Raw genomic sequence first — 576716 nt, forward strand, 5'->3', positions numbered from 1 at the left:
CCTGTCAATCTCCTGCATGTGCCAGCCTCCCTGACAATCACCAGCATGTTCCAGCCTCCCTGCCCATCTCCTGCATGTGCCAGCCTCCCTGACAATCACCAGCATGTTCCAGCCTCCCTGCCCACCTCCTGCATGTACCAGCCTCCCTGACAATCACCAGCATGTTCCAGCCTCCATGACAATCTCCTGCATGTACCAGCCTCCCTGACAATCACCAGCATGTTCCAGCCTCCCTGCCCACCTCCTGCATGTACCAGCCTCCCTGACAATCACCAGCATGTTCCAGCCTCCCTGACAATCACCAGCATGTTCCAGCCTCCCTGCCCATCTCCTGCATGTGCCAGCCTCCCTGACAATCACCAGCATGTTCCAGCCTCCCTGCCCACCTCCTGCATGTACCAGCCTCCCTGACAATCACCAGCATGTTCCAGCCTCCATGACCATCTCCTGCATGTGCCAACCTATATAGAGGCAAATAAACCTTCACAATTCCCCAGGACAGGACCGATCATGTATTTCTCTGTCTCCCAGCATTTTGTTGACATCTTGTATATCTGGAGATAGTCTATACCGGCAGACTGGCCTTTATATTCCTTGTCTAACCGCCACTATCTGAGCTATAATCTCCATATTCTCATAAAGGTCACATCGCGGTATGTTTATGGTATCTGAACATGCCACCCCACCCCCACCCCTTTATATAGTTATCTGTTTCACAAAATACACATTTCCTATAGTATTGTTCAACCTTATGAAAGGCCATTTATCAAGGTGGGAGGAATGCGGGGAAAATAGAGATGTAACGCAGCACTGATTTATACCTTAATGTTGCACGCGTTTTCAAGTTCCAATGTATTTATGATGCAAATTTTGATTTATTGACACGGAACCTGCGAAAAGATCTACAACTGTGCCATGTAAATCAATGCAAGCTTTTGCTAAACCGCCCTAAATGTATCAAAGCTTCAGCAAAAGTCTAAACAAGTGCGCAATTCTCACCTATCCGCAGCTGGAAACATATAAATAAATAACAGATTAAATACTTGTACGAGAAAATAAACTGGAGAGCTTCGCAGACTGTGACTCATTCATCTTTACGGCCGCGTTTTGCATAATTCCCCCTGCAGCCATCTTTGCGTCCTCAGACCCTTCTGTAAAACTTAGAAGTAAAATTGATTTCCTGTGCACACAAAACCTATTAAGAAAATAAGACCAATAAAAATGACTTAAGTAAAAATTTTGTTTGTTCACCAGGAAACATTTTGCTATAAACGGGTTTTAACATATGTAATTGTATTCTTTATTTTTTGGGGGGGACTTTTACAGATACCTTTTGTAGTCTGGAAAGTTTGGACGCAGACACACAACCCCTTTCTCACATTATAAACAAAGTGTGATCCATTGTTGGGAAAGATTTAATGGTCTGATTGTTAAAACAGTAGTTGTATGGTTGTCGTATCTGTTTCAGTACAGTAGTGCAATCAGAATTAATCCTTATCTGGTTCTGTAAAATACATCAATAATTAATTCCAATTGTAAAGAGCAATGGAATATGCTGCGCTATATGAGTAAATAAATACTAATACTGATGTTTGCCCTGCAGAGGTTGCTGGGAAGGATCAGATTGGATACCTCTAAGCAGGGAGGTGCGATAGAAACCATAGGCCTACCACATCCAATCCTTGGAATCAATCTCAGAGCTTGGTGTATATGGTACAGTATGTGGCCAATCCGCGGAAAGCTGTATGGTTTGGATAAACTGTTAATCTTAGTGCAGGCAGGTCCAACGTTGGCCCTCCAGATGTGGTGAAACTACACATCCCAGCATGCTTTGCCACAGTTTTGCTATTAGAGAATGCTAAAACTATTGCAAAGCATGCTGGGATGTGTAGTTTCAAAACATCTGGAGGGCCAACGTTGGACATGCCTGGCTTAGTGCATCGCACCCAACTGGCAAACGCAGGATTTTTAGAGGGGGTTTCCAAATGTAATCCAAAATTTCCCACTCTGCAGGGCATTGGAGTAAGTATACAAGTCTGGGGGAGCGGTAACAGCCCCAACAATTGGTCTTTTTATAGACTGGATACTGCATGAATACATTATTGATATATAACAGATGGTCTATAGTGCAGGCTCTTTCAAACATTTAAATAAGATACTGTAAGTGGTCAGGAAAAGGTTAAACATATCATAATCATTAATACACAAATATAACAGAACCAGTACTGCTATTTCTAAGCTCACATTCTCCCACCTCATGTTGAGGCTCCTGTCTCTTCCTCCTCGCAGCTGCTCTCTGTTCCATAGCGACGTTTGAGGGCTCAGAGCCACACATATAGTAAATGTGGTAGAAGAATTTGGGGTACTTGTTTCCTATCTGGGTGCCCAGGTTTTCTACGTACGGCACCGTAATGAAATCGGATCGCATCGCATCGTACACATACACGATATTGAACGATGTGATGCGATGCGATGCGATCCGATTCGATTTCCCATAGGAAACAATGTGAAATGGCTCAATTTAGCCAAATTATTATAGGAACAATAGTAAATGGGCCAAAAACACCCCTGAACATTAAAATGTCCCCCCAAAAGTAGTTGACGCCACCCCGCCATCAACGTGAACCCGAAGCGTGGCGAGCGCAGCGAGCCCGCGAGGGGCGGCGGTACGCGTCCTCCGACCTTTTCATGCCCTACTATCCACTAGGGCGTGGAGTGAGAATAGAATAGTGTGGCGAGCGCAGCGAGCCACCGAGCCCGAAGCGCGGCGAGCGGACGCGGATACCTTCACAGTTATACGCGTCCCCTCGCGGGCTTCCCAGGTGTCCATGGCGACGCGGACACCTGGGAAGCCCGCGAAGGGACGCGTTTACCTGTGAAGGTATCCGCGTCCCCTCGCGGGGCTCGCTGCGCTCGCCACGCTTCGGGCTCGGTGGCTCGCTGCGCTCGCCACACTATTCTATTCTCACTCCACGCCCTAGTGGATAGTAGGGCATGAAAAGGTCGGAGGACGCGTACCGCCGCCGCTCGCCACGCTTCGGGTTCACGTTGATGGCGGGGTGGCGTCAACTACTTTTGGGGGGACATTCCACTGCTCTGTGGGTTTTTTTAGGGTTTCTGGCCCATTTACCATTCTTCCCTATGCTGATTTGGGTAAATTGATCCATTTAACATTGTTTCCTATGGGAAATCGAATCGGATCGCATCGCATCGCATCGTTCAATATCGTGTATGTGTACGATGCGATGCGATCAGATTTCTCTACGGAGAATAGCATGGTGCGCAATTAACTTAGCGGGCGCCCAGATAGGAAACAAATACCGAATTTGGTACACTGGGCATGTGCAGCAGCTCCGCTCTGTCCCTTACACTGCATGATGTGCCGGCAGCTCTGCTCTGTCCCTTACACTGCATGATGTGGTGGCAGCTCCGCTCTGTCCCTTACATTGCATGATGTGGTGATAGCTCCGCTCTGTCCCTTACACTGCATGATGTGGTGGCAGCTCCGCTCTGTCCCTTACACTGCATGATGTGCCGGCAGCTCTGCTCTGTCCCTTACACTGCATGATGTGGTGGCAGCTCCGCTCTGTCCCTTACACTGCATGATGTGGTGGCAGCTCCGCTCTGTCCCTTACACTGCATGATGTGCCGGCAGCTCTGCTCTGTCCCTTACACTGCATGATGTGGTGGCAGCTCCGCTCTGTCCCTTACACTGTATGATGTGGTGGCAGCTCCGCTCTGTCCCTTACACTGCATGATGTGGTGGCAGCTCTGCTCTGTCCCTTACACACATGATGTGGTGGCAGCTCCGCTCTGTCCCTTACACTGTATGATGTGGTGGCAGCTCTGCCCTGTCCCTTACACTGTATGGTGTGGTGGCAGCTCCGCTCTGTCCCTTACACTGCATGATGTGGTGGCAGCTCCGCTCTGTCCCTTACACTGCATGATGTGGTGGCAGCTCCGCTCTGTCCCTTACACTGCATGATGTGGTGGCAGCTCCGCTCTGTCCCTTACACTGCATGATGTGGCGGCAGCTCCGCTCTGTCCATTACAATGTATGATGTGGTGGCAGCTCCGCTCTGTCCCTTACACTGCATGATGTGGTGGCAGCTCTGCTCTGTCCCTTACATTGCATGATGTGGTGGCAGCTCTGCTCTGTTCCTTACACTGCATGATGTGGTGGCAGCTCCGCTCTGTCCCTTACACTGTATGATGTGGTGGCAGCTCCACTCTGTCCCTTACACTGCATGATGTGGTGGCAGCTCTGCTCTGTCCCTTACACTGCGTAATGTGGTGGCAGCTCCGCTCTGTCCCTTACACTGCATGATGTGGTGGCCGCTCTGTCCCTTACACTGCATGATGTGGTGGCCGCTCTGTCCCTTACACTGCATGGTGTGGTGGCAGCTCCGCTCTGTCCCTTACACTGTATGGTGTGGTGGCAGCTCCGCTCTGTCCCTTACACTGCATGGTGTGGTGGCAGCTCCGCTCTGTCCCTTACACTGCATGGTGTGGTGGCAGCTCCGCTCTGTCCCTTACACTGCATGGTGTGGTGGCAGCTCCGCACTGTCCCTTACACTGCATGATATGGTGGCAGCTCCGCTCTGTCCCTTACACTGCATGATGTGGTGGCAGCTCCGCTCTGTCCCTTACACTGCATGATGTGGTGGCAGCTCCGCTCTGTCCCTTACACTGCATGTTGTGGTGGCAGCTCCGCTCTGTCCCTTACACTGCATGGTGTGGTGGCAGCTCCGCTCTGTCCCTTACACTGCATGGTGTGGTGGCAGCTCCGCTCTGTCCCTTACACTGCATGATGTGGTGGCAGCTCCGCTCTGTCCCTTACACTGTATGATGTGGTGGCAGCTCCGCTCTGTCCCTTACACTGTATGATGTGGTGGCAGCTCCGCTCTGTCCCTTACACTGCATGGTGTGGTGGCAGCTCTGCTCTGTCCCTTACACTGCGTGATGTGGTGGCAGCTCCGCTCTGTCCCTTACACTGCATGATGTGGTGGCAGCTCTGTCCCTTACACTGTATGATGTGGTGGCAGCTCCGCTCTGTCCCTTACACTGCATGGTGTGGTGGCAGCTCTGCTCTGTCCCTTACACTGCGTGATGTGGTGGCAGCTCCGCTCTGTCCCTTACACTGCATGATGTCGTGGCAGCTCTGTCCCTTACACTGTATGATGTGGTGGCAGCTCCGCTCTGTCCCTTACACTGTATGATGTGGTGGCAGCTCTGCTCTGTCCCTTACACTGCATGGTGTGGTGGCAGCTCCGCTCTGTCCCTTACACTGCATGATGTGGTGGCAGCTCCGCTCTGTCCCTTACACTGCATGATGTGGTGGCAGCTCCGCTCTGTCCCTTACACTGCATGATGTGGTGGCAGCTCCGCTCTGTCCCTTACACTGTATGGTGTGGTGGCAGCTCCGCTCTGTCCCTTACACTGCATGATGCGGTGGCAGCTCCGCACTGTCCCTTAAGCTGCATGATGTGGTGGCAGCTCCGCTCTGTCCCTTATGCTGCATGATGTGGTGGCAGCTCCGCTCTGTCCCTTACGCTGCATGATGTGGTGGCAGCTACGCTCTGTCCTTACACTGCATGATGTGGTGGCAGCTCCGCTCTGTCCCTTACACTGCATGGTGTGGTGGCAGCTCCGCTCTGTCCCTTACGCTGCATGATGTGGTGGCAGCTCCGCTCTGTCCCTTAAGCTGCATGATGTGGTGGCAGCTCCGCTCTGTCCCTTATGCTGCATGATGTGGTGGGGGCTCCGCTCTGTCCCTTACACTGTATGGTGTGGTGGCAGCTCCGCTCTGTCCCTTACACTGTATGGTGTGGTGGCAGCTCCGCTCTGTCCCTTACACTGCATGATGTGGTGGCAGCTCCGCTCTGTCCCTTATGCTGCATGATGTGGTGGCAGCTCCGCTCTGTTCCTTACACTGCATGATGTGGTGGCAGCTCCGCTCTGTCCCTTACGCTGCATGATGTGGTGGCAGCTCCGCTCTGTCCCTTACACTGCATGATGTGGTGGCAGCTCTGCTCTGTCCCTTATGCTGCATGATGTGGTGGCAGCTCCGCTCTGTCCCTTACACTGTATGATATGGTGGCAGCTCCGCTCTATCCCTTACACTGCATGATGTGGTGGCAGCTCCGCTCTGTTCCTTACACTGCATGATGTGGTGGCAGCTCCGCTCTGTCCCTTACACTGTATGATGTGGTGGCAGCTCCGCTCTGTCCCTTACACTGTATGATGTGGTGGCAGCTCCGCTCTGTCCCTTACACTGCATGGTGTGGTGGCAGCTCTGCTCTGTCCCTTACACTGCATGATGTGGTGGCAGCTCCGCTCTGTCCCTTACACTGCATGATGTGGTGGCAGCTCCACTCTGTCCCTTACACTGTATGATGTGGTGGCAGCTCTGCTCTGTCCCTTACACTGTATGATGTGGTGGCAGCTCCGCTCTGTCCCTTACACTGCATGATGTGGTGGCAGCTCCGCTCTATCCCTTACACTGCATGATGTGGTGGCAGCTCTGCTCTGTCCCTTACACTGCATGATGTGGTGGCAGCTCTGCTCTGTCCCTTACACTGCATGATGTGGTGGCAGCTCTGCTCTGTCCCTTACACTGCATGATGTGGTGGCAGCTCTGCTCTGTCCCTTACACTGCATGGTGTGGTGGCAGCTCTGCTTTGTCCCTTACACTGTATGATGTGGTGGCAGCTCCGCTCTGTCCCTTACACTGCATGATGTTGTGGCAGCTCCGCTCTGTCCCTTACACTGCATGATGTGGTGGCAGCTCTGCTCTGTCCCTTACACTGTATGATGTGGTGGCAGCTCTGCTCTGTCCCTTACACTGCATGATGTGGTGGCAGCTCCGCTCTGTCCCTTACACTGTATGATGTGGTGGCAGCTCCGCTCTGTCCCTTACACTGCATGATGTGGTGGCAGCTCTGCTCTGTCCCTTACACTGTATGATGTGGTGGCAGCTCCGCTCTGTCCCTTACACTGTATGATGTGGTGGCAGCTCCGCTCCGTCCCTTACACTGTATGATGTGGTGGCAGCTCCGCTCTGTCCCTTACACTGTATGATGTGGTGGCAGCTCCGCTCTGTCCCTTACACTGCATGATGTGGTGGCAGCTCCGCTCTGTCCCTTACACTGTATGATGTGGTGGCAGCTCTGCTCTGTCCCTTACACTGCATGATGTGGTGGCAGCTCCGCTCTGTCCCTTACACTGCATGATGTGGTGGCAGCTCTGCTTTGTCCCTTACACTGTATGATGTGGTGGCAGCTCCGCTCTGTCCCTTACACTGCATGATGTTGTGGCAGCTCCGCTCTGTCCCTTACACTGCATGATGTGGTGGCAGCTCCGCTCTGTCCCTTACACTGCATGATGTGGTGGCAGCTCTGCTCTGTCCCTTACACTGTATGATGTGGTGGCAGCTCTGCTCTGTCCCTTACACTGCATGATGTGGTGGCAGCTCCGCTCTGTCCCTTACACTGTATGATGTGGTGGCAGCTCCACTCTGTCCCTTACACTACATAATGTGGTGGCAGCTCTGCTCTGTCCCTTACACTGTATGATGTGGTGGCAGCTCCGCTCTGTCCCTTACACTGCATGGTGTGGTGGCAGCTCCGCTCTGTCCCTTACACTGTATGATGTGGTGGCAGCTCCGCTCTGTCCCTTACACTGTATGATGTGGCGGCAGCTCTGCTCTGTCCCTTACACTGCATGATGTGGTGGCAGCTCTGCTCTGTCCCTTACACTGCATGGTGTGGTGGCAGCTCTGCTCTGTCCCTTACACTGTATGATGTGGTGGCAGCTCCGCTCTGTCCCTTACACTGCATGGTGTGGTGGCAGCTCCGCTCTGTCCCTTACACTGTATGATGTGGTGGCAGCTCCGCTCTGTCCCTTACACTGTATGATGTGGCGGCAGCTCTGCTCTGTCCCTTACACTGCATGATGTGGTGGCAGCTCTGCTCTGTCCCTTACACTGCATGATGTGGTGGCAGCTCTGCTCTGTCCCTTACACTGCATGATGTGGTGGCAGCTCCGCTCTGTCCCTTACACTGTATGATGTGGTGGCAGCTCCGCTCTGTCCCTTACACTGCATGATGTGGTGGCAGCTCTATTGATCATATTATATACCAGCTATTGTTGTCATAATTTATAGGCACTTTAATATAGTCTTGGTTAGCAGGTTGGAGCCAGGTCACACATGATGAAGATTGGGGAAGGTCGCAGAGCCAACCACAGAGAAGTGAGTCCTCTAATACAGAGTTACACATATGTAGTGACACATGTCAGTGTGGGGAGCAGGGGGATATAGAGGTGGGGAGTAAATAGTGATTACCTGGGCCCCAGTCTCTCTAGGGGCCTGGGACTATGAGGAGGCTTAGCCACGCCGTCATTATGGAGTGACCATGCCCCTCAGAGCATGCCAAGCTACGCACAACATATACAGGTAAGAGACCTAATATATAAGGTGGTGTTGCCCCGCCTCCTTCTGTGGCCACACCCCTCCTTCCTTCTACCACCAGCACCAAGTCCCTACAGGACTCTTAGTGGATCAGGAAGGGAGCAACTCTTCCCCCCGCATGCACATATGGGTATCACATCCAGGACCCTGGGCAAGGGAACCCATACCCCCCACCACACACACACACCACCACCAACAACAACTCGCACAGATTGCTGCCTGCCACAAATCAGCAAACTCATCTCCTGGAAAACTCTGTGCTGCTGTGAGCATTCTAAATGCTCTCAGATGGTTTTACCACACTTACTCTAAAACTATCATTACATGGCAAACCATCAAAGGTAAATGTGCAGTTCCACAGGATGGAATGCTGATCCTTGTAGTGTCATATTGTAGGATACTGTGGGTACTTCCAGGTGAGATGTTTCTCAATGTAGGGCCCTAAGTTAGCTATTATTATGTAGCAGTGACCACCGGACAGAAGGGTATTGCCATGGCACGTGGCTTATCATGTATTTAAATGTCTAAATGAACCCCTCGTTCACACGCACATACAGTGTCATAGGGCCAATAAATTGAATGTGAGCAACTTTTATCTTGTGTATCACCGTTCCCCAGTTACAGTAAGGAGGCCTCATTGGTTCCATCTCCCTTCTGCGTTACCCAGGCTCCCTGCATCGTTTCTGGGTTCCCCTCTCACGTGCAGGACAGCAGAACGCTTTGTGGTCTCTCCCTGTCCATGGAAAATAGTGATCTTCAGTTCAGACCCTTTCATCCAGTTCTAAAACGTTTCAAATGAAATTTCCCATTTTACAATATTTCCATCTTCTTACAGTCGCTCAGCCTAAATCCTCCAGCCATCTACTGTGACATTTTATTGGATTAATGAGGAAGAAGAGAATACGAACAGCTGAAACTATCCGCATAGTGTCACTTATGGGCAAGCCTCACCTGCCTGGCCGCTATTCTCATTTGCATATGTCACTGAGACCCACAATGATGTCACTTAACCCTTTCTGTGCCACGTCTAGTCTGCTAGGGATTGCAGTTTCCTTGTGACTGATGGATCCAAACTGTAACAACTTATTTCAGCCAAAGTAGCAACTGTTTAATTTCATTGAAGCAGGAACTTCTCAGCCCCCTATGTCACCCAAGGTGGCACTTCTTGTCTACTGCTGCCAGCCTGGCACTCCGGTCCCTGAAGGAATCAGGGCAGGAGAGTATGAATACTTCTCACTACAAGGGGGCAGCACAAGATAGTGACAATACTAACTGGATGGGCCCCTGGGGCAGATGGGTAAAGGTATGTTGGCCACTAGGAAGTGAAACCCCTTATGTCTGCCACATTAATGATGGTGCCAACTCACCTTGTAGGAGGAACAACACTGCCAACCATGGCCCTCTATTCTGGTTGGTGCGGTAATATCCGCGTGCGTTCGTACCGCCGATGTTTTGTGTCTGCGCATGTGCAGAGGCGTCTCTGCGCATGTGCGAGTGGGGCGTACGGCCAAATCCCGCATGAAATGTGAACACTCCGAACAGGGGGTGGAGAGGGGCGTGAAGGGCTATTTGGGCTCATTACCATATGCATACGCCCCGCGTTTCATGGGCGTTCCCATGCAAACGCTGGGCGTACGTATGGTAATGCGGCTATGACGCACGTGTAGGGGGCGGACATATGACATCGCCGGATGTCAGCTGCCCGCCCAGATCTCTGCTTTTGCACGGAAAAATGTCCGTGTGGTCTGAGGTTGCGGGAGCTGGTGGACCACTTGGTCCTGTATTCGATGGTCTGCAACCATCGAATGATGCGGGAGGTTCCCTGAGATGGTGGAGGCGTATTCCATGAAAAATACACGTGCGGTCCGTTCGGCCAGCTTATTACCGCGTACGGACGGAGTTGGCGATCCGTATGGAAGGCGGGGTTTCGCATGCACGGTCCTGGCCGCATATTCGGATCCGGCCGCACCGATCAGAATAAGGGCCCATGTCAGCCATATACACTGAGTGGCCAAATTATTATGACCACTTGACACTTATACGCAGATCGGCCATAACTTCACGTTGTTGCCACTAGAGGGCGAGATATCTATAAAAAGGGAATGCAGGACAAGTGAAGCATCAATTGCACTGTGTTGCTTGCAAAGAAATGGGCAAAAAACACGTGATTTAACTGAGTTTGAACGCGGGATGATTGTAGGCGCTCGAACCGTCGGAACCAGTATCAGCAAAACAGCTGCACCTGTGAAGTGTTCGAGATCAGCAGTTATTAATGATTACAGAGAGCGGACTACCCAGCCGAAAACCGCGTCTCACCGTCAGGCTTGTGGTCGTCACAGGCTACTGAATGCTCGATCTGACAGGAGACTTGCCAGAGTTGTCCAGTCCAACAGAAGAGCAACAGTACCTCACATTGCGGGGAAACTTAATCACGGACCAACTGCGAAGGTCTCTGAAGGAACTGTTCACCACACATTACACTGTATAGGCTATGGAAGCTGATGACCTGTTTAAAAGCCTCTACTGTCTGCCTGGAACAAGAGCAGACGTCGCCAGTTCACAAAGGAGCACAAGGATTGGACAGTAGATGACTGGAAAAGGGTCATGTGGGCCGATGAATCTAATTACACCATGCAGATGGCAGGGTGCGAATATAGAGAAAACAGCACGAAAGGATGGACCCCAACTGCATTGCCACAACACTTCAAGCTGGCATTGTCATAAAGCCGGCATTGTCCTCAGATGGTTCAAAGACCAGGACAGACTTTATCTTGCTTAGTTGGCTGCACAATCACCACATCTCAAACAATTGAGAAACTGTGGGATGAGATTGAACGGACCATCAGGCAGCTGGATCCAGTACCATCAAATTAAGGAATTGGATATGGTCTTAAATTCCTCATACCACCTACCAACATCTCATAGAGTCCATGCCAAGAAGATTCCATGCAGTAGTAAGGGCAATAGGTGGTCCAACATTGTATTGAGGGGGTGCTCATAATAATTTGGCCACTCAGTGTATATTACCTGCCAAATGCACACTAAAAGGGAACATACATACTCAGATCCAGCTTTAAGGTGCCCATACACCAGCAAACCTCGGATCTCCTGACGCCCGTGTTGGGGGATCGGGGACATTAAACATGTAAAAATCTGGATCCACCGATCCTGGAGGGTATCACGGAAGCTTGACTTTTTAACATGCTTAATTTCACTGATCCGCCAATGGATTGCTGGTCATCGCTGGCTGCTGATTGGCACATCCGATCAGCTGGAAAGACAGTACTGGCAGGTCGGGGATTGGGAGATTGTGCCCCCAAAGCTACGGGAACCGTTAGCGGGACTAATATCCAAGACCACAATGCAGTGAGGCAGCAATACTAACCATTATGCCAACCGCACTGCCCCCCAAGAACCAATGTTTGGTACTTGTGTAGTTTCACGGCGCCACCGTGCGCACAGACTGTGTTTGAAACTTGGCAGCTTGCCAGACTCTGTGTTTAACTGTGCGCGTGCCGCTCTCGCTTTAGCGTCTAAATCCAGACTCCCTGGAAACTGCTAAGAAGGGGACACCTAAATTTAGACGCTAAAGCGTCTGAATTTAGTTAGATCTAGGGGTACATAGGGGTGCACTGTGCAAAACACTCTTAAACCTGTTCACAATGACACTAGTCGACGTAACAGCTGTCGACCTTGTTAATTCCACTATCCACGCCACCCCGAAGCGCGGCGAGCAGACGCGGTACGCGCCCTCCGACCTTTTCATACCCCCACTATCCACGTCGGCGTGGAGTTGATTTTATAAAGTGTGGCGAGCACACGCGTATACCTGTGAAGTAATCCGCATCCGCTCGCCGCGCTTCGAGCTCGGTGGCTCGCTGGGCTCGCCACACTTTATAAAATCAACTCCACACCGACGTGGATAGTGGGGTATGAAAAGGTCGGTCAGACGCTAAAGCGTCTAAATTTTAGTGTGTGCCGGGGTGTCTAGTTTAGAAGCCCCGTACGTTAGCGGTGTGCCGGGGTGTCCAGTTTACATGCCCAGCGCTACGCTGATAACGTAGCTTACATAAGGAAAGCAGCCACGCGCTGCGCTGAGAACAGCTAGAGCGGCACGCGCACAGTAAACACAGAGTCTGGCAGACTGCCGAGTTTCAAACACAGACTGTGCACACGGTGGCGCCGTGAAACTACACAAGTACCTAATGCTCTACTGTAAACCAGCAGTATCAGCGGCGCAGTCCATGCTGTGATTTTCCGTAACGGTTGTATCTAGATCCACTTCTGTTTATTGACCAGGATGTGACGTTAAGTGAGGGCGGAAGTTGTTAGATGCCCTCACAGCGGTTTTTATTTTATCTGTATTTACGTAGGTGTAGGTTATTTTCTTTATTGCAGCTGCATTGTACCCTCGCAGACTTCCTTCACTCACCACGCTTTGGGCGCGGTGGTTTGCTTTGCTAGCCAGAGATTGGTATTTCCCCTCCAGGTATACGTGGACCCAGTGCATGATGGGAAAAGCAAAAAAAATGAAGTTTTTCTAGCCGCGACCTTGCCATAACTAGCGCATGGATTGATTGCATTGAAATGATCAGAGGCCGCCACTGAAGCCACCATGATATCTCCTCTTTTATTATCACACAAGTTTGAATGTCCGCTTAATTATTGCACTTTTTGATATTAATCACTTTTTTATTTATTTATTTGTGCATCTCCGAGATCCCTTTGTACAAACTGCTGAGAAAATACGGTGGTAATTTAAGAACGGAGATAAGAGGTGAGGGAAAAGCTGTCGGTCTTTTAAATTCTTCTACAACTACAGAGCTGAGACATCTCCTGCTGTCTCGCTGTCCGCCATCCGCTGCTGCCCATCTGGCTTCTGATTGGCAGTAAATTCCAAATGAGAATTACATCTCATTAATCATGTCACATCACAGGGACGGGGAAGAATAAAACTTTATGCATCACAGCAGACATCCAGAAGCTAGAAGACAATTCAAGGAATGCGAAACGGGGGGAAAATACTGAAGAGCGCAGCTGAATAGAGTGGGCACGGACCAATTTCGGTGTCGCCAGATTATAGGCCGTGCACAGCTGAGACTGATGTCGAGATTTCCTTTATATGTGACGACGCATATTGCTGAAATTGAAATTGCTGCAGATATCCACCTGCACCGCCCCATGTATCTTCTTGTAAAGCTGGCCATACACTAGAGCGATATTGTGTACGAATGCACAACTTCAACTGGTCGTGTGCTGGGTTATGTGCACATCGTGAGGTATATCGGTCCCGCGGGTCCAGAGGTCGATCCTCAGATCATACATGCTGCACGGCTGCTCTGTCAGCTTTGCTTGTGGTTGTAAGCCGGTTGTTCTAGTGTATGGCCAGCATAAGAGCCACCATTATCAGCATTCCGTAGCTGTGTAAGAGTTCAGTGTTGGGGGAAGCGACTGCTGCTGAGCAGGTGTAGTTGGGTACTTACCTTAGAGATCACCCTGCAAGGGAAGGCAGGCGCCTCTTCAAGGGGAAACACAACTACAGAGTCTGGAGGACTACCACTAGAAGATGATCATCTATGGCTCTCCTGGCCTCAGACCGGTTGCCCTTTAGTATGAGGCACTGGGGTACAACTCAAATGGAAACACTCAAGGAAGAAGCAACATGCACACAACACAGAATAATAGGATGTGGCCCTGTCCGAGCTTTTTTTTTTTTGCTAGCTTTTCCGAGGCTTTTCCTTTGGTGGTGTTACACTAATCCCCTCTGGGCTGCAAATGGCGGCTCAAATAAGCCACTGCCGGGCCTTGTAGGATTGCATACGGTTTGCATCACTGTGCTTAGGGCTCACGGTGATGAAGGGGCTGACCCCAGGCTCCCTGCACTGGAAACAGATGTCCACTAGTGGAACAATGTGGCTCTCAGGTGGGATGGCAGGACGGTCCCAGAAAAATGTTGGGAGGAAGCACTGGTCCAGGTCCAGGCTGCTTATAGAATAATGTTAACTTGATGCTTAGTGGTTCAGAGTCCTATCAACACAACACTGTATTCCAAAGAGGGCTGTAATTGGGTGGAGCCTGGGGGCCCCACAAAGACTAGGGGCCCATCATATTATTATTTTTTCTGTGGCACTGTGACCTGCGCCCTACAGTAGACCTCCAATGATTATAGGTACTCATAGCCATCTGAGGTTAGTTTTAGGAAGATGGGAGGCAGTATGTACCCTCATCGACAAGAATAGGAGTTCCAGCAGTAGACTACAGATGAAGCTTCTGAGAGAGTGAAATGACAATGTCCCGCAGCCTCTGTGGTGTCTGCGCTCCGATACATCAGTAACCCTCATACCAGCCCTTTCTGTAGACAGCGAGAACATTAATTATGGGAACATTTGGGGAAGTGCTGGATAACTTTTATAATACCCTGAACCCTTCAGGCCAATCTCCCCGGAGACGCGCGCTGTGTTCTGCAGGACGGTTAGACTGATTTACTTATTCTCACCAAGGTGAGATAGAACCTGTTCTAATTCAGAAGTATGACTGAGCGGCGGAACGTGGGAGGACCAGGAATACATTGTGTACAGGGGAGAGACACTCACAGCCTTGGAAGGAGGCCAGTTTATTAATGGAATCTGACCATGCAAAACTGGTTCAATTCCCTGTAGCCCATCAGCTGCCATATTTTAATATATTTAGTAAGGAGCCTGTCATCCACCCCAAAGCGAAGCGCAGACTTCTGTTCTGAATGCACAGGGCCATTACATTCCTGACTTATGTCCTCCTTTTTATTCTGTAGTTTTAGGAATAGTTTTCTGTAATTCCTCTAAAACAGATGGTGGGGGGGGATAAATGCATTACTATTATATTATTATTATTATTATTATTATTATTATTATTATTATATACAAGGCCTGGATATCTGTGAACGTTTTGGGTGTACATTATAAATACATCCAATATACAGTCCTATTGCTCTATAATAATACTGTTGTGGGATTGTGTCCAGAGGAGATATATATTCAACCCTGGAGAGATAAAGTTGCCGCCAATCAGCTCCTAACTGTCATGTAACCGGCAGTGTTTAAAAAAGTACAGGAGCAGATTTGTTGGTACTTTATCTCTCTCCGCTACATATGGCACTATTTAAAACCAGCAATATAAGTAGATTGACTTCTGCCAGAAACCCTGAAACATATAAATATTAATGTTGCATCTGCCTGATAATACCGTATATAATAATGTGTGTATGAATAATATCCATTCAGGTAAATAACAGAATAATGTAGACCAGATAGGAGTCCCAGTAAGCCTGCACAGCATGCGGGGAATTAAAGGGCCCGCTGGGACTTGTAATTCCACAACCATACAAATAGTTAAATAAAACACGGACACATAAGAAAAGTAACACTTTATTTCTGGGAACTGGACTTTCCTCTACATTTATGCATACCTATTGATTTTGGCAGGGCATTTTATTTTTGTACTGCCCCACACGGGGCCGGAAGTGTTGGGATTCCCCTGTCCCTCCTGGAATGGGTCATGTTAGGAGGTATTGTATACACAATCACAATTACAGGTTGAGTATCCCTTATCCAAATTATTCCGAAAACCAGACATTCCAGAAAGTGACATTTTTGTTGTTGTTGCTAAAAGCACTACTGGGGACATCTGTAACTGGCACTACTGGGGACATCTGTAACTGGCACTACTGGGGACATCTGTAACTGGCACTACTGGGGACATCTGTAACTGGCACTACTGGGGACATCTGTAACTGGCACTACTGGGGACATCTGTAACTGGCACTACTGGGGACATCTGTAACTGGCACTACTGGGGACATCTGTAACTGGCACTACTGGGGACATCTGTAACTGAGGACATCTGTAACTGGCACTACTGAGGACATCTGTAACAGCACTACTGGGGACATCTGAAACAGCACTACTGGGGACATCTGTAACTGGCACCACTGGGGACATCTGTAACTGGCACTACTGGGGACATCTGTAACTGGGGACATCTGTAACTGGCACCACTGGGGACATCTGTAACTGGCACTACTGGGGACATCTGTAACTGGGGACATCTGTAACTGGCACCACTGGGGACATCTGTAACTGGGGACATCTGTAACTGGCACCACTGGGGACATCTGTAACTGGGGACATCTGTAACTGGCACTACTGGGGACATGATATGTAACTGGCACTAAATATGTGCAAGGCATTTAAATTCCATTCCCCCTTCCGCCAGCTGGTGGCGGATTGCGACTCTATCGCCAGGAGCTGCTCCATCTGTATGTATCTTGAGTGGGGGCCATCCACAATCTGGCTGTCCAGCTGTCTATCCATCTGAAACATTGTTTATCTCCTGATATACTCTGTGCTGCTGGGGACCCTGCTCCTCCCACTATATAACTCTCAGTCTATGGCTGCTGCCTCCATACATACAGTCCTGTCCTCACTGACACATCACTCATCTCCTGATATACTCTGTGCTGCTGGGGACCCTGCTCCTCCCACTATATAACTCTCAGTCTATGGCTGCTGCCTCCATACATACAGTCCTGTCCTCACTGACACATCACTCATCTCCTGATATACTCTGTGCTGCTGGGGACCCTGCTCCTCCCACTATATAACTCTCAGTCTATGGCTGCTGCCTCCATACATACAGTCCTGTCCTCACTGACACATCACTCATCTCCTGATATACTCTGTGCTGCTGGGGACCCTGCTCCTCCCACTATATAACTCTCAGTCTATGGCTGCTGCCTCCATACATACAGTCCTGTCCTCACTGACACATCACTCATCTCCTGATATACTCTGTGCTGCTGGGGACCCTGCTCCTCCCACTATATAACTCTCAGTCTATGGCTGCTGCCTCCATACATACAGTCCTGTCCTCACTGACACATCACTCATCTCCTGATATACTCTGTGCTGCTGGGGACCCTGCTCCTCCCACTATATAACTCTCAGTCTATGGCTGCTGCCTCCATACATACAGTCCTGTCCTCACTGACACATCACTCATCTCCTGATATACTCTGTGCTGCTGGGGACCCAGCACCTCCCACTATATAACTCTCAGTCTATGGCTGCTGCCTCCATACATACAGTCCTGTCCTCACTGACACATCACTCATCTCCTGATATACTCTGTGCTGCTGGGGACCCTGCTCCTCCCACTATATAACTCTCAGTCTATGGCTGCTGCCTCCATACATACAGTCCTGTCCTCACTGACACATCACTCATCTCCTGATATACTCTGTGCTGCTGGGGACCCTGCTCCTCCCACTATATAACTCTCAGTCTATGGCTGCTGCCTCCATACATACAGTCCTGTCCTCACTGACACATCACTCATCTCCTGATATACTCTGTGCTGCTGGGGACCCTGCTCCTCCCACTATATAACTCTCAGTCTATGGCTGCTGCCTCCATACATACAGTCCTGTCCTCACTGACACATCACTCATCTCCTGATATACTCTGTGCTGCTGGGGACCCTGCTCCTCCCACTATATAACTCTCAGTCTATGGCTGCTGCCTCCATTCATACAGTCCTGTCCTCACTGACACATCACTCATCTCCTGATATACTCTGTGCTGCTGGGGACCCTGCTCCTCCCACTATATAACTCTCAGTCTATGGCTGCTGCCTCCATACATACAGTCCTGTCCTCACTGACACATCACTCATCTCCTGATATACTCTGTGCTGCTGGGGACCCTGCTCTTCCCACTATATAACTCTCAGTCTATGGCTGCTGATCCATACATACAGTCCTGTCCTCACTGACACATCACTCATCTCCTGATATACTCTGTGCTGCTGGGGACCCTGCTCCTCCCACTATATAACTCTCAGTCTATGGCTGTTGCCTCCATACATACAGTCCTGTCCTCACTGACACATCACTCATCTCCTGATATACTCTGTGCTGCTGGGGACCCTGCTCCTCCCACTATATAACTCTCAGTCTATGGCTGTTGCCTCCATACATACAGTCCTGTCCTCACTGACACATCACTCATCTCCTGATATACTCTGTGCTGCTGGGGACCCTGCTCCTCCCACTATATAACTATCAGTCTGTGGCTTCCTGCTACCCCCATTCCCTTACTCACATCATGTCACTGTCCCTGGCACATGCAGCCCTGTCCTCACTGACACATCCCTCCTCTCCTGATATACTCTGTGCTGCTGGGGACCTTGCTCCTCCCACTATATAACTCTCCATCTCTGGCTTCCTGCTGCCCCCATTCCCCTCCTCACATCATGTCCCTGCCCCTGTCACATGCAGCCCTGTCCTCATTGACACATCACTCATCTCCTGATATACTCTGTGCTGCTGGGATACCCTGCTCCTCCCACTATATAACTCTCTGTCTGTGGCTTCCTGCTGCCCCCATTCCCCTCCTCACATCATGTCACTGCCCCGTCACATGCAGCCCTGTCCTCCCTGACACATCACTGATCTCCTGATATACTCTGTGCTGCTGGGGACCCTGCTCCTCCCACTATATAACTCTCAGTCTGTGGCTTCATGCTGCCTCCATTCCCCTCCTCACATCATGTCACTGCCCCTGTCACATGCCGCCCTGTCCTCACCGACACATCACTCATCTCCTGATATACTCTGTGCTGCTGGGGACCCTGCTCCTCCCACTATATAACTATCAGTCTGTGGCTTCCTGCTACCCCCATTCCCTTACTCACATCATGTCACTGTCCCTGGCACATGCAGCCCTGTCCTCACTGACACATCCCTCCTCTCCTGATATACTCTGTGCTGCTGGGGACCTTGCTCCTCCCACTATATAACTCTCCATCTCTGGCTTCCTGCTGCCTCCATTCCCCTCCTCACATCATGTCCCTGCCCCTGTCACATGCAGCCCTGTCCTCATTGACACATCACTCATCTCCTGATATACTCTGTGCTGCTGGGATACCCTGCTCCTCCCACTATATAACTCTCTGTCTGTGGCTTCCTGCTGCCCCCATTCCCCTCCTCACATCATGTCACTGCCCCTGTCACATGCAGCCCTGTCCTCCCTGACACATCACTGATCTCCTGATATACTCTGTGCTGCTGGGGACCCTGCTCCTCCCACTATATAACTCTCAGTCTGTGGCTTCATGCTGCCTCCATTCCCCTCCTCACATCATGTCACTGCCCCTGTCACATGCAGCCCTGTCCTCACTGACACATCCCTCATCTCCTGATATACTCTGTGCTGCTGGGGACTCTGCTCATCCCACTATATAACTCTCAGTCTGTGGCTTCCTGCTGCCTCCATTCCCCTCCTCACATCATGTCACTGCCCCTGTCACATGCAGCCCTGTCCTCACTGACACATCCCTCATCTCCTGATATACTCCGTGCTGCTGGGGACCCTGCGCCTCCCACTATATAACTATGAGTCTGTGGCTTCCTGCTGCTCCCATTCCCCTACTCACATCATGTCACTGCCCCTGTCACATGCAGCCCTGTCCTCACTGACACATCACTCATCTCCTGATATACTCTGTGCTGCTGGGGACCCTGCTCCTCCCACTATATAACTCTCAGTCTATGGCTGCTGCCTCCATACATACAGTCCTGTCCTCACTGACACATCACTCATCTCCTGATATACTCTGTGCTGCTGGGGACCCTGCTCCTCCCACTATATAACTCTCAGTCTATGGCTGTTGCCTCCATACATACAGTCCTGTCCTCACTGACACATCACTCATCTCCTGATATACTCTGTGCTGCTGGGGACCCTGCTCCTCCCACTATATAACTCTCAGTCTATGGCTGTTGCCTCCATACATACAGTCCTGTCCTCACTGACACATCACTCATCTCCTGATATACTCTGTGCTGCTGGGGACCCTGCTCCTCCCACTATATAACTATCAGTCTGTGGCTTCCTGCTACCCCCATTCCCTTACTCACATCATGTCACTGTCCCTGGCACATGCAGCCCTGTCCTCACTGACACATCCCTCCTCTCCTGATATACTCTGTGCTGCTGGGGACCTTGCTCCTCCCACTATATAACTCTCCATCTCTGGCTTCCTGCTGCCCCCATTCCCCTCCTCACATCATGTCCCTGCCCCTGTCACATGCAGCCCTGTCCTCATTGACACATCACTCATCTCCTGATATACTCTGTGCTGCTGGGATACCCTGCTCCTCCCACTATATAACTCTCTGTCTGTGGCTTCCTGCTGCCCCCATTCCCCTCCTCACATCATGTCACTGCCCCTGTCACATGCAGCCCTGTCCTCCCTGACACATCACTGATCTCCTGATATACTCTGTGCTGCTGGGGACCCTGCTCCTCCCACTATATAACTCTCAGTCTGTGGCTTCATGCTGCCTCCATTCCCCTCCTCACATCATGTCACTGCCCCTGTCACATGCCGCCCTGTCCTCACCGACACATCACTCATCTCCTGATATACTCTGTGCTGCTGGGGACCCTGCTCCTCCCACTATATAACTATCAGTCTGTGGCTTCCTGCTACCCCCATTCCCTTACTCACATCATGTCACTGTCCCTGGCACATGCAGCCCTGTCCTCACTGACACATCCCTCCTCTCCTGATATACTATGTGCTGCTGGGGACCTTGCTCCTCCCACTATATAACTCTCCATCTCTGGCTTCCTGCTGCCTCCATTCCCCTCCTCACATCATGTCCCTGCCCCTGTCACATGCAGCCCTGTCCTCATTGACACATCACTCATCTCCTGATATACTCTGTGCTGCTGGGATACCCTGCTCCTCCCACTATATAACTCTCTGTCTGTGGCTTCCTGCTGCCCCCATTCCCCTCCTCACATCATGTCACTGCCCCTGTCACATGCAGCCCTGTCCTCCCTGACACATCACTGATCTCCTGATATACTCTGTGCTGCTGGGGACCCTGCTCCTCCCACTATATAACTCTCAGTCTGTGGCTTCATGCTGCCTCCATTCCCCTCCTCACATCATGTCACTGCCCCTGTCACATGCAGCCCTGTCCTCACTGACACATCCCTCATCTCCTGATATACTCTGTGCTGCTGGGGACTCTGCTCATCCCACTATATAACTCTCAGTCTGTGGCTTCCTGCTGCCTCCATTCCCCTCCTCACATCATGTCACTGCCCCTGTCACATGCAGCCCTGTCCTCACTGACACATCCCTCATCTCCTGATATACTCTGTGCTGCTGGGGACCCTGCGCCTCCCACTATATAACTATGAGTCTGTGGCTTCCTGCTGCTCCCATTCCCCTACTCACATCATGTCACTGCCCCTGTCACATGCAGCCCTGTCATCACTGACACATCACTCATCTCCTGATATACTCTGTGCTGCCAGGGGACCAGTGTTCCCTCTAAGCTGTGCGCATGTGCGCGCGCACACAACTCGCCGAGCATGCGCACAGACATTACAACAGAGCGCACAAAGCAGAAGTGGTCAACTTTTTGCTGTTGCGGACTAAATTAATGTGTGTTTCACCCATTAACTACATCATGTGCTGTGTTTTGAATGTTCAAATGTTGTGAATGTTTAATATAATTTTGAAGAAAAGTTAACACAAATGCTGAACGTCGTTTTCCAGTTATATATAGAAGTAACGCACAAAAATAAAAATTTCCTTCAAAAGTTGCACAGCCAAAATCTTTTTCCGCACACAGCCTTTGTAAAATTAGAGGGAACATTGCAGGGGACCCTGCTCCTCCCACTATATAACTCTCAGTCTGTGGCCTCCTGCTGCCCCATTCCCCTCCTCACATCATGTCACTGCCCCTGTCACATGCAGCCCTGTCCTCATTAACACACAGCGGATGGACCATTCTGATGAACGTCACCTAATAATATACAGTAAATATTTTCTTGTGCTAAATGAATCCTGAACCCCCCAATACTGTACATGAGTTTCCAGGGAGTTTCCCTGTAGTTCCTGCAGTTGGGAACATGGAGTTTGGGGCCTGGTGTGCAGCACGTGCAGGGGATGACAATGGCGCCGGCCTTATGGAAGGTAACACGGCTATTTATACTCTGAGCATCCTCTCGGAGGTAGTGGGGTGTAATGAAGCATGGAGCCAGCTACACCTCAGCTGGAAATGTTACATTCTATTATGTAACATGCTAAAGGCAGAAATAACCAGTGAAACCATTAAGGAAAGAACTAGAGTTATACCCCTTTCACATCGCCGACACGTTTTAAAAACCGGTATTTTAAAACGGTAATTAAAACGGGTCAGAGCCTTCACATTGCCGCAGATTACCGTTTTAAATACCGGTTAAGTCTCATTCAACATAGCAGTCAAACCGTTTCAACCCAAACACGTTTCAAGCCAGAGTGTCAACATTGCCTGTCATTTTAAAGGGGACAGCCTATCACTGCTCTGTAGCTTGTGTTGTTTGCCTGAAATACCGTTTCAGACACATTGTACACATTCACATTGCTCAAAAAACGGCAAGGAACCGTGTAGGACTCTGCTTTTTACACGGTTCGAAATACCAGTTAACTTTAAACGGTAAATCGGCTGTGGTGCATTCACAGTGCAGGCTTAAACGTTTTAAAATGAAAAAAAAAATCGGCAATTTACCGTTTTAAAAGTGCGATGTGAAAGGGGTATAAGAGAACATAGTATTGGGAATGTTTATATTTACATCAAATCCATTGTAACTGATCACACAGGAAACAACAAAAGCTGTGTCACATAGAAGGATACAATAGAGGTATCTTCCTGCCTCTATGATAATACAGTATCTCCTGGGTGATACCGTGTTTCCCCGATAATAAGACACTGTCTTATTTTTTTTTTTCCCTCAAAAAAGACCATAGGTCTTATTTTCGGGGGAGGGCTTATTTTAATAGATGCTCCATGTTACCGTACATGCCCCACTGTGCCTTTACAAAATGCCCCAGGAAGGGGGGCGTGACCACGGCAGAGCGGGTGTAGGGAAGCGTGGTATGGGAGCTCCCTGGAATACATCCTGATAAAAAAAAAGCAAATGCCCTAGCCGGAGAGTGTTGGAGGGAGCCAAAGGCTGAGAATACTTGCCGTTTGATGCTCGGAGAGTGCAGGACTGAGCTGGGCTGTTTTATCGTGTGGCTGGCGGCAGTGCAAGCCGGCTGACGGAGTGAGGACGCGGGGCGCACAGCAGTGACGTGCGGCAGCCACAGCTGTCCAGATAGTGGAGAAGCCGGAGAGGCGCTACGGGAGGGGAGCTGAGCGGCTGTACGGGACCTTGAACTTCATCTACATTACAAGAACCAGGAGGGGAGGTGCAGGCTGGAAGGATTGCTGCATGAGGAGCGGCTAGCCAGAGACGCTGAGGCTGGGCAGACGGGGGAGTGCCCCAGGAGAGAATCGCAGTGGTTACACAAGAAAACTCTGTGAGTGTAGGTGAGCGGAGGGCAGCAGGGGTCAGCGGGGGTCAGCGGGGGTCAGCGGGAGTCAGCGGGGGCTGAGCGGGGGCTACACATATGAGGTACATCAAATTACATGGGGAAAATGATAGGGCTTAATTTCGGGGGAGGGCTTATTTTGGACCAGCGTCCAAAATCTGGGGTAGGGCTTATTATCGGGGTAGGTCTAATTATCGGGGAAAGACGGTAGGACATATGGTATATATGTACTAAGGGGTGTATTTAATGACTTTTGTGAGCAGTGCTGACTGCTCACTGTCACAGCTGGCACGGTCAGTATTCAACTGACCCCCTGCACACGCCGTTTCCACGTTGCTGGGTTGTTGCAGCGGCCGCTAAAAACAATGTGGCTCGCGGCTAAGCAGCCTCCCTGCATTAGAAGCGAGCCTCGCTGTTTGGGGGAATTCTCACCGTCATCTGACAGCGAGGGTTCCCCCAGAACATTGAATAGGGAGAACGGCCGGCGCGTGGGTTAAACGCATTGAATACGGCCCTTTCTGTATGGTACTACTCTCCACTAATGCATGAGAATAAATCCATATATAAGTCGCATGCCGCCATGTCTGATGCTGGTCCTCTGCTACTGTATATAACTGCTGAGGTACCTTCATTGCTTTTCAAGGCTACACAAGGCATCAGGACAAGATTACAGTCTATGGGGGCAATATGGTAGGAGTTTTGTCACCTGGGGCAATGCAGTAAGTGTAAGAGTGTCGCTGGCACAGGCACTGCCATAGGTGTATACTTTGTTGTTTACATTTTTTCCTCTGTTTTTCCTGTTTTTTGTGTATCTGTAATTTGTTCTTTTGTGTATTGTGTGTGTTGTTGTCACAATAGTGGCACGGTTCATTGTATTTTGTTTTTATTCTGTTAGAGGTTTGTTTTTTCTTTGTGTGGTTTTTCTTTGTTGAACATATAAAAATAAACTTAAATATACTTTGCACCCCAGCACACTGGCTTCTAATTTATCTCATTAGTAGTTACTTCTCTTGCATTTCATGTTTGTTTGTTAGTTTTTTTATATAAAATTTTGTTTGGGGGCAATCCTTGTTCTGACTAGTATGGTGGGAAACCGGAGCAGATGCACTGTACCTGGAGAGTGGTAAATCGGAGAGAGATAACGTACCAGCCAATCAGCTGCTGTCATTTTTTTCAAATTCAGCCTGTAATACGGCAGCTAGGAGATGATTGGCTAGTACGTTATCTCTCTTTTGCTTGCTTTATCTCTCTCTATAGCTTAGTACATATCCCCCTAGCCTATTACAGTAACTGGGAGGTGTAAGCTACTGGTCCAATGTGAATATAGTATTATTCTTGCATCTGATGTATCTTTATCAGACAGCAGAAACCCATTGTATTCCTACTGAGGGGAATGTGCTGGGAATGGATACAAATTGTACATATACAGCAATAAAGAGCAGGTTAATCAGAGAATACATCAATATGCTGCAACAAGAGTCTAAAGATAGAGCTCCAGCCGCAGCTAATGTAGGTCAGTAGTTTATATGATCAATGTCCCGGAATATCCTCTCTCTGCCTCTACTTTCTTTTTTAGACAGCAAAAGATTTTCATTAACTGTGAAACGTTCCGTATGCAGAGAAGTAGGGCACAGGCCCGCAAATTATCCGGGCGTTCTGCTTCTCTGCCTTCTCTACACCTTCAGGTAAATACATTTTGTGTATATATTAAAGGACAGCAAAACCATTTTATATTAAAGAATGTATAAAAAAAATTTTGGAAAGTTTTTGCTACAATCTGAGTGCAGATATGTGATGAGTTTGGCAAGGTGCGGAATGTCTATAACAGGGCCACCGCTAGGAAGGGGGCACCAAGGCATTTTCTGTTCTGATCAGTCTTGCTGGCAACTTCTTCCTTATTCCCTATGATCACCTGGCCGCCTCGATCTCTCCCTATCCCTAAGTAACTTAAGGGTTCCCCCAGCTAGAAAACCTCAAACATTGGCAGTCTGGGCGGTATAACACTATAACACTGAGATCATGGGAGCTGGGTGGCCCTCGTCCATACATCACCTCTATACCATCGTAGCATACCATCCTGGATTCTGTGGGAGATTCCAGTTTGAAGTTCTTATCTTCTTCTGCCCTGCATCATAAATGAAATCTCCCGGACTATGAGAGGCTTTACCAACAGCAGGGGCACACAAGGGGCATTAGCAGCGTTGCCTACCCAAGATAAAGTATGGGGCCTAGCACAGTATATTATATATAAAAAATGTGAAAATATATTATATATATAATATTTTGTGCGCACCTCAGTCACAGTACCACTTAAAGCTAAGAGCTGTGTGGGGGCGCAGCAAGGGCAAGAGGATGGAACTGTGAACTATGTAGGGTGATGTGTCCATCTGATTCCAGCTATAGGCTTGGCACAAGTGTGTGCTGATAATGAAGACGGCTACAGTATATAAGTGTATGGGGGTGGAAAATTCAGTGGATAATTGCATACAAGTTATATTGTGTGTGTATATATATATATATATATATATATATAGCAATGGCTTTGGATCCACAACTGTGGAATCACGAGGCGGCACTCTCCAGATTTGGTGCAAAATCAATTGTATTCAAAGCATAACGTGCAAAACATCAGGTCATAGGTGTCAACAGTTTCGGGGAGTAATCCCCTTCCTCAGGACGACCATGGCAACAGGAAACAGGAGACGCCGGCTCGTGCGCCCTCGCAGCAGGGAGAACGTCCCGAGACGTCTCCTTGACAACCACAAGACGCAGCAGCACAGACAGTTCCGGTACGCCAACGGAAGCACCGTCCTCCCCCGCAGCGGCTCATTATCAAACACCAGGTATTTAAACACCGTCACACTGCACAAATTTTGTCCTTGTCTTTGTTGTCCTGCACACCCACTACCCTGTTGGTCGTCCTGAGGAAGGGGATTACTCCCCGAAACCAGGGGCGAATTTAGGGGTCAGGCCACCCCTAGGCACAACATTTTTGTGTCCCCCCCCCTATTTTAATGTAATCATATATGTATATACATTGTTATTTATATATTTCATTAAAATTTAACTCTAGGCACTCTGGACTGCTCACTGTACAGATGACCCGGAGGGAGGCACTTATTAGTACAGTGATTAGCACAGTGTCTCCGTCAGTCTCTCTCTGGACTGCTCACTGTACGGAGGACCCGGAGGGAGGGAGGCACTTATTAGTACAGTGTTTTACAGCACAGTGTCTCCGTCAGTCTCTCTCTGGACTGCTCACTGTACAGATGACCCGGAGGGAGGCACTTATTAGTACAGTGATTAGCAGTGTCTCCGTCAGTCTCTCTCACACTGTTACTGACTGAGTGCAGGGAGGATCTGCGCGCCGCTCAGCTGCTGGATATGCAGCCAATAGACTGTGTGTGTGTAGAGTAGCCAATGGGCGGGCGCCGGCAGCAGTGAGCATGAGCCATTTCCGGATACACAGGGGGACAGTCGGACCCAGCCACTAAGAGGTGATGTAATGTGCATGGCAGAGTGGGTGGGCAGTGGCGGGTGACGAGCTGCGCTGCCGCCAACATATGATAATTCATGTCTGCGGCGGCGGCGCTCGTCACGCGCCGCTGCCCACCCGCTGTGCCATGCTGCTATTTAACAGAATGTCAGCCTGCCTGCCGCCCTTAAATGGTGCCGCCCTGAGGCCGGTGCCTCATGGGCCTAGGCACAAATCCGGCCCTGCCCGAAACTGTTGACACCTATGACCTGATTTTTTGCACGTTTTGCCTGTTATGCTTTGAATACAATTGATTTTGCATCAAATCCGGAGAGTGCCGCCTCGTGATTCCACAGTTGTGGATCCAAAGCCATTGCTATACCTACTCAGGAAGGCACCCCGGTGGTTGTCTCATTTTGTCCAGAGTGCCAGACCATTTGACTTCTATATATATATATCTTGTATGCAATACAGATGGTGTAGTGGTTAGCATTACTTCCTCACAGCGCTGAGGTCATGGGTTCTATCCACACCATGTGTTATATATACGGGGCAGTACAGATGGTGTAATGGTTAGCATTACCGCCTCACATCACTGAGGTCATGGGTTCTACCCCCACCATGTGTTATATATATACGGGGCAGTACGGATGGTGTAATGGTTACATTACTGCCTCACAGCACTGAGGTCATGGGTTCTATCCCCACCATGTGTTATATATACGGGGCACCACGGATGGTGTAATGGTTACATTACTGCCTCACAGCACTGAGGTCATGGGTTCTATCCTCACCATGTGTTATATATACGGGGCAGTACGGATGGTGTAATGGTTACATTACTTCCTCACAGCGCTGAGGTCATGGGTTCTATCCACACCATGTGTTATATATACGGGGCAGTACAGATGGTGTAATGGTTAGCATTACCGCCTCACATCACTGAGGTCATGGGTTCTACCCCCACCATGTGTTATATATATACGGGGCAGTACGGATGGTGTAATGGTTACATTACTGCCTCACAGCACTGAGGTCATGGGTTCTATCCCCACCATGTATAATATATACAGGACAGTACGGATGGTGTAATAGTTACATTACTGCCTCACAGCGCTGAGGTCATGGGTTCTATTCCCACCATGTGTTATATATACGGGGCAGTACGGACGGTGTAATGGTTACATTACCGCCTCACAGCGCTGAGGTCATGGGTTCTATCCCCACCATGTGTTATATATATACGGGGCAGTACGGATGGTGTAATGGTTAGAATTACTGCCTCACAGCGCTGAGGTCATGGGTTCTATCCCCACCATGTGTTATATATACGGGGCAGTACGGATGGTGTAATGGTTAGCATTACTTCCTCACAGCGCTGAGGTCATGGGTTCTATTCCCACCATGTGTTATATATACGGGGCAGTACGGACGGTGTAATGGTTACATTACTGCCTCACAGCGCTGAGGTCATGGGTTCTATCCCCACCATGTGTTATATATACGGGGCAGTACGGATGGTGTAATGGTTAGAATTACTGCCTCACAGCGCTGAGGTCATGGGTTCTATCCCCACCATGTGTTATATATACGGGGCAGTACGGATGGTGTAATGGTTAGCATTACTTCCTCACAGCGCTGAGGTCATGGGTTCTATCCACACCATGTGTTATATATACGGGGCAGTACGGATAGTGTAATGGTTACATTACTGCCTCACAGCACTGAGGTCATGGGTTCTATCCCCACCATGTGTTATATATACGGGGCAGTACGGATGGTGTAATGGTTAGTGTTACTGCCTAACAGCGCTGAGGTCATGGGTTCTATCCCCACCATGTGTTATATATACAGGGCAGTATGGATGGTGTAATGGTTACATTACTGCCTCACAGCACTGAGGTCATGGGTTCTATCCCCACCATGTGTTATATATACAGGGCAGTACGGACGGTGTAATGGTTAGCATTACTGCCTCACAGCACTAAGGTCATGGGTTCTATCCCCACCATGTGTTATATATACGGGGCAGTACGGATGGTGTAATGGTTAGCATTACTGCCTCACAGCGCTGAGGTCATGGGTTCTATCCCCACCATGGGTTATATATACGGGGCAGTACGGACGGTGTAATGGTTAGCATTACTGCCTCACAGCGCTGAGATCATGGGTTCTATTCCCACCATGTGTTATATATACGGGGCAGTACGGACGGTGTAATGGTTATATTACTGCCTGACAGCACTGAGGTCATGGGTTCTATCCCCACCATGTGTTATATATACGGGGCAGTACGGACGGTGTAATGGTCATAGCATTACTGCCTCACAGCACTGAGGTCATGGGTTCTATCCCCACCATGTGTTATATATACGGAGCAGTACGGATGGTGTAATGGTTAGCATTACTGCCTCACAGCGCTGAGATCATGGGTTCTATCCCCACCATGTGTTATATATACGGGGCAGTACGGATGGTGTAATGGTTACATTACTGCCTCACAGTGCTGAGGTCATGGGTTCTATCCCCACCATGTGTTATATATACGGGGCAGTGCGGATGGTGTAATGGTTAGCATTGCTGCCTCACAGCGCTGAGGTCATGGGTTCTATTCCCACCATGTGTTATATATACGGGGCAGTACGGACGGTGTAATGGTTAGCATTACTGCCTCACAGCGCTGAGGTCATGGGTTCTATTCCCACCATGTGTTATATATACAGGGCAGTACGGACGGTGTAATGGTTACATTACTGCCTCACAGCACTGAGGTCATGGGTTCTATCCCCACCATGTGTTATATATACGGGGCAGTACGGACGGTGTAATGGTTATATTACTGCCTCACAGCACTGAGGTCATGGGTTCTATCCCCACCATGTGTTATATATACGGGGCAGTACGGACGGTGTAATGGTTATATTACTGCCTCACAGCACTGAGGTCATGGGTTCTATCCCCACCATGTGTTATATATACGGGGCAGTACGGACGGTGTAATGGTTATATTACTGCCTCACAGCGCTGAGGTCATGGGTTCTATTCCCACCATGGCTCTAACTGTGCAGAGTTTGTATATTCTCTCTGTGCTTGTGTGGGTTTGCTCCGGGTACTCCGGTTTCCTCCCACAATCCAAAAATATACTGGTAGGTTAATTGGCTCTCAACAAAATTAACCCTAGAATGTCTGTGTGCATGTACATGTGGTAGGGAATATAGATTGTAAGCTCCACAAGGACTGATGTGATTGTTCAAATATTCTCTGTACAGCGCTGCGGAATATGTGTGCGCTATATAAGAAACTGTTAATAAATAAATCAATATTACGTCTGAATATGTAGCAAACCAACATTCTTGTAAGCTATCCTATAAAGTGTAAAGTGGTGTACACACGGGGCAATATGGTGGCTGAGCGACCATATTGCCAGTGATTTGTTTATGCTGCGTAGATAAATACCGGGTGCGCGCTCCCGTGTTCAGCCTCCTAGTGGTCACTGGTCAGCCGTTTCCCTCTGCAGCTCCCCTGGCAGAGTCTCCTGTTCCTCTCCATCTCTGGTCGCTGATGAAAACTGGACACTGAGCGATATATTGCACCGCGTGTACACAGCTTTAGCTTGCGAGCAGGGCCCTCCCACCTCTGTCTATTTTGTTCTATATCTCTGTTGTTTCCATTTGCAAAGACTAACCGAATATGCTGCACTTTATAAGAAACTTTGTAATAATAATTCAGAATTAAGAACAGAGGAGGGGAGAGGATAAGTTATTTTCACATTGGGAGACCAGGTAAAATCACATTGGATATTTCCTTCCAGAGCCTCCGTACGCTCCGCAAAAGTAGTTTTTTTCGGCCGGTAAATAGTTAAAAACTCAGTACGTTTGGTTGTTTCAGCTTTTCAATTGTTTTATGTGGAAAGGATTAGATATTAATGCAATAAAGGTTGCACACGGGGGAAGCAAATGTTTTATGAATTGTGCTGTTAAATTATAAATGTGCTGCTTACTGTCTTTGTTGCATTCGCCTTGATGTTTTGTTTGCAGACCATCTCCGCGCTCGGCAAAGTATTAGCACTTACAAAATAATAAAAATAGATTTTTTTTTCCTTGAAAACCATAAACGCGTCTCCAAAAAAAGGGAAAAAAATATGACGATGGCCCATCAGTGTTTTTTTTCCCCTCAAACACTTTACATATTAATACGGCTGAAGTAAAAGAGTAAGTAATTCTGGAGTTACTCCCTAGAGCGGCGTACTTCTTTTCATATGTAATTATTCTCTGAGTGCATTAGATAATACTATAGTTCCCACCGCTGTATACACATCTATAAATCATTAATGAGGCCGTTAACTGAAACAAAACTATAAAAGATTTGCATTACCCGGCAGAACCTTCGCTTAATTGACTTCCAGTTATTTACAATTAATTTTTCCATTTGGAATAATGATTGCAGGCCAGTGCGTTTTCTCCCTGATATTATTACTGCTGTGTAGAATTAAGAGGCTGCCGATTCATCATAACAGTGTATAATAACTAGTCTATAAATGACCGGTAATGAGCCCGAGGTCAATGACTTAAAATAAACAACAAAAAAAAGGCTTTAATTAAAAATGTTGCAAACATGCAGAGACTACATTGAATCTGCTTTGTCTTTTATTGTTTACTGCATAGGGGAACACACATTATATATATTTAGGGGTGGGGGCTTGACTCACTCAATGACATTTAAAAGATAATAACACAGTAAGTGGTATTGCAACGGTATGCGGTCAGGATGCTGATGTCCAGTATACCAGCGGCGGCATCCTGAGTACCGGTAGGAGACTGGCACCAGAGTCATGACATCAACTAGGATGATGGCACTAGAATCCTGACTGATGGGATGCCAACGGTGGGTATGTGGCCAGCCAGGGAAGGCGCGGGGGGGGGGGGGGGATGGGGGGGGGGAGGTAGGTTTAGGCACTAGTGGGTGGACTTAGGGCACAGGTCAGTTTTGCCATGCTCTTATAGGAAAAATGTTGCAATGCATGCTGGGATATGTAGTTTCACAACATCTGGAGGGCCACAGGTTGAAGACCCATGCCTTAGGGTATGACTATAGGAAGGGAGGGTTAGGCACTAGCGAGGAAGGTGAGGGTAAGGCTGCCCACTGGGCAGGGGGTTCGGGATAGACTGCTGGGAGGGTTAGGGTTGGGTGGGGGACCACAGCATCTCTTCAGCAATTACCAGGAGCCAGTGATCTCCGGCTCCCCCCCAACTGCATACGGCGAACTCACAATAATACAAGATGCTATTATATCAAATCCTGATGTAAGTACAATAGGAAAAGGCTCTTGTACTTATAATGTAATGTTGTTCCTGGGGAAATGTCGTGGGGTGAAGCCCAGGAATCAGTGGTGGGAGATCAGGATAGGTGATGCTAGGTCACTGGTGCGGCCTCATCTATATACTGTGCCCAGTTCTGTATAGGTCACTGGTACAACCTCATCTAGATACTGTGCCCAATTCTGTATAGGTCACTGGTACGGCCTCATCTATATACCGTGCCCGGTTCTGTATAGGTCACTGGTACGGCCTCCTCTATATACTGTGCCCAGTTCTGTACAGGTCACTGGTGCCGCCTCATCTATATACTGTGCCCGGTTCTGTATAGGTCACTGGTGCGGCCTCATCTAGATACTGTGCCCAGTTCTATATAGGTCACTGGTACGGCCTCATTTATATACTGTGCCCGGTTCTGTATAGGTCACTGGTGCGGCCTCATCTATATACTGTGCCCGGTTCTGTATAGGTCACTGGTGCGGCCTCATCTAGATACTGTGCCCAGTTCTGTATAGGTCACTGGTACAGTCTCCTCTAGATACTGTGCCCAGTTCTGTATACAGTAGGTCACTGGTGCGGCCTCCTCTAGATACTGTGCCCAGTTTTGTATAGGTCACTGGTGCGGCCTCCTCTAGATACTGTGCCCGGTTCTGTATAGGTCACTGGTGCGGCCTCCTCTAGATACTGTGCCCAGTTCTGTATAGGTCACTGGTGCGGCCTCCTCTAGATACTGTGCCCGGTTCTGTACAGGTCACTGGTGCGGCCTCATTTATATACTGTGCCCGGTTCTGTATTAGTCACTGGTGCGGCCTCCTCTAGATACTGTGCCCGGTTCTGTATAGGTCACTGGTGCGGCCCCATCTAGATACTGTGCCCGGTTCTGTATAGGTCACTGGTACGGTCTCATCTAGATACTGTGCCCGGTTCTGTATAGGTCACAGGTGCGGCCTCATCTAGATACTGTGCCCGGTTCTGTATAGGTCACTGGTGCGGCCTCATCTAGATACTGTGCCCAACTCTGTATAGGTCACTGGTGCGGCCTCATCTAGATACTGTGCCCGGTTCTGTGTAGGTCACTGTTACGGCCTCATCTAGATACTGTGCCTGGTTCTGTATAGGTCACTGGTGCTGCCTCATCTAGATACTGTGCCCAGTTCTGTACAGGTCACTGGTGCGGCCTCATCTAGATACTGTGCCCAGTTCTGTGTAGGTCACTGGTGTGGCCTCATCTAGATACTGTGCCCAGTTTTGTATAGGTCACTGGTGCGGCCTCATCTAGATACTGTGCCCAGTTCTGTATAGGTCACTGGTGCGGCCTCCTCTAGATACTGTGCCCAGTTCTGTATAGGGCACTGGTGCGGCCTCATCTAGATACTGTGCCCAGTTCTGTATAGGTCACTGGTGCGGCCTCATCTAGATACTGTGCCCAGTTCTGTATAGGTCACTGGTGCGGCCTCATCTAGATACTGTGCCCAGCTCTGTATAGGTCACTGGTGCGGCCTCATCTAGATACTGTGCCCGGTTCTGTATAGGTCATTGGTACGATCTCATCTAGATAATGTGCCCAGTTCTGTACAGGTCACTGGTGCAGCCTCATCTAGATACTGTGCCCAGTTCTGTATAGGTCACTGGTGCAGCCTCATCTAGATACTGTGCCCAGTTCCGTATAGGTCACTGGTGCGGCCTCATCTAGGTACTGTGCTCAGTTCCGTATAGGGCACTGGTGCGGCCTCATCTAGATACTGTGCCCAGTTCTGTATAGGTCACTGGTGCGGCCTCATCTAGATACTGTGCCCAGGTCTGTATAGGTCACGGGTATGGCCTCATCTAGATACTGGGCCCAGTTCTGTATAGGTCACTGGTGCGGCCTCATCTAGATACTGGGCCCAGTTCTGTATAGGTCACTGGTACGGCCACATCTAGATACTGTGCCCAGTTCTGTATAGGTCACTGGTGCGGCCTCATCTATATACTGTGCCCAGTTCTGTATAGGTCATTGGTGCGGCCTCATCTATATACTGTGCCCAGTTCTGTATAGGTCATTGGTGCGGCCTCATCTAGATACTGTGCCCGGTTCTGTATAGGTCACTGGTGCGGCCTCATCTAGATACTGTGCCCAGTTCTGTATAGGTCACTGGTGCGGCCTCATCTAGATACTGTGCCCAGTTCTGTATAGGTCACTGGTGCGGCCTCATCTAGATACTGTGCCCAGTTCTGTATAGGTCACTGGTGCGGCCTCATCTATATACTGTGCCCAGTTCTGTATAGGTCACTGGTACGGCCTCATCTAGATACTGTGCCCGGTTCTGTATAGGTCACTGGTGCGGCCTCATCTATATACTGTGCCCAGTTCTGTACAGGTCACTGGTGCGGCCTCATCTAGATACTGTGCCCAGTTCTGTACAGGTCACTGGTGCGGCCTCATCTATATACTGTGCCCAGTTCTGTACAGGTCACTGGTGCGGCCTCATCTAGATACTGTGCCCAGTTCTGTATAGGTCACTGGTACGGCCTCATCTAGATACTGTGCCCGGTTCTGTATAGGTCACTGGTGCGGCCTCATCTATATACTGTGCCCAGTTCTGTACAGGTCACTGGTGCGGCCTCATCTAGATACTGTGCCCAGTTCTGTATAGGTCACTGGTGCAGCCTCATCTAGATACTGTGCCCAGTTCAGTATAGGTCACTGGTGCGGCCTCATCTAGATACTGTGCCCGGTTCTGTATAGGTCACTGGTGCCGCCTCATCTATATACTGTGCCCAGTTCTGTATAGGTCACTGGTACAACCTCATCTAGATACTGTGCCCAGTTCTGTATAGGTCACTGGTACGGCCTCATCTATATACTGTGCCCGGTTCTGTATAGGTCACTGGTACGGCCTCCTCTATATACTGTGCCCAGTTCTGTACAGGTCACTGGTGCGGCCTCATCTAGATACTGTGCCCAGTTCTGTATAGGTCACTGGTGCGGCCTCATCTAGATACTGTGCCCAGGTCTGTATAGGTCACTGGTGCGGCCTCATCTAGATACTGTGCCCAGTTCTGTATAGGTCACTGGTACGGCCACATCTAGATACTGTGCCCAGTTCTGTATAGGTCACTGGTGCGGCCTCATCTATATACTGTGCCCAGTTCTGTATAGGTCATTGGTGCGGCCTCATCTATATACTGTGCCCAGTTCTGTATAGGTCACTGGTGCAGCCTCATCTAGATACTGTGCCCAGTTCTGTATAGGTCACTGGTGCGGCCTCATCTAGATACTGTGCCCAGTTCTGTATAGGTCACTGGTGCGGCCTCATCTAGATACTGTGCCCAGTTCTGTATAGGTCACTGGTGCGGCCTCATCTAGATACTGTGCCCAGTTCTGTATAGGTCACTGGTGCGGCCTCATCTATATACTGTGCCCAGTTCTGTATAGGTCACTGGTACGGCCTCATCTAGATACTGTGCCCGGTTCTGTATAGGTCACTGGTGCGGCCTCATCTATATACTGTGCCCAGTTCTGTACAGGTCACTGGTGCGGCCTCATCTATATACTGTGCCCAGTTCTGTATAGGTCACTGGTGCGGCCTCATCTAGATACTGTGCCCAGTTCTGTATAGGTCACTGGTGCGGCCTCATCTAGATACTGTGCCCAGTTCTGTATAGGTCACTGGTGCGGCCTCATCTATATACTGTGCCCAGTTCTGTATAGGTCACTGGTACGGCCTCATCTAGATAGATACTGTGCCCGGTTCTGTATAGGTCACTGGTGCGGCCTCATCTATATACTGTGCCCAGTTCTGTACAGGTCACTGGTGCGGCCTCATCTAGATACTGTGCCCGGTTCTGTATAGGTCACCGGTGCGGCCTCATCTATATACTGTGCCCGGTTCTGTATAGGTCACTGGTGCGGCCTCATCTAGATACTGTGCCCAGTTCTGTATAGGTCACTGGTGCGGCCTCATCTATATACTGTGCCCAGTTCTGTATAGGTCACTGGTACGGCCTCATCTAGATACTGTGCCCGGTTCTGTATAGGTCACTGGTGCGGCCTCATCTATATACTGTGCCCAGTTCTGTACAGGGCACTGGTGCGGCCTCATCTAGATACTGTGCCCGGTTCTGTATAGGTCACTGGTGCGGCCTCATCTAGATACTGTGTCCAGTTCTGTATAGGTCACTGGTGCAGCCTCATCTAGATACTGTGCCCAGTAGGTCACTGGTGCGGCCTCATCTAGATACTGTGCCCGGTTCTGTATAGGTCACTGGTGCCGCCTCATCTATATACTGTGCCCAGTTCTGTATAGGTCACTGGTACAACCTCATCTAGATACTGTGCCCAGTTCTGTATAGGTCATTGGTGCGGCCTCATCTAGATACTGTGCCCGGTTCTGTATAGGTCACTGGTGCGGCCTCATCTATATACTGTGCCCAGTTCTGTATAGGTCATTGGTGCGGCCTCATCTAGATACTGTGCCCGGTTCTGTATAGGTCACTGGTGCGGCCTCATCTATATACTGTGCCCAGTTCTGTATAGGTCACTGGTGCGGCCTCATCTAGATACTGTGCCCGGTTCTGTATAGGTCACTGGTGCGGCCTCATCTATATACTGTGCCCGGTTCTGTATAGGTCACTGGTGCGGCCTCATCTATATACTGTGCCCAGTTCTGTATAGGTCACTGGTACGGCCTCATCTAGATACTGTGCCCGGTTCTGTATAGGTCACTGGTGCGGCCTCATCTAGATACTGTGCCCAGTTCTGTATAGGTCACTGGTGCGGCCTCATCTATATACTGTGCCCAGTTCTGTATAGGTCACTGGTGCGGCCTCATCTATATACTGTGCCCAGTTCTGTATAGGTCACTGGTGCGGCCTCATCTAGATACTGTGCCCAGTTCTGTATAGGTCACTGGTGCGGCCTCATCTAGATACTCTGGCCAGTTCTGTATAGGTCACTGGTACGGCCTCATCTAGATACTGTGCCCAGTTCTGTATAGGTCACTGGTGCCGCCTCATCTAGATACTGTGATACTATAAGCCCGCTCAAAAAAAAATGCTTCTAAAGCCAGTAAGGCAGCTAATTGTACATGACTGCCTCTGTGAGAGAAAGAGATGTACCTTCACTTGCTGCCAACAGATGGCAGTGTTTTGGTGAAACACAGTAGATATATATATATATATATATATATAATGCCCAATGTATGGGAGCGCCAAGCACTTTCGGGTATTACCCCGTCATCAGGGCACAATAACATTATAATAATAGAGTTATTGTGCCCTGATCACGGGGTAATACCCGAAAGCACTTGGCGCTGAATACACCTTTTATCTGCTACATTGGCTTTGAAAGTTTTTTTCGGTGCCTCCCATATACTGGATTCTCTCAGGGAAGGCACCTTGAGCGGCTGCACAGGTGAGTGCCGGCATATTGTGAATATATATATAAATATATATATATACGGTAGTTGATCCTTATATATACCTAAATAACTAATAGGGTTGAGATTAGTTATAAATAAAATAAAAAGGGTCAGTGTATATACAGTATAGGCCTGGCGTCATGTTCTATGTGTATATACTGTATAAGTATATTATATGTTGTTTATATACAATAAGAACCATTTCAGGCAGGCAGAACCAGATACATATCACGGCTGGCAGGTGATTGGTCATCTTTCCATTCCAGCGTGCTCAGGGCCTGATTCAGACCGGTTAGCAATTTTTGCAAATTGATGACCTGCTGAAATCTGGGTACATATTATACGGATATCATCCATGAATATTATTATTATTAATGATTTTAGATTTGGGTTGGGTGTGATGTGCCGAGAGAGATACATTTGGAGGAGCTGGGTCCAAACGGAGATCTAAATTGCATTGTAAGAATAAAGCAGCCAGTATTTACTCTGCACAGAAACAAAATAACTCACCCAAATGTAACTCTCTCTGCACATGTTACATCTGCCCCACCTGTAGCGCAGCATGGTTTTTTCTATTTGTGAAAATTGCAGCCTTGCTTACAGGTGTGAATGAGGCCCTCCGCTTGTTTATCCTGTTGTATACACTGTAGTATACTGTATGTGTAGCGGCTCATTCACATTGTTCTTCCTTTGTGTAGTGTGCAAGGCTCTCATAGCCCGTTCCAAGGTTCTCTGCGCTGGGAAGAACCACTTCAGCTAAAATGCTATATTTTATGTATTCAAGAAACCATTTTATTTCCTGTAACGCTTCCAAAATTTCCCATAAAAAAAGTTACGGATTGTTGTATCGGCCAATGAGCACCGCGCTGTAATTATGGCTAAGGACACAATAGACGGTAAAAGCAATTAAACTGTAAATTACAATATTGGCAGATTTATCATGTTCAATTGTGAAATAAATAATTGACAGTATACAACAGACAACGTCAGCAGGCCATATACAGCATGGTGCCCTTCTTGTGCAGGGCGGGGAATAGGGCTTGTAGTGCCCACTGGGGCTGGCATTACCTAGGACAGGGGCTCCCAACCTTTTCTTTCTCCCATATCCCCTGATTAGGCTTTTTGTTTATGAGTACCCCCCTACTCTCAATTTGAAATATCCACAGTACTTATGAGTGGAGTAGAAGAGAGCAGCATGTGTGTACTTATATTAACATAATATAGATGTCACATTGAGAGGTGGATTGGTCATGCAGTAGCAGCCACCTGTGAATCCGCACTGGAGTGTGCATACTGACATAGAACGCAGTGAGGTGGATTGGCCATGCAGTAGCAGCCACCTGTGTGCACCGGAGTGTGCATACTGACACAGAGCGCAGAGAGGTGGACTGGCCATGCAGTAGCAGCCACCTGTGTGCACCGGAGTGTGCATACTGACATAGAGCGCAGAGATGTGGATTGGCCATGCAGTAGCAGCCACCTGTGAATCCGCACCGGAGTGTGCATACTTACATAGAGCGCAGAGATGTGGATTGGCCATGCAGTAGCAGCCACCTGTGTGCACCGGAGTGTGCATACTGACATAGAGCGCAGAGAGGTGGATTGGCCATGCAGTAGCAGCCACCTGTGAATCCGCACCGGAGTGTGCATACTGACATAGAACGCAGTGAGGTGGATTGGCCATGCAGTAGCAGCCACCTGTGAATCCGCACCGGAGTGTGCATACTTACACAGAGCGCAGAGAGGTGGATTGGCCATGCAGTAGCAGCCACCTGTGTGTACCGGAGTGTGCATACTGACATAGAGCGCAGAGGGGTGGATTGGCCATGCAGTAGCAGCCACCTGTGAATCCGCACCGGAGTGTGCATACTGACATAGAACGCAGTGAGGTGGATTGGCCATGCAGTAGCAGCCACCTGTGAATCCGCACCGGAGTGTGCATACTGACATAGAACGCAGTGAGGTGGATTGGCCATGCAGTAGCAGCCACCTGTGAATCCGCACCGGAGTGTGCATACTGACATAGAGCGCAGAGATGTGGATTGGCCATGCAGTAGCAGCCACCTGTGAATCCGCACCGGAGTGTGCATACTTACACAGAGCGCAGAGAGGTGGATTGGCCATGCAGTAGCAGCCACCTGTGAATCCGCACCAGAGTGTGCATACTGACATAGAGCGCAGAGAGGTGGATTGGCCATAAAGTAGCAGCCACCTGTGTGCACCGGAGTGTGCATACTGACATAGAGCGCAGAGAGGTGGATTGGCCATGCAGTAGCAGCCACCTGTGAATCCCCACCAGAGTGTGCATACTGACATAGAGCGCAGAGAGGTGGATTGGCCATGCAGTAGCAGCCACCTGTGAATCCGCACCGGAGTGTGCATACTGACACAGAGTGCAGAGATGTGGATTGGCCATTCAGTAGCAGCAACCTGTGTGCACCGAAGTGTGCATACTTACATAGAGCGCAGAGAGGTGGATTGGCCATGCAGTAGCAGCCACTTGTGTGCACCAGAGTGTGCATACTGACACAGAGCGCAGAGAGGTGGATTGGCCATGCAGTAGCAGCCACCTGTGAATCCGCACCAGAGTGTGCATACTGACATAGAGCGCAGAGAGGTGGATTGGCCATGCAGTAGCAGCCACCTGTGTGCACCGGAGTGTGCATACTTACACAGAGCGCAGAGATGTGGATTGGCCATGCAGTAGCAGCCACCTGTGTGCACCGGAGTGTGCATACTTACACAGAGCGCAGAGATGTGGATTGGCCATGCAGTAGCAGCCACTTGTGTGCACCAGAGTGTGCATACTGACACAGAGCGCAGAGAGGTGGATTGGCCATGCAGTAGCAGCCACCTGTGAATCCGCACCAGAGTGTGCATACTTATACAGAGCGCAGAGAGGTGGATTGGCCATGCAGTAGCAGCCACCTGTGAATCCGCACCGGAGTGTGCATACTTACACAGAGCGCAGAGAGGTGGATTGGCCATGCAGTAGCAGCCACCTGTGTGCACCGGAGTGTGCATACTTACACAGAGCGCAGAGATGTGGATTGGCCATGCAGTAGCAGCCACCTGTGTGCACCGGAGTGTGCATACTTACACAGAGCGCAGAGATGTGGATTGGCCATGCAGTAGCAGCCACCTGTGTGCACCGGAGTGTGCATACTTACACAGAGCGCAGAGATGTGGATTGGCCATGCAGTAGCAGCCACCTGTGAATCCGCACCAGAGTGTGCATACTGAGATAGAGCGCAGAGAGGTGGATTGGCCATGCAGTAGCAGCCACCTGTGAATCCGCACCGGAGTGTGCATACTGACAGAGCGCAGAGAGGTGGATTGGCCATGCAGTAGCAGCCACATGTGAATCCGCACCAGAGTGTGCATACTTACATAGAGCGCAGAGAGGTGGATTGGCCATGCAGTAGCAGCCACCTGTGAATCCGCACCAGAGTGTGCATACTTACACAGAGCGCAGAGAGGTGGATTGGCCATGCAGTAGCAGCCACCTGTGAATCCGCACCAGAGTGTGCATACTGACACAGAGCGCAGAGAGGTGGATTGGCCATGCAGTAGCAGCCACCTGTGTGTACCGGAGTGTGCATACTGACATAGAGCGCAGAGGGGTGGATTGGCCATGCAGTAGCAGCCACCTGTGAATCCGCACCGGAGTGTGCATACTGACATAGAACGCAGTGAGGTGGATTGGCCATGCAGTAGCAGCCACCTGTGAATCCGCACCGGAGTGTGCATACTGACATAGAACGCAGTGAGGTGGATTGGCCATGCAGTAGCAGCCACCTGTGAATCCGCACCGGAGTGTGCATACTGACATAGAGCGCAGAGATGTGGATTGGCCATGCAGTAGCAGCCACCTGTGAATCCGCACCGGAGTGTGCATACTTACACAGAGCGCAGAGAGGTGGATTGGCCATGCAGTAGCAGCCACCTGTGAATCCGCACCAGAGTGTGCATACTGACATAGAGCGCAGAGAGGTGGATTGGCCATAAAGTAGCAGCCACCTGTGTGCACCGGAGTGTGCATACTGACATAGAGCGCAGAGAGGTGGATTGGCCATGCAGTAGCAGCCACCTGTGAATCCCCACCAGAGTGTGCATACTGACATAGAGCGCAGAGAGGTGGATTGGCCATGCAGTAGCAGCCACCTGTGAATCCGCACCGGAGTGTGCATACTGACACAGAGTGCAGAGATGTGGATTGGCCATTCAGTAGCAGCAACCTGTGTGCACCGAAGTGTGCATACTTACATAGAGCGCAGAGAGGTGGATTGGCCATGCAGTAGCAGCCACTTGTGTGCACCAGAGTGTGCATACTGACACAGAGCGCAGAGAGGTGGATTGGCCATGCAGTAGCAGCCACCTGTGAATCCGCACCAGAGTGTGCATACTTATACAGAGCGCAGAGAGGTGGATTGGCCATGCAGTAGCAGCCACCTGTGAATCCGCACCGGAGTGTGCATACTTACACAGAGCGCAGAGAGGTGGATTGGCCATGCAGTAGCAGCCACCTGTGTGCACCGGAGTGTGCATACTTACACAGAGCGCAGAGATGTGGATTGGCCATGCAGTAGCAGCCACCTGTGTGCACCGGAGTGTGCATACTTACACAGAGCGCAGAGATGTGGATTGGCCATGCAGTAGCAGCCACTTGTGTGCACCAGAGTGTGCATACTGACACAGAGCGCAGAGAGGTGGATTGGCCATGCAGTAGCAGCCACCTGTGAATCCGCACCAGAGTGTGCATACTTATACAGAGCGCAGAGAGGTGGATTGGCCATGCAGTAGCAGCCACCTGTGAATCCGCACCGGAGTGTGCATACTTACACAGAGCGCAGAGAGGTGGATTGGCCATGCAGTAGCAGCCACCTGTGTGCACCGGAGTGTGCATACTTACACAGAGCGCAGAGATGTGGATTGGCCATGCAGTAGCAGCCACCTGTGTGCACCGGAGTGTGCATACTTACACAGAGCGCAGAGATGTGGATTGGCCATGCAGTAGCAGCCACCTGTGTGCACCGGAGTGTGCATACTTACACAGAGCGCAGAGATGTGGATTGGCCATGCAGTAGCAGCCACCTGTGAATCCGCACCAGAGTGTGCATACTGAGATAGAGCGCAGAGAGGTGGATTGGCCATGCAGTAGCAGCCACCTGTGAATCCGCACCGGAGTGTGCATACTGACAGAGCGCAGAGAGGTGGATTGGCCATGCAGTAGCAGCCACATGTGAATCCGCACCAGAGTGTGCATACTTACATAGAGCGCAGAGAGGTGGATTGGCCATGCAGTAGCAGCCACCTGTGAATCCGCACCAGAGTGTGCATACTTACACAGAGCGCAGAGAGGTGGATTGGCCATGCAGTAGCAGCCACCTGTGAATCCGCACCAGAGTGTGCATACTGACACAGAGCGTAGAGAGGTGGATTGGCCATGCAGTAGCAGCCACCTGTGAATCCGCACCGGAGTGTGCATACTTACACAGAGCGCAGAGAGGTGGATTGGCCATGCAGTAGCAGCCACCTGTGTGCACCGGAGTGTGCATACTTACACAGAGCGCAGAGGGGTGGATTGGCCATGCAGTAGCAGCCACCTGTAAATCCGCACCGGAGTGTGCATACTGACATAGAGCGCAGAGAGGTGGATCGGCCATGCAGTAGCAGCCACCTGTGAATCCGCACCGGAGTGTGCATACTGACATAGAGCGCAGAGATGTGGATTGGCCATGCAGTAGCAGCCACCTGTGAATCCGTACCAGAGTGTGCATACTTACACAGAGCGCAGAGATGTGGATTGGCCATGCAGTAGCAGCCACCTGTGAATCCGCACCGGAGTGTGCATACTGACATAGAGCGCAGAGAGGTGGATTGGCCATGCAGTAGCAGCCACCTGTGATTCCGCACCGGAGTGTGCATACTGACACAGAGCGCAGAGAGGTGGATTGGCCATGCAGTAGCAGCCACCTGTGAATCCGCACCAGAGTGTGCATACTGACATAGAGCGCAGAGAGGTGGATTGGCCATGCAGTAGCAGCCACCTGTGAATCCGCACCGGAGTGTGCATACTGACATAGAGCGCAGAGAGGTGGATTGGCCATGCAGTAGCAGCCACCTGTGAATCCGCACCAGAGTGTGCATACTGACACAGAGCGCAGAGAGGTGGATTGGCCATGCAGTAGCAGCCACCTGTGAATCCGCACCGGAGTGTGCATACTGACACAGAGCGTAGAGAGGTGGATTGGCCATGCAGTAGCAGCCACCTGTGTGCACCGGAGTGTGCATACTGACATAGAGCGCAGAGAGGTGGATTGGCCATGAAGTAGCAGCCACCTGTGAATCCGCACCGGAGTGTGCATACTTACACAGAGCGCAGAGATGTGGATTGGCCATGCAGTAGCAGCCACCTGTGTGCACCGGAGTGTACATACTAACATAGAGCGTAGAGAGGTGGATTGGCCATGCAGTAGCAGCCACCTGTAAGCACCGGAGTGTGCATACTGACATAGAGCGTAGAGAGGTGGATTGACCATGCAGTAGCAGCCACCTGTGTGCACCGGAGTGTGCATACTTACATAGAGCGCAGAGAGGTGGATTGGCCATGCAGTAGCAGCCACATGTGTGCACCGGAGTGTGCATACTTACATAGAGCGCAGAGAGGTGGATTGGCCATGCAGTAGCAGCCACCTGTGTGCACCGGAGTGTGCATACTGACATAGAGCGTAGAGAGGTGGATTGGCCATGCAGTAGCAGCCACATGTGTGCACCGGAGTGTGCATACTTACATAGAGCGCAGAGAGGTGGATTGGCCATGCAGTAGCAGCCACCTGTGAATCCGCACCGGAGTGTGCATACTGACATAGAGCGCAGAGAGGTGGATTGGCCATGCAGTAGCAGCCACCTGTGTGCACCAGAGTGTGCATACTTACACAGAGCGCAGAGAGGTGGATTGGCCATGCAGTAGCAGCCACCTGTGAATCCGCACCGGAGTGTGCATACTGACATAGAACGCAGTGAGGTGGATTGGCCATGCAGTAGCAGCCACCTGTGAATCCGCACCGGAGTGTGCATACTGACAGAGCGCAGAGAGGTGGATTAGCCATGCAGTAGCAGCCACCTGTGTGCACCGGAGTGTGCATACTTACACAGAGCGCAGAGAGGTGGATTGGCCATGCAGTAGCAGCCACCTGTGAATCCGCACCAGAGTGTGCATACTTACACAGAGCGCAGAGATGTGGATTGGCCATGCAGTAGCAGCCATCTGTGAATCCGCACCAGAGTGTGCATACTTACATAGAGCGCAGAGAGGTGGATTGGCCATGCAGTAGCAGCCACGTGTGTGCACCGGAGTGTGCATACTGACATAGAGCGCAGAGAGGTGGATTGGCCATGCAGTAGCAGCCACCTGTGAATCCGCACCGGAGTGTGCATACTGACATAGAGCGCAGAGAGGTGGATTGGCCATGCAGTAGCAGCCACCTGTGAATCCGCACCAGAGTGTGCATACTGACATAGAGCGCAGAGAGGTGGATTGGCCATGCAGTAGCAGCCACCTGTGAATCCGCACCGGAGTGTGCATACTTACATAGAGCGCAGAGAGGTGGATTGGCCATGCAGTAGCAGCCACCTGTGAATCCGCACCAGAGTGTGCATACTGACATAGAGCGCAGAGAGGTGGATTGGCCATGCAGTAGCAGCCACCTGTGAATCCGCACCAGAGTGTGCATACTGACATAGAGCGCAGAGAGGTGGATTGGCCATGCAGTAGCAGCCACCTGTGAATCCGCACCGGAGTGTACATACTTACACAGAGCGCAGAGAGGTGGACTGGCTATGCAATAGGAAGTTACCCTACTGCGCCAGACTTAGAATCAGGCCCTTCTTGCCACCATATAAACAGATGTAATAATGATGGGGTGTCCGAGCCAATGAATCGACTCCATTGCCATGAGGTAAGTGAGCTGTTACGCTGCGGAGTTTGATTACATTATAGTAAAGGATGAACTGTGTATGTATATATATATATATATATATATATATATATATATATATATATATATATATATATAGCATCTTTCCACAGTCTCACCAAGTTTTTGTATCATAGAAAATGTTGCCCTTGGCGAAACGCGCCAGTGCGTATTCCGTATACTGGGATACTGTACTTGTCCAGGTGCTGAAGAGAGTAGTTCCAGATACAGTGAGTGTAAGTATTAATTATTAATTATTGTGAATGAATTACTTGTATGTGTGATGACTCCAAGGTCTATAGAAATATTGTTGCATATTCCACATACTGAGGTCATTCTGAGGATGTCACACTATTCATGTGAGTGGATACAGATAACGACATTTCACAGTATATTTCTATCCATTCGGTACGAGGCCATGCACTACTGCTCTGTATTGCGAAACGCGTTAACCACCGTTTGACTGCAAACCCATCAATACGACACTGGATAAGCACTGATCTATTATTCCTGACATGTGTCAGTAAATTAGGAGCAAGATTTCAAAAGTCAACCAAAAAAAAGTTTTAATACTGTATCTTAGCAAGAACAATTTAACAAAGTTATACTTTAACTTAATATAGTACAACAGAGAAACCATACTTAAAAGTTTCCGTTACCTAACACTCTACCGTATGCTCATTTCCTTTAAAAGACCAAACGTCGAGCACTGACAGGCCTTAAAACTCATTCTCCCCCCGTGATTGGGGATCCGTCCTGATCTCCATTGGTCATCTAATGAAAGAATAATTTGTACAGCATTGTATTTTTTCTTAAAAAAATGTACACACATTTCTTTCCAAAATGTAATATATATATACTGAATATTCGCTTCAGTAAACAAAGCTAAATTTATAAACACAATTATACTGTTCAGTGACGGGTGGGATCTGTGAGAAACAATTCCAAATTCAGCCACTAGGGGAGCTGGTAAGAACTTGGTTGAGTATGGAACAAAGTTTTGTGACTTCGTTGGATAATGAATATTATTCCTGGTTAACAACCCCAAATAAAATCCATTGTGGCCCAGAGAGATTGTGGTTGGAGCAGATGTGCTTAAAATGTCAAATTCTCTTCTATTTTGGGATCTATGATCTAGGTGTCACTGTGGGGTGGCCTTATAGGAACGTCTTGCAGGATATCTCTCCATATTATCAGTATGACGGGGCAGTTGTTGATGCAGCAACTGCGGAAACAGCTCGGAAAAAAAAGTCCTCCACATTTCATGCTTCAAGTCGCGGTCTGTCTTTTCATACCGAAGGCAGCAAAGGCTGGGAGCGTCCATTCCTGCGAACAGCGCCATCTCCGACCTCATCTTCAGTACATAATCGGAGGTTTTATGTACGTCCTGTTTTCTGGAACAACAAAAAAAAGCACAAAAAATAAATAAAAACACATTTGTGCAATTTGCCAGTGAAGCAGAAACATAAATCAATATTCATTGTGACGCTCGTTTCAATGTCCATTTTGTGCCTGTATTGATCCTAGATGTACCCAGCGCTCCACAACTACTAAGAACACTGCAGAGACGTCATGCGCACAATGATTAATTCCTTTCATTTCTGCAATGTAGCACTTTGCCCGTAACGCTGTGAGCTGGACTCACTCTCTGTGCGCAGGACGCCGGTATCCTAAGGAAAACTAGCCATGATTGATACACAGTTTACATTAACATTGGGAAGAGACGCAGGGTATACACTCAGCTATCGCCAAGAACAAGAAGCCACCGACACATCATCAAAACATTAATAATACAGAAAGCAGTGAAATAAAATCCATAGATTGGGTTTCAGTTGTTACCGTACCGTACTTGCGCCTCTGCTAAAGGTTTGTCCTGTAGTTTCCAGTTAAGTTGAGACCTGGAACCCTTATTTTTTGGGACTTTGGAAAAGTGGCGCAGAGGTTGGAGCCAAATTCAAGTTTTGCGCAAATGGGGATTTTATAGGCTACGAAACCAAAACTCCTACATTATGCCAACCACTCCTAGTAGACTCCCACAAATGGTCACTTCCTGTCAATCGCTTTGAAATGTAATCTCCATTGCCCGTGAATTGCAGGAGCACCTTCGCACACTGTGGGCGCAGCATGTGTGCAATCTGCCGATATTGCGTGCTAACCACCTGCGTACAACTATGAATTCCGCATCACGTAATCTATCATTCATACATGTAACCATCAGCTCAGTTTAGACGGATTACATTTCCATGTATGCCTAGAACTAGTCACGGTGGTGGCTGAGCTACGGGAAGTTAGAGAAATTAGATGGATGATTAAGTTTTTCAATAAAATATTCTGAAAAAAACTATTTATATTAAACAGAATATGTTTTACTGTGGATTCTCCCCATTAATTCACACATTGTGGCAGATGTATTAAGCCTTAACAAGAGATAAATGCAAGGGTGATAAGGAGAGATAAACGTCCAGCCAATCAGCTCCTTACTGACTTTTTTCAAACACAGCCTGTAACATGGCAGTAAGGAGGTGATTGGCTGGGCATTTATCTCTCCTTATCACCCTTACATTTATCTCTTGTTAAGGCTTAATACATCTGCCCCATTTTTCTGTGACCTCCAAGTAATTAGTGTTGTGGAGCCCGGTGTGATACTGCTGAATCGCTGAGTGCAAGGAGGAAGAGCAAGCGATACATAACGCAGTCACCGCGGCTTTGTCCTGGTGTTACCGGGGGCGATATTATGAGAAGGGTGGTCAAGCATTTTCCTAACCCTCACTGGCATTTGTCATTGCTCTGGAAGTGGAAGAACAGGTGACTGCTGTATATGTGGCGCCCATTGTCTAACAGTACGGTATTTGGGCGAGGTTGGCGGGGTAACCTGCATATGGTACAGGTCACTGCTGAGCCACACGTTCCAGAGGCCTTTTGTGTTGCTTTAAAGCTTACACATTATGGGGGTGATTCTGGTGGACTCACAGTATTGCGAGTTCGGCCCCGTGCTGATGGTTTTGGGACTGCACATGCGCAACAACCTGCATAGTCGCAGAGCCAAAACGCATGCCTCGGGGCGGGCAGGGGACAGGCTCATGGGGATGCCCAGCAGTTTCTGGGCATTCCCACAAAACGGCGGGTGCCCCCACAAAAACGGTGGGTGCGCCCAGAAAAACGGCGGGTGAGCCCACAAAAACGGTGGGTGCGTCCAGAAAACGCTGGGCATCCCCAACGCGAACGGAGGCAGGCTGATGCCCGCCCCGTCTGCATCCCCAACGCTGGTATATATAACTCAGTCTAGGCTGACTTATATTTGAAAACGGGTTGCACAATCATTCGTTGGTTGGCGCCCATGGAATGATTGCACCTCGTACGCACCCTTGTGAATGGATGGTTGCGCATTGCGGCGGGGATATTTGATCGCCTGGTGGGCGGCATTACATGGCTCCCTAAGCAGCGAATTGATGCTAATTAGCGAGTAAACCAGAATTAGGCCCTATATTACCATTTCTGCATTTGCAAATTCCGGACCTTGTTTAACGGTGGTTGGTGACCGACCCTCTGTGGCTCCAGGTCTAGTGACCGACCCTCTGTGGCACCGGATCTAGTGACCGACCCTCTGTGGCACCGAGTCTAGTGACCGACCCTCTGGGGCTCCGGGTCTAGTGACCGAGCCTCTGTGGCACCGGGTCTAGTGATCGACCCTCTGTGGCACCGAGTCTAGTGACCGACCCTCTGGGGCTCCGGGTCTAGTGACCGAGCCTCTGTGGCACCGGGTCTAGTGACCGAGCCTCTGTGGCACCGAGTCTAGTGATCGACCCTCTGTGGCACCGAGTCTAGTGACCGAGCCTCTGGGGCTCCGGGTCTAGTGACCGAGCCTCTGTGGCACCGGGTCTAGTGACCGAGCCTCTGTGGCACCGGGTCTAGTGACATACCCTCTGTGGCTCCGGGTCTAGTGACCGACCCTCTGGGGCTCCGGGTCTAGTGACCAAGCCTCTGTTGCACCGGGTCTAGTGACCGACCCTCTGTGGCTCCGGGTCTAGTGACCGAGCCTCTGTGGCACCGGGTCTAGTGACCGAGCCTCTGGGGCTCCGGGTCTAGTGACCGACCCTCTGGGGCTCCGGGTCTAGTGACCGAGCCTCTGTGGCACCGGGTCTAGTGACCGAGCCTCTGTGGCACCGGGTCTAGTGACATACCCTCTGTGGCTCCAGGTCTAGGGACATACCCTCTGTGGCTCCAGGTCTAGGGATCGACCCTCTGCGGCTCCGAGTCTAGTGACTGACCCTCCGTGGCACCGGGTCTAGTGACCGTCCCTCTGGGGCTCCGGGGCTAGTGACCGACCCTCTGGGGCTCCGGGGCTAGTGACCGACCCTCTGTGGCACCGGTGCAGACAGAAATCACATTTGCCCACACAACTAATGTAACATTATCCGCAGGATGTGACTGGGAACAACACTACACAACTGCCTGTAACACAACCGCACAATATAGTCCTTGAGGGCCGGTTGCAGAACACCGGGCCCATCAGTTCTCTGCGGTCTATAACCCTGAAATAAAATGTCATTGTGACAGCTGCAGATCAATCAACGAAAACAAAAAGAGATTTATGAGGTATAAGCGCAGGAATCAAATTGGATTTATGCCTCTGAGCCCACAAATAACAGGAAGATCGAGGACCAGAGAATCGGATTCTCACTGCGAAATAACGGTAAATGTAACATTTATTTATAACAATGAACATCACAAAGGCGGAGGGGGATCAGTAGGGATCAGTCCCTATCTGCTCCTACCTCCAATCTCTGTCTATACAGCTCCCTCTGTCGATATCCAGCAAGTTTGAAAGATATCATTTTGATTTCACTTTCTGTTAAGGAGTAAAGTAGTGTCTAGTAGCCTCTAGTGGTCACTAGGGGTAGTGCAGCTGAGGTCAGGAGGATTTATATATTATAACCTACTAACTCCTCCACAAGTATCGGCATATTGCTCAGCATGGAAATAGATAATCGGTCAACACAAGTTTTTTTTCATGTTTGGAATGCTAGTGGCACAGAGCCCCCCTGCAGCGATTGCCCCAAATCCATTCTACCCTTGCCCCCTGCCACGTTCTATGCAGTAGTTGCAGTAGTAGGCCGTACGCCACTTATTCCTCAGTAGCGAACATGTTGCCTTTACAGCCGACTGATACTCTGATGTATAACTGCAGACTTGTAGCAGCTGCACAAAGTGACACAAATTAATTTTGCATCCAAATTCCTGATGTCATCATTTACCAGGTTATTGTAAATGGCCGACGCAGCCATCGCAGCAACGCCGACATATCCCTGCATTTATGTGATTGAGACCTAGACTCCTTACTGACCTAGCAGAGAGCTGCAATCGGACAAAATAGAGGGACTTTTACTGACACGACCGACTGGAAGCTACTGAAGTAATCACATTAATGTCCGCCAGGCCTATATATAGCTGCAGAGATGACTTTATCTGCAATGCTCTATGCAAGTGCAGACAGCGGGTGATAAATGCCTGTGACGTAGAACTCCGAATTAACCGTGTGCATGAGGGCAGCGCGGTCTGCCGCTTTCCCCCCTGCACAGGCAAGGTTAACCCCTGTCAAACCGCAGTGAAAATGATAATCATCCCGCGCAGTAATGTGGACATCAATTCTGTCCCTGCTTTACATATGCCAATAGAGAACGTCACCGCGGCAGGGATCCGGTATTGACCCGCTAAGTGGCGCTGATCCTTGGAGCGATTTCAAAACTTTGCCACATTTCAATTTCAAAATGCATTTCAGCCGTAACACGAGTGATTTATCATTTAGCGCCGGCTGTCAAAGGGACTCGTAGATAAAAGCGAAAACATCTGGAAGCATAAACAAAAGCGCACAGTGGCTGAATTCTAATCCAGAGCCGGCGCGCTCCCTTCATTAGGGGCAGGAAGCGGCTAATTAGGAGCTGAAAAGCTGAGCGCTCGCATTTGGGGAATCCAAGGGAAGATGATCTAACATGTATTCTGGACATAAACAAGAATACAGACCAGGAAGATGACAGGGAACGCCCGGGGGCCTGGGAACCGGAAGAACAGCAATAGGGATCCAGAGAGGGAGATGGGGCGCAACGTGGCTTCCTAACGGTGACTCGTACAGAACGCCGAAACCACTGAGCGCTTGTCACATGACTCTATTCATCCCACTAATTATGTAGCAGCTGTAGCATATACCATGTGTATCACATGGTATATATATATATATATATATATATACACACTTGTAGGGCTAGCACTCATTAGTAGAATTTTATGGTGGGTGCAAGATCCTCAAAAGGTAGATAGAGAAACACAATATCCATTGGACTTATCTAGGCAGCACTCCTTCAAGAGTAAAGTCAAATTTATTCCATGTGAATAAACAATCAATCAATCATTGGGACTGAGATGCAACTGATGGCAGCATTGAGGCAATATGGTTGTCAATAGGCATACCTATATTCACCCAGACATAGCATTTGTCTGCAGTTAGTAGTGTATATATATATATATATATATATATATATATATATATATATATACACACTGTACATACATACACACACACACACACACACACACACACACACACTATAGTCTATGTAAACATATTAGTTGATTCTGTACTTGTTTCCATTACATGCTCAGATGCCTGCACTACCACCTGTCAGCCTGTAGGGGCGCTGTTGATAGTTATCTATATCACAATAACTGCCTCCACTTTCACATTCCTGGTCCGATACAATTACTGATCAAAATATTGTGATAACTTTCTGGGGTAGGTTTATAAAAATGACACATTTACCAAGCATACTGGGAAATTGGGCGCTACATATCTCTTGTGGCACTATATAAAGGATTATAATCCAGCCAATCAGATGTATGACTGTCACCTGACCCTACGCAGCTGCTGGACATCACCCCTCACTTACGAAGTGGCCTCCCCCTAGCTCAGTGATGGCTAACCTTGACACTCCAGCTGTTTTTGAACTACACATCCCAGCATGCCCTGCTTGGCCATGGTAAAACTGAAGGGCCTAAATGACCAAGCTCCTGCCTCCAAATTAACCAATCAGATCCCCTCAATGGCTCCTCCTCTTCCAAGGTACATCACATGTCACCCCCTGACACTTTCCTAGGTTTTTGTTGGGAGAACCAATTCTACCCCTGACGGAACCCCCTCTTGTATTAGCTTTGGTGGGAAAAAAAAAAAGAGTTTTACCATAATATCTCCTAAATAAAATTTAAATTTCCTGGTCGTTAGTGGTGCAATTTTTGCTAATTGTATCCCACAGCAAACTTGATGAAAATGAATGCTTAAGTAAAATATGTTGCATTATGCATTCCAGACTACGCCAGGCTAATTGCACAATCTGACGGCCGGGACTTTATCATGCTGTGCAAAATAAATCTAATTAATGATAAATATGCTTCCACCGAGCTGCCAAATGTTCTTTTGTGATCTGCAATAAAATGCTACTTGCATTCCGGTGCGATCTTGTAGTATGTGTATGCGCTCTTCTGGCGCCCGAAGGGTTACGTTCTCATCGCGTTCCTTCTCCAGACGTTTCGTATAGTCAAAGAAATTTCTAGGTGCTGCGTAATTCAAATCAATGATAATCTACCAAAATACTCCCATGTTCCTATATACCTATATACCTCCTAACCACATTATGGGGGAATCTGGGGAAGAATTCTCCATGTATGTGACCACTCCCACTGTGTGACCACACCCACTATGGTGCAGCCTCGCCCATATCCGATCCAAACGCCCAAATGTTGGGTGGTATGACATGAATACCGAGAAGCCGAATATAGATGAGAATTATAACCCTTTCACCAGGGGCGGATTGAGGGGTGAGGGCGCCCATAGGCACAAGAATAATGGCTGCCCCCTGCCTAATTGTATTATTTGTATTGATTAGTTACAAGTCCTCATTTGATGATTGGCAATTTAATAGAATAATAAAAAAGCCACCAACTGTAACATATTTCTTATTTTTATTATGTATACATATTAACTAAGTAGGACAACTTACAGGGGCAGTATATGCATGTCCTATCCATTTACACTCTATTCAAGATGGAACCTGGTGCAGTGCAGTGGAAACATTTTGCAGTTACTGGTACATTTCAGGCTGACAGTACTATCACAGGCATCCAAGTGCCGCCCCCAAACATGTGCCGCCCCTAGGCACGTGCCTCACGTGCCTAATGGGAAATTCGGCACTGCCTTTCACACAGAAAATGAAATACCCGGGTGAAGCAGTTCCACCCGGGAATTTCATTAAATACACGGGTCCTTTTTCTGTGTGAAAGGGCACACCCGTGTCGTAAATCCCGTGTCTCCGACCCGGGAATTGACCAGGGTCGAGGACACGGGATTTATGACCCGTGTTGACCCTTTCACACAGAAGAAATACCCGTGTTATTCAGCAAATTACCGGGTAGAAATTTTCAACCCGGTAATTTGTTCTTCTGTGTGAAGGGGGGTCAGGCTGCTCCCGGCAAATTGACACGGCATTTGAAATGCCGTGTATTTGCCGGGATTTTCAGACTTTTCTGTCTGAAAGGGGTAAAAGAGACATCTTCATTTTCCTAATCTAACCTATTAGGGGCTGGACTCATATCGTGCCTCATGCCTCAAGTTCCTAATGCATAGAGAGGAGACATTCTCACGTATATTGGTTTGGCCCACCAACAATGTCTGCCTCCATTACGGGGGTGACTGGTACACAGGAAGGCAAGGTGCTGGTTGTTATTATCAGAGTCAGTGCGGTAATACCCATCAGGTGGTTAGCATGTAGGGTAAAAGCAAAGGAATACAGATAATCGGCCCCATGCGAGGGGACGTAATACACTAAATGGGCTCCACATGATCAGGTGTCAACAGTGGAGCCAAAAAAAGTGATTAACACATGTTGACCATTTTTATGTCAACCATTTTCCATCGTCGATTGACACCAAAAATAATGGAAATACCCATGACGACCATTTAATGTGACAAACATTTCTGTGTCAACCTTTTGTTTGTCCTCATTGTGCCTGTCGAACTTTTGGGGTTAACCTAGACAATGTCGGACTATGGGGGTTTCAGTATTCAGATCTCATTGGGGGCTGGAATTGGAAGGCCGTTTGATTATCGATTGTCTGCGCAGGTGCAGGGTCTTTCTGTGAACGAAATCCAGGTAATCGCTGGCCGTACGTAAGGTGATTGACAGGAAGCCGGCATTTGGGTGTTGTAACCGGGCCGTTATCTGGGAGTGTCAGGGAATACGCAGGTGTGTGAGGGGAAATCATGTGACGTCAGCTCCGCCCCCGATCAGCCTGATTCTATCACAGCCACTGAGTAAGTCCTGGGCTACGCACACACTGCGCACACTGGGGAATCATTACATGGTGAGCGGCTGTTATCTGGGAGTGTCAGGGGATACGCAGGCGTGGCCAGGTGTGTGAGGGGAAGTCATGTGACATCAGCTCCGCCCCGATCATCCTGATTCTATCACAGCCGCTGAGTAAGTCCTGGGCTACGCACAGACTGCACACACTGGGGAATCATTACATGGTGAGCGGCTGTTATCTGGGAGTGTCAGAGAATACGCAGGCGTGGCCAGGTGTGTGAGGGGAAGTCATGTGATGTCAGCTCCGCCCCTGATCAGCCTGATTCTATCACAGCCGCTGAGTAAGTCCTGGGCTACGCACAGACTGCACACACTGGGGAATCATTACATGGTGAGCGGCTGTTATCTGGGAGTGTCAGGGAATACGCAGGCGTAGCCAGGTGTGTGAGGGGAAGTCATGTGATGTCAGCTCCGGCACCCGACCAGCCTGATTCTATTGCAGCCTCTGCGTAAATCCTGGGCTGCACACGCGGCTCACACTGGGGAATCATTACATGGCGAGTAATTGTGCATGGTTTTCCAGCTCATCTGAGTCTGCGATTATTTTACACGGAGTGGGATTTAACTCTGGCAGGTGACGTACACCTGATCGCAGGGCTCTGATTTTTCAGGTCTGAATAACCCCTTTGACTGAAATGTTGCTGATACTGTAACAACCTTCCTCATCCCAATCTCCATTATACTCAAAATAAATCCCTAAATAATACACCAACAATAATCTTTATCATCTTTTATTTATCAGTAAACAGATTTTGTTTTAAGAAGAAAACGCACCCTCAGCTCTGACATTTGTCTATTATTTATGAAGTGAAGATGTAAAAAAGTTGAAAATACTTCATTATTTAAGATTTCCATTTAGAAACATCTCCTGATTGCAACGCCGCGCACTAATGTCTGCTGATTAATTCAAGCTCTCTGCGTTCTCATTGTGGGGCCCAGCAGGTACAAGACGAGATGCTATAACATGGCGGTTGGGTCGGACCCAGGCGGAGCGGCGAGTGGATACAGGATTAAGCTATCGGACACATAAATAGCACCTGGAATAGACACAATTCTATGGGTTGGGGTAACAGAATTTATGGTTTAATTGCGCTACTTGGAACAAGTGAACCGGTCTCTCGTTAATTTAAACACATTCTATAAAAAAAAAAATCAGGTTCTCGCTTTTTTCCAAATCTACATTGTAGTGTAAGAAAAAAACTGTCCAGCATGTGTGGGCTACACACAAAAGCAGACAGTATTTACCCCACACGCAATTATAATACATGTATTTGCTGTTTTGCTGAGCGACAGTATATGTAAATTATATAATTGCATTGCTGCAATTATTGTGGCTTTAAATGGTGGTTTCAAAACGTATAGAATTAGATAGATGGTTGTACAGTATGTAAGAAATCTCTAAATCTGCACAAACCAGACACAAGTGAAAGTAATAATCCTATCGGCCCAGCGTCTGTCACAGCCCCTCATCTTCTGGGGAGAAACTCAGTCTGCGCTTTCAATTTGTCCTTTACATTTCATATGTAATTAGTGTTTATTTAGCAAAAGTGAGCGCTGGCTATTTAAACACGTCAAAGTGAATTTGCTTAGAGGCAATCACTTCTCTTTCTGATTTAATGCACTTGAATGATAAAATTAAATAATCAATGGCTGAATGCCTACTGGTGTGTAACAATACGCTGTGCTAAATACAAACCACCAGCACCATTTCCATCGCTGGATAAACCTCTGCTTGTGCAAAAACAGGCCTGCACCCTTGTTACCGCCTCTGCAATATGAGGGGTCCGGGAGGAATATTCTGCATGGCAAACTATTGATTTCTTTCTGGAAGACTTGTAATTCTGAGCTGCAAAAAACACCCAGATGACACTAGAAAAACTGTACAGGAAACATTTTCCGTAGTCTGGGAAAACACATCGGGGACCTACAGCATTAACCTTCAGCTGGAAGGATGGAAACAGAGGACCTAATCTGCGACTGAGACAGGCTGAATGGGGGCACGCATTCGTGTTTGTGCCATACCCAGAAAATTTCTGTTTTACGCCCCCACACAGAGTGGAATGCGTTTACAATCCATTTAAAATTTCTGTCGCTCTTTCTCCCCGCTCACGTGCAATGAGAACCAAACTAATTCACAGTCATTCGATAACCACTCCATTTGCAATTCTCTCATTGGTAATCCATGCTGAATTGGTCCCTGTGTAAGATACTATGTAAGTATTGCTGCATAAATATTTGTTACTTATTTAGATGCTATTTTATCAAATTTTGAGATTATTTCAAAAACAGCAATGGTTAATATAATATATGGCACGGGTTGGATGGTATTATCAGGGCAACCCCTCACTGCTGGGCTGTAACACCAGTGAGAAGTGTGTGAATCCACCAAGAGTATCAACCAATGTGATTTACTTTAAAATCCTGTTCGCTACGCCAAAATCACAATCCACGTACGCTATACAGTAACCATAATACATGATATCGCCTGAACGGAAAGCATCAAACTTTACAGGCGACTCGGCCTGGAATACACAAGCATGAAAAGTCTGAATAATACAGCAGCGATGGTGGAAATGAACATCTTATGAGCAATAATGTTATGGTTAGTTCCTCTTTAGTTATATAAATCCACGATCCGGCATCTGTATTGCTGCCGGTGATGACAAAGAAGACCGCTCTCCGTATAACTGTTTCCACGTCAGCGGCAGAGATTACAATTCTTCTTCCAAAGTCATTTTTTTTGCGGATAAGCAGGAACGTTAAGGTGCCCCTCTGACTAATGCGTGCTGGCAAACGTCAGACTCCCAGCACAGGAGACCACTTAGCTCCTGTAAAACAGTTGAATGCAAACGATATACAGCTTTATAGCATTTCACTGTTCTGCGCGTGGAGGGTTCGGATCAGTCTGTGCGCAATAAATGCATTCATTTACCGGGTCCTTGCTCTAATCAAATATTCATTTACGTGAGTTTCTTTCCATTAAAGAGAGTATTATACAAAGGTGAGCAAAACTGTAGATTTAGTTTAAAGCGTAATCCGGTTCTCTGGGGGTAATATTGACTATATAAAAACTGTATAAATGATATTCCGTAACACTAAAATATGCTTATAGCCCCCTTGTGCACGTTCGCTTGCTTTATAACCTACAGTGAAATGCCTGACTGGCTTAACAAGCGAGGCGCTGGGAGAGGGTTTTACACAGAGTAAAGATCTCACAAATTCTCCGAGAGCCGAAAATCCTTCAATAATAGTAATTCTCCCTCAGGACACACATTTTAGCACAGAAAATGCCGGGTAAATCATTGTGCGCTGTAAAAAGGGAAGGGATAAAAAGAAAATAGAGAAAGCAGACAGATACCGGATAAATAGAAATTTGGTCTTTTAAGAGTTTATAGTCGCAGGAACGTAACGGGGGCCGGCGCTTGGATAAGCGGGGAGGAGGGAGGCCCTGATCCGGAGGTTGCAAGTGGGCCGTATAAGTCTACGGAGTGTGTCTCATCTGCCGTCCTATCTGCTTAGCATTTATAGTATTATGACTGGTACATACTGTACGATAAGATTTGCCAATCGATGCTAACAAGCAAACCCATTTTGACAGACCGGAACGATCCCAGCAACAGCTGATATACAGTGTACGTGGAACCCAATAATCATTTGGTTATAAACGCTCCCTTTGATGCTAACAATGCAATGGGAGAAAATATAATTATATTGTTTCTGTGCAGGATAAATACTGGCTGAGTTTGCATGCAGCCCACAGAAGTTAAGAAGCTTTATTTTACACTGCAATTTACTATTTCTAAATCTCAATTTTTTGTGAAAATAATTAGCACAGACCGCTTCTTAACCCTTTGAGTGCCAGCATCGCCGTGAGATCCGCAAAAAATGCCAGCGTTGCTCCTATTTGTTATTTAAATTAAAAGTAAAAAAATGTGTCTTAAAAAAAATATTCTATTCCCTGTATAATTGGCAACATTACAGGTCAATAAAATGTTTGCGTGGCAATTTTCACACATATTTTGACAACTTCACTTGGCGCTCAAAGGGTTAAACTACAGCCAAAGATTCGGACCATACAGTACATGGCAACAGGACAAATTAGGCCTGGAAGACACTGGGTGATAAATCGGACAATACATCGTTCTGATGCAAATTGGAACAATATGTCGGACACATCTCTCAGTGTGTACCCGCGGGTTGTTCCCTGCGTCGTCCTTTCAGGTGTGCTGCATGCCCAATGGGATGACAGCATGCATTTTAAATGTGGCAGGCAACAATGCATTGCGCCATTGCTGGGTAATTGATTAATGTGTCCTGGGCTGGGTAATTGATTAATGTGTCCTGGGCATGCCGAAAGGGAAGATCTGAGTCATCATTGAGGGGGGCCGACATTTCTCCTATGAATTCTGATGCAATTAGCTGCCCTCTATTCACACGTAGTGATTGCGCTGCGTTTGGAAATAGTGTGTAAGACGCTACACTCGCGTCACAGGGTAACGTCTGGCAATTGCTGTAATTTAGATGTCAAAAGTAATTTGAGTACATATTGGTCGGCTGTCAATGTTATTTAAAGGGCTGGGGCCACAAATTCTCCTTTCTTTTCTAAAAACCAAATAATTTCTGAGCCCAGAATGAGAGTCCGCAGCCAAGTGCTATGGGGCGCACACAAGGAACCTGCAGACACAGACACGTTAACGAGGGCGTGATGTGTAACAATGGGCCTGGCGGCAGAGACATCAGACTAATGCCATTGTAAACTGGATTCTCAATAATTCACCAGCCGCGGCTCTCTCGGAAGTTGCTGACGAGCAGAACAAGCTCTTTAGTGTCGCAGCTCTCAGGAGCGCTGTACAAATAGACCTACCATCGAATCCATTATGTGAATAAGATGTAGATGCCGTTTTAAACATGTTCCAAAACACTAAGTCAATTAAATCGCAGAGATCTGGTGTCATCAGAACATTGCATAATCTACTTATCTGGGGATTAGCATTCCGAGCACGCAGTGGGAAGCGCTGCGGAGGGATGCGACCAGCCAGCTAAACGCACCCTGTGCACCTAGGTCCCCATCCCGAGCTGCGCACATCGCCGATGGTTAGAGATCGGATCGATTATCTGCGAATGTGCATGGGGGGAAATGATTAAATCTACCGCGGCACGAGGAGCACGATCAGTGCAGGTGGTAAAAGAAAGATGGTGGATCGAGGGTGGCGCTGATGTCATAGACCGTCCCTTACAGCACCTGGGCATGCCTGCATTTATTCAGACTCAGAAAACAGCCGGGCATCACCGTCAAACGCCAACTTCTTGTCAGTCAAGCTCCGTCCGCGTTGCGTTTACAATCCATACGCTATTTCTGTTGCTGTTTAGGCGCACACATGCGTGCAACAATCCTTACGCAGTCATTCCATTGTAGAGAGGATTGTGAATTGGCACACCAGCGATCACCTCTGAATCCCGAATTCCGGAACTGTTAATAGAACCGAATAGTGGTCCAGCCAAGGTGTACCCCCCGTAAATCGGAGCCGGTGATAGAGTCTTGGCTCTGTATGTAATATCGCTCTCTGTCCTCATTAGCATGTAGTGTGGGTAGAATAGACCCTCGCACTGCGACCATGTCCTGATGAGGGAGTGACGTGCGACTCCGCTCATCTGATATTCAGCATGGCGGATACAGGGCAACACGCAGGCATGGCGATGACCGCTTGGAGCGAGCGGCTGAACCCGGGGGACAGCGTGTAAATGAAAAGTCAGTCCAGGGGTCCTGGGTTCCTTTCATTTTATCTGACCAATGTACATATTAACCCTGTGAGCAAGTGAATAATTGCCAAGCAAACATTGTTATTCACCATAATGACCTTATATAGGAAATATCATCTATTTTTACACAATACTTTTTATTTGAATTTATATAACAAATGCGAGCGACGCTGGGATTTGTAGCGGATATATTGCGCAGCTCTCAGAGATGTTGGCACTCAAAGGGTCAAAGACTGAAGAAATAAAACCGTACATCGTTTTTCCGCTAGGGCATGCTGGTATGTGTAGTTCAGCAGCGGCTGGGGAGATTTTGCCTAACCCTGATATAATGTCTGATAACACTGATAGCGCCGGTCACTATTACACAGACCGACTTATACTCTGGAATTTTGTAATTCAGTTCCTGCATTTAAATACGAAGAGGCTGGTGGGATCACGTCTGGGTGTCACCCGCCGCGACGAGCATGGCCCTCGTTAGAGATCCGCTCCCATGTCTGTGCATGCACAGATGGCGGAGGGGGATGTTAACGAGCCGCAGGAGCGTGCATTGGCCGGCGGGCAGACCATAAATACTGGGGGATATAATTAACGATATCGCTCAAAAGCACCCAAATGAGCAATATCGCTCATTATATTATCGGGTGCATACGGGGCTGAACATGAACCAAATCAATTTAAGTGCGATCAGCGACATGAGAAGTTTGGAGCAGGGTATTATAAGTAGAGACAAAAACAATGGCTCTCTGGCTTCCCACCGTGCATAGAACTAGCATGACGTATCATATATACAGTATATATATCCTGTAATACCTGCATTAGACAATAACATACTGCAGGAATAGCACAGATACAGTAAGTGCACAGTTATGGGAATCCGAAGACTCCAGCCCCTTATTTACAGGCACTGGGGTCATCCTGTCCTTCAACGCCTCTCTCTGGGGCCCGGCTCACTACGTCAGCCTCGCACCTCGCCTTCTGTCGCCTCTAGAGGGGAACCGTGCCGGACGTTTGCTCCATACCACAGTACGCTCTCATCCCCTCCAACGCTTTATATCGTATACAGACCGAACAAACAGCTTCCCCCCGTAATATAACGCCAAAACGTAGCAAGGAATAAACATGCAAAAAGAAAAGAGCCGGTCTCTCCGCGCCCGTAAAACCATGTTATTTTCTGTTCAGCAGTTCACGTTACTGCTGTTCATACTAATTAATTAAAGGAGCTGTTTCAGTAATGTGCAAACAGGGAATCTGAGAAACTGAACAGGCTTTTAGGTCTCCGGGAGAAAGTGAAGTCAATCCGGGCGCAAGCAATCAAATGTAATGAAATCACTTGTCAGTGCTAAGCTTGCAAAAACTGTGAAGTTTGACTGGGGAGTAAAAGGATTATAATTAGATTTCCGATAGGATAATAACTAAATGGCAGGGAGCTGTAAAGAGAAAATATTACTTTCTCGGCTAATGGCTGCTGCTGTTCGGTTTAGTTTAGACATTTTTTTTTTCTGATCGTCGCATTTGTAGCTGCGCTAATTTAATTTGTTTTTACCAGCAAAAAATAATAATAATGCTTGAGTGTCATTTGCAAAAACTATTGATTCGGAGGTGCTTTCGCCAACGCCCAATGTTTGAGATATGCAAAGCGGGTGGCCTGGCCAGGTCTGGTGGGCGCTGAGCCAGTGGAACGGAGATTACAGCGGGAAGGTGGTACTCATGCCACCATAAGTGGGTGAGCGTCAATGTTATATGCTGTATTGATCAGTAACGCCCCCGCCTCCGCACAATCCCTTCTGCCGGTTTCCGTGAATGTCCCTGCATGTGGCAATAATAAAATACCGCACACGCACCTCGTTATAGTGATCATGTAACATAATCCAGCTGGTTATTAATTACATGCAGCGATATTACAGTTTGCAATCAAGTAGCTGTTTTGCAAACTGTAATACAGAGGGATGGTCACTTCTTTCTCCTACCATTATTTCAGGTAAGGTCTTAATTACTTTTGCACTTATGGTTAAAGCACCTTGAGTAAGGGGTCAGTGAACCCCGAAACGTTGAGCTTGTTTGTATTATGCACTTTACTTAAATACACTTTCTGAAACTTTATCAAGTCTAATAATAATAATAATAATAATAATAATAATAATAATAATCAGATAATTTGAACATTAGAGGAGTATTCAATCCCGAATCCAACTGTCGGAACATTCCCGACAGTAGGATTGCCGTCCGTTTCCGACTGTAACTCGACAGTTGGTATCAATGTTTTGAATGTCAAGTGTCGCAACGGCCGCATTTGGACAGAAAGGGATGCTAAATTGTCGGAATCGGCCATGAATTAGACAATTCAGACACGACTTTAAAAAAAGCTGAACCTGAAAGCCTTCAATTATGATGGAAAAAGCCAGTGACGTTTATTTCCGCTGGCAGAAATGGCGGCAGAAATTGAATACCACCCCAGAGATGATGGCACCCAAAGGGTTTAAAATACAAATCTATTACCATAGGAGATAAAAGTACACATAGAAATAAGACCGAATATACAGAATTTGCAGAATTGATGCCCTAGGGTATAATTAACCGAGGAGTTGTCTGGATTCACACATTTAAGTCCCCGCTCACAAATCCCCTTCTATGCAAAAGGTCAGAGGAAAGAAATGAGGGGAGAGGAACTGACAAGAAATGATCAGATACGACCCAGCCGGATCAGGCGGAATAGTCGCCTATAAATCAGTAAATTACTGTGTTTTATGTTCAGCCGCTCTCTGCAGAAAACACCGGACAATAAAAGACAATATGACAAGTTCAATTCCAGAGGGTTTAAGGCAGAGCGCCTGTAATCCTGCGCTAGGACAGGAGACTCTGTCAGACACTCTTATGGGACAGCATGGATCAGGGGGGGCTGCCATACGTTACCTTGCATGGGTGGGCTGTCATGTTGGGAACCGTTGTGTTCTGTCTCCATCTCGGGGATGCAGGCATCTGAAAGACAGCATGGAAGCGTTACTGGCACCTGCGCGCACAGAATAAGCGTAATATTGGCTGCAAGGTGTGCTCAATGCAAAACTCCCTGTGACATATATATACACCAATGGGTCACGTCACCCTTATACCAAACGTCCGGGAGTGCAATGTTACACTTTATAACATTATAACAGTAAAAATACAAAGAATTAACAAGTGAATTAAATATGTGTGTATATCTATATACATACACACAATGATATACAGCATGCTTATATTCTGTGTGTTACTTCGGCTCTAGCCGCCTACGAAATGCTACATGAAAGCACTAACGTTCAATGTTGTGCAGATACTCCGACAGTCACACAGAATATAGGCATGCAGGATATGTCCTATTACTCAGCAGAAGATGCTTGTGCATCCTATTCCCTCGTTTTTGCCAATAAGACGCTATTTTATTTACAAAAGTCGCAAAAAAGAAGCCCGACAGAGTCACACGGAGCTCATGCGTTATGTATCGCATGGAGGATTGGTGGATGCAAATAAAAATCCCCCATATCCAATATGCGCTGCTCACTAAAGTAATATATACGCCGCAGGTAAGCAGCGGGTGTGATTTTTGTGTGCGGCAGTTTATAGCATCCCTACGTTCCCCCGCCACCCTTACCGTTTAACATCCGGAGACCCTCTCCTGTGGTGGCTTGTTTCAGTGCCTGCTCCACTTGCTCCCGCCGCTTTGACTCAAACTCCAAGGCCTCCTGTAATTTTCTCTTGGCCTTTTTCTCTTTCTTCAAGCGCTTCTGAATTGTTGCTGTAAGACACACAGATTGCCCGTGTTACCATCGGGATAGGCAGATCATGTACAGGTTCACAGCAAGAGGTCAACACTGACAAAAAGTCTACATGCCCGAGGCTCACTTCATTATTAATTGGGGAAAATATGCCCCCCTTCCACCCCTTCAACTTTATGAACCAGTCTACTTTAAGGACTGCTGACCTTTCATCTTTTGACTTCAGTCGACCATATAATGTCCCCTTATTGACTGTTGACCTAGACACTGACGAACTATAGAGGTGTCCACGTATATCTAGCCTCCCTGCCCTTCTAATCATGCCATAATTCGGTAGCGCCAAGTGTGTTTTTGTTCCGACTTTTACTGTAAAATGGATTTTATTCGCAAAGTGATGCTGATAGGGTGCACAAACAGCTTCTGCTGATTAAAATGATATTGTGGTGTGAATGCCTACATTCTGTGTGCAACCGCTGCTGTATCTGCATACAACATGCACCGCTATACAGAATATAGGCATGCTGCATATCATTTTAATCAGCAAGGTCTGCTTGTGCATAGCCCAACACTAAGTGACTGGTCAGCTCTCTCACACCGATCATCACCCGCTGCGTAGTGTATGGAGGCTACAAGTACGAGCACACATCTGTATATATTGGGGTGCTGACACTGAGTCCCCCGCAATCCGCACTCATTGCTGATGTTCACATACCTGAAAAACAATCTGTAACTGCACAAATAATTCTAATACCGCCATACAGCGCCTGCAATACACTGAATGTACACACAAGGTGTTGTGTTGGTGAATAAAGGTGTCAGGAAGGTGGCGGATAAGTGATGGGTGTTCCTAGGCAGGGGTGGGAGGTGGTCGGTAGTGCACGCAGCAAAGGCCCATTGAGTGGGGTTGTCATAGGAGGCCAGGGTCAGACGGAGATACTGTACCTGCCCTTGAGCTGCTGCAGGTTTGTATTGGTGCAAATGATGGTGGCGTACAAAGACATGCCAATCTGCAGTATGGTGATAAGTGGGCGTCTCACTCAGATGCCCAGTGGTACCTAAGAGGAGGAGTTTGTAGCAGCATTTGCATAAGCTCGCAGACTGACGGCCACCAATAGATGACGTACGTGTGAAAAAGAATCAGGACATAGGGAAGAGGTCTGAGGAGGCACAGAGGTGCCTTATGCCTCAAAGATGTCACTAATTCCTGATGGCCTGACAGACTGAATACTGTGTAATGTGACACAATGGCATCGGCCAGTAGTGTGAGTGACACGGAACCGAGAACTCTTGTGCACACTTGTTACACCCCCAACATGACACACGGAGCCATACGGTCACTGTTCTCCTTTGAAGTGTCACATGCGGTTTGGTAAATGCTCCGCTCATCCGTCCTCCATTCATCGGCTAATTCTTACAGATTTCTGACAAATACGATCTCACTAATCCTCAAAGTGCAGCATCTCCGCTGCGCACCGAGGATCAGCAACATCTCAATTATGTACATTCAGCGTTTGCATCAGATGAAAGGGAGAGGGGTCAGAGCGGGGACTCGCCCCAGAAACGTGTCGGCTCTGCCATACCAGCAGGTTGTGGGGGTCATTTGTAGAGTGAGAATTGTGGCTGTAACACAGACATCCTGCAATATAGAGGGAGGTTCTGCACAAAACGTGGCATCAGAGATACGGCGGTCCAGTATATGTGTCCTGCACAAAACGTGGCATCAGAGATACGGCGGTCCTGTATATGTGTCCTGCACAAAATGTGGCATCAGAGACACGGCGGCCCTGTATATGTGTCCTGCACAAAACGTGGCATCAGAGACACGGCGGTCCTGTATATGTGTCCTGCACAAAACGTGGCATCAGAGATACGGCGGTCCTGTATATGTGTCCTGCAAAAAACGTGGCATCAGAGATACGGCGGTCCTGTATATGTGTCCTGCACAAAACGTGGCATCAGAGATACGGCGGTCCTGTATATGTGTCCTGCACAAAACGTGGTATCAGAGATACGGCGGTCCTGTATATGTGTCCTGCACAAAACGTGGCATCAGAGACACGGCGGTCCTGTATATGTGTCCTGCACAAAACGTGGCATCAGAGACACGGCGGTCCTGTATATGTGTCCTGCACAAAACGTGGCATCAGAGATACGGCGGTCCTGCATATGTGTCCTGCACAAAACGTGGCATCAGAGATATAGCGGTCCAGTATATGTGTCCTGCACAAAACGTGGCATCAGAGATACGGCGGTCCAGTATATGTGTCCTGCACAAAACATGGCATCAGAGATACGGCGGTCCTAAATATCGGTCCTGCACATTGTACCAGTATCAGAGAGAGGACAGTTATAGCGCTGGTCCTGTATATGTGTCCTGCGCACTGTACCAGCATCAGAGAGAGGACAGTTATAGCGCTGGTCCTGTATATGTGTCCTGCGCACTGTACCAGTTATCAGAGAGAGGACAGTTATAGCGCTGGTCCTGTATATGTGTCCTGCGCACTGTACCAGCATCAGAGAGGACAGTTATAGCGCTGGTCCTGTATATCTGTCCTGCGCACTGTACCAGCATCAGAAAGAGGACAGTTATAGCGCTGGTCCTGCATATGTTTCCTGCGCACTGTAGCAGTATCAGAGAGAGGACGGTTATAGCGCTGGTCCTGTATATCTGTCCTGCGCATTGTACCCAGCATCAGAGATAACAGTTATAGCGCTGGTCCTTTATATCTGTCCTGTGTGTTGTATCCAGCTTCGGAGATACTGGTGGTGAGATACGAGGGCCACCACCGCCCGGAGATACTGGTGGTGAGATAAGAGGGCCACCACCGCCTGGAGATACGAGGGCCACCACCGCCCAGAGATACTGGTGGTGAGATACGAGGGCCACCACCGCCCGGAGATACTGGTGGTGAGATACGAGGGCCACCACCGCCCGGAGATCTGAGGGCCACCACCGCCCGGAGATACTGGTGGTGAGATACGAGGGCCACCACCGCCCGGAGATACTGGTGGTGAGATACGAGGGCCACCACCGCCCGGAGATACTGGCGGTGAGATACGAGGGCCACCACCGCCCGGAGATACTGGCGGTGAGATACGAGGGCCACCACCGCCCGGAGATACTGGCGGTGAGATACGAGGGCCACCACCGCCCGGAGATACTGGCGGTGAGATACGAGGGCCACCACCGCCCGGAGATACTGGCGGTGAGATACGAGGGCCACCACCGCCCGGAGATACTGGCGGTGAGATACGAGGGCCACCACCGCCCGGAGATACTGGCGGTGAGATACGAGGGCCACCACCGCCCGGAGATACTGGCGGTGAGATACGAGGGCCACCACCGCCCGGAGATACTGGCGGTGAGATACGAGGGCCACCACCGCCCGGAGATACTGGCGGTGAGATACGAGGGCCACCACCGCCCGGAGATACTGGCGGTGAGATACGAGGGCCACCACCGCCCGGAGATACTGGTGGTGAGATACGAGGGCCACCACCGCCCGGAGATACTGGTGGTGAGATACGAGGGCCACCACCGCCCGGAGATACTGGTGGTGAGATACGAGGGCCACCACCGCCCGGAGATACTGGTGGTGAGATACGAGGGCCACCACCGCCCGGAGATACGAGGGCCACCACTGTCCGGAGATACGAGGGCCACCACCGCCCGGAGATACTGGTGGTGAGATACGAGGGCCACCACCACCCGGAGATACTGGTGGTGAGATACGAGGGCCACCACCACCCAGAGATACTGGTGGTGAGATACGAGGGCCACCACCGCCCAGAGATACTGGTGGTGAGATACGAGGGCCACCACCGCCCAGAGATACTGGTGGTGAGATACGAGGGCCACCACCGCATTACATTTAGTATATAATTATCTTCCTTTAATTCATAATGTCGTATTTTTTAGGTGGCAAATGATACATTTGTGTTTTATCTGTTTCCAGCGGCCTCATCCGGTTATAAATATGTTTCGTCCAATGAGTAAGTGCATTTAATTAAGAATAATGTTCTGTTGATGAAATCCATACTCGCTGGCGGGATATTTCATTCCGTAGAAGGCAGCAGCGCTAAAGTCGCCAGTCTCATTTACAGCGCGGCACATGATATATTCAGGAGGACGGAAATGGGACTTTATACCCAGCTCATCTCCAGGGTCTGCGCAGTGAAATTAAACTATTTAAATCCTGGTAATTTTCAGGAAAAAAAAGGACAGAAAGCGACGAGTCTGCCAAGCAGCTGTAAATTCCAGGACTGTACTAATAAGTAGATATTAATATAAAATGTGACGGGTAATTCTTTGCCACGTGTAAATTATACTGTGCGTTTCTCCTCTGGAAGCAAATGAATGGCGATCATTACTAAGCTGATATAGGGCACAGAACATTAATAGAGAACGCTTTCCTCTGAGCCAGACGGGGGAGGTGAAATATATCAGCACCCTACAACTAGGCGGAGTGGAAGCAGCCATGTTGGGTAGTGACTAAATATTAATATAAGCTTAGCAAAATAATTCACAATCATTGTGGTACTTCATGACTAATATGTACAGTGCTCTAGTTCCGTGTTTCCATAAAGTTGAATTCTCTTGAACACTGGCAGCGAGCCACCGAGCCCGAAGCGTGGCGAGCCCCGCGAGGGGACGCGGATTACTTTACATGTATTCTGCGTCCGCTCGCCACGCTTCGGGCTCGGTGGCTCCACACACTATATAAAATCAACTCCATGCATAGTTGGATAGTGGGGGTATGAAATCACCCATGGGTGACTATACTATTAAAAATCGGGTCTTTACAATGAAAAATCGCATTGCATGAATTGTATGCCACTATATTGCATGTGATGCGATGCAATGAAAAAATCGGGCTCCCAGATATTACATAAGTACCATATTTCCCGTAGCAACCAATCAGATTCTACACACTATTTATCTCTCTCCACTTTCATTCCCCCTCATCATGTTCCCCCACATTCATAATCTCCAGAGTTCTTAGTAGATATAAGACATATGAAGTTTACAGCCCTGTTGAGGTAATTTCTACACCAATGAAAGGGTTCCTCTGCTTTTCCCACTTATTGGCAGAAAGTCCCAGCTGTAGTGCTCTGATTGGCTGTGGGCCGGAAACGTTTTCTGTAACTAGCAACATGTGAAGGAAATGGGGTGTGGTATGCCGTTCCGAAAGTCGGGATCCCAACTGGCCAGACTCAGACAGCGTGGCCAGCGCTACAAAGCCGCTTGCGGGCGCGCCACCTATTCTATTCTCCCTCTATGGGGGTCATGGACCCCCACGAGGGAGAATAGCAGACGGCCGTCGGGAAACCGGCCGTCGGGTGTTAACAGTCGGGATCCCAATGTCGGGTTAATGACTGTTGGGATCCCGATTGTCGGGATCCCATCTGGCACCCAGGAAATGTGTGATACATTGTAACTATTCTAGCCTGGGTGCACTGCTGATATCAGAGAAGCTTCTGCTGATGGTTGGTACCAGGGCTGTAAGTCATTGGGCAGATGGATGGGCACAAGTTATAACATACAGATGGCACAGTAACAGTTTCATGTGACCACAGGCACGTTCCATATGGGGCAATAACTCAGCACTAATTAAAGTCACTCTATGTAGCAGGAGCTTCTGCACCTGTGAAACCTGTGTAGCCCCTGTTGTACAGCAGCGATGCTCAAACCCGGTGTCATTAGTGACACCATTGGGTTTGCACATTATAGAATAAATCACAAATATTGGGGCAAAAATAATTGGCATCATGAAGATTTTGTCTCAGAAATTGAAATAAACCAAAATTCCAGGACTTTCGCGAAGATTCATCTCACTGTACAATGTATCTCAGAGTTACGCGCCCCCCCCCCCAAATCTCACCGCGGCTCTGTAGCTCGGCCGTCAGCTGCCGCTCCAGGCTCTCTCGCATCTCCCTCTCCCGACACAGCTCCATCTTTAACTCTTTCTTTTCCTGCTGTATTTGCTTTTCTTGTACTCTGGCATTGTCTACTGCGACTTTTAGAAGGCCCTGGAAAAAAAAAAATCAAGAGGCAGTGAGTAAGGGTTAGGAACCTAGACTGACTGCACTGTAACCCACGGCAACAATATAAAATATTTTCCTTATTCTATAACATCTACCGTAAGTCCATAGACATCAAATGCAAAATGTCACTCTGCCTAAGGTAATTCTGCTACAGGACAAAACTATAAAATGTTAAAGCTGGCACTCACTGCCTGCTGTGAAACCGATGACACTACACTGTGCAGAAACACATTACATGTCTCTCTTATGAATGGAGCCCATCTGTAAATATGGGACCAGCCTATGTGGGTGCAGCCTGCAGCACTGTGTGTCTGATAACTGTAGGGATCAGTGATAACGAGTGCATTATCTGCCTGTACATTATACTGAAGGGTGACACTTCATTGTACAAGCCTGTCATCTGAAGCAGGTTCCGAAGGAAACATATTAATCAGGAGTTTCTCACAGGTAATAGGGGACATATATTACAATGTCATATAATCATCCGAAGGTCATTATTTATTTCCATCAATTGAATAGAGACGGAGGTTGAGCGCTGACAGCGCTTGGTGATTAAGTAGGAAGCTGAAAACATGTTAGTTAAATGTGACTAAGGAGCCCGAGTCAGATATTAAGTCCCCGAGGCTGTATGACAAAACGTTTCCTGCTGCAGACTCCACTTACAGTACTGAGGACTACAGAGGAACCCTGGGTGAGAGAACTACAGGTACCACAAAGCTGGCGATGAAACAACATGCAGCAAATAGAAAACTAATGACATCTAACAGTAATAACATTATTTACAGATTCTTCTAAGTATTCTCTTCTTTTTACCCACATAATAAAGCTTCAACTTGAATCGGTCTGTGGGTACTTGGCGGGACAACTAGATTATCTATTAGATCTTCTCAATCATTGTAATTGGCTACAATTAGTGTTTTATTTGTAAACTAAAATAAAGAAAATTAGTTTGGATGCTTGTTAAAAACATTCTGCTCAGTGTGACAAATGTTACCCATCAATAATCCGTGCTTGTGGGGGACCCTGCTCCTCCCACTAGCCCTGTCCTCACTGACACATCACTCATCTCCTGATATACTCTGTGCTGCTGGGGACCCTGCTCCTCCCACTATATAACTCACAGTCTGTGGCTTCCTGCTGCCCCCATTCCCCTCCTCACATCATGTCACTGCCCCTGTCACATGCAGCCCTGTCCTCACTGACACATCCCTCCTCTCCTGATATACTCTGTGCTGCTGGGGACCCTGCTCCTCCCACTATATAACACTCAGTCTGTGGCTTCCTGCTGCCTACCTGGAGGGTATTATAATGATAGCAGTCTGGTGGACCAGAGGAAGTACAGAAGGTGACGCACCTGAATGTTGGTTAGGAGAGTTTCTACTGATGACAACCCGTCGGCGAAGAGGAACGGCGCTGGGAACCCGGGGGGTAGGGTTTGCCCCGCCAGCTGAACTTTGTCCAAGGTTGGTTTTATTATTGGAATGGTAATTTGGATGTCATCTGCAGAGAGAGGAGAGATCAGTAACTATGAGATTTGCCACATATACATTTACTGCACACGTAATACATACAGGTAGGGTGGGACACAACCACTTCTGCCATATAGGATACACAGTCCGTCCCCCCGTCATTAGCAGACATTTCACGACCAATCAGAGTGCAGTATTCTCTACCTACCTCCCTGACTGCAGCCAGTGAACGGCTGTCTGCATGGTAATTGGAGGATGCCGGAGCTATCCACCAATCATAGCCAGTCACTGTATTGAAGAATGTGGTGAGATGGTGCAGGACTGCAGGAGGGGTAAGTTAGGGCAGGTAGGTTCCCAGTGCATGGCTTTTCTCAGGACCTACAATGTTTTTAAGATGTCCCTTGATAATCTTATTCACTAGCCTCAGTCTGAGGGCTGTAGTTCATTATTATCCATTAAAGCCCTATAAATGGGGGAATTCCTACAGATGAAATGCCTATTACAGTATCTGTATGTTCTTCCATACAGTACGCCTGATCTCCCCCCCCCCCCCCCCATCAATGGACCCCAGAGGTCTTGGAATGCTACCAGTAGCTGCTATTCGAAGACGTCTCCGTAATGAACTCTTCTGCAGAGTCCACTGGGAACATCCCCAAAGACTTCTTCATATCACCCATGCTCCTAAATTATCTACACGCCCCAAGGGAATTCTGATCATTCAAATAATTCCCTACAAGAACGTTCCATCTGGTCTAGAGAACAACCAGGGAAAATAAACTGTAAATAGTATCAGATCTACTATGAAGCTGTCTACATGCCCCATCTGTAATCTCAGTGGTTATGGTCATCGCGCACCGGCGCCAGCCACATACTGGGCACAATGAGCCACCTGAACAAGACGCAATAACGTGTGGGTACAAATTTGTTTGGCCGCAATTCCGGCAACTTCCGCTTGGAACTTTGCCCACAAGCACATGCGAGTTATCATTGACATTTGTCCGATGGCATCGCCGTCATCACTGATAACACGCAGCGTACGCTCCACAATGTCTCCTATCTAGTCCTCAGAGTGGTACAGTTGGGCATAGCGGCTTATTGTTAAGTTAACCAGGGTTGTCTCTGCCTAGGTCGGTGGCATCTTGGGGGCATCTGAAGAACACGCCTTGGTCATGCCTAATATAGGTGGTGGCTGGGGAACTTCTAAGACCACACTTCCACTCAAGGGACTGGAGAGTGGGGATTGGTGACAAGGTGGTGAGGGGGCGGAAGGGGGGGGGGGTTGACTGAAGTTTTGCCTAGGGTGCCTAAAAACGTTAAATCTGGGTGTAACACAAAAATGACATCATCCTCTAAAAACCAAAAACCTTTTCTTAATTCCTGGCTGCACCACCCTCCTGCGACTTTAATGATGACTGATCTGAAGCACTACTAGACCCAGCAAGGAATCCCACGGCCCTACTAACGATTCCGCCACTCGCCTCCATCCGTATACACAACCCCCCGTTTTATTTAGCAAACACAACGCCGTAGTTGATGAAAAAGAAAAAGTCATTTGAACGGCGTCCAATTTTCCTCTCCCGATTCATCGCCGCGCATAAACTACGCTGAAATAATGTTTCAGATACTATTTTAAATGAGTCATTTTCAGAGGGGGAAAAAAAAAAAAAGACTCCTAAAATATATCACGGCGTTACATCTGGCACATAAAAAGGTTATGGAGGAAATTTGAGCTGCAATTGCTTTTTGGTAAACCTTCTTCCAAATATATTGACTTTAAGTACTTGATACATTTGTTCCATATCTCAGATGCCCTTGTCATATTAATTCCAAGATTTACAATTAGACTCCGGCAGAATTACATTTTTTCCTCCTTTTTATAATTCCCTCGGGGCGCTGCAAATCCGTTACCAACACGGCCGGCGTGATTAAAGAACAGGACTTAAGCGTTTGTACCGGCGCGTGGTACAGATTCCTCCGGCACCTTGTGAGACAGCAGCTATCTCTATTATGTGCTCAGAAACACATTTACTGACAGGGAACACAACGCTGTATTGCCGCAGTTTGTACCTGCCTGGTATTTATTTCACATTCATATGAGGAGAGTTATCTGTCACAGCCCAAGTGCGCGTCAAAGCGGCGGCCTCCAAAATTACCTCCCAAGATTAACCCAACCCCGGCTGTACACTATATCTGGCGTTTATGTGCTGCTGTCGCTGCTGTTGCGCTGTCACTCTGCGCGGTTATTGTACTCTGTATTTGCCACTGACTAATGCTGTTAATATGTGAATTTGACTGCGGTAGTTATTAGTGTGCTCGGCTGTTTGTTTATTTATACGTTGGGTTACGCGGCGCCTGCGAATAGATTTGTAAGCGGGATTTACGCCACGGCTTGCTGTGTTGCAGAGGTATCTGCATGATGGGTCCACAGTGTCTAGGTCAGGCATGTCCAAACTGTGGCCCTCCAGCTGTTGTGCAACTACACATCCCAGCATGCCTTGCCATAGTTTTAGCATTCCCTAAATAGCAAAACTGTGGCAAGGCATGATGGGTCAAAATGGCAATGGTCAATAAATAAAAAAGTTGACATGAGTTTTTCACAATTTTTTCTTTCTTTGGCCATCTTCATGCTGTATGATTCACGAGAAGAACTACAATCTATATACATAAAAGGCTAACTACTCCTCACCTATATGAGGTAAAGTGCCACTAGAGGCTACTCCACCGACCAAATTACTCCTTTGTGTGCTAAAAGATGTCATTACAGAAAGTGAAAGCGATTTTTGCAGGGACACTGATCTGTTTCAAACTTGCTGGATATGGAGAGAGGGAGCTGTGAAGACAGAAATTGAAGGAAGGAGCAGATGGGGACTGGGAGTGGGGTGGAGAGTTTGTGGGCTAAAAACTGTCACAGCTCAAAGTGGAGAAAAAAACCCATCACTGCTCAAAGTGAGAATCTGTATTTGTATTTTGTGGCGATACACATTAAATCAGTGGTGCTATTTAGCAACCAAACAGACCCCTGATGGGAACCCCGCACTCTACAAAGGTTTTATCTGTTTCACCGACAGCCTAGAACGTCCGGGGAAGTGTCATCGTACAATGCGGATGCAGGTATCCCACTAGTAACTCAGTCATTTCCCTGAGATATCCCCAATAAGAGGACTGGGTCATATCCACAAAGTCTCTATGTTATATATTGGACAGAATCAGAGTGCAGCATTCTAAGTTTTTGCAGTCTGAAAAGCGCATTGTCCCCAGTAAGCCCAGACTATGCGCGTAAGAAATGATCCAGCGGGCCGACCTCTGTAAAATCTGGGTATGTGACTGAGCAAGTTCATTAAACAGGAAAAAAATGATTACAGGATTGTAAAGATTTCTGCCTTAATGTGACTGTTTACCAAAGCCAACCAATCTGTGCTACCTGCTTCACCCGCTCTGTGCGCCAAGTTTCAAAGGGGCTTATTCTCTACTGCTGGTAAAGTAACTGTGTCCCCAAAGCCAACCAATCTGTGCTACCTGCTTCACCTGCTCTGTGCGTCAAGTTTCAAAGGGGCTTATTCACTACTGCTGGTACAGTAACTGTGTCCCCAAAGCCAACCAATCTGTGCTACCTGCTTCACCTGCTCTATGCGCCAAGTTTCAATGGGGCCTATTTACTACTGCTAGTACAGTAACTGTGTCCCCAAAGCCAACCAGTTTGAGATGCCCGCTACCGTAAAATAACTAACCATATTGTGGGGTTTTCTTTCTTAATTTTCACTGCACATTGTATTGTTATATATATATGTGTACGGTTAATTCCCAAGTAGGGAAAGCATTGCTGCTGGGGTAACAGAGATTAATTTACCCCCCCCCCCCCCCCCCCAGTCACCCCAGTACATGATCAGTGTCCTCCACCCCTCATCTCGGTCTCTGTCCTGTAAACCCCCAACCAGCAGAACAGCATCCAGTCCTGAGATGGGAGTACCGCTGTCCCTCGTCCGGCCCTGCGCTGGAAATAACTATCGCTGGCCATGCCGAGCGTCGCGCTGCCGGAGCTGCAACGTTTCCATACACCAAATTGAAGTTTCAAAATAATATTAGTCTCCGTTAAAGAGAGAGCGACGCGGCTAAATGAGGTGCTGGCGGCTGCAGCCGGGATCAAATGCAAAAAGTCTCATATTTCATCCCAGCGAGTCGGCAGCAGGAAAATAAATAGAAATATAAGAGGTATGCAGGCAATGATTCATTTTGATAATCTGGCCCAAGAGAGCGGCGCGGAGACAGCACACAGATCTAAGCGACCGGTGAAAGACAAATAGGACGCGGAGGGTGGGAATTGGGATGATAGTGCAGCAGAGGTCACATCGATTTTCAGCAGCGGTTTCGCGCAGATGAGATAACCCTCGACTCCATTTGCCCCATTGTTCATATCCTACCTGTCCCAGCAGCTATAAATTTCCCGCGCGGAGGAAAAAGGCGCAGTAAAAAGAGAAGGATTCTACTTATGACTTCTTATGATTAAGTTTTTGTGCTAACCAAACATGTTTTGCTGACCAAGGTCACGCCGAGCGCTGAGGTCTTTTAACGGCGGGGACTGGTGGCGGCGCATTATGTTTTAGTGTATTTGGGAGGACATGCCAGGAGCATTCATCACCTCTGTTTCTGATTGGAATCGCAGGCCGCGCAGATGAATGATAAATGTATTCCCGATCTATTCCAATCTTGTAATGGCCCTTTTACATCTGAATGGTGTCCGCACCTCACCCCCCTCTCCTGATAAGTGCGCTTTTAGTAAGACATTTATCAGCCATGCGTGAAAACTCCTAATTGGTAAAGCAATTAAAACTGGCCGAGCCCAGGTACTATCCGGCGCAGTGCAGAGCTGCTAAATACCTTCTGCTGATCTGAGGGTCTCAGTCTGCAATCCCAGGGACATACATTGTTCTGTCCAATCCCTTTGCCACAATTCTGTGCACACAATTCTCTGTATCTGATACTAGTGAAAAGCCTGTCAAAATGACAGCTTCTGCTATGTACTTTCATTTTGAGCTGTGAACGCTTTACTTTCACTTTGAGCTGTGACAATTTACAGCCCACCAACTCAACACCCCGCCCCCAGTCCCTATCCACGCCTACCTCCAATCTCTGTCTTCACAGCTCCCTCTCTATATCCAGCAAGTTTGAAACAGAAAAGTGTCCCTGCCAAAATTGATTTCAGTTTCTGTTATGGCATCTTTTAGCACACAAAGGAGTAATTTAGGGCTTTATTCTAGTTCACTCTTAGAGGCAAATTCCTTCTCAGGTGGACAAACCCATGTTCACTGCAGGTGGGGCAGATGTAACATGTGCAGAGAGAATTAGATTTGGGTGAGTTATTTTGTTTCTGTGCAGGGTAAATACTGGCTGCTTTATTTTTAAACTGCAATATAGATCTCACTTTGAAGTAAAACCCCACTCAAATCTAACTCTCTCTGCACAAGTTACATCTGCCCCACCTGCAGTGCACATGGTTTTGTCCATTTGAGAAGGAATTTGCCTCTAAGAGTGAACCAGAATAAGGCCCTTAGTCTGTGGAGTGGCTTCTAGTGGTCAGTAGTGGTACTTCACCTCATAGAGGTGAGGAGTAGTTGGACATTTTTCTATACAGATGTTCTCTATTCTCACAGGTCCTGATGTTAGCGGACTTGCGCAGGACCTGTCAGCCCACTTGTGTCAGGCATCTCCCGCAGTGTGGCGTACTGAGGACACATCTGTAAACCAGACGGATGCATCTTCAGACACAATGCTGAGTATATCAGTGATAATGAAATGTATTTGGGTGCAGTTTTCTTTTTGTCATTTATGCTCACTTTGCAGTCACCTCTGCTGGACACGTGCTTTGTTCCTGTAATAACAGGTTGGACTCTGTATGTTTGCACTGATGTATAAGGATGCATTGTACAGGGCCTCCTATTTCTGCAGCTAGTACAGTAGAAGTGTGAGTGCAGGATTCCCAGTGTCTGGAGCTGTCCTTCAGCACCACTCACTCTCCTGTTGTGTCTAATGACGTCCCCCAGAACAGATGATAGGATAACATGCGGATGAGAGGTAGACAGCCGATAGGTCAACATCAAATGGTCGACATACTGTAAACTAAAGGTCAACCCAAGCAAAAGGTTGACATGGTGAAAGTTTTTTTGGACTTTTTTTATACTTTACCATTCATGTGGAAAAATCAACTTAAATTTTTGACGCGTCGACAATTTTTCATGATGAACAGTTGACTCTCTACCTTGACGCTGTCTACCATTCTTACCGTATCCTTACAGGATATGACTAGATCTGCTGTATACTGCTCGTGTATTAATCTACGCTGAGAGTTGACGCAGTGAAACCCCAAAACCAGCATTTTATTACAAATCCAATATGGTTTGAGAAGAGATGAAGCGTCAAACCCTGACCTACAACATTGCGCACGCCTAGATAGTGACGTAACGCGCGGCGCACTATTATATTACTGTCATCAAGCGTCACGTATCACTGGCACTTCCCAAGCAGGGTCGCCTGTCACTCAGGATAAAGGGGACGCTCACTGTACATTATGGGGCACATGTATGCCATACAGGAGCGTGACCTAGTACACAGAGAGGGAAGAGGTGCAATTACTGTACACTAATACCATAGGGGAATGGCCATTGGCCAAGGTACACTCACGCAGGATCTCCTGTGCAGCCCAAAGCCGGCACGCGTCAGCCATGGACAGCGTACTCAGAAGACTTGGCCGCGCTCATCCAACCACTGACAGATACCGCCATTGCAAACGGAAGCCGTTTCCGCTGATGCACCTTCGCTAGCATAGGTGCAGTGCGTTTGCTTCGGGGGGCCCCAAATGTATCTGGGTTCACGGAACTTTAGTTTCAGACACATGCCCCTGGATGAGAATTAGGGTGCACAGATTGAGCCCCTTTTCCAGCACGTTCGCATTGCAGAACTGTCCTGGGAACATGTGACCTGCCGCCCGGCGTGCCACCATGTGTGGCCCTGTGGAATATATTGCGCCCCCTTGTGGTTGGGTAGCAGGTAACAGCTATGATGGAATACACAGAATAGTTTCTCCTTGTGATTCTCAATCAATGATCATCTCCTTAATTACTCGCTGAATGGAAGAGGCAGCAATGAGGGAGTAGCTGATTAATCTGTTCCAGGGGCCCTAAATCAGCTTTTATTTATTTCCAAAATAAATTAGCGCACGTTACTTAAGACGAAGATGACTATGATTATTTTTTCCCATTAACGGCGTTTATTATAAAAAGTCTTCCCATAAAACTGCTGTGTTGGCGCTATTCCCGGGGTGACCTTAGCAATCGGCAGGAGACAGTAAGAGCCGTCACCTTGCGCATCCCAGCGTGTATTTACCCCGCGTTCATAGATATTGGATGTACAGGAGAAGCTATTTATTATGTGCTGATAAAACACATGTGACACTAAACATGTGACATATCATTGTAGTAACTGGCGCAGGATATGGCCTATAGATCAGATGGTAGCAGATGGGCAGGTATAGCAGTATCGCATGCAGTAGCCGTCTCTGCATTACACTAATGTGCGATGTAGGTGGTGTAATAATTGTGTACATCCATTTACTGACCAGTACTCTAGGCTTCCAGCAATGGTTACCGCTACCAACAGTTAGCACAGTGGTTAGCATTGCACATACTGCAGTGTGTCACAATGGTCAGCATTGTATACATAGGGTGTTACAATATTTAGTAAAGATTGGGGGTGACAGAACTTAACATTGGGGGTCATTCCGATTCATTCAGTCACCCTCGCTTTCACGTTCACCGCTAATGCGTGGTGCAGCAGTACAGACTCGCAGTCTCCCGGGTAACGGGCAAGGATTAAATGGTCCTGAAAGCAGTTACGAAATCGGTACAAGGTAACCTTTGGTGTAATTAGCCCCTTTATAGTAAATAGGCCCCTTAATGTCCCGATGTCTATATTTGGTACTTATGTATCTGGGCGCCCGATTTTGTGATCGGTTCGGAAAATGGCATTGAATCGCATCGAAATCGCATGCGATGTGATTTTCCATAGGATTCAATGTTAACATGGTCCTGTTCATTTCCCCACTATCCAAGTGGGCATAGAGTTGATTTTATATAGCGTGGCGAGTGCAGCGAGCCACCGAGCCTGAAGCGTGGCGAGGGGCCGCGGATTACTTAAAATGTCTTCTGCCTCCCCTAGCGGGGCTCGCTGCGCTCGCCGCGCTATATAAAATCAACACTATGCCCACTTGGATAGTGGGGAAATGAACAGGACCTTGTTAACATTGAATCCTATGCAAAATCGCATCGAATCGCATGCGATTCGATTTTGCCAAAAATCGCGTTGAATCGCATCTGATTGTATGCCTTAAGGTAAGGCATACAATCACAAAATCGGGTGCCCAGATACTACATAAGTACCCTATATTTTGAATGTGATGACAACCGGGGAAAACATTTTTTTTTTCTGCACTTCAGTATTAACGTAACAACAAATAAATACAAAATGCTGAAATGTGTCGCCGGTAACAACAACAGGCACCCGGGATATTTACCAATAACGCTTCGTTAGTAAATGACGGGTTCCTGGGTCCATAGAACCAGTCACAGTTGCAGCCTCTTCCATTGTGTCAGGTATTACCCGGAGAGCGGCCCCGGTCCCTCCCCCTCCCCCCGGTGATGTTAAGGTGTCTTCCACACAAGTTAGATGCTACTATTTATGAATCCATATGGAACGACAGATGTCTGCGCAGACACATTGCGGGAAGCATTTCATTTCCAGCCATAATCCTGCCGCTGTGTCAGCAGCTTTTACTTCCATCTCCCCCCGACTCACAAGCGACTAAACCGTACAAACCAACATTAACGCTTCATTAATATTTATATACTGTAAAAGACGCCATTAACAAAACAAAAAAAAATGATTGTAAATGCGTGCCGCTGTTAGATCCCATTCATCACAGACCATTTCAAAGGACAAAAGGAACGGGCTCAGTTTAAAGTGTTGGGTATCCGTTTACACGTGGTATGAGGCAGACCGACAAAGCCCCCATTGCCCGTGGCGAAGGTTTCACGCCCCACCCACAAAAGATTTTACGATTACATCATTAATAAAAATAAAATTATTATCCTGTTCTTACATGGTACCAGAAGGGTTCTGCAGCGCCCAATTACAGAGTACATACATGATTCAGCAAAAAAGGTGACAGTGACTTACAGCTGAATACAGCAGAGCAGTGGTTCTCAAACTCACACAGTTCACGTTTTCCAGGTCCCCCGGCAGGTGCACAGGTGCATTCATTACCCACTGACACATTTTAAAAGTGAAGAGACCTGCAAAACATGCACTGTGTGGGGTCCTGAGGACCGACTTTAAGAACCTGTGCAATAGAGAACAATACAGGGCACATAACAAGGGCAATACAATACAGTAGCCGGACACTGTCGCGCCTGGAGCTATTCAATTACATGCTCTTTTTCCAGCCTTAGATTCACCCTTAGATTCTGGGATAAGCGGCTGGTGCTATGGGTACATGGCAGCAGTGATCACGGGAGGAAGCCCATCGTACCCCAGATCTATGTTTGAGAGCTCTTTGGGGGGGGGGGATCTGCATTACTGTAAGCGGAGCCTGCAGACTTATCGCGAGCTGCATTGCTGGAGGCTAATTGAATACAGCCCTTATAATAACACTATTACTACATCATTAGTCTCAGACATCGCACAGCGACACCTATGACATGAACGACCACCGCCGCCGCCATTGCTCGTCCAAGATCATAAGCAATAAACCTACAAAACCCCTACATGTAAGGTAAAGGCGCTGAATCCATAGGGATAGATTTTATCACTTGGCTTTTTTCCCCTGTGTTCAAGATGAAATGAGTCACCCAAGTGGCAGAGTGTGGGAAGCCGAAATCTCGACCCAACCCCCCCCCCCCCCCTTCCCGGGACGCTGCTGGTGGCTGTGGTCCATAGAGTAAATGAACGTACAAAACAGCTTAGCAAGAAATAAGTGTAAAGTGCACCTACCATTACTATGTCCAAATCTATACTTAGCAAGGCCGACCGTAACTAAAGTGGAGAGAGAAAGGACATGGTTTAAAATCCAACTTTTCACATTTAAAAAACACACTTCACATGAATAACCAGGCTATTGGCTACAATGGTGGACAAAGCCCCCCCCCCATCCCCCGCACATCCTGTGCTGTTTTCACATATCGTTAACCAGTCTGGATTGTGTATAAGGACTCTCTGCATCTACAATTATACAACCTCTATATTACATCTGGGCAACACGTGGCCCACTGCGTAATATATAGCAGCCAATCACAAGGCTAGTCTATGTGAATGGGGGACAATCACTATTCATAAAAGAGAGGTTGATAAGACACAACAACCCCCCCCCCCCGATACCAGCCATTCAGGGGTATGCTATTATGAATTGGTGGCAATCTATAGTCACGGTGACCCGCCCCCAGGGTACCCCCCCTCTGTCTATCTCTTCACTGGCTCCCCATTCCTTTCCGGGTTCTCTTTAAACTCCTCACCACCACTTACAAGGCTCTCTCCTCCTCCACAGCTCCCTACCTCTCTTCACTGATCTCTATCCACACTCCCTCCCGTCCTTTTCGCTCCATTGCTGACCGCCGACTGACCTCTCACCTAATCACCTCCTCCCACTCCCGTGTCCAAGACTTCTCTCGCGCTGCCCCCCTGCACTGGAACAACCTCCCGCCACCCATCAGGCTATCTGATTCCCTTACCTCCTTCAAGCGCTCCCTCAAAACCCACTTTTTTCGACTAGCCTATCCCTCCTCCTAACCTCTTTTGCTCCTCCTATCCTGCCTCCGTTCCCCTCCGTTCCTACTTATCCTGTTGTTTTTCATTCGTCCACCCACCTATTTTTAGTCTGGTAACTCTTATGAGTAGGGTCCTCCTGCCTCACGTACTCACCCTACCTCTTTACCTCACATGTCCTCCTGTCCTGTTCTTCCCTTCCTCTACTTCATCATCACTTTCCTTGACAATTTCTAAACCTACTTCAGAACTGATTTTAGTTCTACCAGCTATACCCCTATTTATGCTGTATTTCAGGGGTGCAGAAAATTCAAAAAGTTTCGTTCAAAGATGGCGCTGATACTACACCAATGCAGCCCACCTCACACTCAAGACCTTCACCACAGGCCTAAGATCAATACGTGTGCAAGAAATGGGGATAGTGTGCATGGGCGCTTAGGTGATACAAACAAATAGAGGTGATATACATACAAAATTTTGTATGTATATCACCTCTATTTGTTTGTATTTCAGGGGTGGCCAACCCGCGGCTCGCGAGCCGCATGCGGCTCTCCCCTTCAGAATGTGCGGCTCGCCATTCATATCACCCCAGCGCCGCCGGGGGTCTATGGCGGCCGCCAGCATACTGACGTTCACCTGAGCTGACAGCTGCGCTGCAGCCAGGTCAGGAGATGCTGGGCAGCGACTCAACTGTACACAGAGCCTATTGGCTTTGTGCACAGGATAGGTGGGCAGGGGCAGGCTGGGATAGGAGGGGAAGAAGCTGCCCTCCCTCCATTGGTTGGTGCGGCCGCCACGTGACCGCATCCCCTCCCACAGTACGAGTAATGCTGTGCGGTCCCCCCTCCATGGCAGCTACATAGTACATACGCACAAGTCCCCCCTCCGTGGCAACCGCCGATGCTTTAGATTCCTGCTGAGTTGTGTGTCTGCCGGCCTGCCCCACCACCATCATCATGCTCCCTGTTGTCCGCTCCCTGATCCACCACTAACCTGCCGTCCACAGGTTAGAGGGGGGGGGGGGGGGCATGTGTAATATGGGCACAGAGGGGTATGTGTAATATGGGCAATATGTGCACAGAGGGGCATGTGGGATATGGGCACAGAGGGGCATGTGAGATATGGGTACAGAGGGGCATGTGGGATATGGGCACAGAGGGGCATGTGAGATATGGGTACAGAGGGGCATGTGGGATATGGGCACAGAGGGGCATGTGGGAAATGGGCACAGGGGCATGTGGGATATGGGCACAGAGGGGCATGAGGGATATGGGCACAGAGGGGCATGTGGGAAATGGGAACAGAGGGGCATGTGGGATATGGGCACAGAGGGGCATGTGGGAAATGGGCACAGAGGGACATGTTTTTGTACAGGTTTAGCCCGTTTCATCTATCTGGCCAGCATGCCATATCTTCCGTGCAGGGATGCGCAATTGTCTCACATGTATACGCATCCCATTCTCGGTGAACAGCGTGTGAGACTGAAAGATATGGCGTGCTGGCCGGATAGATGAAACTGGCGTATTGGCTCTTTCTCTTACCAGAACAGATTTTTCGGCTCTTCGCCTCTGATTGGTTGGCCACCCCTGCTGTATTTTATCAACACACCCTGTACGTTACCTTGTAATTTGTTTTTTGTTTGCTATGTACGGCGCTGTGGACACTTTGCGGCGCCTTATAAATAAACGTACTACTACTACTGTACAGACTGAAAGCGAGGGAGGGGCTCCCAACAGTATTTACAGAAACAATGTAACACATGACGACACTGACTAACAGCCCCCCATGTGCAGGGACGGAGAGGGGAACCCTGATGATGTAGCCACTATTTCACCTGGGGTCCCTGTATAACACATCACTATATACCCCGCCACATGTGTACAGGGATTGGTCGATAGATCTAATCAATCAGACACACAAGAAATGGTAAAATAATTATTAATTTTCCGATCACTTTAGGGGAGTACTGAGGGCCGGCTCTGCCATATCTGGGAAACATCGGGTACAATCGCAAAGAACATGGCCGCACCCAATGAAATCTTCGCCACTTGACGTTCCCATACACGTATGTGAGGTATTGCATGCCTCCCTCCCATGCTGTACCCTGCCAACTGCCCCCCAGGGAGCCACAGGGCCCCCGGACAGCAGGATTGCATACTGTACGATTCCAGCAAGGGCTGTGGGAGCCGACAAATCCATTGTGCTGCCCTTGTGTTCTCCAGCTCCAATCCGATGCGCATGGGTTGGAATCGGACACTTTTCATCCGATTTCTCATCCCAATGCCTCGGGTGAAAAGTGCCCAAATCATATGAGTGCATGTGGACCTTTAGATTAGATTCAGTGATTACCCTGGTTCCAGCCAACCAGAGCTGACCATTCTCTGATCTGAGGGTCACCGTTCCCTTTACAAATGTTATAAGAAATGCTGGAACTTTATCCTGATTGTAATTCAGTCTGTGCAGATAAAGCTCCGCCCATTGGTGCTAGGAAGGTGTTACAATGTGTCACTGCGCAGATAAAGCTCCGCCCATCGGTGCTAGGAAGGTGTTACATTGTATCACTGCGCGGATAAAGCTCCGCCCATCGGTGCTAGGAAGGTGTTACAATGTGTCACTGCGCAGATAAAGCTCCGCCCATCGGTCTTACATTGTATCACAGCGCAGATAAAGCTCCGCCCATTGATGCTAGGAAAGTGTTACATTGTATCACAGCGCAGATAAAGCTCCATCCATTGGTGCTAGGAAAGTGTTACATTGTATCACTGCGCAGATAAAGCTCCTCCCATCGGTGTCACAGCGCAGATAAAGCTCCGCCCATCGGTGCTAGGAAGGTGTTACATTGTATCACTGCGCAGATAAAGCTCCGCCCATTGACATTAGGAAGGTGTTACATTGTGTCACTGCGTAGATTAAGCTCCTCCCATCGGTTTTACATTGTATCACTGCGCAGATTAAGATCCTCCTATCGGTTTTACATTGTATCACCGTGCAGATTAAGCTCCTCCCATCGGTTTTACATTGTATCACTGCGCAGATTAAGCTCCTCCCATCGGTTTTACATTGTATCACTGCGCAGATTAAGCTCCTCCCATCGGTCTTACATTGTATCACTGCGCAGATTAAGCTCCTCCCATCGGTTTTACATTGTATCACTGCGCAGATTAAGCTCCTCCCATCGGTCTTGCATTGTATCACTGCGCAGATTAAGCTCCTCCCATCGGTTTTACATTGTATCACTGCACAGATTAAGCTCCTCCCATCGGTCTTACATTGTATCACTGCGCAGATTAAGCTCCTCCCATCGGTCTTGCATTGTATCACTGCGCAGATTAAGCTCCTCCCATCGGTCTTGCATTGTATCACTGCGCAGATTAAGCTCCTCCTATCGGTCTTGCATTGTGTCACTTTTCAAACTTTAGATCAGCTTCGATTTAGCAGATTGAGAAAACGTTTAAAAACAATTCAAGTCTCTCAACTGATGTTTTCTAATGTTATTTAGGTTTTATTGTGGGACATAGTTATTTTATGACTTCATTTTGTACTATGCAGCCTACTAGTTATCGGATGGTCGGACGCCAGATGCCCCAGTCGTTTCACAACAAAACGTTAGGCCGCCTACGACTTCCCATCCTCAGAAGAAAGGGTGTGTGTGTGGTGTGTGTGTGTGTGTGTGTGTGGGGGGGGGGAGATAAGGGATTACTGGTGTCACTGGTGTCACCTGGCTTCATGAACCCCCAATTACTGTAGCACGTACACTCACATGACTCACTTTGCTCTCCATGCGTTAGAAATTTAACGTTCCCAATCGGATTCCACGTGGTTGTTACAGTATGAAAAAGTCCCAAAAACTATGAAAAAAACCATGAAAAACTTGTTCTAGGTCGAGCTTCTCATGTGTCAACCATTGCCATGTTGACTATATGCTTGTGTTGACATTTAGTCAATGTCTACAGAGTACCTGTTGACCTAATGGCTTGAGATAGATGCCAATATTTCTATTCCCAACCCAACGAGCGCTGGAGGGGGGAGTGTAGGACCCCAGGTTAGGGCTTCATTGTCCTGTACGAAGATGGAATGGGCAGAGGTCCGAGCCCGGTGTCTTGTGTTCCCTGTAGGGTCCAGGGTGGATGGGATGGCATCGCTGTGTCTCTAATCGCCTGGCAGGTTACACAGCGCTTGTGGGTTTGGGTAACGGACGAAACGTCCAAACCCCATAGGTCACTTTCAGATGGATTCGACTGGTCAGACGTTACTAGGGATCATAAAGGAACACATAGGGGTTTATACCCTAAAAGTAGATAATAATTAACAAATGTGTTCTGGCGAATCCCATTTGGAGGCGTTTTCTCCCTGTAATGTGAATTTCCGCGGTCCCGCGACTACAGCGCCAGTTATAGACCCGCTTTTATCACCTATATATTTGTGTTGCGTTTCTTGGTTTAATGAGCGGTATTTCATTGCCAGGTCTAGAAATAACATCGGCAAAAAAACATTGTTACAGCGCTATTTGATACATCCGATGATACTTTGGGGCCGATTCCGATGTTGGGGGTCTGCGCAGGCTTGATAATGCGCATGTACAAACCCCCGCAGCGAACACTTTCCATAGAAACGCTGGGTGGCCCCCAACAAACGCAGATGTGCCCCTGCCTGTTCAGGGCGAGCGGTTGACGTCATAACAAACAAAATGCGAAACAAATGGCGAAATGCGCAGTTATAATATTCTTAGGGCCCAGCGGCCCCAGTGATAAAGCCTTTTATTAAAACGGCAAGTGATCATTAGGTCGACAGTCAAAAGGTTAACCGATATTGGACGACAGGCAGACTGTCGACACATGAAAAGGTCGACACCAGCAAAATGTTGACATGGAAAAGGGTCAACATAAATTTTTCATGATTTTTTTTTGGGGAGCCAACTTGTTCATACTTTACCATCCCAGTGGGCATAGAGAGAATATAATAATGTGCCAAGTGCATCAGGGTACGATGGCGAGCGCAGCGTTACACTGATACAGTCTCCATGTTGACCTATGTCGACATAGACACTAAAAAAGTAAAAAAATCCTTGTCGACCTTTTGACTGTTTACCTAATGATCCTCACCCACTATAAAATTTCTGGGCAATTAATCTACCCCTACATTTTTGGACCATGCGTGAAAACTGGGGCACCCACAGAAAGCACAAGTGACACAATTACAGACTTGCGTTGATACCCCTCCATGATGTCTAAGAGGAACATGGCGGCCAGCGCCGTCAGATCTAGACCAGCACATCCGTTGAACCGTTTATACGTTAAAGGAATTTATCCATTTTAAGCTTTATTTGTCCACATAAAGAACACATTGTAATTGGCTTGTAGAAATAAACGGCCCTTTAACCGGTTTCCCCACAAAAGCAGAAAACACAGAGCGCGTTCTCCGCAGAGCGCTGTTGTCAGATCCATGCTTAGCACGTAACGCTCCATAACCCCCAATACGGCGAATGTTCCCGAGCAGATAGAGAACACAGCTTCCTGCCCCTGAGTAATTATTCCTACTTTATTAGGGCTTAGTTTACAACTTTATAAAGCAGGTTATAAAGGACAGCGCGGCTATTATGTCCTCCCCTGCTTAGACTTAATAAATATTACGTCCCTTGCTGTCCATTAAAAGCAAATAGTGCAGAAAATAATAGAGGTTGTAATCTCCTGTATAGATGTAAAATAACCTTTATAAAATAGAGGTGTATAACAGTCAGGAACACATTACACCGGCGCGCTTTAATAAAATAGTGCCCCTCTTGCAGAATTAATCCTAAAATACTGACAATCCCGGCGGCTTTGCAAGTGTGTCCTTTGTAAGGCCGAATAGCCAGTTAAAATGGCAAAATACATATATTTTTAGCAATGTTCTGTTTGCGTCCTAACAGATACACGGTTTGGAGCGGAGGTGTCTGGGGAGCCGTAAAGCTGCTGGGAAGCATATTTCTCACTGGTATTTTAGTGCTTTGAAAATTCAATCACTGGGAAAATGTTTCGCTGTAAATATCTGGTGAGAGAGCAACAAAGCAATGTCTGTACACGGCACCTGCCTCAATAATCCGAAGGTTCAGGCGCGCGAGTGGCAACGAATAATGGCCAGGCGGCTAATGTAGACTATTTATTATCATTATTTATCATTGCAGGATGGATCACTTAGAAACAGCCTGATAGAGATGAGCCGTGTTGTTTCCGATGTCTTCATCTCAATGTTCCAGCGCGTAGTGCCGGCGGAATGGGGCGTAGATGCGTGGAATGCGGGTACCCCTCTGATACAAAGGGGTCATTTTAGTAAGATGGGAGTTATATTAAAGATGGGATGTTGACCACAGCAGCCAATCCCATCAATTATCTTCTAGATGGTGCTACATAAATAGGAAGTAGAATCTGATTGGTTCTTTGGGCAACATCTCATCTTCAACAGAATGCCCATCTTAGTCAAATCATTATTTCTCTGCATGTCAGCTGCAATTCTCTCAATCTATCGTAACTCTTGCATTGATCACAAATCAGTCAAGATGGGGAATGTGGCGCCCTAACATTCGCTGAGGGTGCACAGTGCTCAATGGGTGGCGCAGAGGCAATCTATCCCTAAACAATTTGTTTCGGCCTCCAGATTTAGTCAATTGCGCCGTGAGACTACAATATTTTAAATGATGTCACACCGAAGGGCCTGACTTAAAGATATATTTTCAAGTATTCTGTAGTGTGTATGCTCGATATCGTTAACACACACATCGTTAACGACCTCCTCCCTGTCGGCTGAACATGCAGGTAGAGTTTGGCTATGGGGGTAGTCAATTAAGTACCGGTTTTTCGACAGTTGAAAAAACAGCGCTTTACACCTTTATTTTAAGTCGAATTTACACCTCTTCAAATAAAGTGCCATTTTTCTGTTTGTTGAAAACACGTAGTTTGTCCAATTACTTGCTGATCAACATGTTTTCGGCAATATTTCAGCTGTTTTTGACTTTTTTTATTCCTTTTTCACTGATGTGAATTCGACAAAAAAAAAAAAATGAATTGGCAAGGAACAACAACAAGGAATTAATTGAATACCGCCCTTTATAACCAAGGACCTGTATGCACAGCGGGGTCCTGGTGATGTCACTGAATGATGTCATTAACAACATCATTAAGTGTGCAAGCTGGATATTGTTCACCTGTGGACGATATCGGTAATGATATCAGACGCGTTGCTGGCCGTTTAGTGTGCACAGGGCTAGTCCCAGATCACAAAACGTAAAAGAAACTGAAATATTCAGAATTGAATTCTGCATTTAGGGCCTAATTCTGCTTAGATTGGCCCGCATTTGCTGCGGGGACGGATGGTGCGGCTCTGCGCGTGTGTATAAGCATTTGCAGGGCCTCCGTGCGAACGCCTTCGTGACAATAACGTACGATAACGAATTATTAGTGGCAACAGATTCATTCCAATCACGATAAGCCATTTTCCTTGCAACGCATCCATGAAATTAGCCTATAAATTAACATCATCTTTTATTTGCATAGTACAAAAGTGTTATGCACTATATACAAACTAAAGATGAGTCGTTCGGGTTTAATCGCCAAGCTAGCGCAAGTTCATAACATCTCATTGGCTATCACAAACACGTGAGCCATACAGCCAATAAGACGCAGTTTTGAGATCCGAACATATGGGTGAATCAATGCGTTTAAAAAATACAAATTTAATAAAATGTGCAAATTGAGTAAAGAACATTCACAATAAAATGATATGCATAAAACAATGGTAATGTATATGTAAAAGGTGGGGGATTAATCATCCAGATCTCACGTGGTTAATATTGTCCACAATCAGGGTTGTTGTGACCTGCAATGTCCACACACTCTCTAGTCCCGATTTGTAGAGGAAGTCCCAGGGAAACACAGCAATTGAAGGTTTTATAAAAATATCGCTCAAAGCTTGATAAACCTGGCGTTAGTCCAGTGAAACGCGTTGGTGGTGCTGCTTCACTTTTCTGGATCAGGGTGTTTCACTGGATAATCATCTACCCATTTACCAGACCACAAGGTCCCCACTTTTTTGGAAGTTCCTCAGCCACGCATCTCCCAATGTGGATACAAAACACGGTGAGGTAGAAGGTAGGCTCCAACACCAGCCACTCCCTCAGCCGATTTATAAGACCTTCAATTGCTGTGTTTCCCTGGGACTTCCTCTACAAATCGGGACTAGAGAGTGTGTGGACATTGCAGGTCACAACAACCCTGATTGTGGACAATCTTAACCACGTGAGATCTGGATGACTAATCCTCCACCTTTTACATATACAGATGGAGCCGGGCTCCCTCTTGTTGCCAGCAGCCCGGCTCTCCATCTGACTAAGACGCGCGTGCGTCTCATGCGCACGCGCGTCTCAGTTTCCGTGCGGCGGGGCGACGGGAACCTGTCCGTCTCTGCTTCAGGGAGACGGACAGGGTTAGGGGGAATGCGGGGAGGCGGTGGGGACCCCGGGTGACTGCCGACAAGCCAGCGGGGACCCGGGGGAAGCCGTCGGAAGGGGACGCGCGCATCTCCTTTTGCAGATACAGATGGCGGGGGATGGCGGCTGGCGTCGCCATCGCCATCCCCTGCAAAGAAGAGACCCGCTCCATCTGTACATTACCATTGTTTTATGCATATCATTTTATTGTGAATGTTCTTTACTCAATTTGCACTTTTTATTAAATTTGTATTTTTTAAACGCATTGATTGACCCATCATTATTTCCCAGCGCTGCTTTCTGTAGTTTTGTTCTAGTTTTTGTCTTTCTTTGGGGACCAACGCACCCCATCCAAGCAGCTGCTTTAAGGAAGTATAACATACCAAGCGCTCTCAGGTCAGAGGTACTTTGTCCCTGACCCTTGTATTCTTGAGATCCGAACATAGCTATTTTTCCTGTTTACCCTGGTTGTCGACGCGCTTAATTTGTCTCTTTAACCTGAAATCGCAACCCGCCTAGGTAGAAGTGATGAGCTATAGAGAATGGAATGTGGCCACGGAGGGCCGTATCCATCAAGACACGGCGCGAACACAGAAATCATCCGACATTTATTAAGTTGATCATTGTCTGGGCACAGAACTTTCTCAAGGGTGAATTACGTCTTTCTCTGAATGGTCCCATTAATGTTCAGAATCTGCCGCGCGATTGTTTTCCAATAATAAAATATGTCCTTGTTTTTCTGACCTGTGTTGTTCTGTTCTCTGTTCCTCGCGAGCAGCCGCCGCGGCGCTGCTGCTGCTGCTGCCAAATGACTTCTTCCTTCTGTCAATTTGTAAAGAAAACTTTGCTCTGTGAAGGACATTAACTTCCACGCTCAGAGGAGACGCGGCGCTAAAAGTGGCATCTGATAAGCGAAGGAGGTTTGCAGAACGGCAGAGAATGGCTGTATCTAATGACGGACAGTGTCAATGGCTCTCTAACTAGCCGTATCCATAGGTGGTCATCTCGGGGATTGCATGAATGGTTCTCTGGTGAAAAGGGTGATCCATAAGCCTGGAACAAAACCCACAAGAACTAGATAGAAAACAAGGAATAAGATAAATATTTCCAAAGTTCCACAAAGGACTATAGGATACAATGCCGTGGTCCCACCTTCCAGCAAATAAAAACTTTTGTAATGATTACAGGAGTGCTGGCAAGTACCCAATCAACAGTGAGAGTGGAATTAAAGGGAAGCAAAGGACACGCCCTGTTGGCTGTGATGGCTTATAGAATATTAGGCGATACATTATAAGAGTTGACGCGTTTCGTGTCTTGATATTTTCTCCTATAGTTGCCTATATGTTCAACAGCAATGAACTATAGATAATACACTTTAGTCCCAAGAGGAGGTGGGCCCCTCAGGCAGTTGGGCCCACTGGGGGTTTACTCTGTACCCCTATATATATATATATATATATATATATATATATATATATATATATATATATATATATATATATATGAAATCTTTGAACGTCTGATCACATCTCTTTTATACCGGTGATCGAAATTATAAAATGCTCTTGTTTTTTTAATGCGAGCAGTAAAGTAATGCTGATACCAATGCGAGACCCGAATGCGCTGGAACAACACAAGCAAAAAAAAATACAAATAAAATTGCAAGTTACGCCCTCGGACAGGGCTATTAAACGGGGCAGTGAACGTCTTCAGATGGCGGCGAGTGTTCAGCATTAGCTCTGCCGTAAGTAGGTTGAGTTTAACAGCCAAAGGCTCAGCGCCGTCTATCCGAACATTAAAACCACCTTTCAAACTTCATTTTACAGAAAACTTAATGACCAGAACAAACTATCCAAGAAGAAGGAAAAAAAAAGGAAAAGTAATTATTTCGGGAGATGAAAGAAAACACTAAATTAACAATCCCTTTTAAGAGGAAGTTTAAACCTCTTTTGTTTCTGAGAAACATGACTATTTATCAAGTTGGGAAAAAGAGCAGTAAAAAGTTAATAAAATACATATTATACGGGATGACTTACTGTGCGAGTTCAAAGAGGAAATTTATACTTTATACAAAGAACAAAAAAAAGAAAAAAGAAAAAAAGCCTGGATGTTAAAGAGAAACAAATGATACAAATAAAACATATTAAATTATAGTTCAGGTTCAATTCAAAACAAAACAAAAATCAAAGAAAAACAGGATACAAATAAAAAAAAATAAAAAAGCCCCAAAAAACAAACAAAAAAAAAATAAACAGAAGAATAAAAAACAAGACAAAAAAGAAAAAAAAAATCGAAAAACAAATAAAAAAATAAAACACACAAAAACAAAACGTATAAAAAGTTACACTGCATTTGATAAAACTTTACACTTTGATATTGCCACACTTACAACGCGGGCCGCCCAATTAAATACCTTGGAAATTGCTAAAACTAGATCAAATTAAAAATAGATGAATTGTGAACTGTACGGTGTTTATTTTTAATCATTATATTTGACGTCTCAAATGATTTTATTTATTATTTTCTGCAAACGTTGACTTTTTGTGAATTCGGGAGATAAAACCGCTCTTCTGAAGTCTATCAGATAACAGGAGAGTTCTACAGACCTCATACAACAGAGGAGAATAAAAGATATATGTATAAATAAAAAAAACACAAAATGCTTTTTTTATGTGCTTTGATCTTGAAATAAACAGAATGAAAGAGCTTTTACTGGTGATTCTCCCTGCGACCAATGGGGGTCTCTGTGGGTTTTCATTAGGTCTGGTGTAACGTGAGTGTTGGAGAAACAAAGCTTTCTTAGATGTACATATGAAGAAGGGGCGACGCAGTTAATAAGAATAAAATCAGGCAGAATACTCCGTCTGCTTATTGAGAAATCATGAAGACTCCAAAGTAATTTGATGTGATTAGTGAGTAATCATCGCTGTGGAAGGGAGGGGACGGGGAAAAAAGACTCCACGAGATAAATAAACTATTTTTTAATGAGAAAAAGAGTTTATGAGCTAGACTGTTTGGGTAACTAATGCATTAAGAAAACAAATTTACATAGATGTGAATGTATTATGCAAAACAAATTGCTTTCAATAATTCATTAAGTTCAAAGCATATTCTCCGAATGAGCGGGAGACTGCTGCGCCTCTAACCAGCGCCAAATGGGGAGAATCGCTGGAATGTTTTAGGATCAATTTAGCGCTAACCGTGAGGTCTATTATATAGTCACATGACTATTTATCTTATATTTGCGTCCAGTCCAGGAGGCATAACTAGATCACACACATCATCCAAGTGGGAACCAAAGATGAGGATCCGGTTCTACAAGGACTCTCAAACCCCAGGAGGTGACACTCTATGGTGGTCACATGGTCAGCACTGCTACAGACATGTGACACTCTATGGTGGTCACATGGTCAGCATTGCATGGACGTATCGGCGGTAATAAAGGGTGAATTACGGGTTAAAATCTACCTTAGGGGGAGAAACGCTTCAATCTTTATTGAGCAAAACAAATATGTTGTTCTTGAAAGAATCTGATACATTTATTTTAAAGTGGGGGAAAAAATGCCGTCTCTCAGAGAAAAAACTGCTGCGTCATGGAAAAACTTGAGCTGGTAGTTTTGTCAGCGTTGCATTTTCAATATTACACTGTCAGTCTTCATTCACTACCTGACAAACCTGTCAGTCAGGCGGCAATCCTGCGCGGTATCACAACAATAATACTGCTGGCTGGGCATTATCTTTTGATAAATAATGAAGACTAGAAAGTCCTAAAATCTTCTCCAACAAACTCAGACAATGGCGGGGAGATCTCTTCAACGCCATTGTCCCAAACTAAGGCCTCGCTGCTGAGTGGTGACATTTCTCGTAGATTAGTTGCCGTCGTTCTGAGGTGGGTTCAGAAAATCGCACATGTCTGTCTTTCCACAGCAAAAATATATGAAGATCTAATACTTACATTTATATAATATAAAACAGAAATTCAGGGTCGCTTAAAATATCTAATAGCCAGAAGGGGTAACATCGATGTTTCTGTAGACACTGAGAACATAAGCCCCAATCTCTGCACAGAAATGTGTTTGGAATTATGTGCAAACATGGGTGTACCTAGAGCAGAGGTTCCCAAAGTCGGTCCTCTGGACCCCACACAGTCTCCTCACAGAATCATGAAATAATTAGCTCCACCCGTGGATCTTTTAAAATGTGTCAGTAAGTAATGAATGCACCCCTGCACCTGTCGGGTGACCTGAAAAACATGAACTGTGTGGGGTAATGAGGACCGAGTTTGAGAACCACTGACCTAGAGTTTGACATAGCTCACAGACCATACCTAGGCCTCTCCTAGGTGCTCCTCCCACTATATAACTCTCAGACTGTGGCTTCCTGCTGCCCCCATTCCCCTCCTCACATCACTGCCCCTGTCACATGCAGCCCTGTCCTCACTGACACATCACTCATCTCCTGATATACTCTGTGCTGCTGGGGACCCTGCTACTCCCACTATATAACTCTCAGTCTGTGGCTTCCTGCTGCCCCCATTCCCCTCCTCACATCATGTCACTGCCCCTGTCACATGCAGCCCTGTCCTCACTGACACATCACTCACCTCCTGATATACTCTGTGCTGCTGGGGACCCTGCGCTTCCCACTATATAACTCTCAGTCTGTGGCTTCCTCCTGCCCCCATTCCCCTCCTCACATCATGTCACTGCCCCTGTCACATGCAGCCCTGTCCTCACTGACACATCCCTCATCTCCTGATATACTCTGTGCTGCTGGGGACCCTGCTCCTCCCACTATATAACTCTCAGTCTGTGGCTTCCTGCTGCCCCCATTCCCCTCCTCACATCATGTCACTGCCCCTGTCACATGCAGCCCTGTCCGCACTGACACATCACTCATCTCCTGATATACTCTGTGCTGCTGGGGACCCTGCTCCTCCCACTATATTACCCTCAGTCTGTGGCTTCCTGCTCCCCCCATTCCGCTCCTCACATCATGTCACTGCCCCTGTCACATGCAGCCCTGTCCTCACTGACACATCCCTCATCTCCTGATATACTCTGTGCTGCTGGGGACCCTGCTCCTCCCACTATATTACCCTCAGTCTGTGGCTTCCTGCTGCCTCCATTACCCACATATATGAGCTGGAGGGAATGTAGTGTAGCGCTCACAGTAAAGTGTTATGTGTTGTATGATAAGACATTGTTGTCCCCCTAATTCCGCCAGTGACATTACTGAGTATATCTCCCATAATGTTTAAATAACGTCTTTAATTCCAGAACGACACGAGAAAAAGATGAGTGAGCAGAAATAGTTCTGGGGTTGTTCTGTTGGTGAGTTAAGACCAATGGCAAATGAAAGGCGTCCAAAATCAATTTACAGACGATAATAAATTCAGCCTTTGGAGGTAGAGAAAAATAGAAGTTTTGTAGCCTCTTCGTCAGTTTGATTTGTAAGCGGCGCTGGCTGAATTCCCACAGCGTAAAATACGCCCGCTCCCCTCTGGCTCCATAACCTTTATATATGGCCGCTCCGTAAAGCGTAATTGTATTTATATACACTTACATCCACACTGTGTATTGTTACCATTGTCCGATATGTGGACACCGCGCTATATAAAGACCGCGCACTTCAGTACAAAGTGGCTCCGGTCGCAATATGCAAACACATTACTGGCTGGAAGAACCAGGATCGGGACTGAATCCCCCCCATGGTGTCTCATTATGGTAATACAAAAGACTCTGCCTCAGGCAGGGCTAAACTATGGCCCTCCAGCTGTTGTGAAACTACAAGTCCCAGCATGCCTTGCCACAGTTTTGCTATTAGGAAATGTGAAATCTATGGCAAGGCATGCTGGGATGTGTGGTTTCACAACAGCTGGAGGGCCATAGTTTGGCCACGCCTACTCTACCTGTATATACAGCATTCCTGTATACTGCCTGTTGTTGGCTTATATTTTATCATCAGAACATAGACCTAACCCCTCCCCCAGCCTTAGTCTAACCTGCCCTGCATATGTACAATCGGGATTACGGCGTCCGCATTCTCTCCGATGTCAGTAATCTAGCACCGGTCTTCTCGATGTTAGTCGCGATCCCGCTAACCACATCCTCAGTCCACCATTGCCTCTCATCCAATCACGCTGAACTGCCCCTGTTATTTATTTACAGTTTATTATATAGCGCAGCGTGTTCCGTTGCACCATCATTAATGTAACAACCGTACAATGCGCCGGTACTCACACACTAACCTCTCTCAGTGTCCGAGGCATCTCTGAGGGATCCTCCTCGTGCCTCATTGGGCTTAATCTTTAACTATATACAAATTCCTGTGCTACAAGAATGCGAATCCTAAGGACCCAGGACACTATAAAAAGCTACAATGCGACAGACGCCTGCGATAGGTGCAGTACTTCACCCTTTCAGCGCCAAGGGATTTTTTTCAAAATAGGTGTGAAAATTTCCAAGCAAACCTTTCCATTAACCCGTTGAGTGCCAATGTTGCTGTGAGCGATATATCCGCTAAAAATGCCACCGTAAACTGGTTTCCCCGAATTACAAAAAAGTTTTTCAAAAATACAAAGAAATTTAGCAATTTCTAAAATTGGCCTAAGTGCTGGTAACCTGCCACCAGCCTCTCTCTACCAATTAATTTCCTCTCGCACAAATACCGATATACCTCTCTGCGACAGAAAAAGCGTAAAACTTTTCCGAATTGGCTCCAGCAGATGTCAAGCGAGTACAGAGAGCGATTAAAATGCTCGGTGTCACTAAAATCAAACTTCAAACGCAGCGCCCGCGATAAGCGTTCCGCACATCAATAAGTTCCCGCGTTTAAGAACTGGCTCCTAGATGCAAGTGGCTTCACACTGCCCATATGTAACGCTCCCTCCATAAATTGAATGCGGTCTTTATGAGCAAACAAAAAGGCATCGAGTCCTTTTAAATTATTTTTAGGATAATTGTTTCCGCGGTAAACATCATTAGTTATCAGTTTTTGAAACGAAGCCAAATGCTCGCAGTTGAAATGCGGCACAGCGCTTGGCACGCAACACAGAAAAATGGTAATCTGAATATTTAGTGAAATGTTTTGCATCTATTTTACACATTTTGTCAAATTCTTATCTCAAAGCCGGGCGGCGTGGCTCTCGCCTATCTGAAATCAGCGCACGGCCCATTATAATCCGTTTCCTTCAGCTCCGTTAGAAACTTTTAAAAAGGAAAAACTCAGATTACAACCAGATGCCGCTACCTTTTTGTTTCCTGTTTATACCTAGCAGAAAGTGGACCCTAGGGAAATCGGGGAAATGTGGGGGCTGAGCTGCGGAAAATCCAAGGTTACCTTGTCGCAGTCTCCACCTGAGTTACTAATGTCACACAAGTCTCTATAGCTGTATAACACACGGCGCAAACACTTGTGTTGACTATGAAAGTCTTTAGACACAGACTCAGAGTAGAGATGAACGAAGGATATGTATATAAACGCACAGCTTGTGGTGCCGAGTGATCAGGGTTCGGGACAAACAGCCAATGAAATAAGCTTTTCCTATTAAATGCAACCAGGTATATAATAATACAGCAATGTATGGCTTTTGGTTATTAACATTATACCCAAAGTTATAGACCCCGGTCCAGGGATATAGGGCGGGATGTATTAAGCTGAAAATGCGGTAAAACCCCCGTTTTACCACATTTTCAAATGTACTAAAACCCCGCCACCACGTTACCGCAGGGCAGGGTATCACCACCTTTGGGTGGCAATACCCTATAGAAGCCTATGGGCTTCTATCGCCGCCCGCCTCCAGCATCCGCACCCCCCTCCCCAGTCCTCCATGCTGCTCCTCCTCCCCAAGCAGCATGTTGCAGCCGGGGACGTCCTTCTGGCTGCAGGGGGGAGGAGGAGATGCCGGGGACCCCCGCAAACCACATTACAGGTATCGCGGGGGGCCTCCGTCACCACACCGCGATGCCAGCCAAATATATTCGTAAATATGATTTGGCCAGCGCATATGTACTAACATATGCGGCTGGCATCTCGGTGCGGTGACGGAGACCCCCCGCGATACCTGTAATGTGGTTTGCGGGGGATATTGATTCATCTCATTGGGCATCTCATTTCACTTAGTCCACATAAGAAGCAACGCTAATACTATCTGTGCGCTACTCACTGCCCGCCGGGCTACAGGCGACCCCTACAATCACAATACAATGCCCTCTCTGTGCCAACGTGCTGTAACATTCATAAAACCGGCTCACATTACAAACCACAGCTTGCCCATCAGCATTAGGGTGCACTACTTATATGGGGAAGTCTCGGCAGAGGACCAGGAACTCTGACCCGCCCCCAGATGATTGTGAAGCTTTGCTGAAGCACCCGGATTCCTCCGTAACGTCTCTGTTCTGCAGCTTCCCTCGTGCGTCACGTCAGAAGGTCACCTCAGCCCCATACACAATGTTATTTGCTATTTTCTTCCAGTCACCGGAAGGGGTCCGGGTCGCACCGACAAACAAGCCTTATACAAAGTGCTTTTGTGCAGTTTACAATTAGTCTCCGAGCACAACAATCCATCTGGCTGCCCACGTATTCCTCCGCCGACACAAAAGAAGAAAGCCATTAGGGCGGCATTTTAAAAATACCTGAATTATTGCCTGGAAACGGAATCAGATAATGGATTACAGTTGTCCGAAAATTACTTTTTTAAGTTGTTTTAATTAGTTTTGCATTCTGCAGAGTCACGATTCTGATTCGCAGCGCTGAGCGTAGTATCATTTGTCTCCCTTTAGACTCCATCTGGCAACCTTTACCATACAGTAATTGTAATATAAAATAAAAAGTAAATACAAAAAATGACATTGAATCCCCCAGAGAGAAGATCCCCCCCCCCCCCCCCAGATCACACGGATTCCGGTCGCTGTCTCAGGTGTTTTGCACCTGTTTCCGTCTTATTTTCCTTAAACAACCTAATTCGTTTTGGCAATGATTAATTCTTAGGTGACGGGAAGTCTTTGTACCGATCGCGGTAACTGGAGACGTGAAAAACTGGTAATGTGTTAATTTTTCGCAGTATGGATAACGTGGGATTCTGCCAGACAGATCTGCACCTGGCCTCCACCGCCTCACGCTAAGACATAATTATAGGACGTTTGGGATTCCAGACATGATACGGATTTTGCCCGTCCTGATCACATACCCCCTCCCCCGCTTGGTAATATATTGCAACAAATAAATAAATATGGGATTCGCAAGATAAAGTGTTTCCCCCCCAGCCATTACTAGACTTTTTGGTCCCCATGTGCCAGAAAGAGAACCCTTCCCCTCCTCCCCCACTTTTGCGATAGGTACATAAGATGCATGCCCTCATGGGGGAGGGGCATAAGCAGAGAAAGCCCATGTTATGATGCCCCTTCCTACAATCTATATATATGCAAGGAGACTAGCTCAATGAATAGAGTCTGGCTGCAATGCCACAGGCGATGGGTTCGAATCCTGGGTATATGTCAGCATCATGAAAGGACAGGGTGACTGAATAACAAAGAGCTATCAAGTTAAGTGCATGAATGTTGTATAGGTATAGTGATGGAAGGGGTGGGGGAAGGAGACGGGGCGGTCATGAGACACTGGGCCTCAAAGAGGAGGGAATCAAGTGAAAGTCATTTAAACAGAATTGACAAGTGCCTCCTACACTGCAGTGCTATGTGCGCAGCACAGTCCGCACCACCCTAAAAGTGAACACTGATGACAGCCCCCACAGGAGTTTGTTAAGGTTACCCAGGTCCCACACAGGGTGCTGGTAACTGACGCCCTCTGACACTTTACCTGCTCCCAGCAAACTTTACATCTTCCCTACGTGCTGTCGATGGGACCTTAAATCTGTAAGTGACAGCAGAGCGCGGCGATTTATCGCGGTGGGAACTATAAATAATTTTTAGAATCATGATGATATTACTGGAAGCAGATGTGAGGACATATGTTACCCCCATCCGCACAGAGCGCCTGCCTGTCACATGTTATACACGGGGAAGCTTTCACTTTATATAGGTCTTGTTTATCAAGTTGGGGGCTTATGCGTACCTATGTATTTCGGAGAATCTCCTGCTCTCTCGGTCGTTATTTATATTGTCTGATAACGAATTCCCACCGGATCTCTACAAATCTTAACTACAACTCTTACCACCAGACAGACATCAACTAGGCGGAGATAATGGGAGTTGTATATATGGGGAAAAAAAGAGAGACTAGTGGGTAAATTTACTTACATGTGAGTTTTCAGAAGTGAGAAATTTTGCCCATAGCAACCAATCTACTTATTTATCTAGAACCTTCTAGAGCAGGCATGTAGAACCTGCGGTCCTCCAGCGGTTGTGAAAGTACACATCCCAGCATGCTTTGCCATAGTTTACGTATTCCCTAATACCAAACTGTGGCAAGGCATGATGGGACTTGTAGTTTCACAACAGCTGGAGGGCCACAGTTTGGACATGCCTGTTCTAGAGGTTAAAAGCTAGAATCTAATTGGTTCTAAAAACTCACACTTATATGCCAGGAGATATATTTACAAAAGGTCGATTTTGTTTGAAATTTGTTAATCTTTTTTTTGTTGTTTGTTGGTCGATTTTAAAAATAAAATTAAAAATAAATAATAAATTGATCTTAATCGATGTTGGGCCTCCAGGGCTAAACCACACATTTACTGCCAGATTAATATAATATGCATTAGTAAATGTGTGCTCTAACCCAACATCGATTATAAATCGATCTACATCAACCTTTAGTGAATATATCCCTAAGGCTGGGTACACCCTATGGGACCTTACTAAATGTGCACGATAACGTAGTTAATGATGCACATTCCCACAGGTCGTTAACGACCCACCCTCGTGCCCACCCACCCCCAGGCCGGTCGGCTGATCATGCAGTCAAAGCAGATGCATGGTCGCCGTGAGGGACCTGGTGATGTCACTCAATGATATTGTTCAGAGTGTTTGTCCCGTGGAACCGTCCTTGTATTTGTATCAGTGGTGCCACATATCATATAGTGTGTGCCCAGTGATTCCAAGTGTCAAGGTGCCCACACACTAGAAAGATCTGCGATCGTAAGATGTGCGCATAAATTAGCCTTGAAATCTTTTTTCCGTCCTGGACAAAAGATTTCAGGCAAGCGCACATCTTCACCAAAGATTTTTCTTAATGCTGGGTACACACCAGGATGACTAGGGCCCGATCCCCTCAATCTAGATCCAATTCCGACCAATTGGATGTAGATTGTGTGGTGATTGGGCCCTTTTCTGTCCTGGTGTGGACCGATACCGATCCGATGCGCGGTCCCGCAGGTCGGTCAGTCGTTATTCAGATCCTACCCGCTGCAGGTAGGATCTGAATAACGACCATACTGCCGGGTGCGGGTCGCCATTGGATCAGACCCACTCACGGTGCACATCGTGAGCGGGTCGTGCCCCCCCACGTCACCGTGAGTGGGTCGGACGAGACACTGACGACCCGCTCACGATGTGCATCGTGAGCGGGTCGTCGTGGTGTGTACCCTGCATAAGATCCCCTGTGCTATGGATCTTTTGTTAAATCTTCTGATCTTTTGTGCAGCACGAAAGATCAGAAGATTCAGCTAAAGATCCACGGGAGCGCTCATTGGACTAAAATCGGCCGATTTTCGACCGATTATCGGTAAACATCGGACGATATATCGGCAGATTTATCGGCCAATCGGCCCAAAAATCGATCTAGTGTGTGGGCACCTTCAGAAGTTTAGTGATTATGGGGCAGATGTATTAAGACTTAACAAGAGATAAATGCAAGTGTGATAAGGAGAGATAGACGTCCAGCCAATCAGCTCCTTACTGACTTTTTTCAAACTCCGCCTGTAACATGGCAGTTGTGATGTGATTGGCTGGACGTTTATCTCTCCTTATCACCCCTGCATTTATCTCTTGTTACGGCTTATTACATCCGCCCCATTATTACCAATGAACGTAGAACACAGCGCTATTACACACAGTACTGCACTCCCGCTGCATTATAAAGTGGCTGAGTACGCAGAATATTCCTGGAAGACCGTTTGCCCATTTGCCCGGATGCCATCCAACGCGTCTGACGAGATACTGTACAGATTCCGCACACTCTGGAGATTGGCATGTAGAGAATGTCGCGCACATCACATGTTACATTGCTGACGCGTCTGCACCGTGTCAAGATTGCCATTTGCAAAAGCAAAGGCTAATCGCATTCTTTGGCATCGCAGGGACAAGTCAATATTCCTGTGCATTGCATAACAATGTCCCTTATCACGGGGCCGGCTGCATCGCCTCAGATAGCCAGCTTTCACCTTGAACGTTATCTCATTTCCAAACTACACACAATGCCAGATTCCAGCCTACGGAGTACTCACATATCATTAAACAAATCAAAGAACAGAGTGTGTGTGTGTGTGTGTATATACATATACACACACACACATATATATATCATGTTCTGTTAATATTATTCCTTATCTGCATAGTAACACAACAATCACTGTGACATCACTCAGCGATGACGTCGTCACCAACAGTGGCTGGACAGTTTTCATCAGCATGGCGCAGCTACGAGCTGTGCTGTATACAGATTCCTCTGTAGGAATACATACAGTATAAGGGGATTGGGGGTCCGCAGACACCTGTGCGGACCTGGACATGCTAGTGGATAATAATAATAATAATAGAAGTATGGAGCTGAAGGCGTCTCTTACCTTTATCTTTTGACATCTTCTTTATACTGGTTTCAGTATCTTGTTCAGGGATATCTCCGTCTCTGGAGTTGGGTAACATGCCTGGGTACAAAGAACAGCGTCACTGAGCAGGTAATGAGAGCATTATATCACCCCTACTGCTAATAGTCACTCAGAGGAATGGAGGGTGAAAAGCATGTAAGGGCAAGGAGTGAGTAAGGGCAATGAAGAATGGAAGGCAAAAAGCGAGTAAGGGCAATGAAGTATGGAGGGTGAGGACCAAATTAGGGCATTAAAGAATGGAGGAAGAGGAGCGAGTAAGGGCAATGAAGAATGGAGGGGTAAGGAGCAAGTAAGGGCAATAAAGAATGGAGGGTGAGGAGCGAGTAAGGACAATGAAGAATGGAGGGTGAGGAGCGAGTAAGGACAATGAAGAATGGAGGGCGAGGAGGGAGTAAGGGCAATGAAAGGAGGGTGAGGAAAGAGTAACGAGAGTTAGCAGAAAGGGTTGAAAGAAGAGAGTAAGGAAAAAGGAATGCTGGAGATGACAAAGGGGAGAAGAGGAAGGAAGACCATATATTATAGTGTAAGGCATAAGTGAGAGGAGGGTGGGAAGGGAGCAAGTACAGAGAGAGAGGAGGGTGGGAAGGGAGCAAGTACAGAGAGAGAGGAGGGTGGGAAGGGAGCAAGTACAGAGAGAGAGGAGGGTGGGAAGGGAGCAAGTACAGAGAGAGTGGAGGGTGGGAAGGGAGCAAGTACAGAGAGAGTGGAGGGTGGGAAGGGAGCAAGTACAGAGAGAGAGGAGAGTGGGAAGGGAGCAAGTACAGAGAGAGAGAGAGGAGGGTGGGAAGGGAGCAAGTACAGAGAGAGAGGAGGGTGGGAAAGGGAGCAAGTACAGAGAGAGAGGAGAGTGGGAAGGGAGCAAGTACAGAGAGAGTGGAGGGTGGGAAGGGAGCAAGTACAGAGAGAGAGGAGAGTGGGAAGGGAGCAAGTACAGAGAGAGAGAGGAGGGTGGGAAGGGAGCAAGTACAGAGAGAGAGGAGGGTGGGAAGGGAGTAAGTACAGAGAGAGGGGAGGGTGGGAAGGGAGCAAGTACAGAGAGAGGAGGGTGGTAAGGGAGTAAGTACAGAGAAAGTAGGGTGGTAAGGAGGGTGGGAAGGGAGCAAGTACAGAGAGAGAGAGAGGAGGGTGGTAAGGGAGTAAGTTTAGAGAGAGAGGAGGGTGGGAAGGGAGAAAGTACAGATAGAGAGAGGAGGGTGGGAAGAGAGCAAGTACTGAGAGAGAGAGAGAGAGAGAGAGAGAGAGAATGGCGGGAAGGCCGTAATAATGGGTGAAGATGAACTAAAGGCACTGATAAAGCTATTATAAGGTCAGTGAGCAGGAATAACGTAGGTAAGAGCAGTTAGAGGGTTAGTGAGGGAGGAGGAGAGACAAGAGAGTGAGCATGAAGGATGTGAGGTGAAATAACAGGTGATTTAGAGTAAGGGCAATGAGGAAGGACAAGGAGTGATGCACAGATGGGGTAATGAGGTAATAAATGAATTAGGAGACAATAGAAAGTATTGGGAGGAAGGGAGTGATGGCAGGGGTTGGGGTAAGGTGGAATGCAGATGGGGTATGGTGGGTACACAGCTGGTGAGAGTCTGCCACGTATGACCTGCACCATCAGCACCAGTCACTAATATCAGTGAACCTGAGACTTGATAACATACAATCGCTGCTCTACAGAGAACATCTACTAACGTCATCCGTGTAGCTCCAGTGCCTGACGTGTGCACTGTAGCAGTGTAAGGCCACACGGATAACACGCCAACATGATCACACTACTCCAGCTGCGGAGGCTACTCACCGACTCGGTCAGCGATGTTGTCCAGTTGTGAGGGCGAGCTGGACACGCTACTGCTCTGATGCGAGGAGGCATGGCTGCCTGGCCGCTGGGGGTCCTCTATGGATGGGGATGGTGAAGGACTGCCCTGGATCCTTTCCTGGAGAAAGACAAATACCTGTCAGAACATGGTGCAACGAGGAACACAGGTACCAGCATGCTGTGGCCTTGAGGAGTGATACATTGTCATTGATCTCTATCCGGATCTCATTGATGATTGGTTGTCTATACAACTGGTCCCACTTGGGTGCAGTCTGCACATCTATACTGGTGACTGGATTCCTTCATCCATGGCTATTATCTACCCCCATGTGTGATGGGGTCCGGTTCCCAGCCTTGAAGTTGATCCTTCTGAAGGCCTTGGAATGGTATGTACTTAAGTTACCAATGTACAAAATACCGACAGTTACAAAACATTGATAATTGAAATATCAACAATCACCGGAAAAAAACCCACTTTGTATAGGCAACAATACGCGAGAGGCAAAATCAGTGTATAATGCATTTATTACACTAGATGGGACAGCCTGGACGGTGGCATGGTGCCCTCTCCTGGGATTGGGCCGGTATAAGGCGTACAGATGAGGACGGCATCCTATTGTGTTCTGGTCACTTCTCAATGTGACGGTGCCTCGGTGTAGTGTCCGTGCTGGGGACGGGGGCATTTTATACCGGAAACCAGGTTTCTCATTTAACAACTACCCTGAATTCCCTGCTGCTACTCAGTCCTATATAGGGGAACCTGTGAATTACCAAAAATGGCACCATTCAGATGGGAACCGGAGCGGGAAAATACACTGTTCAGTGTAACCCAGATACCATACTGCAGCACTATTAAAAATTATCTCCTATCTCTGACACGTCTGTAGGACTGTGGGCCTAATTCAGACCTGATAGCAGGGCAATTTTTTTTCTCAAAATGGGCAAAACTACACTGCGCTGCAGGTGGGGCAGATGTAACATGTGCAGACAGTGTTAGATTTGGGTGGGCAGTGTTCATGCTGAAATCTAAATTTCAGTGTAATAGTAAAGCAGTCAGTATTTACCCTGCACCCAAATCTAACTCTCTGCACATTTTACATCTGCCCCACCTACAGTGCAGCATGATTTTGCCCAATTTGAGAACAGATTTGCTCTGCGATCAGGTCTGAATTAGGCCCAGTGTTATGTGGAACGTGATACAGGTCAAAACTGCTCAGTCGGCAGTGATTTAAGCTGCTGTGACATCACCGGCCCTGATCCTTTAGATCAGTGGTTCTCAACCTCGGTCCTGAGGACCAGGATTGGGAACCATTGCTGTAGATGCTGCAGACATACAGAATCACAGTGTTAATGTCTGCAAGGCTGTCAGTCACTCTGTGTCTGCTACAGGAGCACCCCTCACTGACGGGCTCCGAGGGGGGGGGGGGGGGGGGGATAGCGGTGGTCACAGCTATACTAGATACTACAGCCAAATCGGACTGACATAAAGCAGAAACCCCATATGGCAATGGGTAACACATCTGTCTGCCATTACTGTGGCCATAAAAGATGACCCTGGTGACATACACCCCCCCCCCCAAGCCTAGAGGAGAGATAGACCAATCAGCGTCTCAATCAGACTGTGAGATAAATGACAGGAGCTGATTGGCTGCCAAGGTTTGATATATCTCCCCCTTATAGTCACTGACTGAGTGAACTCTTTCCGAAAGAGGAAAGGAAATACAGAACAATACAATAAAGTTATTGTTGTGCATTACAGGATATGAAGTGTGTCACACACAGTCACACTCACACACTGTCACAATCAATCACACAGTGTCACACACAGTCACACTCACGCACGGTCACAATCAATCACACACAGTCACACACACACGCACTGTCACAATCAATCACGCACTGTCACAATCAATCACACAGCGCCACACAGTCACAATCAGGCACACCGTCACAATCAGTCACATTCACACACAGTCACAATCAGTCACACACCGTCACACACACAGTCACAATCAGTCACACACCGTCACACACACACACAGTCACACTGTCAAAATCAGTCACACAGTCACACTCACACACAGTCACACTCACACACCGTCACAATCAGTCACACACCGTCACAATCAGTCACACACCGTCACACTCACACACTGTCACACACCATCACAATCACACACTGTCACAATCAGTCACACACCGTCACAATCAGTCACACACCGTCACACTCACACACTGTCACACACCATCACAATCACACACTGTCACAATCAGTCACACACCATCACACTCACACACTGTCACAATCAGTCACACACCATCACAATCACACACTGTCACAATCAGTCACACACCATCACACTCACACACTGTCACAATCAGTCACAATCAGGCTGTGTCAGAGTAAACACACCACACCTTAGGGCACACTACAAAAGCATTAATATAAAGGGCCTCATTCTCAGCTGGACGCGGGTGGAAATGCGCACGGATGTCGCTGACCGTAATAAGTCGGCGGCTGTGCATGCGCCATCTCTTGTGGGTGTCATGGGTGCATATTGTTGTGATCAGATATTACTGATAAGATCTATGGCCATAAAAACAACATGGCGGTACGGGCTTCTAGGCGTTAACACAATGGGTTTCCATGTGCAGGTGGGGCAGGAAAGACGCACTGATGGTGTGGGCTGCAGCATACAGGCGGGGTGGGCTTATAGACGCATCTCCAACCAAGCCTCCATACGTGCTCCGTCCTGTCCTCCCCAGTCTGACAACTTTCCTCCCCTCTGATTGCCACCTCTCATTCCATAATCCAAGATTTCTCTTGTGCTGCCCCCGCCATTGGAATGTTCTCCCTCGTTCCGTCAGACTATCCCCAGAATGCATTTCCACCTTCTTGCACCCTCTAACTTTCCCTCTCCTGCCCTAAGTTCCCCCATACGCTGATGCCCCCTTATGTCTTCCATTTGTCTGTGTGGGATTGCATTGTAGGTTTGGTCCTTCACAGATCATGTCCCTTCCCATATCTGCAACTGTCCTTTCTCTGTACAAAACAGCGAGAGGCAGAATGACACGGGACAGCGGTTGGTCGTCCCCATCCCTTGTATCCCCCTGTTTCAGCGGACTACGTCCCCTCTTCCTGCGCCGGCTGCGGTCTCAGACTCCGGGCTGGATATCTGCCATGCAGCATGCAATTATCTGTAATGGCCGCGTGAATGAACAACTAGGGAGAGTTTGCCAACTGTTTTTTCACAAACGCGGCTAAACAAACCAAATGACAGTATATTAACCCTCGGAAATCACATCAACGCCAATGTATGCAATCTTTAAATGGGAGTTATTCAAGCAAATAAAATATTATTGATTGGAGATGGCCGCGGGTTTAGACCTCGCTGCGCACTTATCCGTCTGGTCTTCATTTAAGAGATTCCTCATAATCTGACCCCGCAGCCGCGCTTTCCACAGAAGAAGATGGATAACCGCGTAAATGCTAATTAATTTAACTCCCAGCAGTACATAAACATCTTCAAATGAATGAAGATAAACTTGTACATTAACTAACACACTCCGAATTCTAGATCGTGCGTTACAACTGCCACATAAAACTCCGCAGGAAAACGCGCACGGCGGCTGAAAGCCTTTCTGTACCACAAATGCAGCCGCGCACAGAGCGTGGGGGGCTCCTGCCACAGGCCAAGAGCATTGGGGGACACCTGCCACAGGCCAAGAGCATTGGGGGGGCACCAGCCACAGGCCAAGAGCATCGGGGGCACCTGCCACAGGCCAAGAGCGTCGGGGGGCACCTGCCACAGGCCAAGAGCGTCGGGGGGCACCTGCCACAGGCCAAGAGCATTGGGGGGGGGGGGGGGTGTTAAACCTGCCACAGGCCAAGAGTGTCGGGGTTGCACATGCCACAGGCCAAGAGTGTCAGGGGGAACTCCTGCCACAGGCCAAGAGCGTGGGTGGCACCTGCCACAGGCCAAGAGAGTAGGGGGGAAAACCTGCCACAGGCCAAGAGCAACGGAGGCACCTGCCACAGCCCAAGAGCGTCAGGGACACCTGCCATAGGCCAAGAGCATAGGGGGACACCTGCCACAGGCCAAGAGCGTGGGGGCACCTGCCGCAGGCCAAGAGCGTCTGGAACATCTACCAGAGGACAAAAGCATGGGGGGCCCTTGCCCCAGGCCAAGAGCATCAGGGGACACCCGCCAGAGGCCATAAGCATCGGGTGACACCTGCTAGAGGCCAAGAGCGTCGTGGAACACCTGACACAGGCCATGAGCATTGGGGGCACCTGCTAGAGGCACCGAGTGTCCGGGGAGCCTGCGGGAGAACTTGATCCATAGATTAAAGGTAAGGAAACGGTTACAATATACACAAATTTGTGAATTTACATTTACTTTAAAGCAACAAGATACCAGTGTCTACCACCTATACGCCCCTGCACTGATAGCATCTAATACATAGGAGCCTGCACTTCGCTCATCTGGCGGTGCAATACTCCCCTGCGAACAGGTGGAGAACGCCGCCCCCTGCAGATGTTTGCGCTGGGACATACTGTATAACTGTCCCCCCCCCTTCCCTGACAGCACAGAGCACGTATATCTCAGCCCTGTGATCAGTATGCCGCTACTTAGTGACAATACCCCGCTTCATTAGGCAGCTACTGTACTGGCTCAGCCTAGTTACAAGTTCATCTATTTTATTACAAATGAGAACAAAAGTCTTCATGTCCCCGGCACTTGCCAGACACAGGGTTAACGGGATTTGCAGCTAATCAATGAGGACATTTGTATCAGAAAATGACAAAGTCTGAAAATGTCGCCGTTCCTCTGCCTTTATTTGCCATTTGTGCCTTTTACGGCCCTGTTTCACTCGATATACTTTATATTCCCTGCTAATGCCAGATTCTCCGCGGACGCTGCCGCAGCCAATGGGATTTTTAGGGCCAATAGTGGAGTTATGCTTTCAGAAGAAAAATATTTTTGTGGGGGGTGAATGGCCGCTATTAACTATTTGTGCAAAAATCAGCTAAAATACATTTCCGTACGGTTACTGGCTTAGGGATGTGTACTACAGCAGCACGCACACAAGGACCTGGTACAGAGCTTAACGTACTGTGCGTCTGCAGAGCGGATCTGGATTTGGGCTGTGCGGGTTCCAGTACGAGGGATGCAGAGGTGGAACGGGGCAGAGGGTGTCTGAAGGTGGGTGGTAAAACCTGGAGCACAGTAGGGGAAGGTGTAGGGTTGGCCCTAATTTTATGATTTTATGACTATGACCCCCTCCCCACACATGTATTAGTCAGGCCTCATGAATACTAGTCCAGACACACGGATACTAGCCCGGCCTCATAAGAACTAGTTAGGCTTCACATGTATTGGTCTGAACATTAGTTGTAAATCCAGAATATTTTTATACCAAATTGGGGTACACTTGCAATGGTGCTTTTCCTTCGTCAGTTTTGCTGCACAATGAAATCTGAATGGGCTCACGAGCAGCACCCAACTCAAACAATGGGTGATAAAATGGAGAGTGATAAACCACCAGCCAATCAGCTCCTGCCTGACATTTTTCAAAGACGAGCTGATTGGCTGGCTGTTTATCACTCTCCATTTTATCATCTTTGAAGCTTAGTGCATCTGGCCCTATATGAGGCCCAGTCCCCGATCCGGCAGCCAATCAGAAAGGGCCTCTTATCTGGTCACCCAAACTGTTGAAACAAGAGGAGTCTGATCCGAGGGCTGATGTGGAAGCCGGAGGTAAGCGATCATTGCGTTATAGTGCGAGGTGTTGGGACGGCGAGATATTTGAAACTGTAATTACTCTTGGAAATGTTAATCTTTTAATTAGCTCCAGGAGGAGTAAATGGCATTTCACAGTGGAAGCGGTTTCCGAATGTTTATAAAGAGTCTGCAAATGTAATTCATTCATCTGTCGAGATGCGACGCGTATAATTGATAGTTTTCCTCGGCACTGTCAGTCTGACTAGTGCAATGTGGGAGGAAGGAATATCAGGGGAGCCCCCCGCCCCTTATAAATGCTGCAGCAGGTCTCACAGAAGGGGGGCACGTACGTACAATGACAAACAGAGGAGAAGACAACTTTTAAAATACCCCATACATACAGTATGTGGAGTTTGCATGTTCTCCCTGTGTTTGGGGTGAGTGAGGAAGCCAGAGTACCCGGGAAATGCTGACAATTAGTGTGTGTGCTCCTATTATTATTATGTCGGACTTAGTGGACCAATGTATTTCCTCCGCGGATGTGTCCAAATCGCAGTTGAGGTGCATGGGAGAAATGTTCTGAAGATCTAGCAGGCGTTCCTGCAGTGCCGGGGTGGTGGCTAAGTGGTTGCACAGGGACGGACACACGGCTGTACCCCAGGGAACGGCTTTGTAGAGGCATTTGCATAAAGTCTCAGTTGTGCAACTGTCAAAACACGCAGATATGGCATAATTGTCTACCCCCTGGATCCTGCGGGAGAATCCCATTTGAAGCTCTTATCTCCCGCTGTCCTGCATTATAAATAAAATCTCCTGATCTCCTGATCCGTTCGATTCTTCACTGCAGCCAGGGTCCGTCAAGGAATTTCTGGGCAAGGTAAGAAATGTGCTGAAGTCACTAGCAGCTTATCAGCCTCTGTCGTCAATTCTCAGCAAAACCTTGTTGAACCCCCGGCAGTAAAGAATAAACCTTGTGATATGTGTCTACTTATCTCAGCATCTGCTGCTAGTGTGTGAGACTGGGGGGATATTTTATTAGTAATCTTTAGTTAAACACACAAAACCGATTATGCAAAACATTTTAAAATTAGAGGTATTTTTTTTAAAACCATGAAATTATAATTAAAGTAAGAATTGGCAAAAGGTCGAATTGCATTTGCAATTTATTGCAGAGGGATCACATTTAGGAAATGTCCCCTAAACAGAGATGACATCAGCACCAAACAAGCAAAAATTTGGATCAAGGATGACATGACTTTGTATGTCTTCATTGCTCGGTGATAAAACATTTCTATATCCTTTCCTTAGAAACAAATGTGCCCACAGCTCAGCGTACCGCTACCTTTTTGGCTAACAATGCTACAAAAGAGAAGCACTGTAAGAAGAATTGTTGCTGGAAGTGTCCAGAAAGTCATCTGAACATGGGAAACATTAACTAGTCGGTATTCCGACAGTTCATCAAGCGGTTTCTTTGTGTTTGGGCTGAAGCCGACGAAATAGTCGCTCAGTTACGCAGCTGAGTCTCCAGCAAGGGAGGAGGTGGCAGGCCCTGGATGGCGTAAAGTCCTCACAGCGTTAATACCAGCTGCTGGCACTTACACCACATCCTGGCAACTATTTTCTATCAAAACATTAATTTGCAGATGCTCCGCTGAACGAGTATCGGCGATAATCAGTAATGGGAGCTGGGGAGAGGCTTCATACAGCGTTCTAGAACGGATTCCATGGGCAGGGGCCAGCGGTTATTATAACTGCTGCAAATCCCGCATCCCGCAGATACAACCTCTGCCAGGGAATTTATCTATTTCCATCATACCTGAGCAACGATCAAAAAGTCATTCCGGAACTAAACCTAGTTATACACGTCATTATTGGCTATTTCCACCCCGGCAGCTGTCCCAGGCAGGTGGGAGATCAGACCCACCAAGTGCCCCTGAGTGGCAGGTAGGTGCCGCACTTACCTACCTGCCGTTTATGTTTATAAGGGAGAGCAAAGGGGCTCCAAAAGCCCTGGGCACACTTTAATGTAACGCCCATCTCCTGCCGGCAATTTGGGAGAACCATACAAGGTCAAAAGCGAGCAAACGGTTGACATGGAAATGCCGACACAAGTTTGCATGTTTTTGATGTTGATTTGTACATTTGAGCGCACAGACCCCCAATTAGTGCACCACGTACCCTTGCTCCTCTACCACTGCTCTCAGAACACGTAACCATTTCTATTCATAGTCCACGTGGTCGATAAAGTATAAAAATGGAAAAACAAAATGGAAAAAGATGTGAAAAATCCATGTCGACCTTTTTTTATTCATCAACCAAAATGGTCCTGGTCCCCACCAAAAATAAAACCGCATATTCAGAGAAGAGATGACGCAATTTCCATCACCCACGCAGTACAGCGGTTTCCCATCACCCAGCCTGACTGAGCATTTATCATTGCGAGAGGTTTTGTATACAGAGCGGCGTAATCATAGGGCTGCATTGTGAGAAGACATTTGCGCTGTGTGTTTCGGCGCCCGTGACTGTAGAGAAGACGTGTAATACAGAACGCGCGCGGCATCGTAACCTTCGTTCTCCACAGCGATCGCTCAGGTTGGATCATAGATGGAATCTCTGAGGCCTAATGATCACATTACAGTATCCCATTCATGTTATGGCAACATCAGATATTGGCTACAAATGTTAATGGCGGCGCCAGCACTAAAGGGATCTGAGCCAGAACTAAGCACTTGCGATGTGCGTTCCGGAGCTGCACAGAAACCTATCGCCTCAGAAAGGGAATGTGGAATGGATCGGGTCACCCGAAGTGTCCGCGTGGTAATCGCAGTGATACATAATTGCCTTTAAAAACACATTTTTTCAGCAACAAGAGCAACTGCTGCACTAACATCATACAGTATTTAAGCCCAAAATAATGGGCCACAACTACGATCAGGACAGACCAAGGCCAATGCACGAGGTGCAGAATAAAACCCACAAACATATGGCGGCTGTTCTGATCATTCTATGATATAAGTACTTTGGACCCATCGCTGGCTTGGTCCTTACTATGCCGACGTTCCAGTCACTGCTTCTCGTATTGTACTTGCTATACCCCCCATCTACCTCTCCTTATCTGATCCCCTCTCCGTATTTCTTTCTCATCTGTCACACGCTCATCTATGTACATCAACCCCCTATTGTCTCTGTCTCATGTCTGTGGTTGAAACCACCCCACACACAAACACAGAGCAATGCTTCATGTCAATTTAATCATCAGAAGCAGCTTGTGCCTCCAATTCACATAGCGATGGGATTGAGATGCATTGACATTTGACATATCACGTATATTTTACCTTTTTAAGGCTACAAATAAGTTACAGACTTAATTATGTTTTGTAATTGTGCTAATAGCTCACTAGAAATTGTTTTTCAAAATTGCCAAATACAACTCACCCAAAAGAAAAAAAAAACAGCTCTATTTGTGTCCGACTTTCTACTTTCAGACGCTTCCGCTTCTAAAAATAGTGTGGGAAATCGTATCCCAATTGCAATCCGAGCATTAAAGATGCAATCCATTACAATGGTCAAGTTACAAGGAAAAGTTGGACTTTTTCCGTGGAAACATCCAACTTTTTCCCAACTGCTAAAGCCTGCTCCGATTACATCCCGGCCATTGTGTCCAATTCTTATGTGATAAATCATTTCATACGATTTCCCACTGACAGGGTATAACGCCATGGCACAGGGTCGCCCAATGGGGGGTGTAGCACTGACAGGGTGCAACGCCAAGGCACAGGGTCACCCAATGGGGTGAGTATAACTGACGGTATAATGCCATGGCACGGGGTCATCCAATGGGGTGAGCAGAACTGACAGGGTATAACGCCATGGCACAGGGTCACCCAATGGGGTGAGTATAACTGACTGTATAATGCCATGGCACGGGGTCATCCAATGGGGTGAGCAGAACTGACAGGGTATAACGCCAAGGCACAGGGTCACCCAATGGGGTGAGTATAACTAACAGGGTATAACGCCATGGCACAGGGTCATCCAATGGGGTGAGTATAACTGACAGGGTATAACCCCAAGGCACAGGGCCATCCAATGGGGCGAGCAGCACTGACAGGGCATAATGCCATGGCACGGGGTCACCAAATAGGGGGAATAGCACCAACGCAGCATAACACTATGGGTAGGAAGGGGGGATTTATGGCTTCTTGTGGAATGTGAACCAACTCCGATTGCGCCATTGACGGCCATTACATGTGAAATATGCCATACTGTACCATAATCAGCATATAAATGGCCGCATCAGTATTAACATGTAACATTTATCATCTCATATTAAGAGCATCACTGACTAATTCCACCAGGAACAAACCAGGGTTACACCAGATAAGCATATGCGGCACTGTATGCAGAGTTATGGCCATGCCCCACGCAGTCCCTGAACCACCAATGCATTTCACACAGTCACGAGTTCTCTCAGCACCAGGCAGGAGATACGGTGCACCATGAGAGACATAATATCCCGTACATTCAGCCTAAATGTGGTGGCCGCCTGGGGTTGAGTTGTGGAGTCCGAGCAATGTTCGGACATGGGACATCTGGGCTATACACTGACTGGCTGGTGAGGTCCCCAAACACCTGCTGCCCCATCCGTGGCTTTCTCCAACCGGTGACATTAACTGTATAGCAGCAACCTCGTACTTACTGCAAACATGGGAAGCAGCTCATTGGTCACATTCTGCCAATTCCTCCACGTAGTCAGATAAACGACCCTGAATGCACACCGATAATGTGTTACTTACTGACACGCTGAACATGCAATCATAGAATGTGACGGCCGATAGGAACCACACACAAACACGTTACACACTAGGGCAGTGTTTTCCAACCACTGTGCCGTGGTACACTAGTGTGCCCCCAGATCTAGAGATGCCCAAACTAGTTTACAGCCACCACCAGTTCAACTGTTATCTACTGGTCTCTTCTTTTCATGTATAGGGCCAATGGGTTTAATTTCTGTTACTTGTGGGGACCAGTGTGATTGTTTATATGGGGGCCAAAAGATTTTGTTTGTTTTTTCCTGCGGTGGCCAATGTGTTTTGCCCTGTGGGGATCTCATGGTGTGCCTTGACAATTTTAAAATCTTATTTAATGTGCCGCAAGGTAAAAAAGGTTGAAAATCACCGCACTAGGGTTACTTGTTGTCAAGAGACAATTACCCTAAAGTACCAGTATATATTTTTTTTAATTGTAGGAGAAAACCGGAGCACCCGCAGGAAACCCACACAAGCACGGGGAGAATATACAAACTCCACACCGTTAAGGCCAAGGCAAGAATCAAGCCCATGACCTCAGCGCTGTGAGGCAGCAATGCTAACCATTACACCATCCATGCTGCCCTTTGGCAACTAAGGCGTTAAAAATAGCGGTGCGCTGCTCTGTTCTCCAGACTCTCAAATACACCCAAATTCTGTGCATCCGTACTGACCCAATACCCAGCCCAGACCCCCCCCCCCCCCCCCCCCCTCTGAGGAGATCTGATCAGATTCAGGGTCTTACACGATTTTAGCTGTTTTATCAACTTATATTAATGTTTATCGATTTTATACCGGAATAGAAATCTGAACCAAAACACTTCAGGTTGGTTCTGCAGGAACCGAACTGGATGATGAAATAAAATCAAGACAGTTATATAGTGTCACATAGCAATGACTGTAATAACACACAGAGCGAATGCAAACCAATTCAGTACCTATTCCCTGCACCCCTGCTGTGGTTGTGTGTGTGTGTGGGGGGGGGGTTACACAGTCACACACGCTCTGATTATCAGCTGACAGACCCCCCGATATCCATGATGTCCGCTCGTCACTGCGCAGGGCAATCTCATTGCTGCCGCAGAACACAGACACCCTGGTTACCAATAGCAGCTGCCGATACATACAGCAAAGGGGTGACGAGATGATGATCCCGGAGGTGCAATGCTGCACAGTGCAGGGTGCTACAATGTAATAATCTGCGCTACAATGTAATAATCTGCCGCACAGTGCAGGGTGCTACAATGTAACATTCTGCCGCACAGTGCAGGGTGCTACAATGTAACAATCTGCCGCACAGTGCAGGGTGCTACAATGTAACAATCTGCCGCACAGTGCAGGGTGCTACAATGTAACATTCTGCCGCACAGTGCAGGGTGCTACAATGTAACAATCTGCCGCACACAAGCCCTGCCACACTGTATTGTTCTCCTTACCTTTATTACAGACGCTCCCACCCTAGACAGAGGACTGTGCATCTGAGCAGCTGCGGCCATGTTGGCGATAGTATTAAGGTGATTCATCTGATTCATTGCCATGGCAACGGATGCAGGAGGGAGGCTCACTGGGAGGAGGGGGTGAGGCATCATCATGAACGGAATCTCTAGTCCTAAAAAACAGAGAAGTTTCCAGAGATCAGTGCACGAGAACATACATGATCCAGACGGACAGGTTACTCGTGCATGTAGCGGTCTGATTATTTATTTATATAGAGAAAATAGACAGAATGTTTGGTTGCTATGGGCAACACCATACAATTTTAAGAAGCTTTATTACATACATTATACCCCTAAGCCTCACACCGGGTGCATAGTAAAGCATTAGAGACTGTACTGCAGTAATTGCCCCTTATTGCCTGTGGCACTGGTCAGGTGATGACAAGTGACACCATGCACCCCGGGGTTGGAAGATGAGGTGAACAGGGTCAGAGGTGAGAAAGAGGGGGGGGGGGGGGGGGGGAGAGGATCCAGAGAGGGGGATGGGGAGATGGGGATGTAAAGCATTAGGGAAGTGTAAAAGCACGAATGAGAAAGGGGTGTAAGTGGAAGGGTATGGGGCAGATAATCAGATGGAGAGGCCGTAGAGGGTCACTACAGGGTGAGGCTGAGACTGCAATGGACAGGATTAGTGTTGAAGGAAAATTAGGGGGCAAATAGGGTTAGCAAAGGGAGAAGGATAAAAGGGTGTATAGAGCAGGATGATGTCAAATGGGGTTATATAGAGTCAGGAGAAGGAAAAGGTGAGAATGGAGTATTAAAGGTGCAGGGCAGGAAGAAAGCGAGAATGAGCAGTACCGGGTCACATCAGGATAGTAATACGTAGGGAAATCATAGTATCAGCAAGAATCAGCAGTACCGCGTCACAGCAGGAGAGTAATACGTAGGGAAATCATAGTATCAGCAAGAATCAGCAGTAAAATCAGAGTAAGAGGATATGAGAGAGGCGTGTGTAAGGTTAGAGCAGGAGGTGCAGGTAAGAAGGTCAGGGCAGGAAGAAAACAGGAGGGGGTAACATATTAGAATAGGAGGACATGAAATACAAGGTGTGGGTATGGGGAAGGGAAGAATGGAATCTTCTGGGTATGGTAAGTACATGTACACGGTAATGCTCTAAGGGTGGGAGGTAGGTGAGAAGGGTGGGAGGTAGGTGAGAAGGGGTGTATAAAGTCAGGAAAAAAGAAAGTGTACAGGAACATGGCAGAAAGAATAGGAGAATAGGGTGTATAGGATCAAAAGAGGGGGAAGTGAAATACGGGTGCCATGATAGGGTGAAAAGCGTGTATGGGGCAGGGGAAGGTGAGAAGGGTCAATCATTGTATAAATTATGCCCAACTGATACTGAATATTTTTTAACTCTTTGAGTGCCAAGTGAATTTGTCAAAATTGGGTGTGAAAATTGCAAAGCAAACCTTATAATGACTGTAACCTTTACCTTATATAGGAAATATAATCTTTTTTCTACACATCTTTTATTTGAATTTATATAACAAACGTGAGTGACGCTGGCATTTTTAGCTGCTATTTTGAACATCTGTCACAGACGTTGGCACTCTAAGGGTTAAGCTTAATATTGCAGTCAGTATATAGGATTTGTCTGTATACAACTCCAAATGCTCCCATCTATGGCTAATTCTCCAGTGGTGTTACCCATGGTAACCTATAGGCAACATTATCACATTTTTCTTTCATGGAGGGATCCTTCTGATCCCTCTCCAGTAGCCTACACTTGCACATTCAAAACCCAGCGGTCATTCATGAACATATGGCTGCACTAGGCTGTCGGTGAGACAGAGGACGACGAGGAGAGATTATTGATGCCTATGCTCACACACGAAATAAACACACACATGAAAAAAATAAAAAAACTTTCCGCATGTTTCTTTCCTGTAACGACAATGTCTTTTTAAAAAAAAAATAATAATTACGGAGAAGAATAAGCCCCATTTACTTGACCGCCTGAGCCAGCGCTGTAACTTAATCTATGACACATAAAGCTGGATTTCAGTCCATGTGTTATGTCTACAACTTTTCAATTAATAAAAACCATGTTGACCTCTCATCGAGTCGCGCACATAAAACAATGACAGAAACATTATTTGATCACTCGGAGCCCTGACTCCTCATATATTGTAATTACCCCCAGATAAATCCACAGTATATCTGCAATATATACGGCCGCCTCGCCTGCTCCAAATCATTTCATTCTGGGCTAAAATGAATTTTGGACGACATTTCTTATTTTATGCCGGCTACATAAATTAATGAATTAATCATAGACTTCTTTTTATTTTATGATGTACTTCCCCACTATAATTTTACAATGAATTATACAACAATCTAGCCTAATATTAAATATGATTTCAGGACAATTAGATGTCATTGCTTTGGGCTCGCTAAAACGATCCGTTTTCCCGTCATCATTTTCATTCTTCCAGATTCTCATTTAGACATTATTTTCTCTGGCACGCAATAGCAAAATAATTAAAACTATAATTAATTAAGAGGGTAAAAAAATGTTAACATAATAATTCTATTTTACACCAAGAAGATGAGGCTAACACCATCTTAGCTGATTTACACCGTACAGTTCCCATATAGGCTAAACCTATACTTACTGCCGCTGCTTCACATCCCAGTGATGTCACAAGTTCCCATATAGGCCTCACATCCCAGTGATGTCACAAGTTCCCACTTAAGCTATACCTATACATACAGCCGCTGCCTCACATCCCAGTGATGTCACCAGTTCCCATATAGGCCTCACATCCTAGTGATGTCACCAGTTCCCATATAGGCCTCATATCCCAGTGACATTACCAGTTCCCACATAAACTATACCTATGCTTACAGCCGCTGCCTCACATCCCAGTGATGTCACCAGTTCCCATATAGGCTATACCTATACTTACAGCCGCTGCCTCACATATCAGTGATGTCACCAGTTCCCATATAGGCCTCACATCCCAGTGATGCCACAAGTTCCCACATAAGCTATACCTATACATACAGCCGCTGCCTCACATCCCAGTGATGTCACCAGTTCCCATATAGGCCTCACATCCCAGTGATGTCACCAGTTCCCATATAGGCCTCACATCCCAGTGATATCACCAGTTCCCACATAAACTATACCTATACTTACAGCCGCTGCCTCACATCCCAGTGATGTCACCAGTTCCCATATAGGCAATACCTATACTTACAGCCGCTGCCTCACATCCCAGTGATGTCACCAGTTCCCATATAGGCAATACCTATACATACAGCTGCTGCCTCACATCCCAGTGATGTCACCAGTTCCCATAAAGGCTATAACTATACTAACAGCCACTGCCTCACATCCCAGTGATGTCACCAGTTCCCATATAGGCAATACCTATACATAAAGCCGCTGCCTCACATCCCAGTGATGTCACCAGTTCCCATATATGCTATACAGATACTTACAGCCGCTGCCTCACATCCCAGTGATGTCACCAGTTCCCATATATGCTATACAGATACTTACAGCTGCTGCCTCACATCCCAGTGATGTCACCAGTTCCCACATAAGCTATACCTACACTTACAGCCACTGCCTCACATCCCAGTGATGTCACCAGCTCCCATATAGGCTATAACTATACTAACAGCCGCTGCCTCACATCCCAGTGATGTCACCAGTTCCCATATATGCTATACAGATACTTACAGCCGCTGCCTTACATCCCAGTGACATCACCAGCTCCCATAGAGGCTATACCTATACTAACAGCCGCTGCCTCACATCCCAGTGATGTCACCAGTTCCCATAGAGGCTATAACTATACTAACAGCCGCTGCCTCACATCCCAGTGATGTCACCAGTTCCCATATAGGCAATACCTATACATACAGCCGCTGCCTCACATCCCAGTGACATCACCAGCTCCCATAGAGGCTATACCTATACTTACAGCTGCTGCCTCACATCCCAGTGATGTCACCAGATCCCATATAGGATATACAGTACCTATACTTACAGAATGTTACTGATGTGGCCAATGGGTTTTTACCTATAGTTACATATATACAGTAATAAAAGGTGACATTCCCCCTATGATAACAGCGGAGTCGGAGCTCCAGTGGTCTTCTTCAGGACCCATTGTGGCAAATGTACTAATCGGGACTTGTTTCCTAGCACGGCGCCACCGATTTTAATTGTATGCAATCAGGTTGTAAAAATCGGGCAAATCGCATTGCATGCAACCAAATTGCATGCGATGCGATTGACCCAACCGACCCGATTTTTTACATTGGAACCAATGTTAAATGGTCCCTGAGACCCGATTTCACATTGGCCCCAATGTTAAATGCCCGCAGACCCCATTTTTCATTCTATGCCCCCCCAATGTTAACGATCCACATCGTGGAGTGGCGTTAACAATGGGGGGGGGGGGGGGGGCATTTGACATAGAAATTACCCATCAGGGTGGGTTTACAATCAAAAATTGGGTATGGGGGGCCATTTAACATTGGTTCCTATGTAAAATCGGGTCCATCGCATTGGTTGCATTGTATGCCATTATAATGGCATGCGATGGACCCGATTTTACATAGGAATTTAACATTACATACAATGCTTACAATGTAAAATTGGGTCGGTCGCATCGCATGCCATTATAATGGCATGCGATGTACCCGATTTTACATTTGTCGGGAAATATTAAAAAAAAGCCCGAAATTGGGTTGGTCGGGTCCCATCGCATACCTTAAGTTAAGGTATGCGATGGGACCCAATGGGCGCCGTGCTAGGAAACAAGTACCTACTAATCTTGAAAAGTTATAAAGTGGAGAGATAATATACCAGTCAACTAGTCCCTAACTGTCAATTTTCAAATCCAGCCCGGTACTTTATCACATCTGCCACATTGTGTCCATTATACTCCTGACATGGCCCCAGCAGCCGTATACTGGACCCTAGCAGTCTCGTCCTCAATACGTACTGTTAGCCAGGATGTGGTTCTGTTGGAGGGGACTCAGGGGATGTGAACTTCCGATCCCGGACTGTCCGGACAAAGTGACGTGTCCTAGTCCATGCTGGGAGCCACTGGTGGTGATGGGAGACTGGAGCTTCTCCTTATCCCACGACGATTCACTTCCACCTGAAAGTTTAAGAGGAAGGGACACTTTTACCACAATGGAACCATTAATTCACCTGTAGCCTCCAGTGCACCCCTAGGGTAAACGCTTTCACTGAGAAATTCAGACGTTTAGGAACCACTGGTCTACACATATGAATCCTTGTACAATTTAACCTGTAAGGGGAGAGACTGAGCAAGTATTCTAGTAGTTGTAAAATACGATGTGCAGGGTTACTCTGTATTGGGAAGAGGCAGAGTAGGCTATGCTAGCACTTGGCTTCTGCTGGTCGCATGGACAGACTCTAATAGGATGGTTAGTTTGGCTTTACGGCCTAATAATCCGCAGCAGACGTCCGCTCCTCCAGCACAAACCAGGGAGAACATTAACATACACAGCCCGCAGCGTCAGCAAATGCATTTATTAGGCCTAACAGGTCCACTTTCTGCCATTATTTAAAATGGAAAACACATTTGTGATTTAAGAACTGACACGGCCGCGCATTTGCGGTTACTTAATTAAAACAAATTCCGCGATCATCTCCAGCACCTGTCTCCCAGTGAATATATAACCAGTGTTTACAGCACTCATGCAATAAACCCAATGTCAAGCAGCGCGTTCATTACCGGTTTCCGCTCCGTCAGGAGAAACGAGCCCTTGCTACTGTACTTGGCGTGCGGTCTCTACGTTCTGCGCCCGCAGAAATATGCCATTGTATAATAATACGTCTATCGTATTACAATATTATTATTATACGATACATAATATAATATTAATACCATATCATTGTAATATAATATACATCTATCGCATAATTGCAGCTGGCGAGACTTTGGTGGCGATCAAACGTGAGCCGGGGGCGCTGTCATTTAACGTTAAACGTCTACATAGTGTAAATGTCGCTTTCTCCCAGAGTGGAATGGTTAAAAAAAACAGGAGAGTCAGAGAATAAACACAGCGTCGGCCGCCTCAATTGATCACATGGTGTCACCAAATCTCACCCTGCTACCAGCTACGGGGCCTGCGCTGCACCTTGTCTAGGGTCAAGCATTAAGAGGAAACCAAATTATAAATGATTATGTAAACAGAATATCTTGCTGGGATAACGAACGCTGCGCGGCGGAGAGGACACAACGTTTCCAGATGACTAAGGAATGAAGTGATGGCGATGCTGAAAGCTTGGCAAACGGAGCCATTAGTTAATCAATAACCCGTAGCTCATCTGCTGATGGAGTTGTCTACGAGGAGCTGGTTTACAAGGACTGTTCTTAATAAGCCTACAGTTCTGTAGTAACATACATCTGTCCCCTAATCTGCACCCCTGGGCAATCTGGCTTCCAAATGCCATTTATTCATATAGCTCTAACATAGGCAGTGGCGGTTTACCATTTCTCACATCTGTACTGAGCTTCATACAAACCTTATATATTGTCCGAGTCTGAATCTGCAAGATGCTATGCCCTATCTCTTCCTATGGCGGGGATGGGGAACCTTCGGCCCTCCAGCTGTTGTTGAACTACACATCCCAGCATGCCCTGCTACAGCTTTGCTATTTGGCCATGCTAAAACTGTAGCAGGGCATGCTGGGATGCATGGTTCTACAACAGCTGGAGGGTCGAAGGATCCCCATCCCTGCCCTATGGTATATCAGATCCTACAGGGTGGGATACATTGGGCCTAATTCAGGCTTAATTGCAGGACAAATTTGTTCTCAACATGGGCACAACTATGCTGCACTGGGGCAGATGTAACATGTGCAGAGAGATACTGGGATACTATATAACCGGTCACTCAAATGCCAGGATACTACCAGTATATAATCGGTCACGGGATACTCTATAACCCATCACCCGGGTGCCGGGATACTCTATAACCAGTCACCCGGGTGCCGGGATACTCTATAACCCGTCACCTCGGTGCCGGGATACTCTATAACAGGTCACTCAGATGCCGGTATACTATATATAACCAGTCACTCGGGTGCCGGGATACTCTATAACCCGTCACTCGGGTCCCGGGATACTCTATAACCCGTCACTCGGGTCCCGGGATACTCTATAACCCGTCACTCGGGTCCCGGGATACTCTATAACCCGTCACTCGGGTCCCGGGATACTCTATAACCCGTCACTCGGGTTCCGGGATACTATATAACCCGTCACCTCGGTGCCAAGATACTCTATAACCCGTCACCCGGGTGCCGGGATACTCTATAACCCGTCACTCAGATGCCGGGATACTCTATAACCCGTCACTCGGGTTCCGGGATACTATATAACAGGTCACTCAGATGCCGGTATACTATATATCCGGTCACTCAGATGCCGGGATACTCTATAACCTGTCACTCAGATGCCGGGATACTATATAACCGGGATACTCTATAACCGGTCACGCGGGTGCCGGGATACTCCATAACCAGTCACGCGGGTGCCGGGATACTCTATAACCAGTCACGCGGGTGCCGGGATACTCTATAACCAGTCACGTGGGTGCCGGGATACTCTATAACCAGTCACGCGGGTGCCGGGATACTCCATAACCAGTCACGCGGGTGCCGGGATACTCTATAACCAGTCACGTGGGTGCCGGGATACTCTATAACCAGTCACGCGGGTGCCGGGATACTCCATAACCAGTCACGCGGGTGCCGGGATACTCCATAACCAGTCACGCGGGTGCCGGGATACTCTATAACCAGTCACGCGGGTGCCGGGATACTCTATAACCAGTCACGCGGGTGCCGGGATACTCTATAACCAGTCACGCGGGTGCCGGGATACTCTATAACCAGTCACGCGGGTGCCGGGATACTCTATAACCAGTCACGCGGGTGCCGGGATACTCCATAACCAGTCACGCGGGTGCCGGGATACTCTATAACCATTCTTAGGGTATATGATACAATATAACCAGCCGGGGCCCATTAGGACACATGATTGATAGACTGCTCTGGATAGTAGCTGACACAGCAGCCATAGCGAGGCTGGCCTCCTTATAGGCAGGTAGAGTCTCTGTAGAACAACAGGGAAGTCTCCTATTGTCACTCTGGAACCTAGTAACAAACAGATTTATTTTCCACCCTAAAACCACAGGATTCTCTGGTATTTGTCAGTTCAGTCCATAAATCACGGGAGGGAAACGCAATGAAGGTGACTCTTGTCTGCCGAGCTTTTGTTATTATCTGTTATTGTAGCAACACTATTTACTGCCCATATGTTACCTGACAGCGGAGATGTATGGTTGGACAGATGCAGGGAATATTTAGAAGAGCTTAATAGCCTGGAAGATTCGTACAGAAGGCAGCGGAGGCCGCGCTCATTTCAATATATAGCTCGCAATTAAAATTCAGTGTTCTCTGCAGTATAGAGCAAGTGTTTCCCAGAGTAGCAGAGAATATGAGGCTGCTGCACTTCCGGGGATGCTGGACATTAGCAGGAACCCTACCCCGGGGATACAGAATATGTGCTGGACGCTAGCAGGAGCACTGCCCCCCCGGGGATACAGAATAACGTGTATGTACTGGACATTAGCAGGAGCACTGCCCCCCCCCCCCCCCCCGGGGATACAGAATAACGTGTATGTGCTGGACATTAGCAGGAGCACTGCCCCCCTGGGGATACAGAATAATGTATATGTGCTGGACATTATCAGAAATCGTACCTTGGGGATACAGAATAACACGTATGCGCTGGACGTTAGCAGGTACACTGCCCCCAGGAATCCAGAATAACGTTATGTGCCGGTCGTTAGCAGGAGCGCTGCCCCAGGTATACAGAATGTGTATGTGCTGGACAGTAGCAGGTACACTGCCCCCGAAGAGACAAAATAACATGTACAGTATGTGCTAGATGTGAAGAATGTGTATGTGCTGGACATTAGCAGGAGCGCTGCACCCTGGGATACAGAATAATGTGTACAGTATGTGCTGGACATAAGCAGGAGCGCTGCACCCTGGGATACAGAATAATGTGTATGTGCTGGACATAAACAGGAACGCTGCCCCAGGGGATACAGAATGTATTTGCTGGACGTTAGCAGGAACGCTGCCCCCAGGGGATACAGAATAATGTGTATGTGCTGGACATTAGCAGGAACGCTGCCCCAGGGGATACAGAATAATGTGTATGTGCTAGAGTGGGTCTTCAACCTGTGGCCCTCCAGATGTTGTGAAACTACATGTTCCAACATGCATTGCCACATTTTTTCCTATAAGAGCATGCCAAAAAACCTCCGGGCATGCTTTGACATGTAGTTCCACAACATCTGGAGGGCCACAGGTTGAAGACCTGTGAGCTAGATGTTAGCAGGAATGCTGCCTCAGGGGATACAGAACAACATGTATGTGCTGGACGTTAGCAGGAACGCTGCCTCAGGGGATACAGAATAATGTGTATGTGCTGGACGTTAGCAGGAACGCTGCCCCAGGGGATACAGAATAATGTATATGTGCTGGACGTTAGCAGGAACGCTGCCTCAGGGGATACAGAATAATGTGTATGTGCTGGACGTTAGCAGGAATGCTGCCCCAGGAGATACAGAATAAGGTATATGTGCTGGACATTAGCAGGAACGCTGCCTCAGGGGATACAGAATAATGTGTATGTGCTGGACGTTAGCAGGAACGCTGCCTCAGGGGATACAGAATAATGTGTATGTGCTGGACATTAGCAGGAATGCTGCCCCAGGAGATACAGAATAAGGTGTATGTGCTGGACATTAGCAGGAACGCTGCCTCAGGGGATACAGAATAATGTGTATGTGCTGGACATTAGCAGGAACGCTGCCCCCAGGGGATACAGAATAATGTATATGTGCTGGACGTTAGCAGGAACGCTGCCTCAGGGGATACAGAATAATGTGTATGTGCTGGACATTAGCAGGAACGCTGCCCCCAGGGGATACAGAATAATGTATATGTGCTGGACGTTAGCAGGAACGCTGCCTCAGGGGATACAGAATAATGTGTATGTGCTGGACGTTAGCAGGAACGCTGCCCCCAGGGGATACAGAATAATGTATATGTGCTGGACGTTAGCAGGAACGCTGCCTCAGGGGATACAGAATAACGTGTATGCGCTGGACATTAGCAGGAACGCTGCCTCAGGGGATACAGAATAATGTGTATGTGCTGGACATTAGCAGGAACGCTGCCTCAGGGGATACAGAATAATGTGTATGTGCTAGACGTTAGCAGGAACGCTGCCTCAGGGGATACAGAATAATGTGTATGTGCTGGACATTAGCAGGAACGCTGCCCCCAGGGGATACAGAATAATGTATATGTGCTGGACGTTAGCAGGAACGCTGCCTCAGGGGATACAGAATAATGTGTATGTGCTGGACGTTAGCAGGAACGCTGCCCCCAGGGGATACAGAATAATGTATATGTGCTGGACGTTAGCAGGAACGCTGCCTCAGGGGATACAGAATAACGTGTATGTGCTGGACGTTAGCAGGAACGCTGCCTCAGGGGATACAGAATAATGTGTATGTGCTGGACATTAGCAGGAACGCTGCCTCAGGGGATACAGAATAATGTGTATGTGCTGGACGTTAGCAGGAACGCTGCCTCAGGGGATACAGAATAATGTGTATGTGCTGGACATTAGCAGGAACGCTGCCCCCAGGGGATACAGAATAATGTGTATGTGCTGGACGTTAGCAGGAATGCTGCCCCAGGAGATACAGAATAAGGTGTATGTGCTGGACATTAGCAGGAACGCTGCCTCAGGGGATACAGAATAATGTGTATGTGCTGGACATTAGCAGGAACGCTGCCCCCAGGGGATACAGAATAATGTATATGTGCTGGACGTTAGCAGGAACGCTGCCTCAGGGGATACAGAATAATGTGTATGTGCTGGACGTTAGCAGGAACGCTGCCCCCAGGGGATACAGAATAAGGTGTATGTGCTGGACATTAGCAGGAATGCTGCCTCAGGGGATACAGAATAATGTGTATGTGCTGGACGTTAGCAGGAACGCTGCCCCCAGGGGATACAGAATAATGTATATGTGCTGGACGTTAGCAGGAACGCTGCCTCAGGGGATACAGAATAATGTGTATGTGCTGGACGTTAGCAGGAACGCTGCCCCCAGGGGATACAGAATAAGGTGTATGTGCTGGACATTAGCAGGAATGCTGCCTCAGGGGATACAGAATAATGTGTATGTGCTGGACGTTAGCAGGAACGCTGCCTCAGGGGATACAGAATAACGTGTATGCGCTGGACATTAGCAGGAACGCTGCCTCAGGGGATACAGAATAACACGTATGCGCTGGACATTAGCAGGTACGCTGCCCTTGATGATACAAAATGTTCCTTTTTCCCAGAAACCAGCACTGGGCTAAACCAGCCAAGAGGTAATGCCATGAAAAGGAGACATCACGGGATCCCCCTACCATCACCATAACCTGCCCTAGTCTGGTCACCCTGGGCATGGAATTCCTCAGGGTGAAGCGCATGTCTACGCCATGTGGTTCTCTTTACTACAGCACTGATTGGCTAAGACTGAGACCGCTCTCAGCCAATCAGCGCGTGATTAAGTCAGCGCCCAATGATTGGCAGTAATGGATCAGATTGGAAGAAATCAGACTATCGCTGCTCAGGAAGTCTGAAAATGAGTGTAAAACGTTCACTACAGACGCGATTCTTAGTATATTTACCCCAAACAGGCATGCCAACCCCTCAATCCTGGATGTAATCTCTACAATCCAGATGTCCACAAAAAGGGCAAACAGCGCACAAGTACAAAATATCATCAACGGTCACCAGAGCAGGAAAGTTGACGCAATGCTCTGCCTCTACCGCTATCTGATCCAATAATCCTCCTCCCCAGAAGGGACATCGATAGTCACCTAGGACCTCCTACACCCAACTCCATGCAAGCTCCCACTATTCCGCCAACACCTCAGTATGGACCACGCCAGGGTTTGCAGTAGATATGTCACACACGGTACATTATACCCATTGAAAGTAATTATTTGTGGCTACACTTTTACAGCACACCGATGAGATACCTTCATACACAGCCCTCAGTGAACGCACGCGGACGGCTGCTTGTTCCGCCATATTGTCCGACAGTACCCTCAGGACCCGTTCTGCAATCGCCTCTCTGAACAGACGCCATTTGCAGCAGAACGTCAGAATGATTACACGTGGTAAAATACAGAGTAACTTCTTATAAAGTGAATCCTCAGCAGCCAGCTCCCATCACACAGACGGCTCTGCGGTTGGAGGAAACCATGATTTAAAGCAGGTTAAAGTGTCAAAAGCTTCAGTGATGGTTTTATTGGGCCGGTTCCAAAAATGTATCAAGTGGTTCAGTGGATGTAATTACCGCGCTCAGTGCTGCCAACGCATTGAAATGCGCCCATTAATTCTGCAATTCCCAATCTGTCCATCAGTCAGTCATACTTAAAAAATATGTCTGTCACTGCTTAGGTGAAGTAATCTTTTAATAATTATGTAATGAAAAGCAGAATATATGAGCGCCGGCCCAAACTTTAGGTGGAGGGGGGAGGGGCTATCCAAGTATGGAACAGGACCTGGCAGAAAACAAATGTAAAGTTCCGGAAGTTTAGCACCTGTAGGGAGGTTTCCTGCGGCTCCAGGACAAAACGCCTTTCATGCTCCCAACGTGGCGGAGGGCGAGTGTCAGCCCTGACATGATCGGACTAATGGCTCCACGCCCCACTATTAGTCTAGCATGGTTTCCTTATGTTGGACACAATTCTCATTGGGGCTCAGAGGCCAAAGTTTAAGTGCACAGTTTTTACAGCGCAATTAGGGCGAGAATCACAAACGTCCCCAATGTCTGGGTTTTACTTCTTTCTGCAGTGTCAGATGTCGAACGTGTGCGGCTTATACAAATATTCCGCCACATTCTTCCAACTTTACACAGAATTCCGGCACGTCATTTGCTGAATCCTGTCACATTTATTTTATTACCAGGTTTTTTAGTTTATTTTTTAACTTAGGGGGTCATTCTGATTCACTGGCAGTCCTGCGAGTTCGGCTCACGTCTTGATGTTTGTGGGACTGCGCATGGTATACTATGTGCATGCGAGCAGGGCCCTCCTACCTCTATGTCGGTTTGTTACTGCCCAGTTTGTTTTATCACTGTTTCCTATTGTAAAGTGCAACAGAATTTCCTGCACTATATAAGAAACTATAAATAAATGTGCAGTTCCCCTTTGCAAATGGCTACACAAGCGGGATGGTGTTTGCTGGGGGCCGGCCCCGTCTTTGTCCTGGCGCTCGGTTCCCACTGACTTTTATGACAAATCTAGGAGAAGTCATTTGATGGTTGATGCCCGCTGAATAATTTCTCCTACAGCGGAGACATGCGAGGGGGTGCGTCTTCGTTACATATCCCCTCTCATGTTAATAAGGGAAAACTTGCAGCTGGGAAAGGGGGGTGTGGGTATGGGGGGCGGGTGCATCTCTAGTGCTCGGTATGCTGCTAGCTTTGCAGCTTACCGGGCAAAACAGAATGACCCCCAGTAATGACAAAGGACCTAATTTAGGTGCGGTTGCTTCTATCGCTGCAATGCACAGATGGGGCAATGCCGCAGCAGCAGAACAGGTACGGTAATGCAGCAGCAGAACAGGTACGGTAATGCAGCAGCGGCAGAACAGGTACGGTAATGCAGCAGCGGCAGAGCAGGTACGGTAATGCAGCAGCGGCAGAGCAGGTACGGTAATGCAGCAGCGGCAGAGCAGGTACGGTAATGCAGCAGCAGAGCAGGTACGGTAATGCAGCAGCAGCAGAACAGGTACGGTAATGCAGCAGCAGAACAGGTACGGTAATGCAGCAGCGGCAGAACAGGTACGGTAATGCAGCAGCGGCAGAACAGGTACAGCAATGCAACAGCGGCAGAACAGACACGGTAATTTAGGAGCGGCAGAACAGGTACGGTAATGCAGCAGCAGCAGGTACGGTAATGCAGCAGCGGCAGAACAGGTACGGTAATGTAGCAGCAGAACAGGTAAAGTAATGCAGCAGCGGCAGAGCAGGTACGGTAATACAGCAGCGGCAGAGCAGGTACGGTAATGCAGCAGCGGCAGAGCAGGTACGGTAATGCAGCAGCGGCAGAGCAGGTACGGTAATGCAGCAGCGGCAGAGCAGGTACGGTAATGCAGCAGCAAAGCAGGTACGGTAATGCAGCAGCAGCAGAGCAGGTACAGTAATGCAGCAGCAGAGCAGGTACGGTAATGCAGCAGCAGCAGAACAGGTACGGTAATGCAGCAGCGGCAGAACAGGTACGGTAATGCAGCAGCAGCAGGTACGGTAATGCAGCAGCAGCAGAACAGGTACAGTAATGCAGCAGAAAACATACAGTAATGCAGCAGCGGCAGAGCAGGTACGGTAATGCAGCAGCGGCAGAGCAGGTACAGTAATGCAGCAGCGGCAGAGCAGGTACGGTAATGCAGCAGAACAGGTACGGTAATGCAGCAGAGCAGGTGCAGTAATGCAGCAGAGCAGGTGCAGTAATGCAGCAGAGGCAGAACAGGTACGGTAATGCAGCAGCGGCAGAACATGTACGGTAATGCAACAGCGGCAGAGCAGGTACGGTAATGCAGCAGCGGCAGAACAGGTATGGTAATGCAGCAGCGGCAGAACAGGTAAGGTAATGCAGCAGCGGCAGAACAGGTACGGTAATGCAGCAGCGGCAGAACAGGTATGGTAGTGCAGCAGCGGCAGAACAGGTATGGTAGTGCAGCAGAGGCAGAACAGGTACGGTAGTGCAGCAGAGCAGGTACAGTAATGCAGCAGAACAGGTGCGGTAATGCAGCAGCGGCAGAACAGGTGCGGTAATGCAGCAGCGGCAGAACAGGTACGGTAATGCAGCGGCAGAGCAGGTACGGTAATGCAGCAGAGCAGGTACAGTAATGCAGCAGCAGGAGTACAGGTACGGTAGTGCAGCAGTGGCAGAACAGGTACGGTAATGCAGCAGAGCAGGTACAGTAATGCAGCAGCAGGAGTACAGGTACGGTAGTGCAGCAGTGGCAGAACAGGTACGGTAATGCAGCAGAACAGGTACGGTAATGCAGCAGCAGAGCAGGCACGGTAATGCAGCAGCAGCAGAGCAGGTACGGTAATGCAACAGCGGCAGAAAAGGTACAGTAGTGCAGCAGCGTCAGAACAGGTACGGTAATGCAGCAGCAGAGCAGGTACGGTAATGCAGCAGCGGCAGAGCAGGTACGGCAATGCAGCAGCGGCAGAACAGGTACGGTAATGCAGCAGCAGCAGGTACGGTAATGCAGCAGCAGAACAGGTACAGTAATGCAGCAGCAGAACAGGTACAGTAATGCAGCAGCGGCAGAGCAGGTACGGTAATGCAGCAGCGGCAGAGCAGGTACAGTAATGCAGCAGCGGCAGAGCAGGTACGGTAATGCAGCAGCGGCAGAGCAGGTACAGTAATGCAGCAGCGGCAGAGCAGGTACGGTAACGCAACAGTGGTAGCATGGATACGGTTATGCCGCAGCGGCAGAGCAGGTGCGGTAATGCAGCAGTGGTAGCACGGATACGCTTATGCCGCAGCGACCCGAATATAAGCCGAGGCACCTAATTTTACAACAAAAAAACTGGGAAAACGTATTGACTCAAGTGGGACCCTCACTCGAGTATAAGCGGGGGGGGGGGGGCTTATACTCGGGTATATACGGTAATTCTGCAAGTCCCCAGTCATTTAGGATCATCGCACACTGAGACTGTAACTCACCTCGGATCGCTAACAAGTAAATTCCCAAATCATGCGATTATCGAATGACTGCGCATTGTGTTCCGTATGCATTGCGCATGTGCGAGGGTGATTAGCGAAACACGGTGCAGATATATTGTCAGCGCCAGCCGGTCTCTGCGGCAGACTGGGAAAACCTTCCAATGATCCGGGAAGTGCGCGTGGATCTGTGAGTGGATTGTCATCAGTGATTCATTCGCACTTGCGTGTGTGGACAAAATCTTTCGATGGTCGTCAACCACTGAATGATATCGAAGCCATGCGCAAATCAAACTCATTCTCCGGTGACTTGGATATGCGGCGCCTTGGTACGTGAAGAGGGCGGGAAGCGAACATCCAGTAACATCAGCGGCCCATCCCGGGCAGCCGCGTTATGGGCAAATCACGTATTCGCAATGGTGAGGAGGAATCAGAAGGACCTCCATTATCCGTACATACAGCGATCTCCGGATGGTTGTCAAGGGCTACGGAATGAGGAAGCATTGTGGGTCTATATGTGCATACTGCAGGACGTTCCCCCACTAAGCTACATGACAGACTCACAGATAGTGGAATGATTGGTGCCTGTCACATGACCATTAGGAACCAATTTATCTCTCGCCAAGGCTTAGTACAGACATGGCCAAACATGTGACCGTCGGGCTGTTGTGAAACTACACATCCCAGCATGCCTTGCCATAGTTTTATCATTCCCTAATAGCAAAACTGTGGCAAGGCATGATGGGACTTGTAGTTTCACAACATGCCTGGCTTAGTACATAGACTCCTCTCAGCCACTCATACATTGCTGTGGTACATGTGGCTGTGGTAATGGATAACCCACCTGCTGCTGGATATGTGGTCATTAGATCAACAGTGTCTAGAAGCATGGCGAGCGGACGCAGTACACTGATACACGGTACATGTCAACCTATGTCGACGTAGACATCAAATTACATTAAGTGAAATACTCATGTAGACCGATTTCCATTTCAACCTTTTGCTGTTACAGCCTTTAGGTCATGTCAACCTTTTTTATGTGTCGACCCAATGACCCATCCCCCGCTGCTGCAATCATCTCTGCATAGAATACTCCAGACATTATTTTGCATAACCAAATGGTTACAGCAGGACAGGCCAACCTGTGACTTTCCAGATGTTTGTGAAACTACAAATCCCAGCATGCCTAGCCACAGTTTTAACACTCCCTTATAGCAAAACTGTGGCAAGGCATGGTGGGATTTGTAGTTTCACAACATCTGGAGAGCCACAGGTTGGCCAGGCCTGGGTTACAGGAAATGACAGATTGGTTCTATTGCCGCCATATTGGCTGAGTGACAAGCCCTCCCTAAAATGCCAGGGCCTCTAGCTCGCCTTTCGCTGCCCATCGCGCACTCCGCGTAATTCCCGCATCCGCGTGACCTGAGCGAGAGCCACCTCGGTTATGTTTTGAAAAAAATCTTGACAGCTTGAATCCTCATTCCGACGGCCGGTGACACATTCCAAACGTTGTGTCACATTCCTTGTGAGCCGCGCCATCTGCCAGAGGTGGCAATCCGTAGCTGCGCGGTCCAGCTCCCTCCAAGAATTCATCTGCCACTGCCTAATGCAGTCTGAATAAAGGGGATTAAGACTCTGATGCAACAGAGACTATTGATAATTTGGTATAATTGGGAAGAAATGAAGATAAATGAGGTTGAGGATGGAGAGGCAATTAGTTCTGCCGCCAGTACAGCTGTGTTCCCGGCCTAACTCCCCTGGCCTTTCCTTCCGCGAGGTACGTGCAAATTACACACAATGACAAATATGCCCTCCCCGAAATAATAGCAGATTGGAGGAACTTGTTACAAAGAGTGGAATGATGTGACTGCAGTGACGGTACAGGGAGGGCCGGGACAGTGCAGCCAGCGCAGTGACGGCGCAGCGAGCGCAGGGGCGGCGCAGCGAGCGCAGGGACGGTGCAGCCAGCGCAGGGACGGCGCAGCGAGCGCAGGGATGGCGCAGGGAGCGCAGTAATTGCAGTTATAGTATGATGGTGCAGTGACATTACGAGATTGCAGCGAGTGCAATGACAGAACGAGGGTACAGCGAGAGCAGTGACAGTGCGTTGGTGTAGTGAGTCAGCTAGGAGGTGCACCAAGCCATTCACACCGCCACAAACAGAAAAACTCCAAACCTACCAAGGGTGGGAGGGAAAGCCTCAGGACAGACACTGAGCAGGGAGATCCGATTACAGATAACCAACAGTAACAAACACATCCCTCACTAAACTACATATCACACCTTAATAATAAGTCAGTCGCCCCACATGGGAGCAAACGTTAACAGTGTCCTAATGTTCCAACCAATGTGATTCAACCCAAGACATGTTCACTTTGCCCTAACCAGGCTGTGTGGCTTATGGAGCATGTGATAATACAGCCGTACTCACTGTTACACCGATTCGTGAGCATGTAGCAGGACAGGGTTCAGTCTCTTGGATGCGGTAATGGTGCAGGTGCTGGAACCATAGTCTACACAGGTCACTCATACACAGTAACTGGATGGAGCCACACATGTGCAGTTATAGTACTGGCAGCCATCTTGGTTAGAGGATGAAGCCTCATCCCCTGAGAGGCCATATTGGAGGTAGCGCAGTGGCACTCTCTCACTCCAACATTTTCCTCCTGTACCAATGCAAGGTGTGAGCCCCCACACCTTGCCTGTGTATAGGGCCCAGATGTCAGTGATGCGGCTCCTGACCCTAGTTATAGAGACCCAGGCCACTAGTGACGGGGGTGCCATGTGACATACAGCTACAGGTCACACAGCCCCCGCGCCCCGGAGTGACCGTGCCAGGGACATCACTACAGCTATAGAGCAGCTCATCTCTGCCTGCACTCTGCAATATGACCTTCACTCCCCCCATTGCCTTCTATGCACCATATGGCCATTTATCCAATTAAATACACCTAGCAGGGCGCTGTGACCGGTGCAGTGTGACCATGCTGGGCCTACAGTTATTAATTACAGACGGAGGGTATCCTGCACTCTCCACAACATATGTTCTATCAACTTTTATGTGATTCTAAATATAACAGGAGAACTGAGAACGGCCACATAAGCAGTAACACACAATCGTACGCAGAGCGCAGAGACGGGAAATACAGCGCAGGGGAAAAGCTACAAATATGTTCTATTTTATATAAAGCACGTCAAAATGACGACTTCTGCAGTGTTATTTCATTTTGGTCTGTGACCGCTTTTATTTTCGCTTCGAGCTGTTTTTAGCCCACAAACTCTCCACCCCACCCCAAGTCCTTATCTGCTCCTACCTCCAATCTATCTTCACAGCTCCCTCTCTCCATATCCAAAAAGTTTGAAACCGATCACTGTCCCTGCAAAAATTGCTTTCACTTTCTGTTTTGACATCTTTAAACACACAAAGGAGTCATTTGGTCAATGTGTGTCAGGCTGTTCCCAACCGCAGAGGCGCACAGGCTGGATATACTGTAACACGGCTGCTGGGAACATTACATTTGCTTATTCTCAAAAATGTGAATGTGAAGCAGTTATAATCCCGGCGTTCAAAATCCCGACAACCGAAGTCCCAACACTTTCTCCCACTATGGGTGTCCATAAAACCCATACCCCCCCCCCCCCCCTTGTCGGGATTTCGGCGTCAGGATTTTGAACGCCGGGATTTCGTATCAAACCCATGTGAATTACAGATGCCAGAGCTGCAGAACTCTGTAAATGTAATGTTTCAGTGATGTATAAAGGACCAATGATTTCACACTCACTCATACACAGCAACTGTGGGATTCCACCACCTGGGACCACCTGCTTGTGCCTATTACAGTCACATGGGAACGTGTGAACGTCACTGGACATATTGTATAGATGTTACTATACTAGAGCCGTGTGTCGCAGGACATCGAATTGGGCGTAATAAGAACTATCGCCAGCATCTCTGCTAGTGATGGGGTTAAGTGGAAGCAATTGTTGAAACCGGGGGATTTCATTAATTCTCAATTTGAGGGAAGTCCTATCGAGGAACATGATTGCGTTGTGTGACACAATGTATCTTCCTCTTATACAATCTTACCAACATCATAATAATAATTATGTCACTTATACAACAATGTCTCCCAAAAGGACTAAAAAAAAAAAAAAAAAAGCCTCTAAAACCAGCTCAACAGGAAAGAGAATAACACACACACACACACATATATACATATTTGTCTGTATTTTTAGTGAGCTCCATGGAGTCTGAGACGAATGACTAAAAGCTCAACCCCCAGATGAATTCAGGGAGCCTGTAGGTGCTGCAAACAGCCCTTCATCTATTGATTGCAGCAATCGAGAGGGACAGCAAGGAATCAGAAGTTGCTGCAGATACTGTACATTGGGCGCTGGTCATGCAGGGCTTTGAATGTTGGTAGGCAAATGATTTAGTTTCCTAAATAATCTCCACAATAAAAATAATTTAAAAACAACACAATGGACCACACACACTGGAAGGGCACAGCTCATTTAACAACCGTGTTCTTTTTAGACATAAACGTAATCAGCCAGTTTAGTATGATTTGTCTAAATTCTGAGGTCTGAACTCTTTAATGATATTTGACTATACAGGATTTAAGTGCACTTTAGGGATATCGTTTCTAGGGCCGCGAAGGCCAACATTACTTGTTATATTACAAATATGCAGTGCATATGTCATCTTAATGTTTATTCTTCGGTATGATAGAAGCCTCCTATCACTACGTTGTGCTGCTGGGGACCCTGCAATTCCCACTATATAACTCTCAGTCTGTGGCTTCCTGCTGCCCCCATTAACCTCCTCACATCATGTCATTGCCCCTGTCACATGCAGCCCTATCCTCACTGACACATCACTCATCTCCTGATATACTCTGTGCTGCTGGGAACCCTGCTCCTCACACTATATAACTTTCAGGCTGTGGCTTCCTGCTGCCCCCATTCCCCTCCTCACATCATGTCACTGCCCCAGTCACATGCAGACCTGTCCTCACTGACACATCCCTCATCTCCTGATATACTCTGTGCTGCTGGGGGACACTGCTCCTCCCACTATATAACTCTCAGTCTGTGACTCCATTGCCTCCCCCTCTCTCACCCACTGCCTCTCTCTTTCACCCACTGCCATGTTACATATTGTGATCTTGGGCTGGGGTGTAGGGGGAGGGGGCGGGGGCGGTATTATATTTTTGCACCTGGGCTCAGTACCTGGAAGTTCTGCCACCGTAATGTACCTGCCCTCTAATATATATATATATATATATATATATATATATATATATATATATATATACTGTATATATATATATATATATATATATATATATATATATATATATATATATATATATATATATATACTGTATATATAACACCCAGTTGTGGAATGGCGCCCAGATTAATATAAGTCCATAAATATGGTGGTCCGATCTCCAGTGAAGCACTCAGGGTAGTTTTTCCAATCACTTTATTTTCAAAAAGATATTAAAGACACGATGTACAGTAACGTCCCGACGCGTTTCGTCTTACACAGACTTCATCAGGGGAACAATTTTGTGTCTTTAATTTTAATACTGATTTCCAACCAGCAATGGAATTTTTAAGGAGGTGCCTCCTACACTTAGAGTCCTCTTACAGGACAACCTTAGGTCCGTTAGCCTTCAAAGAATTCAAGGCCTTGGGTAATCAATTAAAGATGGTGAGTATGCTTAATATAAAAAACCCAGTGACTTTATATTCACCGAAAATTCCTTCCCTGCCAATACTGAAATGCCTTGCCAAGTCTTACAACCTGTTAGATCCAATAGTTGACATGGATAACAGCTTATCCAAAATGTACAGTTCAAATCAGTGGGTCTATTTCACAAATCACTGTGTCCTGCAGGGAAGGTGCTACATGTATTTACATATCCATTTATAACTTAAGCCCAGAGAGAATATAGATGCATGATAAGATATTTGGTTCCCACTAAAGAACAAAACACCATTTTTAATAGCAGAAGTACTAGATATATAATATACACACACACACACACACGCATGTACGGCAATACCCACAAATATAAATATCCGTGTGTCGCGTCTTCCCATGTAAGAATATTTTTATTCCTCTTTGTTCTCTGTCATGTCAATAAAATGAGAAATGATGCAGATTTCGGAGCGCGGAGGTCTCAGTGTATCAGCTCTCATATTATTATTCCAGTATCATCTGTTACGAAGTAGGACCAATTCCCACATCTAATTACAAACAGGATTTCAGAGCCATTAAACAAAATACATTTCCATTAGTGACTGAGGAGAAAGGGGCGAAAATGAAGATTAGTGCATCCTGCAACGTTCCACCCAGACACGACATCGCCGCTGTCCGGTCATTAGCTGCGGCCGGGCGTTCACCTGCTGAATGCGTCACTTATAGATCAGTAACAAAGTGTCATTGTGTTCCCGGTGTCCTTATTGTCATATATGTTCTTATATATAAACATATATGTCCAAGAAGGGATTCTCCCAACAGTCTAGAATGTCACCCAGTGTGTACGCACCATGCCGCCACACCCGTGCCTCATCAGCAACATTATCCTCCGTCTGTACATGCAAGATGATTGGTGACTTTTTTATTCCCCCCATACACACACACACCATCACGGACGATGCTGGCAAGAGTCCCAGATAAGTTTAGGTTTGCTAGGTACACACATGGTTGGCTTCCATTCATACATCATACACACCTGTAATCGGAATATTAGGATGAATTCCCTATTGCACATTATTGGCTATTACAATGTAACATTAATAGTACGGATTAAATAATCTTCACAATCGGAATCCTTCAGTGCCTAATACCAACACTTACTCTATATCACGTCCCTGCCCAAATGGCAACACCACTCCACCCACAGTGGTAACACCACTCCACCCACAGTAGTAACACCACTCCACCCACAGTGGTAACAACACTCCACCCACAGTGGTAACAACATTCCACCCACAGTGGTAACAACACTCCACCCACAGTGGTAACAACACTCCACCCACAGTAGTAACAACACTCCACCCACAGGGGTAACACCACTCCACCCACAGTAGTAACACCACTCCACCCATAACCCCCCCCCCCCCCCCCCTTGTCGGGATTTCGGCGTCGGGATTTTGAATGCCAGGATTGCTCGGTGGCTTGCCCCACTATATACAATCAACTCCGCGCCGACGTGTATAGTGGGGGTATGAAAAGGTCGGAGGACGTGTACCGCCGCCGCTCGCCACGCTTCGGGTTCACGTTCATACTGGGGGGTGGCGTGGGGGTGCCTTTAACATTGTAAGCACCCATTAGGGTGCTTATAAAATTTAACATCGTATAGGGGGCTCGCATCGCATCGGGTGTATTGCATGCGATGGCATGCAATGCGATGAAAAATCGTGCGACTTAATATCGGGGGCGTTGTGATAATACACAAGTACCTGATATTATTCTGAAGTTTCATTTTCAGACACCAATAACAATAAAGCACAAACCACAGATCCCACTTGTCACGAGGGTAGGGAGTATATAGGGGACCATACGCCGACATCGGATGGCGCGGCGTCTCTGCCCATCAGCTATCCCAGTGCCTACCCGTCCCTGGCACAGAAGGGGTTGTGCTGCTGATGATCATCTCCCACTAGGAGCGCTGAAATCACCCTGGCAGCTGTACGCCGGGCGGCCTGTCATCCAGTCCACATGTAGAAATGTTATCTAATCCGCTTCCATTACATTATACCCGGTGCTGTGAGCCAAACGCATATTTCTGTAAGTGGGGTGATAACAGCGAGTGTGTGTACACTAGCTGTATGTATGTCATTGTATATATATGTCTATATCAGTGCTTCCCAAACTTTTTGAATCACAGCACCCTGGAGTATTAAAAAAATATTCACGCCACTCTATACACATACACACACATGGGTCATTGCGTCAACACATATTAGGTTGACATGCAGTGGGTCGATTACAGAAAGTCGACATGGTTAAGGTCGACAGTGTTGGAAGACTGACACAAGCATTAGGTTGCCAATGGCTAGTTCAACAGTCAAAAGTTCAACGTGAGGTTTTCACAGTTTTGGCCAGAATGTCAACATGGTCGACATGGACACATCAAAGTGTACAGTGTCCTCTTGCATGGCTCGCTGCGATCTCCATGCTTCGGGCGCGGTGCCTCGCTGCACTCGGCACAGTATTATATTCTCCCGCCACGCCCTATTTTTACTTTATAGCATCCTCTCCACACTTAGGTAAAAACTGCCATTGGTGTTTTCTGTCTACACCCACCAAGGATACAACACCGTGGAGGAGATGAAGGGTGATGTGTGGCACAAGGAAGTGGGCAAAACTCTCCACCATACCGGTGGCTACACGTGTTGTCTTGTGTCCAGGATGCGAGGTGAACTGCATAACGCTGGTGTTTATAAGATACTAGAAAACATTCATACCTGTTATTATTATTATCCTTTATTTATATGGCGCCACAAGGGATGTGAAGCGCCCAATTACGCTAACATAACAGACCTGAAATACACAATAATGCAATATGGCACCAGTATGAGTCTGAGTCATTATAACACACATCAGGCACCAAGCATTGGCTATAAAACCTATACACACACAACCCAACATCAGGACAAGGGGGCAAGTGTATCAAGTATTGGCTGTATTGGCTGCTTGTGGGGTTAATGCATCACTAACTTATTGTCACAATTACATCAATAATATATCGCCAGGGCAGCGGAGTATTGTACAGCTGTACTGGAGATACTGGGCAGACACTTTATCAAATGTCTGGGGATAAGCACACAGGGGTACCCCAAGGTAATGGAGGGGCAGGCAGTTACATAGGACCCATGCCCAGGCCACTCTGGGAGTACGGAAGTGTGAGATGGTAAAACCGTGCTCCACTAGCTGCGCAAACTCCTATACATAACCACCAGTGGCGGATCCAGAGGGGGAGCGGCAGCACAGAACCTAAATAGGAGAGGCGCAGAAACTGCCACAATGGCCATTCTGACTCACTGACAGTGGGTGGGGCTCCAATATTAGAATTTTGAACTAAAAAGGCGCCATCACTGACAATCGTACTTACTATACAAAAGAAGGGTATTGGACAGATCCTTGCGCTAACCGCAGTCTATGGATTCAAACCAGTAGTATGATTCACCAATCACACACAAAGCAATATGGAAGAAGAACATATACTGACAAATCCTTGGTGCAGGTATAGGACACTCTCTTTGTTCTTAACAGTGATACCCAGAAAATGAAAAAAAGAGAGAAACACAATAGTGTAATAAAGTATGTCACATCGGTGAATATGAATTTTTGAATGTGTGAAAATTCATATTCACCGATGTAACATACTTTATTACACTATTGTGTTTCTCTCTTTTTTTCATTTTCTGGGTATCACTGTTAAGAACAAAGAGAGTGTCCTATACCTGCACCAAGGATTTGTCAGTATATGTTCTTCTTCCAAATCGTACTTCTTAGTACAGGGGCCCATCTGAAGCATTGGTACATGTACTGCTGCAATGCTTGTTACATAGGTGTCCTAATGCACAGTAACGACGCATGACAGTTATGATAAGAGAAATCTAGAAGCAGTCACATATGGTAACACCTTGATGTAGAGGGGGAAACCTCAAACACCCATTTTCGCTTTATTTATTTTTTCAATGATCTCTATTTTTGACCGTTGAGTCCCCATGTCTCTAATTCTGCACTATGTAACCATAAATGTACGATTGTTCCCGCCTATTTTTTAGAAGCAAACTGTCCATCATTTATATCTGGCCCAGATCTCCAAATCTATCAAATCACAGGACACCGCAAATCTCTCAAGGTGTGGCCTCGCCAGTGAAAGCTTCCCTACGCGAAGAACAGGGAACACTAGTTTACAAAGATGGCGGCCGCGGTGCTTGTATTTCCTTCTATCACAGATTTTAAAAAGTAACAAAAGCAAAATACAATGTTTCAGTAACCATTATTTTCACAATTTACTAACGAAAAGAGACGATGCGCCTTACTGTTGTAGATTAGTGAATAGGCCCGGACCACATTAAATGACAATATTCAGATGTCCTATCGCTCGGATAACCAGTGCGTGGGGGAAGGTGGGTTTCTCAGGCGCCATGGATAATTCTTATAGGGCTTAATGCAGGGTTGCCACAGGGTTTTAGAATTCTATTCAAATGTCATGGTAATTAAAAGTAGGAAAAAAGTGATACTGTTCCTCCCAACTATTCAAGTTGGTGAATCAGGACAAACCTGTGTAAGAGAGAAAGTAGCATGGTGGTGGGTAGGTATGGCGATCGAGAAAAAGTGGCCTGGAATGGTGGGAGGCTTCAATTATCCAGTGCAAACCGCTTGATGGTTTGTTCAATTCATTGTTTAATCCCAACTTGAGCAACCATCACAATCAGGTAACAGAGTCGAAAAATCAGCAGCATTGGGAAAAAAAACAATTGATGTTTAGAATCATAACATTTTGATGGGCATCCCAAGTCGTGCATCACTGGTCCTTGGACAACCCTTCCAATGCAGTGCACCATCTCTTCACAGTTTGGCCAACCCTTCCAATGCAGTGCACCATCTCTTCACAGTTTGGCCAACCCTTCCAATGCAGTGCACCATCTCTTCACAGTTTGGCCAACCCTTCCAATGCAGTGCACCATCTCTTCACAGTTTGGCCAACCCTTCCAATGCAGTGCACCAATTCTTCACAGTTTGGCCAACCCTTCCAATGCAGTGCACCATCTCTTCACAGTTTGGCCAACCATTCCAATGCAGTGCACCATCTCTTCACAGTTTGGCCAACCCTTCCAATGCAGTGCACCAATTCTTCACAGTTTGGCCAACCCTTCCAATGCAGTGCACCATCTCTTCACAGTTTGGCCAACCCTTCCAATGCAGTGCACCATCTCTTCACAGTTTGGCCAACCATTCCAATGCAGTGCACCATCTCTTCACAGTTTGGCCAACCCTTCCAATGCAGTGCACCATCTCTTCACAGTTTGGCCAACCCTTCCAATGCAGTGCACCAACTCTTCACAGTTTGGTCAACCCTTCCAATGCAGTGCACCAATTCTTCACAGTTTGGCCAACCCTTCCAATGCAGTGCACCATCTCTTCACAGTTTGGCCAACCATTCCAATGCAGTGCACCATCTCTTCACAGTTTGGCCAACCATTCCAATGCAGTGCACCATCTCTTCACAGTTTGGCCAACCCTTCCAATGCAGTGCACCAACTCTTCACAGTTTGGTCAACCCTTCCAATGCAGTGCACCAATTCTTCACAGTTTGGCCAACCCTTCCAATGCAGTGCACCATCTCTTCACAGTTTGGCCAACCATTCCAATGCAGTGCACCATCTCTTCACAGTTTGGCCAACCCTTCCAATGCAGTGCACCAACTCTTCACAGTTTGGTCAACCCTTCCAATGCAGTGCACCAATTCTTCACAGTTTGGCCAACCCTTCCAATGCAGTGCACCATCTCTTCACAGTTTGGTCAACCCTTCCAATGCAGTGCACCAATTCTTCACAGTTTGGCCAACCCTTCCAATGCAGTGCACCATCTCTTCACAGTTTGGCCAACCCTTCCAATGCAGTGCACCATCTCTTCACAGTTTGGCCAACCCTTCCAATGCAGTGCACCAACTCTTCACAGTTTGGTCAACCCTTCCAATGCAGTGCACCAATTCTTCACAGTTTGGCCAACCCTTCCAATGCAGTGCACCATCTCTTCACAGTTTGGCCAACCATTCCAATGCAGTGCACCATCTCTTCACAGTTTGGCCAACCCTTCCAATGCAGTGCACCATCTCTTCACAGTTTGGCCAACCCTTCCAATGCAGTGCACCAACTCTTCACAGTTTGGCCAACCCTTCCAATGCAGTGCACCAACTCTTCACAGTTTGGTCAACCCTTCCAATGCAGTGCACCAACTCTTCACAGTTTGGCCAACCCTTCCAATGCAGTGCACCATCTCTTCACAGTTTGGCCAACCATTCCAATGCAGTGCACCATCTCTTCACAGTTTGGCCAACCCTTCCAATGCAGTGCACCATCTCTTCACAGTTTGGCCAACCCTTCCAATGCAGTGCACCAATTCTTCGCAGTTTGGCCAACCCTTCCAATGCAGTGCACCAATTCTTCACAGTTTGGCCAACCCTTCCAATGCAGTGCACCATCTCTTCACAGTTTGGCCAACCCTTCCAATGCAGTGCACCATCTCTTCACAGTTTGGCCAACCCTTCCAATGCAGTGCACCAATTCTTCACAGTTTGGCCAACCCTTCCAATGCAGTGCACCATCTCTTCACAGATTGGCCAACCCTTCCAATGCAGTGCACCAATTCTTCACAGTTTGGCCAACCCTTCCAATGCAGTGCACCATCTCTTCACAGTTTGGCCAACCCTTCCAATGCAGTGCACCATCTCTTCACAGTTTGGCCAACCCTTCCAATGCAGTGCACCATCTCTTCACAGTTTGACCAACCCTTCCAATGCAGTGCACCAACTCTTCACAGTTTGGCCAAGCCTTCCAATGCAGTGCACCATCTCTTCACAGTTTGGCCAACCCTTCCAATGCAGTGCACTAACTCTTCACAGTTTCGCCAACCCTTCCAATGCAGTGCACCATCTCTTCACAGTTTGGCCAACCTTTCCAATCCAGTGCACCATCTCTTCGCAGTTTGGCCAACCCTTCCAATGCAGTGCACCAACACTTCAAAGTTAGAATCATCACATTTTGATGGGCATCCCAAGTCAGGCATCATTAGTCCTTGGAAAACCCTTCCAATGCAGTGCACCAACTCTTCACAGTTTGGCCAACCCTTCCAATGCAGTGCATCAACTCTTCACAGTTTGTTCAACCCTTCCAATGCAGTGCACCAACACTGTGTTTAAAAAAAACACAGCATTCAGTCTTGTACACATTACCTCATCTCATCCAAGAAGCGAGAACCTGTGCCTAAGCAGCTGCTGTGGCTGCAGGACATGCTGTCACTTGTAGTTCTTACAACGGACAGAGAACACAAGTAGCCCGATCCCTTGATAAACAACCAGCCGCTTGCAGTACTGCAGTAACAGGGAAATGACCTGTCCTGACAATAAGCAGCGACTTACTGTAAAGTTGGGACATATGAGCAGAACTTACAGAATGCAGCATAATAACAACACAGGCGTCTCTGTTCCCTAGAAAATTATATATCATATAAATATCATACCTTTCCTGACAGGTGAGGTGCTGGTGGGGGAGGGGAGGGAATGCTGAGCGTGTGACAGCGGCATATTCATGGAGGGTGTAAAACATAAAAGAATACAGTGTGGATCTATGCCGACACATCAGATGAAGCCTCATGTCTCTGCTGACTTGGCAATCATACAGCTGACACATTCCCCGGTCCCCTTAATAATGCATAGGATTTTCTTTTTAACATGTCATCGCAGAAGTATCAATTTTGCCCCCATGCCGTTGGTGAGGCTGATTGTTCCTGACAGCGTTCCATTAAACCGATGAACTTCTCCCTCCTCCTCTGGGTTCCTTAAACATTCCTCCGAGTGATGTGTTCGTGCACGCGGTTGTTTTGCTTTTTTTTAAAAAGACGTATCGTGAGCGGCGCTGGGGCCTGGGAGCGAGCGTCAGCTCAGGCGCTAAAGGAGAATAAAAAACTCAACGCGGGAAAAAACCACCACACACATTTGCAGCACAAACGCCCAAAGGACCCCCCCCCCTCCCCCCCGTTTAATTTTGTTTGGTGTCTCTGAGAATCTTCTGGAGTGGAAAGGCGTGTCGGCGGAGTTGACATGCAGTGTTGCATTTGGGTTACCTTAGGAAATACTTTGCGCGGTTTGATATTTCACAGGGGGGAAGCAAGAAAGCAATTACTAAATCATGCATGATACCGCTGAATTCCAACAAAAGCAGAGCGCGGGCTTTAATCTGTGTACAGAGGCGGGTGCGCACGGACGCCGTGTTCAATGCAGGCCGACATGACAGCTCTTTGATTTTTGAATTTATTTAATACTGTATGATGTAAGAAAGTCTTCAGAGAACCAGATATCACAGCCGGAAGGTGAGCGGAGGGCTGAGACTGATACACAATGTGCTTCTTATCTATATAAAGGGGGAATCCTAACACCGCACACAGGTACATGGGCATCAGAACAGTCTTGTGGCATGGGAAGAGCATAGCAGTGACACCGGGCACACCTGCGGGCTCTGACCCAGACAGAATTGATTCGCCAAACACCAGAGTGATCCCTCAGATCAACGGGATCTGACTCGCCAAGACACCACAGTAATCCCTAAGATCAGTGTAAACCAGATGGGATCTGACTCGCCAATCACCCAAGTGATCCCGCAGATCAGTGTAAATCTGATGGGATCTAAAAATGAGCTGGAACCAGGATTCTCCAGAAGTTTGTGAGGCTCTGGATGCTGCTGGGAATACCTGGTGGGAACATGCCGAAATCGTGGGCCAAACCGCTGAGGAACTAAATACCAGAAAACTGGTAAAAGTATTCTGTCATCCGGCATCCCCATCGCCGGTCATCCGTAGGTACCCTGTAAATACCTGAGGACATGATTCACTTTGAATTGCATAGTCTTGACTCCACGTCCTGCAACACAATGACGCAAATCGCAGCATTAGATGGCATAAGTCCGGCACCACACTCGCCTGGATAAGTCATGTGCATTGTACGCTGGTCACTAGAATGCTCTCTATATTGTATGCTGGTCACTAGAATGCCCTCTGCATTGTATGCTGGTCACTAGAATGCCCTCTGCATTGTATGCTGGTCACTAGAATGCCCTCTGCATTGTATGCTGGTCACTAGAATGCCCTCTGCATTGTATGCTGGTCACTAGAATGCCCTCTGCATTGTATGCTGGTCACTAGAATGCCCTCTGCATTGTATGCTGGTCACTAGAATGCCCTCTGCATTGTATGCTGGTCACTAGAATGCCCTCTGCATTGTATGCTGGTCACTAGAATGCCCTCTGCATTGTATGCTGGTCACTAGAATGCCCTCTGCATTGTATGCTGGCCACTAGAATGCCCTCTGCATTGTACGCTGGTCACTAGAATGCCCTCTGCATTGTACGCTGGTCACTAGAATGCCCTCTGCATTGTACGCTGGTCACTAGAATGCCATGTGCATTGTATGCTGGTCACTAGAATGCCCTCTGCATTGTATGCTGGTCACTAGAATGCCCTCTGCATTGTATGCTGGTCACTAGAATGCCCTCTGCATTGTATGCTGGTCACTAGAATGCCCTATGCATTGTATGCTGGTCACTAGAATGCCCTCTGCATTGTATGCTGGTCACTAGAATGCCCTCTGCATTGTATGCTGGTCACTAGAATGCCCTCTGCATTGTATGCTGGTCACTAGAATGCCCTCTGCATTGTATGCTGGTCACTAGAATGCCCTCTGCATTGTATGCTGGCCACTAGAATGCCCTCTGCATTGTACGCTGGCCACTAGAATGCCCTCTGCATTGTACGCTGGTCACTAGAATGCCCTCTGCATTGTACGCTGGTCACTAGAATGCCATGTGCATTGTACGCTGGTCACTAGAATGCCATGTGCATTGTACGCTGGTCACTAGAATGCCATGTGCATTGTACGCTGGTCACTAGAATGCCATGTGCATTGTACGCTGGTCACTAGAATGCCCTCTGCATTCACAGTGTCATTTTTCTTGCAGCCCCAGAGGAAGTCTGATTTTTCTGAAACCATTATTTTAGGAAAAATCATTGGGAATTACTCTTGAACCCCTGTAACCCCCCCCCCACACACACACACACACACCCCACACACTCCACACACTCCAATGAATATATAAGAAGTTGAAAGTATCTTTCTCATCAGTCCTTCATTTATCACCTTCTGAAGCGGTGTCTCCTTCTACGGTCTGTCAGTATCCGGTCTTCTTCAGAAGCCATTTGTGTACGAGACCCCTTTGACCCCGGTATGTGTATGAGCCCCAATCACCCTGTGTGTGCCTGGAGGCATCAGGTGGGAAAATCTCCTAGCAGCCACCTCCACGGTGTAAAGATGGAGGGGAGATGCGCGAAGACCACCAGACCGGCCAGCACACACGGGAAAATATCCAGACTTTTTTTTTGTCCTGTGGGGAAGTTGTCTGCAAAAAACCCCAAACCACCAAATATTCTTAAAATCCATTGTTAACAGGAGCACGCATACCCGAGGTAATCCCTAATCGGGTGCGAGGTCCGCAGAGTATATATATATATATATATATATATATGGTTCTACAGCTGCTTACAAAGATTCCGTGTACTAAAGGGCAGAATCTGCTGGTAAAAACCCTCATTTTATAATAAAGCTTAGAAATCGTATTTTTATTTTAAGCCGCGATGCAGCAGCCCAATCAGTTCTGCTCCACGTCCTGGCGCAGAACCCTCCTGTGGATCTCTAGGAGTGTATGAAGCACCAGAAGATTCCGTCTGGCAGAGCTGTGATCAGCTGCGGCTGTGCAGCAACTAATCTGTGGGCAAACAGCGAGCAGGTGTGCGCATCCACTGTGCCACTTCGGTTCTGCGTGCGTACCCTGCCAAGGATCTGCGCACCGGAGTTGGCACAGACTTCAGACGCTGCTCCTCTCTCCAAGCTTCTAATAAGGCTGCAGAGCACAAGAGCTGGCGCAGAAATGGGAAAACAGCTTCCGATGATCGTTTACTGCCGCGGCGGGATATTTGGTGGCGTCATTATCATGTGCAGAACTACATACAGCAGCAGGATACGTGGAGGCGGCGTCATGATCATGTGCAGAACTACATACAGCAGGGGAGGATAGGTCATATGTCAAACTGCAATTTCAGCAGAGATGATTTATTTTGTTTTGCGTTTGCTTGCGGTAAATCAGCGTATGATAACGTGATGTATTCAGGAAGATCCTCTCCACTCTTTTTGCTGTTTGATACATCAACACCTAAAACTCCTCAACTTCCTCCGGCCACATTTTAATGTAGATGACCCAACATTCGCCCCCACTGCGTTGACTCAGCTGCTGGATCATTGTTTGGGGATGAGAAGGGCATAAAGAAAGTAGGTGGGAGATTCAGGGCATCCAGATAATGAGGTTGACAGTTCCTAGACCAGACGTGGCCAAACTGTGGCCCTCCACATCCCAGCATGCCTTGCCATAGTTTTACCATTCCCGAATAGCAAAACTGTGACAAGGCATGATGGGTCTTGTAGTTTCACAACACCTGGAGGGCCACAGTTTGGACATGCCTGGTCTAGGCATACAGTCAATGGGACAACACCAAATTGGGTACTTGTTTCCTAGCACGGCACCACCGATTTTGATTGTATCCATCGGGTCGGAAAAATCGGGTCGATCGCATCGCATGCCAACCAAATCGCATGCGATGCGATTGACGCGATGGACCCGATTTTTGCATTGGAATCAATGTAAAATGGTCTCTGAGACCCGATTTTACATTGATTTCAATGTAAAAAGCCCCCAAACCCCCCATTTTAATACCAAACCCTCCTCATGTTTCAAATGCCCCCCCCATTGTTAACGCCACCCCACTATTGACGCCAACCCGAAGCGTGGTGAGCGGCGGCGGTACGTGTCCTCCAACCTTTTCATACCCCTACTATCCACGTCGGCGTGGAGTTTACTTTATATAGTGTGTCAAGCGCAGCGAGCCACCGAGCCCGAAGCGTGGCGAGCGCACACGGATACCTGTGAAGGCGTCAATAGGGGGGTGGCGTCAATAGGGGGGTGGCGTTAACAATGGTGGGGGGGCGGGGGGGCATTAAACATACTTTTTAACCATATTCAATGTGAAATTGGCCATATTGGCCCATTTCACATTGTCACCTATGTAAAATCGGGTTGATCGCGTTGATCGCATCGCGGGCCATTATAATGGCCCACGACCGACGCGGTCAACCCGATTTTCACTTTAAAAATTATTTTACATTGTTCCCTATGGGAAAATCGCGTCGGTCGCATCGCGGCCGCGATGGACGTGATCAACCCGATTTTGCCTTTCACCGGCAAATTAGCTGGTGATTGACACAAAATCGGGTCCATCGCGTTGATTGTATGCCTTAAGTGCCTTAAAATTAAGGCATACAATCAACGAGATGGGCGCCGTGCTAGGAAATAAGTACCCCAAATTGACTTGGACAAGGTCAACATCGGGAAAATGTCGACACAAGCAAAATGTGGACATGAGTTTTTTTTTATGAAATTTTGTTTTTTTGGCCTTTTTCATACTTTAACATTCACGTGGACTGCGGCTGTGAGCGGTAGAGTGTGCACCGGGCGGCCGTAGCGGAGCGAACAACCTTGATCATAGTTTGCATGCCATCCGAGGGTGTGCCCTACACTAATTGGGGTCCACATGCTTGTGTCACATTGACATTTTTCTTGCATAGACCTTGTGCATGTCGTACTTTTGTCACCGTCGACATATTCACTTTCTATTTAAACATTTTTAAATGTGCAACAGAGATTAAGACTTTGGAGCCTGGAGGCGTGTGGTGAAAGTGGATCCTGATTGGACAGGAGCAGCGGCTAATCGAATCAGGAGCTACAACCACTCCCTCCATTTATGTACTGTCCTACCAAACCCAACCCTTAGGACAAGTCTTCCAGGACTGAGGACACCTGTGGTCTGCGTTCGACAGCAATATTCTAGCCGTTGAGATCTGTTACCCAAAAATGGGGAGCCTACATACATACAAGAATGGGGGTTTGTACAAAAGAGGACAATAAAGATTGAAGATCCTTCAGACCTTCTCGCCTCTCTTCTTTCCCTTCTTGCTCCACAGATTACTTTGAGAAAGAATCTTAAAAGTTACTGGGGCCATTACCGCAGCTTCTATGGGTGCTTAGACTTTTTATCATTTTGCTTTCTGCCTAATGAAACAACGTTCCTCTTTCAAAAACAAATTTTCGATCATCTTTTAAAAAAAAAAAAACGAAACCTAAACTATTCCCCTAAATAAGCAGCGGATGGTCTTATCTATCATCGCCTCCGGTTCTGAACGCAGTAACAGTGATTGACGGCAAATATCCTCCCATCCGCCGCCATCGTTCCTTATCTGTCCAATTGTATCAGAGAAATTTTACTAATGGGAAGGTTTGAAATGTTGGTTCAAATACCTTCAGCTGATTGAGTTTAGACATAAAAATGCAAATGAGCCCATTTCAGATAGCTTAATTGTAATGATCTAAAGAGAAAGGCCAAATAATTTACAGTCTCAAGTAAAAGAGTTTTCTCTAAAAAGCAATCAGCTGAGAAGCCGACGTCAGTGATTTATCTGAATGTGCGTCAGGAAAGATCTTAATCCATTTACTTTATACATTAAATCCGCTGGTATAGAGCGAGTCTACAGACAGATGGAAGATAAATGTATAGACAAATATACTGGTGTATAGGCAATATACTGGTTGTTCTATAGTGATCATAGACAGTACGCAATCATTAAGATTTTATATATGTTATTAGTGTTGGGCAACGATTAAAATATTTAGTCGCGATTAATCGGGGGGGGGGGGCCTTTACTTGCTCGTTGCCGGGGGGGGGGGGGGGTATATGTGCTCCTTGCCTTGGGTGTTTACTTGCTCGTTGCCAGGGGGGTTTATGTGCTCATTGCCAGGGGGTGGGGTGTTTACTTGCTCATTGCCAGGGGGGTTTATGTGCTCATTGCCGGGGGGGGGGGTTACTTGCTCATTGCCAGGGGGGGGTTACTTGCTCATTGCCAGGGGTTGCAGGTCCACAGTGCTCCTGGAATCCTCACTTCTGGGTAGCGCTGGGCACTCTGCACTTTCCTGACCGATGCTAGAGGTAAAGGAGCACATCTAGCGTCTGCCTCCTTCACAGAGGCGGACAATTTTGGAGGGGCGCAGGCTCTCCTTCTGCATGTGGACGGAGACTCTGCACCCTTGCACCACAGCCCTGTCTCCCTTCCGTTTCCCGGTGCCCGCCAGCCCCTTCTCCCGTTCCCTGCCACCGACGGGTGGCGTTAGAAGGCTTGCTAACCATCGATCCAGCCAGAATCAGGCCCATGGTGTAATATAGACAGGCTCCACTATATGCAGCACACTTATTGTTCATATTATTATCCTATATAATAAAACGAGACTGCTGCTCCTCACCTCTAGGGGGTTGGAATTCAAGTGTTTTACACACCAGTGAAAACTAGCTTACACCTGACTGTGTAATTCAAGTGTCGCTCCCTCCGTCACCTCGCACATCTACTGGTGCTGATACTACGCTCATGCTGTTCCGTCAGTTTGAACTACGTAGTTTCTCATATTTACTATGAATGTCTGCAGCTGCTGACTGTCGCCATGAGTAACACCAGCTACTGAACCGGCCTTTCCTTGCCCCTGACCGGCTGATACTGCCCCCCGTAGAAAGCCTGTATACAGTCCCTCACCCCGCTATCTGCCCCTCTGGAGCACTGTGATCTGACGGCTACAGTTCCAGTCATTCAGCCCTTTCCCACCGACTCCGCCGTAACCTCTCATGTGATGAATTACATCGCTCCCAGCGCATTGTACACAGGCTAATTTCCTAAAACAATAAAACACAGAATCCCTCATTCGGAGTTAAATGAAACACAAACGAGGCGTTATTCATGCTGAAAATCTAGATGCGGAATCATGTTTCAGTCATTATGTCCGCTATTAAACGCAGCCCTGAACCACAGACACCGCGATTCTTATTCAATATGGTTTTGTCTATTAATTCCTCGGTTTCCTTTGTTTTTCCGGATGCGGGAGGAAATAATAAAATAATAATAAGACATTAATAATCAGCATTTAAAGCTTTCTTATGCTCGCTCGCGGGAGCCATTCAGATGTTAACGGAATAGGTCAAATCAAGCGATGGCCTGAAGCTAATGCCAGGCTTGTTGTGCGCTGAGTTATACGCTTGTTTCTTATTATTGCTTATAAATAAATACTCAGTAATAGGCATGCTTAATCGAAATTACCCGGCGCGTACGGAGGAAATGATTTAGCCCGCTGCCACGGAACATTGCTGAGCAGCGAGTGCGGCGCGGACGGAACAGCAGGGACATGGTTCTGCTCAGGTGAATCGGACAAACAACATTAACCGGTCGCGAGCCGGCGACAGCAGCAGCAGCTTTGTATCTATTCTGCAGAATAATTATATTACTGCAAGACATTATAATCTATAGATTGATAGCGTGAGGGCGTTGTAATTGGTTGCTTCGTTTCGGAGTTATGTGACAAAACGTCCATCTGGCCAATCACAATGCATCGCCATTGTGCTTTGGTAAATGTGACAGTTGGTGAACTCTCCCTGTGCACCTGGAACATGTGACCTGCTGGGTGATCTGGAAACTGTGACAGTTATTTGCAGACCCCCCCCCCCCCCCTGCTAAGTAGGGAGGCTATCGACTCCAAAAAGGGTGAAAAGGAGTAACATGTTCCACCCAGCATAACGTGAACCCTGTTACTTGGCCATGCCTATCCCAGGGGTGCAGCACAGAGAAGGTGGCACTTATTAATGACCTACTCTGCCCATCTCCCAGGTGTACAGCAGACTGCAGCAGCAAGCTCCACCCATCTCCCAGGTGTACAGCAGACTGCAGCAGCAAGCTCCGCCCATCTCCCAGGTGTACAGCAGACTGCAGCAGCAAGCTCCGCCCATCTCCCAGGTGTACAGCAGACTGCAGCAGCAAGCTCCACCCATCTCCCAGGTGTACAGCAGACTGCAGCAGCAAGCTCCACCCATCTCCCAGGTGTACAGCAGACTGCAGCAGCAAGCTTCGCCCATCTCCCAGGTACAAGCGAGGAAAATTACTCCCATATGGGCCACAATGCATGTGGCCCAGTCACAATGGAAGCTGAAACTATAATCTGGGAAGTAGAGAGTCTGGCCAGGCAAAGGTCTTTCTCTGGGTGTGTGGCCTAATCATGGGGGCGTAACCATGAACCCTATTTTTTCTGTTTTTTTAATTAAGAGCCTCCTTTGCCACACTGCAGCCCGGCACACAGCAGCACGTTCTGGTTGAGGAGAAAAGCTGCCAGGTAATGTGGAAGGAACAGGACTAGGTAATTAGTACACCCCTCCCGACTATAATGAGAATACATTATAATGAAGTGTGCCTCATACCTCAATTACCTCAGCTCTCAAGGCACTGTCCCCCATTGTATGCTGGCGTTCATGGCAACGTAAAGGAAACAATAATGATTGTGCCAAACTCTTGACCGTTTCTTTTTGCACCTGTTGGGTGAAACGTGATACCCTTGAAGTTGCCAGCTGTGCGGGACTCTGTGAGTTTGCCAGTAAAGTGCCACCACATAGCTTAGTCTGGCTGTTTCTCACCCTGTTTGCATCCTGCACAGCTGTTTCAGTTTCAATTAATGACTGTGTTTCAACCTACATATGACAATGACGATCATTCTAACCCGAGCTTCACCCTGCCTATAAACCACTTGTACGACATTACAATATTCTCACCCTGAAGGCGCTAGAGTCGTTCCTTTATTATCATCATACAGCCCACAAATTCCCTAAAACCAGAAGCTTTCTAATTGGCGATCTTACAGTATAACGTGTGGCGTCCGGCTAGTGACAGACCCTACCACAGGGACCTCCGCACCGCCAGCCAATAACTCACTGTTCAGCTTTCAATCAGGCTTTTACAATGAATGCTAAGCTTATCCTTAAACATCAGTGACCCCCCCCCCCCTCCCCATTCCCAGCATGCACAGCGATCAGTATGAGACGCAGCACAAGGGCCAAGACATAAAAGCCACAGAATCGATAGAGATTGATTCACTGATGACTGGAAAAAAACAGAGAAGAAGATTTCTGCTCCAATACGAGTGATCTCTGTGTTGTCAGAGGAAGCCCCGATATGGGTCACTAAGTGCAGCGTCCGCTTACCATCAGACACCGGGGGGGGTGGGATTACCTGATGTGGGTGTATGGCAGTATACAGAGACTGTATATAGAGGCTCCCGTCCACACAGACACACACAGACACACACACACAGCATGGCTTTACGTGACACGGCCACAGCTGGGAGAAGTCACTCTGCATAATAGATTACTACAGTGATGGCCTGGAAATGGGAATTGTACAGTTCCCACCACTGCAACAGACAGAGGTCACCTTGTCATTGTCACATATCTCCATATTGTCCTACTATAAAGATTTGAGGCCAGCTGGCTGTAACACAGTCAGTGGATGATATAGGGATTCAGATATATACAGATATAACATATAACAAATATACATCAATATTAGCTGACTAATGCCATCTCCGCGCATCTCTCCAGCCACATTCCAACTCCATATCCTCAATGTCTCCCTAACCTCCTGCCACCTAAATGTCTCTCCCAATCCCATGTCACTCCAGATTCATTTTCCCATGTCTTAGCAACAGCCACATTCCAACTCTGTGTCACTACGACAGCCACATTCCAACTCTGCGTCTCTACGACAGCCACATTCCAACTCTGTGTCTCTACGACAGCCACATTCCAACTCTGTGTCTCTACGACAGCCACATTCCAACTCTGCGTCTCTACGACAGCCACATTCCAACTCTGCGTCTCTACGACAGCCACATTCCAACTCTGTGTCTCTACGACAGCCACATTCCAACTCTGTGTCTCTACGACAGCCACATTCCAACTCTGTGTCACTACGACAGCCACATTCCAACTCTGTGTCTCTACGACAGCCACATTCCAACTCTGCGTCTCTACGGCAGCCACATTCCAACTCTGCGTCTCTATGGCAGCCACATTCCAACTCTGCGTCTCTACGGCAGCCAAAATCCAACTCTGCATCTCTACGGCAGCCACATTCCAACTCTATGTCTCTCGAGCCACATTCCAACTCTGTCTCTCCAGCTTCTTGCCCACTCCCATATTTATTTCATGCACCGCCCCTCTATCTCTCTGTCACACACCCTATCTGTCTTTTCAGCTCTCTACTTCCATAGCTCACCCTGTCTTATGTAGGGGGTGTAGTAAGTGTGTATTGAGGTGATTTTGGAGGGAGGACATAGGAGTGTGGTGGTGCTGGGTGATTTTGCTATGTCTAGCAGCCAGCCATTGAGAGCTGATAATGGAAGGAGGGGTTCAGGGAGTCCCCTATTGAGTCTATGTTAGACACGTCCTATCCCAGTATATAATACATATATTAGACACATACAGTATGTAGCACTCAAATGACACAACAGGGCCCTGTAAAACCTGAGACATGCTACAGAACACCAAGGGGCCTCCTAAATTGACAGACTGACTAGGAGGTATATGATGGGCCCGTGCGTACTAGGATCTACACTAGAGCACATATACCTATTATTAATACAGCTCCTGTTACCAACTATGCTGTGGTATCATCCATGGTACGTGTGACCAGACACATATGTGTGCTACACCATATGCCAACCACAGGAGCAAAACCCATATATTCTATGAAAAGTATATAACGGGATATAAACACTGCAGCGCCCATACCAGCTGCACCCCCGACGGTGCAGAACCAATGTTTCTGCAAACGATTATGAAGTTCAAGATGGCCGTTAAAACGTTCCTGTCACCAATGTAGATGGGAGGTGGACAATACTGACCAGGGCCCGCATTCCCAAACGCCAAAGAAAACCAGAGGTTTTGCAACGCGGTGTCCACAGGCACACAGAGGGGGTACGTGAACGGAAGACATTAGTAAATACTTGGATGGGACAGGACTAACATTTTAGCATTTTCAGTGACTGCTTCTAGAACAATAGCAATTAGGACCGGAGTAATCAGGAGATGAGTCGCCTAAGCCGTTGTGACTGTCACGGGGCATCTGCCAATTGGACAATGAAACAGTCGCCGGTTGCAATTGGTCCTTTACCTGCGTTGGAGTTGAGCTCCTCATTCTCGGACTCTGTCCCGTTCTGGCTGCCGCTCCCGTGAAGACTGTTTATTGCCATCAACTTCATCTTCTGGAGCTTCATCGCTTCAGCCATAGCGGCGGCCGTGAGTCCTGCGAACAAACAGACGGAACGGTTATATAGGACGCAGTAAATACATTAAACGAGCTATCAGGAGATTATACAACAAATGTGGGAAATTAATCGATTTTCTGTTTCTTCCAGGTCCTATCCAGATCTATTATATTTGTACCCAAACTAAGTGACACATTGGAACATTAATCATAATAACAATATTTATTCCTTTTATCTTCCAAATGCGATAACCTGGGCCGTCATCTCCGGTTACTTATACAACCACCAAACCCTACACCAAAATTATATAATGTACAAAGATGAAGTACACTGTTCAGTGCAACCCTGACAAACCCCTGCAGGGTGCTCCTTTAATAGATTATTGTATTCTCCTCATCCATTACTGATGGGTGTGGATTGATAGGTCAACGTAATTTAGGTTGACCTCTTTTGGTCAATAGGTCGACACATGAAAACAGTAGACATGGTCTAGTTCGACACTGACAGCAAAAGATCAACACAGGAAAAAGTCGATAAAGGTTTTCACTTGGTGTCTATCGAATCTCCCAACATGGACACCGTATAAGCGCACCGTCCTCGCCATGTGAAGAACTCACGTCGACCATTTCGGTGTCATTTTTTTTCTAGTGTTGCCCTAATAATCCACACCCATTCAAGTCTGCCAAGCGGTCAGTCTCTCTGTGTCTGCTCTCATACAGGTCCCGCCCCTGACATGGCCACACCTCCCAGAGGAATAAAGGAAGCATGGTGGAAATACAAAGTGCAGTTCAAGGAATCATGTGTGAATATGCAGCTGAGATATACGGAACCTGTATTCCATTCACCCAGCCCAGGTGATCCCAGTAGGAATATAAGTGTGAGAAGCAGATTATCATAGCACTGGATATAGCAGTCTGGCTGCCTGGTCGCTAGCACCACAGAGCACTCCTCACCATTTCTGAACTGCTGCCATCCAGACGAGTATTCTCCTTGCATGCCTGGGGGGAGAGGGAACGGGAGAACAGGCGGTAATTTTAGGACGGGAAGAGAGAAGCGTTATCCCAGAAAACACACAAAATCCCACAGAAATGAGGCAGCCTATCAGAATGAGGATACTACGTAGACCACAGCGTCCCCATCATCCTACACTTACACCCAACATCTCACTGTCATAACTGGGAACAACTAAATCAGCGAAAGGAGAATTCTGTAAGTGATCACATTCCAAGGTCTGCAATTAATGTAATGAACGCTGAGTCACTGGTCTGATGCATGTTCCAATATTAACAATAAAAAATAAACACTTAATTACATTTACAGTCAACACATTGCAACCAATAACAGTCTGAATTAAAATAATTAAGAAGCAGCCGAGCTGTAAATATTGATTCGGGGATTGAAGCGGTAACACAGGGCGGCTGCCTGTCCATGGCGCTCACTGCGGGGAGACAGGAACCGGGGTAATACAACATCAGGGGGTTCCGAGCGAATATAGGGTGAATGACATATATAATTCTATCACTCATAAGATGGAAGGGGGGGGGGGGGGCAACAACACCGGGACTGTTTGTATTACACGTGACCTGAGAGTGAGGAGACGCCGGGACTGTCTGTATTACACGTGTCCTGAGAGTGAGGGGACGCCGGGACTGTCTGTATTACACGTGTCCTGAGAGTGAGGGGACGCCAGGACTGTCTGTATTACACGTGTCCTGAGAGTGAGGGGACGCCGGGACTGTCTGTATTACATGTGTCCTGAGAGTGAGGGGATGCCGGGACTGTCTGTATTACACGTGTCCTGAGAGGGAGGGGACACCGGGACTGTCTGTATTACATGTGTCCTGAGAGTGAGGGGATGCCGGGACTGTCTGTATTACACGTGTCCTGAGAGGGAGGGGACACCGGGACTGTCTGTATTACACATGTCCTTAGAGTGAGGGGACACCGGGACTGTCTGTATTACACGTGTCCTGAGAGTGAGGGGACGCCGGGACTGTCTGTATTACACGTGTCCTGAGAGTGAGGGGACGCCGGGACTGTCTGTATTACATGTGTCCTGAGAGTGAGGGGACGCCGGGACTGTCTGTATTACACGTGTCCTGAGAGTGAGGGGACGCCAGGACTGTCTGTATTACACGTGTCCTGAGAGTGAGGGGACGCCGGGACTGTCTGTATTACATGTGTCCTGAGAGTGAGGGGATGCCGGGACTGTCTGTATTACACGTGTCCTGAGAGGGAGGGGACACCGGGACTGTCTGTATTACACATGTCCTTAGAGTGAGGGGACACCGGGACTGTCTGTATTACACGTGTCCTGAGAGTGAGGGGACGCCGGGACTGTCTGTATTACACGTGTCCTGAGAGTGAGGGGACGCCGGGACTGTCTGTATTACATGTGTCCTGAGAGTGAGGGGACGCCGAGAGTGAGGGGCGCTGGGACTGTCTGTATTACACGTGTGCTGAGAGTGAGGGGACGCCGGGACTGTCTGTATTACACGTGTCCTGAGAATGAGGGAACGCCGGGGCTGTTTGTATTACACGTGTCCTGAGAGTGAGGGGAACCCTTGGACTGTCTGTAATACACGTGTCCTGAGAGTGAGGGGACGCCAGGACTGTCTGTATTACACGTGTCCTGAGAGTGAGGGGACGCCGGAACTGTCTGTATTACACGTGTCCTGAGAGTGAGGGGACGTCGGGACTGTCTGTATGACACGTGTCCTGAGAGTGAGGGGACGCCGGGACTGTCTGTATTACACGTGTCCCGAGAGTGAAGGGACGCCAGGACTGTCTGTATTACATGTGTCCTGAGAGTGAGGGGACGCCGGGACTGTCTGTATTACACGTGTCCTGAGAGTGAGGGGATGCCGGGACTGTCTGTATTACACGTGTCCTGAGAGTGAGGGGATGCCGGGACTGTCTGTATCACACGTGTCCTGAGAGTGAGGGGACGCCGGGACTGTCTGTATTACATGTGTCCTGAGAGTGAGGGGACTCCAGGACTGTCTGTATTACATGTGTCCTGAGAGTGAGGGGATGCTTGGACTGTCTGTATTACATGTGTCCTGAGAGTGAGGGGATGCCGGGACTGTCTGTATTACACGTGTCCTGAGAGTGAGTGGATGCCGGGACTGTCTGTATCACACGTGTCCTGAGAGTGAGGGGACGCCGGGACTGTCTGTATTACATGTGTCCTGAGAGTGAGGGGACTCCAGGACTGTCTGTATTACATGTGTCCTGAGAGTGAGGGGATGCTTGGACTGTCTGTATTACATGTGTCCTGAGAGTGAGGGGATGCCGGGACTGTCTGTATTACACGTGTCCTGAGAGTGAGGGGACGTCGGGACTGTCTGTATTACACGTGTCCTGAGAGTGAGGGGACGCCGGGACTGTCTGTATTACACGTGTCCTGAGAGTGAGGGGACGCCGGGACTGTCTGTATTACACGTGTCCTGAGAGTGAGGGGATGCCGGGACTGTCTGTATTACACGTGTCCTGAGAGTGAGGGGACGCCGGGACTGTCTGTATTACACGTGTCCTGAGAGTGAGGGGACGCCGGGACTGTCTGTATTACACGTGTCCTGAGAGTGAGGGGACGCCGGGACTGTCTGTATTACACGTGTCCTGAGAGTGAGGGGACGCCGGGACTGTCTGTATTACACGTGTCCTGAGAGTGAGGGAACGCCGGGACTGTCTGTATTACACGTGTCCTGAGAGTGAGGGGACGCCGGGACTGTCTGTATTACACGTGTCCTGAGAGTGAGGGGACTCCGGGACTGTCTGTATTACACGTGTCCTGAGAGTGAGGGGACGCCGGGACTGTCTGTATTACATGTGTCCTGAGAGTGAGGGGACACCGGGACTGTCTGTATCACACGTGTGCTGAGAGTGAGGGGACGCCGGGACTGTCTGTACTACACGTGTCCTGAGAGTTAGGGGACGCCGGGACTGTCTGTATTACATGTGTCCTGAGAGTGAGGGGACACCGGGACTGTCTGTATCACACGTGTGCTGAGAGTGAGGGGACTCCGGGACTGTCTGTATTACACGTGTCCTGAGAGTGAGGGGACGCCGGGACTGTCTGTATTACATGTGTCCTGAGAGTGAGGGGACGCCGGGACTGTCTGTATCACACGTGTGCTGAGAGTGAGGGGACGCCGGGACTGTCTGTACTACACGTGTCCTGAGAGTGAGGGGACGCCGGGACTGTCTGTATTACATGTGTCCTGAGAGTGAGGGGACACCGGGACTGTCTGTATCACACGTGTGCTGAGAGTGAGGGGACTCCGGGACTGTCTGTATTACACGTGTCCTGAGAGTGAGGGGACGCCGGGACTGTCTGTATTACACGTGTCCTGAGAGTGAGGGGACGCCGGGACTGTCTGTATTACACGTGTCCTGAGAGTGAGGGGATGCCGGGACTGTCTGTATTACACGTGTCCTGAGAGTGAGGGGACGCCGGGACTGTCTGTATTACACGTGTCCTGAGAGTGAGGGGACGCCGGGACTGTCTGTATTACACGTGTCCTGAGAGTGAGGGGACGCCGGGACTGTCTGTATTACACGTGTCCTGAGAGTGAGGGGACGCCGGGACTGTCTGTATTACACGTGTCCTGAGAGTGAGGGGACGCCGGGACTGTCTGTATTACACGTGTCCTGAGAGTGAGGGAACGCCGGGACTGTCTGTATTACACGTGTCCTGAGAGTGAGGGGACGCCGGGACTGTCTGTATTACACGTGTCCTGAGAGTGAGGGGACTCCGGGACTGTCTGTATTACACGTGTCCTGAGAGTGAGGGGACGCCGGGACTGTCTGTATTACATGTGTCCTGAGAGTGAGGGGACACCGGGACTGTCTGTATCACACGTGTCCTGAGAGTGAGGGGACACCGGGACTGTCTGTATCACACGTGTGCTGAGAGTGAGGGGACTCCGGGACTGTCTGTATTACACGTGTCCTGAGAGTGAGGGGACGCCGGGACTGTCTGTATTACACGTGTCCTGAGAGTGAGGGGACGCCGGGACTGTCTGTATTACACGTGTCCTGAGAGTGAGGGGACGCCGGGACTGTCTGTATTACACGTGTCCTGAGAGTGAGGGGACGCCGGGACTGTCTGTATTACACGTGTCCTGAGAGTGAGGGGACGCCGGGACTGTCTGTATTACACGTGTCCTGAGAGTGAGGGGATGCCGGGACTGTCTGTATTACACGTGTCCTGAGAGTGAGGGGACGCCGGGACTGTCTGTATTACACGTGTCCTGAGAGTGAGGGGACGCCGGGACTGTCTGTATTACACGTGTCCTGAGAGTGAGGGGACGCCGGGACTGTCTGTATTACACGTGTCCTGAGAGTGAGGGGACGCCGGGACTGTCTGTATTACACGTGTCCTGAGAGTGAGGGGACGCCAGGACTGTCTGTATTACATGTGTCCTGAGAGTGAGGGGACACCGGGACTGTCTGTATTACACGTGTCCTGAGAGTGAGGGGACGCCGGGACTGTCTGTATTACACGTGTCCTGAGAGTGAGGGGACACCGGGAATGTCTGTACTACATGTGTCCTGAGAGTGAGGGGACTCCGGGACTGTCTGTATTACACGTGTCCTGAGAGTGAGGGGACGCCGGGACTGTCTGTATTACACGTGTCCTGAGAGTGAGGGGACGCCAGGACTGTCTGTATTGCATGTGTCCTGAGAGTGAGGGGACACCGGGACTGTCTGTATTACACGTGTCCTGAGAGTGAGGGGACGCCGGGACTGTCTGTATTACACGTGTCCTGAGAGTGAGGGGACACCGGGACTGTCTGTATTACACGTGTCCTGAGAGTGAGGGGACACCGGGAATGTCTGTACTACATGTGTCCTGAGAGTGAGGGGACTCCGGGACTGTCTGTATTACACGTGTCCTGAGAGTGAGGGGACGCCAGGACTGTCTGTATTACATGTGTCCTGAGAGTGAGGGGACACGGAGACTGTGTGTATCACACGTGTGCTGAGAGTGAGGGGACGCCGGGACTGTATGTACTACTAGTGTCCAGAGAGTGAGGGGACGCCGGGACTGTCTGTATTACATGTGTCCTGAGAGTGAGGGGACACTGGGACTGTCTGTATCACACGTGTGCTGAGAGTGAGGGGACTCCGGGACTGTCTGTACTACACGTGTCCTGAGAGTGAGGGGACGCCAGGACTGTCTGTATTACATGTGTCCTGAGAGTGAGGGGACACCGGGACTGTCTGTATCACACGTGTGCTGAGAGTTAGGGGACGCCAGGACTGTCTGTACTACACGTGTCCTGAGAGTGAGGGGACGCCGGGACTGTCTGTACTACACGTGTCTTGAGAGTGAGGGGACCCCGGGACTGTCTGTATTACACGTGTCCTGAGAGTGAGGGGATGCCGGGACTGTCTGTATTACCTGTGTCCTGAGAGTGAGGGGACGCCGGGACTGTCTGTATTACACGTGTCCTGAGAGTGAGGGGACATGTTATCGGCTACATATAATATAATTATTCATATTTGCACAAGAGACAACGGCTCACACATTTATTAGTGCCAATCACTCCAGCACCGGCTCTTTTCTAGTGATCCCTGATATATCATTGGAACGAGCATAATTGGTGGTCCAGATATTTGTAAATATTGGATGACTTTTTCACTCCTTTTTAAAAATAAGGTACCTTATTCTATATTATCAATTACATAGTCAAGGGCTGGCCAGCGATATTGAAAAAGGACTAATAAATCATTACCAACTAATCCAGGAGGATTCATTTACATATTTCTGGCGGATTCTAGTCCAGGTTTTTAATTATATATATATATGTATTTTTATTTGTGTCCTTTAAGATTGTGTTTTATTTTCATTTTTTCTGATTAAATTTTACTTATATTGATTTATTTATTGATTCTTTATTGCGCTCTCAGAGTTATTTCTCTTAAATTCTTGCATCTTAATCATATTTTCATCTCTCCAAAACATCTTTATAGTGTTGCTTATATAACGCAGTCAGCAGTGATAGGAAGAGAGATAATGTGATGTACAGGAATAATTATCTATCGTGTGATATCTACATGGGCTACATATGACATCCTGGCGCTCACCATACCGACACGGGCTGACCGCATCCTACCTGGATGGCTGACAATGTCTAGGTCGACATGTTGATATTTACCAGTCACGTGGTTGGGAACAATAAAGTCCGGACTGGCCCGATGCGTGGGACGTTAGCTCGCCATGCCAGGGTATGCGTTACACTAATAGGTGATCCCATGTGCTCAGGGGTCAACGTTGACACATAAAAACGTGAAAAACTCATGGTGACGGTTTCTAATGTTGACCTTTTCCATGTCGACTATAGCATGTTGGCCACCATATAACTATAACGCAATGTTTATCACCAGCAGATACAAAGTCACTTTTCCCCGTACTCTGTGCCGGATTTAGACCTGATGTACAAAGGCCCCCATACACTAGAACGATGATGCACGAATTCAGCTGACACCCCCACCCCCCAAACGCTGGCTTCCTGTCAATCAACTTCTTCTGCTTTGCTTTTACAATCCATACGCAATTTCTGTTGCTTTCCGGCCCCATGCATGCTCAATGAATACGGTATGAATACGGTATGAATACGGTACGCATACAGTCATTCGATAATCGCTTCATTTGCAAATTCATTTGGTCAACTCTGAATCATGCCGATATAATGGCCCTTGCGATTACCAGCTGGGTTTTCTGACACTGTAGCGGAGATTTAAGGATCTTCTGTAGTTGACCCCATGATACAGAATTTTTTTTTTTTTTTAATAAATGATTTATTTTGCATTCTCCCTCTTTCAGCCAGACATTACAATTGTTGGCTCGTTTTCCTATCTCGTAGCCCATTTCTCAAGCATTTCTATTTACTCACAATATGATGAAAGCCTGTGAAGCCCGACAGTGCGATCCTCTATGTAAAACATTTAAAAAAACATTGCCCCCTTTTTCACACACAAAAAAAAATATTCCAAGGTTAAGATCAAAAGGGAAGCTGTAATAGATGTCTGGGGAGGTCACACTCTGCGGAAACGGAACGCTGGAGATGAAAGCCGGCGCGCACATTCGGCTTTTTGATCTCAGCCAAATCCATTTGGCATTGTTTAGTTTTTTTATTCTTGTATTTAATACTTTACTTCTACGTGATATCATGACTAAAATGAATTGGCTCCAGACATTCTCTCTCCCTTTTAATGGCTTTGTAAATGCTCTAAAACATAACACAGTTTTGAGGATCTGTGTGCTTGGACCGGGGCCTATTTTCGAAGGAGCTGACGATTACACCCCTGTAGTCCTCCTGATAACATGCTCGTAATAAGCGCCCCGAACACGGGGAAATCTGCTGAGTAAACCCGCTAATATAAATATTAAACACGTTGCGTTTCTATGTACATTTCATTTAGCCGGCTTACAGTAAATTAAGAAGCTTCAGCTGCTTGCACAAGTGACTCGGCTGTGACGGTAATCTGTGCAAACGTTGTAAAAATTAGTTCAATTGCGGCGGGCTTATTACAACTTTATCGAGGAGTTTATGCATCTGCTGTTCATCGAAACATTTGTGCGGAACACCCTACAGCCAATCTGAACCAATGCTGTGACAAACCGACCGACACCTCCAGACGTAACATTCTAGACAACTACACCCCCCCCCCACCCGATGAGCAGATTTCAAAGTATTGTCAAAAAAACTTTGTTGCGATAGACCAAATTTGGGCATAGATGGACAAATCGTCTACAAATCTGCCCGCCATTGGTACAGCGTTATGAGCTTTAGAGGCCACGCGTCAATTATCTATCCAAGTAGTTTTGCCGCTAACTGTTAGTGTCAGAAATTGAGGCAGCTGGACAGGCTTACTACCCTTGCGTTAACGTCACGTCGAGCCCCCATTCTAAAAAAGAAGCAAGGTTAGCAGGCTAATGCCATCTAAAGATAGCGTCTCTTCCCACAGCTTCATGAACTTATCAGGCACAACTGGGCACTGGCGGTGAATAGGCTCTTTACATTGCGCCTGCAGACACTATGCCATGGATAATGTCATCCCTCGGACTGGTCAGATCAAAGTTCTAATGCTTTGATGTCAAGCAAGCCCTCGATCTTGATCCTCCTACAATGATGGGATTACAAGTGGCCAGATTTTAGGGTGTGTGGCTCAGCTGTACACAGATGCGAATGCACCGAAATACAGTGACAGAATGACGCGTGTCATAGGGTCACAGCTTATGAATTTATAGATGGGGTATACCGGTTGTACCTTGACCAGACAGCGAATACAGCTTAAGCCAACATTGTATGTGTCTACTAACCTGCACTTAAACAAAGGCCTAGACCAGTGGTAGCCAACCCTATTCCTCGAGAGCTACCAACAGTTAACATTTTCCAGACAACCTAGCTGCTGCACAGCTGCACTCATTAATGACTGACAAATTTTAAAAGATACACAGATGGAGTAAATTAGCTCACTTGTGATTCTGTGAGGAGACCTGGAAAACATGCACTGTTGGTAGCTCTCGAGGACTAGGGTTGGCTACCCCAGGTCTAGACAGACCCTGTAGGTGGCGTATTCCATATTTAGTTTGGATATCATGTAGTCCGGTCCTAAATAAACAATGCAGCACCTTTTTATGCTGTTACCTATAAGGCTGCAAGACACTCGCCGTTACCTGGCTGCACTCTCATATAAAACTGCTTTTACAACCTTTCCCGAAAGTCAATAAAACACAATTACCAAACGCATCAACACAAGCTCCGCTCTCCCGTCTCTCTCCAGCCAGAATCCCCTTTAATGGAAAGCATAATTTGTAATCACGTCCAATCTAAATAATATGCCACTTTTGGCGTTTTAATAAACGTTATTGATAGCGGTGACAAACCCAGGCTTGAGTGGTGGATGCGATGCTGAGCGCGTCTGAGATCTCCCGTACAGCGTTCATCAGCATTCATTTAACATTGGCAACGTCTGCGCAGCAATCAGGGAAAGAGGGGTGCAAGCTCACCCGGGAATGCCGTAATTCTTCCCAAAACAATACAAATGAGCTGAATGTTCACATAACTCACCGAGGAAACGTTTCCAGGGTGATAAATTTATAAGTAAGAGGTAAAATAAAAATGGCTTAAAGGAAATCTTAATGCGGCTTCTTTTAAAATGAGGTCCTGCCCCTTTATAGCGATAAATTATATGAGATATTCCGCATGGACTGGGCCGAGGTCTTTCTACAGAAAGAGAAACGTGTACATCACTTGGATACACGGGAAAGCGCCATCGATAATATATTGTCACCTTTCATTAAAGCTCAGCTTCGTAAATGTTTACAATGTTGCAAACGAATGCGTCTTATCACTTCTGCCTCAGATAGGATTATACACTGCATGGAAGTAATTACAGCAGGCTTAGGGGGGCACAGGCTTAGGGGGGCCTGGACCCAGGCTATAAAGTGACATGCCAAATTCCCAGATGTCTGAACCATTTCTCAGCCTGCATTGTGTGACATCACACCGTCAGCGAGTGTGTAGTGGATGTCATACAACATTTATTTTACACAAAGCGTAACTCTCGTGTGCAGCACCAACGCCCGCTCCCGAATAGGGCATAGCCTCCACAAAGAGGGACACTGCTGCCCGCAAGTGGGAAAGTGTGATGTAATGGGTCATAATCTAATCTGCTCATTGTAAAACAGAAGGGTTCAATAATGGTACATAAGATCTGGGGACACTTTATTGTGGCACAATATGAACTGTGGGCACTATAGTGTTTCATATTCAGATACTGAACACAGAAGTGTAGTAAATGTTTAATTAATGGCACTGTAATGTGGCACAGTATGAACAGAGGGCAATGTAATGTGGCATAATATGGGGGCACTGTAAATGTGGCACAGTATAAACAGAGGGCAATGTAATGTGGCATAATATGAACTGGGGGCACTGTAACAGTATGAACAGAGGGAACTCTCCCATGTGAGGAGGATCTTCTATGAGAGCAGGCAGAGAATGACTGACCGTCTTCTACACCTTGCTGTGAAGAATCCTTACCGTCATTGGGGGTTATTCAGACCAGATGCCCTGCAGTCAGGTACACACCGCCCAGCCAGAGTAAAATCCGGCTGAATGACAGAAACCCTTCTCCATATTGTCCAACTCGCCTTACTCTCTACAATCCAGCCGAAATGCCACAAGAGCTTACAATCTACTGGGAAAAGAACAGAGCTAAGCCAAAAACAAATAAACAAATGTTTAGAACAATATAGATGATGATAAAATCCTGCGTATTAATGGGATATCGCCGCACAAGTGAAGACTTTACACAATCTGTGTTTTCCAGAATAAACTCCTGAGGTTTAAAAAAAAATATCGGTAACATTTTAGAATGTAATCTCCATTATGGAAATATCAAGTTCTGCCTCATCTGCTAGATTGGTCTGTGGCCGTCCTCATTCAATTATTAATACTGGTGTCCTTATATGCTGCTGGGGACAGTGAGGGACCAGGCCATCTGCCACCTCTACTACTGTAATAGTGTAGCTGGTGTGCGAGAGCTCTACGCTCAGTGCCCAGCTTCATACGGAGCATAGATGGTGTCCTACAGAGCATCATACGGAGCGCAGAGCTTTATACTGAGCACAGAGCTTTATACAGAGCATAGATGGTGTCTTACTGAGCGCAGAGCTTTATACTGAGCATAGATGGTGTCCTACAGAGGGCAGAGCATCATACGGAGCGCAGAGCTTTATACTGAGCACAGAGCTTTATACAGAGCATAGATGGTGTCTTACAGAGGGCAGAGCATCATACGGAGCGCAGAGCTTTATACTGAGCACAGGTGGTGTCTTACTGAGCGCAGAGCTTTATACTGAGCATAGATGGTGTCTTACTGAGCGCAGAGCTTCATACGGAGCATAGATGGTGTCCTACAGAGGGCAGAGCATCATACGGAGCGCAGAGCTTTATACGGAGCATAGATGGTGTCCTACGGAGCGCAGAGCATCATACGGAGCGCAGAGCTTTATACTGAGCGCAGAGCTTTATACAGAGCATAGATGGTGTCCTACAGAGGGCAGAGCATCATACGGAGCACAGAGCTTCATACGGAGCATAGATGGTGTCCTACAGAGCGCAGAGCATCATACGGAGCGCAGAGCTTTATACTGAGTGTAGAGCTTTATACTGAGCACAGATGGTGTCCTACAGAGCATAGATGGTGTCTTACAGAGGGCAGAGCATCATACGGAGAGCAGAGCTTTATACGGAGCATAGATGGTGTCCTACTGAGCACTGAAGCATTTACAAAAGAAGGGTGTGTCTCAGCGAGAGACCAGCGTACAGCCCGTGCACCCAGCGAGAGACCAGCCTACAGCCCGTGCACCCAGCGAGAGACCAGCCTACAGCCCGTGCACCCAGCGAGAGACCAGCCTACAGCCCGTGCACCCAGCGAGAGACCAGCCTACAGCCCGTGCACCCAGCGAGAGACCAGCCTACAGCCCGTGCACCCAGCGAGAGACCAGCCTACAGCCCGTGCACCCAGCGAGACCAGCCTACAGCCCGTGCACCCAGCGAGACCAGCCTACAGCCCGTGCACCCAGCGAGACCAGCCTACAGCCCGTGCACCCAGCGAGAAACCAGCCTACAGCCCGTGCACCCAGCGAGAGACCAGCGTACAGCCCGTGCACCCAGCGAGAGACCAGCCTACAACAGCCCGTGCACCCAGCGAGAGACCAGCGGACAACCCGTGCACCCAGCAAGAGACCAGCCTACAGCCCGTGCACCCAGCGAGAGACCAGCTTTAAGCCCGTGCACCCAGCGAGAGACCAGCCTACAGCCCGTACACCCAGCGAGAGACCAGCCTACAGCCCGTACACCCAGCGAGAGACCAGCCTACAGCCCGTGCACCCAGCGAGAGACCAGCCTACAGCCCGTGTACCCAGCGAGAGACCAGCGTACAGCCCGTGCACCCAGCGAGAGACCAGCGTAAAACCCGTGCACCCAGCGAGAGACCAGCGTACAGCCCGTGCACCCAGCGAGAGACCAGCGTACAGCCCGTGCACCCAGCGAGAGACCAGCGTACAACCCGTATGGGGTCACTCCGGAGAACTCTCCATACTGCCAGATACAGTATGCCATGGGTCTTCAAACTGTGGCCCTCCAGATGTTGTGAAACTACAAATCCCAGCAGGACATATTAGAGAGCTGAGGATGTACGCGGAGGACGCAGGACATATTAGAGAGCTGATGATGTACGCGGAGGAAGCAGGGCATATTAGAGAGCTGATGCTGTACGCGGAGGACGCAGGACATATTAGAGAGCTGATGATGTACGCGGAGGACGCAGGACATATTAGAGAGCTGAGGATGTACGCGGAGGACGCAGGACATATTAGAAAGCTGATGATGTACGCGGAGGAAGCAGGGCATATTAGAGAGCTGATGATGTACGCGGAGGACGCAGGACATATTAGAGAGCGGATGATGTACACGGAGGAAGTAGGACATATTAGAGCGCTGATGATGTACGCGGAGGACGCAGGGCATATTAGAGAGCTGATGATGTACGCGGAGGACGCAGGACATATTAGAGAGCTGATGATGTACGCGGAGGACGCAGGACATATTAGAGAGCGGATGCTGTACGCGGAGGACGCAGGACATATTAGAGAGCTGATGATGTACGCGGAGAACGTAGGACATATTAGAGAGCTGAGGATGTACGCGGAGGACGCAGGACATATTAGAGAGCTGATGATGTACACGGAGGAAGCAGGGCATATTAGAGAGCTGATGATGTACGCGGAGGACGCAGGACATATTAGAGAGCGGATGATGTACGCGGAGGACGCAGGACATATTAGAGAGCGGATGATGTACGCGGAGGACGCAGGACATATTAGAGAGCTGATGATGTACGCAGGACATATTAGAGAGCTGATGCAGGACATATTAGAGAGCTGATGATGTACGCGGAGGACGCAGCAGGACATATTAGAGAGCTGATGATGTACGCGGAGGACACAGGACATATTAGAGAGCTGATGATGTACGCGGAGGAAGCAGGACATATTAAGAGAGCTGATGATGTACGCGGAGGACGCAGGACATATTAGAGAGCTGATGATGTACGCGGAGGACGCAGGACATATTAGAGAGCTGATGATGTACGCGGAGGCCGCAGGACATATTAGAGAGCTGATGATGTACGCGGAGGCCGCAGGACATATTAGAGAGTTGATGATGTACGCGGAGGAAGCAGGACATATTAAGAGAGCTGATGATGTACGCAGGACATATTAGAGAGCTGATTATGTATGCGGAGGACGCAGGGCATATTAGAGAGCTGATGTTGTATGCGGAGGACGCAGGACATATTAGAGAGCTTATGATGTACGCGGAGGACGCAGGACATATTAGAGAGCTGATGACGTACGCGGAAGACGCAGGACATATTAGAGAGCTGATGATGTACGCGGAGGATGCAGGACATATTAGAGAGCTGATGATGTACGCGGAGGATGCAGGACATATTAGAGAGCTGATGACGTACGCAGAGGACGCAGGACATATTAGAGAGCTGATGATGTACGCGGAGGAAGCAGGGCATATTAGAGAGCTGATGATGTACGCGGAGGAAGCAGGACATATTAATAGAGCTGATGATGTACGCGGAGGACGCAGGACATATTAGAGAGCTGATGATGTACGCGGAGGACGCAGGACATATTAGAGAGCTGATGATGTACGCTGAGGACGCAGGACATATTAGAGAGCTGATGATGTACGCGGAGGCCGCAGGACATATTAGAGAGCTGATGATGTACGCGGAGGCCGCAGGACATATTAGAGAGTTGATGATGTACGCGGAGGAAGCAGGACATATTAAGAGAGCTGATGATGTACGCAGGACATATTAGAGAGCTGATTATGTATGCGGAGGACGCAGGGCATATTAGAGAGCTGATGATGTATGCGGAGGACGCAGGGCATATTAGAGAGCTGATGTTGTATGCGGAGGACGCAGGACATATTAGAGAGCTTATGATGTACGCGGAGGACGCAGGACATATTAGAGAGCTGATGACGTACGCGGAAGACGCAGGACATATTAGAGAGCTGATGATGTACGCGGAGGATGCAGGACATATTAGAGAGCTGATGATGTACGCGGAGGATGCAGGACATATTAGAGAGCTGATGACGTACGCAGAGGACGCAGGACATATTAGAGAGCTGATGATGTACGCGGAGGAAGCAGGGCATATTAGAGAGCTGATGATGTACGCGGAGGAAGCAGGACATATTAATAGAGCTGATGATGTACGCGGAGGACGCAGGACATATTAGAGAGCTGATGATGTACGCGGAGAACGCAGGACCTATTAGAGAGCTGATGATGTACGCGGAGGACGCGGGACATATTAGAGAGCTGATGATGTACGCGGAGGACGCAGGACATATTAGAGAGCTGATGACGTACGCGGAGGACGCAGGACATATTAGAGAGCTGATGATGTACGCGGAGGACGCGGGACATATTAGAGAGCTGATGATGTACGCGGAGGACGCAGGACATATTAGAGAGCTGATGACGTACGCGGAGGACGCAGGACATATTAGAGAGCTGATGATGTACGCGGAGGACGCGGGACATATTAGAGAGCTGATGATGTACGCGGAGGACGCGGGACATATTAGAGAGCTGATGACGTACGCGGAGGACGCAGGACATATTAGAGAGCTGATGATGTACGTGGAGGACGCAGGACATATTAGAGAGCTGATGATGTACGCGGAGGAAGCAGGACATATTAGAGAGCTGATGATGTACGCGGAGGAAGCAGGACATATTAGAGAGCTGATGATGTACGTGGAGGACGCAGGACATATTAGAGAGCTGATGATGTACGCGGAGGATGCAGCAGGACATATTAGAGAGCTGATGGTGTACGCAGGACATATTAGAGAGCTGATGACGTACGCGGAGGACGCAGGATATATTAGAGAGCTGATGATGTACGCGGAGGACGCAGGACATATTAGAGAGCTGATGCAGGACATATTAGAGAGCTGATGATGTACGCGGAGGACGCAGCAGGACATATTAGAGAGCTGATGATGTACGCGGAGGACACAGGACATATTAGAGAGCTGATGACGTACGCGGAGGACGCAGTCGGCTAAATGAAACAAACAGACTGTACAAATGCAGAGGGCGATATGTAAATATAAAGGCAGAGGCCACTCATATCCCCGGCTGGAACGCAGGATGGACAGGAGAACATTGTGTCCTCTTCATCTAATCTGACATTGCTGTTTAATTTGATCCATCATGATAAGTGCATCCTCGGAAACACCGGGAATACAATCTATTAGGCTGAATGGACAAACAGTCTGATAGAGCCAATACCCCCCTCCCCCACCGTTACCGCCGCCAACCGCAGATACAACGCGTTTTACAAGACCATTAACAAGACAGAATGCCATTGTCCTGCCCGGCGAACATGGAACTGTGCAGCGCTACACAAGAGATCCTGGAAATTCATCAAGGCCCTGTCTGTTCCGATTGCATCCAGACAATCCGGACGGGTAAAGTGCTAGATTCAGGGACAGGTTCTCCTCCGGCCTCCGATTGCATTTACTTAAAAGTGACTAATTGCACTCGTCCCAAATCTGCGCCCCCCCAAACCAGGCACATTAGTATTCATTACAGGGAAAGGTGAATTAGAGCGATTTCATCTTCTGAGCACGATCCTCGGGCATTACAGTCTAATAACAATATTAAAGTCGCATTACAGGTCTTTAATGTCTGGCAGGGATAATACTGTCTGCTTTAATAAAAAACAGCATTCAAATAAAAAGTGGGCTGGATGGGGGTTTGCAGAGTGCACGGGCTGCAGATAAACTATATATAGTCTGGGGGCAAATACCTGCTCTGGGGAAGTCAGAGGATCAGGGGTGCAGACAAATTGTGGCAATAAAGTAGTCCCCGGGGCTACATCCGATGTGCATGGTCAGAGACATCAACTGATCAGCGTCCCCAGACGTGGTATAATGTCGGCGTTCCGAAGATGTGGCCCAATCTCGACGCTCCTAGATGCGGCACCATGTCAACGTCCCTAGATGCAACATGCTGTCGGCGCCCCTAGATGTGGTTCAATGTCAACATCCCTAGATGCGGCCCAATGTCAATGTCCCTAGATGCGACATGCTGTCGGGGCCCCTAGATGTGGCCCAATGTCAATGTCCCTAGTTGCGGCCCACTGTCAACGTCCCTAGGTGCTGAAACACTAATTAAGGATTTTTTTTAGATATAAGGCAGTACGGACGGTGTAATGGTTATTGCATTACTGCCTCACAGCGCTGGGGTCCTGGGTTCTATCCCCACCATGTGTTATATATACGGGGCAGTACTGATGATGTAATGGTTAGCATTACTGCCTCACAGCACTGAGGTCATGGGTTCTATCCCCACCATGTGTTATATATACGGGGCAGTACGGATGGTGTAATGGTTATTGCATTACTGCCTCACAGCGCTGGGGTCCTGGGTTTGATTCCCTCCCAGGCTGACCTTTATGATGAAATGCAAATTACAGGAACACCCACTTTAATTGGCTGTAGGGTTCCCCTTGGTGTAAATCCCATCAACCAACTACAGTAAATCCATCCATGATCCCTCCAGTTACTGGTTCCGAGAGAGGTATGTCCCCTGTACACCAGTGGCCCAATCCAACCCTGGAAATATTAGTGATGTGCACCCGCCTCAGTATATATATCAGCCAATGGGTTTACTCGTCAGCACATGACATAATAAGTGTGGATTGGGCTTTTCCTATTGGTCGGACTTTTTCAATGTTTGTATACATTCTGCTGTTGACACCAACAGCAAACAGAGAACGTGGCAGATCGTATCGGTGTGCAACGTACAGTAGTCTTATTTCCTATATTTGTATGTTATAATAACTTCTCTAAAGAAATGACACCGACCCCAAACATTAGAGTTTTGTTAAAATAAAATACAAACCATCATTGTGTGAAAATTGCCAAGCAAACATTTGTATTCACCATAATGACCAGTAATGTGACATTATATAGGAAATATCATCTTGTTTTGCACATTTCTTATTTGAATTTATATAACAAATGTGAATGACGCCGGTATTTCTTAGCGGATATTTTGCACATCTCTTGCAGAAATGTTGGCACTGAAAGGGTTAAGTTGACACGGTCAACCCAGCATCCGGATCCCGCAGGAGAAAACCATTTGGTTGATAGAACACCCCCCCCCCCCCCCCATAATGGGCATATGATATCACTATCTCATCTCCAAGAAGAAGGATCCAATTGGATTCCTCACCCCCAGGTACGTTCCATTCCCGGCACCCCAGGATCCGCATTACCACCAGCGGCAATAAATAGACTAATGATTGCACAACATTGATAAGAATTCAGCAAAGGCTTTAAACAGTTATGCAAATGAATGGCTGGCGAGCGCAGAGCAATTAAAGTGATTTGGCTTTTAAAATGCTAGCCTCATTAGACTATAAATACCACTCAATTGACTTTGTGTCTTCTCTCTCTGTGTTTTTTTTTTTTCATGTTATTGACACAAAAAGAAAAAAAAAAAGTTTCATGAGAAAATTGCCGACGCCTTTCTGTGCAGCTTGAAAGGAATTAAATCGGAGCGTTCAGTCCCAAATGTTCATTAGTTAGTGAGGAGTTTAAGGCCATTAGTGAAGTCGCTTTCTTCTTCTGCGGTGCAGGAAACATCTATTCAAGTATAGAAATTCATTATCACACCTTCTGATTACATAAAGTGCTATTTCAGCGGACTGATCTCTGACACAGGGGCTGGAAATTATATTACACTGACATCTAAGAGGTTCAGATAAAAGCAGAAAGGAAAACTCAATAAGTCTGATAACCGAGCGCTAGAGACTGTTGCAGCCAGAGTGCGCTGCGTCCTCCCACCTACTGCCCCATTGCAATGTTCTTCTCAGAACCCCCACACCCAATCCTGAACTCCATGCACTTCAATGCATCGTTCCACTTCTGCAGGGTTCTAGCTGCACAACGAGACAAAGAGATATCCGGCTGTACGGGAACGGCGGGGGCTTGACATGCAGTCCGAAGCTTATATCTTCAGACAGTACTCAAGCACAGTGCTACCATGCTGTTGTACAGGGGGCAAGATTCAGATTTGGAGGTTAAGCTAAAAAATGTAAGTCATTTGTGACTGAAACCAACCACACTGCAACACAAGGAGAACAGATATATGGACATGTTTTCTGTGCATGGCAAATACATGGTCTGCTTTTGCATGCAGCCCACAGCTGTATTCTTGCAACGTAATAAAGACCTGGCGCAGGGGATATAGAAGGTGCAATCAGACAGGCGGAACTACCATTGGTGCAGCAGGTGCAGTGCTCTGGGGCCCCTGAGGACTAAGGGGCCCATTGCTACACGTCACCCTCTTCCTTTCACCCACTGATTTTCCCTGTCACCCTGTGCCTCCTCCTGCCTCTCCCGGTCGCCCTCTGCCTCCCCTATTTCTCCCGGACACCCTCTGCCTCCTCCTGCCACCCACTGTATTTCCATGTCACCCCCTGCCTCTCCCTGTCACCCACATTGTGAATTTGGGTTGGGGTGGAGGGGGGGCCAAATTTACATGTTTGCACCTTTGCTCACTACCCACAAGTTCCTCTGCTGCAATCTGATGTATTAGGGAGGGGTCCTATTGCACCCCCACCCCAGTGAGAGATCACAGGCCCTTAGATACTGGAGACTCGGTGAGATCTGGGGAGGAGAAGGGATCAGACAGATAAGAGGCAGACGACAGGCTCTTTGCCATTTAATCACTGAGCCGGCTGAGACACTGAGATATCAGCTGCCTGGAGTGTTATTATTACAGAATAAATGTTTATGTCTTTATAACCAAATCCTTTGTAGTGCCTAATAGGTTCTCCTGTTCCGCGCCACGTCCGGGTGATTATAAGGAATATCGGATAATGACAGCGTCCTCGGAAGCGGATTCCTTATTACTGACACAAGCAGGCCCGGGGAGGGGAGTTCCTGCCGCTGACCTAACATGCGATGCATTATACGAGGAAATAACTGGAATCTTGTTAACACTGAGCCGCGTACAGCGGGTAATCCAGTCTGGCAATTAGTGTAATGCACTGGACACACACAAACCTTGTTCCCTCTATACACTGGGAGAAAAGCCGTCATTACTGTGCAGGCGCTAATTCCCAGCTCCGGCGTCTGCAGGCGAGAAGCTAAGTGCTGGATGTAGAGGAGGAGAGCGCGTAGTAATAGAGGGTTATGGATATGTATTCAGCACAGTGCCAGGGGCTAAGTAGGGGGCACCCCGGCCAAGCATAAGCAGCGGATGTAATTACACAGCAGCAATGCTCGGGGGAATCACTCAGATACACACACAGGTCTACTGGCCGACAGATAAGCAACGTGCTGCTCTCGATGCCGCTGGGACGTGTAGTATTCTATTTAACTGCTGAGATTTCCTGCAACAATGGGCAAAGGCCTCAGATAATGGACAGGTAAAAACCAGGTATGGCTGGCGAGAGGCGAACATATCACTGAGGGCTGATCCAGTTACTGAGGGAGGATGTCCGAGAGGTGATCGGTCGCCTGAGGGGAGGATGGCCGAGGGGCGGCCCAGTCGCTGAGGGGAGGATGGCCGAGGGGCGGCCCAGTCGCTGAGGGGAGGATGGCTAAGGGGCAATCCAGTAGATGCGGGGAAGAGTGGCCGAGGGGTGATCCTGTCACTGAGGGGAGAATGGGAGTTGGAGGGTAGGTACCATTTCCATAAGTCTGAAGTACCGATGTATAAACTCCAGGGAAGGGGTGATAAGAACGGCCTGGCATGTACAAAGTACTAACCAGACATTGCCACACTCCCTTTAAATGGGGAACAAGGCCATGTCCCAACGTCAAAAGCTGAAATGTTGGGAGTCCTGCCGGAGAACCCCTGCCCTGAAATCTGAAGGTAAAGGGCATAATTTATATCTGTGCGAACATGCTTTAGAGAGATTGCCTGGCACCCACCACCCAGGGGTGCTGGGGATAGCCCCTGGCTTAAGCTCTGCCAATGCATGTCCTGGGGGTGGGAAACCCCTTTATTGGGGAAGTCCTTACTCACCCAGGTACTCTGGCCAGGGCTGACTAGAGCCCAGCAGTGCTGGTTACAAAAATACTGGGGACCCCTACTTGTTTTGTCCCCTATATTTTTTAAACCAGGACCAGTCCAGGAGCCTGGTGCTGGTTTTGGAAATACAGGGGAACGCCAGTGCTTCCCCCCCCCCCCCCCCCCCCTGTATTTTTGTAACCAGGATTGGCTCAAAGAGCCCAGGGCTGGGTATGCTCGAGGGGGATCCCATGCCGTGATTTTTTTACTATTTCTATATTATTGCACACGTAGCCATGTGTAGACCTCGCTGATCCATGCAGACTTCATACAATATATAAATTGGCCGATGTGCAGGCCCTGGCCATGATTAGGATTGAATGGGTACAAATGGGCGCATTCGTACCAATTTGGTCTCAGTAAATTTTCCTCATTGTACCTAACCAATAATAATTGTAACCAATAACCAGCTCAGCCTGTCTTTCATGTCAGGGATCCTCACAGAGCAAGTCATGTGCTGTGTCTGTGGTCTTTATTTTTCCAAGCCCAGATCGTGAATACCTACAAACTGTGGCCCTCCATGTGTTGGCAAGGCATCCCAGCATGCCTTGCCATAGTTTTAGCAATCCCTAATAGAATAAACTGTGTCAACGCATTATGGCACTTGTAGCTTCACAACAGCTGGAGGTCAATAGCTTAGACATGCCTGACCTACCTGGACCAAAAAGGACCTTCCCTGGATTACAGGTGAGTAATAGAGTGGGGAATGAGGTATGTGTGGGAGTTTATTTTCATTACAATGTGGGTTTCTTTTTTTTCCTGTGGGACTTTCCATTTTCCTGTGAGGCTTCACTTTCTTACAGGTGGTCTGCAGCTTTCTCGATGCTTTACCAGCCAATAAAATTGAACATGCCACTTACTCCATGAACCTGTAGTTTACCAGGAGAAATAAACGCACACAAATGTTTTTTTGGGTGGGTTTAACTCCTCTAGGGAACACAGCCCCATGCTGGTTGAGTTTTATTATGAACTAAAGCTCATATGCAGTGACCCTTAGATGCAAATGTTGACCCTCAAATGCAGTGACCCTTATAGTGATGTCCCCCCCCCCCCCAGACATTGGTGGCACAGTGAGAAGAAAAAAAATACTTAATAACTCCGGAGTCCAGCATCACGGCCTCTCTGTCCCGTGGCATCAGGAGGGGCGGCGGTCTCCGGCAGTGTCTGACGTCATCGGCTTGGCGGCAGTGTCCGGCGGTCTCCGGCAGTGCCTGATGTCATCGGGCTCGGCGGTGGTGTCTGGCATCCTCTACTCAGCCTGGTGCAGCGGCGGTGTCATGGGGGCAGCGTCCAGTGGGGCTTCAGTCGCTCAGAACAATCCTGCTCATCTGCCCGCGGCCACACATGCGGGAGATTAGCAGGAGCTTTCTGAGCGACTGCTATCAATTGTACTGCGGGGGTCCGTTCTGAGTCTTGGACAAATTCAGAACGGCGGGGGCGCGCATTTAAATCGCTGTGTGGGCTATATACACAGCGATTTACATGCATTTTCTGAGTGATTTGTTAAAATCGCTGCTGTGTGTGGGGACCATTAGATGCAAGCTTCAAATTCTGAACACAACCATATAAAACTGTCTGTACCAAAACATTTTAGCAGCAAGGCCAGAACTTTCCAACCCCAGAGGCAGATGTAGGACGTAAAGCAGATTAATGGGTCGGGCTTGGTGTTGGGCTCCGGTTTGGTCCTAGGGTTATATGCATTGAGGTTCTTCAGATTTAGGTCTGGGGCTAATGTTAGGCTTAGTATTTAGTCTATAAAGCTATGGTGGTTATTGATATCATCAATGTGGACTCTTCTCTAGACTCCAGCAGATTACACCAAGCAAAGTAGATGGATTCAGGTGGTGCCATTGTGGAAAGCCTGTCCAGGTGGGATCAAGGTGAATGCCCCTTGAGGAATGCATCCCATCCATTAATACAGAACATCTCAAGGGGTGCCGGACGGGGTCCCGACATGCAGTTACCCGACGTTGGGATCCCGAATGTCAAAACACCGACAGCCGGGTTCCCGATGGCCACCGACTATTTTCCATCAGGGGGGTGCACTAAGCCCGCAAGGGGCTTAGTTGCGCTCACCATGCTGTCTGGGTCCGGCCAGTCGGGATCTCGACGTCGAACTAATGACTGTCGGGATCCCGACTGTCGGACCCCTGTACCACACCCAAGTTCAAGTCCCCGATTCCTTTAACTACAGCGCACAGAGTCCTTGCAGATTACGGAGCAGAGAGACAGATACGTGACGTACATTCGGGACAAAGTACTTCACCTCCACCTCTTATTGCTGCGATATTGCTGACTTTTATAGTCCGTGTGGCCACAGGACAAAGCTAATAATTAGCAGCTCTAGAAACAGCTTGTGGTTTTATATTACATTGAGGTAAAATTAAACTGGAATCAGAGTGGATTAGTTTTATCAAATAGGGAATAAGCTGTTAATTAACTCCCCACTGTAGCAATCTTTTTTTGAGCTTGCAACTGTTATTAGCTTTAGATTAAACTGTTGAATTAATTTCCCACTTACTTACTATTTCAAGAGTTTTTAATTTACCTGGCAGCCGTTTTAATGGGAAATTGTATTAGTGAGCATAAATTGTTTTTTGGGAAGGGTAAACAGTTTGCGATAATGTTTATTAAGTCGTTTTGTTTGAGCAAAAATATAATTGCGGTTTTAATTAGTGGATGGTTGTTGGAGTATTAGGTTTGAGATTACATTATGGCTTTTTCAGAGAGAACAATCAGTCAGGTAATCCCAGCATTTATAAGCGATAGGAAATTCGAAAGGCAACGGAGAGCGCGCCGAAGCGAGCGCCGTCGTCTCATTCCAGGTTTGGAAGGTTGCAAAGAAAAAAATAAGACGACATTTATTATTCGCTGGACGTGAGGAGAGCGGGATCGTGGTTACACATTCCCACTAACGAGCGGATCGGGAAAGAAATACAAAAGGAAAACATTTGTCCTGTATAATATGCGCAAAGCGAAGCGCTCGGTTCATGCTTTTAAAAATTTAACGGCTGAGTCCCAAGTGCGGCCGACCTGCTTGATTTAAATATATTGTATTTTCCAGCTCTTAAGCAAGCAGTGGTGTATAATGTGGAGCCCCGGGCAATATTTTTAGGTTATAAAAAGAAAACATCTGAGACAGAAATAATTTGTCTGCCGTGACAAATTGCTACGGAACATTCCGCGGCTACTATTTTTTTTCTTCTTTTCTTGCAGAAAGAACATCTGGGCTTATATTATCAGGATCAGGGGTCCTGGTGCTAAAAATGTCACATTCTACAGAGCTAATTGATGGATCCACAGGAGAGCGAGAAAGACTGGATTTCCCGGGTTATTCGGCATGGATTAGTAAAAAGAATTTCGATGGACAGATTGTATTACTCTATTACGGCCAGGGCTTGATTAAGCGAGTGGCGGTCATGCCCCCATGTTAGGGGGCCCGCACACACTTCGGGGGTTGGCAGCAATTTTAGTAGTTGGGGCCCCCACCATCCTTAATCCGTCCCTGGATACAACCCTTGCATATTCACACTCCACCACGCAATAATAGATGAACCCTGGAAAACTCAACCTTCAACATCGTATTGACCAATCATCTTGCTTGTAGGCTGCCAAACAGTGACGGAATGATCACACAATGGTGCGATTCCAGCCCAGTAGACCTACTTGTGTGTATGGATTCCATACTATCTATCTGATCCATTTACGGACTATTATCTGCTCACCAACCTCAAATATCTTTCCGTTGATACATTCCTACTCTCTCCCTAGCCTGAAATATCCCATATTGCCACACTTTTGCCATTGGAAATGGAAAGTATTATGCAAAATTTGGGTCTGTGTCTGAATGTTGGGTGCAAGAGGCTACAGTATGTTGCATGATGACCAAATAATACTTGGATTTGACTGGGGGCCAGCGCAGTACTGAAAAAGCTACTGGTTGATGTAAATCAGAGAAATGGATGCTTCTCCCATGACCAGTTGTTTGCCACCTGTTCCAGAGTCAGATCCTCTGACAGCCCAGCCATTCCCCAGCCTGAAGGAAAGACTAAAGAAATATTTTACCAGGAAGGCCTTGAAAATTATAACCACATACATGGAAATGCATAAAATTCCATAGCGAAGAATAGGTATTCAGCTAGTATTCTAGATTTCTTTAACCAATCGGCCTCTGCGAGATTCCTTATATAAATGGTATATTTCTCAGCTTATGTGGGCACCTATGTTACTTAGTTACAGGTGAGCAGCCCCCGCGGACTGAAGAGATCTCGGATATACCCAGCACTGTCCACTAACCGGTTAATATATTTAACGTTTCCTTTTTTTCCCCATCTAGAAAAATAATTTTGTTCTTCATTAATGTCAAAATCAGTAAAATGACAAAGCCCGTAATATTGTTCTGCCTCTTTGGGGAGAAATTGACAGTTCTAAATTACAAACAAAACATAAAAACATTCAATTTAAGCTTTTTTCAATTAATTCTACTTTCCAATTTATGATTTTATTATTCAAGCAAAAAAAGAACACGAGAGTAGAAATTATCTAAAGACACATTCTACTGACAATAAGCTCAGATTTTATGGTCATTTTAATATAAAAGTCATTTTAAAAATAATAGATGTAAAATCCCAAACAAAAAAAAAAAATACTGTTTTTCTAAATTACATTTTTTTATGACATAAAAAGTCATTTTTCCTATAAAAGTGGAACCAAACTATAAAAAATAAAGTTGAGTTAATATAGAAAAATGATAAAATATATATATACATGCCAGCATGGAACATAAACTTTTTATTTTATATTATATTAAAAAAATGGAAATTTCAAAATGATATAGAATATTTCTGACAATATAAAGTGTAATTTCACAATTTAATTATAACTTGGACGCAGCGCTAAACATGCCGCTTTAAAAAAAAATGTTTTAACTTTCTATGGTTTTACTTTTCAAGACTTTTCCTCAATTAGACGTAAAGGTTTTTGAAGTGAATAACAATCCCTGGCTTCTGTAGACGGCGAGATACGCTCTCTATGAGGACGTATATAATGCTATGTACACACGGAGCGATTCAGTGTCATTTTCTTGATTCGAAAGTCCAAATCGAATCGAAAATGACAGAATCACACAGTGTTAGCGGCATTCAAAGCAGATTCTATCCCGATTCATGGCCCAGCGGCATCGGGTTATCAAAAGCAGAAAAAGACTGTGCAGGCAAGTTTATTTCTGCTTCGATCTGCTAGATTGTAAGCAGTTATATGCTGCTCAATGTAGCATCCGCCCTCCCACCCCACGCCGTCCTCCTTCCCTCCTGGCGGATGCTGACAACCAGCCGGCCGCCGATATCGATGGCCGCTTGGTCGGCCCCATGTGTATGCCCCATAATAGTTGCCTTGTGATTACGAAACGCGTTGGGCGTGGCCTGGCCTGGCGTTGCTGTCTTGTTTGCCGAACCCACACAGGAGAGTGTAACCGCTCCAACAATTCTGTGTTGAATACACAGACTCCTATGCTATTTTATTGCGGTGGTTGAACTGCCCACTCTGGTACGTTACCTTACACTTGTCTTACGCTTGGATATCTTTCTGTTTTGATAAAAACTTCACTTGCTATACTACACTATGGAGGGCTCTTATTTTTCCTTCTAGATGTATCTTCCTGTGGAATCCAGGTCATTGAGAGCATTGAAAGAAAGTTTTGGATGGGACATTTAACCCTCTCAGCTGTGCAGTATTAATACAATATCAAGGTTTTTGCACACTTATTCCTCGTTGTATATCTATATATTCCTTATTCCTCGTTATATATCTATATATATACAGATGGCGCCGGGCTTGTCTTTGCTGGGGATGGCGGAGGACTCGCCACCCGCCATCCCCCGCCCCGCGCCATCTGTATGTCGGAAGGGGACGCGCGTGCACGAGGTGCACGCGCGTCCCGTTCCGACGGTGCTTTTGCCCGGGTCCCCGCCGGCTTCCCCGGGTCCCCGCCGGTCCACACCGCCCCCCCGCAGCCCCCCGCAGCCCTGCCCGTCTCCCTGAAGCTGGAGACGGGCAGGACTGCACCCGCCGCGCCGCCTCGCCGCCCGGCTATTGAGACGCTCGTGCGTGGGAGACGCACGAGCGTCTCATTCAGCCAGAGCGCCAGATTGCTGGCGGATCGCCAGGGACACGGTCCTGGCGCTCCGCCAGCAATAATAAGGCCAGCTCCATCTCAGATGGCGCCGGGCTTGTCTTTGCTGGGGATAGCGGAGGACTCGCCACCCGCCATCCCCCGCCCCGCGCCATCTGTATGTCGGAAGGGGACGCGCGTGCACGAGGTGCACGCGCGTCCCGTTCCGACGGTGCTTTTGCCCGGGTCCCCGCCGGCTTCCCCGGGTCCCCGCCGGTCCACACCGCCCCCCCGCAGCCCCCCGCAGCCCTGCCCATCTCCCTGAAGCTGGAGACGGGCAGGACTGCACCCGCCGCGCCGCCTCGCCGCCCGGCTATTGAGACGCTCGTGCGTGGGAGACGCACGAGCGTCTCATTCAGCCAGAGCGCCAGATTGCTGGCGGATCGCCAGGGACACGGTCCTGGCGCTCCGCCAGCAATAATAAGGCCAGCTCCATCTGTATATATATAATAAAGAAAATAACCATTTCACTGCGCTATAGAGGGGGAGAGAGGAAGACAGATACAAAGTTTATATAGAGTGTGCCACCACCAAATCAAAGGACAATACAATTAATCAGATAAAATGTTTAGACATTTTTAACACTTTTAATAAAATCTCCTTAAAAGATGGTTGTGGAAATTCATTTAGCAGCGTATTCAAGTCCAAATAATAGTACAAACCCGACACGTTTCATTTTGCAGCCACTGAGGAATACACTGGTTTTGCTACTATCCAGGATCTTTTTGCTCAAGCTGGTCAGGAGTTTCTGTTAAATTTCCCCTCCACTGTGAGTGAATAATATGCGGTTTGGCGCCTGATCCAATCCCTATGTTTGATACCAGTTGTTACTATATCTTTTGAGAAGTCCAAGAGGACCTATACATTCTAGAATCTGGTTTCCTACCATTCCCACATTTTCGATCTTTACCCCTGATGAAGTCTATATGACGAAACGTGTCGGGTTTCTACTGATCAAAATTTGAATGTACTATTATTTGAATACGCTGCTAAATGAATTTCCACAACCATCTTTTAAGAAGATTTTATTAAAAGTGTTAAAAATGTCTAAACGTTTTCTCTGATTAATTGTATTGTCCTTTGAATTGGTGGTGGCACACCATTAGGCGTACTCTATATAAACTTTGTGTATGTGTGTATATGTGCCCAGGACGAAGGTGCATCATTTGGCACCGATACAGCTGTCGGTATGACCACATTTAGGAATGCTGTGATGGAAATTATTCACCAATCACTCTGTTAAGTATTCCACCGCATTCCTGTATCTCCTTTTTTGTCTGTGATTATGCACTTTTAATATGCCATTAAAAACTTTTTGACATTTTTTGCATTAAAAATCGGATGTTGCTGGCTTTCTAATCCTGTATCTATCTATCTATCTATCTATCTATCTATCTATAGATAGATAGATAGATAGATAGATAGATAGGAGACTCTAGCCGTCCAGCCTCATCTAAAAGATAAGCACCTTCTTGTTGTTCATCCTAATTTTTGTCCACACCTTTTTATCTTACTATTAGCTTAGAATTTTTTTCTTGTAAATCCGTCTGTACTGTTTTTACTATATTTTATCCCATTATTCTATAATAAACTTATTCTATACATACGTATATATATTTTTTATATATATTTTTAAACCTAAATTCCTACACCCTGGTCCAGATCCATTTACATTCCTACCACCAGCATTTATTCTATATAGAGCCTTAAAAGCAGAGGCCTATTGTTATTTACTAATTGAGCATTAAGTTGCCGCATCTTTTACTGGGCATATTCTCTTTTTTAAGTAACTTACCATTACTTTTTTCTTGAAGACTGGCTGACACCCCATAGAACAAAGGGGATATTGACTATTTTTAAATTTATTAAGGTCACACAAGTGGCGCCACAACTCTATTTTTCAGAATATATATATATATATATATATATATATATATATATATCCAAACAGATAAGGAGCGCACTCACCAGACTTGAGATAAAACTTCAAACTTTTATTGATCCATTTAAAATATCCAACGCGTTGGATATTTTAAATGGATCAATAAAAGTTTGAAGTTTTATCTCAAGTCTGGTGAGTGCGCTCCTTATCTGTTTGGATATATTTGGCCTCATGGATTGTGGTCTGAGTTATATGGACACCCCAGCTGTTGCCCAGGAAAATTGAGAGTGCTGTTTTCTCCTATCAATATATATATATATATATATATATATATATATATATATATATAGATAGATAGATAGATAGATAGATAGATAGATAGATAGATAGATAGATGTGTGTGAATAGGGTGGCAGTGAATAGTGTCAGCATGTTCACAATTCATACTTACAGATTCAGCCTCCCAGACTGCAAAATGTCCTGAGCTGGCGGACAGGCGCCCAATCTGACAGTGGCGGGGAACGGATTCCCTGTGTGTCTATGCTTCAGAGAGACCGGGCAGGGTTAGTGGGGGCTGTGGACATTGACGGGGGAGTCGACGGAGGGCTCCGCTAGAATGGGGCGGGCGAGCGTCTCAGGGGCTCAGTCGACTGGCGGCAGGTAGCGGGGCCTGGCGAATAACGATAGAATCTCCAGGAACAGCTCCAATGTGAGCTGCTCCGTCTGTACCCGACGCAGCCATACACCTAAATTTGGCTACTTGTTTTGCATTATATGGCACAGTATTACCCTGGTACCTACCTTCCAGCCATAGGGAATTAGGAGCGGCCTACCTACCTGGGCTGGTACTAGGGTTCTAATTCCGACTGGATCGCAAAGCACTTTATATCTCTAATGAACACAACCATGTGCTGCAGGTGGGGCAGTATACTCGTATGTCATACTATCAGTATACTCGTATGTCATACTATCAGTATACTCGTATGTAATACTATCAGTATACACGTATGTAATACTATCAGTATACTCGTATGTAATACTATCAGTATACTCGTATGTCATACTATCAGTATACTCGTATGTCATACTATCAGTATACTCGTATGTCATACTATCAGTATACTCGTATGTAATAATATCAGTATAATCGTATGTAATAATATCAGTATACTCGTATGTAATAGTATCAGTATAATCGTATGTAATAGTATCAGTATAATCGTATGTAATACTATCAGTATACTCGTATGTAATACTATCAGTATACTCGTATGTAATACTATCAGTATACTCGTATGTAATACTATCAGTATACTCGTATGTAATACTATCAGTATACTCGTATGTCATACTATCAGTATACTCGTATGTCATACTATCAGTATACTCGTATGTAATACTATCAGTATACTCGTATGTAATACTATCAGTATACTCGTATGTCATACTATCAGTATACTCGTATGTCATACTATCAGTATACTCGTATGTAATACTATCAGTATACTCGTATGTAATAATATCAGTATAATCGTATGTAATAATATCAGTATACTCGTATGTAATAATATCAGTATAATCGTATGTAATAGTATCAGTATAATCGTATGTAATAATATCAGTATAATCGTATGTAATAATATCAGTATACTCGTATGTAATACTATCAGTATACTCGTATGTAATACTATCAGTATACTCGTATGTCATACTATCAGTATACTCGTATGTCATACTATCAGTATACTCGTATGTAATACTATCAGTATACTCGTATGTAATACTATCAGTATACTCGTATGTAATAATATCAGTATACTCGTATGTAATAATATCAGTATAATCGTATGTAATAATATCAGTATACTCGTATGTAATAATATCAGTATACTCGTATGTCATACTATCAGTATACTCGTATGTCATACTATCAGTATACTCGTATGTCATACTATCAGTATACTCGTATGTAATACTATCAGTATACTCGTATGTAATAATATCAGTATAATCGTATGTAATAATATCAGTATACTCGTATGTAATAATATCAGTATAATCATATGTAATAATATCAGTATACTCGTATGTAATAATATCAGTATACTCGTATGTAATAATATCAGTATACTCGTATGTAATACTATCAGTATACTCGTATGTAATACTATCAGTATACTCGTATGTAATAATATCAGTATAATCGTATGTAATAATATCAGTATAATCGTATGTAATAATATCAGTATACTCGTATGTAATACTATCAGTATACTCGTATGTAATAATATCAGTATAATCGTATGTAATAATATCAGTATAATCGTATGTAATAATATCAGTATAATCGTATGTAATAATATCAGTATACTCGTATGTAATACAGGTTGAGTATCCCTTATCCAAAATGCTCGGGACCAGGAGAATTTTGGATAACGGATTATTCCGTATTTCGGAATATTTTAATATTTCAATGATGTATTTTTAAGTATCTTGCATTTATGCTCTATAAACACATAATATACACACAAATATATTTTATTACCACATAAAATACACACAAATATATTTTAATTGTTCAAAAAACAAGGTTTCAAAACGTGAAACAAAATGTGTGTACTATCTCAGCACTGAATTTGAATGCCAAGCAATCATTGTCTTGCACATATATAGTGCCAGTTACATATCATGTCCCCAGTGATGCTGTTACAAATGTCCCCAGTGAGTTTTTAGAATAAAAAAAAAAAAATTTTTCACTTTCTGGAATGTCCGTATTTCGGAATAATTCGGATAACGGATATTCGGATACGGGATACTCGACCTGTACTATCAGTATACTCGTATGTAATAATATCAGTATAATCATATGTAATAATATCAGTATACTCGTATGTAATAATATCAGTATACTCGTATGTAATAATATCAGTATACTCGTATGTAATACTATCAGTATACTCGTATGTAATAATATCAGTATACTCGTATGTAATAATATCAGTATACTCGTATGTAATAATATCAGTATACTCGTATGTAATAATATCAGTATACTCGTATGTAATACTATCAGTATACTCGTATGTAATAATATCAGTATAATCGTATGTAATAATATCAGTATACTCGTATGTAATAATATCAGTATACTCGTATGTAATAATATCAGTATACTCGTATGTAATAATATCAGTATACTCGTATGTAATAATATCAGTATAATCGTATGTAATAATATCAGTATAATCGTATGTAATAATATCAGTATACTCGTATGTAATACTATCAGTATACTCGTATGTAATACTATCAGTATACTCGTATGTAATAATATCAGTATAATCGTATGTAATAATATCAGTATACTCGTATGTAATAATATCAGTATACTTGTATGCAATAATATCAGTATAATCGTATGTAATAATATCAGTATACTCGTATGTAATACTATCAGTATACTCGTATGTAATACTATCAGTATACTCGTATGTAATAATATCAGTATACTCGTATGTAATAATATCAGTATAATCGTATGTAATAATATCAGTATAATCGTATGTAATAATATCAGTATACTTGTATGTAATAATATCAGTATACTCGTATGTAATAATATCAGTATACTCGTATGTAATAATATCAGTATACTCATATGTAATAATATCAGTATAATCGTATGTAATAATATCAGTATACTCGTGTTTCAGGGGAACGCCCGATACATCTGACACGTGTGTATTGCAGCTGCGGCTCTGTGCGCACATTCTGATTACCAACATCGCTCATCTCCATGATCATCGGCACTGCGTGTGACATGTCTTCCACATGCCTTCTCTGCTCAGTGCATGTATCACGTATAGAACGTGGCACCTCTAGCCATGCAGTATAGTGTGCAGGACAGTGACTAGGAATAGCCTGATGCTGGGGTCTGGAGTGTACACATCCAATATCCACCATGTGAGGGGATGCCTAGTGCCTGACACACGGTGCCTCTGACACATGGCGCATCACTGATATAGACACACTTGTTACTGCTTTCATGACATGACAACAGATATAACGGGTGACATTCTATGCTCTGCGCTAATTGCGCATGTTTAATTCGCACACTATATCGCCGCAAATCGCATTTTTCTAACTCGCACTTTTCAGTCCAAATTCGATTATTTAATGTGATGCGCATTTGAGGCTGAAAAGTGCGAAGAGTTGCGATTTGCGGCGATTTTTAGTTTTAAAAAGTGCGATTTTTAGTATGAAAAAAGTGCGATTTTTAGTATGAAAAAAGTGCGATTTTTAGTCCGAAAAACGCGCCATTTCTTCCGCTGGTCATGTGCGAGTTTGGACCAACCGGAGTGCGATTTACAAAGGTTATGGATGTACATTTTCCAGCAGGCTCTGACACTCATGGTTTGAACTGTAATGGTTGTAGTGTGTCTGGGCATGCTGGAACATGTAGTTCCACAACACCAGTGAGCCATGTTTCACAGAAAACTTAATTGTTACATGTACCAAGAGTACTTAGAAGGTAGATATCAGCAAGGGATAGGTCAGCACCACCATGTGCATCTGTTGTGGACTGGTGTTAGGTTAAATATGGGTGGAAAGCGGTGGTACTGGTCATTAATTTGATAATGAGTACACTTCCAAAACTGGTACATTTTGGAGTACAGGCCACATGTGCTTACCAGAAAAGCTACGCCTGCTGATGTATGTCTGCAACAACTTCTTTATAGCAAGTAACAGTACAGTACAAATCTTAGACAAAGTGGCCTGTGATAGCACCAAGGCCCATGAGGTCACAGACTGAGTGGAGGCTGTGGACAAATAGTAGAGGGCACACATTAATTAGTGCTGGACAGACACTACATAGTTGGCACCCACAAAATGGGCCCAAGCATCTCTCACCTGCTCATATAACTCCGACAGGGTAATGGGGTTCAGCGTAACCATCCCCACAACCTGTTGGTCCGACAGGTAGTCCAGGTACAGGTGAGCACCATACATACGTGGGGTACCCAGTAGTGGGGGGGCAACCAGCAGCTTTTGCCCACCTTCCTCCCTCCTGCGTTTGCCCTCCAATTGGGACACATCACAGATAAGCAATTTTAAAATAGTCATACAAATCTACATGAATTAAACCCTCACAGGTGTCCTTACTAATGTTGGGGTTAAGGTAGGGGGGTTTGGGATTGATAATGAAGGCACCTGTGTTGAAATTAACCATGTGCGCACTTGACCAAAATGAGGTGTGTGCAAATGCGCCAAACAGAACCAGGTCTGAAAAAAGTGCGATAAATAGACACCGCAAAAGTGCGATTTGCTAATGCGCATAGCATTAAATAAGCGGTTTGTATAGTTTTGCATTGGAAAACATCTGGATGCGATAAAAGTGCGAATTAATCTCGCACTTTTGTTCCGCATACCTTTACGCACAAAATATGCGATTTCGGTCCCTTAACGCATCACGTTAAATTGGCGATTTCACTGAAAAATGCGATATCGCCATTTTGTGGTCTAAACGCCAAAAACAGAAAATCGCAGAGCATAGAATGTTCCGCTACAGGTGCATACGAGATTAACTCCACGTGTTCCCATAGTGCATGTGCCACATGTGTGCTAAACACATCACAATAATGCATACCAGACAGACATATGTATGGAAATTATATATACATTTATATACAATCTTTGTAACTCCCAAATAATCTTCCTTATCCCCTCCCCGGATTTACGAGGGGTCCTGCTCTGGAACATTGGCTCACAAGGACGGATTGGAAACGTCAGGCTGCAGACAGCCAGAAATGGAAGATATGTTCTTTATATAAGGGATGTCCCTATATCCTGCTGTATTATTATATATACACTCAGTGACACAGGAATATTGCCGGCCTGTACAGATGGGGGCCATCTCTTATATATTTGGCTACATCTGTCACTCAAAGTGTGTGAGTGCGTGTATAATGCTGGGTGGAGCCTCTGACTCACATGACTGACTCACATGACAGAGCACCAGCCCAGTGAGCCCACAGACAGTGCCAGACACCCTCTGCCTCCCCATGTTGCCCAGCACCACCAGGTGAGCGCACCCCCCCCCCCCCCCCCCCGCGCGTGCGATTTGCGGCAAAACCACCACCCCCCCCCGCGCGATTCTCGGCAAACCCCCCCCTCCCGCGACCCCCCCTCCCGCGGTTCGCGTCAAAAACACCCCCGCGGCAAAAACACCCCACCCCCGCGTCCTGCGGCAAAAAGAACTCCCCCGCGATTCGCGGCAAAAACACCCCCCCTCCCCCGCGGCAAAAACACCCCCCCGTGACCCCCCCTCCCACGATTCGTGGCAAAAATACCCCCCCGCGACCCCCCTTGCGCGATTCGCGGCACACACCCCACCCCCCCCCCGCGACCCCCCTCCCGTGATTCGCCCCCCACCCCCCCCCCCCCCCCCGCAATTTGCAGCAGCCCCATGCAAAACACTGACATGGCTATGGTCGACAATGAAAAAGGTTGACATGAGTTTTTGAAGATTTATTTTAAATTGTTTGAATGTTTTCATATTCATTCTCATGTGTCGACATGGACACCAATCAAGTGCCACACTTATGTCAACATTTACATGTGTTTACATATGTTGACCTTTCTGTGTTGATTTTTTCTTGTGGCGATTCACAGCACACACACCCCCTCCCACGACCCCCCCTCCCGCGATTCTCGGCCCCCCACCCCGTGACCCCCCCCCCCCTCCCGCGATTCGCGGCACACCCCCCACGACCCCCCCCCCCACGATTCGCCGCAACCCCACCCCCTCCCACGATTTGCGGCAACCCACCCCCCGCCACTCCCCCTCCCGTGATTCTCTGCAACCCCTCCCTCGATTCGCAGCAACCACCCCCCGCAACCCCCCCTCCCGCAATTCGCGACGCCCCCTCCCGCGATTCGCGGACACCCAAGTTGCAATTCAGGGCATCTTTCATACAATTCTAACCATGTTTCTCATATACAACTGTTCACAAATTAAGGGGGCACAGCCTCTTACGCCGGTGTGAAGAGCGCCCGTAGGGCACGATGAATCACCTAGTTTCTCTATATTAACATATTAGAGGGTAAATACCTTTTTTGCTAAATCCGGAAACATTACACAGTGACACTATGAACAATCCTGCTCACTCTCCCAATGCCAATGTTACACAATGCACAGGTTCTGCAATCACAAATCTCCATGTTTGCAGATCTGCGTAGATCCCAAAGTGCGGTCGCATTGGCAAAAATCCGAATGCAGATAAAGGCACAATGGGGGGGGGGGGGGGGGGGGTGGCAGTGTCTCATGCCCACGTCAGTGTCTCATGGCCACTAGACATTTTTGTGGCATGGTACGGACAATGCAGACATCTCTGGTCCACTTGGGGGGAGGGGGGGCGCACGGTGGCTGTGTGACATCACACACAGCCGCTGTAACCAAAAAAATGGCCACTGAATGGTAAAGAGTGTTGTGTGCAGCAATAGCGGAGCATTGCGCCTGGTACAAACCATGGTGGTCCATGTTCTGCACGTGTCGACATTGCAGAAACAGTGTGTTGACCTTTCCATGTTGACCTAATATACGCCATTCGAGTGTTGCTCTGTTTGGGCGCACATCGCCACCGGCGCTGACGTTACAGTTATGTCGCTCCGTTATCTTGGCGCGCTGGTAACTACTTATCCATACTGATGAAGACAACAAAATAAGTTAGGTGTCATTGTCTTATCGCCTAGGACAATAACCACCCGGCTTCTACGCCCGGCTCTGGGTCACGGCGGCCGTGGGAATATAATCACAGAATAACCGGGAGGACATCTGCGCTTCTCAGACACCTATTTTATGCATTTCAACAAATTTCATTTCATTTGCTGCCTGGAATTACAATGTCTAATTGAATCAATTACAATAATTATGTAGGAATAGGCCTCGGCCCAGCCTGCTGATTGTATTTATACATACATTACATTATGCGCTCGCTGCCCGCTGCTGCTGTGAATGCATCTTGTACAAACCCACCAGCGCAGGAAGCAAATCAATCCCAAACGGCAATAATGTATAAAATGACACAATTACACTTTACACACAGAACACACAATTCTCACGCGAAATTCTTACCATTTCACCCTACGGAGAGCTACGTCATGTATCTCGCCGATTGTGCGTCGGGAAACCTGGAATAATGTAACCCAGCGACTAAGTGGATTAGCGGAATAAGCATAATAAATGAGAGAATGGCATTAAAAAAAAAAAAGCAGATTTCACACTAAGTGAAGGCTTGACTTATAGAAAGTGGCAGGCCTGATCGCCCTAGGGCGATGAATTCGTTTTGCCACTCGATAATTTGACTGATTCACTCGAGTGGCCAGGAAAGGACATTTTCTGCCTGATTTCAAAGTAATCAAGTCACCTGCTCTACAATCGCCGGGGCCAAGTCAATTGCACTCTGCCGGGAGAGCGAGTGGAGAGGACGGCGCGGCGGTTTCTGCATAAGTGCGCAGCAATAGGAGACTCGCTGACTCTCTCTCTCTCTCAAGTGCCATTTAGTCTGCGTGGAGCTTCTGCCGGTATCTGAAAGCTGGAAGAGATAATGGCAATGAACATCAATGCGCTCCGAGCTCGCAGAGATCGCTCGTGTTACGGAGACGACGCGGTATCTCCTGAGCGGAGCTCAATCAGCCCGAGAGTTCCCTTTCATTTCTACAGTAATAATCTGCAACAGTACAGCGGGAGCGGGGAGATGGGTGTCAGGTCGGCAAGACGACTCTATAATCCTCTCCGCTTCATCCGCTGCAAAGGGCGCGCGAGACAGGCTCGGTCGGTGCGACCCCCTTTGCGCGATTCGCGGCACACACCCCACCCCCCCCCCCGCGACCCCCCTCCCGTGATTCGCCCCCCCCCCCGCAATTTGCAGCAGCCCCATGCAAAACACTGACATGGCTATGGTCGACAATGAAAAAGGTTGACATGAGTTTTTGAAGATTTATTTTAAATTGTTTGAATGTTTTCATATTCATTCTCATGTGTCGACATGGACACCAATCAAGTGCCACACTTATGTCAACATTTACATGTGTTTACATATGTTGACCTTTCTGTGTTGATTTTTTCTTGTGGCAATTCACAGCACACACACCCCCTCCCACGACCCCCCCTCCCGCGATTCTCGGCCCCCCACCCCGTGACCCCCCCCCTCCCGCGATTCGCGGCACACCCCCCACGACCCCCCCCCCCCACGATTCGCCGCAACCCCACCCCCTCCGCTGCAAAGGGCGCGCGAGACAGGCTCGGTCGGTGCGAGCGTTAGATACAAGGACATATAGGGGGAAATTTACTAAAGGACATTTGTAAAAAAAAATAGGTGTATTTGTATCCAGAAATACCATTATTTTTGACATTTACTATCCCGAAAATACGGCAATTTGTATTCGTATTGATAGCACATCAATACGACTACGAAAATAAGTGTATTTCTGGATACAAATACACCTATTTTTTACAAATTTCCTTTAGTAAATTTCCCCCATAATGTATGATCTATAATCTACTATTATATTATCACAAATATTTGTTTGCTGCAAAATGTGTATATGCTCAATGTAATTTACGATAACCTCTCCCAAAGTGTAATGATGTGGGACAGGTGTGTACAGGTGTAAATGATGTAGGACAGGTGTGTACAGGTGTAAATGATGTAGGACAGGTGTGTACAGGTGTAAATGATGTGGGACAGGTACAGTATGTGGAGGTGTAAATGATGTGGGACAGGTGTGTACAGCTGAAAATGATGATAACAAGTGTGTACAGGTGTAAATGCTGCGGGACAGGTGTAAGTGATGTGATGCAGATATTTACTGGTGTAAATGATGTGGGACAGGTATATAGAGGTGTAAATGATGTAGGACAGGTGTGTACAGGTGTAAATGATGTAGGACAGGTGTGTACAGGTGTAAATGATGTACGACAGGTGTGTACAGGTGTAAATGATGTAAGACATGTATGTAGAGGTGTAAATGATTTAGGACAGGTATGTGGAGGTGTAAATGATGTAGGACAGGTGTGTACAGGTGTAAATGATGTAGGACAGGTGTGTACAGGTGTAAATGATGTGGGACATGTATGTAGAGGTGTAAATGATTTAGGACAGGTATGTGGAGGTGTAAATGATGTAGGACAGGTGTGTACAGGTGTAAATGATGTACGACAGGTGTGTACAGGTGTAAATGATGTGGGACATGTATGTAGAGGTGTAAATGATTTAGGACAGGTACTGTATGTGGAGGTGTAAATGATGTGGGACAGGTGTGTACAGCTGTAAATGATATTAACAAGTGTGTACAGGTGTGTGATGCAGATATTTACTGGTGTAAATGATGTGGGACAGGTACTGTATGGAGAGGTGTAAATAATGTGAGGCAGGTATATAGAGGTGTAAGTGATGTGGGACAGGTATGTAGAGGTAGAATGAAGTAGGACAGGTTTGTGGAGGTGTAATGTATAGGAAAAGTATGTAGAGGTATAATGATGTGGGACAGGTATGTACATGTTTAAATGATGTGGGACAGGTACATAGAGGTGTAAGTGATGTGGGACAGGTATGTAGAGGTAGAATGAAGTAGGACAGGTGTGTGGAGGTGTCAATGATGTGGGACAGGTGTGTGGAAGTGTACATTACAGGTGTATAGATTTGAGAACTTGGTGTGGATTAGCACAGACTAATGTGCAGTATTATAGTTTAATCAATATGTTAGACCAACATGGATACTACCATGCCTGCTTACATTCTGCTATCTAGCCACCACCCACTTGCTTGCACCTCTTGTTATCTGTCCGTCTCCACTTCCTACTAGATTGTAAGCTCCTCCGAGTAGGGCCCTCTTCCCTCTTGTCGTCTAAGCCCTCTTCTCTTCACATGTCACTCACAGATCTCCTATACTCCAACACTCAGTGACCATCTTTGTCCGCATACTCATCTCCATCATTGGCCTCAAGCCTCTTATAGGGGGAGATTCTCTAAACTAAAAATGCGGTAAAAACCCCGTTATCTGGGTTTTTACCGCATTTTGGGATGCTCTAAGCATCCCCCGCCAGGTGATCGCGGCGGGGGGCATCGCCAGAAAAAAACTGGTGATGCCCGATAGAAGCCTATGGGCTTCTAACGCGCCACCCCGCAGCGTCCCCTGCCGCCCTGCAGCGATCCCCGCTGCTCTGCACCGACCCCCCCCCCCTCAAATGTGACCTCCTCCTCCCTGCAATATGATCCTCTTCCGGGTGCAGGGAGGAGGAGAGCCCGACGCAGCAGCAGTGCGGGATAAGGGAGGGAGGGGAGAGCCACCGGGTCCCGAAGGGACCCGCTGACTCACCGCAAAGGACAGGTCTTAACGCAAGAGCTGTCCTTTGCCATAATTATCGCATATGTTAGTGCATATGCGATAATTATGAATGCGATGGGCGTCGAAGGGGGCAGAGCTGGGGTGCGGATGTTAGAACACCCCCCCCCCATAATAGTATGTTGATTGAGTCCTCACTACTTATATTTAAGCTGTAATGTGTATTGATCTGTGGCGCTCTTTATTTGTACTGTATTTTTGTTATTTATTCAATGTTATGCCAAGTTTTGTCTCCCTGTAATGTTCCTTTGTACGGCGCTGCGAAACACTTGTGGCGCCTTATAAATAAAATTATAATAATAATATTATTAATAATAATAATAATACATATTACAGCATGTTGTAGTAGGCTGGTGGTGCGCTCAGCATTCCGTATGCACACCTGAAGACTAGGGGGGGGGGGGGGGGGGCGCTAGATGCAAACAAAAGACAAAATAGCTTAGTGAGATAGCAGAAAAAAGAGGCATCGACCGGCGTGACAGCAGAAAAAGAGGCATCAACCGGTGTGACAGCAGAAAAAGAGGCATCAACCGGTGTGACAGCAGAAAAAGCTGGAGGGCCATAGTTTGGACATGCCTGATCTAAGACACAGCATTTCAAGGTAATTACCAAAAGGACCTGTGGTGTATAAAAGTTTGGTGCACCCTGATGTGTTTTGCTGCATAAGTGCTTCTTCCCCAGGGGGTCAGACTGATGCAACCGCTTTTGCTTTCTAATTTGTATCTATTGTGGAAACTTTTCCATGTAACAATCATTTTCAATAGCAAACATTGTATCCATATTGCTTGCTATATACATCCAGTGGGGGAGGGCGGTGATGGGAAGGAACGTGGTTTACAGGAGCTTAAAGAGACAGAGCTTTAATAACTATTCAGTAACCGTAAGTTATTATTAATCTAGAATTGCATAGGATGAATGGCTGCACAGAGTCTATTAAAAACAAAGAGGGTAATTCAGACCTGTTCACTAAGCTGCATAAATTTGCAGGTAAATGCCACCCGGCTGAACATCATGTGATGTCAGACGCCCACGCCAAGCAGGTATCAACATGACTCCGTGTGTGTGTGTGTGTGTGTGTGGGGGGGGGGGGTGGTATAACTCTACTTCAGGCAAGTACAGTTATCTCCATACAGGTTCTAGCTACCAGCCATCAATAGGACACAACAATATGGCAGTGATGTCAGCACAGTGGCTGTACGCCCCCACCTGTAGCAAGACTTGCTCAACACTTGTCTTCCCCCCCCCCCCCATAGAGGCGAGGAGCAGCATTAGCCTTTCATTATATAGATATAAGAGATAATAGCGATACTCCAGGTGATAACTGATAAGAATATAAAGTGTATAAGAGTATACTTTGCCCGTGAGAAGCGTCTTACAGACCCGGGAACCAGCAGCCACATTGTACCCAGAATCTGGGCCACAGGTTTTGCACTGAGCCCTAAGCACGTCACCTTGCCCGCGTCCACGCACGCCATAGGGTAACGCTCTTCCTCGCACTACGCCTCATTAAGCCCGAAGCATATGGCTCCTCCATAATACTTCTACCGTCTTCTAGATTCTCTAAGACCTCGGAGATGTCACAGCCGCTCGCAAAGTCGCTTCTGTTTGATGGCACAAATGTTAATTAAAAATTCCTTTTGACTCGCAGTGGAAGGGAAAAGAAAAAAAAGGCGCCATATGCTCCGAAATACAGAACATTTATGAGAGGCATAATTTATGCTATTTGTCTATCCGTACTTAATCACGTTAAATAAATTGAGCGCGCGGCAACATTTAGATGTTTGTAAGTGCGGAGCTCGTCTACTTAATATATTACAACATGAAAGATCAGTTGTGTGGAATACATAAGTCTTATCCTGTATTTGTTTCTAATGAGCGAGACCCAGATTATGAGGACGTCGCCTGGTGATTCCTTTACTGCACTTTATAGATAATAGTTACATCAATACAGTCATGCATGGGGGGACAGGGGGGGGGGGGGGGTTATAGCGACTTTAACTCTACCGTCACAGGAGACGCAGCTTCTACAGACCCGGAGAGCTGATTTTCGCCAGGTCTACTAGGACCCTTGTGGCATGTGCGACCTCTGTGTAAGATATGTATCATTTCAAAAATAACATTCATTACGTGACTGATTAGTAATGTTCGGAGAGTGCATCTGCATTCTTTTTTTCTGTGTGTGGCACTACAAGTCTCAGCATGGTAGCTCCTCATATTGGGGTTTATTTACTAAGATAGGAGTTCTATTAAAGTTGGGTTGCTGCTTCTATTATCTTCTAGAACAGTCATTTTCAACCTTTTTTCAACTGGCAGCAGACCAAAAAAAATAAAAATAATTGACCCCCACAGGAAAAAAAAAACACATTGGCCCCACAGGAAAAAAAAAACAAATTTTTAAATGAGTGACCCAGCATCTCTGCTAACATCCGACGCATTTATGACAATAATGGCTGCGTTGTAGCACGTTGTGTACAGGTCAGAGACCCAGACGCACAGTAGACATTAATCAGTGCAATCTCCTCATGCGTCCAAGTCGTGTCTTAAGCAAACCCAGACGTTAGAGGGACCTGGCGCACACAGAGGGGGCCGTTTGTCGCGATGTATGAGGACACATCTGTACGGAGGCTTCATGTACTATAAACTCGCTTACTGTGTGCAATTCATTAATAAAAATTAATCTGTATAGCAAAAACTAAAGACGGCATAAAAACACACACAGGAAAATATCCAAGAGGGAGGTGATAATTGTTTGGGGACCTTAGGAGACGGCGGCGCCTGAGGTGTAATATCTGACGGAATGAAAGTCTCTGGAACAGTAGACAGATCTGAGATCAGTGTGGTATAGATCTGAGATCAGTGTGGTACAGATCTAAGATCAGTGTGGTATAGATCGGAGATCAGTGTGGTACAGATCTGAGATCAGTGTGGTATAGATCGGAGATCAGTGTGGTATAGATATGGGTTCTGAAGGGCATCCGACATTTACCCTCCAGAATAAATAGAATTATCATTACTTAGCAGTAATGGGCATCGGGCCGGAATCGTGTTGGATCCCTCCGGACTTGGTTGCATCTTCACAGTCAGAAGTTATGCATTGTGCCCGCAAAGAGCCCACACTTTAACCGGACAGAAATGAGACTCATGTGGTTAATACAATAGGATCAGCAGATATTCAGTTGACAGTGTCTCAGTCGACCCCAAAAGATTGACAGACAAGAAAAAGTCAACACATTAAAAGTTAATGTGAATTTGTCACATTTTGGTGTAAATTCCACATCGCTCGCCATGCTTCACGCCAGGCGCCTCTCTCGCTGCTGGTGAATCTGAATATTTTCCTTCTATTTCCCCATGTTGACCTGACGCATGTCTGCCAAACAATAGTTTTGGACCTACAGATGGAGCCCTCCCCAGACAGCCTCCTCTGGATAGCCAAGGCTCACCAAGGCCTACTGTTCTCAGCTGCAATACAATACATAGAACAATACCGTAGGGGATTAGTATAGCATTCGGTCCAACAGCTCTGGCTCACTTAATCCTACTAAAGGGCTAGATGAGGATGGCTCTATCTATATGGACTATCGACCTAATCCCCCACGAGCAGATCTGATCATTTGGGGGGGGTAACAATTAATCCGGACTCACAGCACAGCAGCCACTGCCCAGGTGTCTGAGCGCGCCCAGGCTCATCAGCAGCTCGGCACTCAATAGCTCTACCCTGTGGCAGACCTCATAATCAGTGTAAGATCTTTGAATCTGGTAAAGTTGCTATGCAGCAGGGGATAGTGTTCACGGACATACAATTCTAGGGGTAGGATCGCCCCAACCCCCGGATCCGCCTCATGCCCATATATCATATACACGCCACTTCTCCGTTATCCTAGAGTAGCCATTGGAGGCGCTTCACCAAACTCCCACATCATCGCCCTATCACATACGAGATGTTATGCGACCACTGATCTAAAACAATTCAATGGTTTATAAAAGAAGCACGTGACAATGGTGGCACCCATCCCAATGCCAGTATCGGATATCACGATCACCTCCATCTGATCAGGAACTGAAATGGGGGCCTATCCAATTCCCCAGCCATAATAATAATATTATACGTCCGTCTCACAGGAGCTTTGTACAGTTATGTACATGTGATCATTTGCTGTGCACCCCCAGACCGCAGGGTGCTAGTCCAGCCTGAATGAGGCCGGAGGACCAGCGAGATGCATTGTGTCCTGCAGATATCGCCATGACACTTACACGCAGCGCCTTATACACAGACTCGTGTTTCCTCGGCTGGTTCGGGGCAGAGCAGATGGAAAGCAGTGCAGTCTGGGATACGTCATTTATCACTATGACAGCGTGCGAGTTACCCGCCGTCCCTGCTCCACAGGGGAAGAACGAGGTTCCTCTCAGCAGCAGCAGTAATGCCGGACTGCCCAGGTTTGGCAGCGGTTGTTGTACCACTCATTAATTTAATCATATTCATTTATTAGTGGTATATATCAAAGCAAGTCGCTGCTGAGCTGTCACATTACCCATTTCTAGGCTGTGAGGATCCCAGAAGGCCGGGAATGTGTTGGCGACGTTTCTGGTTCCCGGATAACACAGATGTGCAGGTGAAATGCCAGTTATTACAGGGCAGGGAAGCGGGTCGCTGATGCCAGTGGGGTCTGCTGGGCTGATAACAATGGGCATCATTACAGAAGCCGCAGTGACATTACAGCAATATATCCCATTATTCCAATACCCCACCTGTAACTGAGAGCAGAAATACAGGAAATGCAATACTACAAATGTATGTGTCCGTATGTGTGTGTGTGTGTGTGTGTGTGTGTGTGTGCATGCATGTGTGTGCAAATGCCACGTCATCAGCAGTCAAAAGTAAGCAATATGAGCAAAACAAGTTCTATTCTTACATAACACCAGAATGACGTATGTTACAGACGGGCATCGAGGATTGCTAATGATTCTACCTTTAAGACCCTGTAAACCGGTTCCACAGAATCTTCACTTTTACAGACTAATGCAAGACAGAGACTAACTCTACCACCCAACCATGTACTGTGCCACCCAGCCACGTACTGTGCCAACCAGCCACATACTGTGCAGACCAGCCACGTACTGTGCCACCCAGCCATGTACTGTGCCACCCAACTGCATAGTGGGCCAACCAACCATGTACTGTACCACCCAACTACATACTGTGCCAACCAGCCATATACTGTGCCACCCAGCCATGTACTGTACCACCCAGCCACGTACTGTGTCACCCAGCCACGTACTGTGCCACCCAGCCACGTACTGTGCCACCCAGCCACGTACTGTGCCAACCAGCCACGTACTGTGCCAACCAGCCACGTACTGTGCCAACCAGCCACGTACTGTGCCAACCAGCCACGTTCTGTGCCACCCAGCCACGTACTGTGCCACCCAGCCACCAACTGTACCACCCAGCCATGTACTGTGCCACCCAACTACATAGTGGGCCAACCATGTACTGTACCACCCAACCATGTACTGTAACATCCAACTACATACTGTGCCAACCAGCCACATACTGTGCCACCCAGCCATGTACTGTACCACACAGCCATGTACTGTGCCACCCAGCCATGTACTGTGCCAACCAGCCATGTACTGTGCCAACCAGCCACGTACTGTGCCACCCAACTACATAGTGGGCCAACCAACCACGTACTGTACCACCCAACCACGTACTGTACCACCCAGCCACTTACTGTACCACCCAGCCACGTACTGTACCACCCAGCCATGTACTGTACCACCCAACCACGTACTGTACCACCCAGCCACTTACTGTACCACCCAGCCACGTACTGTACCACCCAGCCATGTACTGTACCACCCAACCACGTACTGTACCACCCAACCACGTACTGTACCACCCAACCACGTACTGTACCACCCAAACACATACTGTACCACCCAAACACATACTGTACCACCCAAACACATACTGTACCACCCAGCCATGTACTGTACCACAAAACCACGTACTGTACCACCCAGCCATGTACTGTGCCACCCAACCACATACTGTACTGCTTGGGCAGCACGGACGGTGCAGAGCTTGGCATTACTGCCCCACACCGTTACTGTACTCATCAATGTCGGCCAATGAAGCGCGCACTTTTTGGGCCTGAAAACTGTCCCAAGACCCATTCTGACCACCTCTAGTCTGTACGAACCGTAATATGGTGATCGAAAAGATTTGTCCCCGGTGCTCCTAAGAAATCTGGCGCTCAGCCCCCGGAACGCCAACAGTGCTGCTGAGCTAAGCATCGGTTCTGATCGATACCCAGCAGCGGCCATATAAGTGCTGCTTAGTACGAATGCTTACATTCATCCCATGTGCGTACAATGTTGGCGTTAGAGTATATGGACACCACACCGTGCCATTAGTATACAGGATGTACCTACCACTATACAGATGGATCTCACACTGCTGCGATGTTATACTGCTTTCACATTGCAGAAATGGGTAATGACACGGTATTCTTAAATGGGACTTTAAAACGGGTCTGAGCCTTGAGACCTTTCACATTGCAGGTGAAAACCGTTTTAAAAATCATTTAATAACATTCAAACATTCAACCCGTTTAACCCCCAAGGGACACGTTTCAAGTCATTGAAATAAAGCTGTTCAAACTGCCAAAAAAACGGCTTTAAAACGTGTAAATCAACTCTGGCACTTTCACATTGCAGCCTTAAACGTTTTAAAATGGAAAAAAAACGGCAATATACCGTTTTAAAAGTGCGATGTGAAAGGGGTATAAATGCAACACATTAAGCATAAACAGGTGTAGCCGCTGCCGCAACAGTCACGGCTGCGACCATAAATATCGCACACATGTACCAAAGTCACTTCAAGGCTCTACATTAAAAGGCCGGAAAATGGGACTGGGACGACGGCGACAAATATGTTTACAATAAAACATCTGCAGAAATCCAAAGACGTAACCAATCAGGGGAACAAGAATAGGAATGCTCGTAATAATTCAATTTACTACAACCTTCATTGTCCTCCGGTCCCCAGGGTCCTGCAGTGGAACAGCTAATGACTTTGTCCAGCACACAATCAGAGCGAGCCGGTCAGTAATTCCTGCGTCACAGTATAATATTGTGTTGTTTCGCTCCTCTGTACAGTCCAGAATCCCCACTACTTCCCTTCTGTGTAATATCAGGCCACAAACTATTGTATCGCAACAACCAATAAAGAACTGGAGACAGGTTTTACATAAGGGAACAGAAAATAACCCAAAAATAACAACGGGAATTATCCCCAAAACATCACTACGTCCCTAGAAAAGCATACAATGGATTATTACCAATGAGAAGAGAGCACCACACAAAGTGCCACAAACGCAAATAGACAATGATCATTTGTTACAGACGCACAAATAGTGTCTCAGCGCATTGTGATGGGTTTACAAACAGAATAATAAGAAACACAAAACGATACAAGTACAATGTTCTAGATCGCAGGATCACCGAGTTATGGCAGACTGGAATGTTTTACATTTTAATTAGCCATATGTGATTTATTTTGTTAATAATAATAATAATAATAATAATAATAATACAATTAATAATAATTAAAAAATAATAGTGATAATAATAACGGGACCCCCAAAGGCACACTTAAGTGGCACAGTATGACTTTGGGGGCTCTCAGCTGGCACTGAAAGGGTCACTTTGAATTTGCACCGCTGGCTGGGGAACGCAATTGGAGCATGATCACTTAATGGTCAACAGGTTCAGAAGGTAAATTGGGATAAGGGGAAATTTGAGGGCTATACAAGAAGTAACTGGAAGGGTATTGTTGCATAAAATGAACATTTGGAGGGGTATGATAATATAAGCGGCATCGATATCATTATGTCATCATATCAATTTCATGAAGAGGTGTACGATGGTAGGAGGGGCATATATGGGGCATGTGGAGGGTCTGATGGCGTATAAGGGGCATGTGGAGGGTCTGATGGCATATAAGGGGCATGTGGAGGGTCTGATGGCCTATAAGGGGAATGCGGAGGGTCTGATGGCCTATAAGGGGCATGTGGAGGGTCAGATGGCCTATAAGGGGCATGTGGAGGGTCAGATGGCGTATAAGGGGCATGTGGAGGGTCTGGTGGCATATAAGGGGAATGGGAAAAGGTCAGCTATATACAGAACTAGCACTCTGAGCTTAGCTAGAGGTTATCCGACACACTGGAGGCTGCCTACCCCTGTAAGCAAGCGTATGAATACTATACTAGAAATATATAGCTTTTGAGGGCTTCTGATTAATATGTAGAATGTATATAAAGATATGCTTTATCTATAATCCCCTGCTCACTGCATGAACTAAACACAGAGCAGAATTTCCAGCTTCCACACTGAGAAGAGACTCAGCACAGAAGCAGCAGGAACCGCAGAGATGGCGGAGCTCCCGGCAGACTCAGGCAGTTAAATCAATATTAGTTTATTTTCAGTGGATGAGGAGAAAGGGCTGAACGTGTAATAGCTTTTATTACCTGTGGGGGAGATCAGTCCCGGAGATAAGAGACCTGGAACTCCGTGGGGCAGCAAACGTGCGTTCTCCTGGATGGCGACTCCCAGCGACCGCTTCGGGGGCCTTCCTGGTCGTGAGCTGTGGGAACATATTATACAATGCATGAGCATAACTTCACCAGCGCAGGAACAGGATCGGTACAAACAGAACATTTGCAGAGCATGTCATGCCTATACAGTAATCACAGCCGCTGCACAAAAGGGAGACACGCAATGGAAATCCCAAATCTTGCTGTATCAGCAAAGCCATTTAGCTCTACCTACATAGGGAATAGGAGTGTAATGCTATATTAACCCTATGAGTGCCAATATCTCTGTAGAGTTGTTCAAAATATCCGCTAAAATACCCGCGCCGTTCACATTTGTTATTGAAATTGTAAAACATAAGGTAACATTACTGGTCATTATTATTGAAAAAATATCCATGCTTGGCATTTTTCACAACTAGTTTGACAATTCATTGGCACTCAATGGGTTAATATTCGCAGGTCCCAATTTAAAAAAAAAAAACTGTTGGTGTTGTGGTTTTTCCTGCAAATATGCCCCTATGGGTAAGTGGACTTATAGCGGTGCTGCAACATTGAAAGCCACAAAATGAAACGGTCATAGCGGTCAGTGACGGTGAAGTAGAGCCGAGCTGTGGGTACCACATCCACAGCTGTACTGACAAAACAAGCATTCGAGGAGACTAGCCAGTAATGACAGGATCGAGAGATAAAATCATTCCCATCATTGCTGCAGTCATTATTATTTATTTATTATTTATTTATTAACACATATTCCACAGCGCTTTACAGAGAATATTTGAACATTTGTACACACACAAAGACATTTTAGGGTTAACTTTGATGGCAGCCAATTATCCTATCATTATATTTTTGGATTATGGGAGGAAACCAGAGTACCCAGAGGAAACCCAAGTATGGGGAGAATATACAAACTCCACACAGTTAGGGCCATGGTGGGAATGGAACCCATGACCTCAGCGCTGTGTGGTAGTAATACTAGCCATTACAGGATCCGTACTGCCCCAAAGTCATGCCAAACATCCAGTCCTGGGGGCCAATCCAATTACCCCTGATAATCTTGTGTCAAGACACTTTGCAACGGCCCAAACTCGCACAAAAGTGTTCGCCGCCCTACAGAGAACGGGCAATTCTGTACAGATGAAAAGGTTATTCACAAGGAATAGTCAGGCGCCTGGTATAGAGCTGATCCTTCAATTAAAGCAGCTGCTCAGGTGTGGGGGTAGTCACTCCCCACTTTTTTGAAAGAGAAAAAGGGAAGACACGCACTAGGCGAGTCGAGCAGCGCTTGACACAATGAATGATACCAATTGGTAAAAAATGTATCAATTTTACTGTAAAAAGTACATACAAATAATACAGTAATACAAATAAACAAAAGGAATAAGGTGGGGTGAGGGGGCGTACCGCAGATAGATAGATAGATAGATAGATAGATAGATAGATAGATAGATAGATAGATAGATAGATAGATAGATAGATAGATAGATAGATAGATAGACAAATAGACAGACAGATACAGTAGATAGAGAGATCGAGAGATAGATATATAGATACAGTAGAGATAGATAGATATATAGATAAATAGATATATAGATACAGAGATACATAGATAGATAGATAGATAGATAGATAGATAGATAGATAGATAGATAGATAGATAGAGAATTGCTGCCTGCTCATATACAGAATGAAGTAGAATCGTCTATACACACACACACACACACACACACACACACGGCAGGCAGAGTACAGCAGAGCACTCTGATGTGGGGAGAGGGGTCAGGGGTGACCGGCAGCCCCCCCCCCCCTCTATATAAGAAGATGGATTGTTGGGGCACAGATAACACAGTTACCCTCACCTATCATCAGCTCACAGGGCCACATATAAGCTGCTGTCTCTCAATTTCATAAATCTGCAGCATAAAATATATATATACATTTCTATACAGTATTTATCTTCCGCTATAACCTGATTTGTGCCACTCACATTTCACGGAAAGTCTGAGCAATAGAAAATATAATATACATATCATTATATATAATGTACGTATTGTGCAAATCAACCTCTATAATGGTATAGATCAGGAAATGCAATCCAAAGCCCATAGTTTACTGTAATATATATATATATATATATATATATATATATATATATATATATATACACACATACATACATACATACACACATATACATACACACACACATATAATCACATACGTCAACGTTCTATAATGAATATGGTGTTAATGACTCGGCTTTAATAAAGGGTATAGGTGTAAGGGGGTTACAGATGACAGGGTATAGGTGTAGGTTGGTTACAGATGACATCTGTGTAGATTTATGGACAGGTTTGGGATGGGATATGGTCGCTAGGTCGACACAATGAAGGTTGACCTACATTAGGTCAAGCACTAAATGATGACAGGGTATAGGTCGACATCTGAATTAGATCGACAGAGTCAGAAGGTCAACACAAGCAAGGTTGACAATGGGAACGTTAGTCAGTCAGAAAGTCGACATGAGTTTCTCATGTTTTATTTTAGCCGACATGTGTCGACAGTCGGTATTTCATACCCTACCATCCGCTACGGTGTGGAGGGAGAATATAATAGTGTGCCCGAAGCATGGCGAACGCAGCGTGGGGACGCGGTACAATGATACGTGTCCGTGTCAACTTAAGACTAAATCGGGACAAAACTCGAAAACCTCATGTCGACCTTTTGACGGTCAACCTAATGCTTGTGTCAACCTTCCGACCCTGCGGACCTTGGCCAGGTTGGCCTGTTTCTGGTACGGACCTAAGCTCTGTCAACCTTTAGTTGTTGACCGAATGTACGTCGACCGTCAGTGTCGACAGTTTGACCCATACCCGTTTGGGATATTCCAAGGTTACTAAAACTTAAGCAAGTAACCTGGAGAGGATTCCAAGTGCGGCATCAGTATTTGGGGGCTGTTCCTGTGAACCCCCCACACAGTGACAAGAGATCTCCGTGCAAGGGACACCGGCTGTCAAATGATCCATCAGCGGAGTAACGGGAACCTTAGGAGCAGCCGAATCGCCCCATTGGTCCATTCTGAGACGATGGATCACACTGGTGAGATCAGCAACATAAAGAGCCGGACAGAAGACCGCCGCGGGGGGGGGGGGGGGGGGGGGGGAGCGCACCGTCCTGGCTGGTGATTCTACAATCCTAAGGAACGTTAAGTCCCCCAAGAGAAGGGGAAGAGACGAGGACCTGTATTAAGCCCCTCATTCTGATTTAGCAACTGCACATAAACTTTTATGCGCATGTGCAGCCGCTTTGGCGAGCAGGCGCGGTAAATTGCTTATTTGCCGAGTTATTCGTATCTAGCAGGGGGCGTGAGGCAGCGGCAAGGCGTAGCGATGGACGCTCCCCCACTAATTTGGCCGTGACGCGGGTGCGGGGGACTTCAGCTGCCCTTCCTCTTCCCGTACAGGCATTCGCAGATGTAAGGCACCAGAGAGGGGTCTTAGGTCTGCGAGCGCAGTACAAATCATTCGATGGTCGGCGGCTGCAAATGGTTGTTTATGCTAAACATCACATGAGTGTGGGGAAATTGGCGCCCATTTAGCTGACCGGCAAAGCTACGAAATTCGCAGCTTTGCAGGTCAACCAGCATGACCCCCTGGCGTGTTATAGATCAGTGAAGATTAACCAATCAGGACACAGAAGCCGCAGAGGCAGCATAGTCAGCTTCCCATCTCCGCTGATGGACTAACTGATCAGCGCAATACGCCGCCCTCCAGGACGCAGATAAGCACGCCATTATTCTTTAATTGCACGCTGATTGTTTTCTGATGTTCCTAAACCCCAGTGTAATTGTGTGTTTTTCTCTCCATTTAAATTAACAGTTTCATTTAACTTTAAGTTTAATTAACATATAAAGCAATTAGCCAGATATAATGTTTACGAAACTGAACATGTTTAAGGAAATCACGAAAAGAAGAAAGTTCTGAGACGAGGACTCGGTATAGACAGACACACTGAGTAGCAGCGGAATACGAACCCTCACCGGCTGGTATAATACGCATGCCTTACTAGCGCTTGCACTGGCAGCAATGGTAGTGCCCTCAGTTCCCAGTGTGCCACACAGAAAACCCAGTTAGCAGGTGCCATGCTGTCGATGTAGTGATGTGGGTGTGTGGGTGGGTTCCACATAAGACTTGTAAGCACTGGTAGGGTCATCAATGTAAGTGGTGCAAAGGAAAGTTAGTGTAAGATTCTAACATTCATAACTTTGGAATAATCAAAGTCTTTCTGTAAATATTATCATCATCGTTCTCCTTTTATTTATATGGCGCCACAAGGGGTCTGCAGCGCCCATGTACAGAGTATATTATAGATAATAAATATCACAAACAGCAGCGGCCATAACGGAGTCTTCCAGCTGCCGATTTAGGTTTAGGTAGAAGGTAATTCCCACCAAACTAATGAACAGCTAATGAAGACAATATAGTGTAATCATTGACTTCCACAAAGGGACCAGGTAGAGGGGTACACCAGAACCTCTCCGAATTGTGCCCCTCACAATATATAAAGCAGATCTGCATTATCCGAGGGAGCACATAGTAACAGAGAAATCTAATGAGATTAATGGAAGCGTTTTGTAGACACAGAACAAAATGTAATTATGTTATATTATATTATATGAGATCAACAAAATGTTGTAACAACTTATTGCGACATTCAGCTTCTATAAATAACAAACAGGAAAAACATCGCTCAGAAGAAATAAACAAAATGTAATTCACTGGTTACAGGAGATTTCTGGGAGGGCGCCGATTGGATCTTCATGAATTATTATCAAATCCATGATATAAAGATGGGAACATGACAAACCACAACAATTAATATTGTTAATAGAGAGGAGGAGTTACGCGTTTCACTGTATATATATATATAGACGTGTTCCAGTCCCTAGCGCAGGGACTGCACCATCTCAGAGTCCAGGTCCGTTCCTGTTTTGCCTCATGCAAAGGGGAAGGAAACATCCTGTGAGAGGACTGGTTGGTGAAGTCCTCAACTGACAAACATGAAGGATGTTAGGTCGACCAGTATTTAGGGTTCCAGCTGCCAAATGGAGTTGACTGTGGGATAGCACTCCCTGGCTGTGGGGAACGGCTTTACGACTAGGCTGGTGGGTTACTCCGTAGAGGGGACAGTTGTAGATCCACAGGAGTAGAAATGAATTCGGAGGCTGGTCCGGTATCTGGAAGGCAGGTGGAGGTGTAGGCGGGTAAGACTGTGTGGGTGCTGTCATTCATCCACCAACGCGTTTCGCCATGGTTACAGCTTTTCCAAGTTGTAAGGAGCATTGGGACACGTGGGTTTATATACCCACGTCAATATGTTAATTAGGAACATGACTGGCACCAATTACATATAATTAATTTACACATCATTTAATTACACAAAACAGCGGCACTAGTTATATGCGCCTTTATTTTTGATAACTTGTTATTCTTTCCTTGAATTGGGTCATTGTATCCCCATACTACTGGCATTGTACAGCATGGGTGAAGCCACGGGCTTCTATACTGAGCCCAGCCCGCGCCCTGCCTCCTATGTCACATCATGCCAACCCTGCCATCTGCTGCACTAAGCTTGCTGCCCTCTCTTCAAATGCCTTCAACCCGCATCACACAGGGAACTTAAATAGGATATAAGTGCGAACCCTGGACATGGAGCAGACGTAAGATCTGATTAGATCTCCTGGTTGCAAACCTTAAATGCCATTTGAGCAGCGTTCCGAATTTTGGGGCTGAAGATCTGAGCCTAGGTCCAATGTTTGGTGCCGGAATAAAATCTGAGCAGGGTTCCGGGGTATAGGGCCGGAATAAGATCTGAGCAGGGATTCGGTGTTTAGGGATGAAGAAAGATCTGAGCAGAGATCCAGAGTTTGGGGATAAGTAAGATCTGAGCAGGGATTTGGTGCTTAGGGCAAGAATAAGATCTGAGCAGGGTTCCGGAGTATTAGGAATGAAGAAAGATCTGAGCAGGGTTCCAGAGTTTGGGGGTGAAGTAAGATCTGAGCAGGGTTCTGGAGTATTTGGGATGAAGAAAGATCTGAGCAGGGTTCCAGAGTTTGGGGGTGAAGTAAGATCTGAGCAGGGTTACAGTGTTTGGGGATGAAGTAAGATCTGAGCAGGGTTCCGGTGTTTAGGGATGAAGTAAGATCTGAGCAGGGTTCCGGAGTTTAGGGATGAAGTAAGATCTGAGCAGGGTCCCGGAGTTTAGGGATGACGTCAAGTCTGCATTTGTCCATTTTCCAACATTTGGGAGTCAACAGTTGATTGGGTACTCTTTACCTAGCACGGCGCCCACGATTTTGATCGTGGGCATCGCAGGTAAAAAAATCGCGGGCATTGAATGCACTAAAAATCGGGTGCGATGCGACCGACGCGATGCCCGCGATTTCCCATAGGGAACAATGTTAAATGGCCCACAGAGGCCAAATAGGCACCCTGAAGTGTGAAATGGCCCCCACAATTGTTAACGACCACCCCACGATCAACGTGAACCCGAAGCGTGGCGAGCGCAGCGGTACGCGTCCTACGACCTTTTCATACCCCCACTATCCACGTCGGCGTGGAGTTGAGAATAGAACAGTGTGGCGAGAGCAGCGAGCCACCGAGCCCGAAGCGTGGCGAGCGCAGCGAGGGGCCGCGGATACCTTCACAGGTAAACGCGTCCCTTCGCGGGCTTCACAGGTATCCGCGTCCCCTCGCCACGCTTCGGGCTCGGTGGCTCGCTGCGCTCGCCACACTATTCTATTCTCAACTCCACGCCGACGTGGATAGTGGAATTATGAAAAGGTCGTAGGACGCGTACCGCCGCCGCTCGCCACGCTTCGGGTTCATGTTGATCGTGGGGTGGCGTTAACAATTGTGGGGGCCATTTCACACTTCAGGGTGCCTATTTGGCCTCTGTGGGCCATTTAACATTGATTCCTACGGAAAAATCGGGTCAATTGAGGCATTGAACAGGAAAATCGGGTCAATTGAGAAATTTAACATTGTTCCCTAAGGGAAATCGCGGGCATCGCGTCGGTCGCATCGCACCCGATTATTTAGTGCATTCAATGCCCGCGATGGGCGCCGTGCTAGGTAAAGAGTACCGTTGATTGTATTTTGTTCCCAGAAATTTCCATATTTTCATTCCAACCAGCCAGATTGGAAAGATAATCTTCTTGTGTGTATGGGCCTTAACACGTATGTGCCGAGACCGAGCCCACTTCTCCAGCTCTATCTCCTTGTAATGACTCGTTTTGTTTTATCACAAATGTTTTCGGACAAGGCCAGGTCTCCCATATTTAGGCAGCTACGTCTGATCTAGTCCCTACGCCGCAGTAATTGACTCCTTGCCTATTAAGGCAATATCTGCTGCAGTCAGGCCTCTGGATAAACGCTTCAGCATTTATTAAATTCTGCTCTATACTTTTTAGTTCTCTACCTAATAAAATAAAATAAAAAGTCCTGTTTATTTTTAGAACAATTTAGTTTTAAAATTGCATTGTGCTCAAATTAAAAACCTGTTTCATTTGGCATTTATTACAGAACTTCAAATGGGCCAAAAGTAGTTAAACTTCCCCTGACCCTCGACAGACAGACATTGAACCTATGGGGAGTGAGTGCTGCCAGACTGCCCACCTTACCCCCCAAATTACAGGGGGGTCCGACAGCTACAAATGAGAAATGCCTCCACAAAGCGGACTGCTGATCACCATGAAGGAGTAAAATCCGCTGGAATATACAATATAAACATAAGTAATAGCTACAGAGACGGAGCGACAATACTGCTAGAAAAGTGACCAGGCTCACCTACCCTCCCGGAATTGGAGGGAGGCTCCCGAAAATCGGGTCCCGCTCCCCAGGGAAGGTGGGCAATCCTCCCGCATTGCCCACGCAGCCCCCGCACCCCCCTTCCATGCTGTACTAAAATTGGTAAAATACCCGGTTTTCCTGGGACTGCGGCAAGGGGCGAGGCTAAAATGACACGAATCGCGTCATGTTGCGCCATGTGATGTCAGCCTCTCCCCGCCCCCCTGACATACCATTATCGGATATCCTCTCCGGGATTCTCCCGGAGAGGACAACAGTAAATTCGGCAAGTATGTACTATACTGACCACTACGCATCTATGGAGAGTCTAAAGTGTGCCTGGAGTCCCAAGCCACGCAGCCAAGATGGCCACCACTGAATAAGCTTGGCACTGTCAAGGGATAATGCCAGCACTAATCTCAGTCCCCACCGTCGATGGCAAAGCATAACCAAATTGTTGGGGGTTTTTTTCTCCCAAGGTGCAGGGACATGGAGCAGACAGGGACATGGAGCAGAGCTCTGCCCCTGGTGCCCGTAAAGCCCCGCCCCAAGTTCTGATTGGTCCATGGGCCAATCAATCATGTAAATAGATGACCATCAAGAGTCAAAAACATTGGCAGCTTAATATCTAATGGATAACCATCATCGATGACTGTTTGTACTATCACCATCGATGGCAATAGAACTGATGGCCATCCTACAGTAGAGGTTACACAAAATCAGATTGTCTTTAATAAGAACTAATGGAGTATTTATCAAAGCTTGGAGAGAGATAAAACACTGAGATGAAGAAAGAACCAATCAGCTCCTGTCATTTTTCAGACACAGACTGTATAATGTAAGGTAGAAGCTGATTGACTGGTACTTTTATCTACTGTATAAACTTTAATGAATACCCCACATAAATAATATGGGATTATGAGCTGCGTCCGTGTCTCTTGCGCCTTTATGCGAGTGTTGCAGTTATAGGGCGGTCCTTCATGTTGTACATTTGTATAAGGACAAGACGCCCACTTTCAGCCCTTGTAGGGGCAAGCACACGACCCCACCCCTCCGCAGTGTATATAAAGCAGCTGAGCCACTTATCTGCCTCCTCCTCACCCGCATCGTCCGCAGTCCCAGCGCTTCTCACCCCAGTGGGACCGCCTGGTAGTTCCTGCATTCGTTTTATTCTGCTACAAGGCCCGAGATGACAAGTAACCTGACAGTTAGGAGCTGATTGGCCGCTGATAAAGTGCCACCCACTTCACCAGGTTTAATAAACGTGTCCCACAGTAACAACGTACATGTGCTCCCCCCATCTTGTGTGCGCTCGGCGCCCGCGTTGCGCTGTAATACATACAGAATCATACATGAAAGCGTTGCTGCGATGCGACACAGATTGGGGGCGCTGTCCGCAGACGGTAAGAATATATATTCCCATGCGGTGACGCTTTGTTCTGCGCCCTCTGATGGAGACTATCACAGAGCAGCTCATGTTGGGTCTCCGACAGCCTCTCTGTCCTCCAGGCGCCCACTGTAACACATCACTTTATGCCCGCTCCGCACACACGCTGCCACCGCCACAAGTGATCAGAACAAATGCAGCAGCTGAATTCTAATAGGTAGAATCAAAGAAATCATGGAGACATCAATAAGTGCATATTAGAAAGATGATCTGATTGTCTACTGTGTACTGCAGGAGATCAGACACTTCCCAGCACAGCGTCCCATTCCGGGGACTAGTTCCCATCACCGGTAATTGGAAGACTTTATAGCCTTGGAGAGAGATAAAGTGGATGGACGTTAAATAACAACCAATCAGCTCCTGTCATTTTTCAAAAACATCCGGTAAGCTAGGAGCTGATTGGCCAATACGTTGGGGGTAATTCAGGTCTGCTCGCTAGGCTGCATAAATTCACTGCCTAGCAATGGCGTAAACGGTTCCCCTAGAATGCACCCCCACCCCTCCGCCTGAAACCCTGCGCTACGATGCAAACAGACAAATAGCGAGATAGGGGGTGCGGCTTGTAGGCTTCCACCCCATAGCACAAACCCCCAAAAATGTAAAACAAAGATGTTCTTTAAACCTGTAGCGCAATATTTTGTTTGTTTGCAAATCCCCAACAGTTGGGGGCACTACACTGACAGAAAACGAAGTATGACCCCTGTGTATCGCATGTCACACAGACGGCGCGTTTCTCCAACCTCGGCCCGGACAATGATCTCAGCCTTTGGAGTTTACAGTTACACCAATAGCCTGACGGCTGACAACTTAGAAATTAACAAACTTTCCTTTGTTAGTTAATATCTGACAGTTTTTCTTTACAATTCAGTCACTTTGTTTAATCCAATAAAGATAACAAAACCCCGCTCGCCCCCCTTTTATCCGTAGACTTTCCCCTATTGTTCCTTTATCATTCTGTCTTCTATTAAACGACTGTGTTTAACCTACAACTATTCATTTTCCCCTCACATTCAGCAGATTTGGAGTCGCACTAAGTGGATGCTGGTACCTTAGCGATGCGCACTCCTGACAGCGCCCATTAGCCCCCGGAACGCTTCACATCTCCCTCTGTACAATCACACACATTATAATTTACAAATTAAACGCGACGCATTCTCACCTCAGGTCTGTTGCCTGGAAAATTCTGTGTAATAGGAAAGGGGGAAAAAAACATCTTTGTATCTTCTCATGAAAAGAAGATAATTATAACCGTTCAATAAACAGGAGAGAGAAAGGTAATGAAAGACGAAGCGGGCAACAATGAGGCCACCTCTCCCCTCCTCGCGCTCGCTGTATGATGAACGCAAAGGCGGAATTGGGAAGACAAAAGCAATGCCATTTATTTCTCAGCAAACATGTCAATAGAACAGCACGACACATATACTTATTAACCGGAGGAACTTTCCCGACTCGCTGACACTTCGGACCCATGTATTGTAGGAGAAAACTTTATTACTTCAAACACTTGATTCTCCGGCAGAGGAAAACGGTGCCCGTAGACACAAACCCATTTCGAGATCCTGATGATAGGTCAACCCCAACAGGTAAACATTGTCAAAGGGTTGACACACGCAAAAAAGGTTGACATATCAGCATGGATTTTTTTTATTCTCATTATTTAGACTTTTTCATACTTTGACGTTCCTCAACAGAGTCCATGTGAATGGTAAAGTGTGACAATCTGCACAGGTTACATCTGCCCCCTGCAGCGCAGCAGGGTTTGGCCCAGGTTCTTGATAAATTACAAGTAACTTACATGAATCAGCCGCCATGTACACAGGAGCCAGGGAAACATTATTCCGTCCCTGGGATGTACACGGCTTTCAGTAGGACATAAATACAGTCACTGGATGCTGATAAATAATCGCCGGTAACTGCAGGAGCCGGCGCATCTTCCCAACAACTGCGATCACTCACCAAGAGAAAAGTTTCCCGGCCCCAATACAGGGGCAGCATCTCCTCCGACGAGGGCTGTGATTTAGGCACTTGTTGCAGAGAGACGAATGGCTCCCACTCCTCAGCGCGCTCCGCCGGTGAGCCGCGGCCAGGCACTTACCGAGGAGTTATGGGACGATTTATCAAACTCTGAGAAACAGCAAATTGGAGAGAAGCTGGGGTGGAAAAAGTTCTTCATTACAAAAACGTCCTGCGTTGGTGCCCTCAGCATGAGCCTGCGCTACCTGTAGGTGCTTTGGCTCTTCACCATCAATAAGAGTTACTGATATTCTTTAAGAATAACCTCTTATTAACATTTCACAGCTCTCATCCCAAGGGTAGGAGGGAGCCTGTGTTCAGACTCTGTGCAGGTCTCTGGAAACATGGGAGTCCCTGGAGACAATTCTCTAGTGCTCATGTGCCGGACTCTGAAAACATGGCACCCACCATGTCCCCGGAGACACTTCTCTAGTGCTCATGTGCCAGTCTCTGAAAAAATGGCACCCAACGTGTCACCGGTGACAATTCTCTAGTGCGGGACTCGGAAAACATGGCAACCACCGTGTCGTCGGAGACAATTCTCTAGTGCTCATGTGCAGGACTCTGAAAACATGGCACCCACCATGTCCCCGGAGACAATTCTCTAGTGCTCATGTGCGGGTCTCTGAAAACATGGCACCCACCATGTCCCCGGAGACACTTCTCTAGTGCTCATGTGCCAGTCTCTGAAAACATGGCACCCAACGTGTCCCCTCTGACAATTCTCTAGTGCTCATGTGCGGGACTCTGAAAACATGGCACCCACCATGTCCCCGGAGACAATTCTCTAGTGCTCATGTGAGGGTCACAAAAATGAGTGAGGCAATGTAATAATATGTGCCCTATACACATATTGGGGGCAGCCATTCTGTAGGGTAAGTTAGAGTTTGGACGTATGAGTTGAAACTGGATTGACTGAACAGAACCCAGTAGGGAGAAGGGAGGGGAAACAAAGTGCCTCTACAGTGCTGGGTGTGTACAGAAATACGTGGGTATCTCTGTCCCGGTGGTGGGCCACAGAGCTACCTCCAGCTAATACTATAACTCCGTGGCACTCACATACTGTCCACGAGTCCTTGGACATTACGGCTGTAGCGATGACTTTTCTGCCAATAAAGTGAGGGCATTTCCTCGGTTTTACTGCGCTCATTATATTCTGCTCCTGCGAGACAATGCACATATTACAGTATTGTCTGGTGTAAGACACCTCTTCCCTTCCAGCCGCAGGTGCTTCCTGCCGGCTTCCGCTCTGCTAATGAGCCCTGATTGTGTTCGCAGTGATTTGGATTTGATTCTTCAGGAGAACATTTCATACGTAAAGCAGAGGGGACCGGCCCCGGCCGCGCAGTGACGCGCTACGTTATACCGGCCCCGGCCGCGCAGTGACGCGCTACGTTATACCGGCCCCGGCCGCACAGTGACGCGCTACGTTATACCGGCCCAAGACGCGCAGTGACGCGCTACGTTATACCGGCCCCGGCCACGCAGTGACGCGCTACGTTATACCGGCCCCGGCCGCGCAGTGACGCGCTACGTTATACCGACCACGGCGTGACGCGCTACGTTATACCGGCCCCGGCCGCGCAGTGATGCGCTACATTATACCGGCCCCGGCCGCGCAGTGACGCGCTACATTATACTGGCCCCAGCCGCGCAGTGACGCGCTACGTTATACCGGCCCTGGACGCGCAGTGACGCGCTATGTTATACCGGCCCCGGGCGCGCAGTGACACGTTACGTTATACCGGGCGCGCAGTGACGCGTTACGTTATACAGGCCCCGGCCGCGCAACGTTATACCGGTCTCGGACGTGCAGTGACGCGCTACGTTATACCGACCCCGGACGCGCAGTGACGCGCTACATTATACCGGCCACGGATGCGCAGTGACGCGCTACGTTATACCGGCCACGGACGCGCAGTGACGCGCTACGTTATACCGGCCACGGACGCGTTACGTTATACCGGCCCCGTATGCGCAGTGACGCGCTACGTTATACCGACCCCGGACGCGCAGTGACGCGCTACATTATACCGGCCTCGGACGCGCAGTGACGCGCTACCTTATACTGGCCCCGGACGCGCAGTGACGCGCTACGTTATACCGGCCCCGGCCACGCAGTGACGCGCTACGTTATACCGGCCCCGGCCACGCAGTGACGCGCTACGTTATACCGGCCGCGCAGTGACGCGCTACGTTATACCGGCCCCAGCCGGTCCCTTTATTGCGATTCCTTGTGCCACAAGCTACGACGGCCTACGGATTGGATTAAGGGTTCTGGGAAAAATGATCGACAATAGGTCGACAATCACTAGACCGACCACTAATGGTCGACAATGAGTAGGTCGACACTGATAGAAGGTTGATGCAAGCAAAATGTCAACATGGACATGGTTTACCTTAGAAAAGGTAGATACCTGTTTTCGTGATTTTTGTTGTCTATGTTGACATATGTCAACATGGACACGACGTTTACCACTGCGCTAACCCTGTGCATTGACCTTTTCCAGTGTCGACCATGCTCACATCGACATTTTTGATTGTGTCGATTTTCTGGCAATGTCAACCATTCATAGGTGTCGACCATTAGTGGTTAACATAGTGATCGTCGACTTAGACATTTGTCGACCAGATACCGGATTTAATTAAGTATCCAAAAGTCCCCCCCAAAAGTTAAATTTCATGTCGACCTTTTCATGTGTCGACCTTTTGTCATTGTCGCTGTAGATCGATCAACTGGAACTAGGTAGACAGTCAATAGTTTGACATAATAGGGAACATATATTAGGTCAATAAGCACAGAGGTTCAAGGTACAAGGGGAACCTAAGGTAGACCAGTACAAAAAGGTCGACTTGACCATGGTCAACATTTTTTTTATTAACCCCCCACCAACGCTTATGGGATTTACCGCGTGGACTACGATTGAGAATATCGCGTATAGCGCGCGTGGAAGGTGTATCAGTGTTTACTGATGGTGGCCACGTTACTAAACACAATATTTGACTGAAAAAAACTTGCGTCGACAATTGTCACATCGACCTTTTCAACCCGTCTACCTTAAGAACAGCCGACTTGACTCACTGTCGACCATTTGGTGTCAACATAAATACTGTAGATCTTCTATACCACGCACAAAATCCCAGCGATCCAGGTTTCCTAGGTGCCAGAGCCTTTGCTATCGGAGATTCACCTCCAGCCGCTGTAACGAGTCCGCTCCGTAATTAGACTCTGCCGCTAGAGAAACCTCCTTCATGATCAAGTGTCCGTAATAAGACGATATCCAGCTCCGCGCTCGTCCCGGCGATGTCACAAAATCATCTAATGTTTAATGTTCAAGTGTCAAATCAGATTCATCTAAAAACAAATTCACTTGCACAAATAAAGTGCGTCGGCCGCTTACTCCGACGGATCGGCCTAATGATGACGACCCCGCGCCTGCCCCCTGACTCCACTTCCCCATCTGTTTGATGCAGCCTCACATAAAAGCGTCGGCGTCAAACCTCCTCGGCCCGGGTGACAGGTGATCTTCAAACGCTGCTTCAGACAAAATCCAGTCCTCAGCCGCTTCCAGACGCTCATTTACACTCCGGCTGCCGCATAAAAGGGTTTACAGTGGACGAGCAGCGGAGGCGGCCGGTTCGCGGGGTGAGAATGCCACTTATCAATTCGCTAGGGACTGGCGGAGACATGAGGCACACTGCGCTGGTGGTGGCAATGATGGGGTGTATGTACTAAGCCTAGGCAAGAGAGAGAAAAGTGGTTGGCGATAAAGTAACAGCCAATCAGCCCCTGTCATAGGATGGGTTTGAAAATGACAGTTAGGAGCTGGTACTTTATCGCTCTATAATTCTTAGTACATAGACTCCTATGTCATTTGAAATACAAAAATTGAAGGGGTCGTGAAAAAGGTCAACATGGTGTAGGTCGACAAACAAAAGGTTGCCGTGCAAATGGTCGACACAAGTTTTTCAAGTGTCTATGTCGACCGTACTGGTGAATGGCAGCGCTTGGGGCATCGTGCCACCTGCACCATTATAATCCAACTATGCCCACTTGGATCGTAAACAGGTTCAAAGAAAAGAATCCAGAAACTTTAACTGTGTCGACCACTGACATGTCAACTTTTTGTCAATGTTGATCTAGACAATGTAGACCTTTTTCTTGTGTTGATCAATAGTGGTCAACCTACTGACCTTCGACACTGTCAACTCATCAACCAGATCCCGTCCTTAGGATCCATGTAAAGCACTTTAACAGGGCCGGTGCAAGGCACCAGAGCGCCCCAGGCAAGTCGGGGTGGGGGCGCCCAGGTGTCTGCCAACCGGGTACCTGTCCTGGGGCGCTGTAAAGCTGGCGGCGGCAGCGGGGGGTCCCTGCAGTCAATAAGAAATAACGAGCGCTATCCGCCGGGCTATGCGGAAGCGCTTCTGTTTTGGAAACACTGGCCGCACGGCGCATGCTGATTGGCTGAATCTCAGCCAATCAGCGTGCGGCCAGTGTTTCCAAAACAGAAGCGCTTCCGCATAGCCGGGCGGATAGCGCTCGTTATTTCTTATTGACTGCAGGGACCCCCCGCTGCCGCCGCCGCCAGCTTTTACGCACAAATACGCCGCAGGACAGGTACCCGGGCGGCAAGGGGGGGGCGAAATACCGCCCTCCAATGGCCGGCGCCCTAGGCAAATGCCTAGATTTGCCTAGTGGTGGCGCCGGCCCTGCACTTTAACGACTTTGTACGAAATGAAGCCTCGTCCTGTTGTCCGATCATTGCTCTGCACGCAGCACGTTGCACCTGCCGTCATCCATTGCATTGACACAGCGCTGCTGTACGCATCATGGTAGATTGCGTGTCTCGTATACGGCAAGCCGCCATCATCACAGTCATATGCAAATATGCGCAGAGCATAAACATCGGTCCCCAGTGCGAATACACCGGGGACTGAACAGACCAGAATGACCCCTAAGTACCCCCCCAGCCAGACTAATGAGAGATGCCATGTGCGGACTCTACACCACCCCCATGTGCCAATACCGCCGCAGGGAAGGTAACACTGAAGTGGTATAGTACGACAGCCATCAGTGTTACTTGGAGAATGGAGAACTCCCCAAATCTCTCCATCCTATTGGCTTATAGGTAACTTTGGGGCTCATTCACATATGTGACGGAAGCCGCGGGCCCAGTAGTGTCTCCCGTCCACTTGACATCAATGGGAATCTCACAAAGTCCTGTAACCGCTTCCCCACCGCCCCCCCATCCGGTATGATCCGCTCCCAGACACATGGGGCAAGAGATCTCAGCTAGATCAGCATCACATCTAGTTGGTATTCCCCGACTGATCTCCTGTACATGGTGATTTATGGGTGTTCAGCAGGTGGCACCGCCGGCGTCCCACAGAATGCTGAGCCCCACGCCAGGATCGCGGAGATATTTACATCTCTACAGACACTCAGGCACCAGTACTCCGGGCATTTAATAACACGCACCGTGGCGGCTTCTGGCGGACTCGGAGATTCTGCTGCTTCAGATCTTTCATGACACAGGGCCGGACTGCTGCCTTGACAATGGGGTAAGAGCCGCAGCGGGGAGCCATTAACCCCAGCAACATTAAACCAGCACAAAGCACCACAAAGGGCTGAATGGGATGATTGATGCAAGGAGACGCTGGCAGATGGTTTAACCCCTCGTAGGCTGGAGCGGAGCCCGGATTGCTTTGTGTGGGGGTGGTGGGGTCAGGGTGTAAATTAAAGGCCGCTCCTCATAAATCTCTACAGTCAGGACCAGATAAATCGTCTTTTATTAATTCCTCCATTTAGCTCAACTTTTAAAAGATCCAAAATAAAAGGGGTAGAGAATTGCCACCATATACAGACATAGGGCGAGATGTCATAGAGGGACTTTGGCGATTTTTTCAGTCAGAATTCGCAGATTTTCCGAAGTCGCAGATTTAATAGGATTCAAATTGCTCTGAAAATAGCAGTTATTGAAGCAAAAATCGCACATTATGACCTGGAAGTTAGCCCAGCCCACCAGCCAATCAAGACATTCCACTGCTTGATCATAATAAACTCTGGTGGGTGGGGCTAACTCCATGTCTGTGGGCGGAGCCACAGATGTAAACAGAACATTGCAGAGTCTGTGCAGCTTTCCTGAGGAGCCAGAGAAGTGCAGAAGGTAGCGTGAGTATCAGTTCTTTACACAGGATCCCTAAATGCATTCAGCAGGCCCATCAATGCCCACATGCTGGAACTTGTGGTTCTCCAAGTCCCTGCATGCCGTGCAAGCTTGCTGGGACTTGTATTTCCACAACAATACACAATAGTTTGTTCTACTTGTCACCATCTATCAGCGCCCCCCACCCCCCCCCCCCCCCCCCCCCCCGGCTGTGGCATTACCAGATGGGCCCGAAATACATGCATCCCCTAACCGTTTTGTCCCCCGTATTTTGGTAACCAGAACCGTCCCTTGATCCTGATGCTGGTTTAAAAAAATCAAGGGGGAACCTATTTATTTTGCCCTGTGATTTTTTGAAACCAGGACCAGCTTTCAGCTTGGGGCTGGTTATCCTCAGGAGGGGGGGACCCCACGCAGTTCTATTTTCAAAATCACACATGTCCTCAAATTCACACATTTTCATGACTACAAACCACACCATATCGCACTCATTAAATAGTCAATATAAAAATAAAATCCCAAATTTGGAAAATGCGATACTTTGCGATTTTAGAACCTTACTAAAAATCGCATCCCATTAAATGTCACCCATAGTATCTACACGATGCGCAGTGAAAGACACCTTGTTTTGCCGAGATGCTCTGCAGAAAAGCAGGCTGGGAAGGACAAAATGTGCGCAGGTTGGGGAGGGAACGGTAAGGAGCACCCCAGGGAGGGATATATATATATTAGACATAAAGAATTTGGGCTATACCTGTATATTTGGGATTGATAGGAAATCTCGGCGGTCGGAATCCTGATGCCGCAATCCCGACCGCCGAAATCCCGACAAGGGGGGGCATGGATTGCCCCCCCCCCCATGCGGGCTCGCTGCACTCGCCACACATCTGAAAATGGCCACACCCAGCCAGCATTTCTATATAGACCTATCAGAGACCTAGTATGCTGTGATACGGTGCAATAAGCCAATGCCACAGCCGCAACTGATAATAACTGGCGCTAAACTGACTGCTCTATTCCAGGAAGGGGCGGTAGGTGTGGCCAGGCGACAGCCATTATTGTCCGGTTTGTACCATCGTCCTCCAAAAGAACTAACAAGGAAAGGTTTTATTTAACAGAAATACAATATACACATTTACTTTCATCTATATACTGTAGCTCCGATGGAACTAACAATCCCAGCAAGCCATGCTCAACGCTGGGGGGGGGGGGACAGGGCAGAGCAGGTGTGATGCCCCCGGAGGCTCCCGTTACTGCTGAATGGGGCAGAGGAATAGAACCTAATTGGTTTTTTTTTTTTTTTACGGTTTAGAACAATTATATCTGCACAAATAATTACAGGTTTTTTAATTGTTATTATTGTTTTTATGACATTAGAAACAAACATTTTAACAGAATCAAACGGCAGAGGAACCAGCGAGGGCTCTCAGGGGGGAGATTTACATAAGTGACATTTACAATACAAAGTTTTGAACATTTAGGAGGATTTCCGGGGACCGGCTGAGCAGCGGATAATCTGTGACTGTCTTCTGCCGGATCCTCCGGTGCGACAGTGTCCGACAGGGTACTGGGGTAATTCAGGTTGGATCACATAAGCGATACAACTCGCCATTTCCTGATTCCCTGGAAGCTGTGCACAAATCTCAGAAAGGCAAACGGCTCTCTCTGATTAGAGGGAGAGGGTGGCCCCAAAAATAGAGGCATGTCTTCCCCGTTGTATAGGCGTCACAAGGCCAAGGACTGCATTGGCAGGTGGGAATCTGACTGGGGTGGTACACCTGAGAAACAGTATACAGCCACAGTCACACGCGGTATACAGGTGTCACATATCCCATCACTCAGCGCAGTCTGCTCCGTATACAGCCTCAGTCACATGCGGTATACAGGTGTTACATATCACATTACTCAGCGCAGTCTGCTCCGTATACAGCCTCAGTCACACGCGGTATACAGGTGTCACAGTCTGCTCCGTATACAGCCTCAGTCACACGCAGTATACAGGTGTCACATATCACATCACTCAGCGCAGTCTTCTCCGTATACAGCCTCAGTCACACGCGGTATACAGGTGTCACATATCACATCACTCAGCGCAGTCTGCTCCGTATACAGCCGTCACATATCACATCACTCAGCGCAGTCTGCTCCGTATACAGCCTCAGTCACACGCAGTATACAGGTGTCACATATCCCATCACTCAGCGCAGTCTGCTCCGTATACAGCCTCAGTCACACACAGTATACAGGTGTCACATATCACATCACTCAGCGCAGTCTGCTCCGTATACAGCCTCAGTCACACACAGTATACAGGTGTTACATCCCATCACTCAGCGCAGTCTTCTCCGTATACAGCCTCAGTCACACGCAGTATACAGGTGTCACATATCACATCACTCAGCGCAGTCTGCTCCGTATACAGCCTCAGCCACACGCAGTATACAGGTGTCACATATCACATCACTCAGCGCAGTCTGCTCTGTATACAGCCTCAGTCACACACAGTATGCAGGTGTCACATATCACATCACTCAGCACAGTCTGCTCCGTATACAGCCTCAGCCACACGCAGTATACAGGTGTCACATATCACATCACTCAGCGCAGCCTGCTCCGTATACAGCCTCAGTCACACGCGGTATACAGGTGTCACATATCCCATCACTCAGCGCAGCCTGCTCCGTATACAGCCTCAGCCACACGCAGTATACAGGTGTCACATATCCCATCACTCAGCGCAGTCTTCTCCGTATACAGCCTCAGTCACACGCAGTATACAGGTGTCACATATCACATCACTCAGCACAGTCTGCTCCGTATACAGCCACAGTCACACGCGGTATACCGGTGTCACATATCCCATCACTCAGCACAGTCTGCTCCGTATACAGCCACAGTCACACGCGGTATACCGGTGTCACATATCCCATCACTCAGCACAGTCTGCTCTGTATACAGCCTCGGTCACAAGCAGTATACAGGTGTCACATATCACATCACTCAGCACAGTCTGCTCTGTATACAGCCTCAGTCACACATAGTATACAGGTGTCACATATCACATCACTCAGCGCAGTCTGCTCCGTATACAGCCTCAGTCACACGCAGTATACAGGTGTCACATATCACATCACTCAGCACAGTCTGCTCTGTATACAGCCTCAGTCACACACAGTATACAGGTGTCACATATCGCATCACTCAGCGCAGTCTGCTCAGTATACAGCCTCAGTCACACACAGTATACAGGTGTCACATATCACATCACTCAGCGCAGTCTGCTCCGTATACAGCCTCAGTCACACGCAGTATACAGGTGTCACATATCACATCACTCAGCGCAGTCTGCTCCGTATACAGCCTCAGTCACACACAGTAGACAGGTGTCACATATCACATCAAACAGCGCAGTCTGCTCCGTATACAGCCTCAGTCACACGCAGTATACAGGTGTCACATATCCCATCACTCAGCGCAGTCTGCTCCGTATACAGCCTCAGTCACACACAGTATACAGGTATCACATATCACATCACTCAGCGCAGTCTGCTCCGTATACAGCCTCAGTCACACGCGGTATACAGGTGTCACATATCACATCACACAGCGCAGTCTGCTCCGTATACAGCCTCAGTCACACGCAGTATACAGGTGTCACATATCCCATCACTCAGCGCAGTCTGCTCCGTATACAGCCTCAGTCACACACAGTACACAGGTGTCACATATCACATCACTCAGCACAGTCTGCTCCGTATACAGCCTCAGTCACACGCAGTATACAGGTGTCACACATCACTCAGCGTAGTCTGCTCCGTATACAGCCTCAGTCACACACAGTATACAGGTGTCACATATCACATCACTCAGCGCAATCTGCTCCGTATACAGCCTGTCACACGCAGTATACAGGTGTCACATATCACATCACTCAGTGCAGTCTGCTCCGTATACAGCCTCAGTCACACACAGTATACAGGTGTCACACATCACTCAGCGCAATCTGCTCTGTATACAGCCTCAGTCACACGCAGTATACAGGTGTCACATATCACATCACTCAGCGCAGTCTGCTCCGTATACAGCCTCAGTCACACGCGGTATACAGGTGTCACATATCACATCACACACCGCAGTCTGCTCCGTATACAGCCTCAGTCACACGCAGTATACAGGTGTCATATATCCCATCACTCAGCGCAGTCTGCTCCGTATACAGCCTCAGTCACACGCAGTATACAGGTGTCACACATCACATCACTCAGCGCAGTCTGCTCCGTATACAGCCTCAGTCACACAGAGTATACAGGTGTCACATATCACATCAGCGCAGTGTGCTCCGTATACAGCCTCAGTCACATGCGGTATACAGGTGTCACATATCACATCACTCAGCACAGTCTGTTCCGTATACAGTCTCAGTCACACACAGTATACAGGTGTCACATATCACATCACTCAGCGCAGTCTGCTCCGTATAAAGCCTCAGTCACACACAGTACACAGGTGTCACATATCACATTACTCAGCGCAGTCTGCTCCGTATACAGCCTCAGTCACACTCAGTATACAGGTGTCACATATCACATCACTCAGCGCAGTCTGCTCCGTATACAGCCTCAGTCACACGCAGTATACAGGTGTCACATATCACATCACTCAGCACAGTCTGCTCTGTATACAGCCTCAGTTACACGCAGTATACAGGTGTCACATATCACATCACTCAGCGTAGTCTGCTCCGTATACAGCCTCAGTCACACACAGTATACAGGTGTCACATATCACATCACTCAGCGCAGTCTGCTCCGTATACAGCCTCAGTCACACGCAGTATACAGGTGTCACATATCACATCACTCAGCACAGTCTGTTCCGTATACAGTCTCAGTCACACACAGTATACAGGTGTCACATATCACATCACTCAGCGCAGTCTGCTCCGTAGACAGCCTCAGTCACACACAGTACACAGGTGTCACATCACATAGCGCAGTCTGCTCCGTATACAGCCTCAGTAACATGCAGTATACAGGGGTCACATATCACATCACTCAGCGCAGTCTGCTCCGTATACAGCCTCAGTCACACTCAGTATACAGGTGTCACATATCACATCACTCAGCGCAGTCTGCTCCGTATACAGCCTCAGTCACACGCAGTATACAGGTGTCACATATCACATCACTCAGCACAGTCTGCTCTGTATACAGCCTCAGTCACATGCAGTATACAGGGGTCACATATCACATCACTCAGCGCAGTCTGCTCCGTATACAGCCTCAGTCACACTCAGTATACAGGTGTCACATATCACATCACTCAGCGCAGTCTGCTCCGTATACAGCCTCAGTCACACACACAGTATACAGGTGTCACATATCACATCACTCAGCACAGTCTGCTCCGTATACAGCCTCAGTCACACGCAGTATACAGGTGTCACATATCACATCACTCAGCGTAGTCTGCTCCGTATACAGCCTCAGTCACACAGTATACAGGTGTCACATATCACATCACTCAGCGTAATCTGCTCCGTATACAGCCTCAGTCACACACAGTATACAGGTGTCACATATCACATCACTCAGCACAGTCTGCTCCTTATACAGCCTCAGTCACACGCGGTATACAGGTGTCACATATCACATCACTCAGCGCAGTCTGCTCCGTATACAGCCTCAGTCACACACGGTATACAGGTGTCACATATCACATCACTCAGCGCAGTCTGCTCCGTATACAGCCTCAGTCACACACGGTATACAGGTGTCACATATCACATCACTCAGCGCAGTCTGCTCCGTATACAGCCTCAGTCACACGCGGTATACAGGTGTCACATATCACATCACTCAGCGCAGTCTGCTCCGTATACAGCCTCAGTCACACACGGTATACAGGTGTCATATATCACATCACTCAGCGCAGTCTGCTCCGTATACAGCCTCAGTCACATGCAGTAAACAGGTGTCACATATCACATCACTCAGCACAATCTGCTCCGTATACAGCCTCAGTCACACGCAGTATACAGGTGTCACATATCACATCACTCAGCGCAGTCTGCTCCGTATACAGCCGGTCACACGCAGTATACAGGTGTCACACATCACTCAGCGCAGTCTGCTCCGTATACAGCCTCAGTCACACACAGTATACAGGTGTCACATATCACATCACTCAGCGTAGTCTGCTCCGTATACAGCCTCAGTCACACACAGTATACAGGTGTCACATATCACATCACTCAGTGCAGTCTGCTCCGTATACAGCCTCAGTCACACACAGTATACAGGTGTCACACATCACTCAGCGCAGTCTGCTCCGTATACAGCCTCAGTCACACGCAGTATACAGGTGTCACATATCACATCACTCAGCGCAGTCTGCTCCGTATACAGCCTCAGTCACACGCGGTATACAGGGTCACATATCACATCACTCAGCACAGTCTGCTCCGTATACAGCCGCAGTCACACGCAGTATAGACAGGTGTCACATATATCCCATCACTCAGCGCAGTCTGCTCCGTATACAGCCTCAGTCACACGCAATATACAGGTGTCAGATATCGCATCACTCAGCGCAGTCTGCTCCGTATACAGCCTCAGTCACACGCAGTATACAGGTGTCACATATCACATCACTCAGCGCAGTCTGCTCCGTATACAGCCTCAGTCACACGCGGTATACAGGGTCACATATCACATCACTCAGCACAGTCTGCTCCGTATACAGCCGCAGTCACACGCAGTATAGACAGGTGTCACATATATCCCATCACTCAGCGCAGTCTGCTCCGTATACAGCCTCAGTCACACGCAATATACAGGTGTCAGATATCGCATCACTCAGCGCAGTCTGCTCCGTATACAGCCTCAGTCACACGCAGTATACAGGTGTCACATATCACATCACTCAGCGCAGTCTGCTCCGTATACAGCCTCAGTCACACGCAGTATACAGGTGTCACATATCACATCACTCAGCGCAGTCTGCTCAGTATACAGCCTCAGTCACAAACAGTATACAGGGGTCACATATCACATCACTCAGCGCAGTCTGCTCCGTATACAGCCTCAGTCACACACAGTATTCAGGTGTCACACATCACATCACTCAGCTCAGTCTGCTCCGTATACAGCCTCAGTCACACACAGTATACAGGTGTCACATATCACATCACTCAGCGCAGTCTGCTCCGTATACAGCCTCAGTCACACACAGTATACAGGTGTCACATATCACATCACTCAGCACAGTCTGCTCCGTATACAGCCTCAGTCACACACAGTATACAGGTGTCACATATCCCATCACTCAGCGCAGTCTGCTCCGTATACAGCCTCAGTCACACACAGTATACAGGTGTCACACATCACATCACTCAGCGCAGTCTGCTCCGTATACAGCCTCAGTCACATGCAGTATACAGGGGTCACATATCCCATCACTCAGCGCAGTCTGCTCCGTATACAGCCTCAGTCACACGCAGTATACATGTGTCACATATCCCATCACTCAGCGCAGTCTGCTCCGTATACAGCCTCAGTCACACACAGTATACAGGTGTCACATATCACATCACTCAGCACAGTCTGCTCCGTATACAGCCTCAGTCACACACGGTATACAGGTGTCATATATCACATCACTCAGCGCAGTCTGCTCCGTATACAGCCGCAGTCACACGCAGTATAGACAGGTGTCACATATATCCCATTACTCAGCGCAGTCTGCTCCGTATACAGCCTCAGTCACGCGCAGCGCAGGACCGAGGATACATGTTGTTGGCGTGTAGGTGGTTACACAGCGCAGTCACGTCTTGTTACACGTCAGGCTCCCATATTAATCACTGCAGCCTGGAGTAGTCTGTCTACTAGGAACAGGAGAGGAAACATCATTTCAGGGGTCACCGGCTCCCATTTATGTCACCAATTCTATAACAATGGTCACCAAGCTTCCACTGCTTACCCCTGTGATGTGAATGCGATAATTGGGTTTATTGAGGGCGAATATTCAACAATTACAATAAGTGAACAAGAAGGAATTCGGACCCCGGCAGCTAATCCACACAATCCAGTAACTCGTTCACACTGCGATAACAGACATACTGGATGAGGACCGTAATACCCGCGCGCTGTAACATGTTATGCAAAGGTAATGAAACACGAAAACTAACATATTAGACCACAACACGCTCATATACTGTACATGTGTATGTGTGTACTACACAACTCACTAATCACTATTACTGCTACTGCTTTCACATCGCAAAATACATATACATCGGGAGAGAGTAGTAGTATATGTGTCTGGGTTACACCAGGAGAGAGCGGTAGTATATGTGCCTGGGTTACACCAGGAGAGAGCGGTAGTATATGTGCCTGGGTTACACCAGGAGAGAGCGGTAGTATATGTGCCTCGGTTACAGCGGGAGAGAGCAGTAGTATATGTGTCTGGGTTACACCAGGAGAGAGCGGTAGTATATGTGCCTGGGTTACAGCAGGAGAGAGCGGTAGTATATGTGCCTGGGTTACAGCGGGAGAGAGCGGTAGTATATGTGCCTGGGTTACAGCAGGAGAGAGCGGTGGTATATGTACCTGGGTTACACCGGGAGAGAGCAGTAGTATATGTGCCTGGGTTACAGCAGGAGAGAGCAGTAGTATATGTGCCTGGGTTACAGCGGGAGAGAGCAGTAGTATATGTGCCTGGGTTACAGCAGGAGAGAGCAGTAGTATATGTGCCTGGGTTACAGCAGGAGAGAGCAGTAGTATATGTGCCTGGGTTACAGCAGGAGAGAGCGGTAGTATATGTGTCTGGGTTACACCAGGAGAGAACGGTAGTATATGTGCCTGGGTTACAGTGGGAGAGAACGGTAGTATATGTGCCTGGGTTACAGTGGGAGAGAGCGGTAGTATATGTGCCTGGGTTACAGCAGGAGAGAGCGGTAGTATATGTGCCTGGGTTACATCGGGAGAGAGAAATAGTATATGTGCCTGGGTTACAGCAGGAGAGAGCAGTAGTATATGTGCCTGGGTTACATCGGGAGAGAGCAATAGTATATGTGCCTGGGTTACACCAGGAGAGAGCAGTAGTATATGTACCTGGGTTACAGCGGGAGAGAGCATTAGTATATGTGCCTGGGTTACACCGGGAGAGAGCAGTAGTATATGTGCCTGGGTTACACCGGGAGAGAGCAGTAGTATATGTGCCTGGGTTACACCGGGAGAGAGCAGTAGTATATGTGCCTGGGTTACACCAGGAGAGAGCAGTAGTATATGTGCCTGGGTTACACCGGGAGAGAGCAGTAGTATATGTGCCTGGGTTACACCGGGAGAGAACAGTAGTATATGTGCCTGGGTTACATCAGGAGAGAGCAGTAGTATATGTGCCTGGGTTACACCGGTAGATATCAGTAGTATATGTGCCTGGGTTACAGCGGGAGAGAGCGGTAGTATATGTGCCTGGGTTACACCGGGAGAGAGCAGTAGTATATGTGCCTGGGTTACAGCAGGAGAGAGCAGTAGTATATGTGCCTAGGTTACAGCAGGAGAGAGCGGTAGTATATGTGCCTGGGTTACACTGGGAGAGAGCAGTAGTATATGTGCCTGGGTTACACCGGGAGAGAGCAGTAGTATATGTGCCTGGGTTACAGCAGGAGAGAGCGGTAGTATATGTGCCTGGGTTACAGCAGGAGATCAGTATTATATGTGCCTGGGTTACACCAGGAGAGAGCGGTAGTATATGTGCCTGGGTTACACCGGGAGAGATCAGTAGTATATGTGCCTGGGTTACACCGGGAGAGAGCGGTAGTATATATGCCTAGGTTACAGCAGGAGAGAGCGGTAGTATATGTGCCTGGGTTACACTGGGAGAGAGCAGTAGTATATGTGCCTGGGTTACAGCAGTAGTATATGTGCCTGGGTTACACCTGGAGAGAGCAGTAGTATATGTACCTGGGTTACACCAGGAGAGAGCAGTAGTATATGTGCCTGGGTTACAGCGGGAGAAAGCGGTAGTATATGTGCCTGGGTTACACCGGGAGAGAGCAGTAGTATATGTGCCTGGGTTACACCGGGAGAGAGCGGTAGTATATGTGCCTGGGTTACAGCGGGAGAGAGTAGAGAAACAGGGGCCACACACACTTCCAAAAGAGCCCAGGAGAAGCTGTGGTCTGTGACATAACCCCAGTGTAGAGCACTGCTGTGTATGACATGATAATACTGGAGCTGCAGATTGCTGATCATGTCGGATTTGTTTGAATAAAAAAAACAAAAAAAGAAATAAACAACTTTGTCCCATTTTTCCTTCTGCTTAATAAGGTTGGAGACAAATGAAGTGATCACATTGTATCTGCAGGTGTAGAAGTGATTTAGGCGGGTGGGTGCTGACAGCGCGGTGTGTAAACAGCTCAGGGAATGGAAGACGCGGCCGCCTGGGACAGCCTGGTAATTGTACAACATACAGAAGAGTAAATTAACACTTCCATTCGCTATAATGCCGGGAGCCAATGAGACGTTAGCGCAGGAATATGTATAATAACGCCACTGAGCGCTGCTCTCTTAACCCCTTGAGTGACAGAGCGGAGTCACAGCAGGTTTATAGACAGACCAGGAACTCCTAATTACCCCACCCCCCCCCCCCCCCCCCCCCCCACACCTACAACACAGAAGGATACAGGCAGTAGCCAAATGTAACAAGTCAGGGTGCCTTTGAAGATATTTAATTAAAATCTAATCCCACATTCTTAAAGGCTCACATAAATTAAGCTGTCATTCAGGAGATTTATGTATTCCGATTTGCATATTACATACAATTCATCAATTACTCATGTCTGACGGCAATGCCTTTCCCAGGGAGCGAGCTGCCAGCCATGCCAACAGGCGCCCTGAGACTGTGCCCGCTGGTGCCTCCTCCATATGTCTGCTAGACCCATGCGCACGCACTCACACAGCTCCAGGACCCCCGCGTGACGGAGCCTCCGCGCACATGGGCTGCTCACCAGGAGAATGCCGCCTGTGCCAAGCAAAGACGTTCACCGTTACATGGGATTCAGGGAGGTCGGGAACAGGAACAATTCCGGGGGGGGGGGGGATCCCAGCGGGAAATCTAGAAGATGCCAACGGAACGGATCCTTCTGCATTGGTGTAGAAATAGAATAAAGAAACATAGAAACATAGAATTTGGTGGCAGATAAGAACCACTTGGCCCATCTAGTCTGCCCCTAAAGGATATGCATGATAACGGTATTGGTAAGGATATTATCGTGCATCTCATCTAGGGCCAGATTCTCTAAGCTTCAAAGTGATAAAATGGAGAGTGATAAACAGCCAGCCAATCAGCTCCTGTCTGACATTTTTTCAAACACAGGGGGAGATTCTCTAAGAATCTCCGCCCCCCCTTTACCGCCCATCGCATATTTAATTATTGCATATGTTGTAACATATGCAATAATTAAGGCAAAGGACAGCTCTTGCGTTAAGAGCTGTCCTTTGCGGTGAGAGTCGCCGGGTCCCAGCAGGTCTCGGCGGCTCCCTCCCACACCCGGTGCTGCTGCGCCGGGCTCTCCTCCTCCCTGCACCCGGAAGAGGATCAGTGCAGGGAGGAGGTCATAGGTCCGGGCAGCACGCCCGGACACAGGTGAGGCGGAAGGGGGCGATGTGGGGGGGCGGCGCGCGGGGCGGCGGAGGGTTGCGGTAGAAGCCCATTGGCTTCTATGGGGCATCGCCAGATTTTTCTGGCGATGCCCCCCGCCGCGGTAAACAAAATGCGGTAAAAACCCAGATAACGGGGTTTTTACCGCATTTTTCGCTTAGAGAATCTCCCCCACAGTCTGTGACATGGCAGGTAGGAGCTGATTGGCTGGCTGTTTATGTCTCTCCGTTTTATCACTTTTGAAGCTTAGAGAATCTGGCCCCTAGTGTGTAGGCGCTATAAGGCTAACGATGCGCGCTGCTGCGGCTCATTAACGCCACTCTGTCGCCTGATCGTGCAATCACATGGTCCGGGTGACGTCACTCAGCGGTATCGTTATAGAGATCCTGCGCAGAATGCGGACACATATATAGAAATAAAAGGACTCAAGAAGTCTCGTGTACGGGATCCTGATGATATGTCAACAATGTCTATGTCAACATATCGACAACAGTCAGGTCAACATAAACAAAAGGTCAAATGTCAGTGTCGTCAGATTAAAAGGTTTTTTTTTATATTATTCTTTTTTTGAACCTTGCTCGCACGCTTCGGGCACACAATGTAATCACACTCTATGTCCACTTAAATTAGTATGAACCAAGTCGACCTCCACCAAAAAAAAACATGAAAATCATGTTGACATTGTGACTGTTGACCCTGTTCCTTTCGTCCTAACGCTTGCGTCCAACTTTTAACTTTTGTAACAATTGATCTAGACGCGGTTAACTATCTTTAGACGTCTCACTCTAACTGGACGGTATCAACTACAGGTGGGAGACCAGAACGTGGTTGATCCCGACACCGTCGATTGGATCCGTACTTGGACACAGTCGACCTAATATACCAGACACCTCAGGGGAGATTCAGTTTGGTTTGCAAAAGCAAACTCCTTTAACGGGGAAAACCATGCTGCGCTGCAGGTGGGGCTGATGTAACGGGTGCAGAGAGAGAGAGCGTTAGATTTGGGTGGGGTGTGTTCAAACTGATATCTATATTGCAGTGAAAGAATAAAGCAGCCAGTATTTATCCTGCACAGAAACAAAATAACTCCCCCAAATGTAACTCTCTCTGCACCGGTTACATCTGCCCCACCTGAAGGAGTTTGCTTTTGCATACCACTGGTGCTGTGGTGGTCGGTACCCAAGACACAGGACCATGTACAGTCAGTCCGCAGGGACGTCCGCTTGTCAGATGGGCAGTGCGATCTCCCTGTGTATCTGTTACTAACACCGGGGATATAAGAGAACGTCCTTCAGAACATTGCGGCGGCGGTGGCGGTGGCCAGCCAGGGGTAACGTCCTGAGATACAGGAGCAGCACCTTCTGATATATACACAAGGACTGTATCACAGTATACTGTCTTCCTCTTATTCCACAGACGCACAGTGCTGGTCACTGCACACTGCACCTCTACCGGATCCTACTGGGCATGGGTAGCACTGAGCAGCAGATTGACAATACAGGCCCCTCGGATGGAGACATTTAACCAACTCCATCCCTCTGTCAGGAACAGTTAATGCAACCTCTGGGCTGATTAAATACATTTATGTCCTGAATCATTACAAAACATGCTGGTTGCTCATTTCTAATACCTTACACTTGTGGCATTTGCCCACAGATTCAATATTAAACGCTAGTATGAAATTACATGTTGCAGAGCTTTTAAATCAGACCGCAGATGAAGGGTTAAATAGACTCCTTTCCAAATCGTGTGCCCCGCCCCCCCCCTTCCCAGTCCATACTTTTTTCTTTTTTTTCAAATGAAGTCTCACAATAGCTATTAAATCACTAGTTACTTTTAATTAAAGTTTAACATACCCGGTAACCTTTAGATTCAGTGGCCTGGATCAGGTAAATTAAAAGCCATGTAATTTAGTTAAAAGGAATAGTTCCCTAACAAAGAGACTGAATCACAAATGAGCTCGTTAAGGGAAAGACAATTATTGTAGTTCTGAGTGTGCAAGTGAGTGTGAACGCTCAGCCGTGGTCAGTGCTATGGGCGGTGCCCGTTCCAGCAACGGACAACCGCCACGCACAGTGAGCACGTATAAAACCGTCACATGAAGGGGCTCATCCACATTACTGTTTCCTAGTCATTTACTTAAAGGGTTTCCGGGGAACGTCAGATCCCCTATATTGGAGAAATAGTTGTGACCATGGTGTCATTATTTGCCCCGCGGCAGATCAGACGTCTAGCTGATAACAGAGAACAACAGCTCCCACTCTGTGACCCAGCAAATGAGAGCATTGGGGAGCGATACCAAGTCCAAAACAAGTCCTGTTGCGGAATGCATCTTGCAGTAATTGCGCATGATCCAGAACCACACGCACAACCCCCTGAGGGCGATATGGTCATGGGTTGTTCACTTTTTTTGTGCCAATATGTACATGTGAGCAGGAGGACCCCTTACTGAAGGTGAGAGATTATCGATTAAAAATGCAAATATAGTTTTACGGAAAAAGCCGACACATGTTTACAACGGCAACTTCAGCGAACGCCGCGGTCACATCTCCCGGCTTCCATATTTGCAGATTTATTACCCACCATGATAAAAATAAAAGTGCATTCCCTCCCCATTCCATTTCCTTTACATTACAGTCACTTGTGTCCCGTGGTGGAATCTACATAATTATTCTTATTTCTTTTCAATTAAATCTGAAACCGCGCTGCTGCTACCGGAGGGCCCGTGCGCGTTTTACATGGCAAGCGGCCAATCGGGATCCTCCATTCCCACTAGTGGAATAACACTCCAGAACTAATCTCTGCTGTTTGTGCTTCTTCATATTAAGTTTGGCGAGGGTGAGCGGTGGGGAGTTCATTGGGGCGGCTGCAGCGCTGCCTTAAATAACTCGCTCTTTCCTGTTGTTTGTTATTTATACATATTACAGGGTCGGGCATTAAAGGGCTTTGTGAGCCGGGACTCAGCGACGTGGTGGTCTCGCTGCGGATCGCTTAAAGGGACAGAGCAGAAATTCTGCAGTCAGATACCGACCTCACTCCTACAAACACTGGAAGTATAATGTAGAATTATTAGCACATCCCCAAAGGTTGTGTCGGCAATGATGACACTAGAATATCATTATGTTCTGAATATTGCCATTGAATGTCAACATGAACAGGTATTGTAACATGTCGGCGATAATCCACAATTAGGTAACAGGCACTAAAAGGGGCCTCGGGAGGGGGGGGTGAGTTCGTGTAACCGCCGGCAATTATACAGTGCACCCTTCGCGGCAAATTGGACTGGCCCCATAAGGTCTGTCGGCATGGTGTTAGTAACTATTTCTGCGCAACCAAAATATAACACTACAATGATACACGGACATATGTGGCCGCACAAGTGTTGGGTTGCATTATAGATGCTGCTTTGGTGCATTATTTAACTGGTATTCTAAGATGTCCTGTGGCAGGGCCTCTGATTAGCAGTTATTGTGTATTTTAGCCGTTATTGTGTGTTTTAGTCGTTAGTATGTATTTTAGCCAGTAGCATTTATTTTAAAAGTTAGTGTGTATTTCAGCTGGTGATGTGTATTTTAGTTGGTATTGTGTATTTTAGCCATTAGTGTATACTTTAGAAGTTGGTGTCTATTTTAGCCGTTCTTGCGTATTTTAGGTGCTAGTGCGTATTTTAGACTCTAGTGCGTATTTTAGACGTTAGTGTATATTTTAGAAGTTGGTGTGTATTTTAGCCGTTTGTGCGTATTTAAGCCGTCAGGATGTGTTTTAGCCGTTAGGGTGTATTTCTGTGGGTCCCTAATTATATTATAATGCCCATTTATCGGCAAACCGCGTAAATCAAGCAACAAATAACACATATGAGACGAAGCAGAAAATCATCACAGAAGCAATAGATCGCTCATTGATCTCGTCACTTGTCCATAATTGGCCAATCACCCCTACACGCAATACGAATCCGACACGCTAAATCATTTGCATTGATCTGCAATTGATTGGCTGATAACAAAACATTGATCCAATTAAAATATCTAACTACCCGGTTTTGCGGACTCGAAACCTTATTTCTTCAACGATTGTGATTGATGCCTCCATTAATGCCCATCAGGTAACTGCTAAAGTGGTCTCATCATATTTGACAGTTATCTCCCCCAGGGCCAGAGTCACTAAGCTTCAAAAGTGATCAGAGGAGAGTGATAAAGAGCCAGCCAATCAGCTCCTGTCTGACATTTTTCACACACATCCTGTGACATGGCAGGCTGGAGCTGATTGGCTGGCTCTTTATCCGTCTCCATTTTATCACTTTTGAAGCCTAATGTATTTATACGCCAGCAGATGTAGCACAGATCTTTAGGAGACCATTCACATTCACCATCTAGACTCACAGATCAGGTTCCGATTCCATGTTGCTGGGCTGATCAGCGCCTCTGCGCCCATTTGCCCAGGACAACCTGTGACATCATTCTAAATCCATTCCTGTGGGACCACATTTCCATCTCGCAATCCAGTCATGTCCGTGGCAAGTGGTCAAGTTGGGCGCTGTGGGAACTGGCCCCACATAAAGGCTGGTTCTACTGGCGTGTACATGGTGATGGAACAGGTCATTATTAAAGCATTACATTATCTTCCATCATTCTAAATAATAAATGATTGGGGGCGGGGGATCTCGCAAGGTTATGATATAGAGGTCCGGTAGCATTTAGGTCAACAATCAAGAGGTCTACAACAAAATGGCCGACATGCACAAGATCGATGTAGACAAAAGGTCAACACATAAGAAGGTAGACATGTTTGGGTTTTATTGTGTGTCAATTTGTAAATTTCCTCACATGGACCCCAAATTAATGTACTGCTTCAGAGTCCACATGGATGGTAAACCCATGTCAACCTTTGCTATGTTCACTAATCTAGATCGACTCTGTTAACGTTCACGATATGGTGTCGACCTATTACTGTCAACTTATCGCCCAGATACCATCTCACAAATACCCTTAGTTTAGGTTGTGTTGTGGAGACGTCAGAACGCCAAAGGGCCATTAAGGGTAAGTAAAGTGACTGCGCTTCCTTAATACGTTTAGTTTGTAAGCAAATAAGAGGTGTCGGCGCAGCGCTCGGTAACGTTGGGGGAGGTGTCGGCGCAGCGCTCGGTAACGTTGGGGAGGTGTCGGCGCAGCGCTCAATAACGTTGGGGAGGTGTCGGCGCAGCGCTCGGTAACGTTGGGGAGGTGTCGGCGCAGCGCTCGGTAACGTTGGGGGAGGTGTCGGCGCAGCGCTCGGTAACGTTGGGGCGCTCCGTTGTACATCACTGCGAGGACACTCGCCCCCCTTATAACTGCAGGTGTACATCTAATACCTAATTTATGACCTGGAAATTGCATCCATAAGAGGAGAGCGGAAGATAAACATTTGGGTGTTTGTTCTGTCCCCACTTGTACAGTCCGGGGCCACATCGCACTGACATCCACAAACATTTCTTGTTGATCTAACATAGGTCACATCAATCAGCCGCACAGGTTCCGTGACACTTTGTTAAATAAACTGTCATGAAAGATTTATGGAGAATTTGATAAAAATAAAGAAGATATACTTTGGCTTTTGCTGCGGTTCCCTCTTATTCCAGAGGGGGGATAATGGCCCAAATAATATTAACCCCTCTGCTGCCAGATGTGTATGTGACTCCAATATTGAGGGCACTGACCTTGAGTCTTGAGGTTTACAGACTGGGCAGACTCAGCCCTCCAGCAGATGACCTGCAACGGGGACTCCGCCACCAGTGGACCGTTCATTGGGTACTCAGGAGGGTGCAGCCTGTACATGTAACCAATCACATCTGTGCTACATTGTAACATGGATCTCCCCACAGAGAGTAAGCTCTCCGCAGCAGGGCTCTGGTGCTTTCTGACTGCCAGGGGAGTTTATGGTATACACAGTCGACAGTGAAAAGATCAACACTGACTAGGTTTATCTCAAATTGTCGACATGGACAAGATCGACAGACAAAACAGTCGACATGATTTTTTTGGTGCGCTCGGCACACTTATAGTTAACAATCAGAGCCCATGTAGATGGTAAAGTGGAAAAAAAACCTCATGTCAACATTTTTTTACATGTTGACTATTGCAATGTTGACCTTTTGACCATGTCGATCATATGGTGTTGATCTTTTGACTGGATACCCCCAGGGGACCGAGTCAACGAGTGCCAATCATAGGAGATGTACAAATGGACTCTCGGGACCGGTATGGGTCTACACATTACGTCGACATGCATAGGATCAACCACAGACATATGAAATAGGTCAACATGGCTAAGGTCAACAGGGTTGGGAGGTCGACACGAGCATGATGTCGACAATGGCTATGTAGACAGCCAAAATGTCGACATGAATTTTTTACCTATTTTTGTCCCAAATGTCGACCTGGACATCGTCAGAGTGTCCCGCCACGCTCGGCACACTATTCTATTCTGCATCCACGCTCTAGTGAATGGTAGGGCATGAAATACCGCCTGTTGGCACACGTCGGCTCAAAAAAAATGTGAAAAACTCACGTTGACTTAGCCATTGCCAACCTAATGTTTGTGTCAACTTTCTGGCCCTGTTGACCATGTCTACATATTTCACGTGTTGACCTAACGACGGTATACCCTTGGGACTGGCATAGCCCCGGTATGACGCGGCCCGACGCGAGGACTTTCCCATCTCGGATCCCTGGAAGCAGCCGAGCTCTGTAGGAAATGTTTATGTTACAATAACAAGCCAGTAATCTCCGACATCTCTCAGTTCATATTCTGCCTTCTGACTCCAAAATAACTGCCGTGTTTTCCGCAGAACATGGAATAATTAATGACAACGCGAGAGCATGGAACACAAGTCAGGAAATGCCAGAGAATTACTTTCCCATGCACTTGTGTTGTCTGAGACACAGTGTCACTTAGTAAACGCTATGATGTCATGTTTGGTGAATGAGGAAGATAACGGGAAACCGCTGAGAGGTTCCATAACAACGTTTCATGTGTCGGAGCAGAGAGAACGTGACCCACTTGTACTGGAGCATTAGAAACACAGGAGTCCTCCTGCAGATCAGCCAGCTTATTCATGGTACATACCGATATCCGTATACAGTCCGCAGTTAGAATGTTGGCGTGGTCTTGGCGGAAGAACGGAGGGAGCGTATAATACATCATACCTATCTGGTGCAATGCTCTGCACAAGGAGGGGCGAGGATGCAACGACACCGGTCATTACTATTAATAACTATTAGGAGTCAGACGCAGGCGCGGTAATGGCTGCATATTTACCGTCGTCGCAGGGTCCACAAGTAGACACAGTAAAAAGATCGACAGGTACAAAAGACGGACACAGTGACATGGACGACATGAAATGGTCAACACAGTGAAAATATTGACATTGAAATGGTTACCCCCCCCCCAAAAAAAGAAGTGTTCTTCTGTATGTAATACCATGTAAAAGACAAATCAGCGGGGATGCACGGAACAGGTCCCTATTCCCAGAAGCACCAATAAAACTTACACCATCCGGGAACGCCCCTTACGTTTCCGACATTGCACGCCAACATCTGTTCTGCGACTGATTACATAATCATAGCTCTACCGCGTCGGACATCGCTGCTGCGCCAGAGCAGAATAATCCCTATATGGCAGTGCTTGGTCACAGGCCCCTATGGTCAAGCAGCTACAATATACTGTATCTCCTGCCTAATGTCAGGGGCTGTAGTATGCAAATGAGTGGGCGGAGCATCCATCAGAGGAACCCAAAGTTAGTTCAGGATAAACTGGGCCACACCCTGGGCCTCAAAACGGGGGGAAATAAAGTATGCAAATACATCATATAGTGACTATTTGGGAGGGAACCTCTGGATCAGGTCTGCGAACCGTTATGTGGATATAGGAAAATGACGACCTGGGTTCTGATTCAGACCCTATGTACTAAGCCTTGGAAAGAGATAGAGTGGACAGAGATAAAGTACAGGCCAATCAGCTTCTAACGGACATTTTTCAAACACTGCAACATGACACTTAAGGGAGGAGAAGTGATAAAGTACCAGGAACTTTATCACTTCCCCCCCTTACCACTGCTTCATACATCTACCCCTATTGCTCTACAAAGCTTAGTACATAGATACCAGAGAGAGATAAAGTACCAGCTCCAAAGTGCCATGTTACAGGCTGTGTAAGAGTCATTAGTGGGCACGTCCATTAAGCTGGGTCAGTACCGGACCGGTCCCAGCGGTGCACACATTACTGAGATGTATACGGCGTACCCCCTACACACCCCGTACCCCACTAGGCCCCACTACGCACCCCGTATTCCCAGATCACATTATTATTGCACAGCAGATGGTTACAAATGAGAATGATCCCATTAAATAGAGAATATGCGACGTACAAAGACGTTCCGCACGCGTCACCTTTGACTGGTAGAGAAAAGCAATTAGCGGCTAATGACCAGGAGTTTGTGTGTCTGAAAATATTAATAATATTCCCGAGCAACAGCAGGAACACCACCCGGCCTTATTTACCGAGTGTCCCACCCTGTCGTCTATCAGAAACAATATAAACCCATTTCTTTTTCATGGGAAGATGTAAACATCGGCCACCATTGTGCCGCGCCGCTCGTAAGTCCGCAAATCCTTTCGAACAGTCGGAACTTCTGCGGATATCTGGCTTATATGGGTCAGAACTTATAGAAGTCCAGAAGGCTGATGAGGAAAAACCCAATGAATTGTATGATTAGGGGCCTTAAGCAGCAAGAGCCCACTGCTGTCTGATCATGTCGACGGCCGCGTCCTACTCAGTCGGCAACACCGGTCACTGGGAAACCATTAAGTGACACTTGGGGTTTTGTACTTACACGTAGATAAAGGGTGAGATTAAATCCATAGAAAATAGGGATATAACTTTATAATTCACTCTAAGGCCTAATAATAGGGAGAAATCGTCCCCCTATAAAAAATAAATTGATTTTACTTTGTCTGTTAAAACCCTGAATAATAAGAGACTGACATCGATAAAAGGTAACGAGAGGAGCCATCAAACAGAGAATAATAGATAAACTCATTTCTAGCCAAGGACTGTAAAACGGAACCATCGCTTCTCGTATCATTCTCCGACTGCGGCGGCCACATGTGATCCAGCTATGGGATTACCGCTGCCAGCCACAGCAGCCCCCCCCCCCCCCCCCCACCAGAACCGCTGTATCCCCCATACCGATCTCATTTACTCAAGGGCACTACCAAAGTGTTGTATAGCCGTTTGCTGTGGTCCGGTCGCTGGCTCATAATGCAGGTTATACTGCCCGGTATCCATACAAAGGGGCCCCCAGCCGTCGTCTGACTGTATTATCACAGATATTACTAAACATATTGTTCACCTGTCCCTGGGTCTCTGCCACCCTAATGCAGACCCTGTATTAGTCCTACATTGTCTTGTACGGTCATTATCTGTTCTCGCTGATTTGTGCGTTCTGCGCGGCGCTGTGCAACCCTTGTGGCGCATATAAAACAAACATAACTCCTTTACTTGTGTGTTCACCTCTGTGTAGCTGAGCAGAATTGGTATTGGCCGTATACTGTGTATTATTGGAGAAATACATCTGATATCATACAATGGGCCTAATTCAGAGACTCTCGCTGATCTCCAAAAATCACTATACTGCTATTTCCGGAGGTCTGCACGTGTACTTAAACTGCGCTCTCACCATGACTGCAGATTGAGCAGCGGCGGGGGTGTGAACGACCGTTTTGTGGGAGTGGTCCAGACAACGCAGGCATCTCAGGTGGGGGGGGGGGGGGAATCATCGCAACCCGAAACCTGGTCAGCTGAAAATGAGCGAGCGTGTTGCCCTGTAGCATCATTAGGTAGGCCTTGACCTGTGCTGGGCGACCTGACTAAGGCCTAATGCCGGCAGCTGCCATTTTGAAATGCTGCGTCTGTATGAATCAGGCCCAATATTTACATCATTTTTCAATCAACAGCTTTAGTTTCTTCCAGAGACATAGAAATGAGGCAGTTGCACCATACAACATTACAATTATAATAAATGTGATAAATATATTATATACAAGGTGTTTGGTATAAAATTGGCCAAACTTAGAAGCATACCCACAAAACGTCCAGGTAATGTAGGTCCCCCACATTACAGGGGTTCATATACATTGTGTATAAGGATTGGCGCCTGGAGATGGGAAGTGTTGTAGCTGTGATACGCACATGTCCGTACTAGGATAGATGCGTTATATCCAGCCCAGGACGGTGACACAGGACGTGCCACACCTCATTGTCACTCACCCATGTCACTGATTGTGCATTGCACACGTCAAAGGTATACAGGGAAATCAGCAATGTTGTGTATAACAAAACCAGCTGGATAGTCACATTTAGGGCCAGGGGCTCACTTTACTTGTAGTGTCTGGACCCCAGCACGGCCCCCGGGCAGGTGGGGAGAGGCGGGATTGGATCTCGCCGTAATTTATGCGTCTGAAGATGGCGTTAGCTGGCGGGACCAAGCCCTGGACTGGGGGCGGGGTTTGTGCTGTCGGAAATAGCGGGACCGTGACAGATATGGGGGTAAATGCTGCGGGTCCATGTTAAATGCTGCGGGTCCATGTTAAATGCTGGGGGTCCTTAATATCACTGTGGCATAAAAGCTACAAATCATCGTTTACGTGTCGCAATGTGACAGGATGTAAAAATGGGCAGATTGGCTCATTGGGCCTAATTCATACCTTATCGCAGGGCAACCATGTTCTCAAAAGGACAAAACCATGCTGCACTGCAAGCGGGGCAGATGTAACATGTGAGCAGCGAGTTAGATTTGGGTGGGGTGTGTTCAAACTGAAATCTAAATTGCAGTGTAAAAATAATGCAGCCAGTATTTACCCTGCACAGAAATAAAATAACTCACACAAATCTAGTTCTCTCTGCACATGTTACATCTGCCCCGCCTGCAACGCAGCATGGTTTTGCCAATTTGAAGAATAAATTTGTCCTGCGCTTAGGTCTGGATTACGCCCATTGTGCCAATAACACAATTACACATTTCTTGGATGGATGGTACGAGAAGCTGACAGTCTAGAGATGTCTTAAGAATATAATCCGCTGTAAGTAATGACAAAGATGAGATATACGGGCAGTGTCGCCGAGTGATGCCCAATAGCCTGATCCTGCCGACGCGGAGGACACACAAGATGCCGGGATATTATCATTCCAATTGTTTTCTCATATCACAAAGGCCACAAAGAGCGCGGAGGAACCAGCCGGGATTGTAATAAAAGATAACAGGTTGGAGGGGAAATTATTGCTTCTGTGATCTTCATTTCAACGAGATCTGTGTCATGAAGACGTTTTATATGTTAGAATGTCATCATGTCGGCGCTGCCTCTGATACGCAGGGAACGGTCCTCACTGCGCTGCACACGGCGACTACACGTAAACGGCAAAAACGCAAACGGTGAGAATCGCATCATTGCGCTTCACCGTCCTGCCCATTTCTCTAGAAAGTGGGTGAAAGGAGTTTAAGATTTTCTGACATTCAAAATACAGATAATCATTAGCAGATTCCAAGCAAAATACCGACATCTTCAAAATGCCAACATGCATTATGACGAAATTGCCAAAACAATCAAAATGCCGATACGTTTTGGGGTGTCTATGTCGACATGGACACTATCAGTGTAGTGTCCCCTCGCATGGCTTGCAACGTGCACCATGCTTAAGGCATGGCGCCTCTTGGAACCCCGACTTGAGTAGCCCCACTTCTCAGAGCTGGCAACCCCATCCCCTAGGTGTGACATCACAAGATCGCAGGTATAGGGCGCGGAACCAGCACAGACCGCACTGTCGCCCATATATACGACGCTGATAGACCAGTTTCCTCGCTTTGAAAGCAGCATTATTATAAATGCAATAATTGTAAGATAAAATGGCGTGCTCCAGGCGTGTGTTACACGGAAGCCCCGGCGTGATATTATAAACCACTACTAAATATCGTACAGCTGCCACTTTCCCGCACTGCATTGTTTCCGCTCCCGTTATATATTTTATACATGAAAGCCGAGGTGACAGTGTATCAGGCGCTGTACCGATGCGTACAGATATTTCAGTGTAAATGTGTTCTGCCCTGGACAGGTTATTTATACAGCACCCAGCAGCAGCCCGCCACTATCATACGTACGGGGTAAAAATGACGCCTTGAAGGTTTTTTTTTTCTTTTTAATTTAATGTTTGAAATTGAACAAATAAATTGACACATTTCATTTCTGATGCGCTATCCATCAGTAATGGACACGATACGAGGACGGGTGACAGCGTTATCTGTCCGTGCCGAGCAATTTCACAGCTACATGTGATTCTGATTAAAGGTTAGGAAGGGGCTACGTTTACTGCGACACAATTATACAATAAAAACAAAACGGCTGCAAGGACATGACAGCTATTGGTTACTGCAAACAGAGCGCACAACAGCCCGGGAGAGAGACCCAGGAAGGGGCGTCACCTCACGCGGAGAGGCAGATGTGTGACATTGGCGGGTGTCTCTTATATGCGCTGGATCTTTGGGAGTCATTACGCAGCATCTTCCAGTAATGTAATGTGCACCAGACAGGCCCATCAACCCACCTTGCCAGCCTGCGTCCCACTACATCAACCCACCTTGCCAGCCTGCGTCCCACTACATCAACCCACCTTGCCAGCCTGCGCCCCACTACATCAACCCACCTTGCCAGCCTGCACCCTATAACCCCCACATTGCCAGCTTGCGGCCATTACATTACCCTACATTGCCCGCTGCATGACACAGTAATACACCACTACAGATACAGTAACGTGTGTAAGCCCCTCGCTCACTGCGTCACACAGTAATACACCACTACAGATACAGTAACGCGTGTAAGCCCCCCGCAGTGTGACACAGTAATACACCACTACAGATACAGTAACGTGTGTAAGCCCCCCCCCCCCCCGCTGTGTGACACAGTAATACATCAGTACAGATACAGTAACGTGTGTAAGCCCCTCGCCCGCTGTGTGACACAGTAATACACCAGTACAGATACAGTAACGTGTGTAAGCCCCTCGCCCGCTGTGTGTCACAGTAATACACACTGCAGATACAGTAACGTGTGTAAGCCCCTCGCCCACTGCGTGACACAGTATTATACCACTGCAGATACAGTAACGTGTGTAAGCCCCCCTGCTGTGTGACACAGTAATACACCACTACAGATACAGTAACGTGTGTAAGCCCCTCGCCCACTGCGTGACACAGTATTATACCACTGCAGATACAGTAACGTGTGTAAGCCCTTGCCCACTGCGTGACACAGTAATACACCACTACAGATACAGTAACGTGTGTAAGCCCCTCGCCCACTGCGTGACACAGTATTATACCACTGCAGATACAGTAACGTGTGTAAGCCCTTGCTCACTGCGTCACACAGTAATACACCACTACAGATACAGTAACGTGTGTAAGCCCCCCGCTGTGTGACACAGTAATACACCACTAGATACAGTAATGTGCATAAGCCCCTCGCCCATTGCATGACACTGTAATACACCACTACAGATACAGTAACGTGTGTAAGCCCCCCGCTGCGTGACACAGTAATACACCACTACAGATACAGTAACGTGTGTAAGCCCCTCGCCCACTGCGTGACACAGTATTATACCACTGCAGATACAGTAATGTGTGTAAGCCCCTCGCCCACTGCGTGACACAGTATTATACCACTGCAGATACAGTAATGTGTGTAAGCCCCTCGCCCACTGCGTGACACAGTATTATACCACTGCAGATACAGTAATGTGTGTAAGCCCCTCGCCCACTGCGTGACACAGTATTATACCACTGCAGATACAGTAATGTGTGTAAGCCCCTCGCCCACTGCGTGACACAGTATTATACCACTGCAGATACAGTAACGTGTGTAAGCCCCTCGCCCACTGCGTGACACAGTATTATACCACTGCAGATACAGTAATGTGTGTAAGCCCCTCGCCCACTGCGTGACAGTATTATACCACTGCAGATACATTTCCCATTAAACGCTGGAATTAGACAGATTGCCAATAATTGTGCAGATAATTCCAACACTAAACATCTGCTTCCACATTACAAAATCCCCCAAACCACTGAATACTAAGTTATTCTGCAATTAGTTTTTCCATTTGACAAATTCATTTGACATTTGCCGCAATGTTTTTCTGCAGAATGACTGAGGTTTTGTAGACCCACAAATAAGGAATAGTGATAAATAGATAATTGTCTGAAAGCGTCACATACGCGGCTGCTCTGGCAAGCGACTCGAATCGCAGCAATGTGATCCTCGCTGGGGAAGTGCTAGAAAGACAGACAATCTAAAGGGGACGTTTTTAAAATACGTTTTTAGGTGGGGGGGGGGGGGGGGTTCTTCGCTGCTTGACAGTCGGTATTTAGTATTACGTTCCTGCGTAACAGCATCAGCAGCTGAGCAAACTCATGACAGCGACAAACTGTTATATCTCCAGGAACGTGGTGATAACTGTGTCACCCCATAGGTTATCGCGCTGCTGTTCCGTCACCAGCTATACATCATCGTTCCCTACACCGCGTCTGTCAGGATGCTTTATGTCGTGTCTCCATGAAATAATGACATGGGTATTAGTCAGCGGGAGGGAGAAGCTGCACGGACGGCGTTCGCCTCTTTGAGACGATTGGTCAAATGTCTCATGGACTTTGATAAAGAATAGCAATGAGTTTTATGGAACTTTTTCTAATTTTGGGATATTTTTTCATACTGTATCGTCCACGTGGATTTTGATTGTGAACAGCGTGGGGAGTGCAGCGAGCCAGGCTAGGGGAAGCCGTACACTAAATGGGGATCTGCGTGCTCAGGTTTTACCAAGAAAAATGTGAAAAACTTTTTTCACGTGTCAATCGTTTTTCCAGTGTCAACCTTGTGCATGTTCACCTTTTAGGATTGACTTGGACATTGTCGACCTAATATACCACACCCTGCAGTCTGCTTCTGGACAGGCTGGATTAAGTATGCAGCAGTCACAGCCGTACAAGGCGGATTGGTGGTTTTTGATAAATGCTGCCAATGTGCGATTTATTTTTTTGTTATTGTGACAATCAATGTAAGAACTGGGAGATTACGGATAAATAGGCCACTTGGGCTAATCCTGGGCGAGAGTCGGCCAATCTGACAAATGACCCAGAGCACATTTAGAAACTGGGGCTTAGAAAAAGGTTCTCTAATAAAAAAAAATAAAAAAAAATTCCACTGGCAGGGCCCACAACGTTACACAACCACAAAAGCCTTAATGAGCGAGATTGTTACATCAATCCAAGATCAGCCGCTAATTTGGAAATCTGCAGATTCTACATTAATGTCAGTTTGCGGTTCACGACAAAGCTGTGATAAGTGTCGGGCAGAGAACCTGTCACATCACTCACGGACGCAATCTACACGCTGAGAATTAAGATGTAGCCGCAGCGCGGAGGAGGCAGATTAACAAGGGGAATTAAAGGCAAATCTTTTTTAATTAAAATTCCCAATGATCAGTTTACGTTTATTACACCAAAAACTGTTCTGTGAATCTGCGGAGGGCACGTTAATTCTATTTTTATAACTTTTTCTCAGTATCGAAGCGATGAAAAACGATCTTAAATCGATTTTGGGCTTCAGGTGCAAAAAAACGCATTTACGAATTCTTAAATGCGAATAAATGTGTGGTTTTGCCCTTGAAACCCAACATAGATTAAGATGGATTTTCATTGCTTTGAAATGGAGTAAAAATCGTCCGTTAGTAAATACTGTGAACCAGTATGGTCTACTCTAGATTATAAAGCGGGCGAATAGACACGGACAAGATGCATTTTTCCTTTCGGTTGCCTGCAGTGTTCCCACATATCGCTGTGGGGTACAGTATAATACAAGTGCTCATTAAGTACACGATTTGTGACCGTCCCTCTAAAGCTGAATTATAAGGTAACATTGTGGTTTTATCTGATATTACTGACCTGTTGGGCCTCGCAGAAATTCCTTGAGGGAGGTTCTACAACAAGGAGAGGCAGGGATTGGTAGCGTGACATCCCCGCCCAGGAGGAACCAGACCTCCTGGTACAGTGGGCAAGTGTGTCACACATCACCAGAGCGCATGAGTCCCAGGGTTACAGAAGCATTGTTGCAACAAAGAAATGACAGTCTTTCTGGCTTCTTTATAAAAGTGAATGGAAGATTAAAGTGCAAGGTATATAACAGAAGGTGAGGTATGTCATATCAACAGGCTAAAGGATGACATGAGAAAGTTTCATCCTGTCTATATGACCTACCAACATGGCAGTTTGTCGACATAACATCCCTGGTGTCCCCCAGTCGTCACTTACCTGGCTCTCCCAGTGCATAAGCCGAACCCTAACCCCACAAAAAACTCAGGCTGACCTTATATAGTGACTACTTATCACTCTCCCAATAGCTGTAGGGTGGTCAGATTCTGGAAGGTTTGGTCTACGATAAAGAACTGAATAATCTAATGGCAGCACTCCCAGAATGGGGGGTACAATCATTCCAGTAAAGGGAATCTGCCAATTCTATGGTAATCATATAACAGATTCATATGAATGATCAACCACACAGGAGACAGCTCAGGTACTGTAGATAACACCCCAGAGCTCAGCCCCATTTCCCATTGCTGGGGGGACGGGGGACGTTTCCCTAGGAATCAGAGGCACTGGAGCTGTAACCCTGATGCTGTGAGATTGCTGGTATCCTGCTGTAGAGTCAGTGAACTGGTGCGGGCGGAGGCAGTGGCACCTGCGAGCGCAGGCTGTTACAGGGCACACAGAGCCCCCTGAGGCTTCGGGCTGCAGCTGCCGGCTGAGAAAGCAGTTGGTGCTGCTCGCTCTGCCCCCCCGGGAACCAACAAAAGGCCTGGAGTTTCCTTAGCTGGATCACTGCTAGTACATGAGATGGAACATTCTGTACCGCCGGCGGCTGAGGACACAGAATCCCACTTACTATATATTACAGTGACTTCCCTATACACAGTCATTATAATCTGTATTATCAGCATTTACATACGCAGTTATACACATCAGTCCCTGCACCAGCAGAGCTTACACTCTATGAGGCTGATGAAGTTTGGCTTGGTGTCAGCTCCCGCCCCTGGAAGGCATCGGCCCGCACACCCTTTGCAGTACCTAAACATCTGGACGGGGCCGAACTATCACAATGGTACATACACAGTGTAGTAAGAGAGAAGAGGGCACGTGTGCGGTGTCCATCCGGCCCCGCCCTCTCTGCCAGCAGCGCAGTACACGGAGCACTATGGTCACTAATAAACCTCATAGATCTGCCAGGGGGTGCGGCTTACAGGGTTGACACTGTCTAAGTAGACAGTCAATAGGATGACACCAAAAACGGTCAACATGCAAATGGTCGACACAAGCAAAAAGTTGACATGGATTAGGTTAACACACAAAATGGTCGACATGCGGTTTTCCCTTATTTGGTGTCAATGTCGACATTGGAGCATGTAGACCCGAATTAGTGTAGTTCATACTCCGGGCACACATTAACAATGACATGGACGACATTTCCATGCGACAACCATTGCCATGTCGACACTTTGTCAATGACAACCCCGTGCATATCGACCCATTATCCAGATACCCTTCCCCATAGCCGAGTGTCCATATGCAGGTCTCCAGGGAAATGGTGCGACTGGCATTGTCCCAGGGCAGGCAGTGGTCCCGGGAAGGTAAGGGTCAGGGCAGGCAGTGGTCCCGGGAAGGATAGGGGCAGGGCAGGCAGTGGTCCCGGGAAGGATAGGGCCAGGACAGGCAGTGGTCCCGGGAAGGATAGGGTCAGGGCAGGCAGTGGTTCTGGAAAGGATAGGGTCAGGACAGGCAGTGGTCCTGGGAAGGACAGGGTCAGGGCAGGCAGTGGTCCTGGGAAGGACAGGGTCAGGGCAGGCAGTGGTCCTGGGAAGGATAGGGTCAGGCAGGCAGTGGTCCTGGGAAGGACAGGGTCAGGGCAGGCAGTGGTCCTGGGAAGGACAGGGTCAGGGCAGGCAGTGGTCCCGGAAAGGATAGGGTCAGGCAGGCAGTGGTCCCGGAAAGGATAGGGTCAGGCAGGCAGTGGTTCCAGAATGTATAGGGTCAGGGCAGGCAGTGGTCCTGTAAGGGATAGGGTCAGGGCAGGCAGTGGTCCTGGGAAGGACAGGGTCAGGGCAGGCAGTGGTCCAGGAAAGGATAGGGTCAGGGCAGGCAGTGGTCCCGGGAAGGTGAGGGTCAGGGCAGGCAGTGGTCCAGGAAAGGTGAGGGTCAGGGCAGGCAGTGGTCCCGGGAAGGTGAGGGTCAGGGCAGGCAGTGGTCCTGGGAAGGATAGGGTCAGGGCAGGCAGTGGTCCTGTAAGGGATAGGGTCAGGGCAGGCAGTGGTCCCGGGAAGGATAGGGTCAGGGCAGTCAGTGGTCCCGGGAAGGATAGGGTCAGGGCAGGCAGTGGTCCCGGGAAGGATAGGGTCAGGACAGGCAGTGGTCCCGGGAAGGATAGGGTCAGGACAGGCAGTGGTCCTGGAAAGGATAGGGTCAGGACAGGCAGTGGTCCGAGAAAGGTGAGGGCCAGGACAGGCAGTGGTCCCGGAAAGGATAGGGTCAGGCAGGCAGTGGTCCCGGAAAGGATAGGGTCAGGGCAGGCAGTGGTCCTGGAAAGGATAGGGTCAGGGCAGACAGTGGTCCTGGAAAGGATAGGGTCAGGGCAGGCAGTGGTCCTGGAAAGGATATGGTCAGGCAGGCAGTGGTCCTGGAAAGGATAGGGTCAGGCAGGCAGTGGTCCTGGAAAGGATAGGGTCAGGGCAGGCAGTGGTGCTGTAAGGGATAGGGTCAGGGCAGGCAGTGGTCCTGGAAAGGATAGGGTCAGGGCAGGCAGTGGTGCTGTAAGGGATAGGGTCAGGGCAGGCAGTGGTCCTGGGAAGGATAGGGTCAGGCAGGCAGTGGTCCCGGAAAGGATAGGGTCAGGGCAGTCAGTGGTCCCGGGAAGGATAGGGTCAGGGCAGGCAGTGGTCCCGGGAAGGATAGGGTCAGGACAGGCAGTGGTCCCGGGAAGGATAGGGTCAGGACAGGCAGTGGTCCTGGAAAGGATAGGGTCAGGACAGGCAGTGGTCCGGGAAAGGTGAGGGCCAGGACAGGCAGTGGTCCCGGAAAGGATAGGGTCAGGCAGGCAGTGGTCCCGGAAAGGATAGGGTCAGGGCAGGCAGTGGTCCTGGAAAGGATAGGGTCAGGGCAGGCAGTGGTCCTGGAAAGGATATGGTCAGGCAGGCAGTGGTCCTGGAAAGGATAGGGTCAGGCAGGCAGTGGTCCTGGCAAGGATAGGGTCAGGGCAGGCAGTGGTGCTGTAAGGGATAGGGTCAGGGCAGGCAGTGGTCCTGGAAAGGATAGGGTCAGGGCAGGCAGTGGTGCTGTAAGGGATAGGGTCAGGGCAGGCAGTGGTGCTGTAAGGGATAGGGTCAGGGCAGGCAGTGGTCCTGGGAAGGATAGGGTCAGGCAGGCAGTGGTCCTGGGAAGGATAGGGTCAGGCAGGCAGTGGTCCTGGGAAGGATAGGGTCAGGCAGGCAGTGGTCCTGGAAAGGATATGGTCAGGGCAGGCAGTGGTCCTGGAAAGGATAGGGTCAGGACAAGCAGTGGTCCTGGAAAGGATAGGGTCAGGGCAGGCAGTGGTGCTGTAAGGGATAGGGTCAGGGCAGGCAGTGGTCCTGGAAAGGATAGGGTCAGGACAGGCAGTGGTCCTGGGAAGGATAGGGTCAGGCAGGCAGTGGTCCTGGAAAGGATATGGTCAGGCAGGCAGTGGTCCTGGAAAGGATAGGGCCAGGACAAGCAGTGGTCCCGGAAAGGATAGGGTCAGGGCAGGCAGTGGTGCTGTAAGGGATAGGGTCAGGACAGGCAGTGGTCCTGGGAAGGATAGGGTCAGGGCAGGCAGTGGTCCCGGAAAGGATAGGGTCAGGCAGGCAGTGGTGCTGTAAGGGATAGGGTCAGGACAGGCAGTGGTCCTGGGAAGGATAGGGTCAGGGCAGGCAGTGGTCCTGGAAAGGTGAGGATCATGTTATTATATTGCAGTGGGGCGTCTTGCTGGTACCCCATTGGCACTGCTCAGGCAGCAGAAGACTTTAGAAGGATGATACTATAACTGACACAGTGCTGTGAGGTTGGTGTATAGGGAAGGCAGTGATCCAGTTCATTTACATATATCCAGTAACTATTAGCAGGGCTTCCAGGTTCACATCGCCTCCAGCAAGTGTGTGCGGAAGTGGAGGCTCCATTTACCTGGGGAATAATCCTTCTAAAGAGTACACAACCCTCCAAGTGCGTCACCTGTTCATAACCAGCCAATCCCACATGAACCAGCTCGGATATAACTCGCTGTGCTCCGCATTATGTTATGTCACATTAAATCTAAACGTTGGTGTATTACATATTTCTTACATTTATATTCTACACCCATATAATATAAGAGGGTTACGTGGGAGGGGGTGTCACGTTTCCTGGGAAGGTGCAAAGCGCTTCCAAACAAGCTAATTTGCCCCTCAAACATCGTACCTCCCCTAAACAGCACCCTAAATAGCCGAAGGTTGACGGGGTCAAAAGGTCGACAGTCAAAAGGTCAACATTAATTTTTCATCTTTTTTACCTTAATAGTGTCGACCCAACGACCATATACCATACTGCAGTACTGACCAGAGACAAGAGCCTGCAGTGGTCGACGCCATTGGCCGACATGCATTGGCTCGGCATAGTCCATAAGTTGACAGCATATGGTCAACATGGGTGTTTCATTCTTTACCTGCACGTGGACTACGATTAGGAATGGTAAAGCAAGGGGATGGGGTACACTTATTGGGGGTTCATGTGCTATAGGGTAAAAACAGACACCCCAAAAAACTAATGTCGACCCTTTTATGTCAACCGTCTTCAGTTGTCTTTTTTTCCCATGATAACCATGGGGGTCAACTTAACTGCTGACCCCCCATGATCCACACCCCCTGCACCCCGACATGTAGGCGATCGGCCTGCGTTGGTAATTAGTGTTTCTGGCCACAGGAGAGGGGCCCAATTAAAAAAAAAAAAAAAATACAGGAAATTGATCCGTTTGGGTCGCCATAGTAACCGGTGGCCTCCTTTGCATCGTCTCCGGTGCGTTGGTTTACGGTGCATTCATGTTAAATGCTTGGATGAGCGGCGCGGGGGGAACCGTTCAATAATACAGGGAGATGTTTAAATGTCAGAGCCGCTTTGTCCGGAAAAACGGATGGATGATAAATAGCCGAATAAGCAGCAGTTTACACCCCCCACCCCCCACCATTGCCTCACTGTTTGGCGGGAGCGTGTAAATAAGGAGCGCACTCTACAATGGGCCCCAAATGCAAATAGGACTAGCCAGACCGTATAAGGCTGTCAAATCATAATAATAGCTAATAATGACCGGTGATTGATGAGCTGGTGCCATGGAAACGGAGTCTTCCTGCACCCATGGTTACAGTCATGAAGGCTTCCTGTCGGCTTATGCTATAATTCACATACGATTAACCTCTTTCCTGATGGGCTCAATTAGGCTGTAAAGTCTATGGCAGGACTACGGGAAGTGACCTCAGCACGCCGTGCGCTGCATTGCTCATGCGGAACGTAACCAGCTCCACACAGCACCAGGCCCCAGTGCCCCACACAGCACCAGGCCCCAGTGCCCCACACAGCACCAGGCCCCAGTGCCCCACACAGCACCAGGCCCCAGTGCCCCACACAGCACCAGGCCCCAGCTCCATACAGCACCAGGCCCCAGCTCCATACAGCCTCAGGCTTCAGCTCCATACAGCCGCAGGAACCAGCTCCACACAGCAGCAGGCCCCAGCCCCACACAGCACCAGGCCCCAGCGCCCCGCACAGCACCAGGCCCCAGCACCCCGCACAGCACCAGGCCCCAGCGCGCCGCACAGCCGCAGGCCCCAGCGCCACACAGCCGCAGGCCCCAGCGCCCCGCACAGCACCAGGCCCCAGTGCCCCACACAGCACCAGGCCCCAGTGCCCCACACAGCACCAGGCCCCAGTGCCCCACACAGCACCAGGCCCCAGCTCCATACAGCACCAGGCCCCAGCTCCATACAGCACCAGGCCCCAGCTCCACACAGCACCAGGCCCCAGCTCCATACAGCCGCAGGCTTCAGCTCCATACAGCCGCAGGCTTCAGCTCCATACAGCCGCAGGAACCAGCTCCACACAGCAGCAGGCCCCAGCCCCACACAGCACCAGGCCCCAGTGCCCCGCACAGCACCAGGCCCCAGTGCCCCGCACAGCACCAGGCCCCAGTGCCCCGCACAGCACCAGGCCCCAGTGCCCCGCACAGCCCCAGGCCCCAGTGCCCCGCACAGCACCAGGCCCCAGCTCCATACAGCACCAGGCCCCAGCTCCATACAGCACCAGGCCCCAGCTCCATACAGCACCAGGCCCCAGCTCCATACAGCACCAGGCCCCAGCTCCATACAGCCGCAGGAACCAGCTCCATACAGCCGCAGGACCCAGCTCCACACAGTCGCAGGCCCCAGCTCCACACAGCCGCAGGCCCCAGCTCCACACAGCCGCAGGCCCCAGCTCCATACAGTCGCAGGCCTCTGGAATACACAGTACAGGACATAATTCCCCAGGTGCCTTCATTAGGGAGAGCACGTTACAGAGGACAGAAGGAGGAAGATACTTTTACCTTTAATGGATGATTAATTGTAACGTGCCGGATACAGTGTTGTTATTATTATGCCGGTCCAGGCTCCAGGAACTTGGTATTCACAGGATTATGGTAATTAAGGTTCCTTTCACTTAGGGTGATGTGACACTTGCTTGACTATAATGTCACTCCACTTAATGTCTGTGTAAACAATATTCTCCTCATCGCCGTGCGTTACATTCCCCACCGAGAGCAGAATGACAAGGTCAGAGTGGACAGGAGTGCGGCTAATTCTACGGCGACACCATGTAAACATGTAGCATGAGGAGACGTAGGGCGTGTTCTGTGGAGTGCGTGAGGGCTGATCTGAGAGGCAGGAGCCTCCGACCCCTTCCCAACGCACAGACTGGATAATGGGAGGCACCGAAAGGCCTCCCCACCTGTACAGATGCTCGCACCTATTATTCTCTGAGGCTCTAGGAAGATTATTGTGCGTATGGCAGGACCATAGAAGAATGAGGCAGATTCTGTTCCCGGAAAATAATACAAGTTGTTTCCTCCTCGCAGGAAATTGGGGAACATGGCAGCTGATGCCAACCAACATGGGGGTGGGGTAGAGAAGATCTGCACTGTCTAGCCCAGGGGTGGCTAACTCCAGTCCAGTGATACTGCTGCAGTCCAGTCCAGTGATACTGCTGCAGTTCCAGTCCACTGATAGTGCTGCAGTTCCAGTCCACTGATAGTGCTGCAGTTCCAGTCCACTGATAGTGCTGCAGTTCCAGTCCACTGATAGTGCTGCAGTTCCAGTCCACTGATAGTGCTGCAGTTCCAGTCCACTGATAGTGCTGCAGTTCCAGTCCACTGATAGTGCTGCAGTTCCAGTCCACTGATAGTGCTGCAGTTCCAGTCCACTGATAGTGCTGCAGTTCCAGTCCAGTGATAGTGCTGCAGTTCCAGTCCAGTGATAGTGCTGCAGTTCCAGTCCAGTGATAGTGCTGCAGTTCCAGTCCAGTGATAGTGCTGCAGTTCCAGTCCAGTGATAGTGCTGCAGTTCCAGTCCAGTGATAGTGCTGCAGTTCCAGTCCAGTGATAGTGCTGCAGTTCCAGTCCAGTGATAGTGCTGCAGTTCCAGTCCAGTGATAGTGCTGCAGTTCCAGTCCAGTGATAGTGCTGCAGTTCCAGTCCAGTGATAGTGCTATACAGCAGGGGTAGCCAATTCCAGTCCTCGAGAGCTACAAACAGTTCACATTTTCCAGGTCTCCTCACAGAATCACAAGTTAAGTAATTAGCTCCACCTGTGGATCTTTTGCAATTTGTCAGTGAGTAATGAGTGCACCTGTGCATCTGCTGGGTGGTCTGCAAAACATGAACTGTTGGTAGCTCTCAAGGACTGGAGTTGGTTACCCCTGGTCTAGCCAGACAGTCAATAATTCAACAAAATCTAGTCGACATTAAGCCAACAGGTACAAAAATTGGTCATGTTTTTTGGCCACTTCTTATATATTTCGTGTTCTGTGACCGCCATCAGTACAAACTGAGACCATTGCGCCCTCACTTCCCTCACAAGCTTCGGACACGGTCGGTCGCTTGCTCCGCTGAACTCGCCACGGATTACTATTCCCATTGGTAGCCCACGTGTATAGTAAACACACAAATTTGGGGAAACACGAAAGTCTCTAAATTATTCATGGTTCCGGTCTCCCTAATGCATGTCGACCACATGGTGTTGACCCGTTGACTGCCCAACAAGTGTAGATCCATCATCCAGACACCCAACTTGAGCGGAGCAGGCAGAGCAAACGATTGTGGCTGAGCCAGGAGGATCGGTCTTTGTAACTGCGATCAAACAAGTGGCGAATGACATCACAACCTGCCACGTGTACCCCGCACTGCGCTCTAAAGCTGGTGGGAGAACATTCGCACGATGAGGTCACGGTCATGTCAGCCAAATGCCAACATTTCAGACTGAAAACTGAGAATTCCACCGAATTCTGCCCATTGGCCACAGCGCTACGGCTAATTTGCTGTATTATAATGAGCAAGACATAATTAACTCAGATATCAGGAGGTTATCACACTAAGCTAATTACAGCAATGTCACAGTATCGTGTGGATTCTCTACTCATTAGCATGGGTGCATCGTTAACAGCAAGTCTGCTCCAACTGTACATGTATTGTCCGTCCCTCGTGCCTGCGCAGGATGGCCGCATGTAATATAATGAAAGTCGCCAGATACGCAATCATACTATGTGACATACAGAATGGGGCCCCCAGCCGTTATTTCGGGACCTTGATCAGTCATCCCCGTTACATTTATCCGCAGACTTCGTATAGAGAACAATAAAACTACCGGGCCGCAGATCTCGCGCAACATTCATGTAAAGTGTAACCGCGAGTTATGGATATGATATTAATGAGGTTAAATGCGCGACGACTGATGGAATAAATCGCCTCCATGTTTCAGATTAGTTCAACAGCTCCGCTCCGCGGTGTTGCAGCCGTTAAGTGTGACGCCGGCAGCTTAGTGCAGGTCGCAGTCTGACGGCGTCTCTGCCCTCACACAATTAAGCAGAGGGAAGTACATATAGATTAATGCCTTAACGGCTAGTGTACGGCGGAACGCGGCTCCAGCAATCAGGCGGCCAAAGAGCGAAGCCGTTCCTATTACTGAACACGGTTCCGTCATTATATACAGGCCAGGATAGTGATACAGCCAAAAAGGTCTCAAAGTGAACCCCTGCCTTCGTGGTTGACACAACCATCAGCCAAACCTTTTTCGAAAGTTTTTAAAGATGACGCTGTCGGCAGCGAACAAGGAGACAGAAACAATGACTTTTCCCCTTTCCAAAGCCCCCGGACGCATCCCAGAACACAGGCAATAAAAGCGATAAGGTTTCAGGAAGGACGCAGGGCGCTGCGCGGAGATGGTTAATGGTTTCGCTGACTGTGTGTCCTTTATCCACAATTCAACGACTTAGCGCTGTATGTTTTCCTTCAGAGAGGCGGTTTTATACGAGAGATGCCTATTTAATGGTTCCTCTTTATATAAATACACAGCTGGATTAGGCTGATGAAAGAGGCATTTGGATGTCAAAAGGGCTGCAATCGAGAGCGGATTAAGTGCTTATAACCGGGGCTGGGCGATCCGAGAGCTGTGGGGTCCTGGATCATGCGAGTCTTAAACCCACCGTAACCAACACAATCTGGGATCAGCGAGATTTGTTTGATCTGCATAAATGTAAATCAGCCAAATAAATGCAACGGTCTGATAACTACTCATCTTTCCGCAGCGTTAACGGGATATGCCGCCACCTAAGTCGCCGGTTGGGAATCGGTGAGAATGGGAGAGCATTCCAATCCGCTGCTGTAGGGAAGGCGCAAGTGAAAAGGGTGGAGCTCACTACAAAAAGGTGAGGTCATGAATAAGTGGGCGGAGCAAGCGTTGTGCCCCAAATTGTGCCAGTTGGTACAAGAACTCATGCCAGTGGTGTGCACAGAAACACTGACTCCTGATAGGCTCCTTCACCGAGGTATTGATAACTTTTTGAATATGAGTTCATTCACTGCGCCCGCTGCGGTTTGTGCTACATTTATTTGGCAATAAATCCATTTTATAAGAAGAGGTCAGAACACCTGGCGCGCCCGCACATAGCGCCTTTCTTCTGCCGTGTTTCCTGATTTCTGCTGTGCATACATGAAGATGCAAGGTGATGAGGTGACACCTGCTAGGTGTACAGAACAGGTGGGACTGGTCCGAGGTGACACCTGCTAGGACAGGGCTGGGCAATTGCGGCCCTCCAGATGTTGAGGAACTACACATCCCAGGATGCTTTGCATTAGTTTTGCTATGTGGCCATGCTGAAACTGATGCAAGGCATGCTGGGATATGTAGTTCCTCAACATCTGGAGGGTCGCAATTGCCCAGCCCTGTGCTAGGAGTACTGAAGAGGTGGGACTGGTCCGAGGTGACACCTGCTAGGTGTACAGAACAGGTGGGACTGGTCCGAGGTGACACCTGCTAGGTGTACAGAACAGGTGGGACTGATCGGACAGGACACCTGCTAGGTGTACAGAACAGGTGGGACTGGTCCGAGGTGACACCTGCTAGGTGTACAGAACAAGTGGTACTGGTCGGTGGGGACACCTGCTAGGTGTACAGAACAGGTGGGACTGGTCCGAGGTGACACCTGCTAGATGTACAGAACAGGTGGGACTGGTCCGAGGTGACACCTGCTAGGTGTACAGAACAGGTGGGACTGGTCCGAGGTGACACCTGCTAGGTGTACAGAACAGGTGGTACTGGTCAGTGGGGACACCTGCTAGGTGTACAGAACAGGTGGGACTGGTCGGAGGGGACACCTGCTAGGAGTACTAAAGAGGTGGGACTGGTCCAAGGTGACACCTGCTAGGTGTACAGAACAGGTGGGACTGATCGGACAGGACACCTGCTAGGAGTACTGAAGAGGTGGGACTGATCCGAGGTGACACCTGCTAGGTGTACAGAACAGGTGGGACTGGTCCGAGGTGACACCTGCTAGGTGTACAAAACAGGTGGGACTGGTCCGAGGTGACACCTGCTAGGTGTACAGAACAGGTGGGACGTGTCCGAGGTGACACCTGCTAGGTGTACAGAGCAGGTGGGACTGGTCGGACAGGACACCTGCTAGGAGTACTGAAGAGGTGGGACTGATCCGAGGTGACACCTGCTAGGTGTACAGAACAGGTGGGACTGGTCCGAGGTGACACCTGCTAGGTGTACAGAACAGGTGGGACTGGTCCGAGGTGACACCTGCTAGGTGTACAGAGCAGGTGGGACTGGTCGAAGGTGACACCTGCTAGGTGCACAGAGCAGGTGGGACTGGTCGAAGGTGACACCTGCTAGGTGTACAGAACAGGTGGGACTGGTCGAAGGTGACACCTGCTAGGTGTACAGAACAGGTGGGACTGGTTGGACAGGACACCTGCTAGGAGTACTGAAGAGGTGGGTCTGGTCCGAGGTGACACCTACTAGGTGTACAGAACAGGTGGGACTGGTCCAAGGTGACAACCTGCTAGGTGTACATAACTGGTGGGACTAGTACGAGGTGACAACCTGCTAGGTGTACAGAACAGGTGGGACTGGTCCGAGGTGACACCTGCTAGGTGTACAGAACAGGTGGGACTGGTTCGAGGTGACACCTGCTAGGTGTACAGAACAGGTGACACTGGTAAGAGGTGACACCTGCTAGGTGTACAGAACAGGTGGTACTGGTAAGAGGTGACACCTGCTAGGTGTACAGAACAGGTGGTACTGGTCGGTGGGGACACCTGCTAGGTGTACAGAACAGGTGGGACTGGTCCAAGGTGACAACCTGCTAGGTGTACATAACTGGTGGGACTAGTACGAGGTGACACCTGCTAGGGCCAATAGTTAGGTATCTGTTATTATGAACCCTAACCCAACAATTATGGGGGATCTTTCATTTTATTTATGTATTCTTACCCGGGAAGCCCAAATGGTTCACAGCAAGATAAACAGATTTCTGAATTGGAACCACCAAAACGATGGAGGCGAACGCTCCAGATTTGATTCTCCGATCCACCGTCTCCTTTATGGTTATTTCATTACAGTTGTGTCGTACTGACAGAGAATGGTTATGCGCCATATTATCAGGTGTAATGAGCTTCTTGTTTGTGACAAAACCTAATACAGGAAGTGACATTACTGATGTAATAACCCTGCCAGGAATGCCCACATATGTGCCAGCACCAATCAGAGATGCTGGACTGCCGCAGGTGTCACATGTCCTGGACAAATCGATGGGCATATTATTATTATTATAATTTTATTTATAAGGCGCCACAAGTGTTTCGCAGCGCCGTACAAAGGAACAATACAGGGAGACAAAACTTGGCATAACATTGAATAAATAACAAAAATACAGTACAAATAAAGAGCGCCACAGATCAATACACATTACAGCTTAAATGTAAGTAGTGAGGACTCAATCAACATACAACTAGAGGCTTGAGGCCAATGATGGAGATGAGTATGAAGATGGTCACTGAGTGTTGGAGTAAAGGAGAGCTGTGAGTGACATGTGAAGAGAAGTGGGCTTAGACAAAAGGAGGGAAAAGGGCCCTGCTCAGAGGAGCTTACAATCTAGTAGAAAGGGGAGACAGACAGATTACAAGAGGTGCAAGCAAGTGGGTGGTGGTTAGATAGCAGGATGTAAACAGGCAAGGGGTCGGAGAACCAGCTGGTTTATGCAGTGGAAGGTTACGCTTTGATGAATAGGTGATGTTTCAGTGCCCGTTTGAAGCTTTGCAAGGTCGGGGAGAGTCTAATGGAGCGAGGGAGTGCGTTCCACTGAAGGGGTGCAGCACGGGCAAAGTCCTGTACTCTAGCATGGGAAGCAGTGATCAGGGTGGAGGAGAGACGACAGTCGTCAGCTGACCATAGAGGGCGGGAGGGTGTATGAATGGAGATGAGGTTAGAGATATATGGAGCAATGGAATTAGAGATGGCCCTGTATGTGAGTGTGAGGTGTTTGAAGAGGATTCTGTAGGGGAATGGGAGCCAGTGCAGATTTTGTTGAAGGGGAGTGGCGGAATTAGAGCTGCGGGAGAGGAAGATAAGCCTGGCTGCAGCATTGAGGACAGATTGGAGAGGAGTCAGTTGGGATTGAGCGAGGCCGGTGAGTAGAGCATTACAGTAGTCAAGCCGTGAGATGACCAGTGAGTGGATGATCAGCTTAGTTGCACTCTGTGAGAGAAAGGGCCTGATGCGAGCAATGTTGCGTAACTGAAACCGGCAAGAATGGGCCAGGGCTTGGATGTGGGGTGCAAAGGAGAGGGAGGAGTCAAGAGTGACACCCAGGCAGCGGAGTTGGGGAACGGGGGAGATGATGGTGTTGTTAACAGTGATAGGGATGTTAGTAGGGGGCATAGCTCTGGGTGGGGGAAAGATAATAAGTTCGGTTTTGTCCATATTCTGCTTCAGAAATCGCTCAGACATCCAGGTGGAGATGGCAGAGAGGCAGTTGGAAACTTGAGAGAAAACAGTGGGGGACAGCTCAGGAGAGGAGAGGTAGATTTGGGTGTCATCCCAAATCCCCATCCCATATTGATATAGAAGCACACCCCACCCCAATCACTTTCTCAAAAGTAGTACCCCCTATATCCAAACAACGGTTTGTGTTCTCTCTCCTGCAGCAAGCACTCATATTGGGACATCTGATATCCCCCCTAGGTGTGCCCTGCACTGCTGAATGTTTGGACATGCTTTTGTATTTCTGTATTTGGAAGTACATTAAAATCTCTGCAGAAATGTTTTACAGAATACTGAAAATAAGAAAGGTTGAAACAATGACAGATTGAGGAACACGGACTCTTATCACTGCACGGAGGGAGTCACTGAGCCAATGAGCGTGCAATTTACATAACAAAACGGTAGTTGTAAGATGAGTCAGCTGATTGGTTAGTGAGGTGATACACCCCGAGTAGACATGAAACAGATGCAGCACCCCTCTCTGCCAGACTGAACGCCCCCATTGCCGGTTCTTCCAATCTCTGTGCCCAATATACTTTGTCACTTATATCTAGAAATTACATTATTTTCTTCTGCTTCCTAAACCCCATAATCCCTTATACATGAGATACGTCTGCCACAATGAGCGGAATTGTAACAGTCCCGGTGGGGTGATAATGGGGAAGGTGATAACACAGCAGTCAATCAGTTTCTAACTGCAAGATCACAGGTTGGGCTTGAAAAATGGCAGCTAGGAGCCGATTAGCTGATGAGTTCTCACAACTTTATCACTTCACAGAATTCAAACATCTGCCCGTTGTCACTTATTCAGTGACGTCCCTCCGATGTAATTACATCAAGGTGGTATTTCATGCGTTATACGCCACACATCTTCGCTGTTCAGATTCTTTAGTGCGCCTCGGAGCGCCAATAATCAGCATGCCGCGCTGTGCGACTCAGACGCATACAGAGCGTAAAACTGCATGTAGCATTATATGAGTATGAACAAGTTATAAACAAATGTACACATACATGGCCCCAATGTGTAACGTCCTAGAAAACAAAATAAATCATTGCCCTTAACTATGACCAGTCCCAATATCTGGGCAGCAGATTCTATTGTGCTCAGTGTTACTTTTCCTTTCCATGTTTCCTTTAGGTCGCCGAGTACTAATTACATAACTCCCGGGGAACGGGAAGGAAGCGGCTGCTGGTAGCGGCGGTTCCACAATGTAACATGTAATAAAGGGTGGTATGTACTATGCAGCGGATTGTCCAAACCTACAATTTCTGTGTGCAAGACAAACGCCAATAAAAGGAATTGCAATATCAGGCTTACTTCTCATATCACATCTTAGTCCATTTACATCTGGCAGACAACGCAGAAAATAAAAACATTGAGGAGACTGGAAATACACTGCAGAGAAAATAATATACCCCAAAGACACTGTACAAAACTACTTATTTATTTACTGTGTCTTATATAGCGCAGCAGATTCCGTTACAGCGTCTTATATAGCGCAGCAGATTCCGTTACAGCGTCTTATATAGCGCAGCAGATTCCGTTACAGCGTCTTATATAGCGCAGCAGATTCCGTTACAGCGTCTTATATAGCGCAGCAGATTCCGTTACAGCCTCTTCTATAGCGCAGCAGATTCCGTTACAGCCTCTTCTATAGCGCAGCAGATTCCGTTACAGCGTCTTATATAGCGCAGCAGATTCCGTTACAGCGTCTTATATAGCGCAGCAGATTCCGTTACAGCGTCTTATATAGCGCAGCAGATTCCGTTACAGCGTCTTATATAGCGCAGCAGATTCCGTTACAGCGTCTTATATAGCGCAGCAGATTCCGTTACAGCGTCTTATATAGCGCAGCAGATTCCGTTACAGCGTCTTATATAGCGCAGCAGATTCCGTTACAGCGTCTTATATAGCGCAGCAGATTCCGTTACAGCGTCTTATATAGCGCAGCAGATTCCGTTACAGCGTCTTATATAGTGCAGCAGATTCCGTTACAGCGTCTTATATAGCGCAGCAGATTCCGTTACAGGGTCTGATATAGCGCAGCAGATTCCGTTACAGCGTCTTATATAGCGCAGCAGATTCCGTTACAGGGTCTGATATAGCGCAGCAGATTCCGTTACAGCGTCTTATATAGCGCAGCAGATTCCGTTACAGTGTCTTATATAACGCAGCAGATTCCGTTACAGCGTCTTATATAGCGCAGCAGATTCCGTTACAGTGTCTTATATAGCGCAGCAGATTGTTACAGTGTCTTATATATCGCAGCAGATTCTGTTACAGTGTCTTATATAGCGCAGCAGATTCCGTTACAGTGTCTTATATAGCGCAGCAGATTCCGTTACAGTGTCTTATATAACGCAGCAGATTCCGTTACAGCGTCTTATATAGCGCAGCAGATTCCGTTACAGCGTCTTATATAGCGCAGCAGATTTCGTTACAGCGTCTTATATAGCGCAGCAGATACCGTTACAGTGTCTTATATAGCGCAGCAGATTCCGTTACAGTGTCTTATATAGCGCAGCAGATTCTGTTACAGTGTCTTATATAGCACAGCAGATTCTGTTACAGTGTCTTATATAGCGCAGCAGATTCCGTTAAAGCGTCTTATATAGCGCAGCAGATTCCGTTACAATATTCGCTGCCCTAGCGCTTATAATGCAACCAATAGGGGGAGCGGGCCTGTGGGCTTGCAATCAGGTTCTGGAAACTTTCCGTTTTAGGAGCTCCGTAAGTTGGTGCTCAATGCACAATGATCCCCTGCCACAACCGCAGCATCCACAGAGAGGTCACCAACCTGCTTGGATGACAGCACACATTTCGGAGACAGGTCTGGTCTGTGCCACGTGCTTTTACCGACACCCTATCCAACCACGCAGCCCGCCATCCCTAGACGCAGTATATATTACTGTATCCATAATTACTAAGACCTTCCCTCCGAATGATAATAAATTAGTCTCCGCCAAAGAATGTGCAGAACAAATAGATGATAAAGGCGGAGTGCGTGCCGGCATGTGGGGGTCTGACCGGAATAATTACTTTCTCATGGACAGTATCTCAGCTGTGAACTCTGCAAGTTCACGCGGAGATTAACTTTATTTCAGGAGAAGGTTTCGCTGGATACATTTATTTATGCTGCTCGCCATCAGGAAGCTGCGGGGACGCTGCGGATCCCAGAGGCCTGGAAGCAGATTTGTTTATAAGGACAGAAATATGAAAGATGGGAATACGCTCTAAACAAACAAACAGCAAAAATCTCAGATCCACAAAAGCAAACACAGAGGATATCTTTCATCTCGCTGAGCAAACACGCCGAGGTTCCTGAGCCGCCCGCGTACAGACGCACAACAGGATTCAGTCATTAAACAACAAAAAGTATTTAGTGAAGGGGAAAAACTTTGAACAAATTAAGTAGCAAGACGCGGCGACCTGAGCGGAATATGGCGATACGCGAGAGAGCGGAGACGCCCGGGGTGAGCGCAACAGACTAACGATTATTGCAGACACTAACAGGTCGGGATCAGGATTAGGATCTTAGATTTATATTGCAATTGGTTCTGAAGGTGTGGTATGAAATACTGACATTCATAATGTCGACATAGTTAAAATGCCGACATATGTGTTTTGCATACTCCAAACTATAAAATAATGCAAAAGTTGACATTCTGGTGTCGACATTATGAAATTGAACAGGCCTGATTAATGTTAACCCAACGGCCATGTCAATAACCTTCTGACATTCTGAACTGGTCCACCTTTTAGTGTAGACATTCTGACGGGGATCTGGAAATCCTACATTATATACATTATATACATATACACACACATAGGCCCTGATTTTGTTCGCACGGGGGAGAGATGTTTAACTACTGCGCATAAACGGTTGTGCGCATGTGCTGCCGCTTTGTGCGCGCAGGCAGGGGAAATTGCTTATTCGCCCCTAGCATTGCTGGTGGAGGGCGTGAGACGGTGGTGAGGGGTTGCACCCATGGGAAGGGCCAGCGTTTCATCGGGGTTCCAGGGGCGAGCAGCTGGCGTTGACGGATGTCAACTTCCCACCCATTTCCCGTACAGTGACGGCGCAAATCTAAGACACAAGAGAGGTCTGCGATCGCTTGACAAATCAATCCATGGTCGATGCCACGGAAAATAGCGTGCGAGAAGGGGGCAAACGTTCGTGCGGGTGGCATTTATACGACCACAATGACCTTCAGTGACATAAAATCTATATATAGCTAAAAAGGGAAACCGTTCCCAACTAGGCTGCATCAATCATAGTATGATGCTAAATCACAAGGAAGTGACATCACTGAGGTACCAAGTGCCTCGTGCCTCTGTGCCAATGATGAGTGACTAGCCGTGCCAGCGCTGATGGGCAACGTCTGTAATGTTATTTTCTGTAACCGCACCACTGCTTTCCATAATGGAGAGCAGCCATCACTTGTTGCCCAGGATGCAGAGCTATGGCTCTATAAATCTGCTCCCTCATCAGACCACATGACGGATTGCTAATTACACAGGGTCATAATTCCTGTTCTCAAACAGCGGAACGTTATTGTTACATTGTTTCCAGGTGAGAAAAAGTGACATAGAACAATGAGACGCAGGGGAACGCTCTGTCCGCGGCGCAGCCACAGACCTCAGAATGTTCCGATGTTTTAACGGTAATACAATATCGCAGCCTCAACGGTGACCAGAGAATGGCGGCGACCTGCACAGTGGCTGGGTGTACGCACAATCGTGGAGCATAACTTGCATCAAGTGGCACTGCGTCTGTGTTCTAAATGGGCAGACGCACTGGGCAGATACAGTGGCGCAACCTCTCCGAAAATGCCAGTATAGGGCATCTGCAAGTAATGACTTGTAACAAACCAGGACGTTTGTGCTGCACGCAGAGAAAGGCGCATTTACAGACGCAATCAGATCTTCATAAAAGGCAAATATACAGATATTTCCGAGCCCAATACTTTTAAGCAACACATGCCCTGATTATTTCCTGGCCTGCTCCAACATTAGGTTACAAGGTACCAGTGCGGACACTGGGCCTAATTCACACCAGACTGCACTGTTATGAATTCCCCTAACCCTAACCCTCCCTCATGCACCTGGGAAATGCTACTGAACTAATTGAGCATCTACCACTATCTGTATGTATGTTGTTAGAGACAGAAGGGAGCCCATATTAGGAGGAGATGTGGGTCCTGATATGCCACATGGAGTAGTCCGGGGTTGCTCCAAGGTAGGTAGCTCTTAGTTTGGATATATCAAGTAAGGAGCCATTATCATGTGGCTCCTTCCTGGTTAATCGTAGACCCAATTTAGGGTAACGGTGGTGTGGGGTGCGGTGCCCCTGGACTGGATGGGCTGGGTGGCTTTAGTGCGGCATGCCCTTACATTCTATTAACACTTTTCCCTCACTAACACTATCTCTCTCCTATTTTAATTACATTCATTTATCTCTCTCTTTTTATATAGCTTCGGCTTCCTATCACTAATTATTAACACTTAGTATATTACTGGCATGCCGCACTGGGCTTCCCAGCTTATGATGGTTTTTTGGGGTGCCGCACCCTGCACCTAGATATAGCGCTAGGGACCCCCAATATACAGAGAAGCCTTGACGCGGCTTGGGGGCATGTCATACACCTGCGCAGGTATATGTAACCAATATCTCTGAATTCTATTATCATGTAGTGTTCTAGATTGGTTACTAACATTACTCAGTGTGCTGAGGGAAAAATTGTCTTGTTTTACTTACCCAGTAATTAACCCCTCCCTCATGCACCTGGGAAATGTTACTGAACTAATTGAGCGTCTACCACTACCTGTATGACTGTTATGAATTCGCAGGCCAGGCAATTAACGACGGACTGTGTGGTCCGTATTACGCATGCATGAAGCCATCTTGTGATAAAATCTACTACTTTTTTGGATTTGACTCTAACGGGGAAGTGGACACCTGATTGCAGGCCTCTGCAGTTTAGCAGCAGTGCAATCAGGTCTGAATTAGGCCCATTGTAAATGAACACACTTTTTATGTTATATATACACATCTGTATCTGAATATATAGTAAGACAGATGCTGTATCGGGGATTCTGCTGCCGTGTTAGGAAATAATGGATTAAGCCGTTAGTGGCATATACGACACACAAAGGCCGCAAGTCATGTGATCATGCGTGTAGCACAGTCCATGTAAGACCTAAGGAAGACATTGATACATATCCCCCTACATTTAAACTAGGGTAGCAAAATCACAGGATCGGGATCTCTGGATTTGGCCCCCAAAACAACGGGAATTCGCATGCGCAGTATAAGGCCAGGCAGTGTCTGAGCACCTGCTCAGCCGCTGCCCGGCTTCTCCCGTACAGATCTGCACAGTGTGACGAGGTCAGAGGTTATCTGTGTAGGCCACACAGCCCCCCTTGATCCTGGGCCACACCGGCCTGCCCGGCTCCCTGGGAAACACCCCGCCCACCCACTCTTCACCTTTATGAGGTGAAGTACCACCAGTGACCACTAGAGGCAACGGACCGAATGACTCCTTTGTGTGCTAAATGATGCCATAGCAGAAAGTGAAAGCAATTTTTGCAGGGACACTGATCTGATTCAAACTTTCTGGATATGGAGAGAGGGAGCTGTGAAGACAGAGATTGGAGGTAGGAGCAGATAGGGACTGGGGCGGAGAGACTGGAGCTCAAAGTGAAAGTACATGGCAGAAGCGGTTATTTTGATAGGCTTTTAACTAGTGGTAAATAAAGTTCCTTAAACCTGTAACATTGTATCACCGGAAACAAACATCAATGAGGAAGAGGATACATGTTTGGGGGGACATTGCGGATGTAACGGTGTCATTAATAAGCGGTTGCTGGTACGAGGTGCCCAGCGTGCACTGTGAGTCCCGGGGAAGGGTTAATACTAGATGCCTGCACGCACCGGGGGGGGGGGGGGGGGGGAGGAGGGCAGAAATGTCGCTCTCAGCCGCACCGCCAGCATTTTTTGTTTATTTGGAAAGGGACGACGAGTCTTTAATTATTAAACGAATCACATTTAGCAGATGGTCAAAGAAAAGTACTTTATAGAGAGCGAGAAGAGGAAAAAAAAGTTGCCCAGAGGGTTATATAAACCAAGGAGGGAGCGAACGCTGCCAGCTGGTGCGTGAAATCAATAATGGGAAAATTAGTTCTACTGTATCTTCGTTTTCATTGTGTGGACAGTGAGGACAAGCGAAGGGGGAGATAATCAACTTGTGAACTCGCTGAATGGAATTACGTGGCTGTAATTAGAAAGAGGCTGAAAAGACGTCAGGAGGCGGCAGAGCCGGGGGGAGGCCAAGCGGATCCGCCAGTCAGCGGGGGGAGGAAAGGGAATATCCCACCTTAACGGTGGCTGCGGTCCTGGGAAACCTACAAACTGATGTTCACAGTGTACTGACCCAACGCGTCGGGGGGCTCTCTCTAAAAATACATGTGCCCGTCACTGCAAGTGCATCATCACTCTCCACTTTATCACACTCCAAGCTTTCAGGCAGCGCCCATTCCTTTCACATGCCCAATCTTTCCGAATGTACCGCAAAGTATGGCACCCGCTGGTACGGGTATATAGGGGGGGGGCACACTTAGGCATCCCAATCCTTATAACACCCTGTTCTTATGCTACGTCTAATAATGACAATTATGGTGCACGCGGTAATCCCACTAACTGTCGGAGGATGGATTATAAATCAGGGTACGGGACTTGGGATAAAGCCGCCCACTAGAGTTAATACACATAATATTTGTATGAGCAGCTGGGTAATATCCCTTTTACAACGCCTCAAAACCCTGGGTCTTCGGCGGGTCAGAGGCGGTGTAAATGTGTCACGCTGTGTCCCTTTACATGAGACTTCTACCCAGGTCCTGGGTAGAGGGCGGTGTAAATGGGTACGCCGTGTCGGATGACCCGGCTCCCATTTACATCAATGGGGAACGTGCAAACTGCGGACCGCAGCATCCGCAGGTTGGACAGGGGGGGGGAAGGACACGGCCTGCGCTGCTGTCTGCTATAATCTGCAGATAGCAGCAGCGGAGGAGGTGAATGGATGCCTGTGTGCGGCATCCATTCACCTCCCGGACGACGGCTGGGGGGTGTACGGGGGCTGGGGGCAGCCCAGCAGCTTACCTTGGTGCTGGGCTGCCCCCAGCACGGTGATATGTGTATCCGGCGGGGATCACCACGGTCCTGGCGCTTGGAGATGATGTCATCACCAAGCGCCGCCTCCGTCTACACTGCGGGTGGGCACCGCAGTGTAATTGGAGTAAATCCCGGATCCATTTCTTCCAAATGCCAGGTCGGATCTGAGATTTTTGGTGTAAAAGGGGTATAATATGTTTTACATACATTTATCATCAGTTGTTAAATAAAGGGCCCTTACAAACTTTTGCCATGGGGCCGTTGAATATCAAGTTACTATCCTGATTATGGTTGATATGACCTAAAGGGAAAACGGCTGTAGTAACATATAGCTTCAGATGCATTTCTCCTATAGAACTTTGGACTCAAGGATTAAATTTGTCATAATTTATGGATACATAATTATGTAATATAAATAAAAAAAAATTATACTATATATATATCTCAAATGTTAACGACCTGACGGAGTATCTGGACAGAAGTGGACGACACGCTGTTACAGATCCTGATGAGGGGCATGAGAAATGGGAACGCCACGCACAAAGACAAACACATGGCCCGGGCGATGTGCGCAGTGTGGGAAAAGAATTCAGCATCCAAGGCTCTGGCCATTGTTCAGTCAGCAATGTGGTAATTAACAAAGGCTACAAGCGGAGGGTTAAGTGACAGAGTGAAAGAGCCTCTGTTCCAGCTTGTGCTGTGGGAGGACTGGGAGAATGGGTCCGGCATGGACGCAGCACCCTGGGACGAGCAGCCGGCCTCTGTGCTGGGATTGCAGGACAGTCCCATAATCTCTATGGCTGCCAGGAAAGCGACCCCCAGATTATGTGTCCTACAGGGTGTAAAACCGGGCGACTGGGGTGTTAGTTTCCTAATAGTCGTTCAGAAATCAGGTCATTGAGGGAATATGTAGTTTTCCCTCCAGGACACATTCAGCAGTGATTATTTACATTGTGACCACGTGACACTGTACATCTATTATACATTACGTAACGTATCTATAAAAAGCTCCACATTACCCTGCAGGCCAGAGATAATCGCAAACAGTACACCAACACCAGTACACCAACACCAGTACACCAACACCAGTACTATATAACATCACTAACAGTACTATAATACACCAACACCAGTACTATATAACATCACTAACAGTACTATAATACACCAACACTAGTACTATATAACATCACTAACAGTACTATAATACACCAACACTAGTACTATATAACATCACTAACAGTACTATAATACACCAACACTAGTACTATATAACATCACTAACAGTACTATAATACACCCACACTAGTACTATATAACATCACTAACAGTACTATAATACACCAACACTAGTACTATATAACATCACTAACAGTACAATAATACACCAACACCAGTACTATATAACATCACTAACAGTACTATAATACACCAACACTAGTACTATATAACATCACTAACAGTACTATAATACACCAACACCAGTACTATATAACATCACTAACAGTACTATAATACACCAACACCAGTACTATATAACATCACTAACAGTACTATAATACACCAACACCAGTACTTATATAACATCACTAACTGTACTATAATACACCAACACCAGTACTATATAACATCACTAACAGTACTATAATACACCAACACCAGTACTATATAACATCACTAACAGTACTATAATACACCAACACCAGTACTATATAACATCACTAACAGTACTATAATACACCAACACCAGTACTATATAACATCACTAACAGTACTATAATACACCATCACCAGTACTATATAACATCACTAACAGTACTATAATACCCCAAAACTAGTACTATATAACATCACTAGCAGTACTATAATACACCAACACCAGTACTATATAACATCACTAACAGTACTATAATACACCAACACTAGTACTATATAACATCACTAACAGTACTATAATACACCAACACTAGTACTATATAACATCACTAACAGTACTATAATACACCAACACTAGTACTATATAATATCACTAACAGTACTATAATACACCAACACCAGTACTATATAATATCACTAACAGTACTATAATACACCAACACCAGTACTATATAACATCACTAACAGTACTATAATACACCAACTTCAGTACTATATAACATCACTAACAGTACTATAATACACCAACACCAGTACTATATAACATCACTAACAGTACTATAATACACCAACACTAGTACTATATAACATCACTAACAGTACTATAATACACCAACACCAGTACTATATAACATCACTAACAGTACTATAATACACCAACACCAGTACTATATAACATCACTAACTGTACTATAATACACCAACACTAGTACTATATAACATCACTAACAGTACTATAATACACCAACACCAGTACTATATAACATCACTAACAGTACTATAATACACCAACACTAGTACTACATAACATCACTAACAGTACTATAATACACCAACACCAGTACTACATAACATCACTAACAGTACTATAATACACCAACACTAGTACTATATAACATCACTAACAGTACTATAATACACCAACACTAGTACTATATAACATCACTAACAGTACTATAATACACCAACACCAGTACTATATAACATCACTAACAGTACTATAATACACCAACACCAGTACTATATAACATCACTAACAGTACTATAATACACCAACACCAGTACTATATAACATCACTAACAGTACTATAATACACCAACACCAGTACTATATAACATCACTAACAGTACTATAATACACCAACACCAGTACTATATAACATCACTAACAGTACTATAATACACCAACACCAGTACTATATAACATCACTAACAGTACTACAATACACCCACACTAGTACTATATAACATCACTAACAGTACTATAATACACCAACACCAGTACTATATAACATCACTAACAGTACTATAATACACCAACACCAGTACTATATAACATCACTAACAGTACTATAATACACCAACACCAGTAATATATAACATCACTAACAGTACTATAATACACCAACACCAGTACTATATAACATCACTAACAGTACTATAATACACCAACACCAGTACTATATAACATCACTAACAGTACTATAATACACCAACACTAGTACTATATAACATCACTAACAGTACTATAATACACCAACACCAGTACTATATAACATCACTAACAGTACTATAATACACCAACACCAGTACTATATAACATCACTAACAGTACTATAATACACCAACACCAGTACTATATAACATCACTAACAGTACTATAATACACCAACACCAGTACTATATAACATCACTAACAGTACTATAATACACCAACACTAGTACTATATAACATCACTAACAGTACTATAATACACAAACACTAGTACTATATAACATCACTAACAGTACTATAATACACCAACACTAGTACTATATAACATCACTAACAGTACTATAATACACAAACACTAATACTATATAACATCACTAGCAGTACTATAATACACCAACACTAGTACTATATAACATCACTAACAGTACTATAATACACCAACACTAGTACTATATAACATCACTAACAGTACTATAATACACCAACACTAATACTATATAACATCACTAGCAGTACTATAATACACCAACACTAGTACTATATAACATCACTAACAGTACTATAATACACCAACACTAGTACTATATAACATCACTAACAGTACTATAATACACCAACACTAGTACTATATAACATCACTATCAGTACTATAATACACCAAGACTAGTACTATACAATGTCACCAACAGTACTACAATACACCCACACTAGTACTATATAATATCACTAAAAGTACTATAATACACCAACACTAGTACTACACAGCATCACTAACAGTACTATAATACACCAACACTAGTACTATATATAGTATCACTAACAGTACTATAATACACTAACTCTAGTACTATATAATATCACTAACAGTACTACAATACACCCACACTAGTACTATATAATATCACTAACAGTACTATAATACACCAACACTAGTACTATATATAGTATCAACACTAATACTATATAATATCACTGACAGTACTATAATACACTAACACCAGTACTATATAGCCTTACTAACAGTACTATAATACACTAACACTATATATAGCATCTCTAACATTACTATAATACACCAACACTAGCACTATATAATATCACTAACAGTACTATAATACACCAACACTAGTACTTTATAATATCACTAACAGTACTATAATACACTAACTAGCACTATATATAGTATCACTAACAGTACTATAATACACTAGCACTAGTACTATATAATATCACTAACAGTGCGATAATACACTAACACCAGCACCATATAATATCACTAACAATACACAGTCACTAATACTACTGTAACACAGCATCACCATACATGTGCAATAAACACGAATACAACGCATGGTCACTAACAGCAGTGGTACAATGCAAGGTCACTAACAGCAGTGGTACAATGCAAGGTCACTAAAAGCAGTGGTACAACGCATGGTCACTAACAGCAGTGGTACAACGCATGGTCACTAACAGCAGTGGTACAACGCATGGTCACAAAGTTGTACAATGCATGGCCACTAACAGCAGTGGGCCAGCACATGGTCACTAACAGCAGCAGTACAACACATGGTCACTAACAGCAGTGGGACTACACATGGTCACTAACAGCAGTGGGACAACACATGCCACTAACAGCAGTGCAGTAGTTTTGCTCTGAAATGTAACTCATGCCCCCACAATGTGAGGTAGCACAGATAACCACTGTTGAATGTTTCGCCTTGTGCTGGTGTTACCGACACCCTAATATGCTCTGTATGGGCCACACAGAAAGATGGAGACATTTTTACTTTCTGAATATTTTGTTTTGTTTTTAATGCACAGGAGAAATACTACAGTGCAATGTAGCAATTACATGTTACACAATGATAACATCAGTAATCAACGAAATTATTTGACCAAGGATATTGCAAGGCGCTGCCAGATTGTCCCAATTGATCAGCGCAAACAACTGTTTAGATGCTACAGATATATTTGCCATTTTTTCATTAAGTGTTTATGTAATGTTTTGCTACAATTTCCTGTGTGTGTTGTGTTACAGCAGCGACACATTGTATACTAGGCGGCTACCTCCATACAGTGTGCCCGTCTGTCTCTGTCCGGCTGACCGCTGTATGAAGTTCCTATGGATATAACAGTATATAACAGACATAAGATACATTGATCCCTCCTGTGTTATATTATGTCCCATCCTCTCTCTACACAACAATAACCGCTCTGCGCACTGAGGGGACATGTCCCCAATACTCGTCATCTGTACAAAGCCTCATGGTCTCTCTTCTCTTAATAAAACCCCCAGAACACACTCATAAGTAACCTCCAAATGTATATTATAAACCACGGAATAATTCTGCAGGTTAAGCATTGAAAAATACATTTTGCAGGTACATAAGCTGCATACATATTATTCAGGACACTTCACAGTAACAAGACTCACATCACTGTTATAGGGGACCCAGTTTCTTCCACATTTCCTGATATACTCTGTGCTGCTGGGGACCCTGCTCCTCCCAATATATAAATCTCAGTCTGTGGCTTCCTGCTGCCCCCATTTCCCTCCTCACATCATATCACTGCCTCTGTCACATGCAGCCCTGTCCTCACTGACACATCACTCATCTCCTTATATACTCTGTGCTGCTGGGGACCCTGCTCCTCCCACTATATAACTCTCAGTCTGTGGCTTCCTGCTGCCTCCATTCCCCTCCTCACATCATGTCACTGCCCCTGTCTCATGCAGCCCTGTCCTCACTGACACAACCCCCATCTCCTGATATACTCTGTTATGCTGGGGACCCTGTTCTCCCCACTATATAACTCTCAGTCTGTGGCTTCCTGCTTCCCCCATTTCCCTTCTCACATCATGTCACTGCCCCTGTCACATGCAGCCCTGTCCTCACTGACATCACTCATCTCCTGATATACTCTGTGCTGCTGGGGACCCTGCTCCTCCCACTATATAACTCTCAGTCTGTGGCTTCCTGCTGCCTCCATTCCCCTCCTCACATCATGTCACTGCCCCTGTCTCATGCAGCCCTGTCCTCACTGACACAACCCCCATCTCCTGATATACTCTGTGCTGCTGGGGGATCCTGCTCCTCCCACTATATAACCCTCAGTCTGTGGCTTCCTGCTGCCTCCATTCCCCTCCTCACATTTTGTCACTGCCCCTGTCACATGCAGCCCTGTCCTCACTGATACACCCCTGATCTCCTGATATACTCTGTGCTGCTGAGGGACCCTGCTCCTCCCACTATATATAACTCCCAGTCTGTGGCTTCCTGCTGCCCCCATACCCCTCCTCACATTTTGTCACTGCCCCTGTCACATGCAGCCCTGTCCTCACTGACACATCACTCACCTCCTGATATACTCTGTGCTGCTGGGGGACCCTGCTCCTCCCACTATATATAACTCCCAGTCTGTGGCTTCCTGCTGCCCCCATACCCCTCCTCACATTTTGTCACTGCCCCTGTCACATGCAGCCCTGTCCTCACTGACACATCACTCATCTCCTGATATACTCTGTGCTGCTGGGGATCCTGCTCCTCCCACTATATAACTCCCAGTCTGTGGTCTCCCGCTGCCCCCATTCCCCTCCTCACATCATGTCACTGCCCCTGTCACATGCAGCCCTGTGTATTATATTTTGCTGGAGGAATCTCCTGTATATTCCTGTCTATGTATATAGAAGAGGCAGGATCCCTGGACAGGACATTAGCGCCCGCAGAGACCGCCATGCACCGTGCGCTAGGCTGGGTACGGTAGTGGCCGAGCATTGCGGTATGATACAAATATATCCTGGTCATTACACCGCTGTCTCTTATCCAAGTCCCCATTGAGGAGACCCGTACTTATCCAATCGTGCACCAGCTCTCGCACACGGCAAGGTCAGACATTTCTAACATTCCTGGATTAATGCTGAGAGCGGCGGCGCGTTTAGACAAGGTCGTGACCCCAGGCATCCATTTAATCAGATTTCTCTGCTGTGCGTCCCTGTGGAGCCATCACAACCACAAATTCTCTCAATGAAACAAAATGAAGAGGAGAAAAAATATAGAGAGAGAAAAATACAATAAATGTGCTTCACATCGCTCCGATAGGTAATGGTCTCACTTCTCCACCCCCCACCCGCCATCAACGGCCAAGTCACCTCCACAGAGACCGGCTCAGCGCAATTCCTCGGAAAAGCTGTAATCTAACCAGAAACATGAAGGGCGCGGTCATTCCCACGATAATGGCTTCACTAATTATAATAGCTATGAGCACATCCCATGATGTACTTTCACTTTGAGCTGTGACAGTTTTCAGTCCAAACTCTCCACCCCACCCCCAGTCCCTATGTGCTTCCATCTAAATCTCCATCTCCCTCTCTCACTCACTTCGTTATCACTAATTCAGAAATACCTTTTTTTTTTCTTTACATCTCAGGGGTCGCCCTGTGCAGCAGGAGGCGAGGGGAGTGGCCAACCTGCTGCACAGTGTTGAATGCTGCTAGTCCCCTCCCCTGCCTATTTGCAGAAGGCGTGGCCACCTCCCATGATTAGACCACGCCTCCAAAATGTTCAGTGGCGAGGCAGGGTTGTTCTCATCCCCCCATCCCTGGCAAACCAAACCCACCCCAAAATATTACACATTCTGGGCCCACTGACCATAGAGTAGTGTTCATTCTAGCACCCGCCATCTTTAAAAGCCCATGCAGTTCCTCTTCCCTGCCTGGGGTGTCACTGTCTGCTGTGGTGTTTCTAGCAAAGGTCTGGCTTGCAAATCAGTGCTGACATACAGACCACACTGTGCTAGAAGCACTACAGCAGATAGCGACACCCCCGGCAGGGAAGAGGAACTGCATGGGCTTTCAAAGATGGCGGGTACTAGAATGAACACTACATAAAGAACCAAGCTGAATAACTGGAGCCTCTCAGGCTCTGCAATATGGGGACTTTGTAACACACAAAACACTGATTCACATACATAAATCCATATTCATTCACTGATGAACATGGATTGTTAACATAAATATCTGCGTGAAACTGCAGTAGTGACATAATCCTCTAGTCCTGCAAATCCACCTCTGGATGATTCTAATCGGATCCGATGTCTGTATCTCGCCCCATGTCAGCCTTGCCTACTCGGTCAGATCCTGCGGGAGAGTCCCATTTGAGGTTCTGTCTCCTGCTTCCCTGCATCATAAATCAAATCTCCCCGATTGTTTATTGCAGCCAAGTTATCAACAAGATGTTTACAAGGACATTGATTTGCTGTAGTCTCTAGAACTGCTACCTGGGCACAGCAGTCCCTAATGTGGACTCTCAGCAACCCCCGCTTAGTCCCCCTGCAGGAACACTGTGTAACAGCAGTCTTCTTATCTCAGTGACTGCTAATGCTCCATAGTGTGAGCTGTGGCCAGGGGTGAGACTGTTTCATTAGTAACAGGAACACAGAATTTGATGGCAGATCAGAACCACTTGTTCCATTTAATATTTAGTAAAACACACAAAAAGAACAACAAAAAGTTTTAAATTCCATTTTTTCCCAAGAGATGAAGTGAGAAGTTGCACACGGTTCTATTGAATTTGGAATTTATCGCATAGACATCACCTTTATTATCATGTACATTGTGCTGAGCGAGGAGAAATAACTATTGCAGCAAATAACTCCAATATTACAGTCAGCAACGTTATTACCAATACTCGCTGCATGTCCCCAAATATACAGTTACTAACGTTATACAGAAACACCTTGCTACACGCCCATATATGGAGCTAGACATGCCCCTTAATGATACTAGTTTACCAAAGTAAGCCAGCTCACCCCACGGATGCTGTTTGGGGGGCCAATTCGATAAACAAAATGAGCCACGCACAGTTCTATGTGTAAGGTTGGTGTATGCGTAACTGGACGGCCGCATTACAGACGCGTACCACAACACCAGCGCTACAATGCAACCGTGCCACAACCAGTGTCTGTTACATTGCAAACACATGAGAACAATACATAACAGCATAATATAAGAAGGTGCTGATCTAGGTGACTTGCTGTTTGTTTTAGTGACATATATGTTTACACAGGAAATGATTTTATTTGTTGTTCGCTGACTGCTGCCATAATTCTCCTGGGACAAACAAACCCCACGGTTGGTATTTCCGTCTCGCTTCTTGTTTTGCTCGATACAGGTAGGGAAATGTTTATCCCCTGCGCGTTCAGCTACTTCTATACCTCTGTATAGAGTCTTGCGCTTCGTCATTGTTTAGCGGAACATTTAGCCTCCGCCATATTCATTTCAGTCTGGACTGAAGGGTTAGTCCGTTAGATAGATAAACAGCATCTAGGTCGACACTAACAAAAAGTTGACTTAAGCATAATGTCGACATGGCACAGCATGAAAAGGTCAACAGGAGTATTCCACAATTTATTTATTTTTATGGACTATTACATGTTTTACGATCCATGTGGACTACAATTGGGGGTCAATGTCAACATGAACACCAAAACCACAAAAAACTAAATTAATGTGTCTGATTTTTTCCTGTCGACCGTTAGCTTGTGTTGACTCTTTAATCACACTAAGTGTTACGCACCAATCTCCCGGATATACCCCAACCGCACCACATAGCACAAAACACCCCTCCCTACGGACTATGAAGTTCCGTGACGTCCATAAGGCCAAACGGCGGAGCATTAGAGGTTCTGCGAGATGCTACCTAATGGCGCAGTTCTGAAACGCTCTGCTCCACAGAGGAAGCAGATATTGCCACCACTCTTAAGGGCCCCTTACATTAGAACAATATATCGGATGTGGCCCTGGACCTTCCCGGGAGTGATTGCATCCAATCTGGTACTTTGGTGTCATTTTGTGATGCAATTTGGTCCAATAAATTGCATGTTTACTATACTTTCTGCAATATATTATATAAGATATATCGCATGTGTCAAAAGCGCTCCATTTTCATCGATGACATCCGATTCCGACAAATCACAGGTGCGGTCCGACCAACCTAGAGGCTCCCATCCGACTCTCACGGGACCGCGCATCGGATCGGATGGAAAACACAAACAATATGGCACTTTTCAGACAACATATCAGCCCGAAACATCGAAATTGGCCAAAATCGTTCTAATGTAAGGGGGCCTTAAGACCCTGGGCCAGTGGTTCCCAAACTGTGTGCCGTGGCTCCCTGGGGTGCCTCGGGACACATGCAGGGGTGCCGCGGCTTGGTGGTCCAGGGCCAACTCAAATTATTAATGGTTAATTATTTATGAGCAAAACCAGTGCTGGTGGCTGCCAATCATAGAATGTATACAAACAGAAGCAAATCCTGCCCTTTACCACATAACTGCCGCTAAGAATCACATATAAACCCAATCTAACTAATTTTTTTTTGGACCTAGGGGTGCCGTGAAAAAAATTCTGATTATCTAGGGTGCCGTGAATCAAAAAAGATTGGGAACCCCTGCCCTGGGCTATTAGCACCTGCGGAATACTCCTGCGTTCCACCTTGTGACTACTTCATTCACCGCAGAAGTTGCTGAACGTTGGGAGACGAGTTCTCAAGAATGCTCATCTTTAATGCAGCTCTTGTAGGGTGCAAAGGGCGAGAGTCCTCGCAGGCAGGTAATACAGAATTAGTTTGCTTCTACTTAATAGCTCAATCAGTCAGAGTAATAGAGATGGATAAATTTGTAACCTATTCACCCAACTCTTCTTAATTGCTATCCTGAAAGGCATAAAGTGAAGTGGGGGCAGGCAAAAAGTTTCCATCTAATTGCCATTCAGAAATTAGAGGTGGATGACTGGAAAGTCTAATCTCCCGACACCATGATCCCGCACGGAGAGAGGCGGCGGATCGCCCTACAATTAGAAACCAAACAGCGATATAGAAGAATAACAGCCCTGGATATTTCTCTTTGCTGCTTGTGCTTTGTATATTATTACTGTCGCCGTCGGCAAATCGCGCTATTAGCCCGTAACGTATTCTGCTGCGCTGTAAGAGAGGGAAGAACGGAACCCGGGCCTTTAATAATGCAACTGACGCTGTTGGGATCCACTAGCAAAAATGATAGAGATACAAGAGAAAGAAAAAAATACAACAAAAAAAGGGGGGAAAAAAAGTATCAATTATTTGTTGTGTTCTCTACCCAAAACAGCGCATGGAAATATATATGTACAGGACTGCAGCTGAAGGCAGAGATGTCCGAAAATGTCCATCACTCCTCCATACGTCCCGCAAATGATCCCTTCCTGTCAATCACTCTGCATTAAACATCTCACCGCGAGCAGCAATGTACCTCGGTGTGTGTGTGCGCAGTGTTAATGCGGCACATGCGCAGTCTGCCGATAGTCACTCAGTTGTGTGAACATCAGCCATTGTGGACCAACATGAATTAGGCCCTTGGACCGCTAAAGCTCAGACACAAACAACGGCTAACAATGGGCCCGATTCAAACGGCTGCGAATTTTGGAGCCTGGCCGCTAATCGAAAGATCGCGTATGAAAAAAATCGTGTATCTTTGTATCTTGGACAAAAGATGTTGCCGTGCATGGAGAGCAAATATATTTATACTGTTTCTGTGCAGAGTAAATACTGGATGCTTTTGCATGTAGCACCCACAATTATTATTTTTTCGATTTGCAATTTAGATTTCCGTTTGTACACAGCCCACCCAAATCCAACTTGCTCTGCCCATGTTACATCTGCCCCCAAAGGGGCTCATTTCATCATAAAACCAAGGAATAATGTCTTCTTTACGCCGCGTCGTTCGTCCTGTATATTGTAGAGCGCAGTTGTGGCTGAAGCAAATGGGATTGTGTAGGCTTAGTAATTACTGAAAGCAGAAATGGATTCACTAATGTATTGCAGGGAAGATTCCATGAGCTCAAAATATTCTGATTTCTAGAAAATGATAAAACACCGCACGGGCGGCTGTCATCGCCCGCATCCATCACTCTAAGGAGAGTGCCTGACTGGGGAATCAATAAAAATAATTAGAAATATTTTAAGGTTCAAGGCTAAACAAAAAGCTCTACCTCACCACCGATAAGTCACATGTGGCGGTACAGGCGGCGTCTCTCCGAGGCACAGAAGCTGCGGGCGAGGAGGGGAGTGAGCTGCCTTCTATTGTAATTATACAGAATGACGGGAACATAAGAGATGATAAAAATAAAAATAAAATGAGCAAAAAAAACCTGACCGGCATTTATACATCCCATGTCCTTAAAAATTGCGTCTTGGGCTTGTACTAAGCTAGATGAGGCCCGCACGAGACAAGCAACTTTTTGAGTGAAGCGCTACACTATTCGGGGGTCCGTGTCGACGCAAAAGCTTTTTAAAGAGTCGACCTTCATGCTTGTGTCAATCTTTCCACTCCCACCAGTTCATGTAAATAGTCCTTGTGTACAAAATGGCAGATTTGTTTTTTTTTACCCTAGGGGAAAAACTAAGTGCATTCATATTCATCTAATCTGCCCTGTACTTGGACCCCCCCCCCCCCCAGATATGCCCAACGTAACCACATTCTGTACTCCAACTTAAATCACCATCTAGACAAATCCAAAGGTTTATCTGTAAAATGGGATATTTTGCAAGGAAAACAAGCTACACACAAGTGCATTTGCATGGTCTTAGGTGACAAGTCTAATGCCCCTTTCCCACTGCAGCTCAAAAACTGTAAATTGCCGATTTTCCAGTGCAAAATACTATTTAAGGCTGCAGTGGGAAAGTGCCAGAGTTGAAATACCGTTTAAAGTTAAATGGTATTTCAACCCGTTTTAAAAGCAGAGTCCTACGCACTAAAATAAAGTTTTTGAGGCAGTAGGAATGCCTCTTAAATGTTATTTAGTGATAACAACAGGCTACAATTCAGTGATAGGCTGTTGCCTGTGTTCTGACCCTCCCCACAACCAGGAAGTTTGTGGGGAGAAGATTGTAGAAGAGTGCACACGTTTTTGGAGCATTGCTGGTGATATTTAATTAATCAAACAGCAGAATGTAAGGAGCTGCAAGACCCTCTCACATGCTGAATTAATCAGCATTACAGCAGAAACAATGACAAAATCCAGAGACATGTGCTCTGCCAGCCATGGTGATTGTAGGGATGGCCATCGACCATCGATGATGCAAAATCATCGATGGTTCATGGCCGATGTCGAATACTTTAGCCATCGATGGGGGAGAACCAGATGGTTTCCCTCCATCGATGGAACAGCAAAACGATGTTTTGCTTTTTTTTTTTTAAGTGCCGGGACACGGAGCATAGCTCTGGCCCAGACACCCGCGAAGCCCCGCCCCCCGTGTTTTGATTGGCCCACAGGCCAATCAAACAAACATAATGGATGACCATTAATATGTAAAAATATCGATGGTCAACCATAGCATAGTTTAGCACTATCGATGGCCAGTTGCAGAATTGCCATCGATGGCAACCATGGCCATCCCCAGGTGATTGCTGCACTAATCCGTCCTGGCCCCTCCCCCTCCTTTTATACTGTGAAAACATCATAGGTGTGTGCCTTTTTAACCCTGAAAAGCCCATTTAAAATGACAGGCACTCATTTCTGCTGTAAAAACGTTTTGAACAGCTTAAACGTTTTACCTGCAATGGGAATGGTACTTAAATGGTATTTAAAACGGTAATCTGCTGCAGTGGGAATGCTAATACCGTTTTAAATACCATTTAAGATTACCAGTACTTTAAACAGGTCTGCAGTGGGAAAGCAGCATAATTTTGCTGTCCACTACACAGGACACTGAATCTGGGTCATTACCGGCAGATGTCTAATGCTTACCCCATTCCTCTACCCCATCATAGCCATTCTGCTAATTTACCACAAATAATAACAGGTCTGTGCGAATAAAACCTGACTGCAAAGGACAATGGCGCAAGAATCCAGACGAGACTCCCAGTCACCCGGCGCAGGAGGTGTAACACAAACATAAACACCTCATATAAACCAATATACAAATGAGCTACTTATCTGTGGTAACAAAGTTGAGAAACTAAATTCTACTGAACATTTTACTTGTGGCCGGTTTCCCCTGGAAGCGACCATTGGCCAATCGCAGCACAAAACAGAAGACAGAAGTGTACGCAGGAGGTTGCTAAATGTGTGTATTGCACTACATAAGGTTATGGTCTGCTCTCGCCACACACCGACTCACAGGACAACGGCTGCACTTAGTGTTGTACAAAGACAGCGAACAATAAGGGTGCTACGGAAACACTGGCCCTTATTCAGATCTGATCGCAGTCCTCAAAATGGGCAAAAGCATGTGCACTGCAGGTGGGGCAGATGTAACATATAAGGGCCACTGCACAACGTTGCATGAATAATGGTGCGACAAACATTTAGTAACAAGTATGGGTTTCACAAAATATCAATGTGCCGTATTGGCGAGCGTGGCCCATGCCTAGGGCGCCGCTATACTGAGTGTGCGGACAAATTGTTACACATTCACTTTTGTTGCCACGTGGTTATTAATAGACGCAGTCATTCACGCTGCGGAGAACAGACAAGTTTTCTGTCGCCCATTTGTCAGCTGAGGGTTTCAGTAAACGAAGGAACAGAAGACGAGAAAATGTGACTTCACCAATATTATACCTGAATATGAATCGCATTCGCCCCGATGCACCTGGGATTACAGCTATTTTGGGCTAAAGTTTATGATTATTTTCTTCCCTTTGGACTAGATTGTATATTCAGTGCAACTCTCAATTATTTCAGTTGTTCCAAGGCCTGAATATATTTTATCACCATTTCACATGAGTAGGAAAGACTTCCATACAAATACATGCAAATATATGTGTTCTGTGCAGAGTGCAGGGATAGAACACATGGGAATTAGCTATATTACAATACATTTAAAGGAGAAGGATCCATTTAAAAGTATCAAACTGAACACAATTCTATACAATTTCCGGGTGGCACTCACTGTGTATACTTTTCCTGCCTGGGGTGCCACGTATTGCTCTGGTGCTTATAGCACGCTCTGGTCAGTATCTCAGTGCTGTAATACAGGCCACAGTGTAATAGAAGTGAAGATTTTCTCCTGGGCATTGTAGAATCTCCACAAAAATGAACTAGCAAAAAAAAATTTACCTACATTTACAAAGAAGGATTCAGTATGAAATCCCGGCGGTCGGGATCCCGGCGTTCAAAACCCCGACGCCGGAATCCCGACAAGGGGGGGGACGTGGATTGCCCCCCCTTGTGGGCTGACTGCGCTCGCCACGCAGCGGGCCTGGTGCCTCGCTACGCTCGGCGCGCTAATTTATTCTCCCTCCAGGGGTGTCGTGGACACCCACGGAGGGAGAAAGTGTCGGGATTTTGGCGGTCGGGATTCCGGCGTCGGGATTCTGAAAGCCGGGATCCCGACCGCCGGGATTTTAACTGCATCCCACAAAGAAGTAGTAAATAACGGCGGTTACTTCTGGATAATGTCTATATCGGTACACAGACTATGATGATCTTCAGCCCAAAACCTGCCTGGAATATTACCTACATAAATGGAGAAAACTACGCTGCAATCGGTTCAGTGGTTTCAGAGTTCATCACAATAAGACAAACATTCTCATTTATAATATGTATAGATAAACGAGATCCTGTGCACGAGCCCTGGTGGAGCCATGAGGAGAGCCTATACAGGTAGCCCTGATGGAGCGAGGAGGAGAGCCTATACAGGTAGCCCTGGAAGAGCCACGAGGAGAGCCTAGTAGTAGTAGTAGTACGTTTATTTATAAGGCGCCACAAAGTGTCCGCAGCGCCGTACATAGCAAACCAGGCCCGCTGCGTGGCGAGCGCAGTCAGCCCACAAGGGGGGGCAATCCACGTCCCCCCCTTGTCGGGATTCCGGCGTCGGGGTTTTGAACGCCGGGATCCCGACCGCCGGGATTTCATACTGAATCCTATACAGGAAGCCATGGTGGAGCCACGAGGAGAGCCTGTACAGGAAGCCCTGGTGGAGCCACAAGGAGAGACTGTACAGGAAGCCCTAGTGGAACATGAGCAGAGCCTATACAGGAAGCCCTGGTGGAGCGATGAGGAGAACCTATGCAGGAAGCCCTGGTGGAGCTATAAGGATAGCCATTACAGGGAGCCTAGATGAGAGCCTATACAAGAAGCCCAGTTGAAGCCATGAGTAGAGCCTAGACAGGAAGCCCTGGTGGAACCAGGAGGAGAGTCTATACAGGAAGCAAAGGTGGACCTACAAGGTTAGCCATTACGGGAAGCCTAGATGAGAGCCTATACAAGAAGCCCAGTTGGAGCCACTAGGACAGCCTACACAGGAAGCCCTGGTGGAACCAGGAGGAGAGCCTATACAGGAAGGTTTGGTGGAACCACAAGGAGAGCCAATACAGAAAGCCCTGGTGGAACCAGGAGGAGAGCCTATACAGGAAGTCCTGACGGAGCCACGAGGACAGCCTATACAGGAAGCCCTGGTGGAACCAGGAGGAGAGCCTATACAGGAAGTCCTGATGGAACCAGGAGGAGAGCTTATACAGAAAGCCCTGGTGGAACCAGGAGGAAAGCCTATACAGGAAGACCTGATGGAACCAGGAGGAGAGCCTATACAGGAAGTCCTGATGGAGCCACGAGGAGAGCCTATACAGGAAGTCCTGATGGAGCCACGAGGAGAGCCTATGCATGAAACCAAGGAGGAGCCACGAGGACAGCCTATACAGGAAGCCCTGATGGAGCCACGAGGAGAGCCTATGCATGAAACCAAGGAGGAGCCACGAGGACAGCCTATACAGGAAGCCCTGATGGAACCATGAGGAGAGCCTATACAGGAAGGATGTGGTCACCAGCAAGTTGGTCACCAGCAAGTTGTTAGACAGTCATTAGGTCAACACCATTTGGTTGACATGCATTTAGGTCGACATGAGTTAAGGTAGACATGCAGGAAGGTAGACATGACGTTAGGTTAGGTTCTCCTCTTGGTGTGCTTTTTAGATTTTAGTTTGGAGTGGAGTGCTCACTTACAGGCTATTCTCTAGGCTCCAAGCCATGGCAGGGGATGTGGTGCTACGTCCTAGTGTTTATGTTGACTGTGTTGACATTCCCATGATGGAGCCCACAGGAAAGCCTATTGGGGCAGAATGTAGACAGCCTACAAGGGAGCTCTGGTGGAGACTAGAGAAGAGCCTGGAAGTGAGCACTCAACTCCAAACAAAAATCAATAAGGCACACCAAGAACACCAAGAGGAGAACACCGACATCACCAAGAGGAGAACACCGACATCACCAAGAGGAGAGGCCATGAAGATGACCAAACAAGGCCCGGCAGATGCTCCAACTGCAGACGATATAGTAATATAGTATATTAATATATGTCCACGCTGTAGACTATACAGTAATAATCGCTACGGTGCCACTTATTATTCTCTATGTGCCCATGGCTGGGAAATAAGGATCCGCTCGGCCTCCTGCGCACTGAGAAAGTTGCCAGCAACCTCCCCTCGTTTAGTGGAACAACTTCTTCTGCAAACTTGCAATCTCTTCTTTTCTTTATCATCCAAATATATTTTTAGTCACAGAACATCAATTACTTTTTTTCCCCTGCTAAGCGCTGTAAACGTCCCTGATCCATGTATGATTTTAAGTCAATTTAATGTTGTGTAAGAGTTGCTGATGCAATACAAATTTTCCACGAGTGACAGAAAGCGCAGTTGACAACCTGCACATTATGCAATTATGACTGTCGTTTTATTACTGTTATTAATTTATTAGTATAATTGCATTTTTTTCCTCCCTATGTCAGAATGTGATTATAAAGGACTTGTCATTACGGAGTTAACCTCACAAAATCTCTGACCCCCCGGGGGAGGAAGCTGGGAGATTTCCATCCAAAATGAGCTGTCAGTTATAGGAGCACAATCTGATGACTGCATTATCTTATAATTAAACGTCTCAACAAAACTTTTACTTGTGATTGACAGGCACCGACGACCAGTGTTGACCACGGGGTAGAGACTTTATATATATTTCTTTTTTTTTTTTTTTTTTTAAACGAGAATAATTTTCCAGCATTGTGTAAGGAAGACAATACGTCTCAAAAATAATACAATCCGCGGACTGCAGATCAATCTAAATACATTTCGTGTAAGACAATGCGAATCCCCTGCACAAGTTGTGTTTTGCTGAAGCCTTTGTCTGCCGGTGACAAGATTGATTGAAGGGTGTTTTAAACAGCATTTTGTCGCTACAAGTGGAACGTTCCTAGGTGCCCCCTTCATTGTGCGACTTAATAGGTGAACGAGGAAAGAGAAGTTTACTTTGGCAACAGAAACACCAACTTCATTTCAGTTTGTTTAACTTGATGGCAAAGTTTCAGAGATGGAAAATAAGAAATGCGATGATAAATAATCCCGGAAGCGTGGCGCTAATGCGGGGCCGTGGGCGCGGTAAATGACACGTTGCGATGTATGGTGGGCGGCGCTACACAAGGGAAGTCTGCATTGGCGATTTGTATTATATAGACTTGCAATAATATCCCATTAATTCTGGACACCTACTGTGGGGGCTTGGGTGCGCCCCTCCTCTCCATGGTTCCGCAGACCCTGGTGTTGTGCCAAAGTCTAGTGCCCGTCATGTTCAGGGGACTAATTTTGCTACTGAAAACAGAAAGGTAAGCATTAAAACATGGTTGCAGTGTGCGTGGTGCGGGCTCCCGTGTAATTGGGGGCCCATTTACACCGTGTACTTGGGGGCCTCATTACAGAAACGCCTATCGGCCTGCTTCATCATCCATTATGTTACATATGTGGCAACTTTCGTTTCCGCACATTATGTAACAAGCGTCGCCTATTATTCCACAAGCTAAATTGCATGGACTAATGCCATCTTCAGAGGAACTGGTTCCCAGAGCCCCACTCCTGAAGATGGGAAAGATACCCAGAGTACTGTAGCAAAGAGGGTTCTGAGAGGATCCCTCTCCCTTGTTATATAGTTCTACCTTTGGCTGTGCATACCTGTTAGGTATCACTGCTACATATGTCACAGCAATAGGGGATCAACCTTTCATGGCAGCTGCCCCCATACCAGGACAATACGTAAATTGCCTTGGTAAATTAGTGTCCACTATTATTGCCCCGTTATAAAATCAGCCCCACGCTCCGGAAATGTTCAGCTTCTGTGCAGACAATACAGAGAAGCCGACAACTGATAATAATCATTACTGATAAGATCCCACCATTATAGATGAATATTCCCTCTGTGCTCCGCCAGAGAGGAGAGACATTTGGGAGAGAGTCTGAGAAGACACTACCAAAGCAGATTATGGTTTCCTTAAAGGTGTTTGAAGACGCATTATCCGAGAGGCGGACGCTGGCTCCTCTTCCGGTGGAACAGATAGATCGCAGCTCGGCCCGGGAAGGAGAAAGCGGCATCTTGTAGCCGACGCAGAAGCCACAGAAGTGGTTTCTCCTGCGGAGAAGAGGTGTAATTCATCAGCGGTGTAACCTATAGACATCCGAAGGTTGCAGGAGACCTCGGAGGGGCTGTTGACCTTCAGCAACTAGAAGAAGTGGAGGTAGAGGCTTAGTCAATATATATTTATCTTTCTGTTGGGACTATTACAACTGTTCAAGTAATGCCGACCTTGAAACTTCCAGCACAAGATGCAGTAAAATAATGATCCCAGTAGGAAGGATATAAAACATGTTAGAAGTCTTGTTCCTCCTCCTTACTTTACAAAATAAAACTTTCATCTACAGCGTTGACGCATAGAGAATTGGATTCCCGTTTGTGCCGCCTCTGTCGATCCTAAATGATTATACTATTTGAATTATAGAACATCCTTATCTATAGTTTAATCGGCGCAGATACATCCAGCTCCTAGAAATCATCACTTTCTCCTCTTCGGCGGCTGAAATCCGTAGCAGCGGGCGCATAACGCAACATTCAGCGCATTGTTATAACACGTTGTATTATTCGGATTCCAGGAGCATTACATATAGGTGACCCTCAGGAATTCATCTTCTGCTACGTAACATCGGCACATCAAACGCAAACCAAATCCATCTGCCAAATGTGGTTATTGTACATCGCCGCCATTCTGAGGGGGAACCGGGAAACGGGCAACTTTGGTAACTTTTATTAGATACTGGAAACTATATTTTGGGCAGGGGCACAACTGTAATAGGTATAGTCACCACGCTGCCCAGCCTGCAGTCTTGTCCGTCACTACCCTCGTTTTCTGTGATTAATTTGGAAATATGGCTCTAAAGAAATCACAAGAAATATGATGCAAATCTTTATTGTTCATGTGCCATATTCATGTGTGCAACACGGCAGGCAGGTCAGACCCCTCCTCCACATCACACCATGCAGCAGGCAGGGTACAGACCCCTCCTCTGCACTACACTTCACCCCGCAACAGGCCAGACCCCGCCTCCATACTACACTGTGCAGCTGAGCCAGACCCCTCCTCCACATCACACCATGCAGCAGACCGGAGCCAGACCCCTTCTCCACATTACACCATGCAGCAGGCCGTAGCTGGACGCCTCCTCCTTATTGTACCATGCAGTAGACAGAATCCAGACCCTTCCTCCACATTACACCGTGCAGCAGGCGGGAGCCAGACCCCTCCTCCATATTACACCATGCAGCTGAGCCAGACCCCTCCTCTACATCATACCATGCAGCAGACCGGAGCCAGAGCCCTCCTCCATATTACACCAGGCCTGAGCCAGACTTCTGATCCATATTACACTGGGCAGCAGGCTGGATCCCGAGACCCCACCTACACATTACACCATCAGCAGGCAGGAGTCAGACCCCTCCTCCATATTACACCGTGCAGCAGGCCAGACCCCTCCTCCACATTACACCATGCAGCAGGCCATAGCTGGACGCCTCCTGATTATTGTACCATGCAGTAGACAGGATCCAGACCCTTCTTCCACATTACAGACAAATCTCTCCTCCGCAATACACCACGCAGCAGGTGGGAGCCAGACCCCTCCTCCATATTACACCGTGCAGTAGGTCAGACCCCTCCTCCATATTACACCGTGCAGCAGGCGGGAGCCAGACCCTTCCTCCATATTGGAAAAAAGGATATAGAAAACTATATCGATATAAAGGCGCTAAGTATGAGTGTGCTTGGCTTGAAGCACCAATCTATACAGAGGGGGAGTCACCCCCAATACACTATACAGAATGGTCGATTGCGCTAATGTTTTAAGTAAACATATGAAACAAATTAAGCAGAAATGGTCAGGTGTGAATAATAAAATAAGAATTTAATTATGACATGTAAAATATTATATAAATATAAGAAAATGGTAAGGAATTAAAAAGATGGACAAAAAGATCAATAGTCACCCAATTTGTAGGAATGTATATGCCAGTCCTTTAGGGAATTATCCCAAATTTTGTAGAGGATCCTGGATAGGTTGTTTATAATCCAAAAGATTGGGGAACACTCCAGTGCTGTTGCCACTTGTTTCCGCAAAGATTGTAACCGGGCTTCTTTAGGAGGTGGCGTGCCTCCAATATGGTACTGTGCCACGGATAGTGGTAAGTGGGCCAGTCCACTTTGTCCTGTGGGTGTGAGTGTCCCGAATAAAGAGGCAAATATCACTTATGCTGGTCAACAGTGGAAACAAGTGGCAACAGCACTGTAGTGTTCCCCAATCTTTTGGATTATAAACAACCTATCCAGGATCATCTACAAAATTTGGGATAATTCCCTAAAGGACTGGCATATACATTCCTACAAATTGGGTGACTATTGATATTTTTGTCCATCTTTTTAATGCCTTACCATTTTTTTTATATTCATATAATATTTTACATGTCATAATTAAATTCTGTACTTGTGTACTATCACGGCTCCCATCTCATCCCATCTCATTGCATACCATAAGGCTTAAGATGGTATGCAATGAGATGAGATGTGCTGCGATGGGACCCGATCTTATACAATTTAAAATTGTATACCATTGTATATGGCATACGATGAGATGAGATGAGATTTTAAATTGTATAAGCAGACTAATGGGTGCTTTCAAGGTCAATTGACCCCCCTATAAGATTTTTAATTGTATAAGCACCCTAATGGGACTTGGACGCGTACCTCCGCCCCTCGCGGGCTCGCTGCGCTCACCACGCATCAGGTTGGCGCACACCGGCCCCACTTATAGATCACTAAGCAGCACAGTGTAATATGGAGGAGGGGTCTGGCTGTGTACGCCATGTACACCTGTGTGTAAGAGACTGTATGTGGCACAGAGATCAGCGCTAACACTATAATAACTGAGACTAAACCGCACACCGACCCCACTTATAGATCACTGAGCAGCACAGTGTAATATGGAGGAGGGGTCTGGCTGTGTACGCTATGTACACCTGTGTGTAAGAGACCGTATGCGGCACAGAGATCAGCACTAACACTATAATAACAGAGACTACACCGCACACCGGCCCCACTTATACATCACTAAGCAGCACAGTGTAATATGGGGGAGGGGTCTGGCTGTGTATGCCATGTACGCCTGTGTGTAAGAGACCGTATGCCGCACAGAGATCAGCGCTAACACTATAATAACAGAGACTACACCGCACACCGGACCCACTTATAGACCACTAAGCAGCACAGTGTAATATGGTGGAGGGGTCTGGCTGTGTACGCCATGTACACCTGTGTGTAAGAGACCGTATGCCGCACAGAGATCAGCGCTAACACTATAACAACAGAGACTACACCGCACACCGGCCCCACTTATACATCACTAAGCAGCACGGTGTAATATGGAGGAGGGGTCTGGCTGTGTACGCCATGTACACCTGTGTGTAAGAGACAGTATACCGCATGGAGATCCGCGCTAACACTATAATAACAGAGACTACACCGCACACCAGACCCACTTATAGATCACTAAGCAGCACAGTGTAATATGGAGGAGGGGTCTGGCTGTGTACGCCATGTACGCCTGTGTGTAAGAGACCGTATGCCGCACAGAGATCAGCGCTAACACTATAATAACAGAGACTACACCGCACACCGGACCCACTTATAGACCACTAAGCAGCACAGTGTAATATGGTGGAGGGGTCTGGCTGTGTACGCCATGTACACCTGTGTGTAAGAGACCGTATGCCGCACGGAGATCAGCGCTAACACTATAATAACAGAGACTACACCGCACACCGGACCCACTTATACATCACTAAGCAGCACAGTGTAATATGGAGGAGGGGTCTGGCTGTGTACGTCATGTACACCTGTGTGTAAGAGACCGTATGCCGCACAGAGATCAGCGCTAACACTATAATAACAGAGACTACACCGCACACCGGCCTCACTTATAGATCACTAAGCAGCACAGTGTAATATGGAGGAGGGGTCTGGCTGTGTACGTCATATACGCCTGTGTGTAAGGTACCGTATGCCGCACAGAGATCAGCGCTAACACTATAATAACAGAGACTACACCGGACCCACTTATACATCACTAAGCAGCACAGTGTAATATGGAGGAGGGGTCTGGCTGTGTACGCTATGTACACCTGTGTGTAAGAGACCGTATGCTGCACGGAGATCAGCGCTAACACTATAATAACAGAGACTACACCGCACACCAGCCCCACTTATAGATCACTGAGCAGCACAGTGTAATATGGAGGAGGGGTCTGGCTGTGTACGCCATGTACACCTGTGTGTAAGAGACAGTATGCCGCACGGAGATCAGCGCTAACACTATAATAACAGAGACTACACCGCACACCGGCCCCACTTATACATCACTAAGCAGCACAGTGTAATATGGAGGAGGGGTCTGGCTGTGTACGCCATGTACGCCTGTGTGTAAGAGACCGTATGTCGCACAGAGATCAGCGCTAACACTATAATAACAGAGACTACACCGCACACCAGACCCACTTATAGATCACTAAGCAGCACAGTGTAATATGGAGGAGGGGTCTGGCTGTGTACGCCATGTACGCCTGTGTGTAAGAGACCATATGCCGCACAGAGATCAGCGCTAACACTATAATAACAGAGACTACACCGCACACCGGCCCCACTTATAGATCACTGAGCAGCACGGTGTAATATGGAGGAGGGGTCTGGCTGTGTATGCCATGTACACCTGTGTGTAAGAGACCGTATGCCGCACGGAGATCAGCAATAACACTATAATAACAGAGACTACACCGCACACTGGCCCCACTTATAGATCACTAAGCAGCACAGTGTAATATGGAGGAGGGGTCTGGCTGTGTACATCATGTATGTCTGTGTGTAAGAGACCGTATGCCGCACAGAGATCAGCGCTAACACTATAATAACAGAGACTACACCGCACACCAGACCCACTTATAGATCACTAAGCAGCACAGTGTAATATGGAGGAGGGGTCTGGCTGTGTATGCCATGTACACCTGTGTGTAAGAGACCGTATGCAGCACGGAGATCTGCGCTAACACTATAATAACAGAGACTACACCGCACACCAGACCCACTTATAGATCACTAAGCAGCACAGTGTAATATGGAGGAGGGGTCTGGCTGTGTATGCCATGTACACCTGTGTGTAAGAGACCGTATGCCGCACGGAGATCAGCAATAACACTATAATAACAGAGACTACACCGCACACTGGCCCCACTTATAGATCACTAAGCAGCACAGTGTAATATGGAGGAGGGGTCTGGCTGTGTACGCCATGTACGCCTGTGTGTAAGAGACCGTATGCCGCACGGAGATCCGCGCTAACACTATAATAACAGAGACTACACCGCACACCGGCCCCACTTATAGACCACTAAGCAGCACAGTGTAATATGGAGGAGGGGTCTGGCTGTGTACGCCATGTACACCTGTGTGTAAGAGACCGTATGCTGCACGGAGATCAGCGCTAACACTATAATAACAGAGACTACACCGCACACCGACCCCACTTATAGATCACTGAGCAGCACAGTGTAATATGGAGGAGGGGTCTGGCTGTGTACGCCATGTACACCTGTGTGTAGGAGACCGTATGCCGCACGGAGATCAGCGCTAACACTATAATAACAGAGACTACACCGCACACCGGCCCCACTTATACATCACTAAGCCGCACAGTGTAATATGGAGGAGGGGTCTGGCTGTGTACGCCATGTACGCCTGTGTGTAAGAGACAGTATACCGCATGGAGATCCGCGCTAACACTATAATAACAGAGACTACACCGCACACCAGACCCACTTATAGATCACTAAGCAGCACAGTGTAATATGGAGGAGGGGTCTGGCTGTGTACGCCATGTACGCCTGTGTGTAAGAGACCGTATGCCGCACGGAGATCAGCGATAACACTATAATAACAGAGACTACACCGCACACCGGACCCACTTATACATCACTAAGCAGCACAGTGTAATATGGAGGAGGGGTCTGGCTGTGTACGCCATGTACACCTGTGTGTAAGAGACTGTATGCTGCACGGAGATCAGCGCTAACACTATAATAACAGAGACTACACCGCACACCAGCCCCACTTATAGATCACTGAGCAGCACAGTGTAATATGGAGGAGGGGTCTGGCTGTGTACGCCATGTACACCTGTGTGTAAGAGACAGTATGCCGCACGGAGATCAGCGCTAACACTATAATAACAGAGACTACACCGCACACCGGCCCCACTTATACATCACTAAGCCGCACTGTGTAATATGGAGGAGGGGTCTGGCTGTGTACGCCATGTACGCCTGTGTGTAAGAGACCGTATGCTGCACAGAGATCAGCGCTAACACTATAATAAAAGAGACTACACCGCACACCGGCCCCACTTATACATCACTTAGCAGCACAGTGTAATATGGAGGAGGGGTCTGGCTGTGTACGCCATGTACGCCTGTGTGTAAGAGACCGTATGTCGCACAGAGATCAGCGCTAACACTATAATAACAGAGACTACACCGCACACCAGACCCACTTATAGATCACTAAGCAGCACAGTGTAATATGGAGGAGGGGTCTGGCTGTGTACGCCATGTACGCCTGTGTGTAAGAGACCATATGACGCACAGAGATCAGCGCTAACACTATAATAACAGAGACTACACCGCACACCGGCCCCACTTATAGATCACTGAGCAGCACAGTGTAATATGGAGGAGGGGTCTGGCTGTGTACGCCATGTACGCCTGTGTGTAAGAGACCATATGCTGCACAGAGATCAGCGCTAACACTATAATAACAGAGACTACACCGCACACAGGCCCCACTTATAGATCACTGAGCAGCACAGTGTAATATGGAGATGGGGTCTGGCTGTGTACGTCATGTACACCTGTGTGTAAGAGACCGTATGCGGCACAAAGATCAGCGCTAACACTATAATAACAGAGACTACACCGCACACCGGCCCCACTTATAGATCACTGAGCAGCACGGTGTAATATGGAGGAGGGGTCTGGCTGTGTACGTCATGTACGCCTGTGTGTAAGAGACCGTATGCAGCACGGAGATCTGCGCTAACACTATAATAACAGAGACTACACCGCACACCGGCCCCACTTATAGATCACTGAGCAGCACAGTGTAATATGGAGGAGGGGTCTGGCTGTGTACGCCATGTACACCTGTGTGTAAGAGACCATATGCCGCACAGAGATCAGCGCTAACACTACAATAACAGAGACTACACCGCAAACCGGCCCCACTTATAGATCACTAAGCAGCACAGTGTAATATGGAGGAGGAGTCTGGCTGTGTACGCCATGTACACCTGTGTGTAAGAGACCATATGCCGCACAGAGATCAGCGCTAACACTACAATAACAGAGACTACACCGCAAACCGGCCCCACTTATAGATCACTAAGCAGCACAGTGTAATATGGAGGAGGGGTCTGGCTGTGTACGCCATGTACACCTGTGTGTAGGAGACCATATGCCGCACGGAGATCAGCGCTAACACTATAATAACAGAGACTACACCGCACACCGGCCTCACTTATAGATCACTAAGCAGCACAGTGTAATATGGAGGAGGGGTCTGGCTGTGTACGCCATGTACGCCTGTGTGTAAGAGACCATATGCCGCACAGAGATCAGCGCTAACACTATAATAACAGAGACTACACCGCACACCGGCCCCACTTATATATCACTGAGCAGCACAGTGTAATATGGAAGAGGGGTCTGGCTGTGTACGTCACGTACGCCTGTGTGTAAGAGACCGTATGCCGCACAGAGATCCGCGCTAACACTATAACAGAGACTACACCGCACACCGGCCCCACTTATATATCACTAAGCAGCACAGTGTAATATGGAGGAGGGGTCTGGCTGTGTACGCCATGTACGCCTGTGTGTAAGAGACCGTATGCCGCACGGAGATCAGCGCTAACACTATAATAACAGAGACTACACCGCACACCGGACCCACTTATACATCACTAAGACGCACAGTGTAATATAGAGGAAGGGTCAGGCTGTGTACGTCATGTACACCTGTGTGTAAGAGACCATATGCCGCACGGAGATCAGCGCTAACACTATAATAACAGAGACTACACCGCACACCAGACCCACTTATAGATCACTAAGCAGCACAGTGTAATATGGAGGAGGGGTCTGGCTGTGTACGCCATGTACACCTGTGTGTAAGAGACAGTATACCGCACAGAGATCAGCGCTAACACTATAATAACAGGGACTACACCGCACACCGGACCCACTTATACATCACTAAGCAACACAGTGTAATAAGGAGGAGGGGTCTGGCTGTGTACGCCATGTACACCTGTGTGTAAGAGACCGTATGCCGCACGGAGATCAGCGCTAACACTATAATAACAGAGACTACACCGCACACCGGCCCCACTTATAGATCACGGAGCAGCACAGTGTAATATGGAGGAGGGGTCTGGCTGTGTACGCCATGTACACCTGTGTGTAAGAGACCGTATGCCGCACAGAGATCAGCGCTAACACTATAATAACAGAGACTACACCGCACACCGGCCCCACTTATAGATCACTGAGCAGCACAGTGTAATATGGAGGAGGGGTCTGGCTGTGTACGCCATGTACACCTGTGTGTAAGAGACCGTATGCCGCATGGAGATCAGCGCTAACACTATAATAACAGAGACTACACCGCACACCGGACCCACTTATACATCACTAAGCAGCACGGTGTAATATGGAGGAGGGGTCTGGCTGTGTACGCCATGTACGCCTGTGTGTAAGAGACCGTATGTCGCACAGAGATCAGCGCTAACACTATAATAACAGAGACTACACCGCACACCGGCCCCACTTATACATCACTAAGCAGCACGGTGTAATATGGAGGAGGGGTCTGGCTGTGTATGCCATGTACACCTGTGTGTAAGAGACCGTATGCTGCACAGAGATCAGCGCTAACACTATAACAACAGAGACTACACCGCACACCGGCCCCACTTATACATCACTAAGTAGCACAGTGTAATATGGAGGAGGGGTCTGGCTGTGTACGTCATGTACACCTGTGTGTAAAAGACCGTATGCTGCACAGAGATCAGCGCTAACACTATAATAACAGAGACTACACCGCACACCGGCCCCACTTATAGACCACTAAGCAGCACGGTGTAATATGGAGGAGGGGTCTGGCTGTGTACGTCATGTACGTCTGTGTGTAAGAGACCGTATGCCGCACAGAGATCAGCGCTAACACTATAATAACAGAGACTACACCGCACACCGGCCCCACTTATACATCACTAAGCAGCACAGTCATTTCTAGCACTATTTAACATCTTAGACCACGTTGGTTTTCATGCGCATTAATTTCTAGATCTTATTCCTGAGGGCTGCGTATAATGTGATGTTATCCGTCTCTATCATCTATATATCTCGCGTCAGTGATTTCATTTACAGTCGTCGCCCGCAGATTACATTCACTCCAGAAGGAAGGTGGCCCCGGGCTGCCGTTATCTGTGACAATGTTCACAACACTTCTGTATTCCAGCTTTGCCAGAATTTATCATCCTCAAACGTTTCATATAATGCCCACCACACGGATCCAGCGAGAGTCCCTGTTACCGCCACCATGGAACAAACCCCAGGAAGCGGCGGATTCGCTGGAGTTCATTCCTTTTTTAAAAGGACAGCGCAGGAGAGCAAAAAAGCGCTTAATCTGAGTGTTATTAGCTACACTACGGGTGGTGGCGCTGAATCACATGGAACGGTCCGCAGCAGTTTCCCGATGATCCGGAAAGTGCGCAGGAACTGCCCGGTTCATGTGCCGAACGTGTCCTGCAATCGTGTTTTCATTTTGCCTAAAACTGCACTGCGAGGCCTCACGAGCCACGCTGCGACATGCAGCCCAAGTAGGATTAGACTTACTCAGAGGAGCGGTTTTTCTAAAACAGTGGTTCTCAAACTTTGTCCTCAGAACCCCACACAGTTCACGTTTTTCAGGTCACCCAACAGGTGCACTCATTACTGACTGACACATTTTAAAAGATCCACAGGTGGAGACAATTATTTCACTTGATTCTGTGAGGAGACCTGGAAACAATGCACTGTGTGGGGTCCGACTTTGAGAACCTGTGATCTAGAAATGCGTCTGGGGTGCTTTTGGTGGTGCGGTTTGGTGTACGGAGATTTGATGACCGCATCGCAGGTTTCACTCATTGGTTGGTATAGAAGGGTCACTAAACCTATATGCAGGCTGCCATGCGGTTTCTCTGTCCCAGAATGCAGTGGTTCCATCCAAGATTTCTTGCTGGAGAGTCATCAACACCTTAATTTAAGCAGGATATGGGCGTAGTCTAGTAACAAGGGGCGGCTGCGGCACTAATGGAGGATATGGGCGTGGTCTAGTAACAAGGAGCGTCTGCGGCACTAATGTAGGATATGGGCGTGGTCTAGTAACAAGGAGCAGCAGTGGCACTAACGGAGGATATGGGAGGAAAGTCTAAAGAAATGCAGCAAATTAGGGAGCAGCCAAAGATGAGAATGACCCCCCCTCCCCCCCATGTTCAGCCAACGTTGCTGTGAGCAATCCTCAAAATATCCGCTAAGAATGGCAGCGCCGCCAACAGCGACCGTTCTGTCAGTATAAATAATTACATATACAGCCGAGTCAATCAACTGAGGTTTAGTTCAATATTGCACCCAAAAAAAAAGTACAGTCGCTGTGGGCGGCGCTGCCATTTTTAGCGGATATTTTGAGCTCTCCCACAGCAACGTTGGCGCTGAAAGGGTTAATAAAAAAAAAAGTTTGCTTTGCAATTTTCACAACTATTTTGACAAATTCTCTCGGCGCTCAAAGGGTTTACAAGACCAATCTGGTTTAGCAATGCCAATGGCAATTTTGCAAGAATGGTAGCGAATATTAAAATGATGTATAATATATACAGCACTGTGCAGACGATTTAGGCAGGTGTGGGAAACATGCTGCGAAGTAGAAGTGTTATTCAATTATTTCAATCAATTAACACAAGGTAGCTCTAAATTAAATCAATATTTGGGGTGACCACTCTGACACCAGCATCGGTCCTTCGAGGTTCACACACGCAAAGTCAGGGATGTGGTAGGATTATAGTCAGGTGTATGATTGGACAATCATACCAAACAGGTGATAATGATCATCATTTGCATATGTAGGTTGAAACACACTCAAACTGAAACAGAAACTGAGATATATATATATATATATATATATATATATATATATATATATATATATATATATATATATATATATATATATATACACACACACACACACACACACACACACACACACACAACTGGTCACATCACATGTGCACCAGAGGCTTAGGAGTGGCTCTGTCCCGGTTATTAGAGAGGAAGTAGGCCAGCGCTGGGACACGTCTGGCATTATCAGCCAGAGACAGGACTACTTAAGTGCACGTTCCGGCCACCCCGCCTTTGCACAATGCTTTTATCACTGTCTATTTTTCACACTTTAAAGTCCCACAACAGCTGTGCAATTATTACACACAGCCTCTCCTGTCTTCGCCCCTCGCACAAATAATTAAAATCGTAGTATTTACCCCCGTGCGCCTGTCTGTGGCTACGTGTGGGCTCCATCCCCTCTTATTTTATTATTATTATTTTTTTCCATTCTGCGCAGTTTGTCTTATTCTCTATTTTACTTGTGAGCCCTGACACATTGATGTCTCCGATAATAAATCATTCCAATTTGTTCCTCGCTGCCAACAATGGTTTTAATCTTCATTTACGACTTGCAAAGTCCGTTTTGTTGGAAGCGTTTGATAAAATACTCAATTACCATTTTTTTTTCTCCTTTTCACTCTGCAGTTCAACTGCTGCGCTGATAAAAAGGCTCCAAGTCGCAAGATAAACTGCAAATAATTCTCGGAGAACAAATGTCAGAGGCGGTTTACAATGAATGGGAATTTTCTGGAGCAGATTATTCTCTCAGCAAAGTGACAGGGCAGTTCAATATTTATTTTGCTGAGAATGTCATTTAAATATTGTTTGACACCTGCTCCCCGTAGCCGCTACTGAGCGCATTACGGCTAAAAGGGGGTTTTATTGTACAGCTTCATCCTTTGTGTCTGGGGACTGGAGGGCCTGGACCGTGGGTGTCCGAAGTCTTCTGTAAGCTGGGAAATACATTGCGACCAAACGCGGTTTTAACGTCTATGAATGCGCAGCTACTGGGCCCTCACAAATATTGTAAATATTGCAATTTATGTGGATGATTTTTTTGTCTCTCATACTTAAATATCCATGTGGACTCCGATTGGGTAAAGTGTGACGAGTGCGTCACCTGGTCTTCAGGGTCTCGAGGCAAACGAGGGAACGCTCTACACTAATTGGGGATCCACATTGACACAAAGAAAACAGAAAAACGCATGTTGACCTTTCCAGTGTCGACGCTTTGTCAAGGTCAGCTTTTTTCTGTGTGTCGACCTTGTGCAGTTGACCGATTTACCTATGTAAACACATAGACCTTGTAATCCAGAACCGGTCACCCCATACAATTGGATTCTCCTAAATTTAAACTCGGACAAAAATTACGGGGAAAATGGCGCCGACAAGTTTACCCAGCGCACACCGGCTTCGCGGTTATAAGAGTGGTTTGGTAGCAGCGTGAAGAGTTCTACAAATAATATTATGTTTAATTAGTACCGGTATTATAGCCGTGAGCTTTTTATGTACATGTGTGTGTTATATAGCTATACGGCCGTCCTGCCCGCTGCTTAATTACACAGCTACGGGAACCAAAAGCGCCGGAATAAGCGTGTAATGGTGGATGTGTCGCAGGTAGGAAATCCATCCTGGCTCTACCAATTAATTACTACGGTGTTTGTTTTAATTTCATTTTCTAGATTTTTATTACCATCACTCCGTGCGTCCTGCGGCTCAACACAGACATCATTACGTCTTCGCTGCAACGTACCGATTCTGTTCATCGCGCCTGGAAACGACGACGGCACAAAGATTAAACACAATCCATACCCACATAAATCATTGGATAAATGAATCATGAAATTAATATGCAAATTGTGTGTTTAACCTCTATTTATACAGCAGTGTCTGTCACTATGTTGTAAATCTGAAACTAATTGCAAATTCACAACTCTTGCAAAAAATAGAAGAAAAAAAAAAAAGGCAGCAGCAAAAACCTGACATATTTATTAACTAAAACGTAGAACTACACGGAGTCGGTAATTAACATGAGTCGGAATGAAGCAAAGGAAATGATATTTAAGTACAGATGTCACCTGTGTATCGTGTCCTAAACTACTTTAGATTATGTTCCGATATTAATCATAAGGTGCCGCTATTTAATTTTGCTTGATAAAGTGGCTTGCAATCTAATTGCATTAAACAATTAAAGGAAACCACCGGCGTTCTGCAGCTCTGCGGAAATACATTGCAGCTGGGACCTGGGATGTACAGGAGGATCTCCCGGGAAATAGGATAGTGCAGACGCCTTGTTCGTGCGCTGCGTTTACGCCATGGAAAGCTGAACATTGACACTGCGGTAGGGATCACTGATGCCTAAATTGCAACCCCTGACCTCAAACACCCCCAGTGCAAAAATTACTGGAAAACATTAAAGTTAATAGTGGGCAATACGTAGATAGAGTCTGATAGATTTTGTTATCATGTTATCTGATAACTGCATCTGTATTATGCGACATTTGCATAAAGCTGGGTACACACTAAGTAACATTGGGGCAGATGTATTAACAAGAGATAAATGCAGGGGTAATAAAGAGAGATAAACATCCAGCCAATCAGCTCCTTACTGACTTTTGAAACACAGCCTGTAACATGGCAGTTAGCAGGTGATTGGCTGGACGATTATCTCTCTTTATCACCCTTGCAATGATCTCTTGTTATGGCTTAGTACATCTGCCCCAGTTTGAGTTAACGGCCGATATATCGCAAGCCCAAATACATACTGCTCTACTGTGCAGCACAGCTGATGGCCGATTTATACAAAGATATAGTATATTGGAGCATCTGGCTATGGCTACGGTTGGCCTGCTGACTGACAGACGCCCTCCCTGCTAGCAAAGAGCTGTCCTGATGCACCAAAGATATGCACCCTGTGCACCTCCCGCCCCTGAGGAGCTGACCCATCAGGGTAATGCACCCTGTGCTCCTCCCGCCCCCGAGGAGCTGACCCATCAGGGTAATGCACCCTATGCTCCTCCCACCCCCGAGGAGCTGACGCACCAGGGAAAACACACGCTGTAGGGTAATGTTAAAGCACCCAAGGAATAACCCATAAAGGAGGTGATTTATCAAAACCATCTAAACAGTACAAATGGAAAAGTTGCTCATAACAACCAATCAGATTTTAGTTTTAATTTATGCAGTACATCTTTATAATCCTGGAATATGAGTGGCTGCTATTGGCACATCACCTCCCCTTGATAAATCTGTCAGTTATACCCTATGAGCATCTCCTACTGAGATTATGCCAGAGGAGCAGTGGATTATTACACAGCACTTGTGAGCGTTAATTATATTCGTATATAAACGTCCTATTGGGGCATAAGGACATATCGGTAGGTGATGGGGGCAGTTTTATTCAATTATTTACTGAAAGTAGGGAAGAGGTTCGGCTATACCGAAAGAATGACCCAACGCGCAGTATCGTCACCTTATAAAATAATCTTGTAAAAGATGTAGATGGGGATCCAACTGCCAGCCCATGGCCACCGGCTCAGATGGGGGGCAACTGCCAGCCCATGGGCACCCGCTCAGATGGGGGCCAACTGCCAGCCCATGGGCACCCGCTCAGATGGGGGCCAACAGCCCATGGCCACCCGCTCAGAGGGGGGCAAACTGCCAGCCCATGGCCACCGGCTCAGATGGGGGCCAACTGCCAGCCCATGGGCACCCGCTCAGATGGGGGCCAACTGCCAGCCCATGGCCACCCGCTCAGATGGGGGCCAACAGCCCATGGCCACCCGCTCAGATGGGGGCCAACTGCCAGCCCATGGCCACCCGCTCAGATGGGGATACAACTGCCAGCCCATGGCCACTCGCTCAGATGGGTGCCAACTGCCAGCCCATGGCCACCAGCTTAGATGGGGGCCAACTGCCAGCCCATGGCCACCAGCTTAGATGGGGGCCAACTGCCAGCCCATGGCCACCCGCTCAGATGGGGGCCAACTTCCAGCCCATGGCCACCAGCTCAGATGAAGGCCAACTGCCAGCCCATGGCCACCCGCTCAGATGGGGGCCAACTGCCAGCCCATCAGGAAATCGCCCCCTTTACTGGCAGTCTGAGGCTAGTGCCAGTGGCAATTTATGCAAATAAGGACAAGTAGGTGGGCTGAATACAAGTTTTTGTAGTTGCACTAGCCGGTGGTGACTGACAGTCCGAAACACATGCACAGTGTACACTGGTTGGTTAAGAGATGGGGGTGGGGCAGTGATGTCATAGTGGCTCAGTATGTGCTATTTCATCAATATAAAGGTGACACTAGGAGAAGGTTGGAGAGATATTGGGAGGAGCAGGGACGTCAGAGTGACTCTGAACAGCGTATTTTACCTTTATGGTTTATATCTCATAATGTCAGTTTGTGGCAAATGAATCTTTATTGAGCAGAATTTTGTTACTCTTAATTATTAGTTATTTGCGACCACTTTATTAATAGAGTGTTTATTAGTATTTACTTGTATTATGCCGCGCTGAGGAAGATGCTGATGCTGTAATAATGCATTATAAATAGGGCATTATAATACTGCGTATAAACCTGCTTAGCGACAACATTACCGTAATAAACAGATATTAACTCGGCGGGTTTTATGGGATAATTTGCTTCTGAGCAGACAGATACATAGGTTTGCGTTAGATGAGATGGATGAGGCCTGTACTGTGGGATGCATCGCGCTCCGACAAGCCTGCGAATTACCTGCTGCAGCCATAGAGCAGCGCCACACCAGGCCGGAACCAGCAATTATTTAGTACCAGGTAGCTGGCAGGCGGAGGGGCTCATAGGTCAGGTGCCCGCGGGTCTGCGTGCCATTTGATAAATAAATGTATTAAAGAACCGATTTCTACGTGCGCCCTTTTGACGACTGGGCAACAAGGACCCCCGTGTGATCTGGGACACCAAACGTTAATGAAAATAAATGAGCTACTGGTAACCTACATTATTACATAGGTGTCTGTTGCGGAATCTTATCCCAAATGAAATTCCACCCATCCCGCGGACACCATGGACGCTGCAAATGTTCATCATGGGCGCCACTATATTTGGAAATCTGCGTGGTCATCCTCCGTCTACCACGATTCTGCTGTGATGATGGGGGTTATTCAGACCTGATTACTGCCCTGCTAAATTGCAGCATTGCGCAATCAGAGATACGGTGCTCCGCCTCGTGCAAGCCTACGGAAAGTAGCTGGATCGGCGATTCCACTAGCAAGCCGCTCACCATCGAATGATTGCCCAGTGTGTGCGTGGCCCAGGACTTACTCTACGGCTGCGAACAAAACTGATCAGAACCGGAGCAGACGTCATATTCTCTCAAATACTTGGGGCAAAGCGGCCAACAAACGCGACTTCCGCTCAATTAGCTTGTGGACAGCCAGCGATAAAAACATTAAAGGATTTTATCGCAGAAGGCCTCGCACATGTGTGCTACAATCCAGGCGCATGTTCAGTCCATCAATAATGGCTTGTGCTGTAAATTTGTATACATGCAATCAGGTGTAAAGGTGCCCATACACGGTGCGATAGCACCCGTGTGTTTTGTACTAAATCGTATCGTACGTGTGCGATTTGCGTGCAATCCGCGGGCAGTACAAAAAGTTTTTGTACTGTGCGATGCGATGCCCACAGGAGCATGCATCGAATCGGGTCGCACAGTGTATGGGGGCCTTTAATAACCCCTAATATTATCAGGGTCCAATTTTTTTTCCCAAATCTCCAGGCATATGGCATTACCTATCGTTTAGATTGTATTTCAGCATTGGTGAACGTTAACATTGATTAAATAGATGAAGAAAGGTCTGTACAAAAAAGGCAATAAATATTGAGAATAAATAGGTAAATTAGAATGTAAATAAGACATATTATAATATAGCACCTGTACATTCCAAGCCGGTGATTTCACACCGTAACCTCGCGTCGCCCGCGAACAGTTTCCATATTAATCTCATTTTCCATTTAATCCTCTGAAACAACGGAAAGTGTTTAATATCACATTACTAAGTCAGCTTAGGAGGCCGAGCCGCTGGTAGGAGGGATATATAGATCGACTGTAGTAATGGTTTTACTCCAAGGGATACCCGTACGTAAATATTTATTTATCACATTTACACCTGAACTTCCGGATAAACAACCCCGAATAAAAGCCGACAGCGGCAGCTCACGAGACGCTAACTACACGCATCTTTAATGCCCCCCGAAACAGACAGGTTGTTAATATTAAAAGCATTTCCATAATCTACTGAAATTAAAAGCTACTTACTCAGATCAACATAAAGGTTAATCTTGTGCAAAGCCCGCGCATTAAATCTTAACATTCCCCAAATTTATTCCACTGGTTCCGGACGCCGGCACACGTCATTTCTCCCGCGGGTTATCTAAGACCAATCTCACGTTTAATCGTCTCTCGGCTAAAAGTGCCGACATGAACGCAAACGTTTTAATACGGGACGCAGCCGTATAAAAGAGCCCCAGTCCCTACCCGATTGAAAACACTGGTTTACCGGCGACACAATTATTTAATTTGCAACTACTTTATAAAATGTCCGAGCCAAGTTCTCGCACATCCGGATGCGGCCGCCGCGCGTTTCCACGGCGCATTAACCGCGGTGCTGATGCATAGCGCAGCCCTGGCAGAGAATAAATGAATCTTAGTCCTTATCCATTCCGCAAACCAATTTCCAGAACACATAGAACCGGCCCTCGTACACAAAGGAAAGTGGTTTCAAGGTCAGGCTCATCCTGGTGAAACACACCAGATACAAATAGAACTAATTTATGAGCGTCTGGTCCCATGAATTTTCTGCCTGTTGCCGTTTCTCAGTACAGTTAGGGACTGCATCCGACAGATCCTTCATATCTCAATACCCATAGAATATAACATACCTCCTGCAGCAGGAATCCATCACGGGGTGGACAGTGAATTGTTAATAATTACACCCTGAACTACGGCGGCTTGGGGAGGACGCGAGCAATTTCCCCGCTCACAGGGGACAAAGCCGAGAACTTTCGATGAGTAACGCAGAGCGTGAACATGTGGCAATATAATACACTATAAGCAGCCGCAATGATTAGCGCGGGGCTGTAATTAACACGGAGATGTGGAGCGGAAGCCTGGAGGGGCCCCTTATGGCGCTGTAGGACACCGGTAAAGGTTAAAGCAGCACTTTATATACCGGCGATGTTTCCCTGTAAACAAGGACATATGTTCAATGTATCCGCACAGATTTACTTTGGGGAAAAAAGCTTAAAAAAGTTAAAATGAATAAATACAAATAATGGTATTTGAGCGAGTACAAAAGTATATGGCGGCCATCACACTGTCCTTTGGGAGGGGCAGATAACTTATTTTATATGGCTATTGTACAGAAAAAAAGGGTGTAGAAGGGTACCCTAGATAGGACACTAATACCCCTTTCACACTTATGCCGGGTTTTTGCACATGAACGCGCATCAACCCGGGATTTAGCTCAGTGTGAAAGGGTCTTGAAAGAATATCCCGGGATGAACCTGGGTAGATTCCGGAATCGACCCGTGATGCGGTTAGTGTGAATGGTCCCATACCCGGGATTGGGTACACGGTACTTTAAAAAAAGCTGCTGATTGGAGCTTTCTTGGGCTCACAAATGCTGATGTCATCTTTCAGAGCCCTAGAGTCCATTTCTAATGACATGCATATGTATTTGCAGGGATTTCCCGGGATCAGTGTGAATGGGACTGTCCTGGGTCGATCCCAGGTCTGAGTGCAGTGTGAAAGGGTACATTCCCAGGTAGAGTCCCGGGAAGCATCCGGGAACACATTCCCGGGTATGACCCAGCTCTGCGAGTGTGAAAGGGGTATAAGGGGTCTTAGTCTCTGGCATCATCGCACCAGTTCCGGTTTTGAGGCCTGGCGCATACATTTTTTCACTGCGCACATTCAGTTGTAGATTCTCACTTATCTCCACTTGCGGCTAAATGCGTCAAACAAGGCAGCAAACTGGCACCTGTATGTACTATAGGTGCTGTGGGCATGTAGGCGGCACGGGAGGATATTCACAGTTACGCTCACAGAGACCTGGTTGACTTAATAAATATTTTATTTTATTTATTTCCTAGCACGAAATGTGGCTGGCTTGGGCGCAATTCTTCATCAGGCGCTTAAAGTAAAAAAGAACGGGTTTAGAAGTTGTCAGATCACACAACTTAATTCTTACTTAGCTTATTTATCAATTAGATAAATGGATCTCCAAACAAATCTGCTCCCAACTGCCAAGCATTCCGCTCCCAACTGCCAGGTATTTGTAAAACGACAGTTGAGAGCTGATTGGCTGGAGCTCTGCTTATTTCACTCATTGATAAATGGGCTCCTTAGTTGGTACATTTTCACTGATTGAGTGTTGACTAAGGAGATCCTGCAGTATACCATAGGCACAGCATAGAGCACTCTGTCCATATTAAACCATTCAGTACTGGGACACAACACACAGAGACCTTTATCTCCAGGGGAGACCTCAATAGAGGACTTATTATTTGTGCTATGTATGTACCAAAGCTAAACGTAAAGTTTTGGCACATACAACTGGGCCTCTGGAACGGTGCATAGTTGCCACCTTGGAATACACTTTGCAAAAGCGGCCATTTTCCTGTAGTCTGTGCACTAGGTTCTGCATTATGGAGCTGGCAAATACAGTTATCAACACTGAGAGGCAATGGGGGGACAGGGGTGTGAGCAGGGGGTGTAATTAAAAAATCAATTATTACATTGCTGTTTTCAATTGCTTCTTCCACTTACCCCCCATTTTATTTTTTTATGAGAACAGAGAGAAACGGGCAAAATAGCGGCAGGCAGGCCCCGGGACTCCTGCTAGGGGAGAGCGGGTACGTTAGGAGAGTATTTTACGAGGTGGTAATCGGCCACTTATATTTAATAAATAAATGTAGAGGTTTCCCCCATATATATATCTTCTTCAGGCCAATCTTGAAAACCGTTGCCCGTTGCCTCATTTAAAGGTATGATCTCACCAACAGGAGCGGTCCCCTACCCCCCCCCCCCCCCCCCCCCCCCCCCATTAAACAACGGCCGTCAAGTCAATTCTCACCCACGTCAGAAGAAAACGCACCAGGGCCAGGTTCGTCCTACACTCCTCAAAAGTTGTAAGACTTCTCGAGACTAGGCAATGATGATCTTCCAAAGCCTTAAACCACTACAGAGGCCACACTCTCCGGATGATCCCGCTGGATCCCTAAGTAACCAGATCACACACACACTTAACATTGTCCTAAATCACATAAAGCCCCTTCACCCTTTATGAACAAACCACATTTAACTTTCCTTCTGGACAATCTCTGTAGATCGCAAGCTCTTTAGAACAGAGATCTGTACCGAGATACATCATCAATTCTTAATGTAGCCCCATACGTAGACTTACGATGCTCTACGTATAAACTAGTCCATGTGACGTCATAGCCATACACACGTGTAGACACACACACACCCACACACCCAGGAATGAACGCCACAGCGGGAAACGCACGATCACCACTCTGTTACATAAGAGCCAATGATCTCTGACGCCGGCTCCATAATGCGATTTGCGTTTAACGCTTTGGCGGACGATCCCGGGGTAATTCCACATAAATCTTCATCGCTAGCGCAGAACTGTATTACATTTAATTAGTTAAACAGCAATTTGGTTGAGCCTGTGTAATGATCCTGGAGCGTGCTGCTGTAATCTCCTATCCATTACTAGGCAGCATAAGCCGGGGATATTAATATCTGCAGCAAGAACGGAATATCCGTCTACGCCGCTCGCTTCGCAGACACATGGCCTCGTCACAGGGTATCACCAACATGCCGGCTACCACCCTATTTGGCTGCGTTATTGATCTTATTTGTGGGGATGTTTAAATGAAAAGTGCGCAAATATACTGTATTTTTAGTTTTATTTCTTCTATTAAGTTCACCGTACACTAATGTTACAAATCAGTAAGAGACGCGCTGAGCGCAACATTGCAGCTTCCTCCTCTTGGTTGCAACAGCGGGCATCCAGCCTGGCAGCGCACAGGATTTCCTGGTGGCGATGCTCTAACGCCAGACTCTCGCCCCGAGGTGCGCTCATTCCCAGTGGATAAATACCCTCCCAGACAGCGCACTGGAGTGTTTTCCCGAATAAAGGTAATGCCAGCAGTATGCTCTGATACTTCATTCCAATAAAACAAAGTTACTTTCCAAAAACATTGATACTATTGTAGTCTGGTCCCAGGGCAGTCCGCCACCGGAGACAGAGATTCGTGGCTCAGCCACTTTGTTATATATCTCCCATTATAACGGCTCCACGCTCCCCTAAAGCCACGGTTTGGGTCCTCGCTGACCTCTGAACCACAGAATGCCAGTATTTCTTATCTTACACTGATGGGAAAAGGGTCACTGTAAGATTGGGGGTGCGGATCATGGGGCGACAGTAATAAAGGTCAACAGTGTCTAGGTTGACCCCAAAAAGGTTGACATGCACAAAGTCGGCACAATGTTGTTTTCACTTTTTTGTGAAAATGTTGATAGCGGATGACACAGACCCCAAATTAGTGTACCGCTTCGTTTGCTCGCATTCCCGTGTGCCTTGCATCACAGGTGCAGATCAGGGGGGCGGCCAAAAATATGTTGCAGCCTGTAGCCCTTGCTAGGATCACATACAATACATTGTATGCAAAAGGGTCGCATACAATGTATCATATGTGATCCTGCCGCCCCGGGAGCGGCCAGGTGAGTTGGCGGGGTATTGTATGCAATGCTTCCCCCTATACAGGCCTGAAGAATAGGGAAGAGGCGAGAGCCCACCGCCAAGAACGGGGGAGAGGCGAGACTCCACCGCCAAGAACGGGGGAGAGGCGAGACCCCACCGCCAAGAACGGGAGAGAGGCGACACCCCACCGCCAAGAACGGGAGAGAGGAGAGATCCCACCGCCAAGAACGGGGGAGAGGCGAGAGCCCACCGCCAAGAACGGGGGAGAGGAAAGAGCCCACCGCCAAGAACGGGAGAGAGGAGAGATCCCACCACCAAGAACAGAGGAGAGGAGAGATCCCACCACCAAGAACAGAGGAGAGGCAAGACCCCACCGCCAAGAACGGAAGAGAGGCGAGACCCCACCGCCAAGAACGGGAGAGAGGCGAGACCCCACCGCCAAGAACGGGAGAGAGGCGAGACCCCACCGCTAAGAACGGGAGAGAGGCGAGACCCCACCGCCAAGAACAGGAGAGAGGAAAGATCCCACCACCAAGAACGGGGGAGAGGCGAGACTCCACCGCCAAGAACGGGGGGAGAGGCGAGACCCCACCGCCAAGAATGGGAGAGAGACGACACCCCACCGCCAAGAACGGGAGAGAGGAGAGATCCCACTGCCAAGAATGGGGGAGAGGCGAGACCCCACCGCCAAGAACGGGGGAGAGGCGAGACCCCACCGCCAAGAATGGGGGAGAGGCGAGACCCCACCGCCAAGAACGGGGGAGAGGCGAGACCCCCCCCCCCCCCCCGCCAAGAACGGGGGAAATGCTTCTCTGCTATTTATCAATGAGATCTCACCTACGAGGGGACATTGTATGAAGATGACCTTTGATTTCCACATCATGAATAAAACCAGCCCGAAAACTAGTCGCATTTTCAATTCATCAGAAAGAAAAAAAAACAAGCAGAAAAGGAGAATGCGAGCCCCAAGGTCACCTGTCACCAACACAACAAACCTTCAGTAAATCAGAGCGCACACAAATAAATTCCTCATCAGTAATTAAAACCAGGCCTCTCTGTCCCGGCATTATCAGCTCATCATATTCATTGCTGCGCTAGGATAACAGAGCCACATCTGCAGTCATTACAGCGCGCCGGATAAATCAATCCTCTCAATGATGCTTTGAGCCATCTCTGCTCCCTTTTAACCAGCCCTTATATTTATTTCCCTCTGACACGTCTGACATCCTATTTACTGTAGGCAAATGGAACTCGCTCTGCACCTTGTAACGGCTCCGCCAATTCCCATTGTGGGGCGCATCTTTGAAGACTGATGGAAGCAATAAAAAAATAAATAAAAAAAGGACTTTATGGCGTAAAAGTCAGCTATGAACTTTTTCTTCTTTTAGGACAAACTCCTGGTGGAACATTCCTTTGTTCCAAAGGCTGAGATTGCAAGCTCTGTGGCTCACGATGAAGAACGGGGCTATATACACACACACACACACACACACGTACGTATATATTGTAACAGGTTCACCGTTCAGATAGGACACCGCAGGCAGTTTTCAGTATTTGTGCATATATTTAATGACATACAAGCCACAAATCTACTTTCAGCAAACAAGGCTTCATATAAACAAAGATATATATTTGTCCATTCAATGCTCTGTGTGCTCTGTGCCTCCTGGTGCTACAATACTTAGGCCTACTAACTGGCCCCTACCAGGCATCAGTGCAATGCACATTAAACTTAGGAAAGCGTAAAGATCTTCTTCTGCAATTAGCCCAGTTCCCACCGGTCTGAAAACCTGGCCAGGAGCTGTGTTCTTGGGAGCCCACCCATCTCTCCCCCAAGCACACCTCAGAGACTGGCTTGCAGTGAACCAGGTTCTGTTACCTGGCTGCATCTCTTAAGCGCCTAATCTTACACATTTTCACAATAAAGGAAAAAAGAAAAGTTATAAACCCTGCCACCTAGATGGCAGAGCCTATTGGGCGCTTGAGGAGATGTGTGGGAATTGCCAAGCTGCTCCCACCTGGGGGGGGTTAGTTCCCTATATGTCTGTATCTAGAAAAAGGAGAAGTGGATGGTGGAGCGCTAACTGTTTTGGATATGCTTGGATTATAAAAAAATGATATTAAATTTTAAACGGTTGACCAATTGGGTATTACAATATATTTTAATATACTCTATCTCGAGAAAATACACATAGCACAAATACAACTAAAACACAATATGGTTAAAATTCAATAAGACAATATTCACCCCTACATGGGACCTCAGTGGGAAAGTTTTGAAATGTGGATAAATCTCACTTGTTCCTGGTGATACTCTCCTGTTGGATAAATGAATAAACTGGATTGGCGGGTGTCCATAAACCTGACTTGGAGCCGATGGTGATGTTCTCCCCTCGTGAGGAAAGATGGTACACGTCTCACGGAATGGAGGGCCTCGCAAGATTGGCAGGTGGTGGTGTCCCTTTGTTGAAAAAGTCCAGTATTGATTTGAAGAAAAGGAGGAGAGCTGGTCCAAAGTGAGATGGGGTAAATTGTAATCCACAGGGTCCAGTAGAGGGTGAGCGCCTAACGCGTTTCGTCATCCACAGATGACTTTATCAAAGGCATGCTGCACATATAATATATGCACAAATGCTATACATTTTTACAATACTTAATGGTATTTAGACGTCTACTTTCCTGTTCTATAGATACTGCATACAGGCCAATAATTACAGATCTGCAACATCTGGGACACAGACCTTTATCTAACAGACAAACTGCTGCAATGAATGTATAATACATAAATCTTCCCTAATACAGATACATGGAAACAATTTGCACAAGTGCACAACATTCCAGTTACATTGACAATTCCCTCTCCCAGATCCGGCCACAACTCTGAAGACACACCGGAGAACAAGCAGACGTACATACTGTATGGGTGACTCGCACTCCCTGTGATCTATTATAGATAAACAGCGCTCGGCAACCGCAGCCAGGCGGGCACTCGGCAACCGCAGCCAGGCGGGCACTCGGCCCACCGCAGCCAGGCGGGCACTCGGCCCACCGCAGCCAGGCGGGCACTCGGCCCACCGCAGCCAGGCGGGCACTCGGCCCACCGCAGCCAGGCGGGCACTCGGCCCACCGCAGCCAGGCGGGCACTCGGCAACCGCAGCCAGGCGGGCACTCGGCAACCGCAGCCAGGCGGGCACTCGGCGACACACTGATCAATACTGATATACTGTAAGCAGGGAACAATAACTGGAATGTGCCACAGCTGGAAGATTATACTGATGTACAGAGCCCGCAGTAACTATCATGTTGCACCCGGATTACTAGGTCATCATCAGCCGTGTTCCCTGCATGTACTGACCACCCTTCCATCACGTGTTGGCCGCAATGACACCTGCTCACACTGCGTATGTCAGAGACACTAAACGTGGCGTCAGGTTAGGTCGGAGCTGAGCGCACTACAGCTGGGAAACAGATCGCACAATACTGGCGACCACCTCTCTCAGAATATGAAACACCCAATAAAACTTGTGGATAATCGACAAATTCAAAAAGGTTACAAATGTTCACATTCCCAAAACGATTGACCGAGCTGGAGGGGAACCAGGGACAGCAGCAACAAAGTATCAGCCTTCGAGAAGGAAGAAAAAAATAACAAGGGGATTAAGATCTTACAATCCATTACATGATCCAGCCGACACACGCACAGACTGCCGGCATGTCATCATCTGCAGACTTCCCAGGAGATCACCGTTACAGGCTTCTCCGAAACACAGGGACAGATCTGCAAGACTTTTACTAGACACTGGCATTGCTGCACCTCAAGCCAATATAGTGCCTGTGATCAGCCAGACTCCTTCCCCCTTGCTACAGACTCATCAGTGTATCAGCTGGAATACTTCATCACACTTATTGCATTTAGAGGACCACAAAACTTGTCAGAGTGTAGAACGTTCACAGCCCTGTCACTCACACCCTAGTTACCGGCCACTGTCTGGCATCAGTCACACAGACAAATGGCCTGCACAGGCTTTAAATACCCCTGGTTCCTCCTCCGCCTCCCAGATTGACAGGCAAACCACACGCTCTCCTGGTCTTTAAAAGATACTGTAGGCCTTCACACATGTTCTAACTTGGCCAGACAGGCTGCAAGGAGACAGCATTTTCAGCAAGTCGGTAAACCATCTTCCATATACTAACAGGGACAACGCTGTACATAGGGCACACATTAGTACAATACAGGGAACATTACAGTGACTGAGACACTACATCAGAAAAGGTAACAGCAGCACATTGCTCAGTACACAACACAGCTGGGATGTAGGGAAGCAGAGGAGGTGTCCGTGTACTACCAGGGGCAGTGACGCTGTACATAGGGCACACATTAGTACAATACAGAACATTAGTACAATAGTACAATACAGAACATTACATTAGTACAATACAGAACATTACAGTGACTGAGACACTACAACAGCACAGGTAACAGCAGCACAATGCTCAGTACACAATACAGCTGGGATGCAGGGAAGCAGAGGAGGTGTCCGTGTACTACCAGGGGCAGCGCTGTACATAGGGCACACATTAGTACAATACAGGGAACATTACAGTGACTGAGACACTACAACAGCACAGGTAACAGCAGCACAATGCACAGTACACAATACAGCTGGGATGTAGGGAAGCAGAGGAGGTGTCTGTGTACTACAAGGGGCAGTGCCGTACATAGGGCACACATTAGTACCATACAGGGGACACAGAACATTACAGTGACTGAGACACTACAACAGCACAGGTAACAGCAGAACAATGCTCAGTACACAATACAGATAGGATGTAGGGAAGCAGAGGAGGTGTCCGTGTACTACCAGGGGCAGCACTGTACATAGGGCACACATTAGTACAATACAGAGGACATAGAACATTATAGTGACTGAGACACTACAACAGCACAGGTAACAGCAGCACAATGCACAGTACACAATACAGATAGGATGTAGGGAAGCAGAGGAGGTGTCCGTGTACTACCAGGGGCAGCGCTGTACATAGGGCACACATTAGTACAATACAGGGGACACAGAACATTACAGTGACTGAGACACTACAACAGCACAGGTAACAGCAGCACAATGATCAGTACACAATATAGCTTGGATGTAGGGAAGCAGAGGAGGTGTCCGTGTACTACCAGGGGCAGTGACGCTGTACATAGGGCAAACATTAGTACAATACAGGGGACACAGAACATTACAGTGACTGAGACACTACAACCGCACAGGTAACAGCAGCACAATGCTCAGTACACAATACAGCTGGGATGTAGGGAAGTAGAGGAGGTGTCCGTGTACTACCAGAAGCAGCGCCGTACATAGGGCACACATTAGTACAATACAGGGGACACAGAACATTACAGTGACTGAGACACTACATCAGCACAGGTAACAGCAGCACAATGCTCAGTACACAATACAGCTGGGATGTAGGGAAGCAGAGGAGGTGTCCGTGTACTACCCGTGGGCAGTGACGCTGCACATAGGGCACACATTAGTACAATACAGAACATTAGTACAATAGTACAATACAGAACATTACATTAGTACAATACAGAACATTACAGTGACTGAGACACTACAACAGCACAGGTAACAGCAGCACAATGCTCAGTACACAATACAGCTGGGATGTAGGGAAGCAGAGGAGGTGTCCGTGTACTACCGGGGGGCAGTGACGCTGTACATAGGGCACACATTAGTACAATACAGAACATTAGTACAATAGTACAATACAGAACATTACATTAGTACAATACAGAACATTACAGTGACTGAGACACTACAACAGCACAGGTAACAGCAGCACAATGCTCAGTACACAATACAGCTGGGATGTAGGGAAGCAGAGGAGGTGTCCGTGTACTACCAGGGGCAGTGCCGTACAGAGGGCACACATTAGTACAATACAGGGGACACAGAACATTACAGTGACTGAGACACTACAACAGCACAGGTAACAGCAGCACAATGCTCAGTACACAATACAGCTGGGATGTAGGGAAGCAGAGGAGGTGTCCGTGTACTACCAGGGGCAGCGCTGTACATAGGGCACACATTACTACAATACAGGGGACACAGAACATTACAGTGACTGAGACACTACAACAGCACAGGTAACAGCGGCACAATGCTCAGTACACAATACAGCTGGGATGTAGGGAAGCAGAGGAGGTGTCCGTGTACTACCAGGGGCAGCGCTGTACATAGGGCACACATTAGTACAATACAGGGGACACAGAACATTACAGTGACTGAGACACTACAACAGCGCAGGTAACAGCAGCACAATGCTCAGTACACAATACAGCTGGGATGTAGGGAAGCAGAGAGGGTGTCCTTGAACTACCAGGGGCAGCGCCATACATAGGGCACACATTAGTACAATACAGGGGACACATAACATTACAGTGACTGAGACACTACAACAGCACAGCTAACAGCAGCACAATGCTCAGTACACAATACAGCTATCCCAGCTGTATTGTGTACTGAGCATTGTGGAGGGAAGCAGAGGAGGTGTCCGTGTACTACCAGGGGCAGCGCTGTACATAGGGCACACATTAGTACAATACAGGGAACACAGAACATTACTGTGAGTGAGACACTACAACAGCATAGGTAACAGCAGCACAATGCTCAGTACACAATACAGCTGGGATGTAGGGAAGCAGAGAAGGTGTCCGTGCACTACCAGGGGCAGCGCTGTACAGAAGATGCCAGTATAGACGGTCCCTGAGTAAGAGTGAGATGTAATTGTAGTGTGAGAGAAGAGAGCTGTGAGAGCAGGAGGTAGAAGGGCCCTGCTCCAAGGAGCTTACAGTCTAGAGGGAGGGGGAGAGAGACAGGCGACATGAGGTGCAGGCAAGGAGGCCTGAAGGCAGAAAGTGAGCGTGGCAGAGATAGCCTGGACATGAAACGGGCGGTAAGGAAAGCGGCCTCTCTACTGTATTGTAATGTTGGGGGGGGGGGGGGATTTCCCTCCGATGCTCTATCACCTACATCCCCAAATTTCTATAAAAGCCGGGTGATGCCATATTCCTACTATACCAAATACAGGTGATCTCCGGTACCAGGTACAGAACACAGACCGTGCACCAGAGTGGGGTCATGACCCCAGTATAATGATTGCACACCTCTACCTAATACTATAAAGGCACTACTGAAACACACCTACTGAAGGTAACCAGGGCAGCTGGCATCCAACACAACATATTAACGTCATCTGACCCATTTCTGACCCCTTTCCATACAACAGGATGTCCGTACAGATCTCATTATATGTGACGGTGGCTGAATGGGGAACGTAATTATTAATGAGCCAGCCGGCAGGTAACAATACAGCTTGCACGCGTCAGTTATTGGTAACCGGAGCCAGCCGACGGAACCGTCTGATAACAATATAGACATGTGCCCACTGCGCTCGCCACCCTCCGTACAAGGATAATTAATATTCAAGAACCCCAGCCAATCAATTATCAAGGAATCCGTGATATCATTGGGATGTCTGGGTCAATTCCCAAATTACTATGGAGCTGGCAACGCACCTGGAGAGCACTTGTAAGGTCTGATCTGAATCAAGCCTAAAGCTACCTGCAAGTTGCAGGGTTACAGTGAGGCACTTACACCCTCATGCCTCTGCCATGCCTCCCCGCAGTGACTGGTGCACAGTGTCCGCACTGGCCATATGCTTGATAGCTCATGTTATAAAGCACCACCCATCTTTTACCTCGATGCCTCCACAGGGGAAATAAGCCACTATGCAGAGGTCTGAGGCTCCAACAGATACCGGTTTTACTGAGTTTCCCCGATAATTAGACCTACCCCGATAATAAGCCCTACCCCAGATTTGGACCATTTGTCCAAAATAAGCCCTCCCCCGAAATTAAGACCTATGAAATTTCCCATGTATTTTTTTGCATTTGTCAAAGTGTAGCCCTGCTCAGCCCCGCTCACCTCGCCTGTTCAGTAATACCGCGGCTCCCGTTCCCAGGGATGCATTGCGGTAGGCGCGGCGTGACGTCACGCCGCGCACATAACGCGGCTGCTGATCAGTGCACACAGCGCCGGCGGGGCTGAGATCCGGTACACAAACACAAACAGGTGGGGCAGGTGGGGGCAGGTGGGGGCATGTGGAAGATTGGTTGACTGGGATGGGAATTGTGGACTGGGGCATTTTTTTAAAGGAGCAGTGGGGCATATTTTTAAAGGAGCAGTGGGGCTGTCAAGGTCTATTAAAATAAGCCCTCCCCCGAAAATAAGACCTATGGTCTTTTTTGAGCGAAAAAAATAAATAAGACAGTGTCTTATTACCGGGGAAACACGGTAGAACCTTATATACCATGGTGGGGGGGGGGGGGGGGGTATACAAGTTTGAGGCTACAATATGGCACTTCACTCTCTTTACGGCATCAGATCTGATATTTGGGTGAACGGTCAACCGGTGGCTCTACCAACAGAGATATAACTTCAGTGGGAAGTAAATGTTTCAATATAGATGCTAAAAGAAAAAAAAAATTCAAAGGGATTCTGAAATTGCCGTCATAAATTCTTATTAATATCCATCTTTCCGCGGGACTCTAAATGTTCCAGAAAAAATATAGTTTGCACTTTAAAGTCTGACACACTATTGCCCAGCGGCTTGTAAGGAGCAGCGCCACCAATCGCTGTAAAACAAAAAAAAGGAGTAAAAACAGAAATTAAGAACAAGAAAAAATTAAGTGACTTATATCCTGATTCTGACCCCTGATATTGGAGACCGCTGATGAAATGCTTCCTGCGCAGACAAGCGCCCTCCATCCACTTTGTTGTGTATGTGACGTACGGTATTCACTCAACCTCTCTACCTAAAAGAGAAAGTGATTGGGGTTGTGTTACAGTTCCGCTATACCACCGGTCGCCTATCCGACCTGTTACTGAGCTTTGTTGGGCTCACAGACCCCAGATGAAGCCTGCTAACAGGATTATTCTATGCGCCCTCCTACCTCTTTGACTATCTGTAAATACCCAGTTTGTTCTATCACTATCTCCAGTTGTAAAGCGTAACGGAATCTTCTGCGCGATGTAAGAAACGGTTACTAAATAATTAGTTATTCACCAGATGCTACAGAAAGGAAACATTTATTGCAGTCGGGTCAATTGCTATTTTTTTCTGTGAGAGACACTTTGAGCATAATTCAGGCTGGCTCAGTAAGCAGCGGAATTCACTCCTTACTGAGCGCTGAAACGCCACCCTGCCCGGCCCGCATGCGGCCGCTAACAGAAGAAATCGTTCGATGGTCACTGACCATCGAATGATTTCGCCTGCCTTAGGAAATAAAAGTCAGTCTGATTGGTTGCTATGGGCAACACCACCTCTTCATTTTTAGTAAAATTACCCCACAGACAGGAAATAGTCGCCGGACGCCGTACAAATCCAGTCTGGTCACATGATACGCTCACACTTCAGCGCGATGGTTATCTGCGCACATCGTCCTCCAACAGATTATCGGTTCATTGGAAAACTAACATCCCCAATAAAATGTATGTGAGGGTTCCGTGCACATTTCGGCTGCCGCCACAGGATGAGGTCTCCGTCTGCCCTAAACCCTTTGGCACCTGCATGACAGTAAATAAGGCGCACAGTACAGTATTGCAGAGAGATTGGACCCGGATCACAGCGCGTCACTGCGTCCTGTAGACGCTGCAGCTATCTCCTCATGTCACATGAAGTGTGAGCTCTTACGCCGAGTATCACTGAAGCGTAAATGCTCCGATATGAGAGCGCTCTGTATAATGTGCCTCATCCAGCAGCCAGAATTCCTTGCAGACTGTAAAAGGCTCTCACGGAATCCCCCATAGCAATGTCGCTTCATATTAACTCCAAGTCATGCCAGCTATGTGTCCATATACATACAGCCATGGCTCAGAGGCTGCGTCAGTATCAGTGTCGGATACATGTCCCCTTGTATATAACACGGATACTTCTCACCATCATATACATACAGCCATGGCTCAGAGGCTGCGTCAGTATCAGTGTCGGATACATGTCCCCTTGTATATAACACGGATACTTCTCACCATCATATACATACAGCCATGGCTCAGAGGCTGCGTCAGTATCAGTGTCGGATACATGTCCCCTTGTATATAACACGGATACTTCTCACCATCAGTGGATATATAGTGATACCATTTAACCTTTAATCAGAGCTGGTGCCTGCTAATTTTATGCCCAAGGCAAAATATTGGCTGGTGCCCCTTAGAACTGTTGCTAGTTGCGCCCCTGACCCATTGACCCTTATTCACTGAATACTGTATTGCTGTTTATTGACACTGCACCACACAGCAGTGCCCTTTATACACATTATGCCACACAGTACTGCACCTTATACACATAATGCCACACTGTAATAGCGATCCTTATCCACATAATGCCACACAGTAATAGTGCACCTTATACACATAATGCCACAAAGTAATAGCGACCCTTATACACAACGCCACACCGTAATAGTGCACCTTATACACATAATGCCACACAGCACTGCACCTTATACACATAATGCCACACAGTAATAGCGACCCTTATCAACATAATGCCACACAGTAATAGTGCACCTTATACACATAATGCCACACAGTAATAGCGCACCTTATACACATAATGCCACACAGTAATGCACCTTATACACATAATGCCACACAGTAATGCACCTTATACACATAATGCCACAAAGTAATAGCGACCCTTATCAACATAATGCCACACAGTAATAGTGCACCTTATACACATAATGCCACACAGTAATAGCGCACCTTATACACATAATGCCACAAAGTAATAGCAACCCTTATCAACATAATGCCACACAGTAATAGCGCACCTTATACACATAATGCCACAAAGTAATAGCGACCCTTATCAACATAATGCCACACAGTAATAGTGCACCTTATACACATAATGCCACACAGTAATAGCGCACCTTATACACATAATGCCACACCGTAATAGCGACCCTTATACACATAATGCCACAAAGTAATAGCGACCCTTATCAACATAATGCCACACAGTAATAGTGCACCTTATACACATAATGCCACACAGTAATAGTGCACCTTATACACATAATGCCACACAGTAATAGTGCACCTTATACACATAATGCCACAAAGTAATAGCGACCCTTATCAACATAATGCCACACAGTAATAGTGCACCTTATACACATAATGCCACACAGTAATAGCGACCCTTATACACATAATGCCATACAGTACTGCACCTTATACACATGCCACACAGTAATAGCGACCCTTATCAACATAATGCCACACAGTAATAGCGCACCTTATACACATAATGCCACAAAGTAATAGCGACCCTTATCAACATAATGCCACACAGTAATAGTGCACCTTATACACATAATGCCACACAGTACTGCACCTTATACACATAATGCCACACAGTACTGCACCTTATACACATAATGCCACACAGTAATAGCGACCCTTATCAACATAATGCCACACAGTAATAGTGCACCTTATACACATAATGCCACACAGTACTGCACCTTATACACATAATGCCACACAGTACTGCACCTTATACACATAATGCCACACAGTAATAGCGACCCTTATCAACATAATGCCACACAGTAATAGTGCACCTTATACACATAATGCCACACAGTACTGCACCTTATACACATAATGCCACACAGTACTGCACCTTATACACATAATGCCACACAGTAATAGCGACCCTTATCAACATAATGCCACACAGTAATAGTGCACCTTATACACATAATGCCACACAGTAATAGTGCACCTTATACACATAATGCCACAAAGTAATAGCGACCCTTATCAACATAATGCCACACAGTAATAGTGCACCTTATACACATAATGCCACAAAGTAATAGCGACCCTTATCAACATAATGCCACACAGTAATAGTGCACCTTATACACATAATGCCACACAGTAATAGTGCACCTTATACACATAATGCCACAAAGTAATAGCGACCCTTATCAACATAATGCCACACAGTAATAGTGCACCTTATACACATAATGCCACACAGTACTGCACCTTATACACATAATGCCACACTGTAATAGTGACCCTTATCCACATAATGCCATACAGTAATAGTGCCCCTTATACACATAATGCCACACAGTACTGCACCTTATACACAAAATGCCACACTGTAATAGCGACCCTTATACAGACAAAAGTGTGCAGGGCTCAACAGTAGCAGAGAAGTTACAGGAGAGCTCAACGTGTCTGACACTGCCTTCTGAACAAACGTTACCTGGGTTACAGTAGGTAATACCATATTTAGCCAGCCGGTGGCAGCACATAACCTTACTGGATCCTGAAAGTTGTGGATTATTCTAGGGAAGGGTTTCTATATACTCTAGTTATTAAGCCAGTATGCAACCAATATTCTGTTTACCCATTATACAATTCTTCTGTATACTGGATCTGAAGAGGTTTATGCTGCATTATCCATTTGATATATGCTACAGAACGATACCACATGTCATAAATGCCTCTGCCAGCTTGCTGGTACAACCTGGGGTAATACAGGCAAGACGGTCGTAAAATACCCAGCGTTATTTTCTTTTCTTGTCACTTTTGATTCACGAGAGTATGTCACAGCAGTAATCAGCGTCTGACTGTGTGCTCGGCTGGGGCAGCCCGGTCTCGGTGACAGAGCGCGCTGGAGCATCTTGGGGCCAGAGGGCAGGGGACAGTGCTGGGATTAATGCGTGTACAGCGGTGACAGGGTGCGAAGGAGCAATTAAATAAATCCCATTTGTCTGCGGACATGTTTATGAGGATGGATGCAGATCTCACCACCCCGGCCTATTATCCCCCTACCCCCAATGTGTGATTACAGTCATTGCCAGCGACTGTATACAAACAGACAAAACGCAAGGTCTACAAATTATACAGCTCAGGACAGACCGAACCTAAAAGGGATTTTTTTTTTTGGTGTATATAACACCTTTTTGAACTGGATAGGGGGGGGGGGGGGGGGGTTAATGCTACCCTTATGCTTGACACTGTAGATATAGGAAGTGTTATCACCCACCCACCCCCACCCCCCCCCCCCTTACCCCGCCAGACACAGGTTCCATCTCACATACCATGTAACCAGTCCCCATATTTCAGCCTTCTGACATTACCCCCCTCCCTCCCCAAACCTATTACACATCATTCCTAATTAGATGATTAGTGATTTGAAGGGCAGGAGGAAAGCGATTTGCATAATGTCATCATAAAAGGAACTTAAAGATACAGAGTTTGCTGTTCGTTTGTACAATTATCTCCACGGCCTGGGGGGGCCCCGAGATATTAATGTGATTAAACAGTATTCCTGCATTAAACAGGCAACTAACTGTGTGTCCTCTATTAGAGATGGGCTGGAGGCAGACGGAGAAATACATTGGAAGACAATTCATTTTATTCTACATGACTGTAATAAATAACGGGCCGACCTGCGGAGGAACCAAACCGCCATGGGTGGGCGAACGTCACGATGCCTAAATGGCACGCGGATTTAGCCTCACATCAGTGTCTGGAGTCACTCGGGGATTTCTAGCATTTGGGTGGAAGTGGAGCTCCAGTCATACAGGGAAAGGGATATGAAGCCCTGGTGCAGCGCTATTCCCAACAGACAGTGCGGCCTTGTCCAATGTACAAGATAGTGTCTAGGTCAACACCAAAAAGTTGACGTGAGTTTTTCAGTCTTTGTTTCCATGTCAACACCCGCCATCATGAACCGCCAATTAGAGTAATGGATGTTAAAGTAGGAAAGTCCCAAAAATTTGTGAGAAACTCAGGTCAACCTTTTTTATGTCGACTTTTTAGCCGGATCCCATGTTAGAGATCGCTATACTGCAGGAAATACACTGTAACAAACAGGCCAAGCGATGAAGAACCTGCCGCCGGTGGCACAAACTACACAGGAACGAGCCGGCGAATCTGAAATAAATATATTCTGACAATACACTTTCTACAGTGGGGGTGACGTATCTGTGGCGTAAAACGACCCCCACACACACACACACACATCCCACCCCCACCCCCCACCACCCCCCGTTATGTTGCTGCAAAGCGCACAGCGACCACACCAAACTTCTACAAACATCACAACTTTATAAACACAGGATTAAATGGATGAATCGACGTCCTGAACATCAAAGGCACAGAAGGAAGTTGGGTCATACAGTTTATACGCCGTCTATGAATAGATAACAATGATGAACAGTATATAACGCAGCAAGACAGGATCTAATAAACAGATAAAAAGGACAATTATACGCTTCTTGCAGCACAGCATTTGTTTTTGCATGCCCCATATAAGCCAACACTATCTGTCATTTTCCATATTCTTTCCCATAAGAGCAGTAACAACAGAATTACTGCACAGCATTGGGTCAGATGTTTGGAGAGCAGAGGGCCCGGGAACGATTAGCTCAGGGTAAGACACGCATGTATTTGCAGCACACGCGTGCAGACACATTATATGCACACTTATACTGATCAGCAATAACACAGAGAACACAGGCAGACTACAAAATCAACAAGAAATCCATTGCAGATTATTGGCTGATCGTACGGAACCAGTGACAGCGCAGATCTGGTGTAATAGCCCAGTAGGAAACCTCCGATGATATTTATATTCCAAGGGGTTCTGTCGGTTCTAAGCCGCGCCAGGATGAAATATCCAACGCAAAAGAGATGTAACCGGTTACAAATCGGCCCAGACACTTGCAATCACTAATGTAAATGCTCTGTGTCATGTGCAATACTCACTAGCCGAATGCGCTCAGGCGGAGCATCTCACGCTTCAATCAATTACACCTTCCAGGGATAAAGCAGCGACGGCTCATGGCGTCATCTTCCAGCAGCTACAGCCTGCGTTACGTATGCAGGACACAGCCGGTGCTGCGGTTTAACACGTACGGGACCTGTGCAGGGCACAGCGGTCAGCACCAGCGATAGAGGACAATTCCTGAGACTTCACCGATCCACAACTAACCCTCATCTCTGTGAGATGTCCACAATATCGGCTGCAAATCCCAGCATCGCTCACACTTGTTATATAAACTCAAAAATGTTGTGTAAAAAAAAGAAACATTGTATTTCCTATATAAAGGTAACATCATAAAGGTCATTATAATAATACAAATGTTTGCTTGGCAATTTTCACACCTGTTTTGAAAAATTCACTTGGCGCTCAAAGGTTTACATCAGGGCTCAGAAATATCCAGGAATGAATGAATGAGAATATTGTTATATTCACATTAACGCCTGACTGAGGAAACTCCATGTACTCTTCATTCTAGACACTATTGTTCTAATGATACGGGGGAGATGTACAACGCCTTGGGGAGTGATAAAGTGGAAAGAGAAAAAGTAACAGTCAGCCAGCTCCTAGCTGCCATGTTACAGGCTGTTTGAAAAATGACAGTGAGGGACCGATGACTATCTCTTTCCAATGATAAGTACATCTGCCCCAATCAGTCAAAAGATAGAGTTTATAAAAAATAAATCACTGATCCTTACCATAAATCTGCCGGTCCTTGGACACAGACCTTGTGACAAGGGGGACGGATTACATACAGAAGTGAGCACCCGCATCAGTAGCCTTATCCCTACTTTCATGTGGTTCATCCAGCTTTAGAATGATTAGATCCCTACGTTTAGGCTGGTGAATGCTCCTATCACTGTACAGTGAATGCAGCAGAATGAAGAACATCTATCAATGCCCCTGGTGTTAAGTGTAGCCCCCTATAGATGCAGACAGGGGGGGGGGGGGGACGGGACAGGAACCCCCCCCCTCTCACATACAAGAATAACACATTGACCATAAGAATATAAGACACTGGCCGCCATGTAGTAGGTGAAGGGTTCGAGTCTCGCTGCTAATAACCAGGCTTTGGGCCTGCAGCACAACAGGAACAGACCTATGAACCATGCACCACATCCTACACATTATCACAGCGCAATTCCTGCACTTATTGTGGGGACGTTACTGTAAGTATTGCAGAATATAGCATTTACCGCATAGTAGTTAAATAGAATCTGGTGACATCGGATTTAGGGCCAGTTCCGTCTCCCCCAGATTCCATTATAAAGCAAATAATGACAGACACTGTGCGTCTCATATGCCACCATCGAGTGACTTCCTGAAAATGAATTTCTGTCCTTTACCTCTAGAGTGTAAGCTCTTATGTTCAGGACTGGCTACTGGGAAAATCCCTGGTCTCAATAAGCTTCTCTCAGCCCAATATACAGAGCTGCGGAACCAGGACCACCTTTCCAGAAACTACAGGCACTTCTGTGTCTTATAGCGGCACAGTGCAGGCGGCAGAGCAGAGAGGGAAGGAACGCTTTAAAACCTTGTAACAACTATTCAGCCAATCACAGGGAAGCATTTGTGTTGCCACGGCAGCAGCCGAAGTCAGCTTGTGCTGTGCATTAGATACTCCATCCTCGCTCCGGTCATACGCAGAATCTGCAACGGGCGATTGGTATTAGTGACATCATTACAGCTCTACCCCACCAGCACCACACAACTGGGGGCGATGTATCAACCCTTGGGAGAGATAAAGTTGCCACAATCAATTTCTAACTTTCACTTCTTTAGCGCAGTCGTTGAAAGGACAGATGCTGCTTGGTTGCTATTGGCTACTGCTGCACCTTATTGCGCTCCAAGGTTTGATACATCTCCCCTCAGAACTAGTCAGTGACTAGACATTCAACAGAGTAAGGATTTACTAACGCACAGAGGGTTGGGGATCTGCAGAGTGGCGGTGCCAGGTTACCGGAGCAGGCGGACAATGGGGGTTATTCAGGTTGGTTCGCAAAGCACATTTGGTTTGCAAATGGACAAAACCATGCTGCACTGAGGTGGGGCTGATGTAACATGTGCAGAGAGTATAAGATTTGGATGGGGTGTGTACTTCAAACCGATATCTATAGTGCAGTGTAAAAATTAAGCAGCCAGTATTTACCCTGCACAAAAACAAAATAACTCACCCAAATCTAACTCTGCACCTGTTACATCTGCCCCACCTGCAGTGCAGCAGGTTTTGTCCATTAGCAAACCAAATGTGCTTTGTAAATGAACCGGAATCAGGCCAATGTTAGCACTAGGATAATGGAAATAGAATTTGGGAGCATTCCCTCTGAAGCACTTTCCATTATACACTTCTCCTGTCTGCAACCTTGTATCTGGCGGATCTATTTATATACATGAATGATTCATAGGAACAGAGTGGACACGTCCTTAGTTACATTATCCTTCTCCATCGCTAATCCAGGCACAAACTGCCCGGGGCTTTGATGAACTACAAGTCCCAGCAATGAATAAAATCTAAACCGTGGAATTACCAGATTGCGGTATCATTTATTACACCCCCCAGTATTACTGTAAGTGAGATAACATTATTCTTACATGAATACTATCCCGTGTCTCGCTCCAGCTGCGTCGGCACTACAACTCCACCCTGCGATGTTCCGTTGATCCTGGAGTCATTACATTACCATGTCCATATATTAAACATTGACAAGCAACGCCTTTTCCCACTGGTATAATGTAAATTATTTATTCCGCGCTGTAGCAACAACACAACTGGTGGGATCCGTAACTTAGATACCTCTCGCCGACATGAATTATAAATGCGGACAAAACATCACCACGGAAATCAATAGATTATAAGCTCTGCCTATCACCCAGTTTCTTCCTGTAGAGTGCAAGCCCCCGGGGAGCAGGGCTCTCCCCTCCGCTGTATGGATCTGTAGCTGGTTCCACACGCAAGGACGCTCCTGTGCTATGGAATATGTTAGAGCAATAATATTACATGACAGAACTATATACTTGTCTACCTAGGAGCGGGGAGGGATATGCGCTTATAGACATCAATTAAAAGAAAACCGTTTTGGTATAATCTCCGCCTGGCATGTGAGATTTACACCACATAACGGCATTACTGCGCAATTCTACCGTTGCCCGTCCTGGTTCATATTCTCTGTACTACTCTCCCCCCCCCCGCCCCCCCCCCCCCCCCAATCTAGCAACAAGGTTATAATACCGCTGTTTATTATTCAAGGGTTAACGGTAAAGGTGATATTACATCATGCAATCGCTGCAAAGTGCTGTAATATACAATTATAGATAATGCCCATTACCCACCGAGTATTAATAGGCACCTTATACCAAGCACTGTATTCAGCCTACACAAAGGAAGGGGCACTGTGCCATGTGTGAATTTACGGGTCAGGTCACTTTAAACATAACAGGTCACCTCTATTGTCCGATCCCCACTTATTGTCTAGTTGTTTTTTAATAAATTTGCAGTTTTTAAAACAGTTGAATAAAAGTTACATTTTATTATTGTCTGGTGCACTTTGAAAAGGACTTTACTTTTTTTGTTTGTTTGCTTGCTTGGATTCCCCATATGTCCGATGGTCGCACGACCTCACTTGAGTAATTAATATAAATCTTAATACTGACAGGAGGGTCCATAAGCGTTAATATGAGTCCTGTGCGACTGGCATCCTCTTTCTCTGTGCACTTTAAACATAACATTATCAGCCCCCAACGCGTAGCTGTCCCCTTCATATTGGGGCCTCCAAACTGCAAAACTATCACCATCTCTGTAGTTGTAGTGACTGTGCATTAAAGGGCCTAATTTACACCCACGACAAATTTGTCGGTTGGGCCAGATGTAAGATGTGCAGAGAGACCCAGGTAACGCCATGCTGCACTGCAGGTGGGGTATATGTAACATGTGCAGCACAGAGTTAGATTTGGGAAAGTTGTTTCTGTGCAGCGTAAATATTGTCTGCTTTATTTTTACACTGCAATTTGGATTTCAGTTTGAACAAACCCCACCCAACTTTAACTCTCTCTCTGCCCCTGTTACATCTGCCCAACCTGCAGTGCAGCATGCTTTTGTTTGGTCAGAATTAGGCGGAGAGATCGGAGAACTACATCTGGCAGAAGTGGTACTGTGCGGTAGGAGAAATCGGGGTGGCCCCCCGGATGAAATAATGAAACCCCCCCCCAAAAAAAAGGGCCAGATTTCCCCTCTGTATAAAAGTATTTTACACGTAGCCGGTAATCCGCAGCCTTGTAGGGCTCCTGTTAATCCAATGCAACTTTTACACGGGCCTATAAACAGCGGCAGTGGGAAAGACAAGCACAGATGTTCCCCTCTAATGCAATTTCCATTCAATTTCCTAAGTGCGGTCCCTGTGTGCAAACGAGCTCACCGTTATGTTTAGCTTGCAAATTCTTTTAATAAATAATGAATGCAATAAAATGGAGAGATCAATGGCAAGCTGAGAAAATCATAAAAGGGCCTTTATTCTGGCTGCTGCTGCCGTAATCCGGAGACCAATCAATAGCGTTCTCTCTCTCTCTCTCTTCTTGTCTTTCTGAAGCTGTCACCTGAGTGGCAGATAACCCGAGTGTAGCCTCTGAGAGCAGATACCAGATATCCGTCAGGAGAGACCCCGCCGGGCGCTGCACACGGATTTAACTCTTCGCTTGGGTGCAACGCAGAAAGACAAGAGAGATAATGTGCTCGATATGGTACCACCAGTACAAGGGGATGGGGGATCCGGTCATGGTGATCATTGGCAGTGCTGTCAGGGCATAGTCGGGGGCTATTCTCAGCATCGCCTGGTCCGCAGGTGTATTATACAGGGGGGGGGGGTTAATAGGTCAATGAGGACTCTATCAGGTGATTATACTGGGTGCAGTCCCCTCTCAGGCAGGGATTTCCTGCCACAGCCCCCAGACCACAAAATAAGACCAATCGCACATAACAGAGGAGGGGGATATGATTAGTGAAGACACAAACTTTCCCCACACACTTGGCCGATGTAAGATCATTACCAAAGCTAATGTATGTCTCCTTATACTGGGGAAAAACATCTCTAAAGCTGGGTACACATATGTACAATCGTCGGGCCGTTCTTCCGATCTGCGGACGAACGGCCGTTCGATTGTATATATGTGTACGCTGTCCCGATCCCTTCGTTGCGATCGATAAACGGCCAAAAACGCTTTTGGCCGTCCACGGTCGGTCGGTCGCAGGTTCTTTGCTGCTTAATATTCTTCCGACAGGACGGCTCCATATCGAAAGAAAAGTGACATGTGTACGCACATTCGATCGATATGCAGCCCGTTCCTGCGATCATTCCTCCCAAAAGCAGCACGCCCATGTGGGTGTTGACTAGCTGCGTCATCCCTCCATCAGCGCAGCAAGTAAACAACAGGAAGTCTTCTCCCCCGTACTTTCCGCCCCATGCTGTTAAAGAATATTCGTTGTGTGTGCATTCGTTTTGAAATAAATAATCGTTGTGTGTGCATTCCTGAAGTTATAGAAGATAGATAGATAGAGATAGATAGATAGATAGATAGATAGATAGATAGATAGATAGATAGATATGTGATGTTCATTGTTCTGCATAAACACTTAACATTTATTAAGAAATACTGACAAAAATTACTGTGAACACATTGTTTATTTGGGTGGTCGGACCTGAACAGAGTATCACATACAGGTGCTTGCGTGAAGGTGTAGCAGGAACGGACACCCACCCACCCAAAAAACATAAAACCACATTTGAACATGGTGGTGTATGTAGTGGGAAGCGGTCCCACGGCAGCAACGCATCACATGGGAACATCCCGGCCTGCTCACATGTGATGCATTGCTGCCGTGGGACTGCTTGCCATGACATAAGTGCCACGTGTGAAGGTTTAGCAGGAAAGCCCACCCACCCAAAAAAACATGAAAACACATTTGAACATGGTGGTGTATGTAGTGGCAAGCGGTCCCACGGCAGCAACGCATCACATGGGAACATCCCGGCCTGCTCACATGTGATGCATTGCTGCCGTGGGACTGCTTGCCATGACATAAGTGCCACGTGTGAAGGTTTAGCAGGAAAGCCCACCCACCCAAAAAAACATGAAAACACATTTGAACATGGTGGTGTATGTAGTGGCAAGCGGTCCCACGGCAGCAACGCATCACATGGGAACATCCCGGCCTGCTCACATGTGATGCATTGCTGCCGTGGGACTGCTTGCCATGACATAAGTGCCACGTGTGAAGGTTTAGCAGGAAAGCCCACCCACCCAAAAAACATGAAAACACATTTGAACATGGTGGTGTATGTAGTGGCAAGCGGTCCCACGGCAGCAACGCATCACATGGGAACATCCCGGCCTGCTCACATGTGATGCATTGCTGCCGTGGGACTGCTTGCCATGACATGCACCATTTTAAGGTGCATGCTGCTGGCCTCCAAATAAACAAGAAGGAGAACCAAGTAAAATAAAGTACACAAACTATTTTTTGACTTTATAATGCAAACCGTTATAAATTTTTTCGTATAAAGAGTGTACTACTGCTACGCCTTTTTGGATTTTTGTAATTTTTTGGGCTACGGTATGGACTTTCCCGCTTAGTTCTTGTAGACATTTATGGACTTGTGTCATGTTTTCTTGCATTGTGCTTTCGTCGCTGGACGTGTCAGGTGATGGTGTGTTCTTCTCCCCCTCTGCACTGACATCTGAAATCTCGATGATATCTATAATAAGTACAGATAAAGAAATGTTTACCTTTCCACAAATGATACGTCACTATCCCATAAAGATGATTTGCAGTATACACTCACCATCTACACTGCTGGTGATCGCAATCACTTGGTGGCCCTCTGTGGTCCCTTCCATCGGCTGCGCAGCCTGGATATCATCTATAGTGACAAGGTAAAGTGACATATTACTACCCCTTGTTGTGTGTATAAAACATGTGTTGTTCTGTTGGTGTGCTGGTACAAAACCTTACCTGTTGTACTCTCCTTCTTTATTTTTAGGTTGGAGGCCCTGTCTCTGCCTTCCTCATGCCTTCTCCTGGATTGGATTTCCTCTGAGTAAATAAAAACAAGCAACATGTCAGCAAAACACTCAAAATGTAATGGATCATGACAGTATATTAATAAAGCCACCTAGGGCATTGGACTCACTTCTTTTAATAATTCCACGAATTTTCTTCAGCTTGGCCTGCTCCTTGTGCTTCAGGTCCGACCACCGTTTTTGGAGCTGGTATTTGGACCTTCTTTTCCCAAACTTCTCCTTTATCTCCTTGCATACACGCTGCATAATAATTTCTTTTCTGTAATTTGTCTTGGGGTATGTTTTTCTCGAACAATCGTAGTCCCTTCTATCCAGCATTTTGACCATCAGTTCCACCTCTGCAGATGACATGGCGGAGGCGCGCGTCACTTTTTTCTCCTTGTTGTCCTGTCTGTCAGCGATTTCTTTATCTGTGGTTATCACTGATTTGGAAATCAAAGGTTCTGTACTGGCCTCCCCCATATGCGGTGGCGCCAGACCCTCCGACATGGCTCCTCGATGTCCCGTGTCTGTGTGACGCGAAGCACGTGAGTGGGGCGGAGATTCCTGTGCTCATCCAATCACTGTGTTTCAAGCCACGTTCTGCACGAAAGAATATTCCGTCGTTGCTGTTGGATTGATCGGAGCAGCGCAGCGAATTTTCCGGACTGTATCGACATTTATTTCGGTGAGTATTAAAACAAAATGTGGAGTTTTCTATGACAATCTGTGGCCCATGGGTATGCTGGGGCTTGTAGTGACAGTGTATCCTATGTCCCACAGAGTTTCAACTCCTGTACTATAGCTACAGTATATCTAGTGGCCCACAGACTGAACACCTGTACATTAAATGTTTTATGGTGTGCTTTTTGTATCAAGAAAATAATATGCCTTTTTATTTTATTTTTTGGCACAGAAATTCAACCATGGCAGAAAAAAATGTCGAATTTATGAAGGATTTCATTGAGGCCTACAGGGATCAGAATTGTTTATGGAACACCAAATCCAGAGACCATTCGAATAGGCAGAAGAGGCTATCTGCTCTGGAGGAGCTGGTGAGGGTGAGCCAGACATACTACCCCATAGCAAATGTGGAGTGGGTCCGGACTCGCATTGCTAATATGAGGACCGTATTTAAAAAGGAATTAAATAAGGTTGAGTCCTCAAAGCGGTCTGGGGCAGGGGCAGACCAAGTGTATGTGCCCAGGCTGTGGTACTATGACCTGCTGGCCTTCACGGTGGACCAGGAGCTGCCCAGGGATTCGGTCGGCAACACTTCAAGGAACCAGCCTGCACCCTCCACCTCCGCGTGCACCCAAGAGGTTTCAGATGACACCATTTGCGGCACAGTAAGTAGACGGATTTTTTTTGAAAAATTTTTTGCACACAAGATAAATATAACAGCAAGTACAGTATAAAAATTGTGAACATGTAAAATTAAAAGGGGGGGGTATCGCCCCCTGCAACTGACCTCTCTGTTGGGCACAACAGAGAGGTCAGTTGCAGGGGGCGATACCCCACCCTTTTGGTTCTACATCGTCAATTTGACCTTCTCTGTGGCCCTAATTCTGGTTCTTCTCAGTGGTGGAGCTATACTCTTATCCGCCTGGGAAGACAGTGATCAATATTCAGACATCGCAAGTGCATTTCCCACATTTTTTGTATTTGGAAGTTTTGGTTGCCATTGGTAATCCCTGGTATCTACACTGTTGTAGTCTTTCTGGCGCGGATTATTGTAATATTTTTTTGTGGTGTAAAATTAACGAAATAATATCATTCTGCCAATCCACAGCGCCAACACCAATAAAATACTGCATGTATTCATACCTGGTTAATTTAGCACGCATAGATGCATTTCTGGTGTTTAAATTAGTATTTGTTATGTCTGGTATCTAAATAATTAGTTTCCAGAGATGCCAATCATAACGCCTCTTCAACTAGCTCACTTTCATCCATGGCAGCAACATGGTGGTTTGTGGGCTGCGTTCTTCTGCGTAGATATAAAAATATATGGAAGTCTTAAAAATCTATAGTGATACATCATCTTGTTTTGTTACAGCCATCGCTATTTGAGGAGGAGTCTTCGGCATCGCTGGAGGTGGCATCACAGCTGCCTTCACCGACCCTCTGCTCCACCCCCACACCAACCGCCACGACCAGCGGTGAACCTCCATCAAGCGCTCAAAGTGCAGCAGAAGCACCATCAAGAAGAGGGCGCAAAAGGCCGAGGCAGACTCCAGATGCTGCGGACGTGGCAACCACCAAGATCCTGGAGTCTGCCAACAGATTGATGAGCATGGATGAGGATGATGCGGACCGGGTGGGGAGCGTATTAGCGGACAATTTGCGAAAGTTGGACCCGGCTACAAGGGTGGAGGTAGAGCGCATATTTTATGAGACGCTGTACCGGGCCCGTGTGGGGACTCTGACCCGGCACACACGTCTCACCGATGAGACCCCTCTGCCTAGGGTTGAATTTCAACCCATCAGCCCAGCTCCTATACCCCAACAAGCTGTATTTCACCAGGTGCAATATCCCCAGTATCACCATTTACAGCCACCAACTGGGCAAAGGCAGCACCAACCGGTAACGGCGGCTAATACGCTCCCACCAGGTCCACCTGGTGGCCCCTTCCAAACTCCATCTCCCTCCCAACCACCGATGGATACAGGGGATTATGGGGTGGGCCAAGTTTACCACCAGATGTAAATATTTTATATAGTTGATTTAATTGCATTTTTGTTTTAATAATATAGTTTAAATATTTTTATGTTTAAGTATTTCTTTATTATTTATTTCCTTGTTATTTATGTTATATTTTTTATAAGTTTATAAGTTAATAATTTATACAAAAATTAAAAATTCTGTAATCTAGTTGGTGTCCGTGTGAAAATATCATTTACCATGCAGGGTGACTATAGGGCACAGATATACATATGGGGTACATGCATGTTGTTTCAATATTTACCTTCATGTATTGCTCCTGGAGACTGTACAAAAGTACCAGGAGAAATTGGCATAGAAATAGGTGTGGTGGAGCAACTACTTGCTAGTACATAAACACCAGTACTGGGTACAGTCTGCACTCCAGGTGCCGTGGCATTGTGCCCTCCAGGAATGCCTGGCACCTGAGTACTACCACTCACTTGCCGTGATTCGGCCTCCACCTCCCCCTCCTTGCTGCAATAAGACGCAGAGGACAACTTGTGCGGAACTGTGAGTATACAAATTTTATTGGCAAAATATTGATTAGTACACACCAAAAAACAATATATTTACAATGACAAAAACGTACATTTTTAAGCAATCATGTCATTCTGCCACTCCACAGCCCCAACACCATTGAAATAATCCAAGTACTCGTCTCTTGACAACTTTGCTTGCGTTGATGCATTTCTGGTGTTTAAATTATTTGCCAAAGCTGTCAGACCAATAGGCTCGTCAACAACTTGGCTGTCGTCCACTGTAGCCCCCAGTTGTTGTGTGTGCACCGCTTTTCTGCGCATGTAGTTGTGCAGCACACAGCAGGCCTGCACCACTTTGTCAATCTTATCTAGGCGCAGATTGATGGCACTGTGAAAAATTCTGAATTTATTACTCAGAATCCCAAACGCATTTTCAACCACTCGCCTGGCACGTGACAGGCGATAGTTAAAAATGCGCCGTTCCCTGTTCAGTGCCCTTTGTGGGTAGGGTTTAAGGACATTAGGGTGCAATGCAAAGGCCTCATCCGCCACAAAAACAAAGTTCAAACCGTGCTCATTTTCAGTCCGCTCTGGCAGATTCAGTAGATTTTTTTTCAGTTGGTCGTGGAAAAAGGTATACTCCAGGGCTCCTCCATCTGAAACTCTACCATTTTTCCCAATGTCCACAAATACAAACTCGTATCGAGCATTAGCGATGGCCATTAGAACAATGCTGAAGAACCCCTTATAGTTATAATAAAAAGAGCCACTCTTTGCAGGGGGCATGATTCTGACGTGTTTGCCATCGATAGCTCCACCACAATTAGGGAAATTCCAAAGATCACGGAAATCACGTGCAATATTTTGCCACTCCTCCTTGGTCGATGGAAACTGCAATATAAAAGTATATGCGTATTAATAATCTGTTGGGTTGATTTTAGACACATCAGCCCTCCCCCATTGCAGCCTCAAAGCTATTACCCGCCTTATCAAAATGACCCCCCACCCACTGGTGTAAAAGATTACATTAACAGGCATTGTAATGATATACATATAGGGTACAGGTATGTGCACAGCTATACATATGGGGGACATGTATGTAATTTCTATATTTACCTTCATGTATTTCTCCTGTAGAACTTGGACGATGGCATCACAGGTGTCTGGTATTATCAACCCCAGCGCTTGAGATGATATTGCGGTTGTGAATCTCAGGTCGGCAAGGGTCCTGCCTGTTGCCAGATAACGCAGCGTTGCCACCAGTCTCTGCTCTGCAGAAATAGGCCTCCTGAAATAGGTGTCCTCTCTCTTTATTAAAGGGGTAACCAGTGTCAGCAGCTCCATGAAGGTAGCGTCATCCATACGGAGATAATTCCTGAAATCATCAGGATTGTTCTCCCGTATCTCCTGTAGCAATGGCATGTGGGAGAAGGTGTCTCTCCTCAGAAGCCAGTCTCTGGTCCAGCAGCTCCGATTCTTGGTCCTTTTTCTTTTTTTAATAGCCCGCAATCTGATGGCCATAGCAGCCAAAATGCACGCACGAGCCTTCCTTCTCCTCAAGCTCATGATTAAAAAGGCCCAAATGTACCGATAGACGAACGTACGTACGTATATCCAGTACAGCTAGCAATGGATATGAATAGTCACGGCTCTATTCACTGTACTACACGAACGATTCTTTGTTCCGTGATCACGCCTCGTTTCGCTATGCTCTTTTAATCCAGCCCATTATGATAATGTTGTGTACATTTTTATCGTTCGAATAGCCAGAACGGGAGAGTGTGTACGGTGGTACAATCTTTTTCTTGCGATTGTTTGGACGGGAGTACATCGGACGTCGCCAGTAAAATTGTACATATGTGTACGCGCAGATCGGTCGTATGTTTCGGACGGCCGAACGTGTATACGGTCGATCGAACGGTCGCAAGAAAAATGAAATTGTACATATGTGTACCCAGCTTAAGTGACCGTTATTATATTCCAGGCACTCCTGCGGTTAGGTGTCTCATAGGTCGGTGGGGAACCCTAATATGCACCCTCCCTCACCCACCATAGACACAGATTAAGCTCCCATCAAATTATCTTGCTGCTAAAAAAAAGCATTCTGCTTCCATGCAGCACTAAGTGCTACCCTACCTGTTCTAACATGGGCAGCACTAAGTGCCACCTAGCATGTCCTCCCCCATTAAACACTAAGTGCCACCTAAAATGCCCTCCCCCATTAAGCACTAAATGCCACCTAGCATGTCCTCCCCCATGCAGCACTAAATGCCACCTAGCATGTCCTCTCCCATGCAGCACTAAATGCCACCTAGCATGTCCTCCCCCATGCAGCACTAAATGCCACCTAGCATGCCCTCCCCCATGCAGCACTAAATGCCACCTAGCATGTCCAACCCCATAGAGCACTAAATGCCACCTAGCATGTCCTCCCCCAGGTAGCACTAAATGCCACCTAGCATGTCCTCCCCCATACAGCATTAAATGCCACCTAGCATGCCCTCCCCCATGCAGCACTAAATGCCACCTAGCATGTCCTCCTCATGTAGCACTAAATGCCACCTAGCATGCCCTCCCCCATGCAGCACTAAATGCCACCTCGCATGTTCTAGTCTGTGGAGTACTAAATAAGACCTTACGTAGCTCTGTGTGGAGTTTGTATGTTCTCACCATACGCGCCTGGGATTATTCCCATACATATAGTTTAGTTGAAATGAAGCCTTGTGTGTTGGTGTAAATAGGCAGACGGCCAAGTGGTGCTTACCGGCCATTCAATTGTTCTCCCCTGTGTAGCACTAAACATCACCCCACACTCTGAGCTCCTGGGCTGCCACCCTGGCATATGCAGGGCATCAGGTGAGATCGTTCCCGCTACCTCCGCCACCACTACACCCGCTGGTGGGATGGCAGGACAGTGCCCATATATACGCAGGATCCATCTGCAATAACGACGACAATTCAACTTTGCGTCAGCCCCTGAAGTTATAGCAGCAGTTGCAGCAGACTGCGGGGTAAAGTATTTGGATAAGACGGGAAGTGCGAGACCTCAGGTGTACTTGACAAATCAGTAGTGGTTCCGCAGTGTTACAGAGTGGTACTTTGGTAGATTTTACTGTTATTTATTTTATCTTTCATTCTCCGTTTAAAAACAACAACTTTTCAGATGCGCAATTCTGGGGCGCTAGCGAGGACACCGGAGATGGTGCGTGGAGGTTCTGGAAGAATGAACGCTGGAATTATACGTGTCTAATGTTTAATCTGGGAACTGCAGGCTTAAACAAACCTTACATTTCTATTAATTAAAACAATACCAGCCATAAATCAGCGTCTGGGAGCAACGAGAGACCGAACAAACACTTTATACAGGTCTGTACCCAGGGGGATGTTTTTGTTTAAAGATTTAGTCCATTCACGGAGGTCGGGAGAGTGAACTCAATCTGGGTGTGGGGGTGGAATCTCAGCTAAAATCAGCAAATTAAAATACAAGCGAGGTCCTTCCAGCTGCAACGTGAATGGGATAAGCCCGATCCGTATGTAAATAACGCACATGGCTCCTCCTGTAGCATTTGGTTTTATGGTTTATTAAATTAAGGCTGGAGATTGGGTTTTTGTCTTTATTGGTTTTGGGGGATAAAGACAAATTTGCACCTGTCACCCCGAGGGCGGCGATAGTGACGAGCGATGCAGAGGGCTCCATCTCTTTCAACATTTAACCAGGGCTGCCTTCAAGCTGAATGTGGTTATCATCATCAATGTGTCCCACGCTGTGCGTCACGTAGAGTAGATTGGAAGCACACTTGCGCACTCTCCTGACGCCCAAGATCCCGGAGTGAGGGTATTTAACCATATAACTACAGATGCCAAGCATTGGGGAGCCCAATCGTCAAGGGAAACCGGAAATAAACTTAAATATATTACATGCAGAATAAAGAAGCTTAACAAACAGACCATGTGTGGGCCCAGAAGTCTAGCATGGTGCCCCCCCCCCCACTCACCGGAACGTGGCCGGGTAAAAGAAAGTACCAAATAGAAATCATTATTTCCTATCCAAGCTCCTGGGAACAAGCAGATTTGAGCATAAAGTGTTCTCGGTACGATGAATTCACATACGAGGATCACTGCGTAACACAGGAGTACTACATGTGCTCTAGTGATTTAGGGGGTTACACAGTGCATCATGCCATATACACTGTACAATCCTGCACACCATGCAGCAAACCTTCAACCACCTGGCTTTTTCTCATTGCTACTTAAATGTTATTCTTAACGGAGAAAGAAAAAGGGCAATTTGCAGATAAATCTGTGTCTATTGTAGGGGTTCCCCGGGGGATTACTGAGCGCTAAGCTGGATATACACAAATACAGTCATCGTCCCCCACCCCCTAAAATGCTTATATACTGCTGTAATACCATGAAGAGAATTAAACGCAGATTGCAAACAAACTGCTGGGAACACGTACAAATATATTCCCAGCAAAACGCGGCAATCCCGTTGCGGAATGCTGGAGATTGCAGTTTATCGGTCAGCAAAAACTCAATGAAAAAAAAATGCAGAAAGTTCCTCACAGAACACTGATTACCCAAATGAAGCATCTATGAGTTGCTCTATTGCACTTCCCTGTAACAGAATAGGGAGGTGTTGTAACAATAAAGTCATTTAGGGACTACTTTCACATTCGGTCTAACAGAACTGGGCTTATTAACCGTTTGCACCCCGGGACGCGGATGGAATCCGATTTAGACGCCACGGTCCGCTTTTGGCTGTCAATATAAATTATTGCGATGGCGAAAGCCCAGCAGGAACAAAAAGTGACCGCAGCAAAGCTTTTGGGAGCTGACTTGCACGTTAACAGCCCCATAAATAACAGTATAATCCTATGCAACTTATCAAACATATGTTCTTACAATCTCCAAGGCCCCGGATCCTCCCCTCTGCGCCCCAGAGATTGATAGGTGACATTTACCAAAAGCCATAATCATTCATTACCCTCCTCTGTCATTTCCATTACAATCAAATGTTAATGTGAAAAATGCTTCACCAAACTCACTATTTCCAATTGATTTTTTCCTTTTGCAAATAATTACTCGCTCAATACCAGAGCGGACGGCGCAGGCCCCGTATTACATTACCGACCCCCCACCCCCCCACAAGCTGTTCTGTTAGAATACAGTCAGTAAATGTGTGCATTCGGGTCACAAATGCAGTTTATTTCTCTTTAACAAGGCGCGTTTAGTAGAGGACGCGGGCACTTTAACGCGCTCCCACCTCTTCGGTGATTGCTGACAGTGTGTATAGGACATTAATGCATCTGTCATGATAACAAGCTAAGAATAACATCGAGACATCAAACCGAGAGCAGAATCTATCTGAAGTGATTCATTCAGATCTGTCTCATTGATTTATTAAACACAGGGCAACATCTGCAGTCTCACAGAGCCGCCTGGCGAAATTAATGCAGGATCAATTCAAATGGAAAAGTGCAATGGGAGATAAATCAAAACAGCATTTGCATGCAGAGCCACAATCAGGCTTATTGGGTGCAAACGTCCCTTCCCCTCCCAAACATGATGTTATCCCTCCAGAGCGGGTGATTGTGAGTGGCGGAGATTTGTGCAGGTTTGGGGCGCTGAAAAACGGGAGACGTAGGGGAGGAAAACACAAATGTAAATAAATAAAAATGAATGAATAACCTTTTGAATATTCAACAGGAACACAGCAAATGTGCGGTTCTCCCTCCGGCTGAGGCTGGGAGTCCGGCCGCACCAGGGAAGACCAAGGGCCCGTTCTACACAGACACTGATATTATATCTAGCAGGTTATATACCGATATTATAACTATATACAGTATATAGTGCATACACACTGGACTGGAACATCCGCCACCTCAGGAATCGCCCTCAGTGAAGGGTTAAACTAACGGATATAGTTCTGGCAATGCTCGGCTTAACCCTTTGTGTGCCAAGTGAATTTGTCAAAATCGGTGTGAAAATGGCCAAACAAACGTTTTTATTCACCATAATGACCTGTAATGTTACCGTATATAGGAAATATCATCTTGGGAAATGTGAGCAATGCCGGCATTTTTAACGGGTATTTTGCACATATCTCACGGAGATGTTGGCACTCAAAGGGTTAAAAAAAAAAAGTTTACTTTTAATAACATTTTAGCAAGAACTTATATTTATTATTATACTAAAATAATAACAGTAATAATATAAATATGAATAAGTACCAATAATAATAATTATTATTATTATTCACTAACAATAACAATAATAATAATAATGATGATTTCCCGTAACTAATAAAGTATTTGTATTTGTATTTGGTTACTTCTGACATAATCACAAAGACTCATCAGGAAAAATGCAAATGTAAAATGACCGCAGAAATGACAAGTCACCCGGATTTTCAGGACTTGCAGAGGTACCCGGTGACCAGTAACCGGTTACAGAGGGTATCATCCATATACAGTAACAGGTCAGTGGTATTTACTATGAGTCAATATAAACCTGCAGGTCAGATATAACATGTATTGTCTCCTGTACCACACTATGGAATAGGTTTGCCTATTAATCAGTAAAAATGGCGTTTCCGACGGTGTTCTGAGAAGTATGTTTTTCGCAGCAACCAAAGCAAAGACAGCATAGACGTTGTACAACATTAGAGTTTCATTAAGATTCATCTAATTCAATTAAAAAGAAAACAATAATAAAATCAATCAAGGTGGCCGCCATTGCCCAAATTCTACAAGAGGAGGGCCTAGGTGTGAAACACCGACAGGTAAGGGGTCAGTTGGTCACATCCCCAACACTGTGATAGTGCGAGGCTTAAAGTCTGTGCAACGAGAAACATTTCATCCGCAGATTTAATCCTTTTACACGCCATTAATTTCACCTAATCTCCTCTGACTTGTTCCTCTCCACACACACACACACACACACACACACACACCATGCGCCTGTAACGACACAATGTTCATTATCAACAGAGATAGATTTATCCTCTAACCCTTCCTGCATAGGCCAGCGTCCCCCTGGTGTACAGAAGTCTTGCACGGGCACATATACACTGGTGCACCAGTAAGGCCGCTGGGGGGGAAAGTGTCCACTTCTAGTAATTACAATCCTGGCACCGGCGCACTAACAAGAAACGACGCATTACGGTTTGGCTGCGATCAGCAGACACGGTGTCTGGACCTTGCGTGGAATAAAATATTGTCTTTATTTACAGACCTAATTAATTTCTATGAGTCTGTGTGTTTTCTAATCAGCCCATTCGCATAAAATATATCTCTGGGCGAGTAAATCAGGGGGGCGAGCCAATGGGAACATGTGTTCAGTGCAGACCGATTCTGGTTTTGGACGCTCGTATCATCGATTGAACTTGTCAGCCTGTAGAAATCACATTGGGAAATGCTGCGTTTCACTCTTGTGGTGGGGGAAATGCAGGGACTCCCAGCTACTACTGTAAATCTTCATTACCGGCGCCCCAAGCGGACTGGACGGAAACACAAACCAGTTAAGGGAAAGTGGTTTTGCCTCCCCCCCACATTTAGCACCACTTGTCCTGTCTCTGAATTTCTAAGTAATAAAGTTTTACATAGAAGTTTCGATGCGGATGATGCTACATTGTTACAGCAATCAGTCTGAACAATCTTTATTGACAAACTTCTTCAATCGCAAAATGAACAAGACCAGCATACATTGTCTGATCGAAGGGTTATTAAAGTCTGAAGCGGAAGGTTTGCACCAGAATTGAACAGAAAACCCTATTAATCTCTCCCAACTCCTGGTTAATATTCCAGTGTCTTTATCTGCTTTGTGGAAATTTCACGGTCTCTAGATCTGTAACTTCTGCGATCGCCTTTATATCACCTCCCCGCAGATCTGGATCTTTCATCTTTATATTATATCGTAACGGATCAAGTTGTTTGCAGGACGTACATTTATAAGTTATTACAATCTCAGAACTTTGTACGATAAACCATGCAAACTATATCACAGCAATGAAGGGTTATATTGTAAGAACAAATAATACAAGTATATAAAAACAATCACAAGTCACATACATGTACTGTACATGGCTCAGTGGAACATCATCGTTATGAAGACGCTTGGGCCACAAGTATCACTGCGCCAATTTCATTTAGAAATAGACACGTCTGTGATTACTTATATTGTTTGCAATAATCTGACGCATAAATCAGCTTTCAAGGTCTTCCACCTGATCTTAAGGCTGCCAACGTCTGTAAATTCCTAATTAAGCATGGAGCATTACTGGGAGCAACAGGCTATGGGCTGCGGTCACTGCCCCTGCCCCACCTCAGGCATTCCACCATTGTCCCTGAGAAGTTTGGAGGAATCCCCCACGGCTGACAATTGCCTGACAGCATGGGGTCACGCACACAGGCTGGGTCTTCTCCTGATCTCGCTGACAGACCATTTATCCACTAGAACAGTGTGTGTATGTCAGGCACATAGAGACTAGTGGCAGTCACAGGCCCTGAGATGTCCCCAAACAACACAATCACACACTGACACTATGCAGCATTTATCTGTGCAAAACAGGAAGTCACGTTCCACATTCTGCTGCATGTTTGTAAATAGATACAATAATATTTATTATTAAATAAGTACGGTATAATAAACATCCACCTGCGCTGCAACATTGTACAGTATAATATCCACCAGCGCTGCAACATTGTACAGTATAATATCCACCTGCGCTGCGACATTGTACAGTATAATATCCACCTGCGCTGCGACATTGTACAGTATAATATCCACCTGCGCTGCGACATTGTACAGTATAATATCCACCTGCGCTGCGACATTGTACAGTATAATATCCACCTGCGCTGCGACATTGTACAGTATAATATCCACCTACGCTGCGACATTGTACAGTATAATATCCATCTGCGCTGCGACATTGTACAGTATAATATCCACCTACGCTGCGACATTGTACAGTATAATATCCACCTGCGCTGCGACATTGTACAGTATAATATCCACCTGCGCTGCGACATTGTACAGTATAATATCCACCTGCGCTGCGACATTGTACAGTATAATATCCACCTGCGCTGCAACATTGTACAGTATAATATCCATCTACACTACAACATTGTACAGTATAATATCCACCTACGCTGCAACATTGTACAGTATAATATCCATCTACACTGCAACATTGTACAGTATAATATCCATCTACACTGCAACATTGTACAGTATAATATCCACCTGCGCTGCAACATTGTACAGTATAATATTCATCTACACTATGACATTGTACAGTATAATATCCACCTACGCTGCAACATTGTACAGTATAATATCCACCTGTGCTGCAACACTGTACAGTATAATATCCATCTACGCTGCAACATTGTACAGTATAATATCCATCTACGCTGCGACACTGTACAGTATAATATCCACCTGTGCTGCAACACTGTACAGTATAATATCCATCTACGCTGCAACATTGTACAGTATAACATCCATCTACTCTGCAACATTGTACCGTATAATATCCATCTACGCTGCAACATTGTACAGTATAACATCCATCTACGCTGTAACAGCTGACAACACAGGGAGATAAAGGGTATCATTCGGAGGATTTTAGGAGAGACCTTTTGCACAAATCAATTAATTACAATCAATTAAAATACCTGGAGCCCTGCAGATAGCAGGATGCAAGTGACGGTTCTGCAAATATTTCTGATCAATGCTAAACAAATATACAAGTTGGGGTGGTCTGACTACAGTATAAACCATGGACCTATAGGGGGTCCAATAATGCAACAGAGTTACTAAAAAATATATTTTATTGTACCTACTTCACAATGACCGAGTCCATTTAGAGAATATACATATTATGCTGTACTTAATATACTGGGTAGCAACAGACACACGCACGCACGCACACACACACACACACACACACGTGTATTTATACAGTACTAACTGGTCAGTATAGGTTAATGAGCAATCAAAGAAGAAGTTTCCAAGTGTAGGCAGAAGTTTATACACAATGCACAAGTGCCTGATCCCTGCGGAGACTACCCAGGCTATATACATCTGTAGCACTCGCCGCAAATCACAACAAAATCTGCTCTCAGCTTATTATAATCCAACCTGTTGGCAGAAGAGACGGCGCTACCAGAGTCCTGCCACACACAGCGGGGCATACAGTGTGGCATTATTATACAGCTGTAGTGTCCCAATGCAAATCACCAGGGTGGAGGAAACGTACTGTCACAATGCGGAAATCACTATATTAAATATAAACACAGGTTGAGTGCGAATCCCCTATCGGAAATGCTCGGGACCAGAAGAATCTTGGATAACGGATTAATCCGTATTTTGGAATAATTTTATTTTTGAATCAGGTATCTTGAAGTATCTTGCATTTATGATGTATAACATCAAACACATGAAATGCACACAAATATTTTATTTGTGCATGAAACAAAGTTTGTGTATAATCACTGACACTGAATGTGAATGCCAAGCAATCATGTATATTTAGTGCCAGTTACATGTTATTTCCCGAGCAGTGCCAGTTACATGTTATTTCCCGAGCAGTGCCAGTTACAGATGTCCCCAGTAAGTTTTTAGCCTGTATATAACATTTCACAGTTTTTGTAAAATTGAATAATTCGGTTCCATACTGAAGATGATCGATCCTCCAAGACACAACGTACAAGCATAATTATTCGCAACTTATTCAAATCGAAGGCTCACTTTCTAGATTATATAGGGTAGCCCAGGCAGCACAAGGGATGGTCACCATATCTGTCATTGAAACATTTCATGTCTGTAACCAGCAGACAATGTGATATTGAGAGACGCAATCACAGAATTAACAACAATCAAAAAATTACTAAAACTACGACTTGCGTCGCTGCAGAGATAACAGCAGCTGCAATCAGCAGTTTCCATTAATACAATAAATGAAATACTTAGACTACAATGCGCACCATTTCTAGGCGCCTTTACCAGGGGCACGAAGAATATCACAACAATCTTATTTGTATAGCACAGTCATATAATACAGCGCTGTACATTGGAGGGGACGGTGAGTTACATACATACATGGAACAGAAAAGGCAGGAGCACCCTGCACAGGCGAGATCCCAGGGACATGTTTAATTTAACCCTTTGAGCACCAAGGAATGTGTGTGAGAAAACATTGTTATTCATCCTAATGACCTGTAATGTTAACTTATATAGGAAATAATAAATAAAAATGTACACATTTTTTTTTATTTGAATTTATATAACAAATGCGAGCGACGCTGGCACTTTTTTTTAGCTGAAATCTCTCACAAAGATGGTGGCACTCAAAGGGTTAAAAGAGGGAAATCTAAATAGGTTTTTTTTTTTTTTAAATGGACACTTGGAAAAAGAAATCCGCACATATTAAACTGTAACACATTCCATTGTTCTAAAGAATTGTTCTTCTATGACAGATGCGGTGACGCGTCACAGTGACAGATTCGGAACGCAATACAATATAATGTATCCGGTAAATCAGACCGCAACCTGCGGCCAGCTTGGTATGCGCCGCGCCCCTATGTCACGCTGGCACCGCAGGGGTTAAAATTGCATCAGGTTTCATTAATAGGATAAACTCGCGTCGCAGTTTAATGGCTGCGCGCTACACGGAGTAATCCTCCAAATTCTACGCTGACTGATGGCTTTCATTTCACTCTGGCATCGGGTGGCGCGCTCGCTAAAATAAATATATTTTAATTAGGAATAATCATCGGCAGCTCCTGGATACTTTTTTTTAAGACGGACTTCTCTTTCATTCGGTGTCATTATGGTGGGGGGGGGTTGTCACATCTCACGCACCGGGTACATAGACGAAAGTCCTCGCAAACTGCATACGCAAAGGCTCGCACAATATAATGGAATATTTTAATGGAGTGAGGGGGGCATTAAACATCGCAGGGTAGGAGAATCCGGCTGTTTTACACCGGGTGACGCTTACCTACATTAAATATGTATCTAGAAAACGATCAAAACCTCGAAAAAAGTTCCCATGAATATCGGATGGAGAGTAGTAACAGGACAGAACACAAGGCAGCCCTCCGTCACCCACAGCCTCCCCCTGTCCTCCGTTACCCACAACCTCCCTCCCCCCCGTCACCCACAGGTAACATCTACTGTCCCTGCAATCCTTGCAGGCTGCCAGCCTAACTGCCCCATCTCACAATAAATTGGTTTTGCCCCAATAGCTGCAACTTCCCAGACAAGTGAATTGTGCTGTAGAATGTGATCACAGAACTTAGAACACAGGACAGGCCAACAAACAAAATGGCAGAGCGCAGTGGGCAACTTGATGGGTTTTAACCCTTTAAATGCCAAATTAATTTTAAAATAGGTGTGAAAATTGGCAAGCAAACATTTTTATTCATCAGAATGACCTGGGATGTTACCTTTTTTTTTTTATTTGAATTTATATAACAAATGTGAGCGACGCTGGCAATTTTGTTTGCAGCTATTTTTAACATCTCTTGGCACTCAAAGGGTTAAATCGCGAGGAGTCGGAAGGTTGATATAAACGTGAGTTAGTACCTTCACAACGGATTCAGGATTGAATCCCGGCGGTCGGGATCCCGACAGCCGAAATGCCGACAAGGGGGGGGACGTGGATCGCCCCCCCTTGCGGGCTCGCTGCGCTCGCCACGCAGCGGGCCCGGTGCCTCGCTACGCTCGGCACACTCATTTATTCTCCCTCCAGGGGTGTTGTGGACACCCCAGGAGGGAGAATGTGTCGGCATTTCGGCGGTCGGGATTCCGGCGTCGGGATTCTGAACGCCGGGATCCCGACCGCCGGGATTTTAACTGCATCCCCTTCACAACATCGCAAGTGTTGCTCAGGGTCCCATCCATTATACTTCGCTTTTTACCACCTGTACCAAAACCTCCATTTGTATCACCAAAAAACGCCTATATTCTGAACCCAACACATACGTACCAAGCTGTGACCTCACACACACAACCCCACATAGCAGTAGTTACACACACACACACACACAACCACACATAGCAGCAGTTACACACATACACACTTCCTGAATGATACATTGTACATCGTCCATTTAGCCTGAGCTCAGGAACGACAACCCTACAGTATACTGTACAGACAGGAGCACAGGCAGAATACACATGACATATACAACAGACAGAACACACAGACTGTCAGCTCCCACATGAGGCAGCCAGCGGGTGTTCGGAGAACGTGACTACAGCGAGGAGGGTGAGGAGAACTGAGCACATCATAGGAAGTGTCCAAATACTGTGTGGGCATGGAGAGTCACTAAACCGCCGCTGTACACAACACAACACACAATGCAGAGTACAGTGTATATAGGAAACACAGGACGGAACCCACAAACTTCTCAGCACTGCATAAACACTGTGATATCTGTACTGTGCCATCAGAGTAGGGGGCACAGATTGGGTGGCCAGTAATATTTATAGTGTATGTGGGAGGTGCAGCGTTACAATAACCAATAGATGATTATAAGCTAAAGATTGGTAATTATGCATTGTTAGGGAAATCCGGCCATATAACGTAGTGAACAAATACCAATGTATACACATTATATAATATTACAGGCTATACGGTGCTGTCATATACAGACGGGAGGTAACAGACCCCCAGGGCAGCCACATGGTAATATCCTGTACATACACATTATATAATATTACAGTCTATACGGTGCTGCCATATACAGGAGGGAGGTAACAGACACCAGGGCAGCCGCATGGTAATATCCTGTACATACACATTATATAATATTACAGGCTATACGGTGCTGCCATATACAGGAGGGAGGGAACATTCCCCCAGGGCAGCCGCATGGTAATATCCTGTACATACACATTATATAATATTACAGGCTATGCGGTGCTGCCATATACAGGAGGGAGGGAACAGACCCCCAGGGCAGCCGCATGGTAATATCCTGTACATACACATTATATAATATTACAGGCTATACGGTGCTGCCATATACAGGAGGGAGGGCACAGACCCCCAGGGCAGCCGCATGGTAATATCCTGTACATACACATTATATAATATTACAGGCTATACGGTGCTGCCATATACAGGAGGGAGGGAACATTCCCCCAGGGCAGCCGCATGGTAATATCCTGTACATACACATTATATAATATTACAGTCTATACGGTGCTGCCATATACAGGAGGGAGGGAACAGACCCCCAGGGCAGCCGCATGGTAATATCCTGTACATACACATTATATAATATTACAGGCTATACGGTGCTGCCATATACAGAAGGGAGGGCACAGACCCCCAGGGCAGCCGCATGGTAATATCCTGTACATACACATTATATAATATTACAGGCTATACGGTGCTGCCATATACAGGAGGGAGGTAACAGACCCCCAGGGCAGCCGCATGGTAATATCCTGTACACACACATTATATAATATTACAGGCTATACGGTGCTGCCATATACAGGAGGGAGGGCACAGGCCCCCAGGGCAGCCGCATGGTAATATCCTGTACATACACATTATATAATATTACAGGCTATACGGTGCTGCCATATACAGGAGGGAGGTAACAGACCCCCAGGGCAGCCGCATGGTAATATACTGTACATACACGTACTACAGGTGACACCAGGCTGGAGGAATGTACAACACCATATACATACATTATTACGGGGGTGTATTATGACATACAGAAAACACCCGTGTGCACCGGATAATACAGAAACACGGACATGAGGAAGCCAGTACATGACAGGTAACCACAGAGCAGAGACAGTAACCGTATCTGGCGGATTCATCTACTGATAATATATGATGGAGTCATTCACTGTCACACTGCCCGCAGGATGAGCATCTGACAGTATGGGGAGCGGGCTGTCGTACAGCACAGTGTATACACAGGATGAGCATCTGACAGTATGGGGAGCGGGCTGTCATACAGTACATACACAGGATGAGCATCTGACAGTATGGGGAGCGGGCTGTCGTACAGTACAGTGTATACGCAGGATGAGCATCTGACAGTATGGGGAGCGGGCTGTCGTACAGCACAGTGTATACACAGGATGAGCATCTGACAGTATGGGGAGCGGGCTGTCGTACAGTACATACACAGGATGAGCATCTGACAGTATGGGGAGCGGGCTGTCGTACAGTACAGTGTATACACAGGGTGAGCATCTGACAGTATGGGGAGCGGGCTGTCGTACAGTACAGTGTATACGCAGGATGAGCATCTGACAGTATGGGGAGCGGGCTGTCGTACAGCACAGTGTATACACAGGATGAGCATCTGACAGTATGGGGAGCGGGCTGTCGTACAGTACATACACAGGATGAGCATCTGACAGTATGGGGAGCGGGCTGTCGTACAGTACAGTGTATACACAGGGTGAGCATCTGACAGTATCGGGAGCGGGCTGTCGTACAGTGTATACACAGGGTGAGCATCTGACAGTATGGGGAGCGGGCTGTCATACAGTACAGTGTATACACAGGGAGGCACAGGCTGAGCATTTGACAGTATGGGGAGCGGGCTGTCGTACAGTACAGTGTATACACAGGGTGAGCATCTGACAGTATGGGGAGCGGGCTGTCGTACAGTACAGTCTATACACAGGGTGAGCATCTGACAGTATGGGGAGCGGGCTGTCGTACAGTACAGTGTATACACAGGGTGAGCATCTGACAGTATGGGGAGCGGGCTGTCGTACAGTACAGTGTATACAGGGATGCACAGGCTGAGCCTCTGACAGTATGGGGAGCGGGCTGTCGTACAGTACAGTGTATACAGGGATGCACAGGCTGAGCATCTGACAGTATGGGGAGCGGGCTGTCGTACAGTACAGTGTATACAGGGATGCACAGGCTGAGCATCTGACAGTATGGGGAGCGGGCTGTCGTACAGTACAGTGTATATACAGTGTATACAGGGATGCACAGGCTGAGCATCTGACAGTATGGGGAGCGGGCTGTCGTACAGTACAGTGTACACACAGGGAGGCACAGGATAAGCATCTGACAGTATGGGGAGCGGGCTGTCGTACAGTACAGTGTATACAGGGATGCACAGGCTGAGCATCTGACAGTCTGGGGAGCGGGCTGTCATACAGTACAGTGTATATACAGTGTATACAGGGATGCACAGGCTGAGCATCTGACAGTATGGGGAGCGGGCTGTCGTACAGTACAGTGTACACACAGGGAGGCACAGGATAAGCATCTGACAGTATGGGGAGCAGGCTGTCGTACAGTACAGTGTATACAGGGATGCACAGGCTGAGCATCTGACAGTCTGGGGAGCGGGCTGTCATACAGTACAGTGTATATACAGTGTATACAGGGATGCACAGGCTGAGCATCTGACAGTATGGGGAGCGGGCTGTCGTACAGTACAGTGTACACACAGGGAGGCACAGGATAAGCATCTCACAGTATGGGGAGCGGGCTGTCGTACAGTACAGTGTATATACATTGTATACATTGAGGCACTAAAAGACACACATTTGCAGACATGTAACCATGACATGGAGACATATGTTATAATATCCAGTGGTGACAGCATAGAGTGATATATGAAGCACACTCTGTATTAGGGAAGTACTTCATATTAAGGTTATAGCACATGCGGTGTATGAGGCACACATGGTATATACTATATCATTACCAAGTCTACATATAATAACACTGTAACTAGCCAAGATTATACGGTACATTATCAACAGCAGTTATATAGGGTACAGTGCCCAGCATACCACAGGTGTCCAGCAGTTATATAGAAATACAGTGCCCAGCATACCACAGGTGTCCAGCAGTAATATAGGAGGTACAGTGCCCAGCATACCACAGGTGTCCAGCAGTTATACATAGGTTCAGTGCCCAGCATACCAGGTGCCCAGCAGTAATATAGAGGTTTAGTGCCCAGCATACCACAGGTGTCCAGCAGTTATATAGAGGTACTGTTCCCAGCATACCAGAGTTGTCCAGCAGTTATATAGGGGTACAGTGCCCAACATACCACTGGTGTCCAGCAGTTATATAGGGGTACAGTGCCCAACACACCACAGGTGTCCAGCAGTTATATACATGTTCAGTACCCAGTATAATACAGTGAAACTGTACTTCGTATAATACAGGGGCCCATGAATTATATAGGGGTACAGTGCCCAGCATAATACAGAGGTCCAGCAATTATATAGGGGTACAGTGCCCAGCATAATACAGGGGCCCAGCAATTACATAGGTGTACAGTGCCCAGCATAATACAGGTGCCCAATAGTAGTATATGGATACTGTACCCAGAAGTAGTGTATGGTACTGTACCCAGCAGTAGTGTATGGGCACTGTACCCAGCAGAATACAGGTACCCGGTAGTAGTACTAGGGTAAAGTACCCATAATATTATAGGTATCAGGCAGTAGTATAGTGGTACTGCACACTGCATATTACAGTCACCAGTATAGTGGTACTGTACACTGCATATAAACAGGCACCAGTATAGTGGTACTGTACACTGCATATAACAGGCACCAGTATAGTGGTACTGTACCCAGCAGAATACAGGTACCAGGCAGTAGTACTAGGGTAAAGTAGCCAGAATATTACAGGTACCAGGCAGTAGTACAGTGGAACTGTACACTGCCTATTACAGGCACCAGTATAGTGGTACTGTACACTGCCTATTACAGGCACCAGTATAGTGGTACTGTGCACTGCCTATTACAGGCACCAGTATAGTGGTACTGTGCACTGCCTATTACAGGCACCAGTATAGTGGTACTGTACACTGCCTATTACAGGCACCAGTATAGTGGTACTGTACACTGACTATTACAGGCACCAGTATAGTGGTACTGTACACGGCCTATTACAGGCACCAGTATAGTGGTACTGTACACTGCCTATTACAGGCACCAGTATAGTGGTACTGTACACTACCTATTACAGGCACCAGTATAGTGGCACTGTACACTGCATATTACAGGCACCAGTATAGTGGTACTGTACACTGCATATTACAGGCACCTGGCAGTAGTATAGTGGTACTGTACACTGCATATTACAGACACCAGGCAGTAGTATAGTGGTACTGTACCCATCATATTACAGGTACCGGGCAGTAGTATAGTGGTACAGTACACTGCATATTACAGACACCAGGCAGTAGTACAGTACCCATCATATTACAGGTACCAGGCAGTAATATAGTGGTACAGTACACTGCATATTACAGACACCAGGCAGTAGTACAGTACCCATCATATTACAGGTACCAGGCAGTAGTATAGTGGTACTGTACCCATCATATTACAGGTACCAGGCAGTATTATAGTGGTACAGTACACTGCATATTACAGACACCAGGCAGTAGTACAGTACACAGCATATTACAGGTACCAGGCAGTAGTATAGTGGTACTGTACCCATCATATTACAGGTACCAGGCAGCAGTATAGTGGTACTGTACCCATCATATTACAGGCACCAGGCAGTAGTATAGTGGTACAGAACACAGCATATTACAGGCACCAGTATAGTGGTACAGTACACAGCATATTACAGGCACCAGTATAGTGGTACAGTACACAGCATATTACAGGCACCAGTATAGTGGTACAGTAACCATCATATTACAGGTACCAGTATAGTGGTCTGTGCACTGTATATTACAGACACCAGGCAGTAGTACAATACACAGCATATTACAGGCACCAGGCAGTAGTATAGTGGTACAGTACACAGCATATTACAGGCACCAGTATAGTGGTACAGTACACAGCATATTACAGGCACCAGTATAGTGGTACAGTAACCATCATATTACAGGTACCAGGCACCAGTATAGTGGTCTGTGCACTGTATATTACAGGCAGTAGTACAGGGGTACAGTACACAGTAGTCAGCGTAAGAGATGTACAGTACTGTATATGTAACTGTGTATGTTCTGTTTCCCCCTGATACAGGGATGATCAATGTATATATGTATATGGTCTGTATCTTCCCAGTACTGGCTTGGTTTAGTGCAGTAGTTTGAGATGTTCTGTGTGCAGGAGAGAGAGAGATAGATAGATAGATAGATAGATAGATAGATAGATAGATAGATAGATAGATAGATCTGTATGAGATATTCTGTGTGCAGCATAACAAAGTATACAGGATAACTAGAGTATATAATATATTATCTATGTACAGGATAACAGAAGTACCTATAGTGTAGTAAGTATAGAAGGTAACTATAGGCTGAGCTGATGTTGGTGCAGCAGTATGGGGAGATCTCTGTGTGGGATAGTACATATACAGTATATACAGGATAGTATGCACACAGCATGTATGTATATAGAGAAGTATGTTATGCATGCAGTATATTATTAGTATATACTACACATATATATATATATATATAACGGACCTGGCGTTGGTGCATCAATGTGTATATACAGGACAGCATGCATAGTGTATACAGTTACAGTATATATAGTACACAGGGCGCACGGACCTGGCGTTGTGCAGCAGTGTGTATATACAGTATATATAGGCTAGTATAGAGTATATAGCAGTACAGTACAGTATATAGTACATAGGGGGCACAGACCTGGCGTTGTACAGCAGTGTGTGTATATATATATATATATATATATATATATATATATATATATATATATATATATATATGACAGCATGCATGGTGTATATACAGTATATATAGGATAGTATAGAGTATAAAGCAGTACAGTATATAGTACATAGGGGGCACGGACCTGGCGTTGTGCAGCAGTGTGTGTATATATATATATATGACAGCATGTATGGTGTATATAACATATATACAGTATATATATATATATATATATATATATATATATATAAGATAGCATAGAGTATATAGCAGTACAGTACAGTATATAGTACATAGGGGGCACGGACCTGGCGTTGTGCAGCAGTGTGTATATATATGACAGCATGTATGGTGTATATACAGTATATATAGGATAGCATAGAGTATATAGCAGTACAGTACAGTATATAGTACATAGGGGGCACGGACCTGGCGTTGGTGCAGTCCCCGTAGAGCGTCTCGAAGTCCCGGCGGGTGATGAGCTTGCAGCGGTTGACCCCCGGCTGGATGGCCCCCAGCCCCCGCAGCACCCGCACCTGCTCCACCGTGCAGACCACCGGCGTGATGTCCAGCCGCTTGAGCTTGGTGTAGACGGTGTGCAGCCCCCCCACCAGGTGCTTGAGGAAGAGCTCGAAGACCTGGGGCAGACAGATGAGCTCCTGCCCCCCCAGCAGGAAGGACGCCACCCGCACCCCGTGCAGCTCCACCATGCGGCACTCACTGCTGCTGGCCCCCGGGGCCCCCGGACAGGATAGGCTGCTACTGCTGCTGCTGCTACTGCTGCTGAGAGCGGGGGGAGCCGGCACCTCCATCCCGTCTCCTCTCACTCTGACCGCGCAGCGCCGAGCGCCGGACTCCACACACCGCCCGGGAGACGCTGATTGGCGGGGGCAAGGGTGGGGGCGGGGTGCGAGGCACGCCCCCTGTCACTACAGTCCCCAGCTCCGCGCACATGGGGGGAGGGGCCCCGCGGGGGGCGGGAGAGGGGAAGGGCCCACAGGGGGCGGGGCTCGGGACCCCCTCCCACCTCACTGCAAGGGTTACTGAAAGTCTACACTATCATCCAGCACTGCAGGGGTTACTGACACATTACACTATCATCCAGCACTGCAGGGGTTACTGACACCCTACACTATCATCCAGCACTGCAGGGGTTACTGACACTATACACTATCATCCAGCACTGCAGGGGTTACTAACACCATACACCATCATCCATCACTGCAGGGGTTACTGACACATTACACTATCATCCAGCACTGCAGGGGTTACTAACACCATACACTATCATCCAGCACTGCAGGGGTTACTGACACCCTACACTGTCATCCAGAACTGCAGGGGTTACTGACACTCTACACTATCATCCAGCACTGCAGGGGTTACTGACACTCTACACTATCATCCAGCACTGCAGGGGTTACTGACACGCTACACTATCATCCAGCACTGCAGGGGTTACTGACACTCTACACTATCATCCAGCACTGCAGGGGTTACTGACACCCTACACTATCATCCAGCACTGCAGGGGTTACTGACACCCTACACTATCATCCAGCACTGCCGGGGTTACTGACACATTACACTATCATCCAGCACTGCAGGGGTTACTGACACCCTACAATATCATCCAGCACTGCAGGGGTTACTGACACATTACACTATCAGTCAGCACTGCAGGGGTTACTGACACATTACACTATCATCCAGCACTGCAGGGGTTACTGACACCCTACACTATCATCCAGCACTGCAGGGGTTACTGACACCCTAGACTATCATCCAGAACTGCAGGGGTTACTGTAACTATACACTATCATCCAGCACTGCAGGGGTTACTGACACCCTACACTATCATCCAGCACTGCAGGGGTTACTGACACTATACACTATCATCCAGCACTGCAGGGGTTACTGACACTCTACATTATCATCCAGCACTTCAGGGGTTACTGACACTCTACAATATCATCCAGCACTGCAGCAGTTGCTGACACTCTACACTATCATCCAGCACTGCAGGGGTTACTGACACTCTACACTATCATCCAGCACTGCAGCAGTTACTGACACTCTACACTATCATCCAGCACTGCAGGGGTTACTGACATGCTACAATATAATCCAGCACTGCAGGGGTTACTGACACTCTACCATATCATCCAGCACTGCAGGGGTTACTGACACTCTACACTATCATCCAACACTGCAAGGGTTACTGACACCCTACAATATCATCCAGCACTGCAGGGGTTACTGACACTCTACACTATCATCCAGCACTGCAGGGGTTACTGACACCCTACACTATCATCCAGCACTGCAAGGGTTACCGACACCCTACACTATCATCCAGAACTTCAAGGGTTACTGACACCCTACTCTATCATCCAGCACTGCAGGGGTTAATGACACTTTACACTATGATCCAGCACTGCAGGGATTACTGACACTCTACAACATCATCCAGCACTGCAGGGGTTATTGACACCCTACACTATCATCCAGCACTGCAAGGGTTACTGACACCCTACAATATCATCCAGCACTGCTGGGGTTCCTGACACGCTACACTATCATCCAGCACTGCAATGGTTACTGACACCCTACAATATCATCCAGCACTTCAAGGGTTACTGACACCCTATAATGTGATCCAGCACTGCAAGGGTTACACCCTACACTGTCATCCAGCACTGCAGGGGTTTCTGACACCCTACAATATCATCCAGCACTGCAGGGGTTACTGACACCCTACACTATCATCCAGCACTGCAGGGGTTGCTGGCACTCTACAATATCATCCAGCACTGCAGGGGTTACTGACATGCTACAATATAATCCAGCACTGCAGGGGTTACTGACACTCTACCATATCATCCAGCACTGCAGGGGTTACTGACACTCTACACTATCATCCAACACTGCAAGGGTTACTGACACCCTACAATATCATCCAGCACTGCAGGGGTTACTGACACTCTACACTATCATCCAGCACTGCAGGGGTTACTGACACCCTACACTATCATCCAGCACTGCAAGGGTTACTGACACCCTACACTATCATCCAGCACTGCAAGGGTTACTGACACCCTACTCTATCATCCAGCACTGCAGGGGTTAATGACACTTTACACTATGATCCAGCACTGCAGGGATTACTGACACTCTACAACATCATCCAGCACTGCAGGGGTTATTGACACCCTACACTATCATCCAGCACTGCAAGGGTTACTGACACCCTACAATATCATCCAGCACTGCTGGGGTTCCTGACACCCTACACTATCATCCAGCACTGCAATGGTTACTGACACCCTACAATATCATCCAGCACTTCAAGGGTTACTGACACCCTATAATGTGATCCAGCACTGCAAGGGTTACACCCTACACTGTCATCCAGCACTGCAGGGGTTTCTGACACCCTACAATATCATCCAGCACTGCAGGGGTTACTGACACCCTACACTATCATCCAGCACTGCAAGGGTTACTGACACTCTATACTATCATCCAGCACTGCAAGGGTTACTGACACCCTACAATATCATACATCACTGCAATGGTTACTGACACCTTACACTGTCATCCAGCACTGCAGGGGTTTCTGAAATCCTACAATATCATCCATCACTGCAGGGGTTACTGACAAGATACACTATCATCCAGCACTGCAGGGTTTACTGGCACTCTACAATATCATCCAGCACTGCAGGGGTTACTGACATGCTACATTATCATCCAGCACTGCAGGGGTTACTGACACCCTACACTATCATCCAGCACTGCATGGGGTTACTGACACCCTACACTATCATCCAGCACTGCAGGGGTTGCTGGCACTCTACAATATCATCCAGCACTGCAGGGGTTACTGACATGCTACAATATAATCCAGCACTGCAGGGGTTACTGACATGCTGCAATATAATCCAGCACTGCAGGGGTTACTGACACTCTACCATATCATCCAGCACTGCAGGGGTTACTGACACTCTACACTATCATCCAACACTGCAAGGGTTACTGACACCCTACAATATCATCCAGCACTGCAGGGGTTACTGACACTCTACACTATCATCCAGCACTGCAGGGGTTACTGACACCCTACACTATCATCCAGCACTGCAAGGGTTACTGACACCCTACACTATCATCCAGAACTTCAAGGGTTACTGACACCCTACTCTATCATCCAGCACTGCAGGGGTTAATGACACTTTACACTATGATCCAGCACTGCAGGGATTACTGACACTCTACAACATCATCCAGCACTGCAGGGGTTATTGACACCCTACACTATCATCCAGCACTGCAAGGGTTACTGACACCCTACAATATCATCCAGCACTGCTGGGGTTCCTGACACGCTACACTATCATCCAGCACTGCAATGGTTACTGACACCCTACAATATCATCCAGCACTTCAAGGGTTACTGACACCCTATAATGTGATCCAGCACTGCAAGGGTTACACCCTACACTGTCATCCAGCACTGCAGGGGTTTCTGACACCCTACAATATCATCCAGCACTGCAGGGGTTACTGACACCCTACACTATCATCCAGCACTGCAGGGGTTGCTGGCACTCTACAATATCATCCAGCACTGCAGGGGTTACTGACATGCTACAATATAATCCAGCACTGCAGGGGTTACTGACACTCTACCATATCATCCAGCACTGCAGGGGTTACTGACACTCTACACTATCATCCAACACTGCAAGGGTTACTGACACCCTACAATATCATCCAGCACTGCAGGGGTTACTGACACTCTACACTATCATCCAGCACTGCAGGGGTTACTGACACCCTACACTATCATCCAGCACTGCCAGGGTTACTGACACCCTACACTATCATCCAGCACTGCAAGGGTTACTGACACCCTACTCTATCATCCAGCACTGCAGGGGTTAATGACACTTTACACTATGATCCAGCACTGCAGGGATTACTGACACTCTACAACATCATCCAGCACTGCAGGGGTTATTGACACCCTACACTATCATCCAGCACTGCAAGGGTTACTGACACCCTACAATATCATCCAGCACTGCTGGGGTTCCTGACACCCTACACTATCATCCAGCACTGCAATGGTTACTGACACCCTACAATATCATCCAGCACTTCAAGGGTTACTGACACCCTATAATGTGATCCAGCACTGCAAGGGTTACACCCTACACTGTCATCCAGCACTGCAGGGGTTTCTGACACCCTACAATATCATCCAGCACTGCAGGGGTTACTGACACCCTACACTATCATCCAGCACTGCAAGGGTTACTGACACTATACTATCATCCAGCACTGCAAGGGTTACTGACACCCTACAATATCATACATCACTGCAATGGTTACTGACACCTTACACCTGGGGTAGCCAACCCTAGTCCTCGAGAGCTACCAACAGTGCATGTTTTGCAGGTCTCCTCACAGAATCACAAGTGAGCTAATTAGCTCCATCTCTGTATCTTTTAAAATGTGTCAGTGATTAATGAGTGCAGCTGTGCAGCAGCTAGGTTGTCTGGAAAATGTGAACTGTTGGTAGCTCTCGAGGGCTAGGGTTGGCTACCACTGCCTTACACTGTCATCCAGCACTGCAGGGGTTTCTGAAACCCTACAATATCATCCAGCACTGCAGGGGTTACTGACAAGATACACTATCATCCAGCACTGCAGGGTTTACTGGCACTCTACAATATCATCCAGCACTGCAGGGGTTACTTACATGCTACATTATCATCCAGCACTGCAGGGGTTACTGACACCCTACACTATCATCCAGCACTGCATGGGGTTACTGACACCCTACACTATCATCCAGCACTGCAGGGGTTGCTGGCACTCTACAATATCATCCAGCACTGCAGGGGTTACTGACATGCTACAATATAATCCAGCACTGCAGGGGTTACTGACACTCTACTATATCATGCAGCACTGCAGGGGTTACTGACACCCTACAATATCATCCAGCACTGCAGGGGTTACTGATCCTCTGCAATATCATCCAGCACTGCAGGGGTTACTGACACTCTACGATCATCCAGCACTGCAGGGATTACTAAAATTCTACATTATCACCCAGCACTGCAAGGGTTACTAACACCCTACACTATCATCAGCACTGCAGGGGTTACTGACAGTTTACACTCTCATCCAGCATTGCAGGGGTTACTGACACTCTACAATATCATCCAGCACTGCAGGGGTTACTGACACCCTACAATATCATCCAACACTGCAGGGGTTACTGACACCCTACACTATCATCCAGCACTGCAGGGGTTACTGACACCCTACAATATCATCCAGCACTGCAAGGGTTACTGACATTCTGCATTATCATCCAGCACTGCAAGGGTTACTGACACCCTACACTATCATCCAGCACTGCAGGGGTTACTGACACCCTACAATATCATCCAGCACTGCAGGGGTTACTGACACTCTACACTATCATCCATCACTGCAGGGGAAACATACATTCTGAATTATCATCCAGCACTACAGGCGTTACTGACACTCTATAATATCATCCATCACTGCAAGAGTTACTGACACCCTACACTATAATCCAGCACTAGAGGGGTTACTGACACCCTACAATATCATCCGGCACTGCAGGGGTTACTGACACCCTACAGTATCATCCAGCACTGCAAGGGTTACTGACACCCTACAATATCATCCAGCACTGCAGGGGTTCCTGACACCCTACGCTATCATCTAGCACTGCAAGGGTTACTGACACCTTATAATGTGATCCAGCACTGCAAGGGTTACTGACACCCTACACTATCATCCAGCACTGCAGGGGTTACTGAAACCCTACCATATTATCCAGCACTGCAAGGGTTACTGACACCCTACAATATCATCCAGCACTGCAGGGGTTCCTGACACCCTACGCTATCATCCAGCACTGCAAGGGTTACTGACACCTTATAATGTGATCCAGCACTGCAAGGGTTACTAACACCCTACACTATCATCCAGCACTGCAGGGGTTACTGACACCCTACCATATTATCCATCACTGCAAGGGTTACTGACATTCTGCATTATCATCCAGTACTGCAGGGGATTTCTGCCACTCTACACTCTCATCCAGCACTGCAAAGGTTACTGAAACCCTACAATATCATCCAGCACTGCAGGGGTTACTCACACTCTACAATATCATCCAGCACTGCATGGGGTTACTGACACCCTACGATATCACCCAGCACTGCAGGGGTTACTGACACCCTACACTAACATCCAGCACTGCAGGGGTTACTAATATTCTTCATTATTATCCAGCACTGCAGGGGTTACTGACACTCTACAACATCATCTAGCACTGCAGGGGTTATTGACACCCTACACTATCATCCAGCACTGCAAGGGTTACTGACACCCTACAATATCATCCAGCACTACAGGGGTTCCTAACACCCTACGCTATCATCCAGCACTGCAATGGTTACTGACACCCTACAATATCATCCAGCACTGCAAGGGTTACTGACACCCTAAAATGTGATCCAGCACTGCAAGGTTACTGACACCCTATTCTATCATGCAGCACTGCAGGGGTTACTGACACCCTACAATATTATCCAGCACTGCAAGGGTTACTGACATTCTGCATTATCGTCCAGTACTGCAAGGGTTACTGACACCCTTCAATATCATCCAGCACTGCAAAGGTTACTGAAACCCTACAATATCATCCAGCACTGCAGGGGTTACTCACACTCTACAATATCATCCAGCACTGCATGGGGTTAATGACACCCTACGATATCACCCAGCACTGCAGGGGTTACTGACACCCTACACTATCATCCACCACTGCAGGGGTTATGAATGCTCTACACTATCATCCAGTTCTGCAGGGGTTACTGATGCTCTACAATATCATCCAGCACTGCAAGGGTTACTGACATTCTGCATTATCATCCAGTACTGCAAGGGTTACTGACACCCTACAATATCATCCAGCACTGCAAAGGTTACTGAAACCCTACAATATCATCCAGCACTGCAGGGGTTACTCACACTCTACAATATCATCCAGCACTGCATGGGGTTAATGACACCCTACGATATCACCCAGCACTGCAGGGGTTACTGACACCCTACACTATCATCCACCACTGCAGGGGTTATGAATGCTCTACACTATCATCCAGTTCTGCAGGGATTACTGAGGTTCAACATTATCATCCAGCACTGCAGGGGTTACTGACACTCAAAAATAGCATCCAGCACTGCAGGGGTTACTGATTCTCTACACTATCATCCAGCACTGCAGGGGTTACTGACACCCTACAATATCATCCAGCAATGCAGGGGTTACTGACACCCTCCAATATCATCCACCACTGCAAAAGTTACTGACACTCTACAATATCATGCAGCACTGCAGGGGTTACTGACACCCTACAATATCATCCAGCACTGCAGGGGTTACTGATCATCTGCAATATCATCCAGCACTGCAGGGGTTACTGACAATCTACACGATCATCCAGCACTGCAGGGATTACTGAGGTTCTACATTATCATCCAGCACTGCAGGGGTTACTGACACTCAACAATATCATCCAGCACTGCAGGGGTTACTGATGCTCTACACTATCATCCAGCACTGCAGGGGTTACTGACACCCTACAATATCATCCAGCAATGCAGGGGTTACTGACACCTTACAATATCATCCAGCACTGCAGGGGTTACTGACACTCTACAATATCATGCAGCACTGCAGGGGTTACTGACACCCTACAATATCATCCAGCACTGCAGGGGTTACTGATACTCTGCAATATCATCCAGCACTGCAGGGGTTACTGACACTCTACGATCATCCAGCACTGAAGGGATTACTGAGATTCTACATTATCACCCAGCACTGCAAGGGTTACTAACACCCTACACTATCATCAGCACTGCAGGGGTTACTGACAGTTTACACTCTCATCCAGCACTGCAGGGTTTACTGACACTCTAAAATATCATCCAGCACTGCAGGGGTTACTGACACCCTACAATATCATCCAACACTGCAGGGGTTACTGACACCCTACAATATCATCCACCACTGCAGGGGTTATGGATGCTCTACACTATCATCCAGTTCTGCAGGGGTTACTGACACTCTACAATATCATCCAGCACTGCAGGGGTTACTGACTCTCTACAATATTATCCAGCACTGCAGGGGTTACTGATGCTCTACAATATCATCCAGCACTGTAAGGGTTACTGACATTCTGCATTATCATCCAGCTCTGCAGGGGTTCCTGACACTCTACATTATCATCCAGCACTGCAGGGGTTACTAACACTCTACAATATAATCCAGCATGGCAGGGGTAACTGATGCTCTACACTATCATCCAGCACTGCAGGGGTAACTGACACTCAACAATATCATCCAGCACTGCAGGGATTACTGATCCTCTGCAATATCATCCAGCACTGCAGGGGTTACTGACACTCTACGATCATCCAGCACTGCAGGGATTACTGAGATTCTACATTATCACCCAGCACTGCAAGGGTTACTAACACCCTACACTATCATCCAGCACTGCAGGGGTTACTGACAGTTTACACTCTCATTCAGCACTGCAGGGGTTACTGACACTCTACAATATCATCCAGCACTGCAGGGGTTACTGACACCCTACAATATCATCCAACACTGCAGGGGTTACTGACACCCTACAATATCATCCACCACTGCAGGGATTATGGATGCTCTACACTATCATCCAGTTCTGCAGGGGTTACTGACACTCTACAATATCATCCAGCACTGCAGGGGTTACTGACTCTCTACAATATTATCCAGCACTGCAGGGGTTACTGATGCTTTACAATATAATCCAGCACTGTAAGGGTTACTGACATTCTGCATTATCATCCAGCTCTGCCGGGGTTCCTGACACTCTACATTATCATCCAGCACTGCAGGGGTTACTAACACTCTACAATATAATCCAGCATGGCAGGGGTTACTGATGCTCTACACTATCATCCAGCACTGCAGGGGTTACTGACACTCAACAATATCATCCAGCACTGCAGGGGTTACTGGTGCTCTACAATATCATCCAGCACTGCAGGGGTTACTGACACCCTACAATATCATCCAGCAATGCAGGGGTTACTGACACCCTACAATATCATCCAGCACTGCAGGGGTTACTGACACCCTACAATATCATCCAGCACTGCAGGGGTTACTGATCCTCTGCAATATCATCCAGCACTACAGGGGTTACTGACACTCTACACGATCATCCAGCACTGCAGGGATTACTGAGGTTCTACATTATCATCCAGCACTGCAGGGGTTACTGACACTCAACAATAGCATCCAGCACTGCAGAGGTTACTGATGCTCTACACTATAATCCAGCACTGCAGGGGTTACTGACACCCTACAATATCATCCAGCAATGCAGGGGTTACTGACTCTCTATAATATCATCCAGCACTGCAGGGGTTACTGACACTCTACAATATCATGCAGCACTGCAGGGGTTATTGACACCCTACAATATCATCCAGCACTGCAGGGGTTACTGATTCTCTGCAATATCATCCAGCATTGCAGGGGTTACTGACACTCTACAATATCATCCAGCACTGCAGGGATTACTGAGATTCTACATTATCACCCAGCACTGCAAGGGTTACTAACACCCTACAATATTATCCAACACTGCAGGGGTTACTGACACCCTACAATATTATCCAGCACTGCAGGGGTTACTGACACCCTACAATATCATCCAACACTGCAGGGGTTACTGACACCCTACAATATCATCCAACACTGCAGGGGTTACTGACACTCTGCAGCATCTAGCAGCTTACTGACACACTGCATCGTTATCATCCAGCATTATCACCCTGCACAGCAAGGGTTGATAACACTCTGCAGCATTATCTAGCACTGCACAGGTTACTGAAACTCTACTTCTTCATCATCCAGCACTGCAAGGCACATTACTGACACTCAGCGTCATTCTACACTGCAGTGGTTAGTAGCACGCAACAGCATCATTGGGTACTGCAAGGGTTAACAACCTGCATCGTTATCATCGTGACCAACATTGCAGGGGTTGCATCAGCTGGCACTGCAAGGGTTACTGACACTCTGCTTCATCATCTGGCACTGCAGGTGTTACTGACAGCACAATCCGGCACTGCAGTGGTTACTGACAGCACCACCTGGTACTTCAGGGTTATTAACACTCGCCAGCATCATCTGGCACTGCAAGGGTTACTGAAACTTTGCATCATCTTGCACTGCAGGGAATAATAACACTGTAAATCACCATCATCATACAGCACTGCAAGGGTTACTGCTCAGCGTCATCGGGCAGTGCAGGGAGTTAATAACACTCAACAGCATCAGCTGGCACTACAAAGGTGATTAACACTCAATGTCATCATCCAGTACTGCAGTGGTAATGACAAAGAGTTATCATCGGGCACATCAGGGGTTAATAAAATGCAAAAGCATCATCTGGCACTGCAAGGGTTACTGACACTGCACATCATCATCCAGCACTGCAAGGGTTACTGACAATGACTGCACATCATTATCCCGCACTGCAAGGGTTACTGACACTGCACATCATCATCCAGCACTGCAAGGGTTACTGCTCAGCGTCGTCGTGCAGTGCAGGGGGTTAATAACACTCAACAGCATGAGCTGGCACTACAAGGGTGATTAACACTTAATGTCATCATCCAGTACAGAAGTGGTAATGACACAGAGTTATCATCGGGCAAATCAGGGGTTAATAAAACGAAAAAGCATCATCTGGCACTGCAAGGGTTACTGACACTGCACATCATCACCCATCACTGCAAGGGTTACTGACAATGACTGCACATCATTATCCCGCACTGCAAGGGTTACTGACACTGCACATCATCATCCAGCACTGCAAGGGTTACTGCTCAGCGTCGTCGTGCAGTGCAGGGGGTTAATAACACTCAACAGCATGAGCTGGCACTACAAGGGTGATTAACACTTAATGTCATCATCCAGTACAGAAGTGGTAATGACACAGAGTTATCATCGGGCAAATCAGGGGTTAATAAAACGAAAAAGCATCATCTGGCACTGCAAGGGTTACTGACACTGCACATCATCACCCATCACTGCAAGGGTTACTGACAATGACTGCACATCATCATCCAGCACTGCAAGGGTTACTGACACTGCACATCATCATCCAGCACTGCAAGGGTTACTGACAATGACTGCACATCATCATCCAGCACTGCAAGGGTTACTGACACTGCACATCATCATCCAGCACTCTAAGGGTTACTGACACTGCACATCATCATCAAGCACTGCAAGGGTTACTGACACTGTACATCATCGTCCAGCACTACAAAGGATAATGACACTCAGCGTCAACCGGCACTGCAGGGGTTATTAACACTCAGCATCTCTGGGCACTACAGGGATTGACAAAACTCTGTATTATTATCCAGCACTGCAACGGTTACTGACACTCTACAATATCATCCAGCACTGCAGGGCTTACTGACGCTCTACAATATCATCCAGCACTGCAGGGGTTACTGACACTCTACAATATCATCCAGCACTGCAGGGGTTACTGACACTCTACATTATCATCCAGCACTGCAGGGGTTACTGAAACTCTACACTATAATCCAGCACTGCAGGGGTTACTGACACTCTACAATATCATTAAGCACTGCAGGGGTTACTGACACTCTACAATATCATCCATCACTGCAGGGAATATTGACACTCTACAATATCATCTGGCACTGCAGGGGTTACTGACACCCTACACTATCATCCAGCACTGCAAGGGTTTCTGACATCATACACTATCATCCAGCACTGCAAGGGTTGCTGAAAGTCTACAATATCATCCAGCACTGCAGGGGTTACTGACACCCTACACTATCATCCAGCACTGCAGGGGTTTCCTGACACTCGGCATTATTATCCAGCACTGCAAGGGTTACTGACACTCTACACTATCATCTTGCACTGCAGGGGTTACTGACACTCTACACTATCATCCAGCTCTGCAGGGATTACTGACACCCTACAATATCATCCAGCACTGCAGGGGTTACTGACATTCTAAAATTAATATCCAGCACTGCAGGGGTTACTGACACCCTACAATATCATCCAGCACTGCAGGGGTTACTGACATTCTACGCTATCATCCAGCACTGCATGGGTGACTGATAGTGGACACTATCATCCAGCATTGCAGGGGTTACTGACACTCTACACTATCATCCAGCACTGCAGGGGTTACTGCCACTCTACATTATCATCCAGCACTTCAGGGGTTACTGACACTCTACAATATCATCCAGCACTGCAGGGGTAACGGACACTCTACACTATCATTCAGCACTGCAGGGGTTACTGACAATCTACAATATCATCCAGCACTGCAGGGGTTACTGATTCTCTGCAATATCATCCAGCACTGCAGGGTTTACTGACACTCTACGATCATCCAGCACTGCAGGGATTACTGAGATTCTACATTATCACCCAGCACTGCAAGGGTTACTAACACCCTACACTATCATTAGCACTGCAGGGGTTACTGACAGTTTACACTCTCATCCAGCACTGCAGGGGTTACTGGCACTCTACAATATCATCCAGCACTGCAGGGGTTACTGACAATCTACAATATCATCCAACACTGCAGGGGTTACTGACACCCTACAATATCATCCAACACTGCAGGGGTTACTGACACTCTGCAGCATCTAGCAGCTTACTGACACACTGCATCGTTATCATCCAGCTTTATCACCCTGCACAGCAAGGGTTAATAACACTCCGCAGCATTATCTAGCACTGCACAGGTTACTGAAACTCTACTTCTTCAGCATCCAGCACTGCAAGGCACATTACTGACACTCAGCGTCATTCTACACTGCAGTGGTTAGTAGCACGCAACAGCATCATTGGGTACTGCAAGGGTTAACAACCTGCATCGTTATCATTGTGACCAGCATTGCAGGGGTTAATAACACTTGACAGCATCAGCTGGCACTTCAATGGTTACTGACACTCTGCTTCATCATCTGGCACTGCAGGTGTTACTGACAGCACAATCCGGCACTGCAGTGGTTACTGACAGCACCACCTGGTACTTCAGGGTTATTAACACTCGCCAGCATCATCTGGCACTGCAAGGGTTACTGAAACTTTGCATCATCTTGCACTGCAGGGAATAATAACACTGTGCATCACCATCATCATACAGCACTGCAAGGGTTACTGCTCAGCGTCATCGGGCAGTGCAGGGGGTTAATAACACTCAACAGCATCAGCTGGCACTACAAGGGTGATTAAAACTCAATGTCATCATCCAGTACTGCAGTGGTAATGACACAGAGTTATCATCGGGCACATCAGGGGTTAATAAAACGCAAAAGCATCATCTGGCACTGCAAGGGTTACTGACACTGCACATCATCATCCAGCACTGCAAGGGTTACTGACAATGACTGCACATCATCATCCCGCACTGCAAGGGTTACTGACACTGCACATCATCATCCAGCACTGCAAGGGTTACTGCTCAGTGTCGTCGGGCAGTGCAGGGGGTTAATAACACTCAACAGCATCAGCTGGCACTACAAGGGTGATTAACACTCAATGTCATCATCCAGTACAGAAGTGGTAATGACACAGAGTTATCATCTGGCACATCAGGGGTTAATAAAACGCAAAAGCATCATCTGGCACTGCAAGGGTTACTGACATTGCAAATCATCACCCATCACTGCAAGGGTTACTGACAATGACTGCACATCATCATCCAGCACTGCAAGGGTTACTGACACTGCACATCATCATCCAGCACTGCAAGGGTTAATGACAATGACTGCACATCATCATCCAGCACTGCAAGAGTTACTGACACTGCACATCATCATCCAGCACTCTAAGGGTTACTGACACTGCACATCATCATCAAGCACTGCAAGGGTTACTGACACTGTACATCATCGTCCAGCACTACAAAGGATAATGACACTCAGCGTCAACTGGCACTGCAGGGGTTATTAACACTCTGCATCTCTGGGCACTACAGGGATTGACAAAACTCTGCATTATTATCCAGCACTGCAACGGTTACTGACACTCTACAATATCATCCAGCACTGCAGGGCTTACTGACGCTCTACAATATCATCCAGCACTGCAGGGGTTACTGACACTCTACAATAGCATCCAGCACTGCAGGGGTTACTGACACTCTACATTATCATCCAGCACTGCAGGGGTTACTGAAACTCTACATTATAATCCAGCACTGCAGGGGTTACTGACACTCTACAATATCATCAAGCACTGCAGAGGTTACTGACACTCTACAATATCATCCAGCACTGCAGGGAATACTGACACTCTACAATATCATCTGGCACTGCAGGGGTTACTGACACCCTACACTATCATACAGCACTGCAAGGGTTACTGACACCCTACACTATCATCCAGCACTGCAAGGGTTTCTGAAAGTCTACAATATCATCCAGCACTGCAGGGGTTACTGACACCCTACACTATCATCCAGCACTGCAGGGGTTTCCTGACACTCGGCATTATTATCCAGCACTGCAAGGGTTACTGACACTCTACACTATCATCCTGCACTGCAGGGGTTACTGACACTCTACACTATCATCCAGCACTGCAGGGATTACTGACACCCTACAATATCATCCAGCACTGCAGGGGTTACTGACATTCTGAAATTAATATCCAGAACTGCAAGGGTTACTGACACCCTACAATATCATCCAGCACTGCAGGGGTTACTGACATTCTACGCTACCATCCAGCACTGCATGGGTGACTGATAGCGGACACTATCATCCAGCATTGCAGGGGTTACTGACACTCTACACTATCATCCAGCACTGCAGGGGTTACTGCCACTCTACATTATCATCCAGCACTTCAGGGGTTACTGACACTCTACAATATCATCCAGCACTGCAGGGGTAACTGACACTCTACACCATGGGTCTTCAAACTGTGGCCCTCCAGATGTTGTGAAACTACAAATCCCAGCATGCCTTGCCACAGTTTTAACACTCCCTTATAACAAAACTGGCAAGACATGCTGGGATTTGTAGTTTCACAACATCTGGAGGGCCACAGTTTGAAGACCCATGCTCTACACTATCATCCAGCACTGCAGGGGTTACTGACAATCTACAATATCACCCAGCACTGCAGGGGTTACTGATTCTCTGCAATATCATCCAGCACTGCAGGGGTTACTGACACTCTACGATCATCCAGCACTGCAGGGATTACTGAGATTCTACATTATCACCCAGCACTGCAAGGGTTACTAACACCCTACACTATCATCAGCACTGCAGGGGTTACTGACAGTTTACACTCTCATCCAGCACTGCAGGGGTTACTGGCACTCTACAATATCATCCAGCACTGCAGGGGTTACTGACAATCTACAATATCATCCAACACTGCAGGGGTTACTGACACCCTACAATATCATCCAACACTGCAGGGGTTACTGACACTCCGCAGCATCTAGCAGCTTACTGACACACTGCATCGTTATCATCCAGCATTATCAACCTGCACAGCAAGGGTTAATAACACTCAGCAGCATTATCTAGCACTGCACAGGTTACTGAAACTGTACTTCTTCATCATCCAGCACTGCAAGGCACATTACTGACACTCAGCGTCATTCTACACTGCAGTGGTTAGTAGCACGCAACAGCATCATTGGGTACTGCAAGGGTTAACAACCTGCATCGTTATCATTGTGACCAGCATTGCAGGGGTTAATAACACTTGACAGCATCAGCTGGCACTTCAATGGTTACTGACACTCTGCTTCATCATCTGGCACTGCAGGTGTTACTGACAGCACAATCCGGCACTGCAGTGGTTACTGACAGCACCACCTGGTACTTCAGGGTTATTAACACTCACCAGCATCATCTGGCACTGCAAGGGTTACTGAAACTTTGCATCATCTTGCACTGCAGGGAATAATAACACTGTGCATCACCATCATCATACAGCACTGCAAGGGTTACTGCTCAGCGTCGTCGGGCAGTGCAGGGGGTTAATAACACTCAACAGCATCAGCTGGCACTACAAGGGTGATTAACACTCATTGTCATCATCCAGTACTGCAGTGGTAATGACACAGAGTTATCATCGGGCACATCAGGGGTTAATAAAATGCAAAAGCATCATCTGGCACTGCAAGGGTTACTGACACTGCACATCATCATCCAGCACTGCAAGGGTTACTGACAATGACTGCACATCATCATCCCGCACTGCAAGGGTTACTGACACTGCACATCATCATCCAGCACTGCAAGGGTTACTGACACTGCACATCATCATCCAGCACTCTAAGGGTTACTGACACTGCACATCATCATCCAGCACTCTAAGGGTTACTGACACTGCACATCATCATCAAGCACTGCAAGGGTTACTGACACTGTACATCATCGTCCAGCACTACAAAGGATAATGACACTCAGCGTCAACCGGCACTGCAGGGGTTATTAACACTCTGCATCTCTGGGCACTACAGGGATTGACAAAACTCTGCATTATTATCCAGCACTGCAATGGTTACTGACACTCTACAATATCATCCAGCACTGCAGGGCTTACTGACACTCTACAATATCATCCAGCACTGCAGGGGTTACTGACATTCTGAAATTAATATCCAGCACTGCAGGGGTTACTGACTCCCTACAATATCATTCAGCACTGCAGGGGTTACTGACATTCTACGCTATCATCCAGCACTGCAGGGGTTACTGATAGCGGACACTATCATCCAGCATTGCAGGGGTTACTGACACCCTACACTATCATCCAGCACTGCAGGGGTTACTGACACCCTACACTATCATCCAGCACTGCAGGGGTTACTGATAGCGGACACTATCATCCAGCATTGCAGGGGTTACTGACACCCTACACTATCATCCAGCACTGCAGGGGTTAATGACACTACACTATCATCCAGCACTGCAGGGGTTACTGACACTACACTATCATCCCGCACTGCAGGGGTTACTGACAATCTACAATATCATCCAGCACTGCAGGGGTTACTGAAACCCTACACTATCATCCAGCACTGCAGGGGTTACTGACACTCTACAATATCATCCAGCACTGCAGGGGTTACTGAAACCCTACACTATCATCCAGCACTGCAGGGGTTACTGACACTCTACAATATCATCCAGCACTGCAGGGGTTACTGACAATCTACACTATCATCCAGCACTGCAGGGGTTACTGACACTACACTATCATCCAGCACTGCAGGGGTTACTGACACCCTACAATATCATCCAGCACTGCAGGGGTTACTGACACTACACTATCATCCAGCACTGCAGGGGTTACTGACACTCTACACTATCAGGCACCCACCTCCCCCTGTCAACGCTGCCGCCGCTGTCACTTTCTTCCCGTGATCGTCCCCGGTGCCTGTCCCCCTATGATTGCAGGCACCGGGACTGGCGCATGCGCAGTACAAATATATGTACTGCGCATATGGCCAGCTTCTATGGGCTGCTTCGGCAGCAGTCCATAGAAGTAATCATGATTTCGGCGCCTGTACAATATAAGTTACAGGCACCGGATCCAGCGCATGCACAGTACCCGGCAGCCCGCAACAAGGCGTCCCGGAGGGAGGGAACAACTCCCATTGGGACTGCCTTGGTGACTGGCAGGTCGGACTTCCAATAGGAAGTCACTGCCAGTCACAGTGAAACCAGTGCGGTCGCACAGACCGCATCTGGCTTCACTACAGTGGCGGATTTTACCTGGGGGGTCTGCTGCCCTGCAGCCCATAGGTAAAAAACCGCCACTGCTCTACAATATCATCCAGCACTGCAGGGGTTACTAAGCAATGGTACTAAGGGCCTTATTCTAGTTCACTCGTAGAAAAACAGGAGTTTGCAGAATGACGCACCTCTGCTGCACGCTACTACTCCTTGTTTGAATCCAACAGCCGATTTATCGCTGCACTCCACGTGCAGACGCTCAGCGCCAAACCGCTGTGCCTTCCTGCCAGCTATACATTTTTCAGTTACAGCCGCAAACAGCACCATCCTGCCGCCTCAACGTCGCTTCACCATCCTGGGCGCACTTAATTGAGACTCGGCACTACCAATTGGACGGGGTTGAGGACCCCACACATCGGGCTCCCCTGTAACCACGACTTTAAAATTAACTACAAAGGGTGAGATAATTTCAAAGCAAATACGCTGTACTCACTAGCACCGACAGGCCCATGGATCCATCTGTGTGGACTGCATACATGTTACAACTATTGCACACTGGTGCTTTCAATCCACTTGGCAAAATTTTCAACACTCACGTCTAACAGTGAAACTGCATTGGACAAATATATCACAAATCTATGGAGTAGTATATAAACATGCTTGTTTTAATTATTATTGTTTTGCTACAATTGCAATATATGTATTAGCTTTGTTTTTATTTTCCATTACAAGTATCCTTGAATGTTACCTTTTATAAATTCATAATTATACAGTGTGTCCAGTTTACATTTTTATTCAAGAACAAGTAGGGTTCTGGAGTCTGCACTCAGTAGTATATATTTTACCCTATATTGTCGGGTATTCACCGCTATACAAATTACTTTGTCATGTAGCGGGGGTGCTATCCTGACCAACTGTAAGTCAGTAGTCAAAAATATTGAAGAGAGGAGAAAGACAGTTTTTTGTGTGGACGCACTCCTGGTTTAACAAAAATATTATTACTCAAATAATTTTCTTTTTATATTTTTATATATAAAATTGTGGGAACCCCTATCGTCTTTATTGTTATGAGCTGTGACATGGGGTAAACCACAAAAAATGTGCGAAAATTGAAGAGGTTAAAATATCCCAACAAACATATATACACAGTGATAAGAAAAGAAAATTGGTGTTGGACAGAATTTTAAAACGTGTAGGCAGGTTTCATAGGATGTTTTTGTTGTGTTAACAATCGGGTGGTATTCCCGTATATGGGCAATTTGTGTACTTCCACTGCAGGGGAATGTGACAGTTGGTTTCAGGGATTAGTCTTGGTAGTGAGTAAATTCACTTATTTTACCGACCCATCTATCCAACCGACGCACCTCTGGATTTTTTGAAAGGAGAATGCAGTTCGATATATTTATTTTCAAGATATTACTTTTCAGCTTTTTATTTGCTGTGCTGGTAAGTGTATTGGCCTTGAATTCGGCTCTATATTACACTCAAATAAGTGTTTTGGCCTTGGGGTTGGCTCTATTTTACACTTTGTAATTTATACACAGTATTCTTGGTCCCATATGTTTATATTGCTTGGTTCTGTTATTTCTAACAGTATATACTACCCCAGTAGTACTGTTAATTTCTGTCACATATACTTATTTAGTCTGTGGAGCGATATTTTTACGTTTGAACAGGCTTTGAAATCTGGCCGTATGGTGGGCTCTATGTCATGTAAGTATTATATGCCGTGTTCAAATTTCTTGTTGTTATTGCCTATTTAGCTGTTATATATCAGCGTTTTGGCAGATAGCGGTGTGTATATCAGATGTGTGGTCTGGCCGTGAATCTGGCTTTATATCACACTGCTATTAAATAACCGAATTTATATCCTCCTCAGTTTTGTAAGCTATGCCTTTTAAGCTGTATTATATTCAGCGTATGGCAGTTGGTATAGTTCGTGACTCAAGCCTTACTTTTAGGCTCTATTTCACAGTACAGTATTGTGTAGTATTACACTGTATTTATCTCCGTTTTCTATTAGATACAGTATTTATATGGGACTTGATACTGTGTGTCAATTCTGACTGCATATATTGCACGCTTCCCAGAGTGTGTGTATAGGTTTTTTAATAGTTCAGTGAATACTTTGTTATCTCCTGCTTTGGCTTTTTGCCCAGGTTTTTAGTACAACAGTATTAGATACACTTTATTACATTCCTCCTGATCGCTGCTGCCACCTGCTGGTGTGTTATTATATTTTATATATCTCTTGGTAGATTTGCTCGGTTTACAGTGCCGAATTATGGGGCAACTGTGTTACAATTTTAAATGACATGTATGGTTTATTGATGTTGGTCGCAGGCACTTTATTCAATTGTGCCTGCTGCACCTATTTGCGCTACACCTCTTAGGTGGACTTTTAGGTGCGCACTATAGGTGGATTGTTCGTACCATACAAGTGTCTAGTTGAAGTTATTATCTACCTGGATGGATAGGCTGCGTGAGCTGTATTAGTTCACTCTTGCCAGCGGTGGATCAGCGCGATCAGAGTTATGGGTAAACAAACAGTGGAAAGCAATATAACAATAGGTAATACTAAATACAATTTACATCCTATTACACCTGCCTAACACGGGTCTAGAACACGTGTTTCGCACTTAGGTGCTTCTTCAAGCTAGCCAAACGATTGATCTCCACTGTCTAATCTTTATTATGGTGTCCCGCCAATCATTTGCGAGTATCGCGGGTCACGTGTTATTCATTTAGCCAATGACGCGAGTCACTAGCTGTATGTCATTACTGTGCGGCATTGTGCTACTGCTGATGCCTGTGTCACGTGATCGGTCACGTGTGTCCTATACGCCAATGATGGCTCTCTTGGACATTGCCCGTCCATCTGTATGTTGTATCCCGGCACCCCGGAGTATGTATATCTGGATTGCAGTTTATTTTATATGGTTGGTAATCCATGGGGCGATCGTTGCACGGATTCTATCTACTCCTAAATGGAGTTCATACTTCCCCTGGGTTGATGAATTTGTATTTTCACTCCCTCCGTTTTGATGTTATGTGCCTGTATAGCGTTCTTTATTATTAGATATGCTTGGCGATTATGCTGCCCGGTAATCTGTGTATTGAATATATACCCTACCTTTGGATGCTTATAATGAAGACAGTGGCGTTATGAGAGCACTCAAGATGCTAGTTCTTACATATTAATTCTATTGTTAGATCTTCTCTCATACAATAAAGTGAGTTTTAAAGTTGAGTGGAGTGAGAAGGGGGTTATGATTATTTGTAAAAATAAAAACGTGATTAGGTGACAGAAAAAGAAAAAATAAAGTGATAACAACATAATGAATAAATTGTGTAAAATAATCATAACAAGAATATGTAATTATATTTGGATTATTTCATTATTAGTGTTGGATTAGGTGGTGTGCTGGTGTTTTCAATCTGTGCTACCATTTACATTGGCTGTGATGCTATAGATTAGGCTATACACAGTCTTGTGGGTACCACTTGTGTATTGATTGTGATCCATTGGATGCTTGATCCATTGGGTTAATATACTGTGAAGAATAAGTATCATGGTTGGGTACTGGTGATTGGGGATGAATAATAGTGAGTATTTTATTTTAATGGTAATAAAGGTGGGGTACTTTGAAAGAAGATGCATCTTGATTTGATTGAGGATTTAATGTAATTTTTCTCTCCCTTTCTCTCTCATTTCTACAGGAAGACAGCATTTCATCCATATTGGTAAGTATCAAGTTTTTATCTTTTTTTGTGTTGTTTTTTGCCTTGCATATTTTGCATATATTCCACTCATGTGATACTAGAGATGGGAGTATATGCATGGGGAGGATACTTGGATTTTTTAGTTACAGACTAATTATATTCTTACAGAGGTGATATTAGTATGTGCATCTGAGTGGCAGTTGGGTGGAAATTATTTAGAGGAATACTGAATAGCTATTATATTCGTTTAGCCCTCTTGGCTGCAAACAGTCCATCAGGAAGATCATTTTGGTCTCAGTTTTTAGAAGCTCAGCATCTAGATCTCCTCCTCTGATGCCCATTTGAATATGCCGCATGCCAAACACTTTGAGCCCCAAAGGCTCGCTATTGTGATGGTGCATGAAGTGTCTGGCTATCGGACTGAGTTTTCTGAAGTTTTCTGAGTCCTTTCTGGCATTCCGTATGGAGCCAACATGCTCTAATACTCGGACCTTGAATGGCCTTTTGGTTTTTCCCACATAAACTTTGCCACATGGGCATTGTATCTGGTATACCACCCCAATGGTAGTACAGGTTATCAGACCTTTTATATGCCATATTTTATTGAACTTGTCTTTATATGATTTTGTCGAGATCATATAACTACATGCTTTGCATCTACCGCATTTTTCTGAGCCTTGTTTTGATGAAAGGGCTGTTGTTGGCGGTATTTCTGCCAGATGGCTGCGTACTAGATGATCTTTTACATTTCTAGCTCTTCTCCAATTGACTTGGACTTGAGGTTGAAGGATTTGCTTTAGATCCTCATCTGTCTGTAGGACAGGCCAATGTTTTTGCAGTATTTGGCGGATGTCCTTCCAGTGGTTGTTATATGTGCCTATGAACCTAATAGGTTCCGTCTGGTTTGGATTCCGCTTTTTGGGGAGGAGCAGGGAGTCCCGTGTGATGTTTTGTACTTCCTTTCGAGATTTTTTAATAAGATTTTTACTATATCCTCTCTCTATTAGCCTGTCTGCTAATTCTTGTTCCCTTTTCTGCAGGGTTTGAGGGTTTGAGCAATTCCTTTTGGTCCTTATCATTTCCCCTTTGGGGATGGCCTTGATTGTACTAGGCAGGTGGCCACTTGAGGCATGCAGTAGACTATTTGTGGCAGTTTCTTTTCTATATAGGTCTGTACACAGATTTCCAGTGTTGTCAATGCTGATTAGCAGGTCAAGAAAATGAATTTGGTTCTGGCTTATTTCGTGTGTGAGTTTGAGGTTTAGATCATTTTGATTTAGAATTCCAATGAATTCCTCTAACTCGCCTTTTTCTCCTTCCCACAGTAGCAGAATATCATCAATAAAACGGAGATACAGTGGAATTTTCTCTGTAAATTCCGTATTAAAATCATTGAACACCACCAACGAACCCCACCAATCAGGAAACTTTAGGAGAAGAGGACCAACTTGCATTGGAAATCCTGTTAGATCTAGAATCTGAAAACCAAAATGATGAGTCCAACCCACTGACCATAGATCAACATCAGAAAGTACCAGAACCCTTTGACAAGTCAAAAGTAAAGAAAAAATCTACCTTTACACCAGACACAAAAATTTGTCCTCAAATACAGGTATACCAGACTTTAGTCTCACAAGATCTTGACAAATTGCTAGGTAAACCGAGGCACAAACCTGAGAACATCACAGCAGGGGAAAAACAAGCTCTTAAAGAAATGGCATCCTGGCATGACACAATTACAAAACCATCAGACAAGGGGGGAAACGTGGTATTATGGCCACGCACCCTGTACACTCATGAATTACAACGTCAATTAAAAGACTCTGAGTGCTACAAAAAACTTATCTTCAGCCCGTGTATAGAGTTTTCTCGCCAATATAATACTCTGATCAAATCAGCCCATGAGAGGAAAATCATCTCAAATAATGACTATAAATTTTTACAAATCAAAAATCCAAGGACACCGACTTTGTACCTCCTCCCCAAAGTCCACAAAAATGCCAAAGTACCACCAGGCAGGCCAATTCTATCTGGCAAAGGAAGCTTAACTGAGAATCTAAGCATATATGTGGACCAATTCTTGAGACATCACGTCTTATCTTTACCATCGTACTTACGAGACACGATGGACGTGCTAAACAAACTTGACAACTTGACAGTCAACAAGAATATATGGCTGGTATCCCTGGACGTCGAAAGCCTTTATACCAGCATCAAGCATGATAAAGGCATTGAAGCAGTACAGTATTTTCTAAATATGGATGCAAATCATGATTTCAATCAATTTTTGATAGAATCCATTAGATTTATACTTACTAAAAATTATTTCACGTGCCAGGGTTCCCACTATCTCCAGGTACGGGGGACTGCGATGGGGACAGCATGTGCCCCAACGTATGCGAACCTGTACCTGGGATGGTGGGAAAGGGAGGTGGTGTTCAATGATTTTAATACGGAATTTACAGCGAAAATTCCACTGTATCTCCGTTTTATTGATGATATTCTGCTACTGTGGGAAGGAGAAAAAGGCGAGTTAGAGGAATTCATTGGAATTCTAAATCAAAATGATCTAAACCTCAAACTCACACACGAAATAAGCCAGAACCAAATTCATTTTCTTGACCTGCTAATCAGCATTGACAACACTGGAAATCTGTGTACAGACCTATATAGAAAAGAAACTGCCACAAATAGTCTACTGCATGCCTCAAGTGGCCACCTGCCTAGTACAATCAAGGCCATCCCCAAAGGGGAAATGATAAGGACCAAAAGGAATTGCTCAAACCCTCAAACCCTGCAGAAAAGGGAACAAGAATTAGCAGACAGGCTAATAGAGAGAGGATATAGTAAAAATCTTATTAAAAAATCTCGAAAGGAAGTACAAAACATCACACGGGACTCCCTGCTCCTCCCCAAAAAGCGGAATCCAAACCAGACGGAACCTATTAGGTTCATAGGCACATATAACAACCACTGGAAGGACATCCGCCAAATACTGCAAAAACATTGGCCTGTCCTACAGACAGATGAGGATCTAAAGCAAATCCTTCAACCTCAAGTCCAAGTCAATTGGAGAAGAGCTAGAAATGTAAAAGATCATCTAGTACGCAGCCATCTGGCAGAAATACCGCCAACAACAGCCCTTTCATCAAAACAAGGCTCAGAAAAATGCGGTAGATGCAAAGCATGTAGTTATATGATCTCGACAAAATCATATAAAGACAAGTTCAATAAAATATGGCATATAAAAGGTCTGATAACCTGTACTACCATTGGGGTGGTATACCAGATACAATGCCCATGTGGCAAAGTTTATGTGGGAAAAACCAAAAGGCCATTCAAGGTCCGAGTATTAGAGCATGTTGGCTCCATACGGAATGCCAGAAAGGACTCAGAAAACTTCAGAAAACTCAGTCCGATAGCCAGACACTTCATGCACCATCACAATAGCGAGCCTTTGGGGCTCAAAGTGTTTGGCATGCGGCATATTCAAATGGGCATCAGAGGAGGAGATCTAGATGCTGAGCTTCTAAAAACTGAGACCAAAATGATCTTCCTGATGGACTGTTTGCAGCCAAGAGGGCTAAACGAATATAATAGCTATTCAGTATTCCTCTAAATAATTTCCACCCAACTGCCACTCAGATGCACATACTAATATCACCTCTGTAAGAATATAATTAGTCTGTAACTAAAAAATCCAAGTATCCTCCCCATGCATATACTCCCATCTCTAGTATCACATGAGTGGAATATATGCAAAATATGCAAGGCAAAAAACAACACAAAAAAAGATAAAAACTTGATACTTACCAATATGGATGAAATGCTGTCTTCCTGTAGAAATGAGAGAGAAAGGGAGAGAAAAATTACATTAAATCCTCAATCAAATCAAGATGCATCTTCTTTCAAAGTACCCCACCTTTATCACCATTAAAATAAAATACTCACTATTATTCATCCCCAATCACCAGTACCCAACCATGATACTTATTCTTCACAGTATATTAACCCAATGGATCAAGCATCCAATGGATCACAATCAATACACAAGTGGTACCCACAAGACTGTGTATAGCCTAATCTATAGCATCACAGCCAATGTAAATGGTAGCACAGATTGAAAACACCAGCACACCACCTAATCCAACACTAATAATGAAATAATCCAAATATAATTACATATTCTTGTTATGATTATTTTACACAATTTATTCATTATGTTGTTATCACTTTATTTTTTCTTTTTCTGTCACCTAATCACGTTTTTATTTTTACAAATAATCATAACCCCCTTCTCACTCCACTCAACTTTAAAACTCACTTTATTGTATGAGAGAAGATCTAACAATAGAATTAATATGTAAGAACTAGCATCTTGAGTGCTCTCATAACGCCACTGTCTTCATTATAAGCATCCAAAGGTAGGGTATATATTCAATACACAGATTACCGGGCAGCATAATCGCCAAGCATATCTAATAATAAAGAACGCTATACAGGCACATAACATCAAAACGGAGGGAGTGAAAATACAAATTCATCAACCCAGGGGAAGTATGAACTCCATTTAGGAGTAGATAGAATCCGTGCAACGATCGCCCCATGGATTACCAACCATATAAAATAAACTGCAATCCAGATATACATACTCCGGGGTGCCGGGATACAACATACAGATGGACGGGCAATGTCCAAGAGAGCCATCATTGGCGTATAGGACACACGTGACCGATCACGTGACACAGGCATCAGCAGTAGCACAATGCCGCACAGTAATGACATACAGCTAGTGACTCGCGTCATTGGCTAAATGAATAACACGTGACCCGCGATACTCGCAAATGATTGGCGGGACACCATAATAAAGATTAGACAGTGGAGATCAATCGTTTGGCTAGCTTGAAGAAGCACCTAAGTGCGAAACACGTGTTCTAGACCCGTGTTAGGCAGGTGTAATAGGATGTAAATTGTATTTAGTATTACCTATTGTTATATTGCTTTCCACTGTTTGTTTACCCATAACTCTGATCGCGCTGATCCACCGCTGGCAAGAGTGAACTAATACAGCTCACGCAGCCTATCCATCCAGGTAGATAATAACTTCAACTAGACACTTGTATGGTACGAACAATCCACCTATAGTGCGCACCTAAAAGTCCACCTAAGAGGTGTAGCGCAAATAGGTGCAGCAGGCACAATTGAATAAAGTGCCTGCGACCAACATCAATAAACCATACATGTCATTTAAAATTGTAACACAGTTGCCCCATAATTCGGCACTGTAAACCGAGCAAATCTACCAAGAGATATATAAAATATAATAACACACCAGCAGGTGGCAGCAGCGATCAGGAGGAATGTAATAAAGTGTATCTAATACTGTTGTACTAAAAACCTGGGCAAAAAGCCAAAGCAGGAGATAACAAAGTATTCACTGAACTATTAAAAAACCTATACACACACTCTGGGAAGCGTGCAATATATGCAGTCAGAATTGACACACAGTATCAAGTCCCATATAAATACTGTATCTAATAGAAAACGGAGATAAATACAGTGTAATACTACACAATACTGTACTGTGAAATAGAGCCTAAAAGTAAGGCTTGAGTCACGAACTATACCAACTGCCATACGCTGAATATAATACAGCTTAAAAGGCATAGCTTACAAAACTGAGGAGGATATAAATTCGGTTATTTAATAGCAGTGTGATATAAAGCCAGATTCACGGCCAGACCACACATCTGATATACACACCGCTATCTGCCAAAACGCTGATATATAACAGCTAAATAGGCAATAACAACAAGAAATTTGAACACGGCATATAATACTTACATGACATAGAGCCCACCATACGGCCAGATTTCAAAGCCTGTTCAAACGTAAAAATATCGCTCCACAGACTAAATAAGTATATGTGACAGAAATTAACAGTACTACTGGGGTAGTATATACTGTTAGAAATAACAGAACCAAGCAATATAAACATATGGGACCAAGAATACTGTGTATAAATTACAAAGTGTAAAATAGAGCCAACCCCAAGGCCAAAACACTTATTTGAGTGTAATATAGAGCCGAATTCAAGGCCAATACACTTACCAGCACAGCAAATAAAAAGCTGAAAAGTAATATCTTGAAAATAAATATATCGAACTGCATTCTCCTTTCAAAAAATCCAGAGGTGCGTCGGTTGGATAGATGGGTCGGTAAAATAAGTGAATTTACTCACTACCAAGACTAATCCCTAAAACCAACTGTCACATTCCCCTGCAGTGGAAGTACACAAATTGCCCATATACGGGAATACCACCCGATTGTTAACACAACAAAAACATCCTATGAAACCTGCCTACACGTTTTAAAATTCTGTCCAACACCAATTTTCTTTTCTTATCACTGTGTATATATGTTTGTTGGGATATTTTAACCTCTTCAATTTTCGCACATTTTTTGTGGTTTACCCCATGTCACAGCTCATAACAATAAAGACGATAGGGGTTCCCACAATTTTATATATAAAAATATAAAAAGAAAATTATTTGAGTAATAATATTTTTGTTAAACCAGGAGTGCGTCCACACAAAAAACTGTCTTTCTCCTCTCTTCAATATTTTTGACTACATTTTTATTCAGCAAGGTACTCACATTTACCCACTAAGCAGCGCATGGTGGTATTTCCCCTCCATTAGTTCACTCGTAGAGGCAGATTCCTTCTCAGATGGACAAAACCATGTGCACTGCAGGGGGGCAGATGTAAAATGTGCAGAGAGAATTAGTTTTGGGTGAGTTATTTTGTTTCTGTGCAGGGAAAATACTGGCTGCTTTTTTGTTTACACTGCAATATAGATCTCACTTTGAAGAAAAACCCCACCCAAATCTAACTCTCTCTGCACGTTATATTTGCCCCACCTGCAGTGCACATGGTTTGATCAATTTGAGAAGGAATTTGCCTCTAAGAGTGAAATAGAATAAGGCCCTAAGTGAGGGACAATGCAGAGGTCCTGGTGCTCAGCACCACTTGGCACTGCAGGGGTTAATGTGGTTTGATGCTGAAGAGTTTGCAGTATCATCCAGTTTGCAAAGGTTAATGTGCAGTGATTCTGGTGATAGTGCAGTGTCCCGAGACACAGTGTCATCCAGGAATACAGAGGTTAATATGCAGTGGTGCTGATGATAGTGCAGTGTCCCGAGATACAGTGTCATCCAGGAATGCACAGGTTAATGTGCAGTGTCCAGAGATAGTGTCATCAAGGAATGCACAGGGTAATGTGCAGTGGTGCTGATGATAGTGCAGTGTCCCGAGTCACAGTGTCATCCAGGAATGTACAGGGTAATGTGCTGTGGTGCTGATGATTGTGCAGTGTCCCGAGATACAGTGTAATCCAGGAATGTACAGGTTAATGTGCAGTGGTGCTAATGATAGTGCAGTGTCCAGAGACACAGTGTCTGCCAGGAATGCACAGGGTAACGTGCCATGGTGCTGATGACAGTGCAGTGTCCATAGACACAGTGTCTTCCAGGAATGCACAGGGTAATGTGCTGTGGTGGTGATGATAGTGCAGTGTCCCGAGACACAGTGTCATCCAGGAATGTACAGGGTAATGTGCTGTGGTGCTGATGATTGTGCAATGTCCTGAGACACGGTGTCTTCCAGGAATGCAGAAGGTAATGTGCAGTGATGCTGATGATAGTGCAGTGACCAGAGATACAGGGCCTTATTCAGATCTAGTTGCAGTACAAATTTGTTCTCAAAATGGGCAAAACCATGTGCACTGAAGGTGGGGCAGATGTAACATGTATAGAGAGAGTTAGATTTGTGTGAGTAATTCTGTTTCTGTGCAGGGTAAAAAATGACTGCGTTGCAGTGGTTAATGTGTAACAGTGCTGGGCAGTGTGCAGGATCCCGTACAGTAACATCCAGCATTGCAGTGGTTAATGTGTAATAGCGCTGGGCGGTGTGCAGGATCCCGTACAGCAACATCCAGCATTGCAGTGGTTAATGTGTAATAGTGCTGGGCGGTGTGCAGGATCCCGTACAGTAACAACCAGCATTGCAGCGGTTAATGTGTAACAGTGCTGGGCGGTGTGCAGGATCCCGTACAGTAACATCCAGCATTGCAGCGGTTAATGTGTAACAGTGCTGGGTGGTGTGCAGGATCCCGTACAGTAACATCCAGCATTGCAGTGGTTAATGTGTAATAGCGCTGGGCAGTGTGCAGGATCCCGTACAGAAACATCCAGCATTGCAGTGGTTAAGGTGTAACAGTGCTGGGCGGTGTGCAGGATCCCGTACAGTGACATCCAGCATTGCAGTGGTTAATGTGTAACAGCGCTGGGCAGTGTGCAGGATCCCGTACAGTAACATCCAGCATTGCAGTGGTTAATGTGTAACAGTGCTGGGCGGTGCGCAGGATCCCGTACAGTAACATCCAGCATTGCAGTGGTTAATGTGTAATAGTGCTGGGCAGTGTGCAGGATCCCGTACAGTAACATCCAGCATTGCAGTGGTTAATGTGTAACAGTGCTGGGCAGTGTTCAGGATCTCGTACAGTAACATCCAGCATTGCAGTGGTTAATGTGTAACAGTGCTGGGCGTTGTGCGGGAGTACAGTAACATCCAGCATTGCAGCGGTTAATGTGTAACAGTGCTGGGCAGTGTGCAGGATCCCGTACAGTAACATCCAGCATTGCAGTGGTTAATGTGTAATAGTGCTGGGCGGTGTGCAGGATCCCGTACAGAAACATCAGCATTGCAGTGGTTAAGGTGTAACAGCGCTGGGTGGTGTGCAGGATCCCGTACAGTAACATCCAGCATTGCAGTGGTTAATGTGTAATAGTGCTGGGTGGTGTGCAGGATCCCGTACAGTAACATCCAGCATTGCAGTGGTTAATGTGTAATAGTGCTAGGCAGTGTGCAGGATCCCGTACAGTAACATCCAGCATTGCAGTGGTTAATGTGTAATAGTGCTGGGTGGTGTGCAGGATCCCGTACAGTAACATCCAGCATTGCAGCGGTTAATGTGTAATAGCACTGGGCAGTGTGCAGGATCCCGTACAGTAACATCCAGCATTGCAGTGGTTAATGTGTAATAGTGCTGGGCGGTGTGCAGGATCCCGTACAGTAACATCCAGCATTGCAGTGGTTAATATGTAACAGTGCTGGGCGGTGTGCAGGATCCCGTACAGTAACATCCAGCATTGCAGTGGTTAATGTGTAATAGTGCTGGGAGGTGTGCAGGATCCCGTACAGTAACATCCAGCATTGCAGCGGTTAATGTGTAACAGTGCCGGGCGGTGTGCAGGATCCCGCACAGTAACATCCAGCATTGCAGTTGTTAATGTGTAATAGTGTTGGGCAGTGTGCAGGATCCCGTACAGTAACATCCAGCATTGCAGTGGTTAATGTGTAACAGTGCTGGGCAGTGTGCAGGATCCCGTACAGTAACATCCAGCATTGCAGTTTTTAATGTGTAATAGTGCTGGGCGGTGTGCAGGATCCCGTACAGTAACATCCAGCATTGCAGCGGTTAATGTGTAACAGCGCTGGGCAGTGCGCAGGATCCCGTACAGTAACATCCAGCATTGCAGTGGTTAATATGTAACAGTGCTGGGCGGTGCGCAGGATCCCGTACAGTAACATCCAGCATTGCAGCGGTTAATGTGTAACAGTGCTGGGCGGTGTGCAGGATCCCGTACAGTAACATCCAGCATTGCAGTGGTTAATGTGTAACAGTGCTGGGCAGTGCGCAGGATCCCGTACAGTAACATCCAGCATTGCTGTGTTTAAGATGTAACAGTGCTGGGCAGTGCGCAGGATCCCGTACAGTAACATCCAGCATTGCAGTGGTCAATGTGTAATAGCACTGGGCAGTGTGCAGGATCCCGTACAGTAACATCCAGCATTGCAGCGGTTAATGTGTAACAGCGCTGGGCAGTGTGCAGGATCCCGTACAGTAACATCCAGCATTGCAGTGGTTAATGTGTAACAGCGCTGGGCAGTGTGCAGGATCCCGTACAGTAACATCCAGCATTGCAGTGGTTAATGTGTAACAGTGCTGGGCGGTGTGCACGCTCCGTACAGTAACATCCAGCATTGCAGCGCTTAATGTGTAACAGTGCTGGGCGGTGTGCAGGATCCCGTACAGTAACATCCAGCATTGCAGCGGTTAATGTGTAACAGCGCTGGGCAGTGTGCAGGATCCCGTACAGTAACATCCAGCATTGCAGCGGTTAATGTGTAACAGCGCTGGGCAGTGTGCAGGATCCCGTACAGTAACATCCAGCATTGCAGCAGTTAATGTGTAATAGCGCTGGGCAGTGTGCAGGATCCCGTACAGAAACATCAGCATTGCAGTGGTTAATGTGTAATAGCGCTGGGCAGTGTGCATGATCCCGTACAGTAACATCCAGCATTGCAGCGGTTAATGTGTAACAGTGCTGGGCGGTGTGCAGGATCCCGTACAATAACATCCAGCATTGCAGCGGTTAATGTGTAACAGTGCTGGGCGGTGTGCACGCTCCGTACAGTATCATCCAGCATTGCAGCGGTTAATGTGTAACAGTGCTGGGCAGTGTGCAGGATCCCGTACAGTAACATCCAGCATTGCAGTGGTTAATGTGCAATAGTGCTGGGTGGTGTGCAGGATCCCGTACAGTAACATCCAGCATTGCAGCGGTTAATGTGTAACAGTGCTGGGCGGTGTGCAGGATCCCGTACAGTAACATCCAGCATTGCTGTGGTTAATGTGTAACAGCGCTGGGCAGTGTGCAGGATCCCGTACAGAAACATCAGCATTGCAGTGGTTAAGGTGTAACAGTGCTGGGCAGTGTGCAGGATCCCGTACAGTAACATCCAGCATTGCAGCGGTTAATGTGTAACAGCGCTGGGCAGTGTGCAGGATCCCGTACAGTAACATCCAGCATTGCAGCAGTTAATGTGTAATAGCGCTGGGCAGTGTGCAGGATCCCGTACAGAAACATCAGCATTGCAGTGGTTAATGTGTAATAGCGCTGGGCAGTGTGCAGGATCCCGTACAGTAACATCCAGCATTGCAGCGGTTAATGTGTAACAGTGCTGGGCGGTGTGCAGGATCCCGTACAATAACATCCAGCATTGCAGCGGTTAATGTGTAACAGTGCTGGGCGGTGTGCACGCTCCGTACAGTATCATCCAGCATTGCAGCGGTTAATGTGTAACAGTGCTGGGCAGTGTGCAGGATCCCGTACAGTAACATCCAGCATTGCAGTGGTTAATGTGCAATAGTGCTGGGTGGTGTGCAGGATCCCGTACAGTAACATCCAGCATTGCAGCGGTTAATGTGTAACAGTGCTGGGCGGTGTGCAGGATCCCGTACAGTAACATCCAGCATTGCTGTGGTTAATGTGTAACAGCGCTGGGCAGTGTGCGGGATCCCGTACAGAAACATCAGCAATGCAGTGGTTAAGGTGTAACAGTGCTGGGCAGTGTGCAGGATCCCGTACAGTAACATCCAGCATTGCAGTGGTTAATGTGTAACAGTGCTGGGCGGTGTGCAGGATCCCGTACAGTAACATCCAGCATTGCAGCGGTTAATGTGTAACAGTGCTGGGCGGTGTGCAGGATCCCGTACAGTAACATCCAGCATTGCAGTGGTTAATGTGCAATAGTGCTGGGTGGTGTGCAGGATCCTGTACAGTATCATCCAGCATTGCAGCGGTTAATGTGTAACAGTGCTGGGCGGTGTGCAGGATCCCGTACAGTAACATCCAGCATTGCAGCGGTTAATGTGTAACAGTGCTGGGCGGTGTGCAGGATCCCGTACAGTAACATCCAGCATTGCAGCGGTTAATTTGTAACAGTGCTGGGCGGTGTGCAGGATCCCGTACAGTAACATCCAGCATTGCAGCGGTTAATGTGTAATAGTGCTGGGCGGTGTGCAGGATCCCGTACAGTAACATCCAGCATTGCAGCGGTTAATGTGTAATAGTGCTGGGCGGTGTGCAGGATCCCGTACAGTAACATCCAGCATTGCAGTGGTTAATGTGTAACAGTGCTGGGCAGTGTGCAGGATCCCGTACAGTAACATCCAGCATTGCAGCGGTTAATGTGTAACAGTGCTGGGCGGTGTGCAGGATCCCGTACAGTAACATCCAGCATTGCAGTGGTTAATGTGTAACAGTGCTGGGCAGTGTGCAGGATCCCGTACAGTAACATCCAGCATTGCAGCGGTTAATGTGTAACAGTGCTGGGCGGTGTGCAGGATCCCGTACAGTAACATCCAGCATTGCAGCAGTTAATGTGTAATAGCGCTGGGCAGTGTGCAGGATCCCGTACAGAAACATCAGCATTGCAGTGGTTAATGTGTAATAGCGCTGGGCAGTGTGCAGGATCCCGTACAGTAACATCCAGCATTGCAGCGGTTAATGTGTAACAGTGCTGGGTGGTGTGCAGGATCCCGTACAGTAACATCCAGCATTGCAGTGGTTAATGTGTAATAGTGCTGGGCAGTGTGCAGGATCCCGTACAGTAACATCCAGCATTGCAGTGGTTAATGTGTAATAGTGCTGGGTGGTGTGCAGGATCCCGTACAGTAACATCCAGCATTGCAGTGGTTAATGTGTAACAGTGCTGGGCGGTGTGCAGGATCCCGTACAGTAACATCCAGCATTGCAGCGGTTAATGTGTAACAGTGCTGGGCGGTGTGCAGGATCCCGTACAGTAACATCCAGCATTGCAGTGGTTAATGTGTAACAGTGCTGGGCGGTGTGCAGGATCCCGTACAGTAACATCCAGCATTGCAGCGGTTAATGTGTAACAGTGCTGGGCGGTGTGCAGGATCCCGTACAGTAACATCCAGCATTGCAGCAGTTAATGTGTAATAGCGCTGGGCAGTGTGCAGGATCCCGTACAGAAACATCAGCATTGCAGTGGTTAATGTGTAATAGCGCTGGGCAGTGTGCAGGATCCCGTACAGTAACATCCAGCATTGCAGCGGTTAATGTGTAACAGTGCTGGGTGGTGTGCAGGATCCCGTACAGTAACATCCAGCATTGCAGTGGTTAATGTGTAATAGTGCTGGGCAGTGTGCAGGATCCCGTACAGTAACATCCAGCATTGCAGTGGTTAATGTGTAATAGTGCTGGGTGGTGTGCAGGATCCCGTACAGTAACATCCAGCATTGCAGTGGTTAATGTGTAATAGTGCTGGGCGGTGTGCAGGATCCCGTACAGTAACATCCAGCATTGCAGTGGTTAATGTGTAACAGTGCTGGGCAGTGTGCAGGATCCCGTACAGTAACATCCAGCATTGCAGTGGTTAATGTGTAATAGTGCTGGGCGGTGTGCAGGATCCCGTACAGTAACATCCAGCATTGCAGCGGTTAATGTGTAATAGTGCTGGGCGGTGTGCAGGATCCCGTACAGTAACATCCAGCATTGCAGCGGTTAATGTGTAATAGTGCTGGGCGGTGTGCAGGATCCCGTACAGTAACATCCAGCATTGCAGTGGTTAATGTGTAACAGTGCTGGGCAGTGTGCAGGATCCCGTACAGTAACATCCAGCATTGCAGCGGTTAATGTGTAACAGTGCTGGGCGGTGTGCAGGATCCCGTACAGTAACATCCAGCATTGCAGTGGTTAATGTGTAACAGTGCTGGGCAGTGTGCAGGATCCCGTACAGTAACATCCAGCATTGCAGCGGTTAATGTGTAACAGTGCTGGGCGGTGTGCAGGATCCCGTACAGTAACATCCAGCATTGCAGCAGTTAATGTGTAATAGCGCTGGGCAGTGTGCAGGATCCCGTACAGAAACATCAGCATTGCAGTGGTTAATGTGTAATAGCGCTGGGCAGTGTGCAGGATCCCGTACAGTAACATCCAGCATTGCAGCGGTTAATGTGTAACAGTGCTGGGTGGTGTGCAGGATCCCGTACAGTAACATCCAGCATTGCAGTGGTTAATGTGTAATAGTGCTGGGCAGTGTGCAGGATCCCGTACAGTAACATCCAGCATTGCAGTGGTTAATGTGTAATAGTGCTGGGTGGTGTGCAGGATCCCGTACAGTAACATCCAGCATTGCAGTGGTTAATGTGTAATAGTGCTGGGTGGTGTGCAGGATCCCGTACAGTAACATCCAGCATTGCAGTGGTTAATGTGTAATAGTGCTGGGCAGTGTGCAGGATCCCGTACAGTAACATCCAGCATTGCAGTGGTTAATGTGTAACAGTGCTGGGCAGTGTGCGGGATCCCGTACAGTAACATCCAGCATTGCAGCGGTTAATGTGTAACAGTGCTGGGCGGTGTGCACGCTCCGTACAGTAACATCCAGCATTGCAGTGGTTAATGTGTAATAGCGCTGGGCGGTGTGCAGGATCCCGTACAGTAACATCCAGCATTGCAGTGGTTAATGTGTAACAGTGCTGGGCGGTGTGCAGGATCCCGTACAGTAACATCCAGCATTGCAGCGGTTAATGTGTAACAGTGCTGGGCGGTGTGCAGGATCCCGTACAGTAACATCCAGCATTGCAGTGGTTAATGTGTAACAGTGCTGGGCGGTGTGCAGGATCCCGTACAGTAACATCCAGCATTGCAGTGGTTAATGTGTAACAGTGCTGGGCGGTGTGCAGGATCCCGTACAGTAACATCCAGCATTGCAGCGGTTAATGTGTAACAGTGCTGGGCGGTGTGCAGGATCCCGTACAGTAACATCCAGCATTGCAGTGGTTAATGTGTAACAGTGCTGGGCGGTGTGCAGGATCCCGTACAGTAACATCCAGCATTGCAGCGGTTAATGTGTAACAGTGCTGGGCGGTGTGCAGGATCCCGTACAGTAACATCCAGCATTGCAGTGGTTAATGTGTAACAGTGCTGGGCGGTGTGCAGGATCCCGTACAGTAACATCCAGCATTGCAGCGGTTAATGTGTAACAGTGCTGGGCGGTGTGCAGGATCCCGTACAGTAACATCCAGCATTGCAGCGGTTAATGTGTAATAGTGCTGGGCGGTGTGCAGGATCCCGTACAGTAACATCCAGCATTGCAGTGGTTAATGTGTAATAGTGCTGGGTGGTGTGCAGGATCCCGTACAGTAACATCCAGCATTGCAGCGGTTAATGTGTAATAGTGCTGGGCGGTGTGCAGGATCCCGTACAGTAACATCCAGCATTGCAGCGGTTAATGTGTAACAGTGCTGGGCAGTGTGCAGGATCCCGTACAGTAACATCCAGCATTGCAGCGGTTAATGTGTAATAGTGCTGGGCGGTGTGCAGGATCCCGTACAGTAACATCCAGCATTGCAGTGGTTAATGTGTAATAGTGCTGGGCGGTGTGCAGGATCCCGTACAGTAACATCCAGCATTGCAGTGGTTAATGTGTAACAGTGCTGGGCAGTGTGCAGGATTCCTCAGACACCACAGTGCAGGAGTTATTGTGTAATATTACAATGTAATCTCTCACAAGCAGGACCCTCTGTCCTTATGAGCTTTTCTAGGAATATACCTCTGCCATCCTCATAATTGCACCAGTGTCCTGTCCCCTGATGGGACTATCCTTGTTTACCATGTACTTTTCCTACATTTTCTTGTACTGTAATTTGTTATTTTCCTGTTTTTTGCTCATCTATGTGTTGTCAGCGTAACCCTTGTGGCACTATATTAATAAACTATAATAACAATAATAATAATAGTAATAAAATATGACTGGTGCAGAATTCCTGATATTCAAAAACATCCAGCAAAGGAGGGGTTAACGTATAATGTTCCTTGGTGGAGAGCAGGAGTTCTGAGACTCAGTCATTTAGCAATGCAGAGGTTGATGTGCAGTAGTAATGGAGACAGCGCTGAGGTCATGGGTTCGATTCCCACCATGGTTCTAACTGTGAGGAGTTTGTATATTCTCCCCATGACTGTGTGGGTTTCCTCTGGGTACTCCAGCTTCTTCCCACAATCCAAAAATACGACGGTTAATTGGCTCCCAACAAAAATTAACCTTAGAATGTCTGTGTGCATATAAAATGTGGTCGGGAATATAGACTGTAAGCTCCACTGGGGCAGGGACTGATTTGAATAGGAAATATTGTCTGTTAAGCGCTGCGGAATATGTGTGCGCTATATAAATATCTGGTAAATAAATAAATGAGTCCTAAGGATCAGTATGGTCCAGCAATGCAGAGGTTAATGAGCAATGATGCTGGGGGACACCGCAGGAGTCCTGAGTATCACCATCATCCAGAAATACAGAGGATAAAGTAGGATTTTGCTGGGAAAAGAATAGGAGTCAGAACATCCAGCAAATTAGGAGCAGTGTTGCAAGTAAGGGGGTACGGTGTGGTACGGAGTACCAGGGGCGGATCCAGGATAAAATGACAGGGGGGGCACCATGATAAAAGAGGGTTTAGGTGGGGGAGGGCCAGTGTTAGTGGTGCCAGTGTACTTGCTAAGAGAGCGGCAGAGAGAGGGTGGCAATGGGATTAAAAATAGGCCCACCATGGCAACAAAAGTGAAGGATGTAGTTGTGCGCGCGCCGAAGGCGCGCTCTGGAAAAGGGGGTGTGGCCACTCAACAGGGGGCATGTCCTTGAGTGTAGTGTACAACACCATATACAACTTCTATACATTATGCTACAAAATACTAGACCCCATTATACTTGCCCCTTACACATGATGCCAAATGGAATGAGCCAAAATTCAAACAATGCCACATGTATTGTGTCAAAATTCACATAATGCCACACGGATTGAGCCAAAATTTACATAATAACACACGGATTGAGCCAAAATTCACAAAATGCCAAATGGATTGAGCCAAAATTCACATAATGCCAAATGGATTGAGCCAAAATTCACATAATGACACATGGATTGTGTCAAAATTCACATAATGCCACACGGATTGAGCCAAATTCATAAGATGCCATATGGATTGAGCCAAAATTCACATAATGCCACATGGATTGAGCCAAAATTCACATAATGCCACACGTATTGAGCCAAAATTCACATAATGCCACACGGATTGAGCCAGAATTCACATAATGCCACACAGATTAAGACAAAATTCACAATACGCTTCATAAACAGGGACATTGTCCACCAAAGGCGTGCATTAAACATTTACACCATAATGTCCATTGCACGTTAAGTTACACGGCATGATGTCCATTATGTATTATGCCAAACACCATAATGCCTATTAAAAATGATGCTACATACAGTAAGTGCTGCTTATCTACATGCTCATTGCCAAGGGTTCCATGCTCATTGCCAGAGGTTCCAAGCTCGTTGCCATGTGAGATTACATGCTCATTGCCAATGTGGAATACATGCTCATGGTAAATGGGGGACAGCCGCCGCCAGGCAGAAGTGAAAGCCACTGACAGTGGCAGAGCCTGGCTGTATTCCGAGCACTGCAGGTCCCAGCTATTTGAAATAATACCCATTTCACACCAGAAAATGCATTCCCAGGTTGGCCCCTTTTACACCAGCCTAGTCCCTGCATTTTCTGGTGTGAGGGGGAGAGAAAACCACCCCTCCCCCCCCCCCCCCTTTAACCAGTTATCTCATTCAACCGGCTATATCTTCGGAAATAACTGACCCATTTACATGAGACAAGTATCATATTGAAGAACTTTTGAGTGGGCTTTGAATGATTTTGGTCCAGTGAAACTGGAACGTTTGGTTCCAGAGTAATCTGCCCTCAAAGAACATGAACAGCCATGAAATTACATTTCAAAAATAAAAAAAATCGATTTACACGCTATATCTCTGGAACTGATTGACCGATATGGACCAGCCTGGTATCATATTGAAGGCCCAGCGATTTGGAATTGAATGACATCAACCTCAAGCTCCTGTGATGCCAGGGGGGGAACTGGCAGCCGTCGGAACCAGGTGGGGGTCGGAATTGACGGGTCCCATATTATCCTATGGGGAAAAAATGTTACAGCTTTGCCAGGCGATATCTCCGGTTCCCGGGGGACTAGAGACATGGGGCTGGGCTCGTTGGAAAGCTCTGGTCCTCATCTACAAAATGAATGACAGGGGGGGCACGTGCCCAGGTGCCCCCCCCCTGAATCCGCCACTGCGGAGTACCTGTAAGAAATATGTTGCAGGTACGCAGTACCACTTACCCCTGATCCACTGTCATTTCTATTTTCATTTTATGTCTAAATATAATGCATCCGCAGCCAGCCCACCCAGCGTTATGATTGGTGCTGTATGCAGCTACCGGCTACTGCTGATTTAGCCTGTCACACTGACTGGCATCAGCAGCGCCGACAGCATGAAGAGCAGGCACCACTATTGTAAGCACAAGCTGCCTGGCTCTCCCCCAAGCAAGAGCCAACCCACCCCCAGTCATTCCCAGTTTCTCATTCTCTGTCTCCTTTGTCCACGCCTCTATTGTCATTTAGTCACTCCTCTAGCTTTGGGTGACCACGCCCCCTGATGACACATGACCATGCCCATTTTTGGTGGAGGCTATCAGTACCACCAAGAAAAAAATTCTACTTGCACCACTGCTTAGGAGTTAAGGCCTTAGGGGCATGGCGCAGGAATCCTAAAAATAAAATATTTTTTTTGGCCTATATTAGTGTCCTAGGTAATTGTATGCCACAGAGCAGTGATCTAGATCCATTTACATTCCACTGTAGTGCCTGAGTTCACATTATAACACACAGTGCCCCAATTCATTGTATGCCACATTGCAGTGCTCCATTCCCATAATGCCACACAGTGCTTCCAGTTCCCATTACACCAAATTGCAGTGCCCTCATTTCCATTATACTACATTGTTGTGCTCCCAGTTCCCATTATGCCACATTGCAGTGCCCCCAGTTCCCATGATTCCAAACACTGCTCCCAATTCCCATTATGTCACATTGCAGTTCCCCCTAATTTCCATTATGCCACACAGTGCTCCCAGTTCCCATTATGCCACACAGTGCTCCTAGTTCCCATTTTGCCACACAGCGCTCCCAGTTCCCATTATGCCACACAGCGCTTCCAGTTCCTATTATGAAATACAGTGCTCCCAGTTTGCATTATGCCACATTGTAGTGTCCCCTGATCCCATTATGCCACATTGTAGTGTCCCCTGATCCCATTATGCCACATTGTAGTGTCCCCTGATCCCATTATGCCACATTGTAGTGTCCCCTGATCCCATTATGCCACATTGTAGTGTCCCCTGATCCCATTATGCCACATTGTAGTGTCCCCTGTTCCCATTATGCTACACAGTGCTCCCAGTTCCCATTATACTACATTATATGGGCAGTACAGATGGTGTAATGGTTATAGCATTACTGCCTCACAGTACTGAGGTCATGAGTTCTATCCCCACCAAATCCCAGTGTGTGCAGTCTTTTTCTTTAGGATCGTGCCATAGATCCAGACATGGGGAATCTTGCAAAAAGAGTAGAAAAGACGCACCAATGAGCACAAAGTAACAGAATTTTACTGATCAAATAAAGCTCACGTACACAGGGGTTAAAAGTATAATGCTAGCCAGCCAGATCATAACACCATCACAGCCCGGATACTCCTGTGGGGGAACACCGCTGCTCAGCTTCAGCCGCAGAGACCTCAGACCAAGACACCGCACCACTCACACAGGACCAGAGGGGAACGCCGGCTGGAACACAGGTGGAAGAAGGACGTCTCCAACGTCGGACCATAGAAGTCACACCCAACTAGTTTCGTCACACAGGAGGACTTCGTCAGGGGGTCCTTCTATGTGACGAAACTGTGTGACGAAACTAGTTAGCATTATACTTTTAACCCCTGTGTACGTGAGCTTTATTTGATCAGTAAAATTCTGTTACTTTGTGCTCATTGGTGCATCTTTTCTACTCTTTTTGCAATATATATATATATATATCAGCACGGATGGTGTAATGGTTATAGCATTACTGCCTCACAGCACTGAGGTCATGGGTTCAATTCCCACCATGGCCTTAACTGTGTGGAGTTTGTATATTCTCCCCGTACTTGCGTGGGTTTCCTCCGGGTACTCCATTTTCCTCCCACAATCCAAAAATATACTGGTAGGCTAATTGATTCCCAACAAATTAACCGCAGAATTTCTGTGTGTGTGCGTGTGGTAGGGAATATAGATTGTAAGCTCCACTGGGGCAGGGACTGATGTGATTGGTCAAATATCCTCTGTAAAGCGCTGCAGAATATGTGTGCGCTATAGAAGAAACTGTTATTAATAATAATAATAATAATAATAATAATAATAATTAAAGTGCCCTCAATATCCATTATGCCATATGGTGCCTCCAGTTTCCAATATGACACACAGTGCTCCCCATTCCCATTAAGCAAAATAGTGATCTCAGTTCCTAGTATGCCACATTGTAGTTCCCCAAATTTCCATTTTGCCACGCAGTGCTCCCAGTTCCCATTATGACACACAGTGCTCCCAGTTCCCATTATGCCATATGGTGCTTCCAGTTTCCATTATTTCACACAGTGCTCACAGTTCACATTATGCCACATTGTAATGCCTCCCCATAACAATTATGCCACATTGTAATGCCTCCCCATCCCAATTATGCCACATTGTAATGCCTCCCCATCCCAATTATGCCACATTGTAATGCCTCCCCATCCCAATTATGCCACATTGTAATGCCTCCCCATCCCAATTATGCCACATTGTAATGCCTCCCCATCCCAATTATGCCACATTTTAATGCCTCCCCATCCCAATTACGCCACATTTTAATGCCTCCCCATAACAATTATGCCACATTGTAATGCCTCCCCATAACAATTATGCCACATTGTAATGCCTCCCAATAACAATTATGCCACATTGTAATTTCTTCCCATCCCAATTATGCCACATTGCAGTGCCCCGATTCCATTATGCCACACAGTGCTCCCAGTTCACATTATCCACATTGTAGTGTTCCATTATACATTATGCCACATTGTAGTGTCCCAGTATAGATTATACCACATTGTAGTGTCTCCTGTTCCCATTATGCCACATTGTAGCACCCCCAGTTCCCATTTTGCCACACAGTACTGCCAGTTCCCAATATGATGTATTGTAGTGCCCTGCATTTCCATCATGCCACGCAGTGCTCCCAGTTCCACTTATGACACACAGTGCTCCCAGTTCCCATTATGCCACATTATAGTGTCCCAGAATCCCTTATGCCACATTGTAGTGTCACCTGTTCCCGTTATGCAACACTGTAGTGCCCTCAGTTCCCATTTTGCCACCCAGTGCTCCCATTTACCATTATGATACAGTGCAGTGCGCCGCATTTCCATTACGAGACATGGTGCGCATAGTTCCCATTATGCTACATTGCAGGCTAACCATGCCTTGTCTCTATGAGGATAAGTACCACCACTGACCACTAGAGGCTGACAATTACTCCTTTGTGTGCTAAAAGATGTCATAACAGTGAAAACAATGTTTCAGGGACACTTATCTGTTTCAAACTTGCTGGATATGGATAGAGGGAGCTGTGAAAAGAGAATGGGGGTAGGTGCAAATAGGGACTGGGAGTGGGGTGGAGAGTTTGTGGGCTAAAAACGGTCACAGCTCAAAGTGAAAGTAAAAACTGTCACAGCTCAAAGTTACTGTGCATAATGTAAAGCCATAATTTTAATTAGCTTTTAACTAGTTATTAATACGTATCCTGTGTACAGACGCCTTAGCACCAGTAATGGGTTAAACTCACTGTAGTGACCCCACATCACATCTGCCATACAGAACCCCCCCCTTCTCCCCCCCGTAGTGACCCCACATCACATTCTGCCATACAGAACCTCCCTCTCCCCCCCCATAGTGACCCCACATCACATTCTGCCATACAGAACCCCCCCCCTCTCCCCCCCCATAGTGACCCCACATCACATTCTGCCATACAGAACACCCCCCCCCCCCCCATACTAGTGATGTTGCTGTGTGTGGGGACTATACCATTGTGCGGAGGACCCTGCGCAAACACCCCTGTTGCTAATCCTGCACTGTGTCCTCCTTTCAGGACACTTTGGTCTCTATTTTAGGCCCCCATAATGCCAACTAGTGTATATCCACAGCTGATCCTGTGCTCAGGCTCCTGGTGTCCTAAGTACAGATCCCACCCGTGGAACGTCTGCATGGGATAATACGTGGTATCCTCCACACCCGTGGCACAGTGAAATCCATCCTTGTAAGAGGTTTAGGAAGGGACCCAAGCTCTGCGTTGTTACTCTACAGAGGGGGCTATGTGACCTTTCCCTTCATTATCCCAGCGGTACAATATCTCCTGATCTAAGCACTTTCACTTTCTACAGATTTGTCCTTTTTTAGTACGATCCCATTGGGGCGAGCTATAGAGGCCTATTACTCCCCAATAGAGAGATTGTACCTCTGCACGCCTCTGAGCGAAGGAATTATCTGTGTGCTTCCTAATAATGCTGAGATCTACAGAACCGGACCTCTGCTTTTTCTTCCGCCATTATTTTGAAGTACCCCCAATTGGTCTGAAAAGTGCCCCCAGGGTGAACAAGTACCCCAGGTTGGGAACTACAGTTATAGATCAATTGAGAAATACTGGTGTTGTCAATCGGGATTCGTATCAAATACCGATGCCAGAATCTTAACCTCCGAAATGCCGACAAGGGGAAGCCATGGATCGCCCCCTCCTTGCAGGCTCGCTGTGCTCACCACTATATTATTCTCCCTCTTTCGGTGTCGTAGTCACCCATAGAGGGACAAAGTGCCGGCATTGCGGCGGTCGGGATTCTGGCATCGGTATTTCGTCCGTCGGGGTTCTGACCGCCGGCATATTGACCGCATCCCGTCAGTAGATACTGGACAGAATGATATTTCTAAATATGATCCATTATTGGACACCCTTAATTTAATAGCTAGATTTATAAAGGCGTCCATGGTCTGAGGGACAGGAAATGTACCAGTGTGTTTAATAATGGATCCCAATTGATCATATATAGAAAATAGAAATACTAGTAAACCCGCCCAAAGCAAATGCTTCCAAAGCTACTAGATGTAGTTTCACTTGCTGCCAGCAGATGGCAGTGTTTCCGAGACAGACTAGACATATATATAGATTATATATGATCAGTGAGACCCAAGCAGAAGAAAGCACCCGAGATATTTTGCTACAGTCTAAAACAGGGAGGAATATTGCTAACTCCGTGGTTGCAACAAAAGGGAGACAATAGGAGACAATGATGACAATTCAACCTGATCGCAAAGCTGCTTTTGTTTAGCAAAGGGGCACAACCATGCTGCATTGCAGGGGGGCAGATGTAACATGTGCAGGGAGAGTTAGATTTGGGTGGGTTATATTGTTTTTGTGCAGGGTAAATACTGGCTGCTTTATTCTTACACTGTCATTTAGATCTCAGTTTAAACACACCCCACCCAAATGTAACTCTCATCACTTTACATCTTCCACGCCTGCATGGTTTTGCTCACTTGCTAAACAATCAGTTTTGCTAACAGATATGAATAACCCCCATTATCCGGCCTATATACAGCGGGGCAGATTTATTAAGCTCGGTGAAGTGATAGTGTCTGGTTTTTATCACCGGCCAATCAGCTCCTAACTGTAATTTTTCAAACCAAGCCTTCACAGGTAGCAGGTGATTGGCCGATGATAAAAAACAGACAGTTTATCACTTCACCGAGCTTAGTAAATCTGCCCCTAAGGAACAGAACATATATTAGGTTATAAGCCAGCTGCCACCAGTAGAGGGCTCTGCGGTGCCCCCTGACGTTTGTCACCTTTGTAATTACCGGGTGAAGGTCCGTCCAGCTGATTAAACTGTTCCCAGATAGCATTTTCGGCAGACGGCCATTGATTCTTATTCACAATTGTTTTAGACAGAAATAATGGAGACATTAACTATCCGCAATCAATTGCACACAGACGCACAATGTACACAACGCTATCCAGAGCATTTAAAGGAACATGACACCGAAAAATCACTTGTTTTGTATGACCCCGGGGTGGGGTTGGGGGTTTGTGTCTGATGGATGCTTCAATCAGGATATATTACTGGGGGAAACATAGGATCTATATACTGTAACCCCTGTAGGAAAAGCCTTGAAGGGCTCTAGACCCTTTCTTCCTACCCTACATTCTCTCCCTGGACATTGACCCATATTTTCCAACATTTAAAGAGAAAAGCATCAGGATGGAGCAAACTAACAATGGAGTCTGTTATGGTGAACCCCACCCAAAATAACAAAAATATTATTCACAAAAATTCTCACCCTAAAGGTGCGTACACACGGGAGTGATTATGTCTAATATCGCTGGAAATATGGTCGCTGAGCGACCATATTGCCCGTGATGGGAGTGTGCACCGGCGATACATCGCCGGATGCGCGCTCCCGTTTTCTCCCCCGTAGTGATCGCTGGTCGCAGGAACATGCTCCTGCGACCAGCTGATTTCCACTGCCGGGCTCCCCCGGCAGTTTCTTTTTCATCAGTGACCATCTCTGGTTGCTGATGCAAACGGGACACTGAACGATATATCGCTCATCGCGAGCGATACATCGCTCAGCGATATATCCCCCATGTGTATGGGGCTTTATGGTGTGTACACACTGTGAGATTCCCTTGCTATTCGACTTAAGATTTGATTGCTATGCAATCTTTGCTAACTCTGTACTATTTACATACAATTCCTGCTATCTACATTCAATCTCCACTATTAGTCATTGCTGCACTGTCTATTTGGCTTTTCGAATTCAGCAGAACAGGAGTGCGCATCGGTATAAAAAGCTTAAAAACATGTTCTGTCTCCATATGATGTCTATGCAATCCCGATTCGATTTTGACTATATAGTCAAAATTGAATGTCAAATTGTACCGTGTGTACACAGCATTGGACACTAACTAGCAGCAGCACACTATGGATGAGTGCACACCAGCACAGCTGAGAAGACCCTGCGTAATTATATGCTCCTGTCTCTCTCCTCTCAGAGTTTCTCACAAGGGAGGATAATGAGAGTCGTCATCAGGGACTCCTGAGCAGCTGCAGCAAATCATGGCGATTAAAGCAAATCAGTGTCCTTGCAAAGAAACTCCTAAGCAGCACCCCTGGCAGAATTTTAAGAATCCGGGAGATTAGGAGTACAACACAGGGCAGCAAGAGGTTTATGAATGATACAGGAGCCTCCTGCAGGATGGGGGGTGGTAGGAAACTCTACATAACAGACCATTTCCCTTTGCGGGTCTGAAAACAAGGACTGTCTCACCAAAATCAGGGTTACTAAGAAAATGCTTAATTTTCTAAGAATTTATGTTTAATAGATTTCAGTTCCTTATGAACTGGTTGGATTATCTGTACCAGATGGGGAGCCGCCAGTACAATGCCTGAATCTGGGAGGGGATGTTAAGTGACATTTCCATATATAGTGTGATAAGAGATAACCAGTAGCTGGCGTGAGAATTGCACCAGTAGGCTTGCGGGCTTCACCAAAAATAGATGTGCTGGCATTCCCTGATTGCTCCAATGCATTAGAGTCTGCCACCAAAACTAGCGCAAGTTCAAAATCTTATTTCCACAGGGCAACCGCAAAATCTGATAAATAAGTCCCAAATCATGAAGCCAAGTCAAGTGCTATTTTACAACCCTCGTGCTTGTGATCAGAAATGCAGCAGGGTCCCACACAGCAGACACCAGTAATCCCAGATTACTGGGTTTGCACAGATAACCATAGGTTAAGTGGACAATGAGAGGGAAAGGACTGGCAGCCGGGTGAGGGTGCGGTAGAAGAACCTAGAAATGAGCCTGTATATTAATGTACACATTGGTCTTTTTATACACTGGATACTATATGGAATACACAGTATTATATAACAGTATAGATGGTCTATAGCAGTGGTAGCCAACCCTAGCCCTCGAGAGCTACCAACAGTTCACATTTTCCAGACAACCTAGCTGCTGCACAGCTGCACACATTAATCACTGACACATTTTAAAAGTTCCACAGATGGAGCTAATTAGCTCACTTTTGATTCTGTGAGGAGACCTGCAAAACATGCACTGTTGGTAGCTCTCGAGGACTAGGGTTGGCTACCCCAGGTCTATAGTATAGGCTGTATCACACATTTATATACATATAAATAAGTGGTCAGGAAAAGGTTACACATCCCATAATAAATACATACACAAAAATAATAGTACCAACACCGCACTTTCTAAGCTCACATTTTCCCACCTCATGGTAAGGCTCCTGTTTCTTCTTCCTGGTAGCTGCTCTCTGGTCCAGTGCACTGATTGGGGACTTATGCAAACCCTCCAACATGACCCATTCCATTCGGTACACAATGCTCTGTTCCTGGACGTCCCTGGTAATGTATGATTGTCATCACCTGTGTTGAAACACCCTTCTCTTCAATTACCTAGTTCCACACATGTGCTGGCAATCATACATTACCAGGGACACAGCGGCGTAACTATAGTACCGCAGCCCCCGCCACCGCGGGGGGGGGGGGGGGGGGCGCTGTGCATGTGGTGGCGCCGGGGGCTGCGGTGCTATAGTTAACCCCCCCAATCCCCCGCAGATTTACCTATTGCGCTGGTCCCGGCGGCTCCGTTCTTCTGCTGAGGACCACCAGAAAATGGCCGCCCCCATATAGCACACAGTTCTCTGAAACTGTCTGCTGTATGGGGGCGGCCATTTTCTGGTGGTCCTCAGCAGAAGAACGGAGCCGCCGGGACCAGCGCGATAGGTAAGGCGTGGGGGATTGAGGGGGGGATTGCATGGGCGGCGGCGGGGCAGGGGGGGGGGTAGGGGTGCTTAGCGGGGTGGGGGGGCGCCCAAAATGTAGCTACGCCATTGCAGGGACGTGCAGGAACAGAGCATTGTGTACAGAATGGAATGGGTCATGTTGGAGGGTATGCTTATGCTGGCCACACATCAGACCAACTTTCCTCCCACCATCCAACTAGTTGGTTGGTTGGACTGAAAATCTGGTAATGTATGGGGGCAAATGCCAATAAGCAATTTGCTCACAAACTCAGGAGAATGGACAAAAACATTCAGTAAAACTGTTTAAATCAAATAGGTCCAACTACAGTACATTGGGGGTTATCCTGATTCACTTAGGGGATATATCAGGGTTATTGCTTTATTGAAGTCGTTTTTTGGATGTAAGACTCCGGCTTGGCAGACGTGTGACTCCGTTCCCGGCGTTCGCAGCCGCTACATTGTGGGACTAACTGGCATCCAAGCGTCGCGTCTAGAACTGGATGTGATGACTTCAAACATCTGCGCGTCAATACAAACTGGGTTCTCTCTCCTGTGAAATGAAATGCATGCTATTAATGTGCGCATAATGCAGAATCAATAAATAATGTATTACCGCTGATTGTAATTGAATGTTTTTATAATTTTTATTGTCAGGTATGATAAATAATCAGTACATTTATACTGCATTAAATTAATTAGTGTGTCATTTCTATTCCATACATCAGCAGTGAAGGAATGCAGAGACATCTGGATGGAATGCAGAAAAGATGGCGTGTCCCTTATTAAGTGGAATCAGGGATATTTGGGAATAATCTGGTGATTAGAGGGCGGCAGAGGGTGTCACACGCGGCCCCCAGACTTCAGGCAATAGCTTCAGCAACTTTCTACAATAAGGTATTGTTAATTAGCCGGCTGCCATGTGCGCATCGCGGCATCACATTAGCAGCACATCCGTCATCTAACAGCAAATCTCAGCCACAAAGTGAGACACAATCTGTATCCGTGTTGTTACACAGACTCGTCAGCTGCCAATGATATTGCCGAATAAAGCAAAATGGAAAAGAGGTTTTGTGGGTGGAGATAAGTTGTTACAAGTCACGCCCACTAATAACAATTACAATGTAACTTTGTATGACTAGCTTTCGTCTCAACTCATTAGACATCATTAACTTTGTACAAGTACACACCCTAGCACACCCCACACACCCTGTGCCCTGCTGCTCGCCGCACACCCTGTGCCCTGCCTGCACCCCGCACACCCAGTGCCCTGCCTGCATTCCACACACTCAGTGCCCTGCCTGCATTCTGCACACCCCGTGCCCTGCCTGCATTCCGCACACTCAGTGCCCTGCCTGCACCCCACACACCCTGTGCCCTGCTGCTCCCCGCACACCCAGTGCCCTGCCTGCACTCCGCACGCCCTGTGCCCTGCCTGCATTCCGCACACCGTGCCCTGCCTGCACCCCGCACACCCTGTGCCCTGCCTGCACCCCGCACACCCTGTGCCCTGCCTGCACCCCGCACACCCTGTGCCCTGTCTGCACCCCGCACACCCTGTGCCTTGCCAGCACCCCGCACACCCAGTGCCCTGCCCGCACACCCAGTGCCCTGCACGCATCCCGCACACCCTGTGCCCTGCCCGCACCCATGATGCCCTGCCCGCACGCCCTGTGCCCTGCCTGCACCCCGCACACCCTGTGCCCTGCCTGCACCCCGCACACCCTGTGCCCTGCCTGCACCCCGCACACCCTGTGCCCTGCCTGCACCCCGCACACCCTGTGCCCTGTCTGCACCCCGCACACCCTGTACCCTGCCAGCACCCCGCACACCCAGTGCCCTGCCCGCACACCCAGTGCCCTGCACGCATCCCGCACACCCTGTGCCCTGCCCGCACCCATGATGTCCTGCCCGCACACCCTGTGCCCTGCCTGCACCTCGCACACTCAGTGCCCTGCCCGCACATCCTGTGCCCTGCCTGCACCCCGCACATCCTGTGCCCTGCCTGCACCCCGCACACCCTGTGCCCTGCCCGCACCCCCTGTGCCCTGCCCGCACCTTGCACACCCAGTGCCCTGCCCGCGCACCCTCTGCCCTGCCCGCACCTTGCACACCCAGTGCCCTGCCCGCACACCCTCTGCCCTGCCCACACCTCGCACACCCTGTGCCCTGCCTGCACCCGCACATCCTGTGCCCTGCCTGCACCCCGCACACCTTGTGCCCTGCCCGCACACCCTGTGCCCTGCCTGCACCCCGCACACCTTGTGCCCTGCCCGCACCCCCTGTGCCCTGCCCGCACCCCCTGTGCCCTGCCTGCACCCCGCACCCCCTGTGCCCTGCCTGCACCCCGCACACCCTGTGCCCTGCCTGCACCCCGCACACCCTGTGCCCTGCCTGCACCCCGCACACCCTGTGCCCTGCCTGCACCCCGCACACCCTGTGCCCTGCTGCTCCCCGCACACCCTGTGCCCTGCCCGCACCCCGCACACCCTGTGCCCTCCCCGCACACCCTGTGCCCTGCCCGCACCCCGCACACCCTGTGCCCTGCCCGCACCCCGCACACCCTGTGCCCTGCCCGCACCCCGCACACCCTGTGCCCTGCCCGCACCCCGCACACCCAGTGCCCTGCCCGCACCCCGCACACCCAGTGCCCTGCCCGCACCCCGCACACCCTGTACCCTGCCCGCACCCCGCACACCCTGTGCCCTGCCCGCACCCCGCACACCCTGTGCCCTGCCCGCACCCCGCACACCCTGTGCCCTGCCCGCACCCCGCACACCCTGTGCCCTGCCCGCACCCCGCACACCCTGTGCCCTGCCCGCACCCCGCACACCCTGTGCCCTGCCCGCACCCCGCACACCCTGTGCCCTGCCCGCACCCCGCACACCCTGTGCCCTGCCTGCACCCCGAACACCCTGTGCCCTGCCTGCACCCCGCACACCCTGTGCCCTGCCTGCACCCCGCACACCCTGTGCCCTGCCCGCACACCCTGTGCCCTGCCTGCACCCCGCACACCCAGTGCCCTGCCTGCACCCCGCACACCCAGTGCCCTGCCTGCACCCCGCACACCCAGTGCCCTGCCTACACCCCGCACACCCTGTGCCCTGCCTGCACCCCACACGCCTATTCCTGCCTTACTCAGTGACTGACACAAGCAGGCGGAGAGGAGTGGGAGCCGGCGGGCGGTGGTTAGCTTCTCCATGGCACCCCCCCGGCAGCAATACATCCCTGTGCCCTGCTGCACCCCGCACACCCTGTGCCCTGCCCGCACCCCGCACACCCTGTGCCCTGTCTGCACCCCGCACACCCTGTGCCCTGCCTACACCCCGCACACCCTGTGCCCTGTCTGCACCCCGCACACCCTGTACCCTGCCTGCACCCCGCACACCCTGTGCCCTGCCTGCACCCCGCACACCCTGTGCCCTGCCTGCACCCCGCACACCCTGTGCCCTGCCTGCACCCCGCACACCCTGTGCCCTGCCTGCACCCCGCACACCCTGTGCCCTGCCTGCACCCCGCACACCCTGTGCCCTGTCTGCACCCCGCACACCCAGTGCCCTGCCTACACCCCGCACACCCTGTGCCCTGCCTGCACCCCACACGCCTATTCCTGCCTTACTCAGTGACTGACACAAGCAGGCGGAGAGGAGTGGGAGCCGGCGGGCGGTGGTGAGCTTCTCCATGGCACCCCCCCCCCCCGGCAGCAATACATACCTCCCAACAGTCACGATTTTATCGGGACAGTCCCGATTGTCAGGGCCTGTCCCGCTGTCCCGCCCGCGGGCGGCAGTGTCCCGCGGTGTGGGGGGGCTGTTGGGAGTCCCCCCTGTCAGCTGCTAAGCAGCGGGGAATAAACACTGTGCGCATGCGCACAGCGTCTATTCCCGCAGCCAGGGGGCTGGGGGCATGGCTAGAGGCTCACAGAGCCTCTGGGTCATGCACCCATAGCGGCAAAATGGGGGCGTGGCCTCGCGGAAGAGCTCTTCCGCGAGTATATGCCACGCCCCCGAAAATTTCGTCACGCCTCCGGCGCGCGGCAGCGTCCCGCCTGCTGAAGTGCCAAAGTTGGGAGGTATGAGCAATACGAGGCAGCGGATGAGCCATGCAGCGGCACCCAGCCTCTACAAACGGCACTGCTGGTTTCTGCCATCGATGGCTATAGTGTTCTACATCAGACATGAAACATCGATGATTATGAACCATCGATGGTTGATGGGATTCGCTAGCAGGACTGAGGCAGAACCGCTGCCAGGTGAGAGCTTTGTATTGATATTATGCTTTCCAGATGCCGCATACATCACTAATACATGTTCTCAGCTTTTATGGTTGTTTTGTTAGAAATGTAACATGTTCCCGCGTGTAAACGCAGCAGAATACGCCGGCGCTGCGCAGCATCGGGAAACGTTTATAGATACATTGTTACCGTTAGTAACATTCATTATTAATACATTCACTAAGCCTGGAGAGATAAAGTGGAGGAGAGATATAAAGTACCAGACAATCAGCTTCTGTCATATTTCTAACACAGCCTGTAACACCGCAGCTATCAGCAGACCAGCTGCTACTTTATCTCTCTCTAAGGCAGCCAATATAAGCAGCCTAGCCAGCAGATGTGAATCAGGCCCATAGACGGGGACAGACTGGGCCGATGATTCGTCCCTGGCATTTGTGCGTGAACCTCTTAATGTTGGAGAGGCTGCATTTCTTACTGTGATAAATATGTCCCTAATAGTTCTATATAAAGGAGGGAATCATTCTAACATCATTGCTGACACTGAGATGAATTCTGCTGCTGTGACAGTTACTGCGCTCAAACCAAACTTGTGTGTGGCAGAGTCAGCAAGAGGCTTGAGCCCTGTCCTGAGCACACTGCCACCCAGTGGTGAGAGGAGGTAACACTGCTGCCCACTGAGTTTAGGGCCAGTTTTTCTCTAGCAATATTGAATGAAGCAGGTCAAACAGAACTGACAGTCTCAGTGCTCCATTACATACCAGGTGATGGATGTGATGCCAGGATAATGGGCATTGTTGGGGCAATAAGAAGAGACCCAGACTGGATGCTGCACTAAAGGCCGCTATGGGGGCATAGAGCTGAGATTTCATCATCACAACAGGGCCTAGCGCTCACTTGTGGCACAAAACTACTAACCACATGACATAGCCCTCTATATGTATGTGTGTGTGTGTGTGTGTGTGTGTGTGTGGTGCGACACAAACTAACAGTACTACCACAAAGGGCACCACGCAAGGAAAACAACATACACCATACCTCCCAACTTTTACGCCCCTTGAAGAGAGACACAGGCGCGCGCCTTAACTTAGGGGCGTGGCTACAGTAAAGGGGCGTGGTCTATAGGCATGTCTTCACATGAGGCCACACCCCCGTTTTGCTGCTGTGGGGGCATGGCCCAGAGGCTCTGTGAGCCCCTAGCCCCCTAGCTGCGGGAATAGATGCTGTGACGCCTCTCTACCTAGAGCTAGCCAGCTCTTACACACCCTAAATGTTCCCGTTATCTCCGCGGGGACCATAGAGGTGACAGCCGCACAGCCTGTCCACCTCTTACCCCAACCACCGGAAACTGAGCGTTCTGGGGGAATCACAATACAGGGCCTAGTGCCCCTTACTCAGCAGGAGGCCTAGGGACCTGATTAACAAGCACGGGCCTAGTGCCCGCCTAATGTCACCAGAGTCACCTACAATACATTATACCAAAACCCTAACTGCAGCTCAGGCCTAGTGCCTGTCAGTGCCCACAGTGCCTGACCTCTAGCCCATGGGCAGTATGCCCACCTAACAGGGCCTCGGGCCTTGCACCCAGCTATTGAGCCTACGGGCCTTGAGCCCGACTAAATGTGCCACGGGCCTAGCTCCTGAATTTGTGGGGTCCTTGGGCCAGGAGTGCCCACCATAATTATCCACGGGTCTGGATGGCCTGACTCTATTGGCAATGGGCCAGGAGGGCTCGACAATTAAATGGCCATGGGTCGAGAGGGTCTGTCTAACGTTCTCACAGGCCGGGAGGGATTGACTCTGCCCACGGGCCTAATGCCCAAACAGCCAGTGGTCTAGTGGAAGGGGTAGGTGGCACCAAGGCGGGGGGAGCTTCCTCAGCTCTCTTTGCATCCCACCCCCGCTGGCCTCTCCGACAGCTTTTCTGTAGTCTTCTGTCACTGGCCCATCCTGGCCAGCGGCGCCGCCTCTTCTTTTCTTCTGCCAAATGGCACCGGAGATCTTCTTTCTTGATCCCGGTGTCTTCTGGCCTCTTCCACAGCCGCCGGAATCATCTTACCGCCTCCGCCTTCTTCTTTCTCTCCCGGCGTCCTCTTCTATCTTCTGGAGCGCTCCCGCGATCCTCCTCTGCCGTCGGACCTTCTTTTTCTGCCTCCGGGCAGCATCTGACATTAGACGCTGGGAAGGGGCCACGTTCGGCCCATCTCCCGCCAATTTGGGAGCCGTGATTTTCTCCATTTGAATACTCACATGTATAATAACGTTATAGGCAAGTATAATAATCGTCAGTAAGAAGCAGCAATTAGCATTGATTGGTCAAGATTAATGAAGACAAAGCTCTAATGAGTCCAATTATTAACATATACTGGGGAACTGACTCTTTCTTCCTAACTGGAGATCGGGGAGCCATCTCTGATCTCTGTAACACATGTTGCACAATTATGTATATTAAGGATCGGAGTTTATAAGTCTTGGTGTAATATCTAATTGGAGACGTACAGACAGAATGATTTGCATGGTGAATGGATTCGGGTTAGGCCTGGACGGGTCTTGTGACTCATGTTGGGTCTATCGCTATTATTACATGTAAGGCAGCCGGTGTGAGGAGCTGGTGCACACACAACGCTTCCCTGAGGCTTGTGTCCACTCTTTTGGGGGTCATTCAGACCTGATTTCTGCTATGCGAATTTGCAAGGCGACTGAATAATCAAAGACTGCACATGCATATCCTTAAAGGGACGTATCCTTAAAGTGGATTCTGGGATTAATGATCATTTGCATAAAAAAAATCCCAGGATTGGAAAAATGCCCCAGGGTTGACATCCCTAATGGCAGCGGGGGAGAGAGCGACCCCATGCGTTACTTAAGTACATATGCGATTACTAGCAGCGCAGTAAGTGGTGGGGTATGTCCCGCACGTGACCAACCGTACACGCCATCTTCATGTATGACACATGCAACCTATGACCGCACAAAGCTGAGCCTGTGAACACGAGTCCAGATACCCGCTTTATGAGCTGTCAGGATGACTATGGTTTATATCAGGAAATACCAGACTGTTTCTGCGCAATGGGAGACAATAAACCGCCCCACGGACCTCTGAGCAAATCAATATGGAAAACATAAAACCGGCCCAGTAAAAACACTGACATAAAAAGCCAATTTCAGGAGGATCAGATGTTGCAGTTCCATGTGAATTCTGTATGGTGAACACCGGCCGTGGTCTCTGTTCCCGGTGAATGTATTATCTGGCGGTAACCGAGCAGCGCACATTGCATGTATGTCATAGGCAGACCCAGAACATCTTCCAGGACGGATGTGGATCAAATGGTCAATGCCAATAGATTGACAGCTATCGTAGCCTATTGGGGCGGGTTTTGTGGTCAAAGACAAGCAGGTATCTCCAGTATCTGCAACAGTCCTCTTTAGGTGCGTCCTTGCACAGCCTAATATTTATGGGGACCCCCTGATAATTGGGAGTGTTACAAAAGAAAAGTATGTCCCGATTTTCACAATTTTTCACCAATATTAATAATCACTTTCCCAAAGACACTAGCAGACACGCTCATCGGAGCTCATGGTGGAAGGTGATGCCTTATAACAGTGTCCTAGCCAATATTAGGAACCATAGTAGTGCCCTCGTTTATTTAATGCCCCATTGAGGTGCCTAATGTCATGGTTATCAAGCAGACTGTCCCTGTGCCCCAAGCCTGGCTTCTATCTGCGCAGTTTGCGTGCATCTCCAGTGTGAGCTTACTCCACGGCACCTGCTCCGATCCAGCAGTGCCGCCTGACTATATCAATGCCCCAGCATCATTCCTGACTCCTTCGGTGTCCCAGAATCGTTCCTAACTCCTTCTGTGTCCCAGCATCGTTCCTGACTCCATCGGTGTCCCAGCATCGTTCCTGACCCCATCGGTGTCCCAGCATCATTCCTGACTCCATCGATGTCCCAGCGTAATTCCTGATTCCATCCATGTCCCAGCATCGTTCTTGACTCCTTCTGTGTCCCAGCATCGTTCCTGACTCCATCCATGTCCCAGCATCGTTCCTGACTCCATCCATGTTCCAGCATCGTTCCTGACTATATCAATGCCCCAGAATCGTTCCTGACTCCTTCTGTGTCCCAGCATCGTTCCTGACCCCATCGGTGTTCCAGCATCGTTCCTGACTCCATCGATGTCCCAGCCTCGTTCCTGACTCCTTCTGTGTCCCAGCCTCGTTCCTGACTCCTTCTGTGTCCCAGCATCGTTCCTGACTCCTTCTGTGTCCCAGCATCGTTCCTGACTCCTTCTGTGTCCCAGCATCGTTCCTGACTCCTTCTGTGTCCCAGCATCGTTCCTGACCCCATCGGTGTTCCAGCATCGTTCCTGACTCCATCGATGTCCCAGCCTCGTTCCTGACTCCTTCTGTGTCCCAGCCTCGTTCCTGACTCCTTCTGTGTCCCAGCATCGTTCCTGACTCCTTCTGTGTCCCAGCATCGTTCCTGACTCCTTCTGTGTCCCAGCATCGTTCCTGACTCCTTCTGTGTCCCAGCATCGTTGCTGACTCCATCCATGTCCCAGCATCGTTCCTGACTCGCTCGATGTCCCAGCATCGTTCCGGACTCCCTCGATGTCCCAGCATCGTTCCGGAATCCATCGATGTCAAAGCGTCATTCCTGACTCCATCGATGTCAAAGCGTCATTCCTGGCCCCATTGGTGTTCCAGCATAGTTCCGGACTCCTTCTGTGTCCCATCATTGTTCCTGACTCCATTGATGTTCCATCATCATTCCTGACTCCTTCTGTGTCCCAGCATCGCTCCTGACTCCTTCGGTGTCCCAGCATCGTTCCTGCCTCCTTCGGTGTCCCAGCATCGTTCCTGCCTCTGTCGATGTCCCAGCATCGTTCCTGACTCTGTCGATGTCCCAGCATCGTTCCTGACTCTGTCGATGTCCCAGCATCGTTCCTGACTCTGTCGATGTCCCAGCATCGTTCCTGACTCTGTCGATGTCCCAGCATCGTTCCGGACTCCCTCGATGTCCCAGCGTCGTTCCGGAATCCATCGATGTCAAAGCGTCATTCTTGACTCCATCGATGTCAAAGCGTCATTCGTGGCCCCATTGGTGTTCCAGCATCGTTCCGGACTCCTTCTGTGTCCCATCATTGTTCCTGACTCCATTGATGTTCCATCATCATTCCTGACTCCTTCTGTGTCCCAGCATCGCTCCTGACTCCTTCGGTGTCCCAGCATCGTTCCTGCCTCCTTCGGTGTCCCAGCATCGTTCCTGCCTCTGTCGATGTCCCAGCATCGTTCCTGACTCTGTCGATGTCCCAGCATCATTCCTGACTCCTTCTGTGTCCCAGCATTGTTCCTAACTCCATCGATGTCCCAGCATCGTTCCTGACTCCATCAATGTCCTACCATAATTCCAGACTGCCTTAATTTATTCATGTCACCATCGGTGGTTCATCATCTATTCCTCACCATAGGTACCTGTCATCAACTCTGCCAACTTCGGTGCTCTGCCATTGACTCTGCACTTCCAGTAATACCATCTAATGGTCATTATCTGCTCACCACCTCTGTGCAGTTGTTAGCTGTAGTGTCTATGGACTGTGTACCAGCATTGTGTTACCATATTGATGCCATATAACATCTACAGCAACGTCATTTACTTCTGTTCATGGCGGACTAATACTGCCTGGGTACTACTGATACTGTGTGCTACTATCGGGGATACCCGACTGCTGAACAATTCTGATGCCATCTTCTACTGTGATGTGCATTACCAGCGTGCGTAATAAAAGACTTTCACAAACCTCCTTCATTCTGGTCACACCTTCGGCCGTATGCTCCAAGAGAACCCAATCCAGCCACCAAGGTTCCACTTCCATTATACTCCTGCAACCTAGTTTTTGTGCCCACATTAATGCCAGTGCAGTTGCGGAACTCTTAAGCTATGGAATCAGCAGAGCGTTGGTGACCTTTACCCACCCTGCATCTTACCAGTCATTGACCCCACGCTGTGATTTTGTGCACATCCTGTCACAGTACCACACAGAGGCGGCATCCTATCACAGTACCACACAAAGGCGGCATCCTATCACAGTACCACACAAAGGCGGCATCCTATCACAGTACCACACAAAGGCGGCATCCTATCACAGTACCACACAAAGGTGACATCCTATCACAGTACCACACAAAGGTGGCATCCTGTCACAGTACCACACAGAGGTGGCATCCTATCACAGAGGTGGCATCCTATCACAGTACCACACAGAGGTGACATCCTATCACAGTACCACACAGAGGTGGCATCCTATCACAGTACCACACAGAGGTGACATCCTATCACAGTACCACACAGAGGTGGCATCCTATCACAGTACCACACAGAGGCGGCATCCTATCACAGTACCACACAGAGGCGGCATCCTATCACAGTACCACACAAAGGCGGCATCCTATCACAGTACCACACAAAGGTGGCATCCTATCCCAGTACCACACAGAGGCGGCATCCTATCACAGTACCACACAGAGGTGACATCCTATCACAGTACCACACAGAGGTGGCATCCTATCACAGTACCACACAGAGGCGGCATCCTATCACAGTACCACACAAAGGCGGCATCCTATCACAGTACCACACAAAGGCGGCATCCTATCACAGTACCACACAAAGGCGGCATCCTATCACAGTACCACACAAAGGTGACATCCTATCACAGTACCACACAAAGGTGGCATCCTGTCACAGTACCACACAGAGGCGGCATCCTATCACAGTACCACACAGAGGCGGCATCCTATCACAGTACCACACAAAGGCGGCATCCTATCACAGTACCACACAAAGGCGGCATCCTATCACAGTACCACACAAAGGCGGCATCCTATCACAGTACCACACAAAGGTGACATCCTATCACAGTACCACACAAAGGTGGCATCCTGTCACAGTACCACACAGAGGTGGCATCCTATCACAGAGGTGGCATCCTATCACAGTACCACACAGAGGTGACATCCTATCACAGTACCACACAGAGGTGGCATCCTATCACAGAGGTGGCATCCTATCACAGTACCACACAGAGGTGACATCCTGTCACAGTACCACACAGAGGTGGCATCCTATCACAGTACCACACAGAGGTGGCATCCTATCACAGTACCACACATAGGTGACATCCTATCACAGTACCACACAGAGGTGGCTTCCTGTCACAGTACCACACAAAGGTGGCATCCTGTCACAGTACCACACAAAGGTGGCATCCTATCACAGTGCCACACAGAGATGGCATCCTATCACAGTGCCACACAGAGATGGCATCCTATCACAGTGCCACACAAAGGTGGCATCCAATCACAGTACCACACACAGGTGACATCCTATCACAGTACCACACAGAGGTGGCATCCTATCACAGTACCACACAAAGGTGGCATCCTGTCACAGTACCACACAAAGGTGGCATCCTGTCACAGTACCACACATAGGTGACATCCTATCACAGTAAAACACAGAGGTGGCATCCTATCACAGTATCACACACAGGTGGCATCCTATCACAGTACCACACAGAGGCGGCATCCTATCACAGTACCACACAGAGGCGGCATCCTATCACAGTACCACACAGAGGCGGCATCCTATCACAGTACCACACAGAAGCGGCATCCTATCACAGTACCACACAGAGGCGGCATCCTATCACAGTACCACACAGAGGCGGCATCCTATCACAGTACCACACAGAGGCGGCATCCTATCACAGTACCACACAGTGGTGGCATCCTATCACAGTACCACACAGAGGTGGCATCCTATCACAGTACCACACAGAGGTGACATCCTGTCACAGTACCACACAGAGGCGGCATCCTATCACAGTATCACACAGAGGTGACATCCTGTCACAGTACCACACAGAGGTGGCATCCTATCACAGTACCACACAGAGGTGGCATCCTATCACAGTACCTCGCAAATGCCGACTGGGGCAATTTTCGCAAACCATTTGCAGACTTGCGCATTGCGGGATTTCATTCTGACAGGGCAACATACTGTATATCTGATCGCAGCGATCAGGTCTGAATAACCCCCTTGTTTTATACACTTGTGGTACCGGGTCTGACTGAGACACCTGAATTCATGTTCAGTATGTATGTACATATGTACAGTATGTATGTATAGTATGTATGTATGTACAGTATGTATGTATAGTATGTATGTATGTACAGTATGTATGTATGTACTGTATGTATGTATTTACTGTATGTATGTATGCATGTACAGTATGTATGTATAGTATGTATGTATGCATGTATGTACAGTATGTATGTACAGTATGTATGTACAGTATGTATGTACAGTATGTATGTACAGTATGTATGTACAGTATGTATGTATGTACAGTATGTATATAATATGTATGTATGTATAGTATGTATGTATGTATGTACAGTATGTATGTATGTACAGTATGTATGTATGTGTGTACAGTATGTATGTATGTACAGTATGTATGTACAGTACATATGCATGATGTATGTATGTACGTACGTATGTACGTACGTACGTACAGTATATATGCATGTATGTATAGTATGTATGTACGTATGTACAGGATGTATGTACATATGTACAGTATGTATGTACAGTATGTATGTACAGTATGTATAGTATGTATGTGTGTACAATATGTACAGTATGTATGTACATTATGTATGTATGTATGTATAGTATGTATGTATATTATGTATGTATTTACAGTATGTATGTACAGTATGTATGTATGTACAGTATGTATGTATGTATAGTATGTATGTATGTGTGTACAGTATGTACGTACGTATGTATGTATGTACAGTGTGTATGTACATTATGTATGTATGTATGTACAGTATGTATTTATGTATGTGTGTACAGTATGTACGCATGTATGTATAGTATGTATTACAGTATGTATGTATAGTATGTACAGTATGTATGTACGCATGTATGTATAGTATGTATTACAGTATGTATGTATACTATGTATGTATGATAGAAACTTTCACATATACCAAGGGCTATAACAAGGTATAGGTGGGAGACATTCTTCACAGGAAGAGGAGCAGCAGAACACGAGGACTCTTTCACAGAAAGAGTAGTAGATAAGTGGAATAGCCTCCCATCAGAGCTGGTAGACGCAAATACAGTAGTGCAATGTAAACATGCTTGGGATAGGCATATTGATATCCTTACACAGAAATACGTAGATTGATGTTTTGTTGCGATGACAGATCTGACAGTCTGTTTGGCTTCTCAGTGTCTCATTAATCTCTGGATGTGACCAATTTGCCAGCTGCTTGGAGTGCATGCCGCAGAATGAGTAATCCCAGTAATGTAGGAACACAGGAGGCGCGGGACACGGGCGCATAACACGGGGCGCTGGGCTCCCACAGCCTCTGTACATGCACCTGGACACTTCTTGGACAGATTTATTTTCCTGTCATTTCTTCTTCTATAAAAGGCATCAGATGTTCTCTGTACGGAGGAATAGAAACTCACTATTCCATATTCTCTTTGTTCCTGTAATACCTGGCACGCCGGCATCCAATTTGCATTTATATGCTTAACATATGTTCCAAATCCAGATGAGGGAGTGTAAATAAAATCCCAATTCTCAGGTGTCATCTGCTACATGCAGTGCTACATAAATTACCCCTGAATATGTTAGTGTTCCCGGACTTCTCAGGTGCCGCCAGGTCTTGTGTACATGGGGCTCATTACATAAGGCAACAGCACCCAAGTGGGACGAGAGAATTACACAGGAGAGTAAAAGAAGTTAGATCACTTTGCACTGTGAGGGGTTCATTTACTAAAGCTTCTAAAAATGAAAAATGGGAAATGAAAAAGGTGATGATGCCGATATCAACTGATCAGATTATATATATATATATATATATATATATATATATATATATATATATATAACAATCATGGTAAAGCATAGTAATAATAATAATAATAGCACTAATAATGATGGTTCTGGACTCTTGAGGGACAATTTAACATTTATACGCTTTGTAATTTATACACATTGTCATTCTGATCGGTTCTTTGACCTGTTAGAATGATTTGCTGATGGTTGCTAGGTGACCACAGACACATAGCAATGGTTATTGCGACGGGTTTTAGTCTGTAGGACAATGGAATAATTTCCTTTAGAACACAGGCAGGATTTGCACAGAAAAAAACCAAATCAACGTAATATTGCATGGTCACCATTGAAATCACTCTTAGGCCATCACTCTTGGGTGAAAGATGTGCGAATCGGGCTGCTGTTGCCAGCATTTAAATGTCTAGGCAGCGTAATTCCACTAATAGTTGAATCCCCCCCATAGTGTTAGTTACTAGTTCCGTCGCTGATTCCTTACAGACAGAACTTTGTTGAGTGTGAGAATTTGCGCATGCAAACACCTGGGGACTATGATCTTCTGTGAGGTGTTCAGGTCTTTTGCCTCCTTTCTCGTCTGAATCTGAATTTGTGACTCTCTCCTGCCTGCCATTCTTGGTAACTTCCGGCTGCGCGGTAAATGTGCGTCACTTCCATCCTCATTAACCACCATGATCTTGTCCTGTCTGACTGTGATTTCTCCTCCCCTTGTGGCGCTTCTCCCATCTCCGCGACCGGGCGCTGTGTGAGGCAGAAGTCACTTTGTGCTAATTTAGAGGATAGAAGAAAACACAAGTGGGGTGGAAATGAATGAAGTGAAAACCTGATGAGTAATAATTTTATGTAATAACAGTAATTAAAAAAATGTGCAAATTGCTTAATGTCAACCTGACACCTACACATTAAACAGAAATATAACACCTTATACAATCAACATGTTCTGGTGTTTCTAACACAAACAGTGGAGCCTGATTCATGTGTGTAAGTTCAGCAGGAAAGCAAGCAACTGGGTAGTACTGTGCTGTGCTGCAGGGGGAGATATAATGGGTGTGGTACAGGGGTCCTACAGTCGGGATCCCTACTGTCCGGACTCAGACAGAATGGTGAGCACAACTAAGCCCCTTGCGGGCTCGCTACGGTTGCCACCTATTTTTTCTCCCTCTATGGGGGTTGTGGACCCCCACGAGGGAAAATAGCAGGTGGCCGTCAGGAACCCGGCTGTCGGTGTTTTGACAGTAGGGATCCCGACGTCGGGTAAATGCCTGTCGGGATCCCGACTGACGGGACCTCGTCCGGCACCCGATATAACATGCCATGGAGGGGGCGTGTCATACTCTGCTTAAAAAGGCGTGTCTAGCTCCACATATGGGCGTGTCTAGCTCCACATATGGGCGTGGCTAGCCCAACATATGGGTGTGTCTATGTTTAAATGCTTGTTATTGCACTTCTGAAAGTTTTGCTAGTATTGATACCAACATTGCGGCCTGTAACATGGAGTTTCTTCTTCGCAACTATATATTTGCTGTGATATTTCTTTTCCTCTCACTCAACACAGTGTACATGATTAATGTGATGCCTATGCAATAAATTCCAAATGCAATTTGACCTTGTGTGAATTCATCTCTAAGCATATAAGTTTGTTTTCGGCATATTAAATGTTATTTTATGGTTAACACTGGACTGTCTGCAACATGTAGGCACTACCTATATTTATTGGATGTACTTTCTGTTTCCCCTTTGCGACTGGCCTGTCTCACCGTAACTAGCCATTATTGCCACAATGTTGGCCCACAGGGAATGTTGCTGCGTACAGTGATACATTGTTCCCTGCAGAGGATGTGACTGTGTCTGAGCCTCCTGTTCCCAGACACAGCACCTGTAAAGGTGTAATAGGACGACAGGCGTACGTGGGAGTACACAGCACCACTGCAGCTGCCCTGAGACACCGGATAATGCTGTTATTCTCCATTATTGCCACAATGTTGGCCCATAGGGAATGTTGCTGCGTACAGTGATACATTGTTCCCTGTATCAGCCTCCTGTTCCCGGACACAGCACCTGTAATGGTGTAATAGGACGACAGGCGTACGTGGGAGTACACAGCACCACTGCAGCTGCCCTGAGACACCAGATAATGCTGTTATCTCACCATTATGTTCCTTGCAGAGGATGTGACTGTGTATGAGCCTCCTGTTCCCAGACACAGCACCTGTAAAGGTGTTATAGGACTACAGGCGTACGTGGGAGTACACAGCACCACTGCAGCTGCCCTGAGACACCAGATAATGCAGTTATTCGCCGTTATCACGGTACAGTAGTGCGCAGTAGGAATCTCCGCTCATGCATGGCCAGGCACTGCATCTGTCTGCTGCTATTACCGTCATCTCAGCAGTCGCCTGGAAGTGTTAGGAATAGCCGGATCTCACGTCTCCCACCCCCAGCGCTCCAGGACAGGGGCTACTACCAAGTCCTCTGATTTATCTGTGTATGGCTCTGATATTACCTCCCCAGTATGGCCTGCACTGGCTGCATGCCTTATATACAATACAGTGATTACCCCACCTCATGCGCAACGCTTCCTACTTGTCCCCAAACATTTAAAACCAAGTAATTGTATAAGCTATAAACTTGAAATTGAAAGTTGAAGTTAATGCACACGTCACCTGAAGGCCTGGAAAGTGGGAATTGGTGTGTGGGTGGCAGTGGGAGCGGTAAGATCATAGGGTGGCACCTAGGCTAGGGTGGCTAATCCCGGAAACAGGAGCGTCGGGATCCCAGAATTTGGACCCAAAATTGCTGGGATTTCAATCCTGGGATTGCAGTTTCCAATCCCGGAATTTTGGGATTAGACTGCGGATGTAGTAGTAGTAGTAGTAGTAGTACGTTTATTTATAAGGCGCCGCAAAGTGTCCGCAGCGCCGTACATAGCAAACAAAAAAATTACGAGGTAACGTACAGGGTGTGTTGAAAAATACAGTATAAATAGGGGTATAGCTGGTAGAACTAAAATCAGCATCAGTTCAGAAGTAGGTGTCAAAATTGTCGAGGAGACTGAAGATGAAGTAGAGGAAGGGAAGAACAGGACGTGAGCACAGGTGAGGTAAAGAGGTAGGGTGAGTACGTGAGGAAGGAGGGCCCTACTCATAAGAGTTAACATACTAAAAATAGGTGGGTGGACGAACGAAAAACAACAGGATAAGTAGGAACGGAGGGGAATGGAGGCAGGATAGGAGGATCAAAAGAGGTTAGGAGGAGGGATAGGCTAGTCGAAAAAAGTGGGTTTTAAGGGAGCGCTTGAAGGAGGTAAGGGAATCAGAAATCCTGATGGGTGGCGGGAGGTTGTTCCAGTGCAGGGGGGCAGCGCGAGAGAAGTCTTGGACACGGGAGTGGGAGGAGGTGATTAGGTGAGAGGTCAGTCGGCGGTCAGTGATGGAGCGAAGAGGACGGGAGGGAGTGGTGCAGTCTAATGCCAGGCAGCGTCTGAGCCCCCCGCTCAGACGCTGTCTGGCCATTCCCAACCCCGGCGTGGCGGCTCTGCGCAGTGTGTCACAGCACCGCACTTGTCCACCAGCTTGCTCACAGTGGCACTGGGCACCCCATCACTGACGCACCAATGCCATCTGCCCTTATCACCGCCGCAGTGCCCACCAGTCCCAGACAACAATGTTAGAACCAATACTTCCTGAAATATATTGTTACTAATGTTTTATAGAAATCTCTCCCAATAACAAGCGTTTGAGTTAGTAATCTCTCCACTAACGATGCTGAACATATGGCTGTGACTGTAATGCCGATCTCCATTGTGAAACCATTCCACATGTGGCTGTGGGAAATATCCAGTGAATGGACTCAGGCATCCGTATGGGAATTGGTATTTCTCCCTGATGCTATTTCACCATAGCCACACAGTGGAGGGGCGACGTTCCTACTGCTTGTACCCTACCAGTGATATCATTATACTGGTCCCAGTTCACATCTGCTATGTATTCTATCACTTGTCCTAATAATAAACTCCCTCAGCATCAGGTTCCATACAGTTCCTAAAAGACCATCTCTATCCAATCTCTGGGAGTCGGAGCCATTGATTTGTCTCTGCCTGATAATCAGTTTATTTATAATCTTTGCAAATGAATTATGGCAGAAAACAAGCCTATTGCTTAGTGACAGGGGCAGGGCAGCAGGGGGTGCAGCTGCTGGTGCATCCCTCTCACTGGATCTATGTATACACTGGAGCAGTTGTGTAACTCCCAGAGACATTGGAGGCACTGGCCACCAGGCTTCAGCTGTCAGAGGAACAACAAGAATGGAAGACCAAGGGGGCTGCTAAACAAGGACAGATCTTTCCCCACTCATTTCCCAGACATTTGCTACAGTCCCTGCTGACTCACAAACCCCATTTGCCCCCTTGAGCTGTAGAGTCTCAGAATGTGGGATCAAAGTGTATATATAGGGCCTGATTCACCTTGACTCGCTAAGTAAATTTGCTGCTTACCGAGTCATCTATCATTGCCCGCCGGGTGAGCGAATGATTCAGGTTTGCTGGGTGTGCCAACCTGAATCACCCCCCAAATGTGCTTTGCAAACCAATCTTAATCAACTCCTTAGTTACCAATCTGCCGCTGGTAGCAAACAATGGGGCTCAGCTGAGTGTGGAGCAAGGCAAAAACAGAATATTTTTGTTACTTCTGGGCTGCGAGGGGAGCATACGGCGAGGGTGACCCTACCTATTCTTGCAGTCATGGGCCCCACAGTTTCTGATGGAAGCCCTGCCTGTGGTTGCCATAAAGATCTATACTCTATAGAGCAGGCATAGGCAACCTGCGGACCTCCAGCTGTTGTAAAACTACACATCCCAGCATGCCTTGCCAGAGTATAGCTATTGGCAAATGCTAAAACTGTAGCAAAGCAGGCAGGTATGTGTAGTTTCACAACCGCTGGAGGTCCATAGGCAACGTATAGAGATCTATACTACCTTTTGAAGGTTTCGCTATTTCACATGGTTATCACACATATGTATTACACCTGGATTTCTGCTACATGTGAGTTCTGCAGGATTCTCCCGTTCTCCCGCACAGTTTGCATCCAGGAACTGCTGAATAATTCACTGCGAGTCACTTCAGTTTTTGCATTTTATGATTAAACGGTGTAAAACGTGCGAGAACGCGGGCGGCGAATACATCTTTAATGACTCAATATCATAACATTTCAATTCCTATCTATTCCTTACATTGGATGCAGCGGAAACGAAGAATAAATTATACTGAATATTGAGTCTAATTATTATTTTATGAGTCAAATCTTATTTTTGTTCCTTTATTTTACAGGCTAATAGGTGGCACTTGGAGCTGCCGAGAAAAACAATATTTATAAAAAGCAGTCATCATCGGCACTCACCTTTCCTAGTTTTGGGGTGCCCTGTGGTTTGTGACCACAATGTTTAAACAGAAATCACAGGGGTTCTGCACTCACTAAATGAACTAACAATAACAAACAGTGAAGATTTAGTTCATGCAGTGATCAATGCATTTAAACCTGCCACACCCGGCATGGACCCCACTATCCTGCAGGTCCTACTCTATTGCTCAGAATTATTCCCATAAAGCATACTTGCCTACTTTTGAAAACTAGTTTCAGGGAGATTATAGTTGGTAATATAATTTTGCACAGTGCCCATTGAGGGGGCGTTTCATGCTCCACCCAAAGGGCGTGTCTAGTTCCATATATAGAGAGATTGTGAACGTGGCACCTAGAAGCGTGGGTGTGTACTGCTACATCTGAGGGGAATATTTTAAATTACTTCTATCCAAATGTAGATGAGCCCCAAAGCCGTTAGTAAGAGATACTATACTTGTTATAGTGCTGGGAAATGGTGCTGATGACTCAATGTAAATGTATCTGTCTCTCATTCCTTTTTTACACAAAAATCTAACAGTTTAATGTGGGCTAGGTGACATGAGGGAGATTGCTAGACTAATGAGGGAGAGAGGGAGATTGCTGCTATGTCAGGGAGTTTCCTGCAGAATGCAGGAGGGGAGGTAACTATGATGTAAGTGTAATGTGGGCTAGGTGATATGAGGGACATTGCTAGACTAATGAGAGAGAGAGGGAGATTGCTGTTATGTCAGGGAGTCTCCTGCAGAATGCAGGAGGGGAGGTAACTATGATGTAACATTGTAATGTGGGCTAGGTGACATGAGGGAGATTGCTAGACTAATGCGGGAGAGAGGGAGATTGCTGCTATGTCAGGGAGTCTCCTGCAGAATGCAGGAGGGGAGGTAACTATGATGTAACAGTGTAATGTGGGCTAGGTGACATGAAGGAGATTGCTAGACTAATGAGGGAGCTAGCTAATAGCTTGCTGCTATGTCAGGGAGACTCCTGTAGAATGCAGGAGGGGAGGTAACTATGATGTAACAGTGTAATGTGGGCTAGGTGACATGAGGGAGATTGCTAGACTAATGTGGGAGAGAGGGAGATTGCTGCTATGTCAGGGAGTCTCCTGCAGAATGCAGGAGGGGAGGTAACTATGATGTAACAGTGTAATGTGGGCTAGGTGACATTAGGGAGATTGGTAGACTAATGTGGGAGAGAGGGAGATTGCTGCTATGTCAGGGAGTCTCCTGCAGAATGCAGGAGGGGAGGTAACTATGATGTAACAGTGTAATGTGGGCCAGGTGACATAAGGGAGAATGCTAGACTAATGAGGGAGAGAGGGAGATTGCTGCTATGTCAGGGAGTCTCCTGCAGAATGCAGGAGGGGAGGTAACTATGATGTAACAGTGTAATGTGGGCCAGGTGACATAAGGGAGAATGCTAGACTAATGAGGGAGAGAGGGAGATTGCTGCTATGTCAGGGAGTCTCCTGCAGAATGCAGGAGGGTAGGCAACTATGATGTAACAGTGTAATGCGGGCCAGGTGACATGAGGGAGATTGCTATACTAATGAGGGAGAGAGGGAGATTGCTGCTATGTCAGGGAGTCTCCTGCAGAATGCAGGAGGGTAGGCAACTATGATGTAACAGTTTAATGTGGGCTAGGTGACATGAGGGAGATTGCTAGACTAATGAGGGAGAGAGGGAGATTGCTGCTATATCAGGGAGTCTCCTGCAGAATGCAGGAGGGGAGGTAACTATGATGTAACAGTGTAATGCGGGCCAGGTGACATGAGGGAGATTGCTATACTAATGAGGGAGAGAGGGAGATTGCTGCTATGTCAGGGAGTCTCCTGCAGAATGCAGGAGGGTAGGCAACTATGATGTAACAGTGTAATGTGGGCTAGGTGACATGAGGGAGATTGCTAGACTAATGAGGGAGATACGGAGATTGCTACTATGTCAGGGAGTCTCCTGCAGAATGCAGGAGGGGAGGTAACTATGATGTAACAGTGTAATGTGGGCTAGGTGACATGAGGGAGATTGCTAGACTAATGAGGGAGAGAGGGAGATGGCTGCTATGTCAGGGAGTCTCCTGCAGAATGCAGGAGGGGAGGTAACTATGATGTAACAGTGTAATGTGGGCTAGGTGACATGAGGGAGATTGCTAGACTAATGAGGGAGAGAGGGAGATGGCTGCTATGTCAGGGAGTCTCCTGCAGAATGCAGGAGGGGAGGTAACTATGCCCTATGGTTTGGGACCACATTGTTTAAACAGAAATCACAGGGGCTCTGCACTCACTAACAATAGCAAACAGTGAAAATTTAGTTCATGCAGTGATCAATGCATTTAAACCAGCACCCCCGGCATGGACCCCACTATCCTGCAGGGCCTACTCTATTGCTCAAATGTATTACCATCACATTACTTATATACATATGTATATACATAATATATGTTTATATATGTACTAGGTGATTCATCGCGCCCTACGGGCGCTCTTCACACCGGCGTAAGGGGCTACGCCCCTTAATTTGTGAACATTTGTATTGTGAGAAATATGGTTAGAATTGTATGAAAGATGCCCTGTATTGCAGCTTCTGGCAGTGGGTGAGGGTCCAGCGTGGCAGCACAGGAGTACCGGACGGTGGCCCTGAGTCAGTGTCTCCTCCTACTGGGTGGGAGTTAGGGTGCATGAGAGCAGGAGGCTGGGATATGAGGCATGATAGGGGTATGTGGGCAACACAGCGTCAGCGATTACCCAGTGGTGGAAGTTACGGTTCAGGAGAGCAGGAAGCTGGGTAGTGATAGGGGTGTGTGGGCATACGGGGGACTAAAGAGGGTGGTGGACACTGTGCAGCTTCTGCCAGTGGGTGAGGGTCCAGCGTGGCAGCACAGAAATACAGGAGTCAGTGTCTCCTCCGACTGGGTGGGAGTTAGGGTGCATGAGAGCAGGAGGCTGGGCGGTAAAGCATGATAGGGGAATGTGGGCAACACAGGGTGAGCGGGTCTCCACTGGCGGAAGTTACGGGGCAGGAGAACAGGAGGCAGGGCAGTGTCCTCCCACATTGATGGCAAAAGTATTCAACATCGGCCATAAACCATCGATTATTTGAAAATCATTGATGGTCGATGGGCATCCCTAGAACTGGAGGAGGGTGGGGGACAGTATGCAGCTCCCGGCAGTGGGTGAGCGTCTCCTCCCACTGGGAGGGAGTGAGCGTGCATGAGAGCAGGAGGCTGTATAATAGTGGTATGTGGGCAAGACATTGATAAAAGTTGTGGCGCTGGTGCAGAGGGCAGTGGGGAAACCTGCAGTGCGGCAGCCAGGGCCGGATTTCCCACCTAGGGGCGGTACCTGCTTGTGGTGGTACAGGATCCCCCATTGTCACGGGGGTACGTGAAATGCGGGAGCGGGGGCCGCGGTGGTCCGCTGGGGGGTGGAATTGCCGGAAGGGGGTCTGGGGGGTCTGCAAATTGCGGGAGGGGGGGTGGTGTGTGGGGATCCGCGGTTAGCGGGAGGGGGCGGGGGTCCGCAAATCGTGGGCAGGGGCGCGGAGGGGCTTGAATCGTGGGAAGGGGGGTCCGCAAATTGCGGGAGGGGGGTTGTCGGGGTTAGTGAATTGCGGGAGGGGGGGTTGCGGAGGTCCGTGAATTGCGGGAGGGGCGCGTGGGGTGCCGTGAGTCAAGGGGGGGTGGTGCGGGGGTCCGTGAATCACGGGAGGGGTCATGAATCGCAGGAGGGGGGGGGTCGTGGGGGGGCTGTGAATAGCAGGAGGGGGGGTGTGGGGGGTTGCCGTGAATTGCATGAGGGGGGCGTGAATCAAGGGAGGGTGGGCGCAGGGGGGTGGTGCGGGGGTCCGTGAATCGCGGGAGGGGGCATGAATCGCGGGAGGGGGGGTCGTGGGGGGTTCCGAATCGCAGGAAGGGGGGTATGGGGTGTGCCGTGAATTGCGTGAGGGGGGCATGAATCGCGGGAGGGGGGGTCCCCGAATGTGTGAATTACGGGGCGGTGGAAAATCGCGAGAGGTGCCGAGGGGGCCCGCAAATCGCGGGAGGGGGGCGCTAAGGGGGGGTCGTGGGGGGTTGCGAATCGCAGGAAGGGGGGTGTGAATTGCGTGAGGGGGGCATGAATCGCGGGAGGTGGGGTCCCCGAATGTGTGAATTAGGGGGCGGTCGCAAATCGCGAGAAGTGCCGAGGGGGCCCGCAAATCGCGGGAGGGGGGCGCTACGGGGGGTTCCGTGAATCGCGGGAGGGGGCGGCGCGAATTGCGGGAGGGGGGTCGCAAATCACAGTGGGGGGGGTGTGCCGTGAATCGCGGGAGGGGGGGTCGCGGGGGGCCCTTTTAATGCCGGGAGGGGGGGTCGCAGGGGTCCGGCGAATCGCGGGAGGGGAGGATGCAGGGGTCCTGCGAATCGCGGGAGGGGGCTCACGGGAGGGAGGGGTCGCTGGGGTCCTGCGATTTGCGGGAGGGTCGCGGGGGTCCCGCGTTTCGCGGGAGGGGGTGGTCGCGGAGGTCCAGCGAATCGCGGGAGGGGGTGGTCGGGTCTGGGACGGATATTAGACAGCACTTACATCGACAGCCATTACATCGACACCATTAGTTCGACAGCTCAATAGGTCGACATGGTTTTAGGTCGACATACCATTAGGTCGACATGTCATTATGTCGACAGCTCATTAGGTCGACAGCTCATTAGGTCGACAGCTCATTAGGTCGACATGTTTTTAGGTCGACACTGCCATTAGGTCGACAGAGTCTATGTCGACAGTCAAAAGGTCGACATGGGTTTTTTCACTGTTTTTTTGGCCGAAATGTCGACACAGTCGACATGGACACAGTTTGAAGTGTACCACAGCCGCTCGCTATGCTTCGGGCACGGTGCCTCGCTGCGCTCGGCACACTATTTTATTCTCCCACCACGCCCTAGTGGATAGTAGGGCATGAAATACCGCCTGACGGCACATGTCGGCTCAATAAACAGTGAAAAAACCCATGTCGACCTTTTGACTGTCGACATAGACACTGTCGACCTAATGGCAGTGTCGACCTAAAAACATGTCGACCTAATGAGCTGTCGACCTAATGAGCTGTCGACCTAATGAGCTGTCGACATAATGACATGTCGACCTAATGGTATGTTGACCTAAAACCATGTCGACCTATTGAGCTGTCGAACTAATGGTGTCGATGTAATGGCTGTCGATGTAAGTGCTGTCCAACAATAGTCCGGATACCGGGGTGGTCGCGGGGGTCCCGCGAATCGCGGGAGGGGGGTCGCGGGGGTCCCGCGAATCGCGGGAGGGGGGGTTCACGGGGGTCCCCGCGAATCACGGGAGGGGGGGTCGCGGGGGTCCCGCGACTCGCGGGAGGGTGGAAAGCGGGGGTCCCGCGAATCGCGGGAGGGGGGTGCGGGGTCCCACGAATGGCGGGAGGGGGGGGGTCACGGGGGTCCCGCAAATCGCGGGAGGGGGGGTCGCGGGGGTCCCGCGAATCGCGGGAGGGGGGGTCGCGGGGGTCCCGCGAATCGCGGGAGGGGGGTCGCGGGGGTCCCGCGATTCGCGGGAGGGGGGGGCGCGGGGGTCCCGCGATTCGCGGGAGGGGGGGTCGCGGGGGTCCCGCGAATCGCGGGAGGGGGGTCGCGGGGGTCCCGCGATCGCGGGAGGGGGGGTCGCGGGGGTCCCGCGAATCGCGGGAGGGGGGGTCGCGGGGGGGTCCCGCAAATCGCGGGAGGGGGGGTCGCGGGGTCCTGGCAGAGGGTAGGGATGTGCAGGAGTAATGGTGGATGGTGGCTGTGGAGTAATGGTGGATGGTGGGCGTGTACTGTAGCCCTGGCTGGGCGGGGGGAGGTGATGTCAAGGGGGTGGAACGTCATACACATGAAAGTGAAACTGTTCTACACAGGAACGTTCTCCACAGGGGTTGAGTGACAGATCTGGCTAAATATATAAGAGATGTATATAGCCAACATATTGTAGTAGAAATAGCCTGCGCCACAGTCTATTTCTACTTTCCATTCCGATGCTGCAGGGCATTTTGGGCACTAAAATATGGCAGCGTGCACTGAACAACATGTAGATGATTTCAGGAGAAATTGTTGCTTCTCTGACATCACATTAAACACACCAAAATAACTAATAAATAATTAAGGGGTCAATGTATAAAAGAATCGGTGAGATTTTGGCAAGTTCATCCCTAAATATAAAGCAGCAATCAGATTTAAGGTTAATAATAGGATCTGATCTTTTTGGCAAGTATAATATATACATCTAGTGTGTCTCTGAAACACTGCATCTGTTGGCAGCAAGTGAAACTACATCTACTAGCTTTGAAAGCATTAGCTTCGAGTGGGCTGACCAGTAACATTATACGCAGCCATATCCCTCATAATACGCTATTACACATGTGCGGGGACAGTCCAAACATCAGTTTTTGGGGGAAAGCAAACATAGATTTTAGCGCCCTGCATGTGGATATTGTGGGCGGTGTTACAATGTAGATGGAGTATTACTTGACACTTAAATAGGGACTTTAATAGGGATAGTGCGCGCACAGTAGTGCCACTCATACGCACTGCGTCAGCTAGAGCCCTAAGACACACTGCGCCACTATTACGCACAGCGAAATGCCCATTACACATAACGCCACACATTGTAATGTCCATTACACATTGTACCACACAACATAATTCTCAATATACATATGCCACACAAAACAATGCCCATACGCAAGGCAAATTTGCACGCGACCTGTCAACCTACCGCATTTGTCGACCTAAACCCATGTCGACCTTCACCCATGTTGACCTAGAACAGTGGTTCCCAACCCTGGTCCTCAAGTACCTCAACAGTGCACGTTTTGCAGGTCTCCACACAGAATCACAGGTGACATAATTAGCTCCACCTGTGGATCTTTTAAAATGTGTCTGAATACTGAGTGCACCTGATGGGTGACCTGGAAAACATGCACTGTTGGGGGTACTTGAGGACCAGGGTTGGGAACCACTGACCTAGAACATTGTCAATCCAACGGTGTCGACCTAAGTCAGGTAGACAATACGATCCACACCCACTGCAGGCAGCATTGTTATTATCAATACTGGCTACATTTCCCAAAGTGTATAGTTACTAATGTTATCTAGATATATCTTACAACAACCATTTACATATACGCCCATATATGGAACTAGCCTTTCTTATCAATTTACCTGTTAGACACAGGTGACGGCAATCATACATTCAGAGGAAAGTCCGTGAGCAGAGCATTGTGTCCTCCTAGGGAGAGTCTTCTATGCTGTATGTAACAAGATTCTATAGCAGTTATAGTGCCAGCTGCTGTAGAACTACAAGTCCCAGCCTGCCCTGCAGCCACCAGCGGTATGATGCAGTGACTGAGGCCACCTGGGGCTGAGATCATAGGGCCATAGTATTATTATCACCATTATTACTGTTATTACCACACAGGACCCGCACAGTAGAGGTAGCAGCCGGGCTTCTGCCCACACTAAAGATGGCCGCCGCTATTCTGTCAGGTGCGATGACGTCGTACGCCGGTCCCTGTGGTCACATGATCACTTCGCCTGGGAAAGATGGCGGAAGACCTGCCTGCTGATTTCGATGTGGTCATTCTGGGAACAGGTCGGGTGTAACCGTGACGTCATGCTGTCATAAGCTGGTGTAATGGGGTTGGGGTCCCGGCGCTGGGGTCAGTCAGGGGGGGCAGTCACCCCGGGGCTGGGCAGCGGGCTGCAGTGTGGGCACAGTGACATGTCCAGTGATCTGATGCCACACAGCTGTAATCTATATACAGGGGTGCGCCATGCTGGTGTGATACAGGGGTGTGCCATGCTGGTGTGATACAGGGGTGTGCCATGCTGGTGTGATACAGGGGTGTGCCATGCTGGTGTGATACAGGGGTGTGCCATGCTGGTGTGATACATGGGTGTGCCATGCTGGTGTGATACATGGGTGTGCAGTGCCATGCTGGTGTGATACCGGAGTGTGCCAGGCGGGTGTGATACAGGGGTGTGCCAGGCGGGGGTGATACAGGGGTGTGCCAGGCGGGGGTGATACAGGGGTGTGCCAGGCGGATGTGATACAGGGGTGTGCCATGCTAGTGTAATACAGGGGTGTGCCATGCTGGTGTGATACAGGGGTGTGCCAAGCTGCTGTGATACAGGGGTGCGCCATGCTGGTGTGATACAGGGGTGCGCCATGCTGGTGTGACACAGGGGTGCGCCAGGTGGGTGTGACACAGGGGTGCGCCATGCTGGTGTGACACAGGGGTGCGCCATGCTGGTGTGACACAGGGGTGCGCCATGCTGGTGTGACACAGGGGTGCGCCAGGCAGGTGTGATACAGGGGTGCGCCATGCTGGTGTGACACAGGGGTGCACCAGGCGGGTGTGACACAGGGGTGCGCCAGGCGGGTGTGACACAGGGGTGCGCCAGGCGGGTGTGATACAGGGGTGCGCCAGGCGGGTGTGACACAGGGGTGCTCCATGCTGGTGTGACACAGGGGTGCGCCAGGCGGGTGTGACACAGGGGTGCGCCAGGCGGGTGTGACACAGGGGTGCGCCATGCTGGTGTGACACAGGGGTGCGCCAGGCGGGTGTGACACAGGGGTGCGCCAGGCGGGTGAGACACAGGGGTGCGCCAGGCGGGTGTGATACAGGGGTGCGCCAGGCGGGTGTGATACAGGCGTGCGCCAGGCGGGTGTGATACAGGCATGTGACAGGTGGGTGTGATACAGGCATGTGACAGGTGGGTGAGATACTGGGAGTGCCAATGGTTGTGATAACGGAGTGTGCCAGGCAGGGGTGATACTGGGGTGTTATACAGAGGTATGCCAGGGTTGTTATACAGTGGTGTGATACAGGGGTGTGCCAAGCGGGGATAACACAGGAGTGTGCCAGGCAGTTGTGTTACCGGGGTGTGCCAGGCGGTTGTGATACTGGGGTGTGCCAGGCGGGGTTGTGATACTGGGGTGTGCCAGGCGGGTGTAACAGGAATGTGCCAGGCAGTTGTGATACAGCGGTATGACAGGAGGTTCTGATACCGGGGTTTGGCACAGGGGTGTGCCAGGCAGGTGTGATAGGGGGTTGAAAGATATACAGCACTGATGCCTACACCACAATATTAAGCGAATCTATCTAATGTTGAGCAACAATCGAGGTTCTTGGTTTATTTATTGGCCATGAAATAATAGCCCACAATGTGCTTATCTGACCTCAGAGGAGGCAGCAGCCCGGCCTACAGTATACATCGTTAATTCTAACCATGTATGGATCCAAGGATACAGTGTCTAGGTCTGCATTGACAAAGGGCTGACATAGAAACAGGCGACATGAGTTTTTCATTTGTTTTGGTGTGCCAATTAGTACACTGCATACCCCCATATACTGTAATTCGCTTTGTTCGCCATCTTTCAAGCACATTGTCCATGATGACCTTCGCCATGTCGACCATTTTCTGAGTTAACATTTTGTCAATGTGGAGCGAGGAAGTCACTCTCCCGTAATTATCCTGTCATAAGGGCGGAGTGCTGCGATCTGCTGTGCCCCTCATCAGTAACGTGCAGTGTCACATGCCGCTTGTCTCGCCTGAGGTGTCGCTCTCTGCTCTGATGCTTCTAGCTCACTCTGGTCGGTATTACAGCACTGAGATACAGACCAGAATGTGCTACAAGCAGCAGAGCATGACACCCCAGGCAGGAAAGAGATATCACGCAGGTTGTGACCAATGCGGGGCGCTGTAGGGTGCAGCTGTGCTGACTGTAGTGTTAGGGCCTCTTTGTGAATGAGCCCCATTCTTCTAAATGGCGGTAATAAAACATTGGGGGTTATTCAGACCTCATCTCTGGGCTGCTAATTTGCACAATGAAAAGGTCGACATGAGTTTTTAGGTCTCAGTGCCGACACCTGAGTATATGGACTGGTAATTAGTGTACCGCGTCCCCTCGCACCAGGAACGATTGGCTAGTTTCCAGTTGTGAGAAAAAGTAAAAAAAAAAAAGGGATAAAAAACCTGTGAAAAATTGACTTTTTCATGTGTTGACCATTGCTGTGTAGACTTTTTACCTTGTTGACCATGTGTTGCCAACCTACTGACTGTAGAACTAGACATTGTGTATCAGCCGTCCGGGTGCCCTGATCACATCCCCAGGAGGTAGCACATGTATGACCTGGGGCCCCTGACAGACGGTAGCACATGTATGACCTGGGGCCCCTGACAGACGGTAGCACATGTATGACCTGGGGCCCCTTACAGAGGACAGCACATGTATGACCTGGGGCCCCTTACAGAGGACAGCACATGTATGACCTGGGGCCCCTTACAGACAGTAGCACATGTATGACCTTGGGCCCCTTACAGACAGTAGCACATGTATGACCTTGGGCCCCTGACAGAAGATAGCACATGTATGACCTGGGGCCCCTTACAGAGGACAGCACATGTATGACCTGGGGCCCCTTACAGAGGACAGCACATGTATGAACTGGGGCCCCTTACAGAGGACAGCACATGTATGAACTGGGGCCCCTTACAGACAGTAGCACATGTATGAACTGGGGCCCCTTACAGACAGTAGCACATGTATGAACTGGGGCCCCTTACAGACAGTAGCACATGTATGACCTGGGGCCCCTTACAGACAGTAGCACATGTATGACCTGGGGGCCCCTTACAGACAGTAGCACATGTATGACCTGGGGCCCCTTACAGAGTAGCACATGTATGACCTGGGGCCCCTTACAGACAGTAGCACATGTATGACCTGGGGCCCCTTACAGACAGTAGCACATGTATGACCTGGGGCCCCTTACAGACAGTAGCACATGTTTGACTGGGGCCCCTTACAGACAGTAGCACAAGTATGACTGGGGCCCCTTACAGACGGTAGCACATGTATGACCTGGGGCCCCTTACAGACGGTAGCACATGTATGACCTGGGGCCCCTTACAGAGGACAGCACATGTATGACCTGGGGCCCCTTACAGAGGACAGCACATGTATGACCTGGGGCCCCTTACAGAGGACAGCACATGTATGACCTGGGGCCCCTGACAGACAGGAGCACATGTATGACCTGGGGCCCCTGACAGACAGGAGCACATGTATGACCTGGGGCCCCTGACAGACAGGAGCACATGTATGACCTGGGGCCCCTTACAGACGGTAGCATATGTATGACCTGGGGCCCCTGACAGAAGACAGCACATGTATGACCTGGGGCCCTTACAGACAGTAGCACATGTATGACCTGGGCCCCTGACAGAAGACAGTACATGTATGACCTGGGGCCCCTGACAGAAGATAGCACATGTATGACCTGGGGCCCCTGACAGAAGACAGCACATGTATGACCTGGGGCGCCTTACAGAGGACAGCACATGTATGATCTTGTGCCCCTTACAGACGGTAGCACATGTATGACCTGGGGCCCCTTACAGACGGTAGCACATGTATGACCTGGGGCCCCTTACAGACAGGAGCACATGTATGACCTGGGGCCCCTTACAGACAGAGCACATGTATGACCTGGGCCCCTTACAGAGGACAGCACATGTATGACCTGGGGCCCCTTACAGACAGTAGCACATGTATGACCTGGGGCCCCTTACAGAGGGTAGCACATGTATGACCTGGGGCCCCTTACAGAGGGTAGCACATGCATGACCTGGGGCCCCTTACAGACGGTAGCACATGTATGACCTGGGGCCCCTTACAGATGGTAGCATAGAGTTAGGGCCACTTATCACTGTGCGGAGCGGGCATTGGCACCCGGGATAGCTCTGGCTATAGTTTCGCTGGGACAACTTCATAATATAACAATTTTTAACGGCCACAAGGATTCTCCTGTTATCCTGCAATCCGTGTGGCCTGCAGTCCGCACTCCTGGAACCGCCTGTCCATTAATAATCCGTAATGGCGCATTAGGGAGCCACCAGCCGCCCTCTGCTCATAGAGAAAGATCTATTCCTCCATAGTTGTCAATAAGCTGCTTATAGCCTCAGCCTCACACATTACAACTTATCTTCATTTCACACACTGATTTTTCATTTGCCGATTGTCCATTTTTAAGCATTGATTTCTCTGTAACGGTGATTAGAACAAATGTGCGGCGCTCGGCTGCTGCTTAAATGATTTGGAAAAGAGAGTAACTTTTGGAAAGTTTGTTTACTCCATCTTGTCACAATCGGATGAAGCGCACATCGGTGAGGACTCTGTGTTCCGCGGTGGTTGGCTGAAGGCCGGGAGATGACAGTGATACCTGCCATTTCTCTGCTGGGGACACTCTCAGGACACGTGTAATGCAGACAGTCCCGGTGTCCCCTCACTCTCAGGACACGTGTAATACAGACAGTCCCGGCGTCCCCTCACTCTCAGGACACGTGTAATACAGACAGTCCCGGCGTCCCCTCACTCTCAGGACACGTGTAATACAGACAGTCCCGGCGTCCCCTCACTCTCAGAACACGTGTAATACAGACAGTCCCGGCGTCCCCTCACTCTCAGGACACGTGTAATACAGACAGTCCCGGCGTCCCCTCACTCTCAGGACACGTGTAATACAGACAGTCCTGGTGTCCCCTCACTCTCAGGACACATGTAATACAGACATTCCCGGCGTCCCCTCACTCTCAGGACACAAGTAATACAGACAGTCCCGGCGTCTCTCAGGACACATGTAATACAGACAGTCACGGCGTCCCCTCACTCTCAGGACAGACACAAAATAATACAGACAGTCCCCGGCGTCCCCTCACTCTCAGGACACGTGTAATACAGACAGTCACGGCGTCCCCTCACTCTCAGGACACGTGTAATACAGACAGTCCCGGCGTCCCCTCACTCTCAGGACACGTGTAATACAGACAGTCCCGGCATCCCCTCACTCTCAGGACACGTGTAATACAGACAGTCCTGGTGTCCCCTCACTCTCAGGACACATGTAATACAGACAGTCCCGGCATCCCCTCACTCTCAGGACACGTGTAATACAGACAGTCCCGGCGTCCCCTCACTCTCAGGACACGTGTAATACAGACAGTCCCGGTGTCCCCTCACTCTCAGGACACATGTAATACAGACATTCCCGGCGTCCCCTCACTCTCAGGACACGTGTAATACAGACAGTCCCGGCGTCCCCTCACTCTCAGGACACGTGTAATACAGACAGTCCCGGCGTCCCCTCACTCTCAGGACACGTGTAATACAGACAGTCCTGGTGTCCCCTCACTCTCAGGACACAAGTAATACAGACAGTCCCGGCGTCCCCTCACTCTCAGGACAGACACAAGTAATACAGACAGTCCCGGCGTCCCCTCACTCTCAGCACACGTGTAATACAGACAGTCCCGGTGTCCCCTCACTCTCAGCACACGTGTAATGCAGACAGTCCCGGTGTCCCCTCACTTTCAGGACAGACACATGTAATTCATAGTTAAAGGCTAGAATTTTATGTTGTGATTCTTACAAGTGGCTACAACACCTAGATAATTATGTTCTGATTCAGCTCTTATGTAATCCCCTCTATAGGCATATGTAGCTTTTTTTAAGCAAACTGTGCACACATCGAGGCCACACATAAACCTTCATAGCTCTTCACCTGTGACCGGCGTTCGCATGTTGTATACGTGTTCCGTGTGCAGAAGTAATTGCTGGATATTCAGAAGTGAGCATACGCAGAGATCTGTCCAGACAGACTGATCTCTTGCAACAAGGACACACCTGGTGCAAATGCGCTGTTGATGGTGGTTTCACAATCGGGCGCCTGTGGGCGGAGCTGCTTCATCTGTAAGTCAGGCCCAGAGAGTGCAAGTTCCTCTGCGGAGTTGCTGATATCATGCGGTCCTCTTTAGGTAAATAGAGGATAATATAACGTCATGCACAATTCCCCATTATATCAGATAGGTGCAGGGCAACCAGTACAGCAGAAAATGCCCCCTTGTACTATACCATGACACTGTGTGCTGCCCTCAGATATTATTCATTCACCATCAGTGCTGTGATAGTTGCAGCCATTTAATACATCATTTATTCAATTAATAATAGATAACTTAGAGACGCACAATAAGTCGCACGTGACAATGATTTTTCTGCAGGACTATTTCCCCGGCCTTGGTCACGTGTGAATAATTATCAGCTGCCGCCTCCCCGCCTGTAATTGTGGGTAATGCCAGCGCGCACTATTACTTTATAAATGCACTCCCAGTAAATTTTCTACTCCCGTGCAATTTCCCTTCCGTCCTGATGTCCGCGGTTATAAATAACACATGAAACGACTTTCAAGGTGGAAGGCAGGAATCCATTTTGAAACGTTCTGTAAAGTAGAGAATGATTTATCGTTTCATATGATTTTGTCTGAACGCGCTGGAGCTGCGCCAGGTCATCAGAACCCTGTCAGGGGAATCTATTATTTATCGTGTCGTAGGCCGGCATCGCTGTAAGTAGTTTATTTTATGTTTAAATTCTGTAAGTACAATGCTAAGAAAAATCCATTTTTGATTCCAGCCCGGTTATGAAAATCTATCACGCGGAAGAAAAACAAAAGAAATTTTTATTTGACTGAAATGAAATAATACGGTGGGAATGTGCATCCTGAGAAATGGCCGAGAAACATTTCATTTATTTTTTCTATGGCTTAAACGTTCCTTTTGGGGCTGACGTTGGCGCGGGCCGGTAGGTTCCCATCTTACGTAGTGTTTAGATCATTTCAGTTTGGGAAATTCTTGCAGTGGTCTGATATCCACAGGCGTGGGACGGAGTCTCTGTCGCGCAGTTGTGAGGGTCACATCTCCCTTAGTTTGCTGCTTCATCCGGACTCTAATTGTGACACTTCCTTTGTTCTTTGTAGATCAGGTGCATCTGCTTTTATGCATCGTAGTATGAGCATTTGTGAGCTAGATCATTTGCAGTCTCCTAGGTAACGGCGATGTTCTGTGCAGATTTGCACAAAGGGGTGTGGCCAGTGATAATCTGGATGCCTTGAATCCTCCGGCTGGTGACTCCTCTGATCTCTCTGTCAGTGATCCAAGGAGTAAAATAAGAGATCTTAGGAGTTATCAGGAAGATTGGCCCCACTCTGTTGCTCTGCCTATCCTAATTCACATTTTGTATCCCTCTGCCATCACCCACTGCCTCTACCAAGTCGCCCTCTGCCATCACCTGGCACTGTATGCCTCCCCCTGTCACTGCCTACCTCCCACTAGTCACCCTCTTTCTGCTATCCTCTGCATCTCCCTGCCAGCCACTGCCTTAACCTCTCTCCCACTCCCTGACACCTACTTCGTCCTCCTGACATTCACTGCCTGCACAGTCTCCCACTGCCTCTCCTTGCCGTCCTTTGCCTCCCTCTGTCATCCACTGCCCTCCCTACTATCCCCATAACCTTCTTAGCAGCTATAGGGTGGGATGCTTTGAAGCATAAATGCGGTAAAAACCCTGTTATCTGGGTTTTTCCACATTTTCGTATGACCTAAAATCTGCGCGCTGGGTTACTGCTACGGGGGGTATCTCCATCAAAAGCTGGTGATACCCCATAGAAGCATATGGGATTCTTTTTGCGACCCCTGCCACCTTGCACCGCCACCCCACACTGGCCACGCCGCTCCCCCCTCACCTGATATCCGGGCAGCCTTCTGCTGTGCTGCCCGAGCCAGTGACCTCCTCCTACCCTCCTGGGTGCAGGGAGGAGGAGGAGCCGGCAGCAAGCAATCGGGCACAGCGGCCACAGAAGGAGGGGGCAGAGCCGCTGAGGAACCGCTGTCACGTTGCCAGCTTCTTCGCAAAGGGCAGCTTTTAACGCAAGTGCTACCCATTGAGATAATAATCGCATATGTTACTGCATATGTGATCTTTATCTATGCGGTAGCCCCATGACCCATGTCGACCTAATGGTGTCGACACAATGCTTGTCGCCCATCGTGTTGTAGACCAAATTACCGTATCCCTACATTAGAGGTTCCGATAATCTGCTCGGCCCCCATATATCGGACACGTGTCCCTGTATCTATCGGACGTGCTGACAGTGTTCTTCTCTCCGCAGGCCTGCCAGAGTCGATCATCGCGGCCGCCTGCTCTCGGATTGGCCAGCGGGTTCTGCACCTTGATGCGTAAGTCAATGCTGTTATTTCCTAACCTCTGTTCTGTTATTGGTATGAATAGGATTCCCTGGGTTTGGCGCACAGCTGCGTTCCGCTCTGCAGTGCCGACAGCGTCACCTCTGATCAGATTGGGGGGAGCTGGACCCCTCCTACGCACTGTCATCATCAAATGAGCTGAGAGGGACAGTGTGTGGTCGGATTAACCATGTTACTTGGGGTATGACAGTAAGGTCGACACATGAAATAGGTCGACACAAGCATTAGGTCGACATGAGTTTTTCATGTTTACTTGTCCCGAATAACGACGTATGTCGACATGGATTCTGTATCAGTGCACCGCATCCCCTCGCATGGCCCACTGCGCTGGGCACACTATTACATGCTAGTAGATGGTAGCGCAGGAAATGTCGTCTTTTTTTAAAATAATAAAACGTGAAAAACGTATGTTGACTGTCCGACTTTGTCGATCTTCCGATCCTGTCGACCTAATGTATTTTGACCTTCATGCTTTTGAACTAGCAACTTATAGGGAAATATTGACGTCATGTGACCACAGCACCATATGTAGGTCAGATTATCATCTTTACAAAGCATCGGATTTCTGCCCAAAAGTGCAACAAAATCGCTTCACAGGATTATTGTGATCGGTCACTTGTATATCTGTGTGCGACCGAGTCTGTGATAGGTACAATGTAGCAGCTGTGTCTTTTTTTTATGCCAAGTACCGTTGTTGTGTCCCATACACAGACCTAAGGCCCATACACACTGGGCGACTTTCAGCTGAAAGTCGCTCAAAACAGCTCAAAGCCGCCCAGTGTGTATGGCCCGGGGGTGAGCGCTGCTGCGCGCTCCCGCAACATCGCCGGGAAATACCAGCAGATGAACGGCTTTCAGGACGGCTTTGCACAGCGCTCTGCTATGCAACGCCGTCCTCCCCCCCCCTCTGTCGGCGCTGGGCAGGGGGAAAGCAGCTCAGTGTGTATGCACTGAGCTGTCCATACACGTTGGGCATAGTCACCCAGACCTTTAGTCTCATACAATATACGAGTGTCATATATCACATTACTCAATCTCTCTGTGCGTCCGAGTCAAATTACTGTAATTTCTGCAAAATAGAAGTAAGCAAGACGTTGAGTACTAGAAGGTTCTCTGGTAACCTGGTGTGGCCACAGGGGTGTTTCGGTGTGACTGTAGCAATGACGTATGAGGACACATCTAGAAGTGTGTATTTTCCTGCCTTGTACTAATGGACTGACTGCACTGCCGATTCATATATATATATATCTGTCCAGGTTTATATCCGCTGTTACACTTGTCATTGTGATCATTTTATAACTATTGCGAGGTCAGATCACACTGAAGTCACCGACCGGAAATGCGCAGAAGCTCCATGCGAGTAATATTATGCGAGCAGGTATTATGTGCGGCGCTGGGATAACGGCGCCACGTTGTAGCCCTTATACAATTACACCTTTAATCTCCAATGTGCGTTTCTGACTGTACCCGCGAGTGCTGCAGCTAATGGTACAGACGAGGTCCATTATAAAGCACTGATTTATACATACAGGCCCGGCCTGGCCATCAGCAGCGGCTAATCGTATGCAGAATAGGCCCTTGATTGTCCGCTCGTCATAAATTCCTGCCGGCTGATTTGAAACTAAAGTCAGCTTCTGCCAAATTGTAATTGAAGGAGGCCCGTCGCTGCGTGCCAGCTATCCATCTCAATAAACGTAGCCCGCGCCGCTCTTCAGAAAAGCCACATTCACCGCGGATATTAATGAGATGTTGACATGTGAAATTTCAAGAATAGACATTAAGCGATTTAGAAAAGTCATTTGCAATTCAAAACGTGGCGATCGACATCCAGGCCTCAACTTCTGGGGAGAACAGCGAACCGGACGCCAGAAAGCCGATTGTTTGTTCTTTTTTGTGTTTCTTTATTAAAAATGTATTTTGTTCCCACAAGTAACATGGGGCCTTTGGTCAGCACATTGTATTGTGCGCCTTGCTTCTCGGAAAAAACATTAATGGGCCGATTTAACTAACCTGTGCTTTGTCAGGGCTGCTGTTCTCAGTGGATTTAATTGGCAACAGACATAAATACTAAATTAGTGTGTGTATTTAAGTAACGCTGCTCCTCTTCTCTTTGGGGGGAATTCAAGTGTAGATCAAACAGCACCCTGATTTCTTCTTCAGCAGTTAGGAAATTCCCTTGGATAAAAGTAACAATCTGGTTAACAGTCCAATGAAGCCGACTGTAACCCCAGACTTCTATCCTATTTCCTGGCCAGCTTGTCTAGCATCAGGAGTATCTGACCTGTCCTCAGAAACCATTCTTAAGGCCCCCATACATTAGGCTGACTTGTCCTGAGGACCTGATTTCCCCTGGCAGCTCCCCAGGAGGGCTCACTTACAATTTGGTACTGATGTGTCTTTTAATAAGTACTGCAACATGGTGCCTGCCCCCCCTCCCCGGCACTGGCAAGTTGGTATGCTGTTGCCGATGCCAGCACCCTTGCCGTGCGCCAACATGCACTACATTGTGCTGGGTACACATTGCGCCCCCAGCTTTTGCTCTACTTCTCCCGCTTGCAGTTGTCGATGCGCCTCCCCCAGTACAGCAATGATCTCGGTACTCAGTCAGTGATAATATGTAACAATAGTTTTCTCTGTAGGACGGCGGAGTTGCAGATATAGAATAATGTACTGCACTGTGAACTTCTGAGTTTTGCTACTTTCCGTTTTTGTTACACACTGTCATTAATACCATATATTGTGTGTAATTATTAGATTTGGTTATATGAATATACCTGCAGCGGAATCCTGCCAAGTAACATAACCGTTAATCTGACGTCTCTGTCCGGTGAATTCTAAGTGAATCTCTGTCTGTACATTTTATATCTCTTCATAGCACAAATCATCAGGATACTCCGACAGTCCAAAATTAATTACAAAGTACTTTTTTTTATTGCATCCTTTTAACGTAGACCTATATATTTTTTTTTTCCCGACCATCTTGCAGGAGAAATTATTATGGTGGGAACTGGGCCAGCTTCACATTCTCAGGGTTACAGACCTGGATAGACGACAACAAGGTAAATGTTGTGACTGCTCATTTATGAGCTTACTAACGAGCGCGGAACCCAGTAATTGTCTAATAGTAGCTGCCCCTGGCGCAGGTGGTAATACCCGGATCTACAGGTGACCGAACGCTTGGCACTGGGACCCATTGACCGCCACACAGACTGACTGATAGGTCTACACTCTCTACATCAACAGCTCGATGCCAAAACTTCGACATAGCAAAAGGGCCGCAGGAGTTTTCCCCATTTTCATACTTTATCAGCTACATGGACTCTGATTGCCTGAAGCATTAGGCCTTATTCTAGTTCACGCTTAGAGGCAAATTCCTTCTCAAATGGACAAAACCATGTGCACTGCGGGAGGGGGGGGGGGGGGCAGATGTAACATGAGCAGATTTAGGTGAGTTATTTTGTTTCTGTGCAGAGTAAATACTGACTGTTTTATTTCTACACTGCAATATAGATCTCACTTTGAAGAAATACCCCACCCAAATCTATTTCTCTCTGCACAAGTTACATCTGCCCCACCTGCAGTGCACATGGTTTTGTCCATTTGAGAAGGAATTTGCCTCTAAGAGTGAACTAGAATAAGGCCCATTGAGAGCAAAGCGAGCCACAATAATTGGAGGTTGATGTTGACAGGTGTAGACATTGACAAAAAATATAAAAAACTCATATCACATTTTCATATGTCGGCTTTTTTTTCATGCCATTTGCTTTTGTCAATGTCGAAATTTTGTATTTCGACTTTTAGCAATGTTAGCTTTGTAAACCATGAAAGGGGGTCGGAATCTTCTTTGCAACATTTAGTATGAATAAAAAATAAAACGGTATCCAGGTGGCTGATCGACGCTATATAGTCAACATGGTCAAACCGTCAACACAACCAACACATTTATATGGAAAGGTTGACACAAGAAAAGGTTGACATGAGAATTTTTTTCATGCTTTCTGATCCACGTGGTATCCAATCGGGAGCGGTAAAGTGCAGAGGTCATGGTAGCGGAGTGGAGCACTTGGCACGAGTGTGAGTGCACACTGATTTGGGATCCACGTGCTCAGATTTTGCCATTAACACCAAGAAAACATGAAAAATGCATTTCAATCTTTTGGTGTGTCGACTTTTTTCATGTTGACCTTTTGCTTGAGTCAACCTTTTTCTAGTGCATGTCAACCTGTCGGCATAATATCCCACACTCCGTAGGAAAACACTTCGCTTTCGCGCAGACACTGGTGCAGGTTGAGGAGCCTTATCTGCGATTCCGTAATGCTCCAAAATCAGAACTATGGGGGTGATTCAGCACGGCTCGTCAAGTAGCAGAAATTTGCTGCTCACGAAGCAGTTAAATGCCGCTCGCCGGGTGATTGAACGCCTGTCCCCCTGCACCATGAGAATGACCTAATCGCTGACACATCCATTCCGACGCGGCCGTACGTGTGAAAAATGATTTGCTCACAATCTGCATCCAATCTGATTCCGATCTGTACCCAGTTGAAGGGATCGTTTTCACATCCTGACTGCAGCAGATAGGAACGGGATCGGATCTAAAACATGCCCAATTTACATACAATCGGTCGAGATTGTATAGAAATTGGGGGAATTGAGGCCAAATCGTTCTGGTGTGTGCCCAGCATTGGACTTGGGACCCATCCCTAAGATTTCACAATAAGGACCAGATGTATCAAGCTTCAGAAAGTGATAGAGTGGAGAGAGATAAACAGCAGCCAATCATTCCCATTTTATCACTTTTACAATATACACAGGGTGACCTGGGATTAACTGTTCTTATAACTTGCCGGATTGGTCAACCCACGTAATAAGGTGTGGTGCTTTCCCACAGCGGATATAACCCGGGTATAAGGTTTAGTGCTTTCCCACAGCGGATATAACCCGGGTATAAGGTTTGGTGCTTTCCCACAGCGGATATAACCCAGGTTTAAGGTTTGATGTGAAAGGGGCAAAATGTGCTTCTATTCCAAAACCCAAAACACTCCTGGTTCCAGCATTTTGAATAAGGGATTCTCAGCATCTCTTATGAATTTAGCCAGATCTGTTACTCACCCCCTGTGTGTATAACATTCCCGCCCAGCGGGATACACAAACCCGCCCCCCCTAGGGAAAAGACCAGTGTGATACACACCACCACCCCCTTGACATCACCTCCCCCCACCCAGCCAGGGCTACAGTACACGCCCACCATCCACCATTACTCCACAGCCACCAGGTGACACCCCCCCCCCGCGATTCACGACCACCCCTTTCCGCGATTCACAACCCCGCAACCCCCCCCGCTACCCAGCCTCCTGTTTTCCTGTGTCGTGACCTCCGCCAGTGGGGAGCCGCTGAGTCAAAAACACCCTACTATACTATTGCGCACACACACACACCTCAACAACATAGAAACATAGAATTTGATGGCAGATAAGAACCACTTGGCCCATCTAGTCTGCCCCTTTTTTTAAACATGTTACCTCAAACCATATTTGATCCTTATTTTTTTGTAAGGATATCAATATGCTTATCCCAAGCATGTTTAAATTGTACTACTGTATTTGCGTCTACCACCTCTGTTGGGAGGCTATTCCACTTATCTACTACTCTTTCTGTGAAAAAATTCTTCCTCACATTTCCCCTGAATCTTCCTCCCTCTAGTTTCAGTGCATGTCCTCGTGGTCTGCTGCTCCTCTTCCTGTGAAGAATGTCTCCCACCTGTACCTTGTTAAAGCCCTTGATATATTTGAAAGTTTCTATCATGTCCCCCCTTTCCCTTCTCTGCTCTAAAGTATACATGTTAAGATCTTTTAGTCTTTCCTGGTACATTTTGTGATGTAGGCCATGCACCATTTTAATTGCTCTTCTTTGTACAGTCTCTAATGTATTTATATCCTTCTGAAGATATGGCCTCCAGAACTGAACACAATACTCTAGGTGAGGTCGTACCAATGACCTATACAGTGGCATTATTACTTCTTTCTTTCTACTGCTGATACCTCTCCCTATGCAACCAAGCATCTGACTTGCCTTCTTCATTGCTTTGTTACATTGCCTACCTGCTTTTAAGTCCCCTGAAATAGTGACACCTAGATCCCTCTCTTCCTCAGTAGTTTCCATTATAGTGCCATTTATACTATATTGAGTCTTTGGATTTCTGAGACCCAAGTGCATGATTTTGCATTTTTTGGCATTAAACTGTAGTTGCCATTCTCTTGACCATTTCTCTAATCTGCCTAGATCCTCAATCATTTGTTTTACCCCTCCTGGTGTGTCTACCCTGTTGCATACCTTTGTGTCATCTGCAAAAAAAGGCACATTTTACCCTCATTTCCATTTGCAATATCACCAATAAAGATATGAAAAAGCACCGGTCCAAGTACAGATCCCTGGGGTACTCCACTTGTAACCTTTCCCTCCTTTGACTGTACTCTGTTTACTACAACTCTCTGTTTTCTGTCCTGCAACCATGCTCTTATCCATTCAACTATCTTAGAATCCAATCCCAAGCTTTCAAGTTTATTTAACAGTCTGCGATGTGGGACAGTGTCAAAAGCTTTACTAAAATCTAGATAAACTACATCTACAGCCCCACCTTGATCTATTAAGGGCCCTACATACGCAGAGATGTGTGCCAGAGATACATAACGGGAGATTCAGCACAAGAGATTTCACTCTTCTGGCTCATTTCAGACAATGAGCCACATACAGAGAGATTTGTGTCAGAGATTCAAATTGGGAGATTCAGCACGGGAGATCTCAAATCTGTCACGACTGTCACAGCCGCACATGCCATCAAACTGCACTGTGTATATATATATATATATATATATATATATATATATATATATATATATAATGTGGTATAGGGGTCCCCATCCCCATTCCTAAACATAGGCGTCTAGTGCAAACACACAAACTGTACATATAAGCACACACACACACTGTATTATTCTTTATTATTGACTTTTTTATTTGTAAGGTGAAAAGTTTCCGCAGCACCATATAAGTATCTATACAACTACAAGTCCCAGCACATGTACTCTGACTAGCCTGACATTAGCCAGGGAACATGCACATTATTGACATCTGCGGCCACCTCACCCCATATATATGGGGCAACCAGACATTTGCACCAATGTGGGAGAGCATTTCATCACCAGCCCTGCAGACAATTCTGCCTCCATTGATTACTAGAACACAATGGTCCCTGGTATTTACAAGCCAATGCTGGCTGATGTCTGTGATGGGGCAGGGCAGGCTGCTCCCGCCTATCATAGCAGCAGCTTCCCCGCAGACACTGCCAGCTCCCCAAAAACCACCAGGTCCCGCCATTAAGGTACCTGTAATAAGCACCGGCTGAAGTGGGTGCCTGTCACAAATGGCGATAGCAGCGGGTCCAGTCATTAGCGCCGGCTGCCGCGGGTCCCGACTCCCTACATTAATGTCAGTGACAGTGGACCCTGTAATCACCTCGGCAGCAGGGGTGCCTGTCCTGTCATTAGTGCTGCGGCAGCGCCAGCGGAAGTAGTAGGACAGCCTATAGCAGGAGTAATATATGACACTGCTGTGTGCTGGGTGCCCGGGGGTGCGTTGCAGGGAGCTGTGAGAGAAGCCAATACTTACTTGGAGTCGGACTGACGCAGGAATGCTTCCGGGCGGCAGCGGCTTCAGTCGGCGGTGAGTGACAGCGGGGCTTCTTGTTGGCAGCGTCTTCAGTGACGGTCGCTCAGATGGCCCTGCTCATCCCCGCGCCACACATGCGGGAGATGAGCAGGAGCATCTCAGCGACTGCTCTGAATTGACAGACAGGTCCGTTCTGAATCTTGTGCAGATTCAGAACGGCAGGGGCGCGCATGTAAATCGCTGTGTGTGCTATATACACAGCGATTTACATGCATTTTCAGGCATTTTCTGAGCGATTTGTTAAAATCGCTCAGAAAATGCCTGAATATTGTGCTGTGTGTGGGGCCCATTACTTTAGTCACCCAGTCAAAAAAGTCAATAAGATTTGTTTGACATGATCTTCCCCCAGTAAACCCATGCTGTTTTGAATCCTGTAAATTGCTGGTTTTGAGATATTCTACAACTCTTTGTTTTAAGAGTGTTTCCATCAATTTCCCTACTACTGATGTAAGGCTCACTGGTCGATAGTTGCTTACCTCTTCCTTGCTTCCACTTTTGTGCAGTGGGACTACATTCGCTGTTTTCCAGTCCTCTGGGATTACTCCAGTAGCTAGTGACTGGTTGAATAATTCTGTTATTGGTTTTACCAGCTCCCCTTTAAGCTCTTTTAGTATCCTTGGATGTATCCCATCTGGCCCCATTGATTTATCCACTTTCAGTTTTGAGAGTTCTGTGAGGACTTTCTCCTCTGTAAATGTACTTGTCTCTCCCTCAGTTTTCTGACTATACTTGCAACTTAACTGTGGCCCCTTCCCCTCTCTTTCAGCAGTGAATACTGAGCAGAAATAATTATTAATATTATCTGCTATTACATTGTCCCCCTCAAGAAAACTTCCACTCTCTGTCTTCAGTCTAATTATTCCACTTTTTGTTTTTCTCCTTTCAATTATATACCTAAAAAAAAGTTTTCCCCCCTTTACCCACTGCCTGGGCCATTTTCTCTTCAGCCTGTGCTTTTGCACATCTGATTACCTTTTTAGCCTCCTTCTGTCTAACAAGATACACCTCTTTGTCCTCATTCTTCTGCGTCTGCTTAAATTTCTTAAAGGCCACACACAGCCCCCCCACACCCACAAATGTCACTGTACCCTCCACACTATCAATGTACATCTTACTCTGTAACCGCTTTTTTAATTAAACAAAACAATACAAACCCCCTTCCAAATCATATGCTCTCTATTTAACACATTTCACCTATAACTCAAGTTGCAATACAGGCATCTTACATACAATTCTAACCATATTTCACACAATACAAACGTTCACAAATTAAGGGGGCGCAGCCCCTTACGACGGTGTGAAGAGCGCCCGTAGGGCGCAATGAATCACCTAGTGTATATATTAACAAGACGTGATATTGCAGGGATCTTATTTGTGTACCACTCCTTTGTGTATGTACTGTGTATATGTGTGTACCACTCCTATGTGTATGTACTGTGTATATGTGTGTACCACTCCTATGTGTATGTACTGTGTATATGTGTGTACCACTCCTATGTGTATATACTGTGTATATGTGTGTACCACTCCTATGTGTATGTACTGTGTATATGTGTGTACCACTCCTATGTGTATGTACTGTGTACCACTCCTATGTGTATGTACTGTGTATATGTGTGTACCACTCCTATGTGTATGTACTGTGTATATGTGCGTACCACTCCTATGTGTATGTACTGTGTATATGTGTGTGTACCACTCCTATGTGTATATGTGCGTACCACTCCTATGTGTATGTACTGTGTATATGTGTGTAACACTCCTATGTGTATGTACTGTGTACCACTCCTATGTGTATGTACTGTGTATATGTGTGTAACACTCCTATGTGTATGTACTGTGTACCACTCCTATGTGTATGTACTGTGTACCACTCCTATGTGTATGTACTGTGTATATGTGCGTACCACTCCTATGTGTATGTACTGTGTATATGTGTGTGTACCACTCCTATGTGTATATGTGTGTACCACTCCTATGTGTATGTACTGTGTATATGTGTGTAACACTCCTATGTGTATGTACTGTGTACCACTCCTATGTGTATGTACTGTGTATATGTGCGTACCACTCCTATGTGTATGTACTGTGTATATGTGTGTACCACTCCTATGTGTATATGTGTGTACCACTCCTATGTGTATGTACTGTGTATATGTGTGTAACACTCCTATGTGTATGTACTGTGTACCACTCCTATGTGTATGTACTGTGTATATGTGCGTACCAATCCTATGTGTATGTACTGTGTATATATGTGTGCAGGAAATGCCTCTCTTATTCTGTGTTCCTCCGTTTTATACCCCGCCAGCAAAGGGAAAGTGGCACTGAGGAGCACCTCACCAGTACAGAACACGCTTCAGAGAACGAAGAACAGATTCCCGTGAACCAGAAGGACACGAGCATCCAGAACATCGAAATATTCTCTTATTCCAGGTAAGTCTCCTTTATATCACTCTGTATATCTGGATATAACACAGATTTCCCTGTCTGAGTGTCACATTGCTGATGTCCAAGCACCGTGTTTGGGGCATTTGGAGAACGTCTGTGTATAATTAGTGTTGTGTTACTAATGTTTCTATACGAGAAATGTGTTACTGTATCATTTGCTCAGTACAATTCCTGTGGAAATAGCTCTGTGCATAGTACCAGTGACCTGGAAGATTCCAGACATTGCAGATATTGTGCATCTGATGAAGTTTCCAGTCACACCACGAAACGCGTCTAATACACAATATTGATCCTTCTAACTGTACTAGAGCTATTGATTGATTGATGTGTTTTATCTGTGTTGCGGCTGATGGATTCCACTTTCTGTGACAGCACACACTGGTCTTTATTGCTGGTAATACACAGCCAGGATACTTTGCATTGCTGCTTCAGTGGTTTCAGCTGACTGCTACCCCTGCTTCACACATCTTTACATTAGATTTGGGAAGCTCCTGTTGTTACGTTTTCCTTTTGTGTTTGTGGTAGGGGTCATACATCCTGATTATTATTACTAGTCACAATGACGAGGCGAGGAGTATTTAGCCTTGTATATAATAGGATATTGTCTCTCTGCGACACTTGGCTCTTCTGCCTTGTATAGGTCATGGTCTGGGTACTATTTCCCCTACATACAGGGACACTTTCACATGGTGACTAGGGGGGAGATGTATTAAAGGTTGGAGAGAGATAAAGGGGGACATTTACTAAAGTAAATTTGTAAAAAATAGGTGTATTTTTATCCAGAAATACACTTATTTTTGACATTTACTATCCTGAAAATACGGCAATTCGTATTCGTATTTATAGCACATCAATACGAATACGAATTGCCGTATTTTCGGGATAGTAAATGTCAAAAATGAGTGTATTTCTGGATACAAATACACCTATTTTTTTACAAATTTCCTTTAGTAAATTTCTCCCAAAGTCTCTGCTAGCAGGAGAAATCTTTTGATGGTCCCTGGTGTTGGCGGTCCTGTTACGTCAGTCGCCCACTCCCCCTGGCAGGCTTCGGCCCGTCCACGTACCCATGGCAACATCCAACGTTTTCATGGGGACCTCCATAAAAAGCTGGGCGTGGTCCAGCGCCGTCACCGCCCCCGGCCTCCCTCCCCACAACGAAAGTCTGTTTGTAGCCGGGGTCATGTGCAGATATGCGCAGACCCCCATACATCAGAACGGGGCCGAATTCACTCCGCGCAGAGTGAACATGAATCAGGGCCAATGTTTGAGGTTATTTTGAATCAGTGACCCTTTATCTCTGCCTGTTACTCCTTTCCCGAGCAATGTCAGTGCGTGGTATACTGATAAGTGGCAGTTTGCAGCCTAATAAGCCACCGGCTATAGAACAACCCGTTCGGAACACCCAGCAAACACGTACACAGTATACACATTATCCGCTGGAATAGAGGACGTTCGGGTGTCCTTGCGCTTTGATAAAAGGACGCTTACAATGAAATGAGCTTTGGCTTTTTCGGTATATATTTATTTTATATATTTTGTATTTTTCACTCCATAAGACGCACCTAGTTTTAGAGGAGGAAAACAGGAAAAAAATATTCGGAACCAAATAGTGTAAAGCCCGCTCTCCCCCCCCCCCCTCCCCCTCCCCTGGTACTTGTATGCCCGCTCCCCCCCCCCACCTCACCTGGTACTTGTATGCCCGCTCTCCCCTGGTACTTGTATGCCCGCTCCCCCCCTCCCCTGGTACTTGTATGCAGGCTCCCCCCCCTGCCCTGGTACTTGTATGCCCGCTCCCCCCCCTCCCCTGGTACTTGACGAAACTTGTATGCCCGCTCCCCCCTCCCCTGGTACTTGTCAGCAGCTTACAGCGGTCCGGGCAACGGGGATCATGCAATGTGCTGTGGGGTCCGTTCAGCGAATGGGAGTCCCTGGTAACTAGTAGCGTTGCTGCAGGGACCCCGACGATGATATCCCATTAGTCGAACGGACCCCACAGCACACTGCATGATCCCCGCTGCCAGGACCATTGTGAGCTGCTGACAAGTACCAGGGGAGGGGGGAGCGGGCAGCGGGCATACAAGTACCAAGGGAGCGGGGAGCGGGCATACAAGTACCAGGGGGGAGGGGAGGAGCGGGCTCTGCTGCAGCTCCTGAGATGCCACCAGTGCAGCAGCATACAGGAGGTTTTTGCATGTTTTTTTTTTGCACTGTTCGCTCCATAAGACGCACACACTTTCCCCCCCACTTTTTTGGGGAGAAAAAGTGCTTCTTATGGTGAGAAAAATACGGTAATTATTGGCAATCACCCCCCCCCCCCCCCCAATGCTTTCATATGATCACTTTACTCTTCAGTGACTTCTGATATACTATATATATATATATATATATATATATATATATATATATATATATATATATATATATATATATATATATATATATATAGCAGAGGCTGTCAATCTCTGGTCGCGTACAGAAATGGCACCCTCGCTCCCACCAGACGTGGCGACTCTCACCTGGCACGGGCCCTGCGCGCACATCTGACAACCGACGCCGTCAAGCAAAATTCAAATTACAAAGTGCCTGTATTTATTGGTGCATTGAAAGAAGGGGAAATAGTAACAGCTGTTGTTTATTCTCGGTAATATTCTTCCGCAGCTTTGTGGCTGGAGAGTCCTTGAAGAAATTTGCTCATAAATATTATGACCGCTCCACATAAAGCAGGCGGAGCAGGTAGTACCGGAGAACGCGTCGGCACTTCCCAAGCAAATGCCGATTTTGTTTTTTTATGTAAACAATCAATCTCCCACATTGTGTAATGTGTCATCCCAGCAACTGGTGGCGGAATAGGGGGAAGGCCTGCGGAGGGCTGCGCTGTGGTGCCTGGAGCCCATACGTAGCTATGTACATAGACGATGGATGGGAATACATTGTGGTACAGGACGCTGGCACAGAGTAACATTCCGTAACATATACATATATATATATATATATATATATATATAACTGGACCTATGCGTAAGATCAACAGCGAAACCGCCATTGTCCCATCTTATCTAATTGGGGGCCCCTTCCTGTATACATGGGACAGATTTAACCCCTTCATCCACACCATTCAAACCCAAAATAGAATGTGACACTTTTAAATCTCTTTCCACCAAAACCACTGGACACTTCATGTCTGAGTGTGCCGGTCGGAGGCCGTCACCTTGTTCTCTGGGGTATGTGTCATTGGGTGCATCACTGAAGGTCGACATGGATTCGGTTGACACCTGAAATAGGTTGACCTAATGCTTGTGTCGACGGTAAAGCATGTTGACCAATTTCAGGTGTTGACCTAACCCATGTTGACATTAAGCATGTCATCCCATTTCAGGGGCCGACTTAACCCATGTTGACCGTCAGTGGTCGACCAATGCATGTCGACCTTTAGTTTGTCAACCTAAGGACTGTGTATACTGTTCTCTTTCACAGCGGGGGGGGGGGGGGGGGGGGGGGTTCTGTGTTGAATGGAAGGCTTGATAGCATTCTCTAGTTATATCTGCAATATGTAAAACATTTCTGCAGAGCAGTTTATGGGAAAAACGAGGAAGTCAGAATGTGTGCTGGACTTTTTGGGAAATATGTCAGCGTGCACAGAACTGTGTTTTTCATAAACTAATTTACATTTAGGGAGGACAATTATTTTGTACCTCACTTGCATCTAAAGATGTAGCACTGCAGGTCCTGCAACTATGGTGCCACGGGGTGTTTAGTGTACAAGTGAGGAATGCCGTGTCAGATAATATAGACACACACACAATCTTACGCCCGACTCACGGAAGTTTCGTCATTTTAACAGTGCATTACAAACTTAGTTGCTGAAATCATACTTTGCTAACTGTGAAGCTTATTCATGACGTGTGCTACATTTACATTCATTTATTTGACAGTGTTTTGTATATATGAAGTAATTTCTGCACCGCCATCATTATTACAGCAGGACGCCTCCCTCTGTAGAAAGCACTTTATTTTCCTAGTACAGTACGCATAAGGAAACCGACTAAGGAGCAGAATAATCCCAGAGACTCCCATTTATAAGGTCGATTTTCTGTTGCACATCACCGGCTATTACACACGAAAAGTCATCGCTCAACGAGGCAGAAAGCAAATCGGCAGCGTGTTCCGAGCGCGTTCAGCACAAAGTCGTGCAGCAAGCATGTTATCACACAGAAACCCTCATTAACCCCACAGCATTAACCTAAATAAAAACCAAACAAAGCACCTTCCCTGCATTTACCCTGATTTTGTCCGTCCCAGTGAATATGGCGATGGTTGGGCGCTGCGGGAAGGGGTGTAGAGGCGTGGGCCCTGGTCGGGACCGGTTCTGTAACTCTTACTCTGTTAGGATTTGCCAGATGAGTGAGCGGGATGGAAATCTCCTAGGGGCTCCGTGTGTCTGCTCTGCTCTGGATAATGCCGCTGCGGAGATTGCGATCAGGACATGGAGATTGTGTCTCCCTGTCTCTGAGGTCTGTCTCTGTCTGTATAATGCGGCTGAGCATCCGCTGCTGTATATTAGGAACACACACGTCTCACGGGCCATAGGTGGGAATTACACCAATAACATAGGGTATCATTAAACGATTAATATTGCTCCTGCCTGCATTTTTGGGTCGGCTTGGTCGCTGTACATTTGGAAAATGGAAAATGAAGCAAGACAGAAATAAAAAACAGCAATCCAGCAAAAGAGGTAGAAGTCCAAAATTGTGCACATTTAGTGCGACTTGGACTTCTTGGTATTTAACTCCCCCCCCCCCCCCCCCCCTTTAACTATGGGTCTTAGGATTGACCTTTTGTCAATGCCGAATGTGGATGGGGGGTATAGCACGATGGGTGCTTCCTTTGTAATGGACTTTTAGAAACTATGGAAGAGGGAAAAAAAAGAAAAGAAAAGAGGGAAAAAAGAAGAGAAAAGAAAGATGAATAAAAAATGGGATTTTTTTATTCATCTTTCTTTTCTCTTCTTTTTTCCCTCTTTTGCCCCTTTTTCTCTTTTTCTTCTTTTCTTTTCATTTTTCCTCTTCCATACTTTCTAAAAGTCCATTACAAAGGAGGCGCCCATCGTGCTATACCCCCCATCTACATTCAGAATTTTCCAAATCTCAAGGATGAGATTTTTTGTATAGCAAGAAGACATCAAATCTTTTGTCAATGCTGACACAGTGCATGTCAGCCTTTTTGCTGTTTTACTGTGAGGCAAAGGGGGCAGGTGATATTATCGCCTATGGAGAGTAAAAAATATTACCTTGTCATTTGATGACAAAGGACAGAGAGGAAGGTCTTTAGATTACACAGAGCTGATAGAGCTCAGAGGGACATCCTGAAGCCTCACTGCTTACTATAGAGGACAAACCATAATTATTATTACTTTATGGGGTGTCACAAAGTGTCCGCTGCGCTGTACAGAGTGTATATAAACTTACAGTACATATGGAATAGGGTGAAACAGAACAACTAACTGAATATTGCACCCCAGAATCCTGGTCTTAGCCACCACTTCACTATCTGAATGATGTGGAGACCAGTGTACTGTGTACTGCATATCACCTCCATTACAGAATTTTGGGGTCCCCTTACAGACCTTTAGACTATAACAAAAAATTGGGTCTCATTTCCTTTCCTCGCCCGAACTGATTTGTACCAACAGAACAGCAGTGAGTAAAACGGCAGCTATGAAACCTTTTTGATTGTCATGAATATTCTTCCTTCACTAACGCCCAACCTGCCTGATTCCGATTACAGCCGCCTGTCCCTCTGGGACTGGGGCTGCCGCTGCTGTCTCTCAGTAGTAGCAACCCCAAGTGTATTAGGGGGGGAGTGTCACACATGTGGATCCCCAGCTCCTCTTATCTCTCCCGTAAGATCAGTCCTTTTATGTACATAGCAGTGGCAGCAGATGTTACCACCCAGAGACTCCATCAGCTTAATTAGGTTTTACGGTTTATTTTCCCATAAAATACTTTTTTTTTTCCTCTTAAATAATTGTATCCTGTAGTAGAAATGAATATTAATGGCCCTTGCCTCACTTTTTCATCTTTGTAATATAGAAGTGAATTGAGAAGAAATATTGTCGTCTTTTCTTAGAGAGAGGATCCTCTCCCGGTGTGATTCATCACCGTGATTAGTCTCCTCTTCTTCCTGCAAATCAGAGGTGTAATTGAGTTTCTGAGGGCAGATGGATTAGGCAGAGAAGTCATTTTACTCTGGACACATTTAGCAGCAGGTGTCAGGGACCAGAGAATGCAGCTGAAGCCGCCAACTGTCCACTTGTGGAACTACACGTACCAGCATGACTATGTAGAGAGCCTTCGTGGTTCCAAGTGGGGCGCATGGGACGGAAAGAGACCAGACAATAAGAATAAACATTGTATGTCCCAGCTAGCCCTGTCATGCCCAGTTAAAGTGGGTCTCAAGGCATGCTGGCATTGCAGAACCACAAGTGACAGCATGCACTGTAATAAATGAGGGCTTTATTTTTCAGTACTATTAAAAGTACAGGAACTGGATGCTAAAATGTTCCTCTTCAGCATTCGGTTAGCCTCCAGACTCTACTCCGGGGTATGAGACGTGAATTAGGGGATCAGAGACCCCGGTATTGGTTTAACTGTTATTTCGTTTACAGAAACGGGGACTCCGGAGATGTGGAGGAAGTTGGGGCACTCGGAGTGAATCTAGAACGTTTGACCACAGAATCCACAGTGCCAGATGCCACCAAGGAAGATGCCCCTCTGGAGACTCCATCCGCTGACCAGCCAGATGTGCCGGCAGAGACCCAGGAGACTCAGGAGACAGAGAACACTGCTAGCAGTGACCAGAAAGAGTCCGCAGGAAGTGATGGCAGCGTACCGGCCACAGGGGCGGAGACAAGCCCTGCCGCAGCCTGCCACAGAGCCATCACCTATTCTGACATTGTCAGGGAAGGACGGAGGTTCAACATTGATCTTGTGTCAAAGGTCAGTGCGTAGGACATACCTGCACACTGGGGGTACAGAAGAGTATAGGTAACAGCATGAGAAACAGCATATGGACGTTTTGAAGTTTTCACTGGCAGTAATCAACTTTTCACTGTACAGGATTACAATTTCATTCGTCAGAAGTGTGAAATGAGCTGGAGTAGACCAATCATAGTGTTATAAGATTCACAGGTGTAAACTGAGCCAATTCACTGGTTCACACTGAGCCAATCAGAGCATTAGAACATTAATTGGGCTAGCCACCACTAATGTACTACTGTACACCTTAGTCACGTTTTACACAACATTGCCCAATCAAACAACCAGTAATACATGTGTATATGTACATTCCCTTATATAAAGGGTGTCAGATTATGAGTTCAAATTTAACAAAATACATTTATTTGGACATAAAAACCATGTAAATACACATAAATTAAAAAATAATAAATAAAAAAAATAAAGAGATAGATACGTCTAAAAATATCTAAAATAGCTTATAAACAAGTATGTAAGAATCAGGAGGTAGCTTGTCTTTGTTAAGAAGGGAGGTCACCAATGTGACACTTACCTGTATATGGGACACTTACCTGTATATGATCACCTATACATGTGACACTTGGCTGTATGTGCTCACCTGTACATGTGACACTTGGCTGTATGTGCTCACCTGTATATGGGACACTTACCTGTATATGATCACCTGTACATGTGACACTTGGCTGTATGTGCTCACCTGTATATGTGACGCTTACCTGTATGTGCTCACCTGTATATGGGACACTTACCTGTATATGATCACCTGTACATGTGACACTTTGCTGTATGTGCTCACCTGTATATGTGACGCCTACCTGTATGTGATCACATGTATATGTGACATGTACCTGTATGTGATCACCTGTAAATGTGACATGTACCTGTATGTGCTCACCTGTATGTGCTCACCTGTATGTGCTCACCTGTATATGATCACTTGTCTATGTGACACTGACCTGTATGTGCTCACCTGTATATGATCACTTGTATATGTGACACTTACCTGTATATGATCAACTGTATATGTGACACTTACCTGTATGTGATCACCTGTACGTGTGACACTTACCTGTATGTGCTCACCTGTACATGTGACAATTGGCTGTATGTGCTCACCTATACGTGTGACACTTGGCTGTATGTGCTCACCTATACGTGTGACACTTGGCTGTATGTGCCCACCTGTACGTGTGACACATGGCTGTATGTGCTCACCTGTACGTGTGACTCTTGGATGTATGTGCTCACCTGTACGTGTGACACATGGCTGTATGTGCTCACCTGTACGTGTGACACATGGCTGTATGTGCCCACCTGTACGTGTGACACATGGCTGTATGTGCCCACCTGTACGTGTGACACTTGGCTGTATGTGCTCACCTGTACGTGTGACACTTGGCTGTATGTGCTCACCTGTACGTGTGACACTTGGCTGTACGTGCTCACCTGTACGTGTGACACTTGGCTGTATGTGCTCACCTGTACGTGTGACACTTGGCTGTATGTGCTCACCTGTACGTGTGACACTTGGCTGTATGTGCTCACCTGTACGTGTGACACTTGGCTGTATGTGCTCACCTGTACGTGTGACACTTGGCTGTATGTGCTCACCTGTACGTGTGACACTTACCTGTTTGTGCTCCCCTGTACCTGTGACACTTACCTGTTTGTGCTCCCCTGCACCTGTGACACTTGTCTGTATGTGCTCACCTGTACGTGTGACACTTACCTGTTTGTGCTCCCCTGTACCTGTGACACTTACCTGTTTGTGCTCCCCTGTACGTGTGACACGGCTGTATGTGCTCACCTGTACGTGTGACACGGCTGTATGTGCTCACCTGTGCGTGTGACACTTGTCTGTATGTGCTCACCTGTATGTGTGACACTTGGCTGTATGTGCTCACCTGTATGTGTGACATTTGGCTGTATGTGCTCACCTGTGGGTGTGACACTTGGCTGTATGTGCTCACCTGTACGTGTGACAGTTGGCTGTATGTGCTCACCTGTACGTGTGACACTTGGCTGTATGTGCTCACCTGTACGTGTGACACTTGGCTGTATGTGCTCACCTGTACGTGTGACACTTGGCTGTATGTGCTCACCTGTACGTGTGACACTTGGCTGTATGTGCTCACCTGTACGTGTGACACGGCTGTATGTGCTCACCTGTACGTGTGACACGGCTGTATGTTCTCACCTGTACGTGTGACATTAACCTGTATGTTCTCACCTGTACGTGTGACACTTACCTGTATGTGCTCAGCTGTATGTGTGACACTTACCTGTTTGTGCTCACCTGTACGTGTGACACTTGGCTGTGTTTTCTCACCTGAACCTGTGACACTTGGCTGTATGTGCTCACCTGTACGTGTGACACTTACCTGTATGTGCTCACCTGTACGTGTGACACGGCTGTATGTGCTCATCTGTACGTGTGACACGGCTGTATGTGCTCACCTGTACGTGTGACACGGCTGTATGTTCTCACCTGTACGTGCGACACTTACCTGTATGTTCTCACCTGTACGTGTGACACTTACCTGTATGTTCTCACCTGTACGTGTGACACTTACCTGTATGTTCTCACCTGTACGTGTGACACTTACCTGTATGTGCTCAGCTGTATGTGTGACACTTACCTGTTTGTGCTCACCTGTACGTGTGACACTTGGCTGTGTTTTCTCACCTGAACCTGTGACACTTGGCTGTATGTGCTCACCTGTACGTGTGACACTTACCTGTATGTGCTCACCTGTACGTGTGACACTTGGCTGTATGTGCTCACCTGTATGTGTGACACTTGGCTGTATGTGCTCACCTGTATGTGTGACACTTACCTGTATGTGCTCACCTGTATGTGTGACACATGGCTTTATGTGCTCACCTGTACCTGTGACACTTACCTGTTTGTGCTCCCCTGTACCTGTGATACTTGTCTGTATGTGATCACCTGTATATGTGACACTTACCTGTATGTGATCACCTGTATATGTGACACTTACCTGTATGTGCTCACCTGTATGTGTGACACTTGGCTGTATGTGCTCACCTGTACGTGTGACACGGCTGTATGTGCTCACCTGTACGTGTGACACGGCTGTATGTGCTCACCTGTACGTGTGACACGGCTGTATGTGCTCACCTGTACGTGTGACACGGCTGTATGTGCTCACCTGTACGTGTGACACGGCTGTATGTGCTCACCTGTACGTGTGACACGGCTGTATGTGCTCACCTGTACGTGTGACACGGCTGTATGTGCTCACCTGTACATGTGACACGGCTGTATGTGCTCACCTGTACGTGTGACACGGCTGTATGTGCTCACCTGTACGTGTGACACGGCTGTATGTGCTCACCTGTACGTGTGACACGGCTGTATGTGCTCACCTGTACGTGTGACACTTACCTGTATGTTCTCACCTGTACGTGTGACGCTTGGCTGTATGTTCTCACCTGTACGTGTGACGCTTGGCTGTATGTTCTCACCTGTACATGTGACACTTACCTGTATGTTCTCACCTGTACATGTGACACTTACCTGTATGTTCTCACCTGTACGTGTGACACTTACCTGTATGTTCTCACCTGTACGTGTGACACTTACCTGTATATTTTCACCTGTACGTGTGACACTTACCTGTATGTTCTCACCTGTACGTGTGACACTTACCTGTATATTCTCACCTGTACGTGTGACGCTTGGCTGTATGTTCTCACCTGTACATGTGACACTTACCTGTATGTTCTCACCTGTACATGTGATACTTACCTGTATGTTCTCACCTGTACGTGTGACACTTACCTGTATGTTCTCACCTGTACGTGTGACACTTACCTGTATATTCTCACCTGTACGTGTGACACTTACCTGTATATTCTTACCTGTACGTGTGACACTTACCTGTATGTGGTGTTACTCACCAGAGTTTGTTTTCTGGGCAGCTCCTGTATTCCCGAGGTTTGTTAATCGATCTACTGATAAAATCCAACGTGAGCCGATACACAGAGTTTAAGAACATCACCCGGATCCTGACCTACCACAATGGGAGGATTGAGCAGGTGGGTGTTATACATCTTGTTGTTTGATGGCGTCTACCCTCCGTGCGCACGCATGGAACACCCAGAGGGCATCATTACTGGACGTATTTAGAAAATGGGCCATAAATAATTTTATAGTTGACTATTGTTTCTTTGTTGTTGGACTACAAATCTCAGAAACATCATCCAGATTAAAATTCCAAATATTCCCATATCCATATCGCCATGGCAGAATATGATTTTATCTATACGACTGAAATGCCAAATTACTCCTGGCCAAATTACTATAGTCCCCCGATGACCTCAGATGTAGGGTGACCTCATATGACCTTCTGCCACCCAGCTAGCCCAATCTCATCATTTCTGTTGGAATTTTACTCGTATAGAACGACCACTGGCCAGCTCGGCCTAATTCAAAACGGAGAGAGAAGAAATGTCCTTAATGGGTGCACCAGAAAGATAATAAAACTTAACTTTTATTGATAATACAACTAAGAACTGCGAGATAAAAGTACAAACATTTATTAACAAACAAAGGTGGGGTTCACACAATTTTAAAACTAGGTGGCGGGCAGATGTGGCAGAGACTTTATTCAATGTTCAATGTGTTTAGACAGAGCAGTGTGTTGTGCCTGATTTGTACAGAGAAAGGTCTCTTCTGTCAGTTCAGGAAACTTAATATGAAAAGCGGGTTTATACAAAAACCTCTTTATAATAATGCTTTCCCAGACGCTGGCTCATGTATCAGATGAGTACAATTAGTATTCTCATAGGTAGGGTATAGGTGTTGCTACTGGATCTGCATATACTGCAATAATTAGACAGTGTGTGCGTGTCAATGCATTAGTACTCCAATGAAGGAGGATCCTTCAAACGCCGTAATCCCCCGTGGGAAATATGCACTGTGCAAGTGCTTTTTCCCAATTCTATAAGAGGCGGGTTGCCTAGATTAAAGGGGTACACTGTCGAGTGTGGGGGACGCTCCGTAGCACACCCCCAAATAAAGTGAAAAACCCATTTGTGTCTTCACAAATCACTCTAGGGGTCCACCATATTGTGTGTTGTGCGACCAACAAAAACCCCCTCCTTTTCCCAGCTCGGCCTAACACAGATATGGCCGCCTCCTCGATTGTAATGCGTCATTGTACCTTCTTCCAGGTGCCTTGTTCCCGAGCGGACGTGTTCTCCAGCAAGCAGTTGTCTATGGTAGAGAAGCGAACGCTCATGAAGTTTCTTACATTCTGTGCAGACTACGAGCAGCATAATGAGGAATACCAAGGTAGGATCTGATGGTCCCTGTATCTGGATGATATTATCAGGCTCCCTTCTATAGAGGAGCTGCTATTGGGATTGTTATAGTGTCAGGCGCTCGCCAGGACTGCAGAGATTACTGATGCATTCGGATAGTGGGACTTCTAGTATATCAGTGCTGATCTGTCCTCTGATCATTCCTCTGTCAGATGTAAGATATGGATGTGACACACCTGCGATCAGTGTAATATCACACAACTGAGATCAAAGTATAATCGCACATGTATGTTGTGTGACCTTTCTGTAGCAGGTGACCTGGGAATGTTTTATTTCCACAGAATACAAGGATCGGACGTATTCAGAGTTTCTACAGTGGAAACGGTTAAGTCCGAGTCTGCAGCACTTTGTCCTTTGTTCTATCGCAATGGTGTCAGAGACCACCAGCACGCTGGACGGACTGAGGGCCACACAGAAGTTCCTGCAGTGCCTCGGACGCTACGGAAATACCCCATTCCTGTTCCACATGTACGGCCTGGGGGAAATTCCACAGTGTTTCTGCAGGTGAGTTCCCTCGCCCAGCGCTTCTCACCTGTAACCAGGTACACAGATCAGCATGATCACTGCTGTGAGTGCTGAGACAGGTACACACGTCCCACTCCCAGCACTTCTCACCTGTAACCAGGTACACAGATCAGCATGGTCACTGCTGTGAGTGCTGAGACAGGTACACACATCCCGCTCCCAGCACTTCTCACCTCTATCCAGGTACACAGATCAGCGTGGTCACTGCTGTAAGTGCTGAGACAGGTACACACGTCCCACTCCCAGCACTTCTCACCTGTAACCAGGTACACAGATCAGCATGGTCACTGCTGTGAGTGCTGAGACAGGTACACACATCGCACTCCCAGCGCTTCTCACCTGTAACCAGGTACACAGATCAGCATGGTCACTGCTGTGAGTGCTGAGACAGGTACACACATCCCACTCCCAGCACTTCTCACCTGTAACCAGGTACACAGATCAGCATGGTCACTGCTGTGAGTGCTGAGACAGGTACACACGTCCCACTCCCAGCACTTCTCACCTGTAACCAGGTACACAGATCAGCATGGTCACTGCTGTGAGTGCTGAGACAGGTACACAGATCAGCATGATCACTGCTGTGAGTGCTGAGACAGGTACACACGTCCCACTCCCAGCACTTCTCACCTGTATCCAGGTACACAGATCAGCATGGTCACTGCTGTGAGTGCTGAGACAGGTACACACATCACACTCCCAGCACTTCTCACCTTTAACCAGGTACACAGATCAGCATGGTCACTGCTGTGAGTGCTGAGACAGGTACACACGTCCCACTCCCAGCACTTCTCACCTGTAACCAGGTACACAGATCAGCATGGTCACTGCTGTGAGTGCTGAGACAGGTACACACGTCCCACTCCCAGCACTTCTCACCTGTATCCAGGTACACAGATCAGCATGGTCACTGCTGTGAGTGCTGAGACAGGTACACACATCCCATTCCCAGCGCTTCTCACCTGTAACCAGGTACACAGATCTGCATGGTCACTGCTGTGAGTGCTGAGACAGGTACACATGTCCCGCTCCCAGCACTTCTCACCTGTAACCAGGTACACAGGAGTGCTGAGACAGGTACACACGTCCCACTCCCAGCACTTCTGTAACCAGGTACACTCCCAGCACTTCTCACCTGTAACCAGGTACACAGATCAGCATGCTGTGAGTGCTAAGACAGGTACACACGTCCCGCTCCCAGCACTTCTCACCTGTAACCAGGTACACAGATCAGCATGCTGTGAGTGCTGAGACAGGTACACACGTCCCACTCCCAGCACTTCTGTATACACAGATCAGCATGCTGTGAGTGCTGAGACAGGTACACACGTCCCGCTCCCAGCACTTCTCACCTGTAACCAGGTACACAGATCAGCATGCTGTGAGTGCTGAGACAGGTACACACGTCCCACTCCCAGCACTTCTGTATACACAGATCAGCATGCTGTGAGTGCTGAGACAGGTACACACGTCCCGCTCCCAGCACTTCTCACCTGTAACCAGGTACACAGATCAGCATGCTGTGAGTGCTGAGACAGGTACACACGTCCCACTCCCAGTGCTTCTCACCTGTAACCAGGTACACAGATCAGCATGTATCACATAACTCTGTATAGTCTCCTCGGGTGTCCTAGTCTCCAGTTATGTGTGACTCCAGCAGTGATGTACGAAGACGCACCTGTACGACATGTAGACCCTGTCACTTTCTACATTTGGGTCAGAAATATTTCGGTTTGTTTAAATATTAAGCAGATAATGATGACGATACACCTTCAGCTGTGACTTGTGGAAACTGAACATGTTTGCAAATCTTTAGTACATTTTCTTACCAGCAATGATTTTGCTGAACTAAACCATAACTCTTTCTAATGGACAGCGGTACTCCATCATCTGAGAGTACCACCGTTCTCCCCAGCAGGCTGCCCTTTGTCATTGTGGTTAGTGACTGCTGCACTATGGAGCAGCTGGTGTAGAATGAGGCCCCATTCTAAGCGCTGGTGTGTCATATTTGATGTAGCGAATGCCCCTGGTGTATCGCTAGTTGTCATCATGCACATATACAGGTGTGTAGGTAGTGCCTGAGCACCTGTAGAGGGAAGGAACGCCAGATTTGCCTCACCAGCCGGTCTAATACAGCCACAGAATCCTAAAGACAATCTACCCAACCTCCGATCTGTACTCGCTTTTGACGTATATTGGGAGTATTGACCCTTGTGATTACTGTGCATTTTAGCCTGGCATAACATGTCAGTCTTTTCTGTAGTGCCATCATGGGCTGCTCCTCTGCACGGGGCACAGTGATGTGTGTCTGGGCTGCTCCTCTGCACGGGGCACAGTGATGTGTATCTGGGCTGCTCCTCTGCACAAGGCACAGTGATGTGTATCTGGGGTGTTCCTCTGCACGGGGCACAGTGATGTGTGTCTGGGCTGCTCCTCTGCACGGGGCACAGTGATGTGTGTCTGGGCTGCTCCTCTGCACGAGGCACAGTGATGTGTATCTGGGGTGCTCCTCTGCACGGGGCACAGTGATGTGTGTCTGGGCTGCTCCTCTGCACGGGGCACAGTGATGTGTATCTGGGCTGCTCCTCTGCACAAGGCACAGTGATGTGTATCTGGGGTGTTCCTCTGCACGGGGCACAGTGATGTGTGTCTGGGCTGCTCCTCTGCACGGGGCACAGTGATGTGTGTCTGGGCTGCTCCTCTGCACGAGGCACAGTGATGTGTATCTGGGGTGCTCCTCTGCACAAGGCACGGTGATGTGTATCTGGGCTGCTCCTCTGCACGGGGCACAGTGATGTGTATCTGGGCTGCTCCTCTGCACGGGGCACAGTGATGTGTGTCTGGGCTGCTCCTCTGCACGGGGCACAGTGATGTGTATCTGGGGTGTTCCTCTGCACGGGGCACAGTGATGTGTATCTGGGCTGCTCCTCTGCACGGGGCACAGTGATGTGTATCTGGGCTGCTCCTCTGCACAAGGCACAGTGATGTGTATCTGGGCTGCTCCTCTGCACGGGGCACAGTGATGTGTGTCTGGGCTGCTCCTCTGCACGGGGCACAGTGATGTGTGTCTGGGCTGCTCCTCTGCACGGGGCACAGTGATGTGTATCTGGGCTGCTCCTCTGCACAAGGCACAGTGATGTGTATCTGGGCTGCTCCTCTGCACGGGGCACAGTGATGTGTGTCTGGGCTGCTCCTCTGCACGGGGCACAGTGATGTGTATCTGGGCTGCTCCTCTGCACGGGGCACAGTGATGTGTATCTGGGATGCTCCTCTGCACAAGGCACAGTGATGTGTATCTGGGGTGCTCCTCTGCAAGGGGCACAGTGATGTGTGTCTGGGCTGCTCCTCTGCACGAGGCACAGTGATGTGTGTCTGGGGTGTTCCTCTGCATGGGGCACAGTGATGTGTATGTGGGGTGCTCCTCTGCACAAGGCACAGTGATGTGTATCTGGGGTGCTCCTCTGCAAGGGGCACAGTGATGTGTGTCTGGGCTGCTCCTCTGCACGAGGCACAGTGATGTGTGTCTGGGGTGTTCCTCTGCATGGGGCACAGTGATGTATATGTGGGGTGCTCCTCTGCACAAGGCACAGTGATGTGTATCTGGGCTGCTCCTCTGCACGGGGCACAGTGATGTGTATCTGGGCTGCTCCTCTGCACGGGGCACAGTGATGTGTATCTGGGCTGCTCCTCTGCACAAGGCACAGTGATGTGTATCTGGGCTGCTCCTCTGCACAAGGCACAGTGATGTGTATCTGGGCTGCTCCTCTGCACAAGGCACAGTGATGTGTATCTGGGGTGCTCCTCTGCACGGGGCACAGTGATGTGTATCTGGGGTGCTCCTCTGCACGGGGCACAGTGATGTGTATCTGGGGTGCTCCTCTGCACGGGGCACAGTGATGTGTATCTGGGGTGCTCCTCTGCACGGGGCACAGTGATGTGTATCTGGGCTGCTCCTCTGCACGGGGCACAGTGATGTGTATCTGGGCTGCTCCTCTGCACGGGGCACAGTGATGTGTGTCTGGGCTGCTCCTCTGCACAAGGCACAGTGATGTGTATCTGGGGTGCTCCTCTGCACGGGGCACAGTGATGTGTATCTGGGCTGCTCCTCTGCACGGGGCACAGTGATGTGTATCTGGGCTGCTCCTCTGCACGGGGCACAGTGATGTGTATCTGGGGTGCTCCTCTGCACGGGGCACAGTGATGTGTATCTGGGCTGCTCCTCTGCACGGGGCACAGTGATGTGTATCTGGGGTGCTCCTCTGCACGGGGCACAGTGATGTGTATCTGGGGTGCTCCTCTGCACGGGGCACAGTGATGTGTATCTGGGCTGCTCCTCTGCACAAGGCACAGTGATGTGTATCTGGGGTGCTCCTCTGCACGGGGCACAGTGATGTGTATCTGGGGTGCTCCTCTGCACGGGGCACAGTGATGTGTATCTGGGCTGCTCCTCTGCACAAGGCACAGTGATGTGTATCTGGGCTGCTTCTCTGCACAAGGCACAGTGATGTGTATCTGGGCTGCTCCTCTGCACAAGGCACAGTGATGTGTATCTGGGGTGCTCCTCTGCACGGGGCACAGTGATGTGTATCTGGGCTGCTCCTCTGCACGGGGCACAGTGATGTGTATCTGGGGTGCTCCTCTGCACGGGGCACAGTGATGTGTATCTGGGGTGCTCCTCTGCACGGGGCACAGTGATGTGTATCTGGGGTGCTCCTCTGCACGGGGCACAGTGATGTGTATCTGGGGTGCTCCTCTGCACGGGGCACAGTGATGTGTATCTGGGCTGCTCCTCTGCACAAGGCACAGTGATGTGTATCTGGGGTGCTCCTCTGCACGGGGCACAGTGATGTGTATCTGGGGTGCTCCTCTGCACGGGGCACAGTGATGTGTATCTGGGCTGCTCCTCTGCACAAGGCACAGTGATGTGTATCTGGGCTGCTCCTCTGCACAAGGCACAGTGATGTGTATCTGGGCTGCTCCTCTGCACAAGGCACAGTGATGTGTATCTGGGGTGCTCCTCTGCACGGGGCACAGTGATGTGTATCTGGGGTGCTCCTCTGCACGGGGCACAGTGATGTGTATCTGGGGTGCTCCTCTGCACGGGGCACAGTGATGTGTATCTGGGGTGCTCCTCTGCACGGGGCACAGTGATGTGTATCTGGGCTGCTCCTCTGCACGGGGCACAGTGATGTGTATCTGGGCTGCTCCTCTGCACGGGGCACAGTGATGTGTGTCTGGGCTGCTCCTCTGCACAAGGCACAGTGATGTGTATCTGGGGTGCTCCTCTGCACGGGGCACAGTGATGTGTATCTGGGCTGCTCCTCTGCACGGGACACAGTGATGTGTATCTGGGGTGCTCCTCTGCACGGGGCACAGTGATGTGTATCTGGGGTGCTCCTCTGCACGGGGCACAGTGATGTGTATCTGGGGTGCTCCTCTGCACGGGGCACAGTGATGTGTATCTGGGCTGCTCCTCTGCACGGGGCACAGTGATGTGTATCTGGGGTGCTCCTCTGCACGGGGCACAGTGATGTGTATCTGGGGTGCTCCTCTGCACAAGGCACAGTGATGTGTATCTGGGGTGCTCCTCTGCACGGGGCACAGTGATGTGTATCTGGGGTGCTCCTCTGCACGGGGCACAGTGATGTGTATCTGGGGTGCTCCTCTGCACGGGGCACAGTGATGTGTATCTGGGCTGCTCCTCTGCACGGGGCACAGTGATGTGTATCTGGGCTGCTCCTCTGCACGGGGCACAGTGATGTGTGTCTGGGCTGCTCCTCTGCACAAGGCACAGTGATGTGTATCTGGGGTGCTCCTCTGCACGGGGCACAGTGATGTGTGTCTGGGCTGCTCCTCTGCACGAGGCACAGTGATGTGTATCTGGGCTGCTCCTCTGCACGGGGCACAGTGATGTGTATCTGGGCTGCTCCTCTGCACGGGGCACAGTGATGTGTATCTGGGCTGCTCCTCTGCACGGGGCACAGTGATGTGTATCTGGGGTGCTCCTCTGCACGGGGCACAGTGATGTGTATCTGGGCTGCTCCTCTGCACGGGGCACAGTGATGTGTATCTGGGCTGCTCCTCTGCACGGGGCACAGTGATGTGTATCTGGGCTGCTCCTCTGCACGGGGCACAGTGATGTGTATCTGGGCTGCTCCTCTGCACGGGGCACAGTGATGTGTATCTGGGCTGCTCCTCTGCACGGGGCACAGTGATGTGTATCTGGGCTGCTCCTCTGCACAAGGCACAGTGATGTGTATCTGGGCTGTCTGTTTCTTCTGCATTGATACATCACACGTATGTGACAGACTGAGCAGCCAGTGTCACATCTGCCGTGTGCTCAGATCCTTACCTGACAGCTATCAGCTTCTCTGTCGGCATACCGCCAGTCTCCAGGTACATCGCGTCAGTCACAGTGTAACATAAATACATAGTGTGATTGTAGGGTGACGCGTTACACAGTACTGCATGGTGATTGGTTGTTCATCTTGCCTCCAGACTGCGCAAAAGACTTCTAAAAAGATCTCCTACCTTTCCCCTAATGCTGGGTACACATGTGTGTGTCCTGATTCTGCCGGGACTTTTGGTTTCTAAACATGCTTAAAAATTAGGAGACCCGTCCAATATATAAGGGTGTAGGCTGCTGAGGCCGGAACTGCCAAGCGATCTCCAGTCGTTACAACGCTGCAACAATTCTGTGAAAATGACAACAAGCGTGGGTCCAGGAGGTTCCAGTACCGACAATCTAATCGTAGCAGAGTATCCTGGTTCCTCTCTGAGACGACACTTTTAAGATTACATAAGGGAATGGTGAGCCAATCATGGCTCATCCTATCATCGGTCCGCACCCTTGCTCTGGCAACTATTAGCCAGTGATGGTGAAGGAGGAGCTCCTGCGGACAAGAAAGGTGCTGGAGGAAGTCTTGGGTGGCAGCGCTCATGTATAAGAGACTAAAGGCTGGTTCCATCCAAGTGAGGTAAAGCAGCCATGCAAAAAAGCTAACCCTATGGGTGGAGATGGAAGAGGTCGCTGCAAGCCTTATGGAGGCGGCAAACATGATATAGAACTTACAGGCCGACGTCGTTTCACAAGTGCACATTCTTAACATAATTATATTTACTGTCGCTATGCTCTCCAGGAAAGTACAGCTCCTCTCTCCCTGACAGTACGTACAGTAGATTGTCTCTCTATGACAGGATATATACTGTAGCTCTGCTCTCTGACATTATGTACTGTAACTCTTCTCTCCATGACAGTACCGTAGCTCTTCTCTCCACGACAGTACGTACAGTAGCTCCTCTCTCTTGATAGTACATACAGTAGATTGTCTTTCTATGACAGGATATACCGTAGCTCTGCTCTCTGACATTATGTACCGTAGCTCTTCTCTCCACAACAGTACCGTAGCTCTTCTCTCCACGACAGTACGTACAGTAGCTCCTCTCTCCCTGACAGTACATACAGTAGATTGTCTCTCTATGACAGGATATACCGTAGCTCTGCTCTCTGACATTATGTACTGTAACTCTTCTCTCCATGACAGTACCGTAGCTCTTCTCTCCACGACAGTACGTACAGTAGCTCCTCTCTCTCTGACAGTACGTACAGTAGCTCCTCTCTCTTGATAGTACATACAGTAGATTGTCTTTCTATGACAGGATATATACTGTAGCTCTGCTCTCTGACATTATGTACTGTAACTCTTCTCTCCATGACAGTACCGTAGCTCTTCTCTCCACGACAGTACGTACAGTAGCTCCTCTCTCTTGATAGTACATACAGTAGATTGTCTTTCTATGACAGGATATACCGTATCTCTGCTCTCTGACATTATGTACCGTAGCTCTTCTCTCCACGACAGTACGTACAGTAGCTTCTCTCTGATATACCATTTATCTTCTCTCTATGACAGTACGTACGGTAGCTTCTCTCTGATAGGATATACTGTTTATCTTCTCTCTATGACAGTACGTACAGTAGCTCTTCTCTCCATGACAGGATATGTTGTAGCCCTTCTATCTATGACAGTACTTACTATAGCTCTTCTCTCCATAACTGTACTCACTGTAACTCTTCTTTCCATGACAGTACAGTACCTTAGCTCTCCTTTCCATGACAGTATAGAACCTTAGCTCTCCTCTCCATGACCGTACCTCTTCTCTCCAGTACAGTACAGTAGCTCTTCTCTCCATGACCGTACATTACTGTAGCTATTCTCTCCATGACAGTACAGTACCTTAGCTTCCCTCTCCATGACAGTATAGCACCTTAGCTTCCCTCTCCATGACCGTACCGTAGCTCTTCTGTACAGTACAGTACAGTAGCTCTTCTCTCCATGACCGTACATTACTGTAGCTATTCTCTCCATGACAGTACAGTAGCTGAGCTCTTCTCTCAATGACAGTACAGTAGCTCTTCTCTCCATGACCGTACATTACTGTAGCTCTTCTCTCCATGACCGTACCGTAGCTCTTCTCTCCATGACAGTACAGTAGCTCTTCTCTCCATGACCCTACATTACTGTAGCTATTCTCTCCATGACAGTACAGTAGCTGAGCTCTTCTCTCAATGAAAGTACAGTACCGTAGTTATTCTGTCAATGACATTACAGTACTGTAGCTCATTTCTCCATGAAGGTACGTATAGTAGATCTCTCTATGACAGGATATATCATAGCTCTTCTCTCTGACAATATGTACTGTAGCTCTTCTCTCTTTGACAGTACGTACTGCATCTGTTCTCTCCATGACACTATAGTACTGTAGCTCTTCTCTCCATGACAGTACATTATGTAGCTGTTCTGTCCATGATAGTACAATACTGTAGCTCTTCTCTCCATGACAGTAGATTACTGTAGCTATTCTCTCCATGACAGTACATACGGTAGCTCTTCTCTCCATGACAGTACAGTACTGTAGCTCTTCTCTCCATTACTGTAGCTCTTCTCTCCATGACAGTACAGTACCGTAGCTCTTCTCTCCATGACAGTATGTCTCTTGTCGATCTGTAAGCCTACATTTTCACCTGACAAAGGTTTGGCCCATCTGCTCTTCCTGTTTGATCCATTATGAGCGAATTGAGGACAGCCTTATGTATACAAAGATATTTCAATTCCCACCCTGTATTAGTCTCTACCACATCTACTGACAGAACAATTCATTTACTCACTACCATTTTTGTTTGTTTTAATAAAATTTCTTTTGGACCTGCTCCTGTTCTCTTCCTGTGATACTTCTATAGATTCCTCTTCTCTTATATCTTGTTATAGGATTTGATATACAGTACATGGCCACAATTCTAAGACACCTGGACATCACAGGTGCCACACAAGCACCACCTCATTCCACAACCAGTGCGCAGTAATATGTTCTTGGTTCTCCTTTACGCTGCTATAATGCACTTTTGGGAAGGTCATTTTTAGCGGAACGTGGCTGTGGGGGTCAGTATCATTTAGTGAGGAGGCTTTGTCATGCTGACACGGGACTGGGGCCTTCTCCAGCTAGTTACACAAAGTTCTGTTACCTGGCAATATAAGACTTTACCCTTAGTGATGCTGTCTTTACACTGCGGTCCTGCACTGGTGACATACCTACAGATAGTGGTAGATGCTCAATTAGTTCAGTAACATTACCCAGGTGCATGAGGGAGGGGTTAATACTTAGTAAGTAACAAGACATTGGTTCCCCCGGCACACTGAGTGGTATTAGCAACCAATCTAGAACACTACATGATAATAGAATTCAGAGATATTGGTTACATATACCTGCGCAGGTGTATGACATGCCCCCAAGCCGCGTCAAGGCTTCTCTGTATATTGGGGGTCCCTAGCGCTATATCTAGGTGCAGGGTGCGGCACCCCAAAAACCATCATAAGCTGGGAAGCCCAGTGCGGCATGCCAGTGATATATTAAGTGTTAATAATTAGTGATAAGAAGCCGAAGCTATATATCAAGAGAGAGATAAATGAATGTAATTAAAATAGGAGAGAGATAGTGTTAGTGAGGGAAAAGTGTTAATAGAATGTAAGGGCATGCCGCACTAAAGCCACCCAGCCCATCCAGTCCAGGGGCACCGCACCCCACACCACTGTTACCCTAAATTGGGTTTACAATTAACCAGCAAGGAGCCACATGATAATGGCTCCTTACTTGGTATATCTGAACTAAGAGCTACCTACCTTGGAGCAACCCCGGACTACTCCATGTGGCATACCCTCTGTCATCCACCCTCCAGCCAATCACACGTCACCAGAGTGGTCTGACTTGCAGTGTTCTAACATCAATGCTTCTATTGGTCATTTCACCGATACAGATAACCTGTGGCCTAGCATGGGTCACACGTACCTAATCCCAGGATGTAGCCCAGCCTTCTGGGTCGTCACAGGCCATGGTATCTGGATATCCTTGCTGCATGAAAATGATTGACGACAGTCACCTTTTCCCAAGCAGAGGGCTATCACCCCATCCCTGTTCCGCTTATATTGCAGTTTTATCTCTCGTCTTATTAAAAGTCAAATCCGTCCATCACCGTGAGGTGAAAATTGTAAATACAATGGAGGTGCGCCGCTGTTTTCGCCCATTAAACTGGCCCCCGATCTCTGATTTCACCTCAAAATTATATTTTGGAGTCCCAAATGTGACACGTCTGCGCGTTTTATCGCCTCGCGGGTAATGAACAATATTTCCGCACTATTGTTTAGTATGTATAGTAAAGTGGAGACTGCAGCCGCCATACATCACGGCTTACAGCTTTTATCTACAGGTTATCAGAATAAGGTGTCGTTCCCCCGGTGATTTCTAACCACCGTCCCACATTCTGTTTTAATGTAAACCTCTTAAGCGATTCTCCCGGCCAGTTACTCGCTGTGTTCTCATCAAGGCTACTGTTATATATGGCACACATGCATATTTATGTGAATGATTCAAAGACATTTGTAAGTCACATCCTCGCGTTATAAATGTTTTCTGCATAAACAGAGTCATTGCTCAGAGCACCCGGAGACGCCAGGGTTATCCAGCACTCCCGGCATGCCTTTTAACCCCGTGCCGTACCTGGCTGATGTCAGATTGAAGCTGTGATCTTGTGGGGTCATGGCTGATCCTATTAAGGAGTTGATCTTAGATTGTAAGCTCTTGTGATCCCACTGCCCTCTATATCTTCCATGTAATTGTATATACAGTATTGATACCATGCGGCGTAAGGCACCGAACGCAGCTATATCGCTCCTTCGCAAACAGGGCCCTATTCAGGTTCATGGACAGAGCACAATTTTCTGCAGAACTGCGCATGCATAGGCAGTAAACTACGGTCGCATTGCGACGACAGTCTAAGACGCGAGGGTGGCGACGACAGTCTAAGACGCGAGGGTGGCTTTGCAGGGGGCACGGTCTAAACAATGCAGGCGATTCTGTAGCATTGGCGGGTGGAATGTGGCGGCTATGTGACATCACATGCAGCCACTGTGACTCCGAAATGGCTGCCCCATGACCGTGCAGCCGATAAGGTGTGATCGCTTTGCTGTGCAACATTTGATGCAACTTGAGCAACACCGTATGCGGTCACATATGTACAAGTCCGTTATGTTTCTGTCCATACGGTTCCGTAAGATTGGTCATAGGTTACCACAAGCATTGCCCCTTTAAATAACATGAATAGATACGATCAGAAGCTCCAGGTTTTACAACCCGATGCTTGTAAATAAACCCTGCAGCTTGTAAATACCAGAAGTAGGTGGATTACTGCAAGCTATTGCTTTCTGTTATCAGACACTTGCTGATGCCTTAAGCAAAGAGTCTTCCCAGTACATGGTGGACCGTGGATTGGGAATGATTTCTTTGTCCAATGTTGGTTTTTGGGGCTTGTCGGGTCACCTCCCCCCGGCCTTTGCTGGGCTGGTACAGAGGCCATCAGAGAGTGCTCTTTCCCCAGAGCCCATCTCCTCTCCTCGGATACACAGCGGGAGGGTGGGTGGGGTGATTTATCATCCAGAGGCCCGTTCTCCTGTGATGGATGGATAGATTGCCAAAGTAACTCAATAATCTTCATTTTTTTTTGCAGGTTATTCACAGATCATTGAACATTATCGTTAATAAAGGAATGGAACGCGCCTGTGCCCTTGTACATATTGTTTCTTTGGCTCTGCAGGAAAAAGGAATTTTAATTTTCCTATAACCCTTCCTGCATTAATATCAGATGCCCCCCCCCCCTGTTTATATCCGCTCCTGGATATTCTGCATATATAATGTAGTACGTGCTCGTCCGCTTATTGTTTTTTGTACATTTAAATGTTATAAAGGATCGTGATAATTTGTTTTATTTAAACATTCCCCAATCTAGAAATAGCAGATTCTGTCACATTGAGAGAGGCTGTATTACTGCTGGTACTATGTAACTGGCGGCAGGACACGTGTGAGAGGCTGTATTACTGCCGGTACTATGTAACTGGCGGCAGGACACGTGTGAGAGGCTGTATTACTGCCGGTACTATGTAACTGGCGGCAGGACACGTGTGAGAGGCTGTATTACTGCTGGTACTATGTAACTGGCGGCAGGACACGTGTGAGAGGCTGTATTGCTGCTGGTACTATGTAACTGGCGGCAGGACACGCGTGAGAGGCTGTTTTACTGCTGGTACTATGTAACTGGCGGCAGGAGACGTGTGAGAGGCTGTATTACTGCCGGTACTATGTAACTGGCGGCAGGACACGTGTGAGAGGCTGTATTACTGCCGGTACTATGTAACTGGCGGCAGGACACGTGTGAGAGGCTGTATTACTGCCGGTACTATGTAACTGGCGGCAGGACACGTGTGAGAGGCTGTATTACTGCTGGTACTATGTAACTGGCGGCAGGACACGTGTGAGAGGCTGTATTACTGCTGGTACTATGTAACTCGCGGCAGGACACGTGTGAGAGGCTGTATTACTGCTGGTACTATGTAACTGGCGGCAGGACAAGTGTGAGAGGCTGTATTACTGCCGGTACTATGTAACTGGCGGCAGGACACGTGTGAGAGACTGTATTACTGCTGGTACTATGTAACTCGCGGCAGGACACGTGAGAGGCTGTATTACTGCCGGTACTATGTAACTGGCGGCAGGACACGCGTGAGAGGCTGTATTACTGCCGGTACTATGTAACTGGCGGCAGGACACATGTGAGAGGCTGTATTACTGCTGGTACTATGTAACTGGCGGCAGGACACGGGTGAGAGGCTGTATTACTGCTGGCACTATGTAACTGGCGGCAGGACACGTGTGAGAGGTTGTATTACTGCTGGTACTATGTAACTGGCGGCAGGACACGTGTGAGAGGCTGTATTACTGCTGGTACTATGTAACTGGCGGCAGGACACGTGTGAGAGGCTGTATTACTGCTGGTACTATGTAACTGGCGGTAGGACACGCGTGAGAGGCTGTATTACTGCTGGTACTATGTAACTCGCTGCAGGACACGTGTGAGAGGCTGTATTACTGCCGGTGCTATGTAACTGGCGGCAGGACACGTGTGAGAGGCTGTATTGCTGCTGGTACTATGTAACTGGCGGCAGGACACGTGTGAGAGGCTGTATTGCTGCTGGTACTATGTAACTGGCGGCAGGACACGTGTGAGAGGCTGTATTACTGCCGGTACTATGTAACTGGCGGCAGGACACGTGTGAGAGGCTGTATAACTGCTGGTACTATGTAACTGGCGACAGGACACGCGTGAGAGGCTGTATAACTGCTGGTACTATGTAACTCGCTGCAGGACACGTGTGAGAGGCTGTATTACTGCCGGTGCTATGTAACTGGCGGCAGGACACGTGTGAGAGGCTGTATTGCTGCTGGTACTATGTAACTGGCGGCAGGACACGTGTGAGAGGCTGTATAACTGCTGGTACTATGTAACTGGCGGCAGGACACGTGTGAGAGGCTGTATAACTGCTGGTACTATGTAACTGGCGGCAGGACACGTGTGAGAGGCTGTATAACTGCCGGTACTATGTAACTGGCGGCAGGACACGTGTGAGAGGCTGTATTACTGCCGGTGCTATGTAACTGGCGGCAGGACACGTGTGAGAGGCTGTATTACTGCCGGTGCTATGTAACTGGCGGCAGGACACGTGTGAGAGGCTGTATTGCTGCTGGTACTATGTAACTGGCGGCAGGACACGTGTGAGAGGCTGTATTACTGCCGGTACTATGTAACTGGCGGCAGGAGACGTGTGAGAGGCTGTATAACTGCCGGTACTATGTAACTGGCGACAGGACCTGTGTGAGAGGCTGTATTACTGCTGGTACTATGTAACTGGCGGCAGGACACGTGTGAGAGGCTGTATTGCTGCCGGTACTATGTAACTGGCGGCAGGACACGTGTGAGAGGCTGTATTGCTGCCGGTACTATGTAACTGGCGGCAGGACACGTGTGAGAGGCTGTATAGCTGCCGGTACTATGTAACTGGCGACAGGACACGTGTGAGAGGCTGTATTACTGCCGGTACTATGTAACTGGCGGCAGGACACGTGTGAGAGGCTGTATTACTGCCGGTACTTTGTAACTGGCGGCAGGACACGTGTGAGAGGCTGTATTACTGCCGGTACTATGTAACTGGCGGCAGGACACGTGTGAGAGGCTGTATTACTGCCGGTACTATGTAACTGGCGGCAGGACACGCGTGAGAGGCTGTATTACTGCCGGTGCTATGTAACTGGCGGCAGGACACGTGTGAGAGGCTGTATTACTGCTGGTACTATGTAACTGGCGGCAGGACACGTGTGAGAGGCTGTATTACTGCCGGTACTATGTAACTGGCAGCAGGACACGTGTGAGAGTTTATCCATAAGTGACACTCATTTATGTCTATGGACAGTATGTTATTAGGACAAATAAACAGCATGGCTTTCCCCTGTGTGCTTATAGGTGCGATTTGGGAATACCGTTCTCCTAATTGATAATAAGACAGACAAAATTTGAAATAAAAATGTGAGTTTCCATTAAATTAGAAGTAAATCCTTTTTAATACTGTACATTACATTTATAGATATCCTTGTAATTGGTCAGTAAGCCTTGTGTAAATTCTTTACAAATATTTTTGCAATTAGTGTCTCAGATAATTGGCAGTAAGAATTTTGTTTCATATAGAGATGAGTTTGACATCACAATCAGCCCTGTCCTCATTAAAACATCTTTCATCTCTTGATATGCTCTGTTCTGCTGGGGACCCTGCTCCTCCCACTATATAACTCTCAGTCTGTGGCTTCCTGCTGCCGCCATTCCCCTCCTCTCATCATGTCACTGCCCCTGTCACATGCAGCCCTGTCCTCACTGACACATCACTCATCTCCTGATATACTCTGTGCTGCTGGGGACCCTGCTCCTCCCACTATATAACTCTCAGTCTGTGGCTTCCTGCTGCCGCCATTCCCCTCCTCACATCATGTCACTGCCCCTGTCACATGCAGTCCTGTCCTCACTGACACATCACTCATCTCCTGATATACTCTGTGCTGCTGGGGACCCTGCTCCTCCCATTATATAACTCTCAGTCTGTGGCTTCCTGCTGCCCCCATTCCCCTCCTCACATCATGTCACTGCCCCTGTCACATGCAGCCCTGTCCTTACTGACACATCACTCATCTCCTGATATACTCTGTGCTGCTGGGGACTCTACTCCTCCCACTATACAAGTCTCAGTCTGTGGCTTCCTGCTGCCTCCATTCCCCTCCTCACATCATGTCACTGCCCCTGTCACATGCAGTCCTGTCCTTACTGACACATCCCTCATCTCCTGATATACTCTGTGCTGCTGGAGACACTGCTCCTCCCATTATATAACTCTCAGTCTGTGGCTTCCTGCTGTCCACATTCTCCTCCTCACATGATGTCACTACCCCTGTCACATGCAGCCCTGTCCTCACTGACACATCACTCATCTCCTGATATACTCTGTGCTGCTGGGGACTCTACTCCTCCCACTATACAAGTCTCAGTCTGTGGCTTCCTGCTGCCTCCATTCTCCCCCTCACATCATGTCACTGTCCCTGTCACATGCAGCTCTGTCCTCACTGACACATCACTCATCTCCTAATATACTCTGTGCTGCTGGGGACACTGCTCCTCCCATTATATAACTCTCAGTCTGTGGCTCCCTGCTCCTCCCATTGTCTCTCCCTGTTGGGGTTATTGCTGAGGTCCATAGGCTACAGATCCAGCTGCTTCCCCGGTAGTGGGATCTGACCCTAGTCTTACCCTGATCCCAGTAGCGATGACATCTGACACACTGCTCCAAAGTCTCTGTCCTCGGAGAAGGTTTATCAGGTATCCGGCAGTGTCTTGCTGACAGTCAGTCAGTCAACCCCATATGGTGGACGGGATACGGTCGAATTATCGACCACACTTAGGTCGACAGTCATTAGGTCGACACCGTTGGGTCGACATGCAGGAAGGTCGACAGGGTTCTAGGTTGACCTGGTTGAAGGTTGACAGGTGTCTAGGTCGACAGGGGACAAGGTCGACATGGTTTAAGGTCAACATAGTGTTAGGTCGACATGGGTTATATCGGCAGGTCGTGAGGTCGACATGGGTTTTTTCACTGTTTTTTGAGCCGACGTGTGCCGACAGGCGGTATTTCATGCCCCACCATCCACTTGGGCGTGGTGGGAGAAAAGGGGCTGCGGTTGACTTCAAACAGTGTCCATGTCGACTGTGTCAACATTCATTTACAAAAACAGTGAAAAAACCCATGTCGACCTTGCGGCCTGTCGACATAACCCATGTCGACCTAACGCTATGCGACCCAAAATCATGTTGACCTAGTCCCATGTCGACCTAGACACCAGTCATCCTTCATCCATGTCGACCTTCCTGCAATGTCGACCCAACAGTGTCGACCTAAGTGTGGTCGATAATACGATCCACAACCACGGTGGACAATGATCTAGGTTAGTGTTGACAAACGACACTAAAAAAAAAAAAAAACATGAAAAACTGTCAGCCCTTTTCTGTCAACCTTTTGTCAGTGTCTACCTTTGCTATGTCGACATGTTATCCATGTCAACCTTGTTCCAGTCGACATATTGGCTTTGGACCTAGACACTGTCGACCCTGTGGTCCGCAGTGGATTTATCGTACATCCGGCCAATAGTTACTTTCTTGCTGTCCCGATAGCGCACTCTTAGCGGGAACGAGTCCTGATAATGGCAATGGGGTAAATCACTACAAATAGCAACTAATCAGATTCTATCATTTTGTAGGAGGCAATAGAGAAATGATAACCAGAATTGGTTGCTATGGGCAACATCCTCTTTTCATTTAGTAAATTGACCCTAGTGTGATTGCCTAGTGACATTGTCGGGGTAACAAGTCATTAGCGAATCATTAGCCTGCGTGAGTGGACAATCCGCCGGCAACAGAAGACAATGGCGGTTGTAAACGCTGAATATGAGGACGCCCTGTGTTCACAAGGGGTTAATATTCCCTTACATTCCCCCTCTTATCCCGGAATGGGTTTATCGGAACCAGCAGCAGCATCTTCTGAGCGACACGTTATCGCCGGCGTTAAACCTGCGACGCACATATCACCCCCTGTGTCTGCGCCACATAAGTCTTATGGTTCTCCCAGCCCAGCCAGGGGTCTCCGGCTCCAACATTTTGATTGGCGTCTCCGCACATCGACCGTCGTCGGCACACATCTCTCCGCGACCGGCTCTCTCCGACAGACGCGCCGCGCCTCGAGCCTATTTTCTTTCCTGTTACATTAGTGTTTAATTAAAGAAAACAACTCGTCGCAGGCATTTACTCTCTGTGAAACGTAATGAAGATTTATTTTGGGAGTGACCTTCACCGTATTAGCTGAAACAGTAATCAGCAGAATTAATAGAATAATCAAATTATACCCCGACTCATAAATCATCATGAGTAGCGCTGTCAGGAGTTCAGCTATTAATGGGGCCTATTGTTTTGCAGCTGTATTAAAAATTACAAGTGCTGATTGTGGCTTTGATAGGAGCTGAAATGGCATTTACAGGCCCGGCAGGCTGGGCCTACGAGCAAACATTTTCACAACTGTTAATTTAGCTGTAATATGATGTGAAGTCAGCGGGTCAGAGTTGAAGCGGAGTACACTCCGCCGCTGTCTTTCAGCGCGGCTGCGCTCATTCCTGGTGACAGCAGTAAGTTAATTAGAGTGCAGAATATCGCTTTAACCGTCTGTCGTGCGGGGTTAACGGCATCAAAGCCTCCCCGGGTCCTCCAGCCGCGTCCTCCGCAGGCCTCCATAGCCCTGTTGTGGGAGACTGTGGGCCCCAACTGCACAGATATACATTACAGCGCAGGAGAATCTGTAGGTGACGGTTCTCATGTCGCACTGATAGCCATCGCTTGTTCTGGGTGCAGTCACCATTTGTGCTGTCATCGCTGCTGTCTCGCGGCGCTATTATATTCTCCCTCCGCGCCCTAGTGGATGGTAATGCATGAAAACCCCAAGTCGACGTTTTGGCTGTCGACCTAATGTGTGTGACATCCTTCCAACCATGTCGACCATAAGCATATCAACCTATTTGAGGTGTCGACCGTATACCACATTGTCTAATTGTGGAAATAAGTTTTATAAGCAATAAATGCAGAAGATTCTATTATTATGGTATCCGGATTTTAAGTCCATAGGTCGAGACCATGGTTGAACTGTTCAGAATGTTGACATAATTATGGTCAACACATGGAAAGGTTGACATGATGGGTTTTTTTTGGGGGGGGGGGGGGGGATTTTTTTAGACATTTTTACTTTTTTTCCCAGGACTCCTAATTAGAGAATATAAGTGGTGCGTCCCCCCATACTCTGACCCCCCCCCCCCCCAAAAGTCGTCACTCTGTCAGAACGCAGTGTCTTTCTCAATCGCAATTCTAAAACCATGACCATAACGCTGTAAATACAAAACCTCTTATTGTGCAGAGAACGACAATGGCGGATATTTGTGTGAATGTTTCTATACAGCGAGAGACCGTGCGGCGGCTGAGGGTGACGGGATTTGCTCTGTTACTGTCAGCTGTTCGCGTAGAAATGTTCTAGGCCTATTGGTTTCCTAAATATACCGTCATCTCTCTGTCTGTGGTTCTGAATGTCAACGTGTAACATGTCCGCATACAGAACTGTTGACATGCTCATTATGTTGACATTTAAAGGTTGACAGCATTTTCCCCTATTTTAGTTTCAACCTATCCTAACCGTAAACCTAAATCATGCAAAAGAATGATATGCCGGCATTGTGATTGTTGACATGTATTTTGGCATTATGACCAGATGCCCCCATCTGTTCTATGTCGTCTCTGTGGGCGTTGAGAAGAGTATACGAATAATATGAATTCATTTGATGACCATTCTGTTCCTAATGTTATTAGTGTAATGTGCACTAATCCGTGTATTCGGTGTCGGGGGGATGCTGATGGGCAGCGCGGGTGAGACAATGCCGTGTGTACATGTGACTGATCCCCTCTCCTCTTTGATGTGTTGCAGGATGAGCGCGGTGTTCGGGGGACTATACTGTCTGCATCACTCGCTACGGTCCCTGCTGGTGGAGGAACAGTCCGGGCAGTAAGGACGTCTAAGTAACCTTCCTTTATTTACACACAAAGACTACAAGGAAAACGCTTCAGTCCATTTAAAAAAAAAAAAAAAACTTCAAAGCCCCTGTTGATATTAATGACATCTCAACCTTGATTAAAAGTAATCTGTGTATTGGTCCCGCGGAATGAGGGAAGTTGGGCCACAGTATAGAAAATAAATTAATTTTCCCAGCGATATTACTGCAGCTCCTGATCACCCAGGCTTGGAAGACAAATCATTTGAGCTGCCGGGGGGCTGGCGATGACTGATGTTCGTTTTCCTTTTGGCCTTACCAGTCTAATTGATTTTCTTTAGATGACACAAAGCCCTCTGTTATTGCATTTTTAAAAATGGAGCTCACCTAAAGACTCATCAGATTAATCTCTGCTGATAATGCATGTCACTCTAAGAGAAAAGACTTTAATGAGTTTTAGGTAGATTGTTGTCATAAACCACCCTGCCCTTTCATCCCGCCGCTGAAGGTTGCTTTAACCCCTCCGCCGCCGACGGAGGCTCCCCGGCAAGATGGCGGCTGATGTCGGAGTTTCGCCTTTAATAAGGCCAGACAAACATCAGGATTCCGGGGCCTTTCATGTCCGCAGAATAGAGTCATTTACACATTCCGCTTCTGTGGCTCTATTCATGTTCTGTGAATGGCCTGAGTTATGGCCGCAGCGCAGAGAGAGGAACGAGAGACATGGCTCTGTTTCCTTTTACAGTTATATGGTTTCATTCTGAGGGAGTAAATCAAACGCTGCGCTAGGTGGAGGGGGTTTAATGGGTGGGGGGAGGTGCTGCAATATTCAGTATATATTCAGCAAAAAAAAAAATTATTGATATATAAAGTATATCATATTAATCGTAATATTTGACAGATATAAACAAACAATAGGGGCTATATATTACTATATATTACTGCTTAGGGACACTTGGTTATAGCATAGGTGTCTGATCCCCCAAAAATGGCCCTTATTCAGATCTGATCGCAGTACAAATTTGTTCTCAAAATGGGCAAAACTAAGTGCACTGCAGGTGGGGCAGATGTAACATGTGCAGAGAGAGTTAGATTTGGGTGGGGTGTGTTGAAACTGAAAACTAAAACTCTCTCTATACAGTACATGTTACATCTGTGCAGATCTGTGCAGAGAGAGTTAGATTTGGGTGGGGTGTGTCGAAACTGAAATCTATATTGCAGTGTAAAAATAATGCAGCCACTGCACAGAAACAAAATAACTCACACAAATCTAACTCTCTCTGCACATGTTATAGAGATAGAGAGAGAGATTTATTTTATTATGCAAAATGAGAGAAATGCTGTGTTACTATTTGATTGTACATTATATCCCTCACATTAACACCTCGCATTGTAGCTCCCTCCCTGTTTTGGGGACACAGATCCAATTTTTTGAAACACTAGATTCACTGACTCACCTTCACCTACCGTCCCGGATGGCTGCGAAACCCCCCCCCCCCCCTCTACATTTAAAACATCAAACCTGACAAACACAAACAGACTTTGTTCTTGTTAATTTACAGAACACCGTAGCAGCCAATGAATTCCCTGGAAGCTAATGACACTTTGTAATGATACTGCTATTCCCTTATTGCTCGCATCCCCAGTATAAAATAAGAACCTACAGTGTTGAGATCTGTTAGGTGTAGACGCCATAGATAGCGACACTTCGGGCCTCAGAGTTATTAAAGTCTCCGGCCCCTCCTGCGCCCCCGCCATCTGTAATCGCTTACACATAAACAGCAATGAAAACTTGGCCAATACTTTTAAGCCTTTTAACTTTGGAGGCTGCGTCATAAAATATATCGTTTTAATCAATTCGTACATAATTTCTCCTCCAAAGCCACTTCGATAACAGCCCCCCTTCTCGTTCTCACCCCTGAAAACATATCCCTCAAACTGGGGGGGCATCAATAAATTTATATTTCCTTAATAAAAAAATAAAAAAAAGATGGCAAATTCCATGAAATTTACATATCGGTGCTGAAATATTGCCGCCAGGCTTTGTCAGTGCAGGGCTAGTCCATTTCAAGGATGCTGCCCTTAGTCCATTAGTTTGGATAATGAGGCCTATAAAGTACGTTTATAACTCATGGCGCGGCTGGAAGATGGATTCTACGTTCCATCCTTTTATCTAGACACATTGAAAGAAGGTCAATGGAGGTCTGAATGTGATTCATTGTCCCAACTCCGGGTCCGGTGACAGAAACCTGCTGAAGTCAGACGTTAGGTGTCTGCTGCCCTGTTCTTCCCGATCACCTCGAGCGGGGGAACGTTCTGCGCTAGATGACGTTACTAATTGCCTTCATATCCGTAGATGTAGGCAACGCACTGTCCGCTACCGGCTGTCTGATCTCTCGTTACTGGGACAGACTCACTTTCATAAATAGGATTTCATTAGATGAACAAGTTTATTAAAGCTTAAATAACTTTTTGTTATTGGTCAAGGGGAAAAATATATCTCAGCGGTGGCCCCAAGTGACCGGTGGCGGGATGACCGGTGGCTTTGTCAGGAAGCGGCTGTAAAGCCGTACAGCCACCTACGTAAGGAATATCGCTAGATCCTTATTAGCACTTGAGCCGCAATGAGTCCTGAGATCACCAGATTACATTATTACATTATCAAATTCAGGCAGTATCGTCGCTAGTGCCATTGGCATATTATGCAAATGAGCCTAGTGCTGTATAAAGGGAGATGTATACAGGTCTTTCCAAATTCTTACGGGTGGTTTTTATACAGAGCGAATAGCTTTAGCAATCGTGTATTTTATTATGAGACAGGTGGGCCCTCTCTGTGATCTAGGTATCGCCCCATTCTGCCTGGTTATTATAGGATTATTCGCTTCTGTCTGATATAAAGTATTTGTATTCAAGTAATGGCAATGATCTCGTTTCACGTTTATTAGGGAATCCCATGTACTGTATGATGCCACATGCGGCAATAATAACAATTAGATGAGAAAATAAAAAATATCATGTTACATGTTACGTCATCTCCCCAGTTCCCCACCCCTGAATCCTCCACTTTCCTTGACCCTTCCAGAGATGTAGATGAGACCATGTAATATTGGGGTAGGAAGCTTCGTAGTTGTTTATGTAACAGATACAGTATATATTAGGTCTTTGGATTTCGCCTCCTGTATTTCCATTGTTACAGTGTTTGTTCCCGAGAGTGCAGCTGAGACCCCAATTTCAGAAAAAAAGAGGATTTTGGATTGTAAACACCGCAGCCTCATTCTGCACATTGTGTACACAAGTTTGCGGCATTCGTAATACTGAAAAGCGTTGTGTACCGCCAAGCCTTTAACCCATTTCATAGGATGCTAAAACTGGAAATAAACCAGAATTAACTTTAGAAAAGGGCGAGTTCATTAATATGGGAAGAGGAAGGCAGGCTAACTACACGGCATAATACATAATATTGCGGGTATTGATCGCTGGATCTAATTTATATGGAAATGTAAAATGACAGTGACACGTATGTGTCAGCGCAGTATCGGGGGGGAGATGATCAGTATACTATGAACAAGTCACCACCGCGGAGAGGGTTAAACGTGGGGTCCTGTCACCGGGGTCATTAGCATATTCTTGTAACTGGTGAGTGCATGGGCTTTATCCCAGAGGGACACCAGTCATGTAGAAGAAATGGGGTCACCTCGCGACCTGTGATCCCACCCGGAAATCATGTCCTCACCCCCACTGATGTCACAGCTCTATATATAACCTGCTGACACACTCCGAGTGCTGCTGCCGTTATTTCAGTGTAAGTGGCAGTGACATCACCCCGGCTGCTCCGATCAGGGCAATCCAATAATGATTCCCACCCTGATGTGACCTGCAATCAGAACGCCGCGTGATCCCTCTCCCGAGTCATTCTGATGCTGGAGATTCCTGCGTTCTGCAGTTTATACATCATTACTATAATAACGAATGTAAGGGAAATAAAAGGCGATAGCGCCATTCATTATACTGCTGGAACCATTGCGCCATTCGCGTAACGCTCGCTGTCATTCATGTTCCGCAGGTGCAAAGCGGTTATTGACAGCAGAGGTAAGCGCATAAGCTGCAGTCACGTGATCATGGAGAACAGTTACCTACCTGAGCGCGTCTGCAGGCAGGTCTGCTACAGGTAAGTGCCTGGGGCGGTTTTATAAGAACGTATACTGCGTTGATGCAACATCCGACCTGTTCTACTTGTTGGGGTAATTGCACACTACAATGGAGTCATTAAATGTATAGGCCACGCCCACTCCTTATTTAGCGTCGTATGCCATCGCAGCGCTCGCACTGAATTCTATACAGCTTCTTTAATGGCAGAAGATCACTTTTTTATTAAAAAGCCACTAAAACCTGACAATTAAAGTTTAGATGTGACCCATGAAAGCAGTTACTCTGACGTTCCACTGCAGCTCCATTAAAAAAAGCAATATACCTGTATCCTTCCCTTCCATTAATTAGCTGGAGCTAACTCAAGTAAAATCTGGTGATGCTCCTCCCACCTCGATTGGTCAGCTGCAGCTCCTCCCAGTACAGTCACCTGCAGCTCCTCCCAACTCGATTAGTCCGCTGCAGCTCCTTCCAGTACAGTCACCTGCAGCTCCTCCCACCTCGATTGGTCAGCTGCAGCTCCTCCCAGTACACTCACCTGCAGCTCCTCCCACCTCCTTTATAATCAGTTGGAACTCTTCCCATCTCGATTATTGTCACCTGAAGCTCTGTCAATCACCTGAAGTTCCACACACCTCGATTATAGTTTCACGAAGTTCCTCTTGCCACGATTATAGTCAGCTATAGCTCCTCCCGCCCCCATTATATTCCACTGAAACTCCTCCCATTATAGGCAGATGAAGCCTATACCTTTACAGCCAGCTGAAACTCCTCCCACTACCATTAGTCATCTGAAGCTACAACCACCTCCTTTATAATCAGCTGAAGCTCCTCCCATCTCAGTTATAGCCAGCTGAAGATATTTCCTCCTCCATTTGTCACATGAAGTTCCTCCCACCTCCGTTGCAATTACCTGAAACTCCTCCCTCCTCCATTATCGTCAGCTCAATCTCCTCCCACATCCTCCCTTTAGTGAAAGATTAAGCTCCTCCCACATCTTTAGTGCCGGTGGGCCTTGGTGCAGGTCCAAAAGCTGAACCTGGCTCTGCCCCCTGTATCCATATCATCCAATCCTCACAAAGCACAACTAGCAAACTGTCAGTCACTCTGTGTCTGCTTTAGTGATGAATCTCCACGCTCCTAATGTGGCCGCCTCCAGGTGAGGTAAGAGAACGAGCATGACGGATGGGGTATATAGATATAAACCCTCCAGTAATGTGTAGTATGTACCTCTGTAGTGCTTGGCCTGTATTAATGTGTGACTCTTGTGTGCCGGTTATGGGGTCCGTCAGAAAGCCTCCGGGGACCTTATGGGGGGGGTGTGATGGTGTTCCTCTAATCATTCTTCTCTTCCCGCCTTACAGTCAGATCTCTCGCGCTATTCTCATCACTGACCGCTCCATACTGACATCAGGATCCGACCAAGAGGTAAGAAGCGCAGGTCCTTTTGGGAGCATACACAGGTGACGTGTGTATTCTGTATGAATGGATAGACATGTGACCTCATTCACACCGCGGGAATCTCTGTGTAAGCGTAATTCCATGTACTACCACTGGGGGCAGTTGGTGTGTAGCTGCCACATTGATCACATGACCTGGGCATGTGATATCCGCTGTGAATCCTTACATTAATGTTCTCTTCCTCTCACAAGGATGGTGCGTATTTACCATCGCCCTGACGCTGCTCACTATCATTGCGCCAATGTATGCAGGCACACGCAGCGCTCTCTAGTTCTGTATTTGTTGCAGATCCAATAGATGTATCCAATGGTACATCATAAATAACGCTGATGTGCAGTAACTCATAGCAACGAATTGGATGTGTTTTATTTCATACCCACATGGAGCTGATGGGACTAATGACTTGTTAGTAATTACGGATCACTTGTCTGTTATACATATCAGTGACATCGGGAAAGGTAGTGCTGCGTCTTCCTGCTCTGCCGTGTGTCACGTGTTCCAGACGTGTGTCTGACTGCGTGCCTGTGACCAGGACATTGCATCTTCCTGCTCTGCCATGTGTCACGTGTGTTCCACCTGTGCGTCTGACTGCGTGCCTGTGACCAGGACATTGCATCTTCCTGCTCTGCCATGTGTCACGTGTGTTCCACATGTGCGTCTGACTGCGTGCCTGTGACCAGGACATTGCATCTTCCTGCTCTGCCATGTGTCATGTGTGTTCCACATGTGCATCTGACTGCATACATGGCACTGTATCTTCCCATGCTCCTGCATGTTCCATGCGTGGGGATGTGTGTGCTGCGGGTGTCTTATTGCTGAATGTGTGTTGTGGCATCTGGGAATGTATGTGTGTATTATACATATATGTTACTGCTTATTAATGAACAGGTATATATGCTATCTACACAAGACCTCATACTGTGTTAAGCACATACAGAACATACATGTCACATGGAGAATACTACAACCATGCAGCTACACGCATGCATATACTGCGCTGTACACAGTGTTCCCCCGCTGTACCATGTATGTGATGTCACGTTATTACGTCACGGTCTGTGTACTGTCACTGTGCTCAGTAACGAGAACATTGTCACCTGTCCCATCTATAGATCTCTGTACTGACCGTTCCCCTGGAGGAAGGACAACAGAACGCGGTGTACCTGACCGAGCTCTCCTCTGCCACAAGCACATGCATGAAGAACACGTGTAAGTACCACCAGACAGACCCCAGATCCGATGTATCGGTAGCTGTGATATAATGGTACAGTAACCAGCATGCCTCTGTCCTCCTCTTGTTACACAGTCCACACAAAACAATGGCCGGACATAAAATGAACAATGTAATATTATACAATAAGTAATAACATAGATTATTTTATTTACATAGCAGCACATGTTCCGCAGTGACATATATAGGGGTAACGCATACCACAAAGTGCATAACTGCAATATACAAGCACATCACTACACATACAGGGTATACACGACTGCACACGTCACCGTACATACAGGGTATACACGACTGCACACATCACCGTACATACAGGGTATACACGACTGCACACGTCATGTACATACAGGGTATACACGACTGCACACGTCACGTACATACAGGGTATACACGACTGCACACGTCACCGTACATACAGGGTATACAGAACTGCACACGTCACCGTACATACAGGGTATACACGACTGTACACGTCACCGTACATACAGGGTATACACGACTGCACACGTCACCGTACATACAGGGTATACAGAACTGCACACGTCACCGTACATACAGGGTATACACGACTGCACACGTCACCGTACATACAGGGTATACACGACTGCACACGTCACCGTACATACAGGGTATACACGACTGCACATGTCACCGTACATACAGGGTATACACGACTGCACACGTCACCGTACATACAGGGTATACACGACTGCACACGTCACCGTACATACAGGGTATACACGACTGCACACGTCACCGTACATACAGGGTATACACGACTGCACACGTCACCGTACATACAGGGTATACACGACTGCACACGTCACCGTACATACAGGGTATACACGACTACACACATCACTGTACATACAGGGTATACACGTCTGCACATGTCACCGTACATACAGGGTATACACGACTGCACACGTCACCGTACCTACAGGGTATACACGACTACACACATCACTGTACATACAGGTTATACACGTCTGCACATGTCACCGTACATACAGGGTATACACGACTGCACACGTCACAGTACATACAGGGTATACACGACTGCACACGTCACCGTACATACAGGGTATACACGACTGCACACGTCACCGTACATACAGGGTATACACGACTGCACACGTCACCGTACATACAGGGTATACACGACTGCACACATGACTGTACATACAGGGTACACACGACTGCACACGTCACCGTACATACAGGGTACACACGACTGCACACGTCACCGTACATACAGGGTATACACGACTGCACACGTCACCGTACATACAGGGTATACACGACTGCACACGTCACCGTACATACAGGGTATACACGACTGCACACGTCACCGTACATACAGGGTATACACGACTGCACACGTCACCGTACATACAGGGTACACACGACTGCACACGTCACCGTACATACAGGGTACACACGACTGCACACGTCACCGTACATACAGGGTATACACGACTGCACACGTCACCGTACATACAGGGTACACACGACTGCACACGTCACCGTACATACAGGGTATACACGACTGCACACGTCACCGTACATACAGGGTATACACGACTGCACACGTCACCGTACATACAGGGTATACACGACTGCACACGTCACCGTACATACAGGGTATACACGACTGCACACGTCACCGTACATACAGGGTATACACGACTGCACACGTCACCGTACATACAGGGTATACACGACTGCACACGTCACCGTACATACAGGGTATACACGACTGCACACATGACTGTACATACAGGGTACATATGCGGACCACCTCTGTCTGCTTATGTAAGGTCCTTCCTGGCTGCTATCTGTAGGGTCTGTGCCCCCAGCGCTTGGAATCCTTGCTCCCGGTTCCCCACTTTCCTGCCTGGTTATCGCAGCTGTTTCTCTATTACAAATAAAAGACCAAGTCTGACCACAAAAGAGAAGCTTGTCCTATTTTCCCCCATTATAGGAGAGCGCTGGTGCTGTATAGACCTGCCGGCCGGTGTCGTGTGATGAGGATTAATGGACGCTCCCTTTATCACTGACTCCGGACTGATACGGGAGCGTTCATTTCAGGGTGCTCCGCCATTTGCCTAGATAACGTCAGATTCTGATATGATCTCTCTGTAATGGCGTCTTGCAGCGTCTGTGGACACACACCTGCGTCCCGGTGAATTCCGCTTTACCAACACAACCCAACAAGTTCAGCAGTGCTCAGCGCCTGTTTGTTTGACCTTTGCCTATTTTCAGTGCTTGTTAACGTGTCTCGCTTATGGTGGAAATACAGCACTTACACATACCTGCTGAAGGGAAGAAATCCACCCTGACCGCTCACACACATACTAAGCTCTGGGTAGGACTCATGGCTAGTAAGTTCGTCCACCCCTCACTAAAATATGTAGTATGCTGTAGCAGAGCTGACGAGTCACCCTTGTTTGTAAGTACTGGATTTCTACCAAAAGGCCATAGATGGGTAACTTGTTGTGTAGACCATCTTGGCCGTATGCCTGGAGACCCACTTTCCTGAGCCCTTTTACACCCCTGATTGGTTGGAAGAATTAGGCATTATACGTGACACATAGGCGTTCCTCATCAATAACTATAAGGAATATTGTCTGTATTTTATGCTGGCGCAGCCTGGTAGGTATATTCCATGTGCAGATGTCCCCCCAGTCATCTTAGCCACAAACACGTTGTGAGAGTGTAGTAGTCACAATTGTCACACCGATGCACAACCTGTGTGCAGGGACGTACAAACCCATGCAAACCACTGTGACTATCTGGCGGTTATGTGTAGTGAGCAATTCCAGACAGTGGCAAGTAGATGGCGCTGGAGAGGGTCCATCTTACAAGCATGATGGAAGGCTCAAAGCTGAAGGCTCCCTTGTGTCACTCATTGCCCTTCTCCATCACCTGTTCCCTGTCCCCCTTTCCCTGTTGTGCGCTGCCAATCACTCTCTTCCTAGCATCACCCCCTGCCTCTCTGCATCACCCCCTGCCTCTCTCCATCACCCTCTGCATCACCCCCTGCCTCTCTGCATCACCCCCTGCCTCTCTCCATCACCCTCTGCATCACCCCCTGCCTCTCTGCATCACCCCCTGCCTCTCTCCATCACCCTCTGCATCACCCCCTGCCTCTCTGCATCACTCTGTCTGATATCCCCTCCCTTTTACCCACTTCCTCATCCTGTCATGCTCTCCCTGTCACTCACTGCCTCTCCCTAACATCACCCCCTGCCTCTCTCCATCACCCTCTCCATCACACTGTGCCTAATATCCCCTCCCCGTTACACACTTCCTCTCCCTGTAACTCAGTCTCTCTCTAGCATCACCCCCTGCCTCTCCATCACTCTCTGCCTGATATCCTCTCCATGTTACCCACTGCCTCTCCCTGTCACCTTCTCCCTGTCACGCAGTCTCTCCCTAGAGTAACCTACTACCTCTCTTTCCCACCATCTCCATCACTCTCTGCCTGATATCCTCTCCATGTTACCCACTGCCTCTCCCTGTCACCTTCTCCCTGTCACTCAGTCTGTCTCTAGCATCACCCCCTGCATCTCTCCGTCACTCTCTGCCTGATATCCTCTCAATGTTACCCACTTCCTCTTCCTGTCATTCACTGCCTTTCCCTAACATCACCCCCTGCCTCTCTCCATCACACTGTGCCTAATATCCCCTCCCCGTTACACACTTCCTCTCCCTGTAACTCAGTCTCTCTCTAGCATCACCCCCTGCCTCTCCATCACTCTCTGCCTGATATCCTCTCCATGTTACCCACTGCCTCTCCCTGTCACCTTCTCCCTGTCATGCAGTCTCTCTCTAGCATCACCCCCTGCATCTCTCCGTCACTCTCTGCCTGATATCCTCTCCATGTTACCCACTGCCTCTCCCTGTCACCTTCTCCCTGTCACGCAGTCTCTCCCTAGAGTAACCTACTACCTCTCTTTCCCACCATCTCCATCACTTTCTGCTTGATATCCTCTCCATGTTACCCACTGCCTCTCCCTAACATCACCCCCTGCCTCTCTCCATCACACTGTGCCTAATATCCCCTCCCCGTTACCCACTTCCTCTCCTTGTCTCCTTCTCCCTGTCACTCATGGTCTCTCCCTAGCATAACCCACTACCTCTCTCTGTCACTCTCTCCCTGATATCCTCTACCCCTGTCACTCTCTGCCTCTAACTGGCACTACCCAATGCTTCTCCCTGTCATGCACTCCAGCCATGTATCGTATTGTGAACTTAGTATATGGTAAAAAAGGATGACCCAAATCATTATTATGCACCTAGGTTCACCTCTCACCCGTTCTGCAACTGCGTGAGGGTCACTATTACCCGTGACCCCTTAAAGGTTAGGCTGCTGTACCCACATTGTCATGTACAGCCCACTACCCACTTCTGTGCAAATTATTACAGCACAATGATTCACATTAGTTTGGAATCGGGAACCCACATCTGCGATATAAGCGGGAGCGCAGGAATTTATTTTATATTGTCCGCATTCCCATTCTTAGTTTGGACGATAGAAATTTATACCGCGCACCCTGTCTCCCTCGCCACTCACACCATCCCTCCCAACGGCCCGCAGCCCCCTCCTCGCCATCCTCTGTTTTCACAAAGAATTCATCCGAGAGAATATTCCCAGCCGCAATCCGCATCCCATAAATCCCTGCTCGTTTTTTTCCTCTTACTTCATTAGAAACAAATGAGATCTGACTGAGCGATTTCCCCTTCAAACAATTGCTTAAGATAAATATACAAATACATCCTGCTTTTGATCACGGCGCAGAATGACAGTCAGATAATCGCCATCGCCAGCTGACTGGAACCAAACTCCTTCACTTGCTCAACAAAGTCCTCACTGTAATGATGGAATGGTGTCCCAGACTCATCCCTCTTCCTCCCGGGAGAATTACCTGCTGGCAAAGCTCTGTAACTAATGTCGCTGCACCTTAGTAAATCAACCATAATCAGAATCTACAGTGATGAGCTTTTATGAGCCCGTCATCCCCTAAATGAGAATAGAAAGGTTCGTATTGAAATTAAATGACGGCAGCTTTGATGATTTTATAACCGACTGAAGCAAAAATCTATAAAACCTATTTGAAATCAATTAGTCTACCTTAATGTTTTCTTTTTAACCGTGCGTTTCTCATCGCTTAAGGAATTTGATTAAAGGATATACACGTGAATAAGCTTTGGCGGGACGGGCGTAAATCTGGGACGAAGTATGGCGCAAATGTTTCTGAGGAGCTGCTATCAGACGTCGGCGCTGCGAATTATCGATATATTCACTCCGCCTTTGAAAGTTTTGCAGAGGGAAAGTTAAACATCCCCGCAGAATGGCCTCTTTATATGGTAACTTTTGGGGACTTGAGAACGGTATTGTTCTCGATGTTTGGAAGCTAATGAACGGGCTTCTCTCCTGAGACCCCCGTCGGACGGCCTGCCCTGCACCGTGTGTCACTGCATGGGATAATTGTCAGCTTGTAGAAGACACAGGCCCCACTGTCTTAAGATACGATTGGATTACCACACCAAACCAGATGAGACTAATTATTATTAAACATGAAACGGAGATTGTACCTTGTTAGGACTTTGATCTCCCACGATAAAGGAAAAATTCAGTTCATTAAAAGTTTATGGAAGTTGTGTAGCAAAGTCTTTGCAGACATAAAGTGTTCTTTGATTAGCACCGGCCATTAGAACGTCCCTTTGTAGAAGTGAGCTGATGTTTATATTTGTTGACGAACGCTCCTGATCATTACACGTGATGGGGTTACCGCTCGCTCCTCTCAGTATTGTCGCCTCCCGGTGCTTAATGAGCAATCACATTAGGGATTATAGGAAAACAACACCTCGAAAGTAGAACGTAATTGCGGTGATAATTTGGAGGCTTTTCATGTGCTCGGTTAGTGTCACTTTATTTGCATATCGCATACATCAGACGCGGGCAGCCTGACCCTGTCCATCTATCGCTTACATCACCCGTATACCATTCTATAGGTGACAGGTGACGCAGGTTCCATTGTTCTGTTACCAGTCAGTGACATTGGGAACCGTTGTGTATGTCTGTGATAGAAGTGTTCTAGAACGTATGTTTTCTGCGTGATGACCGGGTGCGGTGTTCTCATTACAGATCTCGTCCATCTCACATGTCCCTCCATGAAGGCAACGGCCAGAGAAGACCTAGAACCGGTGGTACAGAAGCTGTTCATATGTGAGGAAGGTGAGAATCAGCGGGGTTGTGCTTATATATACAATATAACAAGGGTTAATATTGGACCAGGCAGGGATTGCCCCAAACATGTGCTCCCAGTCTGCAAACAAATATAAGAATTGATTTGTGCTACATAACTATTACTCCATTAATTAATGCTGTGTGCACAGAGAATTCCTGGATCCCTTACCCATAACCACACCCTTAATTTGACAAGAATCGAAGAAGAGAAATATCAATCGCACAGAAAAGTAGAAATAATTTTGTATATTTTCGGACCCTCCTCATTTATTTATGTATTAAATTTTCTATATGACTGGTGAGGGTGTGCTACCATAGGCATTGGAATTGCAGATAAAGAAATAGAAAGAATGCCTGTTGCTGGTGCACCAAGAATAAAGTAAGACTCTTAATATATAACGTTTATTTCATTTATTTAAAAATAGTTTAGCGAAATAAAACCACACATACAAGAAATGAAAACATTTAATAAAAAGGGAAAGATGTTACCCTTGACTCAGTGTGACCCCTCTTTCCCTCTACCCTATGTGAAAATATATAAAGTGTATTTGGCATCCACAAGAGAATAAATGCTCTTTAATGAGCTGGAGAGCCTGTGATGCACAATTGGATGTCTGTTAAGGGTTTGATACAAATAAGTGCTTAATTCAATTAGTATACACTGTATCTTTCCTAAACACTGATATCTCCAATGGGCTTAGTATGCAGTAAACGTAAATCACAGGGATCGGATCTTATGGGCTTAGGTAGATGTGCACAGCCAGCCCAGACAGCTTCGTCTAACGTGCCTGACTGTCTCGGAGACTGCTCGGTCTCTATGCCCGCGGTGAACTGGTATGAGAGGTGTGCAGGAGTGCACTCGCCTCGTTCAGCCGCCTCGCTCTGATGACGCTGAGTCTGGCGCCAGACTCGCGTCCTGGTCACGGAGGTACCGATGACCTGGATGCGCAACAGTACAAGTAAATTTCAAAACATTTGTAAGTGGGGAGGGGGAGAGGGGATTTAGAACACACTGAGTGTGTTTAATCGGTCAGCGTACGCTTCGCTTAGAACGCTTCCTCAGGACCACCCGGTGTGCGTCCGGAAGCTCCTTTTATTCCTACCTTCTCATGCATATTCATGAGATGTTCGGGGGTGTGTGTAGCACCGTCCTGCTTATTGGTTTGATGATACGAGCAATGGTCAGTAAATAGTAGACATTAAATAAGTGGCATTGAAGTTAAATAATACGGCTTTTAAGCTGTGTCAGGGTTAGATTGATGTCCTAAAAGGATAGTACTCTAGTCTGACGAGATAATCACATGTCATCTATTCCCATTGTCGACACCTAAGTTGTTGACTTGGTTTTGGTCAGACAACGGATTTGTGCTTGATCGCATCTTATACAGTGGCGGTATATCTCCAGTGGTTGCCCTATCGCACGATCCGGGTGTCCCATTGAAGATTGATCATGATTTCTGTATATATTTTATAAGTATGCGGTCAGGCAGGTTGACTCATAGGTCTGATTTATTAGGCACATTGATTTCACTGGCCTCATATTATTGATAATTTCTATCGATGTTATATAGTGCATGATTAACAGATTTTGTCAACATCTTACAAATATCAGTATAAGGAGGAGGAAATTTCTTGAAATCAATGTGTTTCCTACTCCTGCGTAGTGTGTGGATCGACATGTCAACATATGATAAGTTGACTGTGTCCGTCGGATAATTTTTGGACATTGGTCTTGCGGTGTGAATCCTAGTCAGGAGGACAGATTCCTGATAAACGCCCTGTCATAAAATCCGGGTGTCGACATAAGTCCGTGTTGACGATATGTTTCTTACTCTCCCTAAAGTGAACAATAAGTGGAGAGAAGGTGTGTGTTCATGCTATATTAATACATGTCAGTGGGGTCAAAAAGACAGATAAGCACACATGTGGTGGGGTCATGTGAGTGTAGGAGGGTGGTGACGTCATTGATTAATCTGAAAAGGACTGAGATATGAATTGTTCCCTAGATAAGTGTTAAGACACCTGGATTTTTTAAGAAAGTACTTATTGATCCTCTCTAATGATCTCAATAAGGTGAATGTATTTCAGGACACTTTTGATGTGTCCATCAGTGAGAAACCAGTGAAAAAGAAAACAAAAATAGTAATAAAAATAACAATAAAAAGGTGGACACACGTGCAGATAAAATTATGGGGTCGTGTAAAGTCTGTAGATGCCCTCTTTGGGTCTAAGGTAGAGTAAATTCTGGGTGAACATTTGTGATTTTTGTCAACAACAAATAATGGATAGTCACTATCCATTATTTGTTGTTGACAAAAATCACAAATGTTCACCCAGAATTTACTCTACCTTAGACCCAAAGAGGGCATCTACAGACTTTACACGACCCCATAATTTTATCTGCACGTGTGTCCACCTTTTTATTGTTATTTTTATTACTATTTTTGTTTTCTTTTTCACTGGTTTCTCACTGATGGACACATCAAAAGTGTCCTGAAATACATTCACCTTATTGAGATCATTAGAGAGGATCAATAAGTACTTTCTTAAAAAATCCAGGTGTCTTAACACTTATCTAGGGAACAATTCATATCTCAGTCCTTTTCAGATTAATCAATGACGTCACCACCCTCCTACACTCACATGACCCCACCACATGTGTGCTTATCTGTCTTTTTGACCCCACTGACATGTATTAATATAGCATGAACACACACCTTCTCTCCACTTATTGTTCACTTTAGGGAGAGTGAGAAACATATCGTCAACACGGACTTATGTCGACACCCGGATTTTATGACAGGGCGTTTATCAGGAATCTGTCCTCCTGACTAGGATTCACACCGCAAGACCAATGTCCAAAAATTATCCGACGGACACAGTCAACTTATCATATGTTGACATGTCGATCCACACACTACGCAGGAGTAGGAAACACATTGATTTCAAGAAATTTCCTCCTCCTTATACTGATATTTGTAAGATGTTGACAAAATCTGTTAATCATGCACTATATAACATCGATAGAAATTATCAATAATATGAGGCCAGTGAAATCAATGTGCCTAATAAATCAGACCTATGAGTCAACCTGCCTGACCGCATACTTATAAAATATATACAGAAATCATGATCAATCTTCAATGGGACACCCGGATCGTGCGATAGGGCAACCACTGGAGATATACCGCCACTGTATAAGATGCGATCAAGCACAAATCCGTTGTCTGACCAAAACCAAGTCAACAACTTAGGTGTCGACAATGGGAATAAATGACATGTGATTATCTCGTCAGACTAGAGTACTATCCTTTTAGGACATCAATCTAACCCTGACACAGCTTAAAAGCCGTATTATTTAACTTCAATGCCACTTATTTTATGTCTACTATTTACTGACCATTGCTCGTATCATCAAACCAATAAGCAGGACGGTGCTACACACACCCCCGAACATCTCATGAATATGCATGAGAAGGGAGGAATAAAAGGAGCTTCCGGACGCACACCGGGTGGTCCTGAGGAAGCGTTCTAAGCGAAGCGTACGCTGACCGATTAAACACACTCAGTGTGTTCTAAATCCCCTCTCCCCCTCCCCACTTACAAATGTTTTGAAATTTACTTGTACTGTTGCGCATCCAGGTCATCGGTACCTCCGTGACCAGGACGCGAGTCTGGCGCCAGACTCAGCGTCATCAGAGCGAGGCGGCTGAACGAGGCGAGTGCACTCCTGCACACCTCTCATACCAGTTCACCGCGGGCATAGAGACCGAGCAGTCTCCGAGACAGTCAGGCACGTTAGACGAAGCTGTCTGGGCTGGCTGTGCACATCTACCTAAGCCCATAAGATCCGATCCCTGTGATTTACGTTTACTGCATACTAAGCCCATTGGAGATATCAGTGTTTAGGAAAGATACAGTGTATACTAATTGAATTAAGCACTTATTTGTATCAAACCCTTAACAGACATCCAATTGTGCATCACAGGCTCTCCAGCTCATTAAAGAGCATTTATTCTCTTGTGGATGCCAAATACACTTTATATATTTTCACATAGGGTAGAGGGAAAGAGGGGTCACACTGAGTCAAGGGTAACATCTTTCCCTTTTTATTAAATGTTGTCATTTCTTGTATGTGTGGTTTTATTTCGCTAAACTATTTTTAAATAAATGAAATAAACGTTATATATTAAGAGTCTTACTTTATTCTTGGTGCACCAGCAACAGGCATTCTTTCTATTTCTTTATTAACCATAACCACACCCACTAATGCTGTGTACACATAGAATTCCTGGATCCCTTACCCATAACCACCCCCACTAATGCTGTGTGCACAGAGAATTCCTGGATCCCTTACCCATAACCACCCCCACTAATGCTGTGTGCACAGAGAATTCCTGGATCCCTTACCCATAACCACACCCACTAATGCTGTGTGCACAGAGAATTCATGGATCCCTTACCCATAACCACACCCACTAATGCTGTGTGCACAGAGAATTCCTGGTTCCTCGGGATCCCTTACCCATAACCACACCCACTAATGCCTCCTCCCTTAACAATAACCACACCCACTAATGCTGCCTCCCTTAACAATAACCATACCCACTAATGCTGCCTCCCTTACCCATAACCACACCCACTAATGCTGCCTCCCTTACCCATAACCACACCCTCTAATGCTGCCTCTCTTACCCGTAACCACACCCACTAATGCTGTGTGCACAGAGAATTCCTGGTTCCTCGGGATCCCTTACCCTTAACCACACCCACTAATGCTACGTCCCTTACCAATAACCACACCCACTAATGCTGCCTCCCTTAACAATAACCACACCCACTAATGCTGCCTCCCTTTTACAATAACCACACCCACTAATGCTGCCTCCCTTACCCATAACCACACCCACTAATGCTGCCTCCCTTACCCATAACCACACCCACTAATGCTGCCTCCCTTACCCATAACCACACCCTCTAATGCTGCCTCTCTTACCCTGTGTGCACAGAGAATTCCTGGTTCCTCTGGATCCCTTACCCATAACCGCACCCACTAATGCTGCCTCCTTTACCCTTAACCACACCCACTAATGCTACGTCCCTTACCAATAACCACACCCACTAATGCTGCCTCCCTTACCCGTAACCACACCCACTAATGCTGCCTCACGCAAAACTAAACCCACAAAGGCTGCCTCACCCATAGCCACACCCACTAATGTGCTGTACCTTGCCCACAGCCACACCCATTGATACTGCACCCTTGGTTGGTAAGCAATCTCATTGGTGTGTAATTAGTCTATAGATTATTGCTGAGCAGTATGTGGTCTGCATCGGAGCCTGGGGCACAATGACGATCTGGATTTAATAACACTGCCAAATTTACAAACACAAAACCATTATAAGAGCTGAAATCACTGTCCCCCATAGATCAGCAGCGATGGTGGGGTCACTGTCCCCCATAGTTAAGCAGCGATGTTGGGGGTCACTGTCCCCCATAGATCAGCAGTGATGGTGGGGTCACTGTCCCCCATAGATCAGCAGTGATGGTGGGGGTCACTGTCCCCCATAGATCAGCAGTGATGGTGGGGTCACTGTCCCCCATAGATCAGCAGCGATGTTGGGGGTCACTGTCCCCCATAGATCAGCAGCGATGGTGGGGGTCACTGTCCCCCATAGATCAGCAGCGATGTTGGGGGTCACTGTCCCCCATAGATCAGCAGTAATGGGTGGGGGTCACTGTCCCCCATAGATCAGCAGCGATGTTGGGGGTCACTGTCCCCCATAGATCAGCAGTGATTTTGGGAGTCACTGTCCCCCATAGATCAGCAGCGATGGTGGAGGTCACTGTCCCCCATAGATCAGCAGCGATGTTGGGGGTCACTGTCCCCCATAGATCAGCAGCGATGGTGGAGGTCACTGCCCCCCATAGATCAGCAGTAATGGTGGGGGTCACTGTCCCCCATAGATCAGCAGCGATGTTGGGGGTCACTGTCCCCCATAGATCAGCAGCGATGGTGGAGGTCACTGTCCCCCATAGATCAGCAGCGATGTTGGGGGTCACTGTCCCCCATAGATCAGCAGCGATGTTGGGGGTCACTGTCCCCCATAGATCAGCAGGGATGTTGGGGGTCACTGTCCCCCATAGATCAGCAGCGATGGTGGGGGTCACTGTCCCCCATAGTTCAGCAGCAATGATGGGGGTCACTGTCCCCCATAGATCAGCAGTGATGGTGGGGGTCACTGTCCCCCATAGATCAGCAGTGATGGTGGGGTCACTGTCCCCCATAGATCAGCAGGGATGTTGGGGGTCACTGTCCCCCATAGATCAGCAGCGATGTTGGGGGTCACTGTCCCCCATAGATCAGCAGCAATGATGGGGGTCAGTGCTGGATTAAACCCTGTGTTATCATTGCATTGTATTATCTATGGCCTAGCGGTCTAGCAGCTACGCTGGGAAATGCCTTTGCTATTAGCTGCTATATGAGGCCCAGCGAGGCACGAGGTGCCGTTACAGCAGCTGTGACTGCACAGTGCCCGGCCAGCCTTGATGTATTGCTCTCGGATTGCCACTACAGGAGCTGTGTAATCACTAGTGTCCCCGGCTAACAGCTACTGTCCCTGGTGTCATCACAATGAGGTAGTGGTCGTATTGTAATGAACGTGTCAGAAGAAATCCTGTTGGCGTTGTGCAGAATGAATCACGGGAGCAGCGGGGAGCAGTGGTCCGTGGCAGGTCAGGGGGACAAAGTCACCTGCTGGAGTGCGGCTAAGTGCCACAGGAGGAACTTTTCCAGCCGGATCAACTGTTAGCATTTCGCCTGTTATCAGGAGACCATTTGTTCACAGGCTGTTGGGCTTAATTAGCATTTTAAACGATTCCTTAACCTTACAAAATACATGATAAAAGTCTCGCTAACGATGTTCCTGCTGAAGCTGTGTTGACTTATTGGTCATGTAGATTCCTTTCCCCATCCTAATAAGATGTTCGCCCGCGTTACGCAGAGACTCCCTCTAAGGGGTCACTTTCTCTCCCGTGTCACAGTCTGCGGATGAATAATAAATGACAGACGCAACAATGGCGGCTACTCTGTGTGTGCGCAGAATCCAAGGACATACGCCTGCTGTTATTGGACGCACTCCAATGGACAGGGACAAAGCGGCTGATTACATAATACGGTGCTAAATTACCCAGGGGCAATGTGCCAGTCCCCATGGCGTAGCGCATTCAGGACCTTATTGTGGTGCGTTCGCGCGGGGACCAAAGTTTGGCGTATGTGCATGCTCAGCCACATTTCCTCGCATGGGCGTATGCCGGTGGCATGCAGCAAAAAGACTGTTCGCCAAGTGCAGACTCCCATGGCTGCGGCCGGGGGGCCTGGGGCGCGCACGTTCCACATCATGCGATGGTCGGCGACTACAGGCTGCGAATGGATATTTATGATAAACACACGCTGAACCAGAATAACCCCCTCAGTCTGCAGGGCATTAGCATTGTTTGTGTAACACGCTGATATATTGTGCGCTTGTAGCGAATGGCCTGCCCTGTATGTTATCAGGAGAAGTGACATATAATGACGAGCAGGCGGTGGCATCGGCTCTGAGCGGAGTACTTAGCATCGCCCATCCTTTCATCTGCTTAGCGGAACCCATCAACCTCCGGTGGCTTTCTCATCATGTTTATTGCCAGACTCTGACATTTGTCTTAACGACTTCCCTGACATTTCCACTTGACACCTCGCTCGTGTACCTTATATCACAGCAATAATACAGAACGTATTTAATCTGACTGCGCTCTGCTCTCCCTGCTGCTCCGTGTAAATGTATAGGTGCCGTCGCCTAGATTTCCCCGGATTGGGCGCTGCCGTCTGCGTTCCGGATTATGTAGATGCGCGATTAGCTTATACCATCTCCCTTCCTACAGATACAATGTAATAAACACAGAGGCAGCTGCATTAAAGCCCTCGCTGTATAGATTTACAATGTATCCGCTCCCATTAGACGAGCCGGGGAAGTGATATATAGGATATATTCATATTTTATAAGGCTCAGCCCGGCGGGATGCTGACATTGTAAGATGGCTAATAGGACTTGGCAGTGTAGGTGGATGCGCTCTGTGGCCCTCGTGTGGGGCAGGAGAGGTCACCATGGCGCTGCCCAGCTTCTCCAGCTATGTGCCACCGCTAACTGCAGCTTATTGGTAGGTGTTAGCGTTCACTAATGTGGTAATACCTGACATCTACAGGAAATGGCGGAACAGTAGCGCAACCGTAATCTGCCAGGGTACACATATAGGACGGAAGCCATTGGTTGGTGACATCCGTCCAGGCTTCCGACAGTACTGTGTGTGTTTTGGACTACAACGCTCCATTATAGGACGACCAAAGTTTAGAGATGTCTAGGGCTCCATTCATTGGCTGATGGCTGCAGTTTTGGCCACGTATTTGCTATTTGCTACAATGTTCAGTTAACGCTTTGTGGGCCTGATGCAAAGTAGTACGCAAACTTGATGGCGCAACACTGCGCAGTGATGTCCATGCTCTGCAGTAATATACTGCTGCTCAATAATCATGTATCCACAAGCCGATAGTACTAAAATCATTTGTCCCCAACTTGGCTACCAGGACCCCAAGCAGCCCATGTTTCCCAGGTCACCCAGCAGGAGCACAGGTGTACTCATTACCCACTGACACATTTCTCATGTCACCCAGCAGGAGCACAGGTGTATCATTACCCTCTGACACATTTCCCAGGTCACCCAGAAGGAGCACAGGTGTATCATTACCCACTGACACATTTCCCAGTTCACCCAGCAGGAGCACAGGTGTACTCATTACCCACTGACACATTTCCCATGTCACCCGGCAGGAGCACAGGTGTAGTCATTACACACTGACACATTTCCCAGGTCACCCAGCAGGAGCACAGGTGCATTCATTATCCACTGACACATTTCCCATATCACCCAGCAGGAGCACAGGTGTATCATTACCCTCTGACACATTTCCCAGGTCACCCAGCAGGAGCACAGGTGCATTCATTACCCACTGACACATATCCCAGGTCAGCCAGCAAGTGCACAGGTGTACACATTACTCACTGACACATTTCCCAGGTCAGCCAGCAGGTGCACAGGTGTACTCATTACTCACTGACACATTTCCCAGGTCACCCAGCAGGTGCACAGGTGTACTCATTACTCACTGACACATTTCCCAGGTCACCCAGCAGGTGCACAGGTGCACTCATTACTCAACGACACATTTATTGACGATCCACAGGTGGAGGTAAGTATTAATTTGCAATTCTGTGAGCAGGTCTGGAAAACATGTGCTGCTTGGGGGTATTCACTGCTAACACTGTCCCCCACAACATTCCTCTGTGTCTGCACCTTCCTGGGACATGAGTTTATAGCATTGTACGACTGGTGCAACTTCTACTGTTCATCAGCTGAAGCGCATCCTGATAAGTGTCACGTGGTCTCTTCTGTTATCCGCTCCCTCTGAATATCCCCAGCACACACACACACCTGCACCTCTGACCTCAGTGTCTGCCTAATGCTGCAAACTACAACTCCCATCATGCCCAGGCACCTGACTCCTATCCTGTTGCTGAATTCCCAGCAGAATGATGCATTTCGTACCCCTGCGCCTCGTACTGCTGTCCTGCTTCCCCGTTTAATTTACTCTGTACTCTAAATTGGAATTAGTGGCTTACAAGACAGCCGCCCGAACCCAGTATTTGACCTTATTAAAGTGTATTCGTTCCGTATTAGACAATGCGAGCGCAGCAAATGAAGTACACCAGGGGCGCCGTTTACTGCGCTGTTTGGTAAGCGATGAATTCCTCCATGCAGAGGCCGCTTTGATCACGAAATAGAGAAAGTAATTAAACCGCTAGAGCTTGCCGTTTATGCATCCCTCTGTTCATTAATTTTACTATATTTGCCAGCGAGCCTGGTAAGAAATGCACCATAGACACTGATTTACAGTGTCCCGCGTAAGTGGCGGCTGCGCAGGACAGCGGCTGGAGTGTTTGTAGGATACAGCAAATTAATATTTCTGCAGTCTAGCTAGTGAGACGTTTCTGATACAGGACCAATGTTATGCCACATTATCAGTAATGCCGCACGCGCCGACGCAACGTGTCTACTCTTCTCCCTACGCTAAGAACTGCCCTATCATGTGGCTGGCAATGGGGGAAATCAACGCAGTGTGTGATTTCCCTCATCCGGTAAAGTGCAATCTCCCTCCTTCCTGGTACCGCGCTCTAGTACATGCGCCACCGCAGTCAGCCAGAATCATCGATATTATAATCGCACTTGTATTATTACTGGTCACCCCTTCTGCACGGACAAGCGTTATGTCCTTACGTCATTATCCAAGGCACCGCATTGCTTGCGGACATACAGGCAGACGGGCGGATTCGGCGATTTCAAAAACTAGAACACTTAGGACTTTATTTACGAAGCTTCGGTAGTAAAATCCTGCGCTACCGATTGTTCTTACGCCTGATACTTTAAAGGCCAACGCGTTTTCTGACCGCGCCTTGCTAGTAAGGGCATTGCGGGCATAAGCACAATCAGATGTGCCGTGTTTTACTACGACACTATGTAATAAGCCCCTTTGCCTTTTTCACAGCTTCCTTGATCTCAAAGTATTTTCTTTCTTAAGTCATCAAAACAGAAACCTGTGCTACATTGGGCTAAATATAAGTACAACTGCCGGTACATCAGTGCCCTGTAACCACTGTATATATATATATATATATACTGCACCATTATACAGTACTGTAAGGAATTTATGCAGAGTATATTGTCACCACAGCCTGGCTCCACTGTAATAAGTACCCATGCTGCCGGCCACTCCCACTGCGCCCATTCTTCTCAGGACATGCCGTGACACTATAATAATTGGCAAGCATGCACAGTAGGATAGAAGATGTAATATGATTGGTACAGCTGACATTACAGCACCTGCTGCGTCCAGTTATCTGTAATAATAACAGATGGAGGAGCTTGTGTCTGATATATAGGGGGGTATTCAATTCTGGACGAAATTTGATTTGCCTATTTAGCCACAGTGCTGAATTTTCACCTGGGCAAAATATCCAGCATTGGCAAAAACGGTGTGTATCGCCGAAATTGAATGAATTCACGTGTTTTTGTCAAACTTGCGGCTGTTTTTGTCCATTTTTTTGCAGCCGTTGGGCGAAAATGTAAGTTAAAAAAATGCCCGTGATTGAATACTGAAAAGGGGAAGAGAATTAGATTTGGGTGAAGTTTTACTTCAAAGTGAGATCTATATTGCAGTGTAAAAATAAAGCAGTCAGTATTTACCCTACACAGAAACAAAATAACTAACCCAAATGTAACTCTCTCTGCACATGTTACATCTGCCCCACCTGCAGTGTACATGGTTTTGTCCATTTGAGAAGGAATTTGCTTTGGCAAGTGAACCAGAATAAGGGCCTTAATGCTTCTTATATAACATCGATGTTTATCCTTCTTTGTCTAGAGCCTCAGAGTGATCAGTCGGAGAAGCCGCAAGTCATGTGGGTCCTGTACTTCAACATGAGAGACTCGTCTGGGGTAGAGCGTCAGTCTTACGTCGGACTCCCTGCTAACGTTTACGTCTGCAGCGGGCCAGATGCCGGATTCGGCTACGATCACGCCGTCCAGCAGGTGAGAGCGCGAATGTTGTGTAATAGAGGCTGCATGGGGAGGACAGGCTCCATACCGGGACAGACCCGTCCCGTACAATATGCTGCTTATCGCTAGTTACATTTGTGTTGCAGGCAGAGAATATTTTCCGGGAGATGTTCCCAACTGAGGAGTTTTGCCCACCAGCGCCCAACCCAGATGACATCATATATGACCATGAGACCCCAGATCCGGCCCCCGGAGACCCTGACACCACTGTAGACTCTAAGGCAGATTCCTCGCCTGACACTGACCTTGTAGCAGAGACTGAGGATACGGAGGAGCCGCATACAGAATAATCCCATCTCCGCTGGAATGTGCCTGATGCCAGAACCGCTAGCAATCGCAGTGCCGGACCCACACGCCAACTCCGTGCCAATGCCGCAACCATCTGCCATGCCTGTAGCGACTACAAGGGCTCCATATCTCTTACTGCTGGTTACCACCAAAATCTGGCAGAGAATGTCTTGTGTATGTTTACTGCTAATGTGTCTTAAATTATTCTTATATATATATATATATATATATATATATATATATATATACACAGTATATGGCAAATATGTAATAAATCTCCGATGTTTCATATTGCTTATATCATTAAATATGTTTTGAATGTTATTTCTGAAGTGCTTACAGTTCTATGTATGATGCACATTTATGTGGGGTACACACCAGGACGACCACCGTCGTTCACGACCGATAGACGACCATGGAACGATTTCCCTTGGACTTCCCGGGAGCTCCCAGGCAGTCCCCAGCAAACGATTAGCAAAAATTGTGTTTTTTTGCGGAACGATCTAGATCCGATCCCGATGCGCCCGCGATGGTCGTTAAGACGGTCGGATCGCTGGTTTTTGTTTTTTTTGCAAGAACACATGCGACCGTCGTCAGATGGGCCTTTGAAATTTGAATGAAGGGGCTGGACTAGCAGAGGGGGAGGACTAGCAGAGGGGGATAGGAATAGCAGCAGCCATTTTAAACCAGTGTATTTCTGCTTTGTTACTAGTGAGGCTTGGTTTATACCTGCTGAACGCTGGACATAGCTATTTACACATTACTTTGTTTTGCCTGCCATTACAAAGTGTCTTTTAACCCTGCACTATGGAGAATGCAGTGATGGGTAGTCACCAGCAACAGTACCTGCTCTATTATGCAGTTTTGAAGCTCAGGCGTCAGAGAGCCCAGCGCAGGAGAGAAAGATCATGCTGGACAAAGCAGTGGCTACTTCAGCGTCAGACTCGTTCGCACATGCCACTGCTCAGGGACATCAGGGAGAATAACCCAGACGATTTCCGTAACTTCTTGAGGATGGATGATGCCACATTCCAGGAATTGCTGCGTCTGGTGACTCCCCACATCGAGAAGCAGGATACCAAGTATCGCATGGCTATCCCTGCTGAGGAACGGCTGGTGGTCACCCTGAGGTTTCTGGCGACAGGACGGTCTCTTGCTGACCTAAAGTTTGGATCCCTCATCTCCCCGCAAGCTTTGGGCCTCATCATCCCGGAGACCTGCAAAGCCATTGTGAAGGTGCTGCAGTACCAGTATTGCAAGGTAAGGATGAAATATACACTGTACACTTTATTGTGCAAACAAAATATTTTTATTTATAATTTAGGCCTAGGACAGAAACAGGTTTTTTAGGCCTTTCATGGTTAAAACATGTAAAATAGTAAATAGATTGTGTCAACAAAAATATATTATAATACCATATATAAAAGATATTGTACAAAAACACACACTATATATAAAGATTTAAGTATGTATGACCCAGTTTAAACTTTCCCAATAAGTACGGGCTACTGTGTGGCAGAGGATGTCTGCTGCAGATATGTAAAGGCTGCGGCCCACATGGCGCATGGCGCAGATGCAATGGTCCCGGCCCCATTGATGTGCGCAATACGCCATGTGAGCAGTGGCCATCACATACCTGCAGCTGAGACCATGTCTGCCGCACAGTACCCCATACTATTGGTAAAGACAAAAGGGCAATAAATGGAGTTTGCTATCCAGATTGAGGAGAATCCTGTTCTCCCTCTGGTAATGCAGGTACAGGTAGCAGCATATAAAAAAACAAAAAACACACTCTGGTAACTTCTGGAACAGGCACTTACAACAGTAGGGATAAGGTACTGTGTGGCAGAGGATGTCTGCTGCAGATATGTAAAGGCTGCGGCCCACATGGCGCATGGCGCAGATGCAATGGCCCCCGCCCCATTGATGTGCGCCATACACCATGTGAGCAGTGGCCATCACATACCTGCAGCTGAGACCATGTCTTCGGCACAGTACCCCATACTATTGGCAAAGAAAAAAGGGCAATAAATGGAGTTTGCTATCCAGATTGAGGAGAATCCTGTTCTCCCTCTGGTAATGCAGGTACAGGTAGCAGCATATATGTAGAAAACCAAGACAAAAGACACTCTGGTAACTTCTGGAACATGCCCTTACAACAGTAGGGATAAGGTACTGTGCGGCAGAGGATGTCTGCTGCAGATATGTAAAGGCTGCGGCCCACATGGCGCATGGCGCAGATGCAATGGCCCCGGCCCCATTGATGTGCGCCATACGCCATGTGAGCAGTGGCCATCACATACCTGCAGCCGAGACCATGTCTGCCGCACAGTACCCCATACTATTGGCAAAGAAAAAAGGGCAATAAATGGAGTTTGCTATCCAGATTGAGGAGAATCCTGTTCTCCCTCTGGTAATGCAGGTACAGGTAGCAGCATATAAATAAACAAAAATACACACTGTGGCCCTTGTGTGGCAGAGGATGTCTGCTGCAGATATGTAAAGGCTGCGGCCCACATGGCGCATGGCGCAGATGCAATGGTCCCGGCCCCATTGATGTGCGCCATACGCCATGTGAGCAGTGGCCATCACATACCTGCAGCTGAGACCATGTCGATGGTAAATGATAAAGTAGCCTATTTTTTAAGACAGATCCTCAAAAACAGGACACTCTGGATCTTCTATCAGTAAAGAACTGTAGAATTGACGGTACTTGGGGGGTTGAGAAGGCTGTGTAGGTGTTGACTGGGTATGTGTTGGAATTGTGCTCGACTGGCCTGCTACGGTGGCAGGCGGAGTAGGCACTGGTGATTCTAATGACAGTGGTGTGTCTGGTGCACTACCAATGCCAACTATTTTAGTGCCACTGTTGAGATACCCTAAACTGCCATTATACACCAACTCCATGCATAACTTTTCAAAAGTAAGTTGCTGGTCAGGAGCCATGTTGCGAACACACTCTGCCACATAAGTGAAGTAGTTGTCATGTTTGTCCGGGTTTCTTTGCAGGACTTGATGTGCCCGCATCATAAATTCTTCATGTGCCGCTGCTTCTCCTTTTTTTCCTTTGCCACGCATTTTTTTGGCACGGGGGAGTGGTGGAGTGGGTTCCAGGGTGGGTGGCGGAGTGCGTGCCGGAGTAGGAACTTCGTTAGATGTGCATGCATTCTCAGATAGGACAGATAGGTCTGGGGTTGCAGGTGGGTAGTCACCAAGCTGTAAAAAAATTGAACATGTTTACTAATCAATTCTATTTACTTCTAATTTCAGTTCCCTACCAGCGTGAATGAATGGAAAGTCATCGCAGAGGAGTTTGAACAGCGATGGAACTTCCCAAATTGCGGTGGAGCCATTGATGGCAAACATGTCCGCATAGCCCAGCCTATCAATAGTGGTTCCTACTATTTTAATTACAAGGGCTATTTTAGCATTGTACTAATGGCTGTGGTGAATGCCAACTATGAGTTTATCTTCCTGGATGTAGGAAGGAATGGCCGTGCATCGGATGGTGGCACTTTCAAGGACACAAAGTTCTACGAAAGGCTCATAGCGAACACCCTTCACTTGCCGTCTGTCCAGGAAACTAAACAGGGGCTTAACTTTGTTTTTGTGGCTGACGAGGCTTTTGGCCTGCACGAGCATGTCATGAAGCCATATGCGCAAAGGGGCCTGAACCATGACAAAAGGATCTTTAACTACAGGCTATCCAGGGCACGGCGTGTTGTGGAAAATGCTTTTGGCATCCTGGCAAGCCGGTTTCGCATTTTTCACACTGCCATTAACCTGAGGGTGGACAAAATTGACTGGGTTGTCACGGCGTGCTGTGTCCTGCACAATTTGCTCCGCAGAAAAGCCACACAGCAAAGGGCTACAGGCACAGCACTCCAAGAAGACCAAGAACTGCCAGAGGAGGTAGTGCAGATATCCTCCTTGCAAACCCCAACACAACGCTACACAGGGAGTGCACGAGCCAAACAGGTGAGGGAAGAGTACATGGCCTACTTTAATGGGGAGGGCGCTGTGGATTGGCAGGAGGAATCAATTAGATAGCCAAAAAAATAGACTCACCGATGCAGACTGCGAATTCTCCTCCTCCTCCTGCGCCGCGACTTCTTGGTTTTCCTGTTCGACCATAAGGACTACTCCTGTCCTCATCGACTCCTGGCTGAGGGTGAATGTCAACCGGTCATAGTACCAGAGCGATGTTTGATACATCTCGTCGACTCCAGCACCAGACTTCTTTGCAGCCTCCATCTTCTTGTGTTCCTTTAAGAACACCGTGCGCATATTCTGGATGCGTTTCCTCACCCATTCAACATTGGCCTCTGGATGAAATGGAAGACTGTAGCGTGCCAACTCCTCCAAGGCTTGGTTTCTTTTAATTTTGTTTGAATACTCCTTGGATTTGGTTCTCCACAGGCATTCGTGTGTACGATATTTTTCAATAAACCCTTCCAAAAACTCTTGTTCCTTTGCGTTGGACATTGGGACTGTAAAAAGATAAAACCATTTTAGTTGTTATAGTTATACCCATGTTTTGTTTCATATTTAAATTTTTATAGTTATAGTTACCAGTTTACCTAGTTCTTATGTTTTAAGTATTTAAAATGTTAATAAACTTTTATGAAAACCACTATACATTTTATTGTGCAGATTGCTATTCACACACACAGGTGAATGGGGCCTAGCAGAGAGGAGTGCTTGGAATACTGCAATGGTGGACAATGGTTTATGTATATATATCTATATATACACAAACACACACACACAGGTGAATGGGGCCTAGCAGAGAGGAGTGCTTGGAATACTGCAATGGTGGACAATGGTTTATGTATATATATCTATATATACACAAACACACACACACAGGTGAATGGGGCCTAGCAGAGAGGAGTGCTTGGAATACTGCAATGGTGGACAATGGTTTATGTATATATATCTATATATACACAAACACACACACACACACAGGTGAATGGGGCCTAGCAGAGAGGAGTGCTTGGAATACTGCAATGGTGGACATTGGTTTATGTATATATATCTATATATACACAAACACACACACACAGGTGAATGGGGCCTAGCAGAGAGGAGTGCTTGGAATACTGCAATGGTGGACAATGGTTTATGTATATATATCTATATATACACAAACACACACACACAGGTGAATGGGGCCTAGCAGAGAGGAGTGCTTGGAATACTGCAATGGTGGACATTGGTTATATGTATACACACAGACATGGGGCCCACCCAAAAAAAACAGTGACATGGTCGGGTGCACGGTTGCCAAACCAGTGCTTTATACACACTATATACATTGGTGGCAACAGTGGGCATGCATAGAAGAGCATTGGGAGTGCAAACATACCAGGTTGTTGTTCTGGGAGATGAGACAAGAAGGAGAGTCCAACTGCTGCGCCAGCGCTGTTTGCTATGTGAAAAAACATGGCGCCGGGGGAGTGTTTAGGAAATGCCACTCAAATAGGCTGGATCAAACGACGGACGCACCGACGGACGGACGACGGAGGCGGCAAAAAACACTCACGATCTGCATACGATTGACGGTCGGTCGGCCTGGGATTGACGGATCCTACCTGCAGCACGTAGGACCAAAGATGCGACCAAACGAGCGGCGTGAACGCGCATTTGATCGGAATCGGATCAAATAAATGTCAAAAACACACGATAGTACATACAATCTGCATACAACCGGTCGGAATTGGATCTAAATTGACAGAATCGTGCCCTAGTCGTCCTGGTGTGTACCCAGCATAACACATAACAGAGTAACAAGTAACACAGTATCACTTCTCATACCCTTACCTTCTAGCCGAGTAACACAGTATCACTTCTCATACCCTCACTGTCTAGCCGAGTAACACAGTATCACTTCTCATACCCTCACTGTCTAGCCGAGTAACACAGTATCACTTCTCATACCCTCACTGTCTAGCCGAGTAACACAGTATCACTTCTCATACACTCACCGTCTAGCCGAGTAACACAGTAACACTTCTCATACACTCACCGTCTAGCCGAGTAACACAGTATCACTTCTCATACACTCACTGTCTAGCCGAGTAACACAGTATCACTTCTCATACCCTCACCATCTAGCCGAGTAACACAGTAACACTTCTCATACACTCACCGTCTAGCCGAGTAACACAGTATCACTTCTCATACCCTCACCGTCTAGCCGAGTAACACAGTATCACTTCTCATACCCTCACTGTCTAGCCGAGTAACACAGTATCACTTCTCATACCCTCACCGTCTAGCCGAGTAACACAGTATCACTTCTCATACACTCACCGTCTAGCCGAGTAACACAGTATCACTTCTCATACACTCACCATCTAGCCGAGTAACACAGTATCACTTCTCATACACTCACCGTCTAGCCGAGTAACACAGTATCACTTCTCATACCCTCACCGTCTAGCCGAGTAACACAGTAACACTTCTCATACCCTCACTGTCTAGCCGAGTAACACAGTATCACTTCTCATACCCTCACTGTCTAGCCGAGTAACACAGTATCACTTCTCATACCCTCACGGTCTAGCCGAGTAACACAGTATCACTTCTCATACCCTCACTGTCTAGCCGAGTAACACAGTATCACTTCTCATACCCTCACCGTCTAGCCGAGTAACACAGTATCACTTCTCATACCCTCACCGTCTAGCCGAGTAACACAGTATCACTTCTCATACACTACCGTCTAGCCGAGTAACACAGTATCACTTCTCATACCCTCACTGTCTAGCCGAGTAACACAGTATCACTTCTCATACCCTCACCGTCTAGCCGAGTAACACAGTAACACTTCTCATACCCTTACCTTCTAACCAAGTAACACAGTAGCACTTCTCATACCTTCACTGTCTAACTGAGTAACACGGTGACATGTGCAGCACTGAGAGTGATACCCAGCATACAGAACACGTGCAGCACTGAGAGTAATACCCAGCATACAGGACACGCGCAGCACTGAGAGTAATAACCAGCATACAGGACACGCGCAGCACTGAGAGTAATAACCAGCATACAGGACACGCGCAGCACAGAGAGTAATACCCAGCATACAGGACACGCGCAGCACTGAGAGTAATACCCAGCATACAGGACATGTGCAGCACTGAGCGTAATACCCAGCATACAGGACACGTGCAGCACTGAGAGTAATACCCAGCATACAGGACATGTGCAGCACTGAGAGAAATACCCAGCATACAGGACACGCGCAGCACTGAGAGTAATACCCAGCATACAGGACACGTGCAGCACTGAGAGTAATACCCAGCATACAGGACACGCGCAGCACTGAGGGTAATACCCAGCATACAGGACACGCGCAGGCCTGAGAGTGATACCCAGCATACAGGACACGCGTAGCACTGAGCGTAATATCCAGCATACAGGACACGTGCAGCACTGAGAGTAATACCCAGCATACAGGACACGTGCAGCACTGAGAGTAATACCCAGCATACAGGACACGCGCAGCGCTGAGGGTAATACCCACATACAGGACACGCGCAGCACTGAGAGTAATACCCAGCATACAGGACACGCGCAGCACTGAGGGTAATACCCACATACAGGACACGCGCAGCACTGAGAGTAATACCCAGCATACAGGACATGCGCAGGCCTGAGAGTGATACCCAGCATACAGGACACGTGCAGCACTGAGAGTGATACCCAGCATACAGGACACGCGCAGCACTGAGAGTGATACCTAGCATACAGGACACGCGCAGCACTGAGAGTGATACCCACATACAGGACACGCGCAGCACTGAGAGTAATACCCAGCATACAGGACACGCGCAGCACTGAGGGTAATACCCACATACAGGACACGCGCAGCACTGAGAGTAATACCCAGCATACAGGACACGCGCAGCACTGAGGGTAATACCCACATACAGGACACGCGCAGCACTGAGAGTAATACCCAGCATACAGGACATGCGCAGGCCTGAGAGTGATACCCAGCATACAGGACACGTGCAGCACTGAGAGTGATACCCAGCATACAGGACACGCGCAGCACTGAGAGTGATACCTAGCATACAGGACACGCGCAGCACTGAGAGTGATACCCACATACAGGACACGCGCAGCACTGAGAGTGATACCCACATACAGGACACGCGCAGCACTGAGAGTAATACCCAGCATACAGGACACGCGCAGCACTGAGGGTAATACCCACATACAGGACACGCGCAGCACTGAGAGTAATACCCAGCATACAGGACATGCGCAGGCCTGAGAGTAATACCCAGCATACAGGACACGTGCAGTACTGAGAGTAATACCCAGCATACAGGACTCGCGCAGCACTGAGAGTAATGCCCAGCATACAGGACACGCGCAGCACTGAGAGTAATACCCAGCATACAGGACACGTGCAGTACTGAGAGTAATACCCAGCATACAGGACATGTGCAGCACTGAGAGTAATGCCCGGCATACAGGACACGCGCAGCACTGAGAGTAATACCCGGCATACAGGACACGTGCAGTACTGAGAGTAATACCCAGCATACAGGACTCGCGCAGCACTGAGAGTAATGCCCAGCATACAGGACACGCGCAGCACTGAGAGTAATACCCAGCATACAGGACACGTGCAGTACTGAGAGTAATACCCAGCATACAGGACAAGTGCAGTACTGAGAGTAATACCCAGCATACAGGACACGCGCAGCACTGAGAGTAATACCCAGCATACAGGACACGTGCAGCACTGAGAGTAATACCCAGCATACAGGACACGCGCAGGCCTGAGAGTAATACCCAGCATACAGGACACGCTCAGCACTGAGAGTAATACCCAGCATACAGGACACGTGCAGTACTGAGAGTAATACCCAGCATACAGGACATGTGCAGCACTGAGAGTAATGCCCGGCATACAGAACACGCTCAGCACTGAGAGTGATACCCAGCATACAGGACACGTGCAGCACTGAGAGTGATACCCAGCATACAGGACACGTGCAGCACTGAGAGTAATACCCAGCATACAGGCTCGTTGCCCCTGATGGCGAATTTTAACCCCTGCCACTTTACTGCCGGGACCAATGTGTAAAAAAACAATTAAATATATATTAATGTGCTTCAAGACCATGAATAAAAATAGCATGCCCCTTTCACAGAAAAAAATTTTTTTTATTTTTTTTTGTCACCCAAAAAAACAAAACCTTTATTTTAAAAGATCACTTTCCAGTTCACCTAAAAAAGACGTTGAATGCAGAACGGCGAATCATGGCAAAATCAGGGAGAAAGCAGTTCTCCATCCTAGCATTGAATACACTCTTGGCGAATCCCAGTGAAAAATTGAAATACACCAGCAAATTGCAGCGAGCATGAAACGGAGAACTGGCCGCCATTCACTGGTCGCTTTCGGCAAACAGTAAACATTGAATAGGGTGAATCAGATTTTCAGTGAAAAAGATTCACTGCAAGGAGTGAAAACAGCCTGATTCGCCCAAAACAATGGTGAATTAGGAGCATCGAATACTGGCCTATGTGTCACACTTTATAGATATCCAGAATTTTGTGTAAACATTAAAGAAGAGAGGAAATAATTGCTGTATCTAGTAGTCTTTAATTCAATAATATAAATAAGATCTCTAAAATGAAAATCTCGCGTCTTTTTCCTCTGGCGTAGTAAATTCACATATATATTAACGAAATTGATAGGAAAAATTGTATGAATACATATTTCCAAATTGGGAACATACAATTTGCATCAAAGTGTAGTAAACACTATGATAAGTATTTATTTTTACAGCCTTTCAGAAAATATTCACCTCTTCCGAAAACTATATATAAACATATTTCTTTGACACAGAATTTAGTTATTGGGTAACAGACGTGTGTGGGAACCTCTGTCATTAACATATAACATTCCTCCAGTAATTTGCAGAATAAAGGGGGATAAATGTGTAATATCGGTGTTGGGAAGATCAATGAGTTATATCATCGGCTTAGTACATAGGATGGAAATTCTTAAAATAATGGCAAACAGAAACTTGGAAATGATCATTAAGGAATACAATCAAAACCGTATTTCACAGTCAAATTTTTAAATCAACATTTCAGGATAAACTGACGTTACTACCGATGTATTATTTATGTTGTTTTCTGTGACATATTAACGTGCACTAATTTCTATCTAAATATTTGTTAAAACCTCAGGCAAATCCCCTGTAATTCAGTTGCTACCAGTCTGTGCACATAAGCTGCTTTCAGGGAAATAAATGCAATTAAAGTGTAACAGAAAGTGAAACGCGTTTCTCCCCACATATGGCTTTGGACAGATTGCACATTGTCAGGTTGTTTCATTTAGGTTTAATGCTGATGTAATTAAAATTCTGTGTGATATCCCAACACACTTCAATATTGATGGCCAGGTAGCAAAACAGGAATGTGCTCATTAAATAGCTTTAAATATTCAATAATGGTTTCCCAGACATCGCTTCCGGTAGATGTTACTGACTGACTGTTTTCTGGCTGTACTGAATATGATATGTACTGATGGTGATAGTGGTGCAGGTTACTTGGTGTAAGCACTTACTCGGGATTTGTCTGTAGAGTACAATTACAGGACGCTCCTTAAATTTGACGCGTTTCGCTTTGTACTCTTATAGGCATATAGTCCACATAGGAGATGCAGAGCCGGGGGATACCGAATCCCAGGTAAATCTGCAAATAGGGTAAATGTATCAATCAGTATAATGTATACATATATGTGCCTGTTTTCCAAATAATTCTATGTGCATGATGAGGCTGTGGCTAAGGTCAGGGTACTTGTGTATTATCACGACGCCCGGCTATGCTACATTTTCAGCATAGACCAACGGCTGCCAAGCGCAGTCTGCATAGTGTCCCCATCAGGCAGCTAGTCACTGTACTGTTCCCGGGAGCTGCAGCTCTGTCCCCGGTGTCCCTGGCAAGCCTAGTGAGTGCCTACGAAACGTAGCGAGCCCCGCGAGGGTCTGCGTTTCGCGTCCTCCCGACCTTTTCATACCACCACTATCCACGTCGGCGTGGAGTTGATTTTATAAAGTGTGGCAAGAGGACGCGGTTTACTTTACATGTATTCCATGTCCAATCGCCACACTTTATAAAATTAACTCCACGCCGACGTGGGTAGTGGGGGTATGAAAAGGTTGGGAGGGCGCGTAACGCTTCTTCTCGCCACACTAACTACGTAAGCTCCGGCTAGCCGCGAACGGGTGGGAACACGATGCTGATACTGACAGGGACTCTGACTACGTAAGCTCCGGCTAGCCGCGAACGGGTGGGAACACGATGCTGATACTGACAGGGACTCTGACTACGCTAACTACGTAAGCTCCGTCTAGCCGCAAACGGGTGGGAACACGATGCTGATACTGACAGGGACTCTGACTACGCTAACTACGTAAGCTCCGGCTAGCCGCGAACGGGTGGGAACACGATGCTGATACTGACAGGGACTCTGACTACGCTAACTACGTAAGCTCCGGCTAGCCGCGAACGGGTGGGAACACGATGCTGATACTGACAGGGACTCTGACTACGCTGGCCGTGGGAACACTACGCTGATTCTGACAGGGACGCTACGCTAACTGCATAACGGGCGCCATGATAATACACAAGTACCAAGGTCAGTTCTATGGTAGATATTAGAAGTCGCCAATGATTTCCATGACCGTGTAAAAGCACATGGGTGTGGTATGGGGAAAGGGCGGAGTTATTCCTTACACATAATACATATTTAAACCTATAAATCATTAAATCCCACAAACTCAATTGTTTCTTTTCTGATTAATTGTAATAATTCTGTGTGACCCTTTTGTGAAGGTCGTGTCTTGTATTCCGAATATTTACCACAAAAAGAATGGTTACATCTCGTACTGTAGCAATGTGCTGGTTGATTGGTTACAGTATCTAGTTGACACTGACAAATTGTTGAAATGCAAAAGGCCGACATGGAGAATGTCGACACAAGACATGGTCGACATGAGTTTTTCAATTTATTTCTTTTTTTTTGGACTTTTAAATACTTTAGCATCTGCGTGGGAATGGCAAAGTGTGCCTAAGCATGTTTTGACCTTTTTTGCTTGTTAACATTTTGTCGATGTCAACATTTTGGTGTAGATACCTGTGATGGGGACGAGGTGCGGTTACAGTATTTTAATATTTATTGATATTGTTAAAATGACAATATCACAACCATATTTGTTAATGAGATCCCTTCAGCTAAGTGACAGTGAGAAGGAATTCTAGTTCTATGGAGGAGAAAAGTGGTGATTATATACTCTATATAACGCTGGTCTGCAGGTGCTTGTCCTATCAGTGCTGGGTGTAATTCCCTCCTCCACCACTTGTGTGCTTTAGACTTACAGTTGGCCGGATAATGATCACTTTGTTATTAATGTTACAGTAAGTATCAGCCATGAGGATACCATCAGTTTCTTTTTTTTTGTGGTTCCGAAGTTTCAGGTGAGTAATAAGCTATAAATATACTACACATGATCATGCATTTCTGGGGGGAATTACCGCCAAATAAAAAACCTCCTCAGGGATACTGACATATACATTATGTGCACGGTTATTTTTAATTGTAATCTTTTTTGAATAAATATTTACAACTAATTTGAGCGCTAATGATATCCACCACCTTATAAGTTGTCACCAATAGTTTGGACAAATATGGAGAAATGTACACAACTGTTGACAATACAATTTAGGTTTTTATAAAAAATTCATTAAAATCTCGTAATCCACTTATGTTAATTAAATTCAAGACGATACAAGGTAAGTCCAACCCTACGCGCTTCGTCTTATAAAGACTTCATCAGGGGTTAAGCAGACTGGTAATGAACCCAAAGTGTAATACGAATTGATCCCTTAAATAGACTTTCAAATACCCAATGATCGACCATGAGGTGATCTGTCTCATAGGTTTTAAGGCAATATGTACGGCAAATGCCTCAGCCGAAGTTCAATGCCAAAACACAGGTGATGAGTCACATAGGACTTTGGCGTTGAAAAGATAAATGTCCCAAGTAATATTAGTGCGTAGACACGATCTGTAATGGCAGCTGCTAAACAGCAAGTATATATACATACAATTCATCGTGCGATCCAGCTGCTGCAAACGATCAGTCGCCGGCACTAGAGTAGGCGGGGTGGGAGTGTTCTAACAACTGCCAGTTAAATGAGGCCAGTCGTACAATCCACGACCGATCGCAAGTGCAATAATAAACTTATCTGCAACCAATCGCGACTGATCAGATGTTCAGCACGTCTGATCTGAGGATCGACCTCTTGACCCCCGTGACCGTCCATTGAACTGATCTACCAAAAGATGTGCACACAATCGATCGCATGACCCATTGAAATTGTGCGCTCATACACAATATGGTTCTAGTGTATGGCCAGCATTAGACTTCTGGGTTTTATGTGCATAGGGAATGGTACCAATACCTGTGAGATGCCGTCTAGAAGCCTCTCTCTCTGCTGATCGCAACCGTCATTGCACTTATGAGGAGAGAATGACAGTGGGGTGGGGGTACGACGCGTGCTGGGGGGAACTTGCTTTGGTTTTTGACTATTGTAGACCTCAAAATGAATTGACAGTGTTAAATCATAAATTATAATGGGCTGTGGGTTCAACTTAAGGGGCCCCACCATGGTTTACATCCTGGGCCTCATCCCCATTAGACCCAGCCTTGGTTGTAAAGAAGTGACGGCTGCAAGTTGCAAAATAAACCGTCCCGTCTCCGATGTGTCTTTGTAGTTGTACGGTTTGTTCTAGTTGGACGTAACAGGAATTATAAGAGCGGGAGAAGCAGGTTACTTGGTTGTTCATCCATTTCCTGCTTTGTTAGTACATGTATGTCATACATCAGGAGATGCCTTTCTCCACGACCAATCCTATCGCCTCATATCAAATCTGTTTTATATTGCCTTGAGTGGAACGTAGGCATACAGAACTGTACCGTGCGTGTAATGTCCCATAAGCTATTGTGCCATTCCTTCCCATAAATCATCAGGCTAGCAATGCGCGGAGATGCAAAGTCGCCTGACGGTGGCTTGTACTCGGGGCGATTCATCATGTGAAGTTGTCGTACAGTTATTCATCTTAATTTGCATGCTATTTCTGACACTACTGAAATCCAAGAATACTTTAATTTCTAAATTTGTGTCGTCTTCAACCCCCCCCCCCCCTGCTGCTAACACCAGATGCTTCTTGCTTTGAATTCACCTGCGCAGCCTGGGCGCCATCTGCTTCTCCGTCGCTCTGCAAATGGAACACAGCAAAATATTCAGAAGCTGAGAAGAAAGTTCCTGCATGGAAATGATTCGTCTTTTTTTGAGACTCTTCTGGTGAAAAGACGCCGGTAATATTCCCCCACGTGCATAGAAAACACCATTATTTATACTCTTTTTGTAACGTTCCAAAAATGCGCTTCCTATACGGATTTATAAAACAAAGAGAAGTAATCAGCGTATGTTATAAATCGGGGGTACTCAAGCTCAGTCCTCAGGACCCCTTACAGTTCACATTTTCTAGGTCACCCGGCTGGTGCACAGGTGCATTCATTACTGGCTGACACATTTAAAAAAATACACAGGTGGAGCTAATTAATTCACTTGTGATTCAGGGGAAGATTTATTAAGCTCGGTAAAGTGATAAAGAGTCTGGTTTTTATCACCAGCCAATCAGCTTCTGCCTGTGAAGTTACAGGCTTGGTTTGAAAAATGACAGGTAGGAGCTGATTGGCCGGCGTTAAAAAGCAGACACTTTATCACTTCACTGAGATTAATAAATCTACCCCTCTGTGAGGAGACCTGCAAAACATGCACTGTGCAGGGTCCTGAGAACCGAGTTTGAGAACCTGTGTTTTAAATCTTAGCTGCGTCTCTGGTATGAACCTCTTTTAATGACATCACATACATTCGTGTGTCCGAAGTGACATCACGGTTCCTCCCCACAATGCTGGGAATATATTGTGAACAGTTTTAACTTGTCAATGTTTTTTTTTTTTTGGGGGGGGGGGGGTGGCTGGGGGGTTGTGCACAAGAAAACAGCACTGATACCCTTTGTATTTAATGACGTGACAATGGCTGTAATATTATGTGGGGACAGTAATGACATATTTATTTTAGTTTTATTTAGATGATCTGTTCGTAGTAATTAGGTGTTAAGCCTTAACCATAGATTTCTGTTCAGCAGTCCTAGTAACTGACAGAAAATCATCATCGCCATTAACGAGACTAATTACTGTGCACTAATTACCGGCAGTGATTGATTGATGTGTTTTTTGTTTTTGTTTTTTTTATTAATACTATGTGATATAAGTTTAAAAAATTTGTGAGCCCAACGGTATCTTCTGTCTGCAAGGGTAAAACATTATAACCTACTCGATAATGACTAGTCATGAATACATTTTTGTGTATATCATCTAGAGCAGAGGTTCCCAACCGTACCCCTTGATTAGGCTTTTCTTTTATGAGTATCCCCCTCCTCTCGTTACTAAAACACAACCCCAGTCCATACACTGGGAAACACCTAGAATGAGGAAAGCGCATCGCAGCAAATCCAAATTCCCAGCCAGGTAACTCGCTTCATCTGATATCAGGGGTGATACTTTGGCAAACTGGGTACTAGAAGGCGCAAAATGTTCTAGCAACTTTGCGGGAAAGAATCAGGGTACTTGTGGAGTATCACGGCTCCCATCGCATGCCATATGTAGTGGCATGAGATAGCATGCGATGAGATGCGATTTTTACAGTTTTTTTGCTATTTTTAGCAAAAATCGCATGCAATCGCATCGCATGCAATCAAATCGCATGTGATGCGATCGCATGCGTTTTTGCACTGAAATGCATCCAAATGCATGGAAATGTGTTGCAAACATGTTAAATGCCCCCAAATGTCATTTTTCAGAGTGTACCACCCCCACTATCAACGCGAAGCGTGGCGAGCGCGGCGGTACGCGTCCTACGACCTTTTCATACCCCCACTATCCACGTCGGCGTGGAGTTGAGAATAGAAAGTGTGGCGACCGCAGCGAGCCACCAAGCCCGAAGCGTGGCGAGGGGACGCGGACACCTGTGAAGCCCGCGAGGGGACGCGGATACCTGTGAAGGTATCCGCGTCCCCTCGCGGGGCACGCTGCGCTCGCCACGCTTCGGGCTCGGTGGCTCGCTGCGCTCGCCACACTTTCTATTCTCAACTCCACGCCGACGTAGATAGTGGGGGTATGAAAAGGTTGTAGGATGCGTACCGCCGCCCCTCATGCTTGCCACGCTTCGGGTTGGCCTTGATAGTGGGGGTGGTACACTCTGAAAAATGACGTTTGGGGGCATTTAACATGTTTGCAACACATTTCCATGCATTTGGATGCATTTCAGTGCAAAATCGAATGCGATCGCACGCCTCTCTCTCTGTGACGCACGCCTCTCTCTCTGACGCACGCCTCTCTCTCTCTGACGCACGCCTCTCTCTCTGACGCACGCCTCTCTCTCTGTGACGCACGCCTCTCTCTGTGACGCACGCCTCTCTCTGTGACGCACGCCTCTCTCTGTGACGCACGCCTCTCTCTGTGACGCACGCCTCTCTCTGTGACGCACGCCTCTCTCTGTGACGCACGCCTCTCTCTGTGACGCACGCCTCTCTCTGTGACGCACGCCTCTCTCTCTCTCTCTGTGACGCACGCCTCTCTCTGAAGCACGCCTCTCTCTGTGACGCACGCCTCTCTCTGTGACGCACGCCTCTCTCTCTCTGTGTCTCACGCCTCACTCTGTGACGCACGCCTCTCTCTCTCTGTGACTCACGCCTCTCTCTGTGACGCACGCCTCTCTGTGACGCACGCCTCTCTCTGTGACGCACGCCTCTCTCTGTGACGCACGCCTCTCTCTGTGACGCACACGCCTCTCTCTGTGACGCACACGCCTCTCTCTGTGACGCGCACGCCTCTCTCTGAAGCACGCCTCTCTCTGTGACGCACGCCTCTCTCTGTGACGCACGCCTCTCTCTGTGACGCACGCCTCTCTCTCTCTGTGTCTCACGCCTCACTCTGTGACGCACGCCTCTCTCTCTCTGTGACTCACGCCTCTCTCTGTGACGCACGCCTCTCTCTGTGACGCACGCCTCTCTCTGTGACGCACGCCTCTCTCTGTGACGCACGCCTCTCTCTGTGACGCACGCCTCTCTCTGTGACGCACGCCTCTCTCTGTGACGCACGCCTCTCTCTGTGACGCACGCCTCTCTCTGTGACGCACGCCTCTCTCTCTCTCTGTGATGCACGCCTCTCTCTGAAGCACGCCTCTCTCTGTGACGCACGCCTCTCTCTGTGACGCACGCCTCTCTCTCTCTGTGTCTCACGCCTCACTCTGTGACGCACGCCTCTCTCTCTCTGTGACTCACGCCTCTCTCTGTGATGCACGCCTCTCTGTGACGCACGCCTCTCTCTGTGACGCACGCCTCTCTCTGTGACGCACGCCTCTCTCTGTGACGCACACGCCTCTCTCTGTGACGCACACGCCTCTCTCTGTGACGCACACGCCTCTCTCTGTGACGCACACGCCTCTCTCTGTGACGCACACGCCTCTCTCTGTGACGCACGCCTCTCTGTGACGCACGCCTCTCTCTGTGATGCACGCCTCTCTCTGTGACGCACGCCTCTCTGTGACGCACGCCTCTCTCTGTGACGCACGCCTCTCTCTGTGACGCACGCCTCTCTCTGTGACGCACGCCTCTCTCTGTGACGCACGTCTCTCTCTGTGACGCACGCCTCTCTCTCTGACGCACGCCTCTCTCTCTGACGCACGCCTCTCTCTCTGTGAGGCACGCCTCTATCTCTGACACGCCTCTCTGTGACGCACGCCTCTCTCTGTGACGCACGCCTCTCTCTCTCTGACGCACACCTCTCTGTGTGACGCACGCCTCTATCTGTAACACACCTCTCTGTGACGCATGCCTCTCTCTGTGACGCACGCCTCTCTCTGAAGCACGCCTCTCTCTGTGACGCATGCCTCTCTCTCTCTATGATGCACGCCTCTCTCTGAAGCACGCCTCTCTGAAGCACGCCTCTCTCTGTGACGCACGCCTCTCTATGTGATGCACGCCTCTCTCTGTGACGCACGCCTCTCTCTGTGACGCACACGCCTCTCTCTGTGACGCACACGCCTCTCTGTGACGCACATGCCTCTCTCTGTGACGCACACGCCTCTCTCTCTCTGTGATGCACGCCTCTCTGTGACGCATGCCTCTCTGTGACGCACGCCTCTCTCTGTGACGCACGTCTCTCTCTGTGACGCACGCCTCTCTCTCTGATGCACGCCTCTCTCTCTGACGCACGCCTCTCTCTCTGACGCATGCCTCTCTCTCTGTGAAGCACGCCTCTATCTGTGACGCACGCCTCTCTCTGTGACGCACACGCCTCTCTCTGTGAAGCACGCCTCTATCTGTGACACGCCTCTCTGTGACGCACGCCTCTCTCTGTGACGCACGCCTCTCTCTCTGACGCACACCTCTCTCTGTGACGCACGCCTCTATCTGTGACACGCCTCTCTGTGACGCATGCCTCTCTCTGTGACGCATGCCTCTCTCTGTGACGCATGCCTCTGTCTGAAGCACGCCTCTCTCTGTGATGCATGCCTCTCTCTGTGACGCACGCATCTCTCTGTGAGGCACGCCTCTCTCTGTGAGGCACGCCTCTCTCTGTGACGCACGCCTCTCTCTGTGACGCACACGCCTCTCTCTGTGACGCACACGCCTCTCTCTGTGACGCACACGCCTCTCTCTGTGACGCACACGCCTCTCTCTGTGACGCACACGCCTCTCTCTGTGACGCACGCCTCTCTCTGTGACGCACGCCTCTCTCTCTTTCTGTGACGCACGCCTCTCTCTGAAGCACGCCTCTCTCTGTGACGCACGCCTCTCTCTGTGATGCACGCCTCTCTCTCTCTGTGTCTCACGCCTCACTCTGTGACGCACGCCTCTCTCTCTCTGTGACTCACGCCTCTCTCTGTGATGCACGCCTCTCTGTGACGCACGCCTCTCTCTGTGACGCACGCCTCTCTCTGTGACGCACGCCTCTCTCTGTGATGCACGCCTCTCTCTGTGACGCACACGCCTCTCTCTGTGACGCACACGCCTCTCTCTGTGACGCGCACGCCTCTCTCTGTGACGCACGCCTCTCTCTGTGACGCACGCCTCTCTCTGTGACGCACGCCTCTCTCTGTGACGCACGCCTCTCTCTCTCTGTGTCTCACGCCTCACTCTGTGACGCACGCCTCTCTCTCTCTGTGACTCACGCCTCTCTCTGTGACGCACGCCTCTCTCTGTGACGCACGCCTCTCTCTGTGACGCACGCCTCTCTCTGTGACGCACGCCTCTCTCTCTCTGTGTCTCACGCCTCACTCTGTGACGCACGCCTCTCTCTCTCTGTGACTCACGCCTCTCTCTGTGACGCACGCCTCTCTCTGTGACGCACGCCTCTCTCTGTGACGCACACGCCTCTCTCTGTGACGCACACGCCTCTCTCTGTGACGCACACGCCTCTCTCTGTGACGCACACGCCTCTCTCTGTGACGCACACGCCTCTCTCTGTGACGCGCACGCCTCTCTCTGAAGCACGCCTCTCTCTGTGACGCACGCCTCTCTCTGTGACGCACGCCTCTCTCTGTGACGCACGCCTCTCTCTCTCTGTGTCTCACGCCTCACTCTGTGACGCACGCCTCTCTCTCTCTGTGACTCACGCCTCTCTCTGTGACGCACGCCTCTCTCTGTGACGCACGCCTCTCTCTGTGACGCACACGCCTCTCTCTGTGACGCACACGCCTCTCTCTGTGACGCACACGCCTCTCTCTGTGACGCACACGCCTCTCTCTGTGACGCACACGCCTCTCTCTGTGACGCACGCCTCTCTGTGACGCACGCCTCTCTCTGTGACGCACGCCTCTCTCTGTGACGCACGCCTCTCTCTGTGACGCACACGCCTCTCTCTTTGACGCACACGCCTCTCTCTGTGACGCACACGCCTCTCTCTGTGACGCACACGCCTCTCTCTGTGATGCACGCCTCTCTGTGACGCACGCCTCTCTCTGTGACGCACGCCTCTCTCTGTGACGCACGCCTCTCTCTGTGACGCACACGCCTCTCTCTGTGACGCACACGCCTCTCTCTGTGACGCACACGCCTCTCTCTGTGACGCACACGCCTCTCTCTGTGATGCACGCCTCTCTGTGACGCACACGCCTCTCTCTGTGACGCACGCCTCTCTCTGTGACGCACGCCTCTCTCTGTGACGCACGCCTCTCTCTGTGACGCACGCCTCTCTCTGTGACGCACGCCTCTCTCTGTGACGCACGTCTCTCTCTGTGACGCACGCCTCTCTCTCTGACGCACGCCTCTCTCTCTGTGAGGCACGCCTCTATCTCTGACACGCCTCTCTGTGACGCACGCCTCTCTCTGTGACGCACGCCTCTCTCTCTCTCTGACGCACACCTCTCTGTGTGACGCACGCCTCTATCTGTAACACGCCTCTCTGTGACGCATGCCTCTCTCTGTGACGCACGCCTCTCTCTGAAGCACGCCTCTCTCTGTGACGCATGCCTCTCTCTCTCTATGATGCACGCCTCTCTCTGAAGCACGCCTCTCTGAAGCACGCCTCTCTCTGTGACGCACGCCTCTCTCTCTGACGCACGCCTCTCTCTCTGTGAGGCACGCCTCTCTCTGAAGCACGCCTCTCTCTGTGACGCATGCCTCTCTCTCTCTATGATGCACGCCTCTCTCTGAAGCACGCCTCTCTGAAGCACACCTCTCTCTGTGACGCACGCCTCTCTCTCTGACGCACGCCTCTCTCTCTGTGAGGCACGCCTCTATCTCTGACACGCCTCTCTGTGACGCACGCCTCTCTCTGTGACGCACGCCTCTCTCTCTCTGACGCACACCTCTCTGTGTGACGCACACGCCTCTCTCTGTGACGCACTCGCCTCTCTCTGTGACGCACACGCCTCTCTCTGTGACGCACACGCCTCTCTCTGTGACGCACACGCCTCTCTCTGTGACGCACACGCCTCTCTCTGTGACGCACGCCTCTCTGTGACGCATGCCTCTCTGTGACGCACGCCTCTCTCTTTGACGCACAAGCCTCTCTCTGTGACGCACTCGCCTCTCTCTGTGACGCACACGCCTCTCTCTGTGACGCACACGCCTCTCTCTCTTTCTGTGACGCACGCCTCTCTCTGAAGCACGCCTCTCTCTGTGACGCACGCCTCTCTCTGTGATGCACGCCTCTCTCTCTCTGTGTCTCACGCCTCACTCTGTGACGCACGCCTCTCTCTCTCTGTGACTCACGCCTCTCTCTGTGATGCACGCCTCTCTGTGACGCACGCCTCTCTCTGTGACGCACGCCTCTCTCTGTGACGCACGCCTCTCTCTGTGATGCACGCCTCTCTCTGTGACGCACACGCCTCTCTCTGTGACGCACACGCCTCTCTCTGTGACGCGCACGCCTCTCTCTGTGACGCACGCCTCTCTCTGTGACGCACGCCTCTCTCTGTGACGCACGCCTCTCTCTGTGACGCACGCCTCTCTCTCTCTGTGTCTCACGCCTCACTCTGTGACGCACGCCTCTCTCTCTCTGTGACTCACGCCTCTCTCTGTGACGCACGCCTCTCTCTGTGACGCACGCCTCTCTCTGTGACGCACGCCTCTCTCTGTGACGCACGCCTCTCTCTCTCTGTGTCTCACGCCTCACTCTGTGACGCACGCCTCTCTCTCTCTGTGACTCACGCCTCTCTCTGTGACGCACGCCTCTCTCTGTGACGCACGCCTCTCTCTGTGACGCACACGCCTCTCTCTGTGACGCACACGCCTCTCTCTGTGACGCACACGCCTCTCTCTGTGACGCACACGCCTCTCTCTGTGACGCACACGCCTCTCTCTGTGACGCGCACGCCTCTCTCTGAAGCACGCCTCTCTCTGTGACGCACGCCTCTCTCTGTGACGCACGCCTCTCTCTGTGACGCACGCCTCTCTCTCTCTGTGTCTCACGCCTCACTCTGTGACGCACGCCTCTCTCTCTCTGTGACTCACGCCTCTCTCTGTGACGCACGCCTCTCTCTGTGACGCACGCCTCTCTCTGTGACGCACACGCCTCTCTCTGTGACGCACACGCCTCTCTCTGTGACGCACACGCCTCTCTCTGTGACGCACACGCCTCTCTCTGTGACGCACGCCTCTCTGTGACGCACGCCTCTCTCTGTGACGCACGCCTCTCTCTGTGACGCACGCCTCTCTCTGTGACGCACACGCCTCTCTCTTTGACGCACACGCCTCTCTCTGTGACGCACACGCCTCTCTCTGTGACGCACACGCCTCTCTCTGTGACGCACGCCTCTCTCTGTGATGCACGCCTCTCTCTGTGATGCACGCCTCTCTGTGACGCACGCCTCTCTCTGTGACGCACGCCTCTCTCTGTGACGCACGCCTCTCTCTGTGACGCACACGCCTCTCTCTGTGACGCACACGCCTCTCTCTGTGACGCACACGCCTCTCTCTGTGACGCACACGCCTCTCTCTGTGATGCACGCCTCTCTGTGACGCACACGCCTCTCTCTGTGACGCACGCCTCTCTCTGTGACGCACGCCTCTCTCTGTGACGCACGCCTCTCTCTGTGACGCACGCCTCTCTCTGTGACGCACGCCTCTCTCTGTGACGCACGTCTCTCTCTGTGACGCACGCCTCTCTCTCTGACGCACGCCTCTCTCTCTGTGAGGCACGCCTCTATCTCTGACACGCCTCTCTGTGACGCACGCCTCTCTCTGTGACGCACGCCTCTCTCTCTCTCTGACGCACACCTCTCTGTGTGACGCACGCCTCTATCTGTAACACGCCTCTCTGTGACGCATGCCTCTCTCTGTGACGCACGCCTCTCTCTGAAGCACGCCTCTCTCTGTGACGCATGCCTCTCTCTCTCTATGATGCACGCCTCTCTCTGAAGCACGCCTCTCTGAAGCACGCCTCTCTCTGTGACGCACGCCTCTCTCTCTGACGCACGCCTCTCTCTCTGTGAGGCACGCCTCTCTCTGAAGCACGCCTCTCTCTGTGACGCATGCCTCTCTCTCTCTATGATGCACGCCTCTCTCTGAAGCACGCCTCTCTGAAGCACACCTCTCTCTGTGACGCACGCCTCTCTCTCTGACGCACGCCTCTCTCTCTGTGAGGCACGCCTCTATCTCTGACACGCCTCTCTGTGACGCACGCCTCTCTCTGTGACGCACGCCTCTCTCTCTCTGACGCACACCTCTCTGTGTGACGCACACGCCTCTCTCTGTGACGCACTCGCCTCTCTCTGTGACGCACACGCCTCTCTCTGTGACGCACACGCCTCTCTCTGTGACGCACACGCCTCTCTCTGTGACGCACACGCCTCTCTCTGTGACGCACGCCTCTCTGTGACGCATGCCTCTCTGTGACGCACGCCTCTCTCTTTGACGCACAAGCCTCTCTCTGTGACGCACTCGCCTCTCTCTGTGACGCACTCGCCTCTCTCTGTGACGCACACGCCTCTCTCTCTCTGTGACGCACGCCTCTCTGTGACGCATGCCTCTCTGTGACGCACGCCTCTCTCTGTGACGCACGCCTCTCTCTCTGACGCACGCCTCTCTCTCTGTGAGGCACGCCTCTATCTCTGACACGCCTCTCTGTGACGCACGCCTCTCTCTGTGACGCACGCCTCTCTCTCTCTGACGCACACCTCTCTGTGTGACGCACGCCTCTATCTGTAACACGCCTCTCTGTGACGCATGCCTCTCTCTGTGACGCACGCCTCTCTCTCTCTATGATGCACGCCTCTCTCTGAAGCACGCCTCTCTGAAGCACGCCTCTCTCTGTGACGCACGCCTCTCTCTCTGACGCACGCCTCTCTCTCTGTGAGGCACGCCTCTCTCTGAAGCACGCCTCTCTCTGTGACGCATGCCTCTCTCTCTCTATGATGCACGCCTCTCTCTGAAGCACGCCTCTCTGAAGCACGCCTCTCTCTGTGACGCACGCCTCTCTCTCTGACGCACGCCTCTCTCTCTGTGAGGCACGCCTCTATCTCTGACACGCCTCTCTGTGACGCACGCCTCTCTCTGTGACGCACGCCTCTCTCTCTCTGACGCACACCTCTCTGTGTGACGCACACGCCTCTCTCTGTGACGCACTCGCCTCTCTCTGTGACGCACACGCCTCTCTCTGTGACGCACACGCCTCTCTCTGTGACGCACACGCCTCTCTCTGTGACGCACACGCCTCTCTCTGTGACGCACGCCTCTCTGTGACGCATGCCTCTCTGTGACGCACGCCTCTCTCTTTGACGCACAAGCCTCTCTCTGTGACGCACTCGCCTCTCTCTGTGACGCACACGCCTCTCTCTCTCTGTGACGCACGCCTCTCTGTGACGCATGCCTCTCTGTGACGCACGCCTCTCTCTGTGATGCACGTCTCTCTCTCTGTGACGCACGCCTCTCTCTCTGAAGCATGCCTCTCTCTGAAGCACGCCTCTCTCTGTGATGCACGCCTCTCTCTCTCTGTGACGCACGCCTCTCTCTGTGACGCACGCCTCTCTCTGTGACGCACGCCTCTCTCTGTGACGCACGCCTCTCTCTCTCTGTGACGCACGCCTCTCTCTCTCTGTGACGCACGCCTCTCTCTCTGTGACGCACGCCTCTCTCTCTCTGTGACGCACGCCTCTCTCTCTCTGTGACGCACGCCTCTCTCTCTGTGACGCACGCCTCTCTCTCTGTGAGGCACGCCTCTCTCTGTGATGCAGTTTTTGGGCGAGACACAGTTTGCAGTGCTTGATAACTGACAGACCTAGCACCATGTGACTAGCTGTGACCAATTGAAAAATAGACTTTAGCGGTGTGCATGACCAAAAGGGGGGTACATAGAAAGGGAACATTTAACTTTTCTTGCTATAAATTACTAATATAATTTAGTTATATTATCGATTTTGTTATTTAATAATCACACACAAGTGAGTGTGTGTGTGTGTGTGTGTGTGTGTATTTTCATATGAGAGCTGGGGCTGGAGGTATTGTGCAGGTAAATTAGAAGAAGACTATTGTCTGACAGAGTTAATGACAGGAATGCAGCTTAGAAATAATTAGCAGCTAATTCTGTGTATTTGTGTCTCCGGGTAAATACCGTACATTGAACCTCGCGTTTTATTCTCAGAAATCGCAGCCGCTTCTCCTTTCTTTTCACTGTAATTCTATTGTTATCCTAAGTGTCACATCTCCGGGAACAAGGAGATATTAAATCAGAGGTGAGAGACAATCTGGGGTCTCATCTCCGATGTTTAATAAACAGATAATACGCAGCGACCCATCATTGTGTGGGGGCCTCAGTAGCATTGTGGCGTCACATCAGGAACGTCGTCTACACTCAGAGGTGATCAAACCAAACATTTGTAAAGAACTTGTAGATAATAGTAATCCTTTCTGTATGTAGCCCCTTTCTCCGAGCAGGACTCACAGCGCTTTATGTGTTCGCAGAGGGTGAGTGAACTTAAATTCCTGTTCTTTATATAAGTGGATTATTAGTGTTTGTGCGATTGGTTATTATGCAATTTGTGCCGGATGCTTTTTCATTTACAACAAGAAACATCGGCTGACATCTAGTAACAGAACATCGCCCCCTGCTGGGCAGGTTTGTTAGTGATGAAGTAGAGACACGTCAAACTCTACCTCGAAGAAAGATGCTTCACTCACACAGGCGTTCTCTCTCTCTCTCTCTCTCTCTCTCTCTCTCTCTCTTTATATAAAATGCCCCCTTGAAAAAGTCACATGGACATAGATACACAGGGGCCCATTTATGATGGATCCCATATTCAATGTTATCTGGGTCGGATCTTATTGTCATATGCAGTCCTATCGCAGGCATCCATGAATCTGCAGACAGAAGGACAATGGCTCTGAAAGGGGTCAACTTACCCACAAAACGCCCTTGAATTGTTTGAGATCTCGTCCCTGGTGCCACCGCTCCGATAATCATAGTTTACAGGGTTTTTTAAAATAATTTTATCTATGTTCATATTAGTGTTTGCTTTGAGATAATAAGGCCACTTGCTGGGACTGATACAAGTATCAGACTGGCATGGAGATAATACCAATGTATTTGTTGCCCAGCTTGGGGCGCTTCCTCACTCTTGGCAGCATATTTATCAAACTTGTGCTCCATATACGTATATAGAAACTGAACCCTCTGTACCGAACCCTGAAAAGTGAAGCTTATCAGTTAACTCCGAAATGTGGGGATACAGCTACCGGGGACGGAGCTTTAACCCTCTCAGTGCCAACGTCTCTGTGAGCGATGCACAAAAAATATCGGCTAAAAAAATGCCAACCTTGCTCATAAATTCAAATACAAAATGTTGTGTAAAAAGCTTATATTTCCTATACAAGGTAACATTACAGGTCATGATACCTTGTCAATTTTCGCACCTATTTTGACAGTCACTTGGCGCCTGAAGGGTTACCGCCGGCAGGGGGACCCAAACTCGCACTCTTCGTGGGCTGAATCGGCCGCACTGCAGAAATACTGTTACTGGTTGCGTTGCCTGGTTCCGTCTGGTGTAAATGAATAAAACCCCCTTTGACAACATGTTTCTATGTAATAATATGCTCTCACCTATTGGAACCGTTCTCCGTTTATTGAGCTTTGTAATGAGAATGATTCTGTGTAATGATCGGCGTACAGTGACATTCAGATACAAATGTTTTCTGGTATTTCCATCCAGACCTGTAGGCGATCCGCGGATGTAATTTATGCGGGAGCAAATGTCTGCCAAAACCCATCACAAATGACTTTCTAATGGGAATATGGTGAATATCAAACATCTCCGATCCCTGTGCTGGGAATATATAAAAGTGCTTTGTGCCCCTTTCCTGGGAATCAGGAAACGTTTTACCAAGTCCACATCTGGGCATCATTTTTATTTTATGTATCCACCTCTTGCAAGCCCTCTCCTCTTTGGCGTTGGGGCCCTTGACATTGGTCCACAACCAAATTAAAGGGCTGTAACGGAACGGTATATCATTCCTGTCTTCTGCCCCCAACATTTCCTTCCGCCAACATTTCCATTTCCTTCCAGCGCGTTGGCGATTGACACTTTCAATGCCAGCTGTTTGCAATACGGAGACCGCTATCATTTCTTCATAAACAGGGGTTAAAGTGCATCCGGCAAACAGGCCACGATAATGTGGTTTATCCGGTCATAGTGAACTGATCTCTGGCTAATGAATGACTAGCTTTTGCAACAACATGGCGGCCTCCGCTGTCTAGGTGACGGGCACTTTAATACATAATGACCTGAGGAGAAAAAAACCCAGAGGGAACAGAGATGGTTACGGAGAGGAATTCTTCTCAGAAGCAATCTAATCTGAGTAGAGACCCAGGCGCAGATCTCCGGGGAGAATGGGACAATTGAGGCCAGTTTGACGGAGTGTTTGATGGCTAACCTCCTGTCGCTGCGGCTTCACAATTGGCCCACGCCAAGAATAACTCTGTCCTGATATTGTGAACTGCCGGGAAAATAAATAAGGCGTCTTCTAGTACAGAGATGAGCTGCTTCAATTTTGACTGTATCATTTCTCCCTGTCTTAAAAATGAATTCCGGTGATGTATGGAAAACAATGAAACGCGCGGAGGTAAATTTCTATCGGAAGGGAAAGTTATCAGACATTGGGGTCCGGATGAACATCGCAATGTGTCGAGCGCGCTGCCATTCCTGTGAATAAATTACTTCTGGCCGCATCAAATACAAAGTTCAGCGAACAAGGTTCTTACACAGTAACTTCAGCGTCTGTCAACTTTGTTTCTGGAGAGTAACTGCGAGAAAACTTATACGGGGACGCGCCGCCCAGGATTCCCTGTGAATTAGGCCTCGTTCTGATAAAATGCTTATATCTGATCTGTCTAAGCGACACAGTGATCATGCGATGACGCTGAATCGGTGATGTAGTGGCGGTGCCTGGGTGTGGACAGAGGACTGTGTATACTCAGCCCCCCCAAAGATGGCGTCAGGAATTTGCAGCACCCATGCTCAGAACAGTGTACACATGTAGCTATTTATGTTTGAGTCCATATGTGCAGTATCTGAACGTTCCAATCAGCGGCAGCTCCGTTACCGGCGAGGGGTTCCGCATTGGCTGCAACCGCGGATGAGAACTCCGAGAGGCCACGTCCACTTGAAGTGATGCAGCAGGCCTGCGGCCCTCTCCTCCCGGTGATAGACAGCTGAGATGTGGGGCTGATGGCAGTGGGAGGTGGCGTCTATCGGCCTTAATTTGGTTCACTCGCTCTCCCGCTCGTACGCAGGGGGAGTCATTACTTCTGTGCCTGTGCATACGCTGGGTGCGAGTGGGCACACCTAGCAGTGTGGGCAGGTGGTGTGGGGCAGCGGCGACTGGCTGTGCCCACAGGCAATGCCTAATTTCCATGGGAACGCCCAGCAGGGAACACCCATGGAAATTAGGCAGTGGCGCGGCTGCCGGCGGCGGTCAGTTGGCATCACTGGATGTCAGCTGTCCGCCCTCTTCCCGTACAGGGAGCACGTAAAGCTAAGACAATACAGTGTCTTAGCTTTGTGTGCACATTCCAAACCATTCGATGTTCGGCGACCGTCGTATGATTTGGTCCCCGCACCCAAGGCTGCAAATGGATGTTAATGCAAAATGTCCATTCGTAGCCATGCAGGGAACTCAGCGAGGGGGGCGGTCGTGCGAGCGTCAGGCGGCATTTTATCCACAAGCAATGCTACAAAATTCCACAGGAGGAGCTTCATTCCGCTACTGCTAGCAAACAGGCTGCTTGTATTAACTGCATTGCCCGCAGCCCTTAGAAACCTGATTGGTCTGACGTTAAAGCAGGGGAGTGGCCGCCCATTACTGTATCCCGAAATATATCTTTATTCCAAATCTTTACAGAATCCCGAAAGTGTTGGACAGAATTCATTGTATCTGCTTCATAGGTCACAAAACATTTGGAAAGGGCTTTGCTGCAATTTACCCCAATGCTTTCTCTATGGGAAAAATCATGACTTGGACACGTTATTACTCAACATAGTGCGTCACACAGTGGCGTAACTAGGGCTCAGCAGACCTAGCGGTGCCGGGGGGAGCAGGCGCTATCAGGGTGCAGGGTCACGGAGGCTGACAGGAGCCCTGTGTGAGCTCTGCAGCAGCAGCCTCTCCAGTCAGTCAGAGAGCTCCCCCTCCCCCCTGCCTTGCGCTCCCGTCACACACCTTATCGCATGACACCTGAACCATGATAACAGGTGTAGTCACCTGCACAGGTGGTTACTGTACACTTATAGATGTCTGTACTAGTCATTCAGACTATTGTTAGAAACCTAACCAAGACCTTATCCTGAAAGCCTAACCCTAAAACTAATGTTGTCAGTCACAACGTCAATATTACAGGTTTAGGGGGTTAGTTTACAAATGTCTGTCGGCATATGTCGATGTAATTACCACGCATCATAAACGACTTAAGTATAAATCGTATCACAGTCCAGGTTATATGGATATCCATGGTTGAGTCTCGATGGTGAAATCAAAGATTATCTAGATTATTCATTGATCGATTGCATTGTTGCTGCCTATCAGGAATGGATGATCCCTACTTCTGGGACCGATCTGAGTTGCACGCTGAATGGAGGACACTGAAGCCGGATGCGGCGGCTACTGCTGGGACAGAGCTGTAAGGATGAGATGGGTGAGGATTCTCCGGTATCACACTGTCCTTATAGAGTGCTGTCATGCTGCAGACCACACTGCTACCAGGCCCTGCACAGGAGCCGCATGGCAGTGCTGACTGGTCAGGCAATAACATAACGTTCCATTACTTACTTAACAAGATAATGTTAGGGTGACACCTAGTGGTGAAATGTGAGATGTGCATGCAGTTTCCAACACCTCCAATATTTATTTATGTTTTATCAGTTATTTATATAGCATAGGCAAACGCGGGGGGGGGGGGGGGGGGGTTCCTGTTGCCCGGAAACCCCCTCCTCTTGGCAAGTGCCTTAAATTATGACAACAATAGCACTGGTATATAATATGATCAGCAGAGCTGCCACCACATCATACAGTGTAAGGGACAGAGCGGAGCTGCTGCACATGCCCAGTGTACCAGCTTCTACCACGTGGATCCCTCAAACATTACAATGGCCTAGAGAGTAGCTGCCAGGAGGAAGAGACAGGAGCCTTACCATGAAGTGGGAGACTGGGAGCTTAGAAAGTGCGGTACTGGTTCTATTATGTTTGAATATTTGTTTATTATATGTTTTCTTGACCACTTATGTAACGCTGTCTTCAGCACTGAGTATGTATAAGTGAGTTTATGTGCCTCCACCCCAAGCTTTGATGGTATAAAGATAGGTTATATCAATATGTATATATTTCTATGAGGGCGAGCTTGGGGAAACACCCTTTGAACTATCCAGCAACCAATAAAGTTAACAAGTTAATTTGCATAACAATAATATTATTTACATAGGTAATTTCACACAACAAAAATAGGTGAAATAATGGCATTAATCATCACAACCAATTTTATTTGACTGGAACTTAAGACGTGTAGTCGTGTTCAGTAATATTTCTGGAATGCCTTCTTCAAGTAAAAAAAAATTATACAAGCCTACCTTAGTCGGCTGAAACAAATAAACATATTATACGTCACATGCAAGTGAATTAATATCTTCACCGTTTAAACAACAATTTCAATCAACAATAAAAAAAAACATATAGTAATAAACCTTAAACTATTATTGCGCAATAATATGTATTTTAGTTAGTGTACACTAGTCTTGGTGTTACTATAAGCGCTGTTGTATTTTATGCCAGGTTCCTTTGTTAACCATATACTGCAGTTCCTGAGCAAACTAAAGTTCCCACCTGAGTCCTGTAAGGTGAGTTTGTAAGTAATAGGAGTTGAACTTATATGAAGTGTTTGTAATCCAATCTAGAAATAGACTGCAAGATATTTACTGAAGGATTCAAGAAATGAGTTCCCGCTATGAAGGATCCGTTCTCTCCTAACCGGCTGTACTTTCCTGAATGGAATTTGTGTTATTAACAATCCACACTTGTATTCAATGTTATATAGTTCTACTATATTGGTTTGAATGAACTGTTGCTGCTGTATGCAAAAAGGAGTATATTCTCTTAGATGCTAGATAGAATTATGTTCTGTTAATGAAACAATATCAGCTGATACTAGTGTAATAACAATGTCAGACACTTTTCCAGTCCGCAAAGTGTCAGTTTCATAGCTGTTTGGAGTGAAAACTTTAATAATGCTCTACGAAGAAACTTTTGTATCCTGCTAGTAACACTGCACTGTTACGTTCCCAAAGATCTACTGTATGCAGCTCTCTATTATTAAATACACCATTTTTATTCCGGATGTAATTTATCTGCAGTCTCTGGAAAGGTTTTCCCCAAGATCATCTGTAGTGTAGTCTTTCTGTATAAAAGCCCACAGTGGTATCCTTTATCTCTATATCTTAGCACCTTGTGCTCCTTACAAATAGGACTTCTGTACTTTCTCAAATGTTCCCTGTATACAGCTTAAACCTTAGTCTGTCATTCACAATTTCTCTGCTGCTGAAGTATAATTAGCTGCTCTCTTTATACCCAAATACAATGTCTTGGTATTGTACTTAAACTCCTTTTCCCTCTCACTCTCCTTCTCTCACTTTTGTGCCATTGGAGCTGTAATGATCTTGTAGACTATTGACTGTCAGTAATCTTCACTGTGAGCACTGAAGGGGTTAATAGTCCTTTATTCAGGGGTTGCTGATCTAAAGCGGTGCTGAAAACCTGTGCAATGTTTATGATACTCTAACTTAGAGTAGTAGCCATCTTTCCCTTGCTGTAATGCAGCGGCAGTGAGGTGTCATATATCATCTGTCAGTCTGCACTTAGGAATCTTTCCCTGTGTAGCTATGAGTGATGCAGGGGTTTGGACAGCACTCACCAATCCCCGTTCTTTACTCTTTAGGCCTCCGCCCAATCTCCTCCCAGATGCCACCTCCAGTGATGATGTGCAGCACCTCTGGTACCTCTCACCGGAATTTACACTATCTGCCCAGCCAGAGATTTAGGCCACCTGTCAGCGTCTGGTCAGCTGTAGAGGCTGCCATCACACGGAGCCTCTGGTAGTAGTCTTTTCTCCCTCACAGGTCAGTTCTCCTATCTGCCAGGGCTGCACACTTCTGCCCTCCTCAATCTCCTCAGGAGAATTTCTTCCTCACTCTCTCCTGCTCCCCCTTTTTATACATTCAGTTTGAATCTACAACAACTTTATTTAACTGTTTACCTGGGGTACAATAAGTTCAATCCAACGTCTCTCCCCCAACTGCCAGGAAGAATAGAACAGTCCTTTTACCAACTGCTATGCATATACTGGAAGGGCAATACCACCTCATTATAATGGAGGGGGGTTTGTTCCACATGCATTTTCCAACAAGTACTAACTATTTCACATCATTTTCTGTGAAAAGTTCTGGTTATAGTTTGCTCCCTCATGAGGGATAATTAATAATCAAGCCATGAAAGAAGTTCATATTAACAGCATAACCATGTACAGTAACAGAGTGTACAAAATCCTAACACAGAGGTCATGTATCTTGTCCAATGTTTGGTAGATATTATAAAACTGTAAACAGTTATTTTTTTTCAATATTTATACACCTCCAAAATACACCATACACATATTTTTATGTATTATTCAATATCCCTAGTTGGGACCCTGACAATATGGGGTCACACTTCTCCCCCTGGAGGTCAAGTTTGCAATTCCTTTTAAAACTTGCAAATCAGATCTCCACTTACCGATACATGAATACAGTCATGACATATAACAGATTCATAACATTGTAAATACTGTACATCAAATGTTTACTGGCAGACTCCCAAAATATGGCCAAGAATATACAATATTCGGGTGTACCACCCTATTAACAACAGTAGGACATCCCAATTGGTCATATGTTAGTATTCGTGGCGGTCTACGTACTCGGGCTGGTAGAGGAAGTTCACTTAGACAATCAGTTACAGAAATGTCACTCCCCCAACTCTCATCCGGAAATACGTAGTTCTCAATTAATTCTGGCTCTCTGTTTATGGCCTGCGGAGTTCCTGTATCTGTTTTTTGGTTAAAGTTCAATTCCCACGTGGATGCTGGATTTGTATTTCCATCTTGGTAGAAATATCCCATTTCTGTGTCAGTCTCATCCTCTCTGGCCTCTTCAGTTACCGGACCAACAGAAGAGGTAATTTTATTTTCTTTAGCAGGAATTGGTGCTGATTCAAGACTCTCTTTATCCACACTGGAAGGAAACACAATATCCTGGGTAATAGGTAATAGATGTTGACGATGGTAGGTGAGTATAGGTCCATCTGCATTTTCAGGGGCAATTTGATAAACTGGGATATCAGGCAATTTCTTTAATACTCTATAAGGAGTTTCTCTCCATCTGTTGGCCAATTTTTGTTTGCGAGGACTGCCCAGTCTCTTGAGAAGGACTCGATCGCCCAGCTTTAATACTTGTTCCTTTACTTTTCTGTCATACAGGGCTTTATTCTTTTCATTTTGTTTTCGGGTGGAGTCTTTTGCTAGATTATACGCGTTATTGAGTGCTTTTCTCAAATTGGCGACATACTTTGAATGGGATGGTGCTTTGACAGTGGTGGGAGAGGTGCCAAGGCTAATGTCAATAGGAAGTCTGGCCTCTCGTCCAAACATCAACAAGTAGGGTGAATACCCAGTAGCTTCATTTCGGGTACAATTGTAGGCATGGACTAAATGACAGATGTACTTTTTCCATTTAAATTTCTGAGTGTGGTCAAGGGTTCCTAGCATATTCAATAGGGTTCGATTGAATCGCTCAGGTTGTGGGTCTCCTTGGGGATGATATGGTGTAGTTCTCGATTTCTTTATCCCACAAAGCTGGCACAACTCCTTAATTAGATGGCTCTCAAAATCAGGTCCTCTATCAGTGTGGATGCAAGCAGGTAGGCCATAATGCACAAAAAACTTCTCCCATAATGTATTGGCCACTGTAAGAGATTTCTGGTCGGTGGTTACAAAGGCTTGTGCATATCTAGTGAAATGGTCAGTGATGACAAGTATGTTGCTATCTTGTCCCGTAGGACTTTCTAAGGATAAGAAGTCAATGCATACGAGATCCATTGGGCCGGAACTCTGTAGACTGACCATACCAGCAGCATGTTGGGGCAAGGTTTTTCTCAGGATACAATTTCTGCAATTTTGGCAATAATTTTCAATGTCCTTGTTCATTAACGGCCAATATACCCTTTCAGCAATCAAATGTTGAGTTTTATCATAACCCAGGTGTCCATGTTGGTCATGAAGTGCTTTCAACACTATAGATACCAGTTCAGAAGGCAACACTAATTGGTCTTTAAACATACCAGTGGGTTTTAAAATTCTTCGGTACAGTATTCCCTGTTTGACTACTAAGTTTTTCCTTTGTCTACACAACACTTTGTACTTCAAGGTCACTGGAAATGGGCCTGACGACAAGTTCGGCTTTTGATATAGTCTCAACATTGCCCCTATCTCAGTGTCAGCATTCTGTAATTGACGCATCTGTTCTTTGGACCACTTGGGTAAGTCTCTCATCTCGTCCTTGGTGATCCAACAATACATCAGGGGTAGGGCCTTTCCAGAAGCTCCAAGTGCACTAACCTGTTCTGGTGAGTGCTGTTGCATGTAGGACACTTGATGACATAATCCTTGTAAGGCAGGAGCTGTTAATTCTATCCAGTCATCATTTTCGCTGATAGTGCCTCGTTGAGGTAACCGAGATAACGCATCGGCATCAACGTTATTGATACCAGGTTTGTATTTCAGACTAAAATTGTAATTGGATAAAGCAGCAAGCCACCTATGTCCAGTAGCATCAAGTTTAGCAGTGGAGTTTATGTACGTTAACGGGTTATTGTCCGTATGCACTGTGAAGGTAACTCCATATAAATAGTCATGGAACTTTTCCACCACCGCCCACTTAAGAGCAAGAAATTCAAGTTTATGCACTGCATAGTTCTTCTCACTAGACGACAGACTTCGACTAACATAGGCTACTGGTCGTAGGAGCTGGTCTTGCCACTGGTAAAGAACTCCTCCAATACCCTCCATGGACGCATCTATGTGGACTTCGTATGGTAACTCTGGATTTGCATAGGCTAATACTGGGGAGTGAGTCAGAAGATGTTTCAAGTTGTTAAAAGCCTCTTCACATGAAGCCGTCCAGCGTTCCCCAAATTCTTCTCGGGGCTTATAATAATTTTCCTGGTGCTTTCGTTGTTTTCCCACTGGAGGGTATCCCTTTGTTAGCTCCGTGAGGGGACGGGCAATCTTGGAATACTGTGGAACAAAACGCCGGTAATATCCACTGAATCCCAGAAAGGAACGTAGATCCTTCAATTTCACTGGTCTAGGCCACTCTTGCACTGCCACTATTTTATCAGGGTCCGTGGCGACGCCTTCTCTGCTGACTACATGCCCCAAATACTTGACGGTGGTCTGGCATAGCCGGCACTTGTCGATGGAAAGTTTCAATCCCTTTCGTTGTAGTCGCTCTAATACTTTCAGTAGCCGGAAGTTGTGCTCTTCCAATGTTTTTCCAAATACAATAACGTCATCAAGGTACACCAGCACTTCCCTATAGCACATGTCACCAATAACTTTCTCCATAGTTCGTTGGAAAGTGGCTGGAGCGCCTTTGATGCCTTGGGGCATCTTGAGGAACTCAAAAAACCCAATTGGACATATAAATGCGGTCTTCGCGCAGTCTTCAGGATGCATGGGAATTTGATAATATCCAGATCTCAAATCGAGCACCGAGAACCATTGGCTCCCTTGAAGGCAATCAAGGGCTTCTTCAACTTTTGGCACTGTATACTGGTCTTCAATTGTGCGATTATTAAGAGTCCGGTAGTCTATGCATAGTCGTATATCTCCATTCTTTTTCCTAGCCACTACAATAGGAGACGCATAAGGACTCTGTGATTCTGCGATGACATGGTTCTCAAGGAGATATTTTAGATGGAGACGTACATCTTCAAAATCGGCTGGGGCCAGCCTTCTGGACCTCTCTCTAAATGGTGTATCATCATTCAATCGGATCCGGTGCTCTACTCCCGTAACTGCTCCTAGATCCCACTCACTTAATGAGAAAACCGACTCCAGTGCTTTCAATTTGTTGATAAGCTGCTCTCTGTCTTGATAAGAGATGTCACTTCCATCAAAGCATTCAACTATTCTTTCTTGGAAGGTAACTCTGCGATCTTCAGACTGACTGATGTTTTCTTGATAGGCCGTAGAGTTAAAGGAGTTGGCATCTCTTTCTGAGGAAAGGGAAGTCACTTTATCTTGATTTAGACACCAATTAGACAAGGTTTTGTATAGGTGAGAATTTGTGCCCACAATCACAGAAACGACGTCTTGCCCAGATGGAGAGTCAGGACACACTAATGCCAAAAAAGGTACTGGAGGTTGGGGTTCTGTGGTGTTGTCCAGGAATTGAATATGAGTGGTCACATACCCCAAATATGGGTATTTTTGATTACTTAGCCCCCAAATCACTAGGCCATCGATAGGATTTATTGGTATTTTAGTCAGGTGTTTATAATACCAACTCTCAAAGATGATCGATACTTGTGACCCACTATCCAATAAGACGTTACAATAATGTCCATTAACTAATGCTGGGACCATGGGGGCTTCTCCAACAATACCTCCTTGACACAGCTTAGTCCATTGAATACTCCCCATTGCTACCATCTCAGTTAATTGGGAGTCCGTGCGGGGTTCACCGACGTCCCTTGCAAGTTTTCCGAATGAGTAGATGTCCTGGGTTCAGTAGGATTCATCCTTCTATTGTATCCTCCCCTTTGAGGGCATTCAAAACTACGATGGCCTAACTGTCCACAACTGTAGCAAGTGAACTGTCCTTGGTTATCAGATCTCCTATGGTACCCTCGTCCACGATTCATAGATAACCCTGACGTCATAGGAGGGCTTTGCGCATGTATTGCAATGAGTTGATCTAGCTTTTTATTTTGTTCTTCCATGAGTTTATATAGTCTATCATTCATTGGGGGTTCTTCCGGGGTTGGCAGTACGACTTTGACCCTCTTGAGACTTTTATCTCTATTTTCAATTTGTACTTCCTCGAGTTTCACCTCTTTAATTAATTCACTGAGGGTAGGAACTGGAACTTTGGACAGACTACATCGAAGCCTCTGGGCTACTGGGTTAGAGGTCAGTGCTCCCCTCAACACATATTTCATTCTCCTCCCATCGATCTCCTCTTCCTTAATTCCTCCTTTCTCTAGTAATTTATACAGGATTTTATCAATTCTGTAAATATATGTAGTGAGAGTTTCGTTTGGCTCTTGGTATGTGTGGTTCAATCTGGATAGGATGTCTCCTTCATCCTCTAGGGTGCCAAAAGAATAGTCAAGTGCTTCAAAATAGTCTTTCAGGGTTGCTTGACTGTTGCTCCTTCGGGTAGCTTGAATGATGCCCATGGCGGGACCCCGAAGGCTTTCCACAATACATTGTTTTTTTACATGTTCTGGGCATCTCCATTCCTCCGAATGTTGAGTAGCAGCCTCTCTCCAAGCCTCATATCCCTCCTCTCCAGTAGGTATAGGAAATATCCCAGAAAAAATTCGTAATCTTCGATATCCACCCTCATAGTGCCATCTTTCCATCTGACTAACAACTCTATCCATCATAGCATCTACCGGGGGCTCCAGCACCTGCTCCCTGGTACTATTGGTCTCAGAGTTAGGTTCCTTATTCCTTAATCCATCTCCAGTGGCACTTCCTACACGGTCTACAGTTATCTCTCGCTGATATTCAACGGGAACATCGGGCCATAGTAGCTTCCACCGCCTTTCAGGTAGTTGCGATATGATAATATGGGCAGGGATCAAGTTTCGGTCCAACTTATTTAAATTGGTGATCAATACTGTAATCACTTCCCCCGTATCTCCGGTCTGTTTATCAATTAACTTGGGTCTCTTTAACCCATATATTTTATCCACTCCCGTCAATATTTCTTCATCAGACATGTCATCAAAAGAACCCTCAATCCCAAAGCTGCATTCCATATCTAGTCCATGATCTTGACTCCACCTCTGTATATCGTGTTTGCTGGCGCTTTCCATTGTCGCAGCTGGATCTCAGCAGTGCCTCCAGAAATGTAACGCTGTCTTCAGCACTGAGTATGTATAAGTGAGTTTATGTGCCTCCACCCCAAGCTTTGATGGTATAAAGATAGGTTATATCAATATGTATATATTTCTATGAGGGCGAGCTTGGGGAAACACCCTTTGAACTATCCAGCAACCAATAAAGTTAACAAGTTAATTTGCATAACAATAATATTATTTACATAGGTAATTTCACACAACAAAAATAGGTGAAATAATGGCATTAATCATCACAACCAATTTTATTTGACTGGAACTTAAGACGTGTAGTCGTGTTCAGTAATATTTCTGGAATGCCTTCTTCAAGTAAAAAAAAATTATACAAGCCTACCTTAGTCGGCTGAAACAAATAAACATATTATACGTTACATGCAAGTGAATTAATATCTTCACCGTTTAAACAACAATTTCAATCAACAATAAAAAAAAACATATAGTAATAAACCTTAAACTATTATTGCGCAATAATATGTATTTTAGTTAGTGTACACTAGTCTTGGTGTTACTATAAGCGCTGTTGTATTTTATGCCAGGTTCCTTTGTTAACCATATACTGCAGTTCCTGAGCAAACTAAAGTTCCCACCTGAGTCCTGTAAGGTGAGTTTGTAAGTAATAGGAGTTGAACTTATATGAAGTGTTTGTAATCCAATCTAGAAATAGACTGCAAGATATTTACTGAAGGATTCAAGAAATGAGTTCCCGCTATGAAGGATCCGTTCTCTCCTAACCGGCTGTACTTTCCTGAATGGAATTTGTGTTATTAACAATCCACACTTGTATTCAATGTTATATAGTTCTACTATATTGGTTTGAATGAACTGTTGCTGCTGTATGCAAAAAGGAGTATATTCTCTTAGATGCTAGATAGAATTATGTTCTGTTAATGAAACAATATCAGCTGATACTAGTGTAATAACAATGTCAGACACTTTTCCAGTCCGCAAAGTGTCAGTTTCATAGCTGTTTGGAGTGAAAACTTTAATAATGCTCTACGAAGAAACTTTTGTATCCTGCTAGTAACACTGCACTGTTACGTTCCCAAAGATCTACTGTATGCAGCTCTCTATTATTAAATACACCATTTTTATTCCGGATGTAATTTATCTGCAGTCTCTGGAAAGGTTTTCCCCAAGATCATCTGTAGTGTAGTCTTTCTGTATAAAAGCCCACAGTGGTATCCTTTATATCTATATCTTAGCACCTTGTGCTCCTTACAAATAGGACTTCTGTACTTTCTCAAATGTTCCCTGTATACAGCTTAAACCTTAGTCTGTCATTCACAATTTCTCTGCTGCTGAAGTATAATTAGCTGCTCTCTTTATACCCAAATACAATGTCTTGGTATTGTTCTTAAACTCCTTTTCCCTCTCACTCTCCTTCTCTCACTTTTGTGCCGTTGGAGCTGTAATGATCTTGTAGACTATTGACTGTCAGTAATCTTCACTGTGAGCACTGAAGGGGTTAATAGTCCTTTATTCAGGGGTTGCTGATCTAAAGCGGTGCTGAAAACCTGTGCAATGTTTATGATACTCTAACTTAGAGTAGTAGCCATCTTTCCCTTGCTGTAATGCAGCTGCAGTGAGGTGTCATACAGTATATAACCTGTCAGTCTGCACTTAGGAATCTTTCCCTGTGTAGCTATGAGTGATGCAGGGGTTTGGACAGCACTCACCAATCTCCGTTCTTTACTCTTTAGGCCTCCGCCCAATCTCCTCCCAGATGCCACCTCCAGTGATGATGTGCAGCACCTCTGGTACCTCTCACCGGAATTTACACTATCTGCCCAGCCAGAGATTTAGGCCACCTGTCAGCGTCTGGTCAGCTGTAGAGGCTGCCATCACACAGAGCCTCTGATAGTAGTCTTTTCTCCCTCACAGGTCAGTTCTCCTATCTGCCAGGGCTGCACACTTCTGCCCTCCTCAATCTCCTCAGGAGAATTTCTTCCTCACTCTCTCCTGCTCCCCCTTTTTATACATTCAGTTTGAATCTACAACAACTTTATTTAACTGTTTGCCTGGGGTACAATAAGTTCAATCCAACGTCTCTCCCCCAACTGCCAGGAAGAATAGAACAGTCCTTTTACCAACTGCTATGCATATACTGGAAGGGCAATACCACCTCATTATAATGGAGGGGGGTTTGTTCCACATGCATTTTCCAACAAGTACTAACTATTTCACATCATTTTCTGTGAAAAGTTCTGGTTATAGTTTGCTCCCTCATGAGGGATAATTAATAATCAAGCCATGAAAGAAGTTCATATTAACAGCATAACCATGTACAGTAACAGAGTGTACAAAATCCTAACACAGAGGTCATGTATCTTGTCCAATGTTTGGTAGATATTATAAAACTGTAAACAGTTATTTTTTTTCAATATTTATACACCTCCAAAATACACCATACACATATTTTTATGTATTATTCAATATCCCTAGTTGGGACCCTGACAATATGGGGTCACACTTATCTTATTTAGATGTTTGAAACAGCTTATACTATAGACTATCTCTACTGTTAAATATCAATACTTTATTCCTTACAGTATCCAGTGTATAAAAAGAGCAGTTTTTGGTGCTGTTACCGTTCCCCCAGACTCCTGTACTTACTCCAATGCCTTGCAGAGTGGGAGATTTTGGATTACATTTGGAAACCCCCCTCTAAAAATCCTGCATTTGCCACTGAATAGCGCACACAAATTACGTAGCGCTGTACAGAGAATAGTTGAACATTAACATCAGTCCCTGCCCAGAGAGCTTACAATCTATATTCCCCCCACCTGAACACACATTCATTCCTAAAGTTAATTTGTTGGGAGACAATTAACCTACCAGTAATATCTATGTAGTGTGGGAGGAAACCGGACAAGCACAGGGAGAATATACAAACTACACACAGTTAGAGCCATGGTGGGAATCGAACCCATGACCTCAGTGCTGTGAGACAGTAATGCTAACCATTACACCGTCCTGTATTTATAACACATGGTGGGGATAGAACCCATGACCTCAGTGCTGTGAGGCAGTAATGCTAACCATTACACCGTCCGTACTGTCCTGTATATATAACACATGGTGGGGATAGAACCCATGACCTCAGCGCTGTGAGGCAGTAATGCTAACCATTACACCATCCGTACTGCCCCGTATATCTAACACATGGTGGGGACAGAACCCATGACCTCAGTGCTGTGAGGCCGTAATGCTAACCATTACACCGTCCGTACTGCCCCGTATATAACACATGGTGGGATAGAACCCATGACCTCAGTGCTGTGAGGCAGTAATGCTAACCATTACACCGTCCGTGCTGCCCCGTATATATATAACACATGGTGGGGATAGAGCCCATGACCTCAGTGCTGTGAGACAGTAATGCTAACCATTACAATGTCCGTACTGCCCCGTATATATAACACATGGTGGGAATAGAACCCATGACCTCAGCGCTGTGAGGCAGCAATGCTAACCATTACAATGTCCGTACTGCCCCGTATATATAACATATGGAGAGAATAGAACCCATGACCTCAGTACTGTGAGGTGGTAATGCTAACCATTACACCATCCGTACTGCCCCGTATATATAACACATGGTGGGGATAGAACCCATGACCTCAGCGCTGAGAGGCAGTAATGCTAACCATTACACCATCCGTACTGCCCCGTATATATAACACATGGTGGGGATAGAACCCATGACCTCAGTGCTGTGAGACAGTAATGCTAACCATTACACCATCCGTGCTGCCCCGTATATATAACACATGGTGGGAATAGAACCCATGACCTCAGCACTGTGAGGCGGTAATGCTAACCATTACACCGTCCGTACTGCCCCGTATATATAACACATGGTGGGGATAGAACCCATGACCTCAGCGCTGTGAGGCAGTAATGCTAACCATTACACCATCCGTACTGCCCTGTATATATAACACTTGGTGGGAATAGAACCTATGACCTCAGCGCTGTGAGGCAGTAATGTAACCATTACACCATCCGTACTGCCCCATATATATAACACATGGTGGGAATAGAACCCATGACCTCAGCGCTGTGAGGCAGCAATGCTAACATTACACTGTCCGTACTGCCCTGTATATATAACACATGGTGGGAATAGAACCCATGACCTCAGCGCTGTAGGGCAGTAATGTAACTATTACACCATCCGTACTGCCCTGTATATATATAACACATGGTGGGGATAGAACCCATGACCTCAGTGCTGTGAGACAGTAATGCTAACCATTACACCATCCGTGCTGCCCCGTATATATAACACATGGTGGGAATAGAACCCATGACCTCAGCACTGTGAGGCGGTAATGCTAACCATTACACCATCCGTACTGCCCCGTATATATAACACATGGTGGGGATAGAACCCATGACCTCAGCGCTGTGAGGCAGTAATGCTAACCATTACACCATCCGTGCTGCCCCGTATAAATAACACATGGTGGGGATAGAACCCATGACCTCAGTGCTGTGAGGCAGTAATGCTAACCATTACACCATCCTTACTGCCCTGTATATATATAACACATGGTAGGAATCGAACCCATGACCGCAGTGCTGTGAGACAGTAATGCTAACCATTACACCGTCCGTACTGTCCTGTATATATAACACATGGTGGGGATAGAACCCATGACCTCAGCGCTGTGAGGCAGTAATGCTAACCATTACCCCATCTGTACTGCCCCGTATATCTAACACATGGTAGGGAAAGAACCCATGACCTCAGTGCTGTGAGGCGGTAATGCTAACCATTACACCGTCCGTACTGCCCCATATATAACACATGGTGGGATAGAACCCATGACCTCAGTGCTGTGAGGCAGTAATGCTAACCATTACACCATCCGTACTGCCCTGTATATATAACACATGGTGGGGATAAAACCCATGACCTCAGCACTGTGAGACAGTAATGCTAACCATTACACCATCCGTGCTGCCCCGTGTATATAACACATGGTGGGGATAGAACCCATGACCTCAGCGCTGTGAGGCAGTAATGCTAACCATTACACCATCCGTACTGCCCCATATATATATAACACATGGTGGGGATAGAACCCATGACCTCAGCGCTGTAGGGCAGTAATATAACCATTACACCATCCGTACTGCCCTGTATATATATAACACATGGTGGGGATAGAACCCATGACCTCAGTGCTGTGAGACAGTAATGCTAACCATTACACCATCCGTACTGCCCCGTATATATAACACATGGTGGGGATAGAACCCATGACCTCAGCGCTGTGAGGCAGTAATGCTAACCATTACACCATCCGTACTGCCCTGTATATATAACACATGGTAGGGATAGAACCCATGACCTCAGTGCTGTGAGGCAGTAATACTAACCATTACACCATCCATACTGCCCTGTATATATATATATAACACATGGTGGGGATAGAACCCATGACCTCAGTGCTGTGAGGCAGTAATGTAACCATTACACCGTCCGTACTGCCCCGTATATATAACACATGGTGGGGATAGAACCCATGACCTCAGCACTGTGAGGCAGTAATGCTAACCATTACACCATCCGTACTGCCCCATATATATATAACACATGGTGGATGTAGAACCCATGACCTCAGTGCTGTGAGGCAGTAATGCTAACCATTACACCATCCGTACTGCCCCATATATATAACACATGGTGGGGATAGAACCCATGACCTCAGTGCTGTGAGGCAGTAATGTAACCATTACACCGTCCGTACTGCCCCATATATATAACACATGGTGGGGATAGAACCCATGACCTCAGCGCTGTGAGGCAGTAATGCTAACCATTACACCATCCGTACTGCCCTGTATATATAACACATGGTAGGGATAGAACCCATGACCTCAGTGCTGTGAGGCAGTAATACTAACCATTACACCATCCGTACTGCCCTGTATATATATATATATAACACATGGTGGGGATAGAACCCATGACCTCAGTGCTGTGAGGCAGTAATGTAACCATTACACCGTCCGTACTGCCCCATATATATAACACATGGTGGGGATAGAACCCATGACCTCAGCGCTGTGAGGCAGTAATGCTAACCATTACACCGTCCGTACTGCCCCATATATATAACACATGGTGGGGATAGAACCCATGACCTCAGCGCTGTGAGGCAGTAATGCTAACCATTACACCATCCGTACTGCCCCATATATATATAACACATGGTGGATGTAGAACCCATGACCTCAGTGCTGTGAGGCAGTAATGTAACCTTTACACCGTCCGTACTGCCCCATATATATAACACATGGTGGGGATAGAACCCATGACCTCAGCGCTGTGAGGCAGTAATGCTAACCATTACACCGTCCGTACTGCCCCATATATATAACACATGGTGGGGATAGAACCCATGACCTCAGCGCTGTGAGGCAGTAATGCTAACCATTACACCGTCCGTACTGCCCCATATATATAACACATGGTGGGGATAGAACCCATGACCTCAGCGCTGTGAGGCAGTAATGCTAACCATTACACCGTCCGTACTGCCCCATATATATAACACATGGTGGGGATAGAACCCATGACCTCAGCGCTGTGAGGCAGTAATGCTAACCATTACACCGTCCGTACTGCCCCATATATATAACACATGGTGGGGATAGAACCCATGACCTCAGCGCTGTGAGGCAGTAATACTAACCATTACACCGTCCGTACTGCCCCATATATATAACACATGGTGGGGATAGAACCCATGACCTCAGTGCTGTGAGGCGCTCTTCACACCGTCGTAAGGGGCTGCGCTCCCTTAACCTGTGAACGCAGTTATTGCGTGAGTGAGGGTTATGTGATATGGGTGGATGGGAGGTGCTTGGGAGTGGTGTGGGTGTGTGAGTGGTGGGTTTGGGGTGGGGTGATGTAGGCTAGTTTGGCTAGGTGTAGAGTGCAGGGGTTGTTACTATAGTGGTGCAAAGATAGTGTGTGTGGTTTAATTGTGTGTGGGGGTGGGTAGGGGGTGTAGTCAGGGGCGTAACTATAGCCCCGCAGCCCCCGCCATGGCGGGGAGGCGCTGAGTAACTGTGGGCGCCGGTCTCCGCTGCGGGACTATGTTACGCTGTGTGTGGCTGGCCGGGACGTGTAGGCAGACGGCACCCTCCCCCTCGCCCTCCCATCCGCCTGCCCTCGTACAGTTAATCACCCCCCTTACCCCTCCTCGTGCCGCCGCCACATTCTCGCAGCGCAGATCTCCAGTCCTTCAGGCTCCGTCTTCTCCTGACGTACAGTGCTATTGAAAACTGCCCCTCAGAATATGGCTGCCCCCTAACAGCAGACAGTTTTTGTAGGGATGCTAGAGTAGGTGGCGGCCTCCTCTAGCATCCTTAAAATCTGTCTGCTATTAGGGGGCAGCCATTTTGTGATGGTATTATTTCATTAGCACTGTACGTCAGGAGGAGACGGTCCGGAGCCTGGAGGAGATCTGCGCTGCGGGAATGCGGCGGCGGCAGAGGGGTAAGGAGGGGGGGTGTTTAACTCTTGGAAGACCTAGGGGGGGGCGGCGCCTCCTATAACAGCGGGGGGGCGCAAAAATCCTAGCTACGCCGCTGTGTGTAGTGTTGTGGGGTAGGGGTATGTTGGGTTAGGAATTTTGTTGGAGTGGTGTAGGAAAGTTTAGGTAGGTGTACAGTGCATGTGTTGGTGGCATAGTGGTAGAAAGAGAGAGAGAGAGTGTGTGTGTGTGTGTGTGTTATTAGTTTGGGGTGGGGGGTGTATTGTGGTATTGGATATGTATTTGGTGTGGTGCAGGCTAGGTAGCATATAAACACATTGTAGGCGTGGGTATGGCAGGAGGGGGTGGCAGGCATCGGGCGCAGTTGCAATTATTAGGCACCTGTGCGAGTGTGAGCGGGTTGCGGTGGTGGCAGGAGGAGCTAGCAGGCAGCCGCCACACTTGTCACCATTGTGCGTAGCGTGTTGGGGGAACCTGCTGCCTTGAACCTGTCTGGCCTGTGCATGTTCCCTCGATACTTCCGGGAGCACAGGTGCTGGGCAGGGTGTTGTATTATATAGTTGTCTACATGTGGCATATGTTGGTGGTGTGATTGTAGGTGTGTGGTATAGCAGATAGGGAGGCACAGGGTGGTTGGGTGGGGACAGTGAGGCAGGATGGTAGGGAGGGGGCAGGGAGGCACAGGGCAGTTGGGAGGGGACAGTGAGGCACAGGGTGGTTGGGAGGGAACAGTGAGGCAGGATGGTAGGGAGGGGCAGGGAGGCACAGGGTAGTTGAGAGGGGACAGTGAGGCACAGGGTGGTTGGGAGGGAACAGTGAGGCAGGATGGTAGGGAGGGGGCAGGGAGGCACAGGGCAGTTGGGAGGGGACAGGGAAGCACAGGGCGGTTCTGAGGGGACAGTGAGGCACAGGGTGGTTGGGAGGGCACAGTGAGGCAGGATGGTAGGGATGGGGACAGGAAAGCACAGGGCGGTTGGGAGGGAACAGTGAGGCAGGATGGTAGGGATGGGGACAGGGAGGCACAGGGCAGTTGGGTGGGGACAGTGAGGCAGGATGGTAGGGATGGGGACAGGGAGGCACAGGGCAGTTGGGTGGGGACAGTGAGGCAGGATGGTAGGGAGGGGGCAGGGAGGCACAGAGCAGTTGGGAGGTAACAGTGAGGCAGGATGGTAGGGATGGGGACAGGGAGGCACAGGGCAGTTGAGAGGGGACAGGGAGGCACAGGGCAGTTGAGAGGGGACAGGGAGGCACAGGGCAGTTTGGGGGGGACAGTGAGGCACGAGGGTAGGGAGGGGACAGGGAAGCACAGACACAGGGGGCGGGATGTATTAATATACATCGCCGCCCTTCGCCTGCCAGAGGCCGCGATGCTACCGCCTATTTACTAACATATGCGGCTAGTATCAGGTTGCGGTGACGGAGACCCCCGCGATACCTGTAATGTAGTGTGCGGGGGGCCCGGTCACATCCCGGCGGCTGGCAGTGTCCCCCTGCGTCTCCTCCTCCCCCCTGCAGCCGGATGTCCTCCCGGCTGTGACACCTGCTGGGGGAGGAGGAGACAATTGAGGATGGGAGGGGGGGGGGGCGCAGACGACAGGCGGCGATAGAAGCCCATAGGCTTCTATAGGGTATCGCCACCCAGAGGGTTCCCGCGCCGAAGAGCGGCAGAAAATGGGGGCGCAGCCGGAGGACGCGCCATCCCGCGAGGCCACTCCCCCTTTTCATGAGGCCGTGCCCCCTTCGCCGCGCAAGAGTCCGACCTCCCAACTGCAGAAGTTGGGAGGTATGCTAATGGTAAATAGGAAAATGCGGTAAAACCCCTGTTTTACCGCATTTTCCCTTTAGCACATCCAGCCCAGGGAGTGAGATCCTTGCACATCTTACAGAGCTGTGCTTGCAACATTTTTTTAAAGCAGTGGAGGGGGTTGAAACATAGTGGATTTGACCATCTGTAGAAATGGTGACACCACATACACAGGTGTGCCTGCAGCAGCGCTCCATCCTGGCCCCCAGATTCATACACACATATATAGCAGTGACAGTGACACACACACACAGCCCCTTCCCTGTGTCACACTCACTTTTAGGCTGTGCTGCTGTCTGTGAAGCTGCAGCCCTGCAGCCCATAGGTAAACACCGCCACTGAGATAGAGAAATAGATATATATGTATGGTAGATGATGAAGTAAGCTGCGCTAGTCCATATATGTCTCTAGAGATACTCCTTTATTGTATGGTGCCGCGTATTTTCTCCTAGAAGCCGTTCCCCGGCTCCACCAATGTCATGTAAGGAAACCAGAAGGGAGAAGAGCACAATGAGCTAGATATTCAAATTTCTTTATATAATAAACAATGCTCACTTACATGTAAGATCAGGTGTATCAGCTTGCCAGCACGAGTATAATGCGGTCACATAACACCCTCCGTTTGCCGCTTAGAGCTGTGTAGCCTCTCCACGCTGTCTGCAGGGATCACCGATACCACACACAGAAATTACGTCACCGCCTTAGCCACGCCCAACGCGTTTCGTCACAAGAATAGGACTCCATCAGGGAGTGTGGATTAGTCCTGCCAGTCACTTGTTATATAGCGTCTTCAATTACATACAGCTTAGGTGCAATCAATTGTCATTTATAACTCTTTATGCATTGCTCGTCTCAAAGCTGTCCTATTTAACTTTTGATACATGCATATAAAAATACACATTTATATAAAAACAATACAATCATGATTTACTTTACATGGCAGGCAGATTATCATTGGTGTAGTATAGATGTAGGAGCCTTGTATACATCTGTTCTGGATAATGGTGGACTTCTAGCGGTCACATATCACCTATATAAAGATAGATCCCTCACAGAAGAATTTCATATATTTTTGATTAAAGCTATTGAAATGGTGATGAAACACAACTATATTCTGTTTCAAGAGAAATTCTTTCTCCAGCAATGCGGGGTTGCGATGGGGACGCTCTACGCACCCAGTCTAGCCAAGTTATACTAGAAAATAACATCAAATATAAAGAGCATATAAAATGCTTTAAAAGGTATATCGATGATATACTAATAATATGGCAGGGCGATATTTCCATATTCAACGAGTTCATGCTGGAAATTAATAATAATAATTAAAATCTCAAATTTACTTCCAATAGCAATACACATAAAATTGAATTCTTAGATTTTGTTCTAGATATCACTAATTGGCCTAATAACACATCAACTGAAACATCTACACACATTTAAAAAGTAGACAGTAAAGTGCCCATACACGTTACAATTATTGTATACAATATCGCATCTCATCATGTCTTGGTTTTGCGATGATATGAGATCTAGTACAAAAAGTATGTGCTGCACATACTATTTGTACGAGATCTCATCTCATCTCATTGCAAAACCGAGATGTGATGAAATGCGATATTGTATACAATAATTGTAACGTGTATAGGCACCTTAACAGTTATGTGCACTTTAAAAGTAGTCACTATAAAGAATGGTTACACAATACCCCTTATTCACAATTTATCAGGTTAAGAAGTGTCAGGATTGCCATTGATATCATTCTGGCCTGCAGTACCTCTGGTTTGCCGGAGGTGCTGCTGTTGTGTTTGGACTGCAGTACCTATAGATGGCCAGAGGTGCTGCTGTTATGTTCAGCTTGCAGTACCTCTGTGTGGCCAGAGGTGCTGCTGTTGTGTTTGGACTGCAGTACCTATAGATGGCCAGAGGTGCTGCTGTTATGTTCAGCTTGCAGTACCTCTGTGTGGCCAGAGGTGCTGCTGTTGTGATTGGACTGCAATACAGTACCTATAGATGGTCAGAGGTGCGTCTATGTTCAGCTTGCAGTACCTCTGTGTGGCCAGAGGTGCTGCTGTCATGTTTGGTCTGCAGTACCGATGGGTAGCCAGAGGTGCTGCTGTTCTGTTCTGCCTGCAGTACCTCTGAATGGACAGAAGTGTGGTTTCTGAGAGCAGTCCCAGTTTCAGCCAGCAGAGGAGTGAGTGACACATCACTATATTGTGGGATGTTTCCTGCTGGTGGAAATGATCTATTCTGATACTAAGAAGGTATCCTTCCATCTCCTATATAATATCCCAGATCTGTCACTCTGTGAGTGTGTGTATAAATGCTGGGTGGAGTCATGGGCGGAGTCATAGGCCTCTCAGCACCTATATGACTCCGCCCACACACAGTCACAGAGTGACAGAGAGGCACCATAGTTCTGATAATCCCACAAACAAACCCGCAGTGGCCGTAGAACAATCTGCACCCCTCTTCCTGCAGGCGGACACACTATTGTGCAGAGGCTGCGGCTTCCGTCACTGTGGCTGCCAGCTGGGGAAAGGTAGTACAATCAGACACCCTGCTGACACTCCCCACCCGGAGCGCCCCCCTCCCGCCCTGCAGCCGGACTGTGTCATGTGCCATTTCTCCAGACCCCCGTGACCGCCCCCCCTCCCCCGTGCGAATCACGGACTGACCACCCCACCCCCGATTTGCGGACCCCCATGACCCCCCTCCCGCGATTCGCGTGGCCCCCCGCGACACCCCCTCCCGCGATTTGCGGACCGATCCCGCCTCCCACCACCCCACCCCCGATTCGTGGAGCCCCCATTGCGACCCCCCCTCCTGCGAGAAGGGGGGGATGAGGTGCCGCCCCCAGCAGGTAAAGCCCATGGGAAGTCCGGCTCTACCGAGCAGGATGGCGGTATAGTGAGCAGTATCTGCTCTCAGTGTACTCAAGGTCCCCATACGACGCAATGATACTTTTTGTACATTCCCGGGGATCGCAAAATGCATACGTGCGATCTGATAACACCCGATAAAGCGCCGCATTGCACGCTGCTTATGGCAGGTGTACCAGTGGCATCACTAATTACACCCCCCCCCCCACGGTAGGGTTAACAAAAAGAGTGCCCCCCCACCCCCCGTGCAGCCGGTACCTCCTGTCCTCCTGCTGCCGGCGCTTCTGTCAGGACTCGGGTCCCGACTCTCCCGGCTCCTGCTGCTAATATAAAGTAACACTCAGAAAATGGCTGCCCACATAATGCAGACAGTTTTTGAGGATGCTAGAGGAGACGGCGGCCTCCTCTAGCAACCTTTAAAAATGGTCAGCTGTATGGGGGCATTTTCTGAGTGTTACTTTTTATTACCGTAGCAGATGGAGCCGGGAGAGCGGAGAGGACACGACAGAAGCACCGGCAGAAGGAGGTACTGCCGCACGGGGGGGGGGGGGACATAAGCATACCTCCCAACATGACCCTCTCCGAGAGGGACACAATGCTCTGCTCCTGGACTTCCCTCTTAATGTATAATTGCAAGCACCTGTATTGAACAGGGTAATTGATGAGAAAGGTGTTTCACCACAGGTGATGGCAATCAATAATTAAGAGGGAAGTCTAGAAACAGAGCAATGTGTCCCTCCTGGAGAGGGTCATGTTGGCACAGCGTTGCCGACTTATAAATGCTCCTCTCCAGGAGAAGCCCAGAGAGGAGACTTTCCTTACCCGATCGGGGGGCGGGGCTTGACTGTGACGTCATTAAGCCCCGCCCCCATTACGAGAAACAGGCAAAATGACTGATCTCTATGGAGGGGGCGGGGCTAAATGACGCGATTGTGCCATTTTAGCCCCTCCCCCTCCTCTGAGACCCGCGGATTGCGGCATTTAAATGCCGCGATTCGGGGGGCTCAGGGGGGTCCACCAGATTCCGGGAGGGTTGCCCACCCTTCCGGGGGGCCGGGAGGAGGACCCGATTTTCGGGAGACTCCCGGGAATTCCGGGAGGGTCGGCAACCCTGTGTTGGCAGGTATGCATAACTCCTGCCAGTGGGGACCCGCTCACCCTGTGTTGCCCACATTCCCCTATCATGCTTTACCACCCAGCCTCCTGCTCTCATGCACCCTAACTCCCACCCAGTAGGAGAAGACACTGACTCAGGGGCACCGGCCTGTACTCCTGTGCTGCCACGCTGGACCCTCACCCACTGGTAGAAGCTGCACAGTGTCCCCCACCCTCCTCTTTAGTCCTTCTTATGCCCACACACCCCTATCACTACCCAGCCTCCTGTTTTCCTGTGTCGTGACCACAATACAAACGTTCACAAATGAAGGGGGCGCAGCCCCTTACGCCGGTGTGAAGAGCGCCCGTAGGGCGCAATGAATCACCTAGGTAGTAACATATATATTGGGTTATTACAGAAGGCGTACCTAGATATTAGTAGGCTCCATAGCAAAAGTTGTAAGGGTCCCCTATTTAGAAACTGATGGTGTTAAATGTATGTAAAACATATTAGTTAGACAGCAAAGATGGCCCCCCCTCAGCTCTGGGCCCCATAGCAGCTGCACCCCTTGCACCTATGCCCCTATGGTAGATACACCTTTGAACCTTGCCCTATTTTTTATTTGTAGCTCTATGGGATGCGGGAAAAGCTGGTGAGGTTTTTCCATTCCAGATAACCTTCCTCATTCCCCTGTGATGCTGCCCCCCCCCCCTTATTTTCCCCTGTATCCAGATCCTACAGATTATAGACAGTTGTAATTTTGCCTATGAACAATAGAGGGCGACGTCTCCCAACATTTTCCTTTCCCATATAAAAGTTACCTTTGTGTTCCTGCTGCATTCAGCGCAGTTAAGAGCAGCAACGCAGCACAAAAGCTCTGCACCCCTCACTAGTCAGGCAGCGCTGCATTCACACTAAACTAAATATATGTATATTTCCAGCATTGTAGCTGCCTATTCTCCTTATTTACAATAGTGCAGATCACCAATTTCTCTGAGCTTTCTGTGCTGCACATGCCCTGATCTCTGGGAACATGACAGGGTATTGTCTAATCGCTGTGTCCAATTATCCCCCCAAAAATGACATAACTCTCCTGTTGGATAAAATTGGCCACAGCAGCCATCTTTATTGAAACAATACAATTTTAACAATAACCAAAAACATTCCCACGGAAGGTGGTCCCCGAGGCCCTCAATAAATCTATCCACACCTCTAAGCACTTCCAGGAGTTCTTACCCCCAGCCGATAGCGATTGGCTCGAGGGCACCAATTGTCAACACCCAGTGCTCATTAATTAACCTCACCCAGGGGAGTCCAGCCCCCTCATGGGGCCCTCCCCGCCACATAATTAAGCCTCAATGCCACTAACCTCGAGGACCCCCCTCCGCACAGGCCACTGTGACAAAAAGACATCCTATCAGTTATTCTACCTAAAACTCTAAAAAACAGGGAGGGTGGGTGGGGGCTGTTAAGAAAATTCTCCCAGAGACCCCTATCTCCCGCCTGAACCCTGCTTATATACCCCTCCAACACCCCGTTAAGCCCCTCCCCCTATGACCCTCTCCTTAGACACCCCTTCTATGACTATCCTGCTAGTCAGCTCCCTACAAACCCCTGTCAGGGGGGCCTCCCCCAAGGCTTTGCCTCCAGTCCGGCTCCTACATGACAGGGTATTGTCTAATCGCTGTGTCCAATTATCCCCCCAAAAATGACATAACTCTCCTGTTGGATAAAATTGGCCACAGCAGCCATCTTTATTGAAACAATACAATTTTAACAATAACCAAAAACATTCCCACGGAAGGTGGTCCCCGAGGCCCTCAATAAATCTATCCACACCTCTAAGCACTTCCAGGAGTTCTTACCCCCAGCCGATAGCGATTGGCTCGAGGGCACCAATTGTCAACACCCAGTGCTCATTAATTAACCTCACCCAGGGGAGTCCAGCCCCCTCATGGGGCCCTCCCCGCCGCATAATTAAGCCTCAATGCCACTAACCTCGAGGACCCCCCTCCGCTACCAAGCACGGGGTTAAACCCTTAACCCCGAGCGCCCCCCCCACATCCGGAATGCTGTTTCTATTCCCTCTTGTAGACCCAAAGACCAAACATCTATCCCTACAGCGTTAAGATGTACACCGTCCCCTCTCCAAAATGCCCCGGCACCAGACTCAAGTTCCCTGTGCCTCACCACCACAGCGCCATTTCTAGCCATAAAACGCCCAATTGCCCTGTTGACTTTGATCCGAGCCTTATTGATCTTGTCAGCCGACCTTGCATCCCTCCAATAATGGCGTGGCACAATATCCGACCAAACCGTGATCACTTCCGGAAACATCGCCCATAAACGTAGGAGATCAAACTTGATATCCCGTATCAACTCCCTAAATGGCCTGCCCCCAAGGTCATTCCCACCCACATGCAACACCAATATGTCGGGAGCCCTATCGAGCCGAACAAAGCGGTGAAATTCCTGTAACACTCCACTCCATACCATACCGCGCTTCCCCAGCCAGCGAACCACTGCTTCCTCTCTATCCAAACCTAGCTGGCGGCCGTTCGGTCTGACATCGGCCCGCAAAGCTCCCCAAAAGACATAGGAATGCCCTAAAATCCAAATCAGGCACGGGGGATGCCCTAAAACAGAAAGAACACAGTCAACCTCAACAATCCCCTAAACGAACATAGGAACGAAAACGAGACGATTCCCACCGCCCAATCTGCTTAATTAACTCATCCCCAAATCCCATTCTAGCAGCCTCAGTTGCGGCCCCAATGCGGAAAGAGTGACCCGCGTATTCCTCCCCCTTGAGGCCCAACGTCCGCAGTACTGTTCTAAACACACTTGTGAACTGGAACCGTGATAAAAAGGATCCATTTGCATGCATCAGCAAAGGATCCCTTTCCCTGCCCACTCTGACTTCCTTAAACATCCTTAGCCGTGCCACCGGGCACATATTTGAGCCTGGTACAGAGAAGAGAACTACCTTCTTCCCCCTCCCTAACTGATCCGTCTTAGACCTCCTCACCACTAGCTCCACCCTATCCGAGTATAAATCCACATCCTCTCCTAACAAACCTCCCGGCCTGGACACGCTTGGACTCACGAGCTCCCCAATCCGTAGTGCCCCGAAGAAGGCAAGCGAAAAGGCTACCCCGAACAACCTTTCCTCGAAATTGGAACTACAGACCTCCCCTAACTTCATGCCCATATTCTGCAACAACTGGAAAGACACCAGCCTTCTCTGATCCTGTACGACATGACCTCTCCTCCAACCTTTTAAAGCCTGCGCAATCAGGAAATTCTTCGTGACGTCAGGCCTACCGCCTGTACGAAACCCAAAAGCCAAGCCTGCCATGCAGCGCGTGATTTTTGCCACTGACCAACCAATCTCCTTACAATGGCCTATATATAGCAAGACAGCCAACTCGTCATCATCCTCCTTCAAACCTACTACTTCACGCCATTCTAACCAGATCCGCCATTCCTGATTGTATGCCGACCACGTATTCAGGGCCAAGGATTCCCTGATGAGCTGATCGACTACCCGTCCAGCAGAGCCCAGAGCCGACTCGGGAACCCGGTCCCCTCCCTGTCCGCCTCTGGTGCCAACTCCCGGAAACGTTCCCACTGTGAACGAGATAAAGAATCCGCAATGCCGTTAGAGACACCGGGAACGTGCCTAGCCACAACCCACAAATTCAAAGCCAGACATTCCAATACTAACTGCTGCAAAATAGTGACCACTGGCGGTGAAGATGCCGACAATTGGTTAATAGCCATGACAACCCCCAAATTATCGCAGTGAAAACAAATCTTCCTATCGCGGAATAGCTCCCCCCAAACAACTACTGCAACCAAAATAGGAAACAACTCCAACAATGCCAAGTTTTTGACCATGCCTCTCTGCATCCAAGACTCCGGCCACCGGCCTACACACCAATGTCCCTGGCAATATGCCCCGAAACCACCACTCCCGGCCGCGTCTGTGAAGAGGTCTAGCTCAGTAGCCACGCATGTGTTTGACATCCACAAAGCTCTGCCGTTAAAAGCTTCCAAAAAAGTTGCCCACACCCGCAAGTCCCCTTTCAACTCACTACCTAACCTGACAAAATGATGAGGAAGTACCACCCCTGCTGTCGCTGCTGCCAGCCTCCTGCTGAAAATGCGGCCCATAGGCATAATGCGACACGCAAAATTCAATTTGCCCAGCAAGGATCGCAATTCCCGCAATCTAATCTTCTTCAACAGCAATGCCCTCCCTACCTCGGCCTTTAAACCCAGCAATTTTTCCTCGGGCAAGCGGCACTCCATATTCTCGGTATCAATGACAATACCCAAAAAACTGATCACAGTCGCAGGGCCCTCCGTCTTACCAGGGGCAAGCGGGACCCCAAAGTCTGCCGACACCCTTTCAACAGTCCCCAACAATAAGTCACATACTCCGGTACCCCCAGGACCAATACATAAAAAGTCATCTAGGTAATGGATAACTGAACTGCACCCAGAGACATCCTTAACCACCCACTCCAAAAAGGAACTAAAGGCCTCAAAATAAGCACACGACAAAGAACAACCCATCGGTAAACAGCGGTCAACAAAAAACTCCCCGTCCCAACAACATCCCAACAAACGCAAACTGGTTGGGTGAACTGGCAGCAAACGAAATGCCGATTCAATATCAGTCTTTGCCAACCTGGCCCCTTTCCCAAACCGCTTCACCCACTGAACAGCCGCGTCAAACGATGTATAAACCACCGAGCAGATGTCGGGGTCGATGCCATCATTGACCGACGCCCCTTTTGGAAAAGATAAATGGTGGATAAGGCGAAACTTGTTCGCCTCCTTTTTAGGCACCACCCCCAATGGAGAGACTATCAAATCTGGCCATGGTGCCGACCCAAAAGGTCCGGCCATCCGACCCAGCTGCACCTCCTTAAGCAGTTTTTCCTGCACCACCTCTGGATGTTCCCTTGCAGACTTCAAATTCCTCTTAAAACTCCCTGAAACCTGCACGTCAGAAGGTATCTTAAAACCTTCCCTAAACCCCTCCTCCAACAACACGGCTGTCTGCTGGTCAGGATACCTACGCAGATAGCCCAGCATCCTTTCCAGCCGAACCGGTGTCTCCCCCTTTTGAATTACCGTCCCGTGACTTCCCTCTGAAGCATTTATTTGCACCATGGGTCCCTCCACACGAGGAACATTCATGTTTAAATTTGCATTTTGCCCCAAACCGACATGACCCGTCATTAAAGGCAAAGCAGAGTCCCTTCTGCATGGCCGTCCCATTTGTGGCCTCCCTCGGCCCCCCCCCTTCCCCACGAAAGGGCTGCCCACTTTTTATGGGGGCCGTCACCTTTAACCATAAAGCAATATCCTTATGGTCCCAACGTATGTTAGGGCGAACCGCCTTCCTCTGCCTAAACTGCTCATCGTACCTGAGCCAAGCCAAGCCCCCATAAACACGGTATGCCTCTCCTATTGCATCCATGTAACAAAACAAGCCTGAACAATTGTCAGGTGCCTTCTCCCCAATCACACTAGCTAAAAAAGCAAATGCTTGCAACCAGTTTGTGAATGACCGCGGTATCAGCCGATACCGCCGCCGTTCCTCCTCCTCCTTCTTCTCCTCCTTACGGGGCCTATCCAGATTAAAACGCTCTAAAGGGAGCAATGAAAATATATCAACGTATTCCCCTTTCCAAATCTTCTCCCTCACCTCCTGCTTCAGGTGGGCCCCCAATGGCCCCTCAAAGCATACATACACCTCCCCTTTTGCAGTGTCACTGAGCCTCCCACACTCCTCCTGCGTCCCAACACTGCCCCCTTCTGCCCCTGCACTACTGCTACTTTGTTCCCCGCCGGATACCAGCACCCCGCTGCTCACCGGCTCCCCACTGCTAACCGGCACCCCACTGTTAACCGGCACACTATTACTGACTGGCACACTAATGCTAGCTGGTGCGCCCGAATTCTGCGGCGCCCACGCTGCCGCCGGGGACGGCCCCGCCCCCTGCCGCAAACCCACCAACCAATCTGCAAAACCACTCAATAATTCAGTAAAACCCCTACTCATTTCCCCCTGGAGGGCTAACCCTCCCCCCCCCTGACTCTGCGCTAAAGCATTAACAGACATAGAGACAGACTCACCAGGCTGCCTGGGGGCTGTGAACCCAGCAGCCGCAGGTCCAGTGTCCTGACGAACCCCAGCCAATGATGAAGGACCAGGTATTTCTCCATCATCTGCTGACGCTGCCATCTCTCTTCTCCTGTCATCCCGACCCTCAGGTACAGCACCAGCCGGCGTGACCTCGTTGGAGGCGGAGCCAGCTGTGCGCCTCTCGCTCCGTGTACCAGGCCTGCGGTCCTCAGCCTGTACTTCTGCCCCCCTGGCACGACTCACCCCGCGCTGGGCAGCAGCATGCCCCGCATGCCCCGCCGCACCAGGTCTAGTACCATGCACCGTCGGATCTTCTTGCACGTGGGGGGGATCCCCCCCGCGCGGAGGGTTCCGCCTGCTGGTCGGATTCCTCCCAGACCTGGTCCTGCGGGCGGAAGGTGCCCGGCCCGCAGCCTGGCCCGGAGGGTCCCTAACGGGGCTCCGTGAACGGCGCTGAACCCTGGGGGACACAGATGGGCTAAAGCGCTCCGGAGGCCTAGACCTCCGAGGCCGTGCACCCGCTGGAGCAGCCTCCTGCGTTGCTGCTCCCAGTCCCCCCAGCAGACCTGACATCTGCTGCTGCAGCCACTCAGCCCCTCTGGTGCCCGCTGCCTCCCTGAGGGCAGCAAGCGCAGCGGAGACCTCCGCATCAGCGTTGCTTGGGGAAGCCATGGGAGATGCCACGCTGCTTGGCTGTTAAGGCTGTTAAGAAAATTCTCCCAGAGACCCCTATCTCCCGCCTGAACCCTACTTATATACCCCTCCAACACCCCATTAAGCCCCTCCCCCTATGACCCTCTCCTTAGACACCCCTTCTATGACTATCCTGCTAGTCAGCTCCCTACAAACCCCTGTCAGGGGGGCCTCCCCCAAGGCTTTGCCTCCAGTCCAGCTCCTACATAATGGCAGCACCACTTTCCTAGTGATCTCTGGGAACATAACGGCAGCACCACTTTCCTAGTGATCTCTGGGAACATAACGGCAGCACCACTTTCCTAGTGATCTCTGGGAACATAACGGCAGCACCACTTTCCTAGTGATCTCTGGGAACATAACGGCAGCACCACTTTCCTAGTGATCTCTGGGAACATAACGGCAGCACCACTTTCCTAGTGATCTCTGGGAACATAACGGCAGCACCACTTTCCTAGTGATCTCTGGGAACATAACGGCAGCACCACTTTCCTAGTGATCTCTGGGAACATAACGGCAGCACCACTTTCCTAGTGATCTCTGGGAACATAACGGCAGCAACACTTTCCTAGTGATCTCTGGGAACATAACGGCAGCACCACTTTCCTAGTGATCTCTGGGAACATAACGGCAGCACCACTTTCCTAGTGATCTCTGGGAACATAACGGCAGCACCACTTTCCTAGTGATCTCTGGGAACATAACGGCAGCACCACTTTCCTAGTGATCTCCGGGAACATAACGGCAGCACCACTTTCCTAGTGATCTCCGGGAACATAACGGCAGCACCACTTTCCTAGTGATCTCCGGGAACATAACGGCAGCACCACTTTCCTAGTGATCTCCGGGAACATAACGGCAGCACCACTTTCCTAGTGATCTCCGGGAACATAACGGCAGCACCACTTTCCTAGTGATCTCTGGGAACATAACGGCAGCACCACTTTCCTAGTGATCTCTGGGAACATAACGGCAGCACCACTTTCCTAGTGATCTCTGGGAACATAACGGCAGCACCACTTTCCTAGTGATCTCTGGGAACATAACGGCAGCACCACTTTCCTAGTGATCTCTGGGAACATAACGGCAGCACCACTTTCCTAGTGATCTCTGGGAACATAATGGCAGCACCACTTTCCTAGTGATCTCTGGGAACATAATGGCAGCACCACTTTCCTAGTGATCTCTGGGAACATAATGGCAGCACCACTTTCCTAGTGATCTCTGGGAACATAATGGCAGCACCACTTTCCTAGTGATCTCTGGGAACATAATGGCAGCACCACTTTCCTAGTGATCTCTGGGAACATAATGGCAGCACCACTTTCCTAGTGATCTCTGCCGCTGTGGGAGGAGAGGTGTCATCTATGGGTCTGTGAGCACCGCACACCCTGCTCCCATTATAGATACAGCGGGGTCTGCGTTCTCCCAGAGTGTGCCCTGCGCTAGTACCTACAGGCAGAATACAGAGACGTTACTGGGGAGAGCTGTACGCTCACTGGGACAGGCCAGTAAGGCAGGGTCTGCCATCGGTATAAATACAGCCAATTACAGGCCAAAACTGCAGATATTGGGGTCAATGTACTAAGCCTTGGAGAGAGATAAAGCACCTACCAATCAGCTCCTAGCTACCATGTTATAGACTGTTTGAATAGTAACAGTTAGGAGCTCGCGAGTTGGTACTTTATCTCTCCAAGGCTTAGTACATACTGTAGATCCAAATATTACACAGCATTTCATCATTTGTACAAAACAGACCCTTAGACCCAGTGGCGTAACTAAGTTTTGGGCACCCCCCTGCCGTTAGGGGGGGGGGCGCCCCCGCCCCGCCGCACACCCCTAATCCCCCGCCGCCCATGCAAAACCCCCCCCCCCCCAATCCCCTGCAGCCTTACCTATCGCGCTGGTCCCGGCCGCCTGGGGCGCTGACAGGGCTTGCACCGGCCTTGGGTGGGGCTACAATGGTGTGATTCACTACAAATTGCATCATCAGGTCCCCACTTGTATTCTTTTGTGGGTGGCTGGGTGGGGGGATGCAAAGAGGCCCCTGGGGAAGATGGGATCCTTGTCTTCCTTTCTAGGGGCCAAACACAAATTTTAAGAGCCTCTCAGCCATTCCCGGTGGGTAGGAAAGTCTGACAGCTCCACATTCACAAACATCAACAGTATATAAAATAACTGCAGTCAAATTAGAAACTGAGAGTTAAAGGTTCCCATAGACGGTGCGACAGGGCAGTGCGATGAGATGCGTGCTCCCGTGCTCATACCATCGCACAGCACATACTGTAGCACTAGATTGCATCGTATCTAGTACAAAAAGCATACAATGAGCTACAGCACAGCACCGTGCAGCTTCCTGTACTGGATATGATGCAATCTACTGCTAACAGCACGGGCTGCACAGACCTTATGAGCTGTGCGATGGGATGTGTACGGGAGCGGGCATCTCATCACACTGCCCTGTCGCACCACGTATGGGTACCTTAACACAATATAACACAAACTAATAATATAACAGTATAATATAACCCCATATAATAAAACACAGTATAATAATATAACACAGTATAATATAAAAGTTATAATAATAATAATATAACATTAAATAATAATATAACAGTATAATATAACACAATATACTAATATAACATTGTATAATAATAATAATAATAAAAAAGTTTAATATAACACAATATAATAATATTACACGTTTAATAATATAACACAATCTATATAATAAGTTGAAGAGTGTGTGTGTGCGTGCGTGTGTGCGTGCGTGTGTGCGTGTGTGCATGTCTGTCGCATTGCAGACACACCGTGGCACTCAGAGCCACCAAATTCAGCATCAAGATACCTCTGGACCCGGTGGTGTGCACCTCAAAGCCGTTTTTGGGAAATTTCACTTAGAAATATAAAAAAACACCAAGTTTTAATTTGCCTTCATTGATGATCTGGGGAAAATATTGACGATCTGGGAAACCGATGACGAAGGACAACTCCACACCTGATTTCATTGCTGTCATTGAGTATGAATGACACATTGGGCAGTATTCAATGAGCATTTTGGCGATGTGCAGCGAATCCTGTTTAGGATTCGCTGCACATTCGCCACTGCTCGCCGCGTTCCGGAGCCTCGCCGGCTCCAGTATTCAACGAGTCAGGGGCTCACTGCCCCTGACCGGTGAATTTTAACTCCTGCGGCGATGCCGCAGGGATCCTGAGGCGATGCCGCAGGGATCCTGAGGACGGCGGCAGGCAGGGAGATGGAAGTCTCCCTGCCTGCCCCAGAACGTTTGTGGGGGGGAGGTGGGCTCCCCGGGTGCCAGGCAGCACAGGCTGCTCCCCTGGGGTGTCAGCAGGGGACCGGGTATATTCACTACACCCGATCATGCATATGTAATGATCGGGTGAAGTGAATATGTGAATATCTAATGAGCGGCTTGGCTCCGGCCCCCTGCTGGCTGCTCTGTGTAAAAAATAAATAAAAAAATTCATTAAATATAT

The 576716-nt window shown here is 47.5% G+C and overlaps 3 protein-coding genes and 1 long non-coding RNA gene across 7 annotated transcripts; 2 read left to right on the forward strand and 2 right to left on the reverse strand.

Annotated features, from left to right (window-relative positions):
* Nucleotides 1-46601: 46601 nt before the first annotated feature.
* On the reverse strand, nucleotides 46602-362796 carry DACH2 (dachshund family transcription factor 2). Of its 4 annotated transcripts, XM_083160361.1 has the most exons (14): nucleotides 362375-362795; nucleotides 208442-208557; nucleotides 160188-160232; nucleotides 159141-159272; nucleotides 123335-123493; nucleotides 118308-118480; nucleotides 106320-106455; nucleotides 104492-104572; nucleotides 82524-82565; nucleotides 72371-72516; nucleotides 70854-71001; nucleotides 64848-64991; nucleotides 64133-64198; nucleotides 46602-47446 (listed from the first exon to the last, which is right to left on the reverse strand). In XM_083160361.1, exons 1-14 carry the CDS (start codon nucleotides 362755-362757, stop codon nucleotides 47409-47411), a joined length of 1809 nt encoding a protein of 602 aa, XP_083016487.1. In that variant the 5' UTR covers nucleotides 362758-362795; the 3' UTR covers nucleotides 46602-47408. The 4 variants fall into 4 exon arrangements, with proteins under 4 accessions (XP_083016487.1, XP_083016489.1, XP_083016488.1 ...); XM_083160363.1 differs by lacking the exon at nucleotides 160188-160232; XM_083160362.1 differs by lacking the exon at nucleotides 82524-82565.
* Nucleotides 339953-346102, forward strand: LOC146036469 (uncharacterized). The gene is made up of 3 exons (XM_083160463.1): nucleotides 339953-340432; nucleotides 341143-341670; nucleotides 346049-346102. Exons 1-3 carry the CDS (start codon nucleotides 339971-339973, stop codon nucleotides 346100-346102), a joined length of 1044 nt encoding a protein of 347 aa, XP_083016589.1. The 5' UTR covers nucleotides 339953-339970.
* Nucleotides 362797-411406: 48610 nt separating the features above from the next.
* On the reverse strand, nucleotides 411407-438328 carry LOC146036782 (uncharacterized). The gene is made up of 3 exons (XR_014460963.1): nucleotides 438053-438328; nucleotides 425995-426237; nucleotides 411407-411851 (listed from the first exon to the last, which is right to left on the reverse strand). It is a non-coding gene; the product is annotated as an uncharacterized LOC146036782 (long non-coding RNA).
* A 61-nt stretch (nucleotides 438329-438389) lies between these two features.
* On the forward strand, nucleotides 438390-514992 carry CHM (CHM Rab escort protein). The gene is made up of 15 exons (XM_083160351.1): nucleotides 438390-438482; nucleotides 446896-446962; nucleotides 449976-450048; nucleotides 457026-457150; nucleotides 463833-464163; nucleotides 468148-468264; nucleotides 469402-469522; nucleotides 469833-470055; nucleotides 489570-489647; nucleotides 493697-493801; nucleotides 495144-495207; nucleotides 496353-496449; nucleotides 502629-502718; nucleotides 514247-514413; nucleotides 514527-514992. Exons 1-15 carry the CDS (start codon nucleotides 438434-438436, stop codon nucleotides 514728-514730), a joined length of 1911 nt encoding a protein of 636 aa, XP_083016477.1. The 5' UTR covers nucleotides 438390-438433; the 3' UTR covers nucleotides 514731-514992.
* The last annotated feature ends 61724 nt before the right edge of the window (nucleotides 514993-576716 follow it).

Source organism: Crinia signifera, chromosome 9 (assembly GCF_055691185.1).
Source record: "Crinia signifera chromosome 9, ASM5569118v1, whole genome shotgun sequence".
Classification (NCBI taxonomy): Eukaryota; Metazoa; Chordata; class Amphibia; order Anura; family Myobatrachidae; genus Crinia; species Crinia signifera.

Excerpts from the sequence above, each read along its gene's own strand:
- DACH2 (XM_083160361.1), bottom strand. The coding sequence starts at position 362,757 with ATGGAGGTGCCGGCTCCCCCCGCTCTCAGCAGCAGTAGCAGCAGCAGC. Across the intron at positions 159,273-160,187 it reads ATGGCAGCAGTTCAGAAATG|GACTCACGGCCGCCGCTATG; the intron begins GTGAGGAGTGCT and ends GTTTGTTCGCAG. Across the intron at positions 64,992-70,853 it reads GGCCGAGCTACAGAGCCGCG|CAACAATTCAGAAGCGCTTG; the intron begins GTGAGATTTGGG and ends TGTGTCTTACAG.
- CHM (XM_083160351.1), top strand. The coding sequence starts at position 438,434 with ATGGCGGAAGACCTGCCTGCTGATTTCGATGTGGTCATTCTGGGAACA. Across the intron at positions 438,483-446,895 it reads TGTGGTCATTCTGGGAACAG|GCCTGCCAGAGTCGATCATC; the intron begins GTCGGGTGTAAC and ends TTCTCTCCGCAG. Across the intron at positions 470,056-489,569 it reads ATTCCACAGTGTTTCTGCAG|GATGAGCGCGGTGTTCGGGG; the intron begins GTGAGTTCCCTC and ends GATGTGTTGCAG.
- LOC146036469 (XM_083160463.1), top strand. The coding sequence starts at position 339,971 with ATGCCTTTTTATTTTATTTTTTGGCACAGAAATTCAACCATGGCAGAA. Across the intron at positions 340,433-341,142 it reads ATGACACCATTTGCGGCACA|CCATCGCTATTTGAGGAGGA; the intron begins GTAAGTAGACGG and ends GTTTTGTTACAG. Across the intron at positions 341,671-346,048 it reads GGCAAAGGCAGCACCAACCG|AGTAGATTGGAAGCACACTT; the intron begins GTAACGGCGGCT and ends TGCGTCACGTAG.